Raw genomic sequence first — 514,649 nt, 5'->3', positions numbered from 1 at the left:
CACTTGTGCAAGCTCCACATGTTGACAATGCTGATACTACCTACCCTCCACTTCACCCCCGATGGCCACCATACCTTTACTATGGATGTAGATGGGCAGTGAGAGGCAATACATCAATGGGGCTTTGGAGCCAGCACCTTCCTATACTTCTGACTCAGAGAACATGTGCTCAGACAGTGTCTTTCTACATCCTCATTTTGCAAAATAACGTATGACTATATCCACCACGAGCAATAAACAGCATTTACACTGTGATACGTTCAGCACACAGGCTGATGTTATAAACCCAAATCATCAGTCATCAGTGATCCAATCCTGTGAAGTTACAACATCAAGCTTCAAATACGTTGTCATCTATTCCTGCATAAAAAAGCAAACAATTAACAACCAATATGATTTAGGCTAAACTAAACCTTGTTTTCATGGAGGTAGTGTGCTGCAGCTGTTGTTCTGTCCTGCCTTTACAAAGAAAAAAACAGTACATTTAATCCTGTCTCATGACACCATGCAGAATAGTTTTTAATGTAGTAGTCTTTATTTTGGTTCATTTTTTACATATTTATTTAAATAGGGAATCCTTTAATTGTCCTCATTTATTTCTAATTTGTGCAATTCTCATGACAGGAAATACACAAGGGTTGAAAGGTTCATCGTATTTTATTTTCTCAAAATACACAACTGGTATTTGATTTAATTTTAAACACTACAAAGACCTGAAAAAGCTACGAACCTCAGAAGCTATATATAAATTATGTTAATGATGGGATAAGGAGTTAGAATAATGCATACAAAGAACCGTGAATGTGACTATCTCCTCCTTTCACAATCACAAAAAAATATGTAGCTTGGCCCCTCAAAGCTCAAACAAGAGATTTAGATTATTTTGAGGTGCTGGGAGAAACAGGATATCAAGTGTGTGTTAGTATTATAAAGGGTAGAGTAATAACTCTAATCAGAATGCATAAATATGGGCTCCTCAATCTTTTGTAGACTGATACGACCATATGTAAAGTGTGATCTATTTTCTTCTTTTGAACCACTAAATGCGCATAACAGGCTAATTTACACGTAGACCTTTGGGAAGTGCTTTGTCCTGAACAAAGACTTCCTAAGGGGTAGGTCAACCAAACAGAAGTAAACTTCGACCCTAGTTTCCATTATCCAAGAGTTCCTCAAATGGTCCCTGGTTCTCAGTGAAAGTTCCTGCTGCTGAAAAACACCTTTTGTGTCCCCCTGTCTTTTCTGAGATCTTAAAATTTTTACGGTAGCCGATTGATTTTTGACAGTCATAGTGCTCCAAAATCATCCAAATTTCTCCACCCTTGTTAAAATTCATTCTTAGCAATTCCAATTTAGGGAAGTAATATTGTACATTTTTTTCACTGATTTGGTCTTTCTTTTGTCATACATGATTAAGCCCCCCCCCAAAAAAGAACATATTTTATGATATTTTTTAAAAGAATTGTCTTCTGCTTGTATCCTCAAGGGATTACCTTGACATACATGGAACATTTCTGATATTTTATTAGAGACTCATTAAAAAAGGGAAAAAGTTACAGATATATGAGACCAGAAGACACAAAAACAAGTAATTCCTTCCTTAAGTTTCCCCAGCTGGCTTCAAAATAGAGCACTGACACAAATAAAACATGTCTGGAGGAGTGCACTCTGAGTTTCAGAGGTTGAGGAGAGTTAGCAGAGGTTGCTGTGCTTAGCTGGTATAAAAAATGGAGGTGCGTATTGAGTTTGTAGGCCTGCAGCTCCAGGCAGCGGTGATAAATCCACCTGTGAGAGAGCTTGTATCAGACAGGCCCAGGCCACTGGCAGATAAATCGACTGGCCCGTGCCCTGACTGGGAGACGCACCCCTGTGGGCTTTCCCCTGCCGCTGAGAGTTATATTTCCAGCTCCGTCCCTCGCAGGTTGGAGCAGCGCTTCAGGACACGAGCGAGCTAAATGAAACACTAATGCACCAAGTTTCCCATCAGAAATTTCCATAATTCATTTCCACACTTTTTCCTTGAGAGCACACTGTGGGATTTGAGGGAGGGGCTGGGAATCTAAATGTACCAGCTGTGTGAAAAGAGGAGTCTGATCAACAGCTCAGTGGCTGGTGCCTTATGTTGCCAGCCACTACCTGACCTTACAGGTGTATTCCCTATCTTTCTTACAAGAAGGGCTTTTTTTTTTTCCTTTTCAGAGTACAAGCTGTGTTGCTACAGTGAAAATGTGCTCTCCCTCCTCCTTCTGCCTCTTTGGATTTAGAGTTTATACAGTTGAGAAAATCTATTATTTTATGCTGAGCATTTCAAAGCAATCCTCTTTCTCAGACGTTTCATTTTCATCAATAAATAAGCCAGATTCTGCTCTTTCATTCAGCGCTGGAATCTATGTTGAATGATTTGTGGAGCTTAAAACCGCTTCAGCATTTCTCTTTGTGTTCCTGGTTAAATGTTTCCCTCCAGTTTGTGTTTTTGTTGCTGTTAAACTACTTACTAAAACCATTTGTTCTCTGGAAGAATAATTCTCTCTTGGATCGCAGCGCAATAAAGATATTACTTTTGATGTTGTTCTCTCAGACTAAAGGCTGTTTGTGTATGTTAGGATATTGAACCAAAGCCTGAGATGTCCGATATACCACTTGGCTCAGAAAGTTGAGAAATGTTGTATAAAAGGCCATTTCAAGTTTAGGATCCTTAAGAACTGTAGCTGTCCCTCACTCTTTGTTCATGGATTATTACTTTTTCAAACAGTATCCACTTAGAAATAATGTTAAATAATGGCCAAAGTGAATCACCCCTTTTCTTCTTCCAAACAGAATGCAAATGGAAAACACAATAGTTTGCTCTATAATGATAAAAAATGTAAGATGGGGGCAAAATCCACCAAGAATAATGGAGCAGTAATGAGGCTTTGCGAGCATTGTTGGATGGAGAACAAATGGTTTGCACCGACAGTGTTTAGAACACAGAAATAGTCCCAACACCAGGTGCTGTAGAACAATATTCCCTGCAGTGTGATGAATTGGTTGACTAAAGAGGGTATTCATCCAAAAGCACCGGAGTCTGCAATATGTGATTGCTAAATCTGACAAAGTGGAGGAGAAATGGCAGCTTGTTAGAACTTGCAATACATCAACCATGTTCTGAAAGGCTGTAATGAATGATGCATGATTTATGAAGGATAAAGACCAAATATTTGTCTCTTTTTGTAATATCAACAATCCTTATGATTTTCAGTCAAAAGAAACTAAACAGTAAAAAGTGTCTTGGTCATAGATATGAAGGATGGGATGTCACGAGAATGCCATTTGCCCCTCTTTTTGCGATACTATGCCACAAAGACAGGCTGTTTTGGTCAACTAACAACTTTACTCCCATGTTCCATTGTCTGGAAAACAATCCTAATCGTCTGTTTTTCTGTGTTGGTGAGAGAAAAAGGAAAAAAAAAACATTCCTCCAGGGGAAGATGTTGCCTGGGGTAAGACACAGGTGGATGAAGCCCAGAGCAGGGTCACAGTAAAGATTTATACTATGTACAAAGTAAAGAACAGAAGAAAAATGGCTGCTCGTGGAGCGTCTCAGTGAAGCGAGTGAAACAGCTGTTCACAGAGAGAGGAAGTGGTCAGGTAAGACAGGCCCTGGAAATAATAATCACAGGCCCATCTGCTGACCTGGGACTGCGTGGCCCCCGGGCTCCCAGCACAGGCCCTCCGTATGGAGCGCAGCACAGCCCTCGCCCCGGGAAACCTGGCCACGCCGCACTAGGCTGCTGACACTGCCACATGCTCTCTTTCTTTGGCTGGTCGCTTGCCTGCAAGCCTGTGTACTCTGTATGTAAGATACACGAAAGTTAAGGTGTCACTGCAGATACTATCTATAAAACAAGTGACTGCTGGTAAATGTAGTGCACTCTGTTTTTCTATTTATGTGTGCACCCGAGGGAGGATTCTTTAACATCAAGGAACAAAAGATCCCAAACATGTTACAGGTGATGATATATTATTGTTTTAACACAAGTTCCTCTTCAAGATATAGGTTCTTCATATATGAGGACAAACTTTCTGAGCAGAATGACCAACAACAGAGGATCAAGGGCCAGTCTGGTTCTTTCCAGCTGCCAAACTTGTTAATTCTGATCATTAATTCAATGACTAATAGCAGCATAAGATGGCATTTTAATGCAACATGGGATTAAAAGACATTTATCATATTAAGAGAGCATATCAGTGATTTCCTGGCTGCGCATCCTTGATGGTTTCTCCAGGAACAAATCAATATGGTGCTGTAATTGAGCGATGAGGAGGGTGAGGAGTGTGAACAGCCTAATCATAATTAAAGAGTGGGCTGCTCGACATGAGGGTGAACTGAGGCTCTGAAAGACAAACAGTGATGACGAGAGACACCGGGGGAGAAGGTAAGATTGGTACAACTTTCCTGTGTTGGATGATAAATCAATGCCAATTTAAAAGGAAACAGAACCAGTTGGCCGTGCTGGTAACTCTGAGCAAAACTGTGAAGAAGTAAAGAGTAAAAAAGTTATCTGATGTTTCATTAATAGAGGAAGAAGAAGACATGGAATCAAAGACTGATGAGTAGGACTGTCGGAGTTCATGTTTTGTTAAAGCTCAAGTGAGAAACTTTTACTTTGTGTTGATATTGACAAACTAGTTAGTTAGTTGCTTGTTTGAATCAGTTGGTTAGTTTGGTTAGCAGTTCGGCATTTATCAGCTCTGCTTCAACCAAGACCCTTTTCAATCAGCTTAGTTCATTTTTTTCTTGTGATTAAGACGATTTCTGCTGCTGCTGATCGAAACAAAATTACTCATTACTCATTCATTCATTCATTTACTATAAAGTGCTCCCGAAAATTCTTGTGGGAGGATTGGGCTTAAATTGAAGAGAAATGAACCCAAGACCTAATTTTGTAAAATGTCCTAGAAATATGGGACCATCAGGCTGTGGGAACATAGAGCCGACCCTGGCCTGACAGAAACCCCATATGTTGGGGTTCAAGAAAATAAAAACAAGTAAAAATAAAATAAAAGTCATCATTTTTCGAAATCATTATGTATGTCTCTTGATGGCCCAAAATGTAGAGAGACTAGTGTTTTTTTCAGGATCGATACGATAATAATTATTAGTAGTCAAGGAGGCCGATAACCAATATTTGGAGCTGATATTAGTTTACAGTAAAAGTGAATATATTGGCATCAAAATTTTGAAAAAGAAAACTTTAACACATTATTTAGTCTAAGTGCCTTTGTATGCTTATCAAACAGCTCCAAGGCTCAGCAGCATAGCTTACAAAGTTAAATGAAAACTAAAAAAAAAATGGGTATAGGATGTTTATTACAGATTCTGGAGAGTCTGCTGCCCAAACTTGCTTTCGAAACTTATTCAAAACATATTCAAGACATTTGGTAAAACCTTTTCTCCTTTCTGCCGTGTGTGTGAGCACTGTGCATGCACAGCTTTCACTGCTGATTGGCTGTTACCTGAGCCGTGGCTCTGCATGTAACCAATCAGATGGTACTGTGGGTGGGATAATGCTGGAGATGGAAATTAGTCTTTTTCATAAGCAGCTAACCCTCTTCACTGGAGCTTTAAAATGGACTTGAAAACATTTTGAAAGCAAAACAATGTAATTTAAAATGCTGTTACAGATGTGATTGATCCAGGTTAACAGCTGGATGTCATCAAAGGTAGCAAACATGTTACATTTTGTGATCCCTCATAAAACCAAATTAAACACAAAAAGCATTTTTCCAACAAAATCTGCACTAATTAATCAATTAATCTAAGGATAGCTGACAACTAGCTTGGGTATTCAAAGAGTTTGAGCATGGCAGCTTTACTCAGGCCTCTGAGCTTGTGCATATACTGAAGAAGGGAGAATTGCCTCTGTAATGCCTCATGGTCATCACATTAACTGACTTTTTAATGCAGTCTTTGTAATAAGTGCACATTACATAAATACAGCGAAGCTATGTTATCCAACTATAAACACAATATTAAAAGCAATTAAAATGACTCCTTTTCTCACTTCACAGTCTGAAATATGATGTAAATAAACTTCAAAACTACTTAAAGAAGGCAGATGCTTCCTCAAAATCCACCTGCTCACACTTAAAGCGAACGCATAAAAACAAGCTCTGACTTAATCACTCTGCCTCTCTGTCTCTTTTCAAAAAGGCACACATACACATCACACACACATATTCTTTGCTCCATGACATGCCGTCAAAGCACGCAACACAAAAGCACCTTTAATGTATTGGAAGGAAAGTGGTAAACAGATTTGCATCACTACCTCACATTATCTGCTGACACCCACAAATGATTTGTTTTATGCACACTTGGCCCTTGAAGTTTGCCAGCAGGTTGTCACTGATGATAGAATTGAGGTAAATGGTGTAGACTGAGAAAACAACGACTTTGCTGAGGTCCCCACTTTGAGCTGGTAGAGCGAACTGCTTAACGCAAAAAGGCAATTTTAATTGTATCGATTCAGCTATACAAATGTAGAATTCTCTCCGAAAGTGTGCGAGTCAGCACAGTGTGTGTCTCCTAATGCAGCCAAAAGGAGCTAGTTTATTTTGTAAAGCCCCTCAACCCAAGAAGACAGCATGCAATAATAGGAGGGGGTTTTAGTTTTGCATGATCCAACACAATGCTCAAAAGTTATTTGACAGAAAGAAAGTGCAGATTGTTCAAAGGGCTGTTTAAATATGATCAACGGTGCAAAATGCAAACAGCAAGATAAATATGAATTCTTTGCACTAGCAAGTTTTCATGTCATTTGATGGGTAAGGGGAAAGCGAGGTGGCCTTTGTTGCGCTTATAATAGCTGAAAAACACTTTTTTTGTGGCAAAAATAAAGAAGCTTCAAAGATGTGCAATCAGAAAGTAAACCATGCAAGCAATGACAAAAGCTGGAGAAATGAACCACAATTATTGAATCAAGTCCAGAGTTTCTTCTGGAAAATAGAATGGATTCTTTGGTTTTGAGTTTTAATAATTATTGTTTCAGTGAGACTTACATGTCAACAATCCAAAGCTTTTGTTTTCTTTCTACAACCTGTGTTATATGGACAGCTATTGATGTTTATTTTTTTCTAGTTAAAGCTGTGACAAAGAGATGCCGAGCACATGAGGCTTCCAGGTAGCCATATTTTCATATTAAAAACTCTCTACCTATAAAGCTTTATGTTTTATATTGAAGGTTTATTGTATTTCAAAGGGCTAATCAAAAGTCCACAGACAGCATCTCGTAAATGACTGACCAATGAGGTTCAAGTTAAACTGGAAAATATTAACCTTTACTTACAAACTTAACAATTGGGCAAAAAGGAGAAATTACAAATGCTTTTTTGACAAATCAGCAGTTTTAAAATGAGCTCTTTGCAAAATTACTATTGTATATCGAACTCTGAAAAAAATGTAACTCCATAAGAGTTAACATTTGAATCTTGTTGGTGAACCTTTAAAGTCTTTTTTTTTATTATCTATGCCTGCATCTTCTCAACAGTTATGACCAATCAATTTGAATAAAACGCAGTGAGTGGTCACAGGCAGTAGGTCCACACCTCACAGCTTTCAGCATTACCTTAGGCTTAGCTTAACTATTTTAAACATTAGCTGACAGGGTTGGAAACTCTACTTGGTGAAAAAAGTGTATGACGGCTGCACAGAAACTGCATATTGTGGACTTGGTCAAATACGGTGTTAAAAGGAGGACTTTTTTTTTTTTCTTTTGGGAGACACAAAAAAATTAGGACATCATATGTATTGCTGCAACCTTGATGCCAAATTTCATTGACAGATTTGGGTATATTTCTGGACAAAGTCAAACCAGTGTGTAACTTTCTTTTAATGGAACTCTTTACTTTGTGTTTGTGTTTGTGTTTTGTGCGTGTTTCCTTTTTGCAAGCATTCATACATTCCTGCACACACTTGCATAAAGATACTTTTGTGAGTGCATTCTTTTTCGTGTACAAGCAAGCAGGAATGTTTGTGTCTTTGTTCGCGCAGCCAGCCTTTCCGACCGCATGAGGCTGCCTTTCATTGACATGTAGTAGATGACAGGCGCAGTCTGATGGGGATGGTCATTTCCCAGGTAGATCTGGGCACACCGTGAGGGATGAGTTCTGTGTGGCTGTCACAAGACATTACCAGGCAGAGCGCACAGCTCCACACACACCACAAGCCCATGAAGATGATCACATTTGATACACAGATGACATTCTATCCCTGCTGTGACAACACGGGCTCATTTTTCTGCTCTGACATCCGTTGCTGTGTGGGTGTTATTCAAGTCAAATCTATCATTTTAATGGAGAAGTAGTCAGACCTGAGGATTATTTGAGGGATAAATATATCATTGTCTGTGCATTCACTATCGACCGAATGTCATTGTGCCCTGACTGACTCTTCCAAGACAAATGCCTTTTGATACCATAAAACATACATACTGTAGATGCAATAGGCCTCACGCCATAAAAAACATCCAGTGAAGGAGAGAAGCGGGCTGAAGAACCATTTGCATAGGCTCTGATAAGCTCTTTAACATCACCACGGAGGGATAATGAACAGGGTAATTATGTTATCCTTAGTGAGTACAAAGAAACAATAGACCCATCAATTAAAAATCCTCAGGACTGCTCTTGTTTAGAGCCATGAGTGTAACAAAGTGAATTGTCCGCCATGATTTCCGCTTTTTGTAAACGTCTTTAGCACAGTGGATCTGATGAAACTCCAATTTGCCAGTAACCAGTGCACAGGGGCACAATGAAGTATTCCAGCATATTGCTTAAACCACGGCCTCTGAAAGCACCACTAATTGCATCTGGGATTTGGTTATCCAATCCCACAGTGCATTGCAGCCGGAGGAGGAGCGGGGGGGGGGGGGTGAATTTGAGGCTGGTGGGGTGAAGCTCCTGCTTGCTGAAGCCTTGACAGTGCTTTGTACTGAATGATTGTTCTCCAGACAGCTGACGGAGGTAGAGGCGCACGCAGAGTTGTTTGAAAGCCCGAAAGGATATGCGGCTGCATCATCAAAGTCCAGCAAGTCTTCCATGTGTCAGGGAGAGATTAAGCTCTTCCAGAGAGGGCAACGCCTCTGATCACTCCATTCAATCGATGGGATTTGAATAAAGGAATAAAAGATCAGGCATTGTGTATCTGGGTGCCGTGCAACCGCTGGATGGGATTAAGGCATGTTGGAGCTGTAACAGTGACAGACGCCATCAATCACAAGTTCCCCACACTAGTTAGCTAAAGTTGATATTAGCCCTAAATAGGACACATCTGTTTGTTGCTGCACACTCTCTGACTTTAATTAATTCTCAAGTCATTTTATTTTTAGGCACGGGGGGTTTTATTTGTTGCTGCTCCTGTACATGTGCACAAAAATGTAAATTGCAGCCTTCCTTTGCTCACAGTCGGGGCTCACGTACACAGTGATACTGCAAATTAAGCATGCACACAGCAGAACACACATGCGTGTGCACAAACACAAACAATACGAAAGTCACTCAGAAAACAAACTTGGGTCTGGTGGTTGGCTTCGGCCTCATTTTCCTGGCTAGGTTCTCTATCATCGCCCCAGTGTCTCCTCTACCGGCTCTGTCAGATAATAGCTTCCTCTCTCCACTTTTCAACAGAGAATGAGTCTATTCCCTGGAAACTGAGTTCAAGGGCAGGTCTGTGTTACCCAGAGAGACAGGCTCTTGCCAAGACCTTGGCTTCAGATCCCTGAAAATGGCCTAACACTTTTTATGCCTGATTTGAACATGTAGTGAGCACTGACCAGGAGAGAGCTCGGACTCTCCCACACCAGGCTGAGGAGCGCTGATCCAGTTCAGGTACTTGGGCTGTCCTTGCCATCTTAACCTCTAAGTCTAACCCACCACTAATTGATCTGGTTGTCATCCTCTTGCATCAGGAAAAGTGGTAGTTACTTGAGTTGCAGGGTGTGATGCCAACTTGACTGATGCTCCGGCTTGCGCTGTTTATTCCCTCACTATTGTCTTCTCTCTTTTCACCCATCATGTCCCACAGTGGGGCATAATTACTAGAATCCTTTGCCTGGCTATGCTCTCCTATTATTAGCCTAGCGTTCAAGCCCTCTCCTTGGTCAGATGGTCAATGCTTGAGGGCAATGTGTCACACTACATGGGCACAAAAGGTAGCCAGACAATGCCTATTGAGGACCAGGTGCCATTGCAAAAATACCATTTGGCTCCCATTCACTATTGTGGTGCACAACGCTTGTAGATACAGTACATTAATTGCTGGTGGTTTCAAGCACCGTCTTAATTAATGCAGCCATGGATAAGGTGTGTGCATCATGACAGTTGTCTGGATTTCCTTGCTGGCATCCTTGAATGACTCATATAAAGACACAATGACAGAGAGAGGAAAACATGACTGCACCCTACATAAAAGAATACACAGTAACATAGCTGTAGCATCATTACAGTGGCTTTTCATCATTATACTGCATTAGAGAAAAGGGCCCTTTTTTGCAGAGATTCTTGGCGATCAAGCCAGCCTCTTTAATGATGTTTTGGAGCTTAGTGTTCACTGAAAAGAATGAATTTGATTGGTGTTTTTGACATTTTGTCTCTCTTTCATTTTTAAGTGGGTCTTTTATTTTTAACATGGTATGACTTTAAGCATCAAAATATACTGTGGTTGATGCTGTAACAGAATAATTGTTGCTTTAATGAGAATCCTGTGTTCCCAATCTAGAAACACGACTGACTGATGAGTTCAGTAGTTGATAGACTGATGTCTATTGGTTCATTTGTAACAAATAAATAATAATACAGCGCTTATCTGATTATTTTCTTACCTGTGTTCTGTTAATTCTTTGATTTATTAATTTTTCAAAATCTATTGCCCTATCAAATAAAAATCCAATGACATTGAAAATGAAAGCAGACTGTTTGTCAATGAATGAATTTTACAATTAAAAAGATATGGTTTGATTCTCAAAATCAAAGCTAATGACAGATATTCAGAACAAAACCATCAGCTTATTCTGATGCTTTGCTGGTTACTTAAGTTACTCCTTGTGTCTGTTTTTCACATCAGCTATCAAACTGAAGTATTTTATTTACTGCTAGTAGTCCCTCCTTTTGACTTGCCTTACAAACTGCATGTTGTTGCTCATTATTAAGAAACAAAACACCTCCACGCTACAGTTTCATCATGAAAAAAAATTAATTTCCTCTTTCTGATACAAAAAAACTCTTATTCTCAACATAACTCAATATAAGCACCCTACATGTGTAGATTATTTGTCAAAGGTTAAATTTATGTCAACAGAGTAAATATTGTCCAAAACTGAAAATTAACAGCTACCTCAGTGCAACCCCCAAAGTCAAAATTTTTACAGGTTCATTTTTGCATGCAAAACAAACAACAATCTGCAACAAATCATAATTCATAGTTGCAATCTTTAGAAACTGAATTCAAGAAATACAATTGGAGATATATATATTTTTTTTTTACAAAAACTACTGCCTTCCTTTGTTGTTGTTGGGTTTTTGTTTTTAGAATTTCAGCTGATTTACTGCACCCTCCCCAGGCTCTGCAGGTAAAGGTAAAGGTAAAGGTGAGGGTGGTATGAAGAGGATGAAGGTCTCAGTAGGTCCAGGTCAGGCCTCCCTCAAAACAGCAGCTTGCCTCCTGGATAAGAGCAGTCGGCCCCAATGTCTTTACTTACAGCCTGCTGGAGCAAGAGGTCGTCACACACCTGAACCCTCCCCTGCACACAGCAGGGCTGCGAGGCCCCAGCCAACTCACAGGACAGTCGACCTTTTTTGACCTCTCCTCTGCTTGAGGCCCCCCTGGGACCCTGGCCAATAAGCTCAGGGACCGCTCACAGCCTCCATGTTAGCACACTGTGCCCCGCTCAGCACCTCAGCCAGAGAGAGCGCTGCACTCTTCAAACACACGCACGCCCACTCAGGCACGTTCACTGTACACATAAACAAAGAGGCACGCTCAGACAGTATACAGGCATCACATACTGCCTCATGCAAACACAATCTGTCGCACACAGACATGTAGTGCATCGCTCCCTGTCTGTCTCTCTCCTCCTCCTTCAGTCTGTTGGTTTCTTGTGCAGCCAGGTGGGAGCCCAGCTTTAAACTGGTGAATATCTCCATCTTGTGGACACTGTTTCGATACAAGAGATTTCATGAGTATAATATGATCTGTTTTAAAGTGGGGTCAGAGTGTTGATTCTCTGTATTGATTTTAACCAATACAGCATTACAGTTAATACTGGTTCCAGGGACACATATGGCTGAGGTTGATCAGATGTTTTCTTAAAATCAGCAAAAGAGCTAATTGTCTCTCTTGTAAACAAAGTATGTTCATGTGTGAAAACAATTTGTCCACAGCCTCCCAGGGTCAAAGAGGCGGCAGGGTGACTTTATCTTGAATGTCACTTTGTTTTTGCTTGGTTAGACACTACCCTCTCTTGGATTGGCTTCTCGGATGAAGGCACAGGTGAGGCCCACAGAGGAGCAGCCCTCCTCTCTCCACAGCTTTCTCCTCTGCTAAAACAGCCCTACATTTTAATATGCAACATCTGTGCCGGGAGAGCCTTCCAAAATGGCTGCTCCTTAGAGGATGACGGTAGAGTCTGCTCAAACTTCAGGGTTGGGGCATTTGGTACTGCAAGGTTCTGCACAGATGTTAGCAATCGCAATGTCACTGCGTCCTCTGCTTGAGTACCCAGGGAGGTCTATTTTAAGGGAGGGTGGTGTGTTTTCTTCCTTACTTTCCTGAGATCACTTTATCTGTAACTGTCACTGTTGGAATTCTACACAGACCTGTTAAGCTGAACCAGGACTGGAGTCTATGATCAGTAAGGTATGAAGGCGCTTTCTGCTTGTTCATTTATGATAAAGTCTGGTACTAAGAAGGGCTTGTTCCTTGTGTTCATGAACACAACAGAGTTGCATTAAAATACATCAGACAATCACATTAAAAGACTATAAAGAGATACTGTAAAGAGAATGTTAAAGGATGCCAAGACAAAGTCACTGTTGTCGCCCATGTCATCTTTGTCGCATTCACAGAGGAACATTAGCTCAGTCGCACAGAGCTGTGTTTGTGCTGCGCTTTCACAAAGAATTGGGAATATTTTCTGAACAGAGATGCCATGACCTAAAGGCTTCTTGTCAGTCGGATTATTCAACTGATTCTCAAACAACACTCTCGACAAGTCTGCAAAAGAATCAGGGAGGGAAAGAAGGGACTAAAAGAGAGAAAAAAGGCAGAGGCAAGAAGAGGGACGTGTAGGCAGTCTAATGCATCGCTTACACAAAGAAGATGTTCATATTTAATGCTCATCATTAAGGCAGGGTTTGAGCATGGAAGACGCTTCTGCTATTTTCCCACACCCCTTGAGCCAAGTCCTTGTGACAGCCCTCCACTGCATCCCGGCAAATTATCCGCATGAGCTGCGGCGAACAAAAACAGCCCAGTGCGGGGGAAGTGAGGCCCAGCCTCAGCTCCACTCCTGTGATGGAGAGACACGTCACTTTGCATCAGCTCCAGCCCTCCAAACCACATCATCTGCAAGTGAGGAGAACAAGACCGCTCCATGGGGAGAGGACAGCAGAGGAAAACAAGGTGGATGAGAATGAAAGGGTGAGGAAGTGGGGATGAAGAGAAGAGAAGAGAAGAGAAGAGAAGAGAAGAGAAGAGAAGAGAAGAGAAGAGAAGAGAAGAGAAGAGAAGAGAAGAGAAGAGAAGAGAAGAGAAGAGAAGAGGAGAGGAGAGGAGAGAAGAGAAGAGAAGAGAAGAGAAGAGAAGAGAAGAGAAGAAGCTTTATGTGAAGTTATTGCTAATCAGTGGAATTGAAACATTAACTAACAGAACCATCATACTGAATTCTGTACAATGTTTGGGCCAAATGATTCACTACAGCCCTGGGCTTTAAACTGCATGACAAATGAATCATTTAGATTTGCTAAGTGAATACAGTATTCCCCTGAGCATGCATGTACTCTAGGTGTGAAAAAAATAATTAGACACACAACAAGTACTTGCAGTGCATCAATAAGCAAACTGCTTCTCATGTATTATTTATCTCCTTTTATTGCAGATATACATGCACATAATACAAATTTCACTAAGAATCTTTCTGCACATACTTGTCTCACTCACTGGTGAAATGAAAGATGTGCCTGGTTAACTTCAGCCAGAGGATGATGCTAAGCTTCTGACAGTTAAACAGAGTCAGGGCACTCTCTGCTGGACGCTGCTAAACTTGCAGGACCATGTGCACTGTAACAAAAATAGTGTGTGGGTTTTCTGCCACTTGATTTTGGATATTTACAAAAGTAGAGACGCCTGTGGCCTCTTTCTCAAGGATATACCCCGACGGCCAAGGAGACTTGAGAAAAATTGAGTAACACCAAAATAAACCTGTCTTCCAAGATGCATGTGCTCGGAGCCTAAATTGGCCTATTTAAAGGCATAACCATAGACAGCCTTTGAATAATATTGACTTGCAAACTATGCTAAGGTCAAGGACAGCAAGATGGAACGTGTTGTTTAGTACAAGAGTGATGGGAGGTAAACAAGATAGATTGAGAACTGGCTCATAGTTAAAAGTCAAGTTCTCTCCTTTTCTAACAAATTAATGATTGGATCTTTGTCTGAGAAAAAAAGGTACAGTAATCACTATTTTTTTTGTTTTTCAGTAAAGTTTAATAAATATTTTTAAATACTATCAAGGATGAATTATATTTTGTTCTTCAGCACCAAGTTTCTCAAAGTTGCTGTTCATTTCTGCATCACCAGTCTCACGTTTACTGTGCGTGTTCTGGTGCTATTTTTACAAGCTCCAGTGATCACAAGAATTATATTCTTTAGAGGAGGATAAAAATATTTCAGCAAGCTGCAAAACCTTAATATGGCACCAACTGAGGAATCTGCCGTTTTATGTTTTCTTTGTTGTCCTGGGCAGTACTGAATATTATTCTCAGATTATTCTCATATTTTTCCCACTTTTTCTTGATCAATAGTTGAGATAATTTATCATCTATAGCTGTATTTTAATGCTGGATAAGTGTTCATTTAAAGCACATGTAATATAAAGGGAATTCTACCACACTATTTCAAATATGTAGAATGAGGTAAATCTGGATTTCCTCACTGCATGTAAAGTCAATATTCTTGAAAACAGGAGACATGCTCGCTGTCCAGTACTCTCTGTTTCTCATTCCTTGAAAGCCCAACAATACTCCAGCACTGGTCCAGTATTTATTGAACACACACAGAGGACGTGCGGCCTGTCTGTCTGAATCATTGCTCTCTTGCTGAAAACCACTCTGTACAACAGAGCACACTATCCATATTCATGTGATTTTTGCCGGAAGGCATTGGTGTCTACTAAAAATAGCTTGGTGAGAGAAAGGGTCTCACACAGAGTATCCTAACATTCATGAGCCCAGGCCCTGTGATTGGCTGTAAACACGTGTCTCTTTGTTAGGGCTATTCTTCATTTTGTTGTTTAACTAAACAATTGCAAGGATGGAAAGATATCAAAGGTGTTGGTAGAAATCAACAGTCATGCATTTCTTACATTTATTTTAAATGTATACCCCTTTAAAAGAAGTGTGTGGCTGCTGCCTTGTGTTCAGGGCTTTAACATATTACGACCTGAAGGTTCAAGTGTGTTTGTGCCTTTGTGTGTCACATTGATAAGTCAAACTTTTGTAAACGCCTGTGCATAGGATTTAGCTGTAATACAAGTGAACTGAGTCAGGTCAAACTGAGAAAAATAAATATTGTCTGATTCTCTAAGGGAGCAGTAAAAGTCCTGTAACATGGTTTCCACCAGCTCATATTGGTTTTGGTCCCAACTGAGTTGAGGTGGATTTACCAGCAGATGGCAGCACACTTAAGCCTGCTGCCAGTGTGAAAACAAGCAGGTTGTGTAAAGAGGTGACCAAACTGATGAATAGATTTACCATGAATAATACACAGCTAGGTGAGATCAGGTTCCTCTTATTTAGCTCCAAAAACAAACATACCTTGAATTTTAAATCCTCATAAATATACAGTAATGGGGTTTAAAACTAAATTTACCAGTAAACATTATAAAGTCTACTCTAAGATGGTCAAAAGTCCCCATCCTAACAACAGGCAAAGGTTGATTACTGGTCAGGATGAGTAATGGAACATTCTAAGCTGGGCCGCTGGGAACTTGTCATTCTAACACAAATACTTAAGATTTTCTCAGACCAAAGGGGAGTGTGTTTAACATGTGAGCATGCATGCACTAATGTGGCAAACATGCAGGTCACTTCCTTTCTGAAGACACAGAAAGCAGTCGTGCCTGAGGCTACACTCTGACTTGACTGAAACCGGACATGGAAACTGTGACAGAGTGTGTCTGCATGCCCGGGAGAATAAGGAGCTGGCTGTGGGGGCTTGATTAGTTGATAAGACGAGTCAGACCAGCAAAGGACCAGATACATTCAGGATTTATCTCTGTTTAGTCTTATATTGAAAACAGTCACATCTGTTTTGTTGTTAATAGGAGATCCAGAGACCATAGTCACCTGCTACAAAAAATGCTCATTTATTTAATTTATATCTTCTTCACAGAACCGTCAATACTGGTCTTTACTGTGATGACTCAAATCAGATAACACTTGGTCTTTATTTCCATCAACCTTGGAGCTAGACTTTACGTCACACAGTTTAATATCCACCTTCAAGGTATCTTATGTGTGAATCTTTAAACCTCTCTTGTTGATGCTGCATATCACGTGCTACTGTTGATACACAATGGTGTGACCACTCTGCATGTCATCGGCATATTGAAAAATACAGACCTAATCTAACGCTGAATCTATGAATAACGGACACTGAATAGTATGGCCTTTTATGTAAGTGTTAAATATGCTATAAATAGGCCGCACTCTTTTTTTAATATATATGTATTATTTTTGTTTTGGGGGAATAAAGCACAAAATGACGAGGAAAATGAATGAAAAATGATGAATGTGTGACTGATGATTTAACCCAACTTTGCAACTCCTCATGGCATTGCGCGGCTTGATTTATCACTTCTCAGAATTTATGGGGTTCAGATTTAGAAGACAACTAAAGTTCACAGAGTGGTGCAGTTTGTTTATCTACACACCAAGAAATATACTAGATTCAGACCCACTGTAGAATAAAATGCAAGAGTTTGGGGGAAAACAAGCCTCCACAGAGTTTTCATTTAAAAGCTTAAAGTTAGAAAGCTTCACTTTTTGTCATAGTGAGCCTTGCCTGCACAACACCAGTATCTTAAAACCACAACACCTGAATGTACTAAAGCCTGAATCCACTGCATCCTCTACACCTGTTCTGTTTCCACTCTGACGTGACTAAATCACTGTTTCCTGTCCACACAGAAGTCCATTCAGCTACTACCTCTACTGCAGCAGCTATGACACAAAGCTCTGCATCCATTCGGCTCTTTTCACTTCCACACTACTTACTGTGCAAAATGGCTTCTTCAATAATAAAACCCAGCACTGAGCATTATTAGGTACCAAAATCACCAATATGATGTCAACACTTGACGCTAAACAGATAAGCAGAGTGGTTGGGATTTATTTCCATGGAGCACTGTTATCCCCAAAATACTTTTTTAACAAGATAACAGCAGAGGTGTTTAAGCCCCATTCCTAATGCTTCGTATCAGGTTTTTATCTCTGAATACTATCTGAGCCTATACATAGGTGCATCTGAATACCAATTTATAAATTAAAATGTACAATGAAAAATGATAAAGAGATAAACCTTTTAGTACTGTTTTACTGACATGTTTGTTTGACTTAAAATGTGTGCAAACAAGTGACCTTAGCCCTTTCACCAGCAAAAAACTGTACACAGAAACACACTGTGGCCCCCTTACAACACTGCAGATCTGACATGTGTACTAACACATGCAGCCTCACACGGTGAAAAACATGTGCCCTGCTGAGATCTGAGCTTGGTGGCCTTTGAAATTCTTGCTTTCAACCCACTGCATGAAGCAAAGGACGCCTGGCTGGTGAATACATGTAGTATTAGCTGCAAGCTGGATGAAACTGGCAGCAATAATTCTCCAATTTAATCGATTTTAGTTCTGATCACAGAGGCAGGAAGTGATTCACTAAGCCTCCAGCAGATTAGCATGTCTGCATTGCTCATCAGAACACCCTTTTTTTTCCTCCACTGTGTTTTGACAGTGTGGCAGAACAGCAAATGAAGCAAATAATTATCAAACACGTCACAGATGCAGTGATAGTGTGGGAGGAAATGTGGTACAGAGACTTTTTTGTACTGAATCATTGTACAGGCAGAGCTGCATCACGTCCTCTGAATTATTCTTTTACGATCAGCTCACTGTTGCAATGTGAATATAAAAATATACCATGAGGAGACTAAAACTTTCCCAAGTTATCCCTGGTGATAACGCCAGTGAAAGAGCCCAAGTGTCAAACATAATGTGAAAACTATTAGCTGTAAATAATAACCTTATTTGATTTTTTTCAGGCTAGTGTTTCAATGAAACAAGTATCTAATTAACCAAGTGGAAATAAAAGAAAAAGATGTGACAGCCAGCCAACCTCATTAAAACTAATTTCTTATCAAATCTTCAGGGACTATGTACAGAGTTTGTCTTGCATCTCTGACCTCATCTTTCCCTGTTAGCATACATCAGGCCCAGCAAATAAAAAATAAGCTGACACCAGCTGCTATCATGCAGATTCAGGTTCTAAAAGAGAGAAACTTCTTTTTTCCAACTGAAAAATGAAAAAGACTTACACAAACTGATGGTGAAGGCCAAAGTGCTGCGACTTTTAGACAATGGAGACACTCCAAACACATGCAACTGCTTCTGTGATGAAAACCACTGGATGTCGTACATTACAGCAAGCTCCACTTTATCACATGTCACAGAATTTAAAGCAAGCTAGTCCTTGTTGGGACATTTTTTTTCACAAGAGACCTTGCATCAACAGAGATGTTGTTCTTTTTTGATTACCACTGTTATCTTTTATATGAATACTATAGGACATCACAGTAGATTTCTACCTTGTACTTCAGCTTACATAAATTTCAACTGTTTGCAGTTGTTAAATGTAAGTGTTACCAAATAAATAAAAAGTATCCTTCGTCTAATACAAGTAGGAACCCTTAAAGGCTGTATGTTTTCTCCATAGTTTGTCCCTTTCTTCTTGCCATCCTTCAGAGCTCTGCCCAGGTGTGCTGTCTGATTGCATAATGAGATACAGCTGGCCTGCAAATAAGGAGTATTACATCTACTGTACCAGTATACCAACTGCTCCATATGCATCCAGTTATATGTTTTCTGTATTTGTGGCTGCTTTTGAACAAGACCAATTTCACTCAGCAAACTGAAAACCAAAGACAATGAAAACCTTCACAAAAGTGACCACAAGAGTATCTGTAGGTTAACATACTTTGGGGAACAAACAAAGGGGAATCCTTCAATCCTCTGGGACCACAACTACACAGCCTAGCAAAGCTGCCATTTTGGTATATTAGCTTGAAGAAAACAGCATAACCGTCAGTATTCCAGTAAAAAATGCTAGATACCTTACCAATATCGTCCTTCCAATCGTCCGAGTTTCTCTCCAGTTTCTCTCCATCTGTGACGTCATGCTGTCCTCTGGCCTTCTCAGGCTGCTTTCAGTAGTCTGCCGGTGTTAACTGATTTTTCACTATCTATAGTTTACGTTAACAAGTAACGTAATTTATTGTTCTTTTTTTAATTACTCACTGTTTTGCGAAAAAAGCTAAAACTGGGAAAATGAAGAATGATTGCATACATATGCTACATTCATGTGCTACCAGAAGCCATCTGACTGTGATGCGTTCAGGTGCGTCTATGCCCGACTTGAAAACGCGTTCACGTGCATTACCAAGTCTAATAAATAAATGAATAAATAAATAAATAAATAAATGTTTAATTTTCTGTAATTAAAGTCAGTTCAATTATGCTAAAACTTCATGCAACACTTTCAATGACCAACAATTTTTGTAAGAAATTCCTGAGGGAATGGTGCCCACGTTTTGTAAAGGGGACTTGAACACTACAAGCTCCGCCCACCCCCGCTGCTGCTACCAGGTGACCACGTTGAACGGGCGCACGAGGCCAACGGTGCATCAAAGTAACGTGCACGGCTCGTAGGGTAAGTTGGCATACCTCCAGAATCACCTTGCAGAACTATAAGCCGACGTTACCAAAACTAACTCAATTTATAGGTAAGTTCACTGCTCCTGGATCCTGCGCAAACCATCAGTTGCACCCTCTCAACAGGGCATGAAGCACGACAAACACTTGGCTTGATTGCACCACTTTAAACAATTTCTCACATACGAGTAGCTTGAGCTATTACTATAAGCTTTACTCTAATTAGAGTAAAGCCTATAGCAATTTTTCAACACTGCTGAAAATTTGCTTCTTGAAATGCAAAACAGGCAGCTGTAGAACTCATTGAGAGCCAGCATGATGATGCTACATCACCAGAATGTGTACGTTAAATATACATGTCATATTTACAGCAATGTTTTAATTGTTTTCTGTACTTGCAGTTCATTGTAAACTGTAGCAGGTCATAATCTAACCCTCCAGGTGATAAAAAAAAAAAAAAAAAACAAACACAATAATGCATTTGCTATTTAGGCAAGGCAAGTATCTTTAAAGACTTTAAAGAGATCATTTTCACTGTTTTCACAGACTGTTTGTCAATAGTTTGCAAAACTTAAACTGCAGCAGCATGGATATGTGCTTCATAGTCAACAAAGATGATATTCATTGGGTGAACATGATATGAGTTTTGACAGCATTAATCAGTCCAAGCTATCACTTGTTGATGTATTTCATCTCCAGAAATGAAAAGCTGATCTATTCATAGACTGTATACTTGATTTTATACTTTCTCACTAACGATGATCTGTTGTGAAAATACATGTCAAATTATAATTAAAGCAATGAATTTTAATGACACTCTAACTTGGCAGAGGTAAAAACTTCTCTTTCAAAATGGCATATCTACTTTAAAAGGACCCATTATTTTAGGTGCATGTCTGGATAGAGAATTTAGTTTTGAAGGTTGTTAACTTTATTAGTCCTTCGGGGCAAGACATAATTTTGACACTTCATGACAAGTGTATAGTCATAGATCCCTAATTGAAACAGAATTTGGATTGTGGCGGAAAAAGCAGCGCTCACAAGCTTTCAGCTTTCATTTATATAACCTGCCTCAAGACACCTCAGTCTGTGCAGTTTTAAAAGCAACAAACTGAGGCAACACCTTGCTTACAACCTACAAATTAAGACATTTATTAATGTAGTATCAGTGTTTCAAAAATCAAAAGCAACCCACGTGAGATTTTTTCAGCTGTGGTCTCTATTTTCTGACTGCCATGAAGAATAAAACTTATGATAAGTGTAGTCTCCAAGCTTCAAGAGTGAATGCTTAAAATCAGCCATCTTTCCTCAGATTAAGTCTTACTTTGTGCAAAGTGACACAGCAGTTAAATGGAGCCTGTATCTGCTGGTTCCCCAGTAAACCAAAATGGCAAACAAAGACCCATCACCTAGCTTCCATGTTTACCTTCAGTTAAACAACACTGCCACAGGTCGTGCACCATTTGTTATCTATAGTCTGTCATGTGTTTTATATATTTACAGCTCTGTTATGAATCATACTGTGTAAATGTTCCAAGAGTAATTGATTTTCAGGCTGTCTGCTTCAGGTTACACATGATTGAAAGTAAGACAAAGCCCTCACCGTATCTCCACACATGTAGATGTATAATCATACTGCACTCCCAGGCTGAAAATCATTATCAGGATTTACTAGAGTATACTCCTTAAAGTTATGTTGTATTTGCAGATGGACTTTTTTTTATAATAATTCTGTTTCCAATTGATTGCCTTGGTGTCAATTGACACCCCCAAGTAATCACCCAGCCAAACAATCCACATCTTTTGTCGACTCTGTCAAGGACAAAAAAAAAAAAGACGAGACAAGTAAATCAAGACTGTGAAACTCCTCTGTGGTTTGGATGTTGGTTGTGTAAGTGGTTCATAGTAAGTAGGATATAGTAAGGCCTAGATGTGTCTCATTACCTCTCTCTGCAAGGAAACCTGGTCAAGTACCAAGACTGAATGAAAAGACAAAGCATGCAGGGTTAGGATGATAACCATATCAAAGAGCTCAAGTGAGGGTTCATCCATTCGAAATAATGTGCTACTGTAGGAAAACGACATGGAAAAAGTATAATTAAATGTAACTGTGTTTATGTAGACAACAGTTAAATTACTTCCCTGGTTAGATAAATAGAAACACTTGTATAAGTCTGAACTCTGGTGTTGGTAGGTTTTGAATTTCTTGACAAAACAATCACGTCATACTTGTACCTTCCTAAATATGTAATGATATGTTTGTTCATGCATGTATCTGATGGAATATTATTTCGGTTTACTCTTAATCTCGTTTCACATGCACAGAGAGGATCTATCGATTCCTGGCTTTGGACTCAAGAAGCAGCATGAAGCTGGGATGCATCTGAATCAAACAGACAGGGACAGCCTTTATCAACCTATGTGTCAAAATAAAAGCATCTTCGACATGAAAGGCAGGATCTCCATGGTTTCCTCTGGAGCTGGGTCTCGTTGCCATGGGAGTGGAAGGTGCTACTGGAGGAGGAAAAACACTGAGAGAGGGTATCATCTTTCCATGAACAGAACCTAATCATGCAGAGTTTATTTTGCCTTTAGTTTAGACACAATTTTTATTTTGAGGCTATTAAATTATCTTATTTAAAGAAACTGTAAAAAAAAACAGTCAATATTTTGTTTCATTTATCAAAGCAGAACAGTTGTGCTTTTTAAATAATCCAAAGTTAGCTAATCAAACAAATCCAGTTATTTTGAATAGGCCTCTCCCTTTGTATGACATGTCCTGAGGCAGACTGTTTGTCAAACAGTTTAATGGTTATTCAAATAATGTTGTGCAGCCCCTTTTCTGATTGTCCTAATGCATTTAACCATCCCAACAGCATGTGCCTGTCCAGGAGTGTGATCAGACCCCAGGGGCAACCGAGAAATTAACACAAACAAGTGACGTGTTGCACAAGGCCTCGTGGTGAGTTATTATTAGCCTTTATTTTACAATGACGTGCAGGAGAGATACCCAATAACCAGTTGTGCTGAGTAATTGCCTCCCAGAGGCAGAACAAACACACCTTGGTTCTGTTCATATAAATCTGATTTGATGTGAGGTAGTTCAACCTACATCACCGTGGTTGTTATGTACAGAACAGGTCACGCTTGGGCTCAGCTCCATACAGTTCCTGAGGTGATTGAGTGGGTGGTGTAACACAGGGCAGGTGCACAGGCTAAGCGATGAGTCTGCTACGTGCAGATGCAGCATGGTTTGTTCTTGACCTTATCGTAAACTCTGAATGTCTATACAGATAAGAGAATGTGAGGCAATTGTGTCAAGTTTATTTTGTACTGTTGTCAAATAGATGTTGTAACTGACAACACAAAGACAGGAAGTTGAGTGGGAGGCACAAGAAATGTGATTAAGTAGGATATAATTAGTCAAATCCAAGATCTGGGGTAAGCAAATTTATTACATTTTTTTATTAGTTTCTCATCAAATCTCAACACAGAAATTCTCTTAACATTTAACAGAAGTTGCACTAAATTGTTAAACATACTTAAACTCTCTGCAGATTGATGTGTTTTCATGTGAATTTTTCCAACATTTCATTAAATCAAACAATGTACACTGCAGTCTGGTGATCGCATCATCAGCCTATTTGTACATGCTTGACTGCGTGTCTGCTTCACTCAGCTCTGGTTACGAGATGTGTCATCACACCATCTAATGACGCAGCTTAAAAACAGCATACAGCCTGCTCATAACCTCAACTAATGTGGCGCAAAATGAACAGCAAAGGCAGTGTTTATTAATCTATAGAGTGGCACCATAAACTGTGATGTCATTGCTTTGGAAAAAAATCAAGACACAAACACTGAGAGCATCACTGCTGACATCATGGAACATTTGGATCAGCTAATGTCATTATGGTTGTTTCATATTATAAATATTGATCAGGCGCAGGATTTATCTGTCTTAAATCAAGTAAACATACAATATCATATAACTGTATGAACGCAGCCAGCTTTATCAACTATTAAATGGATCTGTTGATTTAAACCAGAAGGCTCTGTACTGACAGCATCCTGCTAATGCTATCTGAATGCCAGTTTTAAAAGACGTTTGATTGATTGGGGTGGAAGCTAAGTAAAATATCCCAAAAGACATACACTTGCCTTCCCCATTCCAGTTCTAAAATAGTTTTTATCCTGAGAACCTTAATCATGAGGTGATAAGATTGGTCAAACAATTACATCTAAAGGTGAACATAACGTGTTTGGGAACAATATTAGAGCCTGGTAAAACAGAGAGGGAGATAAGGAAGCTGGTTTGGGTGGGCTTATTTGCGTAGGAAGCGCTAAATCAGACGAGTGAGATAGGGCTGGGAAAGGGGACGGTTTGGCATGAAAACATTTGTTTCCATTACAGGTACTAAGCGAACACTTAGGAGGATTTGAGGCAAATATAGCAGGAGCAACCTTCAAAATATCGAGTATACCTGGTTATTCTTAAAGGCGGTTGTTGTCAATTCCAGCTCATTACTTTGAAACTGTGAATGTGCATTAGCTGGGCGAAGGCATCCTTGTAAACGGTGGTAGCTAGGCAACTGTTTTCAGACACTTAAGATTAAGCCAGTTCACTTCCTCTGTTTTGCGTTTGCATTCATGATTCAGGGCTTTTAGAGAGACAGATGTTTCCTACTGATAATGTGAAATCACTTTGAGTGATCAGTAATCAAGTTATAAACACCACAGATTCAGTACAGAGAGCCTCAACTCGTTTCTGAGTTCTGAAGGATGCAGCCCCTTAATGAAGGCTATATATTCTCTCATTCATAAATGGTAAACTTGAAGATTATTGAAATGTCACACCATATAAAGAATAATCTGTCATTTTACATTTCTTGTTGACACAAGCTTTATAAAGTTAAAAGGTGTTGCCTTTATTAGTTTGACTAATCTCCGGTGCAGCGTCAGATTAACACTGACGTCATGACTTTCAAGGAAGTGGCTGTCATCCTGCAGGTTCAAGAACCTGTGTCATTAGACCTGTGATTTGATACAAACTACTAATAAGCTTTTATTTTATGTTTTATATCTTTCTCCCATATGGACAGATAACATCTCTGTATGGGCAACACCAGCTTGTGTTGAGGCCCTAATGCTGCTGTAACCAAGGGCTGTATAAAAGCTTTGAATGAAGACTGACCTGTGGAAATTCCCCCTGAATCCTATCAGTGGTCAGCCAGCTCTGAAAATTATAGGTAATTCCCATTTATTACAGGGTATTTCACAGCTGAGTCAACATTCAATACAAAACAGTATCAGCCTCTTCACCACATCTGAAAACACACCCTGTGTTTACAGAGAGCTATTGTTGAAATGGGTTGGTTGTCTTTGTGGGTTTTTTAAGGCTTCTCTTACAAAAAGAAGATGCACCTGTAGCACAAAGGCTATGGTGCATATTTAAGCAATGCTAAAATCATCTCTACTATTTCCAATTGATAAGGGATTGTAGGTCTTCATGGATACACTAAATCTGTAGCGCAGATGCAAAGTGGATCATGAGCCATATTTGTCCATGGACTTTTCTCAGTTGCACAATCCGAACTGTAAAGTCTAATAAAATATTAGCTTTATAAAACATGCCCCATTATAGCCACTGAGCGCTAAAGCAGTCTCACGGCAGAGTATTATTATAGCTTTGGCTGCAATAGCTATTTATATGCATCTCTTAATGCCTCTCATCTTCCACATTACCGTATGTTGTTTTGTCATATACTGTATAACCAGCAGTTGTCAGTCCCCTGTTAGAGCTTTTCTGAGCCCTGTGAAACCTATTAATCTTTAACTAGGAGCTATAGTGACAGGCAGTGCTTTTAAGCCTGATCTTTATTGCTGAAAGCAGCTGGATAGATTTGACTGTAGTCCACATTTAGAGCTGCCGTTCTGTTCAGCTGGGTAAACATGTATGTATATTGCATGGAGAGATGCAGTGCTCTTGCCTTGAGAATAAAAGGGTATGTTTTGCTCTACAGTTGTTTGAAAAGTGTGGTAGAGATTGTTCTCATACTGCTTGTAAGATAGAGTTTAGTTCATCCTGAGATCACACAGTTCTTATTTTTTTCAACCTTTCAGTTAATTGAATGTAAAATTATAGATACAATAGACAGTTTTATCCAGAGCTAAGCTAATGTGACCAAGTATTTTTTGTAAAATAAGTAAACAAGAAAATTGTAAGTGCATAAAAAGAATGAGAAACAAGAAGGTATGTACTGTATGATACAGACTTTGAGTGTAGAATATTTACAAAGGTGTATCACGAAGCACTGTCCAGCGTTAAGAAATGGACAGAAGCACATTTCAGTCAGCTTGTAAGGATGTTGTATTCTGTTAGAGCTTGAGTTGTAGTTTGGTTTTCTTGAAAAACAACAAATGTTCTCTGTATCAAAGAGCAAAAAAAGCAGATAGTGCTCTTTTTATACTGACTAAAATTATGCATACTCAACAGTGAAAATTCCCCTCTAAGGTTACCTGTTTCTGGTGATATTTTTAATCACTGGAAAGGTCAGGAGGAAAACAACAGGCTTAGGAGAAACATGAGACGGCTGTCGTCTCGAGGCTGCTGATGCTGCAGCTACATTAGCACACCAAGGAATAAAAGTCTATAAATAATAATATTTATGTTTTTTTCTATTTGTTTTTAAGGAGTAATAAGGTGGAGATTAACTTTTGATGATGGTTAGGGTTTGTTTTTTTTTGTTTTCTGAATTCATCCATCTCCTGAGCCCTGAATGCTGAAAGTGCATACTAAAAAAGTGCTCAAACTGTTCACAGAAGTCCGTGCCCAAGCAATGTATGATACTGAAATAAAACTTTGAAATGTATTAAAGACAGACAACTTTAGGGATTTACATAATTTAATCATTATAAAATCTAAATTTACAATACAAAATGAAAATAAATAATTCAATACATAAATAATCTGTTAAAGCGTTTATAATGTCACAATGCTAGAAAGAGGCAAATCACAGTCACCCAGGAGATAGTCCCTCTTCAGCGTGGACATTTTGTTCACCACTTTAAAGCGAAGGGAGCGTTGCACAAGGTCTTCCTCAGAGATTGCGTCAAAGAAGAAATCCTCATTGAAGATTGGATTGCGGCTTTTTCTGATGACAGTACTGCGTTGTTTCTGGATTTTACCAGGAACCAGAGAGAGGCTCACGCTGCAGTTGATGATCTTTGGATCCACAGAAAGAGGATAGAGGCCCTCAGCGCTGATCAGTCGAACCCTAAGTCTGTGGTTCTCCAGGCAGTACTCTGCTGACAGTCTGAGGCTCCCATCTTTCCCTATGGGCACCATTCTCTCCTTCATTACCCGCTCTCGATGCAGAGTCAAGTCTATCGGGAAGATGGTGGGCGGCGCCAGGCTGTAGCTGTTAGGCAGGCCTTCGACTAAGCCCTCAGACGCCCTCCTCATGACATTGGGGCTATTATCTGTGGAGCTGCCTTCATCTGTGGACAGGGAATTGTTCCTGGACACCATTGCCTTCCTCATGTTCCTTGACAACAGCAGTTCATGGCTCAATGCTTTAAAGAGGGAAGACTTAGCGGGGCACCGGGTCAGCAGCGGAGAGCTGAAAGGTGAGGATTCAGCAGAGGAAGTGGTGTCGCTGTCCAGAGTGGCCTGCCAGTTCAGAGTGTATCCTCTTGGGGAAAGCCTAGAGGTGAGGGAGTTGAGGCTGAAGGATGAAGGAGAAGAGGAGGGTGAGGTGGAAGGGGAGACTTTAGTGCACATGCTGGATCGACTCCTGGGCAGCAGAAGGGGAGAGGAGCCGGGATCAGAGTGGAAGAGCGACTCCTTCCTCCTGGTGTGGGGGCTCTCCAGTAAGGTGCAGAAGCCGTAGCAGGTCTGAGCTTTGGCTAGGTGTGGAAGAGATAAGGCAGCTTGGCTCTGAGGGTCTGCGTTGGTCGTCCCCTCATCACTGCAGCCATCATAAGGGATTTCATCCACGCTCTCCACTTGAATAATGTGTGGGTTGATCGGCTCATAATGCGTCACCTCTATTTCAGGACTCACTCTCTCACAGGGAAACCCCTTGATAGCACGAGCAGCTCGACTCTGCTCTGTGTTCTTCTCCTGAAGGGACGGGATAGTTGGGGGGATGCAGAACTCTGGGATGTTGTCAGGTGTGATGACATTGGGACAGAGAGAAATCCTTTTAGTTTTGTCAGCTTTATCCCCAAACATGATGTGACCGATCTTGAAACTGAGTTCGGCTGATGAAAAAGGCAGGTTAGGTCTCTCCACAGACACACGGATCTTCTCCATCACCCACATGGGTTCTATGGGAGGAGAAAGGAAACTGTAAAATCAAATGGATATCATTTTAAACGTCTTTGTTGTGTTCAGAAATCAATCAGTTTTTAAAGTTAAAAAAGTGCATTAAATCTACAACCATCAACTTTAAATTTTCTTACCTTTTATTCTGAAGATCTGGATAATCCACAAAGTTTGTCCCGTTCACAAAAGAAAAAAGTTCAGGCTATTGGGAGGATACTGCGTAGCTCTCTTGGCAGCAGATGGTGGTTCCCTGTTGTCAAGACCAGCACATCTGTGGCTGTTTGAGAGACGTAGACAGTTTAAATCAAGCAGAAAACCAGTGAGTCTAACACCCGCCCCCTGTGCTGCTCAAACAGGATCCTCCCTCTCTTCTAGGCCACTAGTTCCCATGGAAATATCCAAACCACAGCAGAGGTCCAAGCCCTAGCAGAAACCATTGCACTGTTTGAAATGATAAATTTATACTTTGTATTAACACTGATTTTAGACAAACAAGTTGTGATTGGCTCTTTTTTTTTTACACATATTTTCATCATATAGTGTTTATGGGCTGATTTTGTCCACTTCAAGAAGATACTATAAAAAATACACATTTCTGAACCATTTAAAGCACACAAACTACAATTATATAGGAATACTTCAAGTTTTCATCAGGCCTCTGCCTGAACTGAAATATGTGTAAACATGATACTGTGATCCCTTTGGTATGATAAAGGGAAGTCTTAATTTTGGAGCCTTCTTGGAAAGTGTATTATGTATACCCTTCTGCTGACTTCATTACTTGACATTTTATACCCCATTTTAAAAGATTAAGATAAAATAGTGTGGTATGGATGCATAGTAGTCTAGTAGTCACAGTAGCGTGAAGTAGAGTGTGAATATTGTTTTTTTTCTATGAAGCTTTAGTTGTGTATTTATGTTTAGTTACTGATACTTTACCATAAATTAGAGTAGTAGATAAAAGATGATGATTTCTTAATAGCTTGGCTTTTGGAAAGTTAGGATCAGTATTTTTAGGGATAATAACAAAACTGACCCTTAAATATGTGCACAAAACAGTGCTTTAAGGGACTCAAGGGGCTCAACCTCTATTTGAACTCTGTCGTGTAAGTACCACCCTCTTGTGGTGGAACATGTTGCAGCTTTTTTACAAGTTCTCACTAAAATACATGACATTAGGTTAACACTGTGATGGGTCTGTACTAACTTGTTAAAGTAACTGTGTATTGTTGTTAAAAAGGTTTTACTGAATGAAACTTATAACCAGTAACAGCTCTGCTATTTTTAAGTGTTGGCACCAAGATTTTAACTTTTCAAGGAAAGTCCCTTTAGTTATTTTCCCTTAGCTCTTCACCGTAGAGTGGTAAAGCCATGAACAGCTCCTGTCAAACGGCTCCACCTTACCCTGGCCAAGGTTCAAGTGGAGTAACTTAGTTGCCATGTGTCACCAGGCATTTAAGGACATAATGATATCATTGCTAACATTGTTCTGGGAAAGTGTCCTAAATGGGGGGAACTTCTCAGAAATGTTTTCTGAAATGTTCAGTTATCTCTGCGTACCTTTCAAACACTTAGTACCCAACACACACTAGAAGTGAGTTATGATCTTAGGGTGAGCAATTGAATGAATGGATGGGACGGATAGCGTGAACAAAGAGCTGTGTTTCTCTGAAAGTGTGGCTGATCAGACCTCACACCTTCAGATATACATCTTAGCAGTGGTTCTGTGCGTGAGACCGCCTTATTTTTTACTCACCAGAGAAAACATGAGAACAGATTTGCCACATAGGACACAACATGTGTTCCTATTGACTGGAGAAAACTGTCTTTGTTGTCTTGTAGTCTTTAACAACAGACTTAAGAAAATAGCTGGCGTTTGGAAGAGGGGACATACAAGTCAAACAAAAACATTATTGGAGACCAGAAAGACATGGTCAATTTTCTTACAATACTGTTAGACAATATATAAAAAGTACATTACATTTGGAAGTGTTAATATTGTATAATTATATATGGAAATACATATTAACAGACATCATTACACATAGATGCGTATACAATTTATCTTTAACCTGTGTTTTCAGTTGTGTGGGCCAAGCTTTGTATGTTTCTCCATAAGGGGGCAGTACATACTCAATTTAAAAACCATGAGAGTACATCAGCAAGAGATGATAATCCAAGATGTTTGTCTGACGTAAAACACAATATGATATTTTTTTAAACAAATACCTGCAGCAAAATTAGCCATAATGATCTGATCAACGTGGTTTTGTGCATTTTCATAGCGTCCTCCACTACAACCGTGCAACCTTTCACAAATCCTTGATGGATAGCTTCATGTTCTTCAAGATACCATTACTTTGACAACGTACTGCATGATATAGTGTAATAGTTTAAGCGGCCGACAGGATGCCAGTTGTAACACAGTTTTCCATGCGTTATTGATTTTATGTCAAAGTGGAATAAACCACGGGAATACAGAGGGTCTTCCACTGATGGTTGCTCTGCTGACACGCTTTCGGCAGGTGTACTTTGCTGCACAAATTCAAAGGCTTTTCAAAATAAGACACCAGTCAGTCATTCAGATATTTCATGAGAGCATTTTAATACAAGTATAAACGGCATGGTCTATATAATATCTCGCGGGTTTGCTACCTTTTGCAGATATTCTACTCTTTAATCTGGTTACATATATGTCAACCCAAAATCCATGGGAGAGTGTGACGCCGCTTCCTTTTTCGGCGCATAGATATGCAGTCGTTTTTTTTCCTCCCATCTCTCTCCACTGTACGATAAACGAGGAGGGGCTTGATGCCGTGGAGGAGGCAGGCAGGCTGAGCCGAGCTGACCCGCTTGTGGTGTGTGTCTCCTAGCCTACATCCAAGCCAGGTCGTATGCATTAACGAGTGACACTCATCAGGTAGGATTTCACTTTCATTTTTTAAACGCTGTTTGCTTTTCAAACCCTGGCGCTCATTTTAATGGTGCTGTTCCTCCCCAAACGGGCTCACTTCAGGGAGGCGGACTGCTCGATGTTGGCTCAGCAAAAGCGCTGAAAACGTTTCATATTAACAGCTTGCAGACGACCTTTTCACATGATGTTAGATATTTCACATCTCCGCCTTCTTCCTTGCTTTTCTGTGGGTTTAAACATCAGTCGGGTTGGCTTCATCCGGGGCGTATTTAGGAGCCTGTCAAATCCATGTCTTCGCCCCAAATGTCACCTCAGTGCTTTTGACATTGAGGGATAAGAGAATATCTCATTGACCTACTTGTTCGGTGATGCTGCTGCTTGAGAAATGTTTAGGTTTGCCGAGTTTCGCGCTAAAAATGTGTTAAATTGACACCTAACAGTGTCCAGCTCCCAGCATCTGAGAAAATGTTCTGTACAGTAACTTGGACTTGACCTGAATGTTATCCTGATGTGCTCAACATCAAAGCTTTGTGGGCGACACGAGACAGTAGTGCGCGTGCAGGGATGTAACCGCTGATGATGTACAGTGGGCAGAGAAAAATGTGGGCAGAAATGCAAGCGATAAGGTTTATACTCAGTTTGGGTTTAGGCTTTGAAGTCTTGAAATGATTTTATGTTTGTTTCTTTTTTTCGACTTGACACCTGCCTGTTTGCAGAGGTCAGAGTACATGCCCACCTCGACCTTCCTACTTCTCACCAGCAAGGAAAATGCCCAGCAGAGGACATGTCTCCTTTGCTTCATGTGCACACATGAGGCAATATTTCATGAGCTGTAATCTGGGGTTGTTTCAAGCAGGTATAAGGCATTAAATGTTACTCCCAGCACAGGATCTGTGGAGTGAGGGTACATAAAGAAAGCCTTACATACAACGCCATGGTTTATTTTATACACAAAAATAGAGTTTGTGGAATGTATGTAACACACTCTTGTGACATATTAATTCAGTTAAAGCTCTGAACTGTAAAGGAAAAAAAAAAAAACTGCCCCACCCTCCTACAGTAGAGCAGTTGAGTGTTTCTGTGAGTGGCATCTTGGCTATTAAGGGTCAATTGAAGGATACTTGTTGTGTGTGAAAGGGGTTTCAGACTGATGACATGTTCTCCTTGAGTGATGTAACTACAAAAAGTCAAGCTGCATCAGCACTGTGCAGACAGCTGTGATTCTGGATGGCTTTATACAGTAAGACACATGTGAGAGAGGGCGCTTTGGGCTTGAGTCCAACTGGGAGTACTCACACTAAAAATGTACTCCCTCGTGGTACTGTAAGGCACCAGTTAGTGAAGGATAAAAGCATCCTTCAATTACTTTGTAGGAAACAGTATGTGTGCACAGAAGCGGCAGTAATGTTGCATCTGGTTTAGTGTTATTTCTATTGAGGATCTTTAAGTCTAACCATGATGCATATAAAGTACAACCTTAACGCTTGATGGCTGCACAGTGGCTTGTTTTATTTATTCAGTTTTTAGAGGGAGGGTAATGCTATACAGTGTAAATGAACTGTCTCAAAAATAAATGGCTTGGATGCTAGCATTTGGAGGTGTCAAGCATCACCAATTCTGTATTTGAGCTTAGGTCTGCTTTCTGTGTGGTGGTAGAGAAGCGTTGACAAACTGCCACATTAAACCTCAGTGCTCACATGTTCTCATTTATGCTTTATCTGTAATCTGGGTAGTGATTAAGATTAAACATGTAGAATTTTAGAATTTTATCTATCTGTGAAGTATGTCAACATCTATTAAAAAGGTAGGATATGAGATCAAATGTGCATGCCTTATAGTGTGTTAAGATCTATTGAATGGCAGAAAAGCTGCCAATAGAGCCTAATCTCCAGATTACATATTGCTGAAATGGCTTCATGAATAGTGAATATCATTTCCTTGTTGTAGAACTGAGCAGGATTGTCTGTCGGATTAATGTGTTTATGTGTAGACTGGCCATGACAGATTTTCTTATGTGTACAAGTATGTTCTCTCTCTCTTTGTGTAGGTAGTATTTGCAGTGATAAGAGCAAATATGAATTCTGGTATCTTATTTGCCGGAGCTGACAATCTCAGTCGTTGGTTCATGATATGATTTTTTGGCTTTGCTCTTTTGAATAAAGAATTGGAAGCTTCTTTCAAGTGAAGCATCCACAACCAACACTGTACATTACCATACTTCAGAGCACACAGATATTATTAGAACACAGCAACACAATGTCATAAGCTCATAGCTTGCATCTGCCAGCAGCAACTGATAAAGGCTAACTTCTCTGTCAAACAAAATGCTTCACACCATTCACAAGAGCCAAGGTTATTAAAAGTGATGTTCCCTTGTTTGAAAGAAAATGCGAAAATAATCCAATTTTTGATCCGCTGTGTAGCAGAAATCCATACAGATAGTCTAAACATTTCCTCCCATCCAAGCTTTTAAGCCGTTGAATCCTGCAACTTTTGCTTTGCTGTGGTAATTAAAACCAAGCACTATTTAAATGGTGCCTTTTCTCTATTCATTGCCAGCTATTGAAGAGGCCATTACCGCAGCGATTTTGTATTATGGGAAGCTATTAAGGCTATCTCTGCTGCAGTACTTCTAGTACACACCTTTAACAGAGCACCTGATCTAGAATCCCACACTCCAAACATGGTTGTAAGGTGGACTGCTTCTTCTTTTCGATTACTTCAAACCAGGACTTAGTCCAACTTAACAACTCTGACAGAAGCTTGTGGTCCTCAGTCAGTTCCATTGATAAGAGTAACAACGCCATGTCTTTCAAATTGAGTGTTTCTGTTCACTGAGTGTAGAGGATAAGCAGTTTTGGAGACAAAGCCTCATAACTTCCATGCACTTCATGAGAAAGTGATTTTCCTCTCAGCTGTTGTAGCTGCTCCGTCATCAAGATTACATTCCTGGTCGGAATTCCCCAGGAAATGTTCAGCTGTAGGTTGGGAAGTAAGGGGTTTAAGAGTCATCGGAGAGTGTGATTGTTGAACCATATTTAATGCATGAGTGCGTAGGTGGTGGAAACTAAAACACACCCCATGCTGTGGGCTGTGACCCAGTCTTTGTGTCCCATGTTTACAAGAGAATTAGCTCTCTCTTATGCATTTTCTTCTACACCGATGTCTTTGTGATCACAGCCTTTTTTAGGCGCCTGGCTCGCCTCCAAATCTGTTTCTATTGAAAGAGGTGGATGTATAAACCAACTGCCATTCACTTTCCTCCACTGGAGCGTCAATCTGAATACATAATCTCCTGTATTTATCCCAACAGATGATGAATGTGGCAGGAAGTCGATTTATGAGAGGTACAATACCTATGGGCTGTCTTTATTATAAGCTAACACTGGACTACATTCCCAGTGTGCTCTCAGATTTTAAGTTAGGTTGATCTTGCTTGTAATTAAAGATTGTTGTCGCATGAGATAAAACTGGCTGCATGCTTGATTATTAATGGTATTTCCTCTCACTGTGCTGCATCAAGTTCTCCAAGGGTCACTCTGCTGATGTTCCAGAAATGTTTCTAACAATATTTCGTTTTTGTAAGTGAAGGTAGAAAGCATTTAACTCTTGTTTTATCTTGTGATCAGAAAGCTGAGAATACATCATTAACAGTGAGTAAGACACTGCATCATTGATCATGATGACAAGCGTTAGCTGAGACTCTATCTTTAGAAATCTAGCCTGAAGTGGGTGACAGTGTGATTGAGTATTTACTGTACATGTGATCTAAACCGTTGCGGCTGTGCTTGTGATGCTTACGCAGACTCAGGAAGTAGGTCAGTAGATGCCGGCGTGGAGTGCTTTAGGTCAGAGTCAGAGGCACAGCCTGAGGTGCGTCCCATCAGCAGATCAAATGAGATACCAGTTTGAAGAAACAGGCGACAGGTCTGGCTTCACCACAGGTCTCGTCCCAAAACTGGGTTTGTGGTATAAAAGGGAAAGATGTTTGAGCTGAGGTTTCCCTAAGCACCAGCTGTCAGCTTAAGTGAATATCTGTCTGCTTACCTTTGGCTGCCTGGCTGCTTTTAAAGATGAGTGTTTGTGATGATTTGTCTGATTTATGCACATTTGGTCATTCGTGTTTCATTCATTACCATTCTTTTCCTCAGTTTTATGTCTTTTGCTGTGCGCCTAATTGCTGGAGTTTGATTTAGCTGTGGGCATCATGTGCTAAAGTAGTTTTCTCTTGTAATATAAACAGTTACTATGATGCAGAAAAGGCTGGTGTAGTTTTAAGTGAAATGTGTCTGTTCTGCTGTGACACTGGAATAATCAGGCCCATGACCCACTCTGCCTGGAGCCAACTGATTATCACTGCTACAGATCATGTGATGCATGTGCTAAAGACCATGTGATGTATAGCTTTGAAAAAAGGAGAGTGGCCAAATTCATGCTCTCTGGCCTCTGACATGTCTTTCTCATGCGAAAACAGACTTCACAAGGAGCTTGGAGACATTATTTTGTTCAAGTCAATATTTTCTTGTGTTCTTGCTTGTTGCTGTGGGGTCTAATGGTCACTGAATCCATTGAACACAGTTTCTCACATGAAAGTCTTTGTTCACTTACAAAAGCTGCATGTGAATAGCCATGTAGTTATGAAATGCTCAGCTTCTTCTACACAGTTGAAGAATGACTCTTTATTAAAGCATTCAAGTTTCAATCTTGGACTGAATTGAATTGTGCGTTCATGTGACGTCTCAGTCTCTGTGTCTTATGCCAACTCCACTTATGAGATTTTTTTTACGCATGCTTCTTCTGTTGTGAGAAATTTCATGGCTTGTTTCACAAACTATTTTCGGATGTCTTCCACTCCTTCATCAGCTTGCTTGGTGTGTTTCCCGGAGTCTCCCAGGAACACAACAGGATCCAGAGGTCAATGACAATGAGGGCAGAGATCCTCATGATCCGGCCCCTCGTCATCGATCCTCATCTATGATTCTTTACTGCAAGATACGACTGAGCAGTAGGGGTCTTCCACCACAATACACAGTGAAGGCATAACACCCATATGACACCATTGTTACTGACATAAATGGCACAGCAGAGCTTGAATTAACCATTTTGTAAATTGGTTGTAACAGAAGATGTCCAGAGGTTTTGAGGTTTAAACACTTTCCAGACAGATGGAGCAAAGGCTAGCCGCAAAGAGACAGATGAAATGAAATAACAGATAGACTTCGGGACAAAACAGTATTGCAATCGAATGGCACTGTTGATCTTGTTTAGGTTGAATTGACAAAGCTGTAGTATCACATCAAGGTTAATTGCAGGCTATCAGGTGTTTTTGTAAGGGATAGGGACTCTTCTGTCTCGACAGCAGCACTAAAATTATTGCTATCCACTGCTCTGATCCTCCACAGGCTGCAAGGGTTGCTGACCAAGTGAGATCTCTCTAACACGCACACACACACACGCACACACACACACGCACACACGTACACACTGCTTAGGGCTCTGTAGTGTCAGCACCTTGCATCTCAAAAGAAGAACTGTGGACTGCTCTCACACACTGTTGTCCGAAGGATTTGGTTTTTAGTGTGGCGGAAGTGCATTTAGCAGCTGGAGGCTGAACTGTTGGAGTGATTGTGTTTCTTTAGCCTTGTATATCTAGCTCATCAGCAGTGCACTGACCTTGTGTAAGGGCAGAGGGACTCTCTGGTTTCTCTCTCAGCTGAAGGCAATATATCAGATTATATTTCTCTGTTTTTTGTAATGGAAAGATAAAGTTTACCAAGGTGATCTTTTCATTATACTGACCATTTCGAACAAATCAGCTCACTCTCCTTAAAACGGCATGTATTTTAAGATAAACAGTGCTCCGAATGTCATAATGCATATTGACAAGCTGATAAGCATGCGCAACATATTATCTTATAAACATCAAATTTACTGTTTTGGGAAACCTTAGCGGTCATAAAAAAGAAGAGGATGTTCTAAAATAATCAGATGAAGAGCAACACAGAGCTCAAACATTCATGCTAACATAAGTCTGTATTATGTCTGATATTATGCATTTGTAAATAAAAAAACAGGTAACTGTTTGACATCTTGAGGTCCGTGCTGCATTTTTGTAAGCTAACTTGTAAATAAATGAAAAAGTAATCAGAGTTCAGCATTGGATTTTAAATTACTGCAGGGAATAAATTGCTTCAACAAAAAATTGATGTTTTGCAGTTTCGTTCAGCGAGAAATATTCACAAAAAAACAAAATCTTAATCATTTTCAAAGTATTAATGTATTAACCAACGCAAAAACCAATGATAAAATGCAAATGGACTACACCATGGTTGTTTGACTTTAACCTCACCACAACTAAGCCTCCTATCACTTAGAATACAGACTGATGAACCTCTAAGGCCTTTGCAGCTTGGTGACGCAAGTAAATGGCACGAAATTGCAAATAATTTGGAGGCTTTGTAGTTTTTATGTCTTTAGTCGTAAAGAACCGGGTGTTGGGATATGAACACAGTCAGTGTTGAATGTTGTGGTATGTGACTTGTCTACAACGAGTGTTTTGATTGGTCAGATGTGTACTCGTCGCAAGCAAAACTTTGGAAAAATCTACCTCGGTCCGAAAATATAAAAGCTGCATTTACGCTCAGTGAAAGAATGTTGCTGGTGTGAAAGCTTGCATTAAAAAACAGTAGGTTCAAAAAAATAAACGAAATATTTGCGCGAAAAATACACATCTGGTGTGCAAAGGGCTTAAAGAATGGATAAACAATACACATAACCTTTGTAGACAAATTAGATGGATGCTGATTGAAACTATGGCAGTATGGTGCTGATGGCTGGTTTGTTAGCCATTGTTTTAAGCTGACTGGTTTTTAGCGCCAGTAGTTAGTGTATTGGATAAGATGGTGAGATGTTGGGGCTGTTGAAGGGTGAAGGGTTTCCTAATGCTCATTTTTCAGAGATATGTTGCTTGTTCTCAAGGCCATTACATCATCTGTTGAAAGGTATAATTAATACTTAAAAAAAAAAAATTACCATCACTTAGTTCACCAAGGAATCTATTCATCCAACTAAAGAATCTATGATTAACATGTGGAACACTGCAAACTTAACAATAGCCCTGTATCCCTGGTGTGCTTATTTGAGCAGCACATTATATTTGGGCTCAAATGAAGAAAAACATCACACTCTTTTAAACTTGCACTGAATAAAGACACTGTCTTTAGAGACCTGAACCAACTGACATACTGGATTGTAAATTGGTTGTATTGTGCTGTAAAGTTGGATTTGTAATCCTGGGTGAAATGTAGGGATGTCTTGATCCAGATCACAAGTATTAGATGGGGGCAGATTTTCACATTTCTGTAGGGATGAAAATTTTGTCCGATACCGATATCTGATATCAATATTGCTGTTACAACCGATAACCGATATTTGCGGATATCAATACTGTAAAAAAAAAAGAAAAAGAACAATCTCGACCCAGATGATGTGTCCAGGTAGTTCAAACAGAAAGAGTGACACGGTTGTGGGAAGCCTGGAATGTGCCCAAGATGAATGTGATTAAAAAAGTATGTTTTGTCTGTTTTTTTTGATCAAAAACAGGAAGCGATATATGATATATATATATATCATGCATCCCTAATTTTGTGATTCTTCGTGATCTACATCGTAGCTGATCTTCTCAACCTATCATTCATTTTAGCTGCCATAAAACAAAAATAAACATTAAACATCGTAATAGCTAGAGAAAAAAACATGAGATAGTTGCACTAGTACCTGGTACTAACATCAAGCTCTTGCACTGTCTCGCCTCTGATTTAAGTGTGCTGTATTATATGGACACAAGTTCAGGGGGCCTCATACAGAAGAGCATGAAAAATAAACTAGATAAGTTTAACAACAAAACTAGCTAGACCAAGTTAAATATACTCAATAAGCTAAAGACATTTTTCAGCTTTCATTTTTACTACTCATCAATGTTAAAACACAAAATGTGTACAGCTCCCTCCTCCTAAAGTTTACTTTGCAGACCCAAGTACGGTTTAGGACTGGGTATCCGCAAATATTAAATATAAAAAAGTAGCAAAAAAAATGCTGATTATAGCATCCCAAGTGGAATAGATATTTGCTTGCTTTTTGGCTAGCCTCAAGTAGCAGCTCGGTGAACTGTGTCACTGTGGTTGCTACTTCAATAAAATGTATCTGTATCATTAAGTGTCAAACCGAAGTGTCAGTTAACTGGAAGCACGGGGCAATATTTAACTTTTTAGTATCAAATATGCAATCAACATTATTACGACAGCATTCATGCAATGCTTAGCTGCTCTGAACAATTACTAGACTATTCCTGTGTGCACCAGCACTGGGGCTTGGACGATATGCTATTCTCACAATTCGTTTCTATTACAATTTTTGGGGTGTCGATTCGATTTTGAATTGCGATTCTTCAATATTTATGATTTTTGTGATTTTAGTTTGCTTTTCTAACACCAGACCATGTGAAAAAGTTGATTGATGACGATTATGTCTGCAGACTTTATCAGGAGCCATATTTATTATATTATTTATGAGTTAGAGACAAACATTCACTCTGCTGGAGAAAAGTGGTAACTATTTTTTTTTCCAATCCAGTTTATAAACAAAGACTGGTATGAAAAAATTAAATTTGAAAAAAAAATTGACAAAGAATCCCAATTTTGATATTGCCAAACAAAACCTCCTGATATAGCATATAAAAAGTTTTTTCCCACCCCTTAACAGCACAGGGTACAGACTATTTTGCCAGGTTTTTATGGAGAACTAAAGCTCTTCAGCTAATTATCTAACATGTGTTAATTTTATAACTGCAGCAGTCACCTGGGCTCTTAAATGCATTGACTCAACCTAAGTTGTTGTGCTGATCCTTTGGGTCAAGTGCGACATAAATCCTAAATGCTCGCCTGGGGGATAAGGTCACCTGGCCTGATGGCACAAAATCATTAGAGAGGAGACATTTTAAATCAAGTCAAGCATTAATTATACAAAATCCTGATGTTTCATGCTGTAACCTTGTTTGTTGGTAGGCTGTTTTTCCTCAGAGCAGAATGAGAGCTGAATATAAATGTCGACTTTCTCCAGAACACGCATTGTCTGGAAAATCAGATTCAGGAGCTGACTCGAGTTTGTGTTCAATTTTGTTTAACTGCGTCAGCAAGCCACTAAAGAGAGGAAGAATTCAACATTCTCTCAAGGCAGATTCCTGTGTAATCTCCCCTCTGAGCATGTTTTCTTACCTTCATTTCATCCATACATCTTGGCCACTTAGTGATATCTCATGACATGCTTGATCATTTTTAACCTGTCTAGAAGATGGATTGAACCTTTGTTTCTCTGGCAGGCCTCATAGAATTTACATTTGAGCTTTGTATTGTTCAACTGATAAAAGTCAGCACAGTTTTTATTGGGCACAAAAGATAGCATTCATTTATCATCCATGAAATAAAACATACAAGTCATGACATGTTCTCATCTTTCTACAAGAGAGGGATAAAAGAGACAACAGGCTTTATGAGCTGTTGACGTAATCATCAGAATATCGTATCTGGTACATTACCTGTTTGATTGTGTCCACTAAACTATGATCTCGAATGTCTTCCCTGAGGCTGTGACTCTGTGACTCTGGTTCTACCAGTTTGTCAAATCATGCAGTGCCGTGCAGTGAGCTCAGTCATTCAGTAGAATGATCATGTTATTAATAGAAGTATTGTTCAACTTAATCCCCGGTTCTCAATCATGTTGTCAAAGCCAGTCAATCATTAATAGTCATTGTTTCGATGATGGTCTGTCAGGGCAACACACAGCATGAATGCACAGGGTTTTATTTAAAACAAGGCATTATCATGAAAATGCTCTAAATAGGGCAGCCATTATTTCCCTACTTTTTGCATGTGCCTGCACTCTGTCACAGCCCGCTTCCTCAGCACTCAAGCTGTAAGAATTGCTCCCTTTCATTCAGTGAAAGCACAATATCTGGACTGCTAATAGCTGTGTGCAATATTAATTGGATAAAACAAGGGCTATTTGAACAAAGTAATGGCTGAGTAGCTTTGATTTTCAAACCCTTAATGAGCCTGGCTCTATGGGTAGACATCAGCTCTGCCATGAAAAAAGCTATGTGCTACCAATATTGTTGATGTTCAAACTATGAGAATTATTCAGGACCAATTACAAAAATTGATGTTTTTCTTATTTAAAGTTTGATGATGGAAGTCTAGCGTATGAAATTTGGTACTCAGTATGATGTGGGTGTTTCATGGTTTTGCTCTTTCCCCGATGAAGAAAGTAAACATTTTCTGATTTGACTACAGAGGCCAGAGTGCTGTTGGCACCCCAGCAGATATGTTAACACCTCCTTGAAATGCAGAGGCATGTTGTCATATTTCTGTCAGTTCATTTGGCATAGGTGTAGATTTGGATAACTGAAGAGGACACTGTGCAGTCACATTGTACCTGATTCAATTTAAAGTGACTTGCAGGCCTCTCACATGAGGATCGGAGCATTGCGCTGCCTCCCATTTATCCTGTGATTACAGTTAGAGAATAAAAAAAGTATGATAGGAATTTGAGTTAAAAAAGATTGCATCAACAATTTTATTGATTGCACACAAGCTACTTTTGTCTGAAGGCTCTTGTACTGCTGGTTGCATGCATGCTCTTTAATCAAGAAAACATTAAAGCATTTTCAAATTATCAAAGGGCGAGGAGCTTTCACGTCCAGATATTTCTTGAAGAATCCATCCTGCAAAAAAGACATCAATCGCAAAAAAGCCTAATTTTTTCCAAATCCTGACGAGCTATAACTCTATAAATTTCTGATATGTATCTATTCTCTGCACAAACAGATGCTGTGTATAAGATTAACATGATACGGTGTTAATTTCTTGCCACCGGTACCATCTGTTCAGTCCACTATGTGGCAGCTGTTTGCTCCTCTCTCTGTCAAGTTTTCAGTTTCCTCACACAGGAGATTGATAAACCTGCAGCCAATGAGGGGTAGCTGCCCACCCACAGTGGACACTCTACACCTATGAGGCTTTACCCCTGAGATCACACTCTCTTGCTTCAGTCTGCTGGGTACGGAGTCATATAACTTGTGCCAGGTGTAAGTGCCAGCCTGAGGTCAAGGATCAGTCCAGAGCTAATGATCCCAACTGGCGATCCTGTGTCTTAAAATGCTGCTTACAATTCTTCACTTTCTTAGAAGTGTTTTGGCTCAGTCTCGTTTATTGCCTGTGCTGTCTGCCCTTTTCATAATCCAAAATCAAATGTAGTGCAGCCACATGTGGGATCAGTGACAATGTTATTTAATAGCTGTCAGGCTCTGTGCCATTTATCCTTGATGTACAGTCTGTGTATGTGCAGGGCCCATACTGGACAGAAAAAAAAAAAAAAACTTGCTCTATATTTACAGTTTGATTTGATTTTCCTTGGCCCTGGGGAAAAGGACGTCATAAATTAGAGGAATCTCATGGAGAGAGGCTCTGTGAAGCTTTATAAATTTCCCTCTGGGAGGAGGGACCAGAGCATCTCAGGAAGCTGCACTCTGAAAGGGCGATCTGTATGCAACTTCAGTGGGTGACAGCATCCTCGGCACATGGCAGAGGCTCAGAGGCATTGCTGGGAACGTGGCTGGCTGGCTCACTTTGCAAGCTCTCCTCATTTAGCCCTCTTCTACGTAGGAACGAGGGTATGTTTGAGGAAATGTTTGTTGCTAGCACCAAGATTCCTTTAGCAGTCTTTCAGTCAGGAAGACTGTTTTTTTTATTTAAAGCAACAGCACTAATGATGCACTGCCAATATCTTGTGTGCGTAGGTATACTAGGCCTACACATCCCGGATGTCTCAGTGAGATGGATCTGCCTTCCTCTCTTTCTCTGGTGCAGAGCTGTGGGACTAATTGAATTACACATCCCCCTCTTTAGCTTCTCAGTCTCATGGGAGTGCACAACTAATCATTTGGATCTCTATTTTTTCAGGAATTGTGAAGGGCGGTGTATATCAATGGTTCTCCTCTGAGCAGCTGAACGTGGTGTGCCTTTCTTTAACCTCTCCAAAGATACCATACAGAGAAGCAGACGTCATCATTCTAGACAGTGCACAACCTTTGACCTCTTGAGACCGTGTTGCTGCTTCAGCTGGTGCCCAGATGTACTCAAAAAGGATAAGATGCTTGGTAATGAAAGAAGAGTTCAATTTAGAAAATTGGCTGATGAGTTTTCCCCAGAGTGCAATATTTTAATTTGATGAAGTACAGAAATATAAGCTTACTCTAACACATTTACCAAACTTTATTATGTTGATGCAAGGCTTAAATATTTTGTCTAGTTTTTTTGGATGCTTAAAAAAATGTACCTTCTGAAGACAATTTAAAGTTACTGACTCTGCCAGGTAGTGTGGCGCAGAGATGTTTGCTAACACCCTTCAAACATGCCTTAATTACAAACCTCACAGTTTTTTAATGTGTTGAGGATGTAGAAGATTAACATTAGCTTCATGTAAATCTAGTATTTACACACTTTACACAGTGCAGTGGACATAACTGCACTGAAATGATAATTGATTTTTCTATAATGTTTGCCTCATGATTATCACCAAAGGTCCTGCTTTCTCAATATACAGTCCATTGATTTTTGAAGTACTTCACATTCTATCCAAATATGCAGATAATGATACATCACTGAATGGACTAGATGCTTTATATCTAAAGAAAGGACTGTGTGAGTGTGTGAGAAATTTCACTTTCCACTTTTTTGCCCTCTGTCATTCATCAGGAAAGCTTCGGCATGACACAGGACGTGGTGTGTCCTTCTTTCCTGCTGTTATGAATCCCTCCTCCTGCCTGTAATGGTTTCGTTGTCCCTTTCATAAATCAGATTTACCGCTACATCTGTAGTGCCCATGCTAATGAAGTAACACCCAGCGCAGAGACACAGCATTGATTTCATTTCCTGCCTCTCTTGCCGCTCCCTCGGTAGCTAGATGGAGATTACATGTCGATGTCATATAAAAGGAGAGATTAAAGAATCGGTTTCCTACTTGAGAGTCACAGCTGTGTGCTCAGCCTCACAATTAGATGTACAAGTTTAAAGACAGCAGCGGAGATGGCGCTAAGTAGACGGCTTTCTCTCTTTTTTTTTTTATCCACAGATCTGTGGAGCGGAACTTTTTGTCTTGTTAACCCTGAGCTGGAAGTGGAGGTTGACAGGTTCTTTCATTCCCACACTTCTCTGCCAATGATACGGATGATACTCCCTCCTGTCAGGGATCCGTGGAGAGGCAACGATGAAATGGATGGGTTGTCCAGTTATTATAGACCAGAGGAGGGTACATTTCATTGCCTGCCTGCCTGCATGCTTGCCTCCCTTTATGCTCATGTGCTCACCCAGTGCCTGCAGTCCATCTGTCTGTCTTTTCCTCTCACAGTGATAAAAGAACAGAGCAAGGCAAGAAGAACGAAGATACAGGTGTTTGGCATTTGGAAATATTTAATTCTCTAAGCCTTTGTGGAAGTGTCTCAGAATTTTTGGTTGTTCCTTATGCCAAGAAGTCTTTAATATCTTGATATCAGCCTTGAATTTAATATTCATTTTACTGTCGGTTTGGAAAAACTGAGCTAGTTCTGCCACAAAGTGAAGCTCGCCCTGTAGAACATCAACTACTCTTAACACCAAGCCTTAGCAGCTGACTGCTCAGCTGTTAACGTCTATACATCCAGTGGGCAAATGGAAAAATGGCCGTTCTATTGAAATTGCTTTGGCCTGGCAGAGGGTCTTAACTACTACTCTACCTTCCTTAACTTTTCATGTACATGAAAGACGGGGGAAGCGTGCTCTTCCCAACTCAGGCTTTAGCATTCAGCATAGGCACACACAATAGAATGGAATAGAATAGAATAGAAAATGTTTTATTTATCCCCAAGGGGGAATTCAGGAGGAGTCACAGCAGTAATCAAGAAAAACAAAAGTAAAAAAGTGAATAGAAAGTGCAAAAAGGTCCGTAAGAAAATGGGCAGCTTGTTCATCATTCTCCAGTTCAGCCAGCCTCCACCTCCACAGGGTCCAGGACTGAGCTTCTTCAGCAGTCTGTTCAGTCTCTGTCTCCTGTATCCTGTCTGCTCACAACAGGTGAAGCTCTTCCAATGTGGCGTTGGTGCCTGGTGTTAGCTCCGTTAGCCATGTCTGTGAATAGCATGATGCTACTCTGCCTTCTGGTATTCCCTCTGTTGCTGGGTTAGCATGGCTAGCTCCTCCATCTTACTGGAGATAGATCTTATGTTCCCAATAACGATGGATGGAAGGACAAGTTGATGTCTTCACCTCTTAGCTTACTCTTGAGAACAAGCACGCTGTCCTCACCTCCTTCTAAAAACCTTGTGGGAAGACATCCGGCCTTGCACCAGTAAGCACTGACATGCTGCAGACTGCCAACAGCTGATTTCACATGTAAACAATGCAGCTATGGTTACATGTAGGATCTCCAGACAAACACACGAGCAAAAACAGCAAAAATATCACTGAACAACCATCATTCATGTGAACCCTCACATGAAGGGCAGAGAGCAGTGATACTGCTAAATATAAGTTATTGTATGCAAACAAGATTTATTTTTAATAAGAGTGGTTCAGACTGAAACAGATGGTTTCTAATTCAAAAACAGTTCAACACTTTAGGATCCTGTCCCATATATGACACAAGTTTCTATGTACATTGTATCAGGTCTTTCTTTCTACATGCAATATCACAAGCTTGCGTGATCTATGCAGTAGCTTTTATCAGTTGAAATGACGCTTGACATTTGTCTGTTTTCCCCTCAAGGTACTCCAAATATGTGCCCATTTTTGGAGGGCATCATTGGATTTTCTCAGGCACAAACTGCACGCGCAGAACAAGAGGCATCAGTGCTACAGTTCTGACTCATTTCTAATCAAGTTAAGAGCCAATACATCGAAAAGCCTTTGGTGTATTTTTGTGTTACAGCACTGAAACAATTTGGCCATTTGAAAACTTTCCATTCCCATGCCTAGAGCGAATTGCTGGGTCTTAACCATTGCAAATGCTAAGAGTTTTTTTCAGTAAGCACATAAAAGATGAGATTCATCAAGGGCATCCCAACTGGTGGATTGTACTCTCCTGATGTGTGTACTTTTGCCTTTAGCCTTAGGAAGTCTTCAGTGCCTCTTGACCAAGTGGCACCTTCTGGTGTTGAAAAAAGAAGCCAGTGTGGATATGCAAAAAGTTGCATTTCCTTGAGCCTCTACCTGGGGCTGGGTGAAGAAGCTACAAAATCATCATTAACAGTAAGGTAATCATGTTTACAACAAAATGAAACATGTTTAGAGTCTGGTTTAAAGCACACTTTTGGCCTGAATAGATCATTTCTGTCTTCACTGATGGAGATTTTTTCAACAACTCATCCATTTTGAAGATACTGAGATTAACAGTTATGCAGACTGAGACTAATGTTATCCTCAGCCTCTGACTCATTTTAGGGGCCCACTGATGTCCAATGGGGTTTATAACTCATGATACCTTTCCTGTAATTTGCTTGGCTTGATTTGCATGACATACCATCCTCAACTACAACTGTCAGAGAAATGATGGTGGTCTCTTTGTAAGTTGTTTATCTGCTGTTTTGCTGAAGCTCACATTTGGATCTTTAAATTTTTTACCTAAATTTTTCTGTAAGGCATTGTATCTTTTAAACAAGTTTGAGATCAGAATCTCAAATATGGCACCCGGCAATGATGGGCTTCAAAACTCTTTATCAGAATAAAAGAGTTTTGAAGCCCATCATTGCTCATAATAAAAGAGTTAAGTCACACAGTCTATGGTTGCTTCCCTCTGTATCTGTTTGTTTTGCAGGACCTACAGGGCATTTTGTCAGCCAACCCATAAACATGAAAGGTAGCAGAAAGCAAAATTCTGGGCAAAGGAGTCAATTAAATCCAACGCAGGAGCCCTGTCCCTATCATTATTGATCTCCAACAGGGTAAAAAGTCATGCCTGTGAAGTCGTAGGTTGAAAATATCCAGATCTTTTGTAGAAGAGGTGAATAGACAAGCAGTTGTAAGGTTATTTTAATGAGGGCATTCACTGCTATGAGAAAAAACGGTATGTATAGGATACGAGCCAATGCTTGACTTCAACTCTTTGATGTCCCTGGTATGAAGAGGGTTTTTTTTTTTGTTTCTTTTTTTTGCGTTTGATGTCTCATTCTTGGATTTCACCTGGTCTTGTCTTTGAAATCAAACCCACAGCTCAACCCACTTTCTGTAGCAGATGATTTCCATTTTCTGATGTCAGCTGTCATATTATCTGTTTATGATAAAATGCATAAAGCTGTCAATTAAAATAGGCTGGTAACATGCAGTTTGTTGGTCTTTTGTTCACTGATTACAATAAAAAGCAGAAACAATAAGCGTTCAAGTCATCAGCTGCCTCAGTGTCCCTCTTATCTCATTAAAAGTCACTGTCAGCGTTAATGAGTTGTGTCTTATGGTTGTTAATTTCATCGAGGCAATTAGTGAATCTCTGAAACCGTGAAACTTCACAGCAAATCGCTGAGCTTAACACTAGTGAGGTCAGTCAAAAGTGACAGCAATCAGCATTAAAGCACTCTAAGAATGACCTCCGATGTTCCTACAGTGACGATCAACCACACGATGACATTAAGCCATCCATCATGCTGTTACACTGTGTTGTCACACTGTATGAAATGATATCATGAGAGTGTAAAGTTTGTGTTCTGCTTGTGTGGTGGGAAAATCTGTTCAGCTGAGTGAGCTATTAAGTTGCCGTAGCCAGAAATCAGGAGCAGATGATGAGAATATGCTATGAAAGAGACTTTTGTGGTGCTAAACATCAAAGTCAGAGTCAGTTATCTCAAGTGTTTGGACCTTTGCACTAGCTGTTCAGAACATGGGGCTAAAAGTTCAACGACTGAGCCAGATGGTTTTGTGCAGCTGAATGAAAACAGTTGATTGAATGGTTTATTTTGTCAAAATACAGAGAATTTATCCTGGATTGTCCAAAAGAATGTAATACACTAGGAGTCTGAAGAACCTGTATTTAACATTTAGGGTAAAACCTGGTCACAGTGTTACTTTAAACAGTTACAACACAAACGTGCCTGCAATTTGACTCAAAGGTGATACATATCCATTTTCAATCATTTATGACTGTACCCTGTTGCCTAAATAAAACACCCTTTCCACGTTTTAGTCAAAATGCTGTATGAATTAAGAACCAGAGAAGGTTTCGGACCAGCTGGAGACTGGCTTTTTCAAAACAGATGGTTATAGTGTGTGTCACATGCTCCTCAACCTTACATGGAGAAATGTGTGAAGGTCTTTATCACATGTTTATCTAACCCTTTAATTATTAGAAAGTGGCGGTATTGCATTGTAGATTACTGCAGCTAACATAATTTAAGCAGAAATGTTGTAAATAACTTTCAGATACATGTAAACATCAGATCTCCACATCTTCCTCATCAGAGTATATCTCCAACATAGTTTTACCTCATTCCAAATGATAAACACCACCCCTAAGTTGTGGGTGGAGACACCAGTTGAGGGGCAAGTATAAATATAATTCTTCACCTTGTGACCTCTTAAAAGTGATACTCCGGGATGGAACAAGTTGGGTCCTATCACAAGGTTTAGGGCAGAAATTACTCCTACAGCAGTGTTTTTGTGCAGCAGAAGTCCAGGGCGCTCGCACCAAGGGAGGGGTCTTTGGTGCGAGCGCTCTGGGCTACTGCCACACAAAATCACTGCTGTAGGGGTATTTTCTGCCCTTAACCTTGTGATAGGACCCAACTTGTTCCATCCTGGAGTATCACTTTAAGGTGAGTCGCATTGTGTGCACTTGTGTTTTGTTTAGTCAGATAAATAAAATTGTGGCAAGCTACCTCTGTGCATAGGCCACTAGCTCATTAGCTTTCAAATTAATTATCCAGAAGCACAGACCATCAAAAAGCCTCTTCTTGTTTATGCATCTCAGGTTGGCCTCATGCACTGTTCTAACAGTCTTAAATAGCAGCCTTAGATTAAAGTCAAGGGATCACAAAAAGAGTTGCGATTCATCATGTTGAGACCACAGATTTTAAAAAGCTGTGTAGTGAGTGGTTAAAATATTGTTTTGATATTCCAGTGTGAAGCATAGAGCTGATCAGACTCTACCCATCCTTTGAGCCAAGTGGCTTGCATGACTAATGGTAGAGTTGCTGTATGTTCTTTAAATGTCATGTTGTTTTGCCTGTGTGATCTTCGTCCTCTCTGAAGCACGTACAAAGTCAAATAGGTTCAAATTTGGGTCACAGACAGACGTGATAAGACTGTCTCTCTCTGAATTCAATTTCTCTGGCTGAATAGCATTAGTTAGAGAGAGCTAACTGGTATGTACAGAGTGAGGCTTCAAGCTGCTCTGTAATGGTCTTGACATAATGAAGAAGTGACCGTGAGACAATTGTAAGTTACATTTCAGGATTTATTCAGGTCTTTGAATTACATAGAGAATATACTGCATATGCCTTCAGGATAGAAGCTTGATGAAATAAGGGGACACTGTGGTGTGAGAACATGTTTTATAATTTAACAGCATATGTAGGTTGACATGTCTAGGTTACCCAATGTAAAGTCTAGATTTCAATGGTTGGATATCTTCACTTCAAACTTCTCTGCTGTTTTACACATTGAAATCAGCCATGATGTTTTTTTCTGTTGTCATCAGGCAAAACTGAATGCACAAAACCCTGGAAAGGATGGTGTTTTGTTTCACCACAGTTATTTTATTTTAAAAAAGGGTAGAACTGTCAAAACAGAGAATAATCTGATTCAAAGATGAAGCATACCCTGCTACAACTAAAGATTTGTAGATACAATTCTCGTTAAACTGAACCAAACTACATCAAAACCTGCTAGACCTTCCAGGATGTAAAGCAACCATCATGTGTGTCTTTACACCACTCATATTAAGACTGACTGGGTGTCATAGTTTAATGGATTTTAAATCAGCACAGTATAAGCCATGAAAATGTTTTTCTCAAGGACACTATACTCTCACATTTTCTGTGGATTACAAAACAGAACTGTTTTTACATTCATCTTGTCCTTCAACAAATGCCGTCTTTGACAGCTACAGTTACAGACTTAATTAAACTGGAACTGCATAGAGGAAATTAACCTCTGTGAAGTATTTTGATCACTTGACCATTTTAATACTTCACTCAGGTTCTCAGGAGATTGTTGAAACTTTGTATTTGTTGATCGGGTTGTGTAAAAGCCTTGATACAAGGGCCACTTGGTTCGAGAAGTGGACAGTGTTGCTAAAATGTGAGTTTGAACAGAATGAAAGGCATGAATAATATTAAGAATAGATCCCACCTCACATGCCACTGTTTGAACCTTTTTTGAAAAGATGTAGATGATATGCATACCTCAAAAATGACTTGCGATGCTTTTAACAACCAGCCTTTGTACTTTCCTTGTGGAGTGAATGTATGTTTCTGCTTGAGCATTGCATTTAAATATGTGCATTTTTATCCAGTGTTTCTTTGTGTGCTTTGATACTTGAATGTTAAGACTATTGGGCATTTAATATAAATTTGCAATAACAATCAAAATTCTTTATCTGGAATTACCCATTTAGTTGTGTCCTCTTCTTTGTGAAAATGTAGAGAATCTGTTTATTACAGTTCAGACGTACCCTGGCTGTTTAGCCAAAATCTGGATATGCCGAAGTCACTCATATAATTAGAATTTAGAGATGCACCTGCAGAAAGGAGTAAGCAACAACAATGCCAAACTCATCACATCCTGTCTGGCAGAGTCACTCTCATGTTGGCTTGGCTTCATGTCCATGGATGCTTCAGGAATTGTCAACCCTCTCTATTTCAGTACCTGTACTGACTTCAGCAGGGAAAATATGTGTTATATAGTTAAAGGTATACTCTAAAGAGGTGCTGATTTAGCTCAGTGGGTCTCTCTTTCTCTCTCACTCATGTCCCTCAATAAAAGACCACAAAAAGCTTTTTTTAAAAAGTACACATTATTGTTACATCCATTAAGAAATATTGAATGCACATGTTATTTCCTGAACCCATCATTTAGAATCCAGCAACTATTGTACTTGTGTGTTGAGGTAACGGTTTCCTTCATTTCCCATAACTAAACATGAGAGGCTGCTTACATTTTGATGACTTAAAGGGGTAAAACAATTTAACAACTGGGAAAAATATTTTTTAAAAAGCATCAAAGTAAATCATCTTATTGTATATTGTCTACTTTGACAACTATTGGTTAAGTGTTGTACAGATATAAAATGACAGTGTATAACATGGCCAAATATCAAACTCAGTGGCACACGAAACTAAGTGAGAATGTATGCATGAAGAGCTCATATTTCTCTTTGAAGGAAATTCTATAATGGGTGAACGGTGGTCAAAGATATCTTTTAAAAAAAACTCAAAAAATTATAGACCCAAGAGCAACATTGCACAGCCAAAATAATTACTTCCTAGTCTCCCATGATCTAATGATATATCCGCAGCATCTCTAAGTATGCAGTCAGAGTCAGAATCTGTGTAATACATTCCAGAGAGGTGAACAGACCTTCATTAAGGCATGCCCTGCTTGTTTATAAGAGCACATCATGAATAGAGTTATCTGCAGAATGTTTGTTGCTCAAATCAAAGTCTGAAGGTCAGAAGTATTTCCTTCAAAGAGAAATATGAGCTCCTCATGTATACATTTTCACTTAGTTTCAAGCACCAATGAGTTTGATATTTGGCTAGCACCATTCCTTTGGCAACGTTTCTTCAAGCTGCCCCTTAAATCTGCTTTACCTAGAACAGAATTGCAATTTCCTGTTCCCGTCTATTACATTAACGATTTTCATGCCAAATGAGCCATCTAAGCTATGCTGGGTCTGAGCCTGATGATGCGCTGTGCATTCAGCTGCCAGTGAGAGTGCACAGGGAGAGTAAGTGCAATGTGTTTATCTGCATCAACATTAGATGTTGTGCATCCAACAGTCTCTAAGCCCATTACAGTAATCAGGTTAAAAAGAAGGGAACCGGGGAGCACTTGGCCCACAGCACGTTTCCTCTGGACTTCCCCAAATGAGACAGAGAACCTCTCCCACAGGCTCCGGATGAGCTAGCGAGACCCAGCCCTGCACACGCCCGTTCCTAATGATTGGCTCCCGCTGCGTCTGTTTGGATGAAACCCACACTGGGGTATTCAGCAGCACCCATGCTGTCATAATGACCAGTTTGTAATTGTGAATCCCCTTTAATATGCGGCCATTCTGTTGGAAGTTTCTGATCCATTTATTATAAGGGGTCGCACAAACACATCTAGATAATGGCAAACCCTGCTTTCTGAAAAACAGATGAGTGATTCTTTTCTTTTCATTTCTCTTCATGCGTCTACAGAGGGAGCATGGTAAATTGCACAGAGAAGTGACTGTATTTACAACTGTAGCATGATGGAAGAGTTCTGTGTTTGTTTCTCTTGGTTTTGGGGTTGCAGCTTATATTATGCTGAGTCACAAAAGCTGTGATTCAGCAGTAATAATAGTGTCTATTTTGCACAAGACATTCTTGCTTTTGCCTTGGTTTGAGTTTGCAAATGAAGTTGTAAGATATCCACTGAATTCTTTGAAGGCTGAGTTTTTTTGGGTTTTTTTTGCATCTTTACTGACAAGAAACTTGTGCAAGTCACTGTAAGTGTTTCAGTCACACTTAGGTGATGGTTATTGTAGTAGTGACAGCTCGCCTCTAAAACAGCGACAGCTTGGGAAGAAGCCTCAGTGACCGTTTGAAGATGCGCTAATGAATGTCAGGGCTTTTCATTCGTTGGCTTCTTTTTTTGCAAGCCATGTTGCTTTCCATTGGTGCTGAAAGAAGCCACCTGACCAGGGAATTGCCCCAAAACCAAGTTACTATGGTAACCAGCAGATGTGGAGCATGAAATATACTGAGCCTGCGAGTCTTAAACGAAGCATGACGGTATCTCATACATGCTCCACTCTGTATCATGTGGCTTTTCTGTCTCAGTGTAGGTCCACATTTACGTTGAGGAGTATCCAGGGGTGTCTAAACTGGAGTGGAGGCTTGTGCAGAAAAAATTTAAAGCAGTCCACATGTTTGTTGTTGGTTGACCCTGTTGCACAATATGCTTAGGTTATGCATGCTGAGTTTGGGTGGGTGGTTGGTTGACCAGATGTTTGTGAGGCGGATTTAAGCCAGAGATGTTTAGTTTCTTGTAATCAGGAACACTTTGGCAGTTTAAGGATGAAAATAGAGCAAAGAGAGGGGGAGCTAATGTAAGAAGTCAATGCCAAAGGAAGAACTTTGCACTTTATTATCATGTTTCTGTGTATTTTGTGTGTTTCAGAGGTTTTAACCAGTCAAGGGGCGTAGTTAACAGATACAAAAGCAGTTGTTAGTGTAAATGTGTCAATATGACACTTTTGTATTCCTGAGTGCGTTGTGGCAAATTCTAAATATAGTGATGTTTGCCCAGTTTTTTTTTATATTCTTTCAATATTTGCTGTCTCAAAGGTCATTTTTCTTTTGTAATACTAGGACTGTGTTCTTTCCTTAAAGAATATGTCTTGCAAGATAGGAATGCTCCAAAGAAATACTTTTATTTCATGTAGCACCTCTCCTCACCTCGGAGGCATTGCTGAAGGATATACCAGAAAACCTGTCTTGTTAAAGCCACATATATGTCTTTGAAACTCTCCTCAGAAAAGACTTCCAATTTGTTGGCTTGCCCTCCTGCACACAGCCCCCACTTCAAGAACTTTCTGCACAGTGTTTGTCTGCGGGAAAAGTCTTGTATACCTCTTCTTAAGCCAACTCAAACATTTAATTCTCCAGCACTTTTAGTAGGCGCTGAGAGGAAAAACAAAGCTGCAAACAGGTTTGCAGTGATACTGTGCTTGGAATGTATTCCCATGTCAACTGAATAATGGAGATTTTCGTTTGCTTTGGCCCTGCACGGTTTGTTTTCTACTTTTGTCGTCCACTCAAGATGTTGACCTGATCTTTCATCATTTGGATAATTGAGTGGAGCCGGGAGGTTCTTGCTTAAATGCCTCCTCTGTACAAACTGTGCCTGTTTTTCTCCAGGTACATCGTCTTCGCTACACTGTGAGGATCAATACACCAGTACACCACAGACATTTCTTCATTTTCACAGCACAGGTCCCCACTTAGAATGGTACATTATGTTTCTGTACAGATCCTTCAACAAAGCCCAGAAGTGACACTTTCACACTGAGTTTTTTTTTTGTTCTTCATTTTTTAGACACTCTATCAAAGCCAACTCCCTCAACCTCCATTTTTCCACTCAACCTTTCCGTGTACTTGTCACAGTAGAGCTAAGAGACCTCTTTGTGTATTCATGTACACAGATAAAGCAGCCTTTAACAATGTCAGGAATCTCTCTCCGACCTTGTCTGCTTGGCATTCAAAAGCTGACTTTTGCTGAAATCTCAGCTGAGTGAGTGAGCCCTTAGTGCAGATGACCCTGGAAGTGGTCTGACCTGGGGCAGAGTGGCTGCTGCTGCTGTCCAGCCTTATATGTCCAGGACAAGGTGGGTACAGCGGCCGCCATGACAACTGTGGGCAGAGTCACTGATCTGGAAACAATGGGCCAACAACACGGCCTCCTCCTGAACCACCTCTTGTACAGCAGCATGGTTTGAATCACTTTTAGTGTTGAGGATGTTACTTTGATATAGTTTGGATTAAAAAAAAATGTTAGTGTTGCCTTTATTCAGTGTCTAAGTTTATTAGTGCACATCCTCCGTTTTAACTAACTTAATGAAAACTTTACTAAAAAAAAACCCCACACCTCTCCTCTTGTGAAAAAGTGGTTTCAAAGATGTTAATAATGTGATAATGATGGGTACCATGTTAACAGTGTCTGATAACAATGTGATGTTTTCATTGTGACCTGTCAAGGGACTGCAGATGCAAATTAGCTTAATGCTAATTTTGCTGCAATGCATTAAGTGGTAACTTTTTTAATACTATACATAGTATCTTTATGAATAAAACAAATGAAGATGTAATAAAAAGGGGGGGGAATCTAAGATATATAGTAATATGGATATGGAATAAAAACAAGATCAATCTTTGCAATCTAAAGCATGCAAAAGCAGATCTTCCACACTCAGAATGAGCTCTTGAACCCTAGAGTGTAAGCCAGTCTTAGACCTGGTCAGATGTGCTCCAGAGGACCAGATTAGCGGAGTGGAAATGAGGAGACATCCTCCCTATAAGTGCTCTATAAATAAACAAATACATGCACAAATCATACCTCATAGAGAGAAGGGACCATCCAACTCTCTGGTACAGGATGCAGTGATGAATCTGAGTGTGGAATGAAAATTACATCAAATACTTTTCAGAGTTATGCTAAAGAATGCCTGCACGAACTGTCTCTATAATCTAGCACTGACAAAAAAGTTGCCTCAACCAGGGTCTAAAGTGCAGAGGAAAGGAAAAATATATTCCTTTAGAAAAAGCTGATCTTTTTTTATAGCTTACTAGTACAACAGACCTTACATCAGTAGCAGGGCAATACAAAATTGCATCATCAGCATATAGATGGATTTTACAATTTGAAACAGCAGACAGTATCATAAAGAGTGAAAACAACAGGACCAAGGGCAGAACCTTGTGGATCACCATCTGTAGTCTCAACAAATTCTGATTTTATAGCTCCTAGGGGTCCCCACTGCTGTCTGCCAATGAGATAGCGCTTGACTTAGTCATCAGCATTTTCTAGCTTTTGTTTGTAAAGCATTGAATGAATAATTGTGTCAAAACCTGTGAAGAGATCATCAGACAGTTGCACAGCATTTCCTATAATCCAAGGTTGTACTTATGTCATTTAAAACAATTATAGATTGTCTATGTTTCTCTTATTAATAAAATGATAGCAAAAGCGATCACTATGTTGAAATTTTTTTTACCACTAAATCAGGGAAAAACAAGCTGAGTGAACTGACAAGGGGTGACGACGTTCACTTTGGTGGGAGAGACTGCTGACTAATATGAGGTGACAGAGGAGGAAGTGGAGGGTTAAATCCATTTAAATTTTTATGTTGCATACCACTTTGAAATATCCATAAAGTTAAGAATTAGTGCTAAATTTGAGTATTTCACAGCCTCAAACTGCTCAGTCTGCTAATCTGTCATTAGTTGCTCAGCTTGTCCCTTTCAGTGTGCAGAATCCCCAATGTCACCATGCTCTTCAAAAATACTACAGTTTTCTCATTTTTTTCATCAAGATTTTGTTTGTGTTTATTTTTTTTCAAAGGCAAACATTAAGCCATATTTTTCTCCAACCTTCACAATTACACTTCTATGTGCACTCCTGTTGTTCTTAGCTTAATGTTTGGTTTTGCTTGAAGAGCCACAACAGCCTTCGTGTGTCAGGGTGTCTTCCTTTACAGCATGCTAGAGGATATGAAACGCTGATATGGTCCCCCATCTGTGTCTCACACTTTTGGAGAGAAGCCAGTGTATGTTCCATTCCACTGCTCCTGATACTGTAATCAGCATGCAAGTGGTAGTCAGCACAAGGCAATGGGGAGAGACTCAGTACAGAGGAAGCAACATAGACTGGAGATTGGTATCGCTCTGGTTTTTAGGCGATGACGCACCAGACAGAATAAATACTGATGATTGGAGACAGAGGTGTGAGAATATCATTTTAAACATCAAGCCTGAAGCCTGTTTGGGGGAGTAACAGCACACACATGCAAACTATACTCCCACATTATGCTCACCCTTTACCGGGTTGTATTTGCTTTTAGTATAGTCTGCAGGCATCAACTCCCAAGTGATGTCTTCATCCAGCGGTGAGATTTTTCATGTTTTATAAAGCTCTGCTGAAGAGGCTGCATCAGTTTTGATTTTGTTGAAAGGTGTGGGGAGACAGATTGACTTTGAGATCCTCGAAGCGAGGTTAGCATCTTAATTGTGACCTTTGGTAATTGTGATGCAATGATTTCATGAGCAGACTGCCTTGTTCTTGCATATTCTTCCACTAATTACTGTCACATCTGTAGAGCCTTTTCTTGATACCCCTTAATCTCACTGTTCCTGTTTGTCTTCATTTGATGAGATTCATTTCCTTTTTCTTTATTGCTTGCACATTCTGTAGCCCCGCTATCATTTTGTGACATGTGGGCTCCCTGTTGGTTTGAGCTGCATAGCTGAAGAAATCTTTGGGTTTAGACTGTGTTGAACTTTTAAGCTCCAAAACAGTGACATATTTTCTTTTTAGGTGTGTTGTTTAATTTAATCCAGCTTGAAAAAAAGCGAGCACTTAGAAGTATATAAGGATTTATTTGCAGTCTTGTTTTTTATCAAAAGTTTCACGCTGATTTGCATGCTGGTTGTGGAAGCTGCAGCTCTCCACACATATTTTTTGCGCACACAAAAGAACAAAGTGATAATCACCCAGTCTTTAAATATATGAAAAATTTAGTGGATGAGAGGTTAAAAAGGATTTTTGTTACACTGAGTAGCACAGAAGACTTTGTGATTATCCAGTTTAAGTGATCAGGTTTACTCAGGTAATGGTTATGATATACTGATATGTAGGGCTACTAATAGGCCTGTGGCAGTATGCCCAATTTAATTCTTTTACAATTTTTTGGGTGCTATTCGATTTAAATTTTTTGATATTTCTGATTTTTGCATTTATTAGTTTGCTTTTTTTAACACCAGACCATGTGGAAAAGTTGAATGATGATAATGTCTACAGACTATATCAGAAGCCATATTTCCCCCAGAAAAATGTACAGGGATCTGACATCTCAAGTTTTTTTCCAACCAAGCTTAAACTAAAATGAAGGACTTAAATTGAAAAAAAAGAGAGATTTTTGAAGAAAATATCCCTGATTTAAAGTCATAAAACAAAAAGTCCTCATACTTCGATGCATCAATTTTTTTTCTACCACCCCAAGCTCCATTAGGTCAAAATGCGTACATAAATGTCAGTGGTCATTAGGGATGGGTACCTAATTAGGTACTTTTATCGGAGCCATGGTATCTTTTGGTAAAACCAAAAAATACCATGTTTAGGTACCTAAATGCATTCTTGTGACGTGAGAGAGTGGACAAGTAGGTGATTTTCCATGGTGGACATAAACACAGCGTTGCAAGGTTATACATTGAATAATAAATATGTTGAATTGAAAAAATGTATTTCATTGTTAAACATATTGATATTTTTACGACATCAACACAAAACAGTACCTGGCAATTGGTACCATGGAGTACCGGTACCAATTGCCAGGTACCAGGCATTGGTACCGTATCGTTTCAAATGTATAAGGTACCTATCCCTAGTGGTCATGACACAAATATCAAATTGGTTTGCTGAGTGTGGTTAACACAAGCAGAGCTGGTACCACCAACCTTCAGTCCTCCTTTCAGGTTAACACCCACATCTGTCCTGTGGTTGTAATTTTTGTGGTCCACCAATTTAACCAGACAGCCTATAAAAAGCTTTACCTTCATGAGCAATTAGTGAGGGTGACAACATTAAATCCCTTGGGTGACCATTCTATTCATCCCTGGTTAGGTTTGTTGCATATTAGCGTAATTATGACCAGCATGCTGATGTTCTTAAAATGTACTATCATTACTGCCCTTTATCTGTTTTTATAATGACATCAATGTATAAATGTGCTCTTGTTTTTAAGACCTGTTTGTTTCATTAAAATAAGTAACTAAAACCCTCTTAAACAGAGTAAACCTTAGTAAGTACAGCTGAATGTTCACGATCCACATCTCATCATACACTCTCAGATGATTAATGGTAACCAGCTATATCACTAATTGTACTAAATACACTTAAGTAATTGCATCTCAGATGCCAGTCAAACTGTGCTATCATCAGGTTGTTTTTATCTTCTTGTGGGCTACAGAATGTACTTGAAAAGAGGCTGGATAAATCATTTCAAGTGTGCCAAGTGTCCAAACCCTTCATCACTCACTCAGACTGGTCAGGGGGCTGTACGGTTCAGATGAAGCTGTCCTTTTGTTTGACAAAGACGTAGTGAACAACAGCCAGTTGTGCCTGCTGTCATTCAAAAACCCTTGCCAGGGGATCCTGGTCCCTGAAGCGTCACTGATGGAACTTTTAATGGTCAAATGCACTGCTTGCAGCCAGTGTTGAAATTGTGAGACAGGATTCACTGTGAGCATTAACCTAAATGATATTTAAACCGCACAAAAATCTATATTTAATAGCCCCAACAGTATTGAATTAAGAACTTGTCCTCTGAGATTTTAGTTTAAGTTTAGTTTAGGAGTGCTGGTTCTGCTTTAGTGGACAGATGCTAAGGTGCCCTTTTGCCTTTTGTATTGGACTCACTATATGCAGGCTCTTTATCAAATGTGAAGTGTTTATTATGTAACAGGAATTTGAAATCTGTTGCATTTCTGCTGTTCAGAGAGAGTATTCTGGAGGTAATGATGGGAAAAAAATTCTTTTGGTGGAATGTAAATCCAAGTATGTTGAGATCAAACCGTCCATATGGGCCATATGGTCTGCAGTGAACAACACATAATAAGCAAACCGGTGGACTAAGTGGTTGCAGCACCTGTGAAGCTTCTAAATACATTAATACTGTAGAAATTTACTGAAAAGGTTTCTGTGATATGAAACACATGAGTAAGTTTGTGGAAAGACATGTCAATCAAGATAAGTTCAATTTGTGGGCGCTACTTCTTCTGCAAAAAGAGAAGGTAATTACACTTCGGTTTTGTTTTGTTTTTTAGTGTCTGATGCATCTTCATTTTCAAGCCAACACATCTTTGAATCCAAATTACTTGTACATTCAAAACACTGAACTTTTGACTCCAAACATGGGCCCTGTTTCATATCATTACATCACCTTGGTCTGGAGTAGTTATCAGTCAAAAACCAGATGTAGGCTAGTGGACCAGAGAGGCGGCATACTGTTCATGCTCTCAAAGAGATTTACGGTTAGAAATGTGGTTAATAATGATAATGAAATCATCATGGGCTGTGTGCTTTGTTGTATTAGGCTGATCTGCATCCATCAGGGTATGTAATAAAATAAAAATGTTTTGGTAACATCTGTCTGGGCGAACACTAACCACTCCCACACTGATGGTCTGCCTCAGACGCTGGGTCAACCCCACAGTCTGTAGAGCGGCTGACTGAAAGACAAGCTCATTGGTTGACTGACTGCAGCTGCTGTGTGGATGTCTCCTCCTCTAGTAGCTCTTTCTGTCTTCATTTATTAGGCAGCCCATTCTTCACGTCCTGAAATCAGGGATGAGGGAGGCAACATATTTGTAGGATGCAGTAAATTGACTTTGTGACTGTTTGACAATCTAAATCAGTGATATCTCAATCTTTGCGTCCATGTACCCACTTTTATTGTGCCTCTGTATACTCTGATCTGCTGTCTGATCCTCAAGATTTGCAATTTTACTATTAACAGAATGTCTCTTAATCTACTGCTCTATGTATAGTTATTTGAGAAACCCAGTGCATTTTATGAATAGCAAGAAATGTATTGTGCACTGCCTCTGCAGTTATTCTTTTGAAGCACTGCTGCTGGAGGACGTTCTTCTTCACGGGATATTTTTAGTGTAAGAGAAACTGCTCTCTCCCTCCCTGTGACAAGGGCAAGATTCATAATTTCTGTCAGTACCCATACCCTCAGAACAGCTTCCCAGCAGAGTGTGTAGCCTGGAAGCACAGCCTATAGCCCCAAGAGTGGGTCAGAGCAGTGAGGTTCATTTCAAAATGCTGCTAAAATAAGAAAAGGTCAGTGAAGCTGTGAGCGGCTCTGTATTCACAGCATGGGTTTGATGCCTTTTTGTTTTATCTGGATCCACAACCACTGCTTGTCTAACACACTCTATTAAGTGAAATAATACAGTGCAAGCCGTTTATAATATGAGGCTTGTTCATAGTTAGCCTGCTGAACTCAAAATAGCAAAGGTCAGTTCTGCTCACTACAATGTCCGGTGATGGCTGCGTTCTGCTGAAGCAAGGTCTAATTAATTTATGAAACGAATGGAGGAAGTTATAATGGCAGAGGTGAAAGCCTTTGACTTATTAATTATTTGAATTATATTCAGGTAGACTCCAGATTCAGCGGGAGCTCTTTTAAAGGAAATGAGCACAAGGACATCTTGATAAAACTAAAACAGAATAAGGTGCATAGGATCAAAGGAAATGGACAATTGTGATGATTTATTTAACACCCTAAATCATTTATTTCAAAGCAGTATAACCCACATACATAGCATAAGCTTTACTGAAGATTCCTTGTGTGTGATAGTACTTAAATGTGGCGTGAGATATCAATGAGTAATATGCTCAACTGAAACCTCATAAAACCAAATGGTTTGAGATAAATTATGTGGTGAATATGACAAACAACGATGTGCTACTAGGATAGTGAAAGCTAGCAAATTGTCACGAGTGATTATTATGATTTATGCATTTCCATCATACATCTAGCTAGTATAGCTGTTCTCAATATCAGCCAGTACTCAAGTCCAGGTTAAGATTAAGGTACATACTTAATCCACATAGGGGAATTTCTGTGTTTTACACTCTGAATCATGCTATATATACACACACATGCACTAACAGCACTATGCACAGAATCAACTGCCAACCCTCTGATCACTGAACTAAGGCCCTAAGGGCTGAACCACTGCCGGTTGGTATGACATTTGATGAAAATATCTAGTTCAGTTAGGACCACTCTCATCTGTTGGTATGGCTCAGTTCTGGCAGCTCCCTGCCCTTCCATGTGCCTACATGGAATGCCAAAGCCTGAGGTGGCAAGAGCACAACCTCCCTTCTCTTTCGTGTGTATATGTGCATGATGAGCCAAGGCAGGGAGAGAAGCAGCAAAGACCCCCTTGGAAAACAACAAAGTGAGCTTTAGTGACAGTACATATATGACACAAGTAAAAACAGATGCAGGAGGAGCTGGGGTTGAGATGGGTTGCAAAGCAGCATGAGTGGTTAAGTTTCTATACAGTGAAAGTAAAGGTAATCTGACAGCATGACGTCTCTGTGGCCATAGATGCTTCTTAGATGACACCCTTGGGATGTTGAAAATATGTAATGATAAATCAAATGTTTCTTGTATACTATAACAAGGTGTAGTTATGGTGATTGGTTTATGTGCTCTGTTGAAGCACTCTGTGCTGTTTTTTATTTAACTTTAAGATATAAAACGCTTTAAGATAGATGAGCAATCATTATAGATAGAAACAGCTTTCACATTGTTTGAAGATAATACACCTGACCTTGACATATGTCCCTCATGCATTTAGTCCTTATTTTGGAGGGGCTTAAATGGATTTAGATCCAAAGTGATCATAACAAATTCCCTTGTTTGCTGTAATGTGAAACCCCCATCGGACTATGTGTGTGTGTGTGTGTGTGTGTGTGTGTGTGTGTGTGTGTGTGTGTGTGTGTGTGTGTGTTCCAGGAAAACCTAGTGGTCTCCAGAGACACGCTTTGGTCCTGCAGGAGACTGACCTTGCTTTCATTCAGGCTGGGATAAAAGGCTGATGCCGTGCTCAGAGTGTCAGTGTAGGGATGTAAAAGAGGAGAGGAAAAAGGAGGTGTGGTGTGAAGCAGTTTAGCCAATTAGCATTTCCTCAATGCACACATGCTTTAATCCTGCTGTTCTCAACAGTCCTGAGAACTGCTGACTGTGGTATTACCGCCAGCCTTCCATTCAATGCCACTGACATACTACATGCTGAAATTAAACAACAGTAATTGTCCACCAGGCTCGAGATAATATGCTATATTAAATGCCAATTCAGTATATTTGTGAGGTTAGTGAAGGCTGCAGCCACAGTGTTTTCCTGTGGCTTAACGGGCTATTACTTTTGAGCTTTTAGGTTATTCTGAATTGCATCCCAGCTTGTTAAAATCTAAATGTCATTCTTTACACAGGTGTGCTTGCTTTGGAGTCATAATACTAATCTGCCCTTTATCCCAGCATGGATATTTTATACTCAGTGTTAAGTACTGCTGTTTGTTTAAGGAAGACAAAAGGTGTTTGCATCTGCCTCTACATTTTTCTTTCCTTTTGAAATTGCAGCCAAAGCAGTAAGCAGCTTGTTTACCAGAAAATCATTACTGTTTCTCCCCCTATCTCGCAGTTTAATTGGCTGACCTTGAAAGTGCAGTGTGTGTGGGAATTGTAAAGACTTGGTCCTTACAGAAAGAACTCTGTAAAATGTGTGTGTGTGTGTGTGTGTGTGTGTGTGTGTGTGTGTGTGTGTGTGTGTGTGTGTGTGTGTGTGTGTGTGTGTGTGTGTGTGTGTGTGTGTTAATTGAGCTTATGTTTTTTAATATAAATATATTCATTGATGGAGTTTTTTGTCCTCAGTTTGCCCTAAACATCAATAAATATTTGGCTTTTCTGGAGTAATAAATAAGTAATGGCTTTAGAATATAACTATAAATTATACTAAATAACAATAATCAAACGATTATGTCATTTACAATTTGTCTCAATCCCATGGTAAGTGTTTTGAATAGTGTGGGCAACACACTTCAGTAATCAGTATTTCAGTAATTTGTCATATTCATGACATAAGTTGCATTTTTCAGTATGACATTTTCTCAAGGTGAGAAGCTAAAATACTGTCACAATGCAATGCTAACGTATTCCAGGTTGAAAGTCCTTTCAACTTAGCATATCTTTTGGTAATACCTATTCTTTGGAAATGAGCAACTCATCATGAAAGCTTAGAGAAAATAATTCTGATCAGATTTTGAAACACAACAAAATATCTGATAAACTGTTAGCTTACTTAGCCAGTAGCTAATGCTAGCAAGCAGATCCTAGCAAACAATGCATCAGCTGCTAAGTAAATTAAAAGTTGTTTGGTATAAAACATAGAAATTGTCTCAGTGGTATCAAACATTGGTTCCTAAAGTCAAACAACGGAGGCCCTCGTTCTGGAAACGTTGACTCAAGCTGACTTTTGGTCAGTTGAGAAACAGACATGACGCCTGAACTGAAACAAGCCTTCAGTCTCCTGGTAAATGACTAAAGTGTGGGCCTACTTGTAAATGTTGAACTTAGAAATACTCACAAAAATCCCAAGGATATGAGCCTCAACAGTCATCAACAGATGATCAGTGTTTCAACAGCTGATGCTGGAGCTGATTGCTCCAAATCAGGTTGGCTAAGGGTTGTGGTAGTGGTATCATATTTTTCATTTCATGAAATACTTCCATTAAGTTAGTAAGCAAAAAAATGAAACAGCTGAGCTTGAATAAATATTTCTCTTAGTAAATGAGGTAAGTTTAGCTCAGTAAAATATTTCCATGAGATTTCAGTGATTTCTGCCAGTTGACCGTGGTCATTCAAAGAAAAAAACAGGTAATTATCTGATATGAAAAGAAGTGAACAGTCAAGTCTTGAAACATAATTTTGGTGGCCCAGATTGTTGGAACATCTGACGGATATGAAATTATTGGCCTTTTTTTTTTCCTCCGAAACCTGATCTTGAAACAAGCAGATGGTTGCTCATAGCATTAAAATTATCAGATGAAGTGAGTCCTTCTGTTTTAATTTACTTTTAACTTTAATATTTGGTTCGTCCAATTTTTGCTGCAATTACAGAAGCACATTTTTCTTTCATAGTGTCAGTATATTTCCTGAGGACTTTGACAGTATTGTGCCATACCTTCTGCAACCCAAGCCAAAGCCTTTAAACGTAAAATAGATCTGTCCAGTTTATTTTACAACTCAACCAAGTGTGCTGGATGTGGTGGCAGTTTGGATTTGAGGGGGCCGGCCAATGACCTAAATCTCCTCATGATGGCTCAATTTATGGGCATCATGACCAAATGATGACTTGATATATATTTCATTTATTTGTATTTTAATGGTCAATTCAAAAAAACAACTGAAGCTTCTTAAATATGTCAAGTGTTCTAATAATTTTGGCCACCCTTGTGTATTCCTAGCCAATCACTTTTTGGATTTCAGTTTAATTGTTGACAAAGGTAGAATATTTGAGTTATGCTGTGGATTTGAATATCATTGCTTATATGCATGTCAGCAGTAAAGCAATAATAAACTTTACTATTCTATACATCATAACAGCCAGCAGCTGTTTTAAATTTGAAATACTGTCAATCAGCACTGGAAATGCTGCTTTCATTTTAAAAAGACAATAGTGACATTAGCCTCGCGACAGCAGGAATTGGCTGATGCTGATTATTTCAGTTTGCTGTTAATTGTCCCACTTGATCTGTCTATCTCTTCTGACAGCCAGGAACACAGTGGTTTGGTGTTATAACATAATTTGAGCTTCCTAGCCTGCATGGGCATGGCATCAGAAAAAAAGAGGCAGATGTGAAAATGGTTCAGTGTCATTTGATTTTTGTGTGATGAGCAGTTTCAAAGCAGCCATGAAGAGCTTGTATTCTCTCATGACTGTGGCTCCAGCTGACCTTGACACAGTATGTCCTTTAAAAACGATCATTTCTTCTACTTTTACACAAACTCTTGCGTTAATAATCCAATTTCAACAGAGCTGGAGCAGCTTTGTGCCATTGCTTTCTTGAAAGGATGTTATTCGTCTTCATTCACACCACCTATTGCTCAAGGGTCACTCTGCTTCATGTTTGTTTTTCTGCTAAAATCTTTGGAAGACTGATCCAAACAAACTGCTCAGGCTCCGACCAAGATGGTGCAAGTTTCCTGTCGAGTTGCCTCCTGGTTGTTGTGTGACAGGCTGGTGCAGTAACCGTGGCAGTTCTTCCTCTCAGGCTCTGAGCTGCTGCTGGTATCGCAGTCAATCATCAGAGCTCTGTCCTCTCCAGATGGCTCCTCCTTTCTCTGGTCTCTATTGAATTGTCCATGTTTAGACTCCCAAGCAAGCTGCTCTTTGGCCAATTTCATCTCCTAATATTTAAGTTTAATTCAAACCAGGGATGTTTGCTGATCATGATCAGGGGAAACTGTTTTAAAATTACATTTTAAGCCTACCTAGTGACCCAAGAACAACACATAAGATTCAGTAGATAGTCACACAAGCATGCTATACCTCATTACTTCTCACTCAGAGGTGGATTAGTCTATGTTTGAGAGCAGAGCTACTGAAGAGTTTACTGCATTTAAGTGTTTGCATGAGGATCCTGATGAAAAATGTGCTCTCACACTACTTAAAGCCCAGGGATTATCATTATCCTCCTGGGTTTCATCATGTGGTCTCTGCTGTACTTACACTCTGAAGTGACTGATGTTCCCCACAACGAATACTTAAGTGACTCTAACATCAACAGGCCTTCACTTATCTTTTGCAAGTACCTGTTGTCTTTGCTAGGGATAGACCTGTCTGAGGAAATGTTGGAGACACTCATCAGAATCCAAACAATTGATGTATTTTGTCTGTGTGCGTGTGTGTGTGTGTGTGTGTGTGTGTGTGTGTGGTTATTGTGAGCCTGCATGTGTGCCCATGTTTTGCCTGCCATGTTGTCAATCTGGTGTCTCAAGCTGCTTCTCTACAAGAGAGTATCTGCACAAGAACTGCTCCACAAAAACTCAATGGGGCTCCTTGACAAGACTGCATTCAGGAGAGCTCATGCAGCGCCATTACCTCCTTTTTCTCTTTGTGCTGCTCTTCCTTACTTTTGCAATGAAAAACTACAGTGAGGAGAGTGGGGGATTGGAGGGGAACACATGGCCATGACAGACACGCAGTCACAGGAGGGCTCATTCACAACTCCATCATTATAGAGAATTTAGATTTTCTCTGCTCTGGTTCAAAAGAGGGCCTGTGGATGAGCGGTGGATCCTAGGCACAAAAAATCTCTTTGTCTCCAAGTGTGGCTCAGATCTGAATCGTGTCAGTGTGACAGTTTGAACTTTTGCCTTTTCATCCGGCTGTGGGAGGAAACAGCAAAATTCCTCATGTTTTAAAGTAGAATTTGGATTGTGATACACCCGGAAAGATAATGCATCAAAGCAGCAAACTACAAAACAAAAACAAAAACTTTATGAAAATAAATTAAAAACTTCTATGGTTATAATTGAGTTTTTTTGTGCTAAAGTACTAAAAAAAAATTGGTACAGTGATATGACTCTAAAGATCTTTGTGTTTTGGACACTTTTGCTCTTGTAAATACCTGTTTTACTTCATACTAGTGAACAGGAGTTAACCTATTACCAGGGCTGACTTTCTGTGTTCTGATTACGAGTATCATTGTTTTATTTTACTGATCACAGATAAAAAGTAATTAGTTGAAAATGTACTACTTAAGCTTGTCCTTTTTTAAGGGTATTTGTTTCAGGCTTTTTGAGCCTTTACTTAGAGAGGACAGGACACTGCATAGAGCAGGAAGCAAGGCAAAAGTGAGGAGTGACATATGGCAAATGGGTCACAGGTTAGATTTGATATTAGCCACCCACGAAACCAAGACCATTGGGCTACACCGCTGCCCCTAAGCCTTGATCTTATTTAATGTCCTACCCACATTGCTTTCTGATTGGCGGGACTACTTTTTTCTAAAGTATTTGGGCTTTTATGTCTTTATCCAGAGAGGATAAACAGTGGATTGAGTGGGGACTGGCGTACAAGAAGTGAGCCACAGGTTGAACTCAAACCCAAGTGGCCTGCTTGCTAGTCACTATACCTAAGGCTTGAAACTTACAAAGGTGGGCAGAAAAGTTTATAGCCTGACTAGGAAGGAGTTATGCCATAGTGATGAAACTTTATTTTTAACACAGTTAATGTTTTTCTTGGGTTGTTGCTGTGGCAGAACGTCTGGACCTTGGGTCATCTTCAAGGCGCTCCCTACCCCTCATGATTTCAGCTGCCCACTTTTTCACAGTTAATAAAGCTGGAGCATCATCTCCTAATGTAGCAACCATGTCAGCATGAATGTTGACCCCTTTTTCTGCAGATATTTAATAACACAACGGTGCCAAATTTTATCCATATTCACAAAATGTCTCTGGTTCTACTTTTCAAAGTACTCAAACAGTTAATCAGCGTCAGTCAATCTGAAAACAAACCATGCAGTTAGCATCAGAAAATGTTGAATCCAAAGCATGCCAAGTTTCCTCAGTATAGCATAACTCCTTCTTAGTCAGGCTATGAACTTTTCAGACCACCTTTGTAACTTTTTGCCAAAACCAGCGCCCCGAAAATTCATTATTTCAACAGAAAGTTTTTAATCTCTCTGTAGTATTGGTCCGATAGTGCACCCACTGAAGAAATGATTTAGAAGTCTTTTAACTGTCATAAACTCTTCTTCAGACAACGCCATCATTATATTTTTATCTTTGATGTTGTAAAGTAAGAGGCATAAGCCACAAGGATATAGATATACCCATGCCCCAGTTCATCACGTTCAGCTCTCCTACCATTCAAGTCAAGGTCAAGGAAGGGGAGAAACTCAGTGCAGTTTCTCTCCTCTTCTTGCACGTACTCGGCCCAGAATACCTGGATTGATTCGCTCTAATTGCAGCATGTGACAAAGGAAAAAAGAAACACCCACTGATTTATTTCACAGTGAAGCCTGCTTCTAGGGGAGAGAGCAAGTCAGGGGATGAGCGGATAATGATACAGAGCTGGAATGTCATTTTCTGTGTTTTGACTCAGCTCCTGTTATTCCTGATGATTAGAGGGATTTGCACTTATTTCTTTTTTTTCTGCTGAGAGGTTGTCTTTTGCCTTGGTTCAGCTAATGCTACACACACTGCAGTCAGGCAGGGGATGTTGGTACAGTTAACCCTGTCACATCTGGATTGAAAGAAAAGCCAGTAGCTGCTGGCCTTGGTGTCCAATTCTACAGATAGAAATGTCCAGAAAGAAATAAACAGGAAGACTTTTTCTAAGCCTTTCTGCCCTTGACACTTTGTTGTCACTCTCAAACTCAACTAGTCTTACTCCAAACTGAATACGTTTCTTTTTTCATGTTTTCCAGGTGCGTAGGTCGTGAGGCCGTTACACTACCCACCAAGATGGTAGCTTTGTCGCTCAAGATCTGCGTACGTCAGTGCAATGTAGTGAAGACGATGCAGTTTGAGCCCTCCACGCCTGTGTACGATGCATGCAGAATCATCAGAGAGCGAGTCCCAGAGGCCCAGACAGGACAAGGTTGGTGGATGACTCAGTAAAGGCAACTCACAACATGGAAATCCATAGAAAGCTACATTTGCATGCTGTGTTTTTGTTCCAGCGTCAGATTACGGCCTCTTCCTGTCTGACGACGACCCCCGGAAAGGAATCTGGCTGGAGTCGGGAAGAACCCTGGATTACTACATGCTGCGAAACGGAGTAAGATTAAGTCATGTAGTGTGGGGTGGAGAGCTGTCACTGTGGCTTATCATCTTTTTAAGTGATTTACATTTTAGAGTGGGTCCTGAGATAGTTTTTGCCTCCCTGCTTGTTGGGTGGTTTTCTGTCCTTGACTGTTCAGCTGGTTGTAGATGTCACTGCTCTTCTTCTCTTGTTTTTGCAGGATATCTTGGAGTATAAGAAGAAGCAAAGGCCACAAAAGATCAAAATGCTGGACGGTGCTGTGAAAACCATCATGGTGGATGACTCGAAAACAGTCGGGGAGCTGCTTGTCACTATATGCAGCAGAATAGGTATGATTAGTCCAACCTTTTCATTTGGTGAAACTTCCTGTATCCATATTTTTTCTCCTATTTGCTATTTTTTGGCTTTGCCTGGCCTTATTCATGTCTGCTCTATTATTGCCTGTATCTCAACACAACCTCAATGTGTTCGAGTGCTTGAATAAGTGAATCAGATGAAATAGAAGATGAAACTCGTCAAGATGGTTGTCCAAGGCTTTAATTATTCAACCTCAGTGTTATTTTTAGTGAGAGTCATGCCACTTGACTTCATACTGAGCTTCACTATGTTACTGTGTTCCTCTCTTCTATTAAATCCTGTGTCTGTAAAGCACATGGAGAATTAATGTAAGCTTGATAAAGTCCTAATCTTTTTGTGTAGAGCACACTGGGCATGATTTATCAAGCTCAAACAAGCTTGTTTGGGATAAACACTAAAGAGTTCTTCCTAATGCCTCTCCTGTCACAGACGTGTTCCCTAAGCGGTACATTTCAATTATAATGGACCACTATCAAGCTCAATTGGGTGAGGAGAAGAGGGATGTGTGCCTGGCAGATAAATTTATTGGAAAATGTTTGTTTGGAGTAGCTCTTTTCTGCTTGGCTTCTTCCCCTCCTCTTCTGCCATTTTTGTTTGCTGGCTCCTCTCCAGCGTTGCTCGACTCCTGCTTCAAAGCCGAGTGAAAGAGATAAAAAGGGAGTGCGAGAGAATTGCAGAAAGAATTTCTCTATCTCGGCTGTAAGTCATTGTGCTGGTGTGAGGTCTCTCCTCCTCTGGAGAGTTCCCTGGCTAACTTCTTTCCTTTTCAGGAATCACCAACTATGAAGAATACTCACTCATTCAAGAGGTGACGGAAGAAAAAAAGGAGGATGGGATGGGAACGCTGAAAAAAGACAGAACACTGCTCCTGCGAGATGAGAGGAAGATGGAAAAGCTCAAAGCCAAACTACACACAGATGATGACTGTGAGTCTGAGCTTGACAAACCTCCAGGAATGTAGTTAAGTTCTTGATAACTTTATGCTCTTTTCTTGTTTCTTCATTGATACGTCTTACTCAACTTCATCATGAGGAAGTGTATCACTAAAGCTTAATTTACTGCAAGGAAATATCAGTTTAATGGAATTAGCACTGTTATCTTTAACCCTAAGGATACCAATTTAATTTAGAAACGTGTGAATGTAAGTTCCCTGCAGCTTTGGTTACAAACCTTTTTTCCCTCTCAGATGACGTGTTGAAAACCTGTTGGGTTTTTGCCTCCTCTGTGATTAATTTGTTAGATTATTGTCCAAGTTGATCTATCTGCAAGAAGGTTCAGTCACTGGTCAATCTCACCATCAGTGTCTACTTCTGCCACCATCTTTTCAAAGTGAAAGTCTATTCATTTGGCTGCATGTGATAACACGGTGTGTGTGTATTGATTGGACAGTGAACTGGCTCGACCACAGCAGGACCTTCAGAGAGCAGGGGGTGGAGGAAAGCGAGACTCTACTGCTCAGAAGAAAGTTCTTCTATTCAGACCAGAATGTGGACTCGAGGGACCCTGTCCAGCTAAACCTCCTCTATGTTCAGGTACACCAGATATACACAAACACACCTTTGTGCTTGTGCAGCAATAAGCAGAAGGGCGATGACCTTCTGTACTCTCATACTATCTTGCTGTCTTACTTTGCAGTTTTTGTAAGGAGTGTGTTGTTGTTTACGGGTTTTTTATTTTTTCTAAAGAGGAAAAAGAATATTTGGTTTACTGATTATTTTGTACATTGCAGCTTACATACAGTCTGTCTTAGACGTGCTGAACAGACTGCCTTATGATTCTAGGAGGTTACTTACTCTTTACCGTCTAACATAATAAATCTAAGAAAGGAAGTAATATTTCATTATAATTGTAAAAAGTGTTAATAGTCCGTGTCACTGTTTGTTTTTTCCTGTGAACAACATTACTCAAAAAGTATCAATCTTTTGATGAAGTTTTCAGGAGATGTTCAATATGAGATAAGGAAAAACTGATTACAATTTGGAGGAGATCCAAATCACCGTCTGGATCCAGGATTTTTTTTAAGGATTCTTTATCATTGTGAGGTCGGGCTGGTTTCACCATATGTGTATGTAACTCCATGATAAAAGATTAGATTGCTTTGCAAAAGAATACAAGACAAGGTCACCATCATTTCTGACGGATGTAAAAGTACAATCCAGTTCCTGGCAACATTCTGGATACTAAGATCCACAATATGAAATATGTACTGGGTCATCATCATTTTCAACATGGTCAGGTATCAAATTATTGTACAAATCTGGAACTAACACCAAATTGTAGCAGGAAGTATAACATTAAAGTCAGAATAAAATGTTTGACAATCACAATATGCTTGGCAGAGGTCCGTGTTCTCTTAGAGCTTTTCTAAGTTAGTTTTTTTTTATTGTAACAACAACAAAAAAAGCAATTTCTCTTAAAATAAGGTCATGCGATTCTGAGTAAATTTGAAGATGAGGAATTATGAATGAATTATGTTTGTGTTTTGTGGTTTTATGAATCTGTCTATTATGAACACATTTCCTCTTCATGCTAGCTTGTATTGTTGTTGTTTATCCATCCATTTGCAAGGCTTTAACTTTAATATGGCCAGATGTTATTGAGAGTATTTTTAAGGATAGTTGAGAACATTGTGGGGGTAGACTATGCTAGTCCAGCTTTCTGACATCACACTGTTATTAGACTTTTGTTCAGAAACTAAAATCTAAGTAAGAATTTATGTTTGATTTATATCTCAGACACCCAGAAAAACATCTTGTTTCAACATATTAAAATTGCTTGATTGCTTGAAAGAGGAAAAATATCTACCAGTTGGATAAAAAAAAAGTTCTTATTTAATTTCTAGTACTGAGATGTTCATATTTCAAGAAATGTCACAAGCAAATCTTTTTACCTTTACCTTTATCTTGAAATCAGACATTTTTCTGGACTTAGAATAAGACATAAAAACTTGCTTAAACTTCAGTTTATGCAGTGCTTGTTCTGTATGATTAGAAAACCATACATTTTGTGGTATTGTTTGCAAATGATAGTATCCTTTTCTAGTAAATTTATTTATAATAAATCGGCTGATCAGCAAGATCAGGGATTTTTATGTTTTTAACTCTGCAGTTTTCATTTTGCAGACTGTGAATACAAAACTGTCAGAGTATTCTGTAATTTTGCTATTAGCGGTGAAAAATTTGGATACCCAGCTTTTTCCACCAATTTTTCTGGGTCAGTCCATTCAAAAACACTAGCAGGTTTGTTGACTTATTATTATAACTTTTCTTGGTTTAGTATCACCTGGATGAGGCACTGAGTGTGTTTAGTCAGTCTCTATCTGATTCTCTTACTGAGCATGTCAGGGTTTCTGCTCAGCAGGGCTTTCTCTAACAGTTTTGTAAACCAAAGGAGCCCTGCTGGCAGCAGAGAGTTCCCTGAGGGGGGGTCAGCTGAGTCTGGTACGGCACTAGTCAGGGTTGGTTGCTGCACACATCACTACATTTAAATGAGCCCCTCTAGCTCCCCACTGACACCTTAACTCAAACAGGGGGTGTGTGGAGTTTCCGAACACACACTTGGCATGGCAAATAGTCAGGGTATTGATACGTTGCTAACATGAATGTTGCATGTCTTCCCACACAAAAGCTGTGCAGAAACAGCACTAGCAGAGATATATATATATACCAGTCTGAAATATGTATAGTTGTTCGGCGCTGGTTTCTCTGCTGCTGCTGCTGATGCTTTGGGAGTTCCTGAATATGTTCATAAAAGACATCCAGCCACCCACCCTCTCAGCTGCTCTCCTCCCTTCTATCTGTCTATTCTTGTTTTTATCTCTTTTTTTTTCACCCTCTGTTTCCTTCCCTTCCAGCTCGCCTGTCTCCACTCCCTCTCCATCTCCTACACATTCTGACATAATCGCACACATCCCCACCCTGTTACCCTGGCACACATCACAGCACAGTGCACATCATGCTCTCCTCTCGACACACACTCATATTTCCTTTCACAATAACAACCCCGCCCCCTGCCCCCACCTCCTTTTGCCTTTTCTTTTTTTTTTACAGCCTTTCCTCATCCATCTCTCCCTCGTTCTCTCCCTGACAAACACTAGGATTGTTACTCTGGCAGATCACAGAGACTCTTTGCATGGCCGTGGTGCTAATTTGTCAGTGTTTAAAAAGGCCAAAGAGAGCCAGAAGAGGGATCTTTAACAGAGTGGAATGAACCCCAGGCTTTTATTTCAGTCTTTTCGTTTTTGTTTTTTTTTTTTCTCACAGCTTGTTACGCCCTTATTTCCCTCTCTTACATCCTTCTTCATTTACAATTCCAGCAATTCTGAGAAACTCAGCAGCGTTGGGTAATTGGTTTCAGATTTTGCAGATGATGACATTATTGCTGGCCTTTTTCTGACAGAGCATCCCTGCCAATCTGGGATGACCTCAAATGTTTATCAATGAGTTGTAGCTTCCATGATTTCAAACCTACCCACCCATCCACACACACACACACACACACACACACACACACACACACACACACACACACACACACACACACACACACACACACACACAGACACACACACACACACACACACACACACACACACACTCACAGAGCATAATGAAAGCTTTGCCAGTAACAGAGTAATCTCTTTTACTACGCAGCCGCTCCCTCTATGTCATGAATTTGTGCTAAGACCAGGATAAACCAATATGGCAATAGCATCACTGTGTGTTTATTCAACTGAGTGTTGAATCTAAAAATAAACTATTAATAACATAAAAAATGTGACAGAAAGAGAGTTTGTCTTCAAGGTATTCTGTATCTATTTTTCATCTATTCAGCCAGGGACCAGCTGTCCTAAGGACTGTAAAATCATTGACACTGATTTTTATTTTTCTTAGTTAGGCAGGGTTTTTAATAGCCTGAGCCTTTTAAGTGTTTGTGAAGCATTTTTGCCTGATGGGAAAACAGCATCTCAGAGAAATAGACAAGAAAGAAGTTCAAAGGTTGCATTTAGCTTACAGAGCTGACAGTATAATTAATTCTCACAAATGGTGATATTTGGGACTTGTCTCCACAATGAAACTTTATCATCTCAGCTATTTAAATTAATTGAGCTGTGAACGTTCCTGTAATTATTGATTTATACACAACCCTCCATATTGAACACTGGTGATTAGTTAATTGGATCCTTTGTCAGCATTTATTTTAAGGCTGTGTTACACTCAGTGCGCTCTGTTGGGCCGTGGTGGACTGCTTGACCTCAGTGTTTTCAGCCTCTGGGAGTATGTGTCACAGCTTTTGATGTCTTGTGCTTTGCTCCCACTCATGCAACACTAAAGCTATTTATATGTCCTAGTACCAGTGCTTGTATCATTTGCTAAATCAGCTATGAGAGATTCTGAGTATGTGAGTGGATGAATTACAAAGCCATTTTGACAGAATAGAAACATATACCTGAGACCAGGCAGCACAACTTATACATGAGTTTCAGAGGCCTCTATCTCATCAAAAGATACATAGTTTCCTTAAAAAACTGTTTGAAATATGAATTCTACCCCCTTGAGGAATATCATACAGGCAGCTGAAGTTGTCTTTTGGCTCTTTTCAAAATGGCTGCTCTCAATGTATCATCAACACAATTTTTCAGGAAAGCCCTTGCTTACTTTCAGGTAGAACATCTAAATTGTTATTCATGTTTCAAATAAGTATCTTCTGCCTTGAAGGGATGCATATTTACTAAAAAAGTTGCCCTAACTGCCTATTTTATCAAATATGACGCAAAAATATATCAAAAACAAATTGGTACAGGAATATTTTTGTAGATTTTGTTAAAAGGGTTTATAAACATCTCAGTTCTAAAATTGAATTTTCTGATGATTTTTTTTGACAAGCCAGGCTTTACAAGGTATTTAAAACTCAGTTAAATATGGTTTTAATGTGTTGCTACTGAGTCCTGCGTGTTGCACTTAGCTGTTTGATTGTACAGCTGTGAGGCTTTCATCTTTTATCATAACTTTTTAGGACCCAGCTGTTTTAAATACTTGATTATGATTGGTCAGAATCCAGCAGAAGACATTTCTTCTCAGTTGAAGGAACAACCTGATACCAGTCTCAATATTTAATCAATCTAGAAAAAAAAAAAGAAATCTGGTGCATTTAATCACTGCCTGTTGACAATGTGGCAAAAATATTGGTCCCTTTGACTATTTTAGGTTATGAAACACTTTGGCAAAAGCTTTAGCCTTGAAATAATGACAAATTTGAGAGCAGCCTTTAAAGCTAGTGGGCCACAGCCACCTCTAATAAGTGAGAATAAGAGTAAGATCCTGTCCTTCAGTTTATGCACGGGCAGCAGAGAGTGGTGAGTGTCACTGATTGCTACAAAAAATTCGAATTACCGGAACACTTTGTGAACCATGGGGCTGTAAACCTTGCCCAGACACTCTTGTAAAAGAGATGTTTGATCTCAAATGGCCTCATTACCATCTTCTCAAGATTTATCCTAGACTTATCCTGAAGAAAACACAAGTCAGACTCATAACAGTTTCTGAGACAGCAGAATTTTTATCACTCATGTCATTACTTTGAATCTCATGCTCCATGATCCCATTTAGCACATCCCTTAAATGCCCATATAAGGGCATGTGACTGCAGCACTATGTGCACATACAGAACTTATGCAGGCTAGAGAGGAAATGAAGAGATATCTGGAATGTGTGAAATTCATTATTAGTTGATTCAGCAAGGGACTCCAAGTATATGATAGATGGTTAGTTTTGGTAGTGAGTATCTGAAAATCACTTGTTCAGAGAACGCTATAATCAACGCTAAGATGTAACTAGAAAAGAATAAACACCAGAGGAAGTGGGAAAAAAAGTTTAATCTAAAATATGAAGGGAGAAGGGTGCATAAGGCCTAGTGGTCCAGGTTGCGCCCCATGAGGTCCGCCTTCGAGCAGGTGGCAATCATTTTGTGTCATCCTCCAATCTCACACTCTTTTCTGTTTAATCCACTGTTCTCTCTTATCTGATTAAAGCCATAAAAAGCCCAAACAATAACTAAAAAAATATTCTGAGGGTCAAGTTACTTGAGACAGATGAGACTTTTCCACTGCTGGTCCATAATTGACACATTTTTACAAGAATTTAGTTTCACAAGTTGTTGCTACAAAATTTTTGTGCAAAGGTTATGCAGCTCAAAAGATCTATTTTTTAGCAGTATTATTAAATTATTTATCAATAAGATTTTTTTTTATCAGTAATTTTTGTTGGTTTGTTAATGTCTTCAGTTAAGTGAGATAAAAATGCTAGCTAAATAAGCATTATCCCTTATTTATGATGTAAAAGCAGGTGTAAATTATTTTAATTTGTTAAACAAACCATCTAATGTAGAGAGTGTACCAGTTTGTATCAGGATGCCATAAGAATACATTTTTTTAGTTTTGAAAATGTGCAAACACATCACCAGGAAACTCCTCTAACGTCATAACAACACGCCGCCTTTCCTTTGAAATTTTATTCACTACATCTCTGTAACTGCAGGACAGATTGTAAACTGAATGTGAACCCACAATGAGGCTCTTGCAGCCTAGATCCTTTTTCTTTTTTCCTGAAGTGGGTCTCTCTGATGAAATCATAACCCTTTATGACTACTCTGCAGCCACCAAACAGTGCTGACTGTAAAATTTAAACTTTAACATCTTGTCCTCCCTTTATTCCCAGTATGTCACACAATTACACAAGCCTGTGAACACAGTGTACCACAGTGAATGGCATGTGTGAGGGCTAATTTTAGAGCACCTTCTTGTATTCTGTAAGAGCTTATGCACTCCACTGTGAATAGCACTGGGGAAAGGACTTGATTGTGAGTGGAGGAGATTGTTGTCCTCATTACAGCTATAAGCTAGCGCTTAGTTTTTCACTGATGTAATGGGACGGAAGAATGATCCGGGGTCCACGTCGTGCACTGATATGCTAATGCTAAAAGCACTGATGGGGCCATTCTCACTGATAGCAAGGCCTCTTAGCTTTTGGAGCCATTAATTTTGCAGCAGTGAACTAGAAAGAGGAAGTGAGAGAGGGCAGTGAGAAAGAGAAAGCCAGGCAGAGCTGACTGCCCCCTGGAGAAAACAGAAGACACTGACATCCATTTGAAAGATGTCAACAATGGCTTCTCCTTTTCCATCCAGCTAAATGCTGAAGATAATGTAGACGGTCTGAAAATGCATCGAAACATAAGTGATGTCTCAGCACCACCGACAGAAAAAAAACACGCCTTCCATTTCTTGACATCATATTAGGGACCACTCTGTAAGGCAGATGGGATTTTGAAGCCTGATGCTTTTCTCCAATGTGTTCTCTGTTTTAATAACACAATGGAGCTGTGATGACAAATCGTAAGTGCTGCTAAATCAGAAAGCAAGTGGAATAACTTTAATGTCACAAACAAATCTTATTTGTCTCCCCTGTGTGGATAAGTCCCTGCTCTGGAAGTGTACTTCCTCATTCAGTTTGATGATATCCTCTCTGAAGCCAGGCTGCATTCAAAGCACACAGTGAAGTGTTCATTATGGAGCTGTGCAGGCTAAAGTTAGGATAACTCGTGCCTTTGTAGTCCCTTGCTTCAAACTTACTCCACCCCACCACTTTCCCCCCAACCCTCTCATCATGTCTCCTTCAGGCGAGGGATGATATATTGAACGGATCCCACCCCGTCTCCTTTGATAAAGCCTGTGAGTTTGCAGGGATCCAGGCTCAGATCCAGTTTGGACCCCACGCTGAGCACAAACACAAACCTGGATTCCTTGAGTAAGTTTTTTGTTATTTCCTCAAACATACATTAACAAAATCATTTGTATTAAAACTATACTCTGTAGTTTTATATGTTACAATCACAGCTGTGCATACACAGTGGTTATCTCCAGGCTGTTGCTTCAGGGATTTCCTTCCATGGAAAGCTCAGGGGTGATGTCAGCTGTTACAACTGTTTTCTGATATGTAGGCAGTAGGGCAAGAATGACCTCATATGTTGAGGTATGTTAACAGAAAAGGAAATGCCTGCAGCTGAAAAGGGTAACCGTGTTAAATTGTCATTTTTCTCTCTAGCCTGAAGGAGTTCCTACCTAAAGAGTACATAAAGCAAAGAGGGTCAGAGAAGAAAATATTCCAGGTATGTACATGGCATAGCTTATATGGCACATTTAAAGTAAATAATGTGTTAGAAACTGTGGACTGTGCCTGGAATTATAGTAATCTGTTCCCTGTTGAGGCATAACTTAACATAATGCAAAACATGTAGAGCACATAACACATAACATATGTAATGATCATCCTCAGTGGGGAATTAACTGTTGTTCTCTGTCCAGGATCATAAAAACTGTGGGGAGATGACGGAAATTGAGGCAAAAGTGAAATATGTGAAGCTCGCCAGGTCTCTGCAGACATATGGAGTGTCCTTCTTCCTGGTCAAGGTAAGAGCTGAAACCAGAAAGTTAAAACGCATTACACGTACTGGTTTATGATCAAACGACAATCTACAGGGCCTATTCTGTCTTGTGGTGAGATTGTGCGCCCCATGTACAAAAGCTGTAGCCCTTTCCTACATTTCACTTGTCCTGAATGAATAATGACATAAAGTCCCCCAAATGTGTTTATTGTTTCCCAGATTAATTCTGGTTTAAACAGATTTTTTTACACAAAATCTTATAGTGGACATGCTGCTCTGATATTTTTAGCACTTTTTAACATTTTCATTGCTTGCTAAAAACCCAGAAGACCCCATCATCTAGTACATCAGAATTGTCTGATGTGTCTGCGAGGGCTGAAGGTTAGATTTCATTCAATTTTGATTCTTTAGGTTGCAATTAGATTTAATTTTAATTCAATGCCATATTGATTTAAACGCTTCATTTTTTATTCAATAAGAGGAAGAAATACACATTTAGTAAAGTTTCTGTTGGTAATTTTTAAATATTTATTTTCATGCCCATGTAAACACATGTGCTGTGTAATCCAATGTTTTTGAGCAACAACCCTCACACCTAAAAGTTGAAGGAGCTGGCTTTTCCCCACAGCTCGCTTTGGTTGCCATTTTTTGTTGTTGTTTGGTCTAGTGCAGCCACCGTCCATACAATGCAATTAACATGCACACGGCCCCCCACTGGCCAGGAGGTGAATCAATTAGGAGGAATTTCCAAATCAATATTGAATTGGACAGGAAATATTGCAATGCATCAATTAATCAATATTTTTACCCATCCCTTGTGTTTACGCTCAGTGCTATGATAAACCTGTCCTGTTATGGTTTAGCGCACACAAAAGTGGAATTAGATTTCAGCATTTAAGGAGAATGAAGCTTCACCATGAGGTGTTATAAAAGCTGACTGACAGAGGTCCATTTGGTAACTCACATATAGCAGAGAGGAGGAGAGCATAAGGTCCTAATGGACACAAAATGGAAGTTTGGCCTTGAAGTTATGACAGAGTGCAGGGTTAAGATTTTCTCTGTGTGCCAGCGTGTGAATAGAAGTGTGTTTGTGTGAGTGTGTACAGGAACTGTCTGTGTGTGATGAAGAGTGCAGTGATGAAGATTTCGAGACTCTGTTAAATAATTCACTCGCGCTGCACTCTCTTCTTGATGCTAGCAACAGCGCAGACCTGACTTTGTTGAAGCAAATCTCAGTTTATTGTTACCTTCCATTTTCCGTCTGCCAGACTGTAATTACTGTTCGTCTAAGGTTGAAAGCTCTTCTTGCTGCAAACTTTACAGATATGGAAATAACTAACGTGGGAAATCAATAACTGTGTGTGTATGTGTGTTTCCTGTAGCCATGCATGCAAGTGTGTACAATAAACAGCCCCTTTTCTATTGTGATCTCCTGCACATGAAAATTTTCCCCATGAATGATCAAGGTTAAGCAAATTGAAATAATTTGATACGCCAGCTGCACACTTCAGATTAGAAAATCAAACTTCCTGCTTCAGTACAGCCTTGATAACTGTGACGTTGAAGCAGCACAACCTAAAACAATGTGGGTCTGTAATGAACCTTTGTTTAAGGCTATCATGATCACTGGCATAATGTTATCTGTCCTTGTGTTTAAGAGCCCTTGAACCTCGAAGCTGTTCCACTTATTGGCCTTTGTTCGATACTCTGAGTTCTCCATTTAGACCTGACGATAAAAAAAGAAAGAAGAAAAAAAACAATAGCCTGGAGACAGAAAATGTACATGAACTCCCCTGTCTCTTCAAACAACTAATTTTTGTGTCATCCTCTGCACCCATGGAGGGGAGCCAAGTGTGGGCTCAGTCTCTGAAGTGAGCAGTAATAGTTTTCCAGTGGGCAGAGAGTGGAGTGCACTGGAGCCGGTCAGGCAGAGCGCTTGGTGGAAGCACCATGCTGGTGTGCTGACAGTGACTAAAGCCTGTGGAGACCCTGTTCAATAAAGCAGCCGTTAAACAAGGCTGAACTCTGCTGGGTCACTTCACAGCTGCCCTTCTCCGCCTCCATTTGGGGCTTAAAGCCACGGACACAGCATGTGTATTACCATCACACTAGCAGAATGGCACAACGATTTTGCATTTGCACCTTCAATGAATCATCTGTGTAGGTGTTTCACACCGACTTAATGTTGTCTGATGTTTCTCTATTTGACAGGAAAAGATGAAGGGTAAAAATAAGCTGGTCCCGCGGCTGCTTGGGATAACCAAAGAGTCAGTGATGCGAGTGGATGAGAAGACGAAGGATGTGGTGCAGGAGTGGCCGCTGACAACAGTGAAGAGATGGGCTGCTTCCCCCAAGAGCTTCACCCTGGTACTGTGTGACTCTCTGCGTCAGTCCCACGTTACACACTCCTAATCCTGCACACATATTCACTTTTTCTGTGCACGCTGGGATTTACACAGCGCTGTATCATGTATTCAATCTTCTCTTGTTTTCATTTCCCTGCTCAAACAGAGTGCTTCAAAAAATGTCGAGACCTCAGACTCCATTATTGAATGTTTTCAAAATTCCAGCTGGCTATTTCATCGCAGTTAACAATAGATGCCCAGGGAAGAATATGCAACATTTGGATGTTTTATTTATCTGAAAGCATTTTCAATTTTCTTAACCAGCTGTTGGCAACAGTGTTGTCTGTTTTTCGCTTTTATATCGGAGAAGAGCACCACATTTAAAGATTAATAGATTATGCAGATTTGAGAAAATACTCTACGGTATATTTGCCAATATTGATTTAAGCTGAAAATACTCACCCTTACATTTCTGCATAAAGCTTTGAAGTGAGTTATGAGATTCACTACGTCTTACTTTTAATCAGCTCTTTGGAGGAATAGCATGCACTGTAGAGGCCAGTCTGTTTTTCTTTTTTTTGTTAAGAGGAGCAATAAGCTTGGTTTGCCAAGTTTATTCCAAACTTCAACTTAGAAAGGCATTTTTGTTTTATCTGCATGCAGAATGTAAGTCTTGGATTTGGTATGGGATGTTAAATCATTTCTAAAGACGTGCTATAAAGTGTTGGCCTGAATCTCTTCTGTCTTCGATGCCTCATTAAGGATTTTGGCGAGTACCAGGAGAGTTACTACTCGGTCCAGACAACAGAAGGAGAGCAGATATCCCAGCTTATTGCTGGATACATTGATATTATTCTTAAGAAGGCAAGTGCTGAAATATTCAATGTAAAAGCATGAATAAGTACAACACACTCCACATCTATGTCCCCATACGTGTATCCTGTATAACTCACTGTGATGCCTTTTACTCTTCCCCTTACAGAAGCAGAGTAAGGATCGCTTTGGCCTTGAGGGAGATGAGGAATCCACCATGCTGGAGGAATCTGTGTCCCCTAAGAAGTGAGTAACATGAGATATATTTTTTATATACTGTATCTCCCTCCCCTGTTTCAGACTGACTGCCTGAGACTGAGCCGACCATTTTTATTCAGCTAGCTCAGTTTAGATATTTCTCATGAATTTTAACCTCACTGTTTAACTGTGCATGTAATTACATTTCTGCCAGCTGGTTTTAGCACCCTGAACAAAATTGATATTAGAATTAAACCAAAAAAGCAGTCCTTTGAATAAAAAAATAAAATTAACACTGATAGTCTTGATACTCCAGGCTACAATTTATTGAATTACCTCCTTGTATTTTCTTTATTTGGGGAGCAGAACACAAAACCAGCCTCGGGGTAAAGCCACCAAATAATCAACTTCTTACCTACAAGAAAGCTGCATCATTTGGAAATTAAGACATCATGCAGGTCATGATAGCAACTAATTTGGAGCTGTTATATTCAGTAGTTTTAATCTCTCAGTTGGTTTCCATCACCCCTAAGTTTCACAGTATAATTAAGTAACTGATGCAAATAGAGGTAAAGCTGACGCACCCATCACACAGAGCTCAAAAATTTCATGACACCGGAGATCCACATGGCTCAGAGCAAACCACTCGCTAGCAGAATGGGGCATCGTATTCCTGCTGCTTATTGGCCAATTGACTCATGTTGTGGTTCCTCAGCACAAAAACATAATTGCTGCCTCTCAAAACAAGCCATAATTAACCATTAGAGTCAGGAGCATCTGTTGAGCTGGGCAGGAAAACAGACATCTTTCCGCGCAGTGTTTTCTCTGACAATGCTCACTCACTGTGGGAACATTTGTTAGCATGATAATTGTTTCAATTATAATTTCGTGACAGTTGCATTATCAGCTGGAGCAATGATCAGAATTTAAAAAGCCACTCTTAAGTAAATCAAAGGAAAATCCTGTTCTTGAAGATATCCCTGCAAATAGCATGCTGTTGTAAGACTAATATGTTAAAAAAGGTCTGTTTGTGATATATGTGGTTGTTTCAAGAGTAAAGAATTACAGAATTTACCTCTATTCTCTGAAGTTCAGCATCCACTTTGTCTCTCTTTCCACTATATAAGGTCCACAATTTTGCAGCAGCAGTTTAACCGGGTGGGTCGTGTGGAGCACGGCTCAGTAGCACTTCCAGGTATAATTCGTTCTGGGTCCGTAGGAGGCCCTGACACCTTCAATGTGGGCACGATGCCCTCTGCACAGCAGCAGATCACCACAGGGCAGATGCACAGAGGACACATGCCCCCACTGGTGGGTAAAAATTCTCATCTCTTGCAAGAAAACACACTGTCCTGGACAATATTTTATCAGCCCTGTGTCAGCATTTGTTAAAATTATATCTTCCATCCAGCTCTGGGCCAATCTGTGCCATTAAAGTAACGCATGAGGATGAAACAGTGAAGTGGAGAGATACCACATTTAAGAAAAATATAAAGTACCGTTTAGATTCATTGTTCTTACATTTAAAAATGAAATGCAGCCTTTGAAATATTCGTTTTTGTTGCGGCTGTCATCAATAAATCCTCCAAAGAGGTCTGTTGGTGAAAAAAGGAATAAATGATTTCCTCACACTCAAAGCTCATCTGTCTCCTGCTGTTTACAGACATTAGACTGCAAGGAGAGTGTCTCAGCTCTGTGCCCTCTTCAAATACTCATTGATTATTTAGATTGCTTTTGTTGAGTCATCTGCACACTGTGTGTCTCCGTGGCTATCAGAGTCTAGCCCAGCAGGCCCTGATGGGGACCATCAACAGCAGTATGCAGGCTGTACAGCAGGCGCAGGCTGACCTGGGACATGTAGATAATCTGCCTCCACTCGGCCATGACTTGGTATGTTTCCTTTCCCACTATTACAGTTTTTAAGAATACATTTTGGAATAGCAGCATAGATGGAGATGCAGCACTCCTCAAAAGCCAACCATTTAGGACAACTGCTGAGTTTTTTCATTGCTCTCTGATATTACAGCCTCTGGTTTTGCACGGCAGAGAGATTACATAGAAATAAGCATTTACAGCACATCAAAGTCCAGCGTATTTCTCAGATATAATTAGGATGTAGTTCTGATGGTAAACATGGGGGCTGCACTTTATGCTTGAGTGTTTCCAAAGCTGGAGGTGTTGTTCAGCCCTAGTCCTTTAATCCTGCATGAGAAAGTTTATAAGAGCTGAAAATCACCCACTGTGATGAAAGCCAATAGCTCTGCTTTTCCTCCCTCTCCAAAAAAGGCATCCAGAGTTTGGGTTCAGAACAAAGTGGATGAATCCAAACACGAAATCCACTCTCAGGTTGATGCCATCACCGCTGGTACAGCATCTGTCGTCAATCTCACTGCAGGTGAGCGCCCGGGAGAATTTAAGGATAACACTCTCAGTTTATAACTTTCATTAAATTTTCACCAGGATTCCTGTTAATGAAGTCTACGCTGGACAGAGCTCAGAGGAAAATGGCCCTGTTTCAGAAATTATTGTTTGTCTTTGCATTTTTGTAGCCCTTAGATGGGAATCAAAGATAATGTTTTCTAACCAGCTGTTGAGCACTCACTGATAATGAGCTCCTACAAGTATTTCAACTGATGAAGAAAATCTTGAATTCGTTGTCCTAAGGTCCAACTTGCTGCTGGTGTTTCTCTCTGTTCCCCCTGATGGCACAATGCCAGAGAAGTTCCTGGGAGACTTTGCCGGGTTTTAATCTTATTTTGCCATCTGTTTGGATGCCGTTACACTCCTTTCACCAACTAATATAAAGTTGGTTGTTTTCATAACAACGTGTTTGAATGTGCTCATCTCTGTGGAGCCATTTCCAAGAGGCTTCAACTGTGACACTAACACTGATTTGTATGTTACAGTTTGTGACATTCAATCTGTGGATTAGACAATGCAGAGTAGGACTCTAAGATGAACAGCAGAGGTTAATTTTGTAATGATAACAATCCATTTTTCACAGGTGAGCCCACAGACACAGACTACACAGCAGTGGGCTGCGCAATCACCACCATTTCCTCCAACCTCACGGAAATGTCGAAGGGTGTCAAGCTGCTTGCGGCACTAATGGACGACGAGGTGGGCAGTGGACACAAGCTCATGGGTGCTGCCAGGATGCTGGCAGGAGCTGTGTCAGATCTGCTCAGATCTGTTGAGCCTGCAGCTGCTGAGGTGAGACTCCCACTGATTAATCTACTGACTTGGACTCCATCCTCCTTTGTAATCCCCGGTAGCCACAAAGCCCCATACTGTACTGAACCTCCTCCTTTCCTTTTCATCCATATCCCAGTAAAGACAGGTTGGAATCCAGAAGTCTGTTTTAGATAATTCATGGAGGCCTCTGTGTGAGAACAGGCCAGTGTAATGAATGTGATGATGTCATCCTCTTATAGCCCAGACAGACTGTGCTGACTGCAGCAGGAAGCATTGGACAGGCCAGCGGGGACCTGCTCCGTCACATGGGGGAGGGCGAGACTGACGAGAAGTTCCAGGTTGGAAGCCGCCCACTCCCTGTTTCTATGACACTGCTGGTCAAACAGGAAGACACACGCTGACTCTCGGGCCTTTAAAAATGTCAATACATGCTAAAGTAATCATCCCAGGCTCTAATATTAGACCAATACTTTGTGTATCATATAACAAAGTGTCAGAATGAAAGCCTCAAGAAGAAAAATGACATTATGTTGTCTCAGACACATCTTTTTTAGGCCTTCCCTTTCTGCCTGTGGAGGACTTGTATTGATTTCCATAAACTTTAAGCCAATACTCCTTACAATATGAAAATCAATGATGTTTGCAGTTAGCTGCTCTACTTAATAAAGATATTATTCATTTCTTAGCCCCTAAGATTCATCACAATCATCTACCTCTTGGTTAAATTACTTATCTTGTTGCACTGCTGTTATACCTCATGCATTTTCTGTGCCAGTGTTCCCACTTCATCATCCTAACAAATTGAGCTAAAAACATTTACTCGCATGCTCCCTCAGTCGCATGTGCACAGCTGTGCTGTGTTTCAGTGAAGGACATTGATTAATTTGTTGCAGGACACCCTTATGAATCTTGCCAAAGCAGTGGCCAATGCAGCTGCTATGCTGGTCCTGAAGGCCAAGAACGTGGCCCAGGTGGCCGAGGACACTGTTCTGCAGAACCGGGTGATCGCAGCTGCCACTCAGTGTGCCCTGTCCACCTCACAGCTTGTGGCCTGCACCAAGGTACTGATCTAAAATTTGTTAATCTCAGTAGCGAAACACAGGAACGACATATCAATCGACAGTAAATAAACAGGGTGGATTTAATAATGGTAGACGATTTGTTTCAGTTGTTTATTTGCCTTTTTTTTTCTTTTAGTTGTTAACGTTGCAATAATGAGTGTTTTCTAATCTATAATAAAAAAAACACAGTTTTTTGTATTTTGCAGCTAGCATTATTGTTCTATGACCTGATTAAGAATAGATATATAGATAGAGCCTGTTTGATGGATTTGAACTCTACAGCCTGTCTGACTGTTTGCCAATGATTCTGTGTAACACAGGTGGTGAGCCCAACCATCAGCTCCCCAGTGTGTCAGGAGCAGCTTGTCGAGGCTGGGAAGCTGGTGGACCGCTCTGTTGAAACCTGTGTCAAGGCTTGCCGCTCGGCCAGCGACGACGGCGAGCTGCTGAAGCAAGTCGGGGCAGCAGCTGGTGTGGTGAGCCAAGCCCTCAGCGACCTGCTGCAGCACGTCCGCCACTACGCCAGCTGCGGCGAGCCCATCGGACGATACGACCAGGCTACAGACACCATCATGAATGTGACAGAAAACATTTTTACCTCCATGGGTGATGCTGGTGAGTACAGACAGAGCTAGAAATGTTTCTGCTTCAGTAAAGTTTGGTGTCTTTTCAGTTCATTTAATGTTTTCCCTCAATGAAGAATGTAAATGGGAAAAAAAATCAGGTGTTCTTTAATGAATACCTGCTTTCACTTCCTGTCTTCTCACATGTTTTGACAGCACAAAAGTGCCTTAAGATATTTTTGTCCATGTGAAGTGATCTAAAAAATCTACCGAGACATTTTCAAAGCTCATGCTGTTTGTTATGGTTCAAGCCATGAGGTTGAGGAATTTCCAAACCCCGCCAATTCTCATGGGGTCATAGGAAACATGTCATCCAAAACCACTACAGTGCTCTCAATCTGGTCCCAATTAGTATCAGGGAGGCTTTGAAACTTAAAAGAAAACACATGGTCTGTGCATTTTTGGAAGGACAAACATTTTACCTTCCATAAATCAACATAAAAAAAAGAAACCAGTAGCAAAAGCTCAGTTCAGAATTCCTTCTACAGAGTATTGGTTGAACCTCAAGGCCTCTGGATGTAGGTTGTAAAGCACCTGTATGTCTTGTCTCTCTCATTCTTCTCTGGGTGAGTTATTTCAAGCTGCAGGTGGGTGTTTGGGAAACACAGCTTTTTATAGCAGGTGTGTGGGGAGATGTTACATATATTCCAAAGACTTTTATTTGTGTGAGAGAGGATGACTCACTGGAAACCTTCAGCTGTGAAAGTCATGAGGGTGAAAACAATGAGACGCTCCAGGACAAGTACAGAATTTTTAGTGATGAACAAATGTAGAGTTTTGTGATGCTGTAGTATGAGGATATTTTAAGGACGTCTTTGTTATAATACTGGAGGCGGAGGACCTTAGTCATTGATTGGCCATTGTGTATTTTTCTCCTATCATATTAGCCAAAAGATGATATTTCCTGGAAACTTTATCTGCAAGTTCTTTACTAAACTATCGAGGTAAATTAAATATCCTCCTTTGAAATAAACAAATTGGTGCAGCTCAAAAACTAGAACAAAGAGGATTTTTTTCATAATTTTATTCATAAAGTTAAACTCTCCTCTGTCATTAATTTATGTAATATATTTTAAGCCTTTTGTTTTAATTTTGATGATTATAGCTTATAATGCATTAAAATCAGAAATCCAATCTCATATTGTTATATTTCCTGAGAACAATTAATCAAAGGATTCAAATTTAAAAAGTATATATTCAACTTCTAAAATGTATCTTAATTTATACTCTCAACACTTAGTTGGGACTCAGGTCCCTGATTTCCAAATCATCTGAAAAGATTTCAGAACACATAACAAAAATCTTGTCCTTATTTTCCCTTTGCCAGGTGATAATAGGAAGGTGACAGTCAAGATTTGTCTCCAAACGTTATGAATCACAGGCTTTGGAATCCTTGTTGCTTAAGCATCTTGTCCTTTCACACTTCCCTTTTAGTCAACTTTCTCTTGAAATGTTTCAGTACAGCGCTCTGCTTTTGAGCAGGGGCTTTCTGTGGCTTATCCTCACATGCTTGAATAACTACTAGAAAACATAAAATTTCCCACAGCACTCAATTTTTGGAGATACCCCTGCACACCAGTATTGTGCTATTTACTGAAACAGAATATTTTATCCTGTGTAAGTGCTTGTAGGGTGTAAATGGCCACACACCGAGTGTGTGTACAGGGCAGTGCATTGTACGCACACTCAGTGTTTATAGCCTCTGGGCTTAAAAAGTGAATCCCATGCTGATGTGTATGAAACCTGCATTATTTTGTGTTGACCACAGTCCGTAACTCCAATGACTTCTGATTAGAAGTCTATGAGCAGCAGCCCTTTTCTCCTAGGTCTTTTACGTCCTCCACAAGCATTTTCAGTTTTTAAGATATACCTCTTTCTTTTTTAGAGCTTATACAAAAGTTCTGTAAGACCCAACAGATGTGCTAAATCCGCTCTGTTTCATAAACTGACTTACAGCTTCAGCGTTGGCTTGTCTCTGTACTGCATCACTGGTTTATTTGATGTTCTGTGGCATCTGCCTTTGACTCTCTTAAATAACTTGTGCCTGTATTGTTGAACAGGTGAGATGGTGCGCCAGGCTAGGGTGTTAGCTCAGGCAACATCTGACTTGGTCAATGCCATGAGATCTGATGCAGAGGCTGAAGTCGATGTTGACAACTCCAAAAAACTGCTCGCTGCTGCCAAACTCCTGGCTGATGCCACAGCGCGGATGGTGGAGGCTGCGAAGGTAAGAGAGTGACAGGGTCTCTAAATGCAGTGCAACAGTTCTGATGGGTTATTTGCTCAACATCAAACTAGATGTGTAACTGATTTAAATACCTATTAAAACATTAATTGAAGTGGCTCTTATCTTTTGTATATTTCTTTTTCTTCATTTTGATTAACCCTTTGTTGAAAATTGTTGGAGATGAGATTCCTCCGTTAAACATCATTACAAACAACCAGATTAGTCCAGGACTGTTGAGAGGATTCATTGTCTTTATTTTTTTTCTCTCTTTCTATCACCACTGCTGTGATTTTCTTGTGTCACGATGAAAGTACAGTTAATAGGATGAACTGAACTGAATCGCTTTCATTTGATAGAGTACAATTTTGGCATTGCTGCATGTGCTAGCAACCAGCATGATTTCACATCTAAAATAAAAAGGTGCAGCATCAGTGGCTCTTAATAAGCCCTTGGCACGGTTGAGCGGTATATTATCAGTGTGAGATACACAGGGAAGTGAAACGCTACTTATGGCACATCAGATGTTTTTGATCCTGGATGCATTAATCACCACATCACTGTCATTATCAAAGAGGAAGTGGGAATCCAGCCTCAGTGGTTTCCCTGGAAACTGTCAGAGAGCAGACCAAGCTAAATTTGTATTTGCATCAATTGTACCACATTTATAAACAGAGCTGCTCATCTTGTAGAGCTGTTGTCTGATGGCTATTGTAGTGTGGTGATGTGAATGCATGTGTTTTAATGTGGGCTCAGGGGGCGGCTGCTTACCCAGAGAATGAGGACCAGCAGCAGAGGCTCAGAGAGGCGGCTGAAGGGCTACGTGTCGCCACAAATGCTGCAGCTCAAAATGCAATAAAGAAAAAACTTGTTAACAGGCTGGAGGTGAGTCATAAGAGTCAACATCTTCTTCCTGGTGTGTTTTTCTACCTTATCTAAACACAATTGTCCTTTTTGTTTCTTCTGTCCGGCAGAGATGTCACCTCAACTTTCCTTTCTGTTGTATGAATATTACTGGAATCTTGTAGAAATAAAAGGACACTTTAGACATTAGGCCGCCAGACTGCTGATACCAAAATTCCTTAGCATCCATATTCACAAACACAGCCCATCTAGAGTGTTATTTTTCTTTACCCGAAGCAGCAAGCTTTAAATCCTTTTAGCACTGTGAGTGAACTATTGAAGTGTCAAGATCTGTGTTTAACCTTTGGTATCAGATTGCCCTTAATGACTAGACCCACTCTGCTCCAGAGTTCCCAGTGTTTAATGTCCTTGGCCCATAAACTATGCATTAGCCAGGACTGGGATAAGCCTTTTATCAGACTTGCTTCACATGGCTACAGCAGGGCTGCTAATGACTGCTTCCATCGTGGTAAAGTTTGATCCAATAAAGGTTTAAGTCTCACAGATCTGTAAGTGTGCATGTCATAATAACTGCATTTGGGCCTTTTTAGATGCAAAAAGTCTTACCCAGTCTGTCCTCACCCACTGCTACACAGACACGTTTTTATTTTGAAGTGAATTCAGTATTCTGTGAATAAGTTCACCAAAAAGTTCAAAATACCGCTCACGCCTTTAATGCCAATTCTCCATGCAGTTCAGACCTGTTTTGGTTCTGCAGGTCTTGTGATACCATGAGTTCTGACCGCTTTTTCATCCTCCCCTCATCATACACTCAAAAAGGAATGTCTCTTCTCTCCTTCTGTTTTCAATCCTGCCATGACTTCAAAGCTAGCTTTGTGTCTGTGAATTACTGGGAGCAGAGCAGCATATATTTGTTCATATAGTTTCAGGAACAGCAAAAAGAAAGCTGTGAGCTTATAAAATAAAGATCGAGCTGTACAATCCCACCCACTCCCCTCCTCTTACAAAACATTTAGTTTGTGACCCCTCTGACATTGATTAGAGCAGTTCTGCTCGAGTCCAGAACAAGACAGCATAATGCTGCACAGAACATAACTGAAGTTTCTTCTTTCTTCTTTAATCCTAAAAGATTTCCATTTGTGTCTCTTCAACAGATAGCTGCTAAGCAGGCAGCGGCTGCTGCTACTCAGACCATTGCAGCTGCCCAAAATGCTGCTGCTTCAAACAAAAATACAGTGTCACACCAACAACTAGTGCACAGCTGCAAGGTATGATCAAATGTGTTTTCCCATATTCATCTTTCACTTTAATTTTCAGATAGCACTTTAAAAAGCAGATGTGAACATGTGAGGTGTGTTTCAATGCAGGCTGTAGCAGATAGTATTCCCCAGTTGGTGCAGGGGATGAGGAGCAGCCAGGCCCAGCCCGAGGAGCTCTGTGCCCAGCTTACCCTCATCATGGCCAGCCAGAGCTTCTTGCAGGTTGGACCTTTTACCCTTTAACAGATATCCACTATCAAACTACAGTCAGAGCACACAGCAGTGAAACTGTGCTTTTGTTTCTCTTTGACTTCTTTCCAGCCTGGAAGTAAGATGGTAACATCAGCTAAGTCAGCAGTCCCAACAGTGGCTGACCAGGCTGCTGCCATGCAACTTGGCCAGTGTGCCAAAAACTTGGCTACCTGCCTGGCTGAGCTCAGGACTGCTACCCAGAAGGTACCTAAACATTGTTGTTAGCAGAATACATCCCACTTATACAGAAAATGTATTCCTCTCTGAAATGTATTTGCAGTGAGGCCAAGTTTAATCTCAGTCACAGAAACCAAGCACAGCATATAGGCTGGCATAGTGCCCTTTTCGAAAATGCCTATCTGCTTGTTAGTAACTTTTTTTTTACAATTTATTTGAAGGCCCATGAAGCCTGTGGTCCTCTGGAGATAGATTCAGCCCTTAAAACTGTCCAGACTCTGAAGAGTGAGCTTCAGGATGCAAAGATGTCCGTCATTGATGGCCAGTTAAAGCCTCTTCCTGGGGAAACGGTCAGTACACAGCGATTTCTACAGTAGGAGCACAACACTGTAAAGAGGATGAGGAGCAAGTGCCTTTAAATTGACGGGGTAATATGTGTTTTCTGTTGCCCACACAGCTGGAGAAGTGTGCTCAAGATTTAGGAAGTACATCCAAGGCTGTGGGTTCCTCTATGGCCCAGTTACTGACATGTGCTGCACAGGGCAATGAACATTACACAGGTAAGAAAAGTAAAGAGCAATAGCATTGCTTTGTGAATGTTGATAAGATGAAGGGTGAATTCGATTTTGAAGGGAGAAAGAGTCTTTTATTACTCCACTGTGCAAAGTGGGTGTGAGCAGAGAATATGATGAACCCATTTGTGCTGTCACTACTGCCTTAAATCGAACCCCTTAGTACAGCATGGCTTTGCTGTTTTGGCTAAATTTATGATCTCAGGGGAGGAGAGATGAAGACTGATAAGGATAGGCTTTTCTAACAATGAACACTTCAAGACAGAGCCCCATGCTGTGGCCCAGGGTGCTGCTCGCTGCTCATTAATTTTATTTTCACTAGATTTAACATTCCATCAGTAAATGGCTCCACTTGGCTGCTTAATGTAATTTGATGCAATTTGCTTCTTTTTCTTCCTGGCTCTATGTATAATACGTTAAGGGTACCTCCCATGTGGAGCAATATATTTAGTATATTGTCTCATTTATTTAAACAGTGAGGGTATTTCAGTTTCACAGTTTGTTCTCAGTGTGGAAGCGTGAGCTCCTGCCAGCTGATTTAAACAATGTTATCATAACTGTGCTTAAGACTGTAAATACCCATACCTTCTGTGTGTGTGTGTGTGTGTGTGTGTGTGTGTGTGTGTGTGTGTGTGTGTGTGTGTGTGTGTGTGTGTGTGTGTGTGTGTGCTGCTTTAACTTCACTGCTGCTAAACTAATGAGCCTGATTAATAGCGTTAGTCAGATGTTAGTTCTAATTTCATCAGGTAACGTAGCCAACTCTCAAATCAAAACTCTAACTTAACAATTAATTTTCCTTCATAGTGTTTGGAAACATATTTTATATTGATTTATATAAAATTCTGTGTTTTTGATGCACAAGAAAGGAAATCCATGCTGTGCTTTACCCGTACAAATATTATTGGGTTTGCTCCATGATGTCCCCTTTTGCTGGTTGTTTACAGGTGTGGCTGCCAGAGAAACGGCACAAGCTTTACGGACATTGGCTCAAGCAGCAAGAGGAGTTGCAGCCAGCACCAAAGAGCCCCAGGCTGCAGCTGCGATGCTGGACTCGGCTCAGAACGTCATGGAAGGCTCAGCCATGCTGATCCACGAAGCCCACCAGGCCCTGGTTCATCCAGGAGATGCTGAGAGTCAGCAAAGACTGGCACAGGTAGCGTAGGTCCCGAGGCGGTGACATTCACACCACTATCACATTATTCCTGTGAGCCCACCCCATCGCCCCCTGCTGATTTGTAAACATTTCTTGTTTCCATAACAGTCGTCTCCTCTAAGCGCTGCTATTTTCTCTGTGCTCTGCCTCCCGCCTGGTTTTCCTCTCTCAGGAGTGCCAGAGTAAAACCGCTCATTCTCCTGCAGCCCTTTAGGGGAAAAACATATTGTTTGGCATATATCTGTGACAGCAGCATAAATTAGTGACAGGAATCATTGTGCACTGCTGTGGGTACAATTTGCATCTGAGATGTTTTCCCCCTTATAGCTTTGCTCTGGGCCTTCGTGTTTTGTAGGATATTGTTAGAATGACTAATGACAGTCCGTTGACAGAGTGTTGTGCTGTGTTTCAGGTGGCCAAAGCGGTGTCACACTCTCTGAATAATTGTGTGAATTGCCTGCCAGGCCAGAAGGATGTCGACATGGCACTCAGAAGCATTGGAGAGGCCAGCAAGAAGCTGCTGGTGGACATGGTGAGAGTCCTCCTGAGGCTTTTCTTCATTTGTTGTTTTTTAGCATCTGTGTTTCTAACATAACATCTGCACTGAAGACATACATTAACATGTCACCAAGTGCTTGATCAAGTTATTTCCATCTGATTTTTGATGTGCACCACGTCTGTCCTGAATGATGTGTCTTTGTCTTTGAAGCTCCCTCCCTGCAGTAAAACATTCCAGGAGGCCCAGACTGATCTGAACCACACCGCAGCTGAACTCAACCACTCTGCAGGCGAGGTCGTCCACTCCTCCCGCGGTACTAGCAGCCAGCTGGCTGCGGCCTCGGGGAAGTTCAGCCAAGACTTTGATGAGTTCCTGGATGCTGGCATTGAAATGGCAGGACACACCCAGGTAGGTTTCACGATCACACAAACCCTCTCCACATTACATCGAATCAGATCAGCGTTAAACCACCGAGACCAGTTTTCTTTTACATCATGGAGAGCCATTGAAACTTTTTATGGACAAACATAAAAAAAGTCCTAAATGCTGAGTGGACAAGCTCATTTTTGTGTCAATTTATTACCCAAGCTATTTAAGCCATTTGTTAATTAGACTTTAAATCTAATTCACTTAGGCAAATGATTGTCCCCAAGAGCACTAACACAGTCAGATGTAATGAGATCTTGTGATGTTCTTGTTCTGGTTATTTTGCTCATTAATTTGGGAAGATCGTCTGGGATTGGAGTTGATGTAGCGTGACACCTGAGCTTTAATCAGGCTCAACGAGGCCTGCTGAGTGAGGAAGGAAATGTAGGTGTGGGGACACATCCAGAATCTTCTAGTCGTACACTGCTGTTCCTGATACAGTAACTACAGTGTGTATAAAAGAGTTCTGAGATCTATCTTGGAAAACTACCCGTATCTTTTCTCCTTCTTTTCTTTTCAGAGCAAGGACGACCAGATCCAAGTCATTGGTAATCTGAAAAACATCTCGATGGCGTCCAGTAAGCTGCTGCTAGCTGCCAAGTCTCTGTCTGTGGATCCAGGTGCAGCCAATGCTAAGAATCTTCTAGCTGTGGCAGCAAGGTGCGATAAGATGCTATTGCACTTGATATGTATCTGATTTTCTCCTCTCTTTTTTTCTGATAAGAAATATACACGAGTACTGGTTATCTGATCCATCATGCCTCTGTATGCCTCTCTTATACTTCAAATGTCACAAACTTCTCTCCACTGCACCTCTATGCCTCTCCTAAGCTCTGTCTCTTTGGTATTGCTGGAGGGAGTATGAATCCTCATCTTAGTGAGAAGCCAAGCAGCTGGTCCCGCTGGGCTTTGGGCTTGACTGACTTCTCTCTGTCTAATTAGGAAGATGGAAGCCTTGGCTTGAGTCTGTATGTGCTCAGCAAGGCTGAACACAAACTCAAGACAATCTCAGCTCTCCTGTGCGAGTGTGTTAGCCTACCGCAGTGAGGAGCCAGCAGTGCCATGCTTGAATGGCGGAGCTAAAAGCATGTAAGAGAGTGTGTGAACCCAGGCTGTGTGTGCATGCAGAGGACACATGTGAGAGCTAAAAGAGCCTGTGTGGCTTTCTGTGTGTTTCAGGGCAGTGACAGAGAGTATTAACCAGCTGATCACCATCTGTACGCAGCAAGCAGCAGGACAAAAAGAGTGTGACAACGCCTTGAGGGAGCTGGAGGTAGCTGCCATCACAAACACTGGGCCACACACAGTTTTCCATCAAGCCTTTCATTGTAGATGCACATTCAGTTATGTGCTGTAACTACAGTAACAATATAGGGTACATCTTTTCCCGCAAAAATGCCTCAAAATGATGACAAATCTTGGTATGTTTAAGGCCTCATTCTCATGTTTTACATTTTTAGTGTTTCTTTTTTGAAATATCGAGTAAGCTAGCCATTAAATGAGTCCATAATGAAATGTCAGTGTGTCCACTTTCGTTGAAAACTGTCATTTCCATCTTTGCACAGGCTGTCAGAGGACTCTTGGAGAATCCAAATGAGCCGGTCAACGAACTCTCCTACTTTGATTGCATCGAGAGTGTCATGGAGAACTCAAAGGTACAGCCTTGTAAAAATATCTGCATGAACATTTCCTTCAGTAAGCAGCTGAAGGTGACATGTGCTTCTTTTAATGTAGGTCCTGGGAGAGTCAATGGCTGGCATTTCTCAGCACTGCAAGACAGGAGATGTGTTAGCCTTCGGGGACAGCGTGGGTGTAGCATCCAAAGCTCTGTGCGGGCTGACGGAGGCTGCAGGACAGGTGAGATCACAGCGTGACACTGAGTCACTTGGAGTTAGCATGCTTCTACTCTCACATTGGCTTTTTTCTTCATTTTCACATAACACTGCATGCATTTTGGGGAAAAACAACATGTTTTGAAAGTAGAGAGGCCTTTACCTGTTATGTTAAATCAATTTCAAATATTTATATAATATAAGTTCCTTTCATCAACAAAATTAGAGACCTTAGAGTGAGCCTTTTTGTTGAAAACCCTGGCATTGTTGCAGGGTGAGCAAGGTTTTATAAAAGGTTTAATAGACTCTAAGCCCTCACCTCCATACAACATTTAGTGTCTCTGACTCACTCTGATATATACTGTTCCCTCTCTTTGCCCTCTTTCAGAAAGTCTCTCTGTTATTCTTCATATATAAAATAAAGACTCTTGTTTGTATCTATTTTTGTTAAAGGAGGTGGACTGCGTGTGGGGAATGTTTGCTTGTCCCTGAAACCAATGGGTAGGGATGCACCGATAGGAAAATTAAGGCCAATACCGATATCTGATATTAGTATTACTGTTATGGCCGATAACTAATATTTACCATTATCAATATTGGGGGGAAAAAAACAATCTCGATGATGTGGAGGTAGTTCAGAGAGAAACAGTGGCATGATCGTGAGAAAAGACGATAATGGAGAGGATCAAAGGATGGAGCGCCCAAGATGAATGCGATCAAAAAAGTACATTTTCTGTTGGATCAAAAACAGAAAGGGAGACATGAAAAAGAGAGTCCACTCTTCTTAGGTAGTTTTTGTGTTTACATAGTCATAGAAAACAATTTTATTTGGGTCTTGTGAGATCATTCATGATGCTCTGAAAATGGCCGGCAGCTGATGAGTAAATATCGGCACACTTTTAGACATCGGCCAATACCGATATGTTAAAAAAATGACTAACATGCCGATATTGATACCGATATACTGTGCATCCCTAGTCCTGGAGGACGACAAAGAAGCCTGTCTACTGACAAACTGACATTGTTTAAACTCTTTCTGGTTTCCTCCTGTAGGCCTCTTATCTTGTGGGTGTATCTGACCCCAACAGCCAGTCTGGCCATGAAGGCTTGGTGGATCCCATTCAGTTTGCAAGGGCTCATCAGGCCATACAGATGGCTTGTCAGAACCTAGTGGACCCAGCCAGTAGTCCTTCACAGGTAAGTGCCTCCATGCGGAGCTTGAAAACATTAAAGGACCATCCCCTGCCATATGGGGACAGCCGCATGTATAGATCTCTTGTGAGTGGAATTAACTGGCTCATTAAGTTTGAAAACTTTGAATCGACCTGACTGTCGTAAATACTTAACTCTGAACATTTGCTTGGAAATGCCTCATTTTACACAACTCAGCTCTTTTCTCATTTGTTTTTCTTGGTCAGGTCTTGTCTGCAGCAACAATAGTAGCCAAACACACATCAGCTCTCTGTAACGCTTGCCGCCTGGCTTCCTCTAAGACCTCCAACCCTGTTGCAAGGAGACAGTTTGTCCAGTCGGCCAAAGAGGTGGCCAACACGACGGCCAACCTTGTCAAAACCATCAAGGTTAACTCCCCAACTGATCAAAACGTTGAGTGTAAATTTGTTACTGCATTCTTTCATCATGTGGGAAGCTGCTGTGTACGTGTGTATGATTCAGTCACTTACAGAAATAGGTCATGTGTTATTTTGAACATGTTTTTTCCATTGTTCCAGGCCTTAGATGGAGATTTTTCAGATGAGAACAGAAACAGGTGCCGTGTTGCTACGACCCCTCTCCTTGAAGCTGTAGAAAACCTGTCAACCTTTGCCAGCAACCCAGAATTTGCCAGCATCCCCGCTCAGATCAGCAACGAGGTAACTATTCATTCTGAAACTGATTTGTGATGCCCTGCTTATTATTCCCCCACTTATAACCGTGCTTTATCTGAATGAGAATTTATTGCTATCTTTTATCAGGTCCTCTGTTCTGAGAGACACCCACTTAGTAATTATTTTCACTCATCCTACATAGGATCTCGAGGCTTCTGCGGAGAGACTTAATGAATATGTTTGTGACATCTGCACTCAATTTCAGTTTTATATGAGCCAACACAAAAAAGATTTGTACAGCGAACACTGTGGGGATCAGATTTGGTTCCAATTTCTATTTTTCTTTTAATGTCATGAAAAGAATCGAGGGGAAAGATGGATTTTTATTTTTCTATCTTCGTGGAACAGTAACTGCACAGTTCTCTAAAAGCTTTATGGCTGTAATCTTTCTGAGGGCAGTGTTTAACTGCACTCTCTCCCAGCACAGCTGCTCTAATCTTTGGCTTGTTAATCTAATTGTCGAGGGAGGCTTTGGCTCGGATCATAAAGACTGAAGGTGTTTCTTCCTGCATGTGTGTAAATCTGCCTTTCTAATCTCATCCGTGCTTTGATTGCACCTTTGATCTCTCCAAGGTAGTCAAGTGATATTAACAACTCTGTCATACCAATTTGGCTACCTCTACTGCTGTTGAGCTGTTACCTGGCTGTTGTTTCACCTGCGCCTCCTTTTTGGCTGGGACAGGGATCTGCAGCACAGGAACCTATCGTGCGTTCAGCCCGCTCCATGCTCGACAGCTCGACTTACCTTTTAGAAACCGCCCGGTCACTGGTCCTCAATCCCAAAGACCCTCCCACATGGTCCATACTGGCTGGCCACTCCAGGACGGTTTCTGACTCCATCAAGAGTCTCATCACCTCCATCAGGTCGGTATTATCTCCACCTGCTGCCACATCTGTCCCTGCAGGATTATCCTGAATCAAAGTTTAGAATGGTTTGCTCACAGCTGGGGGAAGAAATTGTTTCTGAAAGCAGAGGGCTTATTCTGTGATTTCTGCTCAGCTGAGCAATAAATTGCCGCATTAGTTTATATCTACAGAGATTCCCGCTGCCTTGTAATAGATTTGAGAACGTTATAGAGCAGAGATGAGATGATGAGCCGCTGTGAATCTGAAACATATTTTATCAAAGGAAAAGCCCCACCCACTCCTATCTTCATCATCATCCTCCAAAGCATGTACATACTCCATGATCCAAGACAGCTAAGACAGAGCACATGTGTTTATACTTTGGCTGGTAATAAACTTTAAAGAAATTGAGATTGATAACAGTTGTCTGCAGGCTGATTGTGGAGATAATCCATGAGCCAATTTTCCTTTTCTTAAGTCACAACAAGTTGATTAATTTCTTTGTGTTTTGTGCAGTTGAAGCAAACAAGCTGAAATATTTTTATCTGTGGGCTTTTAAACTGCTAGAAGGTGAAGTGTGTTTTTACCTGGCTGTACTTGCCCCTGCTTTTATTATTTTACTAAACTAAGCTTATCAGTTTTTGGCTGCAGATTTTGTGTACAGATGTTTCTTGACAAGAAAGTAACAATCACAAATTCAAACTGGACCCTTAAAGTTAATGTGTATTAGCATCTTTTTTTCTTAAAACACATTGTGTTGGCACTTCTAGAGTAATGTAGAGAAAGATGACGTATGTGTGTGCCCTGTAACATTTCTGATGGCAGAGACAAGGCACCAGGACAGAGAGAGTGCGATTACTCCATCGATAATATCAATAAGTGCATCCGGGACATTGAGCAAGCGTCCCTCGCTGCAGTTGGACAGACCTTGCCCTGCAGAGATGATATCTCCATGGAAGTGAGTTCATGTACCCCATCAGCTTTATCTTGTCCGAGAAAAAGAACCTAATGGGATCTGTAGTCTTTCTCTTCAGACTCAGAGCATAACTTTCTGCTGTTGTAACTCACCAGGCGCTGCAGGAGCAGCTCACTTCCTCTGTCCAGGAGATTGGGCATTTGATTGATCCTGTCTCTACAGCAGCTCGAGGTGAAGCTGCCCAGCTAGGACACAAGGTGCTGTTCTGAACATATATCCTCCAATCCCCTCTGGATTTAGAAAGAGAAACACATTTTCTCCCCTGTTTCTCATTTTATGGTACACTCCTTTCTCAGACAGTTTTCTTACACTTGTTCACACAGGTGACCCAGCTCGCCAGTTACTTTGACCCGCTCATTGTGGCATCAGTGGGCCTGGCGTCTAAGCTGCATGACCACCAGCAGCAAATGACCATCCTGGATCAGACCAAAACCCTTTCTGAATCCGCACTACAGATGCTGTACGCTGCCAAGGAAGGCGGGGGAAACCCAAAGGTACTAATTATTACCTTTGTTTCAGTCGTGAACATCATAGTTAGGTATGTTACACTGAGGAGAGATAGTCTTGGTCGTGTTTGCAGCAATTCTTCAAGAGACTTTTCTGTTTGAGGGAGAAGAAATTGTTTAATACAGGTTCTTCTTTTAGCACATATTAAACTTTAACAAAACAGGGCTCAATAAGTTATTGTTTTTTTGCTTTGTGTTAGCATTTGCATTGATCTACACCTCGAGGAGATTAATTGAGTTAACTTCTAATCCCATTCTCAGGTGAAACTGCTGTCAGTCAAACTGAGCGATCATAAGCAAACCCACAGCATAATGAACGTCTCATCGTGTGAAGCTGCCTATCTACTCCTTGCTTTTGCATAATCATATTGTCTTATATGTGAATTTGGTAAAATTGCGCACAGAGTTTGATTAATAACAAATTGAAGTGCTATACATCCTTATAGCAGCAGGAATTGGGTAAGTGTAAGACACTGAGTGCTTACAAACAGTAGGGACTCTCTGGAGCTGTTGTCAAGCTAATAAATTTACCTCCAGCTAAACCAAGTCAGTGTCATAGGTTGGTTAATTAGCTGACTGTGTCCCCAGGCGTCCCACACCCACGATGCCATCTCTGAGGCCGCCCAGCTGATGAAAGAGGCCGTGGACGACATCATGGTGACTTTGAATGAAGCAGCCAGTGAAGTGGGCTTGGTCGGGGGCATGGTGGAGTCCATCGCAGAGGCCATGGGCAGGGTGAGTAAAGAGTGGTGTTATGTGTATGTGATGGGTAGAGAGCATCAATCAATGTATGTGTGATAGCATCTTGTGAGACATTTGCTCAGGTGTTTTTTATGGGTTTTTGGTTGACACTTCTTCGCTGTCTCATTTGTCTGGAAGCAAGATGAGCTTTTCCTCTAAGACTAATTCCTCAGTGGGTGTGCTCAGAGTGTGTCTCTCATTAGTCCAGAAGATGACAAGTTTTAAATCCACAGCTCACTGCTGATGTTGGCTGTCACTCATCCTGCCTGGGGACATGTCAGTGTGTTGACAGGGTGGTTAATAAATGCTGATGATGTGCTCGCATGCAGACATGCACTCTTATCTGAAATCTTAACTCTCATTGTTATTTCTCCTCTTTGTGATTTTTTTAAAGACTTTTTTCTTAACTTTAACACATCAGAACGACAGCCCTTAAAACTCCATTAGCATATATTAAGTTTAGTCTATTAGAGGACTGCGTGTGTGGACCAGGTTTATATGTTCTTGCTAATGGCTTTTTGATTGTTATTAAATTATATAGCACTTAACAAGTTGTATTATAAAACAGGACTTTACTTTGGCAAATGATGTGCATCCATTGTTAAAAATCGCCAGCAGAGCTCAATTTATCTTTGCAGGGGTCTGTTAATTTAATCATTCAACATTTGGACCCTCTAAATCCCTGAAATAATATTCCTGCAAGAGAGAGGCACATGTTTCCAAGATAAAGTTTAAACCTGCATTTGAACACTCAGAGCTGAAGAGTTGAAAGTTAATTGGAATATAAATATCCATTACTGTCACAAGGTTGCTTTCATGAATTAATTACCTCCATGCTCAGTCCATAGCCTGATTTGTTTTTGTATCAGTAAATTCGTGCCTTGGTGTGTGCTACTTTTCCTTTCTGCCAAAACACAGAACGGCTAAATTAGCCCTAAATATCTAAAATATCTGTGGTAATTTTTTTACAGGTGGATGAAGGAACACCTCCTGAACCCGAGGGCTCTTTTGTGGACTACCAGACCACCATGGTGAAGTTCTCCAAGGCCATAGCTATCACCGCACAGGAGATGGTGAGTGCACTAATGCACTAGAGTCATGTCTCTGTGTGTTTTCCATTACATTTCCAATCTCCAATGACAATATTTGGCAGCAGGGCTCCAGAAACATTAATCAGCCTCTGCACATGATGTATGTTCTCTCTGCTGCCAGATGACTAAGTCGGTAACCTGCCCTGAAGAGCTCGGTGGCCTTGCCTCTCAGGTGACGATGGACTACGGACAGCTAGCACACCAAGGATCTCTTGCTGCTGCCACTGCAGAGCCAGAGGAGGTGAGAAACTGTGCGCTCTGTTCGATGAAACTTGTGAATCAAATACTTTAATGAAAAATTTAACTCTTGTGGCCCTGAAATGTCAGACGAATGCTTAATATTCTATTTCCTTCCAAAATTAGCTTTGAGATGTATTTACTCGCATACTGATCTGAGTGGATGTTTCTGATACAGCACCTCAAACTCAAAGCTGCCTCAGTCTCTGCGAGATCAAACAGGCACATCCTCCTTGGGCATCATATAACCTTCAAAGCTGACATTGTCTGTCCATACATATTTCTTGTATAGTTAGTGGACAGGAGTACAGGAAAACATTGCACTAATAAGCATACAGCTCTTACTATATCTTGTATATAACTGGTTGCTGGAGGCCCTGCGGGTTACCATAGCAACATTGTGCCTCTACAAGTCTAAAAGCCTATAGTGATGCTTATAATGAAGTACCACCCACCCGTGAATCTCTGTCTGGATATTAAAGAGGTAGAGCCAGCATTTCCTCTGTGAGGGTGCTTGAAATTGTTTTTCATTCACCTGCCGGATATCAGACATGAGTATAAGTATGTAGTTAAGTGACATAAATGAGAAGATAGATGCAGTGTAAGTTGACACCTTCTTGTGCTTTCAGGTTGGTTACCAGATAAAGACACGGGTACAAGAGTTGGGTCATGGCTGTATCTTCTTGGTCCAGAAGGCTGGAGCCCTGCAGCTCAGCCCGACTGACAGCTTCTCCAAACGGGAGCTCATTGAGTGTGCCCGTGCAGTCACAGAGAAGGTAAGCTCTGCACACACAGACAGAAACTGCATCGTTACCTCTTGTGCATGAAAGCTTTAAACTTATTGCATATGACTTTTTTGAAGGAAGTCTATTTTTTGCCATCACAATTTGCCATCTGTGCTGTTGGAGGTTTAGAAGTAGTTTTTGCTCAGCATTAGCATTTTTATAAAAATACATTTCATGCATTGCCCAGTACAGTTTCTGTATTTAATTATTTCTTTGAATAAAGTGTTACATAGCAGAGTGAGTGCAACAGCAAGATTTGAAAAAAGCAGTTCAGGTGTGAATAATTATCCCGTGGCTGCAGGAAATGTTTTCTACTTAATTATTTTTAGAGTTTAGTGGTAGCCTAAAGGTTCAGCTACAATGAAGTGAAATCAATAGAGGTTTTAATGAATGCTTTTTTAAGATTGGAAGAACTGTTACTTCACTCCTTTTTTATAGCAGTCATGCAGGTCATGCTCCTCTGACCACCCTCACACTGTGCAGTAAATAATAATACTAATGCCTGCCTGCTGTGACCCTGGCAGCAGCCCGCACATTAGAATTTCTCTCCGTTCTCAGGCTATGATTTGATTCAGCACTCATATGAAAGTTGAATAATTCGAGGTCTCACACTTGCTGATATGGAAAGCCTGCACCTCTTCAGGCTCTCCGTTTGTCTGTGAGGGATGAACAGACAACAGTCTTTGTGGTTTGTAAAGGCTCTTCTTCTGCCACGTGCTAGATATTTGAAACCCTGCTGTTCCATTGTTAAACATGCAATGCATACAGTCCCTCGGGAAATATTCATCTCTGAAAAATCTTAATGCTATGCCTTACATGTTTCAGGTGTCCTTGGTACTGTCGGCGCTACAGGCGGGAAACAAAGGCACCCAGGCCTGTATTACAGCAGCCAGCGCTGTTTCTGGCATCCTCGCTGACCTGGACACCACCATCATGTTTGCCTCAGCTGGAACACTTAACCCTGAGAACGAGGAATCTTTTGCAGATCACAGGTGCAGAAACCTTAATCTGAGAAAAGTCAAACAGAGCAGGACTTTGAGTGAAATCAAAACTTGAGCATTTAATCGTGTTAAAAAATTGGAAATTGATTTTTTCAGTTGCCAAGTTTGTACACCCAAACACCACTGCCTCTTTTTTGGCCATCCCTCTTTCTTTGATGACTCACTCAAGGAATGTGCAGTTTGTCAGTCAAGCTGCATAATCAGATGCATTTCACATAACAAATGTAATTGGAAATTTGTCATTCTAAACAAACAATCTGTCAGGGAAAACAACAGCTTCCTTTCGTATTGCTGGTACTCGAGTGCGACTGTGGAGCAGATTGTGACACAATGTGTCCCGTTCATCAGGGAGAGCATCTTGAAGACAGCCAAGACACTGGTGGAGGACACCAAGCTGCTGGTTGCCGGAGCCGCATCCAGCCAGGAGAAACTGGCCCAGGCTGCCCAGTCTTCAGCCAAGACCATCACCCAGCTCACTGAGGTGGTCAAACTAGGAGCAACCAGTATGGGCTCCGAGGACCCGGAGACGCAGGTGAGGAAAACCATGGACGCATTTACACCAGAGATTGCTCATGAAACCAGACGTTTGAGCCACTTGTGGCTACAGCTGTTTGTCTTAAATGTGTTTTATTTTTCTCTTCATTTTTTTCTATCTTTACCAAATGGGTAATGAAACTTCTGTCTTATTTATTGCAGCTCTTTATCTTTTTTTGTTTCTTTAAATCTTGTCTGATTATTATCCACTCAGAGTTACACCCCTGTTTTTTTTGGCTCTTATCTTTTTTATGTCTATTCTCTCTGTTTTAATGAGCATTTATTTTCCTCTTTTAAAAGCACACTTAGCTTCATTTCTCTCACAGTGCCATACAAATGAAGGACATTTAAAGCTGAACTGTGTTTTCTTAAAAATCTATTTATTAATTTTTACTCAGCCTCTCGTATTGTTAAGCGACTAATAAAAAACGTTATCACTACATTTTTTGTGGTGTTATTTATCTACAATGATTGTTTTCGATCTCTTCTACACCCACTGTTTGATTTTCTTTGTAATTATATTTTCATCAGATAAACACTGTGTCTCTTCTCTCCCCTGTGTGTGCGCCTCTATCTCTGCCCTCCACTGAGTCTTTACTATCATGACGAGGTGGGAATGATAAGGGCCGCGGTGTTAAATCCTCTCCCTGGGGTGCTACAGATGGAATGATACTCTGACCATTGTGCCATGTTGATACCAGCTCTGTCTCCTCAGGTGGTTCTGATTAACGCCGTGCGGGATGTAGCCAAGGCTCTGGCTGAACTCATCGGTGCCACCAAATGTGCCGCAGGAAAGGCAGCCGACGACCCGTCCATGTATCAGCTGAAGGGCGCTGCAAAGGTAGAGAAACGCATCGCTTGGACATATCAGGTTAAAGCTGTGTAGTTATCAGCGGCACAGCCTTTACTTTATTATTCAGTCTCTTCTCCTGTCTGAGATATGTTTTCTACAAATGCTCTCTTTGAATCAGTCCTATGTTTAGTTTGACGTGTCTTGTAGGCTGAGTGATTTGACAGCTCTTATCAGCATTTGTGAGGTATTCTTTTTACTGGCTGTCATGTCTGTATGTGGGACAAAACCCGTCACTGTGGTGTACATCGAGTGCATTCGTGTGTGTGTGTGAGGGATGGCGTGCCTTACTGAAAACTATCTTTAGGACTTTCTCTATTGTGACAGTCAAAGCAACAACAGAGCAGGTTTTTTGACTGATCAGAGCGAAGCTTCGAGTACAGCTCGGCTGAACGATTCTTTTTGACACTTCAAGTCGTTTGTATTTTTATTGCTGGAAAAACAAAGGATTTAGTTTGTGCAAGAAAAACTTGTTTTTTTGCCACAGAAACAACTCAAGAGGTGAAAGATATTTGCAAGAGCAACATGTGGGATTCTCTTTGAGAAGAGCCTGACTACAAAATCTGTGTCCTTGGCCGTTGCAAAGACTGAGTAAACAGAAATAGGACTGATGAGACAAAGCGTTAAAAAGAGCATAGCATATTCTGAACTAAACATTTAAATCACATTAGAATAATTTTGTTAGGCTTTCTGACTTGAAAGTGTGTCACTCTTGATTGTTGCTTGAGACTTGACACTAGGGATACAACCTTTACAGGAGGATGTGTGTGGTCACTGCAATGAAGGATGAAGCATCGCATCTTTTAATGCCTTTTTCAACCATACTTTCACATCCATTATATCTATTCACCCCACTTCTATCATCCTAAACTCAGTCTCTCACTCCCCCTGTCACATGGGGGTCTCTCGTGTTGTCTCATCTAAATGGAATTAGGGCCACCCATGGACCTGGTTGTGATGACAGATTGTTTCTGCTCCTCTAACATATGGTGACCTCCAAAAGGGACCCTCTCAGACTCCTGGCGATCATGTTGCTTGAATTCCTAACCCAATAATGTACACTTTCCCAAAGGCAGCATACACAGCTGAATGTGTCACCGTGAATAAAACTTTGATGTTTTTTTTCCAGCCTCTGCAAGTAAAAAAAATTGTGTTACAGGTGGCTTATTGCCCTCTTTCAGTTTGAAACTCAACCGTCTGTCTAGTCCTTCAGCAGCTAATGCCGGTCATTTTAATTAGATAGGCACCTCTTACACATTAGACTATTCAGTGTAATGAAATCGGTGAAGGAGGAGACAGGAATGATTTTATAATCTTGTAGTAGAGGAGAAAGAGCTCCACCTTCTGGCTTGGCCATGAGCCTCATCATACTCTTTTATCTGACAGGTCATGGTGACCAACGTGACGTCTCTGCTAAAAACAGTAAAGGCAGTGGAGGATGAGGCGACTCGTGGGACCAGGGCACTGGAGGCCACCATTGAGTGCATCAAGCAGGAGCTGACAGTAAGGAAGAATCTCTTCTTTATGGGCTTCTGGGAGACATTTGATGAGACACAGCCTCTTTGCAGAGCTGACACAAAGAGAGTCAGGGATATCTATGTCCATTATCCTGGAGAAAACACTGGAGCCTTCTGTTATTTTTCTCCTTTATTATTTGTCCAGTACCTTTCCTCTTCCTTTACTCCTGGCCCCTGCAGGTTTCACGCAGCTCTTATCAGAGTCTCATAGAAGCAGCAGGTAGAGAAAGCCAGGAGGAAGATTTTAAGAGCTTATATTTTGTACTTTGCTGTTAATCCTTATTGAGGGACCTCCAGCCATTTCTTTTTTGAGACTACAAAAACATATCTGAGGGTCCATCATGCTTGTATCTGACTGCTTGTGTCTGTGGGACCTCACCCTGTCAGGTATTCCAGTCCAAGGACGTCCCAGACAAGCCCACCACACCTGAGGAGTTCATCCGCATGACAAAGGGCATCACTTTAGCCACAGCCAAAGCAGTGGCTGCAGGCAACTCTGCCCAGCAGGAGGATGTGATCGCCACTGCCAACCTGAGCCGCAAAGCCATCACTGATATGCTGACTACCTGCAAGGTGCTAATCCACACCGCCCTGCCAGAGCGGGCCTCACACAGACATCACAGGCGTCACAGGCTGCCAGGGAACATGTGAGGCCAGCACCGCTGAGAGCAGAGAGGACATTACAGTCCATTCGACTTTATGGCTGCTCCTGCTGGCTGGTAGTGACTCAGTCACTTTTCAAAGTCGTGCAGCAAAGCATCAGTCAGGATGTCCTTCAGCAACTGTAGAGCACTTGTAACAAGATAGGACGAGACGAAACATAGAGATCAGCAGGCCAAAAAAACAGATGAATGTGTGAAGACTTCAAACTAATACTAGCTCTAAATAATGGTTTATGTTACAGTGTATACACAATCACAAAACAAGGCTTTCCTAGACCTACGTTTGCCCCTTATATCTCTTGAGAGCTGTTCAAGTCTTTTTATTCTGGAAGTATTTTCTGTCCTCCTGGGAATGTTTAAAATGTACCATTTACCTTTCTCCTCGCCCTTTCAGCAAGCAGCTCACCACCCGGAGGTGAGCGACGAGTTAAGGAGCAAGGCCCTGCAGTATGGCACTGAGTGCACCACTGGATACATCAACCTTCTGGAGCAAGTCCTGCAGGTTAGAGAATTACACTCACATGTCCCATAAATAAAGCATGGAGGGGACGAATGTGTGTGTGTGTGAGTTTGTGTGTGTGTGTGTGTGTGTGTGTGTGTGTGCGCCACAATGTTATGGAACCCAGCATCCTGATATTTACTCATCCACAAAGAGTTTTTACAGGCCTTATCTGTAGGATTGAATCCTCTGATGATTAAAAAAACGGTCTCAGATTCCTGTCAGTCATGCTTAGGCTTGTGCTAATCCTTGCATTTTAAAACCATACAAAATACCACAGAAACACCAAAACAATGAGCCCTAATCATTACTTGTTCTGGATAACAAATGCACTTTTTATTTTGTTGGCATGTTTAAAAACTTTTTTTCTGTCAGTCTCTATGTCAATCTCAAATTAAATCAAGTTTCATATTTTACATCACAGCGCATAAAATCTGATTTATTTTCTGATACCCTTGTTGCATAAATGCATATTAATCAGCCAAACTAATTTTGATTACATTTCATAGCTCAAACTAACACTCCCCTTGTGTTTCACAAAGAGGTAACAACTTCTGATGAATAAGTTTAGAAGCTTAATTAATTTTTCCATATGCTTTGTAAATTTCTGACTTGGACAGTAACTCTGCCACCTACTACACCTTATTTTATCAATTCTGCTCTTATATAAGGAGTGCACTGTCAATGCTTAAAAGGTTAAAAGAACTGAATGAGAGAATGTTGTATTCAGTGTCTCATCCATTCAGCGCCTTGTTACATTTCTTTTTAAAGAGTTTCCTTGTCCACGCTCTTACTGACGTCTTTGATTTTACTTTTCTTGCTGCTCTTCTTCTTTTGTGTTTGAATGTAATTCAACATGTGTTTGGCTCTTGTGTCGTCAGGTGTTACAGAAACCTGTGCCAGAGCAGAAGCAGCAGCTGGCCACACACTCAAAGCATGTGGCCGCATGTGTGACGGAGCTCGTCCAAACAGCCGAGTCCATGAAAGGTGAGGCGTCACACACGGGTGATACTCAACATCACACACTTTTCAGGGATGAATGCAAGATTGACAACCTAAAGTTATTTTTTGCCCTATCCCACTAATGTCTACAATGTATAGATCAATTAAAAAAAATGAAAAGTGTACACACCTGGTGTTCTACACTTCATTAAAGATAAGAATAATAATAATTTATTGAAACATTTGCTTGTATCCTGTCAGTCAGCAGCAGGTTTTAGTTTTAAAATGACAGAAGAGAGACATTACAGCCACTGCAGGGAAAAGGGGGTAAGCTGATATTGCAGAATGAGTTTAGAGCAGAGGGCTTCCCATCGGGAGCCAAGTCAATTTGATGAAACATAAAAAATGACGGGATTGTAGAGATGGTAGAGATTAGTCAAAGGAGTCCTAATCCTCTGGAATGAATAATGTGATGTTATTGAGTCAAGCCACCAAACCTGTCTGCCTCAGTATTAAAGATAGGTCAGGAAAATCACTTTGGAATATTGAAATTGTAGCATGGAGTGATTGCTGTGCAAATTGTTCCAAATGAAGCGCTGTCAGATGGCTATGACACAAACAGACCAGCAGGTTTCCTTCAGAAGAAGCACTGCTGCATCTGACAGGAGTAATAGATTGTGTTTGGATGATAATCAGATTCCAGTGTATAGACTGTGACCCAGCGGGGCTATCCACTTCACCTCGCTAACATCCCGTGTACTCTTTCTCCCTCTCCCCTCTGTCTTTCCCTGCTGCCTCAGATGGAGGTAAGTGGGACGTGATTGGGCTTTTTTTCACTCCAGATCACCTTTCATAAGAGTTGGAGGGGGGTAGAGGACTGATGGCGTGGGGGGGCAGGGGCAGGAACAGATTTCCCCAGAGCTCAACATAATCTATGAAAACATGGTTCCATCTGTTTTAGCAAGCTGTTCCCAAATAGCTCGGTTTTACAGGCACTTAAAAACCTATAAAAAGACAATGATCCATCAAATGTGCGTTTCTTCTAACTTTGAGTTTATCTTATTTAACTTTGAAGGATCACATTCACACTGCAAACGGTTCTTTGGAGCGTTGCAGTTGAAGTCGATTGTGTTGAAGAGTGCATGAAAAGTGATAAAAGCATGACATTAACCTCTTGTCACATAAAATAATATAAAATCATATCACAGGAATAATTATGCTGGTGTCTTTCAGAGCCTGTTTTAGGAAAGTATGAGATAACTCCATTCTGTAATGTTTCTCTCTTTCAGGATTAGAGTATGTAGACCCTGAGGACCCCACTGTCATCGCAGAGACCGAGCTCCTCGGAGCAGCGGCGTCCATTGAAGCTGCAGCCAAGAAACTGGAGCAGCTGAAACCTAGAGCCAAACCTAAGGTATAAGTGCCCCTCTCAACCCTGTCCACCCACACAAACCCACGCACAGCTTTTTGCCATTGATCAGCTGGGAGACCATGTGGGCCAGAGGTAGGAAAAGGTGACACCGACTTTGAAGTGGAGTCATCTTTTTCACTGACTGAGCTGCTATCACATTATCATTAGAGGAGAAAAAAAAACTCATACCATGTTGACTCAGACAGCTGGTCCAGTGTGCTAACATATGATGCGCTGGAAAACTTTCTTCAAAGGCACTTTTGAACATTATTTTGAGTTGTGTTGCCAGGAGACGCAATTACACCGCTGAGTCTTCAAGCTTATGTTGGAACAAGTTCAAATGAATGATGAACTGTTGTGACCCTTTCGGAGACAGAGCGCCTCTGCCTTATTGAACTTACATCCTTTGTTTTATTGCAGTGTTTCTCATTGCTAAACTAAACTGAGGGGGAGGCCTGTTAGTCATCACCCCCTACGCTGCTGTGTTGCCTCAAAAAACAAAATGACTTGACCACATCATGTGCAGAGGAAATGAGATAAATATGGGAGATGGCAGTGACAGTGGTTTAAGGAGGAGAACGTAGTCTGATGTTGCTCTGTACGTGATACAGGGTTGTGTTTTTGGTGTTTTGTGTACTGCATGATTGTGTTTGTGTGTCTCTGGAGACTGGATAGTTGGATCCTGGTGCTCTTCCCTCTGTCTCTGTGGTGCTTTCCTCCCTTTGCTTCCCTCCCTTTTCTGTACACCTTTTCCTGTGGACAAAGTGACTGTCAGACAGACTCTGGCCTGTGTGAGAGGACAGCATGTTTAGTTTACTCAACTTTTAATAAAAACAGAATAAAGCTCTGTCTCATACTTTAATGCCACGACTACAGACTGCATTTATGAGGCCCCTTATGGTTTTGAGTGTGGATTAGTGAGTGAAAGACTTGTCCTTTTTTAAATGTCAGTGTCTCCCTCTAGTGAAAAATAAGAAACCAGACATCCTGAAGGAGGGTGTAATGTTGCATTTCATCATTGCTTTCTCACATCAGGAAGATAGTAAATGTATTTTTAAAGGACTACGTCTTTCTTTTTCCTACATTAAGGAAAATAAATGCAGTGGTTGCCTGTCCATGATTGGTTTTAGAACCAGATGGAGATGAAACATAGAAAGCTAACTGCACATCTGATTTATTTCTTTTGTCAAGACAGAGATGCCACCAAAAAAAATCTTTGAAGTCATAAACCCACAAATAGAGTTTTTTTTTTATCCCAGAGGTTTATTTATTTGTCTGAAACAGGTTGGATACTTCGTCTTCCTCTTCATTTCTCCCCCTCCTCTTCTCCTTCGTCCCTCCCACCCTTTAAGGAAGGAGGGCCCTCCAGCTCCCAGCATGCTTCCTTGCCCTCCCTCCTTCCCTTCCTCTCTGAGCCGTTGTAGACCTGGAAGCCTTCTCTGCAGGGCTCTGTCTGATATGTTTGATATATTAGGTTGTTATTCAGTCCAACTATATATCAAACATATTCCTACAGTGTCCCGCCCTGTCTCCAGCCACGTGTGCCTTTTGTTGTCTATGGAGCTCTGGGGTCAATCGGCAGAGATGGCCGTTTGTTAACTGTCTCTAAGCTGATAAAGTGTGATTGTGGGTTTTTGGGTCAGGTTTAAGAAGTGGGACATTGTAACTAGTCATCACTGAGAGACAGCCTTTCATGTGTGCTTTTAAAAGATCCATTTGAATGTTCTGAGTCATGTTCTTGGCAGTGGCTACTGATGGATGCATATTTCCATGATGGATTCCAACAGATTTTCTCTCTTTATCTCCTTTCTACTTTTTAACGCAGATAAAAATAGCAATGAGTTTGAATTCATGTTTTTACTTTCAGCAGGCAGACGAGACTCTGGATTTCGAAGAGCAGATCTTAGAAGCAGCGAAGTCCATCGCTGCTGCAACTAGCGCTCTGGTAAAATCTGCATCAGCCGCTCAGAGAGAGCTGGTGGCCCAAGGCAAGGTCTGTCATCACACTGATTGGAAACTTGGCAACTTTGTACATCACTGCTTGTGTTAAACTACATAAACCTAATGCTTCTACTCAATGCTTGACTCAGGTGGGATCCAATCTAGCCAATGCGGTGGATGATGGCCAGTGGTCTCAGGGTCTCATATCAGCAGTAAGGGGCCTTTTAAACTCTTTCACAGTGATCTGAAATGTGTACTGTAACTTAAAGCATGTGAACAATGTGGCTCTCTATAGGCTCGTATGGTCGCAGCAGCCACTAGTAACCTGTGTGAGGCAGCTAATGCCTCAGTGCAGGGCCACGCCAGTGAGGAGAAGCTCATCTGTTCAGCCAAACAGGTCGCTGCCTCCACAGCTCAACTGCTGGTGGCCTGCAAGGTGAAGGCTGACCAGGACTCTGAGGCCATGAGGAGACTACAGGTGGCAGAAAAACACATTTTTCATGACTATAGCACTAATTTAAGGCATGAATGATTTGTGTTGGTGCTAAATTTAAAATAATCTGTTCCAAGGGTGCTGGAAATGCAGTGAAGCGAGCGTCAGACAACCTGGTGAAGGCGGCCCAGAAAGCAGCATTTGACAAGACAGAAGATGACAGCGTGGTAGTTAAGACCAAATTTGTTGGCGGCATTGCTCAGGTGAGATAAACTCCCCAAAGGTATTTATGTGAAACCTGGTGGAGAAATTCTTCTTATTGTGCTGCTTGCCCTTTTCACTGCATGTTTGCACCTCTCGCTGATGTGCAAAAATGCCATGGCAGTATATCTGAAGTGATGATGAGCTGCTGTGGCTGAACAGCACATCGGCTTCATTTCAAAGCTGTGGAACAGTTTAACTAGACGCCCACAGCTGCAAAACATCACATCTCATGAAGACTTGAGAACTAGCTTCCTTTTCATCTCTGCAAAGATTTGACAGCAAGTGAGGTGCGACTGTCTATTTTTTTTCAGAAGTTGATGGTGCTACAGGAAGCTTCACTTTTCATCTTGATTGATTGAACTCCTGCTTTAGTCAGTGGTGTGCTCCAGCTGGGCATCAGCTTGTCAGTTTTTATCCCAGCAGTGAAGCTTACAGTTTATTGATACCTAGTGATTGTCACACTGAGGGGAGCCTTGAACTGTATTGCTTCCTTAAACACATTAGTCTGATTAACCATCTTTTGTTTTTATTTTAAAAATCAGGCTCATTTAAGCCCCACCCATATATAGAATAGAATAGAATAGAATAGAATAGAATAGAATAGAATAGAATAGAATAGAATAGAATAGAATAGAATAGAACTTTATTGTCATAGTAACAAATACAAAAAAATTGAAGTCACAGCAGCAATCAAGAAAACAAAAGTAAGAAAGTGTATAGAAAGTACAAAAAAGGTCCATAAGAAAATAAATGATGACAGCTTGTCCATCATTCTCCAGTTCAGCCAGCCTCCACCTCCACAGGGTCCAGGACTGAGCTTCCTCAGCAGTCTGTTCAGTCTCCGTGTCCTAGATCCTGTCTGCTCACAGCAGGTGAAGCTCCTCCAATGTGGCATTGGTGTCTGATGTTAGCTGCGTTAGCCATGTCTGTGAATAGCATGATGCTACTCTGCCCTCTGGTATTCCCTCTGGTGCTGTGTTAGCACAGCTAGCTCGTCCATCTTATTGGAGATAGATCTTACATTCCTACAACGGATGGAAGGACAGGTCGATGTCGTCACTTCTTAGCTCACACCTGAGAACCAGCACGTCGTCCTCACCTCCTTCTCCTCACCTTGTGGGAAGACATCAGGCCTTACACCAGTTAGCATTGACATGCAACAGGCTGCTAGCAGCTGAGTTCACGTATAAACAATGCAGCCATGGTTACGTGTTGGCTCTCCAGACAAACACCGGAGAAAAATTAGTAAAAATATCACTGAAGCCACAAAAAGTTTGGTGTCCATGACCAACAAATGATCCACTCCAAATACAAAGATTACGAAAAAGAGATTACAAAAAATTACAAGAAATGGACAAAGAAGAGAGAGCTTCTGCAAAAGGCAGCCATAGCCAACTGGCAACTTAAATGTATGAGGAAAAATAATCCACCTTTCTGCATTTCGATCGTAGTGCATGCAGGTGCCTCTTTGTTTTACAGCCTGCTAGCACAAAAAGCTGCTGTTTTAAAGAGCAACACTAATAATACAATAAAGGACCCAGGAAAAACTTTATAGCCCTAGGTGAGAAAAAGTAAGAGCTGTTTAATGTGTGCAAAGCATGTTTTTGATCTTAATTTGGTCAAATGATAGCTCTGAACTGTTTTTTCTGACCCTTTAAACGTCAGGCTAAAGATGTGATTCTGTGTTTTCCTGGCACAACAAGTTGTTTGCCTTTTGACATCCAACTCACACAACATCACAGGACTGTGGATTTTGAGGAAGACTGCAGCAATTTGTAGTTGAAACGTGTGAAGTTACAACAACTCTTGAATCAAATTAGAACCATAAAGTTTGTCAGTAAACATTTTCCTCTCTGGTGGAACACATGGGATAATCTGACTGGCTGATAACATGTTATTGTGGTTAACCACTGGCATTTGTTAGTGTTTCAGCACTTGGCAAGATATTGTGTAAGAAATTTTTGTGGTCTGCACTGAGGGATGCATTGAACGCTGTCTCCATTATTTTGTAACGATAGCTAGGTAGCGGCTAATCTACAGCAAGATGCTAAAGCAAAGCTGAGAGATCTTTTCTGATACCTTGATTGCAGGACAGGAACATGCTCTGCTTTACTATATTAGAGATAGAAACTGGATCCAGTATCTGCTTAAGGCTGATCACACATCTGTGCCATCTCTGACCCTCAAGACTGATCGTGTTGTCTCTGGAGCCACTTGTGCTGCTGCTGATTAATCACTGTTGACCAATCAGGATCAAGTATTTAACACAGCATAAGAAGTCATTACATGACTTGTTAAAACAGATCAAACCATGTGCGATTTCAGGTTCCATGTATCACAAACATAGATGTGTAGAGCAAATATTGCAGATGAGATTAAATATTGTCACATGTTGGGTTTGGTTTAACATAAAGCTAGATTCTGTCCTCTGTTTTTTTCCCCCTCTATTGTTCTCTGCGTTAATAGAGTAGACTGAGTGCTGTGCAGCTTTAGGTTTGTCATATCCAGCTACCCATGGGGATTAGGATGAGTAGAAGGTACATTTTCTGTCAGCTGTTCCCCTCTCTCCTCAGATCATTGCAGCTCAGGAGGAGATGCTGAGGAAGGAGCGAGAGCTGGAGGAAGCGCGAAAAAAGCTGGCTCAGATCCGACAGCAGCAGTACAAGTTCCTGCCCAGCGAGTTGAGGGAGGACGAGGGCTGATTGGCTGAGTGAACGGGATGTGCTGTGCCGCTCTGCACCGATGAGACCCTCCTGTCATGGGGAGACGTTGCCGACGTGTGATTGGCTGCTTTACTCTCATATATAACCGAAGAATATACAGCACTTGAAACAGGCCTGTTTGGTGAGAAAAACAAGTGCCTGTGCTCTGTAGTGTATACGTGTGAATGTGTGTGAATGTGTGTGTATGTGTGCGCGTGAGGTGTTTGTGTGCATCTGTCAGTGAGTGGCACTGGCACTCAGAAGTTCAATATGGAGGAGGCTGATGGTAAAGATGTGTGTTAAACCTATTTGTACTTTGAGTGTTTCTGCATCATGAGCATTACTGACTGTTACAATCATGAATCGAAGATGTTGCAGAAGTAGAAATCCTCGATTATCATTGAATGTTTTATAAATGTTGAAGGATTTGAAGCAAATATAAATGAACTGATGAGACATCTGCAAGATTAAACCAAGGGTTCTTTGCTGGTACCCATAATAGAAAACCTCTGAGGGTTAATAACAGAGTGGGAGGGAGGGAGGGGGTGCTTCATTTCACCACTGGCTTGCATGCACCATAATGTCTATACATATCAATGAAGCTACTAACCAATAGAGTAGTGTGAAGTGGAAGGCACTTGTATTTTACTAATAAAATGTGAAGTTGGGGTTTGCTTTTAACTTTCAAATCCCTCTTATGAAACTATCAGCCAAAAATAAGAGGCTCTGATTAAGGTAACTGAACAGACCACTAGCCAACATTAGCTAAATATATTTATTCTTGACTGACATTTTTAGAGAAACTACTCGCTCTTAAGGAGCAAACTGGTGTAATCTGACTGAGAATCTGGATTCCTCTATGTGACCAAATATTTCATGCTGCTTGTACATTATGTCACTTCCTGTAACTCCTCCAGTCCTTTCCTAATGTATACAGAGCTGTGTGAGGACTACATGTTTACATTATTTGTCATGTTATTATCTCTTGTCGTCGTTCCTCCCCCCATTAACACTGGCCAGATTATTTAGTTTGGGTACCCAATGTACTGTTGTCACACACACACACACACACACACACACACACACACAAAGATGCAGATATTCTCCACCAGTCACTGCCCTCTCATGGTAAAGGCATTCTCACTTTAGACTGTCTAAGCAATACATTACACTGAATATTCTAACAGGATAATAATGAGACTCTGCGCTGTTGTAAAAGTGGTTGTGTGAGATGATATTTGGGCGTATGTTATGCACTGAAGTCGAGCACTAAAGAAGGCAATATAAAGCTTCCATTATATTAAATGTTGGATTTTCCTTAAAGAAAAAAAAAGTCAAAGGAAAAAGAATCACGCTCTAACAAAGGAATTGTATTCAAGGATTTGTTTATTCCTTTGGTATATTAATGTGTAATATATTGGATATTTTACGCACTTCATCTCCTCAGTCTGTCCTTGCCAGTGTCTTGGACTGCATCGTGTACTAGTGCCTTACTCAAGTCTGCCCTGCGAGCAGCTGAAGATCAGGCTGGCCGGGAGCCTGAGCCTTGTCCTCTCTGGATCAGAACATTATGCCAGTCTAATCCCCACAGGGGTCTTAATGAACTGTCACCTAGTCCTTCGCCATACAATACAATGCCTTGTGGCTGGTGGCCTACTTGCCTACTATGTTATACTGCTGATATTAAAGGGCATGTGTGGACACCTTAGGGTTTAAAGACCATATCGGACGACTAACACTAGACTGCATTCCATGAGCATGTGGCAATTTGTGTGTGAGGAAATTGTTGAAATTGTTACGCCAAGTCCCTCTTAAAAGCAGGACTTCCTTGTCTAACCACTACATTTAGTTTTTATCCGTAAATGTAAGAATTACCCTTAAGTATATTGTCTAACTGAGTTGTGCGAGTACTAACGGAAATAGAAAAAAGTTACTAGCTCTGTTCTGACTAGGTGTTGTGCTTTTCTTTAACAGGCTGCATTAGTTTTATGATTTTATGCTGTATGTATTATATTTATCTGGTCACAAAAGTATTTTTTGTATTCACCTAAAATAAAGAGTTTCAAACAACTCTTGCTTTATTTCGTATTTTTTTCATTTCATTTTATGCTGATTAATCCTAGAACTATAACGCCAGGTGATTTTTACTCGAACCTGTGCAGCTTCAGGCCATTCACTGATATTGTTAAAGGTTGGCTTGTTTTCTTGCTACCATCACCATTTTTTTCAGCAGGTATGTGTTCAGGTGATTTTTGCCTGACTTAGTAATTAAGGGGTAAATTATTTTTACCATTATTTCTTATTGAAAAATTAAAGTTTTTCTAATAACTTTCACTGAACAAGGCTCACATGCCACACATGTTAAAGTCTTACTTTTGGGTTTATTTATGATACCTCTTTATTTTATGAGACTTTGTTTAAGGAAAAGTAGAAGAGTAGTTGACTTTGCTATGTGTTGTTGTACTTTATTTTGATGTAAAGCGTCTTTTATTGGGTATTTTAAAGCAGTTAAAATATTAGCATTAGTAATGGTATTACTCACTGTAGCAGTAGTGTTTTAGAGTGAAGAGAAGTGTGATAGATGAAAGTCACTCTGCATTCTTGCCAGCAGATGTCAGTGTAGGCCTTCTCAGTCAAGTCAGAGGGGTCAGAGGATGTTTGGAGAAAATGTTCTTGTAGAAGGACTGGCGAAGGTAGACTGACCAAATATGGACATAGTGGATGTGCTTTTTTTCCAGCTGCTGGTTCACAGACCAGACCTTGAAGTATGCAGCAATTCCCATTTAGATGTTTTGGTTCACATTAACAGAAACACAGCCAAAATCTGTTAAGTCGCCTCAATCTGACTTCAGCTGCTCTGCTACTGGCAACGAATCAGACTTGAGCTTGTGTTGTTGTTTTTCCCCTCTAAAGCTGATCCCTTCCATCTGCAGCATTAGCAGGAAGAGTGTGCAAAGGATGGTTAGAGGTGGCCGGCACAAAACACCGAGTCCTTCTAATGAACACCATATTTGGTTGCTTGGGTGTTTTGGTCTCATGCGAGGCCAGGCCACACAGTGTAGAGGGGGAAACTGAAGCCATGTGTTTAACTGGGAGTGTCCATCTATTTCTCAGCTTTTTCCCCCGTTCAGAGCAGGAGGAAGTTTGTCTGGTTAGCTTTGGCACTTGTATAGAGCTATCAAAACCTCTGTAGATGAATGATGTGAAGCAGAGGCGAGGTCAGGTTGGGTTTATTCCCTCATTGTCCTGAGCTTCTTGTAAGTCTAATTTCTTCTTTTGGCTGGGATATTTCATCTGTATTGATGTTTCTTTTCCCCTAACATTTCCATTCTGCCAGAGGAGCATCACTGTCAAGATGATGGATGGGGCAAATCAATCTCTTTTCTATTTGTCTCTATAGAAAACACGTCTTGTCAAATGTTCTTTTTCCACTCTATAGCCCAGGTTTGAAGCCTGATTTATCCCAGCGTCAGTCATCTTTTTAACCTCCTCAACTTAATACATTTAATAAGTCACATAGCACATGTATGATCATTCTCATAAACAGTGAGCATCCCTGGCACCCTGCTGTCTTAAATTTGACTTGTTGAAAGGTTTGTTTTGTGGTCACAGTGACTTTTGCTATAATCCAAACAGTCTGGCAGCCATTAAGTTCAGGCTTTGTTCCAGGCTCAGGTTCAGTAGAATGAGGTTGTGTTACCCTGTGGCTAAACTGAATGACACTGGGTCAACTCTGCACATCTCTATAGCATTAACCCACTGTATGCTAGATCAGCTAACAATAGACTGCACCTCAGTCATTTCATTTTTTTAAGCTGCATAAGTTTATACATTTTCTGTTTCTGAACAGTGATGCAGTCATAGAGGTCTGTCTTGTGCTAAAAACAGCCTCAGTGGGGAAAAAAAAAAACACTTGTCACACTTGTAAACTATGCTGCCAGTTTAGGGAATTAATGATACTCAAAATATCAGAGCTTGTTCTTACTTTCATGTCCCTTTTTTTTTTTTTTTGCTTTGTTTTGTTTTTGTTTTTTTGGGAAGCCTCTCCTTTTCAGTCAAGGGAACTGTCTTTATTTATCCAATGTGGGTTTTTGTTTCTTGGAAACTGTGTCTCGCACTGCTAAAAATGTAAAACTGTCTAAGAGTATCGTGAATTTTTACAGCAGATAAACTGCCCTAAGACATTTTTTAAGCATTTCTAGAGAAAAGCTATGGAGGAGGAAGTGAGGTTTGGAAAAAATGCACATCATGAAAGGCTTTAGGGTTTTGGGCTGGGCCATTTGTCCAATGCATGCTACTGTAAAGCTCATTTTTCATCTTCATCTCAGTGAAACCCTGCATTCTTCTCCCACATCTAACCCCCTGTGAAGTGCAGGGTTCAGTTTTAAACCTTTGGCAGTTTTGGGATCTTTGAACCCCTTGTTTTAATCATCCAGCTTGAGCCTCCATTGTCAAACACATTTCAGCTCTGTGCAGCTATGGTTCAGTTCTGTGCACTTTAAGTGCTCAAGAAAAAGCTAAATAAATAGACGACTTGTTTCTGCACTAACTGTAGTTCATTTACAGTCACACATACCAGCTCTGCCTGCTCTGAGAAACACCACCACATAACATAAACATAAGAGACAGCAGCTGATGGATCCAGGAAAGATCAGGTCTGGATCACATGACCATTTTAGGTCATCACTTGGGATCTCCCAACAAGTTGTCTCCCTGACCCATCCACTGCGAAGGCCCCTGTTCAGTGAGAATAGTAAACAGCCTGCAGAGTTGAACACTGTGCTTTGCTGAGGACAGATTACTGTAAAATTACAAGTCCTTAACTTTTGCAAACAATGGCTAGATTTAGACTAAAAGTTACGTTAAAAGCAGGGTATATTTTTAGCATGTGGCTTCTTTAAAGTTCTAAATAGCTTTGGTGGTTGACAAATTTCCCTTTTGTTTTTGTTTACCTGTTTACTCAAAGACGATGTAGCAGGCATCTGTCAGTGTCTGTTAGTGCAGTTAATCAAAGCTGGGTTAAACAAGCATACTACAGTTTCTGTGAAACACAGATACATCTGCTAATCAGGTAATTGCGACCATTGGTTCCAGCCCTACTCTGTACTTTGAAATGGATGTTGCTGTTTTGCTTTGATACCAAAACATCTTCAGCACCCTCTGCTGACTGGCAGCAGAATAACCCACCTCTTTAATGTTAGCAGAAAGACTTCCAGCTGAGGGATCTTGAGCTTTTAATAGGTAAGTTCAATGCATGTTTTGGTTTCCACCACAGCTATGACATCAGTCCCATGACACTTTTAGCCACTGTGTATCTGCTCCAACGGTATAATAACGTTTAAGCCTCCCATCCTGAACGTGATGTCATAGAAAAATGGCTGCTCTGTGAATTGGACTTCATCTTTTATGATTCTAAAGAAAACAAAGAGGTTGATGTCCATTGCTAGAAATTCATTGAATGAAAACAAAAGTTTACAATTATCTTCTGGATGTCACCATGGCAACATCTCCCTCTTATACACAGCCTATATTAAAACAACAAATCTGCTTCACATACTCTCAGGCCTTAACCTCTAAGGCAAATGATGGAAGAGTGATATCTAGAGAGTTAAATTACAGGAAGTGTCCCACATTCTGGTCTTATGTAACTGTACAGAAAAACAGACAGAATTGATCCATTTTTATGAGGGAACAGGTGTGTTCCTGTGAAGTATGTGAATTAGTTGCAGTCACCTTTAGGGTGTCATCCTCTGCTGAGTGACAGTATTTGCTATCTATTTCTCTCATGACGGAAGAGAGTCCCTCATGTAAGGGCGGCTCAGTATTTCTCAGTCAGCACTGACAGCCGGGCTAAATCGGGTCTCAGCTGAGACTTAAACCTTGGGGGCTAATTTTGGACTGCTCTACAAGTAACATCAGGAATATCTATTCAATCATATCATCTGACTCTTCATGCATGCTCCTCCAACGCCAGTTTTCCCAGTGTTTTTAGATGATTTTGTTTCCCTTTGCTCTGGCCTGAAACCTAGTTGAGAGTGAACTGAAGGACAGGAGGAGTTCTCTGCCCCAGACTGTGCTGCCGACTGGAACTGATCTGCAGTGTCTCCTGGGATTTAAGCTGTCCAGAGTGAAATGTAACACTCTTCCATCTAGACCCTCTGTCTTAATAAGGAAACTTTGCTCAACACTCATAAGATGACAGGGAACATTTCTGCAGAGAGAAAGAGAGTCCTTGGGTGCTTTTCTTCTCTCGTTCTTGCAGCCTCCCCGCCCTGAGTTAAAGCTGAATAAACACCCCTCTCAGAGCTCAGCAGATTTTTCTCAACACTGATGCCAAATTTCTGGAGAGGATTTCTTCTGGAAATTAAATATTCTTAAAAACTGAAGTAAAATTTAGCTATGTGCCAAATTTTTGAGTATTCATTTATTCATTTTCCAGATTAAGATTCAACACATTGAGATGAAGCTAGACCCTTAGCAGAGGGCCTTTCAAGGCTAACATAAATGTTATGTTGATTATAGCCCTAGCAAAGGGTCATTTCTCCCAATGTTTATTATTAGATGTTATAAAGTAGACATGTTCTGAAGACACTACGTTTTTTGGTTGTTCAATTAGACACTTAAATCTTGAGGAACTGACCAGCCTAAAAGGTAAGAAAATGCTCAACAGTCAACTGCACACAATTTATTAAACAATGCTAAACACAGGATCACACTGTGTGTACATAAGTGATGTCAGATTGGTTTGCTGGGTCTGGCGAACGATAGCAGAGCTAGCACCACCAGTCTGTGGTCCGCTCTGTAGGTTGTTTACATGTGGCTGAGCTGGTTTCATATTGCTTCATATTGTGTGGTTTTAAACCAGTTTAATATGACTCTAGGTAAGATCTGTGACGTGATGCCAGCTGCCATCTGTTGGCTGTGCTTGTCTACATCCAGGTAGTAGAGCATTAGAATAGCAAGAGCATCATGAATAGCAAGAGGCACTGCTCCAGCTATTGTCAGGTAAATGTGCTTTGGGTTGACACAACAAATGACCAGGATTTTGGGTCTAGGCATAATAAAAAATATTAGCTTAAGTTGATAAATTCCACTTTCTTTTATTAAAACCCTGACATTTATTTGGTGACTCATCAAAGGGGGCTTAAATCCTTGTTCAATACAACTAACCAATTTACCTTACTGTTATTAATGTGTACCTGTTGGGAGACGCTCCAATTGTTTATGAAGCGTTTTCCTGATAAGCATTGTTTTTGTCATTACACAGACAGTTTTGTAAAGTGGAATCAAATGCGCTGTATATTCAAAAATACTTAGCTAATAAAGCCTGATTTAAACTCTTTTACACCAAATGCAAAAGTAAAGTAGGTGAAAATTCAAACCTACATGCATTTTTAGAATAACGTTTGTATGTTTTTATGAGCTGAAGGATCTAGATTTTTTATCCATCTCTGTATTTTTATTCTTTGATCAGCCTTTTAGCATAACTATCATCCCTCTACCACTTGTTGTCATATCAGATATCCAAGCTGTCAAGGCACTCACGCCAGGCGAGTGTTTTCTCCCGTCTGTGCACTCCGACAATTGTTTTATCACTGACTGTGCCCAACTGTTTTATCCAACTCTCAGCCAGGCTCAGACTCATCTCCAGCTGTGAGGTGAGTCTGAGCCTGACTGGGAGTCAGTCATGGCCTCTGATCAAACACGGGGTTGCAGACATGCAGGCTTTGCCGTAAGAATGCAGGTGGTGCAGAGCTGTGGGTTCCTGAGGCATTCCTGACTGCAGAGCAACCACTGTGACCCAGTCACAGCGAACGCAGCTTTTAAACAGTCCCTCCAAACCACAGTGGAATGTCTCATCACTGTAGATTCTCACACACTCCACATTATGGCTTCTCTACAGCCAAGGCATGGTCATCTTGTGGTTTGAAGTTCACTTACTTATAAACTTGGTGTAAGCCTCCACTTTCTCTTTCAAACTTAGAGAAGTGGATTTTTGGTCGCCAAATTATGGAGGTTATAAAGGTTTTGATGATCATTATCCCTCCCGAGGGAAAGCTTAAAAGTATTTTGTTATTTAGAGGGAAACTATCACACTCCCATAGAAGTGAAGCATCCTCTTTTCTCAGTTGCTCTATCCTCTCTACAAACGGGCTCTGAAAGACAGGACTGTAACGGGGAGAACAGTAGCTGAGCTTGAAGTGCATACCAAGAAGTTTTATAGGCCTGTGGAATGGAAAGAAATATCAAGTACGTCTTTGGACCTCACAAAAAGCCCCCACGACTTTGCCCTCTCCTCTGTCTCCTCTACCTCGCTTACACCAGAGAGCCCTTATATGGACACATGTATGAAAGATTCTCCCTCCGCGTGCAAACACGGAAACTTCTAGCCCTGTGACATAAGGGGCTAAAGACTGAAGGCAAATATTTGAAGGGGGTGATCAACAAGATGCTTGGCAGCTGTGGGCTTGGACACAAAACCAGAGAAGCCAGGAACAATTATTACAAACAGGGAGCATTTAAAGTGAAGATTGAGAGAGATCTTTCAGCGGCCTCTGATCCCAAAGGAGAGGGTTTCTGAGCCGGACACAACTCTGCTGGTTTGGAAGGAATCCCTTATCTGGAGCTGGAAGAAGTTCAAGCTGCCTGTAAACAATCATTTACTCCTTACTTCCCTCTCAGCATGCCCTTCACTGGGTAAAAATAAACATGACCAAAGTGCTAAAAGAGTTGTTCTCCTTAATTCAGGACAGATTTGTATTGCAGAATGTCCCACGGATGGACTTTTTCTTCCCTGTATTTGGGCTACGACATGTTTGAGAATTTAATTTTACACTAGGATTCTGGCGTGGCATCCTGCATGAATTTCAAATGAATCGTGACAGTTCCCCCCGAGTGCTCTCCCTCTCCTCCCCTCTTTTTCAGTCAGAGCTGACTGAGCGGCATCAGATATGGCTGACATTCTTTGCCTCTCTGCGTCCCCATCTGTAGAGGGGGAATACAAACAAACAGTCTGGGAGGAGTCCTGCTGAGGCCACAAATATTCCTCCATTATCCCACATTTGTGTTTCCAAGCGCTGGAAGCCTTCACTTTCAGTATTTTTACTCCACAGCTCAGCTTGTTTTCCCTTAACATAAGTCAGAGCTGCCTGGTCTGTGTCTTTGCAAACTTTCTTGTCTTTAATTTGGGTTAATTCATAACTCATCTTTGACTGTTTAAACAAGAATGATGGACGTTTTTGCATTACACATCTACCTTAAAAAGCATCATATCCTATGAACATGCTTCAGCAGAGGGATATCTATTAAACCAAATCAGACAGAAATATTTGTGCCCAGTTCCTGTCCTGTGTTAGATTATTACGGGCTTTATAGCCTGAGAGATGACGGATCCTTTCATTTAACAGCTTCTACTTGTACTGCAGCAAAACTTGGCACACAAGAAGAGCTGCCCATCTTCAATGGAGCACCTGCAGCTGAAAAATGTGACCCTTGTGGCCCTGGAATTTGCTTCTATGAAATACTGACGTAGCAAAAATTCTTATTTTTTAGAGCCTACTTTCAAGTACCTGAAAAGGAAATATACATGTTATGACAGCTCACTGACCAACACTTTTTGTATGAGTTACACTCTTAACGACAGATTTATCTTCACCCTGGGCTGTGAGAGTCAAAGTGTCACAGTCATATTGCGACTATCCATCATTAAAAATACTGGCTGTCTGTGTGCAGTGGACACAGTTTATGTCCACCTGTGTTCACTTTTACACCACTTTGAGTCTAACGACTGCCTGTATGTGCCAGTGGAACATTACAGAGAATAAAGTCAGCGGCAGTAGGCCATCGCCCAAGCTTGGGTTACAGTTTGGGTTCCAAAACCCCTCCCCCTTGCTGTACCCCCTCTCCGTTTTTGCAATGCTAAATGATTATGCCCCTGCATGGAGCTATCTAATCCCATGGGTGCTGCCTGAAGGAGCCAAGGAGTTCTCTCTATATATATCTGGTTGATGTCTGCAGAAATCTTCAGATGGTATTTGACATGGAGCACGTCAGTGTGGCTTCTCAGAGTTTCACTCAGTGGCTGAGCGCTCAACATTAAGAGGGTCCTACCCTTTAACGTTCCCTTGCTGCTCTGTGTCAGTTACAATCATCAGAAATTAACCACAAATTTGTCAGAACAGCTCCCTCACTAAGGACTTCATTTTGGTTAAATTTGTCTCATTTCTGTGTCTGACAGTCGTTGTTACAGACCGAACAGATGCCATGAGGAAACCTTAAATGTCCCTCCCGGGGGTCTTCTGATGTGAACATGATTTCAGACTCTACTTAGGATCGACCCCGCCCTCATCAGTGAGTGAGGATAACCGGACATTCCTTATACATAGTGGGTTGTCAGTGAAGGCCTAACACATTAACTAACACAGCATTTTGGTATTAGTGCTAAAGCCTCTGTAAAGTCAGCTGTGAAACTTCATTTGGAAAGACGACAAACTTTGCCAACTTCAGAGAAAGAGCAAGTTCAAGAGACCTATTTCCTTAGGATCCATTAGAAATCAAATCACCTTTTCAAACACTTTCACACCAGTATTCACTCATTTTCTATCCAAAAATACATCTGTGGCCACCACAGTTATCTCATGTCTTAATATGATTCCGTAAACCATCATTTTTTACAACCTTGTTTATAACTTGCTGCCATATAAAACTCAACTAAAGATAATGATAGCGTAGTTAATGTGAGTATAATTTCTGCTCACTTCTGCACCTGTCTCACTCAGCTGTCGCCCTATGTAGACAACTGATTTAGGATAGAGAGGGGATTGAGATTCCAGCATGTTAGAGAATCTCTGATCTGGCCTGGAAATGGGCAACAGTTGCCCAACGCAAGTGTGTGTTCTTGAGCAGTGAAGGAAATACTCAGCCAAGTTGAATTACATCCCCTCAGCTGTTTGGGGATGAATTTTGAAATGATTCTTGGCTTGGCCTAATGAAAATAAATTCCTCACTAATATGACTGTTTGCAAAGTCTTGGTCAGAAATCAGTTTTTTTTTTCAGTTGCTTTCATCAGTTTTTTTTTTGGTTGGAGGCTTCAGAGGCCTTGAGAAGCGGATTATTTTCCAAAGAGCATAAAATTATATGTCTGAAGTGGCCTTGAAAAAGAAACTTTTGGTTGCAGACTCAGATCACCACAACCTAAAACCAGCCTTCAGTATTTAAAGGGTTTGCCTCTGCTTTGCTCTAAGCTCACAAAATGTAGCAAAGAAAAGACAAAGTTACTGCTCCGTGTCGCTTAGCTCACTCTTATTGTATGCCTTTAATTTTCCCTTTGGATGTACATATGAGCACAGTAGATTTGTGACTACTTTCATCAAAGTGAGTGCATTGGGCCCTGAGCTATTTTTACTGTGCCAGTATGTTGAAGGAAAACATCATAATGGAGCTTCCTGTATTTCCATTCCCAGCATGCCACAGCAAATCCAGTGTGCCATCATAAACCTCCCTTGAGTCCATTATGCTGCTTGAGATAATTAGGATCGAATCGCACACGAAGATTAAAACCATGCTCTACTGTCAGAGGTAAGAACATAATGAAGTGGAGAATTTGTTGATGAATATCCGGAGTAGATTACTGTGTCTAGAGTCTGTATCTTGTAGTATATTTTATATTTAAGGATAATACATTTACAGGTATTTTAAAGGTGGACCTCTTCTGCTTTGAAATTCAGTAAAGCAAATGATTTCACCAATGGAGGCTATCCATATCAAGTCTTTCTCAGCAGAAGCAACCTCCAAGATTTTAAACTCATGAAGGTTACAATCTTCCTAACTCAAATGAAAGCTGAGAAAAATAGTAAAGCAACACTTTTCAAGACTTGTGATTCTAAGATTAAAAATATTGCCTGGGATGTGTTCTGAAAGTAAAGCTGGTGTAGTGAGGCCCAGCCTGAGAAGACTATTTTTTATGCCAATCATAATTATACACATGCCAGTCTTTAAGAGCATGGGGTGGCCTGAGACTAGGAAAACATGTTTCTATTATTGTACCTGTCAGTCAAAGTCTAAAACAAGGCTGCTGCCTGAAAATATCTAATATTTATCAGCCATTTGATAGAATTTAATGACCACAACTTTATGTTATTATTCTTTGATCATTACATTTAACTGCTGATTGAAATAAGACTTTGGACAGAGCACATGAATATATCTACCAAGTGCAGCGACAATAATTCATAAAACAAGCCAAAGCCATGGCAAGACCAGGATTATTTTGGGGACATATCTAATAGCATTGGAGCTTGGATTCTTGGCACTGAGCCGCGGATCTATATTACAGACCAAGGCAGGTGCATGAAAGAGAAGGAGATCCTAAAAATATCCTTGAGAATCTTTGGAAAGACACTTGGTGTGTCCCCAGTTAATGCAGTCTGTGTGCTTTAGCCGTCTATTTGATCAGAACATCTATTTAAACAGAATTAACAGAATGTTTGTGGGGAATATAAATAAATTATTCTGATTTAAAGCTTCAAATAAATGTGTTTGTAAAGTTTTTTTCATCTAAATTAGTTTGACAGGCTGTCAACATTTCTGGAATTCCAAGTCCATCAGCAGCTTGGCTGCAGTAATTAAGGTATTAAACCATCCACTGCTTGGCCTGTGCTGGACCCTTTGCTGCCACAGTCACATCACACATCAACAGTTTACTGGAAGGATATCTGATACATTATCAGGTAAACACTTCTCTGCTTGAGCCCCCGGACTGCGAACAATGCCTCTGAGGGCTTGTTTGGCTTACCGAAAACATCTCCTCTCAGGCGATACACTTGGTTTGAGCTTCTGCAACTTCTCCCAGAGGCTCTCACACTCACCCACTCACTTGAACAAACTGGAAAACACACCCATACACACTCACAGAGAGAAGAGGCTGCAAATTGACAAAAAGGAGGCTCAGGGTGTAACTGCAGCTGTCTGTGGTCACAACTCCAGACCTGTCACAGGTTGGAAAAGAGACACAGAAGAAGCCTGTCACATGGGAAAGATCTCTGTGCTGGTTCTGTATGACAGACAGTTGGAAAAACTTGAAATACATGTTTAAAGAGGTTCAAGAATGAAATGATGATGTTTGTATGACTCCTGGTGCTTTAGCGTGAAGAAGCCTTCCGTGGGAGCTGCCTACTTGTCCATCACAGCCCATATACAGGCGTATCATAAGTCAAATGTCTGGGAGCGACGAATCACCGAGCAGATTCTTAAAAAACGCCCGGGCAGCCGCACACGCCTCCCTCCAAAAAAGTATTGGATGTCCAAAGGAATCCGGTCTCCCCCCTCTTGAAAGTACATATTTGACAGGGCACAGGAAGGCAGAGTCTGCACTCCAGCTTAGCCTCAGTTAGGCACAGACGCCCTCAGCCCCTCTCTCCTCTCCTTGATTCTCATTTGGACGTTTTGTCGGTGCAGCCGATCATCCAGAAGCAGCCATGGATGCCATCAAGAAGAAGATGCAGATGCTCAAGCTCGACAAGGAGAATGCCTTGGACAGAGCTGAGCAGGCCGAGTCAGACAAGAAAGCAGCAGAGGACAGAAGCAAACAGGTCGGCTGAGCTTTTTGTTTCCCTCCTTTTGGAAAAAGCCAAAGATAGAAATTCAGGAATTCCAGAGGCAGATTAAAGCAGCTCTTTGCTGAGGATCACCTCCTGTTTGTGGATTAATTACTTTCATGGATAATCTCGAAAAAGGATTAATTGATTTTTTTGGATGTTTAAAATCCACCTCTCGGTTGTGCTTGTGGTGATGTCACTATAGCCTAAGGTTAATGTGACTGATAAAATTGTTGATAAACTAAGATAATGTTATATTATAGGATAAATAATTGCATGTTAACTGTATATTGTGTTTAACTTTTAATGTCTTCTACATGCACGTGTAGTTAGAGGACGAAATGAGAGAGTTGGAAAAGAAATTGCGTGTTACTGAAGACGAAAGAGATAAAGTGTTTGAGGAGTTCCAAACTGCTGAAGAAAAGTTGCTGACTGCAGAGGAGTCCGCCACCAAGGTATCTCATCCTTTCCTATTCGAGCTTTCCTAACTTTATCTCCCCTTTCTCCCCCTCTCTTCCCTCTGTCCTGTCCTGTCCGGTGCTGTCCTCCTCTCCTGTCTTGTGTGTCTCTGCCACTGTATGCGCTCTTGCGCCTTTGCGCACCCACGCACCTCCATCTCCTCACCACGCTGATCACCTCTGAAACCTTCTGCGCACTGAAACTCACCTCAGCTTGAGGACGATTTGGTAGCTCTGCAGAAGAAGCTCAAGGGAACTGAAGATGAGCTGGACAAGTACTCCGAGGCTCTTAAAGATGCCCAGGAGAAACTTGAGCTGGCTGAGAAGAAAGCCACAGATGTAAGTAAGGAAGGGATTCACCAAGGCAGCACTCCTGCACCACGCTGTTTCCTTCTCTCAGCACTGTGAATGCACAACTACACTTTCGCACAACAGAAATAGTCACATCTATGTGGTAGCTCAAACTGCCACGATGAAGTATCTTCATTGTGTATTTGGATGGGCAGGTTCACTCGCTCATCTATAGATGAAATTTGACAGAATTTAATTGGAAAAATGTTAAATTCTTTGAAGACTATCATCAATACTTTATTGAAAAGATCGCATGTGCCATCAGTTACAAGTCTGCCCAAAGAATGTCCAATTGGCTCGTGAACTGAACTTTTAAAATTTCAAACGCATTCCAAAATGTGCAAACTCTCAGCAAATTATAATTCACAGACAAACAAGTAATGCTTTAATGCCCTGATTTTGCCAAGTTGTTTATGTCTCAGTCTGAGGAAGTCTTTTTTAGTTTAAAATGTGACTAATGTGCAGTGTCCCTGGGAGCGCAGAGCGCGAGCGTCTGGATAAATATAGCCCACTGCTTTATATGGTCAAGATAGAGCTCACATCTGCAGGCTGCGCTCCCTGCTTACCACAGAGAAAAAAAAGACTGTTTCCAATCAAACAGTCCCAGGCACAGCACTCATTAGAAAAATAAACACATTTAGCTCATCTTTCTACAGATTAATTATATTTTACCATAAAGTGATGCTCAGTGCGCTTTAGAAAAGATAGAGGCCATCCAAGAAAACTATGTAGGGAATTTAAATTTGAGGTATTTAAAGGTCACGACCTGCTGGAAGAAAAAGAAAACACTATAAATACTCAAAGAAAAAAACTTTCCATAACAAACAATCCAGTTCATGGCCGAGTCAAAGTCAAGTTGAAGTGAGGACAATTTGTTCTCAAGAGTCAATCAGACAATCCAATTTAACTGTTGCCTATAAGTTTCCCCTCGGAAAACCAGTTGTAATAATCCTTTAATTGGATTTCTCCGGGGAGTAAGGTCCTGTTGAGTCTCTTTATAGTCTGCTGAGTTTTAGTTGATCACACTTGATGCTACAGGCAATTGAATTCCCTTTAGGTAGGCTACGTTTTGGTAAGGCGTAAGTGCGGAAACGAATTCAAAATAGACTGTTTATTGTTTTATGTCCGCTGGATTTCAGAGTCCGTACGAAACCCCAGTCCATCGCATCCTGTACCGACCTATTGAATGGGATGGGCTGTGCTCTTCAAGTATTTCAGTGCCTGTTGTAATGGTAGTAATTGACCCGCAGAGGGCGCTGCGGCTCTGCTAATTCTCTAACACAGTGATAATTGCAATGGACAATATGGTGAAAACGTTATTCGCGTTAGAAATTAGAAAATGGCTGTTTTGCATATAGTATTTTTCACCTTTTAATATGAACACACTAGAGCATCAGGTTTTTGAATTTTAATTTTGACCAAAACTTCTGAGAAACCTCTCATTTAAGCTCTATTTTGAAATCAGTGGTACTTCCTGGACACACGACATGGCACTGCTGTGTGCGTCTCCTGAGAGCTCGCGCACCGCTCAGACTGTCTTCACGCAGCCTTCATCACAGCCCAGGACGTCATCCCGCTGCTTGACAATTCCTCGGAAATTGTGCAGCAGCTTTTTTGTAGTTTTTCGATAAACAGTCGTTTTGGACCTAAAATGGCTGGAGCTACATCGTTAGAGGCTGTGAAACGAAAAATAAAATCCTTACAAGGGCAAGCAGACGGTGCTGAAGAGAGAGCCGAGAGATTACAGAAGGAGTTGCTGGTACACAAGAAAGCAAGGGAGCAAGTAAGCATGTTTACCCACCGCGCGTATTCTCCAACGTGACGAATTAGGCTACATATCCTCTTCTTTTAGTAAATGCAGCGTTTATGAGGGGGGTAGCTTGAGCTGATACACCGGATTTTTCTTGATTCATTGCAGTGCTACAAACTGAGCAACACAAGTCTCCATGCTGTGCCACCATTTAACACTTGCTGAGGTTTTTGGTAGCCTGCTGCTAGCTGAGAGCTTATTATCACAGGTAACGTTAGGCCGCTGATGCTCAAGTCAAAAGAGCAGAACTACCGTACTTCATTGTGTTGCCTCACCTCCACACTTTGTTACACTTGCCTCTCATTTGATGCTCTTTGCTAGAACGGAAGTATTCAACCTGCTTTCTATGTAGTTCCGCCTTTATCTTGGGGAATATACCGAGCATAACATTTAATACAAGTATTTTCAGCAACCAGGAAATTGCGAGACATCATGCAAGGTGCCAGTGCTCACTGTGAGCGTTTGCTCTTTGACTTGCCCATATAAGGAGAACATGTTATCCAAAGTGTGAACATAGCGGTAGTTATCTCGACGGGAAATAAATCTTTTTGCAGAAGCTTAAAGCGCCCACAGTGTATCTCAGGCTCAGTCTGGCAGTTTGTAATGAATGTTAATCAAGCATGGGGAGCTTTACATGGAGTTGAAAGCAGTGCTCCAGTTTGTAGCTTATTAGTAACTTCCTTGTCATGCTTCACTACCTCAGATGCACTTTGGTCCAGCACTGCTCTTTCTTCACATGACCTGCAGGGGAGTCAGGCAAACCTCACACTGAGTGTAGTTGTAACCAGTTGTCAGTGTGCAATGCAAATCTTACAGGAAACAGAAGAAGCCACCTGTTTGAATAGTCTTAGAAGATGCTTTGTTCATTCAAAACTAATGCACGGCATATTCTCTTGAAAGATATAAGATTATTTAACCACAGAAAACAATTTGTTGCAAATGTGACCATTTAAGATACACTTACATTGTGCACATAGCTTGTTAGCATTCATTCACAGTAGACAGTCTCAGGGCCTTTGACTCCAGCCTCGGTAATGTTCTCTCAGGAGCCTGGTAATGAGGCAGAGAATTAGACCTGCTGTCAACCTGGGACACTGTTATCACTTAACGTAGTCAGTGAGAAAGCCTCTGGGAAAACACTGTCAACGATACACCTTTCTAACAGTATCTGAGGGCATCACTAAAAACCCATAAAAATGAAACAGCCACAATTGCTCTTCATTCTTTGGGCCGACATGTATGCGTGCATTTGTGCGAGGTGTAAGTTTTGTGTTAAAGATGCTCACCTCCACATTCCCCTGACTTGCTCCTCTTCTTCCCCGTAGGCTGAGGGAGATGTCGCTTCACTTAACAGACGTATCCAGCTGGTTGAGGAGGAGTTGGATCGTGCTCAGGAGCGTCTGGCCACAGCCCTGACCAAGCTGGAGGAGGCTGAGAAGGCTGCTGATGAGAGCGAGAGGTGGGTTCTTATGAGCAGAACAGGCTCAGACTCTCTGATCTCTGCCATGCTGCTCTGTTGCTGCACCGAACAGGTGGCAGGGATGTGCTCCCATCCCTTTGTATGGAGTACAACCACATTCACTGTGCTTAAGATCTGCATTTCAGATAGTTCAGACATGTCCTTACATTCGAAAGTTGGTATCTTCTGCGTGTTTAATGTCAAAAACAATGATCCATTCTCCCTTGAAACCTTAATTAAACTTTTACAAGTTAAAACTTCTGGAAACCAGACGTGTGTCCTTAGGATGTTTGTAGTCTTTCTGCCATCTCTGTTCCTAACATCTTTTGACTTTGTTTTTTCTTACAGAGGCATGAAAGTCATTGAGAACAGGGCCATGAAGGACGAGGAGAAGATGGAGCTGCAGGAGATCCAGCTCAAAGAGGCTAAGCACATTGCTGAGGAGGCTGATCGCAAATATGAGGAGGCAGGTTTTTCAGGCTCTGGCAGCTCCCTTTAGAAAATGTCTGAAAACAAACATACAGTCACTTAGGGCATCTGGTTATTCTTTAACTGCCCTTTTTGTAGTTATTGATAAAGAACCCTAAGGTGGTACTTATCCTGGTCTGTTAATTTCCTTAATGTAATTGATTTACGTTTGACTGGGCCATTAATGTATTTAAAATCCATCAGTCAGCTTGAAATTTTTCATGAATTTTTTCTTTTTGGAAAAGTTAGGAGATAATACTTTATGTAGTTTTAAACTAATAAGTTATACAAAGATGGACTTCCGAATTTTTGGTACGTTGTAACTCTTTGTTGTGCTGCACCTAAAGGTCGCCCGTAAACTGGTCATCATTGAGGGTGATCTTGAGCGTACAGAGGAGCGCGCTGAGCTGTCAGAAGGGTAAGAAGTTTCCCTCTCCACATATGCACTCACTCCTGCATGTTCACTGTCATGTCACCTGTCTGAGCTTTTAGCACTAACAGGGAAAACAACTGACTTGTTTCTATTTGAACAGCGTGTGTCCTGTGTTCTTTCTGTATGTGCTGGTTATTTGCATGCTCTCCATGATTTCAATGGCCTCGGCTTGCACGTGTGCGCCACACCTACCAACAGACGATGTCGGGTAGCAGAGCAAGAGCTAAGGCTGTTGGAGCAAAGCATGAAATCACTAAGCTCAGCAGCCATACAGGTACTGCAAACTAAAACCTAACTTCTGTGATGAGTGTCTCTTCCCTCTTCGGTTCACGCTGCAGAGCGATGCCTCTGCTTTGCTTGCTACGCTTATTCTTTTTCTTCTGTTTTGCTTTTTTTTATTCTGAGTGTTGAAGACTCTTTCACACCTCTAACATGGCAGTAACTGTGCAGGAATAACACACTGAGGAGCTGAATACTGAGATGTGGAATTACCACTCACCAAATTGTAAAATCCACCCTAACCTGTTGCTTTTTGTGTGACTACTACACTAACAGTGCTAATGTCACATTCCTGCTCTGTTAAGGCACAATGAAGGTACTTGGGGTTCCCTCCTGGTTTATTCCCTGTAGTTCTTATTTATTTTGTTTCCTCTCTCCCCCTTTTTTCCTTCTACCTGTTTTGTGTCCACCTCTGGTTTTCTCCATCCTGGATTCCCTCCTTACCCTCCTTCCTCTTCGCGACTTTACCCCTTTGTCTAAAACACCAGCAAATGCTCTGAGCTTGAGGAAGAGTTGAAAACTGTGACCAACAACCTGAAGTCACTGGAGGCCCAGGCTGAGAAGGTAAGAGTGACTTTCTGGCAGAGTGCATGCTGTCAGCTCCCCATTAGACTGTGTGGAAGAGCAGCAGAAGAGCCTGGGGAACCCTATCTCTATACTTTCATTTTATTTTTTACCACTTGTCTGTTTAAATGTATTGAAACATGGTGCCATGATGTCTGAAAATTGACCCCTTGTGCACATGTTTGACACCTATCATTGTTTTGGCTTACAGTACTCACAGAAGGAGGACAAGTACGAGGAGGAGATCAAGGTCCTCACCGACAAGCTGAAGGAGGTAAAGTTTCACAGCTCCTTATCTGGACTTAAAGGATAATTTAAACAGGTTAAAGGTCTAGAGTTGAACTAACTCATAAATCTGCCTCTGTGACATAGGCTGAGACTCGTGCTGAGTTCGCTGAGAGATCAGTAGCCAAGCTTGAGAAGACCATTGATGACTTGGAAGGTATGATTTTTTGACCCTCGCTTCAGGAAACGTCTCTAGTTGAACTAGTTGACATATCAGGGATGGTTCTTAGACCAAAATGTTTTATTCCTTTTAGTCTTCTGATGATTCTTTTTCAGGCAGCATCCAACTTTGGTTGAGATTACCCATAATCCTTTTACCCAACTAGTTGGCTGGTTTTTGAGTTTAAAGATGGGAAAGGCTGGCTTTCATGTCTATCATAGCATATTTACTTTAAGTTTAAAGAGAATTCGCCTTCACTTTTTTTACTCCATTCCACCTTTTTCTGGTGTAACTCTGTTTTCCTCTTTTCCTCCTGTCTTTCTTTTTTTATCTGTCACCTCCTCCTGTCCTGTCAATGGTCTTGGTGCTTCACCCTTCACCTCCTTGCCATGTGATCCTTCACCTTTGCTCCCTTTCACTGCAACCTTTCTTCCACTCCCCACAAATCCCTGGCCCACCAATAGATGAGTTGTACGCTCAGAAACTGAAGTACAAGGCCATCAGCGAGGAGCTGGACCACGCCCTCAACGACATGACTTCCATGTAATTGTCTACTTCGTTGTGCCTGCCTGTGTTGCTGTCGACCCCCCTCCCATTAACCCTTATGTTCCCTTGTACCACAATTAGCAAGAGCAACTCATCTTTGTTTCCATCTAATTTGAAGTAGTCTCACTCTTATACTGATGTATCTTCATGGGCTGAACAGTTAGATTAGGTTACCGGCAGCAACATTGGTAACTTCATTACACTAAGTTTAAGTGCCTGTACTTGGGTCAGATTTTCCATGACCAGAAGAACTGCACTGGTCTAGTTTGCTAGTGAGAATAAGTTAGTAATCTTCAATGGATGTTTCCTCTTGACATAATGTTTCATACTCATGACTGATACTGGAGCAGGATTATCAGAAAGACACCGTTTTCTGAAGCTGAAGTATTGTTTTGGAAAGGGAAGTAGTTAACCAGGGCTTTATTTGGTAAAAGGGTAAAATGGGGATGAACAGGATCCAATGTTTATAGCAACATGTGTCACACTGATGTACATTATTGTGACATTAATTGGGACAAAGAAGCACACTTAATGACAATGCTTAACTGACATATACCTGGTCACCTTTCATATTCTAAAATACGTTAAACACAAGTTTAAAAACTTGTCATTTGCACAGTATAGTTAACAGTTGTAGATGGCTACAAATCAATATATTACCTTGTCACTCTGCATCTTGCGAAACATTGTCTAACCTAAAGAAAAGTAGTTTTATAAAGACGATCTATATTACATTCAGTAATAAATATTAATATCGTAAACTTAGGACTTTGACTAGAGACATGACAAGAATCAACCCATCATGAAAACTCCCATGGTGCCTTGAGGTTGTATCAATCAGGAACAAAACTCAGCATAAATCCCTGATTCAGTCTCTGCTCAGTCAGTCTTTGAATTTTTAAAAGTTGTCTAATTTAAAAGTTTTAATGCTATTTTGACTTTCCCAGCAACACATACAGATCAAAATGTTACTTTTTAAAAAATTATTTATTTAAAGGGACAGCACGTGTTCAGTAAGTTTCAGCTCAACATCCATCCAATACGCCAGAATTAGCCATAAGGCTAATTTTCATCTGTATTCCCTGACGGGCAAGACTTCAGAGCAGAGTAAAAGAATAAATATACACATGGAGACATTACTTTGTGATATCATTAAAATGAAATGATTTTAGGAAAGTGTTTTAATGAATCGGACTCGCTCACCCAGCGTGTAGTTGTTTGTGTTTCCTCTTTGCTCGTCTACTAACACGGTCTGCTTCTGTCCAGAAGAAACGCCCAGTGTGTTTGTGAGATTCCACTTTTATTTAGTCACAAAGGCAGTTTAAGACTGTTTGCCAGCCCTCAGTCCCCCCTCCCCCCTTAACATTTGTCCATTGCAACACCACTGTATGTTTTTAGTGCTGCTCTTCGCTAAGGTCCTCATAGGGAGGGTTTCCTCCATCCTCTTGTTTGTAGTTGTCAGTTTGTCTTGTTTCACAATGCGTTTCCGTTGTGCATTGTGAGTGTTGTTACTGTGCCTTGTGTGGTTCTCAGGCTTGTTGCGGTGCACATCTCAAGTTTTAAGTAGCTTCCACATTGACCCCCTTGGTTCACTTTACTTCTTCTCTCCCACGCAGATAAACTTTTTACACCTCATCATCAAAGACGTCTCCTGCCGGCTGAGCGGCATCTGTCTGCTCTCTCCAGCCTGCTCTCCATTTTCCCTTCCTTTCTCTTTGTCATCGCTTCCCTCCCTCTTCATGTTTTCATCCTCATGACGTTAAACGCATCCCATCTCTTGTACAGAATCCTAGAATCTTTCTGCATTGTGTAAAAAATAAACACCCTTCCTTCTATGTATGCTGTATCTCTTTTCTCTGTCCTTTTTGTTCTCTTTTTCATTTCTATTTATTTTTAAGTGGCTCTAATAAAGCCAGGAAGCCTTGATTTTAAGTTGTTTTTTATTTTGTTTCTTCATCTTCACGAACCATAGGTTGAGCTTCATCCCTGTTTTCTTTTCTTTTCTCTTCATATTGTTTTGTGAAGCTGGGATTCTAAGAATATCACAGTAGTGCTTTAAGCACAGAAACTTAGAACAATTACAGGTACTTGAGTAAAAGTTGAGCTGAGCTGTCTTCTCTGATGCATGCATGCACTTTTCAACATTTAGTACTAGTGACAGGACGAGCTGAAGTAAGGGATTTGAGAAGAGGTTATTAGTGTTGGATTGTTAGAAGGAAGATAGAGGGAAAGTAAAGAAAAGTAAAGGATGCAACAGAGCAGAAAGTAAGATTTGTTGAGCCTCATCTAGTTGCTGGAAAAATTGGATGAAACTGCCATCAGTTATAATGACACATGGGCTTTGTATGATACACAGTATCCTGTCATAAACTTAAATAAATGTACAATCACACATTCTGAGTGTTTTGATTACAGTCATTTCCATAAATTCAGACACTGAAAGATGAAAGAAAATAAGCCATTTTCTGTTCAGGCATTTGTAACTGCAATACATTTGTGGAGCCACATCCTTCAAAGATCAGACCAAAATTGAGCCATTAAATCTGAACATCTTTACACATCATATCATGCCCTAATGAAGAAAGTGGCTAACTTGGAAGTTACCCAACCTAAAGTGTTTTATGTGGTAGTTTAGACTCTGACAATATTCTTCTAATCTTTTCTCATCTGCTTGTCCTCTGCCCTTATACTACATATTTTCTGCCACTTTTCTCCTATGTTAGGTAGAAATCTAATGAATCAATATCTGAAACTTCTTCTAAAAATTAATTATCTGTAAATAGTTGATAAATGGTGTGTTTTGTTAGTCTTTAAAAAAAGCCAGTTATTCTAGGAAAGGTAGGTGTCAACACTCTTCACTTTCTCTTTTTTTCTATTTTCCTCTGATTTGGTGTCCTCTCTCTGTGTTCCAACTTGCTCTCTGACTGCAAAGATGGCCTCTTCCATCAACTTGAGAAACACCGTCTTCTCTCTAATGAGCTACGCGTGGCTTTGAATGACGACTAAATTGTGTGAATTTGTTTTTTAAGGTTTTGTTTTTGAAATGTGTACGACAATCAGATCTGACATAAGATCCAAAACTGTTCCATTTGCATCGTCCGCGTTCAGTGCCTGCCCTGCCCTGCTTGATATTTGTGTTGCCGTTTGTGGAGGTGTGGCTATAATACAGTGAAAATCAGGGATTATTCCATACACATCATTCACTAGTTTCAACACAGATTCTAAAATAATAACAACCAGTTTTTATAGTTTGTTGTGTTTAAAAGCTTTGTTGTTACATGTTTGCATGGTTGCTTGCATATCTCAGTGTCCTGGTGTTAAGTCAATGTTTCTGTGAGGGACATGTGGGTAGATTGTAAGACCCTCTATCTAATGAATGACATCAGTTATGTAGCCAGTTTGATTATTAATGAAAGCTAACCTACTGCCTGACTTGTGTTTGTTTGTTTGTTTGTTTGTTTGTGTGAGATTAAACTTGTTCATTTTAATGTTCTAACAGAGAAACTGTCACATGCTAAAGAAGAGAACCTCGATATGCATCAGATGCTGGACCAGACTCTAATGGAACTGAATAATTTGTGAAGGCACAGTCCAACCTCCCACCCACACACACTGTGGTTTTGGCTTTTTGTTCATGCACCTTGCTTTCTATAAACCCCTTGCCCGTGTTGGAGAGCAAACAGCCAGATGCTTTTCTTATTGCACAGTCCTGCCTTCAGCGAGACTTGACCAAGGAGCAGAGCTGAGAGGAAGTAAAGTGTAACCATTCCCTCTGATGAAGCCAAACTAAGAAGCAAGATCGCTTTTGCAAGCAAACTCTTATCTTGAAATGTTGTCTGCATTTGTCTTAATTCTTCATATAGTTTCTTCTCTTTTTTTGTTTTTTATGAAAGTCTGTTAAGACGACATTTCATGTGTTTCATGGTTACAAAGATTTTTTACATCTGCATTGAAGCTGATCTGGTACGTTCCATTCCACAATGATTCTGCACAAACCAAAGGACAAAGTGAGGAAATTTTGCACTGTTAACCTTCAACATTGTGCATATTTTGCAGTCTATAAAGATAATCTATGTTTTAAATGAGAAGTGTGAGTGTACATGGGCTATGCCTGTCATTATGTATACTGGTGCTACTGTTTTGTCAGACATTGATCAAAAAATCTGACGTTTAATATGTCCTTAGTTTTCTTTAAAACCATGGTTCAAAATTTTTTCATCTTGTCTATTTAGTGATTTCAGGTTGTGCAATTTCTTAGCCTTGTATTAATGTAGATGTTTCAAGTGTTTATCATATCTGAAATGTACAAATTATAAATTTAAATAAAAGCACGTTTTGAAAGTTTTCTAATTTGTTTGTGGTTAATTACATGTTTAACTTAAACTAAAAACCATAAAGGTTTTCTGGTTTGATGTAAAGGAAGTAAGAACTAGTTTGGATAACTGTTCTTCAGACATCTCCAGTTTATGTTAAACAAGAACAAAATGATCTTTTCCTGTGGAAGCCTTGTTTCATTTTTTTCTAGCTTTTAATTCATTTGTTTTAAGTGAGCTTGGTCTTTAAGCTGAAGGGGAATCAATGTCATGTACAGTGGGGAAAATAAGTATTGAAAGCATCAACTTATTTCTCATTAAATTTATTTCAAAAGCTGCAATTCAAACAAAATTTCTACCAGACATTGGTATTAACTCAAATAATCCACACATGAAAAGAAATCATGACATTCAAGAACATTAATATTGATTATGCAGAATTAAGTACGATAACACAGGGGAAAAGTATTGAACACACCATGGAAAGGCTGTATACTTTGGCAAGGAAATGCACCATACCTCCTGAAATCTGTCAGTTATTACTTGAACTTCCAATTAGTGCAAACCAACATCAGCTGGGCAACAGTAAATTGATGGTCCTCAAAAAAGGTTGTTTTTTCACCAAGCAGTTAAATACGTCATGCCATATGATGGGTAAAGGCAAAGAGCTCTCTGAAGACATTCGCAACCTGATTGTTGCTCAGCATCAGAATGAAACTGGTTACAGACTATACTATATCAAAGCACCTGGATATTCCAGTCAGCACCGTTGGGGCCATTATACCCAAGTGGAAGAAGCACTACCTTACCATCAACAGGCCACACACAGGAGCTACTTGCAAGATTTCTGACCAGGGAGACAGAAAGATAGTTAGAAGAGTACTCAACAAGCCAAGGACCACCCTGAAAGTGCACCAGAAAGACTTGGAGGCAGCAGGTACAATTGTTAAAGAGAAAACAATATGCAATGCACTCCACCACCATGGCCTCTATGGGCGCTCACTCCATTCTTCAAGAAAAGACATGTTGAAGCGCACATCACCCAAAAAAACACTATACCAACAGTAATGTTTGGAGGTGGAAGCATCATAGCATGGGGTTGTTTCTCATCTCATGATATTGGCAAACTTCATATAATTGACAGAGCAATAAATGGAGCCATATATCGAAAATTCTTGATATGAATCTGCTGCCATCCACCAGGAAGATGAAGATGAGACGTGGCCGGACCCTCCAGCAGGACAACAATCCAAAGCACACGACAAAGTTGAAAAATCTGTTTGAGCTACCCCTTGAAACCAGCTAATTTTTGCCATCTAACTGACTTATTGCAAGGGGATACTGATGACCGCAGCAGTGGATTTTATACTTTTTCTTACTAAATTACATTTGGTTCAACTAATCAATTAGTACCTTATTAAATAGAATGAGGTGTATTTGTGGTGAAAATCAACAGGTTTGGAATGGCTGTCATACATCATGTAAAGTTGCTGATTTCAGGGGTCTTGTGATTTTTACATGTTTTTATAACTATAAAAGTGGTTATAAGGAACGGTTGACAGTTGCAAAAACGGTGGAACAGTGGTTGGTTACCTCACGTGCCACAAATTTCTATTGGTACTTATTGGCAGTAAATTCAGACACTGACTGATTAAATAACAGAGACAGAACGACGCCACTTGAGCGACATTCAGCAGCGGTAAGTTGTCAGTTTTCCCTTTTGCGCTTGAGTTTGGTGTAATCGTGGTTCGATTGCTTTGGTCTGGTTCGATGACGCGAGCAGGAAGCGAGTTGTGTGGCTGTGAGCTTATTGACTGGTCAAAGAACGAAAAGACTAGTTTAGTTTGTTTTTTTAACAATGTCCCGACTATTTTTAACAAATCTCTCCTGTTCGAAGTTGAACTTTATAATAGCGCGGGAATCTTTGTTGACACTGCGAACCGGAGCGCGAGTTAAGCAGTCTCAGTCAGGCAAGCTCTGTGTTTTTATCCAACAACAAAGAGGATATGTCGGGGGGTTACGCTCAGATTTTTTTAAATACAGATCAAAGTCCAGGATTTGGAAATGTGGTGTTGGGGCAGGGATTGCTTTGGCTGTTGGACTGAAATACTACGCGGACACAGTTTGTGATGATAAAGTCATAGATCCAAAGAATACAAATCGATATACAGACGCAATAACGGTTAGCAGGGACCTTTTGGAGCGGATAAAGGTAGGCACCGAGGTAGGCCCTTTAGTGCCTGGGTTTGAATTGGGCTAATTTTATCCTCCTGTCATTTAATCACTGCAAATGTAACTTAGTGTCACCTTAATAAGCTCAGTGTGTGTGTCTGTCCCAGGCAGAGGTCGGGGCTCCGGGGCTTGTGGTTGGGGTCTCTGTGAACGGTACCCATGTCTGGTGTGAAGGTTGGTGTCCACAGAGTCCATTTTAATGTGCTTTACAAAAAAAAAAGAATGTAGTATCACCATGTTTTCTTGCTCAGCCCACGGGTTCACCAACAGGTTGACTGGTGCAACATGATCTACAACAAAAACGACGAGTTCAGCCTTGTATGTCTTTAAAGAGTTTTAATCAAGATATGGTTAACTATGTTGCTATTAAACATTTTAAACAAGAAAAATAGCACAAAAAGGGCATTTCACAGTTTTCCACAACCAAAGATAAATCTTTTAACATGTCCTAAAACCCCCAAGATGACACATTTAAGCAAATTAGTAGCATTTGAGGGCCATTCACCCTAATGTGGACAAATAGGAAACGTTTTACTCTTTTACTTATGCATTCATACAATAGTTACTGGGGTTTTTTTCCTTAACCAATCAGTGAATGATTTGTTTTGTTATTTCATTCATGGAGACTTAGGAGCAATTTGCTGAACTGTGTTGGACTTCTGCAGACTTTATTTTACCCACAAGACAAATTACGGTGTTATCATGCCAATACTGGCAGGACTCACCATGCTCAATTCTTGATCTAACAGGGGCCAATACTCAAAGGCAATACATTTAAAAAAAAAAATAGCTTGCAGCTGTGTTTGCCTTGGGATGAGTGTCCTATTCCAGTTGTTGGTTTAAGTGGCTTTTTGTTTGGACCATGAACTAAGCCTCTGCAGAACAACCTGTCCCAGTGGAGTGGGATGTAAAATAAAGGATGTGCATAAGTCATGGTTTCTTTCCTTTTAAAACAAAAGGAATCCGAGTTACATTTTCAATTGCAGTATATTGCATCTTACATATTTCTGAAAGGAAATCTGGAGACTCCTGGAAATCATTTATAAGATGCATCCATATTCTACGTGTAATCCAGGGATCGGTTATGCTGATTTGGAGAACCGTGTGCCATGCAGCCCTGACACAGTGATGCGAATCGCCAGCATCAGTAAGCCCCTCACATCTGCAGCAGCTGCACGACTGCTCGAGGAGGGGAAATTGGATCTTGACGTCCCTGTCCAGCAATATGTCCCGGAATTTCCCCAGAAACAATTTGATGGACAGGATGTAAGCTTCTTGAACCAGATGTCAGAGATTTCTCATCAGCAATAATATCATTTTCTTCCTTTTTTTGTGTCCAGCTTACAACCGTATAAATTGTTCTGTTCTGTTCTTTCAGGTCACGATAACCCCTCGTATGCTTCTGTCCCACCTTAGTGGTATTCGGCATTATGAGAAAGATGCAAAGAAAGTAAAAGAGGACAAGGAGAAAGCGAAGCGACTTTTAAAGCCTCAAATAAAAGAAAAAGAGACTGAAAAAAGCTCATCAGAAAACAAAGATAAACCCACTGCAACTGAACAGAACAGCAAACGGAAAGAAAATGCTCAGTCCCAGAAGAAAAAAGAGTTTGAGCATGAGGAATATTACTTAAAGGACAACTTTGAAAGTGTCACCCAGGCTCTAGACCTCTTTAAGAATGACCCACTCATTTTCAAACCAGGTACAGCACAAATTAAATTCTGAACTTTTAAACAGTTATTATATTGCTAATGCCTGTAAGAGTAATATAACTTTATTCTGTTACTACATGCAGGCACCACCTTCCTGTACTCCACCCATGCCTTTACCCTCTTAAGTGCTGTAGTGGAGCGAGCTGCAGGGCAGCACTTCCTCGATCTAATGATGAACATGTTTCAAGAGCTGGGGATGCTCAATACTGTGCCTGATGAGAATGACCGTATTATCTACCACCGCTCCAGGTACTCTATCATCTCTGATGCAAAGCTATATTCAAAATACTCACTGCTCAGTATAGGAGAAATATACCTGTTTACCAAAGTGGAACTTTTTGTGATCTCTTATTACTTTGAGTTTGTTTTGGTAAAAGTTTCTTAATGAAATTATTTTTGCTGTTGCTTCTTGACAGATTTTATCATATCAACAAGAAGGGACGTGTTGTGAACTGCCCCTTTGTAGACAACTCCTACAAATGGGCTGGAGGCGGCTTCCTCTCCACTGTGGGTGATCTGCTCCTGTTTGGTAATGCTCTGCTGTACAGCTACCAGATGGCACACCTCAAGGACACCAAAGGCCTACTCCCTGGCTTCCTGAAACCCCAAACATCCATTGATCTGTGGGCACCAGTTGAGGCGACAGAGGCCAGCTGGGATAAGGATGGACTGTATGCTCAAGGCTGGTTAGTCGTGGAGAAAGCACAGAAATACGGCCAGTGCAAGAAGCGCAGACATTATGTATCACACACAGGAGGAGCCGTTGGAGCCAGCAGTGTCCTCCTGGTCTTACCAAGTGAGGAGATAAACCAGTGCCAAAAACAGACCCCACTCCTCCCACAGGGGGTGGTGGTCACCATCATCACTAACATGCAGTCTGTTGGACTAAACAGCACTGCACTGAAAATTGCTCACGAGTTTGACAAAGCCAGATGCCTGTAAGAGTAAGTTTGTTTACAGAAACACGCAAGTTTACATATGACTGATATTAAACTATTGTACAAGTTTTGATACAGCTTTTAAATAACTACACAAATTTTTTTGAGAAATAAAATGAAGTTAACATTATTTCTCATTTGTTTTAAGTATTTTTCAAATTTCTGATGACTTTTTTGCAAACTGTTCACCACAATACATGTCAGTGCAATCATAATGCCACTAGGTGGAAGCAGTGTACAGTGCATAGTCCTGGCATTTCTAGCATGTAGTCAGTATGACCAAACACAAAAGTCCATGCATTTCTGTATTTCTATTTTTAAAAGCTAATACAACATTACTTTATATACCCATGATCATTTCTTAAGAAGAGATACAAATAAAAATACGCAATGGAAGATATTTACTGCTGTTAGAATAGTACTTACACCAGGTTGCAAGTTTCAGGGCCCACCCTAAACAGATATTTCCTCATAGCTACATGACATCCTTCAAGTGAAACCTTGTTGTATGTTAAAGTAATACTATCTTTCGATATTTAAAGGGCACACATTTTCACAAGTACCACGCAAACCTTCAACACATTTTTCAAAAAGTGCCAGTGTTATGACATAACTTTTCACTATCAAATAGCACAAGTTTTTTACTAGTATAGATAATTTCGAGGAGTAACAAAACGTCAATCGTCCAATATATTTTCTCAATTGGCTAAAAGCAACAGTTGTGAGAAAACTGGAACTTTGCTATTAAAATTTAAATACATAGATTTAAATACATCCATTTTAAAGCAGTTCAAAAATATGAAATCTCCTCTAAACTTGTAAGATTGACTTGTATCTGACGCCACCAATCCCATCCTCAATCTCCTGGGATCTCTCGTGCCCCCTTTTTTAGATTTAAGGAGACTAAGGAATGGCTTGGGAAAGGCTAATTATACTACCTCCCACACACTGCGGATATGTGTGTTCCTGCATGTCCAGCTTTGTGAGAGTCTATTTCAGCTCTAAAACTGCAAAGTGAGGCCATCCTGACCAGTATGTAGTACTTTACAGGGCACTTGTGGTCTGAGGTTAAGATTAGATTTAGGCTTAGGTTAGAGGGAGGTTAATGGCTGAGGCTTGTGTGCTGATGCTCAGGTTTAAAAGATGGGGAGAACTGTACATCACAGTCTTAATGACAGCACAATTTATGTGTGGTTGTGTGTGGTCTACTGTCAAAAAATCACAGTCAAATCATTGGTTTGAGATTATTCAATATAATTAAACAGCTACAAATATTTACTTACAGTACACTGAGTGTATTCATTAATAAATGCATGTGTATAAATTCCATAAAACCAGTTAAATAATCAAGATATTAATTCTCTTTATACTTATAAACAGTCCAATTAGGCGTCATAAATACATTCCTGACAAAGCACGTAGATTGAAATGTGACTTATTAAGAGTAACACCAGTGCTAACTCCAAAGCTGTGTTCAAAAGGCACTATGCAAGGTGTGAAACATTTCCCACCCACTCACATTTGTTTCACACCTGTTGAGTGTGTTTGTGAGTTACACCTTTCTAGAGCAAACACAAAGGAATACAGAAATCTCATGAGACTGTTAATGAGCTATCAGCCCTTTACCTGCTCTGACATAAAAGAAAATCATTGCAGCAGTTTGCCAAAGTCTGATCTGTGATCGTAGTACCAGGTCCGATAAGGCAAAAGATACTCAACTTTGAGAAATATTTCATCATCCCATCTAACACACAAGCAGAAGAGAAACTGGAAGAAACACTGGAAGAAAGGTCATACTCTTGGTTTCACCATCCAATACGGTTGCTGGTTGTTTTGTCGCCTCTGTTGTTTGGCTTTCAGCCTCCTGTGTGAAGAAAAGGAACGGTTAATAGCTTAAAAAAAAAACACCTACTGTAAAACACATAAAGAACTACCACATCCTAAGGCTATTTTTAGACACCTTTAGAATGCTGATAATCCCAAAGCGATAATGCACTCACTTGCGTACATAGTAGATAACAAATGCCAGCACCACTAAGATGAGGAGGGACACAATGACCACGGCTGCAATTAACCCAGCCTCCCCTGCTTTGGAGGACATGCTGAAGAGCTGGAACTGCTCACATCTGCTGCCTTTGTAATTTTCATTACACCTGAAGTAAGACAGAAAATAAAAAAACATAGTCTGTCACATTACCTGACAAATGGCACCAAAGTGCTAGTGTAGTACTGAAAGATTACTGAAGATTCATCATCATGATAAAACATTTAAAAAACAGGAATTTTAGTTAACTCACACACAGGAGAGTGTATTCATTGAAAGTATTTTATAGCATGTCCCTCCATTCATGCAATAAGTGGCCTCCTGTGGGTCACAAGGGGCTCCATGATCTACGAGAAGATTTAACAGTTTAACATTTCAGGAATCAAATACTATACATTTGCAACATATATTCAGTTATTAGAATGATATTTTTATCATTACCTGCCATCATTTGTGACTTTTTTGTTTGACCCTGAGAATACAAGAAGCATTTTTTGTCACAGCCACAAAGTAATCTCTTACTTCCTAGTAACACACTGATTTGTGAATGGGGTATATTACTGCTTTGACTAATTTAGATAAATAAATAAATAAATAAATAAATAGATAAATAAAATCTTACTTTACCACCTTGTGAAATCCCAGCTTTCTGTCGTTAGTGCAGGTTCCCAAAGTGAGTCATAGTGACGCCTCAAACTAACCCAGATCTGCTTTTTGTTGGACCTCTGAAGTCATGTGGGCGTGTTCCTCCAAGAAAAATGTTGTGATTGCAGTTTGTCCACATTGTAAATGGCAACCCAAACGTCAGGATGCAAGGTAATTTGTAAGTATGCCATAGTGTCGTTTCATGGCATGCGAGTTATACAGGCAGGGCTATTAAAGGTCAAAAGTGTTCTGAAGAGAATCAGACAATGGAGGTGTCTGTGTTTTTGTCACAGGAAGGTCATGTAGATTAACTTTTGTTTTTGTTGTGGTATATTTAGTGTCTCTTGGGATCAGGCAGATGGGTGAGGAAATCACCTGTTGTGCATGTGAGCTCAGCGTGTCTGGGTTTGGTAAGAAACACTTGAATGACTGGTATGTAGAGAAGGCATGAATGGAATCGTGGGAACTTTTTTGAACTCTCTAAACAAACCACGCCACTTCCTTCTAACAAGTAATTACGTCTGTGTGCTCAAAACCGTTAGTTGAGTCATAAAAGGGTACCTATCAATGAAGTGTGATTGGACGTAATGATTGTGCAGTCAGGGCTTGGTTATTGCCAGATTATGCATGATCTCTCTGAAGCAATATAGTGGAAATAACTAACTTTAGGGGTGTGTCTATTTGCTGTCTTATTATTTTACAGTAGGCCTATGTCATGTTATAAAAGTGCCTACAATCTGTGAATTAGCTCGCGCCGGTTTCACTTATTACTGGTCATCCTTTAACCCTGTAAAGCCCAAACCATTGAATAATTGACAGAAAATTCCAGTTCTTTGAACTTGGAGCCTTGATTGGTCCCTCTAAACAACCCTCTAAAAAATTTTCAAATATCACTTTCCATATTTGAGTTTCAATTTGTATCATATTTGATACATCAGGTCACAATGTTCAACGATTGTTTTTTCCTGAACAAACTAAAACATAATAATTCACAAACAAATCTAACAAATTTGTATTTCCAAACATAAACAGTGCTATCATCATGCAGTAGTGAGAAAGCCACCAATGGATCTGTCTGGGTGGAAGCCTGGAAAACATAACATTTTAGTTGTTTTAAGTCATTTTGCGGTTTACAACCTTTTTATTTTATATGGTGAAAGTCCTGAAAACAGTTTCTCTCCTTGTTCAAGCAAAGATGCACTCTGCATTTCTGACAGTACACATGGGCAAAGTAGCCTGTGCACTGCTTGCATCTCTGTCGGGTTTCCCATGTTGGGAAATGATCCAGGCCATCCTTTCATACAGCAGTACAGCAAGTTACATACCTAGTTTTTTACTCTACATGTACCAAATTATGTAATTTAAAAATAAAAAGACTGTATGTTGCTTGATGTTAGGTATAATGCATGAAATACAATTAAATGGCAATTGACTGTTATAGAGTTACATGACCTTATGTACCCGCTGTATCAAATTTGATACGTCATCTTCAACATGGTTTACCAAAACATATATAGTGATTTTTTTTTAGTATTTTTACTTTGCATGAACCCAGTAACTGCTCCTTTTGATGTGCCAGAAAAAGATTACGTTTTTCTTACCTTAACCTTTCCAAACTTAGCAAAGTTCTTTTTGAAAAACCACCTGTGTCCAATTCCTGAGTCATAGCAGTCTTTAAGTGTCACTGAAAGGGCGGCTAATGAGTGACTTACTACCCAGTGTTGGTTTATCTGTGCACTGCATGTATCTGATTGTATACATCGGGTTTTTCAGGAAAACGTATACCACACTGCTTATGTGGAGGGCTGAAAAAGTCGTGTATCAAATATGATACGTTTGGTATTATAGGGTTAAAACATTTTTTAGTTTCACTAATCTATTAATGTGGTTATTTAAAACATTTTCTTGTTGCCTTATAAGTTATTGGTAAAAATATAAAAACTACTGGCCTAAGTTGTTAGCATGAGCATGTAGCACAACAGACGATGTATCGACCTAAACAAACAAATGGACAGGTTAGCTCAGCTACCGCGATAGAAATTTTAAAAAATAAACAAGAATTAGAAAAAAACTTTATGAAATTATAATATTGTGTAAAACTCTGTAGTTGATTGTGCATTAAAAAAAACTTCTTGTCATAGGAGAAACAAGTCCTTGGCTAACAAAAAATAAACATTTAGGTTGTGACGGTTTTATTTTTTCAATGTTTTGTTTTCTTTCTGTAGCCTTACTTATTAGTTTACTGTTAGTTATTCACTGACGAAAAAATAAGAATACAGCCTTTATATGGCTATATTCTCTCTCTGATTCTTGCCATTCCTTCACTATCTGTCTGACCCCTTTTTGTTTTTTTCCCGGGCCTAATTCCCGCGCCACATTTTGAGACACATCCCAAATGTCTCAGCAAGTCTACCTTGGAATACTGGTTTGACCGTGCAGACTTCTAAAAAGCACACTTACACACTGTAAAGCCACAACAGGATGCTAAAAACCCCACTTCAGGTCAGTGTTTGAGTATTAGCGATTATTTTTCGCGCGGGTGGGTTGTTATCGCGAGGAACTCTGACGCTCAAGAGGTGAAGTGAAGCGAGAGTGTTTTTCTACGTCGACGCTTTCGGGGTGGCACAGAAAGAGGGATGTAGGCTCTTGTAAGAAAACGTTATCATTGCTAGTGCATGTGTTTTATTTGGAACATTTTTGTCATGGCGTTATTTTTCTTTATCCAGCTCCATTTCCTCTGCGCTGACGACTGCTCGTCACACATCTGACGCCGCTGGATCCCAGTTTTCAGCACCTGGACAGCTCCTAGTCGCGCGAGCCTCCTCTTCTCATTATCGGGCACATGGAGTCCCTGGTGTGATTGTGGGGGAAGCCCTGCGAGCACATTATGCCTCCCACCGAAATAGACTGCGTTTTCTCCCTGGTTCAGTGACAGTGTCGTCGTCTCTGCTGAAGGATGCTGCTTTCAGTCCGGAGGAGGTGTTTTCTTCGTCCGCTGTCTTACGGGTACTCGGCCAACGCAAATTTGGGGGAAATCGCAGCCTACACACAGCCAGATCCGAGCTTCCCTCACACTGATCATCACTATCATCATTACCATCATCATCATCATCATCGGCGAGGAGGGAGATATTACCATCATCTCTGCGAGGGCAAAGGAGTCACGACAACACTTTGCACGATGTAGAGAAAACAGAAGAGGTTGGTGTGTCTTTGGGCTCCTTTCTTGTCCTAATTGATGCATTGGTGTATGTATGAACATGGATGAAAGTGTGTGGGCTTTGAGCTAAGTAAATATTAACAGTAAAACAGTTACTCATTCAGTAGAATGAAATTACTGTTAAGTGTTTTTGTTAGGGTTAGAAGCAGACTGCATGGAGAAACAGAAACCCTACTTTTCCTTTGTTGAGGCGTTGAAATAGTGAAAGATTCTGCTGTGTGGACACCCCAGAACACCAAACTTGTACTGTGGACTTTTATTTAAGTTGCAACCTAAGATGCAGATTGTAAAATTATATATCCGTGATTTATTCAAGTCTAGATATTATTTGCTTTGTAGTGAAATACTTAAAACAAACACTGTTCTGACTCACCGCTCTGGTCACCCTGTCAAATATTCCTCATGCCTTATTTTGGTTTCCTGCTTAACACCAGATTATTTGGGGATGCAGCATTATAACAGTGTCACCCTCAGCCCTTCAATGACCTGGGCTGATTTATCCTGAGTAGCGTTTAATCTGCTGTGCTTCACTACATTACTCTGCTTTGGTCTCCTGTGGCTGTGAATGCTGACTCCTCACCTGTCCATGCTTGAAGGTCTCCTTTTCTCCTCTTCGTGTCCCACAATTCCTCCTGAATCCATGCATGGAATCATGTGAACAGAGAAAAACACTTATAAATATTTCTTGTCAGCGACTGATTTCAGCATAAGAACTATGTGATACTAGGAATTGCCTTGTTTTATTTTGCTGGAGTGGATCTTTCTCATTAAAGTAGTGACTTGGTTTGTGGCTTTCTGCTCTGCTCATGTCATGCATGTCTGTTCTCTGCAAAGCAGCTGGAGCAGTGCTTTCATTGAATGGGCTCGGACATCAATGGCTCTCTATCCTGTGGCACAAAGAGCTAGCATCCTGCTGCACTTGCTATGCAAGAGGTGTGATGTTCCTCAGCCCCTGATTCACAGAGCGGATCGTATATTGGAGGAGATTTAAAATCCATTACAGTTTAGTGCTCCCTGGGAAAATAGTTTAACAGAGCATAGCTAAAGCTGAAGTTAGGACAGGGTGTCTTCAGGAAAAGTAAAACTGCTGATACTTTCATGATAATTCTACATGCATTTGTGTTTAATTATCCAGCTGTATGTAGACATTGTAAATTCATAATTTTGTGATAAAATTTTTTGCTATTGACCTTTGAAACATCAGGACAGGCTTCCTCCCAGGTTTGTTAATCGCTGCTCTGGAGCTAATCATAATCTAACACTCTTCCTGAAGTGATGGATACACTTTATGATTTCCATTCCTGTAATAATTACATTGTTCTAATCTTTTTTATAGGAGTGGTAGGAGCCAGGTCTCTGCAGTGTTGAAATCCCATTTCACACAAGGGGTCTTTTAGTGTGGTCGTCAATTTGGAGGAAAGATACCTCAACATGAGCAACCCCCAGTAAGTACAACACACCCACCAGCGTCACATGCGAGTCTAAATAACTAGAGCTGACAATCATTATTACTATTAGTATAGCTGAAGCAGGTTCCTTAACAAGGCAGGTGTGAAACAGGCTGCAAAGTGAGCATTATGCAATCTAAATCTGGAGACAGAAAATTCAGACTCAGATGCTGATGTTTGACAACATTACAGAAAGTTTCCCGACTGAGATGGACTTTTATTGTCAAGAAAAGATTCTTATTTTAGCGAAAGATGCTTCTTTAGAGACAAAACAAATGTTTTTACTTTGAAGAACACCAGGGTTGCTTGTCCGTCACTGCCTCTGAGGGTTAGTTTGTTTGTGTAATTGCTAGATTTTCATCTTTTAGCTTGTTAGATTGTTACTTTTGATACTTAGAATACTGTTTGAATTCACAATAACAGAAACAAACCAACATGTGAATGCAGCATGTGGCCAAAAGCCCACAAGCTCCCCTTGTAAAATTTGAAAATCTTTGCAAAGAGAAATGTATGACTGTTTCTTCATTCAAGAAAATACATGTGACTCTTTCATTTAAAAAAAAAACATCCATATGTGTGGGTTCGTTTCTGCAATGATGCTGGACATACAAGTTAAAAAAAACACTGTAAGTAGACCCCCTGTGAATGACCTTTAGGGATCAGCAGGAAAGCCAAACTCGGCCTTGTCCTGCATCTTTGAGAGCAAGAGAACGGCCAGCCAGTTCCAGTCTCCTCTGGCATCTCTTAGCATTCAGCAGGGATGTTCACTTGTCATCTTCTCTTATTAATAATTACTCTGTGTGTGGTCCTCCAGACAGGCCCTGCATTCAGATGGCGGTACGGGCTGGGGCTAAGAGAAGGGGAAGAGAGTGAGCAGGGGGATTGGAGCAGGAGGAGGAGGTGGAGTGGATTGGAATGGAGTGGAGTGGAGTGAAGGGTGAATGCAGAATGGGTTCAGTCAGCTGCATCTTCTGATTAAAGGCACAGGATGCTGCTTCCAACAAAATAAAAGTCTCTGTTCAGACTTCAGACCACCAAGTTAGTGTAGCTGGTTGTTGATAACAAGAACATTTAAAGGAGAATAAGCTGTAGAAGAACCAGATGACATGGAAACTTTTAAATATTTTGTACAAAGATGTATTTTCATACTGCTGTTAAGTAACATGTGGGAAACGTGTTATTTCTTAGGAGATGTTTTCACCCCTGCTTATTTGGACCTGATGCTGCTGTAAATCCTGCTTCACCTATTCTTTCTCCTCTCCCTGTGGCATCTCTGCTGTGAAACAATGGGCAGCATGATGGGAAAATCATTAGACTTCTAAATACAGAAATCAAAATGTAACACATTTCACACAATGGTTTAAATGAAAAATGTCAAATCTATTTGCTCATTCCCTAAGAATACCAGCTAGAGCTGCATGATTTGGCAAAACTGTGCGATGAGCTTGGTCAATGGTGTGATTGGGATTTGGGGTTATAATGAATAATAGTATTATTGGTAGTTGTGAAATATGCATTTTTGAATTAAAAAAACAATAATAATTTTAAACATTTTGAGTCAAAAAGTAAAGCTAAAAAATCTTGTACAGTACTGTTTTCAATGCACTACAGTGCTGTCTATTTATATTCTACTTTTAAATGAGTTCGGCTTTTATTAGTTTTAATTTTTGTTAAAGCTGAAGCCTGTTTTTCCGGTGTTTTTAATAAATAAGCAAAATTAAATGCTATTCATTTGAGTGTGGGCTCATATAATTCATGCCTCCCTGCATAAGTCAGTGCCCTGGTAAGGTTTTATGCATTTGTCGATCACATCATCAATAATTTGCAGGTGAATCAAAAAGGGTCCTGATTTCATAAATGTTTTAGCAAAAGATCTTAAGCAACTCCTATAAAAAGTGCCAGACGGAAAACAAATATTGAATGGGAGGGGTTTGAATATGATCCGATAAGAAGTCTTGTTTATGTTAAATCCTGTGTGTCTGTCAGGTTGATGGGCGTCAAAGAAGTACAAGAACATTTTAATGGCAGTCAAGGTTTTGTTGTTTCGTTAGTCCACCGTCGTAATAATGCTGAAAACACATGGAGTCAGTGCAGCAGATGGGCGTCAGAGAGTTTGGAACACTTGTACACACAGCCGCGCATTTAGCCATTTCCATCATAAAATCATAGACTTTTGTGCTTTGACATACTTGCATGTTCTCAAGCTGCACTTGCGATAAGATAAACCATGCAGCACTAATGAGTATGAGTATGAGTAGTATGCCTAGTAGTATGAGTATTTTGATTAGTATACATTGAAGTGTAAATATAGTGTGTAGTATGCCTAGTAGCATAAGAAGTATACCTAGAAGTATAAGAAGTATAAGCAGTAAGCCTGGTAGTATGAGTAGTATGCCTTGTAGTATGAGTTGTATGCCTGGTAGTATGCCTTCTGTATGCTCTGTAACCGTTGAAAATAAAGAAGACAAATGTTACACAAACACACTGATAAGGCAGCACTCTTCCTGTTTACACATTCAGTACACAAAGAGGAACACCACACATCCTGAGGAGCCCAGTGGTTTTTAAAACAAGTCAGCTAACATTTACTGGAACTAAGCTCTCAGTCACATGATCCTTTCCTCTTATTAATTTCTCAGCATTATAAAGCACTGTCTCCAATCATTACCACATACACTGTACTTCTGATTAGATATTCACCGATAAACAACTTAGTCTAGGGTGTGCCATCACTCTAATTTCTACATTTTGTGGTAGATGTAGGACTGCCACACTTAGTTTTGTACTCTGTCTTCTTCGTTCAAGACTTCTTGGATGTTTTTTTGTGTAGACTTCAACATAAAATGCCCTAAATATGATACACTACATGTCCACCATGTAGTTAGTATATTGGAGTGTCCTTCTGAGTGTTACTCAGTTGTGTTTTTCTGAATGCATAGATTTCTCCAACCTCCAGTTATTGACTTTTCTAATTTCAACATAGAAATAAGCAAGACAATATTCATTCCTTCAAACAACTTTTAAAGCATAGTGTGGTCACATTCTTGTTCTTATGAATAACATGACTACAAATCATAAGCTCAAACAATGACTCATTTCCATCAACATATGTTGTCTGTGTGGTCAAACTTAGACCATGATTGTTATTTTCTTCTCAAAGCCTCAGCTCTTCATTGTTTTGGAGCATTAAAGGGGACCTCATCGTTACACAGGGTCATGTGTTTAGATTGGTCACCATCGTTTGACTAAATAGTCAATCAAATTTCCCACCCTGATGCTAAAATTAGACAACTCCCAGGTGTTTTGGGAAATGACTGTGCTTTATCATGTATTAAAGGTAGGGTTTGCAGGTATTTTTGTTACTGTTAGTAAACGCAACATTCGAACTAGGCTCCTCCTCTGTGGATCAGTGCCAGCGGCAGCGCACGCCCACTACCTCTGTGAACACACTCACTAGCCCAGCAACCATTTACAGCATTGCGTTTCAATGTGGGATAGACTTGAGAGCTGTGCAACTGAATTGGCATGTAAGCACAAGCTAATCATGGTTATTTGACATAACTCCCATCACTCTTTGTCCTGTGCTGCTCACCAAGTTTTAGAAAGTTAGTGAAGTCAAGCCAAACTTCACCATCATTTAGGAAAAAGCTTTATCTGTTTGGTGTTTCCTTTCACTTTGGTTGTGTTTTTTTCCCTCCTGCTATGTTTACCATTGTAGCTGCTCTGATTAGCTTCTTCCACTTGCGACCATCAACACGCAAAGTCACTTGCGTCCTGTGCGTGCTGCGATTGGCTGATGTAACCACGCTCACTCTCCACCTCAAAAACGCCTTAATAGAACCAAAATGTCAACATACAGGATGAGGAGGTGGTTGAGGCAGAAACAGAGGCACATGTACAGAGGCCCGTAGACTGAGCAGGATTATTTCTTTAAAAATCAACATTTAATTTTTTTAAGGAAAATTTTACAGATTCTACCTTTAACCTACATATTGAAATGTAGACATCCAGAGGGAATGAATGTACATGGGTCTTTTGGCCTTTTAAGATTTTTAAGAATCACAAAAAAAAAAAAAAAAGTACTGATTAACATGAGCTATAGCTGTTGTTAGGTAATGCAGAGTTAATCTTAACGCTTGAGTAGTCTTCCTTTCTACCTACTAATTGAGCTGATGTAGACACAAAATATCGGATTCAGAGCTGAAGGGATCCTGTATAAACACAAAATAAAAAACTCCCAAGACCAACAAAAGACCCCCTCTCTCTATTCATGAGGCAGAATTGTCAACTGCTGTAATTTCCCCTTGGACCTCAAAGCAGCAGGCATTTCCTAGAATATCTGATCTTGTAAATGTATCACTGTGTCAGGAGCTTGTGTCAGGATAGTTGCTGCTGTTGGGAAATCTGGCCGGTGCCTGTAGAAGTGATTTGGCACATTGGTCCCCGTTTTCCTGATGATATCAGGGCAGTGAATTGCTGTGCACCAAGGAGCAGCCAAGTGTCCGTGTACAAACTTATTGGGTGAGACAGAGCGGCCGGGCTGCAGACAGCTGGCTGGAAATACGGTGGCAGAGAGCACTCAGAATGACAATGATACTGATGCCCTCTGCAAACCTCTGGTTCATGCTGAGGCAGCACTTCTCAACTCACTGAAGTGACAGAAGCAGAGAATTCATTGCTCAGAAGAGATGATTCATAATAAGATGAGACAGGCGTCAATCAGATGGCTTATCAGCTCGATGGGAAAGCTGCATTATAGTCCATTTGACCATTGATTTTGTCCTGTGTTAGGGGTGTATGGAATTATGATGATCATGAGCTGCTGTCAGTGTTTAGTTTGACCTCACTTTGTTTTGACTTTGTGTTATTAACTGAAAATGCAGTCCAAGGCCGAACAATAGTTAGTTTAAAGCTCTTGGGAGGAGTTTCCAGATGGTTACAAAATCGACTGAAATTACTGATGCCTCTCTGTGGTCTACAAAAGCTAGAGTGCTATCAGCAAGAGTGTTATTTTAAAACATTTTCAGATCCTATAAATCCTGAAGGCCCTTTTTAAAATTCTCAACAAAAAAAAATTGATGTTTGTGCTTTTTTTTTTTTTTTTTTTTAAAGAATCGTGATGTTTTCATTAAATAATTTATCTAAAAAAAAACATTGGTTTACTGGACAACATCAAGATAAAAAAAGGTACCTCATTGTCCACAGGAGATGCCAACATCAGCACAAATATACTGTCCCTTAAAAGAGCTTTAACCAATAAACAAAACTTACAGATGTAATATTAACATATATAAGATGTATAATTATTTAAAGGCTAGTCACTTGAATGATTAAACTAAGATTTTAAGTCTCAAACTGTTTTACTTTGTTATTGTGTCAGTTCATTTGTCACACAGACCCCATGTTTTACCCAGCTATTACATGGTTCTGGACTCTAACACTTTGATCCCCCTTTATGTGCTCTGGTGTAAATATTCGGGGTAAAAAGAAATAGATGAGTTTTGCTTTCTGTTGAGTTCAGCATTATCAGATTTCAGTGTAATTTGAATACATTTGTCACAATAGGCTGCAGAAACTGGCTGATAGATTACAAGTGAAATGCATTAAAACTCCAGATCTATGGAACATGACATGTCGCCTTGAAGGCTTTCCTATTATAAAAGCCCATGTAGAAAAAAGGTATTTATTTAGTGTTTTTGAAAAATGTATACTTGAAGAGTTTATGTGTGTTATGGCTGGGATATAGTTTAAGCTGAAAGTGTTAAGGCTAACTAAAGACCTTATTAATACTAATTATTATGAAACCATGAAACTTCACCTCGTATCTGAGGTTAGTCCTTATTACACCTGTCATGCCATGACAAACAGCTCGAGATTTTGCAGTCAATAAGTAAGAACTGGGAAGGAGAGATCTCAGGCAGCTGTAATAATGTTATGTATATATTGATCACTGCATGGTGATGGGGTTTCGATGTAAAAGTGCTGGAGAATTAAATATGCATACCTCACCATAACTCAGGCAGAGCTCCAGGAAAACAGGGTTTTAAAACTGTATTGCTTTCAATGTACAGATCTTTATGACTATGTGGTGCAAAAGCTGAATTTCATACTGTTTATTTTACAAATGCATTGAGTTTAGTAACATTTCTGATTTAAAAAGTTGTTTTAAAGCTACAGGATAATTACATGTTAATGAGGGGGTACTGTGCTTGGTTGAAACTTCATACGGTACCTCTGGTACCCACGGAGTTGCTTAATAAGTTTTACAGCTCGTAAAAAAAATAATAAAAAAAATGTTGAACTTGTGTTTTATAAAATCCACGATTCAGCCTATGAAACATTTTGTTTTAGCTGCTGTCTCTTTAAGGCTCTCCACTCCTCAAACCACCTACCCTCTGATTGGCCTCTCTGGGGCAGAGCATTGGGCAGACCTTGGTGTTTGAGGCTTGCTCTCCAACAAGTCATGACCTAGATAGGATATTTTCTCTACATTGACTTTATCATTTCAAGAAGTCTTATGAAGATCTTGCGAAAAATTTGTTTTAATTTTAGAGCAGACCTTTTTGAGCAGTTTACAGACAGATTCAGGGATTTAACCAACCTGTGAATATATAGCAGCTTGAAAATTTGCACACATTAAGCATGTACATCCAGCATTGTTACTTTATATCCATGTTTGAAATATGTACTCCTACTACCCACTCTTCATGGTGGAAAAGATAGAACAGTTGTGAAAAGTTCATGTGCAATCAGTTTATTATAGTTTTCATTATATTAAAGCAAATACATGGAATCACGGCCTTAGGACCTAGCCGTATAAGAAATATTATGTAAAACAAGACCAGCTTTGAATTTATGAATATAATATACTCAAGAAGTGTGCTTTCTGCACCTTTTGGGCCTACTGTAAGCCTCACTTCTTACCATACATGGGTGTGAGATTTCCCCTCCAGCCATTCATGCCCTATGTTAACCTTTCTTTTTTCTCGTGGCGTTTGCTAATCTCACACGCCTCTGAAAAGACACCAGCCTTCAGCATGCTCCTGGCTGTCCTTTCCTGCATCGTTGGAGGGAGCAAAGTGTTCAGATGTGAAGCCTCCTCCGCTCCCTCCCCAGGATGGCAACTAGCCACTCCACTGGGCTCTGCACATGATGGCTCCTGGCCCGCTCTTATGATTGTCTGAAAATGTGAATTTGATGCACTAAACAGTTTGTGTCTGTCATGACTGATTAGCGTCCTTGCTGTGGTCAGTCAGCGGTGCCAAGTCCACAGATAACACTGGGAAGCGCATGCGTGTTTTTGTGACGAGCATGCTAATATGTGAGCATTTGACCCTCAAGCTAAGTAACACATCCAGCAGGACTTGCATAACAAAACATCAGATATTTGAAGGCAGAGGGGAAAGGATTTTTTTCTATAGACAGAACATGACGATGGATGATCATTTTCCATACTCCAACAGGCATGGAAAGTAAAGTTCAAATAAATCCTAATTTCATGTATGAATGATAAACTAACACTTTAAAAGAAACCCTTACACTGGCAGTGAAAATGCAAAGCAGGAAAAAGGAAAAGGAAGGACCTATCCTCCTCTCCAGGCCTGCCTACATTAGCATGTATCAGAAGGGTGGATCTGCTCAGTGATCTTCTACAAACTGTTTCCTCCCACTTTGTTTCACCTCCAGCTCAGAGGTTGTAGAATCCAGCCGCCTGATGGCCTTTGTTCCCCCTTTGTTGTAATCAATGCCTTCCTCCTCTGTTAAGCACTGGAGTTATTGATGCCTCCACACTGGCTGCACTGGGACGCCTGCCAACACGGTGTTAGACTCCTGTTCCAGGGTGACTTCTCCTTGTGCGCTATTGGCTGGGTTTGTGTGATCACAGCCCACCCTGCACTCCCAAGTTTTAGACCGTCAATGACAGAAAGATGACTCTTTTGTGTGGTTCTGCCAAATATAGAAAACCTTGAGAAAAAGAACAGTTTTTGATGAAGATGGCAAAACCAGGGGTAAAACTTTTGTGTGATAATGATGCTTGTTTTGCAGCTACTTTAATAGTTTTAATTCAGCTTAAACAGTATGAAAGCTGTGTAAAGAAGTCTGAAAGATGGTACTTCATCGTAAAAGCCTAACTGCAATCTTTTAAATTAAGAACCTCCTATTTTTTAACTCCTCTGGAATGCAAATGGGCATGTTTCCTTTGCTTTGAGACTTACTCTCCTGTATTCTCTGCTAACGAGAAATGCAGATCAACTTGTTATCACTTGCCAGGTAAATGTGTCCTTGTTGAGGATGCCAGCAAACACTGAAAACAAGAAACCTCCCCCAATGTTTGTGTTTATATTCATCAAAATTAAGCATGGTCCCTGCAGTTATTATTACACTCTACAGCCTTGAGCATTTTCCAAGTGGCTACAACAGTTAATTCAAATCAACAGCACACCTCCATACAACCTTTCACTGCAGGTCTACCATCTTTGCTGTGATATTCCTCCACTGCAAAAAGGTGACATCAGGCAGGTACCAAATTTAGGTTGTTTATAATCAGCTAAAACAAGGATAAAAGTCATGACATGCTGTTGTCTGATACTGCTCTTGTTGTTGACTGTGTGCCGCAGGGCTCCTCCCCAGGCCCGGGGCTCAGAGCTGGAGGTGATCTCCCAGCAGGTAGAGGAGGACAACCAGTGTGTGGCTCCCGTCCAGCTGGTCAGCTTGGCCTACAGAGACTTGCCTTTGGCTGCGCTGGACATTTCCCTCGCTGGATCCCAGCTCATCTCAAACCCAGACGATGAGGACAACAGAGAGGGGTAAGCTGAAAGAAACCACTGACAATTAAACAGACTCTCTTTTGTTTCTGGAGTTTTGAAAGTTAAATGTTGTCCCTGTCTCACTTGATGTAGGACAAACAGTTTCAAGCAGAGCCATCCTGTAGTTTTGCATTTATCTTGGTGAAGCATGCAAGGTCTTTGCTGTAAAAGGCAGAGACTGGAGAGCAACATGTCGCTCTACAACCTGTATTCAGCACTGAGGGTGTCTTTTAAGATCTGTAATCTAATCATGATGTGTAAATTGCATTGTCACACCATCATGAACGATAACTTTTAAACCTTGCATTAATAACAAGTTGGTTAGTCTCTCCTCTTAATAATGGTGGTAATAACGGCAGTGTTAAATATTTTCTCCCCCCCAAAAAGCTCTTTTTTTTCCATGTATCAGACCACAGGAGAGTTTTCCACTCTGCCTATCCTAACTATGTTAGATAAAATACCAGCATTTCTGGTTCATGTTGATAAATGGTTTCCTCTTTTCATGGTACGGTTTGAGCCTGTATTTGTAGATGCAACCACTGACTATAATCACAGGCATTGGTTTTTGGTAGAGATTTTGAGACAATGCTGTGATTTCAACGGCAGAGCCATGTCTGCCTAAAGGCGTGGAGATCATGGTCATCCAATACTGGTTTTTGGCCTTGTCCACCTTGTACAGAGATTATTTCAGGTTTTCTTAACCTTTTAAATCCTGAACCATCAAAAAACAACTGGAAAATGTAAACTATTTAGAGCTGAGATGTACCATACCATCCATAACAACTTTATTTATAAAGCACTTTTAAAAACAACCACAGCTGTGAACAAAGTGCTGTAGCAACCTCAAAGGTCCCATATTATGCTCCTTTTCTGCAGTTTAATATAGATCAATTATGTCTTCATAAAATGGTAGATACATGGTACATAGGTACATGTTTTGGTCCAAAAAGCCAATAAATCAAGCACAGCAGCATTGTTTCCAGGCTCTCATAGCCCCTCTGTTCAGAATGCTCTGATTTAGTGGGCGTGGCCTTCATATGTAAATGGGCCACCACTGATAACCCCGCCCTTCCGCCACTGAGAGCGGTGCCAAGAGCTCTGAGTGCACAATGTTAAGAAAACAGCTAAGCTAGTTTACAGAAACATTACAGGCTAAAACAACAAGCAAACTGCAGCTAAAGTTAGCATCCTGAAGCTAACACAGAGACAGGGGGGACACTGAGGAAAAGCTCTTACATCTGCTCCACAGCACACAGCATTTAAAATACTCACATTTCCGAGGTTTGTTGGTGGATGGTTGGTAATGTGCCTGGATTCAGGACCAGTCTATTCCCTAGCCCTCTGTTGTACTGTCCAAAGTTGGAAAAGCAGTCAGCCGTGAAGTGACTAGCACACACATGCACAGTTTTACTGAGTGTAGCTGGCACATTTCCTTGATCAATGAACTCTAGCCCCTTAGACTTGTCTTCTTCCGAGATGGGAAGCTTGTGCATGGAACTATGTGGCTGTTTACAGCCAAAAATAGAGCAGTGATGGCTCTTCAACTTTGGCATTCTCCTCCCCACTGCTGGAGAGATTTCTCTCCAGCAGTGGGGAGGGGAGTGGGTGGGGAGGAGGTGTGGGGGTATCTGCTCTGGTGGACCAATCAAGTCAGACTTGGTCCTGATTGGTCAAAAAAGGGAATCACTGACGTCGGTAAATCCCCAAAATCCAAACAGCTCGTTTTAGGTCAGGATTTTACATTCACAAGCACTACTAAGTACAGGTTTGGTCATTAAATATCACATTTTGTGGGCTGGGAGGAAAGCCAAAGACCCAGAAAATTTCACTTAAAGACTTAATAAAGTGATTTTTGCATAATATGGGGCCTTTAAGTTTGGCCATCCAACCGCTTCACTTGCCATGGCAACTGAGATGCCTCCAACATATGGATTCCTGACAGAAGCAGTGGTGAAGTTTGATGTCTGTAATTATCAATCAGGACAGTTGGCAAGAATGTTGGAGATTTGGGAGAGTTTGGCGATCATAAACCAGCAAAGACTCATTTTCTTGAAAGATCAGAGTCAGGAACAGCAAAAACATACACAAAAGAAGCAGAGACAGACGAGCAGCCATACACTGGCACCATCTTGTCTCCTTCTCTTTTTTTGTTTATAAACCCATTTCACAGAATATATAAAAATTTTTACAAAGTCATTTTGTTTATTGTATATTTTTTGTATCCTATTCGACACATTGGGTACAGTGGCAACCTTTAAGTAAAGTTTTTAGGAAACACATTCTGTAATGCAGAAAATACTTGTTTAAAAAAAATTAACATTCTTACTACAGTTCTTGAAAATTATCAATGATTTTCCTGAAGAAAAGTGTGTGGATGATTTCTTGAGAGCCGCCATTATTGAAAGGGTCAAAATACAACTTCAGCTGCCTGTAGGGGTATGATAGTTCTCACTGGGGTAGAATGTTTTCTGTCTTTTTTGTTTTAAAGGTTTTTTGACAGGTTTTCAAGGAACTATTTATCATGTTAGTGAAAACTTGTGTATCAAATGTGTTTGGTGTTACAGAGTAATTCCCTTACTGAACTGGAGATGATGAAACACCTAGATTTTTGAAGCTTTAGGCTGAGGAAGATTATTCTGGAAAGTTAAACTGTATGTTCACACAGCAGTGAACCACTTCGTATCTGCTAGCTCTTACAAAATATAGATTTTTACATGATTTGGTAATCATCAGAATCTGTTTTTATCACCATTTAACACAGACTTTCAACTTCTTGCTCTGAAATTTCCAGAAAATGAATTAAAACATATTATAGATAAATTAAAAACAAAGTCAGAACTTGTATTTAATTTGTATAGTTGCAAAAAACACTGACATTAAATTTAAACTGATGGCCCAAGTTTTTACTCGCACAGTTAAGACATTTTGAATCACGCTCCTGTTTCATATCAGGGCATGGCAGTAGAGGATATTTGGTGATGACTCTATCAATGTCACCATGCTGAGTGGACAATGTGTCCACTGATGTGTTCATTTCAGCTCCATGACACAGCAATTTCTTGCTACCAGACAGCCTTCTGTCCATGCTGTCAATTTGTGACAGAAAAAAAAAATTACTGTTAGCTTCGTAGCTTCACTGAAATGTCAGAGCCCTGTGGTGGTGGTGATGTTTTTGTGCATATGTGTGTGTGTGCATGTGCATGTATATTGTTGTCTTATCCCTGTATCTCCTTACTTTGGGCCCAGCACCCCTGGGACAGGATACGCCCCTACTCGAGCCCCCTGCAGCCTGTGTCCATTGCTCTGGGCTCAGGAAGCGTGACTCACAGCCCTTTGGCATGCTGCTACGTTGGCATCCATGCGGAGAAGGTCGACAAACAGCATAAGCTTAATTAAAGCATCCGGCATTTCGCCATCCAAGCCCCGGTGTGTCAGCTGACTGTGTCCGGCTGGACTTTGCCCGGTCTGGCCCAGTCCAGGACCATTGCTCTGTGGGACTGAGGGCAGGGACAGATGGGTCCTGTCCTGAACACCCACTCTTTGATTCTACCTCAGATCTTTTTCACGCTGGCTTGCCCACTAAAGGAGCAGAAAACACAGGCATGGCAGTACCACAGCAGAGGGCAGGATCTGGCAGCCCTGCGAAATTATTATCTCAGTTTGTGCCCTCGCACTCATACGCACATGACACCCTGGTGCCCTGGGAGTTGGCATTGTGCAATGGAAAAATCATGCAGTGCCAAAACAAGTCTGATGAACTTATTGATCCAACAATGCAGATTTTCTTTATCTTGGAAACTAAGATGTGATCAAAGAAATAACCTCTTCATTGTCCAGAGAGCCTCGAATTATGCAACCAGCTTGTGAAAACATTGTGCCATCTGTTGTTCATGTGCTTGTTACAGTATGTTCAGGAGCTTTTTAGATTGGAATTCCTGATTTTCAGGTCACAGGCATTCCAAGGCGTATTTGTCATCACAGTTTCGTTCACAAGTTAGCTCTTTGGAAGCACTTTTGGAAAAAGAAAAAGTGAGCTTGTCACTACAGGTCCTGGTTACCTCTGTGACTCACGTGTTTAACATCAGAGGAATGACACACACAGGTGGGATGTGTTTAATCGGGTAAGGCTTTAATTTGTGGAGACAATCAAAGGCCCTTAAAACAAAGCAAAGAACTTGCTTCTTCAAGGCTGCGATGACTTTTAAAACCTAGGATGATTGATGGTAAATTTGGTCATTCAGTATATTATTTTTTTCTCCTTTTTCTGTCTTCAACTAGAGCTTTAATTTGGATCTTGAAAGGGGACAAAAAACTATGAAGACTAAAGAAATAGCTTTCTAGTGGTCAGATGATGCAAAACTAAGAGCCGATTGCTTGTCCTTGATAAGGCTTTAAAATTGTTTTTGTTGCATTTTTAATGTGGGAAAAAAAAGAGCAACAGAAAACACACCAGTGATGCACATTTAGGCTTGCATTGCAGCTTCTCGTGGCTCTTTATCAGGAGCCGTGGGCGATCATGTAGGAGGTGGATGTTCTTGCGGACCACAAGGGGCACACACAGTACTTGCAAAATTTTGTGCAGTGGTGAGCTGGATGGGAGTTGGGATTGATAGATTTTGACAGAAAGCTTCAGAACTTGATGGAAAGTCCAGAGTGAAGGCAGCGTTATTTGAAATTAGTCACCTATTGCATTGTAGTAATTTGTCCGTCTGAAACACCTGCGTTTTTAATTGCTTCTTTTCTGATGACTACACAATTGCAGTTGTTTCTGAGACGGCGTAATATGTGGTGTCATGTTTCTTTTATGAGATGTGCAAAAAAACAACAAAACAATAATAAATGAGGATTTTTTTATATGATGCCGTTAAAGGAAGGATACAGCCACAAATCTGTGTTTGCATAATTCTCTCTATTTATAAGATGCTGCTTGCATAAAAGCACATCATTTTTTTCGGTCTGAGCGATCGCGTTTTTCCTGCGCTCAGTTATGACTTCTTTTTGTGACCTCTAGATTGGATAGTCTCCTGAAGAACACCTCCCTGCCTGGCTCTAGGCTGCATATCCCGCACATGTCCGAGTTTATCATCCGCAGATCATCCTCCTGCCTACATCAGCAGCAGCGTATGCTGTTGATCTCCGAGGGCCCGACTGAGAGGTGTGAGGCTATGCATCAATGACAGATGGTTCAAATGGGTCAACCTGCCGCTTTGACTGGAGGAGAGAGGAGGCGGAGGAGGAGATAAAGAGAAAGATGGAGGAGGGGACGGATTAGGCGACCCTCCTCTGTAATTTCATTCACAAAGCTGCAGATCACAAGGAATGTCTCCATTTGATAAATGTCATATCAGTCTGTTTTAGACAAGATTGTGGGATTAAGCCTGTGCTATGAGAAATAGCGACAGTCACGTTTTTTAGCTGTGGGATGACAGGTGAAATGTCAGAATTGAGACAAGCTTGAGTCCAGTATAGATTGATTAATGCTCTATATATTGCTCACATCCCTCATGAAAATAAAGTTCTCTGGCAGCTAGCTTGTTAATCCAGCAACATGCTTGCAATCAAAGCTGGGTTGATAGCACTGAAGTTGGAAGTGGATGATATAATTAGAAACATGTGGTCTTCAGAAAATAGTGCTGCGAGATCTTGCCAGAATCTAGTATAAATCTTGGCAGCAGCATATATTTCACAGGGCTTTGGAAGCAGAGCCATACTACACCTGTTCTGTGGTGATGGATGTCTGAAAAGAGAGAAAGATCCCCCCCAGCCGCCCTCCACCCCTGACTCTATTTCAAACACAGAGAGAAACATTCCTCTCCATCAAATTGTCTCTCCTGCCTGGCACCATGTGCGACACAATAGATGACATTTGAGTGCAGGGTTTGAGGGTTTGTTAATATTCACAGACATGCAAAGTGTGAGATTGCTTTTTAGGCTGAGAGCGAGAGAGATCAAGTGTCCTGGTGAAAATCCATTTATCAGGGACAGCTTGTCTGCTGCTCCGCACATGGAGCCCCATCCATCTCCATTTGCCGAGGATCTGTGGCCCATTTTTCTGGCAAAGACCAGCTCTGAGGCCCCTCTGCTGGTTCTGCTTGGAGGACACAAGGAGCAGAGAGGTGACTGCAGATCAAAGAGGTCTTGTTGTACTGGAAAGCTGCATGCATTTTCATGAAGAAAAAGAAAACTCAGAGGGCGTGCCAAAAGCTGGACAGTTTTTATTGGCAACTGTAATTGATTAGCCTTCTTTATTTGATTTGTTTATTTGCTGCAAAAGTGTTTGCCAATTCTCTGGGTGTGAGACTGTGAGAGATTAATAGCAATGAGATGTAGAAAATCTGAAAAGTACAATTGATTGCCCATGATACTTCACTTTATTCAGCATATTTATTGCTTCGCTGGTTTTCAACTCTCAGGACATCTTCGCTTCTTTTGGCTGTGACAACACAGATGACTCAGCAGTGGTTACACAGGGAAGGGTTGAGCCAGTAGTTATGTTGGAATTTATTTTGTTTGGCAGAAACTCGCCTGCTCTTTTTCAGGAATCAGACGTTAAAAAGGGGGAAACCTGTACAACAGATTTGATTGAATGCCCCACAGTGTGTATAAAAGAGGTTTGGGGACAGGTGTAACACCAAGACTTTGAATATTCTAAAATCCTTATACCCTGTCCTGTTCAGTAGTCTGCTGGCATACAGTGGTCCATTTCTCCCTCCCTCCCTTCCTCAAAGACATAGAACACAAGTCATGTTATCAAATTTAGTCAATAACATAGTCGCACCATATCAAAAATTAAATCCATTTTTGTCCCAGACGGACCTTGAAAGGTAATCTATGCACCTTTTTTTTTTTTCGAATTTAGATTACTGAAATCTCTGCCTCTCCAGCATAAATCAAAAATCCCTGTCAAGCCTCCAATTCGTGCAGAACTCAGCAGCCAGGCTTTCTCACAGGTTTTGATAGACGGCATCACATGATTCCTATTTTAGTCTCTCTTCACTGGCTCCCAGTTAGTTTTAGAATAGATTTTAAGATTTTACTGATCATTTTTAAAGCACGCACAGGGCTGGCTCTAAGCAACGTATCTGATCTACTGATCCCATATGAGCCGGCCCACAGCTGTAGATCCTCGAATGGGAACCTCCTGGTTGTTCCAAAGTCAAGGTTTAAAACCAGAGGAGACAGAGTCTTTTTGATCAGGGTCCCCATGACTGCCCGAGGTTATAAGGCTCGCACAATCAGTTTCATCTTCTGAACCTTTTCTTAAAACAAACTCTGTTGCCTTTATGCTATGATGTTTTCATTATTTATGTTGTCTTTATCTTTTCTTTTTTTTCATTTCTTTTTCATTCTTTTACTTCTTGTTTCCTCTGGTCCTCGTGGTCTGAGTTTATAATGTTGGGTTCTTGTACTGCCTGGGTTCCTGTTGCTTATTTTATGTATTGTACACTTGGAGCATCTTTCCCCAGCAAGCTCTTTCATTCACTGTATGTTAGCTGATTTTTTAAATCAAATTTTATCTGTTTTTTTTCTAGTACTACTGTCAAAGCACTATGTAAACATTTTTTTTAAAGCTGCTAAGCTAATATTATTATTATGATTAATAATAATAATAATAATAATAATAATAATAATAATGATAATAAAAACAATAATAATAATTTTTATTATTATTATTATTATTATTATTATTATTATTATTATTATTATTATTATTATTATTATTATTATTAATTTAATTAATCTTGTTTGGAAAATCATTCATGACATGTTACCTGAAAAAAAAACATAGTTTATTATATAATCAAAGCAAAGAACACAATACAAATCAAAAAGCATAATTTCTAGAATCCTATATCCTATCCTAATAGCAAACTACAAAACAAGATAAGCGCTGTACTGATCCAGCTGCAATATTGGGAAACAAAAATATATATTTATTAAGATAGGGGGTGGAGAAAAAAACAATGCAACTGTTTTATATTGGATTCTGTATGCTGTTTCTGTCAGTAAAAATATGTTTAGATAAGTTTAAAAAAAAAAAAAAGATCACAGATTCAGACTCAGGTGGAAATGCAACTCTTTTTAACTTGTTTTTAAGACACCTTGCCCAGCAGGGATCAAAGGTCACACTGCTGCATTTGTGAGAGCGTGGGTAAAATCTCAGGAGAAAAAAATGGTTAAGGGACATTGAAAAAGTTTTTCTCCAAAAATAATTCAGCTCGTTTAATTTGCATCTGTACATGAATAAATGAACAGCTGGCAGGCACAGTGATCTAAGTCTTGAACTATGTCTTTATTAATCATTTAGGAAGCAAATGTAATTGTGTGCCAGCTGCCACAGGTCTGTACCCTGATGTGCTGAATTTTTTTTAACCCAGCAAAGTTGCTCTGTTGTAAATATGCAATCAAGACATCAATCAAGAGTTCCCATCAATTATTCAGAGGCCTCGCACAGCACTGAAAGTCATTCAGAGTGACTCTGTTTGAACCCTTTCTTCGCAAACAATTTGAAGGAGAGGCTAGTGTTTGCAGTAGTTCATTTGCTGGTAATGTCTGTGTATGTGTGTCTCAATCAATACTGTAGACAAGTTGATAGAGTCTTTTTACGCTCATTACTACCAAATGAATTTTTCCCTCTGCAGCACTTCCACCTCACCCTTTAACACAGCAGCACAGCGGCACCTCTGATTTAATTTCCATTTAACTTGCACCTAATGAGTCTACATTGTATTTTAGCTCCTCTCAATTACAGGGGACAGTAAAATGAACAAGATGATCCTCCTGATAGGAGAGTCACTTATCTGGGGCTGGAGCCAAAACTCTGTCCTGCCTGTGTGAATGGGCCCCAGCAGGGCGGGCCGACACCTTCCTCTGTGCTCATCACTCGGGCTGATGTCTTTGTCTGCTCTCTCCTCTCTGGCCCTTCTGCTGCAGCCGGTCTCATGTACAGCATGCCATCACTTCCATCCCAGGCAGGTTGCTATTGATCGGTCACATGACCTAATCCCCTCACTGTGCGCTGCTGTCGGGCGCACTTCAATCTTCCCTCGGTGTGTTACTGCAGCAGCTGCAGGCCTCTTGACGTCTTTATGAACCTGTCCACAGCACATGCCACCCTGCATCCCTCATTTCCTCTCTACGTTATGTTCTTCCTGCGTGTGTGAGTGTGTGTGTTTGTGTGTGCGTTAGCGTGCATGACCAACCCTTAAGTTATTGCCCATTCGATCCGCTCCTGCTGTGACCCAGGGAGAGAGCGAGGTGATTTTCTTCCACCACTAAAGCAGTCTCACTTCCTTCATAAATACTTCAGGTCCTCAGCGTTCAAGGTTTAAAGTGATTTCCCTAAAATTAAGTTTCAGAGCTTGGAGTAATCCATCACTGCCATTTACTCCCCTTCCAGACAGGGTTTTTCTTTACAGGTTTATTAAATTAATACCTTTTCTGCCCGGCTGTTGGGAGAGGCCTGAATGAATTATGAGTCCACACAGTATGAGTTAAATCATGCTTTTCAGTCCTTAAGGTAACCAAGGTCTCTCTTCCATTTTTTAACTAATGGTCCAAAACTGTCTGCTGACTGTGTGTCAGGTGTATCATTAGGTAAATGTTGCTTTTTCTTGGCTCTGCTCCACCTGCAGATGGAGTTTGACTTTGTTCCTTGTAGACAAATCGGTTCAGGGGTAAATCTCTGCGGTATCAGCTAATGACACCATTACCTTCCTCCACCCCTCTGTCACCCTGGGTGTCGGGCTTCTAATCTGTTGGCGCTGGCTGCCACTGCTGAGGGTGGCTGCAGAGGGCTGAGTGCAGTGGTTAGCCTCTAGGAGAGCTCTGACACAGCGTGGCCCAGCTCCAGCCTCTGTGCTGACCTTGATGGAGGATGGTCAGGATATGTAACCGTGTCTCAGCAGAGGTTCAACTACAAAGTGATGCTCGATGAGATCTCCTCACTCTGTTCCATCCTTAAAGAAGGACTTCAATGTTGAATATTTCGTGTGTTTTGTCATAGTTCTGGCTGTGATACTCCTTGGTTACAGTAAAATTATCTTCAGCAATCTCTGGTTGAGTTTTTGGTCTAGGCTCAAAGATTGAGTTGTTTTCCTTTGTTAACATTGCTCAGGAATTAGACAGCAAGATGTCTGTTTGTCAAGGTAAGCCACTTTCATTTATCAAGTCCTCTTTTAAGCCACCTGAGTTTCAATCAATTAGTGAAGTAGTTAATAAGCTTAAAAAAACATCTACACCAGGACATGACAATATTTCTGCATTTCTTGTTAACAAGTGAGAGTCAATACTGTAGCCTCTTGCACACATTTGATTTATGCTATGACAAAAGAAGAACAAGAAGATTAAAAGCTGATGTCATATGCTCTTTTAGCAGTTATATATCAATATCTGTTTCCTATCTTTTAAAGACTATTAGAAAAACATTTATACAAAATGATTTCTTTAATCTACACCAGTATAAAAAAGTGTTTTTGTAGTATTTTTGAGATGCTTAAATACAGTAAATGATTACATTCTATTTCAAAATTTTCTTGAATATGGTTTTTATTAAACAAAAAAACATTAAAGGTAAAAACCTTTATTTTCAATAGAAACCATTTATTTTGTTTTGAAGGTTGCTTCTTAGACAAAGCCAAATTACATGTGGGGTCCCACAGGGGTCCACTCTGGGACCATAAACTTTCACCTGTATTGTTCGCAGATTGTCTCTCACACACATTTGAATACATTGATGAGGGATAAAGAAATTCAAAGTGAGTCTGTCGAGGTGCCCCAGGTATCAATCAGGTATCATAACTTGATTCCTGGGAGATTTTGTTGATGAGAATCTGAGTTTGAAAGAACAAATTGTTTGGTTAGCGTGAAAACTAATAAATCTCTTTGTATTTTCAGAGGGATAAATCGTCTTATTACCACTAATTGTCTCCCTACCATTACTGCCTCATTTAATCCAAAACTTTCATACTGTATAGTTTGAGCTAGTACTTTTCTAAAGCACTCAATGAAATTCTGCTCCTTGAAAAATGCTTTGTAAGGGTGGCAACAAGATCAAATATTATTTTTTGATGAAAACCTTTTTTCTCACAGCACTGAATTTCAGGATCATTTTTTTTCATTGTTTCATTCATTGTTCCCCGGCAATCTGTGATCCGACTAATAAGATACAAACATTAGTATATATTTAAGACCCCTACATCTAAATATGTAAAGCTGACACATGAGTTCGTTGTTCCTGCTTCTATTGTACACTCCATAGACAATATTACTGCATTCACTTAGTCCTGACAATTGCATTTTGAGTAGAATAACCGAAAGAAACACTTAAATGATAATAAGCTGAAATAATCCTTTAACACAATTAGCATCCCTCTTTGTTCTCTTAAATTCTCCCTTCCTCCTCCCAGGATCTCTCTCCAGTTCACTCTTGGATGAGCCCCAGTGCCTTTGAACCAGGCTTCCCCTCTCTGTGTTTGCCACCTTCCCTCAGAGCTAAACCAAGAGGGGATAGAGGAAAAAAAGTATTCCCTCTTGTCCTTTGACAGACTTTGCCCGTAGCTTCCCTCCTGTGGGTGACAGGTGACAGTGAATAGTAACACATACACACACGCACACCTTCTTGTCTGTGTGGCGCTTTCTAAGAGCACACCTGAGAAGTGTTGGTGTGGGAAGCAAGGCTCTATCAGAAAGGAAAAGCCCTGGGTGACTTCTGGAGATTTGTCATTATTTATTGACCACAAATCCCCCCGAGTCTCAGTCAGTCACAATCTCTGACTGAAGGAAGTTGAAGGGGGAGCAGGGATGGATTTAAGGCATGTCTGACACTCATATCTTCTGGCACAATGTCCTCTGACAAGAAGCAAGCACACAAGGGACACCAGCACACTCTAAACTATTGGAAAATATACAGCAACGAGAAAGAGGTGAGCATTTGAGAATGTGTAAAACACATCCTGGATCAGGAAGTGTCACATTTCAAAAGCAGGCATGAAGATATCCGAGCACAAACATTGTCATGAAAAAAAACAGATGAAGGTGCTGTCCCACAGTTAAGCAATCATTTTGGTGCTATGAGTGACTGCACCTTCCAGATGGTGTGTATATGCTGCCTCTCAGTCATGCAGGGCGAACTATAAAACATGCAGTTATCACCCAGTCAGTCATAGTGCTCACACAGAAAAGCCTATAGACTTGCTACTCCTCTACCTGTAAACAAAACAGTTGCCAAGTTGGGCATTTACAGCGACAGTATTTGACCAAAACACTTTTCCTGAGTCTTGGCCGAGCAGCATGGAGGGAGGGAACATGGAGCGGCGTGCGGGTATAAAAACAGGCATGTTCTGATCAGACTAAAATGATTCAGCACTTGAGAGAGGACTACAACAGATGTCGAGTAATCAGTTGCCAAAGATATACAAAAACAATCTAGTGGCTGTTCAACAGAGAGCTTTCATGGGGGGAGAATGGCTGCAGAAAATTCTGTAATAAATGTTTCATTTGGATGTAAAGAAACCTCAAGTGAGAGTACAACTTATACATTAACTTAGTGCTGCTGCTAAATTTTTGGCATCAAAGATTTCATGAAGTGGAGCCTTCTTACCTCTGTTTTTTTAGAAGTGGAAACCAAGGTTTATTTGCTTTTTGAAGTACTTATCTGTGCTGATCTGTTGTTATGGACAATCTGTGTTTGTCTCTAAATTTAAGCAACGACCAAAGTAACCCACTATTAATCCCCTTTGTTTCCAAATCTCTTCTAACTTCCTTCCTTTCCGTCTCTTTCTGCCTCCTCGTCAGGTCAAACTGGCTGAAGCCGTGCTGCGGGCGCCGGGCAGCGCTGTGGCAGGTCTGTCTGCTGTCAGCGGGCTTTAACTGTTTCCTGGTGGCCTGTGTCATACTGGTGGTGCTGCTGCTGACGCTGGAGCTGCTCATAGACACCAAGCTGTTGCAGTGTGAGTGTCCTTATTGTACTGATTGTTTTTTATTGAGCATTGATCATAAGGATGTGGATTCAAGGACATGGTTCTGAGGAGGTTTGTTTTACTTAGTGTGTGAACCTGACTTGCATTACAATTGTGATGGGGGGATAAGAGTGGGCAGCTCAGCACAATTTTTCTAGTTAAACATAGGAAGTAAATAAAGGCATCAACACAAAACCAATGATAAACTGAAGTTCACAAAACTTATGCTCAAAATACAAGGAACAGATTATGTGCTGGCATGACATGACACACCAACTCTGTCAGACTGCCACAAGGTTATATTTGACCTGCTTCCCATGGAGTATTTGACATATTGGTCTAAAAGGAAAATTAGAACATTTCATCATATATGGAATCCGTCTCTTGATTATGTGGGACCGTGAATATGTTAAGTATTCTGGCAGGAGCTTACTAGACCAAAGAGTGTTAGTTAAAAGAGAGGGAGAGCCTGTGTTGTCTGTATCAATTCACTTCCTGTATGTATCTGCATCTATTTTGTGTAAGTTTTGCCGTGTTCATCTAGTCAATGATTCAAGACTGTGCTGTGCCCTGTATACAAGTTTGGGGGATTGTGTTGATTAGGTGGGAGAGTGAGTGTGTTTTTGTAAAGTGAAATGTTAATCAAATAAAAAAACAAACATAATTCATAATATTCATTTGAAGTGGTACCAATATTAGGCTGTATCATGTTTGACCATATCTCTGCAGGCGTGTAATACTAGTTTTGATGAGTTTTTTCTACATACTGTCCTCAGTCTGTGAATGAATTACCTTTTAGTAACGTTAGCAAACGTGAGTTTTCAGGTAACTGTTTTTTTGATTTTCATGGGCTGTACCCACACTCAGAAAAACTAAAAAAAATAGCAAATAAAAAGTTAAATTTTACCTCTAACATAATCTCTTGAATTAAACTGAAATGAGTTTTTCAAAGGTTTTTTTTATCACCTCAACTATATTTTGTAGCAATCAGTACAATATAATATAAGATATGATATGATATGATATGATATGATATGATATGATATGATATGATATGATATGATATGATATGATATGATATGATATGATATTAATGATATGATGCTTTAGTATGCTTTGCTTTATTTTAAAATATACTAGACAAAAATGTTTTTTTTTATTTTTTAAATATTAATGATCAGGGCTTTTCAGGATATGACAGAGCACAGCAGATCACAAACGTGCATACATGTAAATAAGAGTGTGTACCAGCTTCTAGCCTCTCTTTTGGACCTTTAACATCTGCTGCATTGTTTTTTTTATTGCAAAGGGATCTCAGGTTTTTATTATCCATGGTCATCTGAATTATGCTCTCAATAGTCCTAAATAATTATTTCTCTAACGTAAGTCACACCACTTCTCCTCAAGCCACCTCACCTTGATCCACATCACCTGGCATAGTGGAGACATCGCCATATTTCATGACTTGAGGAGCTGAGATCCCGTTTGGTGTCACAGACTAAGTAAAGAGCACTTTGGCAGGATTGTTGCCTCTGCAATATCCAAATGCTGTCAAGTCTTTAGCATTCTCCTGGGACTAACTGACCGACTGACAGTGCAGACAAAGCAGAGTAAGACAAATGCATGAAGGGGGATAAGCAGACAAAGAAATCGGGCAATCCAGAGTTGGCTGGAGGATGAATGTGGGGAGGACTGGAGGAAGATGAATAGACTGATAGACAGATCACTGAACACAGCAAACAAAGACAAATGGGAAAGAGGTGGTGCATGAAGAGAAATGTCTCCGCTGACAGCCGAGCACTTCTTGAGGCTGTGCACAATTAGCCTTATAAATAAACAGGAGGATATTGACACATTCATGTACAGTACTTGGTGAATTATTATGGATTTTCTTTGTGCATCTGTCTGTGCTTTTTTGTTGTGAAAATTTGATTATTTTGCTGCATTTTAAGTTACAGGATCTAGCCTAAAATCAATACATTGTTATTGTTATTAATGAGTGTTTCTGTTTTAATCCCACAGTTAATAATGCTTTCCAGTTTGCTGGCATCATCCACTGGATCAGCCTGGCTATTCTCTCTGTGTTCTTCACTGAGGTGAGTCTCTACGTTTCCCCCAGTCTCACTTACAGCTGAGGCAGCGGCCTGGCCATTAATGCTATGTTGTGCAGTATGTGAGGCCACTGAAGTACACCGACAGCTTCTCATTAGAATACTAACAACCCCTTGAAACGCCCCATGCCCTCTGTCACTGCTTGATTCGATTCTGATGAGGAGAGGTGAACTCGTGTACAGCCCCATTAGAAGTGTACTTAGCAGAAGTGACAGCCAAATCACACGGCAAAAACCAACATCAGTGTTCGGATTTGAGAAAACATGTATAACTGCTTTTATCAGAGCCGGCACAGCTGATCCCCCCTCGGGTTTTTCCATTGATTCGCAGCACAAACACTTTAAAATGCAGATGGAGCTTTTTTGTGCTGCTAGTTTTAAATAATTTCAAGGCTGCAGGTGTGCTCTATTGATTTCCATTTCTTTACAGCAAGCCACATTTGTCTTAGTTCCCTACACCAGAACACCCTACTGCTAACTTTTGTGTAGCTAAAGTTTTACTTATCAATAAAAGCCACCCCTCGGTGATACATTGACCGGGAAGAAACCGCAGGGTGTGTTTTTTTCTCTTTCTCTCTAGTGTAACCTTGGATATGGGAAATGAGGATGGGGGCTTAGAGGATGGATGCAGCAGATAAAAAGAGACAGAGGGAGAGTGGTTTGCCCTCTACAGCCCCTGCTGTGTCAGCACAAGCAGCTGCTAGCAGAATCTCTGATTGTTTAGATGAAATCCTGTCCAGCCACCTGTGAGGAGTAGAGTAGGATGTCATTGATGAATTAGCTGTGCAGGGATGAACAAAATCAGAATTGTAGTTGCATATAAATAAGGCATATAATTGGATACAGTGTGTTAGTCTGTATTTATTTCAGTCTTACCTTGTGTGTAACCTGCACTCTGTCCCTGTCTCCGTCCTTCTGTCTGTCTCAGACGGTGTTCAGGATCGTGGTGTTGGGGATATGGGATTACATAGAGAACAAAGTGGAGGTAAGCTCCCATGGGTCCCGTTAGTCCTGTTACTCTGGGCCCCTTTCCTGCAAAGTCATTCCCTCAATGTCAAACCGCAGTGGAAGCTAACAGACATAACAGTACCCATGTGTTTTTGTGTGTGTCTGTGTATTTCTCAGGTGTTTGATGGAGCTGTCATCGTTCTTTCTCTGGCCCCCATGGTGGCCTCCACAGTGGCCAACGGCCCCAGCAGCCCCTGGGACGCTATCGGCCTCATCATCACACTGCGCATCTGGAGGGTCAAGAGGATCATCGATGGTGAGGCTGGGAGGAGCCTTTGCTGTCCTCTACTGTCAGGTCACAGAGATAAATACTGCAAAGTGCTTTCTGTAGTATCAGTAAAGGTTTGCGCAGCTTTTGCGCCCACAAATCCAAGACATCGACTTTTTCACAAAGCATGCAGAAAGGGTTAAATGTTCTCCAACTGCGCTGCAGAGCAAAGAGCGTCTCCATGCGTCGATGTTTGTGCAATCATTTAAATGAGCCATTAAAACTCATTTTAAGCCAGGCAGACCCTTTCTATTCAAATAAACCTCAATACTTCCTCATCCACTAACACAGGCGCAAACAACCCAGCGCAGTTAGAGTCAAATATTTGTGTTTAGAAATATTATGCTCATCGTATTCAGTGATCACAAAATCATTTTACCTCTTGATGACCTAAAATGAACAAATCCATACATAAAGTCTATTAAGGATGGGTTAAATCAATCCAGAGCTTTCTGAGGCTCAACCCCTGTACATATGGCCTGTGCCATTACACACAACAAAGTACTTTATCTATTTCTTTTATCTAAACAAGTTGCCTTTTTCAAGCTTGCTTTTAAAGGTAAACTGAATTTCACTTTGATGTGTGTCACATATTTCACGAATTAACTCTTTAATAAAATACTATGGGCCTGCCACCAGGAAGAGGCGCAGAGCAGCTTTACAAAGCATGGAGGGGAGATTTGGCAGCTCATCATAGTCACAATTAGGTGCAAACTGGAGCAAACTGCACAAAGCTTTGCGTTAAATATCATTAGAAAGGTTTGCTGTGGAAACTAGACATTAGACCTTGAGATGGAGCAGAGAGCTGTGGCAATTGATACACCATTCTTAGTGCTGTTGATGGCCACCAACCATTCTTATTAAACTCCCTCCTTGATTTTTTCTCAAAGAAATTCAGATCAGGAATGAAAGTAGGATTTTGAATGTTATGGTAAACTTATCAGAGGAGGCTCACTTGCATTTATTTTATTACATGTGCATAAAAAATGCCATAGAGCATTCTGTGGAATGGGAAGAATGCTTTCTTAACAAAGTTGCTCCCCCTTGTGGTGTCTTTTTTTTTCATTATAAAAAGCTAAGCGTATTCACACAACACAACAGCTCCTCAAACACAGTTTAAAGTTATCAGCGACTTTTTCAGAATTATATAAAGGTAAAAAATAAATAAATAAATAAATAATTCTCAGTAAATGCATGACAGACTTTCACCAGGGGGAATAACAACAGTATGCGTTGTTGTGTTGTGTTGTTTTAGCCTATGTTCTGCAGGTGAAGGTGGAGATGGAGCTGGAGATCCAGCAGTATGAAAAAGCCAAAGCAGTGAGGGAGGAGCAGCTTGACCGTCTCACCCAGATCTGCCAGGAGCAGGCAGTATGTCTCTCTTCATTTCCTTTTACATTTCTTAGATATCATCTGCCTTGGAAGCTGTAGCTGCAAGTAACCAGAGGAGGGCAGCAAAGGCCAATACAATGACACCAAATTAAATCTCAAAAGACGGTCTTCGGAAGTGATCTCATATTGTTGCTGGAGTATATTTTACAGAAGTCTTATGGGTATCAGATAACCAGCACCAAGCATTATCTTAAAGCAGTCTATTGACTTCTTTACAATTTAATAACTGGAGTTCTGTGATGGCTTTAAATTGTCTTACTTGGCAGCTGAAATGTGTCTGTGCCTTCGCTGAGTGTTGTGTATTTCTCATTTATCAAACAGGAAAAGAGTGTTGATGATACACACTGGACTGTATATGTAAAGATGGTCTGTGTCGCACGTATTGTAGATAAACTGAGACCAATAAAATGCTTTAAAGTGGAGTGATTATTATGTTGTTAGTGAATTTCCTCACACTGGGTGTTAGAAATCTGCTCCCTCCAGCTCTCCTATTTGTCCCCCTCTCTCTTTTCAGTTTGAAATCAGGCAGCTGAGGGCCCACCTGGCCCAGCAGGACCTGGATCTGGTAGCAGAGCGTGAAGCAGCCATGCAGATCCACCATATGTGGGGTAAACAGAGCAGCAGTTTCCAGGAGGTGGATGGACTGGCCCCAGGGACCTCGGAACCTCATGGGCCAAATAAGACCAGAGAGCCTGGGGGGGCTGCAGGTAAATTGTCTGGAACGCTGAACTCCTTTGTATGGCAGGTGGTCTGAGACCCCTGTGCATCCAGGCTGTGGATGTGGATGGTTATGTTTGAAAATGTCCTGGGTGACTCTAGCCTTTCTTGCCAGAAGATGACAGAAATGTAAGTGAATGTATTCAGATTTAGAAGATTTAATTTTTCAGTTCTTCAGGCTAATTACAAGTGACACAACATATATCATAAGACTGTAACTTATTTATATAACTTGAACATTATATATCACTGCAAACCTGACACAGGAAGTAAACAGCCCCCTGCTGTGAAGCTTGGATAGTGTATTTACTGTACAGTGAACTCTGTGTGTGTCCTCTTCACAAAAACGCTCTTCTCATTCACATCAAAATTCTGGTGTCACACCCAGATGGACTATAAACCTCTTACACAGTGACAGGTCATAACTTACACAGTCTACAGCAACAAAGCACTGTCAGTGCAGGTGATGTCAGGGCTCAAAACAAGGAGGCTTTTCTTTTATCAAAGCCATAAATCATAGTGTGACCGGCCATGCATTGCTGTTACTCGTCAGACATCCTTTTAACTGGGGCTGCTCTTTATGTCACATTGAGAGATGGTCTCTGTCACAGATATGGCTGGACAATGAGCAGCCTCTTGAGAAACGCTCATAAAATTCATTTGTGAATCACAAACATAAATGAAAAAAGGATGTCCGACAGTCCTGTGGGACCTCAGCGGTTTGGTATATTTGTGAGTTATTTCAGTCAAGGGTTACTCTTAGATGTCGTCCTTTACCAAGAGTTTATAATTATAGATCTCCTTCAACAAAAGCTAAAAGTTAATTGAGCTACATATCAACAAACACTGTTTTTCCACTAATAATAAGTATCTTCTTTGATCCTGAACACTTTGTATCGGCTGAATCTTGCAGGACATGATATTGAGAGATAAAAGCTCACGTGATCTATGAATGTGACCATCCAAAAAAGCTCCAACTGGTTTTATTCCATCATAAAACACACTTAGTGTTCATTTCTCTCCTTCCAGATCACCATGGTCAAGATGACATGAACAACTACATCAGTCAGTACTACAGTGAGCCGAGCAGTGGTGAGCCTCCACCTACATCCTGCTTCTTTTCTCTAGCTCAAGTAGCACCATCATCTTTCAGGACCTCATATGTCCCTGTTCTTGCAGATATGGGAATCCCAGACCCTGCTCGCGTCATCACCACAGCAGCCATAGATGTGCACCTGCCTAACAACCCCAGCCAGCTCCCCTCCTCTCTGGTGAGTGCTGACGCAGTGCTGTCCAGCCGTCTGCAGCGAACCGGCAGCTCGGTCAGTGAAGCCTCCACCACCACAGTGTCCCGCACCAGCTTCAGCGCCCGACAGCACAGCGTCAGCAGCCACACCCTGGGCTCCACCACAGACTGCAGCTCCACAGTGCGAGAGGCCTCCACCTCCACGGATTACAGCGACCAACGCTGCTATCCTCCACCCTACAGCAGCCCTCTGGCATTGGGCACTCAGCCCAGAGGGAGTCCCAGCGCTGTGGTGCAGGAGCTGCTCTCCTCTCTGTCTGAGGACACCTGTCTCACACAGAAGGGCCTAGACCCTGTTAACCTGAAACCACCCAGTCCGGCTGGTTCTACCAAAACCAGCCCTGAGCTGGAGCACAGGCTCAACATCTACAATAAGAGGAACCAGGAGAGCAGAGTCGGGCTGCACTCCAAGCCTCTGATCCATCTGCAGAGCAATGAGCCTCTTCTGGAGGAGAAGTACAGGATGATGGAGCCAGTGGATGCTCCTGTCAGTCGCCTTTCAGAAACATAAGACTTACTTACACGTGGAGCTTCATGCCAGTCTTTCTTCAGAACACCCACAAAAGTGAAACTAAACTCTGGTGTTTAGAAGCCTGGGCTCGTTAATGGCAGATCCTCTTTGTAGTGAGAGGATAAGAGGATGAGTCCTCCATAGCAGCACAAAAACAGAAGGAGATGGAAGCAGAACTCGTAATGAGGCACCACTCATCAGGAATCAACTTTCAGAAAAACAAACACTTTTTTGAGTTTTATGAAAACTTTACCAAGAGAAACCAGCAAAAGGGCTCAAGCCTGACATTTTCAGACTCCTGGTTTTAGCAGAAAAACATTTGGCAAAGTTGTGGATTGATTTCTATGGCATGAGGGAGATGCTGGACTTATCAGATCATAACTAAAGGGCAAGAAACAAAGATTAAAATCCCTGCAAGCTACAAGGCATGGATCCATCAGACCTTCAGGTGTATCCGCTCTTTTAAAAGTCTGTGTAGTTTCTCCAAATCCACAGAGAGCAGTCCTCCTCAGCAGGGTACACTGGATCACACCTTTCTTATCTTTATCTTTCTATATTAACAATGTTAGCATTTTTATCAAAATTCTATAAATGTAAAGAGTGGGTCAAACTTTTCACTGGTGGATGATTCAAGCTTTTAGTTTCAATTAAGAGGTTTTTATCTTGGTATTATGACTAAAACCAGTGCTTACTGAGATTTTGCAAGAACAGCATGTCCTTCTGACACGTAATTGACTGAAAAACTACCTGAACATGATAGTTTTTCCATCAGTCAGGTCTAAAATGTTACCTTTCTAATGACTTTAATGTTTTAATGCTGTGTAAATATTTCAGGATTGATTTGATCATCATTTCACAGCAAAAAAAAAAAAGTGGGGTACGAGAAAATGTCTACGAAAATTCAAGCATGAAACTACAGTTTTTGCCTCTTAAACACACTTACAATTGAGTTGTTGGCTGGCGTTTTCTATCAAGATTGTGGAAAGAGGGCATTGTAACATGAATCCAATAAAAAGAAAACGTGGAAAAAGAGCCAGTTATGAGTTGTCATTTTAATACATGACTCTGCTAGAGCATCTCAATGAGTAAAATCCCCTAAATGATCAATACATCTTACAGTCAAATGTCAAGAGTTAAAAGTCAAGATGCAAATCAAGCATCCCCTAATGATGTCTTTTACTGCACCAGAAAATTAAGGAAGTAATTACAACCAGTACAAGCAACAAGCAAATAACACACTTCAGTGTTTATTTTTAGCTTGAGAATGGTCTCTTGTTTTCAGTTTGAAGTAGATGTTAAAATCCTGTTTGAAAACAAAGTACATGAAAGTCCACAACATAGGAAATATATTAGACCATTGCTTTCAGTGTCCAATGATGTCTTCTTCCAATGGACTCAGGTTTGAAGTTTTGTAGAACTTTATTTCTCTTTACTTGCCCAGGGCTTCAGTCATCTCTGGAACAGCCTGGAAAGAAAAAGTGCAGAAGAGTAAATATAAAATTCATTTTTTGGGGGTGGAAAATTTCTGGTAAATTTCATGGAAGTTTCCTGAAAATTTCCATGGGAATATTAGCTAGGTAATATTGAAAATTTCCAGGGCTTTGTTGTTGTAAACTCAAATGAATTTTTCTAAAATTCCAGGAAAGTTTGATTTTTTTTTTTTGTCATTATCAACTTTAATGAGGCTGTCAAAAATGATCTTAGTGGAAACAAAAAGACTAAATCCTAATTCATGCACCATGAATCCCGTTTGATCATCATTAGTCTCTACTTCACTAGCCTACAGTATTTCCATTGAGACTACATTTCTAGATATGGAGTCTAGAAGTCCTTTAAGGTAAGTTTTGATGATCAAACTGGGGTAAATATATAAATATATGTGATATAGTTTAACTTTAAGTTTAACTGACACATTTAAGTTAAACTAACAAATGCTCATCAAAATGTGTAAAATCTTTATGCCCAGGAGTTAGTCAGTTAGACTCAGTGAGAAAAATGTTGAATATTACATCATGTATATGACCAGGTAAATACAGTTAATAAAAAATCCCCCCCAAAAAACATTGATTTGTGGAACTTCCAGTGGAAACTTTCCAACTTTGAAATTTTCAGGAATTTTTCCAACCCTGGAGGGCCATATGAATGTCCTTCTGATAAAATTATTATACTGGCACTTCCTGCAGGTGAAGCAGCTTCTGATCTGTGTAACCAGTCAATGCCAAAGGTGGGTTGGGGTATCAACTGTCCATTTGAAGAAAAAGTAGAAAGTTCATCCATTTTAATCAGCCATCTGAGGAGTGATCACACGTAAGCTGATCTCACCCAGCAGGTCACAACTCTCTATTATTACTAACCACTGACAGAGTTTGTCAGGACACCTGTGCTGCTCAAGCCACACTGAGGGGCTAAATAAAACATCACAGACAGGACCCACACAAAAATATAACCCACTAGGCTTTCACAAGTGGTGCTGGACTCCACTCCTGGCTCACTATACTCAGCTTCCAATGAGATACAAGAAATCAACTAAGCGTGTAAAAGGCCTGGCAAGAAGAGGCTGATTAGAGAAGTGAAACCTCACTATAAGTGCTATCGATTAATTTTATACGCTTTGCAAAGCTAATGTTTTTCTTTGTTCATGGCAAGTTCAGCCACAGCTCTCCCCTGATTAATTCAAGAACTTAATAATTTAACAGTCACTCATTTCCATTGGGTGGAATAAGGCATCGTGCAAAATTTATTAGTAAGAATGCAAATGTTATATTCTGTCACTCAAGACGCTCAGCTATGAAAACATGCTGAAAGTCTATCAGATGCTGAGTGTTTTAGCCTTGTGGTTTGGATGCTACCTGACTTCAGATCACAGCAACATACTGAAGCAGCGCTTTACCTTGAAAAGATCTGCCACCAAGCCATAGTCCGCCACCTGGAAGATTGGAGCTTCTGGGTCTTTGTTGATGGCAACAATAGTCTGGATAAAAACAGAATGTGATCAGATCATTCGTGTGAACACTGACGTTTCAGTCAGACTGTTTTCCATTCTGGTATTGATAAATTTTCAGTTTTTTTTAATAATATCATGTAATGATTGTAATGATTGTAAGAAAGACTCAACAGAGTTGTGGCTAATTTACATCAAGCTAAAGAAAACCTGGGATTTTCATCTATCTGATATTTGAGACAAAAGGTTGGAACCTTGCTGTCTTTCATTCCTGCCAAGTGTTGGATGGCTCCAGAGATCCCAACAGCAATGTACAACTCCTGTGAACACAAACAGAAAACAAGACTTGTTACCTGCTTGTAAACATGAAGTCTAATATCAGGTACACCTCAGAAACACTATACAGCAGTGCTGACTAGAGATAGACCAATTATCGGCCGAGCCAATTATCAGGGCTAATATTTGGCATTTTGGGGCATATTGGCATTTGCCTTTTTTTTAATCTAAAGACGATATGGAACCCATTCAAAACTGTGTTGTTTCGGCTCTGATGCTTCTCTGCACAGAGTTTCTCCCTGTCTACACTATGGAAGCCCTAGATGGTCATGTAAAATCAGTCATGTGAAACCAAACAGTTAATTCAACTGCATTACATGCCTGTAGAAGGTAGCACAAACTCAGTTCTGTCTAGTTTTATTGCAGTTACATTGAAATTTTGGAAAACTGTATTTACTGTAGAAAACTTAAGCTGTTTATTTTTCAAAGTTTTCATTTAACTTTGTAAAGCATGCTGCTAAGCCTGGGAGTAGTTTAATAAACATATAACTGTAGGCATCTGATTGCAGTTAAGTGTTGGAGTTTTTATTGTTCAAAATTTTTTACGCCAATATTTAAATGAAATATCAAAATATCAAATATTGGTTATCGGCCTCCTTGCCTACTAATTATCAGTATCGGTTTCGGCCCCCAAAAAACCATATCAGTCTATCTCTAGTGCTGACCGCTGGCTTCATAATTCAGGGGTGTAGTCTATCAAAGGGTTGCTGGGATGCAAGGGGTCAGTAGCCCCCAAAACCCTGCTATAAAAACCTACCCTGCCTTTCAAATTGATGCAGTTCAGTATGAATATTTCAGAGCTGATTTAAGTTTCAGAGGAGGACACGATTTTCTGAACAAAACAGTTGCACAAGGGGTTTCCATAATCCCGTCACAGACAAGACAGACCAAAGATTTGCATTCTAAAATTAGTTAGTGAGGTGATTTGATTATTCCCATGGGTTAAGAGCCAGGAGCCTCAAACAATATAAGCTAAATTTCAATTACTTTGTCTATTTATTTTTTTTCTTCCACCCCTACTTTTATTTTGCTAACTTAATTTGTTTGTGTTTTTTGGGAGATGATTCTGAAACTTCTTTGCTCCCGTTTTATATAGTGCAGTGTGTTAGTGAACACACTTCAAACACTTTTAGACGTGTGGGGTTAAAAACACAGACTGGATTTAAAGTATATTCAACCAAATTCAACAAGCCTCTCAAAACATTCTGAAAATCCAATTTTGACAGTCTGGCCCAGCCTGAGGCAGACATCCACTGCACACTCTGCTATAATGGATCCACTAAACCATTTAGGGTCCTAATTGTGCCATAAAGTACATTTTGCAGAGCCTAATGTGTGGGTAATCACAGCTGGGGTAACTCAGCTGGATCTAATAATGGGAGGATAACCTTTTTAAAAGGGCAGCGCATCCACTCTGTTCATCCTGAGTTGCAGGCGTTTTTCGTAAAGGGAAACAGGCATTTGTCAAAAGTAACAGATTTGTTCACTCTGATATTAAAAGTGAGGTTAAGTGTTCGCTGGCTAAACTTTTTGAACTTTACATTTAAATACTGTCTTGATCTGTTGCATAAATTTAAATACATTCAATCAGGAGACATTTATAAAAGAATAACTTACTGGTGCTACAATTTTGCCAGTCTGTCCAACCTGCATGTCATTGGGGACATACCCAGCATCCACTGCAGCTCTGGATGCACCAACTGAAAAACAAACAAAGAAACTTGATGTTTGAACTCAACAACTGTAATAATAAAGTGCTCATGTATTTCATAACCTAAAGTGATAATCCAATTCTACCTGCAGCATTTAACTTGTCAGCAAGGTCGTACAGCAGCTTGAAGTTCTCTCCACTCTTTAAGCCTCTTCCTAAGAAAAGAAAACACAATTTTATAGAAGCTCAATTCTTAAATAAATTTAAAAAAGCAAAAAACAAAATAAAAGCAGTTAAATGGGATGCTATCACAGAGTTACAGTATGTTTCATCTCTCAAACAATTCAGCAATTAAAGTCAAACTTTTAATGGAAACTTCATTCACAAAGAGTATTTGAATACAATGCTTTATCATCTGCAAATCATATTAAACACGAATAACTAAAAGACAAAAAAGATAAATGCAAATCTTATTTTACCTCCTGACACAACAACTTTAGCACTGGTCAGCTCTGGACGGTCGCTCTTTGTCAGACTCTGTTCAAGCCACTCAGAGACTCCGGTGGGAGCAGACGGATCAACTGTGTTCCACAGAACAGAGGGTCAGATATTAAATGGAGGGACATTTTATTTCATTTCAAGATGTAATAATAAACAAACAACAGAATATTGAAAATCTAAACAGAACCATACTTTCCATCTCTTAAATGAATTGATGTTAGTATGAATGTAAATAATCTACCTGCTTCTGATGAAGCACTTCCTCCTTCTGTTGCAGCTGCCTCAAAGGACGTCCCTCTGACAGTGAATACCTTGACTGGCTCGTTACATTTAACGGTGCTGAGGGCATTTCCTGTAAAAATCAAAAGTGCATCACTGATTAAATAAGCAGTATGGTAGCATTAAAGGAAACCACTCTGTGTAAAATCAGATTGGAAACAATAAGTGGTCTTTGAGTTTCATCTCATATCACATGAAGGTTGTACCACGATTAAGTATTTCTAAAACATTTGAAAACAAATGAACAAATATAAGTACAAAGGTTCAAAGGTAAATGTGACTTTATTATATGAGTATCAGGGCTTACCAGCATAAATGGTTCTGACAAAGGTGTCTGGAGACTTGATCTCAATAATATCTGAAACTGGGGCAACATCCAACTTGGCAGCCACTCTGGGAAGCAGATTCTGCAGAGGGAAACGAGGGAAACGAGGGAAACGATAAGTAAGAAACAACATGTGCTCTGATCATACAGAAGTACCAGGAGGAGAAAGAGTGTATACAATTCATGAACCAATACACTTACTAAGAGAAAGACAGTGTTTGCAATATGGGATTTATATCATCAAGAATGTCTGACTTTTAATGACTGTGATGTTAGGAGTGTGCAGTGGAATAGAAAATATCTTCAAAGGATCAGTAGAAAACAAATGCCTTAAAAAGTACAGATGCATTAAGAAAACGAAACAAACAAAATATCATGGAGAAGTTCAGTATTGCATGTCACATTTATTATTTTTAAGGGGTTAATTGAAGTTCTTGACTCATTAGATATAACCTAAACAGGTCAGGGTTTTTTATTTGATCTTAATATATATGGCCTACAGATCACATGAAAGATTAACTATTAAATAAAAAGAACTTTAAAAAAATCAGATGCAGCTGTTTATCAATGATTCTTATCAAGTTAGTGTTTTGTCTCAGACTTACCTTTCCGAAGGCAGAGGCTCCTGCACAAATGTGAGTGTAACTGAATTGTTTTTGTGTTGCAAGGATAAGTGGGGTCATCTCCTCTGAAAAAGTAAAAAGGCAAAAGAGGAACAATATGAGATGTATGGTCTGCCTGTGACCAGATTTTCACATTTGAAACAATACAGTACTGATGCAGATACATTGGCAATCGGTACTCAACGGTACCTTTTTTAGTACTTTTAAGTGTTAATGTGGTAATAAATATTAATTTTTCCAATAATAAGATCTAAGAGTTTTTCAATCTAAACATATCCCAGCATGCGTAATGCACTTTCTTAATTTAACTGGGAAACGCTGAACTGTTTCCAAGATAAGTTTCAAGTCAAGTTTTTGGACAGATTTTTTTTGTATTCTGGTTTGCCTCAGCTCAAACTTTTCTCCTGGGCCATATGGATTCAAAGTGGATGCTCATTTCAGCGTAATCAAGCTCATCAAGCATGAGAGTGGCAGAGGAGATCAGCACCAGGTTCTGTGTCCTTGCCTTTTGATTTTATGGAGGCTGAAACCCTGTTCTGCTGCTACATTACATACAGGAATGGCCACTACTGCTTCAGTTAGCATTTTAAAGTCTGTAAAAGTCTGTTGATTTAATGTAAATTGTTACTTGGTGCTTCACACAGAATTTGGTTGAAGTACCAAAGTACCTAATTCTGTACCCATCCCTACTCCAGATCTAGTCAACTTGATTTGGGAGCAGAGAAATCTGATGAAACAATCCCTTCTTCCTCAGCTAATTCAAACCACTGAGTTGTGTTTGTTTATTTGTTTGGGAATGGTCATTGTAGGTTTTTGCTATTAAGAGTCGAACTCTGTGTCAGTATATTCAGCTTCTTGAATGAAGTTTTAAAAACAACAGGCGTCATTTCTGTCACATACCTGGCAGGAAACCTTTGTAGGAATCATGCTGAGCAACCAGAACTTTCTTCACACCTTGTACCTTGCTGATCTCTTCCACAACCTGAAAGACATAAAACCATTTGATGCACTCTGCTATATTCTTGGCAGCCTCATGTTTTGGCTTCAGATGTCCAGTTATGCCAGGACAACAACTTAAATATATCAGAAACACAGCTATTATGTTTTTTTCTTCTCACAGATCAGTTCAACAACCCTACCTTGGCACAGTCAGTTCCAGCCACCAGACAAGATACCTCTCCCCCCAGCTTACTAGCAGCGGTGATGGCATTGAGCGTGATAGGGGTCAGCTTTTCATTGTTGTGCTCTGCTACCACCAAGGTGCTTTGAAACCTCTGGAGGAGACCAGTCTGTTGGAGAAGAGGTTGACAACTAAATGAACAGATTCACAAACAGAGTTGGATATCCAAGTTGTCCTTTCTTCTGGCATTTACATTAGGGGAACTCAGGACTTTACAATCTTGTTGAGCTTTTAGTGTACCAGAATATCATATTTACCATTTCTATGATCTATCTATGATATTAAAAAAGGCAGGTGAATCAGCAGGTTACTGATCAAATATTTAACAGGGCTGCCGCTGAACACATTGCTTCGGGGTTTGTGGAACAGGTTAGTACCAGCCTCATCTGGACATCACTGGACTTTACCGCTGCACAGAGGTCATTCACATCAAGCGAGACGTTATTTAAACATTTTTTCAAAAACGGACATTGCCTGTTGTTGTTTCAAACCATTTTGAAATGAAACTCTTCGTCTTAAATCAAGTTACCTTTTTTAGGTAACACTTGCAGCGTCAATGACAAATTGACAGTTTCGTAACAGCTGTGTTTGGAGTTTCATAACCAATGGAGTACCTATGCTAACACCAGACAAGAAACACAACGTCTCGATTTTTCAAAAACCGAAATAAGTGTCATCGTCACACTAAGGTCAACCAACGCTGGTTTATGTTTTCTTAATGAAACCACTGTTGATCGGACAACCACGACATGCATTACCTAAAGCTGAGTTAGCTTGCCAGCTAGCAAGAAAATATCTCAAGAAAATAAACACGTTACGCTACTAACTCGCCCGTATACTCAGACTGCCATAAGACGATGTTTTACAAATACTCTGTATGTGATCTGAAGTTACAGCTGTAACATTCTTACCAGTTGTTTCAGATTTGTTTTGCTGAAAGCTCTGTTCATCCTGGACCCTTGAACGCTGCTGCAGACAAAAACTGTGCCAAAGGTCGTATGACGTTTAGACTTGTTCTCGCGAGATTACAAGAGGTGGAACGAAAACTTCCGGTCATATCACTCACCAAGTTTTGACTTTCTTCTACAAAATTAACAAGTGAAAAAACGCAGCTATGTTTCAGAAAAAATAAAAATAAAAGTTACACGACTGTTTTTAATAATGATTAAAAACGTACTGCATATAGTTACTTTATGTGTAAAATTTCCTTTTATCAACAGTGCAAAATTACACGATTAGCGTTGTATTACAACACTTTTTCGGCAGTAATATTATTATTAAATTTTCTTTTATGCAAACGCTAAAGTTTTGCACGCATTACAACAACCCCACAACATCCGTGTGTTGTGGGGTTGGACTTAAAATTCACAAGTTAATATCGCAGCACACAGAATTATTTCAGGGTCTGTATATTCTATCGTGGATGGAGGCTCAATAATCTAGCCCATCATCTGAGTTTTCTCACACACATTTGAACCGTAGACTGTACCTTTAAATTGTTATTCTATTCATTGAACGGTTTGGCCACACAGTATTGATGCAGGTTATGATTTATCTGCCAACACAAAGTGTTCAACAAAAACTTCTCTTCAATGCATCGTGTTGATGGTCCCTCATTTTTTTTTTACTAATTTTTTACTAAAAATGTTGAATATTTATTATTGATAATATTATTATTAGAGATTTACTGTATGCATTATATTGTAATGTACTACATTGTATTGTACTGATATTTATTTATCTATCAATTAATTTTTGCTGCCAACCTAAATATTTATACAGGCTCAGAAATAAGTTGAATATTTTGTACATAAAAGGCTTTAATCTCTGTTAACTGCAGTCACATGATCACTCCCTGTATAAATCTACAACAGACAATTCACCCAGTAGAGGGCCCTCTATAGTCGGACGAGAACATTGGTGAGCTATAAAACAATATACCAAAGAAAAATAAACAGTGCAATTGTCTTAAATTTTACAATAAACGGTTGAACCCCAAGCACTCATCCCCAAACAAAAGTAAACACTTATTAGTCTAAGTTAGTATTACTTTAATCATTTCTTTTCAAAACCTATACTAGCTCTACAGGCAATCCTTATGCAGGACAAAAACCCTCAAATGAGATAAATTCCATGTAACAGGCCAAAACTGTCAAAAACAAGTTTTACAGAATACTGAATGAAATGGTGAATCATTAATGCTTATTGTGTTTCTAAACATGAAGCAGTTTTAATTTTGCAATACAAAGTGAAACAGCGAGGAAAAGAAAATAGAAAAATTCGGATTCTTAATTTTAATTGATATTTTCAGTTGCAAATGGCAGTAGGCCTACTCGTGGAAAGTGTTTTCACAGGCAGTGAGCTCACAAAAAGCTGAGAAAAAAAACTTACAAGGCTGTCCCGAGAAGAAAAAAAAACAGAGCAGGGGTCCAAGAGGAGATTTGCATGGCACCCTCTCTCCCCAGACCCACAGAGGTCCAGGTTTGCAGACGTCACTGGTCGAGAGGATCTTTGTTTTCTCTCCACCTCTCGCTGGAGGAAGTTTATCACCCAGCCTGGGACGGGACGGTCTCCTCTGCCGCTCTTCTCCTCCATCTACCGACTTGTACTGCTCTCTTTCTCCTGTATGGTGGATATTTTGCTCAACACTTCTTTTTTGGATGATATGGGGGATCATTCCAAAAGTAAGTCCTTCATATTTACTGCCTACTCTTTCACTGTAGTTTTGCTGGTTTTGTATTACTCCACGTTTTTCACTCAGACAGCGTGTCACTTGAAACGGATAATTTATCGCCGGTTAAGTCAGGATAAAATCAAAAACAATGTAACGAAAAATTACTGTTTATTCAAACTTGAAAATAGCTATGGTCATGCCTTTAAGTGACCCGTGCTTTGAGTTACACTGTGATATTTTTAGCTTTCTTGTCCTCATGATAATTCAACTATTCTGCAGGAGAGAGATCTACGTATTTGTTGTCATCTAACAACTCCTTGTCTCCAAAGGTGAAGGGGGTTTAACAGGGATGTCACGGGGATTAAATAGCGTTAGCAAGGTGCACTAATGCATTGCCCCTCATTCTCACACAGAGAAGTCGGGTATCGCAATGTGTGTGGGCTGTGGAAGTCAGATACATGACCAGTACATCCTGAGAGTGTCCCCGGACCTGGAGTGGCATGCAGCCTGCCTCAAATGTGCAGAGTGCAGCCAGTACCTGGATGAGACCTGCACGTGCTTTGTCCGGGACGGAAAGACCTATTGTAAAAGAGATTATGCAAGGTAGACGTTTCTGTCTTTGCAGGCCATGTGTTCTGCATGTGGAATAAAATGAATAATAACATATGGGGGATTTAGAAGATAAGCTATTATATTTCTATTCTAGAGGACAATGTGCACTATAATTTAAAGTGTGTAAAAAGTCTGAATCAAATTTGTTTCTTTCATGGGGGAAATTCAGTTTTTCACTCATCATCAATAGTTTCTCTTGCTTTTCTTTTGTTTAGAAAAATAACGAAAGATTCATTAAGCTCATTGTTTTTTTATCTGATGAGGCTGACGCATTTTCTCCGTCTTTATTTGTAGGTTATTCGGTATTAAATGTGCAAAGTGTAACATGGGCTTCTGCAGCAGTGACCTGGTGATGAGGGCTCGGGACAGTGTGTATCATATGGAGTGTTTTCGGTGCTCGGTTTGCAATCGACACCTACTGCCGGGCGACGAGTTCTCTCTGCAGGACGATGAGTTGCTGTGCCGGGCGGACCACGGCTTGTTGTTGGAGCGGGCCTCCGTTGGCAGCCCACTGAGCCCGGGGAACATCCGCAGCAGAGCACTGCACATCTCCGGTACGTTGATAAACCATTTACCGATCTCTATAAAACGTCTCCTTACTTCCCCAGATTCTTGCCACTTCTTAAAACAACTGAAAAACAAAAGTAAGGGAAAATTTGAACGAAGTTGGCAAGAGATTTTTTTTTTGTCAAAATTGGTTCATTCAAATTATTTGCCATCTAAAAACAAAAAAATGTAGGCTAACATTTTATCTTTTAATTCTAATGTGAACCATTTGTCTTGGATGTTATAACACAACTATTGTGATTTTTAAAGAAAAAGCCCACAGAAGCCTATCATGCTTTATATTTCTAATGTTTTTTTCATCATCTTACATAAAAGTTTTACAGATATCGGGCCATGTTTTGTCTTTCCCTTCTATTCTAAATACATTTAATAAAATCACATTAATTAAAGTTGCACCATATCTGGGAACTACTCCTTATTCTCAGACCCAGTTTCGGTTCGGCATCCTCCTCATCACCGGAACCACGTGCACAAACAGTCTGAGAAGACGACCCGGGTCCGGACGGTGCTGAATGAGAAGCAGCTACACACCCTGCGGACCTGTTACAACGCAAACCCCCGGCCGGACGCTCTGATGAAGGAGCAGCTGGTGGAGATGACCGGTCTGAGCCCCCGAGTGATCCGAGTCTGGTTTCAGAACAAGCGCTGCAAAGACAAGAAGAGATCCATCCTGATGAAGCAGCTGCAGCAGCAGCAACACAGCGACAAGACGGTGAGTAGATTATGGGGTTGTGCAATTAAAAATAAAACTATGTTGGCATAAATATTGCCTGATAGAGGCTTCTCGTTTCTTATTGCACAAGTTCAATGCCGAATACCATAAAGTTTGCTAAGTGCATAGGCTACCATTCAGCAGGCTATGGCTTTATGTTATTCCATAATTGTTAATTTGCATTTAATTTGACGTCGTTTTAACCTTTTTTCAATTTGCACGAAGACTTTGTTATTATGAGCAAAAAGTTTCAGTGTTGATGTGTACCACCACCATACTCTAGCGCCTTTAAGTTCCGAAAAGTAGGACTATTTTGTAACAGCGATAGCCTATTTTGTTTATGACATGAACATGGAAATCAAATATTCAGTCGAAAAACAAACATATTACGATAGAAAAAAATACAATTTTATTTTTAAAATGACTGGAATAATAAATTTGACACTTAAGAAAAAAAAATCGCATAAAATTCAAATACAAAAAAGTGAAAATACTAAATCACAGTCTCATTTCTAATTGTGTCTCCCTTTTATTTTCTTTGTGTAGTTGTATTCTTCAGAAATTTATTTTAACTTTTTTGTGTCCTACTCCTTAAATGGTAAACGCCACACCTCTTAATAAAAGTGAGATCATATGAAGTTTCCTTTAAGTCGCTTACAATTTATTGTACATTTTGCAGGTCATAAACTGATTTTGCACATCTGTATATACAGTTTTCTTTATCATGTAAACATGCCTGTTGTTCCTAAAGGCAAAAAAGTCCTGATGCACCCAATTACACCCTCTCCCCTCTTTCTTGTTTTTTTTTTTTTTTTTTTTTTTTTTTTTTTACATAGCATATTGTCTGTCTCAACATAGAATTTAAACTGTGTCCAGGAGGTTTTGGATATTTCGGTAAGTTTTTTTTCCTCTCCTGTAGAATCTGCAGGGCCTGACAGGCACAGCTCTGGTAGCAGGGAGTCCCATCCGACACGACAACACTGTGCAGGGGAACCCAGTGGAGGTGCAAACATATCAGCCTCCGTGGAAAAGCCTCAGTGACTTCGCCCTGCAGAGTGATCTGGACCAGCCTGCCTTCCAGCAACTGGTAAAAATTCATTCATTTTTAAATAACAATAATATAAAAACATCAAAATTATTAAGCCCACATCCCCTCAGTAAAATTAAGGAAAGAAAGCCTATAAAGGTGGTTGAAAATAAAAGTGAAAGGCTACGTCTGTTTAAAAGGACAATACAAAGACATAGGCTACGATTTGCTGATTAACTACGAAGCTATAGGACTACCTTAAAATCTTATTCGCTGATTACTGACGCGTTTCTTTGTCATAATTTTGAAGTGCTGCTGTGTAACTTGTGCCAAACAGTTTCTCAATGTCATGCAGGCCCCACGTGAAGGCAGCTGATGTGCTGAAAGGGTCTCGTGCGATTTTAGGCCCAGATGAAACATGCTTTTTTGTTTTAAAACAAATTTCCCCTAAATCTTTGATAAATAAATAAGATACATTTTTTTTAACACATATTTGAAACTACATCTGTTTTGGAGCTCTGAGTCTCTGTGTTTGTTCCTGTAGGTGTCCTTTTCTGAATCGGGCTCTTTGGGTAACTCTTCGGGCAGTGATGTGACCTCTCTGTCGTCGCAGTTACCGGACACACCAAACAGTATGGTACCAAGTCCCGTGGACACGTGAGGAGAGGCCTCGAGGTCAGATAGAGCCCCGGAGCGCGCGCCTGCGTCCTCCACTGCAGGGTCACGCGGAGACCTTAGTGACAGTCAATCAAGAGCGAGAAATGGAGCAGGATGGATTATGCTTGAGGAGACGTTCAGGTCCTGACTGGAAGATTGGAGACCTGGCTGTTGCCTTTAAATATTTCGGCATTTAAGCTCGTTGTCATGTTTAAGGATATCCAGAAAGACACAGGACATACGGGTTTCTGTCTTACCCTTTAACATGATGCCAATGCCCGATCTGGCCATAACCTGGTGAGTAGCCTGAGGGATTCAAATACACGAGCTCGTGCTGGACATTACGCCTCCTGTTTGATCAAATATACAAACTGTGTACACATGCATGATTTGTAAGTTTCAGTATCGACTCTTGTAAATGAAACAGGTGTTCGCGTTTTCTCCATATAAGTTATTATTATTTATTATGAGGACATATCCGATCTCATCAATAAAAATGAGTTCCAACTGATTTTGCACACAGAATCTATTTGTCCCACTAAACTTCAAACGAACTTAAAATAATAATTGACAAAATAAGGAGTTACAATCCAGAGGAGCCCTTTCCATTTAAAAAAAGAGAGAAGAAAATGTCTACTCTGATAAAGACGTCACATTCATTGTGTTAAATTGTGAAAGAGATAACATAGATTAGATGCATAAACCCTGAGGTTGTTGTCTGCCTAGATTGGGGCCTTCTCAATTTCAGAGCAAACGGTTCAGTGACTGATGGCTGGATATATTTTTTTAACCATTGGGTCGTCATGTCATAGGTCAGTCACTGAGACCCAAAGAACCGAGGCTTGGGAAATTAATAAAATGTAGGCCATGCGAAGGCACAGTATCATAGCTGATTGAAATTATTGCCCTCCTTTATTAAAATGGTACAAAGATCACATCTGTTTTATTTGGACAAAAGTCCCGTCACCAACTCGGGGCCCACGGTTACAAGTCTAGACAGAGGACAGGCAGCGGCGGCTTCTTATCTGCATCCGGCATCACCTGCGAAGGATACACTGAATGGACCCAAAACAAACCGCTCAGCGCACAGAGACCCCTTCAGCCTGCGGACTCATCCTGCCGTGCCTTCAGTTTATTTTCATTCCAGTGGGAATCCCGATCGACAAATAGCCGCCGGACAAGAGAGCATGCAGGTCAAGCCGGGACTGACACAGTACACCTCAACAATTTGTTAGGGAGGATCGACTTTATCAGGGAAGAAAACGGAGTCTCATTGAAATTTTAAGTCCTGTTAAGTCCCAAAGACATGCTGATACAGGCTACTGAATCTGTAGACTGCGTGCACCAGGAGAAAAGTGGTGACATGTTCTAGGAGAAAATGTAAATTGGAAGAAGTTTCCAGTCAGTGTGCATAATTGGGGCCATGATACATTAAAAGTACACATCAAAACATTAAATGAGCTCCTTGTTACTTTTAAAATATTTTTTCCAAGTCTGGAACTACTTTTAGATATTGATCAAACCAATTCATGACTTTAAACTTTCAGTCAGGTGGATGAGATCTTTAATAGATGCACAGAGTAAAAATCAAAAGGCACTTCATTTCCCACATTCTGTCTTTTGCTGATCTCTGAATTCTGCCTAAATGTTGGTCATCACGAGTAGAGCTGGAAGAACAAAATTGTTGTTATACTTCAAATAAAAATTGATCACTGATTTGTACTGATCAATAAACTTTCAGAATTCACCATAAGCCTGGTACAGAGTAAGAAAGCTGACTCTAGGCAGAGAGACACACTGATGGGGCCTGAATATGCAAACTTTACTTCTTTTTTTTTTATTACACCTGAAAACACTGTTATGTTAGACCTCAGCAGTTTATGAGTGAATCAATGAGTGCAAATTGACATCTAATCCAGTGATTTTTGAAAACATCACAATATCAGCCAGATAATTGTGTTTATTTATCTCAGCCATCTTTAAACTCCCAGGATCTAAATACCAGAAACACCAGACTTAAGACTCCAAAGACACCAAACAAGTACGGAAGTGTTCATTCTTTTTAGAGTAAAATCAATTTTGAACAGTTTCCACACAATAAAACAGAGAACAAATAATGCATTACCAATTTATTTTTATTTCACAATGAAGGTAAATAAGTCAATAAATTATATTAATTTGTAAATGCCTTCTGACAGAGAAAGAAAAGAAAAGATGTGACAATGAAAAATATAACTCTTAACATGTTATTGCATCAAGGCGGGTCATTTAACTCGTAACTGGCTTTATAAACTAGAAAAAAACATTCTGGTCATTCACATTCAAAAGAAACAAACATAATAAATTAACAATAAACAGTATTGAAGAAAATCCTTGGCAAAGTATAAATACAAGCATAAGTAATGTTACAGGTTTAGGGCGTCACTGCTTTGAAAAAGGATCTTTTTTGTCTACATCAGGACCAAGAAGAGATACAAATGGCTGTATAGACATTTCAAGGAATAATTGTGCGTTTTCTTAGTGTAATATACAAACAAGAAAATTTTGTGCAAAATCCTCATGATCATTTTTCTGATTTCTAGGAAATCTAAATAACTGTAGGGTAAGGCTTCACCACCTTTACTTTCGACAACATCTGGAGACAGAATTTACCAATGTGTCGACTTGCAGTAAGGAACAGAAAAATCCCTAACATCTTCTGGTCTCAGTCTCATTGTAGTGTCTATACTGTCCTCATCCAGTGTGGATGACAACTCTATCACTCGTCTTGTTTCTTGAGAAAAAACTGCAGCGCTGAGTCCCATTGGTCTCTTGGAAAGCGGTTAGACAACTCGCAGAAATCCAGTTGGGAAACTTTGGGAGGAAACAAACAATATTTTACTGGCAGTCTCAACAGATTTCTTTGATGCTTTGAAAAATGCTTTAAAACATTACCAAAGCAAAACAGTAGGTTGAAAAGTGTTTTTATTATTCAGTTTGGTTAACTATAGCTATCTTTTTTTTTTCTTTTTAAATATTCACATAACTTACCTGCCAGTTTTGTCTTGTTGTCTTTCTCATTTGCAGCACAGTCCTAAAGAATAAATGCAAGTCGTTAGTATCTCGTATAACAAGCATCCCATACAACAAGTATTCAGTGTGAGTAAATGTCCTCATCAAGTCTGAAGTAAACCTTCAGCACTAAACTCAACATTTTAAGGAAAGTATGAAGCTGCAGCTACACCTCAGTGGAATCAACTAATCAAACAAAATGTTTTCAGTATAATGTGTCATTGGAAACCCGACTGGATCAAATCGTCTCACTCCGAGGAATGTTCACGAGGTTAACTCAACAATGCGGGTGGTGGGGCAGGACACCATGCATTATTGCTTTGTTTGAAAGAAACGACAATGGCCTGTCTCCCTTTGAATGGGAGTTAATCGGTGTCTAAACAGTGGTGGTTGCAGAGTGGTGAGGGGCAGCTTGTCAGAGGAAGATGAAGGAGACAAGCTGTTTACCGGGAGTTGAACCAGTGGCAGGTAAATCCACTGTGAAGGAAGCCATTAATCTTAGTAAAAGCCTGCCTGTTACAGATTCACCAGGGGCCTGCATGAGCAACTATTAATCAACGGGTGCAAAGAGGGTCCCCTCATCAAACTTCTTTTCACTCCTGAATCTTTTAAATAACATTGTTTTTTTGGCTTCAATATTTTGTCCAAACAATCATTCAGCTGTGATACAAATATGAATAAAATAATGATGAATCTCAGTTTAAAAACGTACTGTATGTGTGACCACGCTTCCATATTTACCTGAATGAATGTAGCCAGCAGCACACAGCTCATCTCCTGCTGCAGGATCACCTTGTTTTGGGGGTTGTTGTAGCACGCTGAGATGAGGGAGGGGAAGAGCACTCTGATGAGGCGTGGGTGGCTGAAGTACTGGAAGGGCAGCTGACACAGTTTCTGCAGCACGCTGGGCTGGCGTCCAGACTGCACTATCACCTGGAACACACGGAGCACACAGCAAGTCAGTCACTAAGCCAGCCAGGCAGCCAGGCAGCAGCACTGCTGCTTGTAAATCACCGCCCTGTGCCCCTCCCACATGTAAATCTGCCACTAAAACAACACACAAACAGCCATTAGGAGGAGACCTGCAGGGCACAGCCTCCCACCACGCAATTATGGGCAATAAAATACAATGATGGGATGTTTTGTACAAATGGCAAAAGCAGAGCGGCTGTAGCACAAGAGGAAAATAAGAACCGATGTCATTTTCAGCGGTCAAAACTTAAGTCCTCTGTGGAGCTCTTTAAAAGCAACAGTACAGAGACACACAAACTGGGAAAGTTTAATGTCGCCCTGAGTGAACCTGAGGTTGGGAGAGGGCATTCATAGTGCAACAGGATGACAGAGAGGTGGGGTGTCGGGAGGAAAGCAGGGTGAGCAAACCTCCACTAACAGTGTGGCCGGCCCCACTTTAAGAAATGAGCAATAACATTAATGGTGTTTTCACCCCGCGACATCCTGCTCTCCATCACAGCCTGTCAATCACACAGCATCACATCCAGGCCACCAGTATTACAACCAAATCACCCCCCAGCCTCATTTGATTAGAAAGGGGGCTGCGGCAAAGGAAGGGGTTCAGCCTAATGCTCTGGTCATCTCCCTTGAGCCTGAGAGGGCCATCAGCAACCGTCTGCAAACCAGCAGGTCAGCATGCTAAACCCTGGTGGAAAAAAACTGATCTGCTTTACAGGAACAGACTACAGGGCTGGGGGCTCAAAGCCAATAGAAACCAGAAGGGCAAAGTGAGGTCCTACAAGTCACAGTGACATAAATTAAGAAGATTTACAAGATTTTAAAAATACACCCTCTAATACTCTTCCATTGGTCTCTCCTTTGATAATGCACTCCAAGTTTGAGCAGCGGGATAAACAACGTGATAATTCATTGCTTTTATCAGTTCAAGGTGAAGCTTCTCAGAGCTGCCCTCTACAGCAGCGTTCAAAGGGACACAGAGCAGTGCCATTTCCCGCCACGACATGTTTAAAGAAACCATCCGGACGGTTCAAACAGTCTGAACTTGAACGCATTTCAAATACTTACACATGACAAGAGCAGTGAATTTGTCAAAGTGAAATGTAAGTGTTAAAATGTTGAGATTAAAGGATAGGTCATTGCTCTGCTGTGTATTTTTGAGTAGTGAATTCAAGAAGAGACTTGAGCACTTTTTAAAGACATGGAGCATGCAGTGTAAGAGAGAACGACCAAAATTCCCCAAGTTTCACTGACTCAATAAGCGTTTTTTTTTTTTTTTTTTAAGGAATGTAGGCCTCAGACAAATTCATCCCCTGAAGAAAAGGGGGAAAAGGAAAGATCTGGTTGTTTTCAAAAGCATAGCTGCTTATTTTCAGTGCATGTAGTTTTAGCGTTTGCATGCTACTTTCCACTAAATCCCACTTTGTCACATTTATCTTGTCTGTAGCAAAACTACCCAAGATACACAGGCACTGAAGGGGGCAGAGGTTTATACATCTGGGATGATTAGAAAGGCAAAAACATGACTCTGCAAAAGCTAAAATATTTATTCATTCTTATGGTTAAGGTAGCATAATTTAACACCACGGCTGGTTTAAAATGTTTCAGCTAAGACTCTGAGAAGATCCAACCCACAAATCACCCAGCAAGCTCATAATCCTCCACAGCGCAGTTTCATCTTTTAGCTGCCTAAACAAATTGTCCACCTCCAAATGCCTGACGTAGAAAGACATAAAACAAAACCTGGTGGCAGCAAGAGTCTGAGGGTAACAAAGAGCAAGAGTCCCCTGCCAACTTTCCACGTCTGTACCAGGTGAAGAAAAACGCCAGAGCTCAGGATGCCTTCCAACCAGAGATTATGAAGGAGCGTTGCTTCCCCAAGCTCAGCTGAAGTGTCTGCAGCTCGAAAGCCTGACATCATAAAACTAACAACAAGCATCTGAACTCGTACATCTGGCCCTCGGGTGAAACGCAGACCCTGTTAAAACTCAAGTGTCTTGGCTGCTCTGTTCTTCCTGAAGTCCACAGACCTGGCACTTTCAAACAGTGCCAAGTTTTATGACGCTTCCATTACATAACTTCCTCACTGTCTCTCAATGACAACAAAGAGTGTGTAAAGTTAATGTTCCAAAACGCAAACAAATTCCTGGGAAGAGCCTGTGTCGGAGCAGGAAACCAAAGTAAGAGCAGATTTGAGAAACCAGAGGGGGAAAAATCCCTGAATCTCACTCTGGAAAACTGAAACCTTTAAAGTGTTTTTGTCTTATTTTCAGTAGAAAATGCCCTTTTAGACTTAATATGAGCCACATTCACCTGACCAGTCCAGAAAAATGTCTTATTTTAAAGTATTTAAAGACAAAAATGAGGTCTGGATTGCTTGTGACAAGTACAAAAAAATCTGCCAGTGGAACAAGAGAAAAGTTACTTCTATTAAGACATTATTCTGGTTTTGAGCAAAATTTTCTGATTTCAATGGCAGATTCTTTTTACTTGTTACAAGCAATTCAGACCTTATTTAACTCAACACAAGACATTTTTCTGGACTGACCAGTTCAATGTGGCTCATATTGAGTATAATAAGACGATTTTAACTTAAATAAGACAAAAGCACTTGATACTATTTTATTTTTTTGCAGTGCAGGTTTTAAAATTACACTTTGAGACACATGAAGCAGCAGAACTGCAGAGACGGAAAGAAAGATTTTCCGTGGAAAAGAGATATTTCACACAGACACAAACTGACAATCTTGTCAGTGCCGAGGAATCTCTATTCACTGTAGCGTCTAGACAGCCTGATCACCAGGGCCAGTGCAGGGCTGTATATGTGACACTTGAATCCACTATACAGAGCAGATCCATTAGAGTAGAGCTGTCTTACTGATAAGGCGCGCAGCAGAGCAGACAAAGCAGACAAAGCAAACTTATCCCAATAGCTGTTTAGTGCTCCTCTACATTTACAACAGCTCACTGAGACGTGCACAGGACGCTGCCTTTGACTGTCACAGTCTATCACTGCAGACATTGACAGAGACACTCAAACTTGACTTTCAAGCCAATTCTCAGGCGTCTGAAAATCCCGTAACAACCTGATGTTTGCACAATAAGGCTTAATAACTCTTTATCTGTCTTTATGAGCTGACGCTGTCATTCCGTCACAGATCTTACAGCTGATAGCTCTGCTTTCAGACCAACCTGACAAAAGCGTTCCCGACAAATGGAAACCCCTCACTGAAAGGTTTGCAAGGGATAAAAATGTCCTCAGCTTCACTTAAAGTCAGTTGGACCTGCGTTCACCCTTGGAGTGCAGTGTAAATCATCTACTGAGCTAACAATAAGGACCTCTCCTGCCAGTCAGAGAAGAGTGTGTGTCTGTGTCTCTCTTACTCTGTTTACTCTGCTGGGTGATACAGAGTGTGCGTTCCCCCCGCGCTGGCTCCCTACGGTCTACACAAGCTGCACTTACCCCGCAGGCAGTGAGGGCCTGGTTGTCTTAGTTGTAATGGACTGCTGAAGGGAGCGTTTCGACATCAGGTTAACAGGAATTACAGGCCCAAAGCTTGGCTTGGGCCTGCAAGGCAAAGGAAACGCCCTCGTAGAGAATGGGAAGAAGAAGTATGACCCCGCTGATAAGGCTGAGCTCTGGAGATCTGTGTGCGCTGCTCGTGCTACAGATGCTTCATCCCTCATGTGATACTTACAGGTACAAATATAAGCATGTAGGAGTCAGGTAATCTCAGGACGTGGGTTACAGGAACAAAAGCATTTGTGTGTGTGAAGGAAATTCTCCCTGCATGTGTGGCCGTTTTCCAGGTACTGGCGAAAAAAAGCAAAGTTTTCTTAAGATTTCCACACTCTCAAATTGCTCGTGTTATCTAAAAAAGCACACAGCATCCAGGAGGTTTAACATGTCAACAGTTAACAATTACAGACTCATCCGCTCAAAGATTCAACAGATCATCTCGGTGGATGATTCAGAAATGAATCACTGAGTTTAAAGGCAGGGAGATTACTGAGATGTAACTCTTCAGAGTGAAAAAAAGGAAGCGCAGCTCCATGTCAGTTACAAGTTAGGTGTCATTTGTTCTTCCTTTATTTCGTCAAAAAGTCTCCACAGGCACAGACAGTGTAACATATGGCTACATGGCTCAGTGGTCCCAAGAGCAGAGGCGCACTTGAAAAACACACAAGCCTACATATGTCACTCTCCTGATGGCTTTTTGTGTGACAAGTTGAATTATTCATGCCTCCCTAGCAGAGGGAATGCATCACTACGTATAGTGCTGCTTCAAAGTTTCTGCTTTTTATGAGCAGCCTTATTTCTAGAGCACATATATAAACAAAAGCTGGTGTGCCGACAGTGAATCAGCAGTCCTCCTGCGACCACATAGGCCCCCGGTCGGGCCGCTTTAGTGTCCTGCCAATGCTTACATTAGCTTGAGAAAAGCTCAAGCTGCTCTGAATATTCTCCTTTACGCCATTCATCTCAATGCAGAATGGACACATTCCAGGATCTGGACCACTGGCAAAAACCAACTCTACATTGAGGTTGTGTGGGATCGTGTTCCTCGACAATCTTCAATTCAATTTTTTAAACTAAACTTTTAAACTGCAAGCAAAAAGGTTTTTTTTATTTCCCCTTCAAAACACAAAATGTTTTGCTGGCAGGCATAAAAGAATGACAGGTTTTGCATCAAATTAGCAACATACATGTTTTGTTTCTCATTGTAAATACAGTCAGGCATGGCTGCTCTGTTTATGTGGCTGTGGGTGTAAAGAGACGAAAAGATTGTTACACCCTCAATTTAATCACCAGTCCTCATTCAATTATTTAATATAATATGCAAATTTGACCTATGGTGACCAAAAATGCAAATTCTGTACATCAGAATAATTACATGGCATACAAGCTACATGGAGAAAAAAACGCTCGAGAAAGATCACTTGATTAAAAATCTAAAAAACAGAAGAAAAACATTTTATTAGAATCATTTATCAGCCTTTAAGTTGCTTTGTCTCTGATGGTGTGGACATAAATGACACATCACAGGTTTGAGACCGGAGCTGTGGCTGCTGTCTGTGTGGGTCCCGTTTAACATAATCGAAGCCTAACCAACTGTAGCGTGGCTAATCAGGGGCCCGTTCGACGGGCCACGCATGACAGCCAATTATACAGCAGCCAGGTCTGCTTCATCACATCCTGCTCACTTCCACGGAGCACCCTAAGTAGCTGTAGCAGCACGGCTGGCACGCTGCTCTACTTTACAAGGTGGGAACAAAGAGACGCTCAGAGGGACAATGGAGGACACGCAGGCTGAAAGCAGGAAGGTGCCAAGGCATGAATTTTTAAACGGGTGCTCTTTGTTGCTATTACAAAACTACACCCATTTTCTGACTAATAATACATGAACAGGACAAAATCCAGACGATGTTACCGGGCTCAGCAGGAACTAGTTCAGAGATGATGTCAGTTAAACAATAAAGAAATGATTTATCAAGGTGTAATGTGTCCATCCAACTTTCAGAAACTGATGTGTTCTTTTCAGAAGTGGTTGAACTGTAGATGTATTAACAGATACTATGACTTAAAGTAAGTTAATGGGAAACTTATTTCAATTTGAATGTCACATTTCTGAGTAAATATTAAAGAAGACAAATATTCTCTGATTTCCACCCAACAAATTTTAAGAAATTGAAACTCCCACTGTGGGTTAATAAATTAAACAACTGTGCTTGGGAATGTTGATAAAACATAAAAGCTTTAGAGAAACGAAAAGGAAAATCCTTCAGTACTATCACACATTATTTAGACAGACACAGCATTAATTTGTTTTAATAATAATTTCTTTAGATAAACATGTGATTTCGATAAGCTTTTGCTCACATAGTATCCAAGTATGTAGTAATCCATAAAAGAAGAAAAATAAGAAGAAGTTTTAAAAAACTTGTGTTACTTTGTCAAAACTTTTTACATTTTGCATGTTCATGATTTAACAGCCAACAAAACAAATTAAAACAAAATTCAGTCTTAAAAAAGTACAAATAAATAAGTCTCAATATTTAGATATTGTGTGCGCTCAGTGAAGGGTGGAGCTGGTTTACCTGGTTGTCAGGATGATTAACAGTAAAGTATCCCACACAGATGATGACTTCGTGCAGCAGCTCTTCAGAGGAATGCTGGGTACAGTACCAGAGCAGCGAGCTGACGATGTGTCGGAACGCTAGAGACAAGCCTTCAGCTCCTAAAACAGACTGACAGATCACAGACGAAACACACGAGAAGGCTTGACTGTAAATGAGGCATAAATCGTCTTTGATTGTGATTACAAAAAGCTCAAAACTATAACATCACAAAGTAATAAAAGATTATATGTTTTGCTGGAGGGAGGATATACTGTGTAAGAGTGTAAACTCAGGCAGGGTCCCACAATAAAACACCCAAATCCCACTTCAGAATGGGATGCTAGGAGCAGCTCACAGACAGTATTTGTTAAACATGTCAGTGTGACCGTGCACCAAAAGATGATCACCACTCCACTGGAAGTTTGGGTGTGTTAGCATTGAAACATTCAAACAACACAGTCATAGCACAATACCTGGGAAACATGATGATCATCATTTATTTTTCATTACATAAACTAACTTAGACTTCATGCAATCAGATTTTCAGTTGAAAGGCAATCAGGAAAATCATTTGGTGAGGAAAGTAATTTATTTCTAGATTTTGTGGAAGATATTTTCTCAAGAGTCAACCAGAAAAACTACAAGTACATGAACTGCACTGGACCCTTTGAATTAAACTCTTAAGCACTCTCAATTGTTGCAGCTTGTTTATCAATGGCCTGAATTCTGATCACTTATCCACTCCAGCATTTCTTTGCCTGTGCTATGAGGTAATGCAAGACACAAGGTGACTACAACCCCCCACAAAAAGAGACATTATTTAAAATGTTCATAAAACCCCAGCAGCAGAGCGCTTTGATTTCCAGCTGTTTTGAGTTGCCTGAATGAGGCGGGTCAGTGAGAGGAAGCTGCTTCAAAGTAATTACCACAAGACATTAAAATAATTAACAGCATTCTCGCTCGTTCTCGTGCCTTTCAGTCTGTGTGGTGATTTAGCTCAGGGAAGCTGTCGCCCTCTCCTCCTTGTGCTGGGTAATGTATGGTCCTGCTCTGCGCTGAGCACACGTGCTACAGCCTAGCTGCTTGCCCACCAGACTCTGATCAATTCAAATAACTGACCTGGGGTCAAAGGTCACCTGAGCTCATGTCCATAGGTCAGCTTTGTCCTAAGGAGAGTATCTTCCCTTCCAGTGGCTCATTACAAAGCAGTAGTAGTTCCCCAAAAATAAATAATGTTTTTATTTTATTAGTGAAGTCTCCAAAATAAAACAGGACATGCTTAGTGCGTATCAGACACAGAACAATGAAGAGGAACGAAAATCTCTTTCACCAACAGCAAGATAAGAGATGACTGAAAGAAGAATCTATATTGGATTTATTTTTATAAATACCTGGAAGGCAGATAGGTCAAGCAGGGCAAAACTGTTGAGGAAGCGGATGCCTTGCAAAGCCACCTGGATGACCCCAGGGCCGTAGGGCTCCTGACTCTGGGAAGCAGACTCTGGCGCGAAACTGTGGAGCAGGATACAATACAGCGTGTGCACCACTCCCACCAGGTCTGTGGACTGCAGCAGGGCTGTTAGTCCTGTTGGGTCCTGGCGTTTGTTGTCAAATATACTGGGAGCCCTGCAAAGGAAGAGAGTGGGGGGAACAGTTTTTAAAAAATCAGAATTATTATATTGAGCAGCACGAAGGTTTTTAATGTGAAACTTGTGCTTCTTCTTTGTGTAAATAGAGTTGGAACACAGATTGTGATAAAACAAGTCAGTCATCACTAACTTTGATTACACTAAAGGTGTCAAACATGTTTCATCGGGATGAAAATGTAAGTTCAGTTTTAGGAAAACTGTCACATAAAATGTTCTTTTTGTTGAAGTAATGCAAAATGAAGTGTCACTTTTTTTTTCTTGGGAACATCCTGAAGCTGAAGAGAAGAAAATACATCATAACCATCTGGTCCTCAGCAGGCTTAGAATAATCTCACAAGACAAAGACGTATAAAATAATTTACTTTAGATAAAGAAACTTTCCCATCTGTGCCACTGAATTGGCACAGATGGGAAGGTGGCCGCTGAATGGTGTGTTGGATCACAGCTGCAAGTTCATCTCCTACTCTTAAACGTGCTCTATAGATAAAGTAATCTGAAGTCTATGGATGCATAAGCTTTTATTTGGTCACTTTTTGACTTTTCACATAAGCCAGTGCCAGTCCTCCAAGATTTAAAATCACTTCTTCTCTTTCATCTCTTCTTCCGCTCATGCTAAAGTAAACAAAGTGATGACTTGACTTTGAGCAAACAGCAGCAACTTTGGACAGCTCGAAAATGATCAGACGGTCGGGGCAATGTTTTAGAAATGCTTGCATTAGATTGTTTAAAGTGATATGTTCATTAAGCATCCAAAAAGATCCTTATTGAGGATTATTTTTACTTTGTTGTATAGAAAGTGGCTTTTTTTAGTGCAGGAGATTTCAAAGTCTATGCCTATATGCATTTTTTTCTATGTAAAATGTATGTTGGTTTTTGTTTGGATGTTGTTTATAGTCTATCATTGGACCACTTTCAGTTTAGGCTTAAGTTTACAAAACAATTGAAAACAAATAAACCCTTTTAAATGTAAAAGTTTTACTTTCAGAGACATTTTAGAGTGTTTTCATTTAAATAATGTTGTAATGTTTTTAGTGGCAATGGAGAAGACTCATGGGAAAACCTTCAGCTCGTGCAGACAGACAATTTAAGAGTGTAGCCGCGGCTGCAGCTATGATTTGCAGCCATGTAGAAAGGAGGGTGTGTGACCTCTGGATGGATCCTACAGTGCATGCTGATACTTGATGTTAGCCAACATGCTCTGTGTGAAATATGCTGCTAGGCAAGAACACAACCTCTAATGCCAATGTAATCCCCTGACACAGCAACTGGCATGGTCAAAATATTCTACAAGCTTACTGAGGGTTCGTGTATGTGACCCCCAGAGAATCTTGGCAGAAAAAGAGGTTGCTGGTCTCATTAAACCTGCAAAGTGTGGAACTTTGTTTTCTCACAGATATTCAGTGACTGAGTCTTACTGAAGCTGCGAGTGATTGTCACTGCAGCACCTTGCAGCTGCCAGAGTACAGTAGCATGCTTTGCAACATTAAATACCCAATGACAAGGTTATAGAGTAATGTACTGCCAAGCATTGGGCTCATTATGGAAGAAAACTTAATTGATCTGATTGATACCTGGCTCAAACTGTTCAAAGGCGCAACTTCAAAGCATTTCTGGCTCTAAAGCCACGGCCAGCTTTTCTTCTCCTCTTAAGTGAGGAATTGAGTCCCTTGGTGTGACTGTGTGCTTAGCCTCTGTCAGCGGGGCCACTGCACCTCTATGTGTGGAGGTCACTGTAGCACACGTGGGTGGGCTCCCCCCACACTGCAGGCTAAGGTTTATGGTGAGTGACAGAGCGCTGGGTCAAGTAGATGCCTATCTCTATCTGCAGCAATGACAGCTTAGCAAGCTAGCTGGCTGGAGGAAACGACCCGCTGGCTGATAGCAGAGGAACTGCAGGCTTTTGTTTAGGTAACTTTGAGCTCCAGTCTTTATGGATCCTTGTGACAGTGACTCAGTCAGTCTCTGTTATTAGTGGCACAGAGAAAGATGTGTGGAGGCTCAAGAGATCACAGACATGCATGAGGTGTGTAACAGAGTAGGAGACGCACTCACCGTCCAGTTACGACAAAGCACAGCTTGCACATGCTGTGCAGCAGAGCCGAGGCTTGCTGGAGGAAAGCGGACATCTTGGGGTGCTCGTCTACAGGACCTTGGACTGACAAAAAGCACCCATAGAGCTTGTCGATCAAACCCATGTTTACTACGTAGCTGAGAGAAACACACAAGAAGAGAGACAGAAAACAAAACCCCGTCATGGTTAGAAGAATTTCTCCAAAAAAATGTACATTCTCTGTAAAAAAAAACCTCATGGGCAAACAAAAGCCTTTACTGTGCATACTTCCACAGCTGAAAGCAGATACCTCACCTACGGCCTCCACCCCCTGCTATTACTGTGATATCTCCAATTTGTCTCTGCCAATGACAGGTCTCATGATCATGTTCCCTGTACTCTTTCAGTCACAAATTACTGCTAATAGTGTCATTAAAGGGCTGCGGTGGCCCCTGTGCCAGCATGGCTCTGGGCCTTTGACAGTTTGCTGACCTGAGGCTGTCTTCCCATGGCTCAGGCATTCACACATCTTAAGGCTCAGCTCAGGCAACAACAGCTTACCAACATCTATCCAGCACTACATCTGCCAGTCAAGACTTTACTTTAGCTGACACAGTCACTCTGAAAGAAATGTTTCCTCTTCTCCACTCTGCTTTTTCCACATACCTTTTTTTGTTAGAACTGTCACTCACTTAAACAAGTGATTACGGCCGTTTTCAGCCTCCACTGCGGGACATTTGACACTTGAACCAAGTGCCATTGTTTTGACTTGATCCTCTTCCACAGCTCTCCGTTTGCTGAAAGGAGCTTTCCTCACATGCACTGCTCTGTTCAGTGCCTGCTTCAAGTTTGACAACCTGCTTGGTGGTCGAGCTTACCACTTGATGCGTCTTATCAAATGAGCGTGAACTGAAAACATGTATGAAAATGATAGGGGGGCTAAAAGCACTGAAAGCCAAACTGAGAGGCTGGTAATGAGAGAGATTAAAACTGTGATCTCCCCTTTTTGTGAAGAATGGCATTGCATTATGGGAGAGTGTTAAGAAAATCTAAATTTGTTTCGATCTTTCATTCTTCCTCGATAGTTTAGACGTTATACAAGGCAGCTGAGGTACACTCGTACTCAGGATTATAGTCTGACGACACCATTTTTCTCAGGCCCTCCCCTGTCTCCAGGGTTACGACCAGGTCGTTGGATGAGAGTGGTGGGCCTGTACAGCTGCTCTGTCCAGATGAATCATTGCTTGTGGGAGGGATGGTGGAAAGGCTGCTCTCTTCCTCAAGGCTTCATCAGGGCGGGTCTGCATTTCCTCACAGCCCACATTTCTCCAACACAACCCCAACTCCTACTGCCTGGACCAACACGGCTCGCTCCAATGCCAGGTTCAAGGAGACCTTTCAAAGCTTTGTAGGTGCTCTGTGTTTATGCTACTTTTACATTTTTCACTTGAAATATGGCGCTGAACGTGTGGAGAAAAGGCCCAGCTGGAAAGATGCCAGAAGATAAGCTCATTCTCACACTACCACTGCTTAACACCACCCAACTAAATACAAGCTGGATCCCTTCCAAGAGATCTGGCATTTTGTCAGCCTATTCTTTACAAAGAGCATGCTGAGGAGGAAATCAGGTTGACCAACTCTCAACCCAGTCAAGAGGAGTAAAGCTGAGACGTAGTACAGAAGGTAAAAAGGTCATGGGATGAGGAAAAAAGGTGCCATGTAGGGTGAGAAGAGGCACTGTGAGAGCAAGGTTATAATAGTTAACTAAAACGAAACTAAAAACGAAAACTAAAATTCAAAATACATTGCAGTTAACTCAAACTATTAAAAACTAAAAAAGAAAACAAAAACGATAAGTAAACTAAAACTGTATCTTGTGTTCACAAAACTAACTGAAACTAACTAAATTTATAGAGAAAATGCCCTTAGTTTTAGTTTCTGACAATGTTAATAACCTTTCGGATTTAAATCAATCGGACACATTTTCCCAACCAATTTTACAACAGTTTTTGGCAGTTGTCAGCGCAGTACGGCATCATCATGGCGACGTACTTGGACGTGCTTGTTTACTGCACTGACTGGCTGTGTTCTGTGCTGCAACGAAACGTGGTGGAGCAATGAATCAGAGCATCTGTAATAGTTTAATTGCATGTGAGTCTGACTTTAATTGTATTTAAGTCTGTCTTTCTTGTTAGAGTCCAAGTTTCTAAATATTTAAGCTCATATTATATTGTTTTTTATAGTTTTTGTTTATATTAGTTTTATGTAATTTAGGTTAACATTATTTTTTATATAATTTATGTATATATTTTTTATATTAAGTTTATATTATTTTTTTGTGATGAAGGCAGCAGCCAACAGTTCAGTATCAGCATTGACTGAGCAGTGAGCACTATGTTGGACTTGAAAATAAACAGTATTACAAAATATTTACTCTGACCTTTTTGAATCCGGAACCTGGTTAATGAGGTATGAAAAAACTAAAACTAAACTGAAACTAAAACTAAACTAAAACTAAGCCTTGTTGCAAAAATCAAAACTAAACAAAAACTAGAATGCCTGCTCTAAAACTAATTAAAACTAAACTGTAATGGAAAAAAAATTCAAAACTAACTAAAACTAAACTATAATGCCGTATCCAAAACTATTATAACCTTGTGTGAGAGTAGCACAGAGCATTAAAAGGAAAATACCTGATGAGGTCTTGTGTGCGAGTGTTGAAGGACTCTGTGGCAGAACTCTTGACCTTGGCATCAGGTGAGGAAATCCATGCCTTTTCGCCTTGTCCAGACTCAGGGATCTGAGGCCACAGAGATCCTAGGATAGTAGCGATGGCCTGCAGCAGGCCTGTCGTCAAACCCTCGAAGACTTGTTTGTTCACACTGCGACCAAAAATGGATTTGTCTTCTTCTGGGACGTACAGCTGCAAATGTTAAGAACATCATGTGTTGTTGGAGACAGGCTGTTTTAGAAATCTGCATTTGAAACCTGATAGCATCCAAAGTCACTGATTTTTAAATTATTCACAGAGAGTTCAAAAAGTTAAGTTAAACTTAAGCATGCTCATTTATTTCCATTATTAACTGGAGTAAATGTTAAAAGTCCTGATATCATCGAGCAAAAGGTCTTTCCTGCATCACCAGCACATTATACAGTTAAGTAACTAAATTATTCACCAACTTTGGGCGAAAAATTATTTGATTACACTCCTGTGAGTTGCAGAATACATTTAGTAGTGCGCAGCAGCCACAGACCCGAGCAAAAGGGAAACTAGAAAGTCTATTTTCCCAATTTTATTTACAGGCATAAAAATACTCAAATAGAAGTCTGAGACTTATACTGTGGTGCTACGTTGTTGACACAGAGAACCTTGCAATAATAATAAAAAACTCTCCTCATTTGGTTTAATGGTTTGGGTGAATGCTGACAGCAAAGGTAAATCCACCGACATTCTCCGCAAATCTAATTAAAAGGGTACATGCTCGTATGGCAGACAACCCCCACTGCTCACACACACATACCAGAAACGTGAATACACACACAGCACCATCACTATTTAGAAACACCGAAGACTTTTTATCGGGTCTGAGTTGTAAATTTAACAACAACACATTAAAGTCGAGGGTTTATAAGAATGTAAATTTTATGTGACTAATTTCTTGATCTACACTGAACCAACGGAGGACAGTTAGTTTGTCTCCTGCAGAGCTGCTGGATATGTCAGTCAGCAGAGCAGCTGCTGGGATATGTTTTATATAAACTGAAGCATACGGGCAAACTCTCCCTGCGTGCCCTCAGGAAATATGACTGCTCTGGATTGGAACTCAGCGCTTCAGGGGGAAGCCCCAGTAGAGTTCATGCATGTACCACAACCCTGTGCCTGTGCCTTGTCCTGTCTGTGTTGCCTTTGAGTGTAGGCAGCCCCAGCGCGCCGCCACCGTTAGATGTTTGGAGTGGGCTGATGTTTACAGTCCTTCTTACGGAGTGCTGAAGGATATAGGCTGACATGTCGCCGCAATACAGACTGCCTGCAAGCCTGACTACGCTCTCACATTCCCTAGTCTGGAGGCATCCGTGGTGAGGTTGGGCAATTGGTTTGTTTCTTGTTGGCTTGTGTCTTTGTCTGTCTTTCATTAACATTGTGGCAAGAGCAGACACCTGCAAAAAGGCAGTTTTCACAGCGGTCAAAGCGCTGTGTATCAACAAATTAATGTTAAACAAAAAACAGAGGTTTCAATAAAAAAGCTACACATAAGTGTGGCTATTCTAGAAATACTTTGAACCTCACACCTTAAACCTCTAAACAAAAACATTTATTGTATCTAATGCAATTTAATCCTATAGCGCCCAGTGCAGTGCCAGTGCTGTGGTTTGCATATCACGTTTTGATTGGCGGCAGATTTGAAACCAGATATGATGGACACATCATTCTTTGTGCATATAAAATCTGGGGACTACACTTCCATACTACTTTTTCAACATGTACCAGAGTATTGTTCCATTCAAATAATGTGTTTGTGAAATACAGAATAAAGCATAAACAACAAAAGCAAACAGACAGTGGTTGTTCACATCACTTCCTACTTTGACTACATGTTATCATGTTTTATACAGTTATACAGCCATGACATTTCTGAACTTTGAAAAATATTTATTGCACTTTTTAGCAATTTAACTAGCCAGTCTGGACTCGGGCTGGGACGATACACTATTCCTTCAATTCGATTCTATTACAATTTTTGTGGTGCCAATTCGATTTAAATCGTGATTCTTAAATACTAACAATTTTTGCGATTTTTAGTTTGCTTTGTTCACACCAGACCATGTGAAAAAGTTAAATGATGAAGATAATGTCTACAGACCATATAGAGAGCGATATTGTCCCATAAAATGAACATCACGTGAGTCAGAGAGAAACATTTCACCCTCTGCTGGAGAAAGTGGCAACTTTTTCCAATCTTGTTAATAAACAAAGACTGAATTGAAGAATATACTCCCAATTTTTGATATTATCTAGGAAAAAAAATCATTATATCTCGATTTTTGATTTTTTTCTCCTACCCCTCGTCTAGACAAACATGTAAAGATGTAGTGAAAATGTAAAGATATGATCTGGCGGACTTGCTACGGCAGGTCATGAAGGGTTAAAAAAAACACTTCTGGCAAAAATGTATTACAAGTATTCTATTAAATTGTATCATTTAGCATGTTATGGTGAAGTAAGCCTCAGTCATAGGCTGTGTATACTCACTGTTAGTTGATGCAGCAGCAGGTCCATGAGGAGTGCTATCTTGTTGCTAAACAGCACATAGGAGCAGTTGAGTGGGCAACAGGAACAGGCCAGGTAGTAGGTATTTGAAGCAGCGCAGAGGGATCTGCAACAGAGATGACAAAAAAAAAAAGATTATAAAACTATTTATTCAAGGAAAAACAACACCAAGGAAGGCTACCTCCCCACAGCAACCTGTTAAAGAAACACTACTACTGGGCTCTAAGTGTCTGGCCCTGGGCATTGACAAGACTATCTGCAGCCATCAGGAAACCAAACACACTCTTCTGTATTTGTAGTTCTTTAAGGATGTAGTTTGTCTCCACATGTCAAAAAGCATATCTCACTGACAGAGAGAGTAAGGAAGCAGATCTGAGGAATAAAAACACTCATATCAGCTACTTATGCAGATACTCCCCTCACTAAAGCCACCTTCAGAGGAGCTGAGCACAATCTCAGTCCCATCTGGGCTGAGATGGTGCAGCATTTCCACTGGAGAGATAAAACTATTCCTCTCAGCAGCTCCTCACGGCCGCCAGACAGCGTCCAGAGCTCCGCCAGTAAGCATGCTTCTGTATTATGTCTGCTCTGAAACAAGTCCCAGAGAAGATTAATGCTTCAGATAACTGACCAATGCTTCTGCAGTGACTGCTACTCCCCCTCAGCCTCGTTTCATCAGTTAATATTTTCTGACAACTGTATATTTTAGCCATTGGCGGAATGGCGTGTCCTATCTGCTAGCTGCAGGAAAGGAATCTGCCTCTCCAGTGCCTAAAGTAGGCCATGTTTATGTCAAATGGTAAACATTTTGATATCTACCAAAACCTTCACATCTGCTGTACGTTTTCAGTCAAACCACGCTGGCATGGTGCAGGAAAATAGATTACACTAAGGCAGACCCAAGTCTGTCAATAACTCCCTCTAGTCTGTGCTCTGCAGTCACTCGTGGGTGGATCAGTCATCTTGCTGTATCATTATTGACATTGCAGAGTTAAGCTGTCAGACATGGAATGTGGTGTTAATGCGAGAAGCACTTTATTTTGAGTGATCGGATAGTGTCTTAATCTAACATCAAAGCTCACTTCTGTCCACCTGAAAACAGTAAGAGCAAAACCTTTCTTGCAAATTGATAATGTCCTATAAGTCAACATTATGGACAGTAATTCTATTATAGCTACAGGCTGCATAAAAAGTTAAGTGCACTGATATAGCAGTCTGTGTGGAGTACGTGGTAAGGTCAGGTAACATGAGATCCCCTCAAAAACTATGCTGTGTGCACTCTTGCTGCATCACGGCTGAGATTCTCCTCACAACATGGGACGAAGCCAACTTCTGAGGAAATACCACAACGACAACTCAACTTTTTTTCTCCCAATACTTTGTATAACTCCATGTTTCACACAGTTACTGACGTTTAAGCAGCGGTAATTGCCTCGTGCATTCCTCTTCAGGACAGGACGCACTTCAAACATTTTAAGTCACTTTCCTGGTCTTTTAAATCATGTAGGGCACAATAGTACGGATATCATATGACCTATCAGATATAAATGACTATACAGGACTGACTTGATTACTGTCAAAGAGCGGTTTCACAACAGTCGGCTAGAGTTCATCTTGGTCGATAGTGGTGTTCGGGTTACATCTTTGTCAAGAGAGATTTGGAGCTTTTCTCCTGTCAGATGTATTAATTGCTAAAAGTTTTAATTAGAAGCAGCGTCACTTTTTCTTTCAGAACAGCTTCATCCATGTCCAAACTGTGTAAATCAAATAAAACCTACCAAGTTTTGACATCAGTCGACTTGAGAGGAACTGCAAAATGAAACGAGTCCGAAACCCTTGGCCTGCTTTCCAATGCTCCCTTATCGCATATGGTGCAATGATTTTAGGGCTTGCTTTTTTTTTTTTACAATCAGAAATAAATGAGTAACTGAGAATTAACGTTCACTTTTTTGTCCATAATTTAGCCTAAAACGTTATTTTTCCTTATTTTCCACATTCATAAACAGAGAATACTTGTTAGCATCAACAGGTTTATCTTAAACAGGATTTTTAATGTGAGAAAAATGAAATTTCTTACAGACACACTTACTGAAGAGCTCCACGCAGACAGCAGCCCAGTGTTTTTTTTTTCCTTAAGATTCAATTAAATGCATTGCTTTATTTTCTCTTTCTATCCTGACAAGTACATGCTAATTAAATCACATCACTTCTGACAGGACAAATCGGCCCCTCTGGCTTCACTCAGCTGCTTGTGTAATGAGCATACAATTGCTTTGTAACGCAGCTAATCAGGCTTGTCTTTGGTCATCTCTGAACAAATAAGGAGGCTGTCAAAGGTATGTTTGAGTTATGCCCTTACACCAGCCTGCACAATGAACCATCACAGTGATCTGTCTTTGGTTTCCACCCACCTAATTGAGCTTGATGAGTATGACACCTGATAGTCGGCCCTCGGTGGGAATCTCACTATCTCAATGCCCTTTAACGACGGCTCCAGTGAAGGTTTTAAGGAACAATTTGAAAAAGGACGCCAACCTGTTTCACATTGCACAAAAACTTTATGGCAACTGACGTATGACAGTCTATCTAACCAGGCGAAATTCCTTCAACCATATTATTGTTAGGGAGAGATTCTCGTTGAGTTCCCAAAATGACCACTGCCTTCATCTTTCACCACCCACCCCACTGCTGCTGCAACAAACCTGGGCTTTGAAAAAAAAAAAAGGAACATAAGTATCATCACAAGCTCTAAATGGTGATCTGACTGGATTAATCTAAAACTGATTGAAACAAGAGAAAGAGGCTGTGATATACAAATAATGAGTGATGCAAACAACCATATTTCAAATCCACAGAGAAACGAGGCCAAGAGTTGGAGAAATGGAGCGCACCTGATCCTGTATCAACCCCCAACAGCCCTATGAGGCTCTGCTTGGGTGGCCAACAAGTCTGTGCACAATAACAGGGATGTACATAGTAAAAATGTATTCAAATATCACTTAACTGCTGGAAAACGATAAACCAAGAGGAAAACAACAGAGAGGGAAACAACTAAGACAAATCAGTCCTGAAAGTCAGACAACAATCACAGTATGCTAAAATCCTCTGACTTCACTTTCTGTTTAATTCTCCAAGTTCAATTTGAAGGAATACAAACAATCTGAGATTCACATGCAGAGACTGTATGAGTCGTTCAACCACGACTGTTTATTGTGGCAAACAGCCCACTTCCAATCCAGTTGACAACAGGAAAACAAGCACGTAAAAAAAGCTCTTTCTGCTTTTTGTCACTGCCCGGAGTTATCAACACTGAGATCTGTGCTCCTCAACCTGAGTCTCACGTTTCTCACCCTCTCAGTGTGTTTCCTATGTGCCCAGTCAAGCCTGACCGGAGCGACGCTGCAGAAATCTGACCAACTTCCAGATCAGGTTGAGTCCCTGCCTCTTAAACAGGGTAAATTTGTGTTCAGGGGAAGAAAAAGAATCCTAAGCCAAAATAAAAGGTGAGGAGCAAATCCGTTTCCTTGTGCTGTCAAACAATCCCTTCATTCACTGCGATCTAAATGACATTTAATTTGATTCTGCTGTTGATCTCCCTGATACCCTGAGTGCTTCCAGGACATCTACTCTGGCTGTTGAGCCACACTGGCCAGGTATGATGGGGAGAGAAATCTGATGAGCCGTCACACACCATCACACACAGAGGTGTGTGTGTGTGTGTGTGAGTACATTCACAAACACAAACGGTGGAAAACATCCTGAAATAAAACCACAGGTAGCAGATCTGATTTCTCAGGATACACCAGGTCATGTGAGACAGAGGTGGAAATACAAATTGGGTTATCACTCAATGGCCAGAGCGCTCTACACCCTTCCCTGAAGATTGTCTGTGACTTACTATCAGAGCTCTGTGTCTCAATTTAAATCAGTGGAAACTCTACACAGGCTGATAAAAACATTAAAATACAACATTTTTAAAAAGATTATTGCTTAAAAACCATCAAACTGGTGCATCTCTGCTTTTATTGAATGCAAAAGATGTGAGTCGCATGCAGTGCAACTCTCCTTATCCTTTATACAGTGACCCCTACTGGGAGAAAAAAAAGTCTTCTTGTAATCTTTGACACTGGCCTCAGGTGTAACCTATAAATCGCAATAATTGCAACAGAAACTCAAAGCAGATCCTTCAATCTACACTGGTTAAGATAACAGATTCAAGAGCAGACCAGATGAGATGAGAGATGAGCCATTCAGACAGTCCCAATCTAGAAACACACTTACCCTTTTAAAAAAAATGTTGCACAAAAAAACATAGCTGACACAATCTGACTCAACAATAATAAAACATTTAGAGGGAAATGTTTTTTTTTCAAGTTATCCTCTGAGGAAAATGCTAATACTTCACTGGTTTAGCATCTGAAATGGGTCAGTTAATATTTTTTTCAACTTCAGAATAGAAAAATACTGATTAATAAAATAACTGAGACAGTAATTGGAGTATTTTAAACTCAATGGTTTTATAACTGTCCATTCTGTCCTAAGGTGCATCCCGAGATCCAAAGAACAAGGTTCTTTTTCCCTCCAACCAACAAAATAAAACTAATGTGATTTAAAGTCAGTTTTGTGCTTTATAACAATTGAAATTATATGTACCTTCTCTGATGTTTTATATTTTCTGTGGCTGAAGCTAGTGACGTTAGCCACACACACACCCTGATCGAGACATTCCAGTGACCACAGGGTTACACCAGGACATTAGCTGGGCTTCGCAGAGGAATTAGCTCATTAATGTAATGGTAACAATATGGAATCAACCTCCCATGGGAGAGATACAGCAAGAGCATCTCCGCAGCTGCCTTTTTTGTAAATCACTCTTCTTATCTGGTGGGAGGAGGAGATCAATACGGCAGCATCACTGTAAACAGATAATGTAGCGCGCTCCAGGGCTAGCGTCTGTCCATCAACCCATTAGGCCACACAGAGATCCAGATGATGGATAGCGATAAGGAGTTGGGACGGGTTGGGTCGGGTCTTTGTGTTGCATCTCGTCGCCACTGACCTGTCTGAGCTGCATCACAAGGTTAAACTGTGGGAGCTCTCTGAGATGTTACACAGTTTACAAAACTTTAGCCAAAGAATAATTAATGATGTTTGTATTATTCAAATTGTAACTTTTCAAAACTGAAAACTCTCCTGAAAAACAGCTGCACATTCCTAACATTAACTACTACTGATTTAACTACATTTACTTATACTAAATCTAATATACAAAGGGATTTTGAAATGAAAACTACAGAAGCTGCGGTTTACTACATACTCATGTAGTTGAGATATGTCTCCACAGCCACAGCTGTGTTTTTGTGTTCATCATGAGCTTATGTTCTGCTCTAAGCTTTCAGCTGGCTCAGCTCTTCAGGATCCAGCAGTTTTAGCAGCACAGGACATGCAGGCCAGCAAGGTAGGTACCAAGTTTGTTTCTAAACAAGCTACTCAAATAATCATTACGGTCTTGAACCACATAATGAGCATGTGGTGTTAATCCGGCATAACTCCCTGCAGGGAAACAAATTTGCAAGGTTTGGACATGACTAGGTAAATTCATTCATTCTTTGTAATTGCTCATAATCTACAAACAAATTTAAATGGGAACGCACCCATAAGCCAGAAATCAACCTCTTCCTCCTCCACAGTATGTCAGGTATCTAAGATCCATGTAGGTTTTATGTGAAACTGAGAAAGTGTGTAGTCACAAAAAAAGAGAAAAAAAGAGAAAACACTCCTTTTTTCAATATAAAAGAACATTTCTTACTCTTCAGATGTCTGCTTAAAATTCCCCCAGATTACAATGATTGAAGAAGAGAGAGTACAAAAAAATCAATAAACATGTGATGCCCTTTAAAAGCCTTATAAATATAAGAAGCATTTGTCCATTAGCAGGGATTCAGAGACCAGTAAATGCTAATGAATGGGAGAGCAAGGCCATTCGAGTCCATTACAGAGTCCCAGTAGTGAGTACAGCCGCCTCTCTGAGGTTATCTACAGGCGGGCCATGCAAACGCCAGACCCACAACTCAAAAATACTCTGCCCTCTAAATGATAGATGAGACACATGTGCTTTCTGTTTCCAGGGACAAGAAGGCACACAACACGGCTACGGGAATGGATAGGTTGTCCTTTTCTAGGGGGGCAGAAAATGGTTTGTTTTGAGGATTTTTTTAATAGATGAAGAGATTCAAAACAGGGATACCAAAGGCCGGAGGAGAAGATTAGCACATATCATGTTATGGTATTGCAAGAGGGAAATATAGAAGTGTGTTGTCACTGGCGAGAGAAGGGTGAAAGTTGAAGAGAAGTCATTGGAAGAAGGCTATTTATGGAAATGTGAATATACAGGAGTGAGCAGAGGGACATTACATACTGGTTTGCTTTTATTTTTGTGAAGATGAATTTAAAAAATAAAATCTCTAATAAAGGCTTGAGGTTATCCACTCACAAAAGCCTTCAGTGCTGATGCGCACTGTCAAATATTGATGAAAGACAGTCAATGTTCTTCTTTATCCATAAAGATCACTGTTAGTCATTAAAAATTAATCTCAGCTACTTTCATAGAATTTCATGTATTGTGTTTTTGATAACAGCTTTCACAGTTACTTTCTGTGGTATTAGTTTTTACGTAAAAAATAACCAAACACTATTGAAAGAAATTAATAGAATAAAATGATGTTATACAACAATTGTTAGTGTTATCTTAAGTTAACAAAAATAATTTGTATTCTCCATAATTCATTTTTATTGTATGTCAGACTATTACATGAGTGTCTTTTAATGCAAAATCTGTTCCTATCTTAACAGTGAACCTAAATCTAAACATGTCCCCAGTATTTTTATTTGAAACAACAACTGTTCGTGTTTGTGAAATCAAAGCGTCCCAATCATAAGCTAAAGGGACAGCTCACCCTGCTGGCTTAAAAAAGAAACTTGATATAGTAACAAACTGAGGACAGGACACCACTTACTTGCACACTCTTGAATTAACACCATTATGTGAAAGAAAGCGCACTGTAAACATTTAAATTTGGTGCCAGTACTCACTTGTGAGGAATACGAGGAACTGCAGTGGGTGTGGATGCAGCAGTGATGACCTGCAGAATTTGTTCCAGTGCCGACAGGCCACCGCCCACTTGGAAGGCCACTTGGTCTGCACTGTTCTGTTGACAGGGAGAAAGAGAAAGAGAGACAATGAAACAGAGGTACAGTCAGGGGGGGGCGGCACAACAGCCAGGGAACAAGCTGGACGAGGGATTACATGGCTCTCACCAGAGAGGCAACCTCTCTTTTCTCCTTCAGGAGCGAGGGGATTGAAATTTGACACAAAGCGATCCCAGAAGTATTCCTGTTTAATCTCAAAAGTGCACAACCTGACTCCGCCCCACAACAGTTGGGTTTCAATGGGAGGCAAATGCTCTGCAGGCTCCAGTTAGCACCAGGGTGGTCTCAACCAACGGCCACAGGAGAGTGTGACTGAGAAAAACAGCACCAAGGCAAACTAAGACTGGGGCAGTTGAAGAATGTGAGGTTTAAGGTTATTTGTTAAGAGAAACTAGATTACAGGAAAAAAAAAACATTTTCAGTATTGCTATTATTATTAAGCTTTACCTAAAATTTCTTTAATTGTTGTTCGCTCGAGAGCTCCTTGGTTCCTTCTAGATATTTAAGTTTGGAAATTTTGTGTTGACATTTTCTTTCACTGATTCATTACTCCATTTTCCCTGATCCTTTCCTCTGATCATTTCATCAAAACAAGATGGGAATTATTTATGTTAGTGACAAATTATTTGCTGTTGATAAAATCTGATGCAACTCAAATCAATAATATACAAACATTTTAAAGTTATATCCTATACTTGTACTCTTATACTAGCTTAAAAAAGAAGCCACCCATTTAAACATGTAAAAAAATAAAACCAAAAAAAGAACTTATGAGGGGAAAAGAAAAAGAAAGGTGATTCATTTTTTCAAAGGTGTCTTTTAATACTGAGGGAAATAAAAGGCCGTCTTTGAAAAACATCAAAATTTAGGGGACCTCAGCCAAATCTGACCCTGACGAGACTTTTGATGACAGGGAATAAATGTTTTTTACTTTCTTTGTTACTTACCTTTAGGTGACTTTTAATAGACTCCTTGCACATCAAAACACTTAATCTCAATACTTAGTTTTCTTTTGTACATCTTTAAATACTCTCCAATGAGTAAACTTGACTCCTCTTCAAATTATTTTTCAATGATGAGATTAAAATTTTATTTTCATTCAGTAAGTTTTTAACAAATCTTATGCCAATGTTTTCACATGATAACATTATAACCAGTAATAACTGGTTGACACAGATATTGGTTAAAATTAATTAATTTATCTTTTGATTTTTTTTCCCTTATTGTCTTAAGTTTTTTCCTTTTTAATTTAAACTTCAAATACTGGCCATTTCCCTTCTCGAGTGTCTCCCTTTTCTCAATTCCCTCACATCGCCATTCATAGGATTTATGAACACATGCTAACAGTTCGGTCCTGCCCTCCTGTGATGATGGAGTAATTGGCAGTGGGTCAGGTGCTGTTGCTACATTGTCTTATAAATCAACAAGTACAAAGCCAGAAGCAAGTGCAGGCTATCAGGCATGTTCGTTCCTGGGTGGACCGGGAGCTGCTGATAGACGGCCTTCCTCACACAACTGAGGAGGGCCGCGTTACACTGCAGGTCACTCCTTCTCCTAATGAGGTTATGGGCTCCACCAGCGCTGTGACAGCACTCAAATCCAGCCACTTCACAGTGCTTTTGTTCCAAAGATGGGAAGTTGCCAACAAGCCTGAACACATTGAGAGGGAAGCGCTTTACCAAATTACAGATAAGCTCTTCATCTGTCATTCATGCCCTCTGCTGCTGCTGAGGTAACTGCTCCTCCATTCCGGTGTTAAGACACACACAGAAGAAGCACTGAACAAACTCAAGGGGTTTGGGATGCAAACAGGCATCACCAAAGACCCTCTTCCTTTATCATAATGAGAACATCTGACACATTAAAATGTCTTTCTTTTTCCATGCCTTATCAATTGCTTTTAAATCTCGGGGCTCGGCGCAACACTCCCATCTGAACACCTCCCTAAAAACTCCTCTCCTCACCAAGGAAAAGCAACTCTGTCATAGCAGCTTATCAATTGGTATTAAAGGGGGTAACAGGGACCTGCCCAGTCCTGGCTGTCTCCTGTGAAAAGCAGACAAGAGTTTCTTGGCTAGTCGGTGCCTCCTCTGCTCTGCTGACAGATTTATCTGTTGTGATGATAGAACAAACAAGTGAGGAGGATTAGGTTTAAACTACATGACATGCTATCTTCAGGTGGTCCTTGCATGCAATGGTTGATAGAAAACAAGAGAGGCACCAGGCTATTACTGTGAGGATACTCACTTCAACATGCTTTTGCATGATAACAGCTCTAATATCTGTAGATGTTGACTTTCTCAGCAAATGGATGTGTGATGAGAAATCTTTGATAAACCAAACTAGGGAAGCAGAAATCTGTTTGTGTGTAAATATAGTGTCAGTACACAGTTAAGTAAATTTAAATACACACTGTGGAGCATACTAAACTTTTCAGTCAGATCCACCCATAACTAAAGGAATATTAAAGCTTACATTCATATATTTTTTGCACTCTGGATGATGACACCTGTTGACTTTGGCATACTCCTGATCGAATACACTGTGTTGAAGTTTGGTGGATATTTATGTTTACCTCAAGATAGAGTATAATACAGCTTTTTTTTCCCTCTTAGCTGGTCAGCAAATTTTGTTCCCAATTGCCTACATTGGTCACACAACCACAATTTAAATATTTGTTGTATTTAGTGAAATAGAAACTGTAATGCCAAATGATCGTTCCCAGAAATTTAAATTTATTGTAATAATAATATCTAATAAAATAATAGTTTCATTAATAATAACAGTGATCTATGATCTAAATACTGCATTTTATTTGACTTAACTAAAATCAGCTTTTAATGATATTCTAATGATTATGATGCTTATGCTATGATTAACAGTTGCTAGAATACAACATTTTTTGCAGACAACGCATTCAATATAGCAGCAACCTGTATGTCTGTCGTATTTTATATAAAACAAGAATTTTTGTTTTTTATAAAATAAAATCAAATTTAACTATTTTAATAAATAAAATGAAAATAGCTTGGCTACTTAAAGCGTGTTTATGTCAGTTGTGATCTGAAGCTTGAAACTATATTTCCCCGAATCCACAAGCAGCCTTTTGATTTTCAATCTGTCTGCGTCTGGTCACACCCAAACAGAGGCTGCAACCCGACACAGTAACAAGATGAGCGACTAATTTCCTCTCAAAAAGAACAACACAAAAAAGCCATCACCGCAGACAGAGCATTAAGACACCAGCGAGAAGGATGGCTCCTGCATAATACAGCAGGGTGAATCTTATCCAATTATTGCCCAGGGTGACCATTGTTATCCCAGCCGATGGGAAGCTTAAGCAGCTGGCAATTCCTGCGACAGTGACCACAAACCAGCAGAGCAGCCAGATTGCACTTCGCAGTCTCCTCCCATCAGACACTTCAATAAAAGCAGAGAGGAGGGCACGGCCTGAGTCAGCGTGCTACACTGACAGATGGACAACAACTGGCCGAGCTCATTCAAGACTGCCTGAAAGTTTGAACTGCACCTTCAAGTCATTGGACCATTCTACAATGACAGAGATGAGTATAACAGATCATCTTCTCTTCATCATTACGCAGCCAAACAAAGCTCTGTGGACTGAGTTTAATGTAAACCACAACAAAGCTGCAGCAGTAAACATTTCTAGACCAAGGATAAACTTCAGTGTTTACGAGACATAATGGAGCACGATGTAGAAGACGATGTAAGTGCAGGCCAAAGTGGGAAACAGATTATTCTAAACCTGTGATTAATCTTTGTGCATTTTACAGGATAAACTAAGGCCAGTGTGCCACAAAATCAGAGCTGCCACAAACCACAGACATCCGGTAGTTGTGACTACTACATGAATGAAACTGTTCAGAATAAATATCAGCACAGATAAAACTGAGCTGAGTTTTCTAATGGTTGGTATCAGACACATAAAAACAAGGGAAAGATGATGTATGGTTAACACACAGTCATATTTTGCACCTCTTAATCTTTGATATAAGTTACCCAATCAAATGTTTAGATCATTAAGTATCTAAACTGTTTCAGTCTGCTTACTTTTGCTGCCTCTGGTTTAAATGCCTCTCATCAGAACTGTACCTGTCAGTCAGCTGAAGGCCAAAGTAAGAACTATCATTCTGCCTCACCTTCCCCCAAACCCCAAGATTTCAGCACCTCCCACCTGTCTCAAGCAGCTCCATACCTGTCCCTGATGTTGTCTCTTCTAAAAAGGTTTTAATAAGACACATTTTTAAACAGTTTGTCCACAGAAATACCAGTGCTAAATGTGCAGCAAAAGCAAAAGAAAAGCACATTTAGAAAATTATTACCCTTAATTCCTGAAGTAAAAAAAAATAAAAAGGAATCAGGTTTGACACAAAATAAACCATTAGAGGCCACAGAGGGAGAGACACTGTGGGGTCAGGGACTGGACGTAGCCTAGAAAGCTGGGGAGAAATGTGGGGGGGACTCGAACAGCGGTACAGCAAGAGGGGGAGTGTCGGGTGTTGTCTGAGGAATTAGCCGAGAAAGTGGAGACTGAATCAGATATAGGGGAGAAAAACAATCTCTAGGTGAGTCAATGACATGAGAGATGCTTGTTAGGTCAAATAATCTAAACGGTCCTGACTTGATGTGACTCAAGAGCCAGACAGCCATGCTGATGGAGACTCTATTTATTTGACTTTGTTCAGGGATTAGAGGGGGAAGTGCTCCCCTGGCTGCCTCACTGGTCAATCATTTTGACCTGATCAGCTGTGTCTCCATGTTTCTGTAAGAAGCTGCTGAAGCAAAACTTGACAAAACAGTTCAAAAGTGTTTTTTTAAACCAGCGCTAAAGGACAAAGAAAAAGCACCCAGGCAGGGCCTCCTCCCAGCAACACTACTGTTGAATAGAGCACACCTCCCATGGCCCACTGACCCCTGACCTCCCTCAGGGAGGACTTCGAGTCAAGGGGAGGAGTCCTCATGTAGTGACAGCTTGTGAGCTGCTCATATCACACTGGTCTCCTCCTCTCTCCTTACAGGACGCTGTGCCACCCACCTCAGCCACTTCTTTCTTTGCCTCTCTAGGGAAATTGGGTAATAGCCTCTCCAGCCGCCCCCCTTGTCACTGATGGGACACCATAATCTGTCTATCCTCACGCCCAGAGGCAGGCACAGTGGGATGTTATGATGGCTCTAAACCACAAGTTGGCAGGAAATTTATGCCTCATTACAGGAAGTGGGCTGTATATTTTCCTCATCATAAACACGGTGGCAGGCGTTTTAATTCCTTCTCTCTCAGCCTCAAATTGATGTGAGTTTAACTGTAAAAAAAAAAGAATTTGTACAACAAACCCTCTGGGACAGATGTTTCAAATGAAGTATAAACACCTTCTGAGGGGTATGATTATTTTATGTTTTAACACAGCAGTCAACAAGAATATGAAAAAATACAAATACTGGAAAAAAAAAGAAGAAAAGAAGAAAAGTCAAATGTATTTGCCTTTGTTGAATTAAGTCTTGTGCATATATGGCATTTTATCTGAAAATCCAATTTACTATTGTCTAAACCAGTGACATCTGAGTCGTGCAAGCAACATGGACACGAGACAATGCCGGCTCTCGTGCAGGGAAACCCCTCTATTGGTACCATGTGCACAACGAAAACACGGTTAATGTGGTCTTCATTAGCCAATAACCAAAGGCAAGTTGGTTTGGAGTAAGTGATACTCTACATTGGGAGGGTGAGACACGGGGAGACGCAGCCAAAAACAACTCATCACCGAAAAGACATGCCACAGGGCTGGCATGACTCTTGTACTACCGCAGACTAGTCAGACAAAAGTCGGGGAAACATTTCTGCAGTGCAGCACGAAAAGCGGCAGAGCACCAGGGTGAACAAACACCCTGTAATACAAAATTTGTCAGCTTACAAAGGAATCTCAACAATCTTAAAATTTGAATCACTATAACATGATCTACCTGTTTCTCTAAGATTCGCGAGATCTCTCCCAGAGTTCTGTCCAGACCAGACACCTTGTTGTTTGCCCACTGGCCACTGTCTTGGCCCTGCAGCTGCTTCAAAAGGTCCTTCACCAGGCGCTGCAATCTGAACAGATAAGAGTCGGTAGTCACTGAAAAACTGTTTTTAATTAACATTTATTTGATTTCTATGATTTTTCATAGACATCTTAATTTTTTAAGGAGTGTTTACTTATAGCTTTATTTTTTTTGACTGTTGATTCAACACATTTTTAAACATAGGGCTGGAAAGACTAAAACAAGACAAACGCAAAATATATGTTTAACCTCTCTGTTGAGCAGAAGAAAACAACTACAACATCAAAACCCAACATTCACTGACTTCAGCCATTAGTCGCTATTTTTATATATATAAAAATACACAGAGCTATTATGGTGGTCCCACAAGTATTGTCATCTCACTGTCTTTGAAACTCTATTTTGAATTTTGTGTTCTCTGATTTTATCAGACAGTAAAGAGACAAAACATATATTAAGAGTCTGAAAAAAAAGAATCAAATGTTGAAACTTGTATTTTTCTTAAAAACACTCACTTGGCCTTGTACGGGGAGTCAGGGACCTGTGTCTTCGCCTCCATTGACGTCTCATATTCCTTTGCCCTGCAGAAGGAGAAGTAGGAAAAAGATTTAGAATCCCTGGAAAAAAGTCTTTGGCCTGTCAGTAAAGAACACACGGGATGAAAGCGTGAAGAAAGAGAGAAAGTTCAAACTGAGTCTGTTTATTTGGCCTGTCAGCCGTTCACCAAGTAACTCGGCTTAAAATAATCAGACACCGGCTCTGTAGGGACAGCGGTTTGCTGCCATCCACTCATATTATGAGGACTTTTTTTCTAGCTTTAAATCCACCTTCCTTTGAGTCATTTTAAGGAGGGGGGCTCAAGTTCTTCACTTCTCTGGTCAAATAAACAATTAATCGGGCTTACGGGCAGCACAACCAGTGTTTTAAAAGTGTGACCTCCTCAGAGGTCATGGTCATTAAGAGGACCGTTTTTCTGTGGCACTATTCCAACAGATTTAGATTCTGAGAATTATGAAGTGTGTGTTTGTGTGTGTGTGTGTGTGTTTGTGGGTGTGTATGATGGGCAGTGGGTGGTGGATTTTATCTGTCAATCAGGAATTCCCAGACATGATAAGCAACTATTGATCTGAGTGAGATAGAGCGCCTTCCGGTTAGCTTATCTCCTCTCCACACTGATAGGATCTAAGGCTTCCTGGAAGACGACAGGTGGGTTTGACGGAGCAGTTGCCAGACACTGAGTGACTCAAGTCTCATCCTTTTAAATAATTCATTAACTTACATTTCTTGGAAAGACATGGATTCAACCAGTTTGGGAAATATTTATATATATATATTGTAATGTGATGTCATCTCATTACTGCCTTTCATTATCATTTTAAGAAGTGAACCTAAATTAAGGCTTTAATAGTCGATTGTTGTCAAGCTACCAACGTTTCTGACCAAACCTTCCATCATTGAAAACACTTATAGGCCACGACTAACAAATCGACACAAACTGAGAAAAAAGGCCAACAGCTCAAATGAACGGACTGATAACACAGGGTACTTAAATCCCATCCAGCCTCCATGTGTGTTGTTGGGAATGTTTCTAAATTAATGGACATTTAACCCTTAATGTGAGGCAGCAGGTTTGGTGATCTGTGTAAGGACTTAGCTAACCACCTCATGCTGTAGTCTGCACTCCACACAGGAGTGTCTTTGTACATATATTGCCATCTAGGGTCAACACACACGGACAACACCACACTGGCCACTCTGTTCCCTTGTTCACTGCTCAAACCAGGGCACAAAAAGAGACTTATGTTAACATCTATCCTGACACTGGCTACTTTATGAAATTTAAACCGCTAATTTCTATTAAGAACCATGAAAGTTAAAACATGTTTGCACTGCTGTACAAAGAAACACAGCTGCATTTTGGCCCAGTGACAAGTCAAGCAAGAAACACTCACGTTTTACGGACACCATAGAGTGTTCCAATAAAACGGTTCATTTCCACCTGGTGGTGAGGCAGCTCACCTTTATGTTTACTGGGTCTCTGTGTTATTTATGACCTCTGAAAGCATGCTGCCTTTGAGTGCTGGTCTCAGCAGGGCTGGTGCAGGAGTGACGGTGAACAGAGGCAGATCGTGTTGTCACTTTCTCAAAGCCGCTGAGCACCACTGAGCCAAAACCAGCAGCAGTGAGAATACAGCACTGTAAAGGAATGGGATGACTGATTTGGCCTGTTGCTGCTTCTTATTTGTCTTTCAAACGGAGGAAAAACATGACCATGATGAATTCTTGTTTTAGAAATCTCTCTTAAAAGATGACTCAGAAAGTTTTATAAGCCAGGACTGCTGGCTGGCTACCTTTTCCAATGGTTATCAAACCAATGCAACTCCTTCAGGAGAAAAGAAAAACAAGTAGTCTTGTCTTACATTTAGACTAATCTAACAAGCAATTGATCTTGCCACAGACGGATTTAGGGAAAACTAATGGGATCATGGAAACAAAAAATTCAACTCAAGTTTACCATAAATTAAATGATTTTAATTCCTCTATGAGCTGCAGTAACAAAAAAAAAAAAGTCTATCTTTTTTCTTGAGAAAGTATCACCTCTTCTTGGCCCTCTTTCCTAGTGACCTTTACTTTTCCTGAAGAACTATGCAAGAATGGCAGCTGTCATTCATTGTGAAATGTGGCGTAATACCCCGTTTTTTAACCTGAAATAACTAATTAACTAACTAACTACTTTTTGTGGTGACCTCACTTTGAGCCGATCAAGATGACTTCTATATTTTTTTACAGTCTATGTTTCTGACACTTGAAACGTGTAAAATTATCCACCCTGTAACTGTGTTTATTGATATATTGTGATCAAATTTCTATGAGGGTGTCTTTCCCAAAATACATAATTGTGTTTGTTATGGTGAGTGGCTAATATTACTGTGTTTTTTAAATCACTCATGGTCTGCAGCTAAGCTAGATAAATAAACAATTCAAACAAAAAAAAAACAGAATACTACAGCTGATTGTTTTCATGTAAGGACATTTTTATTCTTCTTATTATTATTATTATTATAATTGTTAGTGTTGCCATCATCTGTGTTGGTCTTCTATTTTGCAGTATTATCAGCATTGTGTCTCTCTCACGTCCTCTTCCTCCCTGCTGTGACAGCCTGTTAAATTGATTGAGCTCAGGTCCAGGTTCTGACACACGCGAGCTCTACCTCCTATTTGTTGATTACTATTGATTTTCTTTGATACTTCATTTAAAAATCAATAGCTCAGAAGAAGAAAAATAGGCATAGCTCATTCATACTTTAACATACATCCTGTTCACTGAGGAAGGCTTCAGATTTGGCAATGCCACGGCATCAATTTGGAGGACAGGTCTCCGCAGGTGAAAGCTGCAGGAATTACAGATTGATTTTTAAATTTGCTGCCCAATCACATAAAGTGGTCATAAATTAAGCTCATCAGTGTTATTCTGTGGACAGCTAGGATGCAAATAACATCTTCTTCACTTTCCCTGTCAGCCATAAAAAAAATCCTGGCACAGTTTTGTCCGCTGGGCCACTGAGAGGATAGAGAAGAGAAAACAGAGAGGAAGATGGAGATCTAATTCATGTTACCTGGAGTTCATCCTGGCACGGAGTTTCTTTGCCTTCTTCCGTGCCTTCTGCCTCTCCTCTCCATCCTTCATGCTCTCAGAAGACACTGAGCTGTCTGTCACAATATCCACGATGTATTTCTTCAAGGAGAGATGCTCCTAGAGAAGACAGAAGAAGATTACATCAAATACAGCTCAGAAAAGACTATTTGACAACAAAAACAAGATCTTTGCAGTGGACTTTTGCAGTTTTTTTAACAAGAGAACATGCATATTTTCCTTAATTGTAATTTGTACTCTACTTCATTTCCAATAGAATTGTGCTTTTTCATTATATTCATAAGAGTTCTGTCTTGTACAACTTCATTATGTAAAGTAACCCTCACTAGTTGGCACCAGTCTCACTCATTGGTTAAAAGAATGATCAATATTTTTAAACTGTTAAAACTCTCTAAACCTCTGAAATATGTTGTCTGGAAGCTGTAGCTAAATCACTAGCCACTACTCAGGTGTAAATAAACAGAAGACAGATGCTCTGACCTAATCGCATAGTCAACATAGTTTGGTCAAAGTCGCTCACATCCGTACCCTCGCCCATTTGATGTGTCCCTGAATGTATTGTGTGACAGGCAGTTCCATCCCTCTCAGTAACTGAACCCTCTAATTAACTCTGATTTAGAGCCCACTCACCCACAAACCTGCTAAAAATCTGAAGGTGTTGCCTCCTGTCTGGCCCTGTCAGATGATTCTGATATTTCCACCCAGAGGCAAGAGAAAGTAACCCAATTTGAACAACATGATGCATGTGCAAGAAACCAATTACTCAATTATGCTGTCATCCAGCACCCTAGAGGATAGGATGGTCTAACAGATAAAGAATTACCATTCAGCAACTGAGCTAACCTGTGTGTGGGAAGCTGTATACCCTATGGTCATGGGTGTTGTCTGTGCACCTGCAGCTTGAATAGAGGTTTTCACGCTGAGTCATGGTAAAACAGGTGTTCTTAGGAAGACTACAGGGTGCAAGGAAAAAAAAAATTGACAATGTGTTTTGAATCCAGCTTTATGCTATGTGCCACTGGGTTATGTTAAAAGACATAAGAAGGACATCTGCACATTCTTAGCTGTTTAAAAGTGGCTGGTCTCTACTGGAAAAATTGACAGACATTTTGCTTCATAGAGGCACATCCAAATCAATCACTGGAAAAAAATAAAGTGATGAAAATTAGAAGTCGCCTAATGCGGTATAAAGCAGACACCATAACTCTGATTTAGTACATTCATAATGGTTAAATGGAATTTTAATGTTGAAAGGAGGCTTATCTAACAGGAAACTAAAGAGTTTTTGAGATAAGCAGACCTGAACCACTGAACCACTGTAGCAAGAAAGCAAAGACACTTGCATATTGACATCACTTCTCCACAACACCACACATTTCCTCTGGTGGGGGTAATATGACACCACTCTAAACAGCTCTCCTTTACCCTGACACAAACAGACCTGAAGCAGATCTGAAAGAGGGCAAACACAAAACCAGATTTCACTCAATAGATTATTTGCAACTTTTATTTTTTAAAAAAACAGCCAAACAGCTGTTTGTCATGTTGGCTACACAGATTGAGATTATCTGATTCTGATTAATTACCTCCATTATGGTGATTTACATGCGTTTTATGTTAAACTACCTCTCACTTATATTCTGAAACTATTTGATTGAATCTGTCAACAGCAGTCTCACTGCTAAACACATGTCGACCCTCAAACATAAGTAAAGGGAGAGGCTCGCTTCAGCTGGCAGCTCAGATATTTCATCAAGCTTCTCAAATTGTGGCCATCAGTACGGCTATTGCTACAAAACTCTTCAGTGCCTTTCAGAGGGCAGCCCTGATGTAGCCCAGTGAAGTAAGACTGGGCAAAAAGAACAGAAAAAAGATTTTTTTAAATGTGGGGAGATCGATAAATCCATGAATGCTGTCTTTTTTAAACCTACATCATACTGAACCAAGACAGATGGCAAGTTTAACAAGTGTATTGCAATATCAAGCTCTCCCAAGACATGATAACTGCAGTGTTTTCAGACTAATTCATAGGTCTTTGACAAATTAACTTTATTCAGAGGCGTGGGGCATTTGTCACAATCTTCAAAGAAGAAACTATGGAGCGACCCCTGCACAGTTGCACGATCTTCGTTTTAATTAAAATCTTTCAGTGCAGGAGGAGTTATGGTGGTGTAGCCTGAAAAATAGTTGGCAATGGTATAAATGAAAAAGCAGCGTCCAAAATTAGCTTTGATATAAATAATGAGAGGCCACTTAAGTCTAGCTAAACTCAGTCTCCAGTCGTAGGCCAAGAGGACTTTTTTGCTAAGCTGTGACACAGAGTAAGAAAAAGTAGTTCTGGACACCAAAATAGCATCTTATACAAACTGATTTGCTGATTTGTATTGACAAAAAGACATAAAGCAAGGTGGAAAACAGTGCAGACTAATCATTATTGTGAGTGCTGAAGCTGTGTGAGCTAAAGTGCCCATACCTGCACTCTTTATTGTCCCGTATTGGTGAAGTGATTGTCTCTATTGGCCTGTTTATCAAAGTGTCAAATAGAAAAAAATGTGCTGCCTTTGGACAGGAAATGATTTAGGTTAAAAGAAAAGAGGGGGGTATCAATTATACCTCACCGAAAAAAGCTTTGAATGAAGGAGCTGCCAGGGCCAAAGGTGCTGCGTATAGCACCAACAGTTGTCAGCCTTACAATGAACACTGCTGAAAAGCCAATCTCATATTGCAGCCTGAGAGGTTACCTTGCATTAACGAGCTGCCTTCCCATGGAAAAGCGCTCCATGACAAAAACAGCCTGGAGACAAGAGGGTGATGTCACCTCTTCACTGAAGCACTGAACCCTAACTGTGTACATTTCAAGGCCCATTTGTAATCTCACAAAGCCGGCAACAGAGTCATGGCGGTGTACGAGAGGAGGCATAAACAATAATAATGACTATGTCATAAAAGGCACCCGCTGTGTCTCTTTGTCTTTTTACATGACACAGGCAGCAGAATGGCAGCTTACTTTGACAGGAAGAGAGGATGTTTGTTCCTGTCAGGGTGTGTGTGTATGTGTGTGTGTGTGTGTGTGTGTGTGTGTGTGTGTGTGTGTGTGTGTGTAATACACACCACTTCCTCATCAGAGAGCTCTCGTCCTTGGATGCTGCTACTGTCTCGCACAGCCTGCTGGTGCCTCTTGCCCTTGGTGTGGCTGAACAGGTGCACCTCTGAGGTGATCTGCAAACACAAACACAGTGGTCAGAGGTCACTGCTGTGGATACAAAGGAGACAGAGCCATGAAAAGGTCAACAGAACCCCACGGGACGCTGGTGAAATGATATAGCACATTGGCTCTTCAATAGGACATGACCTAGCTCTCCTGAACTTTGGGTTAAAGCTAAGACTGAGAACACATTGCAGTTAGTGGCATCAACCACATTTTTCTGACCAAGATGAACAGATCAGATGTCTGTGTGGTTTTATCATTTCTTTTTTTATGAAACAGATTGAGCCTGCAGCTGGAGACAACAAAAATAACTTTTCAGGGATCTAATCATTCAAAACTTAATGAAGCAATTCTCAAATTTGAAATCCAAGTCTAAGTCAGAGAAAACACCAAAATTTAGAAGTAAATGTTTTGTAGATCTACACAACAGATGAGTGAACACTTAGCAAATCTGTTTCCCCCATCTATGTATAAAGGCCCACTAAGAATGGTTTTTCAATTTAATGTCATTAATTTAAGTGCATGCAGCTGACCAGCCCATGATCTCTGGTGTCAGATGCTCAGCAAGGTCATCTAACATTTAACAAGATTAACTCTTTCACCCCCATCCGCTTATCTGATGCTGGTTTGAGGACACAAGGAGTCTCACTTTAGTTACCACAGTAGCAGGTTCATCTGAGATTAAGTGTCTGCTTGTGGATTTGTTCCCTCACACTTGAAAACACAGCTATGTCCAGTCATACATGTCAATTTAAGAGCCCTTGTTTCATTGATGGTGTGTGATCTCCATTTAAATAAACAATCTTTATGTCAAAGCCCTCCGAAATACCTAAAAATCAGCTCTATGAGTTTGTTTTTGCTGCTGTATCTATGTTTTTTCTCGGGTTCATTTGTATCAAAGATACACAGTTTAAGACAGGACAATTATATGTGGATTAAGGGAAAATGATTTGAAAGTGAAGGCCTAATTAGCGTCCCATCTCTCTATGATTGAAGGCGCAACAAAAGTTGATCTGTAAGATTGACATACCACAACGCAGCACAGGGAGCACTGTTTCTTGCGCTCATACGGTGTCAGTTTGGGGGCGTAGTCTGTGTTAGCGTGTCGACCACTGCTGAGCTCAGCAGCCTTCTCTTTCCTCTGCTCAATCTGCTCCATATGCCTACGGCTGCTCTCATCATGCTAGATAAGAAAAAAAATATTTGAGGTCAAACAGGAAACTTGGATTGTTGTGTGGTCTTTGTTTGAGCCGTTATTAACTTACCTTCATTTGTATTTTCTTCTGCAGCTCCTCCATGGCCTCCTGCTGAGCAGCACTCAGGGCAGCCAGACGCTCTTCTCGGTCTCTGTAAGTAAAAGGGCAGAAAGAAGCAGGATGTGAACAGCTGTTATGAAAAGTTGTGTATATTTTAAAGTGGCTGTTAAAATCAAATCAGGTTTGTCCACTTATCTGGTTTAAAACTACCACACTGACGGTGTTACTTACCTGGCTCTTTCCCGAGCTGCATCTTCCCTGGCCTTCTCTTTCTCCTGCCTCTGCTGTTCAATTCGAGCCTCCTGCTCTTTCCTCCGCACCAGCAGCTCCTCTAGTCGCGCCTGCCGCTCAGCTTCCAGGACTCGCTTGCGTTCCTATAGGGGAAGAAAAGAGATTCCAGATGCACCTGAATCTTAAAAAAAAAAAACACATTTTTATAACATGAGAAAGCTGGGTGTTTATAAAGTACCTGCACTGCTTCATCTCTGGCCTGCTTCTCCTCCTGCCTCCTCTGCCTCTCCTCCTGCAGCTCGTTCAGGCGCTGCTCGTACTCATTCAGCTTAGCCAAGGCATCGTGTCTCTTGTTCTGGGCTTCCAATGTGTTGATAAATGCAATTTCATTCACCTGTGCAGACACACATACACATGATAGGTATCATGCTGTGCATTGTACATACAGTTAAAATAATTACAATAAATGAAAACTTAAATACAAGAATTATCCTAACATTTCATTACTTATTAGAGACAGAAGCTCAAGAGAGATTTGAGACAGTGGCTCAAAAGGGGTCTTGTTAAAGCGCGAAGCACCAGGGTCAGGGAGTAAAAAGAAAGCTCTGGGCCAGCGCTGGTTAGAGAGAGCATCTACTACCAGCAGCCAAGCTTCCTGTGCGTTCATGGAGAACCAGAGGGCGCACTGAGCATTTTCTCGTGAAGTGACGACAGCTCCAGGCAGTTTATGAGAAGAGAGGGAGGAAAGGGCCACTCGCCTCTGACAACATGAGACTGACACATCCTGCCCCACCCTGACAGAGAGGCGAAGATGTGTGACGCAACTTCACAGTTGTGTTTGCATAGAAACAGCGCTCACGTCCTGTAAAATAGATGGTAAAGTATCTAATTTATCACCAGCCAAGTTGGCTAGTAAGTTTTTTTTATATCTACCAAAATTAATTTTTACCTGCATTTGGTGGGTTGGCATGTGTCAATTTAGAGCCCTGATGCAGTTAAGGATTTAATCTGTTCTAAGAATTTCTGAGCAAGTAGCAGCAACACTTACAACCCCTTAGCATCTGTTTTGTGACTTGTTTGTGGGAATTAGGGTGAGAGATATAGCCTCAAAATTATATCACAATATTTCAAAAGAATATGATGACATGGGGGAAAAAAACAGAACAACTTATTATTAGTGGTTACTGCTTCTGAATAACTGCATTTTTATGGCACACACAGTATGGAAGCCACTTTTCCAATCATATACTACTACTACACAGGCTTGAAATGTATACATAATGTGTAGGTCAGATCCAGAGGAAATCTGACGTGTTGGAGGAGGAAAAGTTAATCTTGCAGATAACAAACTTCAGAATTCAGATTCTTTGGACATCATCAGAAAGGAGAAGGCATGGACTGAAGGTGCTGAAGTTCTGGGAGGGCCAGGTGAGTTTAACATGCTACTTAATGACCATGAAAGTATGTTGTCATGGATGGATTCCCGCAGAAACATGTGGTTCTCCTGTGATTTTGTGATCTCAGGTATCCAGCTTCTATGGGTGCTGCCCTGTACTGTGCTGTGCTGCGCTGCAGAGACGCATCCAGTATGTATTAGCACGTGCCCAAACTCTGTGGAACTGCGCTGCATGGTGCTCACGCTTTGTGTTTGAATTAGGGGTAATGCTGAGTTTGGACGCTCGGCTTGACCACACGTCCGTTGTAGACGCAAAAAATTCCACCAGTAATAAAATAGCTTTTGCATCCTCCTCAGGTGTCTTCATGGCCTGGTTGTATTCGGCTGTGTGTTTCAGCTTTAGGTGGTGGAACATGTTTGTGGTGTTTCAACCCTTTGCTGTAATAGTTCTCCTGCACATTTTCAATTAATGTGTTTTGCTGCTGTCTAATCTTTGGTCAGCCAAACTACCTCCACATCACTGAGGTAGCTCCTCTTTTAGGCTCTAAATCCTCATGTGAGGACAGAGAGCGTCATCAGTCATTGCGTCTCTGCACTGTAAATATCGCGAAATGACAAACCTATATCGTCAAAAAAATAATACCAATATTATCAGAGACGGAATGTTATGGCACACTCTTAGTGGGAATGTAACATTCTGAGAGAAAAGAACTGACCGCAAAAACCCCTCTTGATTCACAAAATTCCACAGCTGCCACACACATTGTCACTGCTTTACAGGGATCCCCTTCTGTACCTTTGCCTCTTCTTCTTGAGCCTTCTTCACAATTGCCTGAAGCTGCAGCTCTCGCTTGAACTCTGCATGTAACAGTTTTTCCTCCATCATCTTGCGGCGCTGCTCCAACAGCTCCTCCTTCCATTTCCTCACCTCTTTCTCCTGCAGTGTAAAGAATAGTGAGAAATGGGAGGGGGGATGTATTCAAGAGAGAATAAATAATGAGTATACTCTAGAAAAACACAATGGACTTTAAATTCATCAGTTTCTACCCTTTCCAGTATATCCACATGGGGATTAATGCCAATACACACCACTTCATGTATTTATGTGGTTAATCCTGATTTACTCTAGGACTCCCTCATCTTTCCATGGCTTGGGGAACAAAAACAAACTTCATGAAAGGCTGTTGATTTTGGCCGGGGGTCTTTTTCACGACTGTCTGCGGCCAGCTGGCCTGGATGCTATTTGAGGGGGTTATAATATTTTGTGATTCTATCAGGCAGTGTGCTGACAAAACCTCTCGTTTCCAGGCCAGGCTGAGCTCAGCATGCCTGAGTTTTTTTTTTTTTAAGGGTGCTTTCCATCAACTTTGCACTTCTTACTCACTCTCTCCAGGAGCTTCTGCAGTTTGAGCGTCTTTTCCTCACGGAGTTTGTCCCTCAGCTGCTGCGCCTTCAGCTGTTTCTCCTCATGTTTCTTCTTTGACTCTGCAATGGTTCTGTCAAATAATAGAAACAAATCATTTATCACCTGCTGTTTCCCCCTTATCAACAATGCACAAGGCAGATATTTGCTCTGATAGGTACTAAGGCCTGTTTAGACCTTCTGGGTGGTAACCTTTAAATAAAAAGCAGCAGACTCAGTAAGTGGATCTGTGACTCAAAAGATTCCAAGTACAGCCCTTGTCAAAATGAGGTGATATGACTGCTAATGATTTAATTGGTGTGCTGCTAAGGAAAGCAGACCAAACCATGCCCATAGAAATGTTTTACACCTTTTACGTGATGGTGAGGACAATTTCTCGTGCATATGGATCCCATGACCCGGAGGCCGAGCAGGTTCCTCTTCTACGATGTCTCCCCACGAGGTGCTCTGACGCCATGGCTCACGAGCTACAGGAAACACAAGAAAGGAAAAATAAATAGACTCCAGTTTAATATTTGTTATTACAACGAATGACTAGATTAGTTTACATTTAGATTTTAACTTCTTACCGTCATAGTCTGCCAGCATGTCACTCCAATCCATGTTCGTTCCGCAACCTCCATTGCCGATGCTGGCCTGAGGTTAAGATTCGTGTTTTTGCATTAAGTCAACATAATCTCAAATCCAGATCAAAAATTTAAACTTAAAAAAAAGAAAAAAAAATGGTTTAAATAAGTGTGATTAATCTTACAGAGAAGTCACTCTCGTTGTCAGTCTCCAGGTCGTTGTTTTCGGCCTGAATCTCTCTGGTCAGCTGCTCCTCCTCAGCGATGGCACTGGCAATTGCTTCCTCGTTGGCTTTCTCCAAACGATCTGCGAGCTCCTCTTTCTTGGCCAGGACTTCTGCCATGGACTGGGGCTGAACACACGGCATAGACATTATTTCACACACACAGGAAGCAGGAGCATGTTACTATAACCCTTTAATGAGTTAAACGTGTCTGAATATTATTACACTCGCTCAGCGTTGGGGTCTTTTTATTGTATATGCTGTCTTTTTGTCATCAGTCATGGCCTACCAGGACAGGATTAACAAATCATGAAACAGAGATTTTTCTAATATTTTTCCAATATCAAAAGGCATGTTGAAAAAGTTTCTAACACCTTGTTGATAGAATGAAATGTGGCACACCTACTAATACAGTAAATGTAGAGAAAAGTGATTTGATTTTTTTTTTTGTGCATGTGTTGCATGTAAAATGACTCATTTTAGCATGCAGTTGGATCGATTTGAAATTTTTGTGCTTGATTTTACAACTAAAGGGAAAACCGTATTCAACTCAATCACAGTTTATACCACACAATCACCACAAGAATCACAAGTGAGGAAGCATTCCAGAGTCATGCAGGGCACAATGACTGTGAGGATGAAGAGATGGCGGAAGGAGGCAACTAATGGATTTGCTCTGGGAAACTTTTTATGAATTAATGGGACTTGTATATTTTTTGAGTCATAGCAACAGAATGACTAAGATTTTAGTCCAGAGTCTTTTATGTAGGGTAACTAAGGAAAATATAAAAGTCCCTTGGGTCTAAATGGGTGTTGCCTTTTCAAGGTCAACAACGAAACTGGAGTTAAATTTGAGGTCCAATAGCTTTCACAGTGCACTTAAGTTCACATTATTCCACATTTTCATTCCCTGTCTAAATTTGATAGTACCCAACCTAGATGGTGCAGCTCTGTTTATTCACTTCTAAATGTTTAAAATAGTCCCAAAACCTAATGTAGATAGACAAAAAATGCCTACATTTGACAGAGAGTTGGACACAAACTAAAAACAGAGACCACAATCCAGAGGCTTTTGGCAAAGACTTTTAAAAGTGGCCAAATAAGTCAAACAAGTTGAGAGATCAGTTATGTGCAACACCCTGGGAACACTTGTTCAGTACGAAAGCCATTTACTCACAGCTTTTCTTCACAGCAATCTGTGCTATAACAACACTACACAGAGCTATGCAGAGTCTTGCCTGCACATTTGGTCTGGCAGTTTCTTGAGATTGACTTTGTTTAGGCGGTGAAGGACCCTTAGGGACCCCTGCTTGCCCCCCCGCCCTCCCCTCCCTCTGCTCCTCCATCTCTCAGCACTCACAGTAGAAAGCTCTGTGGGGTCCAGCACACTCTCCAGTTTCACCGCTGCCATGGGAGCCTCAGTCTGTCCTGGAGCAGATGTGGCCATGCCCTGCGACGCGCCCCCCTCAGCCCCACTGTCCCCCAAGGCCAACAGTGCACTGAGCCCATCCGTCTGGGGAGGGTCTGGGGATGGGGAGAGGTCCAGAGCGGGGACTGTGGGGACTGATAAGGTAATGTCTGTTGGTGGGTCTGGGACTGAGGATGGGGTCAGCTCTGGGGCTTGGGAAGGAGTAAGAGCTGGAATTGGGGGAGGCGCGTCTTCGCAGGGTGCTTCGACACACTGCCCTGAGTCTTGTACACTCTCTGTAGGGGGCTGCACCGACAGTCACACACAAACACAGGCACGTTCAATTAAACACATGCATATTACAGGCAATTTATGAGAGCAATAATAACGAAAATCAAACTAGTCAATACTCAACAAAATCCAAGGCTAACAACACAAACCATGCAGGAAAGCTGATACTGACATGCCCTAAACATCCAATTATTATCAACATAGGCTAAACAATTGGAAGTAATGATTTGTAACTGAAAGTAAACCAAGTGTGTCAGAAAACATCTTCAAGTGCTTCTATTATAAGAAGAAACACAAGGTGTCTGGCTCTGACATAGCAGTGTACAATCTTAAGTTGATGTTCCTGTCTGGATGGTTTATCTATGTATAACAGAGCGCCCAAAACAAAAACAAACAGCTGATAAAATGCTCGGGGGTTACTTTGATCCTCATTACTAACTAATTGCCTGGGACAGCTCTGGGAGACTGGCATCACAAAGCACCTATCCTCAGTACCTCTATCTTCTGTTTGTTTTCTGGACTTCCAACCTTCTCCAGGGGCTCGGGCTGTGGAGGAACTTGCTGCTGTGTGTCAGTTCTGGTTTTATCTTTTCCAGGGGGACACTGAAGACGGAGCTGTTGCTCCTTCGGCGGCGGTTGTGACTGGTTCACCTTGGCGCTGTCTTGTTTTGGGGTGACATGAGCCAAGACAGGACTGACCTTGGCAACCATGGTGGCAGAGCGGGGTTTAGCAGTACGTCCTCTCTGGACTGTCTCCCAGCCCTCTGCATCTTTTTTACCTGTAATTCACGTTAAATGATGTGGTGATCAAGTAGAGGGAAAGATGTAGTACTGTGCTCTCCAGTGGTGAAGATTTCTTACCCAATTTTTCAACAGGTGAGGCGGTCGATTGAGTGGAGCTGGGGGCTGACTGAGTACACTTCACTCTGTCTGCCCAGCTGGGACCTGTATGAGAGAGCCTGGATGCAGCCAATGTAGGTGGGGGTCCACTAAATGAGACACACATACATGTTGAATGAGAACAAAAATGTGTACAAACACATATAATTTTTTTTTCTCACCTTAGTTAGCCACTTCATGTTATATCAAAGCAGAGATGTCTGTCTGAGACATTTCAACAGCCTATGTAACACCCCAGCACTCTCAGTCACTCAGAGATAGCAAAGGATTGTATTGGACAACAAGCTTCCGTCATGATCAATATCCATTTCCTGCAGCATCCGATTACAGATCTGTACGCATATTGAACCAATGCTTCAGCAGTCTTTAACTGACACTTTCATCTACACCTCTCACCCATTCTGTGGCCAAAGAGTGAAAGACTCAACAAATTGCATTAAACAAATGCTCCACTATCAGTAATCGATGGCTGTAGAGCCAGATAACGGACTCGGCATTTTCTAACCCCCTTCAAAAACAGGAAGAGTGCATCCTTTAAAATATTGATCAGTAAATCTAAAACAAAAATAGAGCCCACAGGCTTAAAGGAGGACTAGAGATGTGCAAAAGAGCTTTACCCAAAGTTGAGGGTGCGTCGGGCGCCTGGAGAAGGAACCATTCTGTCTGCAGAGGGGCTTGGCATCACATGACGTCCTGGAGACATCTTACGCACCTCCCATGCTAGAGAAGTGGGCCTGAAAAAGTGAGGGTGGCAAATATCCCTTTAACAAGATTGGTTACGATTCCAGGTTGTCCCACTCTGAGGTAAATCAGTTAAATTGCAGATTTACAAGCTGCTATTTATGCTACAAATATAGGAAGTTAAAAGTTTCAGATTGTCTTATTGATTAAATTCCCTTGTAAATGAGCAAATTGGAAGGCAGCAGTGAGAATTTAATCCCTTAGTTGATTTACAGTAACAGTGGTCACTGTGTTTAAAAGAGGCAATAAACTGATGGATCTTTCTGAATTAAAGCCAAGACTATAGATCTCATCCATTTAGGACTCAAAGCCAAGGTTAACTTTACCTCAACATGCAAAATCTCAAACCTGAGAGTGCATTTATCTCATTTCTGTTTATGGTTTTAATCTCTAACTGCAATCAAACATTACTGAATTTAAAGTTCAGATGCAAAGCTTTTTCATATATATATATATTAAAAGTAGGGTTGTTAAATTTCCATGAATTTTCAAATTTGGAAACTTCCCATGGGGGATTTTCTGAAGTTAACACAAATTTTCAGGGAATTTGGGGGAATTTATTTTAACTTTATATCAAATTTATATTCACTGAATTTACCTATTCATATATATGTAAAAATATGAAACATTTTGATTTGTTATCAGCAGACATACATGCATGTGTAATGCAATATTTTTAAATGACTTTTTAAATGAATTTCCATTGAATTTTGGGGAAATTTTCCTGAGGCTAACTGTCATCAGTATAGGCATAAAATTTGTAGTAGAAATAAAACTCATTTTGATGAGCATTTGTTGGTTTCATTTAAATCTGTCCATTACTTAAAGTTAAACCATACCATCAAATGTGCCTCTCTTGAATTTTCTGGAAATTTTCCATTCCTTTGCACCCCAACTTAAAAGCCAAAATGAATACCACACTTGTCTTAAGTAAACTAGGTGGCATTTTTTTCAGTTTCCCCAACTTTAAATGGTGAACAAAAAATGAACGAGAGGTATGTTGCACAAGAGTGATCACCTGTTCTGTGCATCTGTTTTCTCCAACTTCTCCTGAAGCTGGATCCAGTCAATAAGAGCTTTAAAATCCCGCACATAGTTGTCCAACATCATCAACACCTCCTGAAACCACAAAAAAGACGGTAAAGACAATTAGATATCCATTCAACTACCCATCCATTTTCTAAACCACTTATCCTGTTAAAATAGTTTTTTAGACAAGGTAAAGCAAAGAGCAACAGTTGTGTTTCCAAAGCCATGGTTACTCTGATCATTGCCGCTTCAGGTCAAAAAAAAAAAAATCAAAGAAAAATGTTTAACTCCAGAAGTTAAAAATTTGTTCTTCGTTTTATGTTTACACCTTTTGTACGTTGTAAACATAAAATGATGAAACAAATTGATTTCAGCCTGTGTTTCATTCCTAGAGCTTCTGAAACTAACTTTTGATGGGATTATCCTGATACATCATCTATAGCTTAACTATTACTAATCATTTGATGCATTTTGAATTGTCACTTAAGTCTTGTAACTTGTAAATTGACCTTTTTGAGATCAAGCGTGTTGGTGACAGACAGGAGGTGGCCCACACATGTACAAAGACAAACCCTCAGCTAAAAAGTTTGAGAAATAACAGAGAAGGCAAACTTCTAATGGCGTACACATTTTGTCCACACGCGGTCTGACTGACAGTTTTTGTTATCCAGAGGCAGAGGGCCATGTGGAGCTTTTTCCCACAGCTCTAATGAAACGAACACAACTGATTGATGGTCAGCGTGAAGGGAGTGGTAATTGAGAGTAAAGCTTCACAGTGCTTTTAGTTAATAGACAAGTCAGGCCAGTGAAAGATGTGTCCGGCAGCAGGGCCGCTGATTACAGCTGGTTAACAGGCAAGGCCTGTCGCTATGGCCCAGTGCTCATTTGGTAATGAAGGCCAAGATACAGAGAGGTTTGCTGCTTCCTTGACTGATAAGCCAGTAGCAAGTGAAGGAACTGTAAATTGGCTTTCAGCATGTTAACAGGCTTACTCACCTAAATACAACCATCCCATAACATTTAATCATATAACCTTCCCGAGCATTGTAATAAAGCAAAGCAGGCAGTAAAAGGCTTTGGCCTGTACACAGGACAACCTGCATAGATCAGGCTGTATGACCTCACACTAATGATTCACAATTTTTACTTCTTCGTGTTTCAAGCCATTTCAGATCAGGGTGGCCAGTTTTGGTTGACTTAAAAAAAATAACAAAGAAAAGACCAGTTTACATACAAGCAAACAGAAATAGCAGATCCTGATGTTTCCTTTGTAATATAACATATCTAATACATCAGAGGCAGGAAAAAGGAACATTTTAGAACTGAGGGCTGAGGTTTAAGGCCTGTTGGTACTATAAACTGCCTGATATGAATCATTCTGCAAGACAAAAAGCATCCATCTGAGTAATAAACCAACCACTGAGAGATTCGCATTTAAAAGTACAATGAGCATTACAGTAACACTGTAAAGAAGTTGAAGATACATGAGACTTGTAACATCTGTATGATTGTTGATGTGTTTTTTTTATCTTTTTATTTGAACATTGGCTTTGGCAACATGTATTTTTTTCAAAAATTTCATGCCAATTAAGCTTATTTATGATTTGAATTTGAATTTTTGATGGTTACTGTTTTACATTATATGCTGGAAAAGTGTTTGCTAGTTGTGTAAAAGCAAATCATGCAGATACGCCCCAGCTTTGTGGCTGGGGGGAATCAGAGCACTCCACTTCCCCTCCAGATGACTCCATCATCTATCAGTGTCCATTAGAGCCGAGCTAGGTGGGACGAGCGATTATGTATATCATCCAACTCCTTGGCTATTAGATACCATTAGGATGTGGAGAGATACATGAGGATAAAAACACTCCGACCAGATGTCAGACGCAAGCTAGCTGACAACATGGTGATCGCACCACAGAGAACTGTGCTGCGACACTGACAGCCAACTAACCACACCACAGGGAACTGGGCCGAGATGCTGACCGCAGACAGTCACCAGATCATGCTCTGTGTAATGCAGCATGGCATAAGAATCAATAAAACACACAACGGTGGCATCATACCAGCATGCTCTGGAGCGATATCATAAGGGCACAGAAAAAAGCAAACAGCCATCCACAAAACAGGAGCAATGTTCATTTCATCTCCAATATAAAGACCATAATATGGGCTACACAGATGAGTTTTATTTAAGCTCCAGCTCAGTGACAAACAAAATATTGTTTTTGTTCCATCATCATCATCATTTAGTCCTATCATCCATGCCAAGGAAAGAGTTCTGTGATAATTCTGTCAGCAGCAGCCCTCAGAGCTCCCCTCTTGACAAAAAGCAGAAATCAGGAGGAATGTGAACTGGAATGGAGAAACTGTTGTGATCTCAATGTCGCCCTCTAGTGCTCATAAACCCTGATCCTCTTCAGACACCTCAAAGAAAGGAATTCCTAACAGTCAGTTTGGATCTCAAATCTGCTGATTTTGCATTTTATCTGTGTTGATGTGAGCAGACAAACCCTGCATTCCACGACGCTCTGATCGGATTCACAGGTGACGTAGATCTCGTCAACAGCTCGACGCAGATTGTCAAAGAGGAAAGCCCAGTAGCGAGCACGCAGGTCCACTTTGCGAGGCTGTCTGGTCTTGGTGGGGCTCTTCTCCGGCCCTTTGTCCAACAGGGCACTGGATGTGCTTTTAATTTCCACACCGGCATTCTGTAATAAAAAAAACAACAAACTTTTAAAGGTGTCATGCATTTATCTTAATAGTGACACAAAGTAGATCCAGCTCTTTCATTTCTGTTTGCTGGAGCAGCAGTTCAAGCTGTGCATTGTAATACTTGTCAAGTGTTTTGTTTTGTTTTTTAGCATACACACTGTAGCTAAAATGAGGGCAAGTGAGATTTGAAACTTTTAATGAGACAGAATAGAACTAGAAAAGCACTCAAAGAGAGCGTAGACCTCCGCCAAGCATATTGTGATTATCACGCAACACTGTAGTCCTACTTTAATGTTATACTCCCTTTCAGCAGACCGTCCACTACAGTTTGGTGTCAGCTGCAGGTTTGTACGATAATTTGTTACCTGACAGTGTTGAAAATTATGTTGATCCAGAACATATTCCATATTCTGGATCTTAGTATCCAGAATATTGCCAGAATCTGGATCGTAATTTTACATCTGTCAGAAGTTATCATGACCTTGTCTTGTATTGTTTTATAAAGCAATCCGACCATTTATCGTGGCATCAAATACACAAGTGGTGAAATCAGCCCTAGCTCACAATGATAAAGAATCCTTTAAAAAAATTCTGGATCCAGACGGTGATCCGGATCATTTCCAAAATGTTATCACTTTTTCCTTAACCCATTTTGAACATTTCATTAATTTTAATTAATTAAGATCCGTTCTTTACTTTTTGAGTATGTTGTTCACAGACAAACAGACAAACTCCCTCCAAAAACATAACCTCCTTGGCGGAGGTAACAAAATGTACTTGATTAATCCCTAAAGGGGAATCCAAAGTCATAGCAGCAGTAACAGAAAGTGCAAAAAATTCAAGAAAATATTACTGGAATAATATAAAAAGTTTCAAGAAGAAAAAGTATCCATCATAGACAACAGATTGGACATAACTCTCCAATCAGCCACCACCTCGACAGGGTCTAGGACTGAGCTGGCCTTTTTCACCAGTTTCTTGAGTCTCACTCTCCTAAAGGGAAACTAACTTTTCATATCACCCCACTGGCGCCAAAAAGTATTTTACATATAAAAGTATCACTACAAAGCGAGGGAAACATAAAGGAAAAAAACACTTAATGTAAATCAACATTTAAAAAAAAAAAGTCTGGGACAAATTGTCTTCATGCTATGTTTCATGCACCAGATTTTTTCACAGCCTGTCACATTTCAACACACTTTCACAATTTCCCTTCCCTCTCACAAGACCCTCCTACTCAAGATCAGAGATCCCTCTCACTATGGAATTTCTGGAGGTTTCAAGAAAACCTCAGATGCACTTTGAGTGCAAAGAAAATCAAAGAAGCAGACTTCACTTGGTGAATGGTGCCCTCTAGTGAAAGAACATCAAACTGACCTGTTTCTTATTCCTTTGTTGTCCAGAATTGATCCTCTGAGCTCTTGAATTGCCACCAGGGTTGTTTTTGGACTTTGCTGTGTACAAAGAACAAAAAAACAAGCTTAGATAGTTACTTTTAAAATAAAGAGTTACTGACAATCTTGAATAAAACAACCAGCATGCATCTGTGATCTCAGACAATGATGGAAGTCATCCCAGTGAGGTGGTTTTAAATGATTGTATAATGCAAAAACTATTAATGTCCAACAAAAAGTGGACAAACAGGAAAACTAATCAAATTATGCATCATCTGCATTTGACAGACAACTATAGAGGACTCAGTATAAGACTTCCACTGGAACACGGCTGTGAGAAGATTTCTGGAATTCACAGCACAAACTCAAGCGAGCAAATAAGCTTTGAAAAAAAATAAATACGCTGACCCACAAAAAAAGAGGGACAAAAAGAGCGAAAGTGAGAAAATGAGAGAGGCTGTGTGGGCCAGTCTGAAAGGAGCTTTTTTTATACAAAGCTTGAATTATGTAACAGGGAACTACGATGACACAATGCAAAATATATTCTGTAACTGAACAAATAATTTCAAGTTGGTCACTGTAAAGTTATTTTTCAGTTTCAACTAATGCAGGGATGCAAAGTGTCAATTCAACATCTTGCTTAAGCCAAGACATACAGTGTGTGAAATGCATAGAAGTTAGCATGAACAGCATCTACTACATACATGCACTGTTTGTACTTTCTCATGTGATTTTCAATTCTACAATAACAAGCAACCCGCTAAAAGCAGAATCATAGCATATTAGCATGCAGCTACCAACCCTCCTCCTCTTTGTTCTCGAGTGGTACACTCCAGGCAATGAGATTTCGAGCAGCTCGGCCCTCCTCAGCGACAATCTTTCTCACTTTGTCGAGGCTGTTGGAGCGCTGGAAAGACGCCTGAAAGAGAAACAGATTCAGGACATTAATTCTGTTTCTTTAACCGGAAGCCATGGAAAGGAAGAGGAGAGCTGCGTAACATGAACAGAGACAAGAAGATTTGAGACCATTTTGGTTTGTTTTTTATACAGGGATACACAACAGGGAAAGGGCTTGAGCCATAAGAGGCTGTTTCGATAAAGACACAAAAATTCAGTAAATGACAAACATCCAAGATCGTCATCTTACCTAGAGCTGAACGATTTTGGAAAATAATGTAATTGTGATTTTTTTTTTTACCAATATTGTGGTTGCGATTCAGCATGCAATTTTTTTATTTATTTATTTATCTATTTTGGGGGGGGGGGGGGGGGGGGGGGTAATCTTTTGCATTATTCACTTAACAAAAGCAATAAGTCATTCTATTGTATGATCAACAGGACAAAGGATATTGTCAACATTTAAACAAGTCTAACATACACTTCTTAACTGAAAATGATAAAGGAACACTGAAATTTTACTGACCTCCAGCTGTCAGTGAGAGTAACTAAACAGACAGGATAAAGTGAACAAGGGGTATGGCTGTGCCAGCCACTATCATTCTACTGTTATGTATGGACCTCTGTAGCTCAGGGTTTTTGCCAGAAAAAAAAACAGCCCACTGACCTTTGCCAATTTGAAGTAAGAACAACTACTGGTTCATTGGTTGGAGTAATGGTTACACTGCAATGTCGGTTTCAATTCGATTAATTGTTCAGCCCTGATCTTAGCCTCATCATAAAACATTGATTTTAGTTACACCTGCAGTGGTGGTTTACACTTGTACAGTAACAGGCCCTGTGTGGCACAGAGCTCCATTGATTTAAAATATCTTTAAGATATTCATAGTTTTTTTCTATCCTTACTTTCATAGGTAATAAAACAAACAGTAATACAGCAAACACACAGCTTAAACAGCCCCAATAGACACATCCAATGTTGTTAAAGCAGTGGATTCACTTTTTCTGTTATTCTCTTATTCAGTATAACAAAGAAAGGTCAATTTTATTAAAAGAGAGAAAAGATTAAAATAAGGCAAAGCACCTGAACAGTACATTTTTGTTTGTTATGGTCTCTTTTTTATACATTTAGCTTAAGTATTCACAAAACTTCAGGTCTACTCAACTTTCTCCCTTTGGTTTTGTTTGACCTCCCGCTGAGGTGAGTTGACAAAAACAGAAATAACAGGCCTTAAACCACAAAAATAACATGCCTTTAACCAAAACACTTTTACTGAGCTAACTGGTAACACAGCCTAAGGCAATGAGATGTTGCTATGGTTACTTCCTTTTATAACACAGAGGTAACAGTGTTGTGTTAAGCAATACAGTGCACTGTTATAGCTTCTACAATGGCAAAGTGTATTTAACAGTGTATTCTGTCTTTCTTTTGAGAATCATCAAGATTAAAGGTAATTTGAATCAAATAATCAAATCTATTCAAAGCCTACTGAGTTCTAAACAGTAGCTGATTATGAAAAAACTTTTTTTTCTTCACCTTTATAAGGTTTGAGCTGAAGACAGACAGGACATGTGTGAAGTAGAGTGGGGAAAGACATGCAGCAATCACTCAAACCGAAACCAGCAACAGCTACAATAAACTACACCAATAGTGCTTCAATGTACACTGTTTTTAACACTTCTTATATGGTTCGAACTGAGAGCTCTGTGTAGATTTTGTTACACCCTGTGGATAAAGTTACATCTTTATTTTTGTTGCTGATTTTAGTACAGGTGGCAGTAAAATTCTTTTTCTTTGACAGTGAAAAGAGTCACTAAGAATATTTTAAGGGATGCAACTATCTAACTTTTTAAGTTCTGAAACCAACACCAATACCTGGACTTCGGTAATCTGTCCATGCCAATACTGATCAGACACCAATATCAATTAAACTTTCTCCATTCCTTCATATGAAGATGAGACTGAAAATAGTGTTTTGGCAACTTCAGGTTTTCCTAGCTTTGTGAACCAAATGAAATACAAATATATTTAAATCGGATGTGTCAATATTTAAGGGATTATGTAAAAATGTGTTTAACTATGACCCTCAGCAGTTACATTTTTCATATATTGCAAGTCGCCATCAGAGTTGTTGACAAAACATGACTGAAATAGCTCCAAACTGCTGAGACACTGTAGTGATCTTCCGTCATGCTGTTTTAGCTCTGGATAGTAGAAACGCACATATCTGCCAGGGGTGATGATGTAATACATGCACATGGTTGTTGTAAACACAGAATAGCATAGAACTAAGTTCAATAAGTCTGCCCTACAGGTCCCTTTGTCACTGATATCCAATCTAACTTTGTGAGTTTGTATCAGATCAAAACCAGATACCAGGATCCAGTTTGAGCATCCCTAAATGTTCAAGAGGAATAAAGTTCAAATAGTCCAATTCATCAGCATCTGATACCTGCCTCCCTCAAAATTATGACATACCACCAAAAATATGCCACAGAAACAGTCTGCATTGTTTGTGTTTGTAGGTCATAAAGACACATCTCTGTTTATTTCATTCTATAAAAATAAAACCACCCAGGGGTTTTATATCAGAAGTATTTTTTAGATGACCTTCTTTAAATTCAGAATTCTTAATTGCAAAATTATATCAACTATGATTTTTTTTAGTTATTTGTCCTATTCCTGCTGTGTAGTCGTGAGCTGTGGTACACTGAACGCATTATGTCTATGGAAGGAAACCACTGGCACACACTGTGACAAGAAACAGCTAGAGGCAGAAGCTCTGCACCCGCTTTGTGCCGAGCATGCATCATGGTTGACCTACACATTGAATATGCATCAGTGAACTTGACTGTAATCTGGGCTAAAGCAGAGACACTGTTAGTCCAAAAAAAGATGGCGAGAGATTCTTCATCACATCCTTTACCTAGAAGACAAAGCATGGAATTAGCAGTTCTTTGTAGCCCCAGCTCTTGGTCATGTAACTGTTCTGCTTAAGGCTCATTCACTGATGGATTAACTAAATCTGCTATCCATCCTTTTTGCAAGAGAACTTTGAAAAAAAAACAGTCAAAGTTCATGCATTTACTTTATCACTTCACAAAATAAATTGTCTTCTTACATAGCAACATTATCCTACATCTAGAGGCTTATCATTGTGGATATTCAGCTCACTGTGCCCCCTCTATTTCTGCACTCTTCATAAATGTTTTAATCTAATGTAGACGGGTCCACAGCAAACTTGGCTATTTTTGTCCGAGAACTATAAGATGTGATTTCAGACTGAAAATACATTGTTACCTAAAACCTACACAAAAATCAAGACCCACTTCTCCTTGTAGCAAATGAGTCATGGAACAAACTGTGCTCTCTTTTATCTGGCTGTCTCTCACTTTCACCAATATTCAGGCTAAGAATTTACAGCTAAATTATTCATTCACCACACTTGATTGCTATTGCAAAGAAGGATACAAGCTAATGTTTAATCCAGGGCTTTGAGTGAAAAAATGTGACACTTGTGCCCAGCTCCATGTAGAAATAATATACAACAATATTTTTAGCTATCCTTCAAGGCTATCTCACCACTAAGCATGATGAACACGGCTCATTAGGAGTTACACATGCAGAAACAGCATGCGTGTATTAGTCTGATATTATTTAATGTCCCTAAGGGAGATACCCAGCTGACCTACTTTTGGTGGGTGAAATTCTTTACATGTTGAGTGGCCTGAGCTTTATTTGGCCAAGTGGAGAAGGACTACAAAGAGATAAAAGAACATCAAACAACACAGGCAGACCTCCTCTAAATGAACAAGTGAGATGGGTCAGCATCACTGCATGCACCATCTCCCATTTCAAAAACTGTGAATATTTGCTCAGTGTAGCCTGGTAGCTACTGGATGACGGACTAATGTTGTGAGATTATCTTACCTACTAAACTATTGGCTTACTGTGTGCAGCAGCAGCAGCCTGGGGCAAAAAAGGCTTACAGCAACATTCTCTTGATCCACTTATCCGGCTAAAAACAAGCTGTCTTCTGGACTGTACTGTAGAAGAACAAAACACAATGTGGAGCAACACTCTCTAGTTCCCGCTCTCACCCATCAAGCCAAATTTCCCATGCACCAAAGAGAGCGCTGACTTTTTAGACTGTGCTGACTGCTGAGTAAGGAACAAGTGTAAGGTTTCCCTTTTGGCAGAGTCCACAAACAGATGCAAGTCAGACACTGCATGCAGCCTATGTGATCTAGCACATTAGCAGAGACAGAGAGAAAGGGATTAGAGGATACATACACAGTAGAAGTACAGTCTGTAAGCAGGTTCTTCGTCCTCATCCACCCCTGACATACTTTTGGAGCCCACTTTAGGCAACCTGTTCCCTCTTACCAGCACTGCCACTTGTGCAAGGTGACATCGTCATCTGACGGCAGGACCAAAATAGACCCTCTACTGTGTAGTCCACACTGTCATAGCAACTTGCCCAGCTGTGTCAACTCTTCTCCCAGTGGCAATTGAGAGAGACAAGCGCTCAGTAGTTCACAATTCAGCCTTTCACTTTGACTATTCTGTCTGTAACTCTGTAATCTAGCTTGTGCCTTTAGAGCTCTGCTGAGTTAGCAGCCACTTCTCAGGCCGGTGTCTGTCAGCTGCTGTCTCTCTGCCTGCTGCTATCCACTGCATGTAGCCTCCTATTTGCAGCCTCTCTCCTCTGCTTTCCTTGCTCTGCATCAGAGCCCCCACTCTCTCTCCGTTTCTCATCTCTCACTCTCCTTCTGCCACAACACTGCGCAGTCATGTGCATACAGCAGGCCCGCCGCTATGTTGCCAGTGATGAGTGTAGCTGCAGGCTCAGAGGCTGCGTGTATTAACCACACAGGGTGATGCTCTGGATCTGATTGGACTCGGCATTTGATGATTCATAGGCTGCTAGGGGACAAAACACACAGCTCCACATGATGACTGTCGACAAATAGTACAAACTTCCAAACTCTGCAGAAAGAGTTGAGACAAACTGGAAGAGCTGGATGCTTTTCAGTGTCCTATGTGCTCCTATGTGGTTTCCACAACACGGATCTTACTGCCACAATCTAGTCTTATTGCGGAATGTAAATCATAAATACCCAATTTGTGCATGAATATTCCATCTAAAACCTCACAGGTCAACAGACATCACACCTACTGCAGGTAAGGTCACCAAAAAGAGCTGTTCACCGATTGGAAAACTCACTTATCGCTAGCCCGAAGTGCCTTGGTCTCTGCTATAGTTACCAAAAAGAAGAAAAATACCGAAAACACACGAATTATCACGTACCTTTAATGCGGATATGGTAGCATTCTTGCTTTTTCCCCCTCCATGCGAGGAGCCAGAGCTGTTGCTACCAGACCTTTCCCTCCCGTCTCCTCCTTGGCTAACTCTCGGGCCGAGACGGTGCTGCCCAGCGCCACGCCGCCGTCCATCATGGCGGTTGTCTTTGGACATCGACCCGAGGTATTTTCAATGCTTAGTCGGTGAGAACCAGAATCCTACTGACAGCGTTATTTAGTTGTCAGAGTTGATGAAAAAACATGTCAGATATATACATGCTAGTGAGGACAACCTAACAAAAGCAGGAAGTCCGTTGAATTTATAATTTGACAAACAATGGGATTATCCAATCAATGCATCGTATCTTATAAATAACACACATACCAACCAATAGTGTGTAGCAAAGTACGGGTCAAGGGGCGGAACACATGATATCTGGGCGGGACTTTTAAGGGTCTGCCATGGCAACCATGAAGATCGGGCGGGACGTTTGGTTGGTTTCTCAGAATTGGTCAAGGTGGATGTATCCAAGCAACGAGGAACCTGAGAGTTGTGAATCTGTATTCAAAATAAAAGCCCTAGTAGTAGACGTTTGCTCCCTAAAATTAGATACATGAGCTAGCAAGGAAGTTTTCCAACCAGTAAAAGTCAACTATTGCTGTACTAGTGATAAAATATCCTACAAGTTTCTCAAACCTTGAATTCTCCTCACCAGCTTCCTCTCACCATCTTTATTGCACTTTCATTTGTGGTATCATCATTGATGGAAAAGAAACATTTCTTGGCGTTCACCTGTTTTTATTAATTGATTTGTTTGTTTCATTTTATTTTTGTGTTTTCACAGTATAATGATGTTCAACGAGTCAATGAACTCTCTCAAATTGTTTGGAGTAAACTAACCCAACAGAAAAAGCAAGGGTTAGCGCTATTATTTTGAAACATGGTGACCGGAAGCACACCAGTCCTCTAGTGGCAGTATGACACTAACTTTAACTCTTCCCCGGAAAACTTCGAAAGGCACAGACGTGTTTGTTGACTTAATTCTTTTATTTCTTACTTTTAATCATTTTTCTTATCCATGTTTTTATTTTAAATTCGTGTGTTCATTTTTGGCTACTGCTGTTCTTTTTTTCTTTGGATCTCTCTGTTTATCTTCCCGTCTCATTCTGAAACAAGTGTAACAGATAGAGGTAGAATTCTACTGTATGTCAATAAGTATAACGTATTTGCTACAAAACTTTTGGTCCCAGTCGCTGTTGACTTTTGAGGCAGATGTTTCTGGTAGAATCAGAGTCCATCCCCAGGCTTGTTGAGACTGAAATGCAAAGTTCAGTTTGTGTGAACCTCTAGCAGTTGACCGCAGGGTCGCACAATTGCAGTGTGGTTTACCCTGATCATTTGCAAACTATTTTAGAAGCCAACTAGAGCCCTTGGTGTTGCATTTCTTCCTCTGTTAATTACATGTGTTGCTCAACAGATGGCATCCTCTGCGTTGCTGATGCTGGTGCTGCTGCTACGGTTTGAAATTGGTCAGAGCACCCATAAACATCATCATGAAGATCATTACACCGGCCAGCAGCACAATCCCGAACACGACATGAACATCCTCCTGGGAGATCAGGTCGGTGAACATCTGTTTGTATCCCATCCATCCTCTCCGCCTTATTTCCACCATCCCCTTCAGTACTCACTGTACGGTTTCTTATACATTTTTAGGACACAGAGGAGCTAAAGAAACTTAGTCCAGCAGAGCAGAAGAAAAAGATGATGGAGATTGTGAAAAGAATTGACACGAATGCCAACAGCTTGCTGAGTGAAGGTAAATGCATATCTCAACATTTGAGAGGAGCAAACATACAAACAAACAAACTGAAGCAATGAGAAGTTACCTTCTGTTATGTTTTTCATTCAAAGAGGAGATCACACTTTGGATTCAGCAGGTCTATAGAAAATATGCCCTAGATGATGCAAAGGAGCGGTTCCCTGAATATGATATCAACAAAGATGGTGTTGTAACATGGGAGGAATACAACACGGTTGCTCATGGCCAGCTTTTCCGTTTTGATAATGATGCCATCCTGGAAGATGCAGAGCAGGAGTCACTCAGACATGTGGGTATCATTTTATTTCTTGTCACTTTTATAACATTTTATAGCTTTACTAGAATATAGAGGGATGTGTTTTCTTTCAGCTCCATCTGAAGGAGAGGAGGCGCTTTGACTTTGCTGATGCAGACAACACATCAGGACTTAATGTGACAGAGTTTCTTGCCTTCACCCACCCATCTGAAGTGGATCACATGGCTGTAAGACAAGCTCTAACTCCCACAAAAACTGATATGGTTATTCATTCTTTCACGAGTACAGACCTCAGTTTGTGAAACTGATGTAAAGCCCCCATCCCCCTTTTTTTCCTAAAAGGATTTTGCCATTGAAGATGTGTTGGGTGAATATGACACAGATGGAGATGGATTCATAAGTCTAAGTGAATTCATTGGAGATGTACGTGGGGATGGTAAGATAACTTGTCGAGGTGCAGAATGATTTGCTTGTTATTTTCTTTTGCTTAGCTTGATACTTAAATGCTGTTCTTTTTTTCTGTTTGTTATCAGATGATTCACCTTCACAGTGGGAGATTGAGGAAACAGTGCGGTTTAGAGACCTCTACGATCAAGATAAAGATGGGAAGTTAAATCGAGAGGAGCAGCTCCGCTGGGTTGCACCTAACAGCTATGGTTCAGCAAGAGAAGAGGTGAAATGCAGCTGCTGTGTATTTGCATATTTTTTTTGCTCATGTGTAATGTAGTTGAGCGGTACCTTACTTTCGTTGTCTTAACCAGGCTCTTCACCTCCTCAAAGAAATGGACCTGGATGGTGACGGTCAGATTTCAGAGGCTGAAGTGTTGAAAAATCAAGAAACATTCATACACAGTGAAGTGACGGACTATGGCAGACAACTACATCTATCACATGATGAATTATAACCTTAGTGAATATTGTTAATTGTCATCAAGGAGTAAATTTAAGATGTCTGTTGTTGATCTTATCTGCCCACAATGATGCTTCACATCAAAAAGTCTTGACACTTCAGAAGTGTTGTAGCAATCTCTTGTAAAGTGTGAACATCAGTTTCATCAGCAGTTTATAAACCAGTACCTCATACTTCATATTATAATTCTTTCTTCTTATTTTCTCCACATTCCACATGAATATTCTCATGGAGTGCAGGAATAAGTGGATGTATGTTTTAAACACAGTGGGTCCCTCTTGTTGTAATCTGTATCATGCTTTAATGACAAAACGCTATTTAATGTGTGCTGTGTTGCTGTGCTCTGTCACTGGACATCTTCACATGTGTGGTCTAATGTGAGTCTCTCTGTGGTAACTACTGCTGCACTACTTCCTCATTTAAGCCAAATGAGTGAGTGCTGCAGAGCAAAAGCTTGTTTCCTGAATGTGTCATGATCATTTCATTTGCATTGAGCCACAGGCTGATACACAGCTGGGTTAAACAAAGTGATTTAGAGCTGAGCGGATTGTTTTAAAAAGACTATTTGACACCACTGCCAGGATGAAATTAGAATTCAAGGAAGCATTTTGGGTGAGTTTAAATGATGCCATTGAACCTTATGCTTACTTTTTTGTGATTTGTTTAGTTCAGACTTCATGCTGCATGTTACGTTTTACTGTAATGGGAAGTCAATGTTAACTGAGCATCTTCACTCTAATTTTTTTTTATCCTCTGTCATTCAACTCCTGCTTTAATTGTGTATTTTCTTTTGTTTGCCTTTCTTCCACCTGTAATTAGTCTTTTATTTAACTATATGCAGGCTATTTTTTCTGTCTTTTGACATTTCAACCTCTTTGATTCTCCTCCTCTATCTCAACTTTGATTCTTAATAAATGTCAACCAAAGCGATGCCTTGCATAGAACACTATATATTTTTTTAACCTTTATTGTACACGTTCTAAAAAATATACACACACAAAATTAGTGATCATGTTTTACTATAAAGTTTCCAAGAATAGTAGACAATAGAAAAAAATCATGCTTCAGAAAGAGATATAATGAAGAACCTGTCATTTTATTTCCAGTAAGAGCAACAGTTACTCATGTGTAAAAATGCAACTGAAGATACACATGTTCATGCTACCAGTTGCCAACAAATTGACCACAACCACAAGAAAAGCACTAGGAAACAGCTTTTCAGAAACAGCAGTTAAACTGTAGCTTCAGTTAATGCAACTCTGTGTGTTTCCTTTTTCCTCTTTATTCTTGTGCTGTTGTCTCATTTTAAAGTTTTGGTATGACTTTAAATATATTATGAATGAACTCAGAGATTTCTAAATTGGTAATGTTCCTCTTACATAGGCTATGCTTCCGAGTGTGAGGCTCCTTTTACATGAAAAGGGACTTTTGGTACTTGCTGTTTTCCGTTCAGACCTCAGCAAGCAGCATGCAACGATTTCCATTCCAGATGAGATAGTATGATGAGATAGTGTAACAATAACTATTGAGTTCGGAATGAACCACTGTCAATAGTCATAAGAGTAACACAAATTTTTGGTTAATTATTACTTTTTGCCTGTGAAAATTTCCATGGTAAAAAAAGTTTAAATTCTGAGGATGAAAATTAGGTCTCATCTGATTTATTGACAGTGAGATTAAATGAAAATGAGGTCAACCGTCCCCTATACCTAAAAAGCAATCAGATAATTCTGTCCCCCAAATAGAAAATACATTCAGGGATACATGTGGACACTGAATCCTATCTACTAGTAGCCTGAGCCCTTTCTAAATGTTATACATGTTATAGACCTTTTCAATAACCGGAAAGCTGTGCTAGGGAAGTTATTTAGTCCAGAATCTTGTTTCTAAGGGCAGCATCCTATGGCCAGTCAACTGTTAATAAAGCCTCTTCAAGCTGAGCAAAATGACTTGGCTGTTAAAGTATACATTACTAACCTATAAGTAACACCTGGCAAGACATGAGATTCCCTTCAGTGTATTTCCAACATTATTACCCACTGTGAGCATTTTTTAACAGTTTGGGGGGTATGCAACATGTGTAATAATAAAAAAAGGAATATAAAAAATTCTCCTTTGTTTGTAGACCCATCATAGGTCATATATCTGTCATATATCTTTCCAGTTTTACTGCATACAGCTTTTGACATATCATCTTGAGCTGACACATTCTCTTTTTGTTTTACTATTCAATACTTTCCCATACTTTTTAAGAACAGGAGGAGTATTAAAACTCCTAGCTTCTTTTTCAGCATTTTTTTTAAATACTAGGAATTGAGATATATTTTTTCTTCAAATGTAAACTAGTTTAATGTAACATTTTCTGTTCGCATTACCATTCAAAATCTAGCATCAAGGTTTGTGTTCAGCCTTAAGCCCAAACTTGGACCCCATCACTAAAGGTGTTAATTGTTGTGTTATGGCTCCAGGGGGTTGACTTCATCAGCAATGTGGGTTATGAGACCATCAGCCAGAGACTGGGTGATGGTCGGCGGACTTGCAAAGACATGGAGGAGCTCTTGAAAATGAGGTGGACTCACATTTTTCTTGAACTTGCTTATGAATTGACTGAAAAAATATCATTATAGTGTTGCTCAACTTTTTACTGTGGGTTTGTCCACGTAGAGCTTCAGCAGAGGAAAAATATGGAAAGGAATTGGTTGCAGTTGCCAAAAAAGCTGGGGGTTTATATGAGATCTGGTAAGGCTCCTCTTCTTCACATTTCAGTGGCATCCCTGAAAAATGTAGTGCGGCGTAATATTTCTCTATTTCTTTACCAATTCCTCATTTTCACTTTTTTTTTCCACAGCAGCAAATGTTTCCTTAAAAAGTAACCTATGGTCTCTTTGTTTTCACAGCACTTTGAGAACATCCTTGGATGTAATGAAAACACGTAAGCAGCTCATGACATATATCCTGCTTTGATCTGGCTTGAGAACTTCTTCAGTGTCTCATGCCTCTTCTGAGTGTTTCATTTGCATCTCTTTCTGTTTCTCCAGAAATTGAAAATGTAGGAAATTTGCACATTCAGCTTGCTGGACTGCTGAAGGTGGAAGTGAAGAGGATGGAGCAGTTCAGAGAGCGACAGAAAGAACAGAGGAAAAAGGTATCCATAAAAAGCTAATGTTCCTTGTTAGTATCTAGAGATAATCTAAAATAAAGGTGCATCTCTTACTGTGATTTATAAGTGAGGAACTTATTCACTAACATTATAATTTCTTGCACTCTGTAGTTTGATTCTGTCATGGAGAAAGTCCAGAAGGCTAAAGTCTCCCTCTACAAGAAAACACTCGAAGTAAGGTCCGATAAATTATTACAATGATCTGCATGACTAGACCTGGCAAGACCCTTGTTCAGAGTTTTTTTTAACCACAACCACAGTCACATCAGTTTCTGCAGGTTTATTTATATCACTCTTGTTCTACTTGTGAGGCATGAAATTATCTCAGTGGCAGTTTTAGATCAGCTACATCCTGCTTGAATGTGTAAGCAAAGCAAGTGAAGCACAGCATTCTAACAATACTTCAGCAGTGCATTGCTGTTTATCTAAAACGTGCAAGAGGAAGACAATTGTGCAAGACTGTAAGTTAATTCAAGTCATAATAGTGGTTAAGTAAACACATTAAGAAGCTCATACTTCTCCATCCTCAGAACAAGGAAGTGAGATCTTACTCCATGCATGTTCCTGCAACTGCATGTCCTCCCCCTCTAACCCCAACCTTTTTTCCTGTGGAAGGGGCTCGTAGAAGGATGTAGTGATGAACAAAGCATGGGTGGAATGGTTTCATCTTGTCTCTGTTTTTTTTTCCCTCAACAGTCTAAAAAATCTTATGAGCAGCGTTGTAAAGAGGCAGATGAGGCAGAGCAAAATGCAGAGAAAATGGGTAATGCACCAACGGCGACTCCAAAACAAGTTGAGAAGGTAAATGTTATCAGAAAAATAGTTTTGTTGTTGATAAATTCAGTTAATGTGACACTATTTCCTTATTTTTCAACCAATTTATTATTTCTATGACTAAACTAAGCTAAATACCCCCCCCCCCCCCCCCCCCCCCCCCCATTTTATGGCTCTGTCTGATATAAACATTTTTTCACTAGCAATACACATGACAAATTCAGTTTCTGTGGAGAACCTGTAATCTCCCAGTTTCTAACCTTGTAATCAAGGCAGCCAGTGATCTGCATGCTGTGCAGGTTTGTTTCCTGAATGTTGTCTGAGGGGTGTGGGTGCAGATGGCTGCAGAGGCAGAAAAACACCACAGAAAACAAAAAGGGCTCAAAAGGAACTTGTAACCAGTCAACTATTTGAATTTACCACAGAACGTTTTTTTTTCTTTTTTCCCCTGTAAATGCTCATTCAGCTACACCGGCCTGTGGTTGCATTTTGTAGGTCGGTCAGAGACACAAAGCCACAAGTGTGTGTCTTTATACCCACTATGGTGTTACCCATTTGTTTCTGATGGAGTTTTAGAGCCTGTCATTACTGGGGGACATGTTGGTAATGCCGAACTCAACCTGGCTTTGTTCGAGTTAGGATGAGGCAAAGAGGTGGGCCTTCAGCCTATTTGCAGATAACTACAGGGTACCTCCCTATTCTTCAAGGCAAGGCTTGAATGTTTAATAACTTCAAAAATAACAAGTCATCAAAATTAACCCCCTGTATAGCCTATACCAATAGAGAAGTAAGCTATTCAGACCCAAGCTGATTTAGAACCAGGCTGTAAGTAGGTTTATTTTTGCGGTAAAAATAAACTTTTTTGGGTTAATATGTATTCGCTTTTAGGTGTTTCTGCAGCAAGCCCCAAGAGGAATCTCAAAGAACTGCAGCCTCTAGTGCTTATGCATAGGCTTCATGTTTTTAGGGCTGAGCTCCCCATAGGTCACTAGTTATCACCACATGAAACTGGTCCTCTTTCACTTCTTAGAAGCTTCATTTATTTATTTATTTATTTATTTTTGTGCTGCTATTCTATCAAATTGTGTAGGGTGAATTTAGCTCTTTTCAGTGAGCAAGGAAAGAAGCCTCAATCTAAAGCTTAAAAAAGGGACAATGACTGCAAAACTAAGGATGATGGAGAACAATACAGAAACAACCTTTATGATGATTGCCCATGTAGTTTAGGCCAGCCAAAGTGACAGCTTTCCACAGCTACCTCATCATACTCAGAGAAACTTATTCATTTCCTTCATTGCGGTTGCAAATTGGTTATTTTAAACTATGTTTTGTAATCTTGTTCTTTTTGTTGCTTGGGAAAAAAATATACTACCGGTTCTCATGTTAGATGTAAAGTTAATGTTTCTTTTCTTATGTTTCATAGATGACCAACAAATCCAAACAGTGCAGAGAGGCTGCAGAAGAGGCTGGTAAGGAGAAATGAGTAAATGCTTGACTCTGAGGATAGTTGTTTCTCAGAAAGAAACCTATAAGGTTTAACTGATAGTTGACAAACAACAGTTTTGGGGCAAGTTGGTCACATTTCTTCAACCTTCCTTGATGTTACAGAAATAGAGGAATGACAGGAATATTTAGATATCTTAAGCTCAAATTCATTGCCCCATATTTCTTTGTGGACCTGTCAAAGTATGCCCACCTACCAGGAAGCAACAGTATATTTGTTTTGTATCAAACATCAGAGTCTAAATCTGTGCGAGGGTATCTCGAAGAGTATGAATAATTCTTTCACATTACCTTTTCCACTTTTCTTTAGAGAAACAGTACATATCAAACACTGAACAGCTTGACAAGGTTCGGCAAGAATGGGAAGCAACACACATCAGCACATGTGAGGTACAGTGCAACACTTGAGCTGTTTTTGAATTTCATAAAACAGTTCAAGACTGACGCATATTAAATTGCACACAATTAGAACAATAGTGGCATTACCACAGCTTGTTCTGTCAATGAGGATGTGCAATACTTCCTATTAGCTGACTGCAGTGAGTCACTCGTGTTTCCGTGCAACAGTGTTCCCCTGTGATACCATCAACAAAGCCATGGCTCATTCCTTTTCAAAAAGCTCAATTGTAGATAAAAGATTTTTTTTAAATAGTTTCTTTTAACTTTGTTTTAATTCTGTCTGAACTGTTAATTAGATCTGTTTCTCACTATTTTACAGATGTTCCAGCAACAGGAAGAAGATCGTCTGAGTATACTAAGGAATTCCTTGTGGGTGCACTGTAACCATTTATCAATGCAGAGTGTGAAAGATGATGAGGTGATTCGGCTGTTGTCACACACGTTCAAAGTCCAATATCATTTGCTGAATACTGAATTTTTCAATGAAAATAAACAAGATTTCTTTCAGTGTTACGAGGAAGTGAGGTCAACACTGGAAAAGTGTGACATCATCGAGGACAACAATTCCTTTGTGGAGATGAAAAGGACCGGCTCCACCCCTCCAGGTAGCGTCTCATCATTAAGCCTTCCTGATTTGGATTTGAATATGTTCCAAGCTGGAAATTTTAATATTATCTTGAGATTAGTCCTGTTATTTGTGACTAAAGCTTTTCACTTCTGATTATTGGTGTTTAACTGACCCTCCCACAGCTCCAATTGAATATCAAAGTTACTACGAGCATAACAACATAGGTGACAGAAACGGCAGTGCTGGGTTTGTAGGAGGAGTCATGAAAAGGTTAGAATTACACCACGTTCCACATCATTTATAAATTGAGTTGTTGATTTTTGCGTTGTAACTTTGATCATTTAAACATATATATCAGTGTATACTACTCTGAGCTCTTTTTTTCATTTATAGGTTTTCAAATCTCCTGCAGGGGAATGTTTCCAGTGGCTCAAAGATGAGTCTCAATGACCCAGTTTCACAACCTCCTGGTAAAGCCTTAAAGTAATAAAAGAAACTCTGCAATGTGTCCAAAATTATGACAGGAACATCTGTGAAATCCCCTGATTATTGCAAAATGTGGTGTGGATCAACTCCAAGTAATGGCTCTTACTCTTTGATGTAGTGTTTACCAAACACTGAGGAGTTTCAACCAAGACCAAAAAGAATTCATATATAAAACACACATACATTAGAACACACTTTAGTCTTATGACAGCTTAACAAAACATCAAAGACAGCTCAGATGACGATATTTCGCACACAACAGACAGGACAACATAAAGGGTATATCAGACTTACAAGATTGGGAGCAACTGCTTTCAAGTGTTGCCAACATCAGATTATTTGTTCAATCTGTCAAGGCTCTGATGAGGTGTCAGTCTGTCAGCTTAGTGATTAGTTAAGAAAGAAAATGAAAAGTCATAGTGAATCTTGTCTTTTCACTCAGTGCTGATCATATCTTTGACTTCTCAACAGCATCATCAGATGCTGTTTATGCCTCCATTCCTGGACTGCAGGGGTCCCAGCAAAGCACTGAGGAGTACAAAGTTGTGTATGACTACGTGGCACAGGTCAGATATCTATCAAGAGTCATGTTTAGATGCTCTAGTTTTTGTTCGTATTTGAAGAATATCTGGTCACTGGGTGTATACGTTCTTGTATAGGGAGAAGATGAACTCTCTGTGTCTGCTGGAGATGTCGTGGTTGTTACAGATAAAGGTGAAGACGGCTGGTGGGCAGTGAAAAGAATTGGCCTAACAGGATTGGTTCCAGGTTCCTATCTTACAAAAGAATAAGTCAAGTACCTGGCAGTGTAAATGTAGGACTGCAGAACTACAGAGATTCACGTGGGTGTTTTACATTTGTTATTAATTATGTTAAAGGCCCTGCAAGTCAGATCTGAAGAACTTTGGCACCCTCTATGGATGAACATTAAAGCCACAGTAGATAACTGCTAAAGGCCTCTACAGCAACTGGAATGACAGCAGGAAAACTTGAACTGACATTACGTTGTTTAAATGGATTTTTATCACATTTGTCCATCAAACTCTTACTCAATAAGGTTGTTTTTTTTTTCAGATAAATTGAGTAAATGTTTCTACTTAGAGAGGACTGGAAGATTTTTTTTTAATTCCAATGCCCCACTCTTGCAGCGAGTACAAAAAGAGACTGGTCTACTTATTTACAAAACTTGTGCCATTGAAATGAGTGTAATAAAAGTTGTCACATAGATAATCTTTTTGATATACAGATACAGAATGCGACAGTGTTGCTTTGACGTATGTTCATGCTGGTGTGTTGAGTGCTCAAACTGATAATTCCTGGGATATCTGTTGCACATAGTTGCTGCATTAACTTTATTCACTAGAGTTCTTGTTTATGTTTGTAAAATTCTTGGTTTCTGTTCCAGACTGTTACAAATAATGAACTGTTATTTCCACCTGACGTTGTGCTTTCTTTTTAGATACTGAAATAATCATATCATATGAAAAAATCCTTTTTTATTTATTCAATAAAACTTTTTATTCTTTGTCAACACTGTTACTCTCCTTAAGTTTAAAGAAAATAATTAAGAAGAAAGCACTTTGCTATTTCCCTCATAAGACTTGTTTTTGTGTTTTTTTCATAGAAAACCAGAAAAATACATATCAGTCACTGAAATGCAGTGAGGTGCTGTTAGGGAGTCATGTGCTTGAGCTCTCTGCTGCTCCAAATGTATCCAGTTACCTTCCAATGGGTAGTGTATTTCTAATTAGGTCAATCAAGTAACGCAGGCTCAGTCAATTTACCAACAGTGAGGGAACATAAGGGCCCACAGTGGTTGCTAAATAGCAGCAGGTTGTTAGGTTAAACTACACCAGGTTATATTTTGATGGTAATCCAAAGCCTATGCTGAAGGTTCATAATCAAAGACCTCTTTCTTGTGAGAAACACAAACTTTGACCTCTCTCCTTCTGAGACTATGTTGACTCATTTATCCAGTGTCAACATCCTGCTGTCTAGGAAATCAAGCTAATAATCAGAGAACGCTCCCACATTTTAAAGCTTTCCAACATTTTATTTACAGTCTATTCATTGCTACATATCTGCAAATCAAGTTCTAAAACTAATATCAGTAGACTATTAACACAAAAAACCCAACCCAGCTACAGGACAAAGTTGACCAAGAGTTAATGCATTTCTACAAGAAACGTTACACAGACTGAAGGGGGTTGAAAGATTTGCTTCTTAAAGAGATCAGATTAACAAAAGCCAGTCAAGTTACATATTTTGCATAACCTTCTGCGCAAGTGACTTTGGTTGGGGTGTTTTCGACTAGATACTGCTGGTAACAGTAGTTATATCAGAGTAGTAGCAGAAGTTGAAGTAGTAGTGGAGATACATGATAAAATCAGACAACTGTTCATTCAAGCGTGTGACAGATTTTAAATAGACATAATGCAAAGCCATACTCACAGTGCAAACTAGCTATGAGGAAATACCCTGTCCACCATTTAATCCATTTATGACTCACACAGTTTGACTGAGTCTTTCACCCTCTTCACACACTTTCTCTTTATCGGACACTTTACCTCATTTATACTGACTGTCACAGAATTTGGTCAGTAGCTTTCTTCTTTGGGGGAGACACAGGTAAAGTACATCACTTTAGTGTTGTTAGTGTTTCGAGGTTAGAGTGGTAATATTTTGGGTTCATGCTCTCACCAGCGACACATGTAAGTTTGCCCTACGCTGACAGATGTGTTATCCTCTATGCAACGGTGCCTCCTGTGATGAGAAGCTCGTATGCAGGATCTCTGGCTCTGTGGCACAGCACAACACATGCACACAACATCCCCAGCATCTAGAGAAACAAGACACATGGCTCTTCAGTTTGGAAATGTTTCATACAGTGGCTGCAGTAGTACAAAAGTATTAAGAGTACTGAGGAAACAACAGTTTATGAGGCTGTGAAGACATATTTATGTTCACGAATTTTCTTTTTAACCTTTGTTAAACCAGGAAAAGGTTTGTTAGGATTAAAAATCTCTTTTCCAAGAGTGTCCTGGTCAAGACAGACGGCAGCAATATGATATAGAATGAGCTGCCTGAAAGTTCAAGGTTTCAAACTGATCCTGGCAGATCTGACTAAAACTTTAGGTTTTTATTCAAAAAGTTAATTTGTAGCCTTTGCCAACGTTTTTCTGACACACACTGATAAATTTATCTACATATCTTTTAGAGATAGACCAATTATCGGCCGGGCCAATTATCGGGGCTGATATTTGGCATTTTGGGCCATATCGGCATCTGCCTTTTTTTTAATCCGATGGCCAACATGGAACCCATTCAAAACTGTGTTGTTTTGGCTTTGATGCTTCTCTGCACAGAATTTCTCCCTGTCTAAACTATGGAAAAACTGTAGAAAACTGTATTTACTGTAGAAAACTTAAGCTATTAATTTTTTTAAAGCTTTCATTTAACTTTATAAAACATGCTGCTAAGCCTGGGAGCTGTTTAATAAACATATGATTGAAGGTATTTGATCACAGTTAAGTGTTGGAGTTTGTATTGTTCAAAATTATTTACGCCAATATTTAAATGAATATCGGCTTCAAATATCGGTTATCGGCCTCTTTGCCTACTAATAATCAGTATCTGTATCGGCCCAAAAAAATCCATATCGGTCTATCTCTCATATTTTTATCCCTTTGTTAGCAAAGAGCAGCAAATACTACTACCAGCATCCAGCTACTCTGTTCAAACATCTAGAGTGACGGACCTCCCTGTGGCCGCTGAGATCAACTATTAGGCATTTCAGCTAATCTCGAGAATGACTCCAAGAGTTGCATTCTCCCATTTTAAGTGATATGTATGCTTATTATTATAGCATTAAGGGAATGTTACTGTTGAGAAACGCAGGGCAGTGGTTGGAGTTCAAAAGTCAGATTTACCATCCTTCACAAAGTCTTCATATCTATTGATGAGAAACTGATAGTGACTGGGGAACAAAGCACCAACCATACTTACCTGGGTGCAAGCAAATATCAATGCAGTCCAGATGACATACATCATGATCTCCTTTAGCTTCTTCACAACCAGAGCTTCACAACCCTACAAGGACACACACATAAATAATAAATTTACAAACATTTATGACAGTAAAATGGTCGTTAGTTAAAAAAACAGTTCATCAAAGAAGAGGTCCTTTTACTTCTTGGTAGAGATCTTCAGGGCGAGCCAGGGACCCCGTGCAGCCTACAACATTCATTTTGCAGCAGCTGATGGGTACACTGTTATTTTTGGACTCTTCATACCAGTGTGTGTCCTGCCAGTCTGTGTAGGTGTGAATCCCACAACACTGAAGCTGTGAAAACGAGAAAAGATACAAATGAAGGCACAGAATTAAAAAGCCTTGAGAAAATTTCAGTATATCAGCTTGACAGAGGAGACGTCTGTTTTGTCCTCACCTGTCTCTGAACATAGTCTATGGCACGACTCTGGGCGTTGCTGTTGGTGCCATTGTACTCATCATAAACTTTTTGAATAGACGTGTTAACTTCATCTTCAACCTGGAAAAGGTGAAGAAAGGTGAGACAGAACTTCTGAATTCCAAGTCCCTTGACTGGATTACAATGAATTTTTTTTCACAATTATTACTATTACTATTACATTGACGGATCAGAATGGGTTATCAGTGGTAGATAGATTTCTCTGCTTTCCTTTAAGGGTGTGATCTAACTGCTAACACATTGAGTCTCAAACAGGGCTGAGGTAAACAAACCTGCCCTGACTTGTATTTGACTTTCTTACCTTTGCTCTGTAAATGTATCCGAGAACCACCACTGCTACTTCCGTCATGAAAACCAACAGGAGGATGACGACAAACTGTGGATTGAGTTTCAGGATTAAAGAGGTCAATGGTTGATTACGAAAAAAATGTGGATTGTTTGAGGGTTGAGAAAAAATTATAGAACAGGTTGAATGAAATCCTCTCTTTGAAATTTGTACATCATATGAAATCAATTATTTAAAAATTGAATCATTGATTAATACGTATTCTGCATTACTGACCGTTGTTAGTCCACAGTAACTCTCTCTCACTGTAGCACAGCATCCAATGAGCCCTATAATAAAAAGCAGGGCTCCAGCTGCAATGATGGTGACTGCTGGGATGAGTGTGTACACATCTTCAAAAAAGTGATCATAGTCGTCATATGTGATGAATACATAGGCTCCAACATAGCACAGGATACCAGCAGCAGCCTGTGGGTGATAAAAATAAATAAATAGATAAATAAATAAATATTCAAGTTGATCTACGCAGATAAAGCATCCAAGATCTACTGCAAATAACTTTAAACAGGATGGTGTGATTTGTTTTCTTATGGTTATTCAATATTAGTTTAGACTGTGCAGACATGAAGTTCATACGACTTTAACATACACAGGGTAAAGTCAATATTATTGGAGAGATCAATATCTAAAACTTCCAGTATGATCAAATCAGACCAATTGTAGTTGATTCAACTTCCAATTGCTTCCTAATACAACAAATGAAAGAATAGAGCGTTGGTTAAGGAGTTTTGTGATTAAAAAAAAAATACTAATCACACACAATTAAATTACTTTACGTCTTTTTATTGCTTGACTTTTCTATGCATTGCTATGTAAAACATAGTTCAGTTTAGTAAAGCAACTTTACCACTTCTCATGAAACTAGTGTTGAATGCAGTGTCATTCAAACAACATAAGTTCTTCATACCAAATGAGATTAATATATCAGACATACATATATAAAAATTATCAACAAGTTTGTTCAGTTTTCAGCATGTAAAGCCTTGGCTCGTTGGATTAAGGTTAGCCTGTAACCCGCTGCGGGGGTGTCAAAAAGGGACAGTTTGACTTTAGCAAGCATCACTTGCATTATTTTAAGGGTAACACGGGGACTTTTACCGGATATGGAAAGTATAAGTGTGACTCCTATACTGACGTGTTGACAACCTTACAATTCATGTGTGTTAAGGAATGTCTTCACAAACGAATCTCCCTGTTGTAAAACAAAGGTCGGCTACAGCAGCTACAGAGCAGCTGCTGCTGCTTGAACTCACAGCTAGCTAGCTGGTGCACTGTGACGCACATCTAAAACTGTGGAAAACCTCCAGACTTACCCAGAATATGAGGTTCAGAAAGACCAGGGCCGTCTTCGACGACGTGATGCCGCAATGTCCCATCTTCAACACGGGATTTGACTACTGTACGTGTTGGAGAACAACGCAGGTTAAGACTCAGACATGCCCTGGCCAGCTCAACCACTCACTCTCCATACCTCAACTCGGTGTCATTGGATCTGTCTGCACCGGCGACGCAGCGCCACCAACACACTCAGGTTAACAACTACAAACTATGAAGAGAAAAACAATCCAACCGAGCCGAAACATGAAGGATAAATTCGATGGCGCCTTTCTGTACAACGAAAACTTTTTGTTTTTGTTATGTACTTCATAAAAGTTTAAGAATGGTATTGGAAAGGCGCAGTTGGAGTGCTTTGCTTACATCTAGTGGTGGAAAAATATAATGCTTTTACGGACCAGGCAGTCCTCATACATTAAACATCTTGGAGGATCAGTATCTTACTGGAATCGAATCAGATTACAAATGACCTCAAAATACAAATAGCCTATCTGTGCCACGATATAAAGTCACTGTAAATGGGGCGCTCTTATAGAGATATTTGCACTTTGGTACAAATCAAAGCATCGGCCTACATGAAAATTAAGTTGTATGTATAAGTATGACACCTCTATGAATATGTAGAGTACCTTTATTTTCATATTCTCTCCAGTGAAATGAAACCATCTGAAAGGAAACACCCCAAAGAGTAGAGTGGCCTGAAAGATGCATGATTTGAATGAGGGAGAATGTAATACAAACCAAGCAAGATCAGGATCATGTTCAAAGTGTAATTCAAGATAAGATGGAGTCATTCAAGTCACAAGAAACTTTTTAAAATTTTTAATACAGCACAATATTCACCCACTCATGTGTCAAGGACAAAGACACTTTTTTACACACTTAATGTCTCATATTTTAATATGCATCAAGCCAAAGCTCAAGAACTTGTCTAAAGCTGCTGCCTAAAGTGTTACAGCCTTCTACTTCACAGCAGAACAGAAGCTAAAATCAGCATGCGTACCAAATATTTTGTCCCAGTGGCTAAAATGTGGTGCAAAATTGGTGTTGGGTTTCTGATGGTGCACATCATGTTTGCTTGGTCCTCCATAGATGCCAAATGGTATCAGCCGAGATGTGGACCAGGGGAAGTCATAGCCGCAGTGATCCTCAACAGAAACGTATACATGCACCACCATGAAGGTCCACGTGGTGAGGAGGTGGCATCTTAGGATCACAGGATTCAGGGTGGTCCAGAAGCCGACAGTCACCAGCTCCCAGCCGCCAAGACACTGAGTGGCAAGAGCAAAGGGTGAGGAGTAGTTATGATGGATAGCGTGGAAAGTGACGTACAACCAACGTATCCTGTGATGGAGCATATGCCAGATGAAGTACTGGAAGTCAAAGAGCAGGAGGTTGCATATCACTCCAGCAATCAGCTCCAGCACGGATGGAGCACGGTCTGGCAGGTCTAGAGGCGGCCTCCATGCCCACTGAGCCACTGATGCTGGCAGGACAAGAAACATATGGTTGTACAGGGTAACACCTGCACAGTGCAGCAAAGTAGAGGCTGTGGGACGACGGCCAGGTTGAATCTTGAATTGTTGCACCCATGCCAATTTTTCACCCATGATGTCACAAAAAAGGAAAGGAAGGCATAAGACAAAGTATGAAGACACAGTCAGAACAACGGGAAAAAGTGGAGATCTCAAATAGTCTCTGTAATTGAGCCGCAGGTAGTCCCACAGAGGTTGCAGTAAAGTATCATTCCCTAAACACCTTATCCAAAGATATGTGCTGGTATCTGGAAGATCCATCTTGAAGCAGAAATCACAAGATAAGTGACAAAGAGTTTGCCAGCTGCTATGGTAAAACTTAGCCCAGCAAGTGCCTGCTTGTGCTTTGCTCGCATTGTGGTTTCAAGTGATAGCTGGGTTCAACACTGTCACAAATTATTCATAAACCTTGTCTTACTGGTAACATGTAGCTCCCCACTTGATTAATTGGATGGTGTTGAAGATATGGGCTCCTGATATTTCTTTACTCCATAGGGCACCTTATCATGATGGAACTGTATTGTAAGATTTGAATTTTCTTGGAAGCATTAAAGGTGTTTTTATGTTTGTTGGTTGAGCTTTTAACCCCCACACCCCCCAAATAAATAAATAAATAAATAAATGAAATTTAAAAAAATAAAATAAAAATAAAACAAACAAACAAACAAACAAAAACCTAAGACTTTAACTTCTTTAATATTTTCCCAGATCTTGAGCATATATATTTTTTTAACTTTATAGCTAAAGTAAAACTAAAATATCCAGGCCTTAGTGCCTGGAGAAAAAACATATGAACAATTGTGTTTTTAAGGCAAACACTATTTCTGGCAAATATCCTGTGTTATTTAAAAAAAATACCATAGCCAAAGATTGATGTAGGTTTATGATTCAATATTTATTTCTATTTTATTTATTATTATTATTTATTAACTTTATTTATTTATTTATTTATTTATTTATTTATTTATTTATTTATTTATTTATTTATTATTATTATTTTATTTTATTTTTATTTTATTTTATTTTATTTTATTTATTTCTATGCATATCTGACAGTGCTTCAACTTAAAAAGAGTTTAGGGAGAGAACTTCCAGAGCTCTTCTTACCTCCCATACTATAGAGGGCGACAAAAGAAGTTCATGCCTTGTGTACAACAGTGAAGCTTTTAGATTGAGGTGCCAAAATGACCATAGCATCTTTATGTGTCATTTCGTTGGGTTCATGTCGTAAACGGGATTGTTACCCTTATAAATCAAATCCTTGCGTCTTACGCAGCAACGCAAAACTACTGCGCGTGCGTAGTTGTGGCAACACGCTCCACCTGCAGAACCTACTAAGGGTATCCGCTTGTCAAACAACTTCAGCAGCAGAGGCTATTTAAACGTTTTTTTTAAGCTTTGGCAGGTTTTCTTTCTCTTCTTTTCACAGAATAATCCTGCACGTGGGCTGTCGTGTACATGTGAGGTAATGTCACCTTCAGCAATATGTTATAAAAGCTAAATGAAGCCTTAGCTTATGCTAGCAGCCTAGTACAATTATTGAGAAAGTTTATCGAGAAAAGAGCCAATGTAGGGTCTTAACGGGTTGAAACGTCATGAGATTGATCGGCCTGTGAGTAAATTGTCCAATCGCAGTGTGTATGTCCATTCTGTGCGATGTTAATTTTATCCATATGAAGACAAATGAAACAAAGTCCGACGATTTTTTAAATAAGTAACTGTGGCTCACGTGTCTATCATAGGAAGAAGCTATAAAACTAGTTCTTGTCCAGCTTTTTGACCTTTACACCATCAAAGTTATCGTGCAAACACAGGGCTATTAAAGATTACACAGATTTTCTATGGCCAGAAAAGGGTAAACCTTCAGGGTTCATCATGCAAGGCAAATTAATGTAAACTAGGATTAACTATCAGAAGCCTTAGATATGTATTTAAGAAATAAAAAAGGGGAACCCAGAAAACGGTTAAGAATTACCAGATACCTATATTTAATTATATTTCACTAAAAAATGTGTGCAACTTGAGTTTTTTGTTATTTTTGTATCTTCTAAAGTCTTCACATTTTCAGTCTAAGGAAGACAGTCTCACAGAGCCATCGTCCCTGTCAAATGTGGTCCTCTGGTGAACTTTATATCACTAAAATAGGGAAGTAATATCCTGTGAAAAAATCATAAACGGTAGCTTCCCCATCTTGCTGAGTAGGAACCTAATTGTGCTTTTCACTCATCGTATAATTTAAAGTCTGGCAAAAAATCTCAGTGGTTTTATATTAGATTATATTACTTGTGTCATCTTTAAAATCTGTGTTGCTGTACTCCTCCTCTCAGGTGTTATCAGTGATGGAGAGTGGGGATGGAGAGAAGACTACAGAATTAAGGCCAGAGCTTCAAACACAGCAGCCGTGTCGCTTCTTCTCTCAAGGAAGACACTGTAACTTTGGAAACAGATGCAGATTCCGACACGTAAGAGATGACTCCAGAGTTGTTCAGAAGCGCACCAGGACAGCCGCTGAGTCAGATGTCACATCTTCAAACCCAGAAGTCCCTGGGGGAAATGTTGGTGCCAGACCTCCTTTCACAAACACAAGGGTTGCTCCAGCACCAGCCCGCCGCCCCTGTCGCTACTACCTGTCAGGGAACTGCACCATGGAGGACAGATGTCGCTTCTGGCATCCACCACAACTACCTGACGTGGATGATCCCCCTGTTCCAGGTCATAACCCTGAGCCTGTGAAGAGGATGGCTCCAGTTCCCCGCCCAGGCATTCCCCAAGAGGTCAAGCTGTGCAACCTGACGGAGGAAATCTCAAAGCAGCTTCGAGAAACAGAGATCAGGCAGTTGAAGAAGCGTTTTCCTAAAGACCAGCTGATTATTCAGGAACGAAGCGATGGAAAAATTACTTATTACAGGGCAACTGTAGAGGCCACAGATCCCGACTGGGTAAACACTTTATCTACCTGCTTCCTATAACATGTCTATGTTTTTACTCACCAGGTTTATTTTATGCTGAAAATCTGATGATCTGTAAGTATACTAACCCAAGTATTTTATCCTGTAGCCCTTTGACTTAAAAGAAGTGGACATCATGGTGAGCTTCCCCGACAATTACCCAAAAGAGGTAAAACAAACCACATCTGTTTACATTTTAGGCTCTGCAGTTTACAATTCAATATTGTGCATGTTGGCAGAGTACCTTATCGCCTGAAAAAAATGTTCCTAGGTTTTCACTGTGGATATCCCACTGGATCAGGATCTACCACCTGTAATGGCCAGGTAACACTATTTGCAGATTAGATAACCATTTCATGTGAAACAGTATTAAAATTTTTCAGGTTTCTCTCTTATGTCTTAGATTTGTACAGGAAGCATCCAGAGAGTGGCTTCACGCCAAGCACGCAACCAATGAGCTTATGGGAAAGGTAGAGCTGCTCTTTCGGCCTTTTCTTCGCTGGCTAGATCGAAGTCTGGAGAGATTGTTTACTGAAGGGGCCAGACAGGTGAGACTTATTGCAGCATTAATAACGCAAATTATGTTCACCTTTGAAATAGTTCTAATGACCTGACTTTATTTTACTAATTTTGTTTTTCCTTTTTAAATGTTTGTTTCGCAGTTGAAAAAAGACATTGATCTGGAAAAGGCTGGATTACAGTTTATATCATACCAGGAACTCCAGGCAAAAGTTAGTGAACAACCTGGGAATGATCCTTCAACTGACCCTCCCTCTGGAGAAGCTGTAGATGATGTTAACTGTGATGGGAAACCGGAAAATACAGAGGACAAGGGAGGGAAGCAAGAGGGTGAAGGTACTGAAGAAGGTCAGCAGCAAGAGGATGAGGAGGCAAGTCATCTGGTGGAGAACATTAAGATCAGTGATCCACGCAGAGGCACAGAGGTGAAACTGCTGGGACTGAGGCTGGGAGAGAACACAGCCACTGTTGTGGCCCAACAGATCACAGTTTGTCTTCAGTGTAACAGGTAAGAAAATAGCTTAAAGCTATACTGTATATACTGATAGCACTTGCTGGTTACTTTGAATGGAATGAGTATAATTGAAATCTTCTTATCCTTGTGTGCTGTCTGCAGGTGTAAGGTGACTGCAGACCTGAGCCTGACTGGAAGGACACCCTGCACAGCTCAGTGTGAAAAGTGCAATGCAGGCATCAATGCTGCATTCAGACCCTGCATGCTGCACCATTACAGTGATGTCCTGGGTTACCTGGACCTTCACAATGCTACTCCTGCTGACCTTGTGCTCCAGGAGTGTGACCTCTCTGTTGGCTGCCTCAGCTGCTCCCAGGACGGCCCTTTCCAGGTGAAGGAGATGAGGGCAGCCAGTCATTAACCTTGCATATAAGCAGCTCATAGGTCCTGATGATATGAACTCTTGACTAAAATTTCTGTCTTTTATTTGCTTTTTTCGTCAGAATGTGTCCTATGGCCAAACAAAGGAGTTAAACTGTGAACACTGCCATGGCAAGCTCAGTATCCTTGTAGAGAGCACAAGGTTCCAGTACATTCAGCCACGCAGCAACAAAACTGGTCAGAATATATCTACATATTATTAATCTGTCCGATCACCAAAGATCCATGATTATGAATAATAAACTGTGAACTGCACAAACTGTTTAACACTGTCTATAATTTAAAGTAGTCCATGTTGTGTGAGCATTCAAATGTATCAACTCTCACCATTATTGATCGCAGAGGACAATAAATGTCATTTTCTTCCATTTTTTTTTAATTTTGAAGGTCCGAGTACTCGTGCTGTTAATTACAAATCATTAAGAGATCCTGCTGTCCAAAAGGGGAAGCCACTGCCTGAGGAAGGAACATGCAAACATTACAAACAGAGCCATCGCTGGCTCAGGTATGATTACTGCCGTGCTACCTCAGTTTTACAATTTTGACTGTTGAAAAAGAATCTTTGAACATTTGCCACTGGTTGCATTCAGGTTCCCCTGCTGTGGCCGGGTTTACCCCTGTGATGTTTGCCATGATGAGGACCAGGACCACCCCATGGAACTGGCAACCCGGATGGTATGTGGCTACTGTGCCAAAGAGCAGGTAAGTGATGGGGGTGGCATGACATTACATATCTTTGTTACTCTTTAAACACTGCTAACAATTCAGTTTTTTAATCTGACCCCATATTGTTTTATTTTTTTTTTTGCAGCCATATGGCAATGGAAAGCCTTGCATTAGCTGTGGGAGCATGATGACTCGAGGTGCACGCACCAGCCACTGGGAGGGAGGGCTGGGATGCAGAAACAAAGCCAAAATGAGCAGGTACACTAAATGTGACAAACACTATTGATGAATATGTTATTAAGGTAGTCACAACTTTTAATCAACAATGGAAAACTTTTGAGAGTTGTTAATTGTCTCTCTCTTCAGAAATGACCGACAGAAATATGCCAACACCAACAAAACAATCTCAAGGAAGGCAGCCGGGGAAAAGAAGTAAAAGAGAGGAGGATTACAGCCTTTGTTTAAAAAACACACAACACAATAAAACCACATGATTTGAAATTAATTCTCAAATATTCAATTAAATCATGCTGTTGTCATAATCATTCAGTGTGGGTGTTGATGTTTTTTCTGATATTTAAAGTACATTAAACTCTGGGAATTGGGAAGACATTAAATTAAAGAAGAATCACATACAAGTGTTTGGATCATGTTATGCTGAGTATTTTAGAATATCCTGGTCTGTTCAAACAGTCTATGCTGAGTCACTCCCTGTTAAAAGACAAAACTAATTTTAAACAATATCACAAGTAGAAGCTGTTGCTTCAAGGTTGAATGCAGCTCAGAGAGGAAAACATAACTTGGATTTATTCATTAATAGTAGTTTGAAAAAATGTATAACCTTGTGCTGGGGGATGAATAGCCTCAAGCTTATCAAGGTGTTATGTCTAATGCATGTTCTTGAACACAGTTAATCTACTTGTTAAGGTCTGGTCGATGACATTGAGCCACTGGAAGAAAAAATGCAGGTCTGTACAAACTGTAAGGCCCCCTCTGTTGACATCCCCCATATAAAGGCGCTTGCAGCTGAAGCTTTGAGTATTGCCTCGGCAAGATGTTGAACATCAGTGAGCAAACATCTCTGCAGCTCCTGCCTTCAAGGACCTCAGACCGCCTGCTGCAGCCGCTCTGGGACTGTTTGCTTCTGCACTACCGACCCCTCATCTCGTCTGCTTTTTTCCCTGTCCTGCTCGCCTTCTCCAGCTATTTCTTCTTCAGTATCCCTTTTGCTGTGCTGGACCTGTTGGGAGAAAGAGTGCCTTTTTTCTATCAGTACAAGATCCAACCAGACAGGCAGCCAACTGTGGAGATGATGATAAAAGGCTTCATGACAGCGCTGTATAACCACGTATTCTTTGTTCTACCAGCTGTAGTTATCGGCATGTTTGTCCTGCCTACGCCAACACTACCACAGGATGCTCCAACTGTCTATGAGGTTTTCATTGATGGACTGGCTGCACTTCTTCTTTTTGACACTCAGTACTTCATCTGGCATGTCATCCATCACAAGCATTCACAGCTTTACCGTTGGATCCATGCAGTCCACCATGAATATGTGGCTCCTTTCTCCTGGTCCACTGAGCAGCTCAGCATCCCAGAGCTGATGACTGTTGGATTCTGGAGCAACTTGGACACTATTCTTTTGAAGTGCCACCCGCTGACCACGTGGTGCATCACTGTTTTCAGTATTTGGATGTCTGTGGAGGACCACATAGGCTATGATCTGCCATGGACCCTCAATCACCTGGTGCCTTTTGGTCTACTGGGTGGTGCGCCTGCTCATGACATGCACCATCAGAAGCCGAGCAGTAACTATGCCCCTTTCTTCAGCCACTGGGACCGAATCTTTGGCACTGCAGTTCCTCTGAAGAAAAAAACGATCAGGAAAAAAAAGTGAATGCTATACTAAGTTGCAAAGTTTTTTTTATGCACAGTGTCAATCATTTTCAATGTTTGTTACAAAGTCTTTAACACTAAAGCACTCCCTAACTCCTAAATGCTACTCAATTTTTTCTTTAAATGGATGCTTTGCTTGCTTTACACTCTCTTATTGTTCAACAAAAAAGTTGCGGAAAATTGTAATTTTGTAATGGCTTTTCATTTAATAAAATCATGAAATCTTACATGTAGTGCATTTCTCTTCCTGTGACACGTATACTGTAGCCACATTTTCGTCATGTCATTCTAGTTAAGTAACCATCAGCAATTAGTTGCACATACAAATTCCTATAAGCAACTTCCTGTTCATACTTTTCTCATAATCTCCTTACATAATAAAAAGTCTTTGGAAGAGTTTCTACTTAGTATTTTGCTGACTAATATGAATAAGGAGATTTAAACTACAGAAGTCTGGTTCAGAGGTCTGGTTTAACAGTAGCAGACATTATGCTATGCTGTATGAGAGAAAGTGCTGAGCTGTGACTGGATCAAGTGATCACAGCTGATTGTGAGGTTAAATTCAGCACAAAAAAACGAAAAAGTACAGTATAAAAAGAAACTGGAAATCTTACTACAGTGAATGGAATTAACGTTGTTGTATGTTCAAGTACCATGTACAGGGGCAAATGAAATGACCTTTAAGTAGGTCAAACTGAGGACTGTAAGATGAACTTTTGAAAAAAACAACAACTAAGGAATAATGTGGAAAATGTAGAAATGATTTTGTGTATTGTCTGTATTATTGCTGTTAAGTGTGAAAGCATCTCCTAAATGATATTTGTGTATGTGAATATAGGTGTTAAATAAAAATTAAGTTCCAAAAAAAAAGAGGAAAGAAACTGGAAGTAAATATCTGTGATGGCCTGAAATGTCCTTCAGTCTAGAGAAAGCTATCTTAAAAAAGTAGTAATTGAGTTGAATTAGACCAAAGCAGCCAACGACACAAACAATAAACATAAAAAAAATATTTTAAAATGTTTATTTTTCACAAGAAAAAAGCTAAAATAATACTTCAAAGTATCAGTGAAGACTCTTGTTTAAATACTGCACAAACATATTGGAAATCTGTCCAGTGTTCTCTGTCGGGTGCATCTTCGTGTAGCTGATGAACTGCCGCCGCAACTTCCTGAGCTCTGCCATGTTGATACTACGGGTGAGCTCAATGTTGAATGTTGGGTTAAGGTCATTTGAGCTGTTCTGTGTGCAAAGTGTTCTCTGAAGGACAAAAAACCTTTGGCTCAAGGTTGTTTTTTTACAGTATAACTTAACAGAGGAAAGTAATAACTCATGTGGTCTAATCTGGCAACTGCCATAAAGGCTGAGCTGTGTTCAAAGGAGGACAAATCAAAGTGTTTGCTTCTAAGGGGCCCTGACGGAGCAGCAGCTCATAAATATCCACTCATCTTGGTAATTTAGTTCCTTCATACATGTCTGACAGAACATTAGAAGACCTTCAAAATTGAACGTTTGCTGTGCCTTTCATTTAACCTCTTTGATAGACATGGATTCATCTACCCCTCCCTTCAAATATGTAGCTTAATACATGCTTTTCTCCCTGCTGCTGGTGAGGTAAATGACCTGGGAGGTAGATATAAACATGGCAGCACAAATGGAATCTTTCAGGCAGGTGTAAGTTTTGAAGGAAACTGTTTACAAACAAAACTTTAAAAGACTAAATTTGTGGTATAGACATGTGAAAAAGGATATTTTTTCTGTAGCCCCTGGAACTGTTAGAAGATCCCCAGGAACACTTGTCTTCTGTGCGTTAAAAATGACCTGAAAAGTAAACAAAATATTTTTGATCATTATTCATATTTTTAATGACTTGTGAAGCTGCAGGATCTCTACTTGGACAATAAGAACATGAATATGTTTTTCATGTAGGCCTATTAGTCCTATCTCACACCACCAAGAAAGAAAAATTAAACAAATAAAGCAAATAGAGAAATTGTTTTTCACTGGCTAAAAATACTGAATAGTAAGTAGGTGGATAAAAAATAACAAAATAAATCATGTTAACTGAACAAGATGTGGAGCCAGGAGCTGATGTCACTTCCTTGACGTCAACAGTTTACAGAGGGAGGACACACTAGTTGTTACGATGATGAGGACAAAATAACACAGACAGATCACATCATTGATTACTCCCCTATCTGTCTCTTTGCAAACAGTTCCCATTAATAAGTCCCCTGGTTCCTTAAATAGAAATCTTTCTTTTTCCAACTGCTTACGTCCATCCTATGTCATGTCCACTTCATTGGTGTAAAAGATGTTTACGCAACACCTTAGCTTCTCCCTGTAATTATCTGACTACTCAATGACTTGATTGAGCTCCTCTCACTTGCTAGTTGCTGTTGACCAGTAAGCTGCAATTTGCTCTGTCCTCTTTTATTGTCCCTCATTATGTGATAACGTCATATGGGACAAATGGTGGGCATTGTGAAGATTTTGATTTGTGTAACTCCCCTGGGATATCGTACAACAGAAAGGGGATTGAACATTGAATGTTTTAGATGACTCGGTAGTGTCGCGTCTGCAGAGTGCAGCTGCCATCACATTTGAGATATTTACTTTAACAATACTCTTTGATAGGCACAAGGCATCCAGTTTTGCTAGGTGTCCAGGTATTTCTGTATTGAATATATAATTGTTAGACCAGACATGCTAAGAGCATGTTAATTGTAAGCTACTCAAAAGGATTAAAGAATATGAAGACTTACCATTAACACTTCTTGTGTGATCTTGTCCAACTCGTAAAGAAAGTTCGTAGATGACAACGGTTGCTGCAGAAAAGACAAAGAATCATATTTTTCGCTTTCTAAGGTTAGCACTGCAGCACACCCTTGTGTTTTTGTCAGAATATTTATGCTTGCTGAAAACATGCCCCTTACACTCTGAGTAGATTGGTTAGGTGGAGGGGCTTTCCTTTTGAAGAGTGCATCAGAAATGTCTTCATATGGCAGTGTGTCATCTGTCAATATAGTGAAGAGAGGACTGTCCCATCTGTTTCTGGAGTCTGGGGCTTCAAACCTCAGCACCAAAGCATCAAAGCTACAAAACATAGACCACATGACAGGTAACTTACAAATAAAGATTGCTCCTGTAAATGATGTGCTTAAAAGTATATTCAACATTTAGACAAAGGGCAGAGACAGTTGTATGAGATTAAACCTGAATAGAAGTGTCTCACTCACATGTCCTGGGTGTACTGCTCAGCGGCGTCTCTCTCTGAATTCCACCTCGAGCTCACTTCATCTGACGTCAAACAGTACACCTTCACAAAAACAGATCAAGTGATTTTGATTTGATTCATGTTTAATTATTTTATTTCGATATTCAGAAAGCAGTAACCTTGCGATAATACTAACCAGGCAGTGTGGTGTCTGTGTGTGTTTGATGAGACAGAAGAGTTCATACCTGTAGCCTGTAAGACATTTAAAAGTGAACATTAAAACTTAAATAACTCAGGACTTCTACAAAACACACTGGTGTTAGTAAGACTTACCTTTTATGTAATTTAATGAATCCAAAATAACAATGTCATCCTTGTTGACTTTTCTAAACAAAAAGAAAGGGGTTAGAAGAATTGAAAACACAAAAAGACTATGAGTAACTTTTTTTTGTCTAACAGACCTGAAAAAAACCCACCTCTCCACTTCAGCTTTGAGTGATGCTCTGACATTTTTTTCCTTTTGGGAATCTGCAACACATTCAGCAACACATTCAGCAAGGTAAAATAAAAAACACAAGACTGCTGATAATGTTAAGGCATCCTTTGATAAATGTTTATTAATGTGATGTTCAAGTACTGGCAACATGCTATTGTTTCAGGGGTGAAGCCAGAGGTCATGGTTACCCCTTAAGTCTGATTACCCAGCTTTAAATACTAAGTATGATCAGCTTTTTGTCTCGTTATTGGTATAGCTCTGAATACATCCAATCACATCAGTACTCTAATAAATGGAACATATGGCTTCTGAATCATCTACACAGTAAGGGGAGGCAGTACATATGTTGAAACTATTTGGATATAACCATGGACTGTTTAAAACATAAAACTACTGTGAAGTCACCAATCTGTCTCTGATACAGAGTTTTGATGCCAATTGTTGTCAGATGTCATTATGGAAATGCCCAACTCAACCTAATATGAGGTGAAGAGGTGGGCTTTGAGCCTCCTCAGTAACAGCTAAAGGGTGCCTACTTGAAAGTCAGGTGAAATATGCCTCTGATTGGGCCAACTTGAGACCTTAATATTTTTTAAAGTGTTGAGTTGTAAAAAAAAAATAAAAATAAAAAAATCACCGGATATATTGTTTGCCATCAGGGAAATTAGCTATTCATACTGAAGTCCTTTCCAGCACCAGGCTGTGAACATGTATTTGTTTTCTTGTCTATTTCAAATCCTTGTATGTGGTACTTTTAGAGCCAGTCTCAAGTGGACACAAATTACAGTTTTTAAACACTTCTGCATCGGCTTCATTTCTCACAGTTGGAGGTTGCAGCTTGGTTTCAACAAGATGCTGAAAGTCTCTCTTTGTTTTTGTTTTTTTGTTTTTTTGCATTTTTGTAGAAACTTCCCTTCATCATTTCTTTGAAACGTGATTTTGGACAAACATATTCTTTCCAAGTACTTAAAAATCTATTTCCAAGGTTAGTGGTAGGCTCCTGGCCACCCCAACCTATGTCTGTTGTCCAATTAGGATAAACCCCAATTATTAAAAAAGTATATATTTTTAACACATACAAGGGAAAGTGAGCTATTTTTGATTATCTACCCAAGAAAACGAATGTTCTTTTTCAAGGAGACATAAGAGCAAAATGCAATCACAACAATAAATCATATTTTCAATTCAATGAAAAAACTGAATCTGAAAACCTTTGTAGTCAGAAATGTTCCATGTCGAATGTGCTTAGATGTAAAGGAATAATTAATATGTATCCACCACTAACTTATTAACTATCTGTTGAGAAGCTCAATTCCGATACATCAACAGAAATCTATCGAAGTTACGACTATTGGTCTCTTTAGTTGTCAAACACTTAAATATTAATTTAGTTTCCACAAAACAACTGGATTCATGAGAGGTGGGTTTTAGGCCATTTAAAACTTTTGAACAGTGACTTTCACATTATGTTTTTCGTTTTAGTTTTTGAAGAGGGATAGGAGACTTCGTCGTGTGACAGTGTTAACGCACGCATGTCATTCTTAATGCCATACCACCGTACATTAAACTTCAAACAGGCTTACTTTTGCCTTTACGTAGCACAAATTGCAGTGTTTCTTTTTCAGAAAAGAAGAAAGTCAATCATTTTCAAGATAAAATTTTTGTCATCCATCCCATCGTATATTTATTGAAACATGTTATCAACAATAAGTAAACCGGTTAATATTTAGGCAACGTCCGCTTACACTTGTTACAAAGCTAACGTTAGCTCAACTTGCCTGCGTAGACAGTGTTTTTCTCAACGTCCAGGGCTCCGTCTCCCACAACATGAACCTTTCGCTCAGTGTTTTGTTCAAAATACGATTTCAGTTCTTCTGCCCTTCGTGTTTTACCACTGCAGGGATAACCACACATCACTATAAGAGGCATAACCACTGAATTTCTATCTGGCTAAAAAGGCTAAGATGTGATGAAAAGCATGTTTCCACCTTCACCCGGATATGAACTTTATGAACAATACGTGAGGGGACGTCCAGGGGGCGCTAAAACTCTGTAACGTTGTTAAGATAGACCCAATATTTTATTTTATTAAGATTACTCTATTGCACTTTTTTTTTGCTCAAAAAATATTCTGATAAAATAATAGGCCATATTTCTCACAAGACACAACAATAATCAAGAAGAAACGACAAATGGTGTGGCCGACAGTAATAGTTTATTGACAGGCAGCACAACTTAATGTCATTTAATAACTTGATCCAAGAACTAATCAATATCACCAGACTACCATAAGCATTCATTTTGGTATTATTATTATTATTATTATTATTTTTACAAAATCATTTCAAACTCTTCTCTTCATCAGCAGAATGTCACGTCCCGATGGTCACAAAACAACTCAAGTAGCATCCTCTCTCCCTCTAAATAGATGCGGAAAAAAAAATCTGTTGTACAGATGCCGAGTCATCATAGTGATAATAAAAATTGAAATAATAGTATTTACTCACATTTCTAGCGCATGTTTCTGTTGTGCTAGCTGGGCAGTTTTCAACATTTGAATCAGCCATCCCTGCAGCTCCTTTGCTCGGTAAACAGGATTAACAGTTCTTACTTCAATGGGAACATCTACATCTTCAAAGGAGGACTCCATCAAGGAACTGTCCACAATGCTTTTCTTCCCCATGAAATGCCCTTAAATGACACAAAATGCAATCTCAGTAAAGACATTATTTTTAGACACTTAAGAAAAATCACACAATGAATGGCTAAATTGTTATTCCTTACCTGTTGCCCACAGATTTCCTCTTGGATTCACTTTGAGCTTTGAAACTTTGTTTTTCAGCTCAGTTAAATCAAAAGTCATTGAAGAACTCATGGCCATGTATGAGATAAGAATGAAAGAAGACAGGAATCCTGCTCTCCAGATCTTTCTCAAAGTACCAGTCATCCCTTAATGTGTGAGCACAATTTAGTGGCAGTTTATTAAAATACCATTGCTCCTCTGTTAGTCAGGGGACATGCAGTTATACTGAAATAGGTTGGGCTTAATATTCTGATAGGATGAAGTCATCCATCAGTGGCTGGTTTCTTATTGGATGAATGATGCACATTTGGATGCCTTGTGCTTCTGACTTGCCATGATAAGTGAAGTGATTGATGCAGCAAAGTATGTGACCTCAATGCGACGCCTTTAATTATGGCATCCAAATACCATTAAATACTTCCCCCAGTGCTCCTCACTTTCATACCCAAGCCTCTTAGTCACTCTAAAGAAAACAAGCTGGAATCTTATTAAATGCACCAATTTTATTTGAAGTACTTCATGTAAACATTACAGCAAGGCACATGGGCCACTGCATGCTGAATAGATGTAATGGCTTAAGAAATGCTGTGAATCCAAGGTTCATTGGCTACCGTATGTACACAGGTTACTTTCCATACGAGTCCTCTCTGTACACAGTATCAAAAGTACAAATATCTTTCAACAAGCAGTATAAAAGAAGTTGTGAACATGTCATTAATTTTCAGCATCTGCAGTTGAACATCTGCAGTGTGGGGACAAAATGACTCTACATAACAAAGAAACAAAGAGCTGTTATAACACTTAAATAGAAAAGGTATGCCGAGCAGTCAATATGACCATATAGCCTCAATATCCTTCCCAAAATAATTTATAAAATTTAATGATGTGGGATAACAATCATTTTATGTACTAATTTTTTACATTGCACTGAGATAACCTGCAACTCCTCAAAGCCTTTCGTTATTAACAATCACTGCCTTTGTTCATGGAGGTAGGATCTGTGTACTCAACACAAAACAAGAGGTGCCACATTACAAATCACGACCTGCACGTAAGGATAAACCATCATGAAATGTGTTTCCTCTGAGTTGATTACTACTAGATACTTCTAGTATTATATAATAATGAATAACAATCAAATATGCAGCTCCATGTTAATAGGGCCTAATTTATAAAACACTCTCAAACCAACTTTTAGATTATCCAAAACAATATACCCTGATTTGACATAACATTGACTTTTCACCTGCCTGAAAAAATACACTTCTGGTAATTTGAGGTATTTTCAGCACCGCACATCCAATACACCTCCATTGTCCCTGAACATTTAGTCAAAAACAAAAAAGGTCAAATTCTTTCTGAACACATGCATCTGGAACTCAAACATGTTCATGAATCAGAAATTTATATGTTAAGCCTAATTTAAATTAGTAGGCTCTACTAAGTTAGCCTTTATTTGAACACAAATGTTTCCAGTAAACCAAGGAGGAAGAAATAAGGCTTTTAAGGAAATACTGCATAACAAAAATAATAATTTGTTCCAAGTTGAGGCTTGAATTCTAGATTGATACTGCAAAGTAATGGTTAACACCTTATAGAAGCTGAAAGCTGGAGACTACTTAAGTCAGGGGTCACCAACCAGGGCTACTTTTAGGAAACTGAATAATATTAAGGGCTACTTATTTGAACCAACCTTCATGAATAACAAAACTGCATCAATCACGTTTTGATGATAATTATAATGATAATAATAATAATAATAGCAGTAGAATCAGTGTCTGAAGAGACTGCTTGGATGTCAATGTTAATTACTTCCCACAATTATTAACACATTTACACTACAATAATTGTTTGAACCTGGTAAGAAAAAATTAAAAATGCAACATTTATCTGCTCCAACTAGTGCTGCTTGATTTGGCAAAATTTGCCAAACAAAATCCTTTATTATTGTTATTATTATTATTATTATTATCAGCCTGTAATTCTGTATTTTTAATAAATAGAAATAAGCAAAAATACGTCCTGTTCTTTATGGTCCGCTGTTGATATGGACCATACACATAGTGTGTCCATTTAGTTGCTTTGTGTCAAATAGAAACAAGAACATTTCTATGACTCTGATTTCTTGTTGTTTTGTTAGTTTATGGTTACTGTCGTAATCACGCTGTGTGCACAAAGAGAAATCAAAATTAATGCAAGCGTCTAGAAGGAGCTTCATTGTGACCAGAGCAGTTTTAGAATATAACCATGTGCCTGCGGGCAATGTGTTGGTGACCCCTGATATGGGTTATCATGTGGGGTATCGAATACTTCAGACTACATGCAAGCAACTGAAATTGCTATTGATTACAAAGGCATAAAATCCTCCCACCAACTTTTACACTTATCAATACAACACCTGCGCACTAACAGACATTCCTGAGTCTCCTGTCAAACTGGATAAAACAATTGGAGGGAAAACAAAAATAAGAAAAGGCTCTGTTATAAAATGTGTGCAGTTATGTATGGAAGGCAGGATTAATATATTACCAACATGCAATATTAAATAAAAATAAGTAAAAGATACTTTAATTTTTTTTTAAGATTATGTCCTTAACTAAACGTGAAGGCTCTTTTTAAATATACTGCACAGGCTCTCAACACTGTGAAAATAATCCAAATAAAAAGCCCAAACACTTTGAATCACCTCCATGCAGAACATGAAATGTTCTGTTACAGTCACGTGAAAAGTAAAAACATTAAAGCAGCTTTGAAGAGGTGTTCAGAGAGACTGCTTCTTTCTGAGACTGAGTGTTCAGTTTTAAATTACTGTCTGCGGTCTTGTCACAGTGCAGATCTGATGGCTCTCCTCCCTGCGAGGGCTCGGGTTCATTAAGCTCTGGTAACGAGTCTTTGACCTCATCAGTATCTCTGAATCCATCATGCTCACTCTCCATAACCTTAACTGTTTCTGCCTCCACCTCTTCTTTCTCCTCTTCCTCAGGATCCTTGACTTTGTGCACAATAAAAAGATGTCTGTTGAGAGACAGCACAGATGTGAAACACAGGCCACAGCGAAGGCACTGAGGAGTGCTTTCATCCGTTTTATGTTGTAGTATGTGCTGCTGGAACTTTGAATTATCATCTGTGATGAAGCCACACTTTGCACAACGGGAAAATGTTTTCAGACGCTTTGCTGAAGGAGCTCCAAGACTGGTCGTGCAATCCTGGCCCCCCTTCTGGCTATCCATGACAGGTCTTTCAGACACAAGCCCCTGAAAGTAACGGAGGTCATGTTACAAAAAGAACCCCAAAGAATGTTTTTTGGCTCGTGATAAGTATTGGTAAAATTTTGATAAACTACCTTTCGTGAAACCTTTTTGGATTCCTGGATGGCTGTTTTTGGCATTTGGCTGAGATCTGGATTTTTAATTCCATGCATTAGACTAATGTGGTTCTTCAACGTTACACTTGTTGTAAAAATTGTCTTGCTGTCCGTGCAATACCTGAATTGGAAAAACAAAGAAAGAAAGAAAGTGAAGAGTGATCAACTTCTTCTTAAGGGACAACGTGAATTGTTTTTAAAAAAAAATCTTACCAACAAGTGTAGATTTTCTTTTTTCCATCATGGTCACTCCGAATATGTCGTCTCAGACTAGTTGCCGAGTTGAAAGACTGTTCACAATGTCGACACGGATACTTCCTTATGGACTAAAGAAAACGACCAAAAAGGTCCCATAACAATGAGTTTGCCATCTACAAGTCAACTATTATGAATTAATTACCTGAGCTAAAGCTGAGCTAAAGCTAAGATAATGTTTTAGAACTAATAGTAAACAAATGGTAACACTTCCAACTAAAAAGGTCAAATCAGCTAAAATTATATCATGTATTTATACGATTTCATTATTCATTATTCATAAGTTTCTTGAGTTTTGAGTGAGGCATGAACCATAGTAAAGTTCATTTCCGTATGGAGCCAATATTCATGATTCAAGTGGGCAAATACATGTTCTGTTATGGGGTAGTCATGTTCTCTCACCTTTCCGTGTTTGGCCTTCACATGAGAAACGTACAAGTCTCGTTCTTGGAAAAACTGAAGACACTCCCCACACGTCCAGCCAGTGGGTTTCACACGTGGTCTACAGTCCTGCGTAGCCTTTTTTCTAGGACTTTCTGTCTGCTTAACTGAACTCTTGTGTTTGGCGGAGTGAGCATCCTGGTGCCAATCACTTTTGCTTGTTTCTATACTGTGCTGCTCGGTTTCTCCTGTAATGTTTCCAACATGAACACCCTGCAAAGCAGAAAAAAGACATTTTAAAATTCAGACTTGATCCCTTCCTCCTTGTTCAAAACCGTTTGGACTTGTCAAGGTTCATTTTAGGGCACAGTACTCAAAACCCCAACTGAAGCTTGAGTGGTGCAAAACAAAAACTACGGTGTGCCTCTTAAAAGTTACGTGCATGGTTTTAAAGAGTGAAAAATTTTGAATGATCAAAAATTGTACAACCAAAGCCTTACCTTGAAGTGCTGCATTAACAATTGCTTTTGTGGAAAAACTGAGTTGCATTCTGGACACTTGAACACACATGTGACTCTCTTCTCAGCATTTTGATGAAAATGCTGCAACAATAACTGCTTTTTCTTGAAAACTGTCTCACATGAACACTTGAAAATTAACCTGCAAACATAAAGAGAAATGATTAAAATTACCCCCCAAAAGAGATGAACAACTCTCACAACAAGGTCATGGGATGTTGACTTACTGGGGTGATATTTTACTAGATTTGTGTTTCATGTTTAAATGCACTTCACAGCTGTCAGAGGTCTTGAAGGCAACAGGACAGATGGAGCACTTGTAGAAGACTTCACAGTGTTTCTCCTCAATGTGAGTCTTTTGTCCTTGGAGGGTTTTAAAAACCATATCACAGTGAAGACATCTGAAAAGACATTTAAGATTAAATCACTTTTCCAGAGCACAGTATGCTTTGTTTTTAATAAGGCTTGTTTTACTCACTTGTACCACGCTTTGCGAGCATAGTGGAGACAGTTTTCTTTGACATGCTTCTGTATGTCTGCAGAACGACTCATGGCACCACATTCAGGACAGCAATAAGGGGACTTGTGGGCATGAATGCGCTCATGAGCTCTGAAGCTGCACTTGTTGGGTAACAGCATGGAGCACACCTGACACATCTGTTCAGTATTTTAAACAAAGGAGAGAACAAAAAAACACATGAGCATAGTAACAAAAAACATACACATGAGTAGAGTGTTATGTTACTCTAGTATTATTCTATCTGTTTCTCTGTCTGCAAGTTCAATCCAAAAGCTTCAGCCAGTGGTTTGGTAAAGTAGAGCCAAAAAGTGACTACCAGTCACTATACTCACTAGTCCTTCTGCATCTTCCGATGGCCGCTGGTAATGACCTGCAAGTGCTTTGTAGTCAGGCAGCTGCTTGTTACACTCCAAACAGCGAAGACGGTGGCGAGTGATATTGTCAGGGTACAGAGGAAGGACAGGTTGACTTTTGAGCAAGGGTGATGGTGAGGTGTGCAAGTCCGCATTCAAAAGTTCAGCACTCAGGGGAACAAACATTTGTTCCTGTGCTATGGGTTTCATATGAAGCTGTGTACACTGCATCACCATGCCGTTGCTCTTATGTTCCCGTGCATGAGCCAACAAAGCGCACTTATTGAAGAACACCATCGTCTTTGCACAGTGTGTACAGCCCACTTCAATGTGAACACTCCTCCTGCTGTAATGATATGTTAGACTCCTTTCCACACCAAAGGAGTCCCCACACTCGAGGCAGCAGTATCCGCGTGGTGGAAGGTTAATGTTGCTCTCTGCCGGGGGGTTCAGGTTGGGCACGTATGTAGGCAAGGGGTTGGAATTGTTCAACAGTCTGTTTAAGGTTCCTGCTGCTGTGTTGTGAATGGATGAGCGAGGATAAGGGTTGGCTGTTTTGATCTGATGCACAAGTGGGACAGTGCTGTACACCATGGAGGAGAGTGTATGTTTGCTTTGATGATGAGGGGTGGATCGTGCAGCAACTGAAGCAGCAACACTGTGAGGGACAAGGTTCAGACTAGCTAAGTGCATTGCTTTGGGGAGGAAGTTTGTGCCTGTTGACTGGCTCATAGTGGCTGATCCCCTCTTTTTCTGCTTATGATGTGCAGCAGAGCGTTTGACGGATCCGCTGGTACCATGGGAAACTGTTCCAGACTGCGATTTGCTCGTCCTCCTTGAGTTTGCTTCTGACCTGTTGTGTAAAACTTTCTGTGAAGATGCACCAGCTGGAATAACTTTAGTCTGTGTACCAACAATGCTTTCAGCAGCTGCAATTTGAGACTGGTGTGGAGACATATTGCAAGGATAAGAATCTTCACTTATACTCTGTGATGGAGAAGATTCATATGCAGAATGAATGTCATCAGTCTCTGAATCGGGCAGCACACTGGTAACTGTGCGCTTGATCTGTCCAGATGTGGTTTTGATGGTCTTAATTCTGACCCTGGGTATGGCAGCTGGTGATCCTGATGCCACTGCTGGGGACACTTTGCCACTACTGTCACTGCAGATGCTTACAGGACTATCAGAGGGTTTAACTAACCGTTTCACAGCTTCAAGTGGACTTCTGGGGCTTCTTGGGGAAATGGGCACATTGGGGCTTACTTTTATGCATTCATTTTGACCTGTTGAGGACTCCCTGGGATCTGTTCTAGCATTCAAAGCCACCAGGGCCTCAAGGCAAGAGGATAGTTTAGATGTCTGAGATTTGTTGAGGGGATAAGATACAGAAGGATCTACTATGGTTCCTGAATTGCAAGCTGAATCAGTAAAGTTCTGGCTAATATTTGGTGAAGGAAGTGCACTATATATTCTGAGTGTTTTGTCTATTTCATTGCTGGCTAAGACTTCAGGGGGCTCCTTGTTTCTGTCACTTTGTGCTGCTGTCCTTCCATTGTTTGTGGGAACATCAGAGTCATTGGGACAGTCATCAAACACGCTGAGGTCCAAGTTTTTTGAGTTGTCTACAACAGAGGGTTCCACCAAAACCGAAGCCTCAGGGAAACAGGGTTTCTCTGTCTTTGGGTGTTTTTGATCTCTACTTTTCTGAGCATCTTCAGACTCTGGACTGGAGATGGGACTAAAATGAGACAGCGATTGAGAAAATATTGGTGTTCCATCTGGTTTGTGTTGAACAGGAGCCTTCCCAAGGAGTTCTCTTGAATTCTCCCCATTCAACGAGGAGACAAATGATTTGGATGAACTAGAGTTCGGAGTATCAACAGACTCAATAGAGAGCTCTTGTCCCCTGAATCCATTTTGCAGCGCTGGTCCAAATCCTTCCAGTGACTCCTGGCGACTCGTGTTTTTCACAATAACACTTACAGCGGGAACATCTACTGTTGCGACAGCCTTGTTACTCAACAAGCTGTCGTCCAGGCATATTCCTGTGTGTTTCAGCTGACTCTCTGTCTCTTCATGACTTCCCTGTAGGGGCTCTTTGGCATCCAACCCAGTGGCATCTGGGATGTCAAAGGCAGCCAGAAGATCATCAAAGTCTGGGGTTTTCATGTCACCCATGGCTGTTCAGTCTCATCGACCTACAGAAAAAGAAATATAATTACTTTAGCAGAAGGAGATACTGTCAAATTCTGAAGAGCTATACTCAGCAGTTACACAATATGACTTAAAACAAATCAGAATACAGTCTGTCACCAATGCTAATGTTAGCTTTTGCTAGCTGGGCTTCATCTATGAAGCAACTACAAGTATGTACAAAGGAAGGCAAAACGTACAAACAAATAGGCAAACCAACATGTAATCTACATTTCAGAGCTCTTCTGGTCACCGGGTTCTTGCTTCTTTGTGTAGTGAACATCAAAACACTTCAGCTCCTATGGTGGCTGACAGAAGACAGCCAGGCTACGGATAGCTGGCCGAGTTGCTACATAACGGAGCACAAGCACTAAGTTAGCTTAGCAACATGCTATCGCGCAAATCATTAAACAAGCAACGAGACTCGTAACTTAATCATGCACAAATGTGCTTACCATTTGATCCAGTTTCTATAAACATTTCTCTCAGACGGGGTAAACAGTCAGTTTACTGCCGGTGTTCATTTGTTTAGTAACGTTGGTCTGTAGCAGGGTTTCATGGCTAGGCTACAAGCTACTAGCGTTTACTTCGTTTTCTTTTCCTGTTTGGGTTTTTCATGCCCTCAACCAGTGTCTTGTGGACAAGAGGCGGTGCCGGGATCAGTCACTGCTGCGAATTTTATATAACAGCTTGCATCATTTATAAACTTAGCTGGTAACATTTCCAAGGTTAATAGGGAAAGCATCTTGTTCAGTACTTTTATTAGGGCCATTTTCAAAGAAACTTATGGAAGCTTGGACTTGTTAGCAATAATGCACAGAGTGATTCAAAAAGACCGGAAACGAGTAGAAAAATATTTCAAAGCCATTATCAAGTGATTTTGTATTTATGTATGTATTAGTCGGAAAAGCAAGACTGCTATTGTCTTGAAAATACACATGAGCGTAACAAATACGAGGCCGTTGAAGTGAGGGCTCGTATTTGGTATCCTGCAAGGCAGCACTGAGGGATGTAATGCGAACGTTTTCCCTTCCCGCTAGTCAGGCAGAGTGGTGGTAGTGGTGACACAACTTCCCGTACTGTTAACAGTCACACAGGCCTCGCTGCTCTTTGGTATCAGAAATAATAAATGCTTATTAGCCTAACTGTTTATTTAACAGAGGTAATGCGACAGGACAGCACTGATATGCTTTTTTTTTTTTTTTTTTTTTTTTTTTTTAGCGATTTTATACTTACAGTGTTCTCTGATGGATTAAACCTTAGTCTGCATTAAAATAAGCCAATGTGTATGTGAATGAATCACAAATCATACTTGAAGATCTAAGGGAGCCGTAGCCTCTATGGTAAGGTAATCATCACCCATTGTTGACTATTGAATCTCTCTGAGCTTTAAGTGCCCCATCGCCTGTTGGCAAACAATTTGATGATGTGCATAAAACGTGTTTTGTTTGACTCCTTCAGGTAATAAGATAAAAGCTTTGAAATCTGTCATTTGGTCATTTACCTCTGTCAATGACTTGTAGGGTTCACCAGTCAGTCAGCAAACATTAACACAAACAGGCTATCCTGTTACAATTAAGGGTTAATGTTTATCACAACCAACCGAGCAGACTGAAGCCTCATTAAGTGTAATACCCTGCACGACATAGTTTTATGAGGATTTTCAAACTTGAACAGCAGCATGAAGAGCTAATAGCTGTCATTACATCCAATAATAAACCAATGACACGAAAACTGAGGTACAGTTTGTTATGCACTGTATTTTATGGGCCAAACAAGTGCTTCAACTTGTTATGGCTATGAGATTTTTGGAGCTTGGTTTGCATAAACAGTTATTTCCACAGATGAGATTCTATTATAATTTCATTATGATGCCATCAAAATTATTGACGTTGACGGACAAAAATACTCTTTGTAAATCACAGAAAACACACAGAGACATTTATATTTTACAGTTTTGTAATTCATATTTTTTAAAGGATATTCAAATGGAAAGATGTTCCCATCAGCCAATTTGCTCCAACAAAACCAAACAGCATTATTGCTGCAGACTATTTTTCCAATTATGAACTATACAGGCCAATCACAGCACTTTCAATTCTTAATACTAACACCTGTTTCTACAGTTATTCTGATACAGTCTCATTGAAATTTGATCAGCAGGATACTGTTTTAATCTTTGAGTTTCTTCCAAGCAGCATCTTCCAGTCTAGAGAAATAAAGCCAATGCAGGAGAACAGCAGCTTCTTACCCCAAAAGCCACATACACAGCTTCTAATGGTATTAGCAGTAAATGAATATGAAAAGCTTCTAAAGGACAAACAGAATAATCAGTAAATTAAATCAGATAGTAGTAGTCAGAATCTTTGGATAACAGATTGGAAAGAGAACTGCAATCTCAGCTTTTCACTGATAAGGTTCTATTAAAAATGTTTTATTTCAGTCAAGTTGCAATAGCCAACAAAAGAAATGTGCTTTACAGCTAGGTTTTCTTATTTATCATGTAGATCACTCATATAGGTATTTGTAAGTTACTTTGAAGAATATTTTCCTAAAAATAGGAGACATCATGTTGAGCATGGGTGGAGCTCAACCTCCCACAGATAAAGTCATTCACGATCAATCCTGCACTGCCCTGTAGTGTCATACATTAGCTTATCATACTAAGGAAATCAGCTACAGTTAACATTAATCTTATCACTTGACACTGGACAACATCACATCCAATCAAAAGCTACTGCACAAGGTCCATGTTGTCAGTTTGTAGCATTATCACACTTATGCCTACATCCAGTTCCTCCTGAGACAGAACAGAGCAGTGGCAGATGTAGGTGTCTGTTAATTAATGATAAAGACGTTTCACAGAGGGCAGAGTATTTTTTCCTGCACTGTGTTTTTACTACACGGCATTTGTCAGCCCAAGTAGGAGGACGCACAATGAGTAAGCCATTAGCTCTGCTTTTTTCTTTAATTAAGCTGTTTGTTTTGCCCCTTGAACGGGTATTTTTTCTGCACCATGCTTCAAAAGATAAGCCTCATGGACTCTGTGGACTTATTTTAGTTTTTTTTTTTTCCTTTTTTATCTTGCAAAGTACACAGAAACTCAGTTTGTAACTTGATGGAATTCCTGCTTGTTGAAGCTACTTTGCCAAAGGCTGCTATGTGTAGAACTGAACAATGATTGCTTTTTTTCAGCGGACCCTAACAACGTCCAGCTTAAAAATTTTTCCAACAACAATGGAAACGGTGTGGACAACCCAACTTTTGAAATAGAGGTATGTATCATATTTGACTTTGAAAGAAATGGCTCAAAATGATTCTTTGTGACAAAATGCCTTTGTTTTCTTAGGAAGACAACATTACCGATAATAACAGCGTCAAAAATGAGCCTGCTCAGACTAACAGGGGAGTGAGATCATACTTGAGGTGTGTCTGTTCATGTGATTTTATTTGGCCATGGTGCAGTTTTCTATTGTGGGTTGTATACTTCAGAGTGTGCACAGCAGAGTGCAGCATTGATTTTGTTCATCAAATAATCTTCATGTGACTGATTTATTGTTTGTGCTGCAGGAAACATGCTGTAATTTTTGTATTATACAAATGTGACTACATAACATACAGAAAACAATTGAGGCTGAGTAGACATAACTTGCTATTGTCTAACTATGATAAAATAAGTATTTCAAAGAGACTTCATTTAGACTAAGTTGTTTTTTATCTGCACGTGTTGACCTTACTTTTCATTTATCCTGTCCTCCAGCAAAGTTTCAAAGCCTATTAATGCCACAGAGGATTACATCAAGGCTCACTCAAAAACCTTCAATTATGTTGTTTTGGCCATACTTGGAGCAGGTAATATTAAAGCCCTGTTTATTAAACTATGTTGTTTCCACTCTGTAGAAGTTTATCAAGTTGTATCTCCTTACATTTTGTTAAAAAATATTACAAGACAATGATTCTTGTGTGAATGAAAACCATTATTTTTGTTCTAATGCTCTTGTATCTCTGCAGGTTATGTGGCTTACTTCATTGCAGCCTGTGTTTTGGATTTCCAGAGGGCCATTCCTCTTGTTATCCTGACCAGTTTGGCGGTCGTGGTCAAATCATATGAACTACTGAATAACTTCATGGGAGAACGCATCAGTCAGTGTTTCAGACCTGCAGTTAAATGCTTTAAAGTGAACTTGAAATGGATAAAATGGTAAGTGAGAAAACATTTTCATTCATGGAGTGCTACAATGAACTAAGCACAGGTCAATCTCTTAGCAAGTGAGGCGTGTTTTACTTTGTTCACAGGGTCTTCATCTTGGTGGTTGTTGCCCTTCTTGTGACATGGCTTGCTGTGGACACAAGGAAACGCCCAGAGCAACTTATTTCATTTGGAGGTGTGATCATGTTCGTAGTGCTTATATTCCTGTTCTCGGCACACAGGACAGAGGTGAGTTTTGCACGTATTCATGCATTTGATGAGTAATAACTGTTGTGACAACTGTTTCGAAACATGCCGTAGTGTTATCTCTACTTACCTTGGGCCTGTTTTGCTGAGATATCACTTGGCCTTGTGCACCTGTCATTAAAAAAGGTTTAGCAAAAGTGCTTCCTTGTAATAGCAAGGAATACCCCTGATAAGGCAGTCATAGGATTATTTCCTTATTTTTATTTATCTTTTTCAGATATCATGGAGGCCTGTGTTTTGGGGCCTTGGGTTGCAGTTCTGCATCGGCCTTTTTGTCATAAGAACACAACCTGGACTCATAGCCTTCGATTGGCTAGGAACTCAAGTGAAGGTAAATGTTTTTTGTTTTTTTTTTCTTTTTTAATTCATTCAACTAACATATTTGATTGAATTGTTATTATTGTTTGATATGGAGGTTATCAGGAAAAAAAAGCAGATGTGTACTTAAATTTGATACCAGCAATGTGCATGTACACCGTTGCCCATAAATTGGAATACATCTTTTTTCCATCATCTTGTGAAATGATTGCGACAATGTGATTTATTCTTTATAGCTAAAGTGCATATCTTCTGGGTCGGAGTCTGAGTCCTTTTGTCTTCAGAACAAACTGTATTTGTATCTCATGGTGTTCCCTGATTCACTAGGGGTACATTATTGCTCGAGGAGGTAATAAGAGCTTATCTCCTGGACTACTTTATCAGTTTGTTATCCTGATTACATGAGGGTTAAGTTTGTGTAGTTTGGGCTCAGTTATGTGACCTCTTCATGACCTTTAAATGCGCTGATCAGCCTACTGTCTCTTCTTGGTTGGTGATTTGGTGACTTCCTGTTTTAAAATTGAATGACTTAGTTATTGTGTAGAATCAAAATTTCATGGATTAAGAATAAAAAAATGTGATGACATGAGTGTGTGTGTTTTATTATTGTTTATTACAGATATTCCTTGATTATACCATAGAAGGGTCAGCATTTGTCTTTGGAGATCTGCACAAAAATATTTTTGCCTTTCAAGTAAGTTGTTGAGTGAATAATAACATAGTGCTTTTTTTTAATATGAGCATCTTACTAACATTATAAATTACTGATATTGAATGTGTTTCTTGACTTCTTTTTGCAGGCTTTGCCCATTGTTGTCTTCTTCAGCTCAGTGATGTCTATCCTTTACTACTTGGGTGTCATGCAGTGGCTTATTTTGAAGGTGAAAAAATACATTAAAACTTATGTTTCATAGCATTATAAGCCGGCATATACTTTTCTTTCACCTGCAGGAATATAATATGGTTAAGTGCCATGTGTTTTTGTCCACACAGATCTCATGGGTTATGCAGATAACGATGGGAACCTCGCCCACAGAGACCTTGAGCGTTGCAGGGAATATATTTGTTGGACAGGTATGCCAGACAAGGCTTGATCTCTTTGAAGTACTGACTTGGAAACCAGCATTAATGCATTTTGCAGAAAAGCCAGTTTGTTGTTGAAAGCTTGAATCACTGAACATCATCTTTATGATGATGCAGTTAAAAAATTAAACTCACACTGCTTGTATACTTTTGTTCCATGTTTTTCTCTGCACAAGACTGAGGCTCCACTGCTGATTCGGCCATATCTGAAGGACATGACTAAATCTGAAATCCATGCTGTTTTGGTTGGTGGATTCGCTACAATTGCAGGCAGTGTCATGGGGGCATTTATCGTGTTTGGGGTGAGGCTTCAAAGCACCACATGATACACACACAAGTTACAAAACTATATTGTAACAGTTATGGGGTAAGCTGATAAGAGATTTTCAGCTGAAATGAGTCATTTTAGAACTGAAAGGAGACAAATGATTTCACCCAGAAACTTACTGGAATACAATGACACACACTAAATTCTGTGCTGGTGGGTGACCAGTGGACAAATTCCACTTGAATCTTTGCTGCACTTTGTATACTGGTGAGACCACCATAACTTATTGCAAGTAATTTTAATCCTATAATGATGTAATATAACTATGCATGTGTCAGTTTATTTTCTATCTGGCCTGCCAGGGACTTTAGATGAAAATCAGCCTTATGGCTAACTCTGGCGTATTTTCATAGATGGTGTGTGTGCTGAAATGTTCATGAACATACACTATCCCCTTAAATAAAGAAATCAATCAATAAATAAATGAATAATAAATCTCTTGACATAATTTGTCACATTAAAAAAAAATCATCAGTAAAAACAGACCAGTGGGTCTCAAAGTTCATTCAAGTGTGGAAAAACAGGGACACCATCTACAATCTTAATCCACAATACCAAAACAATGATTTAGAATCCCCTCTGAAAGTTTTGCCTTTCTTCTTTCTTTTGCAATACCTCCTCACATAAAGTGTAAAATACAGTGTCCATGCAGTTAATTGAAGGAACTGCACAAACAGCATCCACAGTTTTTGATTTATTTTGCAGATCGATGCTGCTTCCTTGATATCGGCTTCTGTGATGGCTGCTCCTTGTGCCTTGGCCATCTCCAAGTTGTCTTACCCAGAGATAGAGGAGAGTCCTTCCAAGTCGAACAAGAATATCAACGTGGATTGTGGGTGTGTAAGCTTGTTGCTTAGCAGCTCTCCCATTTCATGATGTTTCTGCGTGTACTTGTTAATTAAATTACATTTTTTTAAACTCCCATAGAGATGAACAGAACGTTCTGGAAGCTGCTAGCAGTGGAGCATCAGCCTCAATAGGTCTTGTTGCAAATATTGCAGCAAATTTGATAGCCTTTCTAGCTATTCTTGCATTCATAAATCAAGCTTTTAGTTGGCTCGGAAGTATGGTGGGATTTCCACAAATCACTTTTCAGGTGTGTGTAATCAACATTTCAAAAATAATCTAAGAATTCCTCACTGTATTTATACTTTGATAACATGATTTACTAGCTTTTAAAATTAAGTCTAACATAATTTAAAAAAGCATATGCCTTCCTGTATTCACAGCTGGTGTGCTCTTATGTATTCATGCCTGTGGCCTTTATGATGGGAATACCATACGATGAGGCGTTCCTGGTTGCTGAACTGATTGGCACAAAGCTCTTCCTCAATGAGTTTGTAGCCTATCAGGAACTATCTGTACTGAAGGCCAAAAGACTCGGTGGCATTGACGAAGTCATCGATGGAGAAAGGCAATGGATATCTGTGAGTTAATGTTCAAAAATCAAATTGAATATTAATTATAAATGTACATGACAAATTCATAAATACATTGGTTTATGTAACACAAACCATCTTCAAAATTGTTTTATTCATGTTTCAGGTCCGATCAGAAATAATTACCACATATGCTCTTTGTGGATTTGCCAACTTAAGCTCCATGGGAATTGTAATTGGAGGCCTTTGTAAGTGTTTCAATATTTCGTTCTACACATTAAAGAAATAATCACCCACTCAGTTGCTGTTCTAACACAGTGTTTTGGTTTCAAAGCCTCTATATGCCCGTCCAAACGAAGCACCGTCTCGTCTCTGGTGTTGAGAGCTTTGATCACTGGGACTTGTGTGTCTCTCGTCAATGCTTGCGTAGCAGGTAGGAGCTTTTGAGTTAAACTGACAGTGTGTTATGTTTTCTTTTCCTCTCTTTATTTTGCAGCGTGACTATTACAAATCTTTTTTACATCTTATCATAGGGATCCTGTTTGTTCCTCCACTTGATTGTGTCAGCCTGTTTGAGGGATCTGATTTTGATGCCTTAAATGGAAATATACAAACATGCTGTAAAGACCTCTTTAATAGGTAAGCCCATACATTTTTCATACCAGGATCAGAGAAAGCATTAGTAGACTTTTTAAATGTGCTCAATACAGTTAATCATCTGTCTTGTAATTTGTGCTTCTTAATCTAACATGTTAACTTAATTTTCTTGCAGCGTTGTACTCAATGGGACTATCTCATTTGAAGGCTCATGGAGCGATGTAGCAAACAGCACTTTGTTTTTCCAGAACTGTTGTCTGTGCTGTGGTCTCTCTGATGTAGCTGTTTGTAAGTAGTGGATGTAAGTGCACAACACTGTGTCTCTGATGTAATTCCTATTTCTGTATGTTTTTTATTCCTCTCCATGACTGTAAAAATGTAAAGCCTTTATCTATATCTTTTGAGGATGAATGTAAATTTCATGTTATTTTCTTTTAGCTGAAGTTAAGAAGATATAAAAGAAATATATACCTCAAGAATTAACCATTTTGATGAATGTAAATATGTCAAAAAATATGTAACTCATTTTTTTATGTTGTTGATAGTTGAACATACAGTCTAAACCTAAAAATTACCAAAGTGTGAGCTCTATTTCGGCACAAATATTAGATATATTTGTTATAAAAAATTGCTGGAATAACATTAAAAAGGCAGTACACACTGGAAACTGATTTTATTCTTTTTAAATACTCATTCATTGTCTCTCTCACTCACTTGCACTCTTTGTTCAAACAGCAGCAGATATTTAGTCCTTTGACTGAATATGACTGTACACAGTACAACAGTTTGTTTCTATGACGCCAAATACCAACAAATGCTGGTATAATTTTTTACCAGACTTTCATGTATTTTAAACTTTTCAGTAATTAACAGTAAATTGTTTTTTTTTTTTTTTTTTTAAGTGAGGGCAGCTTGAGTTCAAGAATGGTATTTTGGACTGATTTGGGGACTCAGATTAGTTATTAACACTTACAGAGGTTCTTGTCAGTTCTTTATTTGTAAAAGAAATGACAGGTGGAATAAACTGCCAAATCCTGCTCTTAACTCTCAAGTTTGCTCTCATTATTGCTGACTAAGCCAGAAGGGAAAGCCTCCATTTTCATCTAGAGTACATCAAGATTCACATATTTTACGCAAGGAGCCTTTCTGTGGGTTTAAAAGGCCAGTAAAATTACAAGTCTGCCTTAGCTTAGTCCATAGGTCACGTCTAAATAACTGTGTTGAGCTCATTCAGCAGATTTCCTTGTACCAGGAAAAACATTATTTGCATGTCAATGAGCGTGAGCAGACCATAGTTTAAGCCCCTTACGTCTAATCTTTGCACATGGCAGTCACGGTAAGAGGACAAAGACACTGACACAACACATACAAAGTATAAAGAAATACCAAAATAAAATAATGCCAGGAAAAAAAAAAGTGCACACGGAAATATTTGACCAAAAAGGAGCAGAATTAAACAGCATGAGCTCAACTGTGCTGTGAAAGAGAAAGCTGCAAACTATAAATAACATTTATACTGAATCAACATTAGGCTCAACAGAATGAAAAATACTGTACATCACAGATGGACATGCAGTGTTTTATATGGTCGCATACAAAACTCTTGCTCTAAAGTGTTTTAAATCAAACTATTTAAATGTGTTTTACCACAAAAGGCAAACATTTCACTGTATATTCTACACTCGCTGCACGTGTTTACAGCTCAGTGATGTTCTGAGTTCATACATTTTGAGTTTTTGTCCACTTGTAGATCTGATAAGACTCTGAAGCATGTGTGAAAAACATTTTATGGAGGTGTTACGTCAGACATGAAGTGGACAAGTGTTGCTTTTTGTGCTGTAAAAGTTGAGAAACACTGATTTTGCTGTTTGGTGACTGGAAGCTATAAAACCACCAAACCTACACACACTCTGCCTCAAACATCCTCGTATATCTTTAACTGCAGTAGGAGGATGGATGTCTTGTACAGTAACTACAATGCCGACAAAGTAATTCACAGTTATTCTTTAGGACAAGTCAGATCAACAAACTTACTTATTCCCTTCAAGTCTTCCTGGGTTTAGAAACTGGAAAATAACACTCAAAGCAATGAAATCTTGCTTGAAACAAAAAGCCACATTTTCTACCTCATTTCCAGAGCTTCAACAGTTTCTGCAGGCTTTGGTTTAATGTCTGATTTATTGTCCTCTGTCTCCTGAACTTTTTTGGACACCTTTGGACTAGATTGTGCCTTTCTAAGCATCTGTGGGCTGTGTCCTTTCCGCTGCATCTGTGGGCTAGAGCCCAACTTGCGGTTGAGCAGGGGGCTACGAGAGCCTTTTGTCTTGCTGGGCTGCTCCATACTCTTAAGAGGGTGAAGGCTAAGCAGTCCACAGTAGTAGTTGCACTGATGGTGTGTCAGGAATTGTTCAAAAACATCTGGAGAGCCATTCTCTGTTAGTCCTTGGTATCTGAAATAAAAAGACATTTTTTAATTTCAGCCAATCAAGTGGAAAACAAATCGTAGCATTGACATGTATGTGCAGTGTGTTGTATGTGTACAAACCCTTTTGACTTGGTCACAACTCTGACATTTGTAATCTTTGTTTCAACCCCTGAAAAAAGAGTCACAACATAATATTAACTTACAAGCCCTACAAATAGGCATGTGGTTACTTTAATTATGGGCACAACAAAAAATGTAATCTTACCACGTTTTTGTCTTATTTTCAGTAAAAATGTCTTTTTAGACTTAATAAAGTATCTCATTTTAAGTTTTTCTAAGACAAAAATGAGGCCTGAATTTCTTGTTACAAGTAAAAAAAAATCTGCCATTGGGGTAAGAAAAATGTACTAGTATTAAGACATCATTCTAATCTTGACAAGCACATTTCTCTTACCCCACTGGTAGATTTTTTTACTTGTTACAAGCAATTCAGGTGTCATTTTGTTTTTAAATAACTTGAATTAAGACATTTCTCTGGACTGGTCAAGTAAATGTGGCTGATATCAAGTCCAAAAAGACATTTTTCACTGAAATAAGACAAAAACACTCGGTAAGATTTCAGTTTTTTGCAGTGATTGTGTGTCCTACCTTCCATCCTTGTGACAAGCAGATTTCCATGCGTCCACTGATGGATCCAGTGTTGGAAGGTGCTGCATTTCTGCTCCACCTCAGAAGAGGTTTGTGAAATCAGCTTGCTCTTAGCATCTATTGTACAATACTGTTGGAAATCACCCATGAGCTCAGTCTCCACTGTGGCATATGGCACAGAGTTTGCAGGCCGGTACATGAGATACTGAGGAATGACTCTGTAGGAACAATGAACACATCATCATCAACAACAACAAAAACAAAAAAAGAAGAGTGTTGATCACAAGCAACATTGTACGTTATCATTTTTTTTTTAAATACACCACTTTCTTACTCAATCGAAGAGCCAAAGTTCTCAGTAACTCTTGATTCAGCTGCAAAGATTTTACAATACTCTCGGATCATGTTTTGGACTCTGCATTCCTGGCAACACACAGAGATTAACAAAGCAGATAAATGCACTAAAGCTCTATGCACAACTTTATTGGACACAGTTAATATCACTCCCACTCACCTGCTTAATAATTTCTAGATTTCTCTCTGCAAGGTTGCTCTCCTGTTTGGTCCCATAAGCGATGGGATTTTGGACTTTTATGATACAAGCACTTCCAGACTCAAAGATTGGATCCAGGCCATAGATAACCTTCACTTTGCTGGTTTTGTGAGCACAGCCCTCCCCGATATTTGCTGCCTCAGTCATGATACGACCAAAGTACTTTTCACCCCAATTTCCACAGTCAGCCAGGCCTCTAGTGAAGAGCAATGGAGTCATCTCAATCTCCTCTCCAACTACAGAAAGACAGAAAGAGATCTTTTTAATGAGCAGTAAGCAGAAAATGAAAACTATGTTAACAGAGCTGACTGAGAAGTTTACCTTCCAAATCATCTTTAAGGAGTATCTCTGATAGAACTGTAAACAGAGAACATAAACACTCTTAAAAGCTCATTCATTAGTCAGACTGAGACTCTTTATTCCACTTCTCCAGGTGTCTTACTGTCTTCACTGAGCAGGTAATCAGTTGAGTCACTCCCATATTCATTTTTGATGGAACAGCCATAAACTCCACAGTCTCCATTTGATGCAAGAACAATAGCCAAAGCGACTTGGCTTTCATCTCCTCCACTTGAGAACAAAGAAGAGAAAAACAGTTTTTAAGAGTTGCCTCTAACTTTAAAGGCTCATCAACAACCCACAAGGTGTCACTGTAATACAAATATTCATGCTGCAGGGCAGCAGTCTGCTGACACAGCAGCCACAGCACATATATAGACCCTTAATGCCCCCTGCAGATGGGAAAAATATTGTGTCAGGTTACAGTTTCTGTGTCTAGCCAGAGATTCACCTCTCTGTGTCACAGCTGTGGGGTTCACAGTCACATGAGTGCGACGTCTCTGAAGTGAGAATATGAGAATGACAGAAGGCCATGGGATGCACTCTGAATCCTTGCAGCATTATTGTTTCATATTTGGAACCTGTCCTTTTTTTACCAGTCATGCTGCGCTGGAAATCCTCAAAACAACAGCAGTGAAAGAAAGCGACAAGTAGTAACGTTAACACCCACAGAACAATGAACAGCATGATTTGTGTGACAGGTGGTTAGAAGGGTGTCATCTCTGGTGGCAACCAAGAAGGGGGATTTACCTTCTCTTCACCTCTAGTATTTCCTCCTCATCTCTGAACCACTTAATGGTGGAGTCACTGAGCACATTGAAGAACTGGCACCACAGCTTCAGGTGTCCAGAGGCATCTGGGAATGGCTCTCCCCTGATCTTTCGGATGACCTGTGGAGCTGGAGGTGTTCGAGAAAGGTGGGGAGGGGTCCAAAGTAAATATATACTGTACTAGAGAGCAGAGACTTGCTTGAGTTTCCACTTCCTCAGACACAGAGGTGTACTGATCAGACCTAAGTGTTGACAAACCTAGAGTATCAAGTTACTTTAAGACAACCACACACAAGGGCAGATTAAACAAGTAAATTATGTTAGACTTCAGACTGCAGTTTGACAGATTATTACTCGTGAATCTGATTTACTTATAGTAAATTTTTTGGTTAATGATAAATTTACTTTTATTTTATACCTTTTAAGGGGTCCAGCTTCTTTTCTGGTTTCTCCTCTTGTTTAGTGCTGACTTGCTCTTGTGTAAGAGTCTCCTCCACCACTTTTGGCACCTCCAGGGTGATCTTTCTGCGGCTCAGCAGTGGTGAGCGTCTCTCCATCGGCGGGGTGTTCTGTCCGGTGGGAGCTTGCAGTAATGCTGCTCTGCGGGCCTGGCTGGGTGACATGTAAGGGCTGTCTTTCTTGCCTTGAGTATCCAAAGCACCTCCACTCACTCCTTCTCCGTCCTCTTTAGGCTTTGGGATGAATATTTTGCGGCGGGCCCCGGAGGCTAACTCTTCAGGTGTGGCGGAGCGTATAAGTGACAGGCTGTCTCTGCGTTTCAGCCGAGGACTGCTTTCACAGGAAAGGGATGATGTTGGTGTTGAGCCTCCACTTAAATCTTCATCTGCTTTGTCGCTCTGGCGGTCACTTGTTGGGATTGAAACACTGTCTGTGTCTGGAGCAGATTTGGACATAAATTTCCTGAGGCTGGTCGGGCTCAGTGATGGATACGTGGGGGGTTTAGAGGAGAGTCTTTCAGGTCTCCTCAGCAGGTCCTCTAAAGACCCTAAATTCTCTGTCTTGGCCTCTTTGAGGGGTTTTGTCTTTAAGATTTCAGGGACAAAGATGTCTCCTGCTGTTTTACTAAATAAAGGCCCACTTTCAACAACCAAAGAGGGAATTTTTTCCTCTATACTGTTTTCGTCTAAGTCCCTGGGGCTACTTTTCCCTCTCTGACTTCTGTCTGGAGTAGTGGTCATACTATTATTGCCAACATCATTTTCTGTTCCTCTTTGCGTGACACTCTGAGTTTCTGTCAGTGTCTCTTCTTTTAGAGTGGGCTGTCTAAATACAGAATCACTTTCATAACATGTAACAGAGATTGGTGGCACCACAAACAGGGGCACTGTTGTTATTTCAAAAGGCTGCTGTGTATCTGAAACATGGCTGTTTACATACACATCATCCTCCTTGTCATCAGTACATAAAACATTAATCACAGGAATGGATGCTACAACCATCTGAGGGAGCTGTTCACTGCCTGCTGCTGGCGGCTGCTCTCGCTCAAACATCGCTGTCTCGTCATCAAATTGCGCAACTTCCTTGACTGTTTCTGCGGTTGAGGGGTTATAATCATTCTGCATACCTATCTGTGTGGGTAACAAGCCTGGAGAGTCAGTTACGCTTGTGTCATGGGTTGTGTCATGGTTTTGCAGGATAGCAGGCTCAGATTCTATCTTATTCAGTGTCAAGATAGTTAGTGGCAGAGTGGACTCTTTGAGCTCTGGCTCCATTACTTCAATTTTGGGGATTATAAAGAGTTCAGCTGGACTTTCATCAGGCACAGCTGGTTTAGTATCTGGAGTGTCTTCAACTGTAGTTAACTGTATCTTTGGAATACTATCAGAAGGCCAAACCTGCTGCCTCTCATTAATGTCTTGATGTACAACTTCACTGCCTCCTTCCTCAACATTCACATTACCTTCTTTGATTTGTGTCATAAAAAAGCTCTCTGATGCCTCTAAGTCTTCTACCTCTGTTTTGTTTCTCTCTTCTGTCCTCTCTTCACATGGTGAACTCACACTTCTTTCCTCACTCTTCTCACCCCCTGAAACAACCTGCTCTTCTGTTTCCAGATTGTGGTGTAACACTTCTTTTACTAAAGCAGAACTTTCTTCACTGCAAACAAAACCTAAATCTGACCTCTGTATTGCACTGATATTTAAGGCCTTTGTGATTTCCTCCTTTACAGGAGATGGGTACTCTGGCTGTATTTCTAGGTCACTCGTGTCTGCACTGGTTGGATATCCTCGATTCATTTCCTGGATAAGTGAAGTGTGCTCACTCTCTTCTTTTACTCTTTCTATCTCTTCTCTGTCTCCCGCAACATCACATGGTGATACCAGCACCTGATGGGGTGTTTGAAGTTCACATATCTCTGTTCCTTCTTCCACTGATGCTGTCACTTCAGGCATCTCGGATGTATTCACATCTGACTGTTGGTTTGATTTCACTTCAGCTTTCTCTTCCTCATATAACTGACTGGACAAACAGCCCTCATCTGTGTCAGGCTTACCTTCGTTGCCCACACGATCCACCCTTATCCTCTCCTCTTGCACAGTTTCTGTGGGCACTTTTCCAGAGCTGTGACTTTCTAATGATAAGATAACACTGGGAGGGAGAGTCAAGCTTTCCTCCAAGCTAGCTGGGATGGAGGAGGATTCTTTTTCATTAGAGGCTTGAATACTTGGTATGACAGATGCATGTTCCAGGGGAGAAGAGTCATCCATTGCATCATGGTGATCAGGCAGTGGGGTTTCTGGCTCTTGTTGGAGTGTGGGAGCAGCCTGATGAAAAGAAAATCAGAATGGTGTTTTAGTTGTGTTGTGTCTTTCGAAATTAACTTGGCTAAAGACCCTAAGTCACTAGTTTTGATATTCACGCCTTCCAAAGCTTTTTTTTTGGTAGCTGAGAGTCAGCCTGGGGAAAATATTCAGTGTCATGCTGAAGGTTTTAAAGTATTTTTAAGGAGCTTGTTATGAGGGACTCACTCCAGTGACCTTTAACATTGCAACACTGTAACACTTTTAGACTGAGACACATTTTTCTGCCATAAATCATCAGAAGTGTTAACAGTGACAGATCTGGAAACTTAGTACTGCAATGCAGTGTTACATGATGATGGAAAGTAAGAGCACAATAGTCAGAGCTTATCAATTACTAATTGATTTGTAGGCAAAAAGACATTCAGATTAAGTCAAGATCCTCATGTTTTATGACGTGTCAACTTATTTCAGGAACTTCTTCATATAATGTCACGTGCGAGGTCTGGTCACTGAAACCAAGTGTTTACACTTACATAGTTCCTATTCAATATTTAAATAACTCCAACTCTTATCGTTCTCTGGTAAGCCATTTTTTCTGACTGAAGCTTGTTTAACTGTGTTTGAGGCGCTTGTGTACTCTGCAGGTTATGTTTGAACAGAAGCCGGGGAATTCCCACATGAATGCCCTGGGTGTGTGGTTTACAGAAAGAACTGGCTGAGCAAATCATCAATCTTAAAACAGGCCTCTCTCTGCAAAGACAAGACAGTCATTCATAATTCTCATTAACCTGATGTGAACACTGGATTAACTATCAAACAGCTAGGATTTAAACAAAAACTGTCAAAGAGCTCTTGTGTTTGATTTCATTTTTAATACTCCTTATAAAGAGAGTGAATTTGACTGAGAAGATTTATAATCAAGGCTTAAAACATAGACAAAAGTGTTTTTGGGTCTTCCCCCTTTCTCTCCCTGTTGTTGCAATTCACACCATCAAAATTCATGCACAAAAGTAGCTGAGGCACAGGCTGCCTCGTGACAACCTGTTAGGCCTGAGAAGAAAAAAAAGAAGTTGCTGCTTTCGATGGAAGGAAACCAGTGTCACATTCAGTCTAAAAGCGAAGCTGTGGTCATCACTACTCCTTCACGTGTATGAAGTGTCGCACCCATGAGAAAACATTGTTCAGCTACATGGTTTGACTTCCTCCACACATCATATCACCAGAATATAGACAGTGCAGTTGTAGTTCCACATGACTAAAATAACTGCAGGTAAGCTGTTCTTAAAAATACTTACTTCAGCTTCCCTTTCTGTGGGTCACTGTGAAGCATCAACTGTGCAAAGTACTGAGCTCATTAAAATTAATTGCTGCATCACTTAGGTGTGAATTAAACTGTCAGCCACATCCCTGTACTGAATGTTCTACTTTTGGTGAAATGTAAAAAATTCCAGAAATCCAAAGAGTGTGTCACATTAATGAAACACAAAACTTAATCGAAGTTAGATTTCTTAAAACAAGTTTGCATGCTCATGTTGTAAAAGCATGAAAAGATTCTCTTTGTTTTGGGGCAAAGGACAAAAAAAGTCCTTAAGATGTGATACATGGTGTTCGAATAAAGTATCAAAAAGAGTTTCTGGTTTTTCTCTTAAAAAGAAGTCACTAAAACTGAGCCGCATGGCAAAATCAAGAAGTCACAGTGCGGCCCTTAATTTCACAATACAACAAGCTACCTGGTTACACAGAAAGCGTCATCACTGTAAATCCTGACACTGTACAGCATATGAATCAATGAACGATTATCCTGGTTCCCTGCACATGACGAGCATAGAATAACACCCCAAACTTAACTCTCGGACAACTCAAGTACAACTGCTTCACTCCCTCTCTGCTACAAGAAAAAGAAGGGGTTTATTTTAAGATATGGGGGTGAGGAGAGTTAGGGGAGGGGGTCGGGGGTGGGCAGTGAGGAATGTGTTCAATGCAATGAGGCCGTCCTTTCAAGCTGAGGCCTGCTGTAGGAGTCGCTCGGCTGCTACTCATCCAGACCACACATCCGTCTGTCAGGCAAATCCCTGTTTGAAACGTGAGAACTGCGCTCAGGTTTCATTATGATCTGTGACGCACTGGTGCCCCACTCATAACAGTCAACATCTGAAATATTCCACACTCTATTTTACAGTTATCAGCATCGATACACAACATCCCCCACCCACATATATTTAGTGCAAGGAGCCCATTTTTTATACTTCCCCATTTTCCCCATATGACTTTGTTAAGTCACACGTGAGTGACATTGATGTGACCTCCGTTTGCCACTTGTCACAAATATTATTCTGTTTGTTTACAAGTGACTGTGCTGTCTGACTAACAAAAACTGTCCCATGATTACAGCTCCAAACTTTCATTTGTCACATGCTTCTTATCAACACAGCAGCTTCCAGACTAAAGTGTGTCACCCACAGTTGATATAGCTCAGGCTTTAACCCTGAAGCAGCTCTTCTTGTACTATCTTGTCACAAAAATGCAATCTATATATAACCGTCAAGTGTCAGCCAGATGCTCTGCACAACCACTGCACGTACCTCAGGGAGAACTTGAAGCCCAGACAATGGCATGTCTGCATCTGGACTGCTGATCTGTGGCCCTACGGACACCTCCATAGCCTCATCAGCATCATCAGCCCTGTTGACACCCAGCCCCATGGACTCCTTTACGCTCTCAGGTGGTGGCAGCTCAGTGTGTGGAGCATTGGCATCATGTTCATGCTCGTGTGGCCCCAGTGACACCATTTCTGGGGGCTGCTTTGGTTTACAGATATCCATTGGTAAAGTGTCCTCTGTTGGAGGCTTGCACACTTCATTATGCTCCTCTCTCAGCCTGAATGATGGCGGCGTTTCTGGTTGTTGAGGCAGGTGGTCGGACTCTTTATCTCTGTTTTCAGTGTGATCATGAGAGTCCCTCTTATTCTTCCCAAAGAGGAAGTCTTTCACTGAGTGGAACATAGAGGAGATGGAAGCCTGTATCTTGTGGTGGTCATGATCTTTGTGAGCCTTGCTGTGATGTTTGACATCAGAACCATGCTTTGTGTAGGGGACTGTATGGTACGGCCTCTCCTTTTCTAATTCCTCCTCCCTCCTTTTTTCTCTCTCATACTCTTCCTTTAGCGCTTTGTCTTTTTCTGACTTCTCTTTCTGCATCCCCTCTTGCTCCTTGTCCTTCTCTGTATTAGCACCTACAGTTGATACATCCATCTCTTTGTGTCTCTCTCCACGAGGCGAGCTCTGTTTCTCCTCAGCAGCTTGAGACTGAAGAGCCTCTGCCAGGAACTGTGCCAAACTGATCCCTCCATCATAACAGTTTTCACCTCCATTCCCCATCACGTTGCTTCTGCTACTGCTGCTGCTGCTGTTACTGCTGCTAACTGGAATATCGACACCATTTGAGATCTTTATTTTCTTGTTCGCCAGGTTATTCTCAGTTTCCTTCTCCAGGTCGCTGTCTTTGGAGACCACAGGAGTTGTTTCCTTGACTTCCAATCTGACTCCATTGGCTGCAATAGCGGCACCTGATTCTTCCACAGCCTCTGGCTTCTTCACTGCTGGTTTGTCCCCTGGTGCTGGGACAGGTCGTTTTCTTGGAGGGCGTTCTGGGCTGCTGTGAAGTTTCTCTGTCTGTGTGATAACTTGTTCCTCTTCTTTGTTCTGGGTCTCCATTTCGTTTCTCTTCTTTTCTGCTTTCTGCTTCAGCTTGGCAAAGAACCGCTGATGAATCTTGTACTCATTCATGGTGCCAACCTCTAAAACTCCTGAGCAGGAGACGATACCTTTGCTGTTGCTGGCTGAGACCTGATAGATGGCTGCATCATCCAACGTGCAACTGAAAACAAAAAGTCTCTTTAATGTCATGTTAGAAGGACTCTGACAGCATAGAATTACAATTGCTGCATTTCAAATATCTCAACAGACGTAACACAGTATTTCAAAGCTGCATTACATACTTGTAAATATGAAGGGTGTGGGTTTTTCCATTGCGGCGAATTTCATATTTGGGAAGTCCACAATACCGATCCATTTCCATGTCGTCTTTGTACCATTTTAGCTCTGGAGCTGGTAAACCTGTGGACATGGATATTGCAAGTATAGTAAAGTGTGTACATCAGGGTCATCAAAGAGTCTCTGCTTGGACCACAAAGTGCTATGCTTCAATAGCTTCAACAAGTTGATCTCAGGGTATAGAAGCTTTGACACAAATGTGTTGTAGACTGATGTGATGTTATGATGTGTCAGACAGAAGAACACCTGTAAAGTGACCCACTCATGCAACATACCAGGAGATAAAACCACAACATCCTAAAAGACAAGCTTCAACAATTTCTGGTCTGTTATGTTGAAGGAACAGTTCAGGACAAATTTTTTATTTACAGTGTTAAATCCTTCCTTCTGTATTCCTGTTACACAGCCGGTCACAGCCGGTCAAACAAGCCTGAACACAGAGACTTGCAAAGGATTAAGGTTGTAAAATGCAGATTTACCTGATACCACGCAGGTGAACTTCACATTACAGTTTTCTGACACTGCCTTTGATTTCAAGGTGGTCTCAAAGGAGGGCTGTATGTCCTCCGTCAGCTGAGCCATGACACTGCACAATGTGCTCCTGGAAGAAAACACATTTGTGTCAGATGGTTGTTTTCATACTGGCATGACAGCCTCATTTCAGTGACCTCTTCACCCTTGTGCAGTACACTCCAATAACTTGCTTCATTAAGAGGGGAGGATGTTAATGGGAATATCTGGTAGTGACAAGAGTGTGAAAGAGTGAAACGGGAGACTTGTGAGACGTCAAGCAAAACAGAGTTGTCAATACAACACTTACACCGATGGTCACCACTAAAACTGGACGCAACACTGGACAAACTGGACGCTTTCATTATAGTTAAAATGTGTGTAGATTTCATTCTTGGGGAAAGACAGTTTTTGTGGTTAAAATGTTAGTTTTGAGGAATGTTTTAAAAGTAAAGATTACCTCGTTGGTCTGTAGTGAGAATACCTTGAGTAGCTATTTAGAGGGGAGGCAAATGAAGGGACGTCAGTGATTAATTAGACCTCAGTTTGTGGATCCAATCAAAAAAAAAAAAGAAGCTGCAAATCTACCCTCCTCTTTGACAAAGGGAAATGTGTTATATTTGTGGATTTGAACCAAACTAAAGCATGACTGACACAAGCTTTGACCCGTTACGAGATGAACATTAAAAGTTAAATCTGTCATTTTTATGTTTTCAGTAGAAAGACACTTAACATACAGAGAAATGTCTTCAGTACTTGGGGATCTTTCTGACTCAGTTTGTCTACGCCAGATTCTTCTCTAAACCACCTTCTAATCTGGATGTTTTTTAAAATTGGAACAAGTTCAAAAGATTAAAATCATATACGCTCTCTGTATAAACAGACTGGGAATAGGGTTGTCTACCTGTTTTCCGGCCTAACATTCGAGAGGTAAGTACTGCGGGTTTCTGGGCGGCCATTGGAAGAGCTGCCCTCCTCTTCACTGAAGCTGCTTGTCCTCCCATTGCCAGAAAAAGAGCGAGTCATTGGCCTTCTTGAAGTCATTGTCCAAACAATTCACAAAAAGGTAGAGTCCGTTATAAATGTGTCACCCAAAGTATAAAATTACTTGTGTCCACAGCTTGTTCAAAATCAGGGCTCAAGTATTGTAGTGTTGTCCAGGCAGAGCTCCTGTAGAAAACAAAAAACAAAAAAAAAACAAGAAGAAAACACTTCAGAGTGGTAACAGATCCTTTTGTAATCTGGCAAAAAAAAGGTATAATAGCCTAAGTTATTCTGTGAAAACTCAACAGCAAAGTTCAGACCTTGATGCTTGTCCTTTCTAACTGAGCAAAGTACTTGCATTGGAGTGAGTTATAAATAGTATCAGCTATTGAGCTGTGGAAGAACTGTTAGTTGTCTAACACTAAAAGACATGCTGTTTACTTTAATGTGTTGAGAATCCAATTCACTTGGTTCTTGGTCTAATTAAAACTTGATAAATTATCCAGCTTACCACCAAGATGTTGTCAGTGCTGCTGTGGAGCCGGGGTCTGTGGAGAAAATCTCTGTAACTGCCTATCATAGACACGCATGTGTTGCCAGCAGGAGCCTATTTTTAGCAGCCCTACAAATAGGTGCAAGAGGACATCAGTTCTTCCAAAACTTGATTTTAGACATTAGACTTTTTAGCTAAAAGACTCTAAAATGTCTAACTGAATTTGGTAAGTAAAAGCTATCAATTACAACCTGAATATTGTCCTTAAAATTTGCCATTTCTTTGTATTAAAGAAATCTCCCTACATAGTTGGAATCCAGCTTAAAAGGCTGATAAATGGGAGTCCCATCTTAGTAAGGCACTGAGTGGGCCTGAAAAACATGTCCGTGGAATATGGTTTATGATGCAGCTGATAACAGCCAATGATCTATGTCCTTTGCTTTGCTCAAGACTTGCCAAAGGACGCCCCCCCCCCCCCCCCCCCCCCCCCCCCCGACTTTAGGTTGCAACACATGGTAAACACAGAGAGCCACTTGCCACTCACGTTTCACATCAATAATACAAAAACAAGTTTACCTAATCCTAATGTATAGGCTAATTTGACAAGGGGAAATTAATTCTATTTCTAAAATGAGAAATGCATTCATGAAATACAAACATGCTGATGATGCTTTGAGAAGTCAAAAAAACTTACCCTTCAAAGGACTTGATTATTATATATTGTAAGATGTTGAGTAGCATTACACATTTGCTGCGTTATGTCTTATTCAATGTTTCATCACACGCTTGTTTGGAAGTCTGTGTCATCAAGACATGGACAAATCAATGTTGACTAAAAAATACCATTATGTTGATTTTTGTTATTGTAAAACAATTCTTCATTAACCAGGTGAAAAGCAGAATATGTAATACTGTGAGACTTTTTTTCGCTACGTCAGACCCTGAGGCGTTTTTCGAGTTTGACCCAGACCACGTTTTAAATTTTCACCAACAGATGGTAGAAAATTTGTTCATTACCGTAATGCCACCAAAACTGTCTCAACTTGTCTTCCCTCTCATGACTCATAGAGAGTTTGATTGAAACAGAGCGCACCCCTTAGCATGTTTAACAGTAAATATTTCCATTAAAGAAACGTGTAATAATTCTCTGGCTTCAGTGTATGGGTAACACATCACGAGAGCTACTGGGCTCCCATAGTACAAATGTTACGGTAATGTAGGTGTGCACTGCCTCGTTCCGGGAAAAGGAAGAGTTTGTTCAATAAAACAGAAGTACTAAAGACTGACAGGGACAAATAAAATCTGACTCGGGACAGACAGCTACTGGTTCAAGACTGAACGCATGTTTTCACTGCATTTGATCTGATGATTTAGGAAAGCTCCACGTAATCATATATCATGTAAATTTACGACCTTTTTTGACCTAACGGTACAATATTAACTGCGGTCACTTTTTAAACCAATTTCACACGAAGCGAGAAGTCACGATCTGTTTCTGGATATACAAAATCACGCGGCTGCTTTGATTTTTTTGTGTAGCCGTTAAAGCAGGTTGACTGAATTAACACTGAACCGTTTTTAAACTTTAATTCAACATCCAATATCACTCTGTCTGGCATAAGAAAAGGATGCACAGCTGACTGGACTCTACCCGGAATCCTGTCGAATAATGATTAGAGGTATGTTGTATTTCTACTCTTCACCACACTACACCATTTCTTTAGAAAAGGAAAATAGCAATAAATCCAACACTTTCTGAGGTCAGAAGACTGAGATTTTTACCCAATTTGTTTCAGATATCGTTATAGTGCTGCATCCTGTTTCTGTGTGTGTACCTGTGAACCACAAGGTGACTCTGAAAGTCCGTGCTGAGGGTACAGGCGCCCTCAACTATCAGTGGTTTACTGGTGGTGATGAGGAGGTAAGTGGATTTTCTTGTTGGGGTTAAAACTGTTCTGATGTATTTTATTTAAATGTTTCTTTTTTTCTGAAACCATGTGTATGTAATCTGACCAACATGTGTTTTAGGAAAAGAAATGTAGGGCCTCAGAACAAACAAAACAACCATTTGGTATACATCAATATCAACTCAATTAAGACAAACGCATCAGCCTACTGAGAACACTCATTTATATTTTTCTCTTGAGATAAACTTTCCTGCTCTTACAAACATTATTTTGTTTTGTTATCAAGGTTCCTGATGGGATTGGAGCAGACTTAACCATCACAGCAACTCAAACTCAGCTTTTTGTGTGCCGAGTGAGCGACAACTATTGTAATTATGAGTTCAGTGAGTGGGTGAAAGTGAAGGTGTTGGACATTGATAAATCAGGTGAGTATTCTGCCATTCTAAACTTCAGTTTGATTCATATTTTGTGTTTATTGTTCAGTGTTTTCAATCTATCCATTTCATTTCCATCCTTTTTATTGTCATCAGGTTTGCCAGTACACTGGGAGGGCGAGCCACACATTGCTGTCAACCCTAAACCCCAGACAGTCAGAAAAGGTACTAAATTCAGCCTCCGCTGTTTGGCCTTTGGCATTCCAACTCCTCACTATCAGTGGTACAAGAATGGACAGCCACTGCCCGACAAAACTAGCGACACGATGCAGGTGAGGAGAGAAGACAATCAAATGTTTACCTACACCAGTGCTGACAGTGATTTTTTACACAAGGTGTTTTTAAATATGAATCAGTATGAGAATGTGTGATTCTTGTGACGAATGTGGTTATTCAATGTATGGTTTTGATGTTTTGAATGGTGGGAAGATGACAAACTATAAAAATGTTATCTATTTTAGATTGAATGTGCCACAGCTGAACACCAGGGATCATACTTGTGCTCTGTATCTAATGTATTAGCTGAGAGATGGACAGAACCAGTCGATATTGACATTGGTAAGTCAAAACTGAAACTGTTTTTATCCTCTCAGTGAAAACCTGTATTTTCAGAATGACATCATCATATTCTCAATCAGTTTTACATTGCCCTTTTCTGCTAAAATGGCTGTGAAGAAAACCTGTTTTCTGCACACTTCACTCACAACACTGATTTAGCACTTTATGTTTCCGTTTACTGAGGGTACTTTCCAATTTCTACAAACTAAAAAGGAAGTTGTTTGATTCCAAATAGTACTTGTCCAAGCTGTAGACAAAACAGGAAAGTGACATAAAGTGAAACTAGCTCTTGCTGCTCTTCTCTGGTTAGGGACTTGTTTTGTAGTATAAAGACTACGATTCATGAAACAAGGAATGACTATCAAACATGTAATGTAGGACTCCTCTGTGTAGGATCATACTTCTTGACTTTTGTATTTTTTTTAAAAAAGAGGAAATGATTAAGTGTTCATTCTTTTTTTTATTTTACATAGCACAAATGGATCAGCTTCCTCTTGCAGCACCCGCAGGTACATTTTATTTAATGATTTTTCAGTTGAACAACTTACTAGTTAAATGAGCTATTTAAAACTTTTATCTGTGAATAATAACTAAACTTCAATGCTGTGTTTTAGCCACTGATAAAGTTGCCCTACTCATTGGAAACCTGAACTATACAAACCACCCTGGCTTGATGGCCCCCATCATGGATGTACACGAGCTGGCCAACCTTTTGCAGCAGCTTGGCTTTAGAGTGGTTTCACTGCTGGATCTCACCAGGGAGGAGATGCTAGCTGCTATTGAAAAGTTTGTTCAGCTCCTTGACAGAGGGGTTTATGGTGAGTCGAAACTATTGATACTTTATTTTTTGTGAAATTAGCTTCATTAGTCAGTTATTTAATGATAGAAATATAAAAACATCTAAAACAATATGGCCTTTATCCATTATTCACTATTAGTCATGGGTCATTGACCCACTGGTGGTTTACAGTATGTTGCTTTATACATAGGCGAGGCTGAGGTGGGCTCATAAATGAGGAGTTTCAAACACACTGAATATAACAGCATGTGTCAAAGTTTCTGAATTTCTGTAGCACTTCTTCAAAAAAATGTATTTATCGATCAACAAGCAGTCATCAGAAACAGAACCACTTTTCATAGAAGACACATTTTTCTAAGCAAGCTGTATAACCAAATTATAGTGATGATGATTTAAAAATAACAACTGAACTATGCTGTTGTGTCAGACTGACACTACCTGTTTCTATTTTCAGTGTTTTCTTGCTAATACCGAAACAGAAGTCAGAAGCAATGAGAGGGCATGCTTCCTTTGTGTCATAGTACTGTATATAAATCAGGCGTCTCTTTATTCCTCATCGTACCTTTTTATTTTCAGATGCTTTCAGGGTTAAATAGCCTTTATCTCGGGATTACACAATGTGTACAGTACAGAATGTAACTAAAACCACACCTAATTACAATTCTGACTATCTTGTGGAGGTAATAATGCACGTTTGATCCTATCTCACAGGTCTTTTCTACTATGCGGGTCATGGGTATGAGCGTGCTGGGAGGAATTACCTGGTAGCTGTCGATGCTCCACAGCCATACAGGCCTGAAAACTGTGTGTGTGTGCAGAGGGTTATGCACAGCATGCAGCAAAGACGGACTGCACTGAATGTAATCCTCCTGGATACCTGCAGAAAGTGGTATGGAAAATTATTTTTCTATTTCCACTAAAACATAAAACTGATTACAAGTGATTAAAAATGTCAATTATGTTACTCTAAAAAGTCCACTTAATATAGTCTAGTAACCGTTAATCAAGATTTATTTAACTCATATTTCTTTTTTAACTTCCTCAAAGGTACAACCAGGATTGCATTCCATCCACTATCATGCCTTCGGGACCCAGTGGAAACACTGTTTATGGTTATGCAACGTATGTACTTTTAATTTTTTGTTTCCTAAATTTTCAACTACAACTAAATGCCCTAAAAAATTCCTTGATAAAAGCTACAAAAGCATGGACTTTTGTTTTTTTATGGTGTAATTAACATTTTTCTCATTGACTGCTACAGGTGTGAAGATGCTGAGGCTTTTGAGGTGCAAGATGGGGGGAAAAGTTCTGGAATCTTCACAAAGTACCTAAACGCACACATCCTACAGTCAGAAAAAGTCACACATGTTCTGGAGAGGGTGTCAGAGGGTAAGAATTTGAACAAGTCTGTGATTTTCTTTAGGGGTGTCCAGACATATCAATAAAGGCTAAAAATTTACCTCAAATTGTGCACAACAGCCAAAGTTTTTTTTCTGAACCTTCCATTCTGTTGGTTTGTGGACACAACACACATACATAAGAGTCTTTTTTTTCAGTATAAAAAAATTATGATTACATTTTAAATGTACCCTAAAGGGAACATATCTTTCCAACCTTTATTCAGTCATTAGGCTGACAATTCTTGTCGAATGAAGTTAAGCAGATCTGAAGGGAACAGGTTGTTCCTCAGTTTGCTAAATGGCTCATGGACATGTTTTATCACTGCTGGCAAATCGTTTTAGTGTTGTTTACGCATGACTTGTAAATCTAGCAGTGACTGAGCCAGGTTGGTGGAATTATCAAGTTGTCCCGTCTTAAGAGCGTGTTTGTCTGCTTGATGGGTCTCTGGTAGATTAGTTTTTTTGAGGTACCATAAGCATGTGACCTCATTCTCTGGAAATTTACTCTCTTGGCTGGAGAACAGCAAGAAACCTGAGAGCTGCAGGGTGCAAGACAGCTGCGCTGCTGTTTGGGCACCCCCTGCCTCTGCTCTCATGGGTTCACTCAAAAAAAATGCAAGCGCAACAGGTAGCGTTACTGACAGAACTTTGTGATGACCAAATCATCCTTTGGTAATGATTTTTTTTAATAAGGATCTCTTTATTTAAAGATCCTGTACCAAAAGGTGTGCAATGACTTAAAAGTCATCAAGCCCCTGCTTTTGATATCAGGTCATCATATTGCTGACATATTTAGAGATGGAAAAAGAGAAGTAGATGATGAGCTGCTGGTTGCTCATCCATTATGACGATAGAGTGAAGACAGCTTCCCTAAAATATCCCTGAAACCAAATCCTCTCAAATGCTAAGCATAAATCTATATTGAATGATATGATCAAAGACCTTGGACCTTGCCAGTCTACTCTTTTAACTTCTGTAATTGGGTTTTGTAGGAAGGAGTTTCCCATTAATTATGTAGTCCAGAAAGCAAATAACTTTTTTTATTTTAATTTTTCCACTTATTCATCAAAAACCTGGCATGAATCAGAGAAATCTCCCCTTTTCCTGGTATTGCAAAACTCAGGCAGACCCACCGTCAGGAGAGTATGTGCACTCATGGGCGTCTTAGCAGGGAGACAAGTGAAACTGAGTACCCAGGGTCCCATCAGAGGAATGGCTTCATATCAGGGGGCCAAATTTGAAAGGCCTTAAATCAAAATGTTTGCAGGATTTTGTGTTTTAGCTCTCAAAAAAAGGAAATTAAAATCAGCTGACTACATGAAAAAAATCACACCTCTTCAAATGAATATAAAAGTTGGGTTTCTTTGAGCGTAAACTGTAACTCAGCTGTAATAATATTGTCATAAAATGACGGCAGATTGTCAAGTCAACTTAAGTGAGGCAAACTGAGACAACTTTTTAAAACAGTCTGTTCATTTTCGCATTGTTTCCATAAATAGATGTGAACTTCTATACAAACTCCATTTTACTTGTTAATGTGAAAAACAGGTGTTTGTAGAAATAATATTAATGTATCATTTGCACATTTACGGGGTGTTATAAAAACCATGCTGGGTTGGCTTGGGTTATGCTTATGTGGCACAATGTGATATTTCACTGGGCACAGAATCCTGAGTGGAATCATAATACAGAATATTTACTTTTTTCTACCCTGTCTTTGCACCAGATCTTGGAAGAGACCCTCTCGTCACAGGCAAGCAGGTTGTGGAAATCAAGCACACCCTGAAGGAACCTAGATCTCTTGCAGACCCAGTTCGGACCACTGGCCACACAAGAGAACTTCACCAGCGAGATGTCTGCTGGAGACAAGCAAATGGTGAGTAAGGGAACTTTCCCTGGGTGTACATGTTTTTTTCCCTTTAGATGAAATTCCAGGTCGAGTCGTGTTAAAGAAAGAATATGTAATAAAAATAGATTTATTTCCATCAGGTTAACCACTATGCTGCCTCTAGATTGGTTGTGACCTTAACCTAAGAGTTAGATGTCCCATTTACTCCTCCTCATACCTCCTACTCTTTAGCATGTGACAAACCAAGCACTGACTGTGTGGTTTCAGGTTATTTTTGAACTTCATTCAGAAAGCCACTCCTAGATTTTTGACAATTAAAAAAGGGAAACAGTGTATTTTGTAAAGTTTTTGTCTCTGTTCGATGGAAGGTTGTATTCAATTCTAAAAGTTCCTCAAACATGAAGGATTTGTTATTTGAATCATTTTCATCTGTCTGTTTAGGGAGTGGTCAACCTTTGTGGTTGAAAGATTAAGACCATGGTTTTAAAAACAGATGAGCTTAAAGTTACTTGTGTAGTTCATAAAATGATCTGTAATGTTACAAATTTAATCTTTAGAATTCTAAAACTATTATCAGTAGGAGTTTGTAAGAAAATGGTTGTCTTTGAAGCTTTGTTTTTTTTTTTCATTTGCAAAACACTTTTTCTTCTTTCAGAGCTACCACGGAAGGAGCAGCTGAAGTTCCTATGCGGGGCAGAAGTGGAAGTGAGCTTCTCTGCTTTGTTCTCAAATGTCTTGGTAGCTTTTGCTACTGTTAAGACTACGGGCACAAGAATCCAGGACTGCACCGTCACTCTGAGTAGCACACCTGTGAGTATAACTGTTGTGTAATTTAAACTTTAAGCAGACCCAATAAGCCCGAACCACATAGTTAAATACAGTAAGTTTTTATTTATTTATCTATTTTTTTATGTATTTATTTATTTTTTACAAAGACACATCTGGGTTAAGATATTACTTAATAAACTTAATGTGGGTTAAAAGTGTGAGTAGTATCTACTACTTAATTTCCATGCTGCTCACTGTAGAACACAGTTTCCATTAGCCAGCAAGAATTTCTCAATGATAACATCAAGCCCCATGTTTCACATGAGAGGAAGTCCTGCCCTTATATAGACTCACTGCCTGCAGCAACCTAACAACAGAGGAGGAAGTGGAAATAGCAATGTGCTGTTCTTGGTGCATTGCATGCAAATCACAATTCTTGACAGTCATGCCACCTAGAGTTCAGTTCATTTCTAGCAATGAGTCAGACAGGCCAATGTAAAAACAGGGCACAGTTTTTAATGTAAACTAACATAATTGTTAAGCCTTTTCACAACTTTTTAAATGATGCTGACAAAGTAATTTTGCCCTGAATCCTTAGCCGATGGAAGATTTGTTTTCTGGCCCTGGCGTGTCAGAGGAGATGGACTCTCTACTGTTCACAAAATCTGACAACCCTGACTGTTATCTCAGACTTTGTGCTCTTCAAAAACTTACGGTATGTTTTCATTAATATGTGCTCTGATGAATTGTTGTGTTGTAATGAAACAGCATTTTGTAATAAATCTAAAAAATTATATATTTCCATCACCTGCCTTCTTTTTTAGGAATCGCTGGTCATCAAAGTGGATTTACACTATACACCCATGGACAGCAAGCTGCGAAGGACAGAAAGCCTGAAGGTGGACATAGGAAAGCCTTTGGTGGCATCATGCAAACTTCACAAGAGGAATCATGCAGCAAAAAACAAAACAGAAAAGGATTCTGCTCAAAGTCTGGGCAACTTTTCAAGGGCCAAATCACAGCAGCATAAAACTGTGGCGGGTCCGTGTCGCCCCTTTACAAGAAAGGCAGAGTGTGTTCCTAAAGTTTCAGGTACAAGAAGCAAGGAACCTGAAGAAAATGATGAAAATGAACTGCAAGGTTATACTTTATGTCATTAGACCTGTCTATTGTAAATACTATATTTAAAAAACGATTATTTTTTTTCCTGTTGTGATTATGAAGTGTTAAGCTGAAAATCTTGCTTCTCACTTGTCTGATTTGTGATGAGTGAATCATCCAGTGAATGAATTATGTCTCCTTTTTGTTTGTGATACTGACTGTAAAATATTAGATCTACACAAGACATATAACACTTAATATTGCAAACTGCTGATTGAATGACAACTTGTATAGTCTTTTAAAAACGGTCATGTTTAATCAGTGGAAAGCTAAATATACTTTATGAAATCTGAAGAATGGAAATCATTCCAACCAATAACTTATCTAATAAAAACTACTGTTTTGAAAAGTGCCGTTCAGTTGGGTGTCCAAGTTAACTGTTGAAACTCTTAACATGGTTTTAAGTTGTATACATGTATTTTATTGTGACTTACTATGCATAAAGTCAAATTAATCTTTTGAACGCTCCTACACAGACCCCATTCTACCTTTATTCATTCATAACTGAACCTTAACCAACTGTACAGTGGTACCATGGCGCCATCTAGTGTTAAGGGTATGACCACAAATAAATCATTAGATGGGGAAAGAATCTCACATAACATACAAACTGCCCTGATGTTGATAATGAATATTTTTCTCGAACATGAGACTGTGAACCACGTGTTGGCAAGGTGTGGATACATGAACAAGAAATTGTCCCACGCGCTCAGGTAAACTATGCATTGATAAGTGATGTTGAAATCACGGGCTACAAAACACGAATAAGTACACAGCGTGACTGTAAATCCTCGATTTTTTTTTCCTATGGCACTGAAAAAATAATGACTGGGAAACGTTGACTGCCTGTAGGCGCGACACGTGGCGTAAGCGTGTGGTAAAAAGTGGCAGGCAGTTAGCGGCATTGGTAAAGTAAGACAGATATGATATACACATGTTTTATTATTATTATTATTATTATTATTATTATTATTATTATTTTAAAGGTCTAATCTACAATGAAACGTCTGCTAAATGTTGGTGTACCCTGGATGGTAAATGAGTGCAACATATAATCTAGCTGGGTTAGCTCATCAACGATAACGGCCCTAAATGACTTGTGTCGGATCGTCGTTGTAGCTTCAGTGTGGTAGTGTTGTTAGAAAGAAGCGTGTGAGTATTATTTTATTGGCTGTGTTAGTATTATCTTATTGTCTGAGAAATTAAATCCTGCCCAGAACTGAACTAATTCAAACATTACATTTACAGTAGTGTCGTTATAATTCAAATTTTTCGCACAATAGCACCACCTCCGATAGCTCGCCGTGATCGTATAGTGGTTAGTACTCTGCGTTGTGGCCGCAGCAACCCCGGTTCGAATCCGGGTCACGGCAGAGAATAGTATCATAAGGGGGATGTGACTTTTGACGGTAATGACAATTATGACAGTACCAACGACAGTAAACACACGAGGCAACAAAGCCTGCATTAAATTTAGATCTAAACTCCTTTTTATACTAACTAATTCATACTAACTAATTTATTTACTTATATGAAACAGACCCTTTTTGTGTGATTTTTAAAAAAAATAATAATAATTTTTTGCTGCGGTCAGTTTTCTTCTTTCTTTTTTTGCAACACTCAAGTAAGAAAAGTAAACAATTCAAACCAGAATATCAGTGAGGCCTGAGGTGAACGCTTTAGTTCTGTTCTGTGAGAAAAATATGAATGTAAAAGGTAAGAACATCTACACAGCTGTAAAACAACGCCAATGCCCCCTTTCAAAAGACATCAAGAGGGCCCAGAGTGGAGGATCCATCACCATTTATACAGTCTATGCATAAAACAGGTAAATAATTTTCTTTTTTTTCACACGAAGGAGAAAAGACTTCTGTCGCAAGCGCGCTGACGATATTTTGCCAGCAGGTGGCAGTCAAACAGCCTGCATTCAGTATTTACCATATATAAGGTATTTACCCGCAACGAGTTTTCATTAAATAATGTCCCCCTTTTAGGACGGCTTAAGTTTGAAAATAAATGAATAAATAAATAAATAAAAACAACCTATAAAATAAAATACTGCCTAACAGTAATACCCAGTCGAGGACAAATAGTTCTCAGGTGAAGTGAAAGATATTCCATACTGCATTTTTTTTCTTTTTAGAAATCAGTCCAATAACATAATTTGATATTTTTATGTAGACTTCTCCTCAACTGCAACAAGAAATTCGAAATATTTCAGCACAGGCTAGACTGGGTCTTAATTCTCTTAAAAAAAAACAAAAAAAACAAAAAACTGCTTGTGTGTGACTGGCTTATGAAGCTGCAGGTATTAACTCAAAGTTTTCCAATCTTAATAAAGTGTGAGCTTACATTCGATTTTGCATTCTGAAAATTGAAGACAAAATGTGTTGAGAAACTGTTACCACACATTAAAGCGCATAGAAAATGCCCCACGCTCCCGTTGGTCCACTTTGACGTCAGTTTTCGTTGGGTCCCGCCCGCTCGCTCGAGTGGCGGCGGTGAATGGTGAGAGGTAATCCTCGGCTCCACCACAGACACACAACACGGCTGAGCTTCTGCTGGATCTGGATGCGGGCATCCCTGGATTCTGCTCCTCTCACAACGGGGCCATTGCACGAACAACTTAAAGGGACAACAATGGTGCACGCTTCGGCGGCACAATCCGTGGCTGCTGGTGGTTTATGGGACCGGGGATCGTGGTCAATGTGACATTCACTTGCACGCTGGTGATGAGTTTATTGTTCTGGTCCTATACGCAGCAGAGCAGCGTTTCTCAGAGAAGATGTTGAGCAGATTTAAGAGTGGCAGCATCAGGAATCTTGAGCGGGAATACAGCTGCACCGTCAGACTACTGGATGATACGGAATATACGTGCACCATTCAGGTTAGTCACCTGTCGACCACAGTTCTTTCCCCTCACTCCACAGAGCACTAGCACTGCATTTGTGTCTGACCTGGCAGACAGAGGCGAGTACTGGAGCAGCGGGACCGCGAGTGCCTGCATGTCCCACTGCTGGTGTCTACCAACACACGGTAGAGCCACTGAATGCAAACATGTGGGGTTATTCGTCATTTCAAACAATTTTTGGGGGGACGTGGAGGACTACAATTTCCTCACATGACCCATTAATGCCAGAATACATGAGTGGTTTTGATAGCAGGCAGTGTGAGACGTCAAGGAGCTCTGTAGGACAGACATGACATCTCCCTGGAGCTCTTTTTGATGGGATGTCAGAAGCACATTGCACTCTTAAACGTCTTTGTTGACAGTATTATCCTGAAGCATCTCTAAGCTTAAAGTAGTGTTGCTCAACAGATTTTTTGCTCATTGGGTCACTACTGCTCATGCAATATTCCTTAAACCTCTAGCATTAATAATGTACATGGGGTATCCCATTGCTGCTCTGGATAACATGCCCAAGTTACAATGATGCTCATATAGATATACACTTGTGGAGTTAAATTGTGTGGTGGCATGATTCTGTTATAATTAAGCAACTGAATATGTGCTTTTTATGGCGTTTTGTTAAGTAGAGACGATAATATACCACAGGGAGAACAACTAGGATTTATTGTCTGAGACAGACTGCTTGTAAACATGAAAACAAAACCAGGCCCTGATGTTGAAATTCTCTGCCTTTTGTGTCACCACTACAAGCACTGCTTTGATGACTATGCAGCTAAATGTTCATGCTGATTTCATAAAAAAAAAGTAGGTGAGAGGACCTGTCACATCAATTACAGGACAAAAATACTGTTCCCTTTGTGAGGGCTCTACAGTTGAATGAGTAAGGAAATCCTCAGAGACTCCCCTGACTAGTGAGCAACATGTGGACACATCATTTCATTTTAACATAGAGAATAGGAAGCAAATCGACCATGTGAAGTGGTAAAACATTACAAAAACAACACACCAGGCATGAATCCTGTCACTTTGATATCATCAGCAAGCTAATACACAGTTGCTTCTCTTTTCTCCCACACATCCAAGCGTGAAACAGATACTGCAATTACAGTAGGATGTGACTGTGTGCCCAGGTTGTAAACAGACCTGCATTTCTGCTCTGAGCTGAGCTGGGCCAGATGGACTGTGAAGCCAGCAGGTGTACTGCTTGCAGCAGAGTCGTGTGGTCTGGGTGGCTGACGTCAGCAGGCTGGAAGGAAGGGAGTGGAGAGAGAAAGGAGAATGCTCCGGCTCTTCTGTGACTGTCTGGCAGCCTGACTATCTTTCCGTCCAACCAGGCTCTGGCTGTATGCTAATCCACCTGACAATGAGTGTGTACCTCATTTGGGTCAGAATTTGCCTTTCATTCATTCCAACCTTCCGTGTTTCTGGCTGGCCAAATTTAAAATCACCCAGGATACAGGACACCTAGACTAGAGAATTCAAAACTAGGTCACATGTTCTCAGCCTCAGATGATCCCTCTACTCTCTGTGTCCCTGAATCTCCATTTTTTCTTTTTTTAACTTCACACCAAGTGTGCTGAGATTTACTCTCACTAGACTTGTTTTCATGACACTTTAAACCTTCCCTAAATGTTTTAATACCTATTCAAAAATGCCCCTGACTTTTGTCAGCCTTTGTCTAAGAACAACAGCCAACTGTCTACCAACTATTTTGAGGAGCATGGAGAGCAGGAGACTTTACAAAATATGTGCGTACAAAAGCTGAGCATTAACCATCACAGGGAGGAGCGCAGAAAGTGTGTCTGTTTTTCTAGAGCAGCAGCAGCTGTAATGGATGAACTTAAGTTTTGCTTTAATGAATAATGGATCCTTCCAGCATGTTTGGGGGGAGGAAAAAAGTGAGCACTCATCATTACCCTCATCTAGTGAAGGGTTGATGGAAGTGCCTGAGATCCTCGGTTGCCCTCAGGCCTCTTCTGCTCTCTGATTTTAATGTAACTTTGCAGCAGAGAGTCAAACTGAATCTTCAGCTGGGCTGTACGTTTTCTCTAATAGCTCTATGTGTGTGAACGTATAGATAGCTCAGACACAAAAATAGCCTGATAAGGACAGCAAACACTCTCTTATTTTGTGAGTGTGCTCCTGGAGTCAAGCTTTTTTCTAATTTAGCTCTGTCGGATACATTATTGATATGTCTCAGACATCTGAAATGCAGGTTGTTTATACCTACTTTTTCCCCAAAGTTCTGTTTCCTTGTCTGTGCCTACAAAAAAGCCTCAAATTTAACCTCAAGACTGTCAGGTCCGGGTATTTTCTGGATCTTGATGTTTCTACATTCGGTTTTCGCATCAGGATAGTTGAAGCAAAGATGTGAGAGTTCTAAGCAAGCAGAAAAACTTACCTTGCAGACATTAATGTTCCATTTTTATCCCTAAAATGGATTGTTCAGCCTTTATTTACTAGAATATTTGGTTGTATTTGGTAACCTTCCACTTAAGTCTTACTTTTAGAGAATGTCTTTTCTCGTGATTTGCTGGATATGTATCTACAAATGTCTGGTATAAAAACTATGATAGGACAAGACAGATACAACGCTTATTTTCCCAGTCACTGGTGTAAATATATTACACACTCATACCCCCCAGTGTTTGGCCATTGGTTTTGTAATTAATTTTGGATTCTCTGAACGGCCGTCAGCTCAATGGTTTGGCCTACTCTATGTCGGATACAAAGTTAATTACAGCTTACAACCTGTGAAACCTGTGATTTCCCTCGGCTTTCTAATAACAGTTTTGTTTGAGGAAACCAACAACAACATTTCGGGGTGGTGTCTCTTAATTATCCGAGGCAGACAGCACTATTTTCATTAATCTTCATCTTATTCATAGTCCCTATCAGCTGATTACTTTTACACATCAAATTGGTGAATGACAACATTGTCAGTTTTTTTTTTAATGCTAAATACTTCATACTCTCTTGCTATTTCCCCTTAGACCCACCTCTACTGAGCTTCTCTTTTTATGCTGTGTCTCATTTTACCTCTGTCATATATATCATCACTTATAAAGTTTTAATTTTCTATATCAGGGATCTCCAACTCCTACCCTGGAGGGCAGAGAGGCTGCAGGTTTTCTTTCCAATCAAAAACTCCACCAGCTGATGTCACTGATTACCTCACCTTCAAGCAGAGAGCAGGGACTAATCAGTGAAATCAGCTGGTGGGGTTTTTGGTTATCAGCTGGTGGAGTTTTTGGTTGGAAAGAAAACCTGCAGCCTCTCGGCTCTCCAGGGTAGGAGTTGGAGATCCCTGTTTTGTACCACTGAGGGTCTTTACTGCTGCTCTCCCTGCCCTAGCCTCCATTTATGCAAACAAAAAGAGAGGGAAAATGTGCTCTCCCTGCCTCAGGCTTTGGCATTCTGCATAGGAATGTGGAGGGGTAGGGAGTTCCTTGACTGAACTTTTTTTTTGTCCAAAAAACAAAAATTCCATGAATTCATTCATACACTCAACGTTGCAGAGTATTTCAAAACAACCATGAAAAATTTGCTGATTCATACATGCCCTTCACATTTACATGTCACTGTCACACATGTCCCTTATAGTGTGAAATTACCCCTGTTGGGCCCAAGGGGGCAGAGAGTGTTTGTGAGGGAGCGAGGGGATTCTGCAGAAGTCACCTTGTATTGTTAAGAACATCTGAGTTGGAAAAGTCAGACACTATAATGACATTTTTTGTCTGTATGTAGTGCTCCTGTACTTGTTATTGAATGCATCCGCAGTTTGAACAAACATGTGCAAAAGAACATGCTGGTTAGCATAAAAATGTGGGTCAGTTATAATGTGATCAGTAGAGTGACATGATATAAATTTCTTCACCTTTGCACACTCACTGGAAATTTGCAGTTGTATTCAAAAATGCAGCTACCCCTGAATTTTGGTGATTTTTATTTTTTGGGGAGCTTGGTGCATGTGTCAATACAGCAAAACACACAAATTATAACATTAAAATATTAAATAAAAGCTGCACATCTTTATAAGGTAATGGAAGCATAAAATGTGCCACATTTTTGCCAAAAATATCTTACATCAAGAAAATCTGTTGCAGAATAATGGTCATGTTGGTCCTTTGTCCCTACAAGACTGCTTTGAGTACAAATTCTCCACTGCAGTGCTGACATCTCATTGGAGTGACTTGCCGGGGGATGGGGAGCCTTGTGTGTGTCTGTGTTGGTTTGTATTGAAGGGCTTTATTTTGAAGCACGGTGCCAGGGTCTCAGCTGTTGCTACGGTGACTCCACAGTTACATTAACAAAATGTAGGATCAGTCACCAATCAGGATTCCTTTTCCAGAAGACCTGACAAAGACTTGGCTGTGTGTGCTGACAGAAAGGTGATTTGTTCCCTGAATGTCTTTGGTGAGGTGACTGATTCCAGTGCTCGCACCAGTCAGGACTATCTCACAGTTCTCACTGACACACTTTCAGTCCTAACTGTGCGTGTGCTTTGGTGCTGTCGGAAACAATCTGCTGGTATTGGCTATTACATCTCTGAATAACTTTGATTTGAAATGTTTCTTAAAATTCAAAGTGCAAGTGATGTGTACCAAGGCAGAATTTGTATCAAAACAGACCTGGAAGGGATTTCTATCATAAGCTTCTAATGCAGAATAATAATAATGAATTATTTTTTAAAGCACTTTTTAAATCCCTGAACAATAATTAGTTAAAACTGATGCATCCTTACTCTTCCTTCCAATTTCCAGTGTTCCAAACCCAGGTGTCACAGCAGCTGATTTTTATTTAGTTTTTTGGTATATCCAGGAGATAAATGTCCTTCAGCACAACATGTTGTGCACCCAGGTCAAAGATGCTTTAAGCTGCAATGTCACAATCCAGATCTCCCTAGTGTTTAGTTCTTTGCTGACTTCACACAGTCAGGACCTTCCCTAATGTCCTTCTCCGAGTCCTCCAGGTTTACAGTCTAAGTGTGAATCCTTCAGTCTGTTTTCCATTTGTGTGTGTGTGTGTGTGTGTGTGTGTGTGTGTTCAGAGCTCATGGCAGCTGACACACTGTTGCTGTGCCTGATATAAATAATTAAAATGTGTGCCAGGTCTAAAAGTTTCATGCAGAGTAACCTCTTGAGATCATTGAGTGTGTTCACTGGCGTCTTGATTGGTTGGACCTGTAGGCGCGTGAAGGTTAACATCTCTGTAGCTAAGTATCAAAACAGCAGAACAGGGCAGGACAGCGCTTCCTTGCATCGCTCTTGAATCTGTTTCATGAGGTTTTGATCTGTGGGAGCTGCAGACGCTGCTTACATTTTATCTGTCTTTTTGATAGTGAAAGGCCTGTTATGTTCTGTCATGGTCGCAAATAGCTGCTGCATTTGGTTCGTAGTGCTTAATCTTCACCCGACTTTCTTTGCTGTCTCAATCACAACTCTAATATTCCAGCAGGGTATTAGAGGGAAATTAGACTTTGCTTGACCTGCATTAGCTTACAGAGATCTATGAAAGAGCTTAGCTGAAGATGAGAAGCCAAATTACTCTTTTGTTATGAGCTCAGGACTTTTCTGTCTTGGAAATGTCATGGACTCTTTCAATCGGCAATATCAGGAAGCTGAGGCCACTAAATGTAGCTTGTTTGAGTTTGTCTCACCAAATGGTACTCTCATATTCCCCAGAGACTCCTTGTGTGCGTCTCTGTGCTTGCTTGTATGTGTGTATGTGTAGGCTGGATGGAGAGCAGGCTGGCAGTCTGTCAGTGTGTCGGTAGCAGTCTGCTGAGCCTTCTATTGTGCTCTCTGGGATGTATTGTGTGACAAAGAGAAACAGAGAGGGGGGCTGAGGTTATGCTCCACCTGGGAGCATGAATATTAAACCTCCCATCACAGCCATGTATTCCTGTATGATTAGTCTGTGTATGAGCAGAGTATTGTGGAGTATTATCAGGCTAAGGTTCACTTTACAAGGAGATAGCCCACAGCTATAGCAACAAAAACAGATTGCACAGCTTGTTGGTGGTGTTTATACGCTCCATTGGCCTCATAAATGACTGAACACAGTGTAAGCAGTGAAAGAGGAGTGGAGAAGGAGAAAGAAGGAAAAAGTGTTTGCAGCTTTAATCAGTTTCAGATAATGAGCGGTTTTAGCGTGATGCACAGGAGTGATGCACCACCTCGAGCCAGAGAGCAAGTCTGATAAGAGCGGTCTTCAAAAGCTGACCTCAAAAGTTACAGAGAACATTTTGATATCAAACAGAATTTTAATTGCAGCTTTAGAAAAGACTCAGGTTTTGGTGTTGTAAGACAATGTAACTGCCTCTGTTAATGCTGGATGTTGGGTTTCATTAAGAGATACTTCTGGTGTCGAGCAATCATTGTTGTGTAACTGCCCTAATGTTTTGTTTTTGGAGCATAGAATGCTGGATCATAGCTTTGATGAAATCTGCCATTAAAACTCTGATTGTATGCTGGTTAGGGATGTGTGTACTTTTTTATAACACAATGAAACATCATCAGCCTTGCTAGTTGACATTAGAAGTCCTACTGTCCTAGTGCCTGCTTAAATGAGTTATTGATGTGTTACTAATGAAGGCTTGAAATGCTGCCACCTGACACTGTCCAAAGCTATAACTCCACTCGATGGTGATCACTATCAAGTTGCAAACAAGCATAGATCAATCAATTGATCAGCTTTTATTTATAAATCACTGTTTGACAAATCAAAATGCAGTTCAAAGTTTTATAGTTTAAAAAATGCAGTTAAAAATGGAAGAACATATAAAAAGATTTTATGATAGAGACTTATGCACACTTATATATAAAAAATGTATCGAAACGGTTTAATTGTTAAAAATATGGTCTAATACTACAATAGCCATAGGTTTATAGGCAAATGAAATAAATTAAATTGGTTAAAAAAAGGTATGGATAAGAGTTGCAGATAAAAGCACCCTTCTAGTAAAATTCCAATATTCTTAAATAAGACAAGTAAAAAGTGCTAAAAAATAAGTCAGTCAGTCAAACATTGAAATAAAAACATTTAAGTTGTAAAACCATAAAAACATATGAAATGACATTGTAACACATTGTGCAGTTTGGCATATTTTAGGGATGGGTATTGATAAGATTTTATCAATACCAATGCTCTTATCAATTCTGCTTATTGATCCAATTCTTTATGAATTTCCTTTTCAATTCGTCTTGTGAATTTTCGCTGTAAAAAAAGTAGCTTTACAGGTTTTCTAGGTCAACAACAGTAAATTGAGTTTATAAGTGAATAAATATGTAATTGTTCACTGGATCTGGATATCTCCGGACTTAGATATACAGAAATAAGTAAAAAATAGTTTGTCATGTGGTTAAAGCATTATTTTAAGTTGTTTGGAACCTTGCCGTAGTTATGAAGCTAGCCTTGAGCCTGCATCTAACTTTCTCTTATTTTCCTGTGAGTATTTTTACATTTGGGGTTTTCAGTATTTCTTACGAAGAGTAACTGTGATACGTTTGTGCTGACAGTTGAATTTCTATTCTAAAGCGGAAGTTATACCGATGTATGCTAACCGCTAGCATATCAGTGCAGTTTTATGCTATGTATGCTAGCATCAAGCTAGCGCCATTTTGTTTATTGGAGATTTACAACATGTTGACTGTAGTGAACAGGAATCACCTGTGAGAGAGTGATGTACATTTCTTTGTGAGTTCAGTTCTTCAGTAAAACTTCAAAATAAAAATCCCGAATCAGAGTTTTATTGGTAAAGTATTATCATTAGCTAAGCTAAGACAGCCACGGCAGACTAGTAGATGTCAGGTCCTGCAGCTCTGCACAGTGTAAAGAATTGATAGGGGAAACGTTAAGCACAAAGGCTAATGTTATTGATAGATTGAACCATTTTTCGATTCCCATCCCTTGCATATTTTGACTTTAGATAGTGGTGATAAAGGTTATGAAGGCTTTGTCCGATTAACACAGCAAGAGCAATAAACAAACAGCTTCAGCGTCTTAACGTTAACCTGAAAGGAGGTCCACTAATAAACAGCCCTGAAAAAAACAGTAATGCTTTTACTCCTTGCATCAACCAGTTGGATTTCAGCATGTAATGGTTCATTTGCAGAAAAAAACAGTCTGTATGGAGTGATATACAAAAAAAAAAATAGTGGCCTTAATGCAAAAGTGTTTTGAGGATTACTTAGCAGTTTATAAATATCCACACACCAATATGTCTGAAGAAGTGCAGATAAGATTGTGTTTTAGATATCATCCGCTATCTCCAACCCCCATTCCAACTCCATTCATGCAATTTAGCTGAACCATAAACAATGACCAGAGCATGCAGAGGGAATTTCATGGCTGCACATCTTTATCATTTATCTGAATTGTACCAGAGGCAACAAGTCCAAGAAAGTAGGCTTTCATCCCCTGTAGCTACCCTATCTGATGGATTCTCGGACTAGTCTCTCTTTTCAGTTGTATGATGACCCATAGTCATACTCTTCTTTTTATCTGTTGGACTGTATGACCCATCATTGCCCTGTTCCTGTTTGTCTCCAGGCTACTCTCTGCTGTACAAGAGTCCATCCTTCATCTGACTGTGGACTCAGAGGCTTTATGGCCAGACAGACTACTGAGGAAGCAGGGACAGCTAGAAATGACAATATGTAATTTGTATTTTGTTGTGATATATTTTCAGGATTAAGCTGACAAAGAGCAGCATTTTTGTCCCTCTTTTGATTCAGGAAAGTTGTAACTTTGCAAAATCTGCATTGAAATTTACAAAGATTGTGTTTTGAATACTCTGCACAGATGCTGAGCTGAAGTCTGACAGCGCCTGACACTCTTAAGTTGGCCAGCAGAAGAGTGAAATAACTGATATAGGGTGTGAGAGGGAAAGATTTAATTTTCAGCCCTCAGTTCAGTCTTTAAAGCATCACTTGATGTCCTACAGGGGAGCCTTTTTCAAGAGCAGAAGTGGGGCATTTTATTTACGAGGCATATTCCTCCCTTCTCCCTTTCATCCTCCTGCTATTTCTCTCTTTCGTTACACCCTCATCTGCTCCGCGGGTCACCTCTTCCCCTCTGTCTGTACCATCAGGCTTGTGGTTCTGCTGCATGCGGCCTCACTGCAGGGTTTTTCAGAGCTAATGATTGCTGTTTCTACCCTCCTTCTTTCATCTCCCCCTTCCCCAGTCTGTCTTACTTATTGTCTCTTCAGCAGATTTACTTGCTCTGTGTGCACTGTGGGATCTCGCCTCTGTAGGGTTTCTGAGTGGCCGCCGTTCAAGATGCCAATGATGGGGTGTTATTATTGGTATGTAAGGATAACCATGTACACCGTCTTTCTTGCTGTTGTCTTAATGACCCATTATTCGCGTTCTTTCTATGTCCCTGCCCACTAAAAGACAGTGCGCTGCATAAAGATAAACAAACATTACCTTATTAGTGCTGATTTTCTCTAACTGGGGTATTCTGCTCTGGAGCTTGGAGGAAGAAGCATTGCAGCTCATTATAGAGTTTTCCACGATTAAGCAAAGGCTCAGTCACAGGTCAGGTGTAGCCTCTTGCTTTCAGTGTCCATGTTAACCAGATTTGTGGTTCAGCTGATTCTCATGTAGCAGCTAGATTTATGGATTCTATCAATATTTCCACTTTAGAATAATGTGATCTGGGAAGTTTTTTTTAAAAAATTTGGATGGTGTCTTTAGCACAAAGGTTAAAAGAGATGCTGGATCTTCAGACTGTGTGTTCTGCAGAAAGAAATCTTCAACACACAGACAGACAAGCATTTTTTTCTGCTTAAAAAATCTTTTCATAACACTGTATAAGCCCAAGCTCAGTGACCATTCAGTAGATCATTCTGTTTGAGAAAGCTGTTAACTCCAGCAGACAGTGAGTCATGTATAAATAAAGCAAACGTATAAAGTATGCAGACAGGGGTGAGAAGTTCAGCAAATTAAACAGTGCACTCAAACTACATGTTTTAAGGGATGTTTTTATGATAGGAGGAGTGCCGACAGGAGCACAAGATTTCAGCTTCACAAAAATGTTGCACATCTGATGTGAGCACATTAGTCTGCAAAGAGTAGTGGATAAAACACACAAGGTCTGCAAAAGCCATTCATTAACGAGGGAGGTTACATGAGTTAAAAGCTTGGTGCAGTCAGTGATTTGCATAAAGGAACCTTGCACAACCTGTCCACTGCAGCTGGAGAGGACAGAGGGTAGATTTCAATGCATTTATGTCCTTTCAGCCAACAATTAAGTAAAACTATGGAGTGGAGAGTCTAACACTTATTTACAGTGATAAGATTCTTCTCTGTAAATCTGAATACATCTCTCTATTAAATTTTTATTTTCAAAATGAGTTTAATTGATGCTTACTGAGACTGAATGAAACTTGCTGATTTTTTTCAGAATTTAATGAAGACTTAGAAGACCCTGTGGGAGCTTTACAAGTGATATTAAAATAGCCTAAGTTTTATATATATGCCTGTGTGGACAACATCACTCCATTTATGGCACGTTGACTGAAAGTCCCCATGACAACACTACGCTGGCCAGCAAAAAAAAAGTCTATAGATAAAATTCCATGCCTTGACAAGAATCACGTCCTTAAGACAGTGGGTGATAGGGCTCATGGGAAATTGAGTTTTAAATCTGGAAAAACACTATAGATTCAAAATAGTCCTCACGGCACATTTAGCAAAAAAAGTACCTTTTATGTCTCTTAGTTTTGCACAACCACCATCAACTATTTCAAAAGATGGATGTCACAAAAGCTGTCAAAGGTGATGCCAAAATATTTAGAGCTCGGTAACTTTCTGCAGGGCAGGTCATAAAACCCACCTTCTCCTTATGGCATTTGGTGGCCTGTAACAAATAGTGCATGGGTGGAACTAAAAAGTTAATACATATATATATATATATATATATATATATATATATATATATATATATATATATATATATATATATATATATATATATATAAAAAAATTGATCAATTCTCAGAGAAGTTTGCTCTAACTTGTCGGTTGATGCTAGATATGAGTCAATGATCATCATCATCAGAATTGTAGTGTACAAAATTATGCAACACTTCATCACTCTTTCCTCTTTGATATTCAGTAGTATAAGGTAAAAGACATTTTCCTGTGAAGCACCAACAGCTGGCAGGGTTTTTTTTTTTTAACATGTTTTCACGGTTTGGCAGGGGAAGCCTGGCTTGTCTTGAGCTCCTTAGTGACTGAGGAAAACCATCAGCACTCTAACAAATGAGTCCAGCTATGAGAGGAGCATTAAAGTCAGTCATCTTCACATCTGATACATTTGACTAGGAGCCTTTAAAGAGGGCTGCTTGAAAATATGAGGACTGTTTATATTCTGAGCATCTCACTCCTGTCTTTTATCTCTCTGTTCAGAAGAGCAGCAATACATACTGTCTCTCAGGTGTGCCACAGCACATAACTGAAAGAGCAAAGAAGCTTAAAGAAAGCTGTGTGAAACTAGATGTGAAGAAGGAAGGCTGGTTATTTTCGGTATTTAGTTTTGAAACAACACTAGAGTCTAATTTACCCAACTCTGGAGAATTTACTGGTTTCCTATACTGGAGAGACAGATGACTGGTTTGATTGCATTATGACACTGTAAACTGGGACCTTGCATTTTTCATATACAGTTTACATCACCCATCAGCTCTCCCATATAAGGCTTGGGTGTCTCCCATCTGTTGTTCCACGTGTGTCTGGACCTGCAGATTACACTTCAAGCTATTCATGCATGCAATCAGTCTCCTCTTCCTTTGTGTGTGTGTCAGCGCCGCAGTCAGAAAAGATGAGTGTCTCTGGAGAGGAGATAGATGAACACACAAGGGGGGACAAAGAGGCTGTGGCCAGTGGAAACACACACACACACACACACACACACACACACACACACACACACACACACACACACACACACACACACACACAAAGCAAGCTGTTTACTGCAGGTTCAAGGACAATTTAGTAAATATATTTTAAATTAAAGGAGCTGTAGATTCTTCAGATATTCTCCAATGTCAAATTTTTATTTATTTATTTATTTATTTATTTATTTATTTTTTACTTGCACGGTTGGCGCTGCAGCCTCACAGCAAGAAGGTCACCTGTTCAAATCCCCACCTCAGCCAGTGGGCCTTTCTGTGTGGAGTTTGCATGTTCTCCCCGTGCATGTGTGGGTTCTTTCTGGGTACTCCGGCTTCCTCCCACAGTCCAAAAACCAGGCTAATTGGTCACTCTAAATTGTCCCTAGGTGTGAGTGTGTGTGTGTGAATGGTTGTCTGTCTCTGTGTCAGCCCTGTGATTGACTGACGACCAGTCCAGGGTGTATCCCGCTTCTCGCCCAATGACAGCTGGGATAAGCTCCAGCCACCCGCAACCCTGAACAGGATAAGCGGTTCAGAAAATGAATGAATGAATGGAGCTTAATTTGAGTTTTTGTTTGCTATTGAACCCTGAAAGGGTCAGTATCTACATGAAGTGTTAAGACAGATTGGACTTTATACAGGTCTCATTTTCGTCTGTTTTACTCTTCAGCTTACTAACTATAGTTTAATATACTGCACCAGATGTCTTTATTTTTCTATTTTGAATTCTAACAAGTTTATAGTAATTTGACTTTTTTTTACCTTTTATTTCTATTTATTCTAAAGATAAAATTTTATAGTTAGCTTTCCTTATATCAACATTCTTGTCCCTCTGAGGAACGAGATTTTTCTGTTTTGTGTGTCTCAAATGACGATATTACAAATAGAAATAACCATCAAAGAGGATTTGGAAAAACCTCCTTTATGGCATTTGGAGGCTGAATTTTGGCATTTTCTTTGGCGTTGTTTTTTTTTCCCATGTAGAAAAAGAATCATTGATTGTTTGAGAAAAATTGTACAGTCTCTCAAAGCTTTGCAACTTGCCTTACTTTATTCAGGGCTTCTTATGTTAACTGCATCAAGGAAATTCACTGTGGTATTTCATTACCTGTGTTACACCTCATCACTACCTTCCACTCCTCTTCAGTGTTTTTCTGTATCATGTTGTCTCAATGATGGGATGACCACAGCCTGTCACAAAACATTTTCCTGGTGTGTTACTCTCACAGCCACAACAGCTGCAAGAAATCAATCAAATTAAAACATTCCCAATTTGCTGAGCCATTGGAGTTTCTGGACTCTGACAACAGAAGAAGAAAGCTACCTGTTTGTGGTGTGTCTTCTTAAATTTCCTTCTCCTCTCCTCTCCTGCTTCTGTCCTTATCTGCCTGCATGCTTCACTGACTTTAGAGTTAGTAGCACACTCACTTAAAGGCATCTTTTCATTCTCTGCCCTATAACGTTTGTAATTGTAATAGACTATTCCCAGCTCTGGAATAAGAGCATCACATTTGGAAAAGCACTGGTGCTGAACAACTGCATTGCCTTGAGAAAAATAGGTTTCCAGGCCAAGCGGTGACATGGGTGTAGGGTTCAACAGTTGTGCTAATGATTGTCTGTGTGAATGAGTCTCTGGGGGTGTTTTTGTCACTCCTGGCAAGAAGCATCTGACATTCTGTGAGCCATCAGATGCAATCTTCTGCTCCCTGTTACTAGGGGGGTGTTGTTATTGTAAACCTAAACTCAAATTGCGAGCTCTCAGTGGTTACAGTCTGGAGTCAACAATTTATTACATTGTTTTATTTTCTTTTTAAAAGTAGATATTGGTAATTAAAAGGCATATTGTTATCAAATGTTGAGTTTTGATAGTGATGTGTGCAAACATGCAGCTAAATGATCTAACACCACCATTGCTAGTCAGCACCAGAATTACTGTTTGATTAAAGGAAGTATTAATATTTTCTGTTTATGTCAGCCCACGCTGCAAACACTGGGTCAGAAGATCAATTAAGTAAGTGTGATTCATCACCCAACTATGATGAATGTTGGTACGAAATACTATCAGTTCAGGATTACTCTCCGTCCCCTGCTAATCTGCGAGCGTAGCCTGAAATAACACCAGGACCTTGAGATGTTAAATGTTCAGCTTGCACAGCATTAGTTTCTTGTGCTTTTAATGTGTAAACTCATAAATGGAAATAAATGCCTTAAGCAAATCAGTGAAATGCCTTAAAAATAAAACATGGTTCATTTGAAATGACTAAAAATTGACCCAGTAGAGGTTAGAGTAACTTCATAAAAAGCAGCTGCCTCCTTTTTTAAATTTCATAAAAAAAAATACATTCTGCTGTGATAGCACTGAGAGCTGGAAAGCTGCGGATTTGTTCAAAGAAAGGATTTTAGGAAATAATTTCTGCCTTTGGTGGCAGCCTGGGCCTTTGTTTTGGCTGAGCACACAGACAGAGGTGAGCCATATGGCAGCAGAGAGGCAGTCTGAAGGGAATTTCTTCAACAGTGGTGCTTTCCTATCAATAAATGGTGCTCATGGAGCTTCCCACTGCCCCCAGGGTGAGAGACAGGAGCCACTGATGGGAATAAAGGGCTCTTTGCAGGGCTACCCAGAACGCCAGTCTCACAGCTCATTTGAAAGGAAAGAGGAATTGTCCCTGCTGAGCCTGTTTGGCTGTGCATACAGCGCACGAGAGGCTTAAATAGAGTAATACAGAATTGCAATAATATAGGATAACAAGTCATAGCACAGCTCATTTTTTAATTATAAGTATTATTTTCTACTGGGAGAATATTTTCATAGCTGGGTGGGATGATCATAAAGAGGCTTTCAATCTAAACTGCTAATAGAGTTTGTTTTCATTTACTGACATAACCACACGCTCTATGAGCTATCTTAAAGTGGAGTACAGTTTACGATGGATCAGTCCAATTGATGGTGAGATCAATGGGGTACCTCGCGAGGACACTGATGATACTGATGATGTGGCGCTTTTGTTTGTGGTGAGCTCAGCTATTTTTAGCTCGAGTCATTCCTCAGTGTGCAGGTACAGTGAATAAACTCTACAGAGGAGGTGGACTAACCACCTCTGCCCACATGCTGCCTTAAGCACAATGTAGAGCTAATGAATCATGAACACGTTCTGTGACTATCGTTATCTGATCTATTGATTCCCCATTGCACAAATGCTCTGGGATGTGTCTTGGATTGACTGTGTTGCTTGTGCTGTTAAGCAAGCAAAAAGAGTCACACACCATTATATGTAGTACCCATCTCCAATAGAAGACTTACTACAAAACACTCAATGGAGATGTTTCAGTTACTGTTCACTCAGAACATACACAACATCAGGATCACCATGTTTAACTCTCTTTTTAAGATAAGAGTTTATTTTAGTGTAAGTAAATGTGGAGTTTTTCTCTTTTACTCAAAGGTAGGGTCTGCAGGAGTTTTTCACAGCCATCGACTGAAGCTACATGAACACACTCACTAGCCCGAGCAACCACCTGTAGCATCACATTTTTACATGGGAGAGTCTTGAGAGCTGTTTACCTGACTTGACATGTTAGCACAAGCTAATCATGGATATATGACACGTACCTGGTACCTGGTTAGCAGAGAGCCAACTCAAGTTGCTCTCGCTTCCCGCTAGTGAAAGTCGAGCCAAGGTTTGCCTTCATTTAGGAAATAGCTTTATCTGTTTGGCGTTTTATCCCAATTTGGCTGTTTTTCTTTTTCCATGCTACGTCCACTATCATAGCCGTTCGAGATAGCTTCTTCCACTCGCTATTTTCAACACGCAAAGTTACTTGCACACTGGGCACGCTGTGATTGGCTGAGGTAGCGACGTCCACTCTCCGCCCAGAAATGTCCTGAAACAGCCAAAACATCAGCAGACAGGCTGAGGAGGGGGTTGAGGCAGATAGAGATACTGACACACATGTATAGAGGCTCATAGAGGACGATGAAACAGGATTATTCCTGTTAAAGTTGACATTTAATTTTTTGAGAAAAATCTGCAGACCTTACCTTTAAGCTAGTTCTGCATTAGGAGTATTATTTCTCCTTTGCAGTTGTTTTTAAGTCATAAGTTGTTGTGTAATATGTTTAATGTTCTCTTGCAGTGCACAAAACAAAAGATGTCCACATGTTTTATTTTCACAGTGGGATCAACTACTGTATTTTTTTTCCATCTTTTACCTGCTATAAAATTATGCTTCAGTTATTCTACTCTGTGTTTTGTTTATCTGTGTTCATCCACTCGACACTTACTCCTGTCTTGAGCGCGGTGCGTAAATGGCTGAGTTTTGCTGCAGTATCTTCTTTGACCACTTCTGTCACTCCTGGCTCCTCTGGGCTTTCATCTTATGCAGGCATCAACTGCTTTCTATAATTAATGAGGATAGCTAACTGTAGAGTGGCAGCAGAGGTTTATGGAAAGCCCCCAGGAGTGCCCTTCAGGACATCCCATTACGCCTCTCCACAGGAGGGAGCAGACGTTTGCTGCTAGCTTGGTAATAATGGAGTGTGGTATCAGTCATGGCTGAGGGGTGCTGTGTTGTATAAACTAGACTATTTCTCGTCAGCATGATTTGGGCAATATGGGGCAAAATATCAGACAAATTTTATCCATATTGATTAATACAAATATAATCCTTGGTATATGATGTGCTGATGCTGCCAGTTTGAAGAGAATCCTGACAATGACCCAAGCTTTTAAAAATCTTGGAAAATATGCCACTGACTCATCAGATACATTTAAATAGCACAAAACTATGGTAGTCAGCATGTGCTGTACCTAAACACTGGCAACAACAAGAAGAGATCCTGTGGGATGTTTGGCAAAATTTGTAGTATAGGATTGTACAGTATATTCATACTTTTCATGTGGTCCCTGGAACTGTAATTAAAGGTTATTTCTTGGATTTTTTTCATGCTGTTAATTGGAGATAGGACAGTTTATAAAGCAATGACATAGTTTCCCATCTGATTCTTCTGATACAGAGTTTTAAAGCCCATGGTAAGGGGCCTTCAGGCTATTTGCAGACAGCTATTGTGCGCCTGTCACTCAAGTCAGCCATGCCCTAACATTGGCAAAGCTCCTGAGTGTCATCACTTTGTAAATAACAAATAAAAAAAAAACAGTGTACAGTGTTTGACAATAGAGAAATAAGCTATTCAGACCCAAGCTGTTTTTTAACCAGGATGTGAACATGTTTATTTTTCCTGTAAAAATGAACTTTTTCTGCTTGTTGTGTATGTCATTTCTGGTGTTTCTAAAACAGCTTCAAGTGGAGTCTCGAAGAACTGCAGATTTTAGTACCTCTGTATCAGCTTCATTTTTGCCACTAGAGTCAGACACAGAACAGAGAGTGGGAAATGATGTGGCAGTGGAGGTGTGGAGTTGCGTCCAGGGCTGAATGCAGCTCGGGGTGGCTGTGGCCTTACCACTTTGAACAGCTGGGCTTAATCTGCAACCTGAATTTGTACCTGTGATGAGAACAGATGTGTTGTTTTCTCCTCTCCTATTGGTGCTGACTTGTGGCATGGCAACTGTTACAAATTACAGGTCAAAATTCAAAGCTCTTTTTTCATACTGATGCAAGAGCGTTCCAAAAGATTGTCCCAAAGACCAGGTTTCAGTGCTCCTCTGCATCCAACAGGCACTTTCCAGTATACTTTAACACTGGCTGCTGAATCTACCTTTTTAGCGTTCTTCCTGAGTTAATCCTATTCGTTGACCTAAATAACACCATCATCCCCGAACAAGATGGCTTTTTTTCCTGCCAGCTTAGCTTTCAGTTCCTTCAAATTCTTGCTTGTGTTTAATGCATCAGCTGTGTAAATTTCATCACTAAATCACCTGTCTTTAGACTAATCTCAACAGAACCAGCAGTAATACAGGTTTGTAAGTCACCATTTCACCAGAAAAGAGGTGAAATTTTAAGGTGATGTGGTATAGTCTGTGTTATTCTGCATTCATTACATCATTGCCTCATCCAGACTTTAGCTGCAGGGGGCTAAATAATGCATGAATGAATAGATGAATCATCACTTCCTTTTTCAGAATACTGGAGATGTTTGCGTTTTGGATATTATTAAATTCAAAAATCACAGTCTAATATTCATATTAATGACGCTAAATTTAGGCCACTTCTACTTTACCAGCTGAGGTTAGTTATTGCTTGTTTGGCAGAAACCAGCATGTTGCCTGCCTTTGATTTTTCACTGAGATTTCAAATTTCATCTTTTTGAACCCTGGTGCGAGTAACTATGAGTGTTTGAGTCTCTGCCAATGCTCTGCCGATGCTCTGCCCTTGTGTGAACAGCGGAGTAATTACGACCCAGCTGTCAGTCCCTGATTGCTCCGTGACTGTGAGCCAGACTTTGCAGTCAATACTTCACTGCCCACTTCATTCACTGCCAAAATCACCTTGATTTGATTTGTTGCTAAGACTCCTGTTTTAGATTCAAGGCACACAAAACTAGAGCTGTGTTTGTCTTTTTTCCTTGACCCAAATCATCCTTCTCAAGGTAGATGTTGTGCTGAAATGATGGCAGCAAATTGTGCAGGGTTCCCTTTGTTTGGGAGTAGTACCCTCATTTGTTTTCTCAATAGAAGGTATAGCCCCGTTTCCACCAAGTGGTTCAGTTCGGTTTGTCTCGGTACGGCACACATTTTGCCGTTTCTGCTGACTATTCCTGGGACAGATCCCCAAATAACTGAAACAAATGGTCCCCCTTTTTGAGACCCATCTGTTGGGGTGCCAGACTAAACAATCTGATTACAGAAGGTGGAGCTACAACACAGCAGGCCATTGATTGGTCGAAAGAATCATCACTGACTGCACAACAGCGGCTGTATATTTGTCCTCATGGCATACAGCCTTCTCTGAAACAAAGCTTGATTGCGCTTTGTATCAAAGAGCCAGATGGAAATCACGAAGAAGACATATTGCTGGATGTTTTCCATTGTTGCTCTTTGTTTACTGTGTCGCTATTTTCTTTGTGTTGCTATGGCGTCACGTTATTATGTAACTGACGCTCACACATCTATCTGCATCAGGCTTACATGGCGCCTACCACGAGGGGGCTTGGTTGGCTGTGGAAACGCGAACGGGATCAGGCTTTACTGATCCAACCAGTACCAAATTATACTGATCCAAGCCAGACTCCTTGGTGTAAACTGGGCTTATGGTGTGACTTACATATGAAGCTCTTTCACATCTGGAACCTAAAATTTGCAATCTGGCCATGTCCCAAGTGGTCAAAAATGAACTAGAACTGAGTCCCTGTAACCTGAATCTGAGTCAAAATGCATTTTTTATAACTGATATTATACAGATAGGACCACTCTGATCAAAAGAATGAATTATTTGCATGCAACAAGTTATATTTGGCTTTCTTCCCTTCCATGTGCAGTAGTGATGTACAGATCGATACTGAAATATGGCTGTTCAGTCTGTCACTGTTGCTCAGTCTCAGCCTATACTCTGCAGTTTGTATAGGACAAAAGGGCAGCGTGCAAAAGACGGTTTGTGAAGCTCCACGAACAGCCAAGACGCTGCCAAGGAGTTGTTTGAATTATTAGATATGGTTATGAAATAAGTGACAAGATAAATTCATGCTTCAATAAATAGCTGCAAAAAAGCTTAGATTAATGTAGGTAAGGTTCCCTAAAGAATTGATCATTTAAAGTGGATTACAAAGACAAGGTGTCATTAATTTTCACAGAAAAAAATTAATAAAATAGTCATGGTGAGTTAAGAAAAATATATACTATAAGAGATGAATAAAAATAACATTTAATCCAAATCTTAATAAAACATTGTCAATTTTGATTTAGTGATACGATTTGTAATGCACCTTTTTTTTATTAACCAGACGCATTACATATTTTCATTCCATTAAGTATCAATATTGGATCAGTATAGTAGATGTATCGAACATCATTAATGTGTAGACTTAGAATTCCAAAGCCTTATTTGAGAAGAGCACACCTCCCCTCTATTTAATGTAAATATATGAAAAGTCAAAGCAGGGAGAGCATCAGCAACTAACACCCTCAGGGTTACAGACCAGAGAAGATCAGGGTCAATGCATATGACACTGTTGAAACCAAACACAATATAACAGGAGCAGTGGTGGAGGTGAGTTGTAAAGTCGTCAGCAAGGGAATCATTCTCTTGCTCTAATTCAGTCAAATAGATAAAACGTAAGTCTGTTTTTTTTCCATCTCTGTCAGTGAGGACTGTTAAGTCCTCTGACTTTTGCAGTAGAAGCTCATAGCCATTTGATGTACATTGTGTTTATAGGCGGCTGTATTAAACAGTAGATAGAGCATCCATACTGATTACAGCAAAAGCTGCTGACCCATCAAATAGCTTTCACTGAATGCTTGTCAACTCTTTCTTGCTTGGCTATCGCGGATAATGCATTAATGTCTTTTTCCAGCTTAGAAAAGATGACAGCTGGTTACCTTGATTCTAAGTTGATCTTTATGCAACCATGCTGCTGTTCTTAGAGGCATCCTCTGCAATTTTCACACTGGACAAGTCTATATCTGATTTAAAATGAGGGTCTCTTTCTTCATTTATGCTAATTTATGCTGTTTTTTGTGGATTTCCTCTGAAGTACATCACATGCTCAACATGATCGTATTTCCCTGGCCCAGTTCAAACAGACCTTTAATTTTTCCTGCAGTGTTATTTGTTCAGTGCATGCTGCAAATAACCTCTCAGGACAGAGCTCAGCATATTATGTTCATCTACTTGTGTACACTACGACTCTGATTTTTACAACTTACATTAATTCTTAATCATTAAACACAAATCTTAAGGTAATATTATTTTCTACTGTCATGCACAGAGTAGAAGAGGCATTTTCAGTCTGTTGTGATGTGAAGCTTGGGAATTGAAACAGCTTAGGTTGCACATAATGTTTATACATTGCACAATTAGTGGAATTAAATGGTTTTACAGTTTAAAAGATAAGTGATACTCAAAATGATGAGACAGAGATGTATTACTTCAAGGTAATACTCAAATTTTGTTTTTGTTTATTGTGAATGTGGGTTTTCTGCAGGTGATGGGTTGTTTGCGTGGTTGCTGTTGGGTTGGGATGCACTACTTGTGTGTAAATTCATAGAGCTCAGTGCAGATAATCTGTGGTTTATTCAATGTATCTAACTGTGCAAAATCAATGCAGATGCACTGTGTAGGTAAACTTTGGGCGACTTAACATGCTAAACAGTTTCCTGTGCTTGATGTTCTCAAGTCCCAGGGTGCGCAAGTGAAAGAGTCCCTGGGAAAAGCAACGGCCTCTTTATTATTCTGAAGGGTTCGCATCAAATAAATAGGTATAGAGAGTGGGTAGTGCAGTGGGTTTGCAGATGGTATGACTAATTTTATGGAAGTAAAGCATATGTTTTAGTGTTAGTATTTTTCTATCATACAGTGTGTTTTTTTTAGGGGTTTAGGTTTTAGAAAAACGTATTAAAGTCTCAGGTTCACAGTACCCCAGTAGGGATGGGTACTTTTCACATCTGAAACAATACAGTACCGATGCCTGATACCTGGCAATTCGTATCGATACTCAGCAGTACCAATTTTTTGTACTTTTGTGTTGTAATATGGTAATAAATATTAGTTTGTTTAATAATAAAATCTCAGAGATTTCAATGTTTACATATTTATTTTTTAGGATATAATCTTGCAATGCTGTGTTTATGTCCTTTATGGAGAATCACCTTCAACTCCCATACAGTCACAAGGTTGCGTTTAGGTTCCGATACATGGTACTGTTTGGTTTTACGTGAATCAGTATTTGCTACTTCAGACAGAATTCGGTCAGTACCTTTAGAAGTACCTAACTCCGTACCCATCCCCATACCCCAGTATGTGGGAGCCCTCAAATGGGAGGTTTGTGTAAGGGAGCTCTTCTTCCTGATGGGGGTGGTAGCCTGCCTGGTGCATGATGCTTTCTATGTGTTGTGTTTGTAGTTTATGTAATAATTCACTGTAAATAAGTGTTGGTCCATGTGCTCCATCTCCTGCCGTCTTATACGGTTGTTGCCACTCTTAGGGTCCCTCTAACTCACAGAATTACATGATGTTTACAAGTTGTTCAACAAGAGCCCACCAGCTAGACAGCTACAGCATGAAATTGCCCCTAATGATGTATTAACACCGGCAGTGTTATGTCTCAGCAGTGCGCTTCCCACAGTTTCTCACCATATTCCCTAATAAATCTTCAGAAGATGAATCATGGATATCTTGTTGTGTGATTTGGAAGAGAAGAAAGGCTGAATTTAAAGTACACAGCAATAAATCCACCTGTATGTCAACACTGGAAAAAGACAGAATGATTTCATTTGCTGTCCTAATGAGGTCACCAAAAAGTAGCAGAAACTGAATTGAAAGAAAATCAGATATGCATGATGCTGCAAGCTGATAAATAGTTTACCAAGACACGTTTATGACCGGTCAAATCTTATGATATTGTACACATAAGATTTCTGTTCTGTTTGCTGTTTGTGCAACAGCTGAGAGGCTGTTGCAGCTGTGCAGGTGCTGCTCTGCCCTCCGTCTCCCATTGCCTGTGTTTACATCACAACCTGCACACCCTGCAGGTTTATGTCTCTGTGACCCTGTTCTGATATCCAGTCATGGATTAATTCTCTCAGTCAAGATGTTTTATGTAACCACTAGCCTGAGAGGATTATAGGAAAACATTCCGCTTTTAGATGTGGCCCAATGAACCGTGAAGACGCAGCCTTACTAGCATGTGCTGTGTGAAGTATATGAATGATGATCCCAGTGTCTGTGAGGCATCATTAGAGAAGAAGTTCAACACATTTATGGATTTGAGAGAAATAAACAGCAGCTTGGCATTGAAAATCAATAAATTGCAGCTTTTTCTTCCCTTTTTTATCCATCTTCAGTGTTCTTGACTGGCATCCAAAAAAAAGAAAAGAACATAGTTTTCATGTCCTTGGACTTCTGGGATGCTGGAGCGCCACATCACCATAGCAACGGTGCATTTCATCATAGCTCCCCAGGTGTGCTGTGTAATGTGGGCCCAATCTCTCAATACTTCCAGCTATGTCTCACCTCATGCAGCACTTCAGTGCTCACCTTGTGTAACACGATGATACCTTTAGCATGACAGAGCAGTATGCTAATTATACTGCCCTGTGTTGACAGGAAACTGTTGATTTCTCACCTTACCACCAAATCTTTAAGGCATCACCATCACTGATGTGCAAGCTCCAGAATTTTATCTCTGTGACTTTTCATTTAGATCACTTAACCAGCTGCTCTCCCCCTCCCTTTATTTACTAAATCCATGTGCCACTAAAGATTGAAAACAACAGAAAGTGGTGGCACATCACAGTGAGCCAGAGAGCCCACAGATGAAAATCCACTTGTTCTGGTATACAGTAATTAGTGCTTGAAGGGTGCAGCATTAGCACACTCTGCTAATCCGGCGCCTGTGCTCCAGTGGGCTCAGGGATGGGAGAGTAGGACTGAATCCTAGTGGAGCAGATGGATGACGTGATCCGCGGGAGGCTGAAAGGGGGCCCTCATCATTAAAAAGGCTGATTACATGGTGGTAATGAGATCAGCATTTTGGGCTGAAGGCTGGTGGTGTGCTGAAGATCCAGGTCTCTCTGGGCGCCTACCGCAGAGTTCAAATGACTTTTGTCTTCAAAGGCTTTTTATGATGGTTGTACTGAAGGTTGTGTGTCTCTCAGGGGGATTTGTCAACCTTGGCACATCATGCTGCAACACTGGGTTCATAATTCTCTGCAACCGTTAGAAGTGAGCCCATTATTTATTTCCTGCAGCCCTCTAATGACATATTTATCCTTTGGTATTATATTGGCCTGTATAAAGAAAATTATGACTGCTAATGACAACTGGCTCTGAAAAAAAGTAATTAAACATTATTCTGTAGATATTTTTGTTTTTATTATTATCATCATAAATGAGTCACATTAGACAACAATTGATATTTAAACAGGCAATGCATCATCCTAAAGACCTCTTCAATATAACCTTCATTTATCACTGTCAATGGACCAGACAGCCAGTTACAGATGGTTAATGCAGAGCCTGTGTGTGTGCGCAAGTCATTGTTTTGCTCTCTGAGCAGTCCACACTGCTGAACAAAACCACCCCAACATTCGAATGGATTGTTCCCATTTGGCTTTGTTCTCACTCCGGCACATTTGTACATTCATTTTCTGTTTGTCTGCTGTTGGACAGAAAAGTTAAACCAGACTCTACTGATGGGTCCACAGATCAACATTTTCCATCTTTGTCCTGTCATTGATTTTTGAATAACGCCATAATATAATGGCTGTCTTGGCCCTCATCCATCAGAGAGCAGGGATTACGATTTGATTACAAGTATTTACTCATTAGGGAGAGTCAAAAAGATTGAAAAGCCTCATTTGGCAGGATTAAATGAGATTAAGTGGTTTTGTTTTGTTGTACGGAAACAACTCAACCCTATGAGCACATGAGATCATTCACCCAAACTGTCTGTCCTTGAGATGCTTTCTCTGAGGCAGGGCCTGCTATTGGCTTGTACAGCTTTCAAACAGGAAAATGCAGCTGCTTGGTTATTACCGTTTCTATGTTTCAAGTCAAGATGACACAGAAATTAGTTACTAACATCATTTTTTGTGTGCAGTAGCATAATCCTTTGACATCTTTGAACATTATTCCTGACAGTAGGAGTACAGGAAGCCTGATGCACTCTGCTGCATGGAGTTATTTGCATTAAATAAATGGTTCAGTCTCTATGCAAATTTAAAAACGTCAAAGGGATTCTTCGATCCGCCATGACATTATCCATAATGCAACCTGCAGCCGGATCCCCTGCTCTCATTTGCATTTTCAAGTTTTTGTCTGCTCTTTGCAAATCCTTTTAAACCTGAATCAGATGAGTCAGCATTGTGATCCCCCCGTCTGTTGTCCCTGTTGTCAGGGCCATGTGCAATCTCGATCACCAGTCACTAACTCAGGTACGCTGACAAATCCATTAGCATAGTCCCCACTTGCAGTTTTCCTCTGCTGACTGGGAGGTTCTCATTTTATGAGCTGTGAGATTTTACAACAGCTCATCCATCTACAGCAGAAGAACAGCAGCATAAGGGGCAAAGACGGGAATGATAATATTGGATACTCCTTTTTTTCTGGAACCACTGTGCTTTGTGGTGTTTTTTTGCTTTTTAACCCTTCTTATCAAAATTAGAGATCAGGAAATATGTAGGGTTGGATAAGTTAGCCAGTTTTAAATCTTAAACATCATTTTTGCTGTATTGTTTGAGTCAGGCTCACTAGGAAGCTGCCCACTCCCTGCAGCACTTTATGACATCACCACTCCCTGGGCTGCAGAGCTGCTGGAGAGGCAGGAGGGACAAGGGCTGTAAAAAGGGTTGCCTCCCACACCGCCCCAGTCCCACTGACACCAGACCACATGCCACCCTGTGCAGCCAAGCCATGCCATTCTAGCTTCCCCCTGGACAAACAAAGACCCCTTTCAGACCAGTCCCTACTCTGATCATGCAGAGCAGAAGCAATCTGTTCCTCTTGGCTGCTCACTGTGAAGTGACCCAGCCTTTTCCTCGCTACAGCTTTGCTAGTTTGTGCAGTGTTCAACCAGGCTTTTAAATCTTCTGCTTGTACCTGTCTGTTTTAAAAAAGGGCATGGAGGCAGAGAGGAGTCATCTCCTCAAGTGTCTGGTGCAGTTCATCTGTGTGCTCAGCAAGGGGTTTGAAAGGCAGATGTTCCAAGTTTGTCCCCACTGAAACAAAAGAAAACTTAACTTTAGTCCCAGGTACAGGTCGGATCGGTAAAGCTAGATACTGTTTATGTTTCCACAGCCAAAAGTGCCCTTCTTCGACGGTGGTGGGAAAGCTGGATGCCAATAGCTGCGTCAGCAAGGTAGTAGTGTGACATCATAGCAGTATGACACCGTGTACCCAGCTAATAAAATCCAACAAAGAAGAGAAATGCGACACAGTAAACAAAAAGCAAGTGTTTCTGATGCCAGTTTTCTAACGAAAGTGATCTTCACTAAGTCGACTGGAGATTTAAACATGGAAGGGTTGTGCATTGTTCTTTATCACTGCTGTCGCACGGGAAGATACAATTTGGACTGCAGTGTTTCTAGCTCCACCTTCTGGGATCAAATTGGTTTGTCTTGAATGCCAACAGAAGGGTACTACAAAGTGTGACCATATGGGTCGGTAACTGGGCTTTAGTGGTTTTGGAGGACTGGTGGAGGTTCATTCATTTGGGAAATGTCAAAAAAATCAACTGCATCTTTAGCTGCGTTTACACCAAGCAGCCCAGTTCAGTTCAGTTCAGTACGGTTTGGCACGGTTTGGTACAGTTAAGCCTGATCCCGTTTGCATTTCCACAGCAAAACTGTGCCCTCTCGTGGTAGGTGGCGTGTAAGCTGGATGCCAAAAGCCACAGCTGTTAAACAGTAGCGTGACGCCGTACCAGCACGACACAGTTTACCCAGCTAATAAATCCAACGAAGAAGAAAAAAGGGAGAAATTAATCAAAGAGCATAGATGGAAGACATGCAGCATTTTGTCCTCTCTGTGATTGGCATGTAGCTCTTTGATACAAAGTACAATCAAGCTTTGTTTCAGAGAAGTAGAAGGGGTAAGTGACGATTCTTTTGACCAATCAACGGTCTTCAGTGTTGTAGCTCCATCTTCCGAGAGCGGATCGGTTCAGTCTGGCACCCATATAAAAGGTCCCAGGGAACGGCTCGTCTGTTATTTGGGTATCTGTCCTGGGAAACGCCACAAATGTGCGCCGCACTGAGACGAACTGAACTGGTCTGCTTGGTGAAAATGCAGCTTTTGTGGGGCTTTTCCAAACTCAAGGACATAACCTGTTATTATGGAGTCAGGAGTAATAATTGTCTGTTACTTGATTCCAGCTACCTTTTGTTTTTGAGGGTTAGCATTGCACCAGTCAGCATAAGTAGCTTCCCCCTAAAATAAAGTCAGGCTCAATCCTGTTTGATGTCAACAGAAAGTGGCATTTGAAAGGACCCCCTCTCACGACATTTGTGTCACTCACAAATGGAGCGAGTCATTTGCGAGAATTAAGCATGTTGCAAACATTTGGATGTTCACACGAATCAAGCAAGTGAATTATTTTCATGCCACCGATTTACACAATATAAGATTTTAACTTAAACCAAGGGCCTTACTTGGAGGAGTATAATTTGCAACATCTGAGGAAAATTCTCTAAGTGTTAATACTACGAAATGCATGTGTATATGCTAACCATCAACCCCAGATAAATTTCTTTTCAAAAATGGAGCCTGCATATTGCCTTGTAGTATCCATTTCATCTGTTGAACATCACATATGTCATCTGTATCCTGCAGCCTTTCCTAATGTGGATTCTTTTAGTGAAAGTGGAACAGCCATGGCAGGTACTTTTCTGATGTTAACTTACCTCTCTGAACTTATCTTTTTGATGGTTTAGGCTGCCTTAGGGCCAGAGTGCTCTTTGTTTGACAAACAAGGTCCGAACCGGGCAGCCGTAAACCAGCATGCACCTGCACTCCCATCAGCCCTCTGGGTTGATGTCACATCTCCACTTTGTTAGCTAGCAAACACCCATTTCTGTCCACCTTCCGCATCAATCCACTGGCCTCATTCAGTCAGGTGCTTAAAAAAAACTCAACCCAAGAAAGTAAAAACAGAACTGCCTTTGAGCCCCCAAGATATTTTTGAGGTTATCAGGAAACTTTTGTGTGGTATGGCAAAGAGGAAATCCAGAGACAGACACTTCTCCCTTCTTGTTCATCAGCCACAAGTTGAAACTCACAGATACCAGAGCAGTAAACCTGACTTCAGTATCTGTGACTCATTTTGTAAACAGTGAGTATTGATCACAGTATTTTAAAGGCATTAAAACGCATTGAGGAATACTTGTCTTGCTTTGCGATTAAACTGACTGATATTGTCATTTTGCAAGGACAGTTTTTGATTCTCCACTTGTTGAGGACCTTGAAACACCCTTCTAATAGACTTTATGTTTCCCTGTCACTTTTTTTTGTACCATTGACTGTACGCAGGAACACATGTCTGTGTGACTCTTTCTTTGCTCTGCCATTTGAGCTGGAGTTAGATTTTCAGAACGTGGTGTACAAGAAGCTTATTGTTTTTATTTCTTTCTTTCTTTGTTCACTGCGTGTGACACAAACTTTTTTCCGCTGTGAGTCAGCACTGAGGAGAGAAATCTCATTTGAAGCACAGACACAAATTATCATGTTTTGGATGCAGCTGTTTCAATCAGCAGCTGAACATTTCTGAATATTTAGATTTTCATATTCAGAAAAAGAATGAGTCATCACTACACCACTGTAGCTGTCACTTCAGAGCTAGACTTTCACATTTTGTTTTGTAGCAGTCATGACAGAAGCTTGAATGAGGGATGAGTTATCAGGACTAGAATGATGGCTTCAGATATACAGTTTTTGAGTAGATGCACATGCGTTTTATAAATAACCTTAATGTTTACACTGAGTCGAAGTTTTTGACCTTCAAACTGTTCAAAAAACTTGAACAGGGGATATAGAGCTTTTAGTAGTTTTTTTTCAGTCTCTCTGGTTCCCCAGTGGTAACTCACACGATTAACAACTCAGAAAATACCTACTTTTCTCCCACTGGCATTTAGAAAAATCTGCAGGAAATGCTTTGATGTAGCTGCTGTCTCTTTAAGGCTCCCTGTTCCATGCACCTGCTTCTTTCTGATTGGTCAGTTCTCTGGAGGCCTGTTGAAGGCAGAGTTGTTGGAAGACCTTGGAGTTTGAAGCCAGCCCTTCAAATTTCATGAACCAGTTACCAGTTGCCATGACTTAATTATTTCTGCAAGTATTATGAAGATTGGATTTACTTAAGCTCTTTACAGACAGTGTTGGGATTTTTTTTTACAACATATGAATATGCAGCAGTTTGAAAATTTGCACGTGTAGTTTGAACATCCAGCATCGTTACTTTATATACATGTATGAAATAAACTAAAGGTAAATGCCCCTATTTAAGCATTTCACTGATGCAAATGTCCAATTCCATCATGATATAATCCTTTCATTGGACAAGATACATACTTTCTGATTTCATAGTATTGACAGTTTTGATATGTTTCTCCAAAGTGCCTCTGATTAGCCGTCTTCATCTGAGCGACAACACCAACATCCACAGTTCACTTTCACTTTAACAGTTCAGATCATAAAAAGATTCGCTGTTGTCTTTTCTTGGGTTGTTCAGACTGGAATAATGTAAAGCTGGCCACCATGGCAAGTCTTTTTTAAAATGATTACATCAGTCTTCTTATTCCATGATGTATGTAAATGAATTCCACATGTACTAGTAACATTAGTCAGCTAAATTTCTGACAAAATGAGTTCTGGTTTGACTTCAAGCAGCAAGGAGGTCAAGTGCCTCATCAGTGTTTGGGCAGGTGAGTATGTCTGTCAATGCTAGACAGGAAACCAATCACATATTTAGAAGTGGGGTCCTGATGCTGTATAGCTCTGTTGCCAATGTGTAATTGTACGGAGATAGTGAATAACAGCCTAACCTTATTTTGATACTAATTTCTTTTAGCTATATTACTGCATCTGTTATACCTAGTGAAATGAGTCAAGCCGCTATTTGTCGAAGTTGCTGGTTGATTGCATACTCACTGCTTACCACCCGCTTCAGGGTTGATTGGAAGCAAACTGAGACAACATCTTCCAGGGGTTCCGAGCTCTATTGCTGTGTTTCATATTACTGCCACTGCTGTGTTCACACATGTCACATGAATCACATGATCCTAGCCAAGGAGAGAGACAGCCCCTGTTTTTTTTAAGTGTCTCCATATGATTCAGGTGTAAGACCACACCATGATTAGGTGAGATTGTCTGTTGATGCCGTGGATATGGTGGGATGTTGGGTATTTACAGGAGAAAAAATGAGAAATATTCAAGTTAAGTGATAATAAACTGTTTGATGATTTGGTATAAGAAAATTCTGCAAACACATGCTTTCCAGCGGGAGGTGTGACATATCTGAAGACAACATTTACACGGAAATGCTGAGTGACTAAAAACGCCGTAGTAATCATGCCAGGCCTGTAGGTGGTGCTATAACTGTCTTGTCCAGATGCCGCTTTTGGGAGTTTCACCCTTAAACCGTTGTCATGTAACGGACCCTTACAGTGCGACAAATACAAAACACTTTCTAATGAGCCAATGAAAATATTGAAACTAGAAAAGCACTCAGAGAGGGCAGACCTTCGCCAAGCATATTGTGAATGTCACGCAACACTTTAGTCCTACTTTAATGTTATACTTCCTTTCAGCAGACTGTCTGCTACAATTTGGTGTTAGCTACAGGTTTGCATAATAATTTGTTACCTGACAGTGTTGAAAATTATGATGACCCAGTACATATTTCATATTCTGGCTGTCAGTATCCAGATTATTGCCAGGATCTGGATTGTACTTTTACATCCATCAGAAATGATGGTGACCTTGTCTTGTATTGTTTTGCAAAGCAAACCATTTATGGTGGAGTTAAATACACATGTGGTGAAAATGGCCCTATCTCACAATGATAAAGAATCCTTTGAAATAATCCTTGATCCAGACGGTGATCCAGATCACATTCAAAATGTAATCACTCCTTCCTTATCTCCTTTTGAACATTACCTGAACATTAAATCAAGATGTGTTTGTTAGTTTTTGAGTTATGTTGTTCACAGACAAACAGACAAACTCTCCCAAAAACACAGCCTCCTTGCTGGAGGTAAAAAACTGTACACACAACATATGAGATGCAAGCGGGTTGTTTCCTCCCGACATAGTTGTGATGTAGAGATGTTTGTGACACATGCCTGCCTGAATTTGCACCTTCTTTCCAGCATGAGGAAATGAATATGTTTCTCACTGATGATTTTTGAGTCATTACTCCCTCAGCCCACCAGTGATGGATTTCACTGTCAGTCTGGCTCCAGGAGCTTTTCTGTCACATCCCTCTGCTGTACTCGCAGCTGAGCTTTCTGGGAACAAATATTCCAAAATGTCGTCTAGTGCAGAGTGAAGGATGACACTAGAAGTTTCTAAATAGTATTCTCCTTTACTCCACTACATTTGTGATGTTGGAGTTGTTCCCTTCTTGAACAACGGTTATTTTCTCCTACTAAAAAGTGTGACAAATACCCCGAGAGCAGAATGAGCAGCACAATTGGTGTCATGGTTGGGATTAGCATATAAACAATACCTCATTTTTTGGCAGCTGCACAGCTCTGGTGGTAATGTAGCAGTTCAGCCTCTCTTGGTGCAGCCAAAAACTGTCAGGTAGTTACTTCATGTACTCCTCAGACCTGACATTTATTCCCATGCATCTCACACAGCTCCCAGTATCACCATAACTGAATCTAGTTTTGGCCTGCAGACATCACCCGCTGCATCAGACATGCACATGCGCTGCTAGCTAAAAACCCTTTCACAAATGCATGTTGGATATCAGTAAGCATAAACAATGCACTATTGGATTTCTTGGCTATGACAGCTGCTAATGCACCTGAGCTGTAGTGTAGTATTTAAGAAATTAGACCCTAAATAAACTGTCCTGAGCAGAGTCATTGTTGGAGGCTCCTGTTAAAAGCTCCTGAATGGTCCCCAGTGATAACTCACTGTGTCTCAGCCTTGGGCCTTTTTGTAAACAATGAGCCGACCAGTTCACTGAGCTCCAGCCTTATCCCCTTTGCCAACACCAACCCCCCTGTCAGGAAGAGACAGCTGGAACTTACCATGCTGTCTCCATCAGTGGCTCTGTCTCTCCAGCCTGCCGCCTCTAAAATATGCATGGACACCCATCAGGCCTTTTATTCCACTACAACAGCACCTTCTGTTTGGCATGATTATTTGTAACAGTGTACTGATAATGAGAAACCCCTCTGTGTACGGCCGAACACTGGCTGGTTTCATCACAGAATTCCCCCCTCTGACTGTACCTGGATGACTGTTCATTGCCGTCAAGTGTGAATCATCTAAACACTCACAGACTCAACTTCCATATCAAACTTTTTGTGTCTCTGCCTTTATCATATTTCACAGTGAGCTTGCAAAGTTATTGTTTTTGCACTTTCTTAAAGAATCTGTTGGCTCAAACAAAAAAAAATGGTAAGCTTTTGTGCCTCTTTCAATAAACTGCCGCAGTCAGATCTTTAATGAACAGCATAACTGGACAAGAAAGAGGGCAAAAAAGAAAAGAGGCTTTCTGAGAACAAGTTAATTCACTCTGACTTCTTTTTACTGTCAAACTGTGATGTCCCTTCTGAATACTTTCTGTATTACCACTGGAGAGGGATATTACCCCGCCTCAGCCTCTGCTATTTCTGTGAAGTAGGCTGATTGAATGTGAAACCACAAGAGAAGACATCAGAGCGGAGAGGCCTTTCTGAACATCTTGAACATTAGAACAGGACGTTAGGAATAATTTTCCTTCTCAACACTTTTCACACTGGCCTCTGACTTAGTGTTGTTATCAGATACCTGTGAAGAATAGTTCTGTATTTCAGAGTCAGTTAGGTTGCTGTGAAGAAGAACTTCCAGCTCCATGTTTAGAGGGCTGTTTCACCGAACTTTACCTCTTCTCTGTCACATTACGTTAGTCAAATATGAAGCTACCTTGTCTGAAGCAGTCAAACTGATTAAGAGTCCAGAACCACATTTGACCACCATGGTGATGACAGGCACATCACAAAAGTTTTGGTCTCAAAGAAAAGGCTTTGAACACTTCTATGTAGTTGGGACATTATAGACACGTTACCCTACCTTGACCATGAGATATATCATCCTGAATCTAAGAGGCGACACACTATTTTTTTTTTACAATATCTCCCAGCACATTGTCTCATGCCAGTGTGTATCCTCTCATATCATATCATTTCATATGAAATTACCTTGTAATATATTGCTTTCTGTATTTGTCATTGTTTTTTCCCACATCTTATCATCTCAAATATCATCTTTTGTTTTATCACATAACAATGTACCTCCTCATATCAAATAAATTAATATCATTCTGATGTATTTAATAGGGATACACTGATCCCATTTTTGAGTATCGAGCGATACTGATACCAATCCGATACCAGTGTTAAGTAGTAACCTGCATGTCCTACTGTGGGATAAAATTGGTCATTAATGTATTGGGTAAAAGGCATAAAATGAGTACATATGTTATTACTGAAGTTAATATTTTTTTTAACTATAAATGATTTAAATTTTTACCAGCAGTTGGGTAAAAACAATGTTTCAGAATGTACAGAAATTACTATTCAATCATAAACTTTTATACTCTATGGACTGGTAATGCAGCAAAAAAACAAAAAATGTGCATCACAGGTAACATTTCATATCAAATAGCCAAAAGCACCTGTAAAAAAACAACAACACAGAGCTAGTCACCTGGATCAGCACCATGGATCTGTCCCTTTTCACCGATACCAGATTCAGCTTTAAGGGGCTGCATTCGACCGATACCCGATCCAGGATCAGGATTGGCGCATCCCTAGTATATAACCTATACTTTACCAAGTTGGTCCCACTGAGATTGAAAAAAAAAAACTCCTTTTCAAGGGAGACCTGGCCAAAACAGGCAGCAGCCAAAACACAATGCTACAGAGAGAAACAAAGAGATCCAAAGTTCAGTTTTCAAAGCACTACATTACAGGTTTAAAATATAGCCATCTTTAAATCACGTCAATTCCTCATACAGCAGCATGACGTCCTATAGAATCTGCTTTTGTGTTTTTCCTTTAACAGACATTAAATGATGTGTTTAATAATGTATGTATGATGATGCATCATTTCATCCTGTGATGTTGCACACATTTTTAATTCAAGCCCATCACAAAAGCTCAATTAATAACTGCAGAAAAGGTGTCTTCTTTCCTGTTGTCTTGTCAGTTGTCTCTGGTTTTTCTGCAGATAATATTTAAACAGTCTGCGGTCAGGGCACGGTGAGAGCCTATTTTCCCCTTTGCATAATTAAGTGCTTTTGAACGCCTCTGACTAATTATCACCTCAGAGACGGCCATGCATAGGCTGTGGAGTGGAAAATGCTTTTATGTCACAGCACTGTAGACAGTGATGGACAGCTTTCCTCCTTTACCTGCAGCAGAAAGCAGATGGCTTGACTTTCTATTTGATCAGGTGATATTAGAACGCTGTTTGTAATTTTCATGCTGTAGAGCCAGAAGCGACACATTAATGTGAGCAAAAAGAAGCAAAGACAGTAGAAGCCTTTTGAGTGAATTCAAGCTTTTCTGTAGTGAGTGGGCGGGAAGGAGCCTGGTTTTTCTGGCTGTGCTGATGACTTTGCAGTGTGGACTCAGTGAGGAAGTCATTGTCAGTCAACCAAAAATAACTCCTAAGAGATGAAAGATGAAGTCCAAGCATTTGGTAGCAACAAACAGAAAATAAACTGCATGTTGTTGAGATGTTTCCTATTCCGGTTACATCCATCCTGGTTTATAATGCTAAAAGAGGGTAAGAGAAGCAGGTTATGTGGATACAAGTCTTTATCATTGAGAAAAATAAATCTGTTTTTGACAATTCAGCAATAGAAATACCAAATTTACTTCATTACATTCTCACATTGTTGTTTCGATTATCCAATACATGCAGACAGAAGAGGCTTAGATTAAAGTGTGTAAACAGCATTGCAAAATCTGTGTAAATAGACATGATACCTTTTAAATAAAAAGTATTGTTTTTTTTATAGGTTTCACACTGTCCCTGTAGAACTGTATTAACTTTACATGATTTACAAAAAAATAATCCCTTATTAATCACACTTGTGTAATACCTTTTTACTTGTGTAAAAACTGCATACCCCCTCTTTTAAGTTCATCACCACCAGCACAGCCTGTACTATACACAGCATATTCACATCAGAGCTATTTTGTTGGACAAAGAAACATCAATTCATTTGTCAGCTGAACACAATGTAAGCTCACTGTAGAAAAAAATACAAGATGCTGAGTTGCATTTGTCGTAGTTTGTCAAAAGATTTTGATTCCTCAATAAAAGAAAAAAGAAGGATAAGAAATTCTCTTTGCAATGAGGCACTTCTTCTTTTTAACTGCACTCAGTTGCCCCCTCACTGTAGTGTGAAGCCTGGATTTCAGTCAGCGTCTCTTTAGTACTCATGATGACCTCCCACATGTTTTGTAGCTGCGTCCGATTCCAACATGCCCAAGGCGCTCTGTGTACTGTAAACCATAGTCTGTTTATCTCTCTGAAGTAGACCACTGCTGCCACAGTAAAAAAAACAACAGTTACCATAGAAAATAGTAGACTTGCTGGGTTTCTTATAAATACTAAATATCTTAATCTCCATGAGGTGTAAGAGAGCTTGTGTGACTGACAGGCAAGCTGCTTGATTGACGGATGACTTCATGTCCTAGAATTGGCACTCTCTTGCTGGTTTATGCATCTCATGCTGAGTAGTGTGGCCCTCTGCTGTACCACTCACCCTCATCATTGTCTCCAAAGCCCCAGGAAATATCACTTTCCAGTGGTGAATCCAGCCATAAAAATGCAGAAAAGCTGTTTGGGCCTGAAGACTGGCTGCCTGTTCACACAGGCGTGAATCGCCCACCCTGGCCCCTGTGTGTCAACGCTCTAATGGAGGCTCAAGGGAGATGCAATCTTCTCAATAAATGATGAAGAGAAACAAGCATTTCATTGAATGGTCTCCCACCTAGTTATGACAGGGGGAAATCTGGCTATAAGTGGGTCATGGAGCTTCCTGCCCCTGCCCTTGAAAGATTTCTGAATTCTTGACAACTGAAGGGATGATTGATTCTTTGTAGTGAAGACCATATACTGTGTAAAACATGGACGAAGCATCCGTGATGTTACCTGTCTGTTTCTGAAACCGTGAAATGAAGCCAATCCGCGGACGCAGCCACATTTGCTAGAGCCGGCTATGACCCCAGCTGTGAGTTTCTCTTCAAGCAGCTACAGGGCACCTGGCAGTAATGTCACCTGAGCTGTGCCTCTGATTGGAAAATCAAACCATCCTAATAACTTCTAAACTGCAGGGATAGACAAAAATTGCACTCACCGTACAGTGTGTGCCGATAGTGAAATCAGCATTTTAAACACAAGCCATTTTTTTGAACCAGGCTGCAAATATGGCTTTTAATGTTGTAAAAGTCTGTTTTTTCGGCTGGGTGTGTACCTGACTTCCGGTCTTTCTGGAGCCAGCCTCAAACGGATTCTGGACAAACAGCGACTTTTAGCACTTGGTGAAGACAGAGAGATTCAGTTTGGCACAGAGAGAACAAAATCTGATCATGTTTTTTTAAATTTAAAATTCTACTTTAACAACCACAAAACATAATAGTATGGTCAAAAAAATAAGATGCAAAGCTTGTTACATCAACATTTTATTTTTCAAAACTGATACCAAGTGCAAGGTAGTGGGCATTGCTACCATACTGTTTCAAATGTGAGAGGTACCCATCCCTGATTGCAAGTAGAAGTTTATGCAGTGGAAGTTAGTTGGCTCATCTGTGGCCCACTTGACCCAGTGACTATCCTCTATTCTCCTAACTGCAAGGAGGTGTACCAGGGGAAGAGAAAGGACCCCCCTTATGGCAGACTAAATATCCTCATGGATGGAGAATATATATTTTTTTCTTTTTATTGTTGTTGTTTTGATTTTTTAAAAAAGGTCAAAGCTCAGAATTGCTGACCTAAGGCAAGGTTCAAGTCTGGGTTAAATGATTTCTATAACACTCTTCAAAAGCATTCAAACACTGCAGTTTGCTCCAACAGTCATCAGCAGAGGGATAATGACTGAGCCGTGTGCTTAATTGTATCCAGATAACCTTCACGAGCCAGAAGTTCTCATTAAAGCTAAATGCCAAGGATCCACTGTAGGGGGGTAAATTGGAAAATTATCCTATTGGTCACACACAATTGGATCACTTAGTGAGAAACAAAGGACCATAAAATGCTGCTCAGCTCTCCTATGCCAACAAAACTGAGCTGACTTCTCAGAGTCCCAAAAGACTCTGCAGAAAGTCCTTGTACTGTAAACAACAAAGCCATTAGACCACATCAAATTCACTGTCATGACCATTTTGCAGTGATAGTTTTAAGTGAGAGAGTATTTTCACTTATCACGTCAAAGTGGAAACAAATTTAAGACTTGAAGAAAATAAAGTAATAGACCAGGTCTGTTGTTGCCTTGGTTTGGAGGCTCTAAATGGACTCATATCAATCTGTTTCATACATCTTTTTGTTTGACGTTTTCAGTACTTGATCTCTGCCTGCTTCCTGTAGGGACTGAGTTAGCCTTAAGCCCCATGAGCTCTTTTACTCCTTTCTTCGTATGAACATGACAGAGGGTAGAATCTTTTCTTTAATATCATATTATTTTCTCTGATTATTAAGTGCGACAGCCATGACGAGTTAAACTGTACAGGCAAAGACTGCTTTCTGTGGGACACTGATCTGTTCTTGGCAACCAAACAGTGAAAAAGGATGAGTCAAAAAGTGCTGTTGAGTGGTTGGCTGGAGATTTGGACTGACAGCCTATCTGAGAGATTCACTGTGGTGTCACTTATGAGGGTTCAAGGAAGAGTTTCCAGACTGCTAAATTGAGCAGACAGGAAATGTTACTTTGAGCAGAGTTTTTAACAAAAACAGAAGTTACCGTTGTGGCAGTCCATTGAACAAAATGTCACAATTAAATGAGTCCATCAAAAATTTGGACTTTTGTTCAAAAAGGATGAACGCATACACAACACTATGACTTATGGGTTTTACATCTTAGTGTTGTATTCAACATGCTTATACCATTGATGACCATCACTGAAATCTAAATATAATTATCTAAATAATATTCATATATTCACAGGGACAGAGATCTTTTTCTTTCACTTCTTTGTTTAGTAATAGGCAACATACTTTGATGCCATGTGCATTGCAAATGCATAGTGTCTCCTGACATGTCCTGTGAAGTTGGGCTCTTCGAACCAGTACGCCCTCTTAAGTAATCACCGATACAAAGTACCGATACCCCTAGTACTTTTAATACATAAAATTTCAATTAACAGATCTTATTTAACAAAGGCAGCACAGACCCTCTGCCATTGAGTCCAAAATGAAACGCAAAAAAACTCTTTCTAAGTTTACTATTTGAATTTGATAAATTAACAAAAGTGCAAAATAAAAGTAACAACGGGCAAAGTTATATTGCATTTTTTTAAATGTACTGAGATGCAAAATAAAACAGTTTAAATGTTGAATCTCCCTAGTTCATTGATGTTGTCAGGGGACCTGATGCACATTTGCTGTGGTGTCAAACTGTGTCAACTACTGACGAGGAGGACTTACTCAATGTAAGATCGTTTTGCCTTAAGTATTGGCTTCTGGTATCATCTACCTTCACAAGTAGCCTACCATTACCAAGAAATAAGGCCGGTATCAGCCCAATACCGGTATCTGTACGCTCATTCTTACTGTGAAGTATTTGTATTGGACTAAAGCCCTGTTTCCACCAAGAAGTCTGGTTTGAATCAGTACAGTTTGGTACAGGTCAGATTGGTAAAGCCTGATCCTGTTTGCACTGGTCTGTGTTGGTAGGCGGTGTGTATTCTGGATGCCAATAGCCGCGTCAGTTATGAGCTATAATGGTGCAACTCACCCTGCTTATAAATCCAGTGAAGAAGAAAATATGACACGGTGAACAAAGAGCAATGATGGAAGACATCCAGCAATTTGTCTTCTTGGTGATCTCTTTGTGGCTCTGTTACAAACCACAATCAAGCTTTGTTTCAGAGAAGGCTGTTTGCTGCGAGGAGACATACAGCAGCTGCTGTCACACTGTAAGTGACGATTCTTTCGACCAGTCAATGGACTGCAGTGTTGTAGCTCCACCTTCTGGGATCAGATTGGTTTAGTCTGGCACTCCAAAGGAAGGGTCCCTAAAAGTAGGACGGCTTGTCTCGGTTATTTGGGGACCTGTCCTGGGATTAGTCAGTGGAAACGCCACAATATGCCGTACCAAGACGAACCAAACTGAACCGCTTGGTGGAAACTGGGCTTCAAAGACAGCTGTGTGACGGACACTGTAACAGTGAGCAACCCGTGTTGATCTGAGTGCTGATCTTGGTATTTAATGGGCCAGTATGGCTTCAGTTTGTCTCCTTTCAACCAGTGTAGCATATGGATCTGAGCACCAACTCTGTGACAGTCAACGCCTCCTCAGCTAACCTCTGCCCTGGTTAATCAAGGGGACAATGAAGAAGTGCATCATTTAATTGGTTGGCAGACTTAATTAGACACTGATATTTTGAGAGCAATCAGATTGTACAGTTAATATAAATTAAGCCTCTTAGGATGAATCTCAAAAAGTGGAGCAATGAATAAAGCTTTCAAAGGCTGCTGTGAGAACTCTTCAGACAGACTTTCAGACCCTATCCTCTGCACCACAGCTCGTTCTTTTCTGAGGGCTCATGGAGCTGATTGTCTTATTGTCCCACGGAGACCAAGGGTGAGAAACTCCCAAACCAATCTCAGGGATGCTGCACCATTATGGGTAAGACATGCAGAGCTAAGATATGTCTTGAGCAGCTAGCTGTGTTTGAACAAGTCAAATCAACGGGCAGACTTTTAAACAGAGTTTACACACAGAAGCACAGGATCAGCTGTGTCCTTTAGCTTCAAACTGACAGGCTTTTTGATTGTTTTTTTTCCCTCTGTAAGAAAATATGATATCTGAAAAGTTGACCAGAGAACACGGGGCAGTGAGAGAAATCTGTGCAGAATGCCTTCAATATACTAAATCCTTTATGAGAAAGGCTTCTTATTCCCACTGCTACAAAGGGAGACTATTGCATGTTCATAGCAGAGGGCTTAGCATAATTCTGATGCACACAGGCTTTAGCGCTAGGTGTTAAAAATAATTTAACTTTCCACAAAACACAGCTCTGCTTCAAACGCATTTCCGACAGTCTCATAGCAACAGCGGTTTCTATGAGCAGCACTATTTACAAGCCTCTCTTACTCAGGGCCCTACTCTTCAATGCATGCCCTTTGAATGAAGGTAGGCGACTTCTTGCAAAACATACACAATGTAAAGATAGCACTCAGTGAGTCTCAAACTCATCTTCAGCTGTCTCCCACACAGCTTACATAAGGTATTGATTTGAGTGTGCCAGACTTCAAACAGAAAAACAAGTGAGTAAGATGCAACTCCAAATAGCTTCTCAAATAATATATTTAAATCTTATCAAAAAAAGTTGACTCACAGTTACTGATTTCAACATCAAACGGCATTTGATTTAAATGATTGCCAACTGGCTTCTGAGTATTTGAACAAAACAATGAGGAATTTTCGGCGTTTTTTCCAAATGCTGAAAAGCTGAATGTCATTGCTTCAGCACTTGGCATTGCTGGGTTTTTCAACAATATCTTAATTAAATCAATGGAAATTCAACACATAGATCTATAATCCTCATCTCTATAACATATAATTTTGAACATTTTGGATTTTTGGGAAAAAAAATGGCTCAACAGACAAAGAAGTTAGGAAAATGCAAACAATATTTTTACAAGATAAGACCATTGACTGTACATAGAGAGGACAGTGTGGTTCCGCCACTTACCATTGTACAGTTTTGAAGCCAAAATACCCCCGTCACAGGCGCAGCCATTGAAGCATTGGTGCAGCCAGAGTCTATACGCAGTAGACTGTGAGGGATTCTGGGAGAATCTGAGTGGAGCCAGGTGACAAAAATAATATACATTTTTTTTTCTTTTTAGAGTCTAATCACTTCTTGACTCTACCCCCCGACATATTTTACAATCCCTGAAAAAAGTACTCAAGAATGGCAGCTGTTAATCATCATTAAACGTGATGTTAAACCTTGTTTTTAACCTTGTATAACTATTAAAAACAAAACTCTTCAGAAAAAAGAGGAATTGAATACATGGCAGCCAAATGATATCTTCAAATCACCCCAACAATTGGATGTGAGAAATATTTCTACGAGGTGTATTAATTTTTTAACGTTTGACCACAGCCTATCTGGAATGACTGGAGAGTCTGATTGTTTGACCTATACTACAGCCAGCTACCAGGGGGAGCAGTTTTTGTGGTGACCTCACTTCGAGCCTCGCAAAATGACGTCCATTTTTTTACAGCCTATGAATGAGACACCCAGGACACAACAAACTAAGCTGTGTACCTCGAAAATAAACATGCTGATGATCCCATACTAGTGCTAGCATTTCTGTAGATGTCTGAGATTCTGTTCCCTGATTAACTTTTTTTTCCTCGAAAGCTGAACTGCAACTGCAAATAAGCTAAGAGTATAATCCACATAGTTCTGTTAAGTATTTATGTCGTGTTCTTGACCTATTGTCCAAAGTGGTCCAACGTGACTAGCAGAATCTAAAGACAAGGTTTGAGCTCTTTGCTGTCCTTCTGGTACATAATAAACACCCCTGACAAAAGTTTCTGTTTTTCTCAGACTGACGTTTTAGAACAGTGATTCCCAACCACAGGTACACATGCCCCTAGTGGTGTGCAAACATATTGCAGGGGGTGCGTGGAAACATTTGATAAATTCTTTCCAACTTGGAAGTACTGAGATGAGTAAAATGGTACGTGTGAGCTACAACTAGTTTCCCGGGGAGACAATAACTTGTGGCACAGCCGTAATCAAAATCAAAACATATGTTTACCTGCAACCAGGCAAATATGAAAGACAAGCAAGCTCAAGTGTCTCATGAAAGCTCAGATGATTGATGGTGTATCTATTTTATTTTGTTAAGTGTTTTGTTCCTTCCTTTTGCAAGTTTAAAAAAGACTTATTCAAAAGCTCCATTTTTTGTGGTAAATGTTACAAGAGTTATATACAACAAAGGCAGGTTGATTTTTTGTTACTTTATATCCATGTTTAGAATATGGGAAAGCACAATACTCCATCCTCCTTTTTGTTATTACATCAAACATTCATTGTACACATGTGTCAGAACACAACATTTGCCAAATTTTGAAGGAGTCTTGAATGATTTCTCTGCATCCAGGGAGTATGTTTTATTTCCCTCTTACTAAGCCTGTATTAATTGTAATCATAGCCCTCACTTTTCACCTGTTCAGATGTATCTCAATGAGAAGCTTTAGCAGCAATTATCCATAGCGCCTTATCCTCTGCTGTACTTACTCTCATGATTCCTTACATTTCTGGGGCAAATCATTGCATGTTCCCATAGAAGTCAGGCCTTCATGGCCCACTTTCTGCTACATAGTACTGCAGATTGTTTCTGTGGCTCTCAGCGTCTGCTTGCACAGAGTCATTATAGGTGCATCACCAGTGCAGTTTATCATCTCATTTACTTTAATAAATTAAGAAAAAAAACATTCTGGGCAAATGAGCTTGTGTGTTAAAGGTTAATATGGTTGCATCTTAAGTGTGCATTGCCTTGACGTTGCAGGTTGTAGTTTATTGTTCCCTTAGGCTTTACTCTGACATGGAGATGTCTTTGTGGATGTTGCTTTAACACTCTTATTTCATGATTGATGATTTTAATCATTAATGATGAAGCATTTTAATCACTCTTGAGATATTCTGTCACTATCTATTACGTGCTCTATGTCCCCTCTAACTGCTGATGCTTGCTTTTCCTTTAATGACCCTGTTAAATCATGGCCTTTTAGTTACAAATGTCTGACCACATGCTGATAATTTTGTTCCACACTTTGGGGAAATGAGCCACTTTGTTTAATTACATCCAACATATTTTTCACTCACCGTGTCATAAAGATATCTGCTCATTTGGCACTCTAACATATGGTGTATTTATTCCAAACAAGCTATGAGGCATTTAAGCATTTGATTTGAAAAAAAGTCACTTGATTTGAGGTGTTGTAAAATGGGCTTCATTTCCACTGTCATGTAAGTTTGGCCACTGCGTCCCAGCTGTGGTGCTCTGTGTCACCACTTGAGCTCCAATGCTGCTCAGTCAGGAGTCTAACTCAAGCTAACTTATTAACCAGCAAAATCGCTCAGCCTTCTGGGACAAAAGAGAGCAATCTGCTTATGAAACCAAAGAAATCACCTCAGGGCTCGTCTCTGTGCCTTTAGCCTTACACACCACTGCTCACACACAAACATACAGTCAATGGCATCATGTCTTTCCCCTTCCTGCGATAAAGTGATTCAATCTTTTATTAATGGTCTGTGCTCCTGGGTTGACATGGAGACCGTTTTAATGATTAATCTGAATGGAAAGCGTCCATTGAACACAGAGGCCCTGAAGGAGAAACACAACCACTGTTCTGATCTTTGTAACTGTTTTATGAGCCAGTCGGATATGTCTTAATGAATCTCATGCTTATTGTAAAGAATAAAACAATTGGCCGAAGACACTTTGGCTTGACCATATTTTTTTATACAAAGAGGTAAGGACTCTGAAAGTTAAAATTATAGATGCAAGTCAGACTTCTGTTTCTTTTTATAACCTCTCACCCAGGATGGCATGGGAAAAAATCAGCATAAAAAAATTGATGATTCAAATATATGAATGCACTAAGGCTGCTTCTTTAGAAATTTGCACCAGAACTTTCTGGACTCCTTTTGGACTCATCTCTTTCTAACATCAATGATTCACATTGCATGCTTTGTACATTTTTGACTGAAAAAGACAAAGCTGTTCTTTTTTGAGACTACATATACCGGAGCTTTTTTTAGTCTGAGACTTATTGTTGTGGCTTTTTCCTGTTTGACAGGGGCATGTGTGAACAAGTCAAACTCTGTTGAAGTCATTAGACTTGCTTCTGCACAGTTTCTTTATTTCCCCGCTTCATGTGGAGCTGACACAAGGATTGAAACTAGATACTGCTATAGGATGTTTTGACACTGCAGATAGATGTACTTTTAATTAGATGTAATAATGAAGAGTACAGTATTTGAGATAAAAATCTTCATTTTTATTAATGATATAAAAAATGTCAGAAAGCTCTGTCTCTGCTACATTCACCTTAATCTTTTAAGGACCAGTGGGAGTATAATGCAGCTGTGCTTGGTGGGTCAAAGACAGAGGTGATGGTGGTGGTTGTGGGGGGACACTGGGGAGCCAGAGGGTGGGGAGTGGGAGAGGGAGGGTGGTTTGTGGTGTTGAATACTAACAACCTTGCACTTCTCACAGCACAAAGGAGCAGATGTCTTTCCTGACTCAGTGGGTCCTCTTCAAACAGGACCGTTTCTTTTTGTCTCTGGCTTTGTCTTCTCTACAGTGTCTTCATCGACGTTCTGACCCACTGATTAAACAACACAATGAAACAAGCTTTTCCCTTCATTAGAACTTTTAGATATTTTTTTTGTTTTACAGAATTTATAGTTTAAATTATGTGTGGTCAGACATGACTTTGTGTTTATACCTGAGAAAGAATCTGGCTTTCTCCAGAACAAACCTACCTTACATTTCGCAAACATGCACATCAAGTGTGCAGAATACTGCATCGAAACAGCTAAAATGAGGTTACTCCAGAGCTTTGATTCCTAGTCAAATGCATTTCCATGAAAACAGTCAGCTACAAATAACAATACATGTGTTTATGTATCTCCTTCTATTTCAATTTCAATGCTTGTAAACATGCATCTCCATTTCTTTCAAATTGCACCTACATGCATTTTATGAGCCTTGGCATTCCAAAAATATCCTTCTCTCTTCATTTTCTTCATTTTATTGAGGCCCACAAGTGAGCAGGGATGTCACATTCTGTAGTAACGTTACAGCGGAGGAATAATCCCAAAGTGACAGTGGCGAGACCCATGAAGCCCGTCGGGCCAGCTGAAGAAAGGCCAGTTACCTCCAGCTCTGAGCTCGTTTCAGCATTTGTTCTGAGAGTAGCTGCAGTTAAAAGGACAAGTTTGACATCCACAGGCCCTGTCCTAATGAAGTGCCTCTTATCCCCAGTCTGAGTGATGGTATGGAGGAGGGTGCTGCCACTGACACTTTTACTTCCTGTCAAAGGGTTAACAAGAAGGAGGGGCACACTGTCCAACCTTGACCTTTAGTGACCTCTTCATGCTATATCATGAGAGCTAAGACCGCAGGCCTATCACAGTTTCTGTTTCAAGAGATCTGATAAAGATGAGTATGGCTGCAGTATTTTTAGACTGTATAAACAACTAATTCAAACAGTTTTCTGTTTGAAAATTTAGATTCAATTTGGGGAAACTGGTTTTTGAAGAGAAAAGTTAACTTTTTACTAATAGTAGTGTGAGTGTAGGAAATACTTGATGTGTAATGAAATTAAGCTCTATGCAGATTTATCGCCAACTTTATGCCTTATAATCTTTGCAGAGGTGCTCCGAAGGCTGATCAAAAAAATAAATAAAAAACTGATCACAGATTATTTAAATTACTTTATATTTTAACCTTGAACAGCCCAGACTGGCGTCTGTAAACCTGTAGTGCTCTGCTACACATGCTATGGACAGTATTGTAAACTGTAATATTTGTGTATTTTCGAGGACTGTGCTTAGGCGTCAGGATGGGAAGTGTTTTGGTTTTAATCTGAGTAGCTTTGGCTATTGATTTATCAGCAAACACTGGTGGTAAATGACAAAGATTTAATTCTTCAATTTTAGCCATAGACTGTATAAAACATGGACGTGGTCTCCCCAATGTTACCCATCTGTTTCTAAAACGGAAAATGAAGCACATCGGCTATAGCGGCCATATTGGTAGTGGCAGAGGCTTCACCTACAGCTTTAGGGCGCCTGTCCGTCACGTGACCCTGAGCTGTGCCTCTGATTGGGCGAGCTTGGGATCTTAATATCCTCTAAACGGCCGAGTTAGAAAAAAATTCACCCCCGTACAGTGGGTGCCGTTAGTGAAATTAGCGACTCAGACAGGAGACTTTTTTTTAACCAGGCTGTAAATAGGTTAATTTCTGCTTCGAAAGTGGCTTTTTTTGATTGGTGTGTATGTGACTTCCGGTACCTCCGGAGCCAGCACTGACACTCAAGGAACAGCAGATTTTAGCATATCCACATTGTCTCATATTCTTAGACTGGAGGTTGCCACTTGATTTTAGCTCAAGCGACAAAGCTCTTTGATGCTGCATTACAGCAGCCAATCAGGAGTTAGATTTTCTGACTACATGGAATACATGAGGATTGATTTGTTCAACAGCAACGAAAAAACAAACATACCGGTAGCTTGCATCTAATTTTCGAACTAATCTTTATCCTGATGCTCTTCTTTCAGCAAACTTGTCATCCTTAAATTGCAAGTAGATCACAAGTTGTAGGTTTTTACTGCAAATCAGCCAGAACTGAAACCCACTTGACCGCTTGAGTTTGTACTGGACCAAGAATGATGTGTTTCCATTGCAGTCTTGAATGCAGCCTGGAAAAAGAAGTCTTGGATAAAAGTTGTTTAATGCTAACACCAAGTACACCACAACTACTGATCCAACCCCAGAGGAATATACTGTATTTATTCCACACTGTGGACAAATGATGGTCGACCATGAATTCTGATGGATATAAAATTGTTTGGAATACAGTTTTAAGTTTTAAGTCTCAGCTTTAAAAATAACAGTGTATGGCTAATTTCATGATCAAATATTCATGTTTCTGACTATTCATTTATCAGCTTATAATGTTAGATTTTTACCTGGTATTGAAAAGATATTGAAGTTCAGATCTCAGGTTTAGACAAGAGGTTTCCAGCTTGAACTCGAACAACTGATTCTCATGGACTGGAGGAAAATGCAAAATGAATTCACATCATCTGAGGCATATTAAAATCTTCTGAAGTCAAAGAAAAAGTCTACTAACTCAACCAACAGACCTCATCTAAGATTTACAAAGTTTTCAAGATGACTAACACGCTGTTAAAAAGAGTAATTTTCATTTGCAGTGACGGCTTCCTCCAAATACCTCCAAACAAACTGTGTGAGTCATCGTGTGTGTTTGTGGGTGTACTGACTGACCTGCTGAAAGGACTCCTCTAAAATATCCCTCATTGAGACAAGTCTGTGATGTAGCACTTGGGGCATGATATCTTCATAGGAAGGGTGATGGTTACACTGCTGGAGTGGCTCTAGGTTTAATGCTTGCTGTTTTACTGAAACTGATTCATCACACCCACTTTTTGACCTTCAGCTTGCTTGAAATCTGCAGCGCTCAATGTCAGCAGTGTTTTGTGTAGGAACGGCATGAAGAGTTTTATCTATTCAATGAACATTTCAAAAATAATCACGTTTTATTTCTCATCCTCTTTCCAGTGTTTAAACAGTCAAATGAGTGTCACATACTCCATCTGCTGCAGAGTTGTAATCATCACTCGTTTTTATGCAAATAATATCTGCATCTACTGTAGGATGAGGGTAAACTCCTCCAGAGGGAAACAAATTATGTTAAAAAGCAGCACTAAATGTTCCTCTGTCCTGTCATCTTTTAAGAGGTGTTTCCTTTGCTTTGGGGTGTTTCAAACAGTATTATGTGCTTGTGTTGGCTCCCTATAAGACAATCAGTTCCAGTCTGATCCAAATGTTATGCTTTGAGCCTGGATGCTCAGCAGCCTCATGCAGAGTAGTTTATGAGTAGAGGGATGGGTGTATATGTGGGACTCAGCGAACGATGCCCAGGCTTCTCTCGTCACCACGCTCCACAAAAGTGTTTCTCCAAGGAAAGCTTCATCATGAGGTTCAGAATGCAGAGTATTAGCAAAACCCCAGTGAGATCTCAGCATATTTAATCCAGCCTCTCTTTAAGCTCCTCTTCTCGCTGTGGATGGGGTTTATTCCTGACACTTCAGATGGCTCTGGCTGTGTATTAATGTTGGATGAATCTGAGAAGTCTCTGGCAGGGTTTTAAAAAACTCTGAAGCGCATTCTGCTAGCAGGAATTATTCCCATGTTTGAATTCAGGACAGTGCCTTTTTCTTTGGGAAATCATTTTTTGGAAGATGTTTGAATGTGTTTTTGATTCGTTGCCTTGCATGCTGGCTGAATGTTTGCTTTCTTCTTTTCTGTTACAGAGGGATGCGAAGGGACAGTACTTGTTTGACCTCATCTGTCACCACCTCAACTTGCTGGAGAAAGACTATTTTGGTATCAGATATGTTGATCCTGACAAGCAGCGGGTAAGAGTTTGTGTGGGAGAGGGCATGACAGGGCTTCTTGTGTGCAGGCCTTTGAGCTTTTTTTCTACAGTTACCATTTTAACTTAGCCACTGCTGGAAGGACTCAGTTGTAGTACATTGATACAAGAGAACCTCTGATATGTATCTTATTTTCAAAAGAGTCAATCAAACAGATCCTCCTGTTTCTAGTTTAGCTGATGTACCCGAGCTAAGCAAAGAGCTTCCCTGCTTTAGCTCAGCAGATGTAAGAATAGCTAAAAGCCTTCACAACAGAGGACATCATCTTATTGTCACAAACATGACTGTGCTGCTTTTTGTCTGTGCAAAAAAAGAAAAAAACATCATGTGTAGCTTTACTTTAAAAGATTGAACAGATTTGATTGAGCTGAAGGAAAAAGAGTAGGAGACTGTCAGCGAGAGTGAAAAGTTGTGTTCTCCAGCTTCTGTTATTCAGGCCTGTCTTTCAGACTGTCGTTCAGGCTCTTCTGCAGGGAAGCATGTTGTAGCACTGCTTGATTCATGAAGTATTCACATGTTCACGGATCATGTTGTAGTCCTGCACACAAGAGTCAAGACTTGCTGATGCTGCATTTTCTATGCTGTCACTCAGGACTATTTTGGTGGTTGTTGCTGTGGGTGGGTCTGGCTTTTAGGAAGGAAGAAGGATGGGAAGAGAGAAGATTTTTTTCCACTGGGAATGAGGAACCTGAATCTGTTTATGTTACTATCCACACCATCAGGAGCTTACTGATTGGGTCAAAATGTGTTTACCAACCAGCATTCTGGCTTGTTAGAGCCCAATTTGTAACAAAAACCCAAAATGTAAGATGACCCGAAATTTAATTTAAAAATGTAATAAGTGACCCAACAACAATTTGTTACATTTCGGGTGAAAAGTTATTACGTTTTGGGCTCAGCATCTTGTTATATTTTGGGTCAGTTGTTAAAAAAATTGAGTTCTGCCCTAACAAGGCTCTAACAATGTTTTAAGGGGCTTAAACTGTCAGGATTTCAAAATAAAACTCAACTAACATTTGTGGTAAGAACAGAAAAGTCCCATAGGAAAAAAACTCAGTTGTTAAAATAAACATCAGCATCAGCCAAGTGATTAATGATTACAAGAATTTATGAGTGTGAATAATCTGTTTTCCTTTTCTGATGCAGCACTGGTTGGAATTCACAAAATCCATTGCAAAGCAAATGAAATGTAAGTACTTTGATTTTCTCTCCTGTCACATATTAGAAGCTTGTCTATTTAGTTTTTTACTCCTTTCATTCCTCTGAACAGCATCTTACACACAAAACTCAGATAATGTCGTTGAACATGAAGCCTTTTTATTGATTAATTGATTAATTGATTAGTTTCCCCCCACACAGTATATGAGGAGACTAGAATTGGATCTTGGACCAACTACACTGTCAAATGAAATCCAGAAATGATAGGGCTGAGAAATGATCTAAAAAAGGAGATGGCAGCATAAACCACTGCCATCAGGAACGATAAAGCTTTGGTACTTTATCTAAAAATGTTTTGCTTTATTATCTCTATCACCTTTTGTCTAGTTTGCAGGACTCTGACTTGTAACAGAGTCTGCTACACTGCTTTATCCTGACTTTTTAATTTAAAAAAAGTCAAAATAATTTAATATTTGGAATATAGAGAACTTGTGTAGCCAGCCTGTTTTCTCTCTTTATTCTTAAATCAAAATTTTAGTAAAACTATCAACCTGCTAACACTTTACTTTGGGCTTGTTATAAAAGTGGGTGATGAAGAAAGCTCAGCATGTGACCGCAGGCTGCTTTGAAAAGTCACACAAGGACTCAGTGAGATGAACATGAGATTTGCTCAAATGGTAACATCATCAGTGGTGGCTGTGAGGGGACCTCCAAGGTGCTGGGTTCATGGGTGCTGGAAGGCCTTAAAGGGACAGTAACCAAAACGAAGCTTGTCAGAGGCTGAAATGAGGGAATTCACAGATTCTGGCCCAAGATAAGAAAACAATAGTTGAGTAGCAAATCATGTAAAGCTACTACAAAGGTATGGGGGGGACAATATAAAGCCTGAAAATGAACACAGTACAGTACTTTTCTTTAACTGTGTCCTGTTTATCTCCTGCAGCTCAGCCTCCATTCACCATGTGTCTGAGAGTCAAGTTCTACCCTCCTGAACCTGCTGTTCTCAAGGAGGAAATCACAAGGTATGACCTTCTGAAGTTTCTACCACTTAATAATAAGGAAAATAATTAGAGAAAGACTCGACTGTTGTACTAAAAAGCTACAGCTTACCCTTTTCTCTGTTCAGTGAACAAAGAAAACTTATCCACAGTGTGAACATTTGACCTGTGAATAGCACCTCCTCTTGTATTTTCAGGTTAGGCTCTGGTACAATGCTCAGACATTTAAGGACAGAGCAAACACGTCTCAGTCTGAAACATTATTTATGGACCTTCATAATTTAAATGCTGGAGCACAGTCTGAAACATTATGATAAATATTACACACAGTTTGCAGGAGGAGTTGTGAAGCAGAGAAAAATGTAAAAGCCTTTCTTTATAGCTTGTTCTGAAAAAGATAACACAGTAAAAGCAACATTGTGCAAGACTTTTTCAAAGCAAACATGTTTATTCTTCTTAAATGAGGCCCTGATTTAGTACCTAAAACAAAAGAAATATTATAAATGTATATTCACTCTGAGTGCAGTCAGATTATTCAGAAAGTAACCAGCTGATATATCATATGAGTGCATGTTGAGCCTACATATACATTCATGCTAACTATGAGCTACACAGGCTATTCTGTCTGTCTGAGGTGTAATTTGATCAAATGTGCATCACATATACTGCACAGTGCATTTAATCAATGTGGGGGAGATGGGAAAACAGGTTCTGATTGAATGTGCTGGGGTAAAGGGGGCGATTGAAAACTGGGGTGAGGAGGAGAGAGTGATACATGATGATGAGAGTGGAGAGGACGGACCACAAAGGAAGACGGGGGGTAGAGAGAGGGCAAATAATCAATCACACACAAGGCTTCCTCTTGTCATATTGTGCAGCACACCAGTGCTGTAGCTGAGCCGTGGGAGTCACACCAAAACAGGCACTTTAATTAAGATATGTTGATGCTTTTGTAAAATTAGGCCTTCGCTACGGACATTGTGACACAAGATACTGAGAATTAACTCACATCTTTAACCAGACACTGTTTACAGGAAGTAATTAGTCAGTGTGATGTCTTTGCAGAAATGTAACATTAATCTTAGTTTTACTTTGGGGTAATTACAGTGAATAAGATTTTCTTATAGCTCCCTCAATGTGCTGTTATTGTGGTTTAGAAAAATGAGACAGGGAAGTTTTTTCTTTTTGTCTCATTGGAGGAGACTGAAACTAAGATTTAAAATGTATTATTATTTTTTCAGCTCTAAAAACAGAAAAAAAAGAAGACAACGAAACATTTTTTGTGTGTTTACTTGAGATGATGCTCAATTTTTGAAATGATCAGATGAAGTGTGTTTGGTTTAGCCCCACAGCTTAATTGTTGTTGCAGTTCCCACAAACGGCATCAAAGCAAAGAAACTAATATTTAGGAGCTAATTCATCATCTGCCATGAATACTGTATCAAATCACTACCACTAAGTAGTCATTTATTCTTGCTTTATTGGAGAAATCATTCTATCAACTGATCTGTTGAACTTGTGTCAGCATGAAAACCAGAGGGAGAGCTTACCATGCATCCCTCTGCACAGGAGGCGTTTTTACTGTGTGTGGAAATGGCCTACATAGAGAGAAGCTAGTCTGCCTTTCTGTTTGCAGAACACAGTGAGGAAAACACCTCACCTGTTCAGCTTTGTTGTTTTGTAAATACCAAATTTTGATGTTGTCCTCACCTCTTACAGTAATTCCAGCAACAATGATGCTCATCATAACCGATGCAGTCGTCACCATCTGATTGTTTTCTCAGAGAAATTTCCAGCTTCAGGAGCTGATTGGTTGGAGGAGACTGAAACTAGGCTGTAGGCTTTAAGAAAAACAGAGTGTCAGAGGCAGCTTCTCCCTCAGGGCCTTCCTCTCCTCCTTTCCTCCATACAAAACCCTTATTTCTACTAAATCAAAAAGAAATATTCAAAGCACCCATCGGGAGTGAGAACTGCGCTGTCTTTGAGGTTTATCAGGTTTGTTGTTTTTTTTTTAACTTCTCCCACTTGTTTTATTTCTTCTGTGTTTTCCCAGAGAAATCTAACAGGAAGAGTGGTTTGAGGTACTCAAATATGTCATCAGCATTCTTACGAGCAGGCCCGTCTTAATGTGATGTTTGCCCTCTCCTTTGTAGATATCTTGTCTTCCTGCAAATCAAGAGAGACCTCTACCACGGTCGGCTACTGTGCAAAACCTCAGATGCAGCCATGCTGGCAGCTCACATCCTTCAAGGTAATTGGAGGTGACAGGTGGAAATGACTTACACCACTCTGCTTGGCACTCTGTTCATGACCTCTGTCCAACTGTGTCCTGTAGTTCACAATCTGATAAATAATGCCACCATGCCATTAATGGGCTGAATTCATAGGAAATATACGGTATAATGTTCTGGAAACAACATGTCTGCTGTGCTTTTTTTATTCACACATAAGATCATTATAAACAAAGATGATGTGATTATTCATACTGATATTGACCCCAGAATGTGTGCAAAGAGGATGTTTCTAATGATAATTACATCAGTGACTTGCACACTTCCTCACTAGACACTGCCAATGCTAATTTATAAAGTCTTTGATGTGGTTTTCTGCCATCTTATCTTTGCACCACACACGGATGTAAACAAACACAACCACACATGAGGTAAACTGGCACAGCTAGCATCACAGATAGCTCTGTTTGAGGAGAGGCAGGTCCTCGGGAGGAGGGGCTGATGAATTAAAGATGGGCTGCCTGGTCAGCTCCTTCTTGCAGATAGATTTTAGTATCAGGGTCATCTGAGGAAGTGCAGTGTGGCATGAAGGAACAGAAATAGTCCTGGGCATGTTCTGCTGGTCTACACTAACAAAAGCACCACTGTGCTGGAATCTGTAAACATCACTGTAACATTAATTTGCCTTGAAGATTTGTGCATTTGTTTAACATTTAAGTTTTTTTCTGATACTCTCTCCAGCTGAGATCGGGGACTATGACCCTGGGAAGCATCCTGAAGGCTACAGCTCCAAATTCCAGTTTTTCCCCAAACATTCGGAGAAGCTGGAGCGCCGGATTGCAGATTTACACAAGACGGAGCTGATGTAAGAGCCAAGAAGTTGACCATTCAGTCACATACCTGTAGATCCTGCACTCTCATGCGCTGGACAAACACCAGACTTCCTATCACATTTTTGTAGCTGAATCCAGTAATGAGGACAAGGACTCCTCTCTGCTCTTTATTACGGTCATTTGTTACCGGTCCAAAAGTGACCAATTCAGATGGAGGAGCAGTTGATTATGAGTGAATTGTTAAGGCTACAGAGCAAACAGAGCAGCTCCATTCACACACACACACACACACACACACACACACACACACACACACACACACACACACACACACACACACACACACACACACACACACACACACATACACACCCAAATACTTGTGCAAAACAAACATAAAAATCCCACTGGCACCATGTGGAATAATGATGGTTTTCAGTAACATTATGGTTCTTATTCTAAAATAAGTTCCCTGCACATTTCAATGTAAATTTGTGGCTCTCTGATTGTTTTTAAGAAGTTAAAACTAAATTCTTTGTAATGATAAACAGATAAGCAAATTAGAGTGAGAAATCAAATTTCAAAACTATTGGATCAGCTTGGTAAAAATGACAGACTCTGCTGCCCACTAGTGGTTTCTTTTTTCTTAACATTTGACTAATCTCAGTACTTCACCACAAGAATGTCCACATTGTTAGACCTAACTGGAGCTTGATAAACATCAAATATTTGAGAATCCTTGCCCAGTCCGATCTTGAATCCTGTTTAGTTTTACTCCTTTCCTGAAAAATGATTGTGTTGCAACAGTTGAAATAATCCTGTTTGTGCCTGCTCAAAGGTGTTCAGGTTTTACACATTCTGTGGCTTCCTTTACTGTGAGTGATGTACTGATACAGATGCTGTGTGTGTGTTTGCCCCCCCTCTCAGTGGACAGACACCTGAAACATCAGAGCGAAATTTCCTACAGAAAGCCCAGATGCTGGAGACATATGGTGTTGATCCCCATCCATGCAAGGTTTTCCTTCTGTTCTATTTTTAGATGCAAATAAAAAGTTCTGTCAAACTTGCACGTTTAATTCTATAACAGGATTTACTGTACGTGCTGCAGGACATGTTTAGTTTTTGGTTCATTTGTGTTAAAACGTGTGCTTTTAAATTTTATTTTGAAATTCTTCCAGGATGTGTCTGGAAACCCAGCCTTCCTCGCCTTCACGCCGTTTGGTTTTGTGGTGCTTCAGGGGAACAAGAGAGTTCATTTTCTCAAATGGTGAGCCAAATGTGTAACATTCTTCTACGTGAGCCAGTGGCAGCACATCCCTCCAGTACTCACAGGAACAAATAAACCGAGACGTCACTGCAGGCCTTGAATTTACCTCATTTGGCTCTCTATATGCACGCTGTTCCACTTGAAACAGCGTGTACTGTGCAGCTGGTTGTACGGTCACAGTCAACAGAGCTCATCCATCTGCTTCTACCTGTGACAAGAGCCGGCAGCTAGCATGAGCACAGATGGCTTATTAAACCAGCTAGAATCCTTACAAGGCCTGCAGCTTGATACTCATAGCCTCTAATATCCATCCTCTGATTTGACTTCAGTAAAATGCTTTATCAATAAATTAAAATGGTAAATACGATACATTTTTGTTTGACGTGATGTGTCTATTTGTGTTGAAATGTGGCATTTTTATTGTTTGCAGGTTTTATTCAGGTGTTGCTTGTTTGTACTCAGGTTCTCCATGCCCTGTCTGCTGGGAATAATATGAGTTATTTGTTTTGTCAGGCAAACATAGCTCTCTGTGGCTGTTTATGTGATCTCAAAGTGTTTCTCATGAATATTTAAAGAGACTGTGGCTTTCTGTTTCTGCTTGCTATTTAAGTGTGTAACCGCTGCTGTTGCTTTCTGTCTGTCCTGCACAGGAGTGACGTGACCAAACTGAAGTTTGAAGGCAAGACTTTCAACGTATATGCAAATCAGAAGGAGGTGAGAGAATGAAATGTTGGACACGCGCTGCATGTGATGATAAATTTGAGGCTGGTTTTCTCCTTCAGTTTGTTATATTTTCCTGCACATTCTATCATTTCAACGTGCAGGACGAAAAGATCATCTTAACGTACTTTGCACCCACACCTGAGGCATGCAAGCACCTTTGGAAGTGTGGAGTGGAGAACCAAGCCTTCTATAAGTGAGTCTACACGTTTCTTCCTGTTGTCAAGTGTTCATGATTGAGTTCCCTCCCTCGGCCTCCCTGAGTGCTCTCGGGGAAGGTGACTGTCACAGTACAGTGCCTCGATGTCCTCAGAAGACCTTTCTTCCTGGATGTTTGTCATGTGGTAAAACAAGGTGTTGTTGCCTCTGACCTTTGGTGATTGAGAGCACACTGGCACGAGACTGCAAGCACTGCATAGCTCTGAGATATGGTTCCCTGTTCCTCGCCATAAAAAAGGAGGAGGTCCCCTTTGCTCTCCACCTCAGAAAGGTGATTTAGAAAAAAAGCAGCATGTGAGCTCACCAGGCCCAGGAGTGGTGTAATAATGACTGCAGCTGATAATTCAGGATGTAAAGGGTACGTGTGGAGGTCAGCAGATGGAAAGGGGGAAAGGGAGGGGGAGCATAGAGCTTAGCTGGATCATTGATGGAGCCAATATGATGTGACCTTTATGTGACTCCCTATAGGGGCTGATAATGCTTTATCCGGCCCCTGCTTATTAAGATCATACTGCAAAAGCGATCTGTGGAGCCAAAACATGGGCAGACGTGATAAAGATGTTTTCCAAGAAGCACACGTGTCCTTTAGAACAGTGGTTCTCAGATGGGGGTACACGAACCCTGGGGGGTATGTGAGGGCACTCTAGGAGATATGCAAGATTCAAAAATTCATACAAAAAAATAGCAACCAAGAAAAAAACTTCAAGCACTATTTTTTCAATAAATATTTGAATCCAAAATAAATTTTAGTTCATAAACTAAATATTATATCCATTAGGTTATTAAATTCAGTTTTACCCCATGAAAATAAGGGTCTCCCTCATACCAGGATAACAATGCAAATTGCAGCATTGTGGTTGGAGAGCAGCAGCAACGCTACTGAAAACACAGACGGACAGGCTTTTAAGAAGGCAAAACCAGAACCGGCAAAATTCTGTCAGTACTTGGAAAAGTATTCTTGATAGGATTTACATCCACAAGTTGAAACCCACCAAAGGCATGGTGATTTGTCTGCAGGGAGAAATTAGCCCACAGTAGCATTAAGCCAGCAAATCTTCAGCAGTTTGCAAACCACTGCTTTAGAACAAAGGAACATTAACATAATATATCACAAACAAACATATTAAATACTGTATGAAGTCCTGCAAATGAGGCAGTGCCCATAATGCATATAGAGGACATGAATAATTTAATATGGTGATATTTTATCCCATTTCTGCTTGGTAATTGGGTTCAGAGAGGCACAGATTGAATACATAAATTCTTTGTATCAGAAGCAAATATAATCAGCAATGAGTTTCCTTCCTGTTTGGATGCAGCTTATCTTTTTTTCCTCCTCTCATCAGGCTTGAGAAGTCAAGTCAGGTTCGCACCGTGTCCAGCAGCAACCTGTTCTTCAAGGGCAGCCGTTTCCGATACAGGTAGAGTGTCCACTGAGTCATTACAACTGATGACGGGGAGGGGGGAACGGTGCACAAACACCCCTCAGCTGGGGGTGGGGGGGTGGGGGGGGGGGTGGGGGGGGTGGCTCCCTGAAGACATGTCCTCCTGGCCTTTTGCTGCTGTATCATCAACTTGCTTTAGCCCCAAGGATAAAACTCATACCTCACATGAAAGGGGAAATGAAGGAGAGACATCATATCAAGCAAAATCACCTCATATGGGCTTGTTACTTAAAGCTGATTGTATAGCATCAGTTAAACTGAATTAGATGTACAAAAATTATTTAACTGTCTTCATTGCAAGATGCCAAAGAGAGAAATAAATGAGTACATTTGAGTTTGAATGATTCTTTTAAGAGGGAAAATATGATGGTTAATTAGTACAAGATAAGCAGGACATCATTTATTGAAATACCTGTGTTACCATTCATAGATATTTTTTATTTTAATATATAATCATAGAAAATTGAGTTTTATTTTGAAGGGAAGTCATGATCATTGTTTTGATATTTTTACCAGCATGTCTGTGTGCGCTTGTCTGACTGGCTAAAATTCAGTTACACAAAGCTGAATTCATTGACTTAATTTAATCATGATGCTTCTGTGCTGCATTCATCCACTGCACTGATGGCATTGGATGACACTAGAGTGCCTGGTTTAGAGTGTGCATGTGTGTATGTGTGTGTATGTGTGCGTATGTGTGCGTATGTGTGCGTATGTGAAACTCATCCTGAGCATCGTCTCTGTGCTTTACAACAGTGGACGAGTGGCAAAAGAGGTGATGGAGCAGAGTGCCAAAATCAAACGCGAACCTCCAGAAATACACAGGTAGAGTTGTAATCTCAGGACAGACCAGAATGTTATCAGTCACATTTTTCTTTGATTTTCCATTTTTTTGGGCACCGAGCTACTGTAGATCAACCTTCTGCCTACTTACTGAGTTAGCTCCAATAACAGCTTACTCTGTTTGTGCTTTTGTGTGTCATGTCTTTGTCTCTGCAGGGCCGGCCTTGTGCCCAGCAGAAGTTGTCCATCGATCACACACGGGCCTCGTCTCAGCAGCGTACCTCGCACGCGTCGGCGAGCGGTGCACATATCAATCATGGAAGGTAAGGGCTGGACTCTACGGTCGTGTTTCACTGGGTATAAGTAAGCAGCAGATTCAAAGCTGGCTACTGAAGTGCAAGTTGCAAACTCTTCTTTTGTTACGAAGATTTCATCCCTTGTTAAATCATAAGTAGGGATGCACCGACCCAACTTTTTGGTTCCGATACCGATACCTGGGCTTTGGTATCGACCAAAACCAATACCGATCTGATACCAGTGTTGAATAATAACCTGCATGCCTTACTGTAGGATAAGACTGGTAATGTTTTGGATAAAGGCAAATACGAGTTTATGGAATGGCTGAAGTTAATATTTATTTAACTATGATGTTTACCAGCAAAGCAATTCTTAAGAATTTACACAAGTTCTTTTCAAATGTAAACTTTTATACCCTGTTGACTGGTAAGCAAAAAAACAAAGCAAGTTCAACAGAAGCAACATTTCTAATCAAGTAGCAAAGAGCACTTGTGAAAAAGAAAACAAAAAGGCATAGAGCTGTTTGCCTGTATCAGCACCGTGGATCTCTTTCCACCAAAACCAATTGCGCCTTGAGGGGCACCGACACACCGATAACTAATACTACAGATCAGTATCGGTCCATCCCTACTTGTTTGTACAATAATCAAATGTAGAGAGCCGCTGGTCTCTAAAATACACTTCAGTGCACGTACTCACACACACACACACACACACACACACACACACATATATACATGTTGTAACTAAAGCCATTTGGCCGACTTCAGGACTTCAGGCCTGGTGGGCCGTGCTGCAGTCGTGTGCGTCAGTCAGCCTGCTCCACTCTAACAGAGTTTCAGCCTCTGTCCATGTACTTTAGAAAAGTGTACTTGTTTGACCACTGCAGTGGCAGCTAAAGTCACTTCTTAAGCCCACCTGCATGGTTTTGCTCTGGAACAGGTGGCCTCACAGCAGGTGTGCTGCCCTGCATGGCTCTGAGACTCTGGCACTTCCTTTCAAAAACTACCTTGAATTCTTTGTACACTGGGATGAATGGAGGTCAAAAGCAGATGTACTTTAAGGATCTTTTGGTGGGAGTTCAACAGCTTCCCCCTTGTGTGTGCTGACTGTGTGTCTTACAGTGGTATTAATACCCTGGCTGAAAATAGCCTGGGTTCTCTACTCCATGTATGTCTGTGGTCTGGGTGGGGCCAAACTCAGCTCAGCCAGTGCTGGTGATTGTAGAGTACCATGTTTTTACCTCACTCACTCCCCCCTGCAAACTGCGACGAACGAGCCCTTTGGCCAAACACACACACAGCAAGACTGTGGCCTGGACTCCGGGACAGGGACCATAATAACGGGGTTAAGCGTGTGCATGCTACAGCCATGGTGAAGTGTCTGATACGTATCACCACCCGGGTGAACGTCCACCTGCGCATGATCAACCACTGCTACCGGGATGTGAAGGTTCGCGTGCTGAGCCTGGGGCCTCGTATGCTGGGCAAGGCCCTGGGCGTCCTGCCCCTTTACCCGGCCCTGACAGGACAGCAGGAGTCTGCCAGTGTTACCCCTCTTCCTGGCACTCCCCTGCCTTGTATTCAGCCCAGCAACTCTGCAGGTAACCTTTCCAAAGACGTGTTGTTCTTCCATTCAGAAGGCCTGTGGTTTGCATGGCGATGGTTGCAGCTTTCTCTGTTTTAGATCAGTCACGTTCAGTTTAGCAGGAGGGAGGAAACCTGTGGATGCATGTCTCTTGATGTCCCTTGTTGGTTTGTTTTTATGAGTTTTTTCACAAAGCAGCATCTATACTTTAAAAAAGGTGTAGCAGTATACTGGTTACTGTAAACAAAATACAATTTTAACGTCTCTCTGCTGCCTTTGTAGAGCAAACATACACCAGGCCTTGACAAATCAAACCTGAGAAAAGATGGCTGCTGACACTCAACCAGCCTCTCTGTTTCCTCCTTTTCCCCTGATAGGGGATTTACGTCAGCAGAGGCTGAGACGGCAGACATAATCCTTCATCCTTTTGCTGCATTTCTTTTAAAAAGTCTTTTTCATGCTTTGCTGACTCATCAAAAGATGAATAGTAATCCCTTCTCTTTATAGTGAAGGTGTTATGTTGCTGGTTTGGCCCTCTGGAGAATGTGATATGGTCAGCAGAGGGCTCAACCACAGCTCATCTCACATGTACAAAGCAGTGAGAGACTCTCATACTGTACTGCACAGTTCTTCAGTAGCAGTATGAAAGCTTTGAAATTCCTTGAAGCTTCTGCGTTGTTGAATAGTTATAGCTAAATATTGAATTTCATCTGTTGCAGATTTAGCCATGATGTCACCATCAAGGCAGCTATTTGCTATGCTTTGGAAAATGATTATTTGCTATGTTATAGGTCATTAAGGATTAGCAGGAGGCTAACATTTCTGTGGGATTTTGAAGCATAGTTATTATGAAAAATCACGTTTTGTTTTTTTTTTAAATTAAGTTTTTCATCCTTACATTCCTATTTACAGTACTGGCTTTGCTGAGTGGTTAATTGCTCACTGATTGTGCAGAGCTGATCTTCATGGCTCTGTACCTTATATCATCCCCTGTTTCTGAATGAAAGCATCAGAAGCTGAAACTCAACTTAGAAAAATATATATCAGATTTTTTGAAGTCATACTTAATTTGGTTAAGAACTAAGCCAAGGAACCTGATGTTAACATCAACTTAGACTTAGACTGTTCTTTGTTCATTTTAGCTCCAAAACTGGCTTAAAGATATGGTGTTTTGTGTACTTGGTGGATGTAGCAGATCAGAGCAGGGCTGGCAGAAATGAAACACAATATTCATAACTGTTTTTATGTGTCATTAAAAATTAGTAGAAGATGTCATTAAATTTTGGAGATGTTCTGGATCCATAGACTGTATAAAACATGTACGTAGTCTCGCCGACGTCACCCGTCTGTTTCTGAAACAGAAAAAAAAGCACATCGGCTATAGCAGCCATATTGGTAGTGGCAAGAGCTTCCCCTACAGCCATTGGGCGCCTGTCGTTCACATGACCCTCATCTGTGCCTCTGATTGGGGGAGCTCACGATCTTAATATCCTCTGAACGGCCGAGTTAGAAAAAAATTCACCCCCTGTACAGTGGGTGCCGGTAGCATAATTGGCGACTCAGACAGGAGACGTTTTTTGAACCAGGCTGTAAATAGGTTTATTTCTGCTTTGAAAATGGCTTTTTTTGGCTTGGTGTGTATGTGACTTCCGCTACTTCCGGAGCCAGCCTCAAGCGAACACTTGAGAAACAGCAGATTTTAGCATTTCCGCATTGTCTCATATTCTTAGACTGGAGGTTGCCATTTGTCTGGATCACCGTTTGGATCTTGGTTGTTTTCACCACATGTGTATATAACTCCATGATAAATTGTTGGATGCTTTGTTAAACTACACAAGACAAGGTCATGATCATTTCTGACAGATGTAAAAGTACGATCCAGATCCTGGCAATATTCTGGATTCTAAGATCCAGAATAGGAAGTATGGACTGGTTAATCATAGCTTTCAACACTGTCAGGTAGCTGATTATCGTACAAACCTGCAACTAACATCATATTGTTGCAGACAGTCTGCTGAAAGGGAGTATAACATTAAAGTAGGACTAAAGTGTTGGTGACATTCACAACATGCTTGGCAGAGCTCTGCGTTCACGTTTTTTGTGCAATCTGTAGTTGTAAATGTGTACCACACGTCTCATGCAAGTGGAACAAGCTGTTTGCTTCAGTAAGTGATGATCATTAGGTTTCACATCTGCTCATCTGCACAATGACAAAGCTCCCCTCTGTCTGGTTCACTCTGGGGAGGACATGATCAGGTTTCTGCCCTCAGCCTGGAGACTGTACGGCTGTGTGTTCTTTTACAAACTTCAGCCCAACAAATGACACAGGGTGAATGAGCTTCTGAGTTGTTTTTTGCTGTGAATATCATGACTTTATCACGTGTATGATTTTCTTTCGTTCTTCTCTGTTTCCTCTTTTCTCCACCAGGTCTGGAGTCTTTGCGTGACAGTGCCCACTCTACACCAGTGCGTTCAGTGTCCCATGGGGAATCTTTCTTACCTCGCTCCCGGAGCCAGGCCACAGATGGCAGCGAAAGCACCGCCGTGATCTCGGATGAGGCCTACAGCCCCTCTGACAGCGTCCTGCCCACCCCGGTGGCTGAGCATAGCATGGAGCTTGCTGTGTCACGTCAGATCAACGGGGCGCCCTGCAGCATTGAGGAGGAGAAAGAGTCGGAGGCAGGGACCCCCATACAAGGGGAAGGGGGTGATTTTTGTGTGGACGGTAGATCTGCACAGGAGGGTGCAGGAGGGGACTTGGCCCTCAGCGAGGTGGAACAGGTGAATAAATTTGTCTTAAGTGTCCTCCGTTTGCTCCTTGTGACCATCGGACTCCTCTTTGTCTTGCTCCTCCTCCTCATCATCCTCACCGAGTCAGACCTTGACATTGCATTTTTACGTGATATCCGCCAGACCCCCGAGTTTGAGCAGTTCCATTACGAATACTTTTGTCCCCTCAGGCGGTGGTTTGCCTGCAAGCTCCGCTGGGTGGGCGGGTTGCTCATTAACAAGTGAGAGTGAGGTCGTAGAGTTCGTAAACCCGTTCGGGGGTCTGGGAAGACGGTTAGGACTCCGGAGTGATGAGGGGCCGCTTCGTCACACCCATGAACCCCGCTTCTCCTATCATCCTGCTGACATACGGCTTGGACCACTCCTGGTAACACCGGGCCAGAATCTCTTTCCCCTCCTCCACTTTGAGTTAACCCCTCACCCACCCAACAATCCACCTCCTCGTTTGGCTTGAGTATTTTTTTTTCTTCTTTTTTTACAAACCCACAAGATGTTTTTTTTTTGTTTTTTTTTCTGCATTTTTTTATTTCGATTAATTTCAGGTATTTTATTTTTTCAAATAATGCAAAGAGACGGGAAAAAAACAAACTAAAAAAAAAACAGAAATTGGTGAACTTAAGGATTTTAAACAGTTTTTGAACAGGAAATGAACATGTTGTTGCAACAGATGACCGTTGCCTTTGTTTATTTATTTATTTCATTTAAACAGTGCAAAAGAAAAGGAAATGAAGCAAAGAAAGAAAGTGATTCAGGAAGTTATTTAATTTAAGAAGAAAGTGAGTTATGTGAGAATTGAAAGGTGCACTGTGTATGTTGATATGAGTCAAAGTTGAGTATTTTATGATGATTGAATAATCCCCATTCAAAATTAAATGGCTGATGAGTAAAAAACAGTGAAAGTAAGACATGGTGGCATTTTTTACATCATGTGAAGGGTTTCAGGCACAGTTATACTTTACAATGGGTACACAGTGTCGGATCATATTTGTCTTTTTAAACTTTATAAAAGTTTTACAGGAAAAGAAAGCAATACATGCCCAAGAAGTGTCAGAGAAGTATTTGTGACAAGCAATGAAACACTAGCACCAAGATATGCTAGTTTAGAAGGATGTGCAATGCTCTTATAGTTTTCTGATTATCCAGTTTGATTAAGTACCTTTGAATGTGCTGATTTGTTCAGTTGATTTATTTCTCCAGCTTATTTGATTTACATCTTTTCATCAAGTATATATCCACTGGGTTTCAATCATTTCTTTGTATGAGGAGTTTTGGTTCAACCTTGCTCTTGGTTTTCTGTATCAAGCTGTAAAGTTATTATTAGAAAAGAATGATGATGTACTTTTTTGTACAAACTAGTTTGTTTCCGAATATATATTATCAGGTTTTTCATGTATATTTTAACAGAACTGAAACGTTATTTTGTTATTGAAGATCAAATTATACCTTTTTTAGCGCTGTGTTTCAAGTAAGGTCAGAAGCATTTATAGGAATGTGGAAGGGGGAGCTGAAAAACAGGGTTTTTATCCAGATCCACTGAACTCTGACCGTGTCTCATTACTCCACCAGCAGCAAATTTGTCACCAGTGTTTGCACAAACATTGAGATTTCATCAACTACCACAGATACCAAATAATCAAAAAGCATCATCTTTGTTTAGAGTTAAACCGTTTCTTATTTACTTGAAGAGTTTGTAGAGGTGACTATGAGCCTGACTATTAATGAATCTAAAACAAGCATTTGTTGCTAATCCATGGACTGAGTTGACGCAAAAATGTATATTTTAAACCAAAATCAAGTCCTAAAAAACAATTGGTCAAACAGTTAGTTATCTTTTACACAAAAAAGGTAATTTCTGGTTTCTTAATGTCAAAATTTGTCTCTATATTTTTTAGCATTGGATAAAAATCTAACTATTGATCCACTTGTTGCCTTTAGATTTGTTGGTCAGGCTCTAGACTCCTCTGCCTCATGGCTCCAGGGAGCAATAACTGTCATGGCTGCTGGATTCTGGGTAAAATCTGTTTTTGTTTTTTTTGTGTGTTGCAAGTCTTCCTCCTGTACTAAGTGCAGGTGTAAGTGTTAGTGTGTCCGTATGTAGAAATGGAAACATAATTCAAGGTGCGAGTGGAAGGGGTTTAGACATTTTTTGATTTTTGCAAAAGGCATGAATGAGGACAAGGAACTTTAGACAAAGAAAAGAGAGCTGGATTGGTGACAAGTTGATGTGATCAGCTGCTTCTTTTTCAGTGAAATTAGGTATACAAAAGAGGATTAGAGGGTATTTATCCCTCTAATGGCTCTACAGGGTTGCCACACTCTTAAGACCAGCACCTGCAGCTGTTCCACTGAAAGCCCAAAGGTGCTACCGTCTTTGTTCGCTCCTGTGCAATCCATGTGTGTTGCTCTTTGGCTAAGCTGTAGTCCTGACCACAGAGTAGCATGCACTTTGGCATTGTGGCTGGATCCACTCCTGTAGCTCATTATCCCTAACAAACTGCTGTTACCTGCGATGGAGGAAGCAGCACAAGTCTAGAGGGAATATCTAATAGTTAGAGCTATGATGGTAAGAAACCTGTCTTATACACGTGATGTAGGAGCTTATTTATAATGAGTTCATGTTATTTTTTTAATCTCTGATGCATCTCATTTGAAGCAGATGTAAGGTTGAAGCACATTTCTTAACAGGGGCTGGAGCAGAGCAAGTGGGCAGACCTTTTTTTCCCTGTAAATTCATCATTTATATTTGTAACTTATTTACTGAAACATTCAGACTTAGTTTCAACAGGAAATTCTTTTGGAGGTCTGCAGAGTTGTTTCTCATACATCCAACAGCATTATGTAGCTCCAGTGGTCTCTCTGAACATGCAACAGCGAGAAATAAAAGAAAAACGGCAGCACTATTCAAAGAGCAATAATCAGTTGTTAGTGAAATGTAATTTGCAAACCTGTGGATGAAAATCCAACAATGAAGTCAAACGTCCTTAACTGTCTCTTTAAAACCACTTACTAAATTACTGTTGTGCTGACTCTATTGATGACGTGAACCCTGAGACACTTACTTATGGTTATGGTTATTAATATTACATTTGAAAAAGGGATTATTCTTAGAGACCTCTTGTGTGGTTGTTTGTTCTGCTGTTTTCTTTGCATTTTCATTGTTTAAGAGACACATTATTCCCTGTGCCTGGATTCTAAACCTTCAGTCTACCAAAGTGGCAAAGATAAAGGATCGGATACAAAAGACTCATCTCTGACAGCTTTTACAACGGACTGCATCACCAATTTATCCCCGAGGTCTTGTTGGGAACTGTTAAAATACACCTAGCAGTCTGAGATCTCTGTCTTGATTTGTCTTTGCAGGCATGTTTCCTGTGACACAGCTGACTTTGATCTTACCTTTCAGTTGCTGTGTCATGTTACATCATTTACTGTTACCTCATGGGAGATGGATTCAGCTATGGTCAGATGTGGCCTGAAACAGCAATGCCGTACCTGAAAAACAGCAGGGAAGGTGAAGCTGTGCAGGTACAAAGCGGTTCACTGGAATATGAGGCTTGAGTGTTTCAAGTTTGCACAAGGGGCGGGCTTCACAACAGCAGCACTCATGCTGTTCGTGCATTTCCATCAGAGCTTTAAGCTGATATTTGTGGAAGTGGAGCAAAGTGGAAAATTTCAATGTGGACTTAACCTGACTGTGAGGTTTTCTTGTTAATGTTTTCGCCCTGTGTTTATTTATTTTTTATTTCAGAAATCAGAATTAAAGTAATAAAAGGCTCAAAAAGTAATTGATGTAATGGGGAATTAAGATCATTTGCTGCCATTAAAATGGGATTTTAAACATTTTTATTCTTTCAGTAAAAACAAACTTTTGTGACCAAAATCGAATATTTATACAAAATTAGCTATTGGCCAAATTAGAATAATGCATTTGCAACTTAGCAGGTGATGGGAAATTGAGTCATTTCTGGAGACATCTTTTTTGCCTCTTTTCTCCCAGTAGACAGACTCACACATGAGCATACACGTCAATAAGTCTTTTAGCATATCCACGTCTGGTGGTGTGTTATGTAGTCTTCGTTGTTCTATCTTGGGACTGAAGATTGCTGTTTAATTATGTTATATATATACAAGTATTTTAATATTAATATATATATATAAATCCATGTGCCAAATCCAGTTCTTGTTCAGTCCGATCCATTCCGAACCCATGTTTGTACTGTAGGAAACCTTCTGTACAAGTCAGTATAAAATATTGTTTCTCTCCAGTAGACCCTTGTAACTGGTGCCATTAAAATACTATTCAAACTTGAAATAAACATTGAATAGAAATGTGATGTGACTCTCGGTGGTTTTGTGGTTTAGCACAAATTCAGCAAAATAGCTGGTTAGCAAGAAAAGAGGCAGACTTGTAACTAATTACTGATTCTCTTTAATGTAAAAGTGAAACGCACATTTATTTGACCGTAAAAAAATAATTTTACAACCCCCTCTCTGCATATAAAATCTTGACAGACATATTAACTGTACAAAACATAAATAAATTCAAGTAGTGCCACTCAACAGCAGGGATAGAAATGTCAATATTTAAAGGGAACTGTTTTAAAATGTAGTGAAAGGTTTCTAAGTGGATTTCAGAGGCAGCTTAGCTAAAATTTGAGTAGCTTGGCTTCAAAAAGGGTCTTGGATTGGAATGAGGGGTGGGGGCGGACAGGAAGCCTGGTCTTCTGCCTGATGATGCATCTCCGACCGAGCTTCTGGACCCCTGGCTACCACCTCTAGATCCACCTCTGGAGCCGGATGAAGACCACGATTTGTTGCTGCTGTAGCCACGACTGAATCAACAACACAGCAAGACAGAGAAAAATAAGAAAAAGTAAGTTAAGCTTTGAAGACAAACTTTGTATTGAATGTGATCCAACAAAGGGATAATAAAATATAAAAGGCATACACCACAGACCCTTTAGAGCTGGTACTTGTGTTGCTGTATGATTTCTTCTTCTTTGAATACTTGAAGAACGGAGCTTTCTTTCTCTTCTGTCCCTGTTTGGCCTCACCACGGAAGTAGGAGGAGGACTCCTCGTCCTCATCGTCATAATCTACAACTGTACGGCCTCGTGTTGTGTCAATCCATCCATCGCCGTCATTGCCTGCCTGCTCCTCTGTTAAATTAACAGTGCATCAAAAAAGCACAATGATTATCAAAGGAATCTCAATTTGACACATTAAAAAACGTAAATCTCTTACCAGGCAGCTGCCATTCTGTGTATTTCTCCAACACCTGAATGACCTCAGCTCCATACTTTTCTAGTTTGTCTTCTGTCACTCCATCGATTGTTAGGAGGACCTCAGGATCAGGGGAAAGTTTCTCTGAGCAAATGGAAAACAGATTTTTCTTTGTTAATTGTACAATGAGAGCATTTTTTCTGGCATTTAAAAGAAAAAAATGTTTCACAGATATTACCAGATATCCTTTTCAAAGCAGCAGTGGAGAAAATGTTGTAGTAGTGAATGCCGAAAGCTTTTCCCAGCTGCTTGCACAGATCTGTCAGCTCCTTCAGACACTCCTGAACCTTCTCCTCTCTTTGTGAGACATTCTTAGCGACAGAGGCTTTGTGTTTCCTGATGCTGGACGCACTCTCTGTCTCATAGAAGTCCACCTGTTATCAGACGATAACCAGTGTTCACTGTTTTCTTTGATATCAAAGAGTTTTATAAAGATGCATTTTTTCTTAACACTTCAGGAGAGCAGTGGTGGAGAACGAACCCTGATCATCAACATAAATTTAAAAAAAAAAAAAAATCTTACTTTGTAAACTTACTCTTCAAAATAAAGTCCAACAGATTACATCTCACTCCAGATGTGTGTGATGCAAGTTTTAAATACCAAATATATATATTGTGCTTTTTTATTACATATGTTTTTAGTTGTATTCCTGATGTGAAGTATTTTAGAGGTCATTACTTTTAAGTTGTAAGTAAAGTAAGTAAAGAGTAAAGTCAAATTGTGATAGAATTTGACTGATTCATTGTTTTTTTCTGTTTCAATTCAATATACACCCTAAATAATTTGCAAACAGGTAAACTATGTTTTTACAAACAAGTTAGAGAGGACGACAGCCTAGTAGAGCCACTTACGGAAATAAAATATTTGAATTCTCAAGAAAAGAAAATTTTCAAATTTATGGTTTTATAAAGTAAATTTAGGACTTTATGAGCTCGCAAATTTGCATTTTTTTTGTGCCTTGTTGTACCACATATTCCACCTGAATAGCCCGGAGATGTTAGCATCAATATCCTTGCATTGGCCAGCTGTGGTGAATTTCTTGCTGGATAAACACAATCACCTTCAGATCAGTGTGCTGCTTTCCACTGAACAGGCCCTTCATACAGCAATGGCTCGTCAAAGTCCAGATGCTTATATTAATTGATTAATTAATTCCTGAATTTCCCTTTGGAATTAATAAAGTATTTTTCATTTCATTAATAATCAGATGATTCTGTGTTTAGATCAGAAGTATCTCCTTATTGCTGAGTCCAAGTAGGAATACATTTTGATAAGGATGACAAGTGGCTCCATGATGCAGTGAAATGGGCAAAAAGTCAACTTAATAATCTGCAATTTCTACATTTTCTCACAGATTTATGACTTTAAAAAAATGTATCTTTTGAGTTGTATTTGAAGAGCTAGGGCTGATTACTTAACCTTTAAAGAAAAACTTGATTAAAGGAATTTAAAAACACTGCATTTAAAAAGATATCAGATTCTCACTGAATACTAAGTTTGTCGGTCCGTGTCCCAAAAGTAACTGGTGGCTAAGCTGTCAGCAGAAAAATACAGCTGATAGTTACCTGCATGTTTCCTGATACAACATTCATGGCTTTGGGCCCAGCAGAGATATAAGACACAGCTTGGCCGCCGTTGGTGATGTACAGATCCTCCTCCAGAATGTTGTCCAGAACCAGTTTTTTGAAGAGACGGTCAGCGTTGTGTCTTGAGTAAGCTCCTCCCATCCCAAACATTCCAGTCTGTATCTTGGCAGATTTAGATCCTAACAGAAGCAAATCATCCACATTCACTGACAGCACTTATCACATAAAGGCTGGAAAATACTCCTCAATGTCTGCATGAGTAATAACTTTAAGAAATTGATGTAACTCACCAATGAAGATATCCACCAGCATGTTCAGGGTCAGTCGGTTCTGCTGAGCAGTCTTTCCAAACCTCGCTCCGACTTTCTCGCAGTACTCTTGGGCAAACCTCACAATCCTCTTCACGTCCTCAGTGACGTCTCTCAGCTTGTATTGCTGTGCACAGAATTATTCAAGTTCACATCGTTGCTCGGTCTAAACAGGCAGGTAAATCTTACAAGAACAGAAGAAGGCAAAATGAAACAGGTTCCTACTGTGGGTTTGGAGCAGTTGTCGCAGGCCACATCTGGGTGCTCCTTACAGAAAGCTTTGTTAAACCTCAGCTCCCCAAAGTAAGCAAGCAGCTGAATTCTCCTGCACTCCATCATGTTCTCACAGAAATGCACCATGCTGTGCAGGTTGTTGTAATGAGTCGATTTGGTGTGTTTGTCACCCTCTCTGTCCACTGGGATAAAAAGAAGACCCAAATTAGACTGAATATTGAACAGTTAGACATTTAGATAGTAAGACATGCTATGATTTTCAACATTTAAAGATTGGCAGAAGAAGACAGAAACATGCTTCCAAAATTCAAAAGAACAAATGTATCACATACTGCTGATGATCCTTTTAATGCGATGTACATCTGCGTAACAGTAAAAGAGAATACAATGAGAGATCTCTCCATCTCTGCCTGCTCTTCCAGACTCCTGGTAGTAACCTTCCACAGACTTTGGCAGACTGGCATGGATCACATAGCGCACATCAGGCTTATCGATGCCCATGCCAAAGGCAATGGTGGCACAGATGACCTGACAACAAATAAAGATACAAGCATTAAACTGAGATGTTAAAAACTCCAAAAACCTAAAACAGTTTGTGGTTTGTAATGCACACTTCTCTCTTCCCAGTAAGTTCTTTCAGTGATTTTTAAAACATAGGGTGAGTGATGATCTTACTTGGCAGCCTTCCTGGTTGATCCACTTGGTCTGCACGTACTCTCTGTCACCGTCTTTGAGGCCTGCGTGATACGACAGAGCTAATATGCCAGCTCTCTGCAGACTCTCAGCCATGGCATCACAGTCATTGCGGGACAGACAGTACACAATGCCAGAGTCCCCTGAAATATACAAAATGCATTCAAATTAAAAAAGACAGAATACAAAGAGGTGTGTAATCATTGACCAAATACAAAGTGTCTCTCTACAAACAAGGCTTCTGATAAAACCAATTAACTACTTACATGTAGCTCTAAAATTTTTAGGACATTCAACCTCTCAAGTATAGCTCAGTTATGACAGACTGCAGAATGTGTAGTGAGCTAAGTTTAAACAAAACAGCCTTAGCAGAGCCCTAAAAATAACCAGGATGAGAAGAAGTTGTTCTGAAATATTTACGTGGGTAGTGCTTCTTAATCCAGTTGATACAGTCCTCGTCAACCTTTTTTGGTTTCTTGGGCAGCACAGAATACTTCAGGTTTGTTCTGTTGAAGCTCATGGTGAAGCTGAAAATACATCACACGATTAAATTGGATTTGCATGAATAAAAAATAAAAACACTGAAGTATAACTTTATTAATCTGACGCAGAAGCTGAGATGGAGCACATACACCTGAGGTCGAGTCATGTTCAACTGATTAAGGATGTCTTTCTGAACACGAGGCGTAGCAGTGGCTGTCAGAGCCATCATCGGGACGCTGGGGAACTTCTGACGTAGTTCGTGCAACCTCTTATAGTCAGGGCGGAAATCGTGGCCCCACTGAAAAATTGAACACCCAAGAATGACTCACAACAAATGTTTCCAAAAGCAAAAAACGAAACCTGCTGGAGGTTGTGTCATAAAGAGGAACACACCTGACTGACACAATGGGCCTCATCAATGACAAACCGGGCAAGAAAGCCTCGCTCGAAAAGGTTCTGCAGGGCGGAGATCAGCCTGTTACTTGCACTCACCTAAGAAAGAAGAAAAGTCATTCATCAGTCAATCCGTTGAATTTCAGCTAAAATAGAGACAGAGTAGCTTTCTTACTTTTTCAGGAGTGACATAGAGGAGTTTGATAATGGGGTCCTTCCGAGAGAGCTGCATGTAGATCCTGCTTGCCTCGCTATCACTTTTGTCACCAGATAAGCTAGTCGCTGGGATCTGAAATGTGGGATATTTCTAAATTAGCAACGCCTTCTTTTGTATGATCACAAGTTTAATAAGAAAAAATATACGCACATCCAGGGTGGTGAGTTTCTGAACCTGGTCTACAATGAGTGATTTAAGTGGAGAGATGACCACAGTGACTCCTGGCGAGATGCAGGCAGGCAGCTGGTAGCACAGACTCTTACCACCACCTGTGAATGAAGCAGATACACAAACATTAACACTGTTTTTCTCAATCTGTTGTAATAGAGCTGAGATTTAAATGTTTTCTCTTGTTACCTGTGGGCATCAACACAAATGTGTCTTCACCCTGGAGTGTCGCATTTATGGCTTCTAGTTGGTTGAACCTGAACTGATGAAGACCAAAACGCTTCTGAAAGATCTTCATCATTTCCTGAGAGTAAGGGAAGTTGAGACCTCTGAAGCGATCATGGGCCGGGTTTCTGAAGGTTGGTTCTGCAAGAAAAAATAAACAAATAAAAATATCATTTGTCTGCTTTAAAGAAACAGTGCATCAAAATGCCTGAGTCCACCTGCAGGTGGGTCACAGACTTCCTGTCTGACTGGAGACAGCAGGTGAAACTGAGACAGAATGTCTTAGACAGCAGGACAATCAGCACTGTTTCCCCTCAAGGCAGCGTTCTTTTATTACTTTTTTTAAATAAGTATTCTTTCATTTTCTATATTTTTAAATTTAATATAACTTTTTCTATATTCTATTTTACAGAGTGTATAGCTTGTAGTTCTGTATTATTTAAGTTGTTGCTAGTCTCACGTTATTTCCTCGTCGATTGTTAGCACCAATACACCAAGTCAAATCCCTTTTATGTGCAAATGTACTTAGCAATAAAACCTGATTCTGATCTCTCTGACAATGTTGCACTAGTTAAGTGCAGCCTCCAATCAAAACACTCCTTATTTCACTGTGTGTAAGTCACATAATGACAACAAAGGCTTTCTATTCTATAAATAAGAACAAGTCCCATAATGTACCATGTCATGTGGACTTGCCTGGAGAGCAGATCTTTGAAGGCTTTGGTGCAGAGACAGGTGTTGTTGGTTTCTTTTCCCAAGCTAGCTTCTTTGCACCCTCTTCTTTCACAGTTGTGGTCACTGTATTGGAGTTTCTTCCCATCACTGATGAAGTCTGGGGTTCATCGAAATACTGAGGAATATCTGAGTCATCTAAATCATCTATGTCAAAGTTGTCGTCATAAAAGTCATCTGGATCTAAATCTTCTTCCACATTTATTGCTGCTGGGGTGCTTAATTTGCCCCGTGGAACAGTCTCTGGTTTCTTGGGTGAGAAGAAAAGATCTGAGCCATCAAGATCCGAGCTTGTTTTCTCAGAGAAATGAAAAGATGGTTTTGTAAAATTCTGGACTGATGGAGAGATGTGACAGATGCTATCACTTTCCCAAAATGTTCCTCTGCTGTCTGCATTTTTCACTGGTTTCACATTAATGATACTGTCTGAATGATCAGAGTTGTAGTCCACCGATATAACTGAAGACCTCCTGATCTGAGGCTTCTTTTGGTCCACAGCCACAGAACTGCTGGAGTACAAAGCATCAGACGCTTCACCACTGAACGATTTTGGCTTTAAGCTGGGTTCAGCAATCACAGTGCTGTCTGGCTGTTGCATCCTCAATAAACTGTCCCCACCAGTTGCAAGAATCCTCTTTCTGTGCGAGAGACAAAGATAAATTCAACCTTGCAGTAATCAATAAAGTTGTTCGAATTAAATAAAGTTATTAAAAAACTGATTTACACTTAATTGTACTCACCTTTGAGCCCTTTTCAGCAGAAGCTCATCTCCACAAGACAAACCTATCAATTCATGTTCAGGGATTGAGTCAACCAAAGCACAAATGGACTCCATGATACTGAGGAGTTGATCATCTGTGACAAAAGAAGAAGAAAAAAAATGAACACAAAAGGAGGGGCTATCAAAAAGTTTCATATGCATAAATATAAAAGGAGTAAAACCTACTTGTTTTTACTTCTTGTTGGTGACTGATGTGGTCATTATTTGTTTTTATGGGTTTCTTTGACTCTTCAGAGCTGTCTTTGCTCTGAGCCTCAACTGATTTCAATCTGTTTAAAAGAAAAAAGAGACAATTCTTAAAAGAGAATCGAATGATAGGAATGATGAACATTTCATGTCGTGTTAAAAGCTAATTAATAAAAAACTGACCCTCTGTCCTGTGCAGAGGAAATATGTGAGATCTCATCGGAGATTGGAGATGGAGGAATGTAATCAAGATCATCTTCCTGTTCTGAGTTGTCATCGATCTGTATTACCTTCGGGTCAACCCCTGTTTTCTTGCTCTCTGTGAGGAAAAAGACATAGCTTGTATGTTTACCTCACTGCATCCTAAATTTTCTGCTCCACATGGTAAAAAGAAAACAAAATGCTTCTACGAACAGCCCATTACCTGACTTTCCTTTGAAAGGCTTCTGCACAACATCATCGTCCTCATCACTATCACTTAAAACAGACTGCAAAGGAGGAGGTAGACGCCGTCTGGTCCTTTTAACAGGAGAATCCTCCACTTCAAACTCATCTGGGTCTGGGTTTAAATCGGGTCCAGGTGAAAGTGCAGCTTTTTTGATACCGTGGTCCAGCTCTCCTGATTTTTCACTCCTGGAGAGACCATTCTTGTTAACACAACTCTCCTGGTTCACCGAGGATTGTTTTTCATCTTCATTAGGAGATGTCAACAGATTGTTGCTCTTTGCTGACACTCCCGAACTGAATGAGTCATTTTTTGTTTTGTTGGGGGTTTCAAAATCATCAAAATCATCCCAGTCCTCCAGTGGGAATCCAAGAGAAGCATCCATACTGGAGGCATTGCCCCGTGTACTGCTGCTAAACTGGCTGTCAGGTTTAGTTAGAGCTGTTGTCACCTTGATAGCAGACACTATTGAAGGAGCCTGGCCTGCAGGAGCACAGTCTTCAGCTGAACTGATGGAAACTGACTTGTCCCTTGAACTTGCGGGAAAGAAGCTGCTTATTTTGGATTTCTGAGGTCCATCAAGCTTATTTGGAAATGTCAGAGTAGATTTAGTCACCAAGCTGCTCTTAGGGATATTGACATTCCCATTGGCCAAAGGACTGGTTACCTTGGTTGGGATTTCAACTTTGGTGGTACCTGATGGAGTCTTCTTTTTGAAAGAAAAGGCACTGAAAAGATAAAAATAAGAATGAGATAATGAAAACCTTATATACCAGTTGGTGAGCTCATGAAGGATGATGGAATCCTATTTTACAGACATTGCTTAACATTTTATTTGGTAATTGACAGCATTGCATTATTACAGAGTTTATAAATATGGCTGATGGTAACAATCATATATATGAGTCATGTACACCTAGTATATGCACACCCACATTCACAGCTTTCATGCCACTGTCTTTGCGAGGTTTTTTCCTTAATTCGTTGGATATTAAACTCGAAGTTATGGGGAAAAAATGATTGGTTTCCACGTGATATTGCAATTCAACATCCGTGCAAAAGTAACAACTGCAAAGTCACTGATGAGACTGGAGCCGCTGAATCTGATGCCAGAGTTTAGGTGACTTATATGAGCCAACCGTGAAAAAATCTGGACTGATTTGATGTAACTTTGTTGAGTGGCTTCGTAACTCGCAAGTAGTTTTATAATAACATGTAAACCAAGAGAGGCTGTGTGCATTTGCTGGTTTATTTACATGTGATAATGCAACCTTTATCAGCACAGGCATGCACAGAAACACAAAAGCAAATATCGTTAGTCAAACGGTATTTGTCAGTAAAGTGTTCACATTCATCTGTGGAACTAATATTTCCTGATGTATGAGGCTCCTGTTGAAGGGCACAATAATCTCTGTCAAAGCTTAAGTTTGATATCCGTGCAGCAATCAAGCTAATACAGTCGAGCGTTTGTAGCTATCGGCTTCAAGCTAGCTGTTAGCAAACTCGAGCTGTACCCTTAGGTAACAACAGGTACACTTACCCTGTTTTGGGTTTAGCCAGAGACAGTTTACTCTGAGCAGCACTGCAGTGCTTCGCCAGCTGTTCTTTTAAGTTATTTTGTGGAAGACTTGTCATCATGAAACAAGTGAGTGAACCAGTGTTAGCTGGCTAGCAGTCGTAAGCTAAGTTTACAAAGTAGTGTACAGTTCTTGTAGCATGGCTCGCGACAGCGCAAGTGGCAAACGTCCGACGTCTCGCGCTGGGCTTGGTCCCGTTTCTTGGCCGCTTGAACATCAAATTTTATCCAGATTAGACACTGCTTTTACCACCTACACGTTCGTTTGGTTCACTTGAGAGCGCAATGTATACACAACCGATTTAGCGCCCGCTCAACAAATCGGTTTCTCATTGGCTGAGGTTGAGAAAGAATACGCATTCTGGGAAATGTAGTAGTAGAATATGAGCGTACTGACCACTCAGCACACTGCCGAGAAATTTTGGAAGTATATTGCCGCCAGTCAAAAAGGTGTGACCTACTAATGAGATACTAGCTCATAATTATGTGATACTGACTTGCAATTGTTTAATTTCATTCCATATATTTGTTTAATCGACCAATAAATAAATAAATAAACAATGATAAGATGTATGTGTTTCAGCAGAAAAACAAAACATTTAAGGAGACAACTCTAAAACAACACAGATAATCACAATTTATTTGATAGGCTGTAGGATGAAGTAAAAATAACTTTTTTTAGTCCTACCCCTTTATTGGTGTGCATTTGTGGTATAATCTGTCAGAAACTGTGTAGGGAAACAAAACATTAGAAAAGAAAGTGCATTAATAAAACAAACAAACAACACATTGTTTACTGGTTTACGTTTGTTTCCATTTCTCTCTTATATCCACTTAGGATAAGGTTATATAAATCTGTTTGAACTGATTAAGTGATCTGCAGGTTTTCATTTCTTCTCTGCAGTTGCTCCACAAATAAACTCCTTTAACTGATACACAGTGTGTTGTGGTGTTTTAACAAAACTGGCTTTTTTTTTTAAAGCATAATCTTCAGAGATTGTGCTTATTATCTCTTTTTGAAACAACTTTTGGTTGCCTTTCGGTAACTGATTCTGATTTGCTTTTTGCAAAGTGTTTTGAGGTTGACCAAGTCCATGAATTTGGTGGGGGGTTTGATGGTTCTCTGTTGGGGCTGTTATTTACTATGCTTACTGCTTTCTTTTGCAATTTGAATATTGTTTCTGTCTTTGTTTTATATGTGTTTCCCTGTGTATAGTGATGGCTGGTTTATAAGATACTTGACTTTGTGTAAGCATTCTTGTTCTGAAATGGTTTAAAGATACATTTCACATATAAACATGCTGCATATGCCTTTATTTTGATGAAAGACACAAACAAATCAATAAGGTACATTTTATTTCACTGAGTTAAAAAATATTTGCAATAGTTTCAGATTTGTTGATCAATCTGTAAATGACAAGATTCATCCTGTCATACTATAATCATTGTTAAAAGAAAAATCAGCTGTGCTCTCACACACAAAAAGCTACTGATTATACAAACAATACCCTAAGTGAGTGTTTCGAAAAGATTCAGCTCCCTTTTCAGCCCTTTGGTTTGTTTGTTTGGTTGTTAATTTGCTCAATCCAGAAATCACACCTCAGGAAAAGATGAGCAGGCAGCAAGTCCACACATATTTTTTCCACGTTCAATGAGAAAGTATCTGTATGAAGAGAGCACATTTAGGGTTCAGCTCAAAACTTTTTTTAAGCTTATGGTTTCCTTTATGAATTAATTGAGAAGAATTACCCATTAATCCCCCAGAATTCTCCCCAAGAGTTCTTCACTATCCAGTAGGGGGAGCCCTTCTCCTGCCCATACCCAACTGCTAGCACTGCATGGTTCACCTTGTCAGCGGTTTTGTGGCATTTGGTACTGAAAGAAGGAAGAGAAGTAAACAATCCAACTCTGTTAGGGTTAGGGTTAGGGTTAGGCATTTGGTAAGAATGAGGAAGTTATCCACTTTCAGACTCAATGGACAGGAAGCTCTTCAGGTGTTTACAAAACAGGCACAAAACCAACTCTATTAACAACTTAAAGATTTGTTGTGGTTTCACAACTGTTGATAGTAGTGGTATGGGGTGAGTTAGTTCTGCCTCTTAAAGTTTGTTCTGGTCCACTTCTGGTTTCTCCACTTCTGAAGCAAGCTGAAAGACTCAGTTTTATTGTAATAAAGCCAACACTGTACTATTTCACTTCATATAATTTTTTTTCAGGAAATGAAACAGGCTGTATCTTTCTTAAGTTACCCTTCCACTCATTTTTGTTGATCATAAAAGCATGTTTAGAAAAACATAAATGCTTTTAATACATATCCAAAAGCATACATGACTATATATATTTTTTGTGTTCTCCTCACCTGGTGTACACGCCCTCTGAGTAAAATGTGAAGTCAGAGGTCACCTCAAAAGCAAAACTGACAGGATTGCGTGTGCCGACTGCATCCACCATCCCCATTTCATCATTCTACGACAGAAAACCTTAATCACACACAGTCTTTTAAATAAGACACTGCTTTAAAGAAAGACTGATGTCTACTTACCGCTGTGATATTCACCACATTCTTCACAAACGCTGCCGCTAATTCTGGTTTATATACACAATCACCGTCCTAAAAGGACAAAATCAAGTGGAGCTCAATATGATAAACAGGTTATTCTAAGGTAATTTTTTCATAGAAATTTGTAATTTGATTAAAAAAACACTGCTGAAGTTGAGTTACAAGTGCTGTGTATGGGTAGCCCTCCTCTGTCATGAGTCCCTTGTTGTACATGATGTATTCAAATGCTTGGCTGGGAAGGCCGCTGGAAGGGAAATTAATATGTTCTTTAATTCTTGTAGAAGTGGCGTACATATAGTGTTGTATTAGGGTAAAAGAGGAAGGAAACAAATTTCGGCTTACCCTTGGCACCCATGGTTGTTGAAGTCCTGGGCACAGTCTACAAGCTGCTGTTCTGACTATGTGACATAAAATTGTAATAAAACCTCTTTACATCTTCATATCAAAAATGTTTTACTATGTAGGACCTAAACATATCATTGGGCAACAGTAAATGAAACAGGGAAGTAAGAGGTCACCAGTGGAACGAGTTTCCCTTTGTTGATTGCAGTAACAGACTCCAAGCAGCCTGTGGTGGAAAAAGTCCAGCAACTGCCACATCCTCCCTTCAGTGGAAATAAAAGGAAATACACCAAGATATTTTAAATTTATTTCTGAATTACTCTCTCAATATAAGACATTTTTGCATACCAAATATGAAAGTGAGAGTAAACAAACAAACAAGGGGTGGAGACTCAGTTTGATGAATGCTTCACTAAAGTCTTCAGAAGCAACATTTTACAATGATCTCTGTGATCAAAAGAAACAAAAGTGCCTGAGTATGTGTTTCTGTAGTTAAACTTTTACCTGATTCTTTACAGGTGTGACAAAATTTCCTTTCTTTCTCCAGTCCATGGAGTCTGGATGAGGTCCATTACTGTGGAGGTAGTTCCCTTTAGTGGCAGAGCAGTTCTGCAAAATGACACATACAGCTTACCCTTAGTACCAGAAAAAAACAACAACTTAAATATTCTTTAATTGCTGTCTCTATAGGTTAAATTATTGTAGCCTACCTGTGGCTCGGACCAAAGAAAAGTCTTTCGAAATTCAGTAAATGTCATGTCTGCAAACTGGTTCAGCTTCACTGCAGGAAGATAGAAAACTTGAAACTCCCATTCACTTTAACTACTTAAGATATTAAAAATATTAGAGAATGAAACCAAGCTGTTCCTACTTGAGAAGGAATGGTTCCCAGCATTGTGCGTGTCAATCCTCCTTTTGTTTTCAGCAAATATCTGAAGTCTTTCATGGTATTCCTTGATGCTGTACTCTCTGTTGTGCTGTAAGCGTTACAAGATGTTATAGACTAAAAAAAACTTTTTCGGTAACAGTGAGGTGATTTCATGCTACCTCTGTCGTCCTGTTGCTTTAAGACAACGTGGGATACAGTGATTTTGAATTGTAGGCAACTTCCTCTTTATCGTATACCTAAAAAACTTTTATCCCATAGCATTTGGTAGATTGTGACCTACCTGTTTCATCCATGTTTTGAAGTGAAATTCATCTGAAAATAAGGCACACCGTCAGAATAGCCTTGTTGTATCATAGAAAAAAAAACAATCCCATGGCAGAAAATGAAAGTGAAAGCGGAGAACAACAAGAATAACACTGTAAAAGTAAATCTTTTTTTTTTTCAGGTGGCCAGACCCACCTTGTTCAGACAGGCGAAGAGCTGAAACTGCAGACAGAAAAGCGAACACGAGTAAAGTGTTCATGATGATCCGTCATTACAACTTCGAGCGGTGATATAAAAGAAGGTGTGTGGGTGTATTTAAAAGGAGAGACAGAGAGAGAAAAAAAGGGAAGTGAGGCAGATCAAGGGTCACGAGGTGTTCTGAATATCAAATGTCCCATCTGATAAAAAGATACTAAATCCGTCTAACTTCAAGCAAATGATTCTTTTTTTCTCCACTACCCATATACATAACCTCTTAAATGAACATGACGCACAAAAAAATTAAAGCAAAGGAAACTTAAGTGTGTCACATGTGGCCACTTTCAAATTAGCCTTAATTACCTACCTTATCTTTTACTTGTGTTTTGTTTCCTGTTTTTATTTTGAAACGTATCCTTAAAATTCAGTGGCATTCTTATTATTGTATCTCTCTAAGTATCTTGGTTTTCTGTTATCAGGTGTTTCCCTCAATGGACGTCACTTGTGACTGTGCTGCATTCATGTGCTCCTCGGATAGTCCCAGCATAGAAGTTGGATGGGTGGGTTCAAGTTATTGGAAAACTTCTTTAGCTAACGCACCTGAGTTTATATTGGAGTTAAGTAGCATACACACTGACGTCACTATTTGGGTAGTTACCCGGATGTGTGGCCACGTTGGAGATACACGAACCTGAACGTTGAATGGATGGAGATAGAAGTGCGCGGTGAAATATGATTTTAAGAGGTCGTATCCGCCAACAAATGTGAAGAAACGATTGGAGCACACCAAAACTTGTAGTGAAGGACCCAGCCAGCAAGAAAACGAGGAATATTTCGAAAAACTACGCCTAAAATGCGTACGAGGATCCACGAGGAATTAGCATCTTTATCATCATATCCATAAAGGTATGAAAACAGAGATGTTGCTACTATATTTTTATGTGGGAGGAGAAAGTGACGTCCTTTTGGGAGAGACACACTTTCAGGTGTCGCCAATGAACTTATGCCTGTCAGAAAGTGTTTCCCCTGGCGGTGGGCAAGCGCATGCATTCAGTTGAGGTCAGCACTGCACTTTATGTGAGTAAATGAAAACAAACAGTTGTATTGTTTAGTTAAATTTTTTTTTGCTTTTGTAACTGCCTACAATACACCTATACACATAAATTGTTTTGTAGGTTGTACGGATGGAAAAACCAAGGCAATATTTTCTTTGTGCAAATTGACATATAATACGCTGTAATTCTGGTCTTATAAGTTTGTCGAATTAAATACACATTGATTTCCAGACTTAAGAGCCAGCCTGTTTGCCCCAGTTGCCAAAATTTGTATTCCCCCCCTCAAAAAATAAAAAAGCCTGAACATCAAATGATTAATTTTACAAGTAGGGGAGACAGGGTATGGTTGTAACTTCATTTGGGCTTCATTTGTTTCAATGCATTGCTGCATTCACAGCAAAACTTTAAATACTATTACTTTTAACTGTTCAGATTATGCTGAGGGCAAATTTTTTTGGCTAGCATGAGCATACGTGGTCTTGGTCCGATGTCTGCCACTCTTTTCAAGCTTTACCAAATCTGAACCATCACAGCGTTTTTGTTGGTTTTGAGCCACAAATGTGCCAGGTCAATTTGGATGGACGCAGGGTCTGAAGGAGATATTAAACAATCTTAATATCAACTGAAAGATGATCAAGAAAAAACTTGAGACAAAAGGACGCAATATAAAATGGATTTATTAGCAAGAGGTAACTGGGAAACAATATATTTTTATTTGTTGATATCATCATGTGTTATATTTTGTTGTGTTTTAATTTATTTTCTTACAAAACTGGTGATATTTCTTAAGGTGTGGAAACATGAGGGTTGAAAGATAATTTTCATACCACTGGGTATTGCTAACAGCAAAAATGTTTATTTGTTTATATATCTTATAAGAGTATGTGCGTGTGTAAGTGTATAGTATAAGTATATAGTAATATTCTGTCAGTGACAGTGTTGCATGCCTGCCATATGAGCTTTAAAAGTGTACTGTACATACATAGTAAAAATACATACAAATATTCACAGAACATTACTATATTCCTGCTAACAGAAATGGTTATAGACAGGATTACAGTATATGCAAAACACTTCAAAGTTGTCTCCTACCTCTAAGTCACGGTTTAGGACCACACTGTGTAACGTTTAGTGTTTAAGCTTGAGATCCAACTTTTTTTTGTTTTTAGTTTTCTGAAAGGATTACACTATTCCACATTGAGAATTATGCAGGGTTGCATATACAAAATGTACAGCACATCTCAGTGAGGTGAGTACAAAATACTTTTCCATGTTCATATAAAGAGCAGGTCACTGTCTCTTATACTACTACAAAAATAGTGTTTGAATGCTGCAGGCAGAGGTCATTCACATATATTTTATCATAGTTTGAAACAGCAATGCATATAACAGAGTGATATACAGTCACGTTCCACAATCACTGGAACAGCAAAAAGGACAGATTGTCTTTTAATTACAGAAGAGCAACAACCTTTTACTCTACACAAGAATCGCCAAACCTGTAGGTGCAATAATTTCCACTGCTTGAATTTTTTTGTTACTTTATGAGGAACATTAAATTTAAACAAAAAGTCACGGTGCTGTGTAACAGTATATTTTGGTTATTTATCTGTCCCAGCAAATCATTGCAGCCTTGAGAAATTTAATGCCTTTATTAACAAAGAGTTATTCAGCCTTTAACCACCAAATAAAAAATAATGATCATAACCATTACGTCTACCGTGGGTTTGGACACCTCAATTGCCAACAAGCTTAAACAAGTGAGTGTAACCCCCTAAAAACAAATCCAATTAATGGTATAGAAGCCAAGTATTATAAAGAAGAGGTCCAGGTCCTTGTTTTGTGTGACTGACTCATGGTTTGTTATTGATAAATAAAAAACAATGCAAGAACGTGTTACATCTGGAGTATTGTAAAAACAATTAATAATTGATAAACTTTTTCGTCCCTGTCATATTTTCAGTGGTAGTACAATAACCATGATGCTGCATAACTTAGGAGAGTTTAAAGTGATATTCCGCGATGGAACAAGGTTTAGGGCAGAAATTACCCCTACAGCAGTGTTTTTGTGCAGCAGAAGCCCAGGGAGCACGCACCAAACACCCCCTCCCTGCTCCTCTGCCGGATTCCTCTGCACTCAGACAGGACCAATTTTTACTTGACCAAAAACACAAATAAACGGACTCCCACCGAAAAAATCTGATATCGGTCTGCATTCACGCTTTATTTAGAGAATTTTCAGCGCGTTACTTTCACACAAAAACACCGCTAAATAAGGCTGTAGTTCTCATCGTGTCGTAAAACGGCGCTACCTCCGCTGCAGAGCCACAGCTGGCTACGAGGCGCTCGCCTCTTAGTGAATCAGTCTGAGCACTCGGCGTGCCAGATATAAACAAACGCAGGTAGTCTGCCAGGACGAAGAGACACGATGAGAACTAGAGCCTTATTTAGCAGTGTTTTTATGTGAAAGTAACGCGCTGAAAATTCTCTAAATAAAGCGTGAATGCAGACCAATATCAGATTTTTTCGGTGGGAGTCCATTTATTTGTGTTTTTGGTCAAGTAAAAAATGGCCCCGTCTGAGTGCATAGGAAACCGGCACAGGAGCAGGGAGGGGGTCTTTGGTGCGAGCGCTCTGGGCTTCTGCTGCACAAAAACACTGCTGTAGGGGTAATTTCTGCCCTAAACCTTGTGATAGGACCCAACTTGTTCCATCCCAGAGTATCACTTTAATGCTAGTTTGCTGGTTGATTAGATCTACTGCTTCAATCCCGAGTGAGATATTGCACTTTGCACTATGGGATGGATTTCATTAAAAACCTGGTCAGAATAGTAACAGTTCCTAGAGGAAAAATTACTCAAACTTCAGTGGCCTGGTATCTTTTCCTTTGCAGCTACCCTCACCACACAGTTTAAATTTGTAAAACAACTTTACATTAAATCATTAAATCTGGATAAGACAGTCATCTCCTTTACAGGATAGTGTATAACACTAAGCAGATGACCTCCTAACTTTTAATCAGGGCCATTATGAGATCAAATTTTTGATCAGCCCAATGAATAGGTAATGTACAAACACCTGTAAAGTAGATGCCGTTCTTTCCTATCAGCTCGCCTTTATGTTCTGTGCTTATTAGCAATTAGTAGAAAGCTAGCACCCTGAGCAAAAATTGTTTATTTATGATGATGGTAAAAACAAGGTTTTTATTTTTGTATTGCCGTGTCTTGGCATGTTAGCTGTACATGTGAGCAGTGTGGGGTCTTGATGAAAGCCCTGCAGAGCTGATGATTATGAGTGTATATATATATGAGTAATGCTAACTAATCCATCATCTGTGAGATTCCTCTAGGTTTTCACATAAAAACAGTTCAAAAAGCAGCGTGGGGCTCCTCAAGTTATAGTTTTGACAAGGAATAAAGAAATAGATCTTTGTTGTTTTGGTGCCATTACACATACTTCGTTCTATCTTTTAAAGCAGTTATAATCTCTGTGCTCTTTTACCTGATTTGTTACATTTACATTTTTATAATGCTACATTGGTTGCAGAGAAACTCAGTCATTGATAAAACTCAAGCAAACAGAACGACGGCCGGCAGCACTAGTGCTCAGAAAGTGCAAAGTCAACACAGAATGAGGTGGTGCAAAATAATGTCATTGGTCACTGAACAGACACAGCTGTGTTCATCCAAAGTGACCTCTGTTATTCTGCCTGAAATACCCCAGAAGAAAACCAACAAAACCCTTAAAGCAGTTGGCATCATGGCAATGGTAACAAACAAACAAAAAACACTGTGTAAAACAACCTCAAACATCTATTGTACAGAAGAGTAAATATCCTAAACATCTACAACTATACAAAAATGGGTGTGTATGTTAACTTGTTTAAAATAATGTTGGTGTCCAGATTTCCCATCAGTTGGGCACTTTGGGCTCAATTCTGAGTGAGGATTCATACATGCTTTCTTCATCCAGAACAGAGCTCATGTCCAGTAGATACTGGGCTACCTGAAACGGGAACAGAAAAAGGTTTCTTTAGCTCTAGAGGTGTCTTGCTTTCATAGGAGGATAGGATTCATAGGAGTTGACATAGGATTTTAGTAATTCGAGAGCCATAAAATCTACTTTATTATCACAATAAAGACTTTACAGTGGGAAAAAAGGTATCTAAAAAGATTTTTTTAATTTATAAAATTGTACATGTGATGTCTTAGTTTTTTAATTTCAAATGATTTTCAAAAACCTAAAAAAATGATTTTAAAAAAAGTGCCAAAAAAAATCTAAAAATGTTGCTAGGTTAATATTTTACTCACAAGATCTTATTTATTCAACAGTAAGATACCACAAATGGCTAAAGTATTTTCTTTTTTTTTACCAAGTGCTTTTCTTGTGGATCTCTGGATAATTTAAGTTTCTCAAAGTTACAAAAATGAAAACCAAAATAATGTGATAGTTAATCTTTTGGGTTGAAATAAGGTTGAAATGTTTTATGTTAATCGTATCAAAGTTAAAAAAAAAACAAACAAAAAACATAGTGTTTCCCATGTTGTACTACAGGCACTGAAAAGATGACAGAGCATGTATTGTTGTTCTGTTGTTACCTTTGGTTGCATGTCTATTTTGTAGGCGGTTTGCTGAAACTGTCTGATCTCTCTGATGATGTGAGAAATCTGAAAAACAAGAGAAAGGGGTATTTTTATCTGATAATAAACAACACCACAGCACAAAGCCACTCATGTGACATCCTACCATCCTCATCTTTGAGAAGTTGACCAAGTTGTCTTCTGTGTAGTTTGGCGTCCCCTCCTCAATGAAAGCCAGGTCAGTGAGGTACATTCCCAGGTAGGGCACGCAAGGGGGATCACAGCTGATGGTTTGGAAGGAAAAAAACACCCAAACATCATTCATAGATCATGTTAAATTTATTGAAATTGTTTTCTTCTTGCTGTGTACTCACTTCTTCAAAGCCTCTCGCAGGTTTTTGAACCTCCCCTCAGATGACACCAACTTCTGCAGCTTGTCAATCAGTGCTTTTGTCTGGATGAAAAAAAAACAGTATGTGATTGCAACCGGTATGTTAGAGAAGAACAAAACTAACAAACAGGTGGATGCATACCTGTTTAGAAACTTTGAGCCAGGCCTTCTTCAGGCGAAAGACGGAGCTGCGGTTGAGGGAGGAGGTGATCACGAGCACGGCGTTGTAATTGTGTAGACAGCGACAGATGTCAGCAACAGCCACCCATTTCTCTATGACTACAACACGAGTGAGCACATCCTCGCAGCGCAGGATTTCTGTGGCGATGAGGTTGCTTACCTTTGAGAGGAAAAGGCAAACAAACTACTCTCCATACTGTGTTTGACAGTCAGTAAAAAAGAAGAACAGTGAAATGCTTGACTGGTACATACATCGTTGAAGTGCTTTGTGGTTCTCATGATGTATGGTGTCTTCTCATTTTTGTCATTCTTCATCCAGCCCTGCCCAAAAAACTCCCTGTACGGTGCACAAATTTATGATATGATTGAGGTGACAGTGAATTTGGGAATTTATGTGCAGCTTGGATGGGGCTGGCACTCACTCGTATGGGATGACCTTAAACACCAGGTGGTCGAGCAGTGTGAGCTGTTCTGCAATCTCCAGCGCAGAGTGGCTTTCAAAGGGATCTGTCCTCCCTCCTCCCACCTAAGAGACACAAATCAGCCTTAACATGATAAACACTGCACCAGGAAGCTCAAAGAAAAGTAGCAAGGAGGCAAGATTCTTTCCTTCAAGACATCTGAATTTGACTTAGTTGAGGCTGATGTTTCATGCAGTTAGTGTGGATGACAGCTGAAAACAGCTTTATGATGAATAAAACAAGTGTGGCATCAGAAATGATGGAATTTAAACAAGAAAATTGTTTTCTGTCCTCTTTGATGGTAAATCCAATAATGTATATATGCCTGATCGTAATCCACACTTTAAAATGAGATTATCGGCACCACTATAGCCTATTCCTAAATGCTGCTTTTTAGCTTTCTGATCTGGTTGAGCAGCACCATATCGATTTGCAGCAAAGAAGTAGAAGTTTCTGGGACAACACCGCGCCATCTTACAAAGTTTAGTAATGAGAACAGAGATCTGCGTAAAACATTTTCTTGGATTAATTTTGTAGTAATGTTGGACACAGGAGCCTAACTGCAGGACAGAAAAAGGAGAAGAGTAGAAGAAAGCTGAACGGGAGAGTGATAGAGCCTGAGCTAAAGGCGAAAACGGGCTAAACTGTTCGTGATAATGTTTCCAACCCACAGGCAGCAGTTATTCTGCAGTGGTCTGTTTAAACTTGAGGATTTATCAGTAAAATGAAGAGTGAGCTTATGTTAGCTTTGCTTGGTAAATAAATGGCAGGACATGACCAAGATTCACCAACATGACACATTACAGACATGAGAGAAACGCTTAATATAGTTGGCTACTAAACTACGATACAAACTAGGGATGCACCAATATGAAAATGTTGTCCAATACCAATATCTGATATTGATATTGCTGTGATGGCCGATAACCGATATTCACTAATATCAGTTTTGGTAAAAACAAACAAAAACAATCCGATTTAATTTGTCAAGGTAGTTCAGAGAGAAAAAGTGCTGTGATTGTGAGAAAAGTCAACCATGGAGAGGATCAAAGGATGGAGTGCCCGAGATGAACACGATCACAAAAGTACATTTTGTCTGTCTTTTGGATCAAAAACAGGAAGAGAGACATAAAAGAAAAGAGTCCACTCTTCTTAGGTGGTTTTGGTGTTTACATTGTCATAGAGAACAATATTATTTGGGTCTTGAAAGAATTAATAAGAGTTATAGCAGCTAATGAGTTAATATTGGCCCACTTTTATACATTTGCTGATACTGATATGCTAAAAAAATGACCAACATCGGCTGATACCGATATATTGTTCATCCTTTGTACAAACTGAAAAAAAAAAATTTGCTTGTTGTTACGTTGACCTATGGATATGTCAGAGCACCAGGCTGCCAGTAGCAACAAACACATGCCTTGTCAAGAGTTGTGTCTTCACGACAGTGTGCACATGACTCCAAAACACCTAAAGGTGTCTCTGCAGTCTAATGAAAACAGATCTTCCTCACAGTCTCTTCAATATTTTTCAAATAATGGATGATACTTTCAATTGTAAATTGTTTCTAATATTGTAAGGCTTTGGCAACCCCACTTCTGGTTTTTCACAAACCCCCAGGGGCCCTGATCCCCACTTTGGTGAACGCTAGTTTGGGGGACTTCAGCTCTGTCAATGATGTTGCCAAATTTTAACATTAGTGACATTTGTCCTCTTCCCACATTGGCTGTCATTGTTGGGCACAGGTGATTCTGACTTCACTCACCAGTTGTGTCACATCTTCAAGGCTTATCTGGCTGTCACTGTGATCTTCCTGAGTTAGAGTCCTGACACACAATGAAGAACAAGTCAAACTTTGAGTTGTTTTTATATATACTGTGCTTACACTAAAAAATGTACAACTGATGAAACATTACCTAATGATGTTTGCTGCAGCTTTCCTCTCCTGGGTCAGTAGCTCAGGGTCATGCATCACTTCATCCAGGAAGGCAATAACTTTTGTTTTTAACTCATTGTTGCTTTCAAAGTCCTGCAAAGAAACAGACAGCACTCAAAAGGTTAAAACATCTTTAAAATTACATTCTATAACTTTTAACATCCATAACTCTTTTTTTCTGATCATATGTTAGAAAAAGATAAGTGAAGGGATAATGATATTTCGCAGTTCCGCTTCTGAGTGATAAGAACAGCCAATGGTTTACAAGACCAGCATGAAACCACATCACTGCAGAACAGACAACCTTGATAACTTTTCTTTCTGCCATTTAAATCTTTCTTAACTAAAGTTACTGGCATACTGTGAATTTTGAAAAAAGTGTTTGTATGCGTATGGAATCAGTGTGAAGGAGTTATTTGATTATCATTTAAATGAAAAACATAAATAAGGTAACATTAGGAGTTGAGCCAGGATTGTGCTGGGATGTTTTACCGGGGAGTGTTTGGACACCCAGTGCCTCAGGACGTTTAGGACTCTGTTTGTTGCTGCTCTTCTGATCACAAACTCTTTGTCTCCATTTCTTTGATCAGTTGGGAAGCCTGCACGAAAGAATAAAAAATAAAATTAGCTTACACAGAAAGCCAGCGCTTACAAAATACCTACATTTAGATCAGAGCAGACTGGGTCCGATAGGCTGCACTTTTGTTACTCTTTGGTCAGATCAACTCTGGATATTGAGATAATGTAGATACAGAATATGTTTACCAGTACTGGCGAGGGACATCCGTCGATACTTCTCCTTGGTAGGTGTGCCTTCATTGGCTCCAGCTGTAGCAATAGCAAAGGCTGAGGCAGCAGACAGGGCACTGCGGTTGTTATCCAGCTCTCGACATGATGGCATCACCATGCCATTGTTGTAAGAAAATAGAGAGAACTCTACAAAAAGCAAAAGATTTAATGGCTTGTAAATTCCATTAATTGAAATAAATAAATCAAAAATTAATATATCTCCAGGGTTAGAAGTAACACAACATATAAAAGATTTTATACCAATGAGACTTAAGTGATTAAAAACATACTAGGAGTTATTTATAAAACCATTAGTAGAGTCTGTATTGTCTGTAAAATGGCCAACTTGCTTATGCACAAATCTCCACTAGAGGGCACTACAGGGCAATATGACTCTTCCCCCAGACTTTGCTGTACAAGAGGCTTTGATATTCAAGATGGTTGCAGCTAAATATAGCCACCAAATATCAGCATAACAGAGGAATAAACAGATTCTCTGCAGACGGCTGTGTTTAAACCCTGAAAGTGTAGACGGATCATAAGCTGCTAAGAATCCTAAACCACAAGCAGAGAGGCAGTCTGCTTTACAGCGTCCTCTCACACAATAGATTCATGTTTTGTCGTAAGATTTAAAAGGCACAGATAATCTTGGCTCCAATGAAACAACCTCATTGCCGGGGGCGGGAAGGAAAACTCGCTTCTGATGCAGTTGCTATGACACAAGTTTCCCTAACACCCACTGAAGCCAAGCATTGGCTTTCCTTGCATGATTAGAAATGTTTACAGCATTCATTTCATGTGCATTCTGCTTTACGCTTCTTGTTTGGTTTGTTTTTGTTTAGTGTTGGACAAGGACAATGTTTAGACACACGAACAATCACAAGCAACCTATCATGAAAAGAAAGAAAGAATTCACACAACATGGGGCCAGTAAATGCTTGTTTTTCCAAACCAAGAGGATTTTAAGCTCCATGGTTTAGTTTTTACACATGGACTCAGTGAAGAATCAGCTGAGGAACTGAAAACTAAGTATCTAACAGTGATATTTGCAGGCTTGGGTGTCAATATGTAGGCATTAAAATAACATTATGAAAACACAATGTACCTGAGGAGTTTTTGCATTTAATGTTTTTCGGGGTGGTGGGTGACTTGGTAGGAGAGGCCTCTGCGTCCCCGTCATCACTCTGGTTTTGATCATTATCACTTTCCTCTCGTACAGAGAGATCTGTACCAAGAAAATGATCGTCAAGAAGGTGAATTTTGCAAAGATTATTCCAGAAATTAAATGTAAGAATGGACTAGCTCCAGCTGACGCACCTTGTTTGGACATTGAAGTGTCTTCCATCTTGTCCCTCTTGTCCTCTCCTTCATCAGGGATTTTGCTGGCGATCGGGCTGGACACGTACAGTTTGTTGATGTCCAAGGTGGTCTTGCTGAACGGAGACATGGATGAATACATGCTTGCATAGCCGTTTGAGGAGCAGCTGAGGGCAGCCAGGTCAAGAGCTTTGCCCCCAGTGATGATGGGGATGTTGAGGGAGAGCTTTCGCCGGCGGTTTGGGGATGAATTCTTGGCGATAGCAAGTGGAGGAGGGGAGGAGAACTTCCTGCTTGCCCTGGGGGAGCTGGGAGGCTCTCCATACAAAAGTTTACTGTTCTGGCTGCTCGCAAAAAATAACTCCAGGGACCTGCATCAAGGGAGGATATGCATTTGAAATTAGGACACAGGAGTATGATTCTTTCATATTTGGTCTATGTTTTGAGAGCTTAGCTAAATACATAACAACTCCTGAATAATTTATGCAAAACAAGTCAACCCAGCAACAAGAAGTCTCTTTGCAGTCGCGTCTCCTTGCTTGAGAGCAGAATGCAAGCTGCAGTGTTGCAGAAAAACCTCTCCCACTCTCTGCCACCCTCCTGGCGACCTCACGGGTTCCCATAAATAGCTCAGCGAGTGATAGTGCACATGGCCGCTGCTGACACAAGCAGCCGAGTGTAGGTGTCTCACAGTAACATGACAAGCACCACGGGAGAGCTTGCTGCAGGGCGTGGGCATGGGGAGCTCCCCGTGATCTCAACTCCATACTGAGGCCCTTCTTCACGGCCTGCAGTGTGACGACTTAACCCCACTGCAACACTCTGTCAATATTTTACACTATGGATCTTTTTTTTCCAGACAGGGAGAAAGTGAGATGGAGGGAGGAAGGGAGGAGTCCTGCAGCACTAAGGTTGTTTGTCATAGGGCATCAGAGCCCGGTTTAGACACTCCCAGGTTGGATAATAGACCAAAATACTGCCTCTGACTGCAGAATATGCACATAATTCCATTTAGAAGCACAAATGCACAAACATGTTGACAAAAACCTCCTGGAATGTGATACAGCCTTCATCCAGCAAAAGTGCCAGTAATTTACTGTAAAAATTTGCAGCGAAATTACTTTATCTTTATTTAGAGCATTTTTTGTCCACCATAATGCATTACTGTTTACAGTAACATAACCAAAAGACCATTCCCAGTAAATTACTACAGGTATTACGGTAAAATACTGATAGACGAAAAATCAGACACAGGAAACAAATCTATTCATAAGTTCCTCCTTCTGTCTATTCCTTTCTCTTCAGATCATCACCTTTAACTATACGAAACATTTCTCCAATCCCCCATGTTTTAACTTTAGCTTTTTTACCCTCATTAGTCTTAGAGTCATCAAACAAACACTGTTTTTTATACTTACGTAAGAAAAGTGGTTTTAATCTGTCTTTAACTCTTTTTATTGCTGTAATAATCACATTATTCCCATATCACTGTTGTGCTCCTGTACATACATTGAGCTGTTGTAAAGTGAGCATTGCTTTTATACATGAACTGAGGATCCTTTGTTGAATCTATTCGCAATAACCTCATATTTTTCACGTGTAAAAAGAGAAAAAACTAATACCACAGTTTCAGCTTGAACCTGCTAGGACACAGCTTCTCATCTGAATATATTAATCCTATAATTTTGCAGCCAAATGTATCAAATAAGATTTGTTTCTCTGTTGTAAAATCTGTCCTCAACCTTCGTTTCTGTCCACATGCAGTGTGACTCACCGAGCAGGAATAGCACTGATGGGTTTCTTGTAGATGGTAATGAGTTTGTCCAGAACCACGTCTGCGGTGGTGAACACACGATAGGAGTGCAAGAAGGTGTTGAGAAAGTCGATGGAGAGGAAACGGAGGTCGGTCAGCCTCTCCAGCAGGCGCTCCACACTGGCGTAGCGGATCTGTAGCACCTTGCAGGAGTTCATCATCTTACTGAAGCGGATGTCAACATCGTCGCAGTACAAACTTGAATCTGATCTGCTCAGAGAAACAACAACACATGCAAGGAAATAAATGCAAAGACATAGACAAGGCTGCGAAAAGAAAAAAAGTTCAATATTTGAATCCAAACAAGGCTTACTTGATCATCTGTGGCACTGTGACTTTTGAGTTGTCCTCAAAGGCGTTCATCATCAGCCCATTGCACCGGATGTTGTCTATGCACTGTAGGTCAGATGTGGTTTAGGTAAACAGAGAGGACAGATGAAATGTTAGTGAGCTCTGTTACATGCAGACATCTTTAGCTTTTTCATCTGACTGCTCGGAGCTCTGATGCTTGTTGACGTGCCTGGCTGATGTCACTGGTCCATGCAGACTTCTCCTGCCTGGAGGAAGCGACCAGAATAACTGTGAACGACTGGCTGTCCTTTGGCTCCACGACAATCTTAAAGTCCAGGTGCTCCATGTCCTGGCCGCTCTTGTCTGATTTGGCTTTGAGGCAAACGCAAAGACACAATCTGAGTAAATGTTCTTACGGTGAGTCTCTGTAAAAATCTGGTGTAACTCCACACATATGGAGCTATGTTACAGTTTTTACCAAAAGCTACTCGTAAAATATGACTTCAATGTGGCACAACCTTGGAATCGTAATAAACCATCACAAATAGCTCATATGATGCTTCTTTTGAAAGCATCTTCTGTATTTGAATTGATCACTTACATTCATCATCTGTCCCCTCAGGATCCTCCATGAGAGTGCAGTCAATGAGAGAGACGACTCCATTCTACAAACAAAATATCACACTCTTTAGATTTGTCATACATGCGTTGCTTGATTCAGTTTGCAGTAACACTGTATAACTTCACTGCCAAAAATGATAACACATATATACTTAAAAAAAAAAAAATTCTAAGCATTTTTAAAAAAGTATTTCACTTTTTTCAATTATTTTATTTTCTTTAATCCTTTGGTCAAGAGAGCAATTACTTGCAAGTCATTGAGCAGGAAGTGATGAGGAGCATGAGGAGTAACCACCTAAAATTTGGTAGTTAACTGCTGTCTTTAGTGCTCATTTTCCTTCCTGTAATACAGCTCTGATACGGCCATGTGATAAGTTTGTAATCACTGAGGTAAAATTAGAAGAGGCAACAACTGGATTACATGCGTGCATCATTTCCTGTGAATCCCTTGTGTCTGTGAGGATAATTTGCATCCAGTGGAAATGTTTTTTTCTTCTTTACAGAGGTATAACTGAACAGACGTAGAATCTTTTAGCAATATCAGTTTAAAAGATCTGTTTTTCTTGCAGATCTCATAGATAATAACACAAAAAAGGACTTCCAGTCACATGTTTTAAGATTGAAGCGTATCAGTTGTCAATCAGGTGGCTAAATCAACTGCTACTTTACATCCGTCCAGAACTTTACATTCAATTCAAGCTCATTACTCAGCTGTTTATTTCCTTTCAATTAGTTTATTCGGTTAAGGGTTGGATTTGTTGTTAAAAAAAGAGCTTCCCCTGCCTACCTTGGTGAGATGAAGCTTCCCCCCTGAACCTCTGGTGCAGATTATTAAGTGCTTGGAGAAGAGAAAGCACTGCCTCTCCCCTTCCTTCTTTAGCGACAAAGAGCCAAGCCGCCCACGGGTAATCTTGCCCTTCTCGCTCATCGGCACCTGGATGAGAGACCCTGTGCAGTGTGTGTAGAAAAGCAGGAGGGGTAGAAAGGGAGGAAATTACAAATACAAGTAGAAAAAGAGGTAGGAAAAGCAGGAATTTTGCAAATATAGCATGAGGAGAAACTTGTTAATTAATAGATAATAAAAGAAGGAATCACTGCGGTGCAGGATGAAGGTGTGAGATCAGTCTGCTCGACAGCTATGGAGGGGCAGGAAACGACCCTTTGCTGTCGCCCTGCTTCTCTAGGTCACTTGAGGTTTCTCAGCGGCACTTGAAGTACAACACTCGACTTCAGGACTTACCTTGTCTCACAAATGTCTGGCTGGTGTCCAGAAGAATTTCGCAGCCCTCCACAATCATGCGCTCTATTGCAAGGTTCTTCCTGATGTTTTCTGTTTCGCTCACTTCATCATGCATGATCCTATGGATAAAAGGGACATTTAATTCAACCAAAGTCAAACACATAAAATCTGTAAATGAGATTTTATGACGTCTTCCTTCACTGCAAAGACAGAACTCTCTTTTTTTTGGTGAATATTGTCATATCAGACTAAACATGAACCACATTCATATGATAGGTCCAGAAAAATGCCTTGTTTTAAGATATTAAAAGACAAAAATGACAGCTGATGTGCTTGTAAAGTTTATGAAAGATCTCTCAATGAGGTAAGAAAAATCAGCTTGTAAATATTCTTGAAATAAGAATAATGTCTCTGTACAGGAAAGTTATCATGTAAACATTATGAAAATCCCCCTTGAGAAGAATAGAGTGGTTGTGTTGACTGAAACACTTGAGCTGTGGGGCTTTGAACACAACGGCAGAATGACCTTTGAATTCTTAGTGAATTTATGTAAATTGATGTTGTACTTGCAAAGATCTTGGGGGCTGATAGAGATGTATGCTAGCCTTAAGAGATCTTTAAATTCAAATTTAGCTAACAGATGTATTTTTTTCATTGGATACTGTGATGAATTGCTCACCTCAACAGTAGTTTTTCCTGCTCTTTATACGAGATATGATTTGAAATCACTGTTAGTTTGTGTGTAAATGTGAGATGATGAACATCTTTAAGTGGTTGCTATAGATATCTAAAAAGAAGAGTTGAATTTATGTTATATGAAAGTACCTGGAAAGCTCCTCCAGCTTAGATTTGGCGTAGTCCAGACTGTTTCTCTCAACATGTTCATGGGGCGTGTGGGCTAAGAGTTCATGAAGTGTGAGAATGTATCGGGGAATCTGCAGAGTAAGAAAAACAGGGACCACAGAGGAGTCACACATGGCAAAAAAACCATGAAATTCTAGTCTATCTTGTGTTTTGTCTTATTTTCAGTTGAACATTCGTTTTTAGCCTTAATATAAGCCACATTTACCTGACTAGTGCAAGCTGTTCAAAGACAAAAATGAGGTCTGAATTGCTTGTAACAAGTAAAAAAATCTGCCGATTGAACAAGAGAAAAGTTACTTGTATAGGGATGTCCCGATATTATATTTTCACTTCCGATACGATACCGATACTGCAGCATTGAGTATTGGCAGTTACCGATATTAATCCGATACGATATCAGCATTAAACATGAATACTTTTATTACTTATTTTGTAGTTTGTCTGTCATGTTAGAAAAGGCTTGATTAAGTGATATTATTCAAACAAAGAACAGTAGTCAGCAACAGTAGGTATAAGGAAAAACTGACCCATTTATTACTAACCAATGGGTAACAGAAATTTTAACATTAAACATAAAAACTACTAGTAATTGAATAAAATAAAGAATAAATTAGAAGACCCAGAAAATAACCTAAATAAATTAAATAAAAACAGCAGGAGCGGAGTCTGGAATGGACTGCATCAGAGTGCTTATATTGGAGATTTTAGATGCATTCCCATACGATACCGAGATTTGTTTTTTGCTGATATCAGACTGATATCCGATATTAATATCGGACTGAAACACCTCTATACTTGTATTAAGATATTATTCTAGCTTTAAGCAAATTTTTGAGCAGTTTTTCTCCTGTTCTATTAGCAGAATTTTTTACTTGCTTCAAGCAATTCAGACCTCATTTTTATCTTTATATAACTTGAAAAAAAAAACATTTCAGGCTCATATCAAGTGTAATAAGATAATTTTTACTTAAAGACAGAAACACTTGATAACAATTGATTTTTTTGCAGTGCACTCAGAGATATTAATGTAAGCATGCATGCAAAGATGCAACCAAAACAGGAGTATACACACGCATGTAAACCAACGTGTTGTAGATCAATGGAGAGCACAATCTGCATCCATCAGCAAAAATGTATCATTAACATGGCACAGCCTGCAGTCGGCCCCAGCAGAGTGGACCATCAGGAAACTGCTAGCCTTGCCAGAAAGGAGCAATTATTAAAACCTGAGCTCTAAAAACAACTGTTTTTTTATAGACATTAAACACATTACAAGGATATTTTGAGCAAAAGCAGACAAATGGATGCTGTTTCTGTTCTTGATCAGCGCTGCTACAATATGGGATGTCGCTGACGGAGCCAATGTGTGTTCAAGAGGAGGCAGTTTCTGTAAGCCAAGTCCTGACTAAGCCACTGCAGCCCAGGCATGATATTATTGCAGAGTGAAATTAGTAGTGGGATATTAATTTAATCCTATGTTTATTATACACCTTTCAGTGAATGTAACACACACAGGGGATTGCAGCTTAGACCTAATCTGCTTAAAATATTTCATGACACATTAAAAAGAGAAAAGGGCTTCAACATTAAATATTTTGACTGTCCTTTCAACAAACAGACATTGTTTTTGTATGATTGCAGAATCCAGTTAAAAGCATCGATTGCTGTTCACAATCAGATTTGTCATGTTCATGTGTATCTGGTATCAGATTGTAGAAAAATCAAGAATTTCTAGAAAACAGTGCAGCACACTGCTGTACAGACAGCAACAACCAGGTTTCATTGGCATAGCTATAGCCAGCTGGTATAAAGTTGTTGAATTATCTGGCCCCAGGGTAACATTTATATGTGAGGAGAACAACTTGGCCCAGAGTGGCTGTGTGAGCTCAGAATTAACGACAAAATCTAGCTTCGGGCTGCAGCTCTGCAGCAAACAAATTGGTCTGCCTTTATTTCTTTGTATCTCACTGAGAGTGACAAATAAGCCAACAAACAAGCCAACCTGGAACATGGGGTAGGTGAGGAAGGTCTCCAGAGTCCTCTCCTCGCAGTCAGGCTTAGCCTCATACTGCTTCAGGAGCTTGTCAAAGTCCCGGTTCTGCTTGCAGTGGGCCAGGATCTGCAGGCTGTATTGGTGGTTCCTCACAAACTCCTGGTAGATGTTCAGCATGGGCAGCAGGATATCGAACAGGTCGGCTACACAGAGATCAATACCAAGATACTGTCAAATTGGTACAAACAATACTGAGTGCATGAAAATGAAATGAAAGGAGGAGAGAAGAGGTTTCTCACCCAGCACTAATGTTGGCCAGCTCGCTATTCTGGCTTTCAGACCCTGGTAAAATATCTGATGTAGAAACATGATTGTTTCACTGAAAAAGAAGAGAAGAAAAAATTAAGGTTATTTTTATCTTTTCAGACGAGTAGCTCTGTGAAGATATTCTTCAAGGAAACACAAAACTTAGGCTGAAACCTAAGTCTTGATACTTAATGTGATAAAGCAGCTCAAGAAACAGAGCTTCTGTCTCTTTTTTTAAGTTAATAAGGAGAAACTTTATTTTTGCTTAATCCTCTTTCACATGAATTTTATCAAAACTAATCTGGAAACTGAACAAATCTTTGAGCTAAACTCTGTTTGCTCCAACAGTTGTGTGAGTTTGTGGTTTATTTAGAAAGACAATGCAGATCTAACCAGTCAGAGGTGTTCATTTAGTATTGGGTTGCTTAAATTGGGGCTGTGTCAGTCAACTAAAAATTGATGTTATTAACTTTGCCAGTCAGCACCAGAGTTCATCTCTGAATTCGATCATTATTCGATCACTAAGTCTCTAAACACTAGCCAAGGCTTTAGTGCTGTGTAAATGGCTACTGTCATAATGCTACAATATTCCAATGCAGGAATACTTAGATACAAACGAGCACAAATCTCATTGGACAGCTTTAACCCAAAGCCTTTTCCTGTGTTTTATCACATTAATAAAACTGAGCTTGATCTCAACTTTATTTATTGACTTTTATTTGGTGTTGACTAATCAGTTTTGCAAACATTTAAATTTATGAACTAGTAAATCAGTAGCTTCAGGAAATCCCTAGTTTAATTGTAATGGCTGCTAGAGTTGACACTCAGGTATGTTCACAAATAATCAAAATGGCTTTTTCTGATGTTGAATGCTCTTTATTTGCAAATGGACAGGTTAAATGATAGCATTTTTTTATGTTGAAATATGGCTACAAGATCGTGTAACATATTTTGGTCTGCACCTGTTGGTGATGGCTCACTATCTTCAAAATGTCCTAACAGTCACATATCCTCCAGTGAACTTCGAAGAAATTTGTGTCAAAGTTAAAGTGAGCAGATTTAGCCAAAATATTTCTTTTTGCTTCGAGATGGAATGATAACCCAGTAGACTTAGTTAGAGGAATATTTAACTAAACATCAATTTTTCACTTCCTTTAGCCGATGCTAGCTAATGTATCTTTTAATCCTTTTGTGGTTATATTATTTCTTTTAGTGGCCTTCATCTGGTGATTAGTTAGACAGGGCATGTGAATCACACGTAAACAAATCAAGACTCCAAAAACAATAATAATGATACATAGTAGTGTTAAAAGATTTGCCCACATACAGAGACTTTTTCAATGCTTTGTATTCAAAATGCAGAATTAATGTCCCCCATGTTAGGAAATTACAGCTGAAATGTCGCTGTGAGAGTATTGCATACTATGCATAGAGGGGATGATACGTTGGTGCTACAGCACCAGGGCAAAGGGGCCATTAGAAAGACACACTCCCTCCATATATTGAGCAAACATAACAGTGACTGTTGTGAACATAACTCTCCTGGATGAGTAAAAATGTGAGATTAGATTGCTGGAGTAATTGGTTTAGTGCAGGGGTGGCCAACCTGTGGCTCATGAGCCACATGTGGCTCTTTGCCTTTCGGTGTGCGGCTCTTCAATCCATTCATAAAAAGATATGTATAGTTATGAGTAGTGGTGTGCTGATCAATCTGAACTATGGATGCCAATGTTGGGATCAGTTGGGATTGATACTTAAGTTTCAGTTTCTCTTCTCTAGTACAAATTGAAACACACAAGCACAATAAATCTTGCTTTGAAAATTAGAAATTTATTGATTTTCAATTTATGTCATTTCATTTATGTGTGAGAGGAACTGTGTTTGTAAGACCACATGTGTGACGTGGCTCTCCGTAGTACCACGGTTATTTTTGTGGCTCTTGGTCTCTGACTGGTTGGCCACCCCTGGTTTAGTGGAAACAGCCTGATGATAAAATGAGGGTTTCTGGTTTTGGAACGGTTCAGGTCAAGGTTATATGTAGCTTCTATTTTGTTTAAAATTAAACTGCAGTTAGAGTTACATACAGCAAAAAATAATTTTGTTCAGTTACTCACAGTTAAACTTGGTTGTCAACAAACTGTGAGGCCAAAAACGTAACCAATTATTGCAGATTTCAAAGAAAGATATGTAGGGCTCAAGAGAAGAGCATCCAACCTGTTGAGGAATATGCTGCTGACGTCATCATGGGTGATGGGTGGTTTCTTGGAGCTGGCTGCCATGCGGAGAGGCCTCAGGAAGTTGTTCACCAGAATGTGAAGTTGCTGAACGTACTCAGCTTCTGAGTCCAACATGCTGAACACAACCTGGTTCCTCTTCCTCATGCTCTCAGCGTGTGGTGAGCGGATGTAATCCTGGATGATTGTCTTCCACTTCCTCCTGCAGATCCAGCCTCGCAGGAAGCTCTGTACCTGGGATTCCAAAACAGACTGGTGAGTGTAACTTGGATACAGAGTAAAACTAGAACTAAAAGATTGTATCATCAAGTTTACCTTTTTAATTTTTTTGATTTCAGAGTCGTCATCTGTCGGTGCGGCTGCAGGACTGGCGTGAATCTTCTCATTGTCTTTGAGTAGCCCAGAAATCTGCCGGAGAAACATTCAGAAAAGAGACCAATCATTCCCACTTCCACACTTGCCTTCTTCTCACTTACTGTACCATCATGTAAACAAAGCGACTGACTAAACAGGAAAGGACTTGTCAGCACTGTCAACACTGGGACATTAGCCTGACTCAACTGGCTGTGCTCACTTGGCTGCTGTCTCTGCATCACTGTTTATTTACGTTGGTCATTTAAATGCAATATATACCTGACAGGCAACACTGTAAACCAAATAAATAGATAAATAAATAAATAAAAAAACGACTGCTCTGAACTGTTTGAAGCCAAGTGCCTCCACTTACTTTGTAGACAGCCAGAGAGTTAATTGTCATTACATTTCATAGAGGAGACGCAATTTAACGCTCTGTCCATGCATATTCAGCACATAATTTGATTACAAGCATCAAATTTGCACATTAAAGTAAAAAGCCTATTTGATCTGGAGTACACGATCCTGTCAGAGGTATTGTTTCTCAGAGGATGTACAGAGTGGAGAGTGTTCAGCCTGAACACCTCTGTCTGAGACTGGGCAGCACATTTCTATTCCATTAATTTTTACACATACTAGACAAACAGAGCAACAACCAGCACAACATTTCATTTTCTGACTGATTCAGTTATTTGTAATGCTGGCAAGAAAGGGACCCAGACAATTTTGGAAAGGAATGAGTGCAATTCAAGAACAACAGAAGGTACTGTAGCATTTTAGTGCCAGTTCAGGGAGTCTATATAAATCATCATGATACCACTTCCAGAAAAAAAAAAGAGAAAAAAGGATGCTTGTTGCAAAAATATTAAAGTATTTTGGTTCATTTACTCTTTCTTTTTGCACTTTAAAGTCCCTTAGGATTCCAGTTTTATTAAGATGAGATAACAAGATGACGATATGCCTTACACTAAACTGCAAAATAAATCTAAAGATGTTATATTGAACCTTGATGTCTGAATATTGGACTAAAAACTACTACATTTTTCTCCTTTTTTCAGCCTGAGCCTGCTTGTTTACAATCTTTAACCATGCTTCTGACATGGCTGTAAATATTAAATCAAGCCAGTTATGAGAGGGTAAACTCAGATCTAAGTGAGATCTGACTCAGGAGAGAAGTGATGTTTGTGCTAAATTGTGTCAATTGTTGGGGGAATAGGAGAGGAAATATCACAGTGGAAATTAGACTCTGCTGGTTTCTGTTCAGAGGGTGTTATTTGGTCAAATCTGGCCCGTATATTCATACTTGTTTACATCTCAACCCCTCAGTGTAAAGGCATCATGGTAAATATTACCTCTGACTTAAGTCTTTCAATCTCTATCTCCCCATCTTCTATCTGTTGTCGAAGTTGCTTAGCAACAGTTTTCTCCGTCTCCACAATCTGAAGCAGATGAAGATACTTCTGCATGAGAGTCTCATGCTCGGTAGCCAAGTTTCTGTAACTGTAATGTAGGGAAACAAACACAAAGTGTAGTTTTTGTAAGTTGAGTGATTCAATGAACATCAGTGTGTACTTTTGTCTCGCATCTTTATCTGTGTGCCTTTTACCTGGCATGAGATATTGCAGCAACCCATTCATCGCAGTCCTTAACGTCTTCAGTGCGTAACTCGAGCGCCTTTTGGTTTTCATGGGTAAAGCTGACAGTGAAATAATACTGAAAGAGATGAGGGCAGGGATGGGAGAAGCTGTGGTTAGAAAAAACAGGACTGGACATTGACCTGACATGGTAAATTTCCTACACAGAGAGATCATTCGTTATTGCATACCCTCTAGATAAATCTCTCATACAGTGTCTTAACTGAAGCTTCACCACTGTCTCTGTCTTTGTTTGTTCCTCTGTCTTGCTGCTGCAGACATCAAGCAGTTGATTTAAAACCACACAGGGCCTGGGGAAGCCACAGCGTCCTCGCCCACCACTGCAATTGATGGAGCACACAGGCGGAAACCTCCCCCAGCTCAGTTCCTACGATGTCTCTGGTTCCCAGAAGGTAACGCCATAAGACATGGAGGCTGCAGCCCCTGCAAATTACATTACTGTGCAATACCTACCTCCTTGTGACTGTACCTCAAGTTATTATAATTATTATCATTACTTTTTATTATTATTGAATTATTTATACATCAAAAATTGATGATAGACAATTTTCTTTTTTATTAATTGTCAAACAATTGTTGGCTTGTTGTTTTACCTTTTAGACTTTGTGAAATTCTGTGTATTTCTTAATTAGCTTCAACTCATCATGACCCATTTTAATCATGCCAGTGGATTTGTCACATCTTTATTTCAGTGAAAAAAAAACAGAAGTGTAACATTGTCTTTATTTAAACTATGCTAGAGACTCTGCAAAGACAGTAAGCCAAACATTTTTACACCTTTATTTTCAAGTATGTGGTTATTTGAAGGGGGCAGTGCATATTGCATACTACAACTCGGACCTGTTACATACAGTTGTAGTAACTGTAGTATTTTCCCAGCTGCTGTCCCTGGTTAGGTTTCTGGTTGCTTAATGGAATCAAGATTTTTTTAAATTAATACAGAGGCAACTTCAGTTAAAAAAAAAATCAAAAAATCAAAAAATCAGAAAAAAAGAGAGTAAAATTTACATCAATGTTACATACAATTACAAAAAATAGTGTGCAATTTTACAATTGCCTCTAGCCATGCCCCTGGTGTTCCTATCACTGTTTTGACTGATATAAGGATGCAAATAATTCCTTCATATCAGGAAAAGAACTGTACACATATTTAAATCATAAGTCTAAACATAATAAAAACAATAATCCTTTTTAATCCTTTGCATCCAGAAAGTATTCACAGCGCTATTCACATTTTGTTATGTTACAGCCTCATTCCAAAGTTGAACAAATTTGTTGTTTCCCTCAGAATTCTGCACACAAAAACCCATAATGACAACACGAAACGTTTATTTTATTTTACTTCTCTCTCCCACTCTCTCTCCTCTATCTGTCTCTCTAACCCCAACACAGTCGAGACAGATGTTTGTCTAACATGAGTCTGGTTCTGTCCGAGGTTTCTGCCCATTAAAGGGACGTTTTTCCTTGCCATTGTAACTTGCTAAATGCTGCAAAGTCCTGTACTCATGGTGGATTAAGATAAGATAAGACTCCTTATCTTGTCTTGATGTTGGGTTTCTGCTAATAAAATTTTATTAACATTTTCGGGTCTAGACCTGTGAATGTTTTTGTAAAGTGTCTTGAGAAAACGTTTGTTACGATTTGGCGCTATACAAATAAAGATTGATTGATTGAAATTTTTTATTTTATTTTACACATATATATATATATATATATATATATATATATATATATATATATATATATATATATATATATATATATATATATATATATATATATATACACCGAAGAACATACACACAGTCGTCCTGAAGCCACTCATTTGACATCTTGGCTGTGTGCCTGGGGTTGTTGTCCTGCTGAAAGATGAACTGTCACCCCACTCTGAGGTTCAAAATGCTCTGGAGCAGTGCTCATCTTTTCCTCAATCTTGACAAGTCTCCCAGGTCCTGCCACTGAAAAACATCCCCACAGCATGATGCTGCCACCACCATGCTTCACTGTAGGGATGGTACAGGCCAGGTGATGAGAGATGCCTGGTTTCCTTCAAACATGAATCCTGGCATTCACATCAAAGAGTTCAATCTTTGTCTCATCAGACCAGAGAATTCTCTTTTCACGATCTGAGTGTCCTTCAGGTGCTTTTTGGCAAACTTCAGATGGGCTGCCATGTGCCTTTTCTGTCTGGCCACCCTACCAAACAGGCCAGATTGGTGGATTGCTGTAAAGATGTTGCCTTCCTGGAAGGTTCTCTTCTCTCCACAGATGATAGCTGAAGCTTAGAGTCATCACAGGGTTCTTGGCCACTTCCCTTACTGAGTCCCTTTCCCTCGATCGCTCTGTTTAGATAAGCGGCCAGCTTTAGGAAGAGTCCTGGTGGTTCTGGACTTCTTCCTTGAACTGATGATGCAGGCCTTCAAAGCAGCATAAATTGTTCTGTTCCCTTCCCCAGATTTGTGTCTTGATAGAATACTGTCTTGGAGGTCTACAGACAATCCCTTTGGCTTCTTGCTTGGTTTATGTTCTGACATGCACTGTCACCTTATATAGAAAGGTGTGTCCCTTTCCAAATCATGTCCAGTCAACTGAAATTGCCACAGGTGGAGTCCAATGAAGCTGTAGGAACATCTCAAGGAGGATCAGTGGAAACAAGATGCACCTGAGCTCAATTTTAAGCTTACTGGCAAAGGCTGTGAATACTTATGTACATGTGATTTCTTAGGTTTTTATTTTTAATGAATTTGCAAACATTTTAAAAATACATTTTTTTTCACATTGCCTCGTGGGGTGTTATGGGTTGGATCTTGAGGAAAATATGAATTTTTTCCATTTTGGATTGTGGCTGTAACAAATCAAACGTGGAAAAAGTGGAGCACTGTCAATGTTCTATAGATGCTTTGTATACTGGTCTGTTTACAATGCCTCTCTGTGCAGAAACTCTATGGCAGTGTTAGAAGAGCCCAGACTCTAATCTTTGGCCTGCAGATGTTCAACAGGCGCCTACCAACCTGCGACTGATCATTATTCATGGCTGACTGCTCTTCCATCTTCACATTCATTAGGTATTCATCCTACTGTCAGAGAAAATCTATTTCTGGCAGAGAGGCATGCATGTTGTTGTAGTTTTCCCTCATGATCTCTGTGAGAGCGCAGTGAGTGTCTGGTTTGAGGCCATGTTAAGCACACTGTCTGCCTCCTGCTTTATATTTATGGCTGAGTCAAAAATAATCACGGATCTTAACAGTGATGCAGTGATACACAGCAGATTCAACACAAAGATAGCTGAGTATTATTTCATCTCTGGTTATATACACTTGTTTTGCTGTGGGTGCAGAGTGTTATTCCTGACAAAGTGGTAAATCATGAAACATTTTTAGATCATAACTAGCTTTCATGCTCACTTAAAGGAGCGCCTTTTCTATTGTTGTATAAGGAATTTTCTGAACTATGCTGTATAATGAGGTCCATGTAATGAGATCTAAGCATTTAACATGCATACATCTGGGTTTTCATGATGAGACAACACTAATGAAAAGTGTGGTGCGTTTGTAACCTGATGAAAAACACACAACACATTTTGTGCCACATCAAACGTCTCTTGCTCTTATAAATTTTTCCTGCGATTGGTTGAAGTGCTGACGTTTCCTGCTGTGAGCCGCCTGTGTTTTCTATAAATGGACTCTGACCCCTCCAAGGTACTGCAAGCTACAAATTTAGCTCTGAAAGCGCTCGCACTAATCGGAGAGATGCAACAAACTACTTCTTTTCTTCCCTGTAACCCCTCCTCTTCCAACTGCATCATTCTTTAGGATTCAAATAAGGGTTGCTATGGAAACCTTGCGCTCAAACGCATAATCATTTTCACACTAACTGCATTTGAGGATAAATATAATGTGGGGATTAAGGTGGATTAGGAAAACATCGCCACATAACCTTAAATCCAGGTGGGGATAGAAGATAGTGGTTAAACTGTATCCATCCTTGCTGAAGGTGTTTGTTTACTCTCAGAGCTGTCGTTTAAGTAGAACATCATATCATTCACATCAAATGTTTTATTATTTGTGCACATGGTAGTGCTTTAACTCTTCAAATAGGTTACAGGAAAACACAAACATATTTTTTTAGTTTTTCATGAATTTAGTCTAAGATGGCAGAGATCTGTTTTCTCTCTCTTCTCAGCATGGTCACATTTGTTTACTGAAAGGAAACACACTGCAGAGCACTGGGAGAAAAAAAAACACTCTTGGAGGCTTTTCTGTGTGTTTTTAAAGCAAGTGTTTGAGCACAACATTAGCCAGTATGTTGCATTATGCTTTGTCAGCACAAAGGCAGCTGTTCGCAGGAAGAGCCTGGCCTCACTTTGGATTGCAGCCCTACCTACAGAGTCAGGCACCGAGCCTGGAGAGAGGAGAGCTGGTGGAAGTCAGGCGTTCAGTTCTTCCATTTTAAATCCCAATAATCAAATATAATCACATAACAGCCTCTTTCCTCCTCATTGTTTGGTTTTGAGACACATCTTTAATGAGATATTAAGGGCTTCTCCTGCTGATTCAAGACAACTACATGTAAGCGTTACCATCAGCAGGATTTCTCCAACACCGGACATCTTTATGATGTAAATAAAAAATCGATCACCAGACTGACTAGAATATTATCCAGGTCATCTGGATCAGAGCTGACTGATTACTGCCCCCCTGCTGTTTCTTCAGCTTCAGCTGTCATACCACCCTTTCACCACAAGATGGAGACCCTGAGGGGATAACTTTTTTTCATGTTGTATACGAAGAGGCAATAGGTATAACACTCTCCACCCTAAACCGTCAAAAAGATGATGACTGAAAGTCAAAAGCAAATTAGTTTCTCGACTAGGATGCAAAAACATCACAGTAATAACAACAGAGATTATTCAAACTCAAAGTACTTCTAAAATCCTGAACCGAAAAAGAGGGAAAAAAGGATCAGGCTCGGGTTTGCGGCAACCTGCATGAAAACACTGTAGAGCCTACTGCCAGGGCTGCTGTAATTCCAATAGGTGTTAATATTGTTACCTCATCATTAATGCCATGCATGGATTACATAACTTGCAATACAGCAATGTGGAACCTCGTGCTATTCTGCTGCGCTGGATTTGAGGTCATCATGCGATTGGATAGAAGAATGTGTGTGCAGCAGAAGGCTTTGTTCTGGACTAAAATAGAGCTTTGATAATAACAACCTCGTCACTACTTGAACATGAGGCATGAAAAACAGTAAATTAGTAAGTGGGGGAGCGTGTTGGTGCTTGTGTGTGTGCGCGCTCTCTCCATACCTGCTTTTCCAAACACTCCTTGGCTGACAATGACGGTTTCGGTGAAGGCGCCCTGTCGCATATGCATCCTTCCAACAGGTATAATCCCGCAGGTCGAGAGCTGGACTCGTTCTCAAAATAAAAGAGCATATTTTGTATCAAGGCGAACCACTTTGTGTGCCATTTTGTGTTGTCTGAGCTTTTTTTGCTCAAGCACCCTCGTCTTGTACCATCCTTTTTCGCCAAAAGCCCCAGGTAGGTGACATGACCATCATTAAGTCGTATTCCCTTCTGCATTTTGACGAGGAGACCTAAAGCTGCGCAAGGTGGATTGCTTGTTACATCCTTCTTGAAGTCGCTCCGGAGAAAAATCAAATCACAAAGGAGGAGATGTTGACTTTCTGGATGCAGAGCACTAGCTGCAGGCTCGTCCACTCCGTCCGACGCATTCACCGTGTTGGCATTTAGGTAAAACGAGAGGAACGAAGCGAGCAGCACAAGTCCAGCATCCCAAAATCTCCTGTCATACTCCGCGTGCTTTCAGGGTCCGCAACATCCAATCGTGCGTATAAATAATAATGACAATAATAAGAAAAACAATAAGAAGAGGAAAGTGGAAGATAAAACAGTCCAAACGCAGGAGGAGAAGGAAAGGGGTTTGGGGTTTGTCCTTCTCTTACGTGAAATCTCCAGAAACCAGCAGGCTCTGTGCTGAGCTAGGCAGTGCTGGGTAAAGTCACATGACGCATGCTTGGGAAAGCAGATTTCAGGACCTTGGACAGAGATGTTTCTCCAAGATGCCGCATAAGTTGAATTTCCTCACTGTCTGTCAGTGGCGTTTGTATGAGATGCAATAAAGGACGTGGATACAAAAGACGATCGAGATTTAAAAAAAAATCCATGTCAGTGGAAGTGAGAACAAAGGCCAACAAATGAAGCTTTACCTCCGAGTGAAATGTTTGTCTTTGTTGTTACATCCGCTTTGACAAACCATTGCAAGGCTCTGAATTTGTTGGTGAATCCAGTCTTACTGTAAAACAAGTTTCACACAACATCCACCATGTTAAATGTAATCTGCTGGTCAAGAAAGAAAAAAAACTTGGATGATTGTTGATTTAAAGCCTCCTGTTAGTCGTGTCTCCTGGCTCTGTCAGAGCTGGGAGAAGATGGAATAAAATGAAAATTATGACATTTTTTTTTCTTTTGATGAAGGTTAAAATTTGTGAAAGCAAATGAGAAAGAGCTGTGTTCAGTTTTAGAACTCCAGTAAACCATGACAGAATGAAAAGAGAAAACAAAGAGAGCAGCTGAATGGAACTCAGCCATCAGGATTTTTTTTATTCTTTACACCTGGTGTGCTCATCTCATGATATGCTTTAGTGATTTCAAAGAAGAAGCCGTGGTTAAAATTAGGAATAAAGTATTCAGACGGACACAAGACAAAATTCTGTTTCAAAGAATAAAAGCTGCAGGGTTATGGTAACATGCAGTCTGTTGTTTGAGTGGCTGCTGCTGAGTTTGTAAGAGCGCAGTTGGTGGTGGTGGGATGTTGAATATTAACTCTTAACCCAATGATAGTTTGACTATCAAATGTATTATTATGGTGTCAGGGAGGCTCAAAGTTATAAATAAGTGTCACTGTCGCAATATATGTTTCAGATGTAAATCATCAGACTAAACCGGACATTATATAACTCATTGTTATTGGGTTAATTAGTTGAAATAAAGCCTACATAAAAGACAATAAAGAGCTCATGTGACATACTCCATGATGTCATGCGGGACCTGAATAATTTGTGAGTCACTGTAAATTACTGAGTTGCACTGTAAAACATGCCCTAGCACATGGCCAATATTCTTCTTTGAGCACTCAATTTGTTTAAAAGGCACAGGCTCTAATCTGCTGCTGTCAGTCCTTGGGCTGCTCCTCAGAGGGTAGATTTATTCATTACTCCATCTTGATTGTGATCTGCACTCTCACCGATCTATTCCACCCTGTAGACTTTTCAGCATCTTGCTCAACAGTATCCCATGGTTTCCTGAATAAGCCACTCAGTGGTCAGGTATTAACTAAACTCTGAGCAAAATAACAGTGAAGGGTGGGAGGGGAACAATACCTGCTCTGTAATAAACTGACCTAAAGCTAGATACATGTGCAGCAGCTTGGTAATAGTTTGAATATCTTCGCACTGCCACATGCAAATGCAAAGATATCAATAGAGGACTGTGATCCTGTGTTTGAATGAGAGAATTCCACACTGAATCCCTTTAGTAGCTGTGGACAGAAACATAATATCTCTTTGAGAAGAAACCTTTCTTTTATCATATGGCATCTGTGTTTTTATGCGCATACTGAAAAAGGTGTACTCCTCATGATGCTGCTCATTTCTCATGATTAACCTCATGACTAATCACTGATGGTGTCAACATCAGGGGTTGGAAAAACATTTTAAGTATTTTTGGTTGTATACAAAATAGGTCATTTGTTCTTAAAATAAATTCTCTTCTTTGACAACACATTATTTAAAGCTTCAGTGAGGGATTGTGGGGCATCTATTTTGGCATTCCCTTTTGATGAAGTAGTGCCTGTTGTCTCTTTGCATACAGCTATAAGAAAGACTCTTATTCTGTAAGGTTAAAACTTTAAAATCTATCACTCTGAAAAAGTCTGTCTTCACAATGTGTGTAACTCTTATTTTTTCCACACCTACCATGCAGAAGAGCAAAAAGGATAAATCTGTTTTTGGTCTTATTTTGCTTTTGTAGATCATTAAGAGATATCAAAATCAATTTCAGTCTGTTTTTATAACCAGCTAAAAGCTCTTCATAAAAGCTTGTGGATCATTTGGTACATAGATGTTTATAATTTCCCAAAGGAATATAGGTTTGTATTTGAATCAAATATGAAAAAGTCAAATATATATAAAAAAAGCTTTTAAGTATTAAAATGTTAAAATTGTTTCTTTAACATATGAGACAATACAAAAATTTCAGCAATCATATAATCTGATTGATAAACCATATTAAAAATATTACCAAAGGCTCAGTCAAAATCTATATGTGGTATTTTTAGGGATGGATAGCTTTCACATTTGAAACAATTCGGTAATAATGCCTGATACCTGGCAATCGGTATCTGTACTCAACTGTACCAATTTTTGGTACTTTTTTGTGTTTATGTGGTATAAAATATCAATTTGTTTAACAATAAAATATTTATGTTTTGTCAATTTAAGACATTTATTCTTCAATATATAACCTTGCAATGCTGTGTTCATGTTCAGTATGGAAAATCCCCTACTCTACCACTCTCTCACAGTCGCAAGGATGCATTTAGGTACCTAAACATGGTACCTTTTGATTTTACATGAATCGGTATCTGGTACTTTTGACAGAATTTGGTCGGTAAAGTACCTAATTCAGTACCCATCCCTATGTATTTTACATGTGACATTCAGGACATCAGGTTACTTAGAATAGAATAGAATAGAATAGAATAGAATAGAAAAAGAGCCTGGGCTGACCTTGTGATTTGCACCTGTGCATGTGCAGCAGTGTGATTTGGTGAGCTGTAAAAGTGTGTCAAACACTGCTTTCTGTTACAGCTTGTAGTGTTGTCAACATTAGCAGAAGCATAAGCAGAGGATGCTGCTGCTGCTGTGTCGCTCTGAGTCGCCTATCAAAAAGCTCCCGTCCTAATTACATGATCCACCAGGCTTCTAATTCGCCATACTCTTCTCAAATGACATTTACTAATTACTCCTTCCATTTTTAGAAACGGCTCATGCTCATTGTCATGTAACAACAAGCAAGTTGGCCGATGTTACAGTCACATCCCATTTGATTGAAAGTGAGTAAGAAAACACACAAACAGACATCTAAATTTCTTTTAAACTGGTGTTCTCTTAAGTAGTCCGGATGATCCAGAAAGAGGAATTAAATATCAAAGGATGAGTTGTGGGGTGGCTCTGCAGTGCAGTGGCATTGGGACAAAAAGCTGAGCCGTCAGGCTACAAAACCTCTTCAGAAAAGGCTACTTAATGATCTCCCCACTTTTCTAACATGCTTCAAATGCTGCATTGTCAGCTGCACTGCTCCCTCAGTTGCAGCAACAATGAGGAGCCACATTCAGGCTGTGTTGCACTTTGAGCTATTTTGCTGAATACAAAATCCAAAAGATCTATATGAATGATACAGAAGTGAAACACATTCCTCTCTTGCAGGAATGAATCTGGGGCTGCATGAATGTGTCTGTTATGCTTTTCTCTGCAGTGCATCCTGTTAAAAGCTCGGCTGAGTTGTGAGAATTCACCAGCAGAATTAGCTGCATTTTCTGGTAACAGCAACTTATCACACATCATTTTATAAGTTGCATGTATTGGTTTTCTTCATAGCAAAACAAATAACTAATATTTAATTTGATAAGTTAAAGCAATTGATACATTTTAGGAATTCAGAAGCCTACCATCAAAAATATTTCTCATTGACTCTCAATTTCTAATAATTGATAACCCTACCATTTAAGTGCAGGATTTTAAAGTAGTAGTAAGTAGGGTTATGACATGGAATTGTGCTAAAGAGTATGAATATTGTGTTTGTTTACACACTTTCTGAGTCTTGCTGAGTTGCAGGACACTGCAACATGGTTTTAGGACTTAAGCTGGAATGGAGGCTGACATATCCGTCTGATGGTCTCCAATGTGGCAGGCGGGCACTGCTCCCACGGCTGCTCTCTCTCAAGTTGGACTGATTCTCCCATGTCAACACCAGTTAGCTAGCCTGCCAATCACAGCTTATGAGTGGGGGAGCTGGAGAAACTGGACCCACCACTTACTGGCTGCACAATGTCTTTGCAGTGCATGGATACTACTGGCAGTGGTGTTCGTCAAAAAGATTACATTTTTCTGGACAGATGCACTTTTGTTGTCTTATAACCAGGGAGGCTGTTGAAGTGTTACTTCGAAAAAAAAACAAAACAAAACAATCTTTCACCGCTGTTGTGTAACATCCTGCGGAGATGTCCCTGGATCCACAGGGGTCACTGAGCCTTAGTCACATGTAGAATGTGTAGGCTTGTGCATATGTAGCTAACTTGTCTGCATGGGTTAGCCATCCCTGACCAGAGACTTCAGTTTCATTTGCAGACTACCAACACATCACCACGTCGCATGATTCGATGTCCAGTTGTGTAAAGAGATGAACACAGGGATTTACCAGACTGTCTAAATAAACTACATGGTAAAACAGAAGTACATATTCCTTTAAACACTGTATCTTGAATGCTATAAACTCTCATTTTCATTAAATTGATGTATTCCTTTGTTTTTGAAAATATGCAGCTCTTTATTCCACGTGCATGCTTCTATTTTTGCAGCCACAGACGATACAGTGCATACTGTTTGAGTACTCTATTTTTGGAGCAGGACATGAATTATAGAGCGAAGTGGCCAACAATGTGTATTGCATTCCATTTCTACTGACCTGAGAGCACCGAGAGAGAAGGAGAGACGCATGGAGAGCGTCTGTGATAAGTAACCAGGAGCTGCTCTTGGAGTGTTGGTGGGCTGTGTGATGGCAGATTCCCAAGTCTTGGCAGCAGCCCAGGCCATTGTGATTTGTGCTCACTGCTGCCTACAGGGTCGCCACCTGGCTGCCGCTTCCTCCAATATCCCTGGGTTATACAGAGTGCATCCACAGCAGGTCTGTAATTGAATTTCACACATGTCACAGTCAGCCTAACTGTGTTTTCTGCAAGGTGCGTGCACCTTGAAATGTCTGATCTTGAAATGCTTGAAAATCTCAGAGAGGATGTACTGCAGCTCTTCGGCACACTCTGAGCTACACTCACACTTTGACATTTTAATGGTACTAAAAAATGGCTGATCTTGACCTGCAACGGGTATGGCATTGTCAGGATGTCAAATTAACATTTCATATCTTTTCCTTTGTATCCTCTCACTAACTTAAGCCTCGCCCAGCTTGATAAATACTCTTTGTCCAGCTCTGCAAAAGACACTTTTGACCTTTCTGCACCTTGCAGGTCCCACTACTTGGGGTGTGTACACTTAACCAAATAATTACGGAAAACAAGAGAGTCAAGGCATCTTCTGAACCATCCAAAATTTAAGTGTCAAACTTCACGCAAGGCTATTAGTCTAAAAGTATCTTTAAAATCGTTGATTGACAAGAACCCCTAACTTTTACATCCAACAGTCATTTCTTTGACTGGGTGAAAGCTGTGGTCAGTTGGTTTAATAAATGTTTCTCAAAAAAAATCTGACATTACACAGAAGTTGCGATGATTACGATTTTATCAGTCTCTGTAAAAAATGAAATGTAAAATGATTTTAAAACAACTGACCCAAAAATAGAGTGAGTCATTAATGTCTACAGCAAGCTGACTTGCTCAGTACATCAAAAACACATTATCTAAGTTTAGAAATGTTTTGAAATATTTTAAATATACTTTGAAATTTTATTTCTTAATAAAATTGTACTTATTTCATCAGTACACTTGCCTAACTTCTAGGCGGGTAAATTATTTATCACTTGTCATGCTTTTGTGACTACACCATTTGGCTATTTATGGGACTGATTCTTGAATTGGTTAAATATGGTAGAAATGTCATATAAAAGACTATGACGCCCAAAGAAATGCAAATTACTTACTTAAACATTTAACATATTGTTTGAACAAGTTTAAAGTATATTTACGATATATATATTCATAGTGATGTGTGCTGCTGAACTCTTGGCCAGGTCACCCTTGAAAAACAGATCCAGATCTCAATTGGTTTCTATCTGGTTGACTAAAGGTTAAATAAATAAATACATTTGGACATCATACCAACCCTCATTTGTTACTGTCACAACTCATAATATTCTTTATTTAAACCATAAATAATTATATGAAGGGATTCAGACACTCTCATGCCACAGGAAGACTTATCACAGTCATTACTTTTGTTAGCATCTTTGTGTTTCTGTCAGTTTGTAAGCTAACTAGCACAATTTTATTGTGTTTGGTTGCAGTATTTTTCCCAGTGAAGGGGAGCCCTCAATGTTCCTTCAACTTATCAGCGCGTTAATCATTTTAAATGACTTCTTTTACAATATTCAAACAATATTACCCCTTTTTATATTGAAAGTTCACAACATATTCGCATCAGTTAGAAAATCTCACTACCATCATGCCCTTGTGCTTCTATATTGGTCTAGCAATGGCCAGATATTGGTGTCCCAGTGTGATTTCCTCTGCGTTGCAGTGTTGCAGAAGCATGAGAGGCGTGACATGTAAACACTGCACCACCCTATCGACTTCAAAATTTCATAGTGATCCTGTCTGAACCCTGTTACACCTCTCTTGCATCTAGTGCAGGCACAGTGGTAATAAAGTAGCTGTGATGGTTGCATCTACACAGTCAGAAAGACTTACAGGCCTGGTAGAGAAGGAACGTCTGTGAGCTCGCTCTTGGTGTGCACTGTATTGATAACGGTCCAGTTAGCAGCTGGACATGCAACAATGCTGTGTAACTTAACTCTGCCTCACATTATAGATCTGAGCCCCCTAAAACATTTCTTGATATTTACTTATTGAGTTTTAAGTTTGGTGAAAATTCAAGGTCATGATGTGGATTTGATTCAAGTAAAAATTTGTCAAGTCTGTCGTCTGTAGTAGAAGAGAAAGACCTTTAAAAAGATTTTTTTTTAATGGGGGTTAAATTGACTATTTCCAAAGCCCAGATAAACAGGAAATCTTAAACCCTGATTGGCTATCATCACAGATTTCAAACATTGATGTTAGCTACACTGGCATAATATGTTTAGAGGGATAAAGAAACAACTGAGTACTGCTGAGCAGGGACATCATGATTATGGATTCCATTTGTACCACAAATGATTAAAAACTTACAGTTTATAATTTTTTTTATTATTATTATTATTTTTTTTAATTAAAACTCAGTTTTGCAATTTCAATAAAAAAATCTATCATTTACTTTCTTCATTTTGTTTTGCTCTGCACTCCCACGCAAGTGTAATCAGACGACAGCAGTTTCCATCCCTTTTCCATACAGCCCTGTGTAAGAGACAAACACATGCCTTAAAGTAGGCCAATTACAAGTCACTATGAATTAAGACGCTAATGCAATCTGACAGAGCTCGGGAAGAGCTGCGATGGCAGGGTGTCTTCCCTCAGCTAACATGAACTCAGGGGGGACACATAAATAAGTCCTGCCATTACATAACCATTCCCTTTTTTCCTTGAAGCACATTCTCTTATTTCATAAACCAATCCCTCATCACGTTGTCTGAAAATGGAAGCGCTGGAAGATGGTTTATGTATAGTGTTTAATCTATATAGCTGCCTTATTTATTAATCATGGTAATATACAGCCATGAATCCAGGCAGAACTAATGAAAGTGTTTGAAATGTGACAATGAATTCTATTTACCAAAGATTATTTTTGTTCTGTTATTTTTGTCTTCAGGGTAACATCTCAATTTGTTCAGTTGTGACAATAATACCACAGTTTGTAATATCATACACACACCTCCTAGCTATAGACGATGAACTTAGGCAAGGAAAGACTCACAATAAGCCTTTTCACAGGCAGAGGATGGATATACATCTGTTTATCAAAATTACATTCTGGATAGTCATAACCACAAATTAGCAGATTGACAGTAAAAAGTGACAAATGATACCTCAATGCACATATTGGTTTAAGTCCTGGTAGTTTAAAGCCAGTACTTCAAAACCTACTTTCTTGCCTCAAAGCTGTCTTTTTATTTATTCAGTTGTTTTTTTAACTTACCTTAGCCATAAACCGATGATGGACCTTGATGGTTTTGCAAACAGTAACTAAAATTTAAGGTTTTGCCCTTTTTAGCGTGTAAATGAAACAATCTCTATTAACTTGTCTGTTTTTTTTTTTAACTTACAAAATGCTAAAATTCTATACAAAGCTACTATCAAAAACTGTCTTCACGTTTACTCCATTTAGCTGCACTGTAAGGACAGCAGCAGCAATGGTTTATGACTGAAGGAAACTTAAAGGCACAGGTAGTCAAAGTCCAGTAGACAAATACAGTAAAGACATTAAATTTGGAATATCATGAATATTAAAAATAATCCTGTAACTGAAAGAAAGGAATTTGTGTTTTTACAAAATGAGTTAAGGAAATCACACAGACTTCGTTTACTCTATGACGCTAACCATAAAGTTGCACCAGTTTGACTGAATTCACTGTTTTTGGGGGCACAGTTTGGGGTTAAATATTGGCACACCCAGATATAATCTGAAATAGCCTAACTGCTAAAACATTCTCCACAGCACTCCATCACTGATAAATTAAATCCAAGTATGACAGATGCTGCCAATCAGTGGCGGGTTAGTGAGGTCAAATTAAGATCCATGTGCTGACCTTTCCATGGCTCTCTCTGTTCAAAGTGCCTATCATCAGGGCTATCAATGGAGACTAATGAGCATAAATAGTCAGATCCTGGCAGAAGGCCATCACTTACACCACAGCCCAGTACTCACCAGACCCAAGCAGGGTTATACTACAGTTGATGAGTGTTCTCAATAAAAATGCTTTTATTTCAGCTGGATTCTAACAAAAGCTCCAATGGTCCTGACCCTTTAGTGTGCTTCTTAGGGAAGACCCAATTAAAAGGGCAATCCCAGGGGGGCTGTAGTTTTTATCTTTTTTTTTATCTTTTTTTTTTTTTTCATTTTTGAAACTTCAGAGTTATTTTGTTGGATCTGTAGTACTCAGCCCTAACAGTTACCTCTCCACTCTGAGGGATCTTGTGTGGTATTAGTATAATGATAGCATCAGCTAGCTGATACCACAGACTGTATAACATACTGAAGTTGTATTCGTGATGTCATACATCTGTTCCTGATACAGAGTTTTGCAGTTTGTCGGCGGTAGAAGCTAGACTGTTTATGTGGTTTGAAACACAAAGTGTAAAGTCCCTCTACTTTTCAGTTGTTTTCATGTGTCACAACTCTTGAGTAATTTGACTAACACCGCTGACTTGTTTTTTGTTTGTTTGTTTGTTTGTTTGTTTGTTTTTTGTCAAATCTTAAGGTGACTAAGTGAAAAACAACACAACTTCCTACACCTGCTGCAAAAACTGTAAGTAACAGAGCTGGTCGTGCCAGAACATCGAAGTGTGTATGCATATAATGTATTACTACTGACATGTAACTTGTATTACACGGTCTATGCATGTAACTCCTACAACTCCAAAAAGAGAAATTGAAATATCCTTTTAAAGGGGCAGAGCTCCTTTGAATGCCAACAAGGTGATTGTTTTGCAGAGTTTTTATGATGTCTAAGTAGTTTATAAAAACTGACTAGCTGTGTTTTTCTGGACGTATGGTTGATGCTGACTTGATTTAAAACAAATACACCATCAGCTCATAGCCTTCTCTGCTCTCTGTGCAAAAATTCATGAGCTGTTGTAGAGATTTAAGGCTTTGCACTGCAAAAAAATGAAATCTTAACAAGTGTTTCTGTCTCATTTAAAGTTGTCTTGTTATACATGATATGAGCAACATTCACTAGACCAGTCCAGAAAAAACATCTTGTTTTAAGTTATTTAAAGACAAAAATAAGTTCTGAATTGCTTGTAACAAGAAAAAAAAATCTGTCCGTGAAACAAGAAAAGTTTGGTCAAAAATTTGCTTGAAACTAGAATAATGTCTTAATACAAGTAATTTTTCTCTTGCTCCATTGGTAATTTTTTTTACTTGTTTCAAGTGATTCAGACCTCATTTTTTGTCTTTAAATAACTTGAAATGAGACAGTTTTCTAGACTGATCAGGTGAATGTGGCTCATTTTAAGTCTAAAAAGAATTTTTTTTACTGAAAATAAGACCAAAACACTTGATAAGATTTCAGTTTTTGCAGTGTGTCAAAACATGGAGAAAGAGCTGAGAGTTTGATACTGGAGACACTAGACTAAAGAATTTAAATCAGTCCCAGCTTTTTTTCTTTATACTGACACGTTTGTTCTACAGCTTTTGGTCACATATTGTATATATTCATTTGCTAAAGACCTGTATGGTAAAACTGGTTTGTCTACTCACTGAAACCAGCACTAAGTTAAAGTTAAAAGCACATCCATGACAGTCTCTGGCTTTCCATCTCTGATTTATATTTGTTCATCTATTCAGTGCCCTTTACAAGTCAGCTGCAAACGAGATTCAATTAATTAGTTTTTCAATTTGTCATTCTTCTGTCAGATGTTTTTTATGGGCCGAGCAGACTTTCTGTAAAACCAAGGTTTCTAACATGGGGATAATAATTAATGACAAAATACCTGGAATTAGTTATTCTTGCTCTCCTCTTCATCTTCATTATTTTCTTCTTGTTTTTGAAGTGGAGACATTCGCTCCACCTTTCACTACACAAGGTTATTTTTAGCTTCTGGCTGTTGTTCATAATGCATTTCTAAACAAATTTGGTCACTTGGGTGAGCTTTTATGTCTTGTAATACGAATGTGCAGACTTTCCACAGCTTGCACAGAGTGACTGAGCTGTGAACAGATAAAACATCAGACCCTATAAATAACAATGTGGGACCTAATATGTGGAATCCTATCATCTACGCTTGATCCTGTACATTTTGTTGATCATCATTGGGAGTCTATTTATGTCAAAGTGAGACACTTTTTTTTATCTCCTGACTGTGGCCTTCAGAGTGATGCTGCAGCTCTGGATTAATAAGGCTTCCTCAGTCCGCCTCAGTTAAACTCAAAGCCACAGAGCCACAAGGAGGCAGAGCAACAGTCGCTTACAGAGCACAACAACAGCTCCAAATCTGATAGAATCAGACAAGTCAACACACAGGTGTAATTCTTGTGAGAAAAATGTGTGTCTCCACTTTCAGTCCTATGTTTTCACGCACTGTAGCCTTGAAACCTCGAAAAGTCAGATCCTGAGGCTCTCTCACTGCTACACAGGATTTCTCTCTACACTTTTAAGTCAATCTATGGATAACTGACAGATATTTTCATAAGTCCTGTATACTGTGAGGAATTAATTGTAGAAATATTTAATTTTGCTGAAGATAATATCTTTAAGTTTATTATTTGGTATCACACCATCACTTTAAAAAGGGAGGGAAGTTTAAAGAAAGCAAATCTTAATAAACAAGAGGCTGCAAATATTTTAAAGATTCTCTTATTCTTTCCCTTTTACTTTCTTTCTTTCTTTCTTTCTTTCTTTCTTTCTTTCTTTCTTTCTTTCTTTCTTTCTTTCTTTCTTTCTTTCTATTTTTTCCTCTGTTTTCATTCTTTGTCTTATTTTTTTGTAATTTCTCTCTTTTTCTTAACTATTTTTTCAGTATTCTTCCTTCCTTCCTTCCTTCCTTCCTTCCTTCCTTTCTTTTGTTCTCTTTTTTCCTCTGTTTTCAATCTTTGTCTTGCTTTTTTGTATTTTCTTTCTTTTTCTAACTCTATTTTCAGTATTCTTCCTTCCTTCCTTTTTCCTTTCTTTCTTTCTTTCTTTCTTTCTTTCTTTCTTTCTTTCTTTCTTTCTTTCTTTCTTTCTTTCTTTTGTTCTCTTTTTTCCTCTGTGTTTTCATTCTTTGTCTTATTTTTTGTATTTTCTTTCTTTCTCTAAACTCTCTTTTCAATATTCTTCCTCTTTTCCTTTCTTTCTTTATTCTTTCCATTTTACTTTCTTTCTTTCTTTCTTTCTTTCTTTCTTTCTTTCTTCTTTTTCCTTTCTTTCTTTCTTTCTTTCTTTCTTTCTTTCTTTCTTTCTTTCTTTCTTTCTTTTGTGGCACCTCCTTCCTCTGTCTTTTTCTTTCTCTTTTTGAGCTTGAAATATGTTTTACATGATTCATTGATAATCATTAACCAACCTTAAGTCATATGTTTATCAGAATGATAGATTTTTAAAAAATATTTTCTTCCTGATATTTGACTCTTTCTTTAGCCAGAATAAACTAATTAATGAATTAATTAATAACAAGAACAAAAATACTAGAACATAAAATAAGGTACGAGACTAATCTTGAATTTTGTGGGCTTGGATGTTTCAGTTATTCTTACTATATTTTCTCTAACAGTGCTGAAGCAAATCAATGCCATCTTGGTTCATTGGAGATCTCCAAGCAGTATGTGGATGCCTGAACTGGTTTATTTCATTCGACGCTGTGCACACCCGGCTTGAGGGCTAATTACATTTGCACAGTTCAAAGGTCCCTCACTGTCGCCTTTTGAGAGTCTCCCCCAACAAAGTGTCAGAGAAAGAAAAATAATGTCCAGATTTCAGGATAATTAGGCTTTTCAGTTCATTACAGACTTGTGTCTGAAATGAACACAGAGATCAAAAGAAAGTACATTAAAAATGTGCGCATATAGCCTGAGGTTTATTATCATGCCTGTTTATTAGGATGTCTAAGCTTGGAACACACACACACACAAACACAAACACACATATACACATGCACACACATACCCACTCACATGCACTCACACATGCAGCAAGGACCATGTAAGATACAGAGGAGCAGAAAAAGACAGGGAAGCACAGATGACTTCATCTGTTGTTACTCACACCTGCAGTTGGATGCAATCTCCATAGCAACAGGACTTGGCAACACTGTGCAGAGTTGATATTTGAGGTTGTGATCTTTAATACCCCCTTCTCTTCCTTTTTACTGCAGCATTTTGTGGAAATGGATCTCCGTGTTTTTGTTTCCCTTTTCTGTTACCATTAATGTGTTTGTGTTACAGATGCTGTAAAATTAGCACGCCACTGTTTTTAGAAGCCAACAATCTGTCATCGAGAAACAATCATTGAAGTGAACCAATCATCCTAAATTAAGCTCATATCCAGGAACACATTTGTTTGCCCACATCTTTCATTTCCTGGCTGTCACAGACACAGCACTGTCTGAAGTACCCAGCATGACGATATGTAGCTTAGATTTGCATATTGTAATGGTTAAACCGTTTTCACAGGTACAGGCGTACATTAAAATTTAGAAGCAAATGAGCAATATTGTTTTTATTCATTTACAAAGCAGTGCCAGTTTAGCACTGTTACCCAAACTTTATCTGTAGAAAAATAAAAATAAACTTTGTTTATTAATGTGATGCCGCTGAAAAGATGTCCTAATTTTCCGCATAGATACAAATTTGTACAAGAAAAAAACTAGCTACTTAGCTAACTAACGGCAGCCCTTTCCAGTGTACTGTTTCAGGGTCTCTGGAAGAAGTGATGAACGCCCAGTGCTTTGTCTATTGTATAACCTCATTTTGCTGCGTGATCTGATCATGTGTCTGTTCTGAAAAACAACAGGTTACTATCTGAATGTGAAGTGTGTTGAATCTGCATAGCTTGATTTCTTCTTCATGTGTTGTTGTGAAACTTCGAGTATACTTTCTAAACATAATGATCCGAGAGAGGAAGCAAACAGAAACTGATCATAACATTTCCTTTAAGATAACAAAAAAGTTTTATTTATTTATTTATTTATTCTATTTTTACACATGCACACCTTAAAAGTTTTTTTTTTCAGCATGACATGCTATATTCCAGCCGCTGCTTCTGCGTGAAGAGCCCCAGGATTAAATTCTTTAATTTTACAATAACCTTGGAGGTCCACATGTAGTGAATTGCCTGCAACTCTGTATTCCCTTCATTGCTCTTAAATATTCATCTGGTAGCCTTCCCTAAAGAAGTGCAGTCTCATCATGTGCTAATAATGAGCCTGGTGGCATCTCGCCTTCAATCTGATTACTGGTTGACTTCACAGTGCCATCTAGTGGCCATACAGTAGGAGGAGAAGGACAGAGAAGATGTTACTCAAGCTGTTTACATTTGGATTACACTTAAAACTCTGATTTAGAATTTATGAGCTGGCTGTAAACATGTTATAGATGGTTTATTGAAAGAACATTTTTTGTGTTTATCAATTCTATTTGTTAAAAATAAATTTCACCTGTTATAAATGCACAATAAAATTTTGTTGACAAAATGAATCTTTAAAATGAAATTTTTAATGTGCTTTCATACAGTTCGTCAAAAATGTTGTGTTCATAAAATGTTTTAAAATGCATAAATATAAATGTGCGAAGTCAGATGACACTGATTGGATGTTTTAAAGTGTTAAGCATATGAATTAACTTTTGGTAGTACAGTTGCAATTCTCTATTTACTAAGGGTTAACTCAATTTATGAGAAAAGGGGAATCAAATATGAGGGCAGAAAGATATAAGTTGACATGACAGTAAAATGTTGTGCAAGAGTTAATGCCTTGGTTTTACACAATAGCTCCATTGTGTTGAAAAGGATTTTTTAGTTTGTTAAAACGTTACTTTAAAGCACTCCTCAGGTTGTAACAGGCTACACAACAGTTTGATTCTGTCTTTGGTCAAAATCCTTTAAGTGTTTTTGATTCTTGATCTTGGTCTGAGCTCCAAGGGCCTCTAAAACTGGATAATTATCTTAGGTAAGGATCATCTGATAAGCCTCTGCACTTGTTTTACTGTCGACACTGCAGATTCATAAATTGATGTGTTTATTCATTGCTGTCTATTGTTTCTGTCCTATCCTCTGTGTGAAACTTTTTGTGCTGCTGTCTTGGCCAGGACTCCCTTAAAAAGAGATCCTTTATCTAAATGGGAATATTCATGGTAAAATGAAGGTTAAATAAAATAAGTTAAAAGTAAAAAATTTCTGACTTTAAATATGAAGCCAAAGTAGAGGTGTTAAATACTGCAGTTCATTGAACATCCACTTGAGGCTGGAATCAAAAGCCACAGAAACAAAATTCTCAACAATTAAATGTTCTTTTTTTTAACAGTAGAATTAAAAATTATTAAAGCAGGCTGATGGCTTAAGGCCTGCTTCAAGTCTGCCTCTTTAACTCATCTTAACTCAAACGAGGTAAGGCTGAGTCAGCTTTCTAAATTTGGCATCTGTCAAACATAGGCTTCAAAACTTTGTTTCTGTCACAAATGGGTGACATCCATCTATGTTTCCTACTGTCTCCAAAAGTGTAGTCATTTAAAATTGAAAAATGAACTAAAAGCATTTTTGAATTAGAAGACGTATCCTGCCGTCCCTTCTTTTAACAGTGCCATCCTCCAGATTTTCTTCACAGTAGTTTATTCTGGTACAAATGTCTACAGTGGCTGATAGGTGTCAATTGATTTGCAAAAGCAACAACATGAATACAAATGAAACAACATGAATGCAAACACCACAACACAACATAAGTACAGCCTCAGCGAAAGTTAAAAGGGACAGTTTTCCTAACAGACACAGAAAAGTCGTATAAGTAAGTTACTGATTGTTTTCTTTCATAAATTAAGCGATGATAAAGGTAGCTCTAATGCTAACATGAATAAGGAAATATAACTACTGTGAATATCACAAGGTGACAGCCCTACAAAGCTATATCTATCATAGATGAAGTTAATCATTGACTAACTTTTACAGCTTTTCTGTGTCTTTTTGGATACGGAACCTCTTTTAACTACCATTGTGGCCGTACTTCTGTTGTGTTGTGATGTTTGCATTAGTGTTGTGGCTTTTGCATTCATGTTTTTGCTCTTGCATTTGTGGTGTAGCTTTTGCAAATTGTCTGACATCCACCGGCCACCGTAAATGTCCTTTTTTTTGACCTTTTGCAGTCATAGGTGTCAGTCTTTTGAAATTACAAAAACAAAAAGAGAACACAGTGAAAAGACAGAAAAACATCTATGATGTAATCTGCAGATTGAGCTGAACACAAATGAGCATCATGTAAGCGGTGGCAGAATAGTATCCTCACCAAAAATTAATCCTCAGCTTTGTTAACCAAAAACACGTTAGCTCCTTTCTATTACTTTGGTTCTGAAACACATACCATTTCCTGTAACGGCCATTTTGTTGTCATGGACACAGATAGAAAAAAAGGTTGAAAAAATAGGGAGAAAACATCATCCGTGTCCATAGCAACTGAGTCAAGTTTAGAGCTGCCAAAAATGGTTTAGGCAAAAGTCTTCTCAGAGATATGAGTGTAAAAGATGCCTGCTTAAATTCACACAGCAGTACACTAACCTGAAATATCTGGTACTACAGAGCCATCAGGATCCATTGCATTCAAAGCATCCCACCCTAGGGTCCCTAATGAGCACATGCTCTAATATTGTGAGGTAAATACTACCACACTTAACCATCATAAAGACAATCAGCACAGTGTTTTTCTGGTGTGCAGATAATAGTGTGCGCTGCTGCACGGTCCCCTGCTGTGTCTCAGTCAGGAAACAGGCCTCCTCTCCCTGAAAACAGAGCAATGCATCCTCAGGAAGCCTCTAATCCCCTCAAGAAATCTTAGTCAACTACTATAAATAGACATCATCCATGGTGCCCTCTGCTGGAGATTTAATTCAGCCACTGATGTGCACTGTACTTAGAATTTTGGAGCATGAAGCAATGCAGCAGGACTATTCAGTGGCACACCAATATCATATTACACATTCACATATAATTCTGCTTGTTTCTTACAAGATTTATCTCAAGGGTGTAATTTTTTTTTTTTACTGTTCTGCATCATTGATCCTGACACCTGTGCCCCATGATGTTCAAGGCTGCCTTGTTTAACCGTGAAGACATTCCCCACATGCATGCCTGCATCATCCTGCAGTCAGCCAATCCCCAAGCTCCCCCTGCTCTCTCTGAGGGTGTAATTTGGGGGAATTATCTAGACTCCCCAGGAAAAAGCCTCATCAAACCTCAATGAAACTCTTTGCCGTGGAATTTTCTCCCTGTCTGTAGACAAGTTTTCTATCTTTATATCCTGAGTGGAAATCATGAGCCAGGAGCCAAAGTGACTGAACTAAATACATACAGGTCAGAGAAACTGTTCCAGGAAAGAAAAACAGGCCCCTCCTGCTGCTATGAATGAAAGTTGTGGATGCTGAGATTTGATCAACTTCTGTGAGTGTAGGCTTTGGGGGGAGACACGAAGGGTACAATGTGGTCAAGTATTTGTTTTTGTAAAAGCACAAGCCCCTGCAACTGTGTGGGAGTTGTGGGTATGTGATAGCCCCATTGCTGCGGATGGTGAGAACGCAGTGCAGCTAATCCCAGAGGAGAGAGCAAAGGCACTGCAGAGGAGATGCTCGGGGATCTCTCCTCATCAGTCTGATCTGACTGCTGTTAATAGCTAGTGTGCAGAAGAAACTCACACCTGTCAAGAGAGACAGCCAAGTTTAACTTTTGCCAGATTTTTCCAAATGAGGGTAAAAACTGAATGCAGGCAGAAATAACCAGCACCAAAGCATACTAGAGACGTCTGCTGTCCTTGTGCCACCTGAATGCTCGTGAGTATGTATCGTGTACAGGTGGTTGTAACAAGAAATCCTCCAATTTAAAAAAAAAAAAAAAAAAAGATATCAGCCAATCAAGTTTTCAAAATTCACACCAAACTGAACATTTCAATAGAAGTTACCAGAAATCAGAAAAAATCAGAAATTTTTCTGCTATGGTTTGAATTACTTTTTAGTGATTGGTAAATTAGTGATGCACTCAATAGCTCTGCTGTCGCTGCCTGCATTGCAGGAAAAGATCTTCCCCCACTTTTCAAGCTGCTCTCACATCTGTGCCCAGTAACTGTCATAATTTCTTTACTGAAGCCTGAGATTGAAACTAACATTTGTGCCACAGGGTTCATCTCTTTAGAATGGTGATGCACTTTTATGTTCCTGCTTAGCAAAAAGCAGAGGTACACTAATCTAATTTGACGTGTGAGATCAGGTTTTCCCTGATGAGAATTTAAAGCAATTTTTAAGAAGTTTTGACTCATCAGAATCCAGTGTTTTTACTATCAAGTGCTTAGTCAGAAGGGGGGTGATAAGGGAAAAACAGGGTAGGCTGATAACAGCCCATTGTGTGTGACAACCCTCCCTTTGATGGGGTTGGTTGTTACAATATGTCAGGGTGTCTTTGATAGTTAATTACCTCTTTGTCACAGTGAATTGGAAAATGAGAGGGATACACATTCCAAGACAAAACCTTAAACTTTAATATAATGTAGGAATGACTATTCAAAGATGTTTTAACAATGAGGAATTCACACTTGAGTTAAAAGTGTGACAACCAACCCAGTTTTCCCCTACATTTTCTTAAAGGGATATTAGTCTTCCCGACAGAGAGTGTCATAAGGCATAGAGGTAAGTAGCTAGTCTGGCCCCGAATTTTGATGTAGGGCCAAGGAAGCTGCAGTGACTCAAAAAGAGTTTATGCAGCTTCAGCTGAGATGGGAGGCAGTTCTTGAATGGTTGTACTTTTTTGATGCTTTAGCAATAGGTCTGTCATTTTTTACCTATTAATGTGTTGGTCACTTGTACAATGATTTATGCAACATTGTTTCATCAGTGCTTCATATGATGATTTTAAAACAGGTTCACGATGCAAAACTGCTGTATGTTTTTGCACGATATCCGCAGTGGTCACATTTTTAATGTTTTTTGAAACAGTTCCTTAGTGGTCACTTTTTGTTTTATTTTCACATTAGGACTACAGTGGCAAACGTTTCGATAACTCTGGTCCCGTTCACATGACAGTTTGAACAGACCACTGCAGAATAACTGCTGCATGTGGGTTGTCTTTTTACAGGTGAGCACAAAAGATTAGTGGGTGAGGCCACTTATTCAGTAGTCATCGAGACAGGTCTGTAGTCACTTTCCCAACAAGTGAGAACTTCATCTGTGATTTTTACCACAGGTCTTCGGGGGTCATTTTTTTTTTCTAATGTCACATTATATGTTGCTCTTTCAAAGCTCTATGTTATTTGGGTTTGGCTGCTCTTTTTAGCTTGCCTTGGTTTTCAACATGATTGGTCTCCACTATTGCATACGTAGTGTAGTAATACATGGAAAACAGTCTATATCAGAACCTTCACCTTCTGCAAGCTTCTCCCGTCACCTAAACCAGTGAAGAGTGTTTCCTTTTGAGAGTTTGTCTTCAGCTGTGGGCTGTATGTGTGGATGGCAAAGTCTGGGACTTTGAGGCTCAATCTATAAGCAAACGCCTCTACATGTTTATCACATGACAAGTTTTCTGGACTTGATTACTAGGGGCGTAAAAGAAATCAGACAATAAATTTATAACACTACATGTACTTTTGGAAAAACAAATGTCAATAATACAGTTCAAGAAGTTCCATTAAAAATGAAGCACATTATGTCAGTCCATTGCTGCGTTACAAAACTGCCAACATTTTAAAAGTGCAAACATTACATCTAGAGAGAATTTTTTAAATCTTAATACTAATCTCAAGAGAATTGAAATAACAGTGAATAGCGTAAAAAACATTCAAGTATTGAGCAAACAGAAGTTTGAAGATATTTTGTTTTTCAAACTCTCTCTTCTGCTGCAGTGCAACCTACACAGGCTGCAGATACAAGAGTTGACACAAGAGGGTATTGTTCCACTGCTTTTGCAGGGCACCACTTAAGTTGTTGCCTGCAGTTTGTATACACAGAATAAACACTGATGACGCAAAGCTCATGTAGTGACATCTTTAACACGAAAAAATGCAATCATCTTGAAATCAAATAATAACAAAGATGATCATAATAGTACAGTGACCATACTGGAGGTCAGACAATGTCACCTCAAATTGATTGGTAGAACAAGCCTGGCTTTATTAACCTGCATATTAAGCATCCTCACCTGTCAGGTAAAGGACCCTCCAGCATCATGCTGCTTGATTGCATTTCCAAATCTTCGAAAACACACTGCCAGCATCAGAGGCACAATCCATAGCTTCTGAGTGTGCCACAAATGGCTCTTATGTACAGTGCATTAAAAGGCAGAGGGAGATTACATTCAGCCAAAATGAAGCAACTTTTGTGAAAGCACTTTTTAAAATATGAAGGGAGGGAAAAAAGATGATTACTTTTTTAGAAGGTCAAACTAAATGCAATACACGTTGCAACTGTGCTGCTGTGAATTCTCTCTTCTGGCTTATCTCTGTGTTGTAGTCTGAGCATTTCAGGCTGTGTGTAACATGTCTGTGACATCTTTCTTCTGTTTCTAAAGAAGAGTATTTAACTTCATTATTATCTAGTGTCATAGTGGAAACGCTGAACTTGCCCTAACTTTCTTCTAAAGTTAGTTACAAAAAAATAACCTCTCTCTCTCTCTCTCTCTCTCTCTCTCTCTCTCTCTCTCTCTCTCTCTCTCTCTCTCTCTCTCTATATATATATATATATATATATATATATATATATATATATATATATATATACGCACACACATTTAAACTGGTGTGTACAGCCCTTGTGGTACCACAAATGGACACTCGAGGCTGCTACCTTACTTTATCTTGAATATTATCTAAAACTTTGACAAAGACTTAAGTAGCAAGAAGAAAAAGAAAAAAAAATAGATTAACTTTAAAAAGCTGACACTGTTGCTGAACTTCACCAATAAAAAGGACATCCTTGTTTTACATAATGTTCAGTCTGTCAGGAGCCATGACAGTCATGATGCAGGGAGCCATGTTAAAAGTGGTAAGCACTGACTTATCCTTCCCTGTTCCCCTGGGAACTAAGAACATGTTTCAGTGAAAAACTTGATTTGATCTCATACACTCTTTTTCACACCTCCTTAAAACACATCTCTAAAATTAACTTGTTTGTGATCATGGGTGTGTGTCAGAACAGATCATGTAGAGTTTATTTGTGAGTTTGTGCTTTTGATGAAAAGAATCAACGAAAAGTTGATATAACAGTTCGTCAGCAGTGTCTGTTTCTTACGTGTTACATGCTCAATGCATGTTTCCACAGGGGGGACTGACCATGTGATGATGACACCAGCAAAGGCATTGGAAGACAGAGCATTCTGTGATGTGAGCTAGTCAATATATCCAAAGCTTCCTCTTTAATTAGACACAAAGATGAAAATCCATCACCATGACGACACAATGAAAAGGAAGAGGCAAAGGAAGGGTTGGTGTGCATCTCCTGAAGCACAGAGGGCACTGCGTGTAATCATACATGTGGCTTTGATTTGGAAAAATAATCTCTGGGTCCTATTAATATCTATGGCTTATTCACTTTGACATGGTCTTTAAATCTGCTGGGACCACACCATGACACTTGATGGCAAGAGTGAAAATATAGAACAGTTAATGATATATAATTACATTCAGGATACTGAAGAGAAGAGAAATAACAGGTTCATCATTTCTCAAGGAGGAAAAGAGGGTGGCAAGATTAGGCACACCTTAAAACCACCCACTTAGCCTCAGAGCTCCGTACCGCCATCTGTTGCCATGTGCAATTGTTTAACGCAAGCATCCTCTCCCTCAGATGCCGTAACATGAAAAGCATCCTTCACAGATCTGTGTCAGCGGAGAACCAGCCAGCCACAAAGGGAATGAGCTGAATGACAGATTCATTTAAAATTGTCACAGGGTGGGTTCAGGACACCTGCAGGAGAAGCCTAGCAATTAAAACCTGCAATATCTACACCAGTGCTGTGCCTATTGGGACTTGAAACTGGACTGTGTCTCTCTGCTTAGTATGGAGCTCAGGAGTAACTATGGCTCAGTGCATCATGACAGCATCACTCTTTTGTCAGACTCTCACTCACAAGAGGAATCTGTGACACTGAGGATAAGACAGCTGAGCTGAAACTCTTCCAACAGAGTAAATCACACCATAGGTTATTATAGGGAGAAACCCAAACAATTCAACATTAAATCACATCGCTTGAAATATTCCTTTAAGATTTCTTCGTCCAACTAATGTCCTTTAAGAGCTAATCTGTGTCACTAGATTTGCATTATTCCAGCTTTAGAGCTTCTTATAAAGTGCTGTAAGAAAACGTGTTGCTACACATTTCCTGCAAGGCTTTTGTGTTTATCAAATGTTTGTTTTAACACCATTCTGACAAAAAGATGAACTAGTGAATGAATGAAACAGCGTCTCCAGTTTCTCCCAGTTTTGGCTCTCCTGCTTTTTTGTGACTGAGCTGTGAAAGAGAAGGGACCCGAGCAGCCTCCCCTACAGAAAGTCTGGCCTTTGCCATTGACGTTATTGATCGTCACAAATCAAAAGCACTTAATCAGTTGACCTTTGGAAACACATGTGATGTACAAAAGATGGTTGAACAAATTGTGTTCCTCAATATACAAAGGAACAGAGATACACATTTAACTTTAAAGATTTTTAAAGCAAGGCATGGACAGTTTTGATACAGAAAATTAATAAGAAATAAAGATCCAAAATGTCCTAAATACAGTACATATGTATAAGCATTACAAAGGTGTCAACTTAGCATTCAAAATTGTCTGCTTTATAAGGTTATTTTATCGATTTCCTCTTATTGTCAATGGTTGTCTGGTTTCCTGTTTAAATTTCTTGCTTAAGTTTTTGTGCTTTTGTTGATATGATGAAAAAATGGTTTTAAACATTTTGTCTACACCAAAAGAAATATGTGTTACAGCATTACATGGTCACCTGGGACAGGTCTGCTTTCAGTCCCAGGAGTCAGACACAAAAATGGGGATGCAGCATTTAGCTTTTATGCTCCAAATATCTGGAACAAACTCAGAGAGAAAATCAGGTCTGCTGAAACTCACAGCTCCTTCAAATCCAGGTTGAAGACTCACTTTTTGATACAGCGTCCTTTTATTAGAATATTTTGACAAATCATTTTAATATATTGCAATTGCACAACTCTGCACTGCAAGATGTCTTAAAATCTGCTTTAATCTTCTTTTTTGTTTTATTTTGATTTTATTGTAATTTTTTAGTTATTTTTTAATTGCTTTCTTTTAATACGTTTCCTGTCCTTTCAATGTGTATTTGTTTCTCTGTAAAGCACTTTTAATTGCCTTGCTGCCATATTGTGCTAGATATAAATAAAACTTGCCTTGCTCTACTTGTGACTGACATGGACCTAGAAGCCATAGATCCTCGTTTGCAGTTTTTTTAAGTTATATGTTGGGGTATTTTTGTCTTTAGAGTGGAGAGTGGGATATTCAGGAAACACATGGGTAAGACTTGGAGTTGAATGAGCTACCACTGTGAGAGGACGACAGCCTTTTGTTCATGGGGTAAATGCTGAAATCATAAGACCAACCACACCCTTGTCACACTGTCAAGATCTAGTATTCTCCTTCTGGCCTTTGAGAATGGTCAATGAAAACTTACACTGGACAAATTTTGATGACGTATTAACTTGTCAAAAAATATGAAATATTGCAGCAGCCATGTGAGCAAAAACAGGAATGGCTGTTTAAATTTGATTTTTCAAGATTCTTCTCTCTTTTTAAAATGACTGTCTATCTTCAACCTCAGATGTTTTCATTCACCCTGTTTCATGTTACTCTTTTGGATTTGCGCTGGTTGCATGATATAAATGCCATCATGCCTGCCCACTTGCTTGCAGTGCGGTTTCCTGAATATTTCCTGCTGTGCTCTCACCTTGACCTTAAAGGGAAATCTTATTAGGGGGCTGGAAGGAAAAATACAGAGAAAGTGAAGACAATTTTGCCTGTTTGCATTCACATTTACAGTCCATCCATTTCAGAAAAAAAGAAAACACCACACATGCAGTTTTTATACTGATGAATTGGTGCTTGAAAAATGGAGCTAGTACTCTTTTTGTTTTTCCCCATGCAACTCAGAAAGTGTGAGTATATGCCACAGGAAAACACATTTGATTTATTTATTTTTTTTAAGATTCAGCGGGTAGTAACCCTAGCTTTACTCATCAGACCACAGCAATATTAAGCTTACTTAAGTTTAGATTAGCTTGATTCAGCTAAACTTGACTAAGTTTAGTTGGGACTCAAAGCAGAAAATTCAACTTTAATGTCTTTCTTAAGGTGACAATTGACGATGAGTCATTTTGATATGACATATGATATGATATGAAAAATTATTATTATTTTTATTGTTATTATTTCTTTGTAGCGTTCATCATGACCATTAAAGTTGACTGTAACACCAATGCTACTTTTCCATTTGAGTACCTAGATATGCATTTTTGAGAAACAGTTTATGTCGTAAGCCTTGATGGTGGTCTTGGCAAGATGTGCGTTGCAGTGTGTGGCCATTTCACCTCAGAGACATGATCAAAGTGCTGCTTCTCTTTAATGAAGCTATTCTGGGCTGACTCACCTCCCAACTGAGAGACACTACTTTATTAGTTTCTACAGGATAAACGTCGGCCTTTCCTCTCTTTCCAAAGCCACATCTCAAGGGTCACACCAGCATCTATTTGGTTTATTTATAAACCTGTCCCTGTGCCTCACTGAGCTTCTGTACACACCTGGCTGTGCATGTTCACATCGCCCAGGCCAACAATCTTCAAACAATGAGTACTCATTGACATTATCTTTCTTTGAACACCTCAAAGCTGCCATCTTGGTTTAAAGTAAACCTCAAACCAGTTTCTATTAAGCACCTGTTGCTGATTTCTGGGGCACATTGCATCAATATTGAAGTTCCCATATTATGCTCCTTTGCTGCAGTTTAATAGGGATCAGTGATGTCTTCATAAAATGTTAGTAACATGTTTTGGTCCAAAAAGCCAATAAATCAAGCACAGCAGCATTGTTTCCAGGCTCTCATAGCCCCTCTGTTCAGAACGCTCTGATTTTATTGGGCGTGACCTTCATATGTAAATGAGCCACTGCTGATACCGCCCAGCTCTTCCGCGTCACTGAGAGCGGCGCCACGAGCTCCGAGTGCACAATGTTTAGCAAACAGCGAAGCACATTACACCATTACAGACTAAAACAACAGGCTAACCGCACCTACAGTTAGCATCCTGAAGCTAACACAGAGACTGGAGGGACACTGAGGAAAAGCTCTTACATCTGCTCCACAGCACACAGCATTTAAAATACTCACATTTCCAGGGTCCGAGGTTTGTTGGCGGATGGTTGGTAACAAGCCTGAATTCAGGACCAGGCGAGTTGTACTGTTGTACTGTCCAAAGTTGGAAAAGCAGTGGGCTGTGAAGTGGCTAACACACACATGCACAGTTTTACTGAGTGTAGCTGGAACATTTCCTTGATATATTAACTTTAGCCACTTAGTCTTGTCTTCTTCCGAGATGGGAAGCTTGTGCATGGAACCATGTTGCTGTTTACACTTGCAGCGGGGAGAGGAGTGGGCTGGGAGGGGTATCTGCTCTGGTGGACCAATCAAGTCAGACTGGCTCCTAATTAATCAAAAAAGGGAATCACTGACGTCGACAAGTCCCAAAATCCAAACAGCTCATTTTAGGTCAGGATTTTATATTCACAAGCACTACTAAGTACAGGTTTTGTCATTTAATATCACATTTTGTGGGCTGGGAGGAAAGCCAAAAACCCACAAATTTCACTAAAAGACTTAATAAAGTGATTTTTGCATAATATGGGACCTTTAAAATACAGGCAGAGTGCAAAATAATTAGACATAATGATGAACCTTTTTTTCTGTAGATCATGCAGCATGGTCTAGAAACAAGTTATTGTAAGCCTTGGTGGTTTGGCGACATGTGTGGTTCAATCTTAATATGTCTTTTTATTGTAATACCCCGCATATATGTCAGGTATGTATTCATTCAGTGTCTGAGTGAGTACTGACAGAGCTTTGTGTCATTTTGTGAAGATAATTTGGAAGGTATAGTAACTCATACGTGTATGTTTATTTTTGACACTACAATCAGGAGACCAGAGAAGAATTTTGGGCTTCAAAACAGATAAAGCTACCAGCTCGAGCAGAGTAAAATTATCATCCACCAGATGGCAGAACAAAGATGGTCTATTTTTGTATAAAAAGTATAATGGTCACCTTTGTGGCCGAGACACCAAATCAGTTTTTTCAGATTTAGGATCATTTTAATGAAAAAAAACAACAACAAAAAAGGAATGATGTTGATTCTTTCATTCAGATCCCCATTAACTACTTACCTGGAATTCAGCTTTTATTTGGGTCATCATATCATATCATATCATATCATATCATATCATATCATATCATATCATATCATATCATATCATATCATATCATATCATATCATATCATATCATATATGACACCACACCACACCACACCACACCACACCACACCACACCACACCACACCATCATGTCATATTTTAGCTGCATATATGATAATGTATGATTGGGTCAACATATTATGATCAAGTTATACCTGAAATGCTGCAAACATAAACTTTGACAAACATATCAAAGAAGACACGTAATAAATGTAAAACATTATCACACATGATAAATTATATGACATGAAATTACAATCAATCATAGTTTTACACTCACGTTCATTAATGATAGGGTTGTTATTGCTGTGCCTTTACAAGATGCTTCAATTATGATCATAATTTTGTAAACTATTCCAGATTGTGACCTCACTCTACGTTTCAAATTTGCACTCTTCATCAGTTCAGTGTCTCTGCTTAACCTGATAACCTCAAGCAGACCAACACTGATGGTCTCTCACATAGTCTTTACTTGTGAGTACAGACAAATCAGTCGTCTACAATAACGGATATTCCCAGTGAAATTCACAACACCTGATGTGCAGGCCAGAACAGGTCCTCCAGCTTCATTTGGAGCCAAGACAGATCTTTTTTGGCTGCACCTGACCAGACTGGTGATTAATAATCCAGGTGAGATAAAACTAGTGCCTGTGGAAGTGCTAGAAAAAGGAAATATCTTCACACATGATATCTCAAAACCCATTTCTTTCATTACCCAATATGTTTCTCTCATGTAAGTTGCTCAATGTGAGTGACGCTAAGCAAATTTGCCTCTTGAATGTGTTCAGTATCTGAGCCTCAATATCAATTCGTACAAAACAAGATCATTTATGATCATGTAGCTCTGTACAAAAATGTACAGAAGCAGAGGAGAATATTTTTGTGTTCCCTTTTTTTGGATGACCTCATTCAGCCCTGTACACAGTCCCTCATGAATTATGCTCTCTTGCTGGCTGTCCTGGATTGGGATTCCCATAAATCTTTCCTTAAAATAGATAACGTATTATTCTTGTTGATGTAACACTGATAAGCTCATTATTTACTCATCTGTGATAAACAACTGTTGGTTGTGAATGTGTTGTTTAAAACATTTGAGGGTTAAAAACAGCATAGATTGCATAAAATTGTATATTATCTGTAAGAGAAATTAGTCTGATCACGCAAAATTATTAAATGGACTGAATTGCTATTATCTGATGTCGCCTGAAGATTCATACTGAGAGAATGAGATAGCATGTTTGTTGGGTTACTGATGGTTTTGTTTATCTTTCTCACCTTCAGTGCTTCAGATTGTCATCCACTCTGCTACTATTGTTTGCTTTGCCGCTGTGACTGAAAAATATTTAGGACTAAAAAACATACACTTGTGAGCAACTTTGAAAAATATTACAAATAAAATTATGACATTAGCTGATGCCTCTGTGGCCTTTTTTGCTGATGGGTTTACTCTGAGAATGTCTTGAGTTGAGGCATTTAGGCTTTTAAAGAGCAATTAGATCAATAGCATCAATGAGAGCAGCAGGAGGAGCAGGAACCCAGCATGGCTACTTACATATTTATTTAGGGCACATCCCCTCCATCTGTGCCTGCCTCAGCAGTGACACTGTAAAACACACACAGAGCCACATCTCCTCCAAACTGTGTGGTTCAATACTCATGTTACAACAGGTTTATAGCTTGCCAAAAAGAAACCTAACAGCTGAGTTAAACCTAATATAAACTAAGCTTATTTTTACAATTTCACGCATGAAGTCAAGTTTAACTATCAAGACTAAACAGCTGAGAGGAAATACTTCAGTTCTGCAGTAGCACAGCTGTAGGGAAAGCAGTGTTGGAAAGATTGCAGGTTTGGATGTTTGTTGTTGCAGTGAAACTGTGGAGCATGTAATTGATCTGGCAGTGATTATCCAAAATCTTCTTCCCTGATATCTACTTACCAATTTGTGTGCTAAGACAACTACAGCTGGCTGTAACAGCTACTTCTACTACGCAGCTGATCAGTCAGGACTAAACGCAAAGACAACGTCCTCATGAAATGTTGATGTGAGGCGGCTTGTGCAAAGAGTTTGTCAGTGAAAGAGTGTGTTAGGTTTAAAAACACGATATATTTCTACACCTTTTGTGTTCAGTAATAAATTATCTGCTACACCATTTCCCCAGGGAGAATAACTTATTGTCCTCTTGTGTGGATCAAATGTGCTACCTTGATAACACCATTGCTGCAGATTGTGCTTTGTGACCATTTTGTCAAGACACACAGGGACAATGAAATGCATGATAAACCCTTTGATCAGCGCTAATGAAATCCCACTCCATTCAGCCCACAGTACGTCCCACTGAATAGAAAGAAGCATCCCTGGTTGAGTCTAAGAACAACACACTGCTAATGTTGCCAGAGCAGACACATTATATAGAACAGTCAATGAGAAGACCATAAGAAGGGCACTACTGTTAAATTGTGTTCTGTTTTTTTATCAATTTATTTATTGTTGTGTACAGTGACACATGTATAAAAACCTAGATACTAATTTGTGATACTCAACACTTGCAGTTTGTGACACACTTTTTAAACCTCACTCACACGAGGAGGAGGCAAAAAACGAGATAAGATGAGTCATAACGTTATGACACTGAAACAATCGTGCCACAGTAAACATCCGCGCTTTGGGAGTCTCATAAGAAAGTGGCCTTAAAAGGACAACAGATCAGGGATTCCTTTAAAACAAAATGCTTGACAGTGCTTTCTGCAAAGTTTTGTATTAGATTTTGATTTATAATTAGGAGTATTATGGTTAAATATGGAAATAAAGAAGTAATGTAATAAGAACAGGAACTTTAACTGAGGATAATATGTCTGTGAGAGTCTGGGTTTAAATTTGTCTTTGAGGCTAATTTTGAAATCAGAGCAATCTGTCCTTGTGTGACCCTTCAGAATGAAATCCTGGCATGGCACTGGGAAGTTAGAAAATCTTTCATTTCCTTCCCTCGAAAGCCTTTCAAAACAATAGACGACACCTCCATCTCACCAAACAAGATATCGTACTCAAAATCTGCCAACTGGAGCTCTGTCTCCCAGAATTTCGAGCCAAACTAATCTGACTCCTCTTCACACAAACGTTTGGAGAGCCTGTCGTAATGAAAAAGGTCCACAGCAGTTCATCCTCCATCTGCTCAAAAACTGAGTCACTGAAAAACACTTAAAGCCGCACAGAACATCATACTAGCAGGCACACCTCACACTGTAGTTCCCCTCTGTTTTACAAGATTTCCATATTTGGATCATTTTTTTGGAAGTGGTTTGTTGTTTTCAGCACAACTACAGGGTGGACAGAAGAATTGTTGTCTGAAACATACGTTATGTTTTTGTTTTTACCCAAGAGGCAAATAAGTCAGTCTATGTAATCTCAAGCTACGATGGCTATCAGGTGAATGTAATAAAGTAGGCCTCAGGTTATTCACTGGGGTTTCCATTTGGTTGTGCGTTTTTGTTATTGTCGCCAGCAATAACAATCATCTAAAGCCAAACAACTCTTTCAAATTTGAACGTTGCTTATTCAGTTAAAATTAATTGTCACAAAATAGGAAACTCAAAAAGGATTTCTGAGTTCTAAAGTTTAAAAGAATAGAACATGAATAAAGAATATAATAGAATGTACTTTATCCACAATTTGCTTGAAATTTGCTTCAACTTCAGTTTTGACCCTTCAAACCAGTTAACCACAAGCAGACAGCTGAACAGTACAGAACTGTATCATCTACATAAAGATTAAGATGGACATTACTTTCAGAAATTAAGGAAACAAGGTTTTCTAGCACAGATTTTAGATAAATAAATAAATAAATAACAACAACAACAACAACAACAACAACAACAATAATAATAATAATAATAATAATAATAATAAACTTTTATTAAATTAAACTTTTATTAAATTAAACTATTATTACTCAAAATTATTATTATTATTATTATTATTATTATTATTATTATTATTATTATTATTATTATTATTATTATTATTATTATTATTATCAAAGGGCTCTAGGACAGATCCCTGTGGCACCCCTTTTGTTAACAGCAGAAACTGGAGATAGATCATTCCTGAACCATGTTTAAGAAATGGAATTAAGCCAACATTACAAAGTGTGATAATGAGAACAGCATAGTAAACAGTCCCAAAAATCTTTTGCTTGTTAAAAAAAACAGCAGCACAATGCTTCTCTTCACCAAAGAAAGACTGAGCTGTATATTTACCACATATTTCCAGAGAGGGTGGTTTGTTTATTAACTCCGTGTTCAAAGGAATCGCTTGACTTATAAATTAAAAACATAAAGGAGGATGAAAAACACGAGATCAGGAACTAACTCATATAATTTATAAAAGCCAGAGCAAAATGAAATATTCTGACAAGAATGTATTGGCTCTATTTGTTACCCAGCAGTTTTGAACCAAGAACTTGTATTGTGTATCTCAATTGGAATTCAAATATGCCTTGAGATAGGTGATTAACAAGGGAGCTGCAAGTATCCAGAATTAAAAGATGTTGTTGGCTTTTCGAATTATTACATGCATTGTACAGTTTAAATAGAACACAAAAAAACAGTAAAATCTAGAATAAATTAAATTAGGTTACAGTTATGCCTGGCAGTTATGTTGTAAAATGTGATAAAAATTGTAAGCGCAACCTAGAGAGCTTAAGATCAAAAGAGCTGAAGAGGTGGAGGATGGAAAAGTAACACATGCTCTACCTGCTCCCAACTCTCTGCATGCAGACTTTAGTTGACAGCATCATGATTGTTGTGTGCTCTCTGACCTTTTTCAAGTGACCTTCACTCTGGGTTCTCTACCTGAAGGTCAAAACAAGTCCTCAAAATACACACTTGTATTCATAATCCTTTTTTATGACTAGAAACGAATGCTGGTGCGCTCCTGCACTCAAAGCAACTGCAGGTGGAAATTAAAGATGCCGAGTAAAAGGTACCAATCGGGTTTGATTGAGTCCAAGGCTGCTGCGTCTACTCAGAGAGGTGATCCCCCTGTGGGATGTAGAGTGCTGTGAGGCAAAGATAACTGGTTCTTATCTGGATCTGCTCAGTCAGGTATGAGAGCTGCTGGCCCAGGGGAACACCAGGGAGGAACCCAGTACAGTGGGCTTCACCAGCACTCTGGCAACCAGGATGTAGATAAATTTCCCTTCTCCTTTAACAAAGCTTGTTATCTTTTAATCATGTCTGTTAACTCTCCCAACAGGTATTTGAGTTGTCAGGCTAGCAGCCAGACCACTGTAGCAGTGTGTTGCTGACCTGCCTGTTTTGAAGTGAAATCAGAAAGAAAAGGGGATTAAAAAACAGGAGAGTTGTGATTCAAGCAGAGAGAGTGCTTGCTTGCTTTACCTCCTGTTGGAACTCTGATACCAATCCTGCTTGATCTGCGTGATGAAACGGCGGGACACAAATACAGGCAGCTCTGCCAAATGTAGAAGCTAAACTGCCCAGATTTAGAAAGTGACAGAGATACGTGAGAAACAGATAAAACGCTGAAGTGGCTTGCAGCCACTGATCCAAAAGAAATGTGCATGGTTTTTCATATGAGTCATTACTAAACTGTAATGTACTGAAAGGTGTATTCCACCATTCTTTAACATTTGAACAGTGGCATGGCTGTTTTGTAAATCATTCACAACATAATAGGCCAGAAAATTTAGTAAAATTGCCATGCTTATATTGTACTCACTATGTAAGTATCCCAATTATTCACTCTGAGGTAAGTATAGTGGACAGCACAGCACACCATCATGCACTGTGTTGAAAAACAAACACTGGTGGGGAAAAGAAAATAAGCTGAGTAGTCTTATTTTTTAATGTTCACTTTAAGATCCTACACATGAAACTGCCCAGAGAGTATGTAGGAAGTAGAGTTGAAATATTTTCGGCACCATCTTCAGCTGAGCCCAATATGCTGTGAACATTTCACCAGCATCAGTAATTGTGTGAAAGACTGCTTAATCTCCTGTGATTTTGAAAGCACTCAGTGAAGAAGCCTTTTTTTTTGTTTAGCACCAAGCAATAATTGCAGTCTTCTATTTGTCCTATTGTACCTACTGGCTCTTCCCACCTCCTGACACAGCTGATCAGACCCTGCTGCTTTGTGTCGTCTTCCCCTCGTCACATGTTCTTATTTGAGCACAAAGAGAAATTAGCTCCATGAGCAAAAACAAATTTGGCAGACTTCTATATTTGAAGCCGGATTAAGATACTATTCTCAAGCTTTATTAATATATTTATAACAACGTAGATGTTATATTCAGCCCACCAGAGGATGACAGCATTAACACTCAGTGATCAATTATGGATCTGCCCAATGGAGCATGATTTAGCCTTTAATAATAGGTGGCAAATACCTGCCTTGCAGCCATGTTTGTGAAGCTTTGGGTCTATTGTTTGTTCTGTTTCCAAGTGTGGACTCATTTTGCAGAGATCCTGTTTGGTCCTGTCATTTCTGATTCTGCAGATAAGCCCTGACATCCTCAAGGACAGACAGACAGGGGTGATTTGACGTCACTGACAACAACAGACACAGAATAAGCTCCTTTTACCACCTTGTGCTGCAGAGGAGGTGTATTTTGGACAGAGTGCCTCATGGTGTCAAAGACGTCATAGCCTCAGAGGTGTGAACCGTGAGCAGAGTGAAGTTCTCTAGCTCACTGTCAGAACATCCACTCATCCACACAGATTTACCCACAGACTTCAAACTTCTGACAGAAACAGCTCTGAGACAGCGTATGATGAAGTCACAGCACCAAACACTGTTTGCACTGACATTTATTTATAGACATATCAACCAATTCTGTGTTCCTATGAATCCACTGGGATAAACACCATGAATACAGTTGTTGAAAGGTTTGGATGAGCCGGTTATTTGATCTAAAAGCTGTGCAAAGCTCAGTTATTTAGATACACAGATTGGACACATGTTTCGCTGTGTGTTCCTGCCGTAGCGTTTCATCAGATAACTTATTTGAAAGCGGGGAGAGCTTCAGCTCGAGGGGGGCTGACTTGATTTGATGTGAATAGAGGTGTGACAGATCCCACCAAAACATCAATTTGGCCACTAATTACTTCTGTGATGTGAAGCAGCTGTAGAGAACCAGGAGCTCTGCCTGAAACTTCACAAGATAAATTGTAAAAACACCTGTCAGTCTACAGAGCAGGGGGAAATGATGACATGACACATAAAGAAGCAAGTGAGAGCATTTCAGTCGGGAGATTGACAGTAAAAGTCTTAACGGGGATCAAATGACTGTGGGATCTGTCTCGAACGCTTGATTACTGGAAGGCCATGCAGGCGATTACTATTTCAATATCCAATTAAAAGCTCAACAACAACTCTTAACAAGTGGGAGACAGAGTTGATAAGCAACCAATTCTGACGCTTTGAGCCTCCTGCTTCATTAGGAGGAGGTTAAGCAAAAACATAAAATTCAACACAGAAGACATCAAAGTACCCACTCTGCAAAATGAGTAACAAACTCATTAGATATGCACCAATCTCCTAGGATACAGCCGACATACACAATGATCACCCAGCAAAAATAGTGGCCAGTATAATGCTCTTGAATAATGCTCTACTCAATTACAGCTCACCAGAAGGGCAGGTGTTGGTTTGCACTGCGAGATGTGAAGGAACAGACGGAGGCAGAGGAGGAGTGGCACCGTTTCAGGATTTTTAAGTACGAGAAAGTAACACTTTTCAATATGAAAAGATCAAAGAGCCAGAAAATGTGCAATACTTCACGGGTTATAATCAAGGGTGGATGAGGGTGGAAAAAGTCGCACACAGTATGTAAGGGGTGGCAGGTTCTGAAGCTGCACTTGAGGCATTTTAGTAAAATCTGCCGAGGTAGGAGGGAAACGTGGAGCAGTCCATTGCAAAGCTGCAGCAAGGGTTCGTGACAGTTCATCGCTGTCGCAGCCCACACATTCGCTTGATACAATCGCATGAGACACCAAATGCCAAGAGAATGTCAAACTCAGTCTTTAATGCAACATTCAGCACCAAAGAAGAAACACAAACAGCACAAAAACAATAAGGAAAAAATCAGCATCTCTCTTAAAATGCAAAGAGAGATATAAAAATGTAAAATCTACAGGATAATATGAGTGTGTCTATATGAGCTTATTGTTTGAAACAGCTGCTGATTTTTTTTTTGTATTCACAAATTTTGTCACACATCTAGAGGAAATCTCACTCCCTGTTCCATTATTCAGCCAGTTGAAAGAAAAGGTTGACATTCTATGAAACAGACACAACAATCAAAGTCTAAAATCAAAGAATGAAGATAATTTGGGACTTGTGATACTGACCACAGTATGTAGCGCATAGCTCCCAAAGCGTGATATATTTTTAAACCACAGGCTAAGAATGAGACCTGTCTTTCCCTCTCTTTTTATCTATCAGCTTTCATACCTGATGTTATGACAAGGAAATAGCCAATCATCGTTCAGGGTTTTTGCGTGGCTTCTGAGGTGGCAAATCAGATTTTGGAGACGGGTCATGGTCACCCCTGCCCAACCCCTAAATCTGCCACTGCTGAAGCAGCTGATTGTGTGGTATGCTGTTGAGGATGCCTGCCATACTTATTATGTGCTTTATTCAGAGTTTGCTACCTGTGAGCTGAGAGGCAGGGTGCATTAACAAGATTACTGATGCAACAAGAAGTAACGTGAAAGTCACTTTCCCAGAAAATTGGTTACTCTCATTGTGCACCCACAATTTTATTTTTTAACTAAGTGGTAATCAAAACAAATTGCTAATTTTCTTTAATTTGTCCAACAGTTATTGAAGTTTTAATAGAACTTTGTGAATAATACATACTCTGACCCCATGTAGTCAGGGAAATCAGATAAAGTGCAAATTGAAATCACCCATAATGTATATCACAGTGACATACAGGGGTTTAAATACTGAGTTTGAGTTGAGTGACTCACTTAAAAAAAAAAAAAAAGTAAGAAAAAATATATATTATAAGTCAGTAATGTACATAAGCCTAAAAGGACTGATCAGGTGGGGTGGTGTACTTCAGCTCTGATACACGTTTCCTCATTTCCTTTCCTGAATCCATTTCCATTTCCCCATCCTTTCTAAAACACTGATGTGTTTAGAGATAAATGCCAGGCATCATGTTTACTGTTGTTTTCGGAGACTTTTAAAGAGACACTAAATGTAATAACTGGCGATGACTTTTACATGTCAGGGTTTATTAATTGTCTCGGAGCTACAAGTCAGCCGAGTAAAAAAATCTCACAATGCAGAGAGAAGACATGGTTATATTTAGAAAGGAGGGGAGGATGAGCAGCAGCTGCGATGTAAGATAACTGAAAATGGAAACTGCTCCCAGGGGTGACAGGGCTTATTCTCTGCACTTTAATTATTTATTTCTCCCTCCCTTTAATATACCGCCGACGACAGCATCGCTGGGGCAGAGATCATGCTGTATGAAGACTGCTGACGTTCCTGTGGCTCCTCGTGCTAATGAACGTGAGCAAACCAGTGAGCCCGAGCCTAGTCTGCAGTCTATCAGGTCCACGAGAACAGCATGTTACTCTATAATAAATGTCATTTCCATTCGAGCAATTTAAGTACAGATTAAAATAACTAGTTAAATAATATTTGCTCTTTCTGTTTTCTTCCCCCAAATGGTGCCAAGTTGAAAAAAGTACTAATTTCTTGAGATGTCACACACAATACCATACAAGCAGTGACATTTTTAGATAAAAAAAAGACCCCACTTTAGCTGACAAGTCTTGATTTTAACATTGGTTCAATGGAATGGACACATTCCCTTGAATTGGTTCCCACAGTGTGTGCTGTTTTTGAAAGCCACCCTCGTTGTGTATCTTGTAAACAACATGTCCCTGTTGACCGAGAAGGCAATCACAGGTGAGAAATCAGTACCAGCATTGACGACTGGAATCCTGTGACATCAAGTGTGTGGATGGACTGTAAAGTGATTAGTCCCTGTCTCACAGGAAAGACGTGGGGGTCAGAGGACTAATGATTGGATGTGGTCATAGGGGGATAGTGGTGATGTTGGTGGTGCTGGGTTCTTTGTGCAACTAAAAAAAAGAGAGGAAAAACAACATAAAGGAGTAAATGCCCAGAAGCCGTACGGTCCTTGGTGTAATGTTATGTGTCTGATATACCTGTTCCTTGCAAGGCTGAGAACATCACTGTTCTCATTAGAAACTGCTTCGGTGCTGTCTCATAGCAACCTAAAAATAGAAATGCTCCTATTAGGCTATATAGCCGTGATAGCTGCTACAGGTCTGCCCTCTTTAATCGCGCAATACATGTATACTGCACAATCAAATTTATTGTGTGTACGCGCGTGCGCGTGTCATCTTCAAGTCAGCGGTACTCGTGTCGTTCTCAGAAAAATAAACTATGTTTCATTCCTGCTCTCCCTCGCATTTTAAGAAACTGAAAAAAAGCCAGCAGTTTAGTCATTCCCTCGTTTGCATCTTGTGTTAGCCAACAACTGTTATTGCCCCCTTCTCAGCATGCGTTCACATAAATAGCCTTTTAAAAGTAAGATACACAATGACACTAGGTTTTGCACGCCTGAGGGAAGGAAAACACTCGTAATGTCCTGCATTTGTTTGAATATCGACACAGAGGTTTTCATCAGGCGCAGATTATTTTGGTCCACTCTGACGTCAAGAGAGCACACGTTTCATTCAACAAGCAAGAAAGTAAGTTATTTATAACCCGCAGCGTCTCCAGGTTGTGATCCTTGAGTGCGCAGTGAAAGGAATACTCCCCATTGGACTGATGTGGTGTGCCTCCATAACAAAAACCACAGCTCATGTGCGATGGTGGCAGAAAGGAGCGGCTGCCTGTCACCTACACTTGGACGCATCGAAAGAAGCAGTCAGGTCTGAGAAATAGAGAAACTGTGGAAAACTACAACAAACTTTAGATTTTGTATTTTCTTCCGGCTTGCTGTCTCCTGCGTGACAAAGCACTGAGCACTTTAAAGCATGGAAAACATCTCATCTGAACAGGTAAGATACCAGGAATTATTTGACAAAAAAATGAATGAAAACGAGATTCAGTTATTAAACTCTGTGCTTTTATAGGCTATATATATATTTTGCATTTTGCGCTACATCTAACTTCATAGGAGGTGACAAATGGTGATTTCAATATAAATTAAAACAGTGTATGGAAAAACGTTAAATGCGGTTTTATTTGCTTGAGATCATGAATAGCACATTTAAAGTAGGCTAGGATCTAATGGAGAACTAGGCGACCAACCTATTATTTACAATTGAGCGCGTTTCTGTCTCAAGTTTTCCAAATAAGAACCATGGACAGCGACTCCTTTCCCCTCTCACCACGGCGCTATTAAATGTCGCCTGTTTACACAGATTTCTGTCAGGCTGCATATCGTGATTTACTCTAATATATAACGTTGACAAACAGCCTCACGGGTTTGTTCTTGTTTTAATAGATGAATGATGCTGCTGCTTGCGCGCATATTGCAGGGAGATGCATTTGTTCGTCATTTTTTCGTCACTCTGTCAACACAATTAAAAACAGATTATAAAGGAAAACAGATAACGCGAGAAACTTAGATTCTTATATCTTGCCTCTGCCTGTTGATCCTCAGTAATTTGTTAGTGAATCTAACAGGTGCTTTCTCAAAAATATTCCTTCGTGTCTTTCAATGGCAGGATTAATTTTCACTCCACAAAACTGCATTAAGTGTTCCTAACCTTCATATGAAATATTTTATCTAGATTGTATTTCTCCATCTAAAAACTATAAGAGGAGCCTGAAATGTATAACCATGACGTTGCCATAGACTGCCATCTGCTGGTGATGACTTTTAAATACTACAGATTCTTAAGTTACAAGATTTCACATTGTGTTCTTATCTCTGTCAGGACTCTGTGCTGTAAGTTCAACACTGAGAGAACCAGTGACTCGCTGGGCGATGGCAGACATTTTGGAGCTGCGGACAGATGGAAACTCCCTCTTGAAGGCAGTGTGGCTCAGACGCCTGAGACTCACCCGGCTTCTGCTGGAAGGAGGTGCATACATCAATGAGAGCAATGAACGTGGGGAGACGCCCCTCATGGTAGCCTGCATGTCAACACACTCTGACCAGCAGAGTGTGAGCAAGTCAAAGCTGGTGAAATATCTGCTGGAAAACAAGGCAGACCCAAATATTCAGGACAAAACTGGCAGGACGTCTCTAATGCATGCCTGCATCCACAAGGCTGGGTATGAGGTGGTGGATCATCTGCTGAGCAATGGAGCCGATCCTAGTCTTGAGGATAGGAGCGGGGCCTCAGCCCTTGTCTACGCCATCAACGCAGACGATAAGCAGACACTTAAATTGCTCCTGGATGCGTGCAAAGCTAAGGGGAAGGAGGTCATTATAATCACCACAGACAAGTCACCATCAGGTACAAAAACTACCAAACAGTACCTGAACGTCCCTCCATCACCAGAACTAGTGATTGGGGGACTAGAGAAGTCCTCTCCAGCATACTGTACTTCTCCCTCTGACATTGATGTTACTGCATCTCCCACACCTGAGCAAGAGCAACCAAACACAGTTTTCAGTTTTCAGACAAAGCTGAAAACCTCCTCTTCTGCTTCCAAGCTTGCCAATGGGCCCACATCTCCAACACGTAGGCCTGCAAACCCAAAACGAGCCCGCCTGCCTCAGCTGAAGAGGCTGCAGTCAGAGCCTTGGGGGTTGATTGCTCCTTCAGTTCTAGCTGCAGCCACCGCCCATGAGGAGGCCAAAAAATCCAGCTCAGATGAAGATGTTGTCACAGGGGTAAATGGACTTTCTCTCAGCAAAAGGTCAACTTTTTCTCGACAGAGCAGTGTAGACGGAAAAGACAGCCTCTTTCCACTGGTGGGGGAACAAGCCTGCAAAATGAAAACTTCACAATCACTTCCTCTTACATCGAAGGCATCGTATGAGAAATCTCTGTGTCAGCACCAGCCACTGGCTCGACGCAGCACTGTGCCAACAGAACAGGAGAGCAGTGGCAGCTGCAGCAGCAGTGGCCCTGTTACTCTGAGAGACACAATGCACAGGAGACGCCTGGGGAACGATCACTATGACTCAGACTCACAGCTCTATTCCGATTCTGCCATGTTAGACTCTCCTAAGATTCCAGTGGAGCGAAGGAAACTAAACACTTCTCCACTGGCTTTGCTGACCAGCTCCAGAGAATCCCTAGACAGCAATGCCAGCCCATCCTCTCCAAGCATGGCACACAGGCGAGTCCCCGCCCTCCTGGAGAGGAGAGGCTCAGGCACCCTGCTGCTGGACCACATCTCTCACACCCGGCCTGGCCACCTGCCCCCTCTTAATGTCAACCCTAACCCTCCTATTCCTGATATAGGGGCAAGTAGCAAGCCCTCCTCACCCTTGTCCACAGGTATCAGATCCATAGCTCCAGTAGCACCAAACACACCAAAGAGAGGCGGCCTCAAGTCCAAAAAGAAACTCGTGAGAAGGCACTCTATGCAAGTGGAACAGATGAAGCAGCTCTCAGATTTTGAAGAGCTGGCTCATTAGTCATTGGTGGTAATTGTGAAGCACATGTTGTGGGAGTAGAGTTGTTGCACCATAATTTGTCAGGAAGTACATCCATAGGTTGTGCTGTGTAGACTCATGGCCATCTAGATGTTAAAAGATTTGTTTGTTAAAAATAAAATACATATATCTATATATATATCTTGAAACTGAGCAATATAGATAGATTTATTTCCTGTGTTTCACCCAACCTTAAGGATCTTTATCATTTAGCTACATATTTGCTACCTATGTATTACAGTTTTGAATGTAAAGGCCAAAACATGGTACTTGTTCTCAGAACTAACTCTGTTCTTACTTGTTAATATAATGTGTGGGAAAGTAACAGGGTCCACTTGTAGCCTACAGGTCACCAGAGTGCACTTTGTGCATATGTAATTAGCACCGTTCATGGATTTCCTTTGGAAAAGAAAAAATGTGATGCACTTGTCTAGTATGTAGCTTTGAGCAAGATGAGATTTGACTGTTTGTAGCAAATTTGTACAAGTGCCTTTAAGAAAAAGAAACTTAAAAACCAGTTGAGAAATACATTTGATGTATTAGAGCATTTGTAATTTATGATGATGTAACCAAAATGTGTTTTATTCGAATGCTTTTTGTCTCACATAGAAGCGACTGACCCACTTGATGTGAATGGATGAATAATATGCCTTAAGAACCAGCTAACATGATGGGCGATGTAGAACAGCACTTTATTGCCCGGGAGGAAAATAGTACGTTTGTTACTATTTACAGTGTTAAAGAAACTTTAAGAAGCACATAATTCTCTCATGATGAACCTAGTAAGCATCAAAAGACATTTGAATCCTTGGTCACAACAGACACAGGTAAGACTTGTCAATTAAAATGTCATTCCACACTAATGGCAATCCAACCTACAGATCAGACAGCTTCCATGTAATGTGCATGTGAAGCATTTTTTCTGTTTCAGAAAGAACATGATTGAGTTCATAGTATTTTTGCAGTTAGTCTGTTGTTATTCTGAATAAATGTCAATCACTTTTGAATTTCTGTTGTTTATTTATTGGTCACATTAAGTCGAAGCTCAGCTGATGGTAGCCACACAGATGCTCATTAATCACAGCAGTAGTCCCTTCTCAGGCCACTTGGCAGTCCATTGTGATGATGATGGCGATAATGATGGTTTCATTATTGTTATTATTATTATTATTATTATTATTATTATAATCATCATCAGTGATCAACATCACCAATGTCACTGAGATTATGTCAGACCAACCATCAGGGCACTCACATCCCACAGCTTCTTGGCAGCTTCATCATCTAGACCCTGAGGGGCTGCTGTTTTAGGGGCACAGTCGCTGTAATCAGAGCAGAACCCAGTGTCAAACACATGACATGACCTCTTCCCCACTGAGCTGCTTTAGTTATTTAAACCCAGAATAAACCCAGAATAAAACTAGAACAGGTCAAAATGATAGAGGACTCACTAATACATTGACACATTTTACATACTCTGAGGAGAGCAACAGACTTCTTTATGCAAAATAATTCTCAGTAAAACAACAGTAAGACAAAATTCTGTATTAAGTTATTCAAATTGGGAAGGAACAATACTTTTTTCTTTGGTAGCAGAGATTAGATAGGGTTTAAAGGTGCACATAGCTAACCTTTTTAGATCAATGTAGAGCAAGATGTACGTATGGGCAAAAATATGTTTGTGGTTAATCACTTCACTATGGGCCCACAAGATTTACTATGTGGACTCCTAAGTCTATAGTAAAGCCCTGTATTAAAACCTGTATCATACAATTTCCTGAAATGTTCTCCTGTGCCTTAACATAGTTACTATTTGGCTATACTTTTACATTATGTGGAAGTGGTAAATAGAAGCCAAAAAGCAAAAAATAAGTCCATTTTGTACTACCCCCTCTGCAACCATATATTATTTGTTTTCAGAAAGAAAAAAAGCCATATTAACACCATTTATACCACCTGTACAGCAACTGTAGATCATCAAATAAAATAAATTACTAGTAAACATGATGGAGCTTAGACCAGCTAAAAAGCCAGATACCTTACTCGAAATTTAGGGCATAAAATAAAGTGGAAATCAGAGTAAATACTGGACTGTGATGACTTTATAACTAACATAAATCCCCTGATATGTGACTTGGTCTGGTTGATGACCAAAATTATTTTTTTGATATAAAGGCACAATCAAGTGTTAGCAGGTGGATCAGCTTGCTCTGCTGCCCTCAAGTGGAAATAATAAATTAACTGGCTCCAGCATCTTGTTTTCACTAACAGAACTTCCCCCTAAAAAGAGCTCCCCCTGCTGGACACTTCTGGGAGTAATAGCCTTGGAACTACTATTTAAACATATGACTACATTTCAGGCACTCTGGATGCCTCAAAGTAATTTAACAGCATAAATCTGATTAAATCAGTCTGATTAGATTTATCTGACAAATTTAAAATGCAACAAACTGCTTATGTACTGTTGTTGCATAATAAATAAAAGCATGAACATAATAATGTAAAATATAAGGAAGCTGGTCTGCAGAAATACAGTATGAAGATGTAAACGAAGTAACAAGAAGGCCAGAAAGCATTTACAGTGCTTAGAAACCGTCCAGATCTGAGTCAAGTCGTGGAGATTGTTTTGTTAAGGAAAATGCTTATTAGATTACAAAAAAGTAAAAATGAGAATTGTATTTATTTAGTTAATTCCATTTCCTGCCACATGAAATAGGATTTAATATCACTAGCGTAAGGAGCTTGTGCTTTTATAGAAAACCCAAGCAAGTTGTGTTCATTGTGCGCATTTTCATGACCCACCTGTAGTACAGTCCACTCTCATTCTGCAGGCTCTCCTCCACGGCACAGTAGATGGTGGTCTGAGCTCCCTCTGATGGAGACTTGATGAAGAACATGAGTGGTGTGTACACCACTCTCTTCCACAGGGGCATCCCAGGCCAGAAGTGTCGCCCAAGCTCAGTCCGGATAACTCCAGGGTGAAGGCTGTATGTAGCAACTCCAGAACCTAAACATTCACAGGCAAAATGTACTCATTCCACCAACAAAGCGCATCTAGATCGTTAAATAAAATCTAGACATCTCATTCTTATGATACATCCAAATCTCTGGTGAAATATATAAAAGATTTAAATACCTTTTAACCTGTTGGCTAACTCTCTTGTAAAGAGGACATTAGCTAGTTTACTTTGTGAATAGCTTCTCCAAGGGCTGTAATCTTTGTCCTGATTTATGTCGTCAAAAAAGATTTTACCTGTTGGATGACAGTGATACACCATTAATTAAAGAAGCAGTATTTAATATTGAATCTAAAAAAAAGTGAAACTACCATGACAGACAAAAAAAAATTAGCAGCAACACTGCACCTCTTTCATGAGCTAAACTGGAGACGTTGACAATGCGGCTTGGAGCTGACTTCTTCAGAAGATCCAGCAGGCAGTGTGTAAGAAGGAAGTGGCCCAAGTGGTTTACACCGAACTGCATTTCAAATCCTTCTTCAGTCTTCCATTTCGGACAGCTCATAACACCTGAAAGAGAGAATAATAATGTACTGAACATATCTCACCAACAGACCTGATGCACTTTTAGGGCTCAGATGGTATTTCTACACTAACCTGCATTATTTATGAGAATATCCAGCCTCTCTTCACTTGCTAAAACATCTTGAGCAAGCTGCCGTACTGACTGTAGGGATGCCAAGTCCAACTTTTTGACGATGACATTGTCACTTCCACTCCTCTTTTTAACTTCCTCTGCAGCTTTATTGGCTCGGTCCATGTCTCTACAAGCCAGAATAACCCTTGCACCTGTAACGAACAAGCAAATTGTTTCATTCTAGTTAAAACTTAATAATCATTATTAAAATTATACTTATACTGTGAAACTAAGATGTATCATTAACCTCTTTTAGCCAAGTCCACAGCTGTTTCTTTGCCAATTCCAGTGTTGCTTCCAGTGATCAAGACAGTCTTCCCATCTAATCTGGCTTTGCTGTGGCACACTCCTCCTGCCATCCATTTCTTCACGCCAAAAAGTCCCACTCCTGTAACAACATCCCTGTGTTAGTGCCTAATAATTTCCTATGTCTATCATACCTGGCAACTGAAAAAGTATTACAAAATCAGATCTTTATTTAATAAAGGTGAAAGAAGAAAATCCTGAAGACTATTTTCATATTGTTATGATGGTTTCAGTCATACTTGCTAAATTTTGGCTGTCAACGTATGGATTCCCATTACCCCATGCAATGTTATGTAATTCCAACTGAGATATAGCAATAAAAGTTAATTAATAAAATGAATTATAACACAGACAGAGGTACAGCTACATAATAGGACTTTAAACAGGAAGTAGTCTACTACCAACTGTCATAAGCCCCAATGGAGTCTATTGGTTCATCCTGTTGATGTCCTTTTAAAAACAGTTCTGGGGCAAACTTAAACCTGTTATGATCAGATGAGTCACATAATTAAATAAATCTTTTTTTTTTCCCAAAGCTGTTCCTTTCTTCTTCTTTGAACACAAACGATACATCGGATATGTCTGCACTCAAAAGCATGGAAAACTCTTTCTTTAACTATAAGAACCATTTATCCGGAGCTGTGCTAACAGATAATGTAAGTCAAGAATGACATTCAATTAAATTAACTGTCTGAACTCTTGTCAGGTTTGATACAACAAACAAAAAGTAGTTTGAGCATACCTGTTAGCGTGACCAGAGCAACAGTTTTAGGATAGTAAGAAACAAACGCTCGTATCGATGTTATGGTCTGCATGATTCTGCCGATCTTCACACAGTTTGTACGAGCTGAAACGTTTCTTCTCTGGGAAAGCCCGATTGCAGTTTAGAAATCATTAAATTGCTGCCCCACTTCGACGGACAGCTAAATATCTGTAATCTAACTAAAACAACACGTTAGACAACAGACTGTATAGTCCATAGTACAAGTACAGCTACATAACATATCAAACAGGAAGTACCGCCTTAAACGTTTTCCTATTGGTTCAGCGTTGTGATGACCTTAGCAATTACCCAGGATATCTAAAAAACTTCTTGACCTTAAAAAAAGAACGTTAACTTTACTGTACCTGTCAACAACAACAATATAAAAAAAAGGGAAATTAAAAAAATGTTGTTATTGTTTGCAAACCGCGGGAAGACAACATAACGTATATTCAACAATTATTTTTATTCTTAACAGTACTTGAGATCAATTTTATCATTTGTTACCTTTATTGGTACTTGATTATGACCTAAAGTTGGTTAAAATTCATAGTTGAGAAAATACAATTTGGTGGTATGACAAATAAATGCGGGAAAAAATAAAAAATAAAAATGAAATGAAATGAAATACCAGTATCATAACAGCAATCATCATTGCCCATAATGCTCAGGAATCATCACCTTAACAAAAACACATTCTTGTATTCATCAGAAGGGAATGAATGCAACAAAGGCAATGCACGTTTTGGATAAAAGAAAAGTTATTTTAATGTTTAATATTACAATAAGTAGTGTATAATTATTGCGTTTATATATATATATATATATATATATATATATATATATATATATATATATATATATATATATATATATATATATATATATATATAAGTTTTATGAGAGATTTACGTTATAACATTGCTATAGATAAGCTATGGATTATTTGAGAAGCACATGCTTCTTGTATGCCACATCATGAATCTCATAAACTCACCAACAGAGGTCCCTGTGGGCACGCCAACACTGCCTGGCTGCCTCTGAAAGGAGTCCAGCAGATGGAGCCCCTACTTATCATTTATGGCTACAGACGTTTTTTTCTTTCCTCTCAAGTTGCCAGTCAAGTCTAAGGACACTGGAAACTGCTTTTTATGGAATCAAATTGTAGCCTTAACTCCTATCTTGGCATCTGAAGACAAAGGAAAAACCCAGCAGCAGCAAGGTGAAATTAAAAACAGCATTACACTCCCCTGCATTAAAGCATTATCAGAGCCACAGCGAGGAAACTAAATATTGACATTAATCATTAAAGCCCTTGTTGGGAGTGACATTATTCGTTCCAAATTGGTTGTTCATACATTTTGTCTTTGGCTGAGTATCCAAACCTTATAAGTATGTATACTGACTAACTTTGGAGCAGTGACCTTGGGGTTTTATGGGTGTCTTTGAGGGCAAGGTGAGTTTCCTTGTGTCTGTGAAAGTGGGTATCATGTGGAAACTGCATACCAGAAGTTCAAAGGTGACTGTGGAAAGTCAAAGGATTACATAATTGTCAGCATCTACTGTCTGACCTCAGTAACTACATTCTGCATTACAATGCCTCATTGCTGTATGAACACAAGTTAAAACTGTTTGGTCAAATACAGCTGTCCTTCATAGACCTTCACCTCAGAGCTGTGAGGTGAATCAAACAAATCAAGGAAAGTAAAAATCAACACAGCTTTAAAATGACTTTCATTTTATTTTTTATTTATAAATTACCAAGCCATAAACCAGGTCTTAGTGATCTTGCTTTCTTATGCACTCTAAAATGAAAGAGTACATCAGAGGTGACCTGAGTGTCTCTTTTGCTGGCTTACTACCAAGCCTGTCATGTGACTGCTCTGCTCACTTCCCATGCTTTCTCCCAGTATGGTTACCTTCCCCCTGCTAAAATTAGAGGGCCCTCTGTCGAGACATTTTGGAATGTGACTGTTCTGGTCCTGCAAAATTTATGGGATCCTATTAAATTCAACATGTCAATCAATGTTTGATATGTAGATTAAACAATAACTGCTCTTCTGCAAGCATGATAATTTTTTATTTTTTTACACAACAGCACTTTTTTTTCATGCTTCATTTTTACAGAACTGTGAATATAATAACACACAATTTCTTTAAATATAGCGCACACAATTTTCCTTCTCCATGCTGCTGTTGTAAATTTCATACACTAATTTTAATTTGAGGTCACAAAAAGATATAAAAATGTGTTCCAAGTGTTAGTGAGACATTCATGTTTTCATACTTGCACTTCAGAGGATTTTTGTTTCTTATTTGTTTTTGTTCTATTACTATTGACCTTAATTGACCTAATTGCCAGTACATTAAATATATTTTGATGACCAGAAAATGACTATTTTTACTACTAAGAACTATAGAGGGAAGCTGACAGCAAGTCAAATGAACTGTTTTCAATGATTAAATGATAATCCAGGTGTTTTAAATGTTATTCAGTAAAATAATTGCAAGAAAATGGAGAAAAAACACTAGGGAAAATTACATAGATGAAATCATCCAAACTTCTTCACTGCATTTTTTTCAGTTTATAATGATATCAATACAGGTTGATGCAAACATATCTAGCAGCCAGACCAAATTAAGGAAACATCTGAAGTTGTGACTGCTACAGTGGGTAGTTAGACCAAATTCAAGTGATGTTGCTTCTAATTCAACATATCAGAATTAGAGCTTTTTTTCAGATAATCAGTGGTTTTCATTTTACCATCAGTTGTGGTAATCTTTGTTGGTTTTATTGAAAAATGTCCCTTGTGTTTTGAAACCTGCCCAATTCAGGGAAAGGTATGATGTAAAATTACAAATTGGAAATGTTTTTTAATTGATAGATTTTTATTTATTTTTTACCCTTAAAGTTGCCTTACATGTGTAGGTTAATGTGAGAGGGAACCAAGTGTCACCTTTTTACTGCGTTTCAAGTAGTAATTGTCTAGAAGGGAAGCAGTATGTATTATCGTATGATAATAAAGATCCTTTTTCATGTAAAGAATATCTAGGCAAGGGTTCACCCTGCTTTGAACCCATGTTGCACAGAGGGTGCAGCGGCTGCGCAGTTTAACCGCGAGTTTGTTTCGGTCCCTCCTCCGGGTCTGTGTGACTGACGTAGCGTTCAGCGTGTCCCGCCGGGGAGGGAAGAAGGGCGGTGCTGCCACTGCTGCTCTCTATATTGCACAGAGCGTCAGAGCGCTTTTCCCCCTCTTTTGCTCTGAGTTCCGTCGAGTGTCCACCTCAAATTGGGAGACATGGCTGGATATTTGAAAGTCCTCAGCTCTCTTTCGAGGTCTGCCGCCACCCTTTCCAGGAACCCTGCGGTACTTGCTCCAGCGGCCAGCTGCCAGACTTTGTCACAAAGAAACTGTAAGTGTAGGCATGATAAACGGGGTCATCTTCAGCATCAGTGGGCCGATGCTCATTGCTAAATCGTGTTTTAAATGAATGTAATATAGATGCATTCATTTCACCTGAGCTATAGCTATACACAAGCCGGACAGCCATTGAAGCCGGTAGCGCCGCGTTATGCAGCTTTGCTAGCCGAGCGGTATTGCTAGCCCACCGAGATGCTCTGAATGAGATCAATGGTTTTATGACTTTCGGAGCGATGATGCTCTCCCGTTAAATGTCACCGTGTGAACTAGTGGCCTCTTCGTGTCGGTTTAAATGCAAGTGGTGTTGATAATCGAGTAGTGGAAAATCTTAAGGGTCGAGAAAGACAACTCGACAGAAAGCCAGAGGAGAGCTCTCTTTGTCTTCCCCGAACAAAGTTTGAGGAACAGATGATGGTGATGTGTTGATTTAGGGTCAGGTAACTGAAAAATGAAAGGAAAATGATGGAGTGAGAATGTGCAAGTTTGCATTTCTTTTAAATAAGAAAGAATGACAGAGTCTAACATGGAAAATTATGAAACAGGATATTAATTCATTGAATCTTTCGTGTGAATCTAGCCGTGTGTCTTGTTTGCACGAATTACAGAAGATGTATCGTTGTTAAAATGACATCGGATTCTCCCAGATAAATTTACGAGCTCCCCTTCAGCCATCATGTCGTTAATGCGAAACTGACTTGGAAAAGTTTTCGTCAGGTCAGCAGTCACCGCATACGAGACTCCGTTAGGAAGAGCAATGGCTGCCGCCGCCAGTGCTCGGTCTGTCCTACATCATGTTTTCAATCTGGGTTATTTTATATCTGCTCACCACTGTACATATGCACACTCAGCGTTTCGCATCGATGTGAGCACAAGATACTTCTTGAATTTTTCAGTCTAATTCGACGTTTGGTGAAATAAGTACCAGGGGAGCAGTCTAAATCTGGTTATTCTTCGTGTTATTGTGAGCAGGGATACAGATTTATCACGTGGTCTCTCTGCAGTCATCCCAAATTTAACACAGCAGGATTTCTGCTCTGGTGTTTGGTAGTTATGCAGGTCTCCTTGCAACTATCACTAGCACCAGGAGTTTGTTTGGAAGGCAGTGGGTCAGTTGAAGGGCACTTTGGCTCTTTGGGTATGATTGAATCAGTTTGTCTTTGTACCCTGCTGTCAGTGGTGAGTGATGGGAGCCACGTTTGCACTTTAAAGAATGTCTAAGGTACACATAACATCTCACACTACTGAAAGAATACTTCCACTGAATCTGAAAATATCCTATTGACACCTTGCTCAAATTCACCTATGGCAGCGTTGTCAGTAATTTGCAACGGTGTTTAACTCTGAATGTAAGAGATAATAGAGCAATATGAGAGTACTTGCAGCACAGCACATTTACCCTTAACCTTGACAGTCTTATGACCTGTTTTAATGATATTATACAGTAGTCACAAGTTGCATTGCCTTTATTGGTTGTGCAATAACATTCCCTTAAAGTTTTCCAGTATTCATAAAAAAAGGCCAATATGTTGTACCTCCTGGCTGTAAATTTTGCACAGAATAATTTCATGCTCAAATTTCTTGAAGTCTTGCTGCAGCTTCCTTTTAGTGTCAGTATGTCAAGAACGGTCTGACGGATAATTAACCCACCTTTTCACACACCTATGTGCAGTGTAGCCTCAAGCTTACTTTGGGCCTATTTGTCTGTCTGGTGGAGTCGTTCTCATTCTCTGGGTTAAAGATTGTGTTTGTTGAAGTATAACCAGAGAGAATTGACAGAGGGTGTTCTGGTCTGATTTTCTAGATGCTGTTCACCCTGAATAAAAAAACCACCAACAGTATGAAGCACACATCGCTGATATCAGTGAACCATTTAAAAGTTCTTGAATTAGTTTTGAGCTCTACTGACAGGATTTACCTCGCATAGAAAATAAACTGTTGACCACTTTGTAAACAGATGATAATCTGAAGGATTTCTGATGCACACCACTATCTATTACTTGCTTGGCTGCATATCTCTTTACTAGGTCTTTACAACTTCTTTCTGCACACCTCTATACCTAACACATGTGGGAATGATGTGGGCTGTCAGGCAGGCTCACATGATTTCGTTTCAGCTCGCCCTTCAGTGTCCGGCGTTTGTTGATGCTGTGAATGTTATGTAACCTACTCGTCTCCCTCCTGCTCTCCCCTCCCCCACCACTGAGAAAGTGGAGCTCTGTGAGAGCAGATTTAGGCTAAATGAGTCTGAAATAAAGCAAAGCAGTAGCAGTTAATGACCGACTTGTGGTGCCTTGCTGCAGAAGTTGTGCTGCTCATAAAGTAGTTAATTTTTTCTTAGCTATAACACATCAGGGTTTATGAATCTGCAGCTGATCTACGTCAGGAGCAGCTTACACGGTAAACAGACAGGATTCCTCACACTGCAGCTACAGCAGCATATCATACTTATTTTTGATGAATAACGCTTGAAGATTGTTTCAATTAATCTTCTGGAACACAGATTATTTTATCAGTGAACTTTTTTTTGACAGATTCAGTTTGAGAGAACTCTCTATTCATGTGTTTTTTTAGCTTGGTGTTTTATATCCCAACACAAAGTGAAGGAGAGGTTCAAGTAGCAATTCATGTCAACTTGTGACTTTTTCATAAATCTACAACCTTTATTATTTTACTTTTGAAATATTCAGCTTGTTTGGTTGAGAACCACATTTAATGATTATGGAGGATTAAAAAAGCAGGAAATATTCACACTTTTGTTACCAGGTTAATAATTATTGGGCAGTCATCCGAATCGTTAAAATCATTGAATCCTCGACCCAACAAGTCAGTCAGGGACTAGGTTATATTTTTTCTTCTTGTGCCACAACTTCAGCTATTTCAATAGGTTAGATTCAGAGCAAGCATTAGTTGATAATTTATCTTGTTTATTTTTAGGCACACTCGTAAAACAAGACTACATGACTTTAATGTCATCTTGTACCCAAGCTCAAACTAAGTCAAAAGCTGGGGATGGAGAAATTGATGGAAAAAATGTTTATAAGAAGTCCACCCTTCTAAACAACAGACTCTCTCATACAGAGTTGATACTTTCTGCTTTTGTGAAATTGGTCTATCTTTTTTATGCTGCTGAGTAACACAGTGAAGGTCACAACTGTCTTTGCTCTGAGGTTATTTTCAGAGCCTCATGTTCTATGTATCTGTTCTCAGCAGAGCCCAGGCTGTTTTGACAGGTGTTACCAAGGCTTCATGATATGATCCTCTCAGTCAGAAGTCCTCACAAACCCACGTGGGTTTTTAAATGTTTTTTTTCTACATGCATTAAGTAATGTTGGTTGTGTAATGATTTCACCAGGCTCCTTATGCGTACTTACATTATTCAGGGAAAGGCTTTAGTAATGTTGGGGGAACATTAATTTGGCTGGGAAGGCAGAGAGTCACTTGATCCTCTGCACCTCCCCCTGTACTTTCTATTCAGTGAAAAGGTCCCGCTGGCAGGACTCTCACACACTGGGCAGAATGAGAGGAGATATGATTAAAGGCACTTATCCAGATGGGTTCATCAGTGGAGGAAAACAGTTAGGAAACCATGCTTTTTGGAGTCACCGAAGAGATGAAAAGAAAGCACAATTAAAATTATATTACAGTCCAGAACTCACAGTTCTTATTATGTGTTAGTATTCCACACAGAATTATTCATCACGCTTACTGCTCACTGCTAACTATACAACAAACTATTCTCATGGAAACATATTGAGGGTATTCCACTGATCAACTGTCTTTGGCAGTGATGAGACGGAGCACATGCTGACAAATTATGAGAGAGTCTGTTCCCACAACAGTGTATTAATAAACACAGCATGCACGTAAATACCCAAACAATTGGCTCTTTAGGGGTGTTGAAGAACAATATTTGTTAAGTTCAGTTGCAAAAGGCATTTCATTTTTTTTATTGATGAGTGATTTTAATTTAATTGTATTTTTAATTTTTTATCTTTTTAGAATTGTCAAAAAGGTAAAAGTTACCACAGAGTAACTCCTTACTAATAATGATGATAATACAGTTTATTAAAAGTGCAGAGTGGTTTAAAACACAGTAAATGAAAGAACACAAAAAAATAAATAAAAACAACAAACGGAAGTAACACCAAGTTAAAAAGGAACGGTACTGATCTTTATTGGTGTTAACCAACACTTACAACTGCAAAGTGAACATAAGTGCAAAAAAGGAACTATTTGGTGTTTACTAGAAGAACCAGTTAGTTTTAATTTTCCACTTAGCTTGACTTGAATCAAGCTATTGAAAGGTAAATCAGCAAAATTTATTTCTTAAATTTTTTTATCAGTTCATACATTTTCTTGTCTGTTTATGCTAAATGCTGAATAGTTTTCTGGTTTTAGCCTCTAAAGTGTTTTAAATGCATTGTAAATACTATCACACAGGATTTGGTAAACAATTTGGAAGGAAAACAATGAAACACTGGTTTTAGCACACACATGTGCAGGAAACAGGAAGAGGAAAATACTGCCGCTTGCACTCTGCAGACAACCTACAACAAGGATCACTATTTTTTTCCAGTCACTTTAGATTCTTGTGTTTTCTCTTAATAAAAATCGTGATATTAATTTTTAAAAACCCTCTTGTGCGTACAGATGCTGACAAACGCATCAAGGTGGCCCAGCCAGTGGTGGAGATGGACGGAGATGAGATGACCAGGATCATCTGGGAGTTCATCAAAGAGAAGGTGAGGAAGTGGCCTCCAGGGGTGGAGGAGGTTACGCACACAGAACACCAGTTTGAGTCTCAGAGGACGTGGTGCCCACGCTGTCTGTCTGACTGTCCTATTTTTACATCACAGACTGACACGTGGATGGGAGGGGAGGGTTACAGGCAGATTATGTGTGTATGATGTGGAGGAGGGGCCAGTGTGATGTTTCATTCAGTCAGTGGCTGATTTTATCCTCACAGAACAGATGGTGTGATGATCAGGGACAAAATGTGGAGAATCATGTGACAAAATACAACCTGAATGCTTGCCTGTGACTAAGGTTTCTAAAGTTAACTGGTAAATAAAACATGCAAATGAACACTCGTAAATTAAAGCATTTGATTCCGTAATTTTTTCCCCTTTACTTGGACTACTACTGGTATAAAAATCATTTTTTTTAAATTCTGTGATTAAAGTCTGGCTAAAACGATTTGTTCAGACACGGGCAGAAACATTTTGCTAATTGTTATCTTGTGTGTTCTTGTTGTCGTGTAGCTCATCCTGAACAATGTCGACGTAGAGCTGAAGTATTATGACCTGGGTCTTCCATATCGTGACCAAACCGATGACCAGGTTACCATCGATTCAGCGCTGGCAACTAAAAAGTACCATGTGGCGGTCAAATGTGCCACCATCACACCCGATGAAGCCAGAGTGGAAGGTATGGAACAGGACTTTGCTAGCCTCTTAAACACTGCCTCTTTTCCCTGTCCTCTGGATTCCCTCCCTCTAGGGAAGCAGGTTGCGATTGGGATACACCTTTGTTTGTCCAATGTTGAGTTCAAGCTTTGCAACCATAATAACTGTGGGCAAACAATCCATTTACAAGTTTTATGCAAATTTTCTGTAGCAGTGTTTACAATGAGCTCACTCCTCTTGTGTCAGTATTGTCTCCACACAGGAGGATCAAAAACTTCTGACTTTCAGCAGAATATGATGATGAGTCACTGTTTTTGTTTTGTTGTTGCATTTCCTCTCTGAACATACTCCGTCTGGTTTTATATTTAGAGTTCAGCCTGAAGAAGATGTGGAAGAGCCCCAATGGTACCATCAGGAACATCCTCGGTGGCACCGTTTTCCGTGAGCCAATCATCTGCAAGAACATTCCCAGGCTTGTTCCAGGCTGGACGCAGCCAATCACCATCGGCAGACACGCCTTCGGTGATCAGGTGAGGCTCCTCGGGACATACTGCACCTTAACATCTTGAGCAGCTCCAGAAATAATTTGAGATTATTCAACATAGAACATCTTAAAACCTTTTTGTGTTGTTTTTTTACAGTACAGAGCAACAGACTTTGTTATTGATCAGCCTGGAAAATTCAAGATTATCTTCACTCCAACTGATGGAAGTGCAGGCAAGGAATGGGAGGTGTACGACTTTCCTGCTGGTGGCTGTGGAATGGGCATGTACAACACAGATGAGGTATGTGTTATCTTGTGCTCAGATAAAGACGGCTTGTTCTCAAAAGTTCTCACCAAATTAGAAACAAAACATTCAGATTTTAAATTCCTCTCTCATTACATGATTCATTCTAGGTCTAAATTCATTAGTGTTGGTTTTAAATATGAACAAAAATAACAAGCATATGGTGCGATTGTTGAAAGTGAGTGCCAGGGTTGCAGTTTATGTGCATTAGATTCATAGCTTACTTACAACAACTACATAATAAAACTTGTTGAATGAATGATTCCTGGATATAGCAGCACCAACATGGCTTGTTTGGGGAATAAACTAATACTCCATTTGAGCCTTTTTGTGTCACTGACAAACAGCTTAGCTTCACCTTTTCAATGTTTTGAAGTCAAGTAAGAAAGGTTGGCCTAAAACCCCTTTCCTTTATAAGAGAGAAACTGGGAGAGAAAGAGCTAAATGTCCCGTGTAACAGCTGTAATCTGAACAGATTAGCCGTTTTCTTTTTAAATGGGGTCCTTACAAGATACCGAGCCTGTGCAAGAACTTTAAAGATTGTCACTGAAGTCTCGAGATGTGTGGCAGAGCCAGAACTGAGTCTTTTCTAAGTATTTCAAAGTACTTCAAAGTCCCAGAGTAAAGCAGACATAAGATGCTACTTAGATTGGAATCTGTGTCTTGTAGTGTCAAAGCTTTGAAAATAGTCTGATATCAGTGCGATTTATACAGAATAACAGAAATCTTATTCTTTCATTTGAGCCCTTTTTTATATTAATTACCATCCCGATCTTCTGTTACGCTCACTCGTTCTGAGCAATTTCAAGCAGTCATCCATAATAATAAGGTATTTAGAAATTTTTATAGCTCTTCATGCTGAAGAGAACTGCATAATGCTGATTAAGTTTTCTGCTTCAGTTCTACAAACAGCCACAGGCAGGTCTTGCAGTAGACTAACCTCTCGTCAGCCGGCTAATCTACTGTTTTGTTTGCCTTCATCAACAAGGGTCTGTTTGATTTAACAACATCAGCGGTCATAGTAGATGACTTTCAGCTTGTTAGGTTGAAGGTTGTTAACCTCTGTGCTACTGATAAAATGTCTCTGCAGTTGTGAATTGTTTGTGCTTCTCTCTTCACAGTCTATTACAGGCTTCGCACACAGCTGTTTCCAGTACGCCATCGGCAAGAAGTGGCCTCTGTACATGAGCACAAAGAACACCATTCTTAAAGCTTACGATGGCCGATTCAAGGACATCTTCCAGGATATCTTTGAGAAGTGAGTTTTCTCTCTGTGTGTTACTTAAGTTCAATGCAGAAACGCAGATCAGTAAAAGATGGAAGTGTTTGTGTCCTCTTAATAATTTGCTCTTCATCATAAATACAACACAGCACAATAACACACTAACTAATTGTTTGTTCTTCTTCCAGGCACTACAAGCCTGAGTTTGACAAACTGAAGATCTGGTATGAGCACAGGCTTATCGATGATATGGTCGCACAAGTGCTGAAGTCTTCTGGAGCCTTTGTGTGGGCTTGCAAGAACTATGACGGAGATGTTCAGTCTGACATCCTTGCGCAGGGTGAGGAATTTAAAAAGCAACAACAGTACTGCTCCTCTGGAAATTATGCTGTTATGAAATACTGAAACCTATAAGCACTTGCCAAGTTTTTGCAGTTGTGTGGGTTGCGTTAAAGGAGGATTTTTCACATTTGTGTTCCTCTTTTAGGTTTCGGCTCTCTGGGGCTGATGACATCAGTTCTGGTGTGCCCTGATGGAAAGACTATTGAGGCTGAAGCAGCCCATGGCACCGTGACCAGGCACTATCGTGAACACCAGAAGGTCAGTTACCACCTTCATTGATCTCAGGGAGGTGCATCGCAGACAATTCATGTGGCTTATGAAACAAAATATGCCACATGATGATCTGAAAACAAACTGCGATCTTTGGAGTTATACTGCCATCGTGTGGTGAACAGTAAGAATGAAAAGTATGCTCCTTTGGCAGTTATGGTTCAGTTACAGTCATGCCAGCTGGGTTTATGATAGAAATTACAGCCCTAGAAAACAAAGCAATTTAGTTACTTTGATAAAAGTATCCTTCTGAACTTTACTTTCAGGGAAGGCCGACCAGCACCAACCCCATTGCCAGCATTTTCGCCTGGACCAGAGGCCTGGAGCACCGTGGCAAACTGGATGGCAACCCCGACCTTATTAAGTAAGAGTTGTTTGTATTTTAAATGGGACAGTGACAAATAAGGAGTTGTATCAGAAATACTCTTTTAACTTGTTAAAACAACATGAGCAATGATTAAATGTGTGGTTTGCATTTCTGTGGGTTTCATAGTAGTTAATATGAAGTTTCTGCCATTTTTAACCAATTAAAGAATCAGTCCCATTAAATTGTCAAATGGTGTAACCACAGAAACATGACAAGTATCAAGTATTCACCTTTCTAGAAGTTATGTAAGTTTACTGATGAATTAAGTTATTTGTTATGAAATACCATTTCAAAGTATTTTTTAAAAATGTAATTTCTGAACTTAAATAATGTGTTTTATATTTTTTAATATCAGATTTTTAACGAGAAACTTTGGTTACCCCAATTGACATTATCAGTTTCACCAACTGTCCACATCTTTCACCCAGTCATCAGTAAATCTACCTCCCTCTGGATGAAACATGACTCTTCCCTAACATCTTTCTTCATCCACAGGTTCTCCCAGACTCTGGAGAGGGTGTGTGTCGAGACTGTTGAGAGTGGTACCATGACCAAGGACCTTGCTGGCTGCATTCACGGCTTGTCCAAGTAAGTTAACATTTGTGGGGGGTTTTATAAGTTTCACGTCAGTTAGTTCTGCAGCTTTGACCTGTTTTGCTTCAAAATTGTAAATGGAAGTAATGAAATGCTGTCTTCTGGAAGAATCCAGAGGTTTTTCATTGATTCAGCACTGATGATACATGACAGGCATCTCTGTCCTCTTTGTGTGTTTTGTTATGTTACTGGTGTCTGGACTTTTATTAACTTTTAATACCTTGCTGGTATTGCTAGATGACACAGTCACTTCCCCCTGAGGTTTCCAAGGGTTTTGGGTAGAGGTGAACCCCAGAGATCTCGAAAATATGGCGCAGATTAGAGAATGTGGCACTATTTCACAATCACACTTGTGTGACATCACTGGTTTCACTTTGTTTTAAAGTTATTATTTTATAATATAACGATAGTTATTATTTATTTTTAACTGTTTTATTTCCCAGGATTTGTATGCCTTTTTTATGTGTAGTGAGAGTAAAGGACAGTGAATAGAGCAGGAAATGGGTTGAGAGTGGGGGTGACGTACAGAAAAGTTAATGCAGGTTAGATTTTAGTCTCTGACTGGGCGGCAACACTGGCCATACTGGCACCCAGAGCTTTTGGTAATTTTAAACTCACTCTTTTTTCACCTTCAGACTTGTTTTTTTTTTTGTGAGGATCAACCTTTTTATGAAAATGATAATAAAACTTATTGATCACATAAAAAAGTGTTGCTTGTAGCTCTTATTTGTAATTTCCAAACATTAAGTGCTTATTATTTCTGTGCACTGGGACATTGAACTTATGACCACAACCAACATCTAACGACTGATCTTTATACTTTAAACTAAAATTAACCCCAGCAGCAACTGTCTGAACCACAGACATAAAACAGAGTTTTGTTCATCCAGATTCTGACTGGACAGCATTTATTACTACGTAAGAGGTTTGACCCAAACATGTCGGCCTCTTTTACTAGCTTACATTTAAGCAATCAGGGAAGGATGTTTTACTTGTTTTTCCTTCAGTGTTGTGTGTTTGTCTTGTATTTAATATAAAGATTAAAAAAATCAGATTTTACTGAGGTTTGGTCCAATGCTAGGTTGTTTTTTATAATCGTTGGTCAAAGAAAACAGGAGAATTTAGGAATTTTCAAATTGTGCTGAATTCAAGAAACCCAAAGTGTTTAATTTGATAATTTTCCATGATAATAAACAAAAGAATAAAGAATAAAGAAGAAAAATGCACATGATGATTTTTCATCTAGATCCAGGTACAGGTGACAGACTTTCCAAACATTTTGTTTAAGCTTTACTTTAAGGGTTGTGTAACCCTGTCTGAGGTATGTGCTTTTACTCACCATCTTATTCTTACTAATGACTAGTACATGTATCTAATAAGCTATTACTTAGCACAAGGTTACCTGTTTGTATTAAAACACATTAAAGGCTTTTTTATTAACTTACAAAGTGGTGTTGAAGCTCAAATATAGTAGATTCATGCTGTAATGTTCTACTATTAGAGACACAGGTATCAATGAAAACAATGACAGGCATATACATATGGAGAGTTTTAAAAGATATAACAAAACTGTCCTTTAGTCTTTACCAAATAGTGTTGTGTATTAAAAATGATGGTGTTTGTTTTTAACCAAACATTTTACAAAGCTAAGCCTGATAGGTTTTTGATTGTTACGTTTTTAAGCACTATACTAAATTTTCTGGTCTCGTCTTGCCTCCGTAGCGTCAAGCTGAACGAGCACTATGTCAATACCACAGACTTCCTTGACGCCATCAAGACAAATCTGGATAAAGCCCTCGGCAACTGAAGGACTTGAAAGGATATAGTTAGCCTGGAGATTGCAATGTCACTCATCTGTTTTTGTACCTCATTTTTAACTTAAAAGGTCAATAAATCCACTTATTACTGAAATAAATAAAGAAGTACTGTGTTTAGGAATATGTAGTATTCTATTAGGTTATGAAACGGTCGACAGCTGTCCTTCAACCTGATGCCTCCCTAACTATCTGTCCCTTTGTTTGCAAGGTTTTATTTTTGTAATGTGAAGTACTGTATTCAATTACTGTGTAATGCCTTGGGCAGGACTGAAGCCTGTGTCAAACTTATTTGCCAATAAATCCCTGTTTGACTCACCTTTAATATTTGTCCCTTCTGATTTATGATAAAAACAACAATGATCAGTTTTAAGGTAAATAAATTTATTATTTTACAGTTTGTTCTGGTACACAACATTGTACATTTCTATCCACATTACCCCCACACTAATGCCTAATACAGAATGTCATTTAAACAGAGCATGTCCCCTTTTTATCATCACTTAAAAAAGTCATGGAATGAACACAGAAGCTGGAAAAACTCACAAAATTGAGCATTTTTATTTTGAATGCACTATATAAGCATCTCAAATGATACCTTGTTTGCAGGTTCCAAGTTCGAAAAGCTTAGCATTGGGAAACTGAATATATTGAGCATTTCCTGAATCATTTTCCACAAGGTCTGTGGCCCTGTCACATGTTGGGAGGTTGTCGTTCATCACTTGAGTGCAGTGTACAGCATGATGGATGGCATGCTCTCGCAGACACATCGGGGCACTTAATATTTCTGTCCGAGTTTTGGGGGACAATTCTTGTTGAGATTCATCCATAAAAACCGGCTGCAATATGGAAATGGTGTTTGCATTGCTTTGGGAAAAATGCTGCAGTCTTGTCCTGTGAAGCCCCGAATGGGATGAAAATTGTGAGATTTGCTGAAAGAGAAGCTGTACCAAAGTCTGTTCTCTACAGCAATCTTTTGAAGAGATCTACAGATGGGTGGGAGAGAAACCTGAATGTAATTTCATGAGGTTTACGATCGGACCCCACGAAATCCAATGTCCCAGCTCAACAAGACTGCAAGTAGAAAAGGTCCACAGTGTCCACAACTGCAAGATTTGATCCAGTCCTTTGGTAAACAGGGTCCTACCACTGAAATGAGGGTTTTGATTTTCTTTTCATTAGCGTCTCAAAACATTCCACTGAAACAATTACATTCATAGACTAGAGATCAATACAGGGTGATGCTTGTTAATACAGGAACCTAAAAAGTAGACACAGTGGCCCTCAGAGAAATGCACTGATTATAATACCAGCCAACATACGAGCAGACTGATACATTCTGTACAGTAATATACACTTTAACATAGAAAGCAGAACTCATTTTGCAGACCTCTAATGTAATTTATCACAGTATAAATCAAAGCTTTGGCAAGGGAGATGGGAAGTAACACTTGTTCCTTTCATTTGTTTCTTTTAAATCTTCACATCAGTTCATCCCAACAACTGAAAGAGACCGGGATTGTCTGAACAAGTAAGTGCAGTATAGCATCACCATAATTTAGCTTGGGAGCAAAAAATATGCTTTAAAATTAGGCTCAGATGATGATGCAACTGAAAGGAAGGTCAAGTTTTAAGCTTTAAATGAAGACAGTTAAACTTTTATCATTTAGAATATTCTATATCAGTAGATTTTTTTGCTTTTTAGAGATGAAAACATTATTCAAAAAGTAAACATTACCCAAATTTGTGGTATATAATTCCAGTGCATATGAATGTGCAATTTTCCTCACAACCTTGAAGAATATTCCGAGCGCTATATCCAAGCCCAAAGTAGAGGGGAAAAAAAGCAATTCTGTTTTCATTATTTAACACTTAAATTCAATTTAGGGTGAGTTTAATAACTCATGCTGTGCTGAAGCGCCCTGCGCCCTTCCCATACGTGTTGTAATACTCCATTTGAGAGAGTTTAGCAATATCTGGAGTGTTGTTGTTGTTAGCCCGGTTTTCTCGCTCGCTGAATTCAAAGCTCTCCTCTTCAAAGTCCTCCTGGCCCTCTGGATCTTGGGGTGGTTCTGAGAGAGAAAGCACAGACACAAATTTTGATGCCACTGTGTCCTCAATAACACAAACATTCATGACCTCCTACAGACAAATGGTTTCACTGAGCACAGCTCGCTGATCGTCCTTCCTCTCATGACTCAGTATCAGTGTCTACTGATAGAGACAAGCATTTCTAATCCAGGCACTGCTATATTTACTAAACTCACAAGAGGGAGTGACAGAGAAACATCAAAACACTTGGCCACTAGATTACAGTGCATGCTGAGTCAAAGTGCATTAGAAACAAACTGAGTGACAATAAAGCAATACGAATCCCACCAAGTGGTCCCACTGGGAACTTGGTTGCTCACTGCCCATGTGGGAATGATCCATCAAAGAATTCTAATATGAAGAAACTGTATCAGTGTCGTAGCAGAACAGGGATGACTTATGGGGCTGCTCACCTTGTCCTTCTATTGAGGTATCCATGATGCCGTGTTTGACCTTCATATGTCGGCTGAGGTTGCCCTTCAGGTTGAACTTGCTGGTGCAGTAGGGGCACTTGAAGGGCTTGCTGCCGGCGTGGAGATGCATGTGACCCAGGAGGTTGTACATTCTGTTAAACGACTTCCCGCACACCTGAGAAACAAGAGTGCAATAGTCAGTAACCCTGCCTGCTCCAACACAATGGGTTTGTTCTGGGGAAAAAAAGACTCACCTTGCATTTGAAAGGCTTCACCGGCAGGTGTACAATCATGTGGGTTTTAAGGGTCTGCTTCTGAACAAAGGTCTTGAAGCAGACGTGGCACTGGAAGGGCCTCACACTGGCATGGATCAACATGTGTCTCTTTAGGTTGGCAGACAAGGTGAACTCTCTGGCACAGACATCACACTTGAATTCTTTCATACCCTGTAGGAACATAAAGCGTTTGGGCCATTTAATTAATTTGGCTCACTGTGTGGTTGAGAGGAAACTAAATAATGATTCATGGAGGAAAAAACACACAGGGAGCTTGCATAAGCGCATTTGCACTTTGGCTTCAGATCCAGCCCATGTAGGTTACATTAGGCTCCCCAAGTCTTTTGAGCCCAAGTTAAAAATCTAACAGGGGAAATAAGTTTCCACATTTTCTTAAACTTTTATTTTAACGATTAAGAAAAGCAAATCAAATGTCTGGGATGATTACCCCCATAGAATAAAACAGACCAGCTAATGAAACAGAGAGACAGAGTGATTCATCAGACACAAAGGGAAGTAGCTCTGCTGACACACAACACAAAACACATGCAGGAGGGGGGTTGAACCACACAAAAAACTCAAGGCCTTTGAAGGCTATGTTTACAAAGCAACTGGTTTTTCAGGAAGGCTGCGATGCAAGTGTGCAATGTACCCTTGTGTGATTGAAGGAATCATATAGATGCCTCTGAGTGAGCAAAGCTAAAATGCCTATCCTTAAATCCCCAAATCCCTTATTTTTATATCTGGATAAAGTCTATTTTAAAATAAGGTTTAGTGATGTGTGGTTACATAAGACAAGCTTTTTGAACACTTAAACTGGAAGACAAAGGCACATCTCTGGGTTTCAGTACCTTAAGTGGAAGGGTGTGCGCTGCCAGTACCTTGTGAGTGAGAGCGTGTTGCCGAAGATGGTGGATCTGGACAAACTCCATGCCACACTCGGGGCATACGTAGGGCCGCACATTCTGGTGCTTCATCAAGTGGTTCTGTAGCTGGCTGCGGTATGCAAAAGACTTGTGGCACTCAGTGCACTGGTAGGTAGTCGGGCCTTGATGGCTAGTCAGATGGCGTTTCAGGTGTGCATAGGTTGGAAACTCGAGGCCGCACTGGGTGCAGACATGGCACTGACCGTTCTCATGTTTGTTCTCGTGGGTCCTTAGCTCGCTAGGGTAGGCAAATCCTCGGCCACAGAAGCGACAGCTGTAGGGTTTGACGTCTGAATGCTGCAGCATGTGCCTCTTCAGGTGGCTGGTCTGTGTGAAGGCCTTCTCACAAACGGTGCATTTGTGAGGTCTAGTCCCCTGATGGGTGAGCAGGTGAGTCTGGAGATGGCTTGGCTGCTTGAAGAGCTTTCCACAGTGTAGACATTCATGAGGCTTTATTCCATTATGGCCCAGAATATGAGTGACGAGGTTATACTTGGATGTGTATGACTTCTCACACATGCGGCACTTCCAGCGCTTCAGACCCTCTCCCACATCAACGCAGTACGACTCGTCGATCTGCACGTTAATGTCCAGCCGGTCGATCTGCATTCGCCTGGCAAGGCCTTCTGGGTCTGACCACAGCATGGCCTGGCTGTTGTCTTCATACTCTCCTGGCATGGCCATGTCGGAGGACTCATAGGCCACCTCATTAGACTCGTAGTAGCGGTTCTCAAGAGGACTGCCATTCTCACCGCTGGTCTTGAGGTTTAGTGCCTCCTCCTCCTCTTCCTCCACCACCAGCTCTTCTTCCTTCCTCTCTCTTTCTCTGCTAGTGTTAACTTCCCGTTCCTGGTCTGGCTGTCCATCTGTTTGTGGCCTGCTTGTGTCTCGCACACATGAAGGACAGTTTCCACAGGCCTGCTCCTCTTTCAGACAAGCTTGTTGGCTGACTTGATCGTCTGACTTGCCTGAAGTTTGACTGCTGTTCATGTGAACACACGAAGGAGGGATGTCAGACTCAAGCACCTCACCTTTGACCTGAGCCTGTGGACTTGGTACTTTGCGTGGATGACCCTCTGATTCTTCGTCACTCCTAGGCCTTTTGGTCCTCCCACGGGGCCCAGGCCGTCTTCTTTCACTGCAGTGGGGCTGCGGCTCTGGCTTACCAGCAGGCTCAGCCAGGTAGTCTCCATTTGCCCCTATTAGCTGGTCAGCATACTCATACTCAATTGCCTCTGGTGGAGGAGGGGGGCACTCTCTGGGCTCCCCTGTGTAAAAGCCATTAGGAGCTATGGTGGCCCCAAAGATTTCATTCTGGGAGATGAGTCCAAGAACGGCAGCCTGAGCCAGAGATAGCACCACCACAGGCTCTGTCTGCGTGCCCACATCCATTTGGCCCTCAGTCATCTTGGGGTATGTCCGCACCAAGCGGGTACTCTCCTCCTCCTGGAAGACAACACACAAAACATTCGATGCTTGTTTTAAAAATAGATCTGGAGGAAACAATAGATCTGTGTGTGTTTTAGATTATTGTTCTGTTTTTACAAAACCCTACCTTACAGAATGTTTCCTCATATAACCTTATTTCCCCAGTGTCTCCTCCTGATATTGGTAACCCTGCTATTAATAAAAACAAAAGCTTTTTGTTCCCCTCATATTGAAATAACCATGACTCAAATTTTAGGTTCCAGTGAATCAAATACAATCCAATTCTCCTTTCCTTACATTCAAGGAGAAAATTAAGATCACATTTTTGAGAGTAACGCCACATTCGGACTACGCCTTGTTTCTTTTTCTCTGAATCCACAGAACAGTCGATTGAGAAGATAAGGCAGATCTGTGTTAGCACCCCGCTTCCTTCCTTCACTGACTTTAGAATAATAAAGAACACAACAAGGGATGCAGGTCCAGCCAGGAAGTTGACTTCCGTGGACTGTCCTCAGCACTTCCTGTGAGGTCCCGGGCAGCCTGACCGACCAAAGTGAGCTCATCACTGGTTCTATCTGTCCCATTCATGAGGAGCAGAGCGTCTTAGCCCTACACTCGGCGTAACCAGCTCCTGAAGCCCTGCCACACCGGGCTTCCTTAACAAGATGATATATGCCGCCAGGCAGACTCATATCCATAACAGACATTCGATTGAGCTTCCAGCTCATTCTGTATTCCTGCCTGCTGCATAAGACTCACAAACATGATTGCACGGTGTGAAAGTGTTTCAGAGACTCATGCACATGTTTACCTTGCCGCTTGTATGAGTAGTATATTGAAACTATGAGGAAGACACTGCTGTACGACCCAACTGGTTTTATGGTAAAGGGGAAGCAAACAGTGTCAGCTGCTAGTTTTAGGTTATTTCTCAGTGAGGAATGAGTGGAAGGAACATGTACAGAGAGAAGCTGTGACCCTTACTTTCCTGTCACACTACACACCAGTCCTCACTCTGTGCCATTCAGAGGAGCAAGAGCTGCTTCCTCTCCTGACACAATACTGAGAGAAAAGAGTGGATAGAGAAAAGGGAAAAGGAAGAGGAGATGGGAATAAAGGTGTGTGTGTGTGTGTGTGTGTGTGTGTGTGTGTGTGTGTGTGTGTGTGTGTGTGTGTGTGTGTGTGTGTGTGTGTGTGTGTGTGTGTGTGTGTGTGTGTGTGTGTTTGGAGAGGGGAGTAGACCTGGATGCCCTGATAACCACGTCATTTATAATTACTGCTTTTAAAGTAGTCAGACAGAGACAGACTGTGTGTTTGTGAGAAAGAAAGGAAAGAGACTGGGTGTGTGTTTGAAAGCATGAGTGTGTGTGTGTGTGTGTGTGTGTGTGTGTGTGTGTGTGTGTGTGTGTGTGTGTGTGTGTGTGTGTGTGTGTGTGTGTGTGTGTGTGTGTGTGTGCAAGTGAGAGAAAAGAGAGGGAGGTATGGAGAGAAGGAGAAAGAGCTGTGGGCGGGGGAGGAGTGGAGGGAGGGAGACGGAGACAGAAATGAGATGGAGGGGCTGAAAGATAAAGAAAGAGGGGAGGAGAGGGAGGGGAGGGAAGGGGAAGGAGAGATTGAGTGAGCATGTGAGAGGAGGGAAGAGAGAAAGGAAAAGGAGAGGGAGGGGGTGTGCAGGGGGAGGCTGAAGAGAGACAGAAAGACAGAGTGAGTGAGTGAAAGAGGGAAAGGAGGGAGGGGGGAGCAGGAGAGAGAAGAAAAAGCACAGCAAAATGAAAGGCTGACAAAATGAAAGAGAAAAAGACAAATGACAAGGAGACAGAGAAAGGTAGGGTGGTAATTGCAAGAGTCCGTACTTTCACATTAAAAGTTGCATCTGAAAGACACCTAAGGACAAACAATTAGAGCAGGAGCTAAAAAAGCAAACGTGCAGCAGAGATAGAAACACAACTCTTATCTGTGTGAAAAGATGTTCCCACTGCGGTACTCATATGAATGTGAAAAGTAATCTTGCTTCCCCTCATACTCACAGGCATACAAGAGTGTAAACACCTCACTAACAAACTGCAAACAAGTTACCACAACACCTTCTAGTCTGTAGCAGCATGCATCTTTCTCCATGTTGAGGTTACAAACTCACCACATTGTTCCTGGAGTGATGTTTGAGGTGTTTCAGGGATCTCATCCTTCAGGAGAAATGAGTGGAGTAAAAAAATCCACCTCCTATTTATATCTGTGGGAGAGTGGGGCGGTCCCACGGCTCATCCTCCTCCTACTGTTGCTGTTATCAGAACTGACTGTGCCTGCCCCCCTCCCTCTCCACCAGCCCTCCACCCCACCACACACACACACACACACACACACACACACACACACACACACACACACACACACACAGACGCACGCACACACATACACACAGCATCACCCCATTTCTTTTTCTTCCTCCCACCCTCTCTCCTCCTTCCCATCTCACTTCTCTTTCTCTCCTCTTTTCTCTTACAAACACACACACACACAGACACACACACACACATCTTATCTCCCTTTCTCACTACATACAATCCAGCATGACCCTTCAACACACATTTCTCTTTAAGGCGCACGGAAACACAAGCTCTATCTTTTCTTCATCACACTTTATACTTTGCATTTCCTTTTTCATGAGCCTGTGCTCAAAAGCAGAATTAGAAATAGTTTGTAGTTTTTCCTCTGCCTGTGCGGGACATACGAGAGTTTATGAACACAAACAAACATGTTTTGATGTATGTATGTATGTATCTGTGTTTGCGTGTACACACAGATACATACATACACACTTTCATAACAGGCACAAACACAGAGAGACTATGGGTGGAGGTGTGTCTGTCAGAAGCAAACATCAGACGGATAATGTCTGAGAAATACAAAAATTTAACTTTCCGGGGACTGTAGTTTGCTGCTATTATTTCTTGATTCAAACTAATTGACTATTGAGACAGCCTGAAGTATATTGTCTGAGAAATTCACAGGAAAAAAAATGAGTGACAAAAGAAAAGAGAAGGAGAAAGAAAGGAGAGAAAAGCAGTTAAGAGAAAGAGGGAGGGAGGGAGGGAGGGAGACAGACGTAGGGGAGAAAGAATAAGGAAGAAAGAAGCAAAGGGAGGGGGAGTGAAGCGGAGTGGAGGAAGAGGAGGAGGAGGATGGGGGGGTGCAGTGAGGGGGGTGAGAGAGACAGAAAGAAAAAGGAAAGAGGAAAGAAAGCGGGGATGGGGGAGGGAAGAAGAGAATGCAGCAAAAAAAAAGGAGGAAGAAGGGAAAGGAGAGACGGGGGGAGTGGGGGCTGAGGTATAAGAAAGGATGTGGCAAAAGAGAAAGAAAGAATAAAAGAGAGAGAAAAGAAAGAGGGGGGAGTGGTGAAGGAGGGGAGGGGAGGGGGGTAGGGGATGGGAAGAGAGATAGAAGAAGGTTTGAAAGAAGGCGCAGTGAAAGAGAAGAGCATGGCGGGAGGGAGGGAGGGAGGGAGGGGGTGCTGGAGGAAAGAAGGAGAGAGAAAAAAGAGAGAAGAAAAAAAGGGGGGATGGTGGAGTGTGAAAATAAAAAAGAAGAGTCCATCAGCAAGAGAAAAGAGAAAAGGAAAGGGGGGCGTAGAATGAAGGAGAGGAGGAGGAGGTGGTGGTGGAGGGGGATGCGTGTGTGTGTGTGGGGGAAGCAAAGGGAATGGAGAGAGGAAAGGAGATAGAAAGACGAACAGAGTGAAGAAAAGGAAAAACAGCAAGAGAAGACATTAACTATTGAACTTCCAGATTTCTTTCAGGCTGTGTTGAAAAAACAGTGCGGCAGAGTACCTGCGGCTAAGTACAGGTTGTGTGCTTAAGGAGCGAGCGCTGAGGATGATCCTGATAATTAGACAGGTATTCTGATGCAGCACAGACTTCTTTACTTTTAAAGTAGTTCGTTTCTTTCTTAAGTGTGTTTGAGACATGTACGTAAAGGTGCAGGCCGGAGCAACAGACACTGTGTGGACACATGCCAGTTGTGACTGTGTGGCTGAGGACTGTGCATAAACATTTCCTACTAAATAACAGGAAAGGGCAAACCTTGAAAACCTTGATCAATCATCAGCGGCTGGGAGTGCTGCGAGAATGAGAAAGATACAGAGAAAGGGGGGTGGAGGGGAGGGGGGAGAGATAGGGAATGAGAGTGAGCGCGAGGGAGGAAGGGAGGGAGGGAGGTGAGGTGGGGGGGATAGAGAAAGAGAAAGAGATTGAGTGAGGGTGTGAGTGAGGGGGAGAGATAGCAGGAAGTCGAGGGAGAGAATGGGAGAGAAAATAGAAGGAGAGCAAGGGAAGAAACAAAGAGATAAGAGGCTGAAAGACAAAGAAACCACATGGAAGAAACAACAAGGGACACGTACATAAAACAACACAGAACTAGCCTATGGGGAAAATGGAAAAGACACAGACAACAAAAGTTTGGGGAAGAAATACACTGGCTCTTTTCCAGGCCCCGAATCTTCATAACAGCAAAACCTGCTCACTTGTCCATTTACTTTTAGTTGTGTGTGAAAGGGCAATGCAAAACTAATAGTGGAGGAAAGCTACAGTGGATAATAAGCGTGAAATTTCATTCACTTCCTAGATTATACAGGTTTTTATGTGCATAGGAGAGAAAAAAAGAAAAGGAAGTAAGCTGTTGCCCTACTCTCAAGAGTACTAACCCTCAACTGGGATTTCAAATGTTTTTTTTTCTTCGTGTGCACATTTGTCTCATGTCTAAGATCAGGAACAAGCACACACATATTTGACACCAGCACGCTTTCAGTTCCCCATGGCCCTGAAACAACACACTTCTGACACGGGTGTCCGTATGACTTACTTACTGTGTTCCTACCACTGACTTCCTCTTCTTCTTCCTCTTCTTTTTCTTCATCTTCTTGTCCATTTTTTAAACACCCTTCGGCCTGGTTTTCTGGTCCCTGGTTTTGACTATAGGAGGACAAACTATGCAGTGTGGTGTCACATCCTCTTTGTGATATAGGTCAAAGTTATAACTTCTTTTTCCGCAAGAGGAAGAGAAGAAGTCAGAGAGGGGGGCAGATTCAGATATCAGCTGTCTGTTTTACCCCAGAGGAAAGCTCAATGAATCATAAAGCTGCAGAGGTTTCATTGAAGACAACTTCTTTTTCTCTCTGTCTCTTTTTCAGGTTTAAACCAAAGTGCACATTCTGAGAAATTCAAATGACAATAAAGTGGAGAAACTTCATCAGCTGTGTGTTAGTGTCTATATATACACAGCCCACCCCTCTTGCTTTACCTTGGTGAGCTCACATTGTCAGTGTTGTTTCTTCATCCAGCCCAGTGACAGGCTGCACTCAGACTGTGTGTGTGTGTGTGTGTGTGTGTGTGTGTGTGTGTGTGTGTGTGTGTGTGTGTGTGTGTGTGTGTGTTTGTGTGTGTGTGTGTGTGTGTGTGTGTGTGTGTGTGTGTGTGTGTGTGTGTGTGTGTGTGTTTGTGTGCGTGTGTGTGTGTGTGTGCGACGCTCTGCTAGGTGATGGCTACAATTCAACATCCTTTCGCTGCCAGCCAAACTGGGAGCTGTGTAGGTTTGTGTATAGGGTCGTTACAGCGACAGTGTTCAGGTGATTTTATTTCTCATGATCAGAAAGAGAAGAGAGGAATCTCGCTGCTCCGTGTTCTGAACTTTGAGTTATTGGACTGATGTTGATTCCTCTCAGACCTGTGTACAAGACAGCAAGCCCACACACCTTCTGTTATTTCCAGTGCTAGATCAGACTCACCTTTACGCAGCATGCTGATATAACAGCCCAAAACATGATTAGCTGCTGTAATTAAGCTTTCACCAAAAACAGAAGAAAAGTGTGTTTTCTCTTCAAAGAGTGCTGAACAGGTAATCAGACAGCTTTCAGCAAAGAATTATCACTAGACTCTCAATAAAGTGTCAGAAAGAAGCAGCCACACCCTTGTTGCATGCCTCCAGATTCTTCTATTAAGGTCAGTTCGGACATATGAGACAGGAGAAGTGAAAGTGAAAAAAAAAGGAAAAACCCAAAGCTTCAGTTTTAATCAGCAGAGAACAACTTTATATTTAAGACGATCTTAAAGTTTCATCAAATAAACAAAAATCTATAATTTTCCTGCATGATATTAATGCTCCACATGATTACATTTTTAATCCCCTCTTTTACTCCACAGTACAAAACGCCTTAAATTCACTCCAAAAATGACTCCTACACAAACAGCGAAACAGGATGCAGAAATAGCCAGAACAACAAAAAAAGAACCTATATAAAAGATTACTCTCCTTGTTTTGGTGGTGGGGGTACTAAATGGAAAGACAGAATATTAGCGATGAAATAGCTCTGCTTGGAGACAACACTGGAGAAAGGAGTGTGGGGAGAGCTTGAAAAAAAAAAGACTGAATATAAAGGAGAAAAGACAGAGTTGAGGGAGGAGAGGAGAAGAGCATTCAGCAAGGAGGATATAAAAGGAACAGAGAGGGGGGCGAGGGAGTGAGACAGAGAGCTGTGGAAGGAAAGAGAGGAAGAGAGAGTATAAGAGAGACGAGAGAAAGAGGGGGGCATGGAAGAGCAAGAGAGAGGAGGAGAGAGAGATCAAGAGAAAGAGGGAGGGGTAGAGAGTGAGAGAAACAGAGACAGAGGACGAAAGAGAAAGACAGAGAGGAGAGAAAAACAGAGAGGGGGAAGGGAGAAAGAGGGATAGCCACAAGAGACTCAAAAACCACAGAATAAAAAACCCTCTGTCTGTCTGTAACTCTATATAGATATACAAATATGAATCCTAATATATGGGCACAATGCGTTTCTTTTTAAAGGGGGAGGATAGTCAACAGCACAGATTTCAAGTTCATTCAGTAAGTCAGCAAACACAACGCTGGACTATGAAGAACTAATATCTTCTTATCAGGAATGCAGTTTTTCATTGCAGCAAGGTGGGAGAGGATTCTTACCAAGGTGCTTTATCCTATTTTAGTCTCTCTGAAGTCTCTTCCCGCTATCTGATTCATGGGAAAGTATGCTTATAAAATACATACTGTACACTCTCTGCATATCCTCAGTGCAGAAGAAAAAGAAAACAGAAATCAGATGTACACAAAAGAAACGTATGGTTTTGACAAACATGAAAGTGTCCTACATAGAGAAATGGCCCCAGATTTACTCAAGGTGAGGCCCACAATGAACCACAGAAGCCTATTAACACTAGAGGTCTCTGGAGTGCCTTATGAGCTGGTTTGAGGCGACCACATTCAAACAGACGCAGGGACGCAGCCACTGTCCCTCCATGGCCGTCACTCCTTTGTATTATCCCTCCACCTCCCGGTAACAAATTTCAGTCGGAATTACTTTTCTTTCGTCCAAGTTTCATTCTTTTAAATCAAACCCTTTGTCTATCTCTTCTTTTGTACCTTCCTCCTGTTTCCATGGTTACCTCTCTCTCTGCTCTGTACACTATCTATCTCTTCCTCCGTTTCCCTCTCTGTCTCTCTCACTCTGTTCTTATCTTTCTCATTTTGCTTTCATCTCTGCCTCCCTTCCTCCTGCTTTATCCCACACCCTCCTCACTCCGGCTTTTATCTCTCTTCACTTTCATCTGTCTTTCACCTTTCTCTCCCCTTCAAGCCTGCCATTCCATCATGCTGCTTTTTTGGTTCTTACTTATAGAGAGAAAGTTTTATCGGTTTCCCTGTCAATTCTGCATTTTTAATCATTTCCAATTTATCCAACCCACTTTCAATGCCATTGAGTCATGCATTAAATTGTCTTGAGCTGAATGCATGTGTGTGTGTATGTGTGTGTGTGTGTGTGTGTGTGTGTGTGTGTGTGTGTGTGTGTGTGTGTGTGTGTGTGTGTGTGTGTGTGTGTGTGTGTGTGTGTGTGTGAAGGGAAGAGAGAGGTGGAAAGCATAGGTGCAGGAAGCTGTAGTCTTTCAACATCATAAAGAAAGAGGAATGATTTCTGTCATGATATCCTGAGATTAACTGTCTGCTGAGGTTTTGTGTTTCAGGAGGGAAGTAATGGATGTTTTTTTTCTCTTTTTCCCATCCACACCCAGCAAACATACACCAAAAAATTTACAAACCGCTGCTTATGACTTTATTATTTTGTGATCCACCAGTGGACTGAACTTGTGCTTATCTGAGTGGAGTCCCACTGAGACCCGAGCTGATGAGGAGGCAGAGTACCTTGGTGTGGGGCTGCCTCCTGTAAGGTAGCCTGTCATTTCTCTGCAGTGATGAAGATGTTCTTGTGAAGCACAAATGCCTCCCTCTACGCACCTCAGTTGGGAGATAATCGTATTCACACACAGATGTGGTTGGTTTAAACACACCACCACATCATGTGTCACCATGTGATGGTAGACACACAACCAGCGACCACAAACAGGAGCCCACAAAGGCTTTTCACAACATGCCCCATTGATATTTAAGAGGACAACTGTCACTATACAACGTGTGTCTGTGTGTGTGTGTGTGTGTGTGTGTGTGTGTGTGTGTGTGTGTGTGGGTCTTGGCTTTATACCAATTCACTGTAAGGTTGTCTTCCATGGTGGTATACATCGAAGGGGGAGTGTGTGTCTTCAAGTCAGTGACAAACTCATTCCAAGACACACTGCATGTGGTGTGGGAGGAAGTTTTGTTCTGCAGCTTTGACTGAAACTAACCTCCCTCCCCTCTCCCTCGCCTTCCCCTTCCCCTTAAAGTACCACAACTATTCAGAAAAGAGAATAAAGAAAACCTGAATAGAGGAAGAGGGAAAAAATGGGGTCCCTAGGCGAGAAAGAAAAGAAAAACAATGAAAGAAAACAGAATGAAAAGCAGCCAAAGAAAAAAAAGGAGAGAAAGAAGGACAGAGAAAGAGAAAGAGGGAGGGAGGGAGGAAGAGGGAGGGAGGGGAGACAGAAAAAGATACAGAGCAAAAGGAGCATAAAGCAGGCAGAGAAAAGCATAGTGAAAAAAAAGAAAAGAAAAAAAACACTGAAAGCTCTGAAAGACAGGAATATTTCAGTGGAAATAAATTCTGAGGAGAAAATAAGGGGAGCAGCATATTGGAAAGGAAAAGGGTTATTTGGAAGGAGCAAAAATGGGCTTGAAAAATTGATAATTACAGTAGAGATGTGCAAATACTGGAGACTAAGCTACTTTGATTTGCGTTAAATTAACAGTCACAGTTAATAAGACTGGCTGAATGCCTTGTGTGCAGTCATAATAAGAAAAGACAAAGAACAGATAAACCACAAAAAGAAATTATATAAATATATATGTATTCATGGACAACCAACTAGACCTGACCTTTATTTAATTTGACCTCCTGTGCTTTATTTCACATCATCATCTTAAGAGTGTTTGCAGGAACACTGGTATTAATATCGCTAAAAAGGATGTATCTGCTGTGTGTGTTCACAGCAAAAAGAGGTGTAGCTTCTACAGCGTTTGCATGCATAGGGGAGGGTAGCTCGTGATCCAAATGATAGACTACTTCTCAGTCAGCAGTTATACATAGATTATTAATATGTCTAAATTTTATTCAGCCATGTCAACACCAAATACTGTGCACAATATTGACATTTCACACAAAATAACAGAATCAAGAGTCATGTGTTGAATAATGACTGAAAGGCATAGGCAGAAGCAAACTGCTTATAAAGGCCTGTCCTATGTTATCAACTTTGTAGGCTACTAACCTCCAGAAAAGAAGATGAAAAAAAAAACACAGATAATTAATCACACCCATAAGTTTCAAAAATAGCTTTACAAACCATTTTCCTTGAATGACACATTTTTAAATTTATGCTGGCATCATTCCAGAATTTAACTCCAATAATGGAGATACATCTCCTTTCATACCTTTATTAGCTTTTTGTACAGTAAATTTACAAACACCCTTGAGATTATATGGACTGTCTTGAAATTAAAAGAACCTTGATTTTGCTGTGAACATAATTTGCATGATTTTATAATAAAACAGATCAGAAAATATCACAACATCAGAATTTAGAAACAATGGGTCTGTGTGAGCATAATAGCCAGCCTTATTGATAATACTTATAGCTCTTTTTTTTTTTTCATTTTTATTATTGAATTTATGGTGGTTTTAAAGGTGGATCCCCACAATTACATTACAGTAACATTATACCAAATTATTAAAACACGTCCCTAGAGTTTTGTAGCACAGCAGCGTTTTTATTTCATTTATTAACCCTTCACTAACCCTTAACTCAAACAGTCAGGGCATTTGGAGCTCAAGAAATCCCATAGAGTAATCATTTCAGCCTATATGCACAAGTTATCTTTTAGCATGTACAAGAAAATTAGACATCCTAGATATGTGAGTATGCAGAAGTATTATCAGTATCTCATTTTTTCTCTAATTGCCGTTATTTGCTAGTGATTTGCTTTTTGAATGCACCTCAGAATGCTGCATTTTGTGTGTAAAAAAACCCATGCTAGGTAGAGTTATGTAGTGCCCCCCATGTTGAGCTGGTTCGATAAGCTCAGCTATGATATGTCACTTATTTTTGGAAGAAAGCTTTTCTTCTTATCAGCATGCTTTGTTTGAGAGAACCTCAAATTTAGATCAAAACTTTCATCATGTTGTTGATTTGCTGTGATGTATAAAAGCAGCTCTGCTCACCAAGTTAGGATTCATCAAATTAATATTTGCTATAACAATATATAACCGTGCTGCTGTGGTTCAAGCTATTTCTTCAGTTTACTACAAAGACGGCTGTGAGAGACCTCATATGCTTCTGTGGTTACCAGAATTATCTTCCATTTGGAGCCAAAAGTCTGCACATACTTTGGCTACTATTTTGTCCACCCAATATAAAAGCTCCTTTTCCTGACATAATTATCTTAAGGGCACAGGATGGAAAATGATCACCTTTGCAGGACTGCAGAAGCTTGATACGTAAGACATAAATTCAGAGTGATGAAAGAAATGCTTCATTGGCTCAAGATCACATCAAGATTTGAAGAACTAGTGCAATGTTTTAGGGAAGGTGTGATTTACTTACTTTGCTTGGAGCTAGGTGAGAAGATTTACTTTTTACTTTTTCGCAGTAAATATGATGCCTCAGCCAGCAGCTTGTTAGTTAAGCTTCACACCAATTGCATCAACAGCAAGCCAAGGTAGCTGAATCAGCCCACTAGCACCTCTGAAGCTCACAAATGGACACGTTATACTTTGATTGTTTAATTTGTACAAAAGTGTAATGTACATGTAATAGGCTGCAGATTGATATGTCCGTGTTTCCCAAAGCTCGCTAACATTAATTTCACAGAAAAATAAATGCAGGTTGGAAGGATTTGTATGACATGGCTATTCACTGGACTGCAGCAACTTCATCTGAGCGAGTGTAGTAACTGTGCTTATTGCTCAGTTTACTTGGCCTGCAGGAGGTTAACTCCGTCCACTGGCACCAATGATGTCATGATCAAGAATCTGATACTGGATATCAGAAATACAATCTGTAATTGAAAACACTGACCTTCCAGCACTGCTCTTGCAAAGATGCACGTGACAAACAATAAAAATTGTGTCAGCCAATATGAAAGATCATGAAATAAGTGGTTACAGAACTGAGCACCACATTTTCAGTTCAGCATCATAATTAATGCATGGGAGCTGATGTCTTGTCTGATTAGCACTTTGTTTACACTGACACAGACTACTCAAGACATGATGTCCTATAGCGGGAACATTTTAATTTGAATTAATAAAATTTAATTTACTTAAAATTTATTCATATATATAATTGTATCTCATAACAATTACATCAAGTTTAATACTTTTTACTAATCCACTGTATTTATAATGTTGTGGGAATAGATCAAAATTAAAAGCAAATTCCGGTCATAACATTAAATGGCACTGATGTAGCAAAATGACTTCATCTTGAAAGGGTTAAGGAGTCACATAAGTTATTTTGTTATTCTGGAAGAACCCTAATTGTTACATAAAAGAGATGAACAGTGGAAACTGTCATCAAGTCCTGCACAAGATAGTGCCACAAAAAAGAGTTACTGTACCTTATTTTGAGTCTGACCAATTCACCAAAGGTCCCAGAACCTATGTGCAGAAGAGTTTTTGTTTCTATTCTATGAAAATATCATATACTTTTGCAGGATGAAGACAGCTGTGGCTCAGCGTTAGCGTCAGTCCTCTTGCAATTGGAAAGGGTTCGATATCAGGCCCTGCTATTCACATACTGATGTGTCCTTTGACCCGAAACTGCTTCTGGTGGCTGGGTCAGTGGTGTGTGAGTGGGATTAGTTACCAGTGGGTGCTTAACATAGCAGCCTCTGCCCTCAGTGTATGAAAGTGGTGTACGCAGCATGTTGTATTAAATACCTTTGCTTATTTTGAGTGGCATGAAGACCAGAAAAGAGCAGTAAACAGTCTTTTCCCATTGGTCATTCATTTTTTATGACACATATGGATGTCTGCTGTTTTGTCACCCACTTGAGGCAGCAGAGAGGAGCAACCAGGTACAAGCTGAGCAACGCCAGTTGAACAATTTCATCTGCAACAACAACAACAACATTATAAGTTTTACAAAGCCCACCAGCTAACAGTGGTGTTGAGTAAATTCCATTATGACCTTTTTTTAGTACTTCACTCTGATTGGTCAAACCTTTAACAACGATAATTAGTTTTCATTAGCAAAAGTGACAACAGAACACCTTGACTTTAAATGTCACATCAAATCAGTCCGCACATTTTACTGAGGTAAAAGATTAGTCTCTGTCTCAAACTGGTCTCAGGAGTCAGGAGATGAAGACATTTATTTGGTACAGATGTGAGAGCAGCCTGAGGAGCTACTGGGTCCTGGCCATCTCTGATAGGGCAAAGCAACATCTTGCCTGGCAATCTGTGCAACAGCAGCAGAGCTGGAAGTTGCCAATTACCACAGATTAACTTGAACCAGAGGTGAAAGCAATAAAAGTAACAATTTTAAAAGTTGTGACCTTTGTCTTATCTATTTTTCAAAGGTATATGAGCTGCATAGCTTAAAAAAGAGGGTTAGTAAAATTTTCTTTTGATCAACCATTTGTATCTACTTGTTTATGTCTACAGCCATATGATAAACAGTATAATTTGTAGTGATTATGTTTATCTATTGAAATTCTGACAGGGTGAGTAGATTTTAATTTGCATAAACACCTATTTACTATAAATAATTCTCAGTAGGATTAAATTTGATCAGCTCAGCATTAGCACTCTCAGAGCTTAATGACCTTTAGTGAACACATAACTGTCGTTTGAGTTCTTCACTCCCTGATGGGCAAACCATAAGTGTTGAGGACAAAGATTTTTTTTTAGTTATTACTATGAAACACCATTAACTTAACTTGAAATATATTGCCCACGTTTTTAAATTCAGAAGTTTTACCTAACACAAGGAACATTTGTTTGTATTGCAGCCATAGAGAGAAAAACGCACTGACATAGCCTCTGTGATGTCACCCACCAGTTTCTGATACAGAGGTTTTAAGCTCATAGTCACTAGATGCCGTATTGAAAAAGCTGAACCTTGCTTTGTTCGAGTTAGGATTTAGGAAAGAGCATGTCCTTAGCCTCTTTGCAGACAGCTTCATGATGCCTGCCTGCCAGTCAAGTCAGGCATGTATTTTTTTGTGTGCTTCTGCAGGCAACCTCATGCGGACACTTGATAAATTGCAGTTTTTAGTACTTTCACATTGGCTTCATATTTTAAGACCTGAGAGGTTGCCACTTGATTGCAACTTACAGTGCAATTCAAAGTGCTTTATGTTGTTGATAAAACCTTGAAATGTCAGCCTCAGGTACTGGTAAGAAAGGTGTGGATGTAAGTTACAATCCATTTTATGTTGTGCACCTGCATCAGGACTGCAGTGTATACCAGCATATAAAGTGATGACTTTTTTAGATAATAAAAGAGATTTCTTTTCTGAAGACCAAATGAAGAAGCCAGAGGAGGGGGAAACTCGGGGGGCGTATTACAGATTGAGATATTCTGTCCTGCATTGTGGCGGAATTAAGTATGCACAACACAGAAATTAATCTGCTGAAGCAAGAGAAAACGAAGAGACAAACATTGGGTAGTTTTTAGTGTAAGAGTCTCTTGCTGCCAGTAGATTGAGTCCTCTTTAAATTTCCTTTTGATACCTCACATACAGTTCATTAGTGTAAATGCTGCACATGGGCTCATGTTACTGTTCTTTACTTTCCTTCTCCAATGTCACGACAAATTTGTGCCATTCTTTTTTGTATCACTACGTGTTAATG

General features: G+C 40.0%; 28 protein-coding genes, 1 long non-coding RNA gene and 1 other non-coding gene across 66 annotated transcripts; 15 read left to right on the top strand and 15 right to left on the bottom strand.

Moving 5' to 3' along the window:
* Positions 1 to 27,216: 27,216 nt before the first annotated feature.
* Positions 27,217 to 28,841, bottom strand: c2cd4a (C2 calcium dependent domain containing 4A). Of its 2 annotated transcripts, none has more exons than XM_074678128.1 (2): positions 28,701 to 28,841; positions 27,217 to 28,585 (listed from the first exon to the last, which is right to left on the bottom strand). In XM_074678128.1, exon 2 carries the CDS (start codon positions 28,558 to 28,560, stop codon positions 27,217 to 27,219), a length of 1,344 nt encoding a protein of 447 aa, XP_074534229.1. In that variant the 5' UTR covers positions 28,561 to 28,585; positions 28,701 to 28,841. The 2 variants fall into 2 exon arrangements, with proteins under 2 accessions (XP_074534229.1, XP_074534228.1); XM_074678127.1 differs by having other exon boundaries at positions 27,217 to 28,565.
* Positions 28,842 to 31,350: 2,509 nt separating this feature from the next.
* On the top strand, positions 31,351 to 119,034 carry tln2b (talin 2b). Of its 3 annotated transcripts, none has more exons than XM_074677031.1 (57): positions 31,351 to 31,483; positions 69,523 to 69,695; positions 69,778 to 69,875; positions 70,060 to 70,189; positions 70,988 to 71,143; positions 71,607 to 71,749; positions 78,891 to 79,018; positions 79,316 to 79,379; positions 79,576 to 79,680; positions 81,867 to 82,022; positions 82,763 to 82,864; positions 82,983 to 83,059; positions 84,139 to 84,322; positions 84,788 to 84,901; positions 85,298 to 85,406; positions 86,016 to 86,224; positions 86,446 to 86,544; positions 87,100 to 87,267; positions 87,588 to 87,882; positions 89,951 to 90,117; positions 90,871 to 90,999; positions 92,133 to 92,246; positions 92,346 to 92,459; positions 92,559 to 92,693; positions 92,888 to 93,016; positions 93,124 to 93,226; positions 94,183 to 94,391; positions 94,804 to 94,923; positions 95,101 to 95,298; positions 95,837 to 95,976; positions 96,496 to 96,589; positions 96,882 to 96,971; positions 97,051 to 97,173; positions 98,202 to 98,345; positions 98,567 to 98,728; positions 98,879 to 99,019; positions 99,717 to 99,898; positions 100,706 to 100,838; positions 100,952 to 101,053; positions 101,180 to 101,350; positions 101,951 to 102,097; positions 103,075 to 103,176; positions 103,316 to 103,435; positions 104,061 to 104,207; positions 105,042 to 105,208; positions 105,566 to 105,749; positions 106,467 to 106,592; positions 107,988 to 108,104; positions 108,506 to 108,691; positions 109,175 to 109,282; positions 110,161 to 110,266; positions 111,511 to 111,635; positions 113,500 to 113,625; positions 113,723 to 113,785; positions 113,869 to 114,051; positions 114,144 to 114,269; positions 116,844 to 119,034. In XM_074677031.1, exons 2-57 carry the CDS (start codon positions 69,560 to 69,562, stop codon positions 116,970 to 116,972), a joined length of 7,635 nt encoding a protein of 2,544 aa, XP_074533132.1. In that variant the 5' UTR covers positions 31,351 to 31,483; positions 69,523 to 69,559; the 3' UTR covers positions 116,973 to 119,034. The 3 variants fall into 3 exon arrangements, with proteins under 3 accessions (XP_074533132.1, XP_074533131.1, XP_074533130.1); XM_074677030.1 differs by having other exon boundaries at positions 98,567 to 98,752; positions 113,503 to 113,625; XM_074677029.1 differs by having other exon boundaries at positions 98,567 to 98,752.
* Positions 119,035 to 130,305: 11,271 nt separating this feature from the next.
* On the top strand, positions 130,306 to 141,711 carry tpm1 (tropomyosin 1 (alpha)). Of its 19 annotated transcripts, none has more exons than XM_074678598.1 (10): positions 130,307 to 130,562; positions 131,240 to 131,365; positions 134,513 to 134,646; positions 134,995 to 135,112; positions 135,462 to 135,532; positions 135,746 to 135,821; positions 136,602 to 136,664; positions 136,763 to 136,832; positions 137,300 to 137,378; positions 138,998 to 139,773. In XM_074678598.1, the coding sequence occupies exons 1-10, from the start codon at positions 130,449 to 130,451 to the stop codon at positions 138,999 to 139,001; spliced, it is 855 nt and encodes a 284-aa protein (XP_074534699.1). In that variant the 5' UTR covers positions 130,307 to 130,448; the 3' UTR covers positions 139,002 to 139,773. The 19 variants fall into 19 exon arrangements, with proteins under 19 accessions (XP_074534700.1, XP_074534699.1, XP_074534704.1 ...); XM_074678603.1 differs by lacking the exons at positions 137,300 to 137,378; positions 138,998 to 139,773 and adding exons at positions 140,314 to 140,390; positions 140,881 to 141,711 and having other exon boundaries at positions 130,308 to 130,562; XM_074678604.1 differs by lacking the exons at positions 131,240 to 131,365; positions 137,300 to 137,378; positions 138,998 to 139,773 and adding exons at positions 130,898 to 131,023; positions 140,314 to 140,390; positions 140,881 to 141,711 and having other exon boundaries at positions 130,308 to 130,562.
* Positions 141,712 to 143,425: 1,714 nt separating this feature from the next.
* Positions 143,426 to 147,168, top strand: lactb (lactamase, beta). Of its 2 annotated transcripts, none has more exons than XM_074677035.1 (6): positions 143,426 to 143,918; positions 144,034 to 144,100; positions 145,002 to 145,192; positions 145,305 to 145,626; positions 145,720 to 145,885; positions 146,053 to 147,168. In XM_074677035.1, the coding sequence occupies exons 1-6, from the start codon at positions 143,553 to 143,555 to the stop codon at positions 146,576 to 146,578; spliced, it is 1,638 nt and encodes a 545-aa protein (XP_074533136.1). In that variant the 5' UTR covers positions 143,426 to 143,552; the 3' UTR covers positions 146,579 to 147,168. The 2 variants fall into 2 exon arrangements, with proteins under 2 accessions (XP_074533136.1, XP_074533137.1); XM_074677036.1 differs by having other exon boundaries at positions 143,426 to 143,906; positions 146,053 to 147,167.
* A 493-nt stretch (positions 147,169 to 147,661) lies between these two features.
* On the bottom strand, positions 147,662 to 153,108 carry nrg4 (neuregulin 4). Its single transcript, XM_074677038.1, has 5 exons — positions 153,064 to 153,108; positions 149,060 to 149,090; positions 148,872 to 148,965; positions 148,575 to 148,727; positions 147,662 to 148,438 (listed from the first exon to the last, which is right to left on the bottom strand). Exons 2-5 carry the CDS (start codon positions 149,067 to 149,069, stop codon positions 148,366 to 148,368), a joined length of 330 nt encoding a protein of 109 aa, XP_074533139.1. The 5' UTR covers positions 149,070 to 149,090; positions 153,064 to 153,108; the 3' UTR covers positions 147,662 to 148,365.
* tmem266 (transmembrane protein 266) lies at positions 151,640 to 184,016 on the top strand. 2 transcript variants are annotated; one of them, XM_074677033.1, is made up of 12 exons: positions 151,640 to 151,765; positions 151,990 to 152,464; positions 153,820 to 153,928; positions 162,550 to 162,738; positions 175,534 to 175,688; positions 177,720 to 177,793; positions 178,737 to 178,793; positions 178,934 to 179,072; positions 180,340 to 180,455; positions 180,991 to 181,183; positions 182,223 to 182,285; positions 182,373 to 184,016. In XM_074677033.1, the coding sequence occupies exons 3-12, from the start codon at positions 153,915 to 153,917 to the stop codon at positions 183,008 to 183,010; spliced, it is 1,638 nt and encodes a 545-aa protein (XP_074533134.1). In that variant the 5' UTR covers positions 151,640 to 151,765; positions 151,990 to 152,464; positions 153,820 to 153,914; the 3' UTR covers positions 183,011 to 184,016. The 2 variants fall into 2 exon arrangements, with proteins under 2 accessions (XP_074533134.1, XP_074533135.1); XM_074677034.1 differs by lacking the exon at positions 151,640 to 151,765 and adding an exon at positions 151,803 to 151,911.
* Positions 184,017 to 184,083: 67 nt separating this feature from the next.
* etfa (electron transfer flavoprotein subunit alpha) lies at positions 184,084 to 191,879 on the bottom strand. Its single transcript, XM_074677037.1, has 12 exons — positions 191,758 to 191,879; positions 190,806 to 190,955; positions 190,567 to 190,648; positions 189,649 to 189,731; positions 189,026 to 189,125; positions 188,681 to 188,791; positions 188,418 to 188,519; positions 188,085 to 188,153; positions 187,905 to 187,987; positions 186,206 to 186,271; positions 185,901 to 185,981; positions 184,084 to 184,475 (listed from the first exon to the last, which is right to left on the bottom strand). Exons 1-12 carry the CDS (start codon positions 191,794 to 191,796, stop codon positions 184,440 to 184,442), a joined length of 1,002 nt encoding a protein of 333 aa, XP_074533138.1. The 5' UTR covers positions 191,797 to 191,879; the 3' UTR covers positions 184,084 to 184,439.
* Positions 191,880 to 193,386: 1,507 nt separating this feature from the next.
* Positions 193,387 to 197,473, top strand: isl2a (ISL LIM homeobox 2a). The gene is made up of 6 exons (XM_074678066.1): positions 193,387 to 193,530; positions 193,934 to 194,123; positions 194,427 to 194,686; positions 195,125 to 195,411; positions 196,331 to 196,498; positions 196,983 to 197,473. Exons 1-6 carry the CDS (start codon positions 193,473 to 193,475, stop codon positions 197,097 to 197,099), a joined length of 1,080 nt encoding a protein of 359 aa, XP_074534167.1. The 5' UTR covers positions 193,387 to 193,472; the 3' UTR covers positions 197,100 to 197,473.
* A 1,927-nt stretch (positions 197,474 to 199,400) lies between these two features.
* scaper (S-phase cyclin A-associated protein in the ER) lies at positions 199,401 to 256,415 on the bottom strand. Of its 3 annotated transcripts, none has more exons than XM_074677321.1 (31): positions 256,116 to 256,415; positions 250,708 to 250,825; positions 249,890 to 249,966; positions 248,311 to 248,508; positions 245,787 to 245,887; positions 244,645 to 244,761; positions 243,989 to 244,116; positions 243,623 to 243,906; positions 242,789 to 243,142; positions 241,390 to 241,557; positions 241,208 to 241,274; positions 240,988 to 241,105; positions 240,600 to 240,711; positions 240,012 to 240,152; positions 238,058 to 238,213; positions 237,820 to 237,962; positions 237,598 to 237,679; positions 237,363 to 237,515; positions 236,236 to 236,343; positions 233,087 to 233,223; positions 229,985 to 230,050; positions 229,392 to 229,518; positions 223,296 to 223,411; positions 216,186 to 216,309; positions 213,628 to 213,857; positions 210,937 to 211,092; positions 208,627 to 208,861; positions 207,215 to 207,364; positions 200,888 to 201,079; positions 200,126 to 200,168; positions 199,401 to 199,948 (listed from the first exon to the last, which is right to left on the bottom strand). In XM_074677321.1, the coding sequence occupies exons 1-31, from the start codon at positions 256,281 to 256,283 to the stop codon at positions 199,854 to 199,856; spliced, it is 4,464 nt and encodes a 1,487-aa protein (XP_074533422.1). In that variant the 5' UTR covers positions 256,284 to 256,415; the 3' UTR covers positions 199,401 to 199,853. The 3 variants fall into 3 exon arrangements, with proteins under 3 accessions (XP_074533422.1, XP_074533423.1, XP_074533424.1); XM_074677322.1 differs by lacking the exon at positions 256,116 to 256,415 and adding an exon at positions 255,098 to 255,503; XM_074677323.1 differs by lacking the exon at positions 242,789 to 243,142.
* A 639-nt stretch (positions 256,416 to 257,054) lies between these two features.
* Positions 257,055 to 260,027, top strand: rcn2 (reticulocalbin 2). 2 transcript variants are annotated; one of them, XM_074677082.1, is made up of 8 exons: positions 257,055 to 257,126; positions 257,587 to 257,730; positions 257,826 to 257,928; positions 258,024 to 258,220; positions 258,301 to 258,414; positions 258,530 to 258,623; positions 258,721 to 258,860; positions 258,949 to 260,027. In XM_074677082.1, the coding sequence occupies exons 2-8, from the start codon at positions 257,587 to 257,589 to the stop codon at positions 259,090 to 259,092; spliced, it is 936 nt and encodes a 311-aa protein (XP_074533183.1). In that variant the 5' UTR covers positions 257,055 to 257,126; the 3' UTR covers positions 259,093 to 260,027. The 2 variants fall into 2 exon arrangements, with proteins under 2 accessions (XP_074533183.1, XP_074533184.1); XM_074677083.1 differs by lacking the exon at positions 257,055 to 257,126 and adding an exon at positions 257,160 to 257,299.
* pstpip1a (proline-serine-threonine phosphatase interacting protein 1a) lies at positions 259,571 to 267,427 on the top strand. 2 transcript variants are annotated; one of them, XM_074677081.1, is made up of 15 exons: positions 259,571 to 259,709; positions 261,566 to 261,666; positions 261,762 to 261,836; positions 261,995 to 262,029; positions 262,136 to 262,242; positions 262,369 to 262,431; positions 262,954 to 263,058; positions 264,455 to 264,500; positions 264,845 to 264,924; positions 265,253 to 265,351; positions 265,442 to 265,538; positions 265,684 to 265,771; positions 265,895 to 265,971; positions 266,459 to 266,553; positions 266,647 to 267,422. In XM_074677081.1, exons 1-15 carry the CDS (start codon positions 259,680 to 259,682, stop codon positions 266,776 to 266,778), a joined length of 1,230 nt encoding a protein of 409 aa, XP_074533182.1. In that variant the 5' UTR covers positions 259,571 to 259,679; the 3' UTR covers positions 266,779 to 267,422. The 2 variants fall into 2 exon arrangements, with proteins under 2 accessions (XP_074533182.1, XP_074533181.1); XM_074677080.1 differs by having other exon boundaries at positions 265,253 to 265,538; positions 266,647 to 267,427.
* A 32-nt stretch (positions 267,428 to 267,459) lies between these two features.
* Positions 267,460 to 272,453, bottom strand: tspan3a (tetraspanin 3a). Its single transcript, XM_074677085.1, has 7 exons — positions 272,134 to 272,453; positions 271,037 to 271,228; positions 270,776 to 270,850; positions 270,433 to 270,534; positions 270,177 to 270,329; positions 269,993 to 270,076; positions 267,460 to 268,826 (listed from the first exon to the last, which is right to left on the bottom strand). Exons 1-7 carry the CDS (start codon positions 272,194 to 272,196, stop codon positions 268,734 to 268,736), a joined length of 762 nt encoding a protein of 253 aa, XP_074533186.1. The 5' UTR covers positions 272,197 to 272,453; the 3' UTR covers positions 267,460 to 268,733.
* Positions 272,454 to 273,117: 664 nt separating this feature from the next.
* On the bottom strand, positions 273,118 to 274,007 carry ch25hl1.2 (cholesterol 25-hydroxylase like 1, tandem duplicate 2). Its single transcript, XM_074678224.1, has one exon. The coding sequence runs from the start codon at positions 273,949 to 273,951 to the stop codon at positions 273,118 to 273,120; it is 834 nt and encodes a 277-aa protein (XP_074534325.1). The 5' UTR covers positions 273,952 to 274,007.
* A 955-nt stretch (positions 274,008 to 274,962) lies between these two features.
* Positions 274,963 to 279,221, top strand: LOC141796573 (uncharacterized). Its single transcript, XM_074677775.1, has 12 exons — positions 274,963 to 275,155; positions 276,018 to 276,629; positions 276,748 to 276,807; positions 276,910 to 276,962; positions 277,042 to 277,186; positions 277,301 to 277,665; positions 277,774 to 278,002; positions 278,115 to 278,229; positions 278,440 to 278,557; positions 278,643 to 278,754; positions 278,864 to 278,976; positions 279,085 to 279,221. The coding sequence occupies exons 2-12, from the start codon at positions 276,030 to 276,032 to the stop codon at positions 279,152 to 279,154; spliced, it is 1,980 nt and encodes a 659-aa protein (XP_074533876.1). The 5' UTR covers positions 274,963 to 275,155; positions 276,018 to 276,029; the 3' UTR covers positions 279,155 to 279,221.
* Positions 279,222 to 279,770: 549 nt separating this feature from the next.
* ch25hl1.1 (cholesterol 25-hydroxylase like 1, tandem duplicate 1) lies at positions 279,771 to 281,356 on the top strand. Its single transcript, XM_074677776.1, has one exon. It carries the CDS (start codon positions 279,773 to 279,775, stop codon positions 280,613 to 280,615), a length of 843 nt encoding a protein of 280 aa, XP_074533877.1. The 5' UTR covers positions 279,771 to 279,772; the 3' UTR covers positions 280,616 to 281,356.
* A 265-nt stretch (positions 281,357 to 281,621) lies between these two features.
* Positions 281,622 to 286,346, bottom strand: kti12 (KTI12 chromatin associated homolog). The gene is made up of 9 exons (XM_074677777.1): positions 286,103 to 286,346; positions 284,305 to 284,356; positions 284,162 to 284,214; positions 284,025 to 284,080; positions 283,851 to 283,930; positions 283,548 to 283,707; positions 283,377 to 283,439; positions 282,364 to 282,432; positions 281,622 to 281,820 (listed from the first exon to the last, which is right to left on the bottom strand). Exons 1-9 carry the CDS (start codon positions 286,251 to 286,253, stop codon positions 281,677 to 281,679), a joined length of 828 nt encoding a protein of 275 aa, XP_074533878.1. The 5' UTR covers positions 286,254 to 286,346; the 3' UTR covers positions 281,622 to 281,676.
* A 208-nt stretch (positions 286,347 to 286,554) lies between these two features.
* On the bottom strand, positions 286,555 to 287,325 carry LOC141795943 (uncharacterized). Its single transcript, XR_012598852.1, has 3 exons — positions 287,109 to 287,325; positions 286,832 to 287,015; positions 286,555 to 286,744 (listed from the first exon to the last, which is right to left on the bottom strand). It is a non-coding gene; the product is annotated as an uncharacterized LOC141795943 (long non-coding RNA).
* A 303-nt stretch (positions 287,326 to 287,628) lies between these two features.
* On the bottom strand, positions 287,629 to 295,352 carry znf592 (zinc finger protein 592). 4 transcript variants are annotated; one of them, XM_074677617.1, is made up of 10 exons: positions 295,170 to 295,352; positions 294,915 to 295,063; positions 292,498 to 294,719; positions 292,124 to 292,302; positions 291,873 to 292,046; positions 291,628 to 291,787; positions 291,149 to 291,400; positions 290,705 to 290,817; positions 290,471 to 290,612; positions 287,629 to 290,381 (listed from the first exon to the last, which is right to left on the bottom strand). In XM_074677617.1, the coding sequence occupies exons 3-10, from the start codon at positions 294,697 to 294,699 to the stop codon at positions 289,866 to 289,868; spliced, it is 3,738 nt and encodes a 1,245-aa protein (XP_074533718.1). In that variant the 5' UTR covers positions 294,700 to 294,719; positions 294,915 to 295,063; positions 295,170 to 295,352; the 3' UTR covers positions 287,629 to 289,865. The 4 variants fall into 4 exon arrangements, with proteins under 4 accessions (XP_074533718.1, XP_074533719.1, XP_074533716.1 ...); XM_074677618.1 differs by having other exon boundaries at positions 294,935 to 295,063; XM_074677615.1 differs by having other exon boundaries at positions 294,946 to 295,063.
* Positions 295,353 to 297,651: 2,299 nt separating this feature from the next.
* Positions 297,652 to 303,274, top strand: slc28a1 (solute carrier family 28 member 1). The gene is made up of 18 exons (XM_074677215.1): positions 297,652 to 297,655; positions 297,910 to 297,989; positions 298,064 to 298,140; positions 298,475 to 298,566; positions 298,726 to 298,915; positions 299,011 to 299,152; positions 299,388 to 299,501; positions 300,108 to 300,182; positions 300,289 to 300,369; positions 300,482 to 300,562; positions 300,748 to 300,873; positions 301,605 to 301,735; positions 301,827 to 301,995; positions 302,129 to 302,326; positions 302,445 to 302,526; positions 302,613 to 302,711; positions 302,812 to 302,917; positions 303,051 to 303,274. Exons 1-18 carry the CDS (start codon positions 297,652 to 297,654, stop codon positions 303,169 to 303,171), a joined length of 1,968 nt encoding a protein of 655 aa, XP_074533316.1. The 3' UTR covers positions 303,172 to 303,274.
* A 378-nt stretch (positions 303,275 to 303,652) lies between these two features.
* On the bottom strand, positions 303,653 to 317,590 carry alpk3a (alpha-kinase 3a). Of its 4 annotated transcripts, none has more exons than XM_074678390.1 (16): positions 317,109 to 317,394; positions 316,046 to 316,107; positions 315,842 to 315,934; positions 315,398 to 315,430; positions 314,907 to 315,028; positions 314,373 to 314,490; positions 312,958 to 314,251; positions 308,029 to 310,396; positions 307,591 to 307,738; positions 306,944 to 307,071; positions 306,823 to 306,858; positions 306,463 to 306,737; positions 306,283 to 306,371; positions 305,949 to 306,166; positions 305,421 to 305,469; positions 303,653 to 305,325 (listed from the first exon to the last, which is right to left on the bottom strand). In XM_074678390.1, the coding sequence occupies exons 5-16, from the start codon at positions 315,007 to 315,009 to the stop codon at positions 304,998 to 305,000; spliced, it is 5,154 nt and encodes a 1,717-aa protein (XP_074534491.1). In that variant the 5' UTR covers positions 315,010 to 315,028; positions 315,398 to 315,430; positions 315,842 to 315,934; positions 316,046 to 316,107; positions 317,109 to 317,394; the 3' UTR covers positions 303,653 to 304,997. The 4 variants fall into 4 exon arrangements, with proteins under 4 accessions (XP_074534491.1, XP_074534490.1, XP_074534489.1 ...); XM_074678389.1 differs by lacking the exon at positions 317,109 to 317,394 and adding exons at positions 316,433 to 316,543; positions 316,720 to 316,768 and having other exon boundaries at positions 315,842 to 316,107; XM_074678388.1 differs by lacking the exon at positions 317,109 to 317,394 and adding an exon at positions 317,432 to 317,590 and having other exon boundaries at positions 315,842 to 316,107.
* A 70-nt stretch (positions 317,591 to 317,660) lies between these two features.
* malt3 (MALT paracaspase 3) lies at positions 317,661 to 325,654 on the top strand. Its single transcript, XM_074677772.1, has 14 exons — positions 317,661 to 318,093; positions 318,211 to 318,335; positions 318,608 to 318,746; positions 318,852 to 319,027; positions 319,217 to 319,313; positions 319,787 to 319,822; positions 319,928 to 320,131; positions 320,824 to 321,001; positions 321,160 to 321,234; positions 321,374 to 321,501; positions 323,239 to 323,388; positions 324,017 to 324,171; positions 324,728 to 324,844; positions 324,954 to 325,654. The coding sequence occupies exons 1-14, from the start codon at positions 318,084 to 318,086 to the stop codon at positions 325,287 to 325,289; spliced, it is 1,926 nt and encodes a 641-aa protein (XP_074533873.1). The 5' UTR covers positions 317,661 to 318,083; the 3' UTR covers positions 325,290 to 325,654.
* Positions 325,655 to 326,591: 937 nt separating this feature from the next.
* trnah-gug (transfer RNA histidin (anticodon GUG)) lies at positions 326,592 to 326,663 on the top strand. The gene has a single exon. It is a non-coding gene; the product is annotated as a tRNA-His (tRNA).
* Positions 326,664 to 327,804: 1,141 nt separating this feature from the next.
* frmd5a (FERM domain containing 5a) lies at positions 327,805 to 395,103 on the top strand. Of its 2 annotated transcripts, none has more exons than XM_074677058.1 (14): positions 327,805 to 328,177; positions 376,248 to 376,352; positions 377,517 to 377,559; positions 378,472 to 378,550; positions 380,680 to 380,777; positions 381,499 to 381,622; positions 382,518 to 382,605; positions 382,769 to 382,857; positions 383,508 to 383,571; positions 383,691 to 383,773; positions 385,143 to 385,217; positions 385,998 to 386,066; positions 386,241 to 386,347; positions 390,337 to 395,103. In XM_074677058.1, exons 1-14 carry the CDS (start codon positions 328,076 to 328,078, stop codon positions 390,921 to 390,923), a joined length of 1,713 nt encoding a protein of 570 aa, XP_074533159.1. In that variant the 5' UTR covers positions 327,805 to 328,075; the 3' UTR covers positions 390,924 to 395,103. The 2 variants fall into 2 exon arrangements, with proteins under 2 accessions (XP_074533159.1, XP_074533158.1); XM_074677057.1 differs by having other exon boundaries at positions 383,682 to 383,773.
* Positions 395,104 to 395,160: 57 nt separating this feature from the next.
* On the bottom strand, positions 395,161 to 404,359 carry blm (BLM RecQ like helicase). The gene is made up of 21 exons (XM_074677056.1): positions 403,974 to 404,359; positions 402,413 to 403,161; positions 402,172 to 402,307; positions 401,968 to 402,071; positions 401,762 to 401,876; positions 400,986 to 401,659; positions 400,254 to 400,430; positions 400,047 to 400,165; positions 399,855 to 399,968; positions 399,680 to 399,778; positions 399,436 to 399,584; positions 399,224 to 399,330; positions 398,786 to 398,946; positions 398,443 to 398,638; positions 398,102 to 398,292; positions 397,859 to 398,003; positions 397,548 to 397,747; positions 396,160 to 396,355; positions 395,943 to 396,065; positions 395,656 to 395,857; positions 395,161 to 395,530 (listed from the first exon to the last, which is right to left on the bottom strand). The coding sequence occupies exons 1-21, from the start codon at positions 404,069 to 404,071 to the stop codon at positions 395,341 to 395,343; spliced, it is 4,245 nt and encodes a 1,414-aa protein (XP_074533157.1). The 5' UTR covers positions 404,072 to 404,359; the 3' UTR covers positions 395,161 to 395,340.
* A 783-nt stretch (positions 404,360 to 405,142) lies between these two features.
* Positions 405,143 to 409,140, bottom strand: ctsh (cathepsin H). Of its 2 annotated transcripts, none has more exons than XM_074677759.1 (13): positions 408,630 to 409,140; positions 408,260 to 408,341; positions 408,081 to 408,112; positions 407,783 to 407,888; positions 407,622 to 407,692; positions 407,416 to 407,520; positions 407,088 to 407,174; positions 406,912 to 406,967; positions 406,732 to 406,813; positions 406,552 to 406,620; positions 406,369 to 406,475; positions 405,759 to 405,884; positions 405,143 to 405,672 (listed from the first exon to the last, which is right to left on the bottom strand). In XM_074677759.1, the coding sequence occupies exons 2-13, from the start codon at positions 408,321 to 408,323 to the stop codon at positions 405,603 to 405,605; spliced, it is 975 nt and encodes a 324-aa protein (XP_074533860.1). In that variant the 5' UTR covers positions 408,324 to 408,341; positions 408,630 to 409,140; the 3' UTR covers positions 405,143 to 405,602. The 2 variants fall into 2 exon arrangements, with proteins under 2 accessions (XP_074533860.1, XP_074533859.1); XM_074677758.1 differs by having other exon boundaries at positions 405,148 to 405,672; positions 408,260 to 408,375.
* A 2,832-nt stretch (positions 409,141 to 411,972) lies between these two features.
* rasgrf1 (Ras protein specific guanine nucleotide releasing factor 1) lies at positions 411,973 to 436,383 on the bottom strand. The gene is made up of 27 exons (XM_074677784.1): positions 435,654 to 436,383; positions 430,294 to 430,400; positions 430,040 to 430,187; positions 428,649 to 428,741; positions 428,314 to 428,567; positions 426,093 to 426,172; positions 425,803 to 425,996; positions 423,762 to 423,871; positions 422,937 to 423,055; positions 422,484 to 422,644; positions 421,677 to 421,740; positions 421,305 to 421,447; positions 421,098 to 421,180; positions 420,746 to 420,994; positions 418,972 to 419,342; positions 418,760 to 418,879; positions 417,631 to 417,801; positions 417,358 to 417,464; positions 416,846 to 416,958; positions 416,695 to 416,755; positions 414,891 to 414,994; positions 414,721 to 414,805; positions 414,431 to 414,628; positions 414,272 to 414,351; positions 414,064 to 414,181; positions 413,916 to 413,984; positions 411,973 to 413,322 (listed from the first exon to the last, which is right to left on the bottom strand). The coding sequence occupies exons 1-27, from the start codon at positions 435,927 to 435,929 to the stop codon at positions 413,230 to 413,232; spliced, it is 3,771 nt and encodes a 1,256-aa protein (XP_074533885.1). The 5' UTR covers positions 435,930 to 436,383; the 3' UTR covers positions 411,973 to 413,229.
* A 36,878-nt stretch (positions 436,384 to 473,261) lies between these two features.
* Positions 473,262 to 476,914, top strand: ankrd34c (ankyrin repeat domain 34C). The gene is made up of 2 exons (XM_074678110.1): positions 473,262 to 473,727; positions 474,613 to 476,914. Exon 2 carries the CDS (start codon positions 474,663 to 474,665, stop codon positions 476,268 to 476,270), a length of 1,608 nt encoding a protein of 535 aa, XP_074534211.1. The 5' UTR covers positions 473,262 to 473,727; positions 474,613 to 474,662; the 3' UTR covers positions 476,271 to 476,914.
* Positions 476,915 to 476,961: 47 nt separating this feature from the next.
* LOC141796834 (retinol dehydrogenase 11-like) lies at positions 476,962 to 481,284 on the bottom strand. Its single transcript, XM_074678112.1, has 7 exons — positions 480,991 to 481,284; positions 480,190 to 480,330; positions 479,903 to 480,094; positions 479,654 to 479,815; positions 479,425 to 479,541; positions 479,091 to 479,295; positions 476,962 to 477,610 (listed from the first exon to the last, which is right to left on the bottom strand). The coding sequence occupies exons 1-7, from the start codon at positions 481,061 to 481,063 to the stop codon at positions 477,514 to 477,516; spliced, it is 987 nt and encodes a 328-aa protein (XP_074534213.1). The 5' UTR covers positions 481,064 to 481,284; the 3' UTR covers positions 476,962 to 477,513.
* A 2,913-nt stretch (positions 481,285 to 484,197) lies between these two features.
* On the top strand, positions 484,198 to 495,560 carry idh2 (isocitrate dehydrogenase (NADP(+)) 2). The gene is made up of 11 exons (XM_074678111.1): positions 484,198 to 484,425; positions 489,084 to 489,175; positions 489,695 to 489,860; positions 490,208 to 490,368; positions 490,480 to 490,623; positions 491,748 to 491,884; positions 492,037 to 492,188; positions 492,336 to 492,448; positions 492,727 to 492,824; positions 493,323 to 493,415; positions 495,144 to 495,560. The coding sequence occupies exons 1-11, from the start codon at positions 484,311 to 484,313 to the stop codon at positions 495,226 to 495,228; spliced, it is 1,356 nt and encodes a 451-aa protein (XP_074534212.1). The 5' UTR covers positions 484,198 to 484,310; the 3' UTR covers positions 495,229 to 495,560.
* Positions 495,561 to 495,638: 78 nt separating this feature from the next.
* znf710a (zinc finger protein 710a) lies at positions 495,639 to 502,633 on the bottom strand. 2 transcript variants are annotated; one of them, XM_074678107.1, is made up of 5 exons: positions 502,503 to 502,633; positions 498,866 to 500,386; positions 497,994 to 498,185; positions 497,740 to 497,914; positions 495,639 to 497,307 (listed from the first exon to the last, which is right to left on the bottom strand). In XM_074678107.1, exons 1-5 carry the CDS (start codon positions 502,545 to 502,547, stop codon positions 497,138 to 497,140), a joined length of 2,103 nt encoding a protein of 700 aa, XP_074534208.1. In that variant the 5' UTR covers positions 502,548 to 502,633; the 3' UTR covers positions 495,639 to 497,137. The 2 variants fall into 2 exon arrangements, with proteins under 2 accessions (XP_074534208.1, XP_074534210.1); XM_074678109.1 differs by having other exon boundaries at positions 498,896 to 500,386.
* Between the last annotated feature and the right edge of the window lie 12,016 nt (positions 502,634 to 514,649).

This window comes from Halichoeres trimaculatus, unplaced genomic scaffold (genome assembly GCF_033239565.1).
Source record: "Halichoeres trimaculatus isolate MK-OKI-2021-1 unplaced genomic scaffold, fHalTri1.1 fHalTri1_scaffold_10, whole genome shotgun sequence".
Classification (NCBI taxonomy): domain Eukaryota; kingdom Metazoa; phylum Chordata; class Actinopteri; order Labriformes; family Labridae; genus Halichoeres; species Halichoeres trimaculatus.
Note: the sequence above shows the minus strand (reverse complement) of the source record. Positions and strands in the feature narration are given on the sequence as shown.

Coding starts and splice junctions, on each gene's coding strand:
- rcn2 (XM_074677082.1), top strand. CDS start 257,587: ATGGCATCCTCTGCGTTGCTGATGCTGGTGCTGCTGCTACGGTTTGAA. Junction 258,415..258,529: donor CTGAAGTGGATCACATGGCT/GTAAGACAAGCT, acceptor TTTTCCTAAAAG/GATTTTGCCATTGAAGATGT. Junction 258,624..258,720: donor TGGAGATGTACGTGGGGATG/GTAAGATAACTT, acceptor GTTTGTTATCAG/ATGATTCACCTTCACAGTGG.
- tln2b (XM_074677029.1), top strand. CDS start 69,560: ATGGTAGCTTTGTCGCTCAAGATCTGCGTACGTCAGTGCAATGTAGTG. Junction 92,694..92,887: donor TCAGGACTGCTACCCAGAAG/GTACCTAAACAT, acceptor ATTTATTTGAAG/GCCCATGAAGCCTGTGGTCC. Junction 104,208..105,041: donor CCCGTGCAGTCACAGAGAAG/GTAAGCTCTGCA, acceptor TACATGTTTCAG/GTGTCCTTGGTACTGTCGGC.
- LOC141796834 (XM_074678112.1), bottom strand. CDS start 481,063: ATGCAGACCATAACATCGATACGAGCGTTTGTTTCTTACTATCCTAAA. Junction 479,816..479,902: donor TATTCTCATAAATAATGCAG/GTTAGTGTAGAA, acceptor TCTCTCTTTCAG/GTGTTATGAGCTGTCCGAAA. Junction 479,542..479,653: donor CAGTTTAGCTCATGAAAGAG/GTGCAGTGTTGC, acceptor GTCATCCAACAG/GTAAAATCTTTTTTGACGAC.
- ch25hl1.1 (XM_074677776.1), top strand. CDS start 279,773: ATGTTGAACATCAGTGAGCAAACATCTCTGCAGCTCCTGCCTTCAAGG.
- malt3 (XM_074677772.1), top strand. Junction 318,747..318,851: donor GTTGGACATTGATAAATCAG/GTGAGTATTCTG, acceptor TATTGTCATCAG/GTTTGCCAGTACACTGGGAG. Junction 321,502..323,238: donor TCTGGAGAGGGTGTCAGAGG/GTAAGAATTTGA, acceptor TCTTTGCACCAG/ATCTTGGAAGAGACCCTCTC.
- LOC141796573 (XM_074677775.1), top strand. CDS start 276,030: ATGGAGAGTGGGGATGGAGAGAAGACTACAGAATTAAGGCCAGAGCTT. Junction 277,666..277,773: donor GTTTGTCTTCAGTGTAACAG/GTAAGAAAATAG, acceptor TGCTGTCTGCAG/GTGTAAGGTGACTGCAGACC. Junction 278,755..278,863: donor GCTACTGTGCCAAAGAGCAG/GTAAGTGATGGG, acceptor TTTTTTTTGCAG/CCATATGGCAATGGAAAGCC.
- idh2 (XM_074678111.1), top strand. CDS start 484,311: ATGGCTGGATATTTGAAAGTCCTCAGCTCTCTTTCGAGGTCTGCCGCC. Junction 490,369..490,479: donor GACACGCCTTCGGTGATCAG/GTGAGGCTCCTC, acceptor GTTTTTTTACAG/TACAGAGCAACAGACTTTGT. Junction 492,449..492,726: donor ACTATCGTGAACACCAGAAG/GTCAGTTACCAC, acceptor CTTTACTTTCAG/GGAAGGCCGACCAGCACCAA.
- znf710a (XM_074678107.1), bottom strand. CDS start 502,547: ATGAGATCCCTGAAACACCTCAAACATCACTCCAGGAACAATGTG. Junction 498,186..498,865: donor CGCACACCCTTCCACTTAAG/GTACTGAAACCC, acceptor ATGTTCCTACAG/GGTATGAAAGAATTCAAGTG. Junction 497,308..497,739: donor TACCTCAATAGAAGGACAAG/GTGAGCAGCCCC, acceptor TTTCTCTCTCAG/AACCACCCCAAGATCCAGAG.
- tspan3a (XM_074677085.1), bottom strand. CDS start 272,196: ATGGGACATTGCGGCATCACGTCGTCGAAGACGGCCCTGGTCTTTCTG. Junction 270,077..270,176: donor CTGAAGATCTCTACCAAGAA/GTAAAAGGACCT, acceptor GTGTCCTTGTAG/GGTTGTGAAGCTCTGGTTGT. Junction 268,827..269,992: donor TGATATTTGCTTGCACCCAG/GTAAGTATGGTT, acceptor TTGTTTCTCTAG/ATGCTGGGGATGTTGTGTGC.
- frmd5a (XM_074677057.1), top strand. CDS start 328,076: ATGTTGAGCAGATTTAAGAGTGGCAGCATCAGGAATCTTGAGCGGGAA. Junction 381,623..382,517: donor TTACACAAGACGGAGCTGAT/GTAAGAGCCAAG, acceptor CCCCCCTCTCAG/TGGACAGACACCTGAAACAT. Junction 382,606..382,768: donor TTGATCCCCATCCATGCAAG/GTTTTCCTTCTG, acceptor AAATTCTTCCAG/GATGTGTCTGGAAACCCAGC.
- znf592 (XM_074677617.1), bottom strand. CDS start 294,699: ATGGGTGACATGAAAACCCCAGACTTTGATGATCTTCTGGCTGCCTTT. Junction 292,047..292,123: donor GCTCGCAAAGCGTGGTACAA/GTGAGTAAAACA, acceptor ATGTCTTTTCAG/ATGTCTTCACTGTGATATGG. Junction 290,818..291,148: donor TGAAGGCCAAACACGGAAAG/GTGAGAGAACAT, acceptor CGTTTTCTTTAG/TCCATAAGGAAGTATCCGTG.
- slc28a1 (XM_074677215.1), top strand. Junction 297,990..298,063: donor ACCCAACTTTTGAAATAGAG/GTATGTATCATA, acceptor TTGTTTTCTTAG/GAAGACAACATTACCGATAA. Junction 302,527..302,612: donor AATTGTAATTGGAGGCCTTT/GTAAGTGTTTCA, acceptor TTGGTTTCAAAG/CCTCTATATGCCCGTCCAAA.
- pstpip1a (XM_074677080.1), top strand. CDS start 259,680: ATGAAATTAGAATTCAAGGAAGCATTTTGG. Junction 259,710..261,565: donor AATTCAAGGAAGCATTTTGG/GTGAGTTTAAAT, acceptor TTATGGCTCCAG/GGGGTTGACTTCATCAGCAA. Junction 263,059..264,454: donor CTCCAAAACAAGTTGAGAAG/GTAAATGTTATC, acceptor TATGTTTCATAG/ATGACCAACAAATCCAAACA.
- blm (XM_074677056.1), bottom strand. CDS start 404,071: ATGATGACAAGTCTTCCACAAAATAACTTAAAAGAACAGCTGGCGAAG. Junction 399,969..400,046: donor AGAAACTCACCACCCTGGAT/GTGCGTATATTT, acceptor CCCACATTTCAG/ATCCCAGCGACTAGCTTATC. Junction 398,293..398,442: donor CATTAAAAGGATCATCAGCA/GTATGTGATACA, acceptor TTTTTATCCCAG/TGGACAGAGAGGGTGACAAA.
- c2cd4a (XM_074678128.1), bottom strand. CDS start 28,560: ATGTGGGTGATGGAGAAGATCCGTGTGTCTGTGGAGAGACCTAACCTG.
- ankrd34c (XM_074678110.1), top strand. CDS start 474,663: ATGGCAGACATTTTGGAGCTGCGGACAGATGGAAACTCCCTCTTGAAG.
- rasgrf1 (XM_074677784.1), bottom strand. CDS start 435,929: ATGCAGAAGGGAATACGACTTAATGATGGTCATGTCACCTACCTGGGG. Junction 425,997..426,092: donor CTGGCCAACATTAGTGCTGG/GTGAGAAACCTC, acceptor ATCTCTGTGTAG/CCGACCTGTTCGATATCCTG. Junction 421,741..422,483: donor GGAAGCTTCATCTCACCAAG/GTAGGCAGGGGA, acceptor TTTTGTTTGTAG/AATGGAGTCGTCTCTCTCAT.
- tpm1 (XM_074678597.1), top strand. CDS start 130,449: ATGGATGCCATCAAGAAGAAGATGCAGATGCTCAAGCTCGACAAGGAG. Junction 135,113..135,461: donor CTGATCGCAAATATGAGGAG/GCAGGTTTTTCA, acceptor CTGCACCTAAAG/GTCGCCCGTAAACTGGTCAT. Junction 135,822..136,601: donor TAAGCTCAGCAGCCATACAG/GTACTGCAAACT, acceptor TTTGGCTTACAG/TACTCACAGAAGGAGGACAA.
- kti12 (XM_074677777.1), bottom strand. CDS start 286,253: ATGCCTCTTATAGTGATGTGTGGTTATCCCTGCAGTGGTAAAACACGA. Junction 284,081..284,161: donor TTCATTAAATTACATAAAAG/GTAAGTCTTACT, acceptor AATGTCTTACAG/GCTACAGGTATGAACTCTTC. Junction 281,821..282,363: donor TTCCAGGGGCTACAGAAAAA/ATATCCTTTTTC, acceptor CCAACATTCAAC/ATTGAGCTCACCCGTAGTAT.
- tmem266 (XM_074677033.1), top strand. Junction 162,739..175,533: donor GATGAGGACAACAGAGAGGG/GTAAGCTGAAAG, acceptor CCTCCTCGTCAG/GTCAAACTGGCTGAAGCCGT. Junction 178,794..178,933: donor ACATAGAGAACAAAGTGGAG/GTAAGCTCCCAT, acceptor TGTATTTCTCAG/GTGTTTGATGGAGCTGTCAT.
- ctsh (XM_074677759.1), bottom strand. CDS start 408,323: ATGAACACTTTACTCGTGTTCGCTTTTCTGTCTGCAGTTTCAGCTCTT. Junction 407,521..407,621: donor TTCTTTGGTCCGAGCCACAG/GTAGGCTACAAT, acceptor GTCATTTTGCAG/AACTGCTCTGCCACTAAAGG. Junction 407,175..407,415: donor TCACACCTGTAAAGAATCAG/GTAAAAGTTTAA, acceptor TTTCCACTGAAG/GGAGGATGTGGCAGTTGCTG.
- lactb (XM_074677035.1), top strand. CDS start 143,553: ATGTCCCGACTATTTTTAACAAATCTCTCCTGTTCGAAGTTGAACTTT. Junction 145,627..145,719: donor CCCACTCATTTTCAAACCAG/GTACAGCACAAA, acceptor TACTACATGCAG/GCACCACCTTCCTGTACTCC. Junction 145,886..146,052: donor ATTATCTACCACCGCTCCAG/GTACTCTATCAT, acceptor GCTTCTTGACAG/ATTTTATCATATCAACAAGA.
- ch25hl1.2 (XM_074678224.1), bottom strand. CDS start 273,951: ATGGATCTTCCAGATACCAGCACATATCTTTGGATAAGGTGTTTAGGG.
- scaper (XM_074677321.1), bottom strand. CDS start 256,283: ATGTCCAAAGACAACCGCCATGATGGACGGCGGCGTGGCGCTGGGCAG. Junction 237,963..238,057: donor CCAGAGATGAAGCAGTGCAG/GTACTTTATAAA, acceptor CTTCCCCTATAG/GAACGCAAGCGAGTCCTGGA. Junction 213,858..216,185: donor TGCTGCTGCATCAACTAACA/GTGAGTATACAC, acceptor TAACATTTGCAG/CTGTACGTCCCAGAAGAAGA.
- isl2a (XM_074678066.1), top strand. CDS start 193,473: ATGGTGGATATTTTGCTCAACACTTCTTTTTTGGATGATATGGGGGAT. Junction 193,531..193,933: donor TATGGGGGATCATTCCAAAA/GTAAGTCCTTCA, acceptor ATTCTCACACAG/AGAAGTCGGGTATCGCAATG. Junction 194,124..194,426: donor TGTAAAAGAGATTATGCAAG/GTAGACGTTTCT, acceptor CTTTATTTGTAG/GTTATTCGGTATTAAATGTG.
- alpk3a (XM_074678388.1), bottom strand. CDS start 315,981: ATGACTTCAAGAAGGCCAATGACTCGCTCTTTTTCTGGCAATGGGAGG. Junction 314,491..314,906: donor GTTCACCTGCGTGGTATCAG/GTAAATCTGCAT, acceptor CCATGTCCACAG/GTTTACCAGCTCCAGAGCTA. Junction 314,252..314,372: donor CACACCCTTCATATTTACAA/GTATGTAATGCA, acceptor TTTTGTTTTCAG/TTGCACGTTGGATGATGCAG.
- nrg4 (XM_074677038.1), bottom strand. Junction 148,728..148,871: donor ATGAATACACTCTCCTGTGT/GTGAGTTAACTA, acceptor GTCTTACTTCAG/GTGTAATGAAAATTACAAAG. Junction 148,439..148,574: donor GTTATCTACTATGTACGCAA/GTGAGTGCATTA, acceptor TTCTTCACACAG/GAGGCTGAAAGCCAAACAAC.
- etfa (XM_074677037.1), bottom strand. CDS start 191,796: ATGAACAGAGCTTTCAGCAAAACAAATCTGAAACAACTG. Junction 190,956..191,757: donor AAACAAATCTGAAACAACTG/GTAAGAATGTTA, acceptor CTTCTCCAACAG/ACTGGTCTCCTCCAGAGGTT. Junction 186,272..187,904: donor CTGGCAAAATTGTAGCACCA/GTAAGTTATTCT, acceptor TTGTGTTCACAG/GAGTTGTACATTGCTGTTGG.